This window comes from Myiozetetes cayanensis, unplaced genomic scaffold, assembly GCF_022539395.1.
Source record: "Myiozetetes cayanensis isolate MyiCay16 unplaced genomic scaffold, myiCay2020 scf21, whole genome shotgun sequence".
NCBI classification, from domain to species: domain Eukaryota; kingdom Metazoa; phylum Chordata; class Aves; order Passeriformes; family Tyrannidae; genus Myiozetetes; species Myiozetetes cayanensis.
The window spans coordinates 7,137,629-7,638,213 of NW_026087423.1; the positions used below are offsets into that span (position 1 = coordinate 7,137,629).

At 52.7% G+C, this 500,585-nt stretch overlaps 23 protein-coding genes across 39 annotated transcripts; 11 read left to right on the top strand and 12 right to left on the bottom strand.

Annotated features, from left to right (window-relative positions):
* Positions 1-486: 486 nt before the first annotated feature.
* On the bottom strand, positions 487-21,242 carry FAM222A (family with sequence similarity 222 member A). Its single transcript, XM_050318375.1, is given in 3 exon segments — positions 487-2,344; positions 2,347-3,125; positions 14,272-21,242. Coding segments are annotated over 3 exon segments (1,422 nt in total). The 5' UTR covers positions 14,489-21,242; the 3' UTR covers positions 487-1,918.
* Positions 21,243-65,150: 43,908 nt separating this feature from the next.
* Positions 65,151-77,722, bottom strand: MVK (mevalonate kinase). The gene is made up of 10 exons (XM_050318379.1): positions 77,616-77,722; positions 77,342-77,489; positions 76,289-76,436; positions 75,000-75,155; positions 72,063-72,166; positions 71,188-71,233; positions 70,274-70,364; positions 69,750-69,866; positions 66,936-67,089; positions 65,151-66,627 (listed from the first exon to the last, which is right to left on the bottom strand). The coding sequence occupies exons 1-10, from the start codon at positions 77,700-77,702 to the stop codon at positions 66,476-66,478; spliced, it is 1,203 nt and encodes a 400-aa protein (XP_050174336.1). The 5' UTR covers positions 77,703-77,722; the 3' UTR covers positions 65,151-66,475.
* Positions 77,723-77,744: 22 nt separating this feature from the next.
* On the top strand, positions 77,745-82,302 carry MMAB (metabolism of cobalamin associated B). Its single transcript, XM_050318765.1, has 10 exons — positions 77,745-77,853; positions 78,021-78,105; positions 78,224-78,297; positions 78,380-78,473; positions 78,595-78,652; positions 79,320-79,392; positions 80,114-80,211; positions 80,528-80,592; positions 81,480-81,539; positions 81,701-82,302. The coding sequence occupies exons 1-10, from the start codon at positions 77,745-77,747 to the stop codon at positions 81,786-81,788; spliced, it is 804 nt and encodes a 267-aa protein (XP_050174722.1). The 3' UTR covers positions 81,789-82,302.
* A 5,026-nt stretch (positions 82,303-87,328) lies between these two features.
* On the bottom strand, positions 87,329-109,973 carry UBE3B (ubiquitin protein ligase E3B). Of its 4 annotated transcripts, none has more exons than XM_050318362.1 (28): positions 109,949-109,973; positions 109,030-109,132; positions 108,412-108,605; positions 107,883-108,003; positions 106,531-106,590; positions 106,076-106,180; positions 105,886-105,982; positions 105,391-105,476; positions 104,659-104,741; positions 103,603-103,708; positions 102,821-102,941; positions 102,015-102,192; positions 101,458-101,627; positions 100,555-100,722; positions 99,617-99,788; positions 98,900-99,018; positions 98,180-98,294; positions 97,701-97,800; positions 97,227-97,346; positions 96,717-96,893; positions 96,526-96,636; positions 95,811-95,948; positions 95,576-95,641; positions 93,281-93,339; positions 91,558-91,740; positions 90,997-91,108; positions 90,582-90,674; positions 87,329-89,966 (listed from the first exon to the last, which is right to left on the bottom strand). In XM_050318362.1, exons 3-28 carry the CDS (start codon positions 108,570-108,572, stop codon positions 89,775-89,777), a joined length of 3,213 nt encoding a protein of 1,070 aa, XP_050174319.1. In that variant the 5' UTR covers positions 108,573-108,605; positions 109,030-109,132; positions 109,949-109,973; the 3' UTR covers positions 87,329-89,774. The 4 variants fall into 4 exon arrangements, 3 of the variants coding, with proteins under 3 accessions (XP_050174319.1, XP_050174318.1, XP_050174321.1); XM_050318361.1 differs by lacking the exon at positions 109,949-109,973 and adding an exon at positions 109,779-109,868; XM_050318364.1 differs by lacking the exon at positions 109,949-109,973 and having other exon boundaries at positions 108,412-108,597; positions 109,030-109,390.
* Positions 109,974-110,066: 93 nt separating this feature from the next.
* KCTD10 (potassium channel tetramerization domain containing 10) lies at positions 110,067-122,653 on the top strand. The gene is made up of 7 exons (XM_050318380.1): positions 110,067-110,202; positions 111,564-111,777; positions 116,760-116,929; positions 117,070-117,156; positions 117,785-117,837; positions 118,575-118,770; positions 119,232-122,653. Exons 1-7 carry the CDS (start codon positions 110,200-110,202, stop codon positions 119,448-119,450), a joined length of 942 nt encoding a protein of 313 aa, XP_050174337.1. The 5' UTR covers positions 110,067-110,199; the 3' UTR covers positions 119,451-122,653.
* Positions 122,654-123,060: 407 nt separating this feature from the next.
* MYO1H (myosin IH) lies at positions 123,061-144,121 on the bottom strand. The gene is made up of 33 exons (XM_050318766.1): positions 144,008-144,121; positions 140,463-140,621; positions 140,165-140,280; positions 139,529-139,727; positions 139,025-139,105; positions 138,383-138,562; positions 137,939-138,037; positions 137,203-137,316; positions 136,801-136,872; positions 135,977-136,096; positions 135,771-135,838; positions 135,332-135,437; positions 134,830-134,910; positions 134,431-134,522; positions 132,998-133,092; positions 132,723-132,769; positions 132,426-132,506; positions 131,784-131,889; positions 131,407-131,524; positions 131,020-131,133; positions 130,598-130,674; positions 129,908-129,976; positions 129,170-129,254; positions 128,259-128,418; positions 127,823-127,906; positions 127,276-127,369; positions 126,689-126,744; positions 126,090-126,225; positions 125,623-125,690; positions 125,145-125,242; positions 124,092-124,191; positions 123,527-123,538; positions 123,061-123,087 (listed from the first exon to the last, which is right to left on the bottom strand). The coding sequence occupies exons 2-33, from the start codon at positions 140,586-140,588 to the stop codon at positions 123,061-123,063; spliced, it is 3,081 nt and encodes a 1,026-aa protein (XP_050174723.1). The 5' UTR covers positions 140,589-140,621; positions 144,008-144,121.
* Positions 144,122-169,667: 25,546 nt separating this feature from the next.
* Positions 169,668-183,205, top strand: FOXN4 (forkhead box N4). Its single transcript, XM_050318627.1, is given in 10 exon segments — positions 169,668-169,750; positions 179,199-179,362; positions 180,170-180,285; positions 180,382-180,513; positions 180,665-180,792; positions 181,147-181,243; positions 181,328-181,535; positions 182,144-182,527; positions 182,956-183,168; positions 183,171-183,205. Coding segments are annotated over 10 exon segments (1,560 nt in total).
* A 1,895-nt stretch (positions 183,206-185,100) lies between these two features.
* Positions 185,101-208,983, bottom strand: ACACB (acetyl-CoA carboxylase beta). The gene is made up of 52 exons (XM_050318415.1): positions 208,577-208,983; positions 207,154-207,286; positions 206,689-206,827; positions 206,342-206,451; positions 206,090-206,171; positions 205,518-205,616; positions 205,118-205,227; positions 204,755-204,865; positions 204,387-204,596; positions 203,876-204,046; positions 203,457-203,618; positions 203,099-203,262; positions 202,320-202,470; positions 202,137-202,240; positions 201,362-201,443; positions 200,623-200,768; positions 200,392-200,542; positions 200,108-200,242; positions 199,494-199,640; positions 199,199-199,387; positions 198,789-198,889; positions 198,618-198,706; positions 198,415-198,539; positions 197,832-197,945; positions 197,635-197,748; positions 197,161-197,250; positions 196,949-197,067; positions 196,569-196,706; positions 196,038-196,137; positions 195,839-195,946; positions 195,604-195,660; positions 194,986-195,027; positions 194,679-194,894; positions 194,438-194,593; positions 193,911-194,114; positions 193,315-193,470; positions 192,715-192,837; positions 192,156-192,425; positions 191,744-191,841; positions 191,462-191,582; positions 191,205-191,315; positions 190,552-190,695; positions 190,347-190,467; positions 190,089-190,185; positions 189,817-189,913; positions 189,438-189,573; positions 188,943-189,120; positions 188,347-188,459; positions 187,654-187,808; positions 187,266-187,436; positions 186,530-186,666; positions 185,101-186,400 (listed from the first exon to the last, which is right to left on the bottom strand). Exons 1-52 carry the CDS (start codon positions 208,981-208,983, stop codon positions 186,274-186,276), a joined length of 7,131 nt encoding a protein of 2,376 aa, XP_050174372.1. The 3' UTR covers positions 185,101-186,273.
* Positions 208,984-210,043: 1,060 nt separating this feature from the next.
* On the bottom strand, positions 210,044-214,945 carry UNG (uracil DNA glycosylase). Its single transcript, XM_050318767.1, has 7 exons — positions 214,856-214,945; positions 214,104-214,574; positions 213,926-214,021; positions 213,064-213,161; positions 212,568-212,656; positions 211,845-212,023; positions 210,044-211,342 (listed from the first exon to the last, which is right to left on the bottom strand). The coding sequence occupies exons 1-7, from the start codon at positions 214,943-214,945 to the stop codon at positions 211,202-211,204; spliced, it is 1,164 nt and encodes a 387-aa protein (XP_050174724.1). The 3' UTR covers positions 210,044-211,201.
* A 164-nt stretch (positions 214,946-215,109) lies between these two features.
* Positions 215,110-217,158, top strand: ALKBH2 (alkB homolog 2, alpha-ketoglutarate dependent dioxygenase). The gene is made up of 3 exons (XM_050318655.1): positions 215,110-215,364; positions 216,064-216,262; positions 216,399-217,158. The coding sequence occupies exons 1-3, from the start codon at positions 215,163-215,165 to the stop codon at positions 216,748-216,750; spliced, it is 753 nt and encodes a 250-aa protein (XP_050174612.1). The 5' UTR covers positions 215,110-215,162; the 3' UTR covers positions 216,751-217,158.
* A 365-nt stretch (positions 217,159-217,523) lies between these two features.
* On the bottom strand, positions 217,524-228,645 carry USP30 (ubiquitin specific peptidase 30). Its single transcript, XM_050318653.1, is given in 13 exon segments — positions 217,524-220,085; positions 220,936-220,975; positions 220,978-221,046; positions 221,672-221,873; positions 222,223-222,303; positions 222,811-222,897; positions 223,902-223,961; positions 224,718-224,812; positions 225,074-225,116; positions 225,717-225,815; positions 226,681-226,784; positions 227,369-227,551; positions 228,050-228,645. Coding segments are annotated over 13 exon segments (1,413 nt in total). The 5' UTR covers positions 228,150-228,645; the 3' UTR covers positions 217,524-219,835.
* Positions 228,646-229,656: 1,011 nt separating this feature from the next.
* On the top strand, positions 229,657-246,671 carry SVOP (SV2 related protein). Its single transcript, XM_050318440.1, has 16 exons — positions 229,657-230,084; positions 231,600-231,760; positions 233,042-233,127; positions 233,822-233,920; positions 234,589-234,660; positions 235,058-235,182; positions 237,487-237,550; positions 238,091-238,216; positions 239,143-239,271; positions 239,544-239,617; positions 239,959-240,035; positions 241,238-241,345; positions 241,753-241,864; positions 242,553-242,634; positions 242,865-242,954; positions 243,243-246,671. Exons 1-16 carry the CDS (start codon positions 230,050-230,052, stop codon positions 243,429-243,431), a joined length of 1,629 nt encoding a protein of 542 aa, XP_050174397.1. The 5' UTR covers positions 229,657-230,049; the 3' UTR covers positions 243,432-246,671.
* Positions 239,693-257,654, bottom strand: DAO (D-amino acid oxidase). 2 transcript variants are annotated; one of them, XM_050318442.1, is made up of 11 exons: positions 257,466-257,654; positions 255,973-256,178; positions 255,747-255,861; positions 255,353-255,429; positions 254,870-254,935; positions 254,562-254,616; positions 254,023-254,127; positions 253,459-253,541; positions 251,405-251,522; positions 250,743-250,841; positions 239,693-240,386 (listed from the first exon to the last, which is right to left on the bottom strand). In XM_050318442.1, exons 2-11 carry the CDS (start codon positions 256,164-256,166, stop codon positions 240,327-240,329), a joined length of 972 nt encoding a protein of 323 aa, XP_050174399.1. In that variant the 5' UTR covers positions 256,167-256,178; positions 257,466-257,654; the 3' UTR covers positions 239,693-240,326. The 2 variants fall into 2 exon arrangements, with proteins under 2 accessions (XP_050174399.1, XP_050174398.1); XM_050318441.1 differs by lacking the exon at positions 239,693-240,386 and adding an exon at positions 248,350-250,372 and having other exon boundaries at positions 257,466-257,650.
* Positions 257,655-258,424: 770 nt separating this feature from the next.
* Positions 258,425-292,949, top strand: SSH1 (slingshot protein phosphatase 1). Of its 3 annotated transcripts, XM_050318479.1 has the most exons (15): positions 258,425-258,538; positions 263,399-263,439; positions 276,283-276,386; positions 277,656-277,720; positions 278,466-278,587; positions 280,309-280,377; positions 280,792-280,857; positions 282,069-282,263; positions 282,504-282,597; positions 283,571-283,699; positions 284,330-284,376; positions 285,610-285,756; positions 286,347-286,547; positions 287,319-287,922; positions 288,354-292,949. In XM_050318479.1, the coding sequence occupies exons 1-15, from the start codon at positions 258,473-258,475 to the stop codon at positions 289,611-289,613; spliced, it is 3,210 nt and encodes a 1,069-aa protein (XP_050174436.1). In that variant the 5' UTR covers positions 258,425-258,472; the 3' UTR covers positions 289,614-292,949. The 3 variants fall into 3 exon arrangements, with proteins under 3 accessions (XP_050174436.1, XP_050174435.1, XP_050174438.1); XM_050318478.1 differs by lacking the exons at positions 258,425-258,538; positions 263,399-263,439 and adding an exon at positions 272,873-273,694; XM_050318481.1 differs by lacking the exons at positions 258,425-258,538; positions 263,399-263,439 and adding an exon at positions 273,701-273,799.
* A 4,802-nt stretch (positions 292,950-297,751) lies between these two features.
* Positions 297,752-345,405, top strand: CORO1C (coronin 1C). 2 transcript variants are annotated; one of them, XM_050318598.1, is made up of 11 exons: positions 297,752-297,846; positions 322,631-322,830; positions 332,669-332,791; positions 337,810-337,939; positions 338,717-338,898; positions 339,484-339,603; positions 340,488-340,592; positions 341,309-341,454; positions 342,049-342,106; positions 342,190-342,435; positions 342,814-345,405. In XM_050318598.1, exons 2-11 carry the CDS (start codon positions 322,636-322,638, stop codon positions 342,931-342,933), a joined length of 1,425 nt encoding a protein of 474 aa, XP_050174555.1. In that variant the 5' UTR covers positions 297,752-297,846; positions 322,631-322,635; the 3' UTR covers positions 342,934-345,405. The 2 variants fall into 2 exon arrangements, with proteins under 2 accessions (XP_050174555.1, XP_050174556.1); XM_050318599.1 differs by lacking the exon at positions 297,752-297,846 and adding an exon at positions 304,322-304,428.
* CMKLR1 (chemerin chemokine-like receptor 1) lies at positions 318,964-410,364 on the top strand. Of its 7 annotated transcripts, XM_050318612.1 has the most exons (4): positions 318,964-318,976; positions 397,316-397,541; positions 403,018-403,122; positions 403,578-410,364. In XM_050318612.1, the coding sequence occupies exon 4, from the start codon at positions 403,637-403,639 to the stop codon at positions 404,720-404,722; it is 1,086 nt and encodes a 361-aa protein (XP_050174569.1). In that variant the 5' UTR covers positions 318,964-318,976; positions 397,316-397,541; positions 403,018-403,122; positions 403,578-403,636; the 3' UTR covers positions 404,723-410,364. The 7 variants fall into 7 exon arrangements, with proteins under 7 accessions (XP_050174569.1, XP_050174572.1, XP_050174567.1 ...); XM_050318615.1 differs by lacking the exons at positions 318,964-318,976; positions 397,316-397,541 and adding an exon at positions 395,521-395,798; XM_050318610.1 differs by lacking the exons at positions 318,964-318,976; positions 397,316-397,541 and adding an exon at positions 395,521-395,786.
* On the top strand, positions 345,534-349,161 carry SELPLG (selectin P ligand). The gene is made up of 2 exons (XM_050318609.1): positions 345,534-346,801; positions 347,594-349,161. The coding sequence occupies exon 2, from the start codon at positions 347,600-347,602 to the stop codon at positions 348,854-348,856; it is 1,257 nt and encodes a 418-aa protein (XP_050174566.1). The 5' UTR covers positions 345,534-346,801; positions 347,594-347,599; the 3' UTR covers positions 348,857-349,161.
* TMEM119 (transmembrane protein 119) lies at positions 351,753-355,479 on the top strand. 2 transcript variants are annotated; one of them, XM_050318619.1, is made up of 3 exons: positions 351,753-352,417; positions 354,058-354,453; positions 354,610-355,479. In XM_050318619.1, the coding sequence occupies exons 1-3, from the start codon at positions 352,248-352,250 to the stop codon at positions 354,824-354,826; spliced, it is 783 nt and encodes a 260-aa protein (XP_050174576.1). In that variant the 5' UTR covers positions 351,753-352,247; the 3' UTR covers positions 354,827-355,479. The 2 variants fall into 2 exon arrangements, with proteins under 2 accessions (XP_050174576.1, XP_050174575.1); XM_050318618.1 differs by having other exon boundaries at positions 354,058-355,479.
* On the bottom strand, positions 356,754-358,872 carry ISCU (iron-sulfur cluster assembly enzyme). The gene is made up of 5 exons (XM_050318622.1): positions 358,759-358,872; positions 358,566-358,679; positions 358,267-358,377; positions 357,538-357,616; positions 356,754-357,154 (listed from the first exon to the last, which is right to left on the bottom strand). The coding sequence occupies exons 1-5, from the start codon at positions 358,840-358,842 to the stop codon at positions 357,060-357,062; spliced, it is 483 nt and encodes a 160-aa protein (XP_050174579.1). The 5' UTR covers positions 358,843-358,872; the 3' UTR covers positions 356,754-357,059.
* SART3 (spliceosome associated factor 3, U4/U6 recycling protein) lies at positions 359,408-374,670 on the top strand. Its single transcript, XM_050318600.1, has 19 exons — positions 359,408-359,590; positions 360,506-360,632; positions 360,921-361,025; positions 362,027-362,211; positions 363,159-363,264; positions 364,193-364,317; positions 364,769-364,924; positions 365,761-365,899; positions 366,282-366,389; positions 366,847-366,924; positions 367,135-367,193; positions 367,785-367,894; positions 368,154-368,266; positions 368,694-368,770; positions 369,159-369,324; positions 370,023-370,471; positions 370,925-371,077; positions 372,219-372,397; positions 373,291-374,670. Exons 1-19 carry the CDS (start codon positions 359,423-359,425, stop codon positions 373,469-373,471), a joined length of 2,784 nt encoding a protein of 927 aa, XP_050174557.1. The 5' UTR covers positions 359,408-359,422; the 3' UTR covers positions 373,472-374,670.
* On the bottom strand, positions 374,816-379,375 carry FICD (FIC domain protein adenylyltransferase). The gene is made up of 2 exons (XM_050318608.1): positions 378,827-379,375; positions 374,816-377,390 (listed from the first exon to the last, which is right to left on the bottom strand). The coding sequence occupies exons 1-2, from the start codon at positions 379,110-379,112 to the stop codon at positions 376,315-376,317; spliced, it is 1,362 nt and encodes a 453-aa protein (XP_050174565.1). The 5' UTR covers positions 379,113-379,375; the 3' UTR covers positions 374,816-376,314.
* A 710-nt stretch (positions 410,365-411,074) lies between the features above and the next one.
* Positions 411,075-434,008, bottom strand: WSCD2 (WSC domain containing 2). Its single transcript, XM_050318606.1, is given in 10 exon segments — positions 411,075-412,974; positions 414,763-414,963; positions 416,766-416,930; positions 417,821-417,995; positions 418,273-418,394; positions 419,317-419,501; positions 419,866-419,980; positions 423,530-423,769; positions 423,772-424,461; positions 433,807-434,008. Coding segments are annotated over 9 exon segments (1,689 nt in total). The 5' UTR covers positions 423,905-424,461; positions 433,807-434,008; the 3' UTR covers positions 411,075-412,621.
* Positions 434,009-448,623: 14,615 nt separating this feature from the next.
* RPH3A (rabphilin 3A) lies at positions 448,624-480,909 on the bottom strand. Of its 3 annotated transcripts, none has more exons than XM_050318602.1 (21): positions 480,793-480,909; positions 472,076-472,294; positions 471,625-471,636; positions 470,726-470,860; positions 462,805-462,934; positions 461,992-462,078; positions 461,414-461,576; positions 460,966-461,010; positions 458,723-458,860; positions 458,505-458,600; positions 458,305-458,364; positions 458,018-458,233; positions 456,949-457,028; positions 456,305-456,379; positions 455,084-455,193; positions 454,335-454,461; positions 453,854-453,910; positions 453,517-453,668; positions 452,423-452,504; positions 451,812-451,908; positions 448,624-451,457 (listed from the first exon to the last, which is right to left on the bottom strand). In XM_050318602.1, exons 2-21 carry the CDS (start codon positions 472,150-472,152, stop codon positions 451,327-451,329), a joined length of 2,070 nt encoding a protein of 689 aa, XP_050174559.1. In that variant the 5' UTR covers positions 472,153-472,294; positions 480,793-480,909; the 3' UTR covers positions 448,624-451,326. The 3 variants fall into 3 exon arrangements, with proteins under 3 accessions (XP_050174559.1, XP_050174558.1, XP_050174560.1); XM_050318601.1 differs by having other exon boundaries at positions 471,625-471,639; XM_050318603.1 differs by lacking the exon at positions 460,966-461,010 and having other exon boundaries at positions 471,625-471,639.
* Positions 480,910-500,585: the final 19,676 nt, after the last annotated feature.

Sequence of the window (500,585 nt, forward strand, 5' to 3'; positions counted from 1 at the left end):
CCACCTGGGCACCAGGAACGCTCCTACCATGGGGGAAACTCAGTGGGAAACTCGCCAGGCATGACGGAGGGCAGCGGAGGTGCCACCACTGCACTGGTGACGGCAGGAGGGGGACACGGTCCCTGATCCCAGTGCCCACCACTGGGGCCTCGGGGTGGTGAGGGCCGAACATCCCAGAGCATCCTACACGTGCACGTGAGGCCACAGCCCTAATCCCCAGGGATTTGGGCCACGTGCTGCTGTTGGGTGTGAGGCAGAGGCTGGCGCCCGGGATGGATTAATGGCTCAGTGTCGTTAACAGGTTATTTATAGATGCTCCTCCATGCCCTAAAAATCTGCAGGGAGCAGGGGGAGGTCCCAGCTCTGGGGGAGCCCAGGGGAGGCCACAGCAAAGCAAAGAGACTCCAGAGCACACATCCAGCGAGATCCTGGTTTTACTTTGGGAAAAACACCATCCGGACACACGGCTTGCGGGTTTTGTGTTGGTTTTTTTCTTTTTTTCTTTTTTTTCTTTTTTTTTTTTCCATTTGTTTTCTCATTTTTAAAACAATATAGTGCAGCCAGCACTTCTCACAGTAGAATATAATGGTCAATTTTAGTATAAAAAAAAAACATTCTCAGAGATTTGTAAATGCACTTAGTGCTTGAACAGGCTTTCAGGGATACAGTACCTCTTTTCTGAGCACAATCACCTTGGGTTTCATTGGGATATTATTCTTCTTTTACCTTTAAACATCAAAACACTTTGTATTTCCTGGTGAGGAGCCTCTTTTAAATGAACAAATCTATTAAACACGGAATTACACAGAGTGAATAATGGACCATAATGAGCATTTTGGAATTGTTTGGGGGTTTTTAAAAAAAAAAAAAGAGAAAAAAAGGAGGTATGTGAGTGCCCTGGTACCGCGGTCACCTCTAACCCAGAACCAAGGTAGAACTGACAGTAAGGGAGGGAAATAAAACAGCCTGGAAGTGTGAGAGCTGGGGGGTTCCAGGGGGAGAGGGGGTCCTGAACCTCCTGGTTGAGTGGGAATAGGAGCCGGTGGCCACTGCGGGGCCGGGTGAGAGGAGGAGGAGGATGAGGAGGAAGAGGGGTGGGAGGAGACTCTGTAGCAGCCAACACGTAGATGTACAGCCTAGTCAACTAAAAAAAAAAAAAAATTAAAAAAAAAAAATCTGTTCAAGTTTTCAAGTGTTTTTCTTAAATAGCCTCCAGACTGTCCCCAGTTATTAGCTTTAATCAAAGCAGTGCAAGTTACGGACTTCAGCTACAGGTCAGGTGGCCACGCGCTGGCCACACACCGGGCTGGGATCGGCCACCACTGGGCTGGGACTGCTCACCACGGAGCCTCCTGGCCACCGCTGGGCTGGGACAGGCCACTATGGAGCCTCCCGCCACTGCTGGGCTGGCACCGGCCACCATGGAGCTTCCTGGCCATGGCTGGGCTGGGACTGGCTACCACAGAGCCTCCTGGCCACCACTGGGCTAGGACTGGCTACCATGGAGCCTCCTGAACACAGCTGGGCCAGGACCCACCATGGAGCCTCCTGGCCAGCCACAGCACAGGGCTCTGCCCCACACCGACCCGACGCTGCCAGCGCGTGGCAGAGCCTCCCCTCCCTGGATAGCAGCAACTCGTAGCAATTCCCTGTTCACATTCGTGGAGATAAAATGATTTCTGAGCTATATAGACAAGCGGTCCTTCGGCCTCGGCTTCCAGCGGGTCGCGGGTGTATCCAGTCTGGGGACCCCAGTGAAATGCCAGTGTCCCAGGAGCCCTTTCGGCAGCCGACCCTGTGTCCCCCTCCCCGTCCCCCCGCCCTCGCTGCCACGGTCCGGTACCGGTGCAGTGCCGGAGGGGAGCGCGGCTCGCGCCGAAGTCCTCGCCCTGGGTTTGGGAAGAGCAGCATCGGTCCCTTATCTGTAGACGGGCAGGCGGATGTGGGCGTGCTGGTGGTCCAATAGCCTTGGCACAGACACGGTCTCGTAGCCCTTGCCCAGCATCTGTTCCTTGATGCAGGGCGGGTGGATGTCGTTGATGAGATACTCCAGGGACTGGAGGCTGCTGCTGAGGATGGAGGTATTGCAGAGTGTCTTGCTGGGCAGTCCCTCGGCCGGGGGCACCCCCAGCTCGCGGGGCCCGGCCCCCAACTCCGGTGGGTTGTAACAGTCGCTGTTGGGGGTCACCAGGATGCTATTCCAGGGGGGAGCGAAGTACTGCCCCACCGAGAAGTTGCCATGCATGCAGTTCAAGGGGGACGAACTCACCTTCTCGGCCGCGCCGCCCAGGCCGTAGGGGCGCGAGGCGCCTGCACACGTCTCAGGGGACTTGCTGAGGGCCCCCCTCCGCCGCTGCCCCCGCTGTACATTCGCAGGTGCTGCTGCTGCTGCTTCTGCTGCCAGACCAGGTAGTCCATGCCCTCGGGGTAGATGCCCGCCTTGGGTCCCAGGGCGGCAGCCGGGTTGGAGCCCAGCGCCAGGTCGGCGCCCTTGCGGCACTCGGGCAGGACGGTGCCGGTGTAGGCGGTGCCGAAGGCGCCGTGCTTGGCCGGGCTGGGGTGGGCGGCCACGACAGCCGGGCAGCCCGGCTGGGCACCCTGCGCCTGGCACTGCTGATTGATCTGGTAGATGATGCTCTGGATGGAGGGCAGGTTGGAGGGTGGCAGGGCCAGGCTCCTGCCTGCCAGTGGCAGCACTGAGGCTGCCACCGTCACGTTGGGCACAGGACCCTCCAGCTGCTTCTGGCCGCCGTGGTAGCTCAGCTGCCCGGCGCAGGAGGGACCCGGAGCTAAAGTGCTTGAGGCGGGGTAGGGAGCGACGCCCACCTGGGCGGGCGAGAGCTTAGTCCGCTTCCCCTCCGAGTTCTTCACCACGCTTTTGCCGGAGGCTTTGACGATGGCCAGCAGACCCTGGTAGCCGCCGGCGTGCAGGGGGTAGGGGCTGTACCGCTGCCCCGTGGTGTCGTAGCCGTTGACCGTCCGGTTAAGGTGCTTGTGCTGGGGGACCCTGATGTTGGTGGGGAAGATCTTGATGGTCAGCGGGCTGTTGGCCACCTTCTGTGCGTAGGCGTCCAGCTCGGCGGGGCTGGGGTAGCGCGGGGAATGCATCGGTGCCACCGTCTCACCTGCGGGAGCAAAGTGTAGGGTGAATCCGGGACGAGGGGACCCGGCGCCCCAGCACCCACCACCCCCCGCCGGATCCCACCCGCTCCCGGCAGAAACCAGGCCACGGCAACAACCTGCCCCCTCCCGCTGACGGAGTCACTTGTAAGTGGCCTAAAATAAACTCGGTGTGGAGAATGGAAATGTCACTTTACCCAACGGGGGAATCTTTCTCCGAGATTGGATTTAAACTACATTATACAAGCAATTTCATGGGTGCTTTGCGCTGCTACGAGAACCTCACCAAAAATGGAAAAGCATTGCATTTACCAGCCATAAATCAGCAGTTCCTATAATGAGCACAAAAATGTCACTTTTATGCAATTTTACAGATGAACAAAACTGGTGAAATTAACTGTGGTAACCTACTGGAGTCAGCAAAAGCCACTGCAGAAAAAAAAATTATATATGTATATAGTTTTGTTCCTTTCAAACTCTTTCCTGAGCAAGTTTCTGCCATTCTGGTGTGAAAACTCATTTGTCGTTCCCATTATACTTTCATTTGGAGTTTATCTTGAGTATCCAATGAGCCACCAACTGTGAAAATGATTAAATCTACAAAATCTATCTAATAGATGGAATAAATTAGGTGTTTAAAATCTCCACACACACACATACACACACATACACAGAAGTACATGCACGTACACGTCGGCACATGGGAATGATGGTTCCCAGCTGGTCCCCAAACTCCCAGCCCTGCCAAGGGATGTCTGTGGCACACCAGGGTACACATGCCAGACCTGGTGCCTGCTCAGAGGAAGGTTTTGCAAGGTGGAGATGGTCAAATTGGAGGGGTTGGGGTTGGCATCCCCCACTGAGGAGCCCCAGCGCTCCCAGGGACCCTTTCTGAGGTTCCCAGGGAGTGGAGCCCCGCTGTATCCAGGGGCAGGGGACTGCAGCCTCCATGCTGGGGAGCACTGTGCTCCCCATCCACCAGGACCAGCGATTCCTGATGCCACCCCTTGCTGGGTGGCGAAGTCACCACAGAAAAGCTGCACCACTGGGTGCATTCCACACCCCAACAAAGGCCTTTCCTGTCCCAATCCTCTCTGAGTGATGTTTCCATGGCTGTGGCATGCTCAGATGAACCAGGCACTGTGTTAAAACCAGGATTCAGGGGAGGGGAGCATTGGTAGTCGTAGGGCTCCACGTGACCCCCCAGAAGCAGAGGGGGTTTGGGAGAGGCAGCAGTGAGGCCGTGGCCCCTCTCTAAGCTCTCCATGCTGCCCGTGCTCTGCATGCTCTCCGTGCTCTCCAAGCTCTCCATCAGCGCAGTAATTGAACAGGCAGGACGCAGTGCCTGCGCCAGCCATTCCCCCCATTAAGCTGATGTTATGGGCTTTTTACAGGTGTCTTAAATAGACACTGTTATTAACGAGTGTATTAAGCCAATTAAAACCGGTGCCTTTGAGTAGGATTTAATGGAGCTGCCGGGAGACAGGAGGGCACAGCACCAGCAGCTCCCTCCGGTAGGACACGTGCGGGGTGTGTGGCATTGGCCCTGCCAGGGACATCCCGGGCACCAACTGCCCAGCCTCTGGAAAACTCTGGCACAGCTGCAGAGCAGCTGGTGAGGTGTGTGGGCACACGTGAGTGTGCATGGTGGGTTCTGCTGGGCACGGGCACCCCCCAGGCCAGTGAGTGCAGGGGGCTGTGAGTGGGACCGCCCTGCCCAGTGGCACGGCATGGCATGGCACAGAATGGCATGGCATGGCACGGAATGGCATGGCATGGCATGGCACAGCACCGGCAGAGCACAGCACGGCATGGCGAGCCACGCACATCTGCATTCCCCTTCATGCTGGCACCGCTGTCCTTGGAGGTGGCAGCATCGTGAATACTCAATTAACATGACACTAATTAGCTGGTGACACTTGCAGAATCCCTAATGAGCACATTCCAGGGAAACGCTCCTTTCCAAGGAAAAATATTAAAAAACAAGAGGCTGTTGCTGAAGGGAGTGGGGCGCCAAAGCCACTGCAGTTCCCCAGCACACGTCACCAAAGCCCTGTCCCCAAGCACTGCAGGTGCTGCAGGGGGCTGCAGGTGACACTTTTGGCACGGCCCTGTGCAGCCCCCTGGCACTGCCCACTGCTGTGGTCCTGGTGAGCCAAGCCTGGCCAAGCGCATCCCACCCACCAGCCCCAGCGCCGGCGCGTGCCCGGCTGGAGGGAGCCCCGAGCTGCCTTTGTCGCCTCTTTGCGCCAGCTGGGTTGGATGTGACAAGCCACCAATTCGGTGTGTTGTCACATATCAGGGTGACGCACCGAACCCCCGCCGGGAAAATTACAGAGAGCCCGATTTCCCGGCGGCTGCCGGCACGGCGGCGGCGGCGGCGCTCCCGCTCTCCGCAGTAATTACTGCTTTCCAACGGGCTGTAATTACTGAGAGATGCAAACTCGCCCGAGCCACCTCGTCACCCCTCAGGCACAGCCAGCTCTGACACAGCCACTCACCGTCGGGTTTGTCCCCCTTGTCCACCTCCTCTTGAACTTGGACCATCGGAGCCAACACACCAGGGCCGGGTGGGATGAGCGACAGACCCCCGGGGGCTGACACACGCCACCACCATGGCTCTTGCCATCCCTAAACCAAACCCAGCCACTGGCAGCAACAAGCATCCACCAACAGCTTCTCCCAGATGTTACGGTGCCTCCCAGCTCCCTCCCTCACTGGCATTCCCACGGGATGAGTTGGGCACCCCCCAAGGCTCACAGCTCCCCCTCCCTCCCTGACCTGCTCTATTTTTCCAGCCTGCACTCAATAACAGCTAAATAATTGAATCTGCTCAGCAGCCAAAGATTTGGTTTGAATTTTATTGGAATTTTAAATTGTTTTGTTTCTTCAGTATTTTATTACTGTAAATGGAAAATGCATCGCCCGCAGTAATAATCCGATGGCTTTTTATATTACTCCGAGCTTGTGCTCGGAGCATTATTGGAAAGCCAGGCAGAGAGGAGACCCTGGCTAATGGCAGCACGGGCTTATGAGATTACGCCTCCAGCTAAACAACTTTTTACTTTAGCAAATTGGCCACCAAACCCGGCCCGAGCCACAGATGTAAATCCCAGACCCCGCCGGTGCCACGATCTGGAATAAATCTCGGTTTATGGATCGGGGAGCTCCGACCCTGCTGTGCCTGGAGCAGCGGGTCAGTGCAAAATGTCCAACAGAGATTGAGGGCAGCTGCAGGAGGGATGGGAGGGGATGGGAGAAACCCTCCAGAAACCTCTCCTGACATGTACACACGCTGCAGGCATCCCTTGCATCCCCAGTATCCCTTTATTCCCTGCATCCCTTGCATCCCCTTATCCTCAGCTTCCCCCCCATCCTCCCCATCCCCTTCATTCCCTTCATCCCCAGCCTCTCCCATATCCCACTTATCCCCTGCACCCTCACACCCCTGGTGGAGCCAGGATCCCCACACCGTGCCTGGAGGCAGCCACAGCCCTCAAGGGCTGGGAAAAAAGGAAAGATGGGAAGAAAGGAGGGGAGGGAAGATAACCAAAGCCACCCTTACGGCAGGAGAGACCAAGGCTAATGGGAGACCAGCGATCCAAGGCTTGTGCAGCACAAACCCACACACTCCCAGTTACCCCCACCCTCGGCACCACTGGGACACAATGGGCTCAGTGAGACCCAGCTGCTTGGCCCCCCTAATTGCCCTGTCAGGCCCCCCTAATTAACCCTGCCAGGCCCCCCTAATTAATTCTGCTTTCAACTGTACTCTTTAAAGGCCCTAAAGCAGTTACAAAGTGGGGAGTGAGGCCGGGTTAACAGCACAGCCCTAAATTTCGACCCTTGGGGCCGGGCTCCACGGCAGTGACAGACCTGATGGGGCTGCTCAGCTGTCAGTCAGGAAGCAATCCGGGCACCCGAGAGCTCACAGAGCGGCAGCATCCAGCTCCGGCTCTGGCAATCACAGCCTGCCTGGATAAAGCAGTTGTGGGATCAAAATGGCACCAGGAAGGATGCTCAGGACCAGGAAGGATGCTCAGTATCAGGAAGGATAGGATGGATGCTCAACACAAGGAAGGATGCTTGGCAACAGGAAGGATCCTCAGTACGGTGAAGGACACTTGGTAATGGGAAGGATGCTCACAACCAGGAAGGATGTTTAGGACCAGGATGCTCAGCACGAGGAAAGAAACTTGACACCGGGAAGGATGCTCAGGACCAGGAAGGACAGGATGGACACCCAGCACCAGGAAGGATGCTCCATGCTGTTCCCACAACCCAGGTGCCTGTGTATTCCCCAGCCTGCTGGGGGACAGAATTCCTGTCTGTGTTCTCTCTTCCCTGGAGGAGGGCAAGCACAGGTACTGGCAATTTGTGCCTTTAATTTCCAGGCCATGATGCTGCAGGAGACACTGCGAGGCAGTTGCCTGCCTCTGGAAGAGGACAGGGAGCAGGACATGGGGTGTACAGGGGGTACATCCCAGGGATCAGCGCCAGCAGCCCTGAGCAAGGACTTCACGGGGAGAAGCCAAGAGGAATGTTGTGGCAGCACATGGCACCTCACTGGTTAACAGCAGCACAGACACTCACTGCTCCCTCCCTCCCCTCCATTCCTTTTGAGATAAGATGGGACAATCCCTATTTTTACACATCGAAAGCGCTACAATATTTTGCAATAAATGAAAGAACTAATCTCAGCAGGAAATCTTTATAAAGCTGCCGAAGGCGACGTGCGGCTGGAAGCTCCCTGGAGCTGCACACGGGCCTTGCTTTCTCCTGGTCCCAAAGGAAAATGTTTTCCACCCTTTTACAGATGGGAAAAAAGCATCAATGGAGGGCTCAGCCCCGAAAAGCGAGTGAAATGTGACAGCAGCCGAAGAAAACCATCTGCCCCTGCTCTGCCTTCATGTGGTCCCATTGACCACATTCACCCTGTGAAGGGGCATTTCCTGGGAGCCCTGAGAATCCTGCCAAACCTCGCCCTCCCTCCTCACCCTCATTGTCCCTTCCCATCCTTGCACTCCCTCTTCCCATTCTCACCCTCCCTCTTCCCATTCTTACCCTCCCTCTTCCCACCCTTGCCCTCCCTCCCCATCCTGCCCTGTCCCTCTTCCAGGAAAGTGCTGACATTTCCAGCCCTGAGCTCGTGGTTTGCTCCTGCCTGGCCTCCCAGAGCCAGCAGGGCAGAAGGGCAGCAATTAGGCAGGATTTTTAATTTGCACAGGGGCAGGAGGGGGTGGGAAAGGGAGCGATGCCGGGGGGAGGCAGGAGTATGCTGGGGACCTGAGCAGACCTGCCAATGGCTCTTATTAAAAAATAATAGTGCTACAGCCTCCAAATGAATTAAATTCTTTGAGAGCCAAGAGCTCATCCCCAGCTTTGGGACCAGTATCCCTGTTCCCCTTGCAGCAAGGAGATCCCAATGCCTTCAAAGCTTCAAAAAGCATCAAAAAATCCCCTTTATCTCTGCCTGCTACACTGGGAACAGATTTTGCAAGAGCTAAACCCTAAATATTTGCAAAACACTTGGAAGAAACCTCAATATTTGGGAAACACTTGGAAGAAAACAAACAAAAGCTGCTACATTTAACAAATCAGCACAGTCCTTCAAGTTTGGGTCTGAGCCCCAGGTGGCAAAGCTGTTTGGGCAGGAACTGGCTGCGCTGAGGGCTGGAGGGCAAAGCCTGGCACAGCTGGGGCCAGGAGCCGGGTGGTGACCCCTGGCCAAGGGCAGGGCAAAGCCCGAGGGGGGGTCCAAGTGGAGCTGAGGGGTGGCTGGGGCTGCTGCCAGACCTGCCCAGACCCAGGGTGAGCTGTGGGTGGGCATGGGGGTGCAGCCCCCAGCCTGGACAGAGCAACCACAGGTCCTCTGAGCCCCTCACGCTGTTTTTTGAGTGCTGTTGGGTGCGGGGACCACCGGTGCTGTGCCCCTAGTGCCACACTGGGCAGGTTGTGCTGCTGTCACATCGCCCTGGCTCTCCCACCCTGTGATGTGCCGTGGTTTCTATGGTGACAGTGTCCCCAGGATGGGAGGTGCAGAGGCCACGGCAGATGTGGCGGGGGGTCCCCAGAACCCCCACCAAGAGCCAGGGACTGTAGTCACCCACGACCAGCACCCTCAGCATCACTGCACTGTCCCCAAAATCACCGTGTCCCTGCTGCAGAGTCCCCACTGCGGGACCCCCCGAACCCCGGCGTGGAGCACCATCGGTGCCAGGAGCTGAGACAAACACGCCCTGGCCCTGGGGGCTTAAATTAAACCAACTACAGAAATAATAGTGGGAGAAATCCATCTGAATAACCGTAGGTGGCAAACCCCACGCGGCAGCGCCGGAATCTGCAAAGACAACAAAATTCATGACAAAGCACAAAGGGAAGCGCCGGGCTTCGCCGTCCCCAGATATTCATCCGTTAACACGTTCCCTTTTTAGGCTGACATGTCATTTCAGACGGGCCTTTCTTCCTCCCCTTTCTTCTCCCCCTCGTCGGCGCGCGGCTCTGCCGAGGCGGCTGCTGAATTGGATCACCTCAGGGCGAGCACTTTATTATCTGCAGTCAAAGCGTCACCACAAATACCCGTCTACACACACACGTGTCACTTCCCATTTGTCTCCTCCACGAGGTATTAGCGCGGTGCCGTGCACGGTGCACCGGCCAGCGCAGACACACCGTGCCACCGCAGCCACTGTGCCACCGCAGCCACTGTGCCATCGTGGCCACCACTGACCACTGCAGCCACCATGTTGGTGCAGCAAAGGCCAATGGTGCAGGAAGAGGGGCCATCATGGCCATGAGGATGCCCTGGTGCCACCCCAATTGCACTCCCACGACACCCCGATGCCACCCCAACACCATCACAATGCTGCCACAATACTGCCTCAATGCCACCTGTATGTCACCCAACACTGCCCCAGCACAGTCCTGATGCCATCCCGAAGGCATCCTGCGGCCATCCCAACACAACTGCCACGCCAGAGCCATCCCAGTGCCACTTATCTGAAGCCAACAGAGCCCTGAGGCCACCCCAATGCCATCCTGAGGCCATCCCAACACAACCCTATGCCAATGCCATTCCAGTGCTGCCCCAGTGCCACCCTTTGACACCCAACATAGCCCTGATGCCAACCCAGTGCCATCTCACCACACAGTCACTGAGAGGACCCTGTGACCAGGAGGAGATCCCACCACCCTCAGCAGTTCCACAGCTCCTCCCAGCTGCCCCCGGCCCCTCTGCCCATTCATCTACAGCCAATTAGTACTGGAATTAATTTAAGACACAGGCTTTGCACCTGCTGAGGGGAGCAGGGTGGGCGCTCCCAATGCAAAGTGGCCCATCCTGGGGTCTGCCAGTGCCCAGCCGATGGATTGGTGTAATCCTGGGAAGTGGGCACTGAGCCCCCCCTCAGCCTCCATCCCCACCATGCACGTGACCAATGGAAAAGTGTTTTTGCAGCGATTCCTGGCAGGGAAAGTGCAAGTCAACAGCACATTTTGGGCCCAGCAGTTAATTGAACTCCCTTTTATGGCACGTACATAAATACACAGAACCATCATTAACCGATCCCTTCCAGAAAGTGAAAATGAAAGAATTAATCTTACTTCACTCATGTGTAACCCCTCATGAAATTAAAATGATATTTTATGGGTGTGTACATGAGCAGAGCCTGGCTGCAGCCACTCTAATGAAAATGCCCTTGGAATGAGCAGAATTGGGTAACGAGGAGCCATTAAACAGGCCTTCATCCCATGTACAATTAAACAGGTTTATCACTGATGAGAGTCCCCACGGGTGAGCGGGGAGAGGTGTGGGTGATCCCAGAGCGGGATGCCCACTCGCTGAGCCCTGGCCATCACCTCTCATAAGGGCCATCCCCTCTCATTGGTATTTTAATACCCAGACAGACCCCGGGAGGGCTCATGCCATCCCCAGAGAGTCATTTATGACACTGTCCCAGCAGGGCTGAGGTGACAGGTCCCACAGGAGGATGTGCACAGTGACAGAATCATGGAGTGGCTTGGGTTGGAAGAGACCTTAAAGTTCATCCCATTCAACCCCCCAGCATGGGCAGGGACACCTTCCACTACCCCAGGTTGCTGCAAGCCCTGTCTAACCTGGCCTTGGACACTGTAGGGATGGGGCAGCCACAGCTTCTCTGGGCAACCTGTGCCAGGGCCTCAGCACCCTCACAGGGAAGAATTTCTTCCCAGTATCCCATCTAACCCTGCTCTCTGTCAGTTTGAAGCCATTCCCCCTTGTCCTGTCCCTCCATGCTCTTGTAAAGAGTCCCTCTTCATCTTTCTTGTAGGCGATGGAGGATGCTCCTGAGGTTAGCAGGGAGGGAGCTCTGTGAGCTCACCACGGCTCCCAGCTCTTTATGGATCCCAGCCCCTTAGGGGGAATACATCCTGCCCTCCTCCACACATCCAGCCCCAGGCTGGCTGGAGTAGGGCACATGGGAAGTAACATTTAATTACATACCAGCCACTGCTCTGTTACTGCCGAGAACAGGAGCAGCAAAGAGTTTGGTCAGTCTGAGAGGGGTATTATTTGATTTATAATTTAAATAAAGCTCAGGATTCCTGTAATGCGCCCAGAATAAAATCAAAAGGGACCAGGCTGCTGCAGTTAATTGGACGTGATATTTTCCTGAGGATGCTGCTTCTCCACAGGCTCCTGCTCCTCGGCTGGAGGCACAGGCAGGGCTGGGAGGGCTCTGGCACCCTCTTGCATCCTCCTCCTTGAGGATGTAATGCCAGAATGCTGGGCTAGTGCCTGTGGAACAGCCCTGGGAATACTGGCTGGCAATGGTGAGCATGGCAGCAAAGTCACCTCCATCTTTACCAGGATGGATTTTGTGGGATGCTCTGAGCCCACTGGGATGCAGCTGCACTGGTGCAGGGGGCACAGAGATGGGGGGATGACAATTAGCAGGAGAGGCAAGGGGCAGAACTGTGGGGCAAAGACACTGGGCTGGGAGCTCCCTGCATGGGCAGGAAAATTAGTCAGCTCACCTTTTACGTGAAATTAATACCAAAATTAATCAGCGGCGCGGGCAGGATAATAGGATTTCACAGTGGTGCCGGGCCAGACGGCCAATGTGCCGAGAGCCAGACTCATTTAATATCGACAGAAACAATGCCAGAGGACAGAAATAAGACCCATAAAGATAATTACTGAGATACTCAGGAGCAAATTAAGTAATCAGAAGCACTTCTAAATTGCGCCTGGTTTTAAGAGAACGCTCTCCGTGTCGATTACCTACACGGGCGTTCTGGAGGCTCGGCCCTGTGCCGGCTCTCCAGCCCCTCCACGCCGCGCTCACCGCAGGTGCCATAAATAAAGAAGGGAAAATTGTATTCCAAGCCAGATGCGTGGCCCTGGATGTCACCTGCAATTTAATTTGCACTGGTGGGAGGCAGGGAGCAGCGAGACGGGCCGGATTGGCCCATAATGAGCGGAAACATACGGGCAGCTAAACTTTGATTAAGGTGACCTGGCTGGTGGCGGCCGGCAGCAAGCGCGGCACAGGGGTCTGGAGGGGAGCTCAGCCCTGCTGTGTCCCCCCACCAGGGGACACAGGGTGAGCCTATGGGCTCCTACTTCCTAAACCTCCTTATTTCAGCATCTTGACTGGTTGGGAAATGCTGGAGAGCACCAACTCCATGGCAGGAGGGTGCCCCTGGGCCTCACCCTGTGAGTTGAGATGATCCCCAGCCCTGGGCTGCATCCAGGGAATGCTGCAGGGACCAGCAGGTGTATTCTGACCTCAGCATCACACCAGCTCAACACCAACATACTCTGTGCTGAACACCTCCAATCTCCAGCAAACCCTGCCAGGCTCATCCTGCCCACAGGTCTTGGACCTTGTGGGCACGGCTGAGCTAACTATCCCATTGCAATGAGGTGCTCTAGGAGCTGGACACCTCATGCCAGCCCTGTGTCTCATGATGCCCAAGCATGATGGATTGGGAACAATTTTACAAGAGCAACATACATTTTCCTTCCAGGCACTGACAAGGAGGAGACCTGGGCAGCACCACATGCTCTGATGCACTGCAAGCTGCTTCCTTGCCTGTGACATGTGGGTGCCCATCACCTCACCTCTGGACTGGGTATTCTATTCCCTGTGCTGGATACTGGGGAGCTTCACACAAAAAAATCACAGGATCTGGAACAGTTTGGGTTGGAAGTCACCTTAAAGACCACCCAGTCACACTTCCCTGACATGGGCAGGGACACCTTTCACTATACCAGGTTGCTCCCAGCCTTATCTAACCTGGCCTTGAACACTTCCAGAGGTAACTTTCAGAGATAAAATAACTTCCAGGGACAAAATAACTTCCAGGAACAAATAACCCTCCTGTCTGGCAGTGTAACCCACACCACACCAGAGTGATGCCAGGGGTCCCCAGGGTGGTCAAGCATCACCCGTGCCAGGCTGAGTCAGCTGTGTCGGGGTGCCCAGGTAGAGGGAAAAAAACGTCTCCAGGAAAATCCAGCTCATTAAACAAACGCCCGGGGGCTGTCACAGCCTAACAAGCAGAGCTTTAGCAGCTGATTTGTCTTCAGCCGGCAATGTTTAAAAATCCAACTGAGACCAGCAGAAAAATATCCACTCCCCTCTTTAAAACACACATTCATCACTTGAGAATCTTAATGCGTCTTTCCCAGCCGGGGAGGTCAAACACGCCTGCCTAAAGCAGGCTCATTAAATATACATTTAATCACGGTTTGGATTGAGAGACAAAGGCTGGGAGAGACAGGTGCTTTGCCGGAGTGACCTTTTGGATCCCATTTTAATGTAACTAGTTTACAGCTTATCTGAAAGGCCAGCTCCTGGGGAAGGCGAGCTGCAGCAAAACGGGGAAAGTAATTAGGGGGGGAAGGGCCGGGGTGGTTTAGGGGGCTGTGGAGCTGGCGATGGCACCATCCGCTGCTGCCGCCGCGCTTCCCAGGCAGCTCTGCAACATTTGCTGAAGTTGGACTTATCAACCACAGTAACCCAATTTAATTTGCTTATCTTGGCTCCTTCCTCCCCCCCCTCCACTTCCCGCTTCTCCTGCTCTTTTTAATTATCGGTTAAATAAATGTCTTTTTCAATAAGGCAAACAGCATCAAAGCGGGTGCCCGCCCCCCCAGGCACTTACACTTGCGCGGCTCCAGCGCCTTGTTGGGGCAGGGGAGGTGCTGGGCTGGGGGGTTCTGGGTCCTCTGCAGACAGGCCAGCATGGTCTGGGTTTCCTGGTGGGCACTGCCGCCCCGCACCCTGTGAGAGAGAAGAGACACGGGTGAGGGAGGGGACCTGCCCACCCCACTGTCACTACCCCCGTGCCCACCCAGCAGAGCTGGTGGCAGGACCTCCATGGCGCTCAATGCCCTTTGCTCCTCTGGAGATAAATAACTAACTCTGAAAGCCAGAAAGAAATAGGAATGTATATAAAAGAAATGAAGGTCTCAGTGGGTGATTTGTGCTGCCTGCAGAGCTTTCTGCCCTTCCCACTGGGAATGGGGCAGAGCTGGGGCATCCCCCCGGCACGGCGCTCCAGCAGTGCCAGACTGCTCTGCCAGCGTGCCAGCCAGCACCTCCCGGCACAGAGTGACCCTGGCCAAGGCTGGGGAAAGACAGTGTTAACATCCCACTCTGGGTCCTGGGATCTGTCGCCAGCTCCCAGCTGGCATCAAAATCTGCTCAACAAAAGCTGGAGGGGTCAGGCCAAAGTCACCGCCGCCACCGCGCTGCTCATTGTACGCCCTTCACCAGCCGCCGCGAGGCCGTGAGTTATAACCAGTTGCTGCTGACACCCTCCCACTGCTCCGGCTGGCGCGGGAAGAGATATTCCCACTTGGAGAGGGCAGGGAGACATGGGCGGGAGCAGCAGGAAAACAGGCAGTGATGCCCATCCACGGTGTCACAGCTCTTGAGCCACTGCTCTCCGGCTGAACGCTTACGGATGGCCAGGGGGCACAACTGGAGGTCACGAACGGGTGTCACTGCTGGGTACATCACTTCATCTTCTGTTGGGGGGGAATCGTGACCTCCTGCAGCCATCCGGGATGTTTCCCACATGTCCCAGTGTTGGTGAGCGGTGCTGGCACTGCCGTGCAGGGGAGTGATGTGGTGGCCTCGGGCACGTGGTGGCCTCGGGCAGGCGCTGGCAGAGCCCGTGGCCATCACTGCCAAGAAGCAAAGCACGGACGGATGATCCCAGAGCCGTGCCCGGGGCTCTCTGTGCTTCACTGGTTTAAATGTCACCCTTTGAAACCCCTTCACAGTCACCACAGGCACAGACGGTACCTGCACGTGTGCCGCTTGCTCCCGCAGGCAGGGGGTCCCAGGCCCTGGGATTGTCCCTGGAATGGGATCCATGCAGGGTGTCTGTGCCTTGGCTGGGCTCTGCCCATGGGGCTGGGGGTTTCACCCCATCTCCCCCCAGCAAACCGGTGGCATGGAGACTCATCGGCAAAAGGTGTGAGGAGGAGGAGGGGAGGAAGAAGTAATCTAATACCGAGCAGGTGTCTGGAGAACCCAAATTGTGCTGTTTTCTCCTAATAATGAAGTATTCATGAGTAAAAGCCTTTTTCACTACTTTCTTAAGATACTAATTTCACAACAAGCGCCTTGTTACCATGCAATTATTCCAATCGTGCATTTCTCCCAGATTCCATCTGTCCTCGCGCTCTCTAAATGAAAGACAATCATGTAACCACCTTTCATTATTCACTATTTTACTTTCAGCAAAGGTACCCTGAAAGAAATGATTTCCTCTGAAAGGGACTTTTATTCAGTTTCAAAACCAATTTTCTCCTATTACTGTCTTAAAAAAAAAAAGGAGGGGGGCAGGGAGGTGTTTTTATTTCATGCATTACATATCCTTTGTTAACGCAGCTCGCAGTAAAAGCAGCCGTATCCATTTTCTGGCTTCGATTTCTGGTAATTTTAAAATATGCCATTACAATCAGGCAGAAATTATACAGTTTGAAAAGAGAATGAAGTGCTTCTTATTCAGAGGCTGAGCACACTTGACTGCCAGGAGCTCGCCTCTCCCCGCCGGGACTCGGGGTTCATTACGCAGCCCTGCTCCCGGTGCCTCAGCTCTCCCGGCACGCGCCCACCGCCTGGATTTTCCGTGCCAGGAGCCGCCTGACCCCGTCCCTGTCCCCATCCCTGTCCCTGCAGGGTGGACGCAGGTCAGGGCACCCGGGGCCGTGCGGGGGATGGATGACGGCACTGGCTCCTGCTGTACCTGAGCCCCAGCTCTGCAGTGACCTCAGGGCTGGCGTCCCGCCGGGTGTCACCATCTGGCCGATTAGCAATGGACGTCACCTCCTCCCTGCGGAGAGGCGGCTCCTCATGGGGACATTGACCTGTGTCCCTGGCAGACACTGGCGCCGTGGGCGGCTCGTGCCATTGCTGGATGAGGATCAGGTAACTGATGGTCCTTGGGGAAACAGCTGAGAGCAAGAAGAAAGCACCCAGGGGACCGCTGAATCCATGTGCCAGCATAGGGAAAGTATGGGAAAAGCACCCAGGGGATCACTGAATCCATGTGCCAGCACAGGGAAGGCAAGGGGAAAGCACCCAGGGGGTCACCAAAACCATGTGCAGGCACAGGGAGGGCACGGGTGCAGCCCTGGTCCAGGGAGGTGCTGGTGACCTGTCACAGCAGCTGAGGGCACCCTTGACTCTGGGGCCCAGCAATGCACGTCCCTGGGGACACCCCCACGCTGGCGAAAGTTGTCACCATTGTCACCACCACTGCCGTACACAGCCCAGCACCCTCCTGAAGCCATCCCCACCCTGCCCAGGGAGCATCACTGAGATGCAGGAGCCACCTGCCAAACCGAATAAAGGCACCGATTAATTCAGACCCCGGCTCTGCCCTCGTCTCCCGGCGTCTCGCAGCAGAGATGATTTTTCCGACAGCTACGTTGCACTTCACGGGCACACTCAGAACCACGAGGGCTCCGGTGCCACAACACCATCCATCTGTCCACCCTGGCACCCTGCCGGGGGCCCCAAGCTCCCAGAGCGCCCGTGGGCGGGAGGGTGGGCGCCCGGCACAATGGGCATCTGTGCCACGGTGGCATTTTGTTAATGCCGCTCAGAAAAGCCCCTGAATCAGCTGATGGGAATTGGGCACTGGGCTGTCCAACGCTTAGCGCCGGCTTAGTTAGCTCCATCTGCATTTGAACTAATTCCAATCAGCAGGATCCGATTTAGTTCAAGCTGCTCTGGCTCTTTCGTGGCAGGAAAGGCAACACTCAGCAGTTTTGCCGGAACGCCCCGCATCCGCACGGCCTCTGCCCAGGCTGTGGATCCACCACCATCCAGCCAGCACTGCTGTACATGGCAAGACATTCCCACCAGGACGCCCAACCCTGCATCCCACAACTCACAACTGGCATCATCTAGAATCTCAGAATGGTTTGTGTTGGGAGGGACCTTACATTTCATCCCATTCCACCCCCCTCCCTTCCACTAGAGACACCTTCCACTAGACCAGGTTGCTCCAAGCCCTTTCCAACCTGGCCTTGAACACTTCCAGGGATGGGGCAGCCACAAGTCCATCCTTCCCCTCTCCCACTACTCCTTCCCGCCCCACACCCAGCTAATCCATCTCGACATCACACTATTTATAAGCCCAAGGTCTTCGTGACTTTAATAAAAAACACCACCCTCTATGTCTAAAGCCCGAGTGACGGGAGGGTTTGGCACCTCCTCTGACATCAGTGGCTGATAAGTCGGGCTTATCTCCTCTGAGAGCCCTGCGAAGGTCCCTCCGGCGAGATAAGGCCAGCGCAGCTGTCGATAGAGGCTTTCACAGGCGAGGATTTAGATAAAAGAAAATGTGACGGGAGGGGGAGAAAAGAAAAAGGAACTTTTGAAGTCTCAGCCTGAAGTGGGTCTGTGCGGTTGCTGGGCAATGGAGGGTAGCGGACAGGGCAGGGATGGTGAGGGACAAGGTCTTGGTCACCATCCAGGCTCTGCTGCAACATGTCTGCATCCTTCCCTGGGCACTATTGAAGTGTAATCCCATGAAAGAGGAGTTTTGGGGGTTAGGAGAGGAAGGAGGGGATGAACAGGGACACTGCAAAGCTGTTTGAGTCATGCCACTGCCAAGTCCCCCATGGTTATTAAAAGTCAGTGCTGGGTTTGGCACAAGAACAGGAGGTGACGGGGTCAGCCCAGCTGGGAGAGGCACAGGAGGCTCCCAACAGCACCCAACACACAGACGGGACAGCATGGGAGCCAGGCCAAGGCTGGCAGCAAGCAGGGAAAAAAAGCAAAAGCCCTCATTGGTCCCTGGTGTGCTAAGTAAAACAAACACAACCCACTGCAGTGCCAGGGCTACTCACCATGACCAGGGACACCCCTGTCCCTTGTCCCTCCATGGATGGAGGAGAATCCCACTGCCCCTCCAGAGTGCTCCTGTTCCCTGCAACACTAGGAACATTGGTGCTACACCCACAGCAGCCCTGGTACAGCCACTGCCACCATCCCTGGTCCCCACAGACACTGGTTTCCCATCCAATGGCACCCTGCAAGGGTGAGGAGGTACCAGAGGAGGAAGGCTTCCTCTCTGCATGCAGCAGGTGCCCATCCCATTGCAGGGTGAGCAGGATTTTGGCTGGTGCTGCCTACTGGCATCACAGTGGTACCGGCAGCTGCCATGGCAGCTCATGTCAATATCCATCCAGATTTAGGGTGGAAGGGATTGCAGCACTCAGCCAGTGATGCCACAGCTCAGCCCTACAATGGGTAAGCATGGAAAGGTCACTCCACCATAAACCATGGCAAGCACTAGGTAAAATAAAGCCCAAAGTTTGCCACTGAGGGTGCCACGAGGCACAGACGGTACTGCCGGCCACCCCACGACCTTCCCTTGCCCGCCTGCTGCTCCATCCCACCCGGATAATCCGCTCCCCTCCGCGTGCTCCAGCCCCAGGCCTTTCAGGGGGCCCTGTTAATAATTAAATGTTAATCTAAAAAGCAATTTTAGCTGCAGTGCTGCAGATCTGGTTAGAGATTACATTAGCATGTAAGAGTCAAGGGTAATTTTCTCTAACCCCTCTTGTGATCTTTAAAACCCGCAGATCTTAAAGCAACACCAGCTCCTCTGATTAAAATTGGAAGCTGGGGTTTGCAATGGATAATGATGCTGGAAGTGATTATTTTGCTGCTCAGGGTCTCGCTGGAATGGTGGGGAAGTGGGGAGCTGGGGGGAAGGGGGGGACTGAGGAAGTGACCCAGACCAGCCAAGTGGCTTCTCCCAGCCCGTGCCTTGTGGAGATGTTGGGAAGATGCCAGGGTGAGCCTGGGACCTGGCACTAAGCAGAGCTGTGACACACTGAGCATCCCCATTTCCCACTTCCCCAGAGCCTGCATTTACTTACAGAGCTAACATTTTGCTGCCAGAGGAACGGTGCTTTTTTTGGGCTGATGTGACACCAGGATGGCATGGAGCCCAAGAGCCATGGCACACAGCCAGGGACAGAGTGGCACCAGAGCTGGACAGAGCATCCTCTCGCTGCTGGCATCTTAGGGCAGCATCTAAGTCTCTCCCATCCCACTCAGAACTGAGGTTTCTACTCCTATGGTTGCTCCAAGAAGAAATCTCTTATACTGCTCGGTCAAATCAACATCCAAAAATACCCCAAAATAACCTTTGGCTTATGAGCAGGGCCAGGGGGACTGGAAGGGGGCACAGCAAATCACCTCCTGAGCAGTGCGAATGACCCGATGGAAGAAATATGGTATCAGATGTGTCCGTAATGATGGAATTAAAAAAAAACCCCAACAATTCAAGTGCTGTTGAGCATTTGCAGACATCCCCGCACAGGGCTCGGGCGGCCTGGTTAAATTTATGTGTCAGCTTTAAGGAGGCCTCTCATCAAATGAGCTATTTTGGGCAGAGATTAAAGATCTATTTTCGCTGTGAGCGGGAACAGCTCTCGAACAGGTTAATAATGATTCTGGAAAGCCATGCACCTCCAGCGCCCCAGGGCAGGGACTTGGAACCTGGTCAGCGTCGGGGGGGTCCTAGAGGGTGCCTGAGCCACGAGGGTGGGGGATCACAGCGCAACAATGCCCCAACCCGCTGCCATCCCGGAGGGGAGGAAGGAGCCCCGCGTGCTGCGCCAGGCGCTGAGCAGCCGTGGGTAATTGGAAGTGGCAGACGCTGGCACGGTGCTGCCGAGAAGGTCATTACGTGGGACTGGGAATGAAATGCCAGGAGTGAGGGGGGGGAGTGGCCCTGTTAGCAAAGGTCAGGGCCCCACTCGGCGCCAGCAGTGTTTTTGGCAGAGCTCAGCCCTGGCTGTGTGCACTGGGGTCCTGGCAGGGCCAGCATGCAGTGTGGGAGCAGGACCTGCCTGTACGGACGTGCCCCCTCTGGTGTGGTACCAGCTCCTCAAATAAAACCTCCCTCATCTGACACAATCGTGCCATGCCTTCATCCTGCACGTGGATGGGGAGGAGGGGCTGGAGAGATGAGCCCACTGAGCTGTCCACCATCCCATCACAGATGGTCAAGATACTCATGGGCTTTTGGTCCCAGCCCCAGCAGGGACACGGGATCAAACCATCAGAAAAGCCAAGCTGCTCTAGGAAGGCCTCCAGAGCAGCAATTAAAAGCACCCTGGACCCCACCCCAGCATGGGCATCCACACCTTGGACACCTGCAGCACCTACGTCTCCAGCTGAGATGCAACAAACTCAACACAGCAGAGACCAAAGCTCTCCACTACAGCTCCTACCCCATCCTGGCTCCCTCCTGCCCCATCCTAGTGGCCCGACTGCCCCTCGCAGTGACAGGTCCCTGTGCCCCCATGGCCACAGTGGCAGCACCGCAGTGCCCCAGCTGTGGCAGTCGGGCGTGCGCTGCTCCGTAATTACAGCCCCGAGTGCCTGAGCTGTGAAAGAATCTGACGAAGGAATCCAGGGTAGATCGCGCTGCTGAAATTACTATAATCAAAGGCTTTCACAAAGGCTTCAAATGCAACCAATTACCCTGAAAGGCGAGGCAAGAAAGAAAACAAATTAGCATGTTTGCACAGAGCCTCGGCGCAGTGCACACATCGCCCTGTGCCGCCCTCGACCCCGGTCGGCCGCTGCTCCCCATCCCCGGGTCCCACTCCCCATCCCTGGGTAGCCTCTCTCCCAACTCCCCATCCCCATGGCAGGTCCGTATCCCCACATCCTGCTCTGTCACCGCTGCCCCGCTCGCAGCTGCACACAAAGGGGCTCTGTGCCCGTCCCTCGCCCCGCGGCCACTGCTGCCCTGCCCGCACACAAAAGCCCTGCCTGTGCCACGGCCGGGTCCGGCGCAGGCTCAGGGCCTTGCCAGGGTGGCCTGGGGAAACCTCCCTCCCTTCTCCCTTGACACTGGTGGGGGTCTCTGGGCAAGAGGAGGTGAGGAGGGTCCTCAGATGCAGCCCCTTGTCACCTACTGACAGCTGGGGAAAGCATTCATGGCAGGGACCCCCCACCCTCCCCTCTGTACAGTACACTTCATCTGGCTGCCAGTCTAGGGGAAAAGAAGGGGAAAAAGGGGGAAAAAAATAAAAATCAACTTCTTCCTTTTAATATTTAACACGAGTCCACCACCCTCAGTCTATTTGGTAATACAAAGCTCTGGAGATTTAAACCCTTCTCACCCGGAGAGATGGAAATGAATGGTGCTCTTTAATGAGCTGGTTCAGCAGAAAAGATAGATTTCCAAGATTACTGTAGGAATTCTTATAATTGATGTGTACTTTTGTAACAAGGATTATACCACCATCCGGCCAAGTAATTCCTGCTCTTTTTCCCCCTTGTCCCAAGCTCACCTTGCTTCTGGGGTTCCCTGAGGGACAGGGACCAGACTGTGTCCCCAGAGGGAGAAAGCAACATTGGAGGGGGGGGGGGAAGAAAAAGACAAAGAAAAATTAAATATTTTTTTCTTATTTAGCCATAGACAACCTAATGCAGCCACCAAATGGGAAAATAAGGCATCTCTCCAGATTTCTACATTTGTTTTACAAATCCCTACTTTCCCCACCGATCCGGGGCCGGATGAGCTGCTGAATGCCGAGTAATTAAAAGGAACAGAGAACAATACTCAGCGCTGCCTAAGAACGCGGAGTTTCCCTCAGATGTTTGTAGCAATTGTATGAAAATGTACCAGGCGGGATGGGGAGAGCTGACAGCCGGGATTGGGAGCAGCCGGGATCCGAGCTGGCTGCCTCCCCCGCCTGATTGGCATTAATTGTGCGCGTTTGCAAAGCAGAACGGAAAGTCTGACACGAGCTTCGAGCCAACATTTCTTTCTAATAGTCTTAATGATTACGACGAGAGCTGATGATCATTGCAGAGTGTTAATAGTCCAGAGAGTGGCTCCGTGGCTGCTGGGGACAAGCGGGGATGTCCCCAGCCCTGTCCCCATCATGCAGGGGAGATGCTCCCCATGGTGGGCTGAGGGTGCAGTGGGATGGATCTGGGAGCTCCCATGAAGCCAGAGGTCCCCCAGGGAGGGAACACTCCTATTGGGCTGTGAAACTCTGGCAAGGGGACAAAAAGGACAGGGAGGGTACAGCAACCCCCTGTCCCCTCCCCTGACTCTGCCCCATGGGAGAGGAGTGGCTGCAAAGTGGTAACACCAGGAGGGAGAATGTCCCTACACTGAGCCCCCTCAAAGGAGTATCCCCAGGGATGCCCCATACTGAAGGAATCACTGGGCCACCCTGCTCCCACAGGTGCCCCAAACCAGCTGCCACAGCCCAGTCCCCAGCAGGTACCACAGGAGGGGCTGGAAGTGCTGCCCTGGGGAGCGACTGCAAACAGCAGAGCCTGTCATTAAAAGCTGATTAATGAAACCCGAGTTTCCTTGACTCTTTACAAGGCTGTTTTCTCAGATGTCCTTGAGTTTTGTCGCTCCAGAGGCGAGAGGGAGGTGGGTGGACTGTGAAGCCCAGCACGGGCTGCTCCGAGCACGGCCACAGGAGAGATGGAGCCAGACGAGCACGAAAACCCTGCACGGTCCCGGCCCGTCCAGGTTTACACGGGAGGAAAAATCAATGGCCATCGATCCGCAATACAAAGGGAGAGCGGCGCTGGCAGACAGCAGGCGGCTGCCATCTGACCGGGGCTCAGCAGAGGACACGGCTGGGTCACCTCCCTGGGGACAGGAGTGCTGCTGGGGGACACGGCTTGGGATTGCATTGCTGGGGGACCATCATGCCCGAGGGGGGACACAGCTCAGGGTCGCATTGCTGGGGACCGATGTGCCCACCAGGGGACACGGCTCAGGGCACAGCCAGCAGCACCGATGGCCACCCTGCCTGCACCAGGTCCCTCCAGGGCAGTGAGTGGCACTGCCAGGCCACATGCCATAAACCCTTGCAGCAGCAGACAGGACACATCCACGGTGTGTGGGTGGCCCTTGTCCGTGTCCTTGCCAGGACACGGCTCAGCCTCCCCCGGATGGATGGACAGACGGCCTCAGCCCAGCTCCAGGCTGTTTGATTTGTTTTATCATCTGCATTGGCCAACAGATCACTCAGCTTTGGGCTTTCTGAGCTCACTAATAATTATTCCCTGATGAAAAGAAATAAAGACTCGGTCCCTTTCTTTCTTCCCCCCCTTTCCAAAAAAAAAGTCCGTAAAGAAGAGCTATAAAAATGGCTTGTTATCTCACCTAGAGAGGCTCTGGCTGTATGTTATTGCTAATTGGGTATAACATCCTTGTCTTGTTCTGTTCTCTGAAGCTAAATCAAGAAAGCACCACTGCTGCGAACTAATTATATCTCTGGACTGCAGACTCCAGCTTGTCTTCCCCTTTATTGAGTTAAAAAATGGTCACTAACCTTAATCTCTCATATTCCCAAGCATTAGGGCTGCTGGAAACCCACCACTTCCACCTGCATCCTGGTCTGTGCTGGGAAAGACAGAGCACATGGTCTGGTGAAGGCTCACAGCTACTCCAGCAGACGGCCCTGAACGAGGGCCTGAAGGTGCCCTCCCCTGGAGCACCTCATGGCACCGGAGTGCCGAGACCACCACAGCCACTGCTCAGGTCCCTGTGCCATGGAGTCTTTATCATACACAGCTCTGAGGCTTCCTGTGCTGCACAGACCCACAGACCAGCCGCCTCTCCTCTGTGTAGGGGAGATTAAGCTTCTTTCATTATGATGTTTTTTAAAATCTGCCCCTCTGGCACTCCCATGGCCAGAGCTCATGTGAGCACATGGGCCACGAGCGCAGGAACCTGGGGGAGTGGGTGCTGCTCCAGTTCATCCACATCACCTGCCAGCCTCAGCCCCGGATGGACCCCCATGATCCCACTAATGCTCCTGCTCATCCCCAGGTCCACCAGGGGAGCACGGACACCCACGGCAGCCCAGCTGTGCCACTACAGGTGGCTATGACTGAAGCTCTCTGGTTACTGGCACAGTTTACACACCAGCACTGCTGCCATGGCACAGACCAAAGCAGGTCATCATGAAAGGAGAGAGGACAACCAGAGCCCCACAGGGCACCCGAGATGAGCAACAAGGCTTGGGCCGTGCAGGATAGCCCCATCCCTCCCCATCCTGGCAAATCCCTCAGCACCAGCCACACGAGGTCCAAAACATCAGCAGCAATGTAAGGCTGGGACAGGAACCAGAGTGATAGCACTGAGCTCAGCCCCCTGCCCAGCTCCATCCCCCTCCCAAGGCTCCATCCCCCTGCTCATGGGCACCGCGCAGATGGTGTTACTTTCCAAAGGCAAAGTCAAGCTCCAATTCTCCCTGCGAGCCAAGAGCATCCCTTAAAAAATTGATACTTCCCTGACTATTAATTAACCTGAACCACTTAAAACCGCCTTCAATTTGTCAGGTTTAACTGCCAGCTCTTCTCGGTAAATCAAGCGTCGCGTGCAGATGGAGGCTGCGCGTGCGAGGCGGCGGTGAAGGAGCAGGCGGGGAGCGGGCTGAGAGGGGCACCCTGTGCCACACTCGCCATCCCAGAGCACCAGGGATGATATTCACACCCCACAATTAGCCAGGACACGATATCAAACACAACAGGCAGGCAGGCAGGCAGGAGTGGGCAGGGCAGCCAGCGGTGCTCGGAGCACCCCACACCGCAGCCTTTCCGTCTCCCCCCACAGCGCCCTTGTCGTGCAGCCAAGGCTGAATTGGAAAGCAATATGAATATTTATCTCTGACAGCGAAATCTCCCCGCTGCAGGGTATTAAGGCTTTATTAGTGTGTGGTTACCAGCCACGCTAAGCCAGCTCCCGCTCTCGCCTGGAGCGTGGCAGAGATGACCTACAAGAGGCAGATGGCAAAGCCTTGGAGAGCCCCCGATGCCGGGACGTGCCTACCGAGGAGGGGGCTGTGCACCCCAGTCCCACACAGGGAGACAGACACAGAGCTGAGAGTGAGTTCCCCCCATCAAAACCCCCTCCTCTCTCAGCACCAGCCCCTCCACTTCCCCATGCTGGGGCCACCCCCCAGTCCCCACACCACCCGGCTCTCGCTGCTTTGGGTTAAAACGCTGATGTATTCTCTCTTTAGCAAAAGGAGTCCCAGGGGCTATAAAAACTCCCAGCAGGCTCCTGTCAGTCTCAGGTCATTAACTTTCTTTCATTGGGAGTTTGTTTACAGCCAGCCATAAATAGCGGTGCCCGCACTGCTCGCCAGCAGGACGGAGTGGGATGGGATGGGGCTGCCTGTGTGTAGAGGGGCACAGCACCCCAGGGTCCAAGGTGTGGGGTCCAGCACTCACCCCCCATATCAACTTTTCCCATGCCCTGTGCTTCCCACCAGCCCGGCACCCCACCCTGCTTGGCACAGCACTGCCCACAGTGCCATGGAACCACCTCAGCCCTGCAAATTTATGGGGTCACCTTGTGCACAGCCTGAGGGAGCCAGGCACATGCTTGTGGCTCAGTTATGGCTTTTCCTGAGGAAGGAGGAGGAGGAGGAGGAGGAGGAAGGAAGCAGCTGGCTGGAGCTGCCCCTGTGGGTGACCTATCCCTGGGACCTGCCCCATACTCTCACCCAGCCCAGTCCCTGCGCCTGTCACAAGCACCGACCTCGCGTCGGGACCTCTGTGTGTTTGAGGTGTCCCCTAGGGAAGACCCCAAGACCCCTCGTCTCCCCAGTGCCTGCACCTCAAACCTCCTCCCTTCCGACAATTTACCATCACGGAGGCAGAAAGCAGGAAAGATGAGTGTGCCACTGGTACGGTTGGCACAGTGCTCCTGCCGGGATGCTTCCAACATCACGGCTCCTCTGCACCCAAGAGCACATAGGATGGCCTCAGAACACCCACATCCCGCTGCCCACCCCAGAGGTGCACCACGGCCCTGCCGATTCCCCCAACACCAGGAGCACACCCCAAACCCTGTTAACACCTCGGCAGGCTCCGGTGTGCCACCGGTTGGGATCCCCCTGGATGCAGGTGCCCAGGGCTGGCAGCGGGATCGCAGGTGCTCGGGAGCTTTATTTCTGCGTGAACACAGCGGCTCCACCACGGCCGTGTGAACCCACCAGCTGCAGCTCTGATGGAGCCACAGGATCCGCCGGCTCCCGAGGCCCATGAACACCGGTTCCATAGGTACCTCCCGGTCCAGCAAAGCCTCCGGCACTCCCGGCACGGGGGGCTGAGCCAGGACCTCAGTCTGTCCCCTCACGAGCACAGCTCTGTGTGCCACCCAGGTCAGCACCATCAGCCCCATGCTGGCACAGATGGCCAGAGCGGGGGTTCAGTGACAGCCCCCCAGTGCCTCATCCCAGGCTGCAGAAGGGATGAGGAGGGTCCTGGAAATCCACAGCTGCAGCCAGCTGGGTTTGGAACAGCCAGGAGCCCACCTCGTGCTGGATTTTACAGGATGGCTACAGGACCAACCCGCACAGGGGCTGAGCATACAGACCAGCAGCACCCCAGTCTGTGCACTGGGCTGAGGGATTAAACCCCAAACTCACATACGGCGGCTTCTGCTCTTCCACCCACCCCTGGGCAAGCAGGGACTCGCCAAAAATCCCAGCCTCATCCCTTCCAGTGCCCCACATCTATGGAAATATCTCTATTTTAGCCCATACACTCGCCCAACCTGTAATCAGAGCAACACAAATAGCCCCTGCTTCCCATGTAAATTAAAAACACCCATTAGGCAGATTTCAAAAGATGTCAGTAGGCTTATAATTATACACGACATCCTTCCGAGATAAAAGCGATTACCGGGGATGCAAATCACTTAGCAACCAATCAGTGCCCCCAGAGTGCGGAGCACTGACCAGCCATCCATTTTCGCCTCGTCCTTTTATTCCCTGCATCGAGCAAATACAAACACAGATAAAGAGAGGCACAATAGCTCTTGACACGCAAATAGGTTAACATAATAAAGCCAGCTTTAGCCGGCTCACTCGAGGGAGAAAAGCAATTCTCAGGCAAGCAGGAGGTAATAAAACAGGGCTTTTGTGTTCCTGGCTCCCATTCTCACCCCTGCGCCAGCTTTGCTGCATTAGCTGATAGGCATCGTGGTTTGATTGAATTACCTTTCATGAATATTAGCTTTTTGAGGAATGCGCAGGCAGAAGAGAAAGAAGAAATGTCTTATTTTTGCATGCATGCACCCGCTGCAGACGGACATGCGGCGGCACAGATGCCAGCGGGGCCAGGAGAGGGGTCCCGGCAGGTGCAGCCCCCAGCCCACCCTGCCAGCTGCAGCATCCCCAGCCTTGGGGGGGTCACACACAGACCCCCTCCACCCCAGGACGAGACACCACCAGCAAAGGACCTTACACAGGGACGGATATCCTGCTCTGTCCCCAAAATGAGCCGTGAGGCCACAAGGCCACCAACGCCATCACCCCCACATCCCTGCCCGTGGTACCGCGACAGCAGGAGGGTGGCGGGGTGGGCTGGCTCCCAGCACACATTCCCGAGGCCATGGCTCCCTGTGCCGCAGGATCACGCCGGAGAGGGAGCGGGGCTGCCCGGCTCCGCCGCACATTTTCCCACACAAGTTGAGGCCACGCAGGAAACCCGCCCCAGGCAAAAATTAACTCCGCCGCCTGGCAGGGATGCAAACGCCCGGCACTGATGCCGCACGCACGGCGGGAGCGCGGGGGCAGCGCGGGGTCGGAGCGCCCGGCTCGGCACAAATACCGCGGGGCCGTGGGACCCGGGACCCCCTCGGCCCTGGCGCCAGAGCCCTTCCCGGACAGGGCAGCAGCCACCAACTGAGAACCAGCCCCAGGAGGGAAGCGGCTCCTCTGCAGCCTGCTGGGGATGGACAAATTTCAGGCTCAAATAAGACAGATAACCAGAGGGCCTTAAAAACTGAGGTGACGTGGCCTCCCCGAGGGCTCTGTCCCCCAGGGTAGAGCCCGGCAGCAGCCACCCACCTCCTCCCTCCATGGAATTCCCTGCTCCAGCCTGGGGATAACTATTCACACCAAGATATTTCAATTTTTAATGCCACAGTCGGGTGAAATGGGGCCCAGCTCGCAGCTAGCGCTGCTCCGGCACAGAGAACGCGTCCCACCGGTACCAACCCACCACCCAGGAGGAAAACTGTTCCTGAAGCTGGGAAAACGAGCTGTGCTCCAGCAACCAGGGAATGGCTTTTCCTTCCCCTGCTCTACACACAAGGTCAGCAGAAGGCATCGTGGGGAGAGCTTCCCTCTCCTTCCACCACGGCTTCGAGGCAGCCCTGGCCAGACCGCACCCGGCTCACACCATGGCTCCCGGCACCTCGAACCCGCTCCTCAAAGTTTTATGGATCCTTAATAAAAAAAATCCCTCCCAGCATGCCAGGTGCCCTCTGCCAGGGATATTTCCCACTGCATCCCCCAGCACCAGAGCCCTGGTGCAAGGGCTTTGCCAGCCAGAGTCCCACCAGAGCAATTCCAGTTGTTTGGCTGCTGACCAGCAGCATGTGCCTGGCACACCAGACAGTCAAATCCCTCTGCAGGAGCACAGGAAGGTGTAAAACCACCAAATCTCACAAAATCATCCCGAGCAAGATACTGGACGCTCCTTATTGAGAGAGGAGCCACGTGGCTCTGTCCCCATGCCCGCAGTGCCCCCTTGCCACCCTGCCCTTCATGAGAGCCCATCACCCACCCACCCGGACAAGCTGCCCGCAGGACAAGAGCATCCCGAGCAGGAGGATGCACATATAAATATATATATACACATATATATACACATAAATATATATCAAAAACCTCCCTACAGAGGTCCCGACAACCAAAGCCGGGCAAACCACCACTGCCCGATGCCAACGAATTTATCCCTCGGAAAACATCGAGCACGGCTGGAAAACTTTTCCGCTGCCTCTCCTCGGAAATACCCGGCAGGGCCGGAGCCGAGCCCGGCTGCAGCCGTGCCTTGCAGGGAGCTGTGCCGTGCCGCCGGCTCGCTGCGTCCAGGCCCTGCCTCTCCAGCCATTAAATTCCCACGATGCGATGGCTTTCCCAGAGCTGGATTGGGATGCTGGGGCTGAGCCGCTGGCACCGGGAACAGCTCATTTCTGCGGGGGACCAAGCCGGAGAGGCGGCACAGCCCGCTCGTCCCCGGCTGGAGCCGGTGGCCGCCCCGGTGGATGCCCAGCCGTGCTGCCCAGGAGCTCTCGGGGACCACGACGCCTCGTCCCCGGCGAATCGTATTCCCAGCGCCGATGGTCCAGAAGATGCCACAGGGATGCTCAGGGATGCTCCCTCCGCAGCTGAGCTTTTTCCAGAGAGTATTTTCCCCGTCAGAGCCTCCTGACCCGGCGGAGGCAGCCAGGGAGACTGGTGTTAAATAAACCATCGCTGGGTGGGTCCTTCTTCCCTCTCCTTTGTGACCGGCGGGATCCACACCAGCGCGGGGTCCATGGCGGGGTCCTGCTCTGCCACCACCCGCTCTGGTGTCCCGGTGGGATCGGGCGCTTCCCTGCCCGGGAAGAAGGAGAAACCCCCTTTTTTTTTCCAGGCGAAAAGGGGCAGAAAAGGGTCGCAGCAAAGGCGGCAGCTCCCGGTCGGCTCCCACTGGAAGTGTCTCAGCTTTCCTCCTGGAGGCACCCGTGGATATTTTATTTCCACTTAAGAGTCAGGCGACCCAAAAAGCCATTAAAAAAAATCGAAAATTGGATGGGAAAAAAACAAAAACAAAAACAAACCAACCACAAAAAAGACCCCAAAAGTTATTCCCGTTCCTCTCCGGTAGCGACGGGCAAGCCGGGCCCCGGCGGCGGCGGCGGCTTCGCGGACACCTCCAGGCACCTCCGGGCACCGGCGCTGCGGCGGCGCCGCCTCCGCTGCGCCCCGGGAGAGCCGGCGGAGCCCTCCGGTCCCCGCGATCGCCCTCCGGTAACCCCCTCCCCCGCAAACCTCCCCGGTGCCCGGACCCCCGTTACCGTCAGAGCTGGATCCGGGCCGGCTGCGGGCGCTGCGGTGCGGGGCGCGCCGGGCCGCCCCCCCCGGGCCGCGCAGCAGCAGCGGCGGCGCCCGCCCGGCCCCGCGCCCCGCCGGCGGCCCGCCCTGCCCGCGCGCGCGGCCAGCGTGGGGACTGCCGCTCGGCCCTGCGGGCACGGCGGGGGCGACGCGGGAGGGGCGGCGGGGGAGCGACAAAATATCCCGGGGAGGCGGGGGCGGGGGAGGGTCAGGGGAAATAAAAAAAAAAAAAATTAAATCCACCCGGCGCGACTGGGCTGGCGCGGCGCAGGGACCCCGGGGCATCACACCGCGGCTGCCCCGCTTCCTTTGTGCGGCGGCGGTCGGTGCCCGGCGGGGCGGGGCGGGGGTTGGAGGGGGAGGTGCGCGGGGTTGGTGGGGGTGCGCAGCGGCGGCCGCGGCTCAGCGCTCCATGCCGGCGGGGGCTGCGGGCGGGGGTCGCGGTCGGGGCGGGGTCGCGGGGCGCGGCCCCGGTGGCGGCTCCCGCCCGGCGCGCGGCTGCGGCGGCTCTGAGGGCTCTGAGCGCCCCGCGCGGGGCCCGCCGGCCGCACGCGGCTCGGCCCCGCCCCCGGCGCGTTGCCATGGCGACCGCGCCGCGTCCTGCAGGGGGGGGGCGGGGCCTCCTCCCCCCTTCCCCGGGTCCGCGGGAAAATCCGAACGGAGGGACTGCGCTTCCCGGCGTGCTCCGCGCGGGGCCGCCGCGCCGCCGGGGCCGCGGGGCGGCCGCGGGGCGTCATGGGAGTTGTAGTCCCACCGGGGCGGGGGGGGGGCGCCGAAAAGCTGCACCGTACGAGGGGTGAAAGCCGGGATGGAACTCGCCCTCTCGCCAGCTGGTGACCCCCATGGCGATGGCCATACACATGTAGGATGTGTACTCCGAGCAAGGGCTGCCTCACCTGAGGCTGTCCTTGCTGTCAGAATCCTGGAATCCATTATTCCTTTTCCCCCCCAAAAACCTCTGCCACAGGTGTGGGTTTTTTTTTTTTGCCACTGTAAGTGTGCGGGAGTCTGTGGGAAGAGCAGCAACCCGTTCACTCCTGTCCATAACGATTCCACGTGTGCACATGCAGCTCCCCTCCACTGAGCACCCCAAAGCAGCCCAGTGCGTACCTCCAGGGCTCATCCCCTCCCTGCTTCCCTCCTCCCTGGCTCCTGCCCTCTGGCACTGATCTTTGACCTGTTTGGGGGGTGATCTGGCTTCTTAATGAGTTTTGAGGAGTTTTTGGAGTGATCGGGCTTCTTTTTGGGGCCTTTCCAGCTCCTCTGCCCAGGGAAGCATCAGCAGCTCCCCAGGCATCCGTGACCCCAGGGAGGAGGAGAGTTGCCATCCAGGGCCAATTTTGGGAGACTCAGTGTCTCTGAATACATGAAGCTGCTCCAGTCACCACTCCCCATCCAGCAAATGCTGAAGGTTGGGAAATTAAAATAATAGCTAGATCTGCTTTCAGGAGAGCGACTCCTCTGTGCAATTATAACACGTATTATCCTCCCTGTGAAAATACATTATATTGAATAAATTCCCTCTCTGAGCAGGGCTATTCATACTGCTCATTTGTTTCAGTTCAAACATTTTTAGCTCATCTCTCTGGCAGGTTCTGGTGCAGTTTTATACCTTCTCTGCAGCTTATTTATCTGCTTCCCATGTTGCAATAGAGGCCAGCGATAAGAATAAAACCATTACAGATTTGTGAACAGCACTTAGATTTTTTCAGAGATAATTTAATCAAAGCTATTAGTAAGGCAGGAAGAAAGATTGCTTTTTATTCAGGGGAAAAAAAAATACAAAAAGGAGCTTTCATTCTTCTCAGCAAATGTTTTAGCCACCTGAAGTCACTCACAAGGACTTGAAAGGGTGACGGCGTCTTTGCCGGGGAAGAGATCCGTCCCGGAATAGCGAACTTCAAAAGGTGGGTGTTTTGGCACTGCCTTCAAGGAGATACTATTAAGTAGTTCTGACCTCCCCATTTCTACCCTTTTTTATTCCTTTTTTTTTTTTTTTTTTTTTTAAAGACTTTACAGAGAAGAAACACTTTGGTGATTCAGGGAACCCATGAATACTTTGCCGGAACATAAATTTCCCCCAGCGATGTTGGGAACACAAGGAGAGCCTTAATCTGCTAATGAATGAGCTCTGCAAAGTGAAACCAGCTCTGCTGCCACTTCCAGGGGGATTGAATTGCAGGGAGGAAGCTGGAGGAGAGAGATTTTTAAAACTCCTTCTGTTTTAGCACAAATAAATAATGCATCAGTGTGTCCGGGGTGACGGCGGGTGAGTCCTTCCCCTGTGGCACTTTGGAGCCCACATAAAGTTTTCCATGCTCCTAAAACAGGGGTAACCCGTGATCGTAGTGACAGTACAAAGGGAATGGCTTCAAACTGTCAAAGAGTAGGTTTAGACTGGATATTAAAAATAAATTCTTCCCTGCAAGAGTAGTGAGGCCCTGGTACAGGTTGCCCAGAGAAACTGTGGCTGTCCCATCCCTGGAAGCATCCAAGGCCAGGTTGGACGGGGCTTGGAGCAAAACTGGGGTAGTGGGAGGTGTCCCTGCCCATGGCAGAGAGTGGAACTGGATGATCTGTATGTTCTTTTCAACCCAGGCCATTCTGTGATCTTATCCTATGATTCTCTGGTCTTCCAGATGACAATATCCCTTTAATTTAATATCATTATTTTTGACTGGCGCTGGCAATCTGGAGCGCGGAGCATCTCCATCTCTCATCCTGACAAATGCACACTGTAATTCTTTGCCCAAAATGTCACTCTGCCCTGGCAATGCCTGGCCCTCAGAATGAGAAAGATTTCCCAGGGATTAAAACCGGGCCATTACTCTCTGCTTTAAATGCATCCAAGGCTCTGAAAGCTGTATCTGCTTTCGTTCCTTTTGTACGAAAAGTTATTGACTTATCAAGGTTAAAATCCATTCCGTACGGCCCAATAAAACAGGGATATCTCCGCATCCGTGCTGTCATTTGCAGGTCCGTTTTCATGGCAACAGGGCTCTTTTCTGCACATTAAACGGTTCAGTTGTGCAAAGTTCAGACATTACATAAACACAGAGGTAACAACAAAAAAAAAAAATCAATGAGCTCATAGGCATGGAAAGAGGAGATAGCATTGATCGGGGCCGCCGTCGATATTTGGGATCGCTGGCTCCTGCCCCGCTCGCAGCCCTCCTGTTCTGGGGACACAAAGGGATGGTGAAGGACACGTCAGGGGAAATGGCACCCTCACCACACTGCCAGTTCCTGCCCATAATTAATATCACCAGGGCCCGGCAAGGCACACAGGGATGCCCATGCACCCAGCTGAGGGTTTATCAGTGCTAATGGAGGTGTCGTCACTCAAGTGGGTCCTTCCCACGGCTGCTTTTTCAGTAATGACCCCACTCTCTGTTTCCCATCAAATCCTGGGAGGTTTTTCCCCAGCTCTCAGCCATTTCAAATTGCAGCTCCCCAAGGGATGGGGGCCTGAGAGGCGGCTTCAGGCAAGGACAGGGCATGTGGGGGACATGGACACGTGGAGCACATTAATGGTGGTGCCAGCACTGTGCCGTGGTGGCTCCAGCAGCACCAGGGGCAGGGAGGCGCTGGCAGCTACAGCGGGGTGTGGGGTGTTGGGGCGAGTGACTTTGATGCTGATGGGAGATGTCAAGCTTTTTGCTTCCCAGTCAAAGGGGAGAGAGAGATTCCGGTGCTAAAATGCTCGTTAGAGGAGAGACACCAACATCTGTTGGGAAAGCAAATGGAGAGCGGAGTGAGACGACCGGGGCAGCCAGGCGTGAAGAGGAGGAGAGAGAGGAGAAAGAAGGCAGGCAGGAGTGGGGATGTCGTAGAGCTGCTGCTGTATCACAGAGGATCTGCTGTCCCTCGCCCCGTGCCAGCACATGGGATCGCTCCTGGATCCCAGATCTCACTGCAGCGAGAGCAGAGTTTGCCCGTAGGGAAAAACTGATCCTTGTTGGGGTCACCAGGGGCAGAAGAGCCTCAATGCTGGGCCAGACTGGGAGAACCAAAGCAGGAGGGCACAGAAGCCGTGGAGGGCACAGAGGGAAGGTGGCTGATCCAGGCTCACAAAGCTCTGGTTCAGGCAAGGAGCTGTGTCCCAGCAGCATCCTCCCCACTGTCCCTGCCAGGTGCCACTGTCGTGGAGGGTGGTGGAGGTGGAGCTGGGTGGCATTCGGGGGCAGCTGCCTCGGGTGCTGCAGGGTCAGCAAGGCAGAATCTCCCGTGCTCTGCGCTTGCTTCCCCCGTTTATTTATAGATTCAGCAAGTTATTCAGCTGAAACAAATCCTGATTCCAGCCGGGTCCCAGGGCCAGCGGTGCCTGTGTTCTCTCCCAGTACATCAGGCAGCATTTTCTGGGGGCACTGGCAGCCCCACACCACCATCCCAGTGTCTGCCAGCTGCAGGGGAAGGGGGTAGCCTGGGCAGGGTGACAGTCCCTGGGGCACAGGCAGTGACACAAAAGCCACTCTGAGAGCAAGCCATGACACTGTCCCTGGCACGGTGATCACCATGCAGGGTGAGGGGTGGGCTTTCTGGGGTGAGGGTCTGGGGTACATCTTACCCCCTCCTCCATCCCCCAGACCCCTTGACAGCTACGCCGGGAGCGAGTACTCGCTGTCAGCCCGAGTCTATTTTTATTCCCTGCTTAAAAATATCCCCGTCCGGGTCACTGGCACATGATGGATCATCGCTCCTGCGACTTCCCTCAGGGTCTTCCCAGCTCTGAGACGAGGAGCAGAGTCTGGCTCCCTGTGAGAGCCCCTCACACACTTCCCACCCTGTAAAAGCACTGAGGGGACATCACAGCCCCTCTGCTGTGGGGGTGCAGAAATATCCTGAGGCCGAGGAATGATGAAGCATCAGCCCCAACCCTGAGCTGGGCCCCGGCATGGCCCTGTGCCAGCTCTGCATCCCAGCAGTGTCCAGGAGCATCCTGGGGTCACCATGTCCTCGCTCTCTGCTGTCACCATGCTCGATCCCCTGTCAGTGGCAGAGCAGATCCAGTGCCTTCATCTTTCACCCCTATTTGTATTTTGTGAAAAATTCAACCTTGCTCAAAACCTTGGGCGAAAAGTCCTTGTGAGCGGGGCCAGGAGCACGAGGAGGATTCCAGCCTGTGGAGCATTTTCGAGCCCTGTTAGTCACGAGGTTCCGATGCCACCCGAGATATGGCACTGACTGACAGGTGATTTAGTTTTATCTCACCTGGGGATGTTTCATATCCAGCACAGGGCCATTCTGCAGCCTTTCTGTTTGGGAGTGCTCAGCAGCATTGCTGGGCACAGGCAAAGCTGAGGGTCTTCTGGGGGGTCTCCAGGCTCCAGCTGTGAGAGGACCCTCAGTGGGCAGCACCCTGGCCATCACAGAGCAAAGGTATTGCTCTCAGGGAGGGGTTGGAGGTCACAGCCTCCTCCAAGGGGTTACTGTCCCTTCTCCTGTGGGCATCACCTCCTCCCTGGTGGTCCCCAGGGCACTGTGGACCCTGGAGTGCCTCCTCCTTTGGCATCAGAGCCTGTTACAGGGATTCACTGGCTCCCTGGCCAAAGCCTTTTGCTTTGTGAGTGACCAGCTCCTGGAAGAGGAGATGATCAGGGCCAGGAGTGATGGTGCTGTTGGGCTTGTTTCTGCCCCATCCGTTGTGTGGGGTATTATGTACGTTCCTTCCACACTCATGTTTTATTTCCCTTCTTTTACTTTCTAACTGGTTTTCTTCTCCCCCAAACCACTCGATTACGATGCTTAATTACATTTATGAAGCAGTGCTGGCATGTGCTGCCAGCCCGGATTACAGGGTGGTCCCTGCCAAGGCAAGAAGCCCTGGGAGCGCATCTGTGGGCTGAAAGCTGTGCTCCAGGAACAAAATCAGAGATTCCCAGGAGATCTTCACCTTTAACTTCTTTACTTCTTTCCCCTCCAAATCTGCTGACATTTGGAAAAGGAGAATCATTGCTATTTGCTTGTTTCAGCAGGTTCCCTCTCTCCCCTGTGCTGCTCCCAGCTCTGCCGGTCTGTCAGGGGCCCCAGTGTGGTGGAGGGCACTAAATGGGGAGAGGAGGAAGGTGAATGATTCCTGAACCTGCCAGTGTATGGCAGAAATGAGGCTGCACACCACACAGAGTTCAGTTTTGGGATTTGTCCACCAATCTTTCCGGAGTTCCACTTTATTAGGGTTCCTTTGTAAACAGCACCTGGTGTTTGTCTTATAGTTAATTGGGATCCCCAGGATCATCCTAAACCAGTGCCTTGTTCCCACACATACACCTGGCATCATGTAGTGGCTGTGTTCAACCACGAGAGAAAAACACACGCTATCATGCAGACCATTCAAAGTGGTTTATGCTTTGAGAAAACAGCACTCCCTTTATCAAAAACACCAGTCAAGGCCGAAACACTCCTTTTTGATCCTAATTAACTGAATGCAGGTGCTGCCAGCTTAACTGGTTCCCACACAATGGGACAGACCAGTGCCCATGGCACCAAGCAATGGCCAGTGGCCCCAGGTGATGCCACACGGTGCTCCTGTGACCCCCACCAGGGCTGCCAGGAGAGCCGGCACAACCCCTCAGCCTTTCTGCCAGGGAAGCACCTGATTCAATCCTCCTGACAGTCAAGAATTTGAAATGATTTATTAAAAATGTATAAGGCCGGGTTGTCGGTGTCGCTGCTCTGATAAGAGCGTCTCTCCCGCGCCGCTCCCGCGGCAGCCACACTCTGCTCACGGTTGTGTTCCCCTCTCTCAAACGGCTCCTGCCACCCCAGGGGGAAGGATCCCTCCACTCTGCATATTAAATCTTGGCAGATTGCTGCAGGCAAACACATCCAGGTTCCATAAGGCATTACAGCTTAGCTGTGACCTCCGGGAGGGCAGTGTCATGCTGGCAAAGCACTGGGCAGGAGCCCTCTGCCCACACCTCTGGTTGCCCCAGTCCAGCCTGGCTACGGCACCACGGTGGCGTCAGGCTCATCTCCTCCTGCCCCATCTGCCCCCTCTTGCCCCCCAGGAGTTGAACTTCCCTTCCTGATGACCTGCAGCACCCACAGATTAATGGAGACATCAGGAGTGTGAGTGGTTCCGTTCCCACCTGATGTATTCCAGCCTGGTTACAGAGGTTTTGATCCAGAGCTGAGGACAGAGGAAGGCAGAGACACTGGGTGTCCTGGAGTGGCGGAGGTCAGCAGGGCAGGTGTGGGACTGGGACTGATTCATGGCTCCACCATCTCCCTGGATTTTCCTGGGGAGATAAATAGGGGATTTATTAGGGTGAAGTTGGATCCAAAATGAAAGAAGTTGGAAACAACCTCTGATACCTGGGAGCCTTTACAGGAGGGATGGGGGGTTGTGGCCATCCTAGGTGTGTCCCCAGCCCCACAGCCCCCTTCCCAGCCCCCTGCTCCCTGCCCACAGGGGTCTGTTTGCCCAAAGATACTCCACTTTGGGCCATCAGAGTTTTATCTCCCCTCTGGCTCTCTGGGTGCCAGGGTCAATGTGACAGAGCTGCTGGGGATACCATGGCACCAAAACACTTGTCACATCCCTGTGGGACACTGTCTGGCCCTGGTCAGGATTTCAGCAGGATAACACAGGCACGAGGCTGTGAGAGCCCCAGGGGGGCACAGCGATAATGACCAAAATCAGTACTTTTGCAGGAGAGAAATAAAAAGCCTCATCACGGCCATCAGCTGGAACATTGCAGGGGAAAGAGAAATGGCACCTCTTGGTTGGTGGTGCTGTGGCTCTGCCATCCATCCATGCCATCCCTGTCCCTGTTACCTGGCACCAGAACCTCCTGTGTTCTCAGCAGGGTGTGCCCAAACCAGTTGCCTCCACAGCAGATAATTGATTTCAATCATGATTTTCTCCTGTTTTTTTAAAAAAATCCACTGTCTCTGCAGCACCCTGGTTTTCCCAGGGTGGTAGCCCCAACAAATGCATTGGGCATCCCTAGCCCCTCTCAGGCTGAGGTTGTCCCATGGAACCGTCCTCACTCCAGGGCTGGGGAGGAGGAAGCTGAGCCTTGGTGACCCAGTCAGCACATCTGACACCACCAGCACTGCTCTGTCTTTGTGTGATACCAGGACTGTGCAAATCAGGCTCTGTGTGTCCCCAGGCCAGGCTCTGCATGGAGCCAGCCCTGAAATCCCTCCTGGAGAAGGCACAGCACTCATGGGCAAGAGCCTTGTTCTTTCAGGATAACTTGGTGCGAGCTTGTCGGAGCTGAGAGCCTGGCAGAGCTGGCAGGATTGGCAGGACCACCTCATCTCCAGTGGCATGTTGCTCCCAGCATCCCACTCCCAGAATCCTGCTCCCAGCATCCCACTTCTGGCACCCTGCTCCCAGCACCCTGTTCCCAGGACCCCGTTCCCAGCATCCTGCTCATCACAGCCCAGCCACACCGCCCCCTCTCCCACTTTTCAAGGCCAATTATGGCTCGGAAATTAGCACGATGCCCAGGTGTATGATCCCAATTAAACTTTGCTCAAAACCAATTAAACACCATTATAAATTTTCCGTTTTGGAGCAGGTTTCCATGGGACAGTTGCCTTCCCACCGGGCAGCTCAGAGCTGGGTGCCAGCAATGCTGCCACAGCCCGTGGCTGCCCTGACTTGTGGAAAACGCTTCTGATTCCAACTTATCGTCCCGGGGTGAGGGCCCTGTACATGGTGCTGATCACCGGGGTGCTCCCTGTTTTGGGCTGTCCCTGCCCCATGCCTGGGAGCACTGGGTGCAGGGAGGGTGCTGGGGACACACGGGGACACCCACAGTGAGCTGATGGCCAGGAAGGGGTGCTGGAGGCCTTGGCTCCCGTTGCATCGCATGACTGCGTTGCATCCCACGGGAAGAAGGGTGAAGGTGGCAGTGCTGGATGGTGCTGGGCACTGCTGGGGTCTGGGGGGCCGGGGGGCTGCGTGGGCTCTCGCATGGCTGAGCTTTCGGTGCGCTGCCGGTGCCCTCCCGCAGCGGGGCTTTGATCCAAAGAGCAAAGGCAGCGCCTTTGTGCGCCGGGAGGCTTTGAAGTCTCCCAAAACAGGGCACAGGGGGTGTCTGCCCCTTCCCTGCCGGCCCAGCATCCCCCCGCCCCACTTTCACTCCCTTTTAATTTCCTTTTTCCCGGTTAGGAGCCATCTCCGGCAATAAAACCTGCAAACTTTCCCCAGCCGGGGCTGGGGGCTGTGCGGGGTGTCACACCACACAGGACCCTCCGGCGGTCCCTACATGCTCCCTCCACCCTCTATGGCCATACTGACGTGCTCCCCCAGGACTGGATCCCCAGTTTGGGGTCGGTGCCTTCCCTGGAGACGTTGCTCCCGCGCTGGGTGGCAGCAGGCAGGTCCCGGCCAGCGGGTGACACTAATTATCTCTGTCCTTAATTCTCATTCTGTTTTTAATTTTCCCTTCCAAAGGCAGGAGCAAAAAGAGGCTCTTTTCCAACCCCCCTTTTCCTTCCCTAAGGCTCCGCTCAGGCCCGGGAGGGTGAGCGAAGCCCGGTGGGTACGTGTGAGCCTGTGTTTTTTGTCAGAAAAATGCGCATTGATCATTTCTGGGAATCAGGCTGTGTTTTTTACTCTGAAGCATCCATTATACACAGCTGCTTAATTGACGAGCGCTGCCGAGTCACCTCGGATGCCGGAGTAAAACAGCCTAAAAGCTCCAGCGCAGAGGAAGTCCGTGCTTTATAAATTGATTCAGTGGGAGAGAGAGGGAGCGAGTGAAAAAAAACATTAATTACAGATGCTTCTGTGGGCACTGTTTTATGGCAGCGAGACCAGGATGTGGGCAATTCTCCTAAATGTGCTGATTAGACAGCACTTCATGTCTGGGAGCACATTAAATGGGCTCTGTAAAGCTATTAAAGATGCAGCACCATAAAGAATTGACGAGAGCGAGCGGCAGCGGCACAGCCCCGGGGCTCCTGCCCAGCTCCAACCCCGGTCTCCTGGAAGCTCCTACCCAGATCCAGCCCCAGGCTCCTGCCAGCTCCTGCCCATCCCTTACCCAGCTCCTGCCCAACTCCTGCCCATCTCAGCAGCAACAAGTCACTTTCCCAGTATGAACCAGCAGCATCGGAATATTATGATGGTCCTGGCTCCCAGGAGCCCTTGGATCATCCCTGGAGCATCCCTGAAGCATCCCTGGGGCCAGGTTCCTTCACACCTTTCCCAGTGCTCCCAGAGTTGGAAACTCATGCTGTCCAGAGGACAGACACCCTGAGTCCAAGTGGGGTGAAGCCAGGGGACTTTGAGTGGCTCTCTGGCTTCTTCCACAGTCTCTACCCACCCAAGCAGGCAGGAGCTGGTGAGGAAGGAGCCATCTGTGCCCGTGGCTCCGGGATCTGTGCTCGGCAGGTCGGCGTGACCCTGGCTCAGTGGGTGCAGGGCCGGCCGGGCGTGCGATGTTAACACAGCACAAATCAATTTGTCAGGACACAGCTCACCAATTAGCACTCACTGGGATTATTACTCATTTGCGCACTGCAGGTTTCAGGGAATTAATCAGGGAATCACAGGGAGTCGGGACAGCCAGGGCGGGAAGGGCGATGCCGGCACCCGGCACTGTCGACGGCGTCTGGAGCTGTGTTGGAGGCACCTGGTGTTCTCCCCAGACCCAGGGGTAATTTGGATCTTGGAGGGTACCCCAGTATAACACCCATTGCGTCACTTGCAACCCCACATCCCCACCCACACCCCAGTGGTGCCAGATCCTGCTGCCTCAAGATGCTGGGAGAGCAGTGGGACATGGAGCAGAAGGAAGAGAGCCCAGGGCAAAGTGACACTTGCCATATCATCCCAGGGAGGTGACACTGAATGATGACCCCCACACACACCTGGTTCGGGGAGCCAGTGTGGGCCTGGCCCTGGTGTAGCCCTGGAAGCACCGAGGGAAGCAGATTCCAGTGCCAGGGGCTTTTGGCATCAGTTGTGCTTTCAGCATCAGTTGGGTGGGGGAGTGAGCATAAACCGAGTGACACAAGTGTGAGCAAACAGGACAAGAATTCCCAACCAAGGCTATTAAATAAAACAGCCCTGAGCTGTCCTGCTCAGTGACATGGGGATGGGAGCAGCATTGCGAGACCCCCAGGCCCCCACTCTGTGGCACAGGGACCCCCACCTCTGGCGGGACAGACACCCTGCCCCTGCCCTGCTCAGAGGGATGCTGGAGCTGAGTGCCCCAGGGGATCCCCAGCCCTTGCCCCCCTCTGGCCCCATCTGGGGGTCCCTGGGCTGCCTCGGTGTGGATGCTGGTCTGAGGCGAGTAGTGGGAGGTGGGATGTGTGTGTGCAGTGCCAGCAGCGCCCTATCCCGCCATCCCTCTGACGGATAATCGATCCCTCCAAGCCGGGGAGAGACACACTGTCCAAACGCATCAGGCTTTAAATGCCAACTTCCCTAATGCAATTTTACAATCTCCTATAATTGAGTCGCAGCGAAACTTCCCTTTCCCAGCCTCCCCTCCTGTCGTAGAGTGTGTGGATCATGGGTGCATCCCCCCAGAGATGTGCTCTCCATGCTGAGCAAAACCCCTCTGGGATGAGCCATGGCCCTCTGGGATGAGGGTGCCCTGGGGTACCAGCAGCTGCCCTCTGCCCTCACACAGCCCCCCGGAATGATGCACATTTTTCCCAAAACCTGTCCATGCTGATGCACAGCCTCCCCAAATCCACAGCCACCGGGAGCCCCAGTGCAGCTCAAGGTTAGTGCTGGTAATTAAGGGCTGGGATTTGCATTCAGCAAATGACTCCAGCTAATTACAGGTTTAAAAGGAAAATGATCGGAGAGAGGATTGTTTGCAAAATTGGGGCAGGCTGAGAAGCGGGTGCTTTGCTCTCCTCTGCTCTGGAGGTCACCAGGCTGGCCAAGACATCACCCTGCACATCTGGGAACAGCACATCTGGGGACAGCACATCTGGGTGGCCATGGGAGGAGCTGGTGATGGCGCAATGGCCACAAGTGTTGGACTATCAGGTCAGTGAGCCCTGAGGGGCACAGGGTGACCCCAGCTCTAGAGGTGCTCCTTTGGGAGCCCCTCAGCCCCAGGACAGACTCCCCAGACCCCTCACACATGGGCAGAGTGTGGCATCCAGGCTGCTGGGCCACTGCCAACTTCCTCCCCCCCCCTTCAAAAAAACAGTCACAAATGCCAAGGTGCTGAATTGATTCATTTAATTTTCCCTTCTCATTTGATCAAGAGCAGGGTGACATTTGGCAAAAGTTGCTGATGAGGGATTGAATGATTAATTGTCATGACAACCATTCCTGGTTAATGACAGGGATGAGATTGTGCCGGCATAAAAGCCGGAGAGTGGCCTTGAGTGCGGCGGTGCTAAATTACCAGGCATGTCACTGTTTGTGCTTTTGGTAAAACGTGGCCATGCGTTTCTAATGAGAGGTTAACTGTGTCCCCAAAGTAATTACAACTGATTGAAGAGGTAGTTAGTAATTAGAGGATTAACTGTAATGAGTCTCACCTGCAGCTGTTGCCATAGTTACAGTATTTTAGATGATAGGAGTTAAAATAGGACGTGGTGCCAGGAGAGGTGGTTCTGTCCCCTGGGGGGTTGGTGTGGGCTGGGTGCCCCCTGTACCCACCACTGCATGGCACAGGGTGTCCCATGGCCAGATCTGCTGGGCTGGGCATGGAACTGCAAGGGAACCCCATCCCAAAGCCCTGAGATGCCCAGGGTGGAGCATCACCCGTGCCATGACATTCCTGGGCACTGAGCAGCAGGTGGGAACCTCAGGGCCGGCTGTGCCAGCAGGGGATTTCTAAGGGCAGTGAAGTCATTAAAAAAGCTTAATTCTCTAAATTCTGACAGCCCACTGCCAACTGGCTCTCTCTGAGACCTGGGAATGGGCACCCCAAGCAGGGGCAGGGCCATACTCACAGCGCTGCTGGCACTGGCATCCTCCAGGGTCCCACAAGCTGCCACCTGAACTGCCCAAACTGAGGCTGTTCCAACTCTCTTGATTCCCTACTTTCACGGATGACAATTTACAGGCCCATGTAAAACCTCCAAGTACAGTATCTTTAATTATTCCATCCATAAATGATAAGAGCCATTCATTTCAGGGCTCTCATTACGAATTTATACCCCTGTTTAATGTGCTCACTAACAGCAGACATCCCACAGCTCGTGGAGAAATATTGAACAATCCTTTCTGGAAGAGCTGAGCAGATACTGCTGGAGCTATTTTGGACTTGGGAAGAGAGATGGGCGAAGCAGAGGGCATTGGTTTATAAAATGAAGAGTAAAACCCTTGCCCTGGGGAGGTCTAAGGGGGTGGAGGAGCTCTGGGGGCAGAGGGTTCCTGGGGCTCAAAGCTTTTCATCCAGGTACTTCCCAGGTGGAATTCTGCCACTGTTTTTTTTTCTGGATGTGCTGATGAGAGAATGAACTTCATTTTGATATGAATATAAAAGTAGAGCTTCATATATATATAAAAATACATACATATATAAAAAAATCTAAAGGAAGGCTTTTGCAGAGGCAATCCCAAATATTCCTGTTTCTGAGCAAACACTCTGAGTTGGTCTGACCTCGAACAATTTTTTTCTGGATTATTTTCCAATACAAAACCTACATGCTCCCGATGTCAAATCAACCCCCTCCCACACCGTTTGCCTTTGGACACTGAAGTGTTTTTTCCTTTGCCAGGGACAGGGGGTCCCAAGTGCATCTCTCCAGTTTTCAATTTCCCAGTATTCCAAGCAATTTCCTTCCTAGCCCTGGGTTTATCTGACCCCCAGAGCACCCTGGGTAGGGGCACCCTGCCCCTCAAACACCACTGCCCACCATGCCATGAGCCCTTGGGTGGCTGTGCCCCCATGGGGCAGGGTAGGGCTTGCCTCTGAAATTTGGGCAAGGACGCAACTTTATTGAGACTTTCAAAGCCATTCAAAAGCTGCTGGTGAGTCTGAAGGGAAAACACAGTCTCTACTGTAAATCGGAAAAAACCTAAGTGTAGCATAATTAATGGTAATATTGGCACTCAGGTCCTGGCTTTTTTTACAGATCTTAAATTTAGGGGCAGATATTACCTGCCAGGGCTCCTTTAAAGAGGAATTAATAGGAGCTGTTGTAATTGCTGACGAGGAGTAGCCTCTGTGAGAGATAAGCTTATAATGAGCTGTCAGTGCCGGGTGGCTTTGGAGTATGAACACGTAAGTTAATAAACACGGATAATTGGGTGTCCCCTCCCCTGGGAAGCCTTGGTGCCACCGGTCCCTGTGGTGATCCTCGTGCTCACTGGATGTGATGCTCATTGGATGCAATACTCACTGGGTGGGATACTCACCACGTGGGATGCTCATTGGGTGGGATGCTCACTGGATGGGCTGCTCTCCAGATGGGACAGTCACTGGATATGGCTCTTCCTGGGTGTACCACATGGCAGATGGGATGCTCTCCAGACAGGATGCCCAATGGATACGATGGTCCCTGGATGGGCTGCTCCCTGGACGTGATGGTGGGATGCAGTGTGCCTGGCTCCCCTCCCTGGCTCAGCTCCCACCTCTGCCCTGGGCTGCTCTACCTGAGCATCCAGCACGGCTGGAGGATCCCAGTTACATCAGCTCCAGTTCCCACTGAAATTAAAAATATAATTCATGGAAACCCTTCTGCTCATGTTGGGCTTGGAAAACGCCGGGCTCCCTCCCCCTCCTTTTTAATAACATCCAAACTGTGGAGCTAAACTACTTGACAGAGGCCTTTAAATATGTGCAAATATATATTTGCACTCGGGTTTTTTTCCCGGAGGCTCTTCCATTAGGTAATATTTGTTGCCAACATTAATTTCATTAGATTTTCATGGCATTTTAATAGGAGCCCTGGTGTTTTTTTGCATATATTAGCATGCTGGAGGAAGCGAGGATCACCAAATTAGAGTAAAAATCTGGCTGGCAGTCAGCGAAGGGAAATTCTTGGGAGTGGGACAGAAGGGGAGTCACGGTCCGTGGCTGTGACATTCCAGGTCTGGCATCCCGGGCGGGCACCGCATGCCTTCCCGGCGGCTCCGGAACCTGCCAGCGCTTAATGAAGATATTTCCACCTTGATTGTCAGCGGCGCACGGAGCCTGATTAGAGCCCGAACCCGCGTGGAAGAGCTCGCAAATTAAATACGTGTTGATTATGCAAACTCGATCCCGTGTTTACTCCTCATAAATAAGGCATGAGCCTGGCCCCGGCGCTCCGAGGGCGATATTTATTGTATGCAAATCGGGCACGGGGCTGGGAGGAGAAGGAATCAGCTGTTCATCAGGCGGTGTTTGCCATCAACCTGGGAATAATCACCCGGGAAGAGCTGGCCGTGGATGGAGGTTGGGTGGGCACCACCTCCTGTTACGACTCCTGGGGCGGGTGTGGGGTCCGAAATGCCCTTGGGCACCATGCTCAGGGTCTGCAGGGGCTTTAGGAGTATTTTAGGGTGCACAAGGGTATTTCGGTGTCTGTAGGAGTATTTTAGGTTGTGTAGGGATATTTTAAGGTGTCTGTGGGTATTTTTTTTTGCAGGGGGCTATTTTAACGTGTATAGGGGTACTTTGGGGTGCATGGGTTTATTTCAATACACATAGGGCTATTTCAGTGTGTGTAGGGACATTTCAGGTTGCACAGGTGTATTTTAGGGTGTACAGGAATGTTTTGCTCTTCATAGATGTATTTCACTGTGCTTAGGAGCATTTTAGTGGCTCTGGGTGTATTTTAGGGTGCCCAAGGATGTTTTGGGGTGCACAGGGTATTTTAGGGTGTATAGGTGTGCTTTAGGGTGCACGGGGATATTTTACTCTGCATAGGGGTATTGTAACGTGACAGGTGTATTTTGGTGTGTATAAGTGTGTTTTGAGGTACAAAGGGTTATTTTAGAGTGCAGAGGGGTCTTCTAGTGTGTACAGGACCATTTTAGTATGGACAGGTGTATTTTACTCTGCTAAGGGGTATTTAATTCTGTATATGGGTATTTTAATCCTCATAGAGATATTTTACTGTGCATAGAGATATTTTAGTGTGCACAGGGGTATTTTAGTGTGTTATAGGTTTATCTTGGGGTGCACAGGGGTATTTTTCTCTGCACGAGGGCATTTCAGCACCCACAGGTGCATCTTACACAGCTGTACTTCACTTGGTGCCACAGGATTCCCAGGAGCCAGGGAGGAGGGCCAGGAGCTGGGCTCTGGTATGTCCAGCACCTCCAGAGTCCCCATGGGCTCCCAGCAGAATGAAAAATGGCATTTAAAGTTTTTAGAAAAGCCAACCCTGGCAGCCTGTGTGGTCCTGCCCGGCGGTGCCCCTTCGGGGAGCTCTGGGAAGGAATCTGTGATGATGATAAATGCAGGCAGGGTGATTTTTTTTTTTCCTTTTCCCCCACATCATTTTATAGGAAATACATGTTGGAAATGAAATTGAAATGAAAATGAATAAATATTTCATAGAATACAATTACCGTGGCTCAGGACCAAGACAACTGCAGCAGCTCCTGCTGCACACAGTGCGTGAGCAATTCAGCGGCAACGAATTGCTCTCTCGGCTTTTAATCTGCTTTTTTGTAACACAAATAATCGCCCAGCCCCCAGCAGGGAGGTGCCCCTGGAGAGAGCTGGGGTGAGGGGCTGGATCTGGGCATTGCCCATCACTCCGGGGGCACCCCGGGTGCAGACTGACTTTGCCACACAATTTAAAAACAAAAAACAAAAACAAACCCAAATTCAATTCTTTGCCATAAAAGTGAGAAAAGGTGAAAAACCAGCAGGGAACAGCATGGAAGAGCTCAGCTTCAGTAAAAGGTGACTTAATGTCCTCTCTCTCCCTCCACTTCCTGGCTTCATGGGATGGTGACAAACATCACTGCTCTGTGCCTGGGCACTGGGACACGGTGATTTCCAGCCACCACCAGTCAATGGGGAAGAAAAAGGGCTTTTTCTGGAGCGCAGTGGGAAGCAGAGGATTTATGAGAAGCGATTTGGTGGCAAGAGTTGGTTTTGTTTGTTTGCTTTGGCAGCCAGGGCGGTGTGGGACCCTGGGCTGTGACAGAGCTGGGTCTGGGCCGCGTGCAAGAGCAACATCCCAAGGGTCCCTGCTGGGAGATCCAAATCGCCCTGGCTCCAGGGAGACACAGGCCAGTGTCACCTATGGATGCCCAAAGCAAGGCTGGCTGGCACACTTCAGTCCCCAAAGAGCATCCTCCTCCCTCTCCCCCGAGACCCACAGGGGACACTCGGTGCTGTCTCGCACGTTCTCTCCATCCTCCCCATCCGTGGCCCGGAAATCCAAGGAGAACCACAGAACCCCCCTTATTCCCCACGGGCCCCCCGAACCAGGCCCCCCCGTGTCTCCCCCCCCGTGGGGGTTTGATGCCGGCGGCGGCAGCGCGTCGCCGGTGGCGAGAGACGGGCGGGAGCGCGGGGCCGCGGCGGCGCTTTGAACAGGAATTACAGGGAAAACTCAACAAAATGGCACAGCCGCGGCAGCGTCGTGTTCTCCCAAAGCAGGAATAAAACAGACGCGCAGACGGTACTTTGCAAACAATTTAATTTGCCTGATGCTTTGATATAGATGAGGATGCGGCGAGGCGGGCACGCGCGGAGATGAAACGCGCTGTCGGATGCGGGGGGGGGCTGTGCCGTGTGAGATGTGCCAGAGCACCGTGTGAGATGTGCCAGAGCACGGTGAGAGCTGTGCCGGTGGGAGGCGTGCTGGTGTGATGTGTTGGTGCCCGGTATGAGGTGTGCTGCTGCTGGCACGAAGTGACTCTGCCCATCTCTGGCCTGACCCTTGGAGCTGACACCAGGGTGACCCCAAGCTCTTGCAGGACCGGGGCTGCACTGTGAGCACCACGTGCTGGGGAGTCCACTCTGGTGCCTCTGAGGGATACACTCAGTGCCACCCAGCCCTTCCCAACACCCACTCTGGGCTGGGGCTGTGGGAAACCTCCATCCCCCGTGTGACACCTCTGCCAGTGCCGGGGTGACTCCAAGCCCTTGTAGGACCAGGGCTGCACCATAAGCATCACGTGCTGGTGCCAGGACCCCTCTCTGGTACCACCTGAGGACACTCTTGGTGTCACTCAGTCCTGCCTGATGCCCACGCTGGCCTGGGGTCTGTGGGAAACTTCCACGCCAGGGCCAAAGCTGCAGTGATCCCAAGCACTTCTAGGACTGGGGCTGCGCTATGAGCACCATGTGTCGGTGCTGGGACACCACTCCAGTGCCTTTCAGGGACACCCTCCATGCCACCCAGCCCTGCCCAGTGCTGGGCTGGGGCTGTGGGAAACCTCCACCCCCGGCAGCTAAAGAGACAGGGCTGGGAGCGCGTGAGGAGCGCGGCTGTCAGATGTGGGGCACGCTGAAATATTAATGGAACTAACATTTCAATTACCTTTTATCTGTACAGGCTCAGGCTGCGGCGAGGGGGTTGGGGCGGCCCCCCCCGCGCGCTGTCACCCAGACATTCATGCTGTGCTGGTTCTTTTTATTGGTTTTCATCACTTTTGACATTGCCAACAATGAACCTTGAAGTAAATTTTCAGTAGTGACTGTGTCAGTGGAAAACCGTCTCCCTGTCATTTTTCTAAATTAGGCAATGATTCGAGTCCTTGGGGCTGGGGAGGGAGGAGGAGTGATGGGGCTGAGGAGGAGGAAGGGATGGCTGTGGGGAGCCTCCTCCTGACCCTCCCCCAGCCCAAATCTCAAGACCCCGTTCCCGGTGGGACAAGAGGGCCATTGCATCCCCCAGACACCCCTCACCTCCCTCCTGATGCTGCAAAACCTGCCCTGAGCCGTTCCCAGATGTGCCCCAGCACCAGATGTACCCTGAGCAGTGGCCAGATGTGCCCCGGTGCCAGATGTGCCCCAGTGGCAGGGCCTGCAGAAGAGCCACGGTCCAACCACCCACTCTGGCACCTGTAACCCCCATCCTCACTGTTCCAGCAGAATCCAGCCATCAGTGACCCACACAGGTTGGCACTGCCACCCCCATGCAATGCCCCTTGGGATGCACAGCTGCTCCCTGAGCCAGGGCTGGCTCCTGGCTCTCAGAATTTCCTTGGGTGTTTGCTGGTCCTACGACCTCTCTATCCCCACTGATCCCCATCCCACACATCTCAGCGATGCCAGGATCATCCTTCCAGCGTGGCAGAGCTGCTCCAGCTGCCACGCACGGTGCTGGCACGTGGGCACACCTCTGCTGCACCGGGGCCCCTCCTTGCCCCTGGGGGAGCCTGAGCAGAACTTTAATTTTAATGTTCATTGAGCATGTAAAGGGAAAAAAAAAAATCAATTTAATAACCTCTCTTCACAAACAGTGCCTGGAGGCTGCTCGGCACACGCGGCTCCGAGAACTTCACAAAGTCTTTTGTGCTGTTATTTATTGTGGGGATTAAACGGAGCCGTGAGCGGGAGCAGCTCCACCATCCCCTGCGTGGAGCTGGGAGTGCTCCAGCCCCACGCTGCTGGAATGAGGCCCTGAAACCAAGAGGGCATGGAGATGTGCAAACACATATCCCCAGGAAAAACTCCTGCACTGGCTTTTTCCAAAGGGATATTCTCCTCCACCACCCGCTCCCTGAGAGCATCTTCAGGGGGCCCTGAGAATGTGATGGGAATGATGGCTCTGCTGGACACCCAGGGAAGAATTTATTGTTGAACTTGACCTTATTTGTCGGAGAAATCGTTCAGCAAACTTATCTCAGTGCTGGAGCCACGATGCTGTGTTGGGAGAAGCACTTTGCTTCCCAACACACATCCTGGGAGCCGTGGTGGAGTGATGGGTGCCAGCCCCCTCCCTGCAGAGCTGGCCCCACCTGCACTGTAACAACTGTTTGCCATCAGCTTTTGATTGCAACCTTCTTATCTCCACATTTCGGCATCGTTACAAATCCCAACGTTATTCAAATTGCATCAATTATTCAATTCCTGCTGCTGGGAGGGTGATGGGAAGGCAGCATGTCACTGAGCAGCACCCACCCTGCATCCTTGGAGGGATTGCTGATCCCAGTACCCACATGGCCCCTTTGGAGGTATTTCTGATCCCCAGGGGATCCATTTGATCCTGTTAAGCTGTGCCTTTGGATCCTGTGGAACCAGCAAACCACTCCAAAACTTCTTAAAAGTTTGTTTCCAGGGACAATTTGTGGTGGGAATTTGAATAAACTTCCTATTGATTTTGATGGCTATTTTTCCAGCAATCTTTCCAGCCCAGGACTACCTGGTCCAGGGTCGAGTCTGGGGACACTGGCAATGTCCTTACAGGGGTTGTGGGCACTGCCAGCTCTTTTCATGGGGTGATGGGTGCTGGTGGATGAGATCTCTATGTGAAGGGGAGATAAATCCCATTTCTAGGGGGGGCTAAACAAGGAGGCCCAGCCCTCCTTGCTGCCGTGCCCACGGAGTCCCAGCAGTGGCTTCTCAGGGGGCTGGAATGGGGCTGAGCCCACTGCAGCCTTCCCTGGGGAGAGGAACAGCCCCAGTTCTCCATGAAGCCTCTCAGCCTCCCCTCCTTCTCCATTCTCAGGGCTGAGATTCCTGATGGGATTGAGAAGGAATAGGTGGGAATACCCTGGGAGCTGCCAGCTCTGGCTCTCATCCACTGAGGCCGAAATGTTCCCTTGGTGCTCCAGCCTGAGCCGATCACCTGCTGCTGCTCCACACACCTCCCGGTTTGTTTTATTCTCCTGGAGGAAACCAGGGGCAGGTTTTGCCCGAGATCTGCAATATTGGTTCTTTCCCACTGGGAAATTGTATAAAATTCCAGAGAAGCGACGCAGTCGGCGCCGGCAGCCGCAGACCCAGAGCTGCTCAGAAATTGCCTCAGTTAAATGAAATCGAAATAAACTCAGGGACGTGGGTGACATGCAAAGGTGGGTGATGGCACATGAGTCTTCACCAACCCCCTCCCACCCTTCTTCATCCCCATCCCACCACTCAAGATCCCAGGAATCCTGACCCTGCTCCTGCTATCCCTGAGTCACCACCTGCCCTCAAAGAGGGGCCCAGATTTCTTTGCTTTTGGTGAATTTTTCGAGGCTGAAGTATGATTAACACATCAAAAGGCTGTTTTGCTTTGCTTAACAATATTATCTGCTTAACTGCTCTGTTAATTGAATCACGGCAGCGTTTGTTTGTGCAGGGGGGGTCACCCCAACATGTCTATTTTATTTTGATGACTCTTGTGTCCTATTAGTGTTTTTTAGCACTGATTCTGTCTCCCAGCAGGACTGGGCAGGGAAAGCAGGATGGATATGAGGCAATCCCAGTGTTTTAGCTATGAAATCCTGGCTCCTGGGTTTGCTCAGGCAGGGAGAATGGGTCTGGCACACAGGGCAGGGATGGGACCCCCGGGGCAGGCAGAGTCATCCCTGCAGAGCCATCCCTCCTGTGCTGCAAGTGCCAGGTGAGTGCTCCGGCCTCAGGTGCCTTCAATGTCCTGAGAATCCCAGTGCTCTGGGCATTCCTGGGGATCCCACTGCTGTGGGTATCCCTGAACATCCCCCTGAGTGCTACCGGTCCCTTCAGTCCAGGGAGATCAAGGGATGCATTTCAGCCCCTGTGCCAAGTGCTAACATCCCTCTTGCCCTCACAGCTGGTAAGATCCCTCTGCAGGTCTGGAAGCAGGGCCAAGCACACAGGTCACCCCTGGGAATGTGCTGGTTGGGGTCCCACAGGGATGACTGGAGGGGGGTGTGAGCGCCCTATAACCCCCATTCATGTCCCAGTTTCCCAGTCCCTCCATCTCAGTATGGAAACTAGGAAACTCAATCAGATTGGGAAAACAGCCCTGGGAGTCCTCCCAAAGCACCCACTGACATTTCCCCCACTGTGGGCGCTGCAGCGGGGCCTCTGAGACCCCCCTCGAGCCCCCCCGGCTCGTTCTCCCCCTGCTCTCCCAAGGCTCCTACGCCTGAACTGAACGAAATCAGATTAAGGGCAGCAGACAAAGCCCCGTGCAGGAATAAACACGGTGGGAGAGGGTCAGGGCTGCTGGGAAGTGGGAAGAACCCCAGGAATGGGGTGGCCACAGAGGGAGCGGGGGCGGTTCAGCCCCGTGTCCCCCACAGGGTCATCCCCGTCCCACGCTGGGTGGGATGGGGACACAAGGACACGGCACAGATGGAGACAGCACCTTCCTGGGTGGATAAGCCTTTCCAGGAGGGTTTCCAGGCACTCCTGCCAAGGGGAGAAGATGAAGGGATATCGCAAGAGTGATGGAGACGGGGACACATGAGGGCAGCTGGGGACACTGTCTGGGGCCAGTGGCCAGTGAGCAGGATCACATCCTCACGGCTCGGCCCGGCCGCTGCCGACCGGGGGCTTTATCCTTCTCACTGCAACCCGTGTCCTTTTATTTCTGCTCCGGTTTTCCTCCAGCCTCTGGCATTCCAGCCGGGCTGGGCTCGGGACAGGCTGGGCCGTGCTGAGAGTGGAGGAGACGGATTGCTGGAGAATCCAGACAGCAAATAATCTGGCTCTGAAAAGAGCTGCTGATGCCTCATTAACAACTTTGAAAAGCATCCGGTGAAAAAGCCTCTGCCCTTGTGTTGGGGGTTTTCTGCTCATTCCTCCTCTTGTCCTTGATTAATAAGGACATTTGCATGTAAATTGGCTCCCTGCATCCTTCCCAGAGGTGCTGGCTCGGATCTGTCCCCACCTGAAGCTCCCCAGTCTGCACCCACCGCCCTGGAAGGTCTGAGTGCCCGCGGCACGGCATGGCATTGTCCAGGATGGCACATGGAGCCGGGACACAAATGTCTCCTTTGCTCTGCAGTAATTGGCTTGAGTCACCAATGTCTGCAGGGCTGGGACACAAGGCAAGGACATGGAGCAGGGACATGGGACCGGGACAGGGAGGTGGGACACAGGGCACCCTGGGGAAACTGCCAGCTCAGTGGTGCCCAGGGTCCCTCGTGCTGCTGCCCATGAGCAGTTCTGTGCCTCGGCTCTGCTGTGGATAGTACAAAGGCTTTTCCAGTTGTTTGAACACGTTCCTTCTCCCGCCCGCGCTCCCCCGGGACAGCATTTTCCAAAACAAATGCATTTGCTGAATGCATATGGAGAAGTGCCTCTCGTCGGGCGATCCGTCTGCCTGTTTGATGTCTGTTCCCACATCGTGTCACTTTAAAAGGTAACATTTTGTTAATGGAAAACATTGCCTGGCTCTTCCATCTCCTCTCTCCCAGCCTCCTCCGATTCAGGACAGGGCAGGGGACGGGACATGTGCCACCAGCGCTGCCATTTTCTGACAAGTGTGAGGAGGAGGAGAAGGGGGAAGCACAACCCTGACCTTGGGTCGCACAGGGAGCTGTGCCCAGCCCCCCAGCCATGGCAGGAGAGGGGGACAGTGGGGGCTCCTAGGTGACAGGGGTGTCACCTGCACCCTCCCACCAGGTACAGCCACAGCACCCACGGCAGCGGGCTGCTCCTCCAGGGTCCGACAGAGCTGTAGGGGTCCCACACTGGTTGCTCCCTGCCAGGGCACAGCCAGACTCCATCTCCACCCTGACCCAGCCTTGGGGTCCCCATTTTCCCCAGGCAACACGCTCAGCTGCCAAAAAGGCAAAGCCAAGTCTAGGAGGGGACAGGGAGCCACCAACTCTGTGACAGCAGTGACAACAGGCACTGGAGACAGTTAAACAGCCCCAAACTCGCAGGAGAAGGGGGGTATTTTTAGCTGGGCACAGTGTGCCACCGCCACTGCCGTCACTATCAGTGCCTGCCATCCCCTTGGCGATGGAGAGAGCCGGGCCTGGCGCCGGGGATGGGTGGCCGTGTGCCAGCGCCGCCGCCGCTCGGGTGACGCTGATCTTCCAAACACGGCGTGCAGGGGAGGGAGACGCTCCCCCAGCACAACGAATTCCCCAGCCCCCGCTAATCAGCAGCCAGTGCTTAATTGGCACATTTCTGCCTGGCTGGGGTCTCTGCCAAGGAGGGAGCCTCGGTGCTCCCGGCAGCCGTGGCCTTCCGTGCCCTCGGCCGAGACAGGGGCAGCACGGGGACAGAGCGGCTGAGGGCTCTGGGGCCACCCATACGTCTGGCCTTGACCGCATCACTTGGCCTCGGACGGGTCCTGTGCCAGTGCCACCGCCCTGTCCCCCACACCAGCCGTGCCCTGGCACGGTGACACCGAGGAGCCGGCGGGGCCTGCAGGGCCGCGGGTGCCGAGCGCAGGGGTGACGCCGGCGAGAGCCCCCGTTTGTGTCGTTCCCAACCTGCCACCGCGAATCAAAGGATCTGCCACGCACGCCACAGCCCTTTCTTCTCATATCACTCACACCACTTCCACGCTGCATTGTGACAATGGGGTGTAATTAAGGTGTCAGCATATCATTTAGCCTTTTCAATATAAAACCAGGAGACAGGCTGGGAAATCTGTAGTCTTCTTTAATGAGGAATGCAGGGGGAAAATAGGAGAAGTGGAGGTAGTGGCTTGGCGAGGGTGGGACAAAAGGCACCTCAGTGGTGTGGGGCTATGGAGGACACAGGGCACTGGGCCATGGGCACATGTGTTCCACTGGGACCACACCATCCTGGAGGGAGAGGAGACCCTGCTGAGGCCAGGCACTCCCAAGGCTTTGGGACTATCCCTGGGGGGACTGCAGGAGCCACCAACACCCAGAAAAAGGGACTGGCAGTGCCGTACAGGGCGTTCCAGGTAGTTCCCACTTGGAAGTTGAGCTCTAATGCTGCTCCCACCCCTAGGGACTCTTGTGGAGCTGGGTGGGCCATACAACCAGCTCATGGTATAAACGGTGTGACAAGGGGCAGAGCCACATGTGCCATGACATCACACTGGTGCCAGAGCAGCACCAGGTTTGATCAGTGCTGGGTCCACCATGGTGTCGTTGGTTTGCATAACAGCCTCACTGATATTTTTCCCAGCTCCCAGCATTCACTACATTGGGACACCGAGCAGTATCACCCCAAAAGCAGGGTGTCTCCATTCCCCCACACCGTCCAGTGGGCACCACAGCACACCAGGGGCCAGCTGCAATCCAGAGGGCAGCCAGCGAGTTCAACACCATCAATAATCCCTGATGGCTACAGAAAGCATTTTCCCGAGGAATAAATTCTTGCTGCATCAAAAGAAAGCTACAAATCAATGCGGGAATCACTCATTCCGAACGCTGGGAACTCGTCTCGCTACAGTGGGAAGCATTAGATGGGAACGGAGGGGACACTGAGCTGGGTCTGGGATCATCAGTCCCCTCTATAAACTGGGACCAAAACTAGTGAAGGGGTGAAGCAGGAGTGGGGTGATCCACCCTGCTGTCCGTGCTCACCCTGCTGCTGTGCCAGCTCTCAGAGCCGTGTGCTGGAGGCCACGGCTGCAAACTCCTGGTCCTGCTGGCAACTGGAGCTGGAGGTGGGTAGGGAATTGCTGTTGGGACTTATTTTTCTTGTATAACCATCCCCGTCAACTTTTCCGTGCGGCACATCCCCGTTCCCGGCCGGCGGTTCAAAGCCGCAGCGTGGTCCCGGCACAGCCTCCCGCCTCCATCCCGGCCTTTGTCTGCGCCGGCTCCGCTCTCAGGGCACTTTGGGAGAGATGGATGTGTGGCCCCGCCGAGGCAGACGTGTTCCAGGCGAGATCCTGGGAAGAGGTTTCCTTAGCAACAATAATGAAGTGTGAGCCAGAGAAAAGCTCTCCTGGCTCCACTCCCTCCTCCGGGGACTCCCGGCAGGTTTGGGTACCCCGGGAGGAGAAGAGCATTCCAAGCGTCCGGGATGAGTGTCAGAGTGGGAGTGGAGCTGCTCTGCATCCTGGCATCAGGATTAGCCGGGAGAGGGGAATCTGGATGCCAGTGCCACGTGTGCCAGGAAGCCAAACCACATGTGGGCAATGACCACAGCACTGCTCGAGCATCCCTGTGGCCATGGAGCAGCCTCAGCTCCCAGATCTCCAAACCACCTCTGCTCAGGAGGATGGAAATGTACCATGGGAGCAGCTCCCACAGTCCATCTCAGGTGGGAAACCCTGAAATGTGACCCCATCCCTGGCAATGCCAGGTGGCACAACCTGCCCAGCAGCTCCTGGTGGGAAGTGGCATGTGGAGCATCCCTCTGGTTTCAGGGGCTCGGAGCAGTCCCAGTCGCAGGCACAGGACACTTGGCTGTGGTGGTGGGTGCTAGGTGGTTCCCAGTGGGAATGGTGGTGGACTGGATGCTCCCCTCCACAGCCTGGCAGTGGCTGGTGCCACCTCTAATTGCTAGTCCAAGTTTTTAATTACCTCATTTGCATTGGAGTGTTTCCCTTTCACCCCTTCTTGAATGGAATTGCAGGTGAGGCACGTGCTGGCAGGGTGGGAGGGCCTGGAGGGGCAAATCCCCCTTGGAGCTGGCAGGTTTAATGGGGCTCAGGCAGCAGCTGCTGCATCCCAGTATTTATTGTTGCAGGGAAGTCAGTCAGTACGTCACTAGTGCTCTGCTCCCTCCCCTCCTTACACAGCCCCACTTTGCGGGGGCATAACCAACCCAATTGGGATCTTGCTCCATTTGGCATCGCTGGGGTGGGGTCCATCCTCTGGGAAACATCTGCTGGAGCAAGAGACAGGGGCGGCTCTGCCGGGACAGCCCCTGCCCATGCCCTGGGTCGGGTGGGAGTCCCTGGATCCTGTGGGAACTCCCTCCCCTGGGTTGTATCCGTTCTCCAGCCTCAGTGTGGAGCCGTGGCAATGCCCCCTCCTCCCGGCCCCGTCAGCTCTCCGGGCGATGGCACTGTGCCTCGAATCACAATTACAGTAAATAAATCCTATTAGAAGGACTTTTACTACCGCATGCTCCTCATTACAATATGCCCAAACCCCCGGCTCCTGGGATCGCCCTCGTAATGAGGCCGGGATGGATGGATGCGGGAAAATTAGCGCCGATACAAGTTAATTTGTTTTTATTAGTGCGGCGCTGGCAGAGGGGATGGGGTGGGTGGGTGCCACCCCACTGGAGCGGCACAGGGATGGGGACCCTCCCTTGGGAGAAGGTCTGTGGGCTGGATCACTGTGTGTCATTGTCCCCTCGACCACCGCCTGGCTGCCCTTGGCCTTGGGGACGTCCCTGTCCCTGTCCCACGCCGGGGTGGGACAGGCAGATGGTGGCGAGGAACCGCATACTGGACGAGGTCATATCTCATTAATAAAGGCTAATTAAGAGGAAATCATCAAAAAGAGGGGCTGGAGTTTTCCACATAACCCACGCCGATGCTGCTGGTAATTAACTCGGGGCTGTGACAGCTCCTGTGGCCAGTGTGGCACCAGGGGGTCACTGCGACAGCCCTGTCCCCATCCCCTGCCCTACGGCCACCCAGTGTCCCCTCGTGCCCCCCACAGCACCGACAGCTGCACCTGAGGGAACAGCTGGGCCTTCCTCGGGCTTGGAAAATATAGATCACACCGTTAATAATACATACATTTATTAAAATTAAACCACCGGCAGATATTACATCCAGCGGCACTGAATTATGGATAGACCTCAGCCCAACCTTTGTTTTTAATTAAAAAGCCCCTTTCAGTAATTCCATTAAAGCAGCAGCTTATGTTTTCCTTCTCTTCCCCCCTTTCAAGCACACGATCCGGCAGCATTCGGGTTGCGCTGATGAAACGTCTTTGAAGTTTCATGAATTGCTGATGTAATTGAATAAAAATAATATTAAGGGGAGAGAGAGGGAGGGGAGAGAGAGAGAGACTTTTCTCTAAACCTAAATCCTAATGAAATCACCTTACTGCGCCGGGCGGAGTGACAGCGAGCCGCTGGATTTGTGCATATTCCCGTAATCCTAAACCCATTAGCCAGGAGGCTCCGTGCAAACCACATGTTGCGGATTACAGCCGGAAAAAAGGCTCCAACAAACCCCCAAACCTCCCTTTAATTGCTGTAGGGAGGCCCGGAGACGCAGGACCCCCTGAGGGCGGGAGGTGAAGTGAGTGTGTCGGGGCTCAGAGCCCTCAGAGCCCCCATTGACAGCAGCTCATTAGTGCTTTTTTCAGGGAATTAAGGTGGAGACCTTTCCAATTATTTTGCTGTGTCCTGTTATTAATGGAAATACGAATTTTTGCCTTCCCTCGCCTGCTGATGGAAGATCCCTGGGGAGGGATGTCCAGCTGGAGGGGACACTAGGGATGAGCTCTGGTGGTTGTGCTGGGAAGGAGGCCACAATCTCTGGGACTGGGAAGAGAAGGAAGGTGTTCCTATCCATGGGAGGGAGAGCAACCTGGCCTTGTGGAAGGTGTCCCGGCCCATGGCAGGAGCTGCGACCAGAAGATCCTTTTAGGTCCCTCCCAACCCAAACTGTTCCAGGACTCCACGATTCCATGACGAAGTTGCCTTTCCTTTCTTCTCTCTCTCCTAATTCCTTCCTTCCCAATTTAAGCTCCTCTCCAGGATAATGCAATAAAGACATGAAGCACCTAATTTTCGGTGGGGGACAACAGACGCGACGGTGTATTTACCCAGTCAAACCATTATGAAATCCTACAATTAAGGCTTCAATCAGATAAATGCAATTACATAATACGATCTTATACGATATAATTAAAAACATCTGCAATCAAACCGAAGCCGATGGTACAGTAATCCTTAATCAGAAATTACCCAGCTCCAGCAGAGAGGCTCCAACCCGGAATCTGTCGGGACATGGTGGTGGCATTGCGGTCCCCCTCTGGCACAGTCCCATGGCAGGATGATGGTGGCCATGGGTGACCACGGGGAGCTGATGGGAGCTCTGGGCCAGCCCACCTGATCCCAGCTTTGCCGTGTCACAAAACCCATGCCCACCTCCTCCAGGACACCAGCTCAGCAGCACTGTGGGCACACAGAGGTTGTGCCACACACAAGGGGTTCGCTGGGGGTCCCTCCAACCCTACAAGGGGTCTCAGGCTGGCAGCTCCATGCCTGCAAAGTGACTGGGAATTCTCCCTGGGAACAGGAATGGGAATCACTGGATGCTTTTTCTTGCACTGGCCATGCCTGGTGCTAGGACAGGCTGAGCTGTGCTGGGAGTGATGCGGGTCCAGGGCTGAGTGCCCGGCCCTGGCACGGCCCCGCGTGTGCCGGCTGGCACCAAATGAAGACAAATGGGCTGGTGACACATCCACATCCATTAATGGCAGCGCCGTGCTGGGAGCGCTGGAGACGCGCCGGCACTGCCAGGAGCAGCAGCAGCCCTGGGTCCAGCACCCCATCTGGGGGGGTCCAGGGGTGACAGGGGGCTCAGAGGGGCCAGCACAGCTTCCAAACCCCCGTCTTGGCTCTGCTCAGAGCCAGGGCCTGTCCCAGGCTGTTGGCAAGGGAAGGAGCTGGATGGGGTCCAGCGCTGGCAGCACGGCCCTGCCACAGGTCCCCCATCGCTCCGAGCCCCTCACCCTCTGCAGCCCTAGCTCCTGCCCTCTGCCCTGAGCTCTCACAAGGATTGTTTGGAGGTGCAGACACGACCCTCCTTTGTATGTGCTGACCCATCTCTCGTGGGGCTCAGGCATCCCAGGACAGCACGTGGCACTTCCCAGAGTGCAGCACCAGCCCCTGGAAGCGATATCCAGTCGATGTGGTGTCTGTGCCTCAGTTGTCTGGGGGGTGGTCAGGAAGAGCCACGGGGTGAGGCTGGAGCACCGACCCTGCCAACCTTTTCCACCCCCTGACCTTTCCCCAGCCCCTCTTGGAAATGCCACAGAGCTCCTCTCCCGGACGGATTAAATGTCAAGGAAGGTGGATTGAATATTTCCAGCCGCTGCATCGGGTGCTGCGGGTGGGTCTTCCAGCGCTGTGAGCAGCTCCAGAGGGAGCAGGGGCTGCGATCCAGCCTGTCCCCATCCCTGTCCCCATTCCCACCCTCATTCCCGTGCCACCCCAGCGCAGGGCTGAGCCGGCCGGGACGATCCGCGCTCGGCTGCCTGCGAGCGTTTAAGCAGAATTGAGTGTGTGTTCAGGCACTTTCAAACACAAGTAATCTTCATCTTGGAGACGGGAAGTGAAATATGTTATTGCCAGGCGCAGTAAATTACCCGTGCCAGCCCTGCCGTATAAAGCATCGCCGGCGCCGGCCAGCGCAGTCACTCACCCGCGCGGGGCCTCCACCACCCCCATCCATTACGGAACAAATGGCTGCTGGTCAGCACGGACCAGGTGCTGGGGCTTGTGTGGCCACTCCAGCACCAGCTCCCACCCCAGCACCACGCAGGCAGGACCTGGTGTTGGAGGACGGATTCACCCTAGAAAGCACCAGAAGGTCAGCAGGAGCTGGGGACGGACCAGCAGCGGCACCGCCACCAGCTCCTCCGAGCAGCACATGCTGCTGGCTGGTTCCTCTCCTGCTCCTGGGAACATCCCCAGTGGGGTCCCACATCGGGGTGTCCTTGTCATCGTGCGTGTGCTGCTCCATCAGGGCAGACCAGCTGCCGCAGCTGAGTCAGTGGAAGTGCCTGCGGAAGGCAGGAGGCAACCGCACAACTCCCACTCCTTTATTTTCCTGGGAAAGACCTCCGGAAAGCCAAGCCCGAGCCTGTAAAATAAATAAAATAAATTCCTGCAACTTTAACAATCATTGTGTTGGATTTGGGAGATGTTATTCCTCGTGACAGACAAGGGCAATTATCTGCTATCCGCCAGCAGTTTTAGCCTAATTTCATTACTGCTGTGCAATTCTTCCCGAGCCGCCAGTCTATCACTGTCTCCCAGAAAGGATTAGCCGGCACTTTCTTCATCTTCAAATGAATTTTAGCTGTCATGCCCTTGATGAATAGAAGAGGGAGGACGGTGAGCCCACGCCGGCGAGCGTGGCAGCCCGGCTGCGCCACAACGCTGGCACCGGCGCTCACCACGAGCATCACCCGTGCCAGGCACATCAGAGCCACCAGGACCAGGCAGCCGGGATGTGCCCTGGGATTTCCTGCTGTGCAAGATGAACTAGCCACAGGGTTTTCTTGGAGAGCACACTGGAGGAGGGCAGGGCTCTGAGCCGGAGCCCGGGCGCAGCCTTTCTGCCAGCATCCAGGAGGGATTAAAATGACAGCATCTGTAATACAAGGAAATAATGAACACGCCGTCCTTCTCCCTCTCCGGGAGATGCTTATCTGTCAGCGTGGGCCACTGAGGGATAGAGAAAAGCAATTTAAACTTCAGAGATGAAGCTGCAGAGGATGCTGCAGGGAGAGATGTCCAGGCGATGGTGTCCCGTGGGGATCCGCCACGGTCCCGGAGCCAATGACAGAACTGGTGCTTTGCTGTCCTGGCCAAGCTGGAATAAGGCACAGGGAGCCCAGATCGATGGCCCCGTGCCCTCATGCTGGAGCCCCATGGCCTCAGGCGGTGCCACGAGAGGCTCAGGTTGGACATCAGGAGGAATTTCTTCATGGAAATGGTTGTTAAACATTGTAAGGGGTTGCCCAGGGAGGTGGTGGAGTCCCCACCCTTGGAGGTGTCCAAGGAATGACTGGACATGGCACACAGTGCTCTGGTCTGGTTGACAAGGTGGGGATGAGATACAAGTTTGATTGATGGTCTTGGACGTCTTTTCCAACCTAAACAATCCCAGAATTCTGAGAAATAACGGGGTAAACCCTGGAGCCCAACAGCATGGAGAACTCAGTTGTGTCCCAGGACAGATGGAGCAGGTCCAGGGACAATCCAGGGTCCCCCCTGGATGTGGGAACATCACTTGCATTAACGGGAACTCCGGAGCCGGTGCCAGCAGAGGGGCTCCATTATTTTTGTAAACATTAATTCCCACATGGTGCATCGTCCTGGTGGAATATTTTAGCACCTTTAATGCAATTTCCTGCTCCCTCTGAAATATCATTTTAATAGAACCAGCCGCACCGTGTACCTGCTCCCTAATAAACCTCTGCGACTTTAATGAACTAAATAGCAAATTACTTTTTTATTCAAGAATGAAATTTCATCATATTCATAATTCATATTTTATTTCAGACATCTGCTGCTGATTACATTACATTTAACTAAAATTAGATGATGCTCAGAATGTAATTAAGCCCCTGCCAAATTCTCTGGCCCACCAATACCAGGCTCGCTCAGCGGGGGCCGCTTGGAACCTAATATGTAATTAGGAGCTATTTTCTAGCTGTTTTTAAAGTCTGAAAATTAGCTGCCTTTATTAATCACACAGACAAATATAAAGCAGAGCCAACGCTTGCTGAAATTTCTAAAAAGGATTTTTTTTTAATTATACACCACATAGCGCTGAGACTCATTTTGAATGTTGATTTGTTGTGCACTGACATTTTGACAACTAGTTCTCAATTTGTCTGTCGTAGTTAGGCAACAACAAAGCAGACGGTAATACTTAACTTTCAAAACCTTCAGCGTGCAGGGAGGGGAGAGGGGTGGGGGACGGGCTCCCCTCAGATCTCTGTGTGTCGGTGCTGAGCCCTGGGAATAGGTGAACCCCAAAATCCCCAGGGAGAGGTGGCAGAGGGGACAGGGAGCCCGTCTGCAGCGGGAGATAAGGATCTACACAAATTGCCCTTGAAATGGCTCTGATGGGGGTCTCGACTTGCCCTGGGGGCACCCCCAGCCCCAGGAGGACCCCCAGACACCCCGAGCCCTCCAGGCTCCCTGTGCAGAGCCCAGGACATGACCCTGAGCCCTTCCAGCCTTCCGGGGGTCCCCTGGTTCCACTCCCCCACCCTGACCCCAGAAGGGGCCCTGGGAGTGTCAGGGAGCCCTGAGGGTCCCCAGCAGCCCCCCACCCCTCCGTGGCTGCGCGCTGACATTTCCTCTCTCTCCCTGACCCTGTTTCTGCTCTCTCTGTGCTCTCCAATAATGTCACTGCCTCCTCAGCATCTATTCACCGGAGCAGAAAGAAGCCACTGCTGACATGGAGTGAAAACAAACAATAATAATACCATCTGTGCCTGGCAGGGGCCAGGCAGGGAGCAGTGGGGTCCCAGGTCGGGGGAGATGTGCTGAGGGGCACAGGAGCCCTCTCGGGTGGTGGGAGACGCTCCAGGGACAAGATTGCCCTGTGCACTGGCTGCGAAGGAAAAGGAAGATTTTGAAAGGTATTTTTACACAAAATGTTTTCCTTTTAGCTGCCAAGAAACACCAGTGACCCCCAGCTCTCAAGGGGCCCCCACACTTGCCCACAGCAGCCTGGCCAGGGTGCTCCCAATTCCTCAATCCATCCTTTAGGATGAAGCACATCTTCCCCTCCCTGTTCCTGTGCTGGCTATTAGAGGCAAACCCAGGCTCGTTAGTCTTTCTGCAAAGCTCATAATGTGAAAAATGAAGCTTGAGAAAAATTAGCCAAATTACCAGGCTAATCCTTCAGCAGCAATCGCTGCTCCGCTGCACATCCGTAACGCGGGAGTAGCCGGAGCGCGTGGCTGTGGGGTGGCTGGGAGAGGAGGGATGATCCGTGGGGAGAACACGCTCCACGGGCTTCAGATGGGCTCCAGGTTTGCTCCCAAGGCAGCAAAGTGCAGGAGAGAGGCAGCTGTGCCTCCTGCTGCATCCCCTGTGTGGTATCATTCCCATGGGAGCAGCTGCTCCTGCTGCCCACAACTGATGAGGGGCAGGGATGGAATCCTTGTACCCCAGAGCTCAAGGAATCACGGGAGGTGGTTGCAAGTTAAGGGGTGATTCCCTTGTGGAAGTTGGGGTAAGATACATTCCAGACATCCCTAGGTTATCCCAGGGGGTGTATGAGGTCCCTGCGAAGCCTCTGATGGAGCTGGCAAAGGAGGAATTTGGAAAGGAGGGAACGGGCACTCCCGTGCTCACAGATGGATGTGAAATCTGTGCTTACTTCCAACAGACTGGGACTGGCTCCAGCTGCTGATTTCAGCAATTCTGGTCCCTGTGGCACAGGGAATGCAGAGCCCCAGTGTCAGGGTGGGCAGGGTCCTGCTGCAGTGCCACCCTGGCTCGGGGCACTTCCCACAGCAGTCCCACAGACCCTCACCCAGGGCACCCTCCTGTCCCCCACAGTGCCACACCCCTCCCTGGCCTGGGAACATCCCCCACTTCCACTGCAGGAGGGAGCAGAGTGGGATGAACAAACCTGGAGGAAACCTGCAGAGGTGGCTGGTTCAGGCTGGACATCAGGTAGAATTCCCTCATGGAAAGGGTGGTCAGGCTTTGGAAGGGGCTGCCCACAGAGGTGTGGAGTCCCCACCCCTGGAGGTGTTCAAGGAACAACTGGATGCGGCACTCAGTGCTCTGGGCTGGTGACAAGGAGGGGGGTCAGTCAAAGCCTGGACTTGAGGATCGTGGAGGTCTTTTCCAAGCTCAGTGATCCTGGGATTCTGTGAGTTCCCCCTCCATTCTCTCCCCCAGCCCTCGCTCCAGGGAAGGCAGTTAACGAGGCTCAGCCCCTGACGTGCCGTTTAGATTTGAGTTTTCCCCGTGCTGGATTTGGCATTTCTTTGTGCCAACCCTCACAAAGTACAGACACATGTAAGTGGTTAAAGTCAACACGCTCCCAGATACTCACATTGATTACACTGTATTAGAAAATAGTAAATTATTTATCAGCCTTTCTGACTTGTGATTAGTGTAAAGCCGTTCTTGGATGCAAATTGGAATTGTAATTAGACATGTAGAAAGCCAGCATCTGAGACCTGCTCTCCTGAAGCAGTGTAAGGTACTGTTTTCCTTTTGTACCCAGAATAATTATCAAAGAACACTTTGCACATAAAAAACCCCCTCAGTTTATTAAAACCAGAGACAGTTTTACATGTGATCAGGGAACTAAAGCTGGTCACCACGATGCTGGGAGTTTCGAGCCAGAACATCTCAGCTTCTCACACTTGCTTTTGTTATTCCTGTGCTGGAAGGGGAAGGCAAGTTCCCCACCTCTGCCAATTCATTACTCAGCTTTAAATGAAGCCATTCTTGAGCAGAGATACACTTAAAAACCCACTTAAAAAACCCACCTCAGACAAAGAGAACAATGATAAAACCCCTTTGGCAAGTACAGCAGAGACCACAGTCACTCAGAGTCAGCTCCTGGCTCCCAGAGACTCCGGCTTCAGCCACTTCCCAGCCAATTCCCCTCAGTTCTGCGGCACAAGTCATTAAAATTTCAGGAGTAAAAAAATGCATTTACATTTGTGTAATAAGTCTAAATGCATTTAGGTTTTAGAGTTTGCCAACTGCAACTTACGGTGAGCTTTTGAGGACGCGGTTTGGGTTTCTTTCCCCTACTTAATTACATCAAAGTAAACCCAACACCAGGCAGGGTCAGGGATGTGCTGGTTTAAGACTGAAGCGTGAGAGAACAGTTATTAAAAGGAGAAATTTTAAGCCTGCTCTTGCCTGGAGTCACCCTCCTTGCAGGTGACAGGTGCTGTTTGAGCCAGACCTGTGAATAAAAACAGAGCCTGACTACACACTCTGCTTATCAGCCCAGGCAGAGATTATGGAAAAGAGTGAAAACTGATAATTTCACTGGAATTGTGCTCTATCTTGCATTTTAATTACCCAACTCTTAATTAGCAGCAGGTAAGAGCCGTATTAAAGGTTTCCTCTCCACTGTGAATTAGGGTCCAGAAGAAACAGACACCCAAGTGTCAAGCCCTCAGCTGCCAAGATGCTCTTCGCCCAAAAATGTCGAAGCACATCAACCTTGCCAGCCCCCTCCATGGGACACCGGGGAAGAGGGAGGAGATACCACATGCATCTGAAGCAGCAAAGCGTCATTATCCTGCTGGAATCCAGCCAAGCCCCTCTTCTCCTGCCCCTTGGGATTAGCACAGCAGTTGAGAAAGTAAATTCAAACCAGGATTTTGAGAGCCTGGGACAAACCCACACCTCACCCAGGAGCAGGCAGGTGCTCCCAGGTCCCCATGGCAGCCCCCATTCCCAGTGACAGCAGGCCCAAAACTGGCTCCACAGCCATATGTAGAGGCCCTCAGGCACACAGGAGAGTGCAAAAGAAGTTTCCAGGCATCCAGGCACACAAACCTCCGAGTTTTGGTGCCAAGGGCTCAGTCCTGCCAGAGGCAGCAGCTTAACTCTGGGAGAGCACGTGCAGCACTTGGGTGTTCAGAGAGGAGAGGGAGTGCAGGGTCACCCCGGGGGCCCCAATCTTGGTCTCCCAGCATTCAAATCCACAGGCACACAAGTCTTGCTTGGCTGCTTCCACGGCCAGCGGGGAGGTGTCTGCCAAGAGGAAGGCAAGAGCAGCCAGTGAGTCAGCTGGGCCACTGCAGGGAGAGCAAAACAGGCCATGGCACCTTCAAACACACGGCCCCTGGCACGGGGTCAGTGCCCTCAGGGCCTGACACACATAAATGAATGCCCTGAACCGCCCCTGGATGACACACTGCAACCCCCAGTGCCAGGCAGCTCTGCCAGACATCCCACCCCATCCTGACACAGCCACGCCAGGGCTGGCAGTGATCCCTTTGCCCTCAAAGCTGAGCCCCCCGGGGCCATGGGGGAGGATGCCCAGGGTGGCAGTCACTGACCTGGTGGAAGCAGGGTGATGGCACAGCCGCCCCCGCCAGCCCCGGTCAGTTTGCTGTGCAGCCCGTGGGATGCTGTCACCTGGCACAGCCTGTCCAGGGACGGGTGGCCAACCCCCAGCACGTTCAAGTGGTGTTGGTTTATGTCAAAGAATTCCTAAAAGCAACCACACAGAGATGAGGTGAGCACACCTGGAGACAGAGGGTCTTTACAGAAGTGGTAGAGAGGTGCAGGGGAGTTGCCCTGCCTTCCAACCATCCCGGTTCTGCCACGAATTTACCCACCAGCACCAGGCAACGAGGTTAGGACAGAGTCTGAGCCTTGGGCTGTTCATCTGTCCCTGTCCCCCTCGTGCCTTGTAGAGTGACAGGGGTACAACAGCTCCTGGACCTCCTGAGAAAACCCTGATCACTGCAAGCTGCCAGCAGACATTTATTTCAGAGCTCTGTGATGCCTCCTGACTCCTCTCCTCTCCCTGTCACACGAGTGTTGAGCAGGAGGCTGTGCAAGGCCGTGGGAAGGGCACTGAGCCAGCATCTCTCATTCCTGGCTGTCCCCTTGCCCTGCCCTGCCATCTACCCAGCAGAGCTAAAGCCAGGGACCTCTTGACACGACTGAGGCACCACTGCAGGCGCCACACGGAGGTACCTCCTCTTGTTTGGTTTGGGCAGCACTTCTCCTCCTCACGGGCAGGGCCTGGGCCAGGAGCCAAGGGGCCTCTTGGCAGCTCCACACTGGGAATCTGGCACCCAGCTCGAGTGGGGTCAAGAGAGTCCTTCCCTCAGGAGCAGCACAGGCCCCCCTGAGCACCCCCACCCTCCCTGCTGCCCCAGCCAGGCACAGACCTGCTGCTCCAGAGAGAGCTGCCCCAGCAGCCCCAAGGGATGGGCAACACCACAGAGCTGGGAGTTACAGCTTCTCTCCTCCCAGTACAACAGGTGATGGATTCAGGAACAGAGGGAAGGGCTTGGCCTGTGCTCAGAGCAAGTCTGGAGCAGGGCCAGGAGCTGACACTGGACCCCAAGTATCACAAGGCTGTCACAGCTCATCAGCACCAGCAGCAGAGGAAGGTTGTTCTCAGCAACACCACTCTGACACCCCAACTCCACCAACCTCCACAGCACGTGCTGGCTGCTCCCAGAGGCTGTCACAAGCCAGGGGACACAGGATCAGTCCCAGAAGGGCTCCCTAACAACAGCCCTGTGCTCCCTCCTCCAGCCAGTGGCACCAAGCTCTTGCCTGCCTGTGGTTCACAGTGAGCCAGGAGGGATGCACAGGGAACAGAGAGGTGTCAGTCACATCACCCTCCCTCAGCTCCACACGGAGGAGACAGTGCAGGAAGAATCCCCCTCTCCCTTCCAGAGCATTTCTGTCCTGTTTAAAGAACAGCAGGGAGAAGAAGGAGCCAGCAGCACACAGAGCACAACCATCACCCTTCTGGGCTGGGCTGGACACACGTCCATCCAGAGGCCTCTTTACATGCCTGAGTGAGGGCACAGCACTGCCTGTGATGATCCAAGACACCTGTCATCTCCTGATCCAAAATCTGCCAGGAATCAGATGACAGCTTATGACACACTAGACTAGTTCGACTGGCCAGAACTGCACATTTCAGAAACAGCCAAAAATATATATTTTTATATATATGCTGCATATAATCAGCTGGGCCTCTGAGGGCTCTTCAAGCACAAGACGAAACAGCAGACTCAAGACAGGAACCTGCTCACTGCAGAGCTGCTTCCAGGGTGTGGGACACAAGGATGCTTTGGCATCTTCCATGTGAGGATCTCAAAGCACAACTCAAATTATCCCCTCTCTTCCCTGGGCCCCAATACTTCCAACAGCCTGAGGACATGGAATTAAGGGCAAGAGTGGTGTGAAGTTGTGCTGTGAACAGACTCCAGACCTCCCCCAGCAGATGCCAGCTCAGTCCACCCTGATTAGTGCAGGATCCCACCACCCTCTTGGTGCAAAGGGAGCAGAATTTTGCCATGAACCCCACAGGAGACCCCTCACAGCTGCGGAGGGAACAACCCACCAGCAAGAGCAAGGACGAGCAGAATCCTCGCAGGAGGGATCCAGATGCCAACAAGGATGTTCCTTGCTGGTACCAAATGGTTCTGACTGTCCAGGTTGGCTCCCAGGGCCAGGCCAGGTTTGGCTCAGCTGGGACACACATCCCTCCCCCTGGGTGCTGGGGATCAGCATTACAGCACTCTCAGCACTTCTTCCACTCGGAAGCGTGTTCCTCCCCCCCAGCAGCCTCTTCTCTGTGAGCAAAGCCAAGACAAACAGATCTCTGTGTGCACCTCGTGCATCACTGTCAGGTCAGCTCTGGGCACAGCTCTGTCTGTCGTTCTCCGGAGCCAGGACGAGCGCAGGGCACTGGGAGCTGGCTCAGAACCAGCCCATCACAAACCAGTGGCCCTGGGCTCCCACTCCTCACTCCAGTCCTGGCAGCGACAGAGCAGTTGCTTCACAGTGACTGCCAGAACGAGCACGGCTGGCCCACGGCACAGACATCACTCCACGATTCTCAAGGAAGGGAAACCAAGCCCCCAGAGCCACAGGTCCACAGAGCCCCAGTCCCACTACCCCCATCCCCACCCACAGCTGTGGAGAGGCAGCAGCAGCACTTTGTGTCTCCTGGCTCCAGGAAGGGCATTAAAAGCAGCACACAGAGACCACGGCTTCGCTCGGAACTGAACATTTCCTGCCATCACATTTTTTTTTTGCTCAGACCTAATGTTCTTTAAATGACATTTTGATGTTCAACAGTAGCAGTGTCTAAAAATACTGGCGAACAAGCCCCTTACCTCCAGCACAGGGTAATACTCTGGTGATGGATTTGCAGGCATCTCTTCCAGAACACTTTGGCACTCCTGAGAAATGGCATCGATGGAGTCCAGCACCGGGTTCATTATTGCAGGGAACTGAGAAGGGGGGGAAGGAAGAGGTGAGACACTGTCCTTCCAAAGCACTGGGATGAAACCAGTCCCAGTCTCTCTGAGCTGAGCAATTCCTCACCCCATTTGGGGCTACTCATTCACAGAGCACCCCACTGCAGGGCAGTGCTGCTCCTGCCTGCAGAAAATGGAGGAAGAGAGGGGAAGGCCAGAGGAATGAAGTGTTCTTTTGCAAACTGGTGGTTTTTGTGGCAAGCCCTGTTAATGCTGGAGAAAAGGAGGAGATGAGCTGAACCCCTGTTCCCAGGCAGCTGGGCTTTAGGCAGTAGACAGGAATGCAGTGACCACAGGAGGGATCTCCCAGAAGATCCCTGTGGGACCTACAGTCCCACATGAGGGTTATCTCCATCCCCACAACCACGCAGGTGCTGCACCTTCAGGATCTTCTCCTTGACCCCAGCCACCAGGACCTTGGTGCTTCGAGGGACTTTTGTGTTGGTCAGCAAGATCCTCAGCGTGGGCACCCTGAAAGCAACAGGAGACAGAGAATCCCAGAGTGGTTTGGGATGGAAGGGACCTTAAAGCCCATCTCATTCCAAGCCCCTGCCATGGGCAGGGAACATCTCCTGGCCTCTTTCCTTCACAATCCCCAAGGCTAAAGCTCATTCTGCCTCAGAAGGCCTCTTTCAGACACCCAAGATAAGGAGACCCATTAGTTTTACAAAACTTAAGCAGGTGCTTCAGTGCTGGGTTCAGGCTTTTTCCTCTTGGATACAAGGAACAACTGTACTAGTACTATAAATAGGACTGTAATGTATTTACTGAAATCCATGTTTTTCAAGTAAAATTTTTCTTTTGAAATCCTCTCCATGAGGGTAGCCAGCAGTGGCCATTAACTGCTAATAGAGCAATTTCATGCACTGTGAAAGATTTTAATGGAGTCAGATTATCCTTGGCTGGCAGGAGGCAGAGGGAACACGCAGGACCCAGATTTCTCTCTGCCAGTGGGTTTTCCCCCCACCAGGTAAGCACAAAGTTCCCCCTCCCCACAATGTCATTTGCTGCCAGGAGCAGATCCATTCCTGCTGCCCATAATGCCATGAAATTAATATTGATCCTCTGTGCTGTGTTCATCTAATGGCAGATAATGACCAAACGTTTCATTGTGCCCCCCACCCACCCCAAACCAGGGCAACACTCAGGCTGCCCTCCCCCCAAACGTTGCTGCAGAGCCCTTCCCACGCTCCAGCCACCTCCCATCACCCTCATACCCACAACACCCACCCAGAGCCTCCCTGACATGTTCCACCCACCGTGTGTGAGGGTTATTTTTAAACTCCAATATTACCTCCTTAATGGTGTGATTTTTCCTGCTTGGTATCTCAGGGCTCCACCTAAAGTAAAATACATGTATTGTCTCGGCACAGAGCGAGCGCAGAGATAACACAGGAGCTCTTTCATCTTCAGAACCTCACCCAGAGCCTGTGACAGTAATTGCAAGAAACACCAGCTAAATGAACCATGTTCTCCAGCAGCACGAACGTGCCTCACCCTGCTGCCTTAATGAGAGGGTCTGGCCGGACGTAGTTAACCCAGGGCCTTTCCCCTTGCTCTCCTCTACTCTGGGATCACATCAAATAATTTTTTAAAAGGCAAAGAGTTTGGCCAGCAGTAAATCTTCCCTGAAAAAAAAAAAAACCAAACCAAACCCAGAATCCAGCAGCGCTTCCCTGGGGCAGAGCCAAGCAACAGGGGTTTCCATAGACTGAATGTGCGAGCAGCCATCCTTCAGCATGGAATTTCATTGTCCAGAAGGAATGTCTCACTTGGCTCCTACCCTCACAGAGGCACCACGATTAGGTCTCATTAGAAAGATTATTAACAGTCTCCAAGGACACTTTCAAAACACTGGGAAGTCTCTGCTAATTGAAACTAAATGACAGCTGTCCAACTGCATTTTCTCCAGCATTATCCCTGGGACGGGATTAGGCTTCTTTGTTCCTGCCAGAATGTTTAAAATATCAGTTATTTGTGGTGGGGTCTCTGCCCCACGGCACCTGCCTGAGGGACACAGAGCTCTGGTGTTCCTGCAGCCCATCCCCAACATCCCAGCTGGCTCCAGTCCCAGCTCACAGATGGAGCAAACTGAAGGATTCCCTCTGCTCTGAACAAAACAGGGCTCTGGATTTGGGAGTTTCTGTGGGGAGCAGTAAACACACCTACCCCAGGTACCAACAGCATTGTCCACACCCGATGGATTGCCATGGATCACTCGCTCCCCTTGGAAGGCCCAGTTGTTAATCACTGTCAGCTCCTCTTCTGTCCACCTGGAAGGCAAGAAAATGACCCCAACACACAATTACCCTAGGCCAGTGCGAGGAAGGGAACAGATTCAGGGAGATCAAATTTAAACAGGATGCAAGTCCAAACCCATCCCCACCTCACCAAACACATTGGAAAGGCTCAGGGAGTTGGGATTGTTCAGCCTGGAAAAGAGAAGCTTTGGGGTGATCTAATAATTGTGGCCTTCCAGGACCTGAAGGGGCTACAAGAAATACATAGAGAGACCACTTACAAGGTTCAGGAGTGACAGAACAAGGGAAATGGTCCCACTGCCAGAGGGCAGGGTTAGATGGGATACTGGGAAGGAATCTTCCCTGTGAGGGTTATGAAGCCCTGGCAGAGGCTGCCCAGAGAAGCTGTGGCTGTCCCATCCCTGGAAGTGTCCAAAGCCAGGCTGACTGGGGCTTGGAGCAACCTGGGCTAGTGGAAGGTGTCCCTGCCCATGGCAGGGGGGTGGATGAGATGATCTTTGAGGTCTCTTCCCACCCAAACCATCCCACAATTCTCTGATCTCGGTGTGAGATCCTGCTCATCAACAGGCAGGACAGTGCACTTACAGGAGCAGAAGGTGAGAACAGAATGGTAAAAGCTGCATTTCAGACGTGCAACTTCAGCCCCTGCTCACCAGCTGCTCAGCTGCAGAGCCTCCCAAAATGGGTCAAAAAGTATATCAGTTCTAACTCCACCATCTCCAGCAAAGACTTTCATTTTCAGGGATTAACTCTGAACACTTGAAGCTGTGCCAAGTGCTGGCCCAGGGAGCACAGAAGGGAAGCAGACACACATCCAGAAGGTGTTATCCTAAAAACCACAAAAGCGGGTTTTCTGTTGTCTGAAAAGCAGTCACACAGGCTGGTGAATGCTTTGGGAGTTTAAATGCTGGCACAGACTTTGGTGCTAGGTCAGACTCACAAGGATCAAGGCCCCTCACTGAACACACTAATTAACAGGCTGCAGAAGCAGAAAAAAAGCAAAGGCAGAGCTGCCACTTACAGAGCAATTGCTGGCTGTGACTTCAGAGATTTCTCCCCCACTGCCTCCCAAAACCCTAGTGCTTCCCACACATCCCCTTCAGAACTCACCAGTCTCTCAAACCCACTTGTTCCCTCCACAGTGAAGGATTCTGGCACCCCAAGGGAAGCTCAACACCCACAGGAGCCTCCTGCATCCTGCAGGGACACATTTACCTCACCCAAATCATGGAATGGTTTGGGCTGGGAGGGACCTGAAAGCTCATCTCATTCCACTCCCAGCCACAGGCAGGGACACCTTCCACTAGACCAGGTTGCTCCAAGCCCCATCCAACATGGCCTTGGACACTTCCAAGGATCAGGCAGCCACAGCTTCTCTGGGCCTCACCATCCTCACAGGGAAGAATTTCTTCCCAATATCCAATCTAAACCTACTCTCATTTTGAGCACAGAGACACACCTCTGACCCTCCTTGCACACCACAAGCCTGCTCTACAGTCCATTCAACAGGTCTTTAGAATAAAACATGCTGGAGCACAGGCACAAACACACATTTTGGAAAAGCCTCACAGAGTCTTGCAAGGCAAGGCAGAAGTTCCAAGAGCCACCCGCTGTGTGGAAGCTGTTTCCCTTCACTCCCCGCTTCCCCGGGCCTCAGCAGAATGTCTTTATCCATCTCCACACACCTTGCATCCCACTTGCCAGCATTTAATCTGTGGAGCACTCAGAGAACAGCTCCCAGCACCACGACTCCCAGACAGGAGCGGGGTTTGCTGTAAACCACTTGTTTTTAATCCTCTTTGAGAGGCTGCGATTCCTGCCGACACGGGAGCCATTATATCACGCTGTTCTTTTCTTGCCACGTTAAGCAAAAACCCTCTGAAGTCTGACACCCCCATCTCTCACTCTCCCCTCTGCACGCCAGCTGCAAGGAAGGAATTATGCTGGATCCACGCTGCAGCCAAGGGAATGAATGAAGACATCCTGGCTGCTCCGAGTGGAGCTGCCCTTTCAGTTCTCAGTGTGGGAGATTTGCCCGAGCACGGGGGACAAACTGCTCCCTCCAAGAACCTGTTTCTGGGTCAAGCTGAAAATTCTGGTTTAAAAGGAGGACACAGTCACCCCCCCCTTGCTGTCTCACTCTTATCCCACGGCAAGTACAGCCAGAAAAGGCTGCACCTGGCACAGGGAGCAGAAGGAAGTTCTGCCCCCCCGAGCTGTGGCAAGCTGCTTCAAACAGAGCCTCCTCTCACACAGGGCACAGCACACCAGGCCTCCAGGGCTGAGCTCCAAGGGTAGAAGGAAAGAAACTCTCTTTCTCCAGCCACTGATAAAGGGGAAAGACAGGCAGGAGGTCAGGAGGAAATGTAGCACACGCAGAAAAAAAAAAAATCCATGGGAAATACAGAAAACCCAGAAATGATCCTGGAGAACTCAAAGTAAAATCTGGAAGATGCTCAGAGACAACAGAGGAAATCGAGGTTAAAAAAATTCAGCACATTAAAGCGTGTGTTTTATTTGCTTGGAAAAAAAATCAAGGGTTGTTTTTTTCTCTCTTTAAGTATGTGTATGTGACACCAGACAAGGGAAATGGGGTGAGTTTTATGACATCTCAGCTGCTTTTATCAGAAGTGAATGATAAATGTGATTTCAGGTCAGGGCTCTGGGACAGGGTTGGGAACACTGGGGAGAGACAGGAAATGGGCTCAGGGTGCCACTGCTGTGGCCACAGCCAAGAGAGAGCAGGAGAGGTGGCAGTGCCAGAATTCCTGGAGGTAAAAGGAAAGACGGGGCACAGGGAGCAGAGCTGTGGATCCCAGGCAGGGAGGCTTCCCCAGCTCCTTACCTGGCTGTGGATTCTCCCTCCTGCAGCGGGCAGGAGATGGCCCCACACACCATGAGCAGGGCAGCAGCCAAGCACACGGCATAGGCAGCACTGGAGCCCAGCCCTGCTCCCGTGGGCAGCTCCGACCACACCACGATGTCCACGCTCGGAACGTCCCTGCAACACAGACACACAGGAATGGCACAGCCGCCCCAAATTCCACCCTGAGACAACACTGCAGAGGCAAAAGAGGCCAATTGGGACTGATCACAGGGAAAGCTGATTGAAAACTGGCAACATCAGCACACACATCTGACACAGAGGGGCTTCAGGAGGGCTCATTCCCCAGCGGAGTGGCCTGGCTAAGCCTGGGACAAAGCCTTGCTGAGCCGGATCCAGGACTGGCACAGCTTGTCAGGCTGATAGCAGGGACACTTGGTAACTAAATACTTGAGCAGCATCACAAGGAGCCCCTTCAAAGACTGTTGTGAACATGATTTTAAGCATGCTTCTAAATAAAGTGTAAACATCCCAAGTCTGTAATTGTATTTACATCCCACTGGAGCAACGGGCTGATGGGAAGATGGAATATGGACACATTCCCTGTCCCTCTGCTTCACTGAGCATGCCTGGGTTGTGTTACAGACCCCAGATTGAAACCCTGGAGCTTTTCCCTCTGTGGGTGAGTGACAGAACTCTGCACTGCTGGTCTCAGAGCTGTGACAGCCCCAGTGCCACCACTGAGCGACCCCCAGACTGCAGGCCCAGCCACGATGCAGCTGCACATCCCAGCTCTTTAATGTGAATACTGAAGCTGGGCTCTGACTTGGTTTCTAAAAGCCAAAAGGGCTGTACCAGACTGACCACCTGCCCAGTCACACCAAGGGCATCAACGGTGCCGGGCAAATTTGGAAACTGGAACAGCCCTGAGTTGGGCTTACCTCAACTTCTCCTGTTTTTAGGCACATTCAGCCCACAGAGGGATCAGACTTAGCTCAGACAACAAATACAGGAGCTGCCTCCTGGAGGGAGGGATGTCTGTGTTGTGGCTGTGGGATGAACTGCTCTTATTTAAGCCTCTTGATGCCTAAATGAAAGTAGGTGATTCCCAGCCCACCTGCCTAGGGCACCAACCCACCAAACAGCTCAGCTCTCCAGTCTCCTGCGGGCCCAGAACCCAAACAAAGCGAGACACCTTAGTAATGCCTTATTTTGCCCCCAGGATTTGTTTTCTCCCCATGATTTTGCAGCAGCAACTAATGGTGAACAACACCCAACAGGTTTATTTTGGGGCAGGAGAAGAGCCTTACCCATACTTAGCTGAAATAGCCAGGCACATGTACAGGAAGGCAAGGGTAGCAAGGCTATCAGGGCCTGAGGCTCCAGCAGCAATTCCAGCAAACTCCCTCAGTGCATCCAGCTGTTCTAGGCTGGGGGACTTAGACTCCTCAAAGTCAGCTACGGAAGCAAGCAGGGGAGAATTTAAACACTTAGAGTCCAGGGAACTGTTCAACTGAAAGCAGCATTTACAACAGCACCTCCTGTTACAGCAGGCAGAAATAGGTGGAGCTGATTTTAGGCTCTACCTCAGGGTTTGTGATGAAAATCAAAGCAAATTCTCCGCCAGCCATTCTCAAATCCAAATGTTTCCATCTGCCAATGTCTCCTTGACTACACTTCCCAGTGATCACTATGGAGAACTAGGCAAGTCACAAACTCTTCACTGAAGGATGTGGATTCTGGAACTGGGATATTCTGGGGCTCTACCCAGTACAAGATGCTGCAGAAATTCCAGTGAGGGCTGGTGTGGGGTAGAGAGGTAGGAAACAGGCCCCCTTATCCCTGCCTTCCTTAGGAGCCCAGCTCTGACCAGCTCCAGAGAGGCTCCTTTTTGGCCCCCCCATCTGTGACATCCCTGGACGTGGTCCCTGCCTGGCTCCAACACTGCTAGAGCTGCAGCAGCACAGGAACAGGTCCTTGGGAGCCTGAAACAGGAGGGGACATGACACTGAAGGGGGCACACACAGACACCTGAGCGCCGGAGGGGGTCACATGGAGGGAGGGTGCAGGAACAGGTCAGCAAAGCACACAAACCGAGCAGGGTCAGAGACAGCGAGGGGAACACTGCAAATAACCCCGTGGGGGGTCCCAGCACTGTCACCCCACAGGGGGGTCTGCACGGTCACCTCATGGGGGGTCCCTGCACTTTTGCCTCGGAGAGGGTCCCACCGCAGTCACCCCACGGGGACCCCTGCACAACCATCCCACAGGGGGTCCCAGCAGGGCCTCCTTGCAGAGGGTCCCACCTCACAGCACCGAGGGCGCCTCACCCCGCCCGGGCAGCGCTTCCCCCCCAGCCTTGCCTGCGATCCGGCCCCGCAGGGCCCGCAGCTCGGGGGTGTCCCAGCTCCTCTGGACGCCGACCCCGGGCAGGCAAACCCGCACCCGGCCCTCGGCCCCGGGCCGCAGCCGGAGGAACGTCCGCAGGTCCAGCGCCACAGCCAAGGCCACCTGCGGGGGGAGAGCGGAGGTCACGGTGGGGCCGGGCAGCGCTCACAGAGCCGGGCTCGCCTGACCCTGCCCGGCACCACGGCCGGGAGCTCAGCACCCCTCACCTTGCCGCTCAGCACCCCTCACCTTGCCGTGCACCACCGCGTGCTCCCCGTGCACGATCACCTTGCCCGGCGCGGACACCGCCAGGCCCCGCTCCCACATCGCCACCATCGCCGCTTCACGGCCCGCGCCGACTGACAGCCCCGCCCGCCAATGGCAGCCCCGCCCCGCCGCGCCACAGCCAATGGCCGCCAGCCCCGCGGGGGCGGGACTCGGTGCCAGCCAATGGGGGGGCGGGGGCGGACGGTGGCGCGGCGCTGGGGTGAGGGCGCGGGCGGGGGGCGGGCCGGGACGGCGGCCGGCAGGGATGTGGCGGCGGGCGGCGTTGGCAGTGCCGGGCCGGGGGCTGCGGGGACCGCCGGGGCGGTGGGGCGGCGGGGGCGGAGCGGGAGGGCAGGTGAGATAGAGAGCCGGGACCTCCTCACGGAGTCGTTTCCCGCATCACGGCGTCTCTCCCCCCCACGGTGTGTGTCCTCCCCTCACTGTGTGTTCCCCCGGTGCCGCCCCCGCCATGGTGTGTGTGCCCACCCCCTCCAGTGTCCCTCCCCTCGCTGTGTCCCCGCTCCTCTCTGTGTCCCCCCACCCCACGGTGTGTTCCCCTCACCCCATCCTCACGGTCTGTGTCCCCGCAGCTCCGACCGCGATCCCCCCGGCCGTGACCGCCCCTCCCGCTCCCCGCGGATCTACACCAGGACGGGGGACTCAGGTAGAGCCCGGGGGGCGCCGGGGGAGCTCCAGGGCAGGGCCCCCACAGACCCCTGAGCGCCCTCCTCCCACCTTTCCCAAAGGATTCTCCAGCACGTTCACCGGGGAGCGGCGGCCGAAGGGCGACAGGATCTTCGAGGCCTTGGGAGCCACGGACGAGCTGAGCTCGGCCATCGGGTAACTCTGGCTGGGAGGGGCCGAGCTCGGGGGTTTCATGTGGAAAAATCGTGCTTGGGGTGATTTCTCCATACCCAGCTGACTTTTTTTTTTTTTTTTTTTTTTTTAATCTCTAACCAAGGCTGGCTGGTGAGTTCAGCAGTGAAAAGGGCCACACGTTTGTTGGGCAACTTCACAAAGTGAGTATTAATGGTAATCCTCACCCAGTGCAGTCGCTGCATCTGTGGTACTGAAACATAAACTCGCAGGAATCCAATACATTTAGTCTTTAAATAAATAAATACTTAAGACTCCCTAGATTACTCTCTAAGAGGTAATTTCTTTAACCGAGAAGGAAAGTGGTAGATCAGGTGATCAGTTATGGGCAGCAGACTCATCTCTAGGTTCATTCAGAGTTAAGTCAGAGACACATTTTGGACACAAGTTTCGTTGTCACAGAGCCTTCGGTTTGAAATTGGGGCACAGACCCACGTGGGCACAGCACTGACATAGGTGGCAGCCTGTGAGTTTGGCTAATTAACTTTGCTGAGCACAGCAATACAGAAGGAGCTAATCAGAGATTTTAGGAAACTTTTCCAGGCTGCCTTTCCCATATCCCAGGCTGCGGAGATGCCCTGTGTGGAGGGGGACATGGCAGCACTGCCTGCAGCTTGTCCCTGCCTTCCCAGAGGTTTGGTGTCCTGCCAGCCTGGCTTCTCAAGCAGCACTTGGGGAGCACTTTCCTGCTCCCTCTCAGGAGGCTGGGGATGAGGCACATCGAGGGTGGGGTCTTTGATCTGCCTCCCCTGGCATGTTAAAGGTGGGGAGTGACAGCACTTGTGGTTTCTGTCCTGGTGCCACGTGCAGGTCCAGTGCATGCTGCAGGATGTGGGCTCCAACCTCGCCACGCCGCTCTCCTCCGCCAGGGAGGCTCACCGGAGTAAGTCCTGCCTTTTCCTGGGATGGCAGGAGTTGGGCACAGCCTGGAAGGGGGTGGTTGGATGAGGCACAGGGAGGAGCAGCTGGGGTGGCTCATCCTGGAGAAAAGGAGGCTCAGGGTGGACCTTCTGGCTCTCTGCAACTCCCTGACAGGAGGGTGGGGCCAGGTGGGTATCGGGCTCTGCTCCCAGGGAACAAGGGACAAGAAAAGAGGAAACAGCCTCAAGCTGTGCCAGAAGACATTCAGATTGGACATCAGGAGCAATTTCTTCATGGAAAGGGTGGTCAGGCATTGGAAGGGGCTGCCCAGGGAGGTGGTGGAGTCCCCATCTCTGGAAGTGTCCAGGGAACGACTGGACGTGGCACTCGGTGCTCTGGTCTGGGTGACAAGGTGAGGATCGGTCACAGGTTGGACTTGATGATCTTGGAGAGTTTTTCCAGCCTCAGTGATTCTGGGACTCTGTGAATCACACACGTCCTTGGGTGCTGAGTGAATCACACACAGTCCCAGCAGCTGCTGTGCTTGTGGCACTCAAGTGATGTCAGGTGGCCTGAGGCGCTGGCCCAGCACCCACCCGGCCCTGCTGAAGCAGGAGGAATTTTTTGGGATGCTTTCTTAGGACTTGCTGATCCAAGGAAAGCAAAAATAGATCTCTGTATGTCGACTGAAATCGTTTCTGAATCACTTTTTCTTCAGCTGATTCTCCTTTTCCCCTCTGCAGAACGAACATCTTTCAGCGAGAAGCCGGTGCTGGAGCTGGAGCAGTGGATTGACAGTTACTCGGAGCAGCTCCCTCCCCTCAGAGCCTTCATCCTGCCTGTAGGTACTGCCTGTGCCTCTCACCTGCTGCAGGAGGCTCACTCACTTCCTTAGGGGAGCCCTGCCCCCTTTCCACTTACCACAGGAAAACAGGTTGGGAGGCCACTATTTCCATTGACAAATGCCAAATAAAAGCAGAGAGGATTTGGGAGTTAAATTTCCCCATCCTGCTGCCACTCAGGTGTCCCTCCCCTTGCCTGACCATGGCACAGGGATCAATCTCACATGTGTGAGAGGTGCTGAGCTCTCCCAGGGAGCGGAGCGGGGGCTGTGCTGTTGGTGCAGACACTGAGGGGGTGTTTCCTTGCTGTTGCAGTCCGGAGGCAGGAGCAGTGCTGCTCTCCATTTCTCCCGAGCCGTGTGCCGCCGGGCTGAGAGGTGGTGAGTGCTGTGCTGGGACAACACTGGGGAAAGGGGATGGGGACACTACAACAGCAGCAAACCAGTGCAGTGAGAGCCACTAGTCAGGGCTGGGCTGCACCTGAGGCTTGAGCCAAGCTTTTGTTTGTTTAGTCCAATTCCAGGAGTGGAGGCGGCACAGAGCCAGACTGTGTCTTCCCTCCCCTCAGCTGAGTCATCTGAGCCGAGACACCACAGACAGGGTTGTGTTGAGCTGCAGGTCTGTGCTCAGCTCCTGTCTGGTCTGATAAACGTGGGAAGGTGGGGCACTGGCAGGTGTGAGATCCAAGGAAGCTCTGAGTGGTTTTCAAGGCCAGGTTGGACGGGGCGTGGAATGGCCTGGTCTGGTGGGGGATATTTGTGCCCATGGCAGGGCATGGAACTGGATGGGATTTTAGATCCCTTCCAACCCAAACCATTCTGGGATTCTGCACCCCTGTCCAACCTGGCCTTGGACACTTCCAGGGATGGGGCAGCCACAGCTTCTCTGGGCAGCCTGTGCCAGGGCCTCACCACCCTCACAGGGAAGAATTCCTTCCCAGTATCCCATCTAATTCTGCTCTCTGGCAGTGGGAAACCATTCTTCCTTGTCCTGTTCCTCCAGAACCTTGTAAATAGCCTCTCTCTGTCCAGTCATAGCCATGGATGAGTATCCTTGGAGGAGAAGAGCTGGCAGCCTCCTGAACAGTCACAAACAGTATTGGCACCATTTATCCCCCCCAAATTCCTCTGGAGAAGCCAACAGCCCTCACAGATAGAGTGGGGACCCTGGGGGAAGTTGGGGAGTGAAGGGGCTCCAGCAAATTACAACTCTTTGTGCATTCAGACCTGGAAAGCTAAACACTAACATTTTCCTTTGCTTTTTCCAGCGTGGTTCCTTTAGTCCAAGCAGGGGAAGCAGATCCAAATGTGGCCAAATATTTAAACAGGTAAAAAAAAATATATTATCCCAAACCCTTACTCTGTCCTACTGAAGCATCCCCAGTGGTGTTCCCATAGTTTTGGGAAAAAACTGTGGGGTTTTACCTCCTGAGAAGCTTCTGGTATAAGATCTTTGAAGTGGTTTTCCTGCTTTTCCTTTGGTTTCCAGGCTCAGTGACTATCTCTTTGTCCTGGCACGTTATGCTGCAATGAAGGAAGGGAAGGAAGAGAAAATATATATAAAACCTGAGCCATAGCTGGGAGCTGGAATGTTTTATTTCCTTAATCATGGGAAGGTGAATCCAGCAGACTGCTTTTGCCCATCAAGGATGGGAAAGAGAACAATCCTGGACTGGAGGTGGGAGCTGCCAAGGACTTCCAGCTGAAATAACCATGACCTTGTTGATAAATCCTGAGAGGAACAGAATCACAGAATAATCTGAGTTGGAAGGGACCCATAAACAGCTGTTCTGGTCACTGGGCCTGGTCCACGCATCCCTTTTGGTGATGGCACCAGAGTCACTGCTGCTCCCAGGCTGGAGTTGAGGCAGGAAAATTCCAAAAACACTTTGGAGATGCCTTTGTTTCCCTGGGCAGTGGCAGGTGCTGTGGGAAGGACTCTGAGGAGTGGAGAAAACAATCAGGTTCTCTGTGTCAGTCACGGTGCTGGTGTGGAGCAGCAGCTGGAGGGATTTGGGAATTGTGTCCGCAGCTTTGAATTAATAAATGTGAACTTCCTTGTACCAAAGGGCCCTAAACTGTCACACTGAACACTGAGCCCTGTGTGCTTTTCTCTTCCAAGTCCCTTCCGATCCATCAGCCCCGGCTGGAGCTGAGCTGTGCAGATTTACAGGAATGCACCAGGAATTCCTTGGCTCTGACTGCCTCTTGTGCACCTGAGGAATGTCTCTTGTGCTGACAATCCAGTGCATCCTCTGCCAGGAGCGGGGCTCACAGGGTGGAGGGGTTAGAGCAGGAAAGGCCGAATCCCATGGCTGTGCTGGGATTGACTCCAGGTGGAGCTGCCCCTCGGAACAGGGACCAGCCAGGAGAGCAGAGCCCTGGGGTTGGCACCACCCAGGGCACTGAGGTTGCAGGAAAAGGGATTGGGACGAGGAGCAGCGCCCTGGCAGTGCCTCAGATGGGGGCCTGAGGGAGAGGGACCAACACCCTGAGGGTTGGTCTCGCACCCCGCAGGGTCCATGTCAACCTCGGAAGTGTTGCCCCATGGAGCCCTGAGCAGAACGGGCTGGAGCACAGCCTGGAGAACATTCTAGAGCTTGGAGAACCTGGCTGCTAACACCACGAGAGCAGAACACTGCTCAGCACAGAACACATCCTCTGTTCCAGCTTCCCAAGGGACTGAACACTCGATTCCACGTGTAAACACACACATTCCGGCAGCAGCGTGAGCTCACACCCACCCCCATGCCCTGCACACAACACACACAATTCCAGCTTTGCAGCCAAGTCCAAGCCCCTTCCAGCTTGGAAATATAACTGGGAAGAATCCATGTGGGACCTGGTGGCCTCAGTCTTCCCCCAGGGAACGCTGTGGGCTGCAAGGGGGTCATGCCCATCAAGGGCTTGTCCACTAAAGTGGAGGCAGCTTTTAAATCCATCCTGCACCTTCCCCTGTTCAATTATTTGAACAGAGACAACCTTAAACTTGTTCCTAAAAGAGCCCCTGGCTCTGTGTCCCTTTTTGGGCAGCGAGGAACACCCAGCACTAACAGATCCCCCGTCTCATCACTCACCTGGCTTTTAAGCAGATATTTCATGGCTATTGTTAATGCACATTTTTCATGGAGTAATTTTCCAAGCCTCAGCCTGGAACACATCCCAGTGACAAATGCTCTGGATTTGGATGGTCCTGTCAGCTTCAGTGTCACCTCAACCATTCCCCCAGTGCCTGCTCCAGACAGGCCACCAGGTTTATGGGAGCTCTGGCTCCAGGAGCGCTACTGAACCTCAGGAATCGAGAGGCTTTTCAAGTTTAATTGAATAAAATCCTTTGCAATATAAATTCTTCATGAATGCTCCATAAATCAGCTCTGGGAGGGATTTATAGTAGTTCCTTTTTTTTTCTTCCAGCTGGGGGGAAGAAATCTCAGTACTGGTTTGGGACCAAAGCTGGCATTGTTTGGATTGCAAGGAGAAATAAATTTAGCTACTACACTTTAATATGATGGAGAGATTAAATTTATTGGGGTGCTCCCAGCTGCCCCTCTCTCCCTCTCTATCCACAGCAGTTGTTTCTGGGGGGCTGAGGCAGAGGGAGGCTGCTGCAGGGTTTGAATTTAGGAGGGAGCAGAGACAAGGCTGAGCGTGGCCCCAGAACTGGGCCAGGAGCAGGACTTTCTGTCCTGAGAGTGTCCCCAAGGTCACCAGGGAGCCTCAGGCTGAGGGAGCTGGGGAGGCTCAGCCTGGAGAAAAGGAGGCTCAGGGGGAACCTTCTTGCTCTCTGCAACTCCCTGACAGGAGGGTGGAGCCAGGGGTAGTTGGGCTCTGCTCCCAGGGAACAAGTGACAGGATGAGAGGAAACAGCTTCAAGCTGTGCCAGGAGAGGTTCAAGATGGACATCAGGAGGAATTGGAGGAATTTCTTCATGGAAAGGGTGGTCAGGCACTGGAAGGGGCTGCCCAGGGAGGTAGTGGAGTCCTCATCTCTGGAAGTGTCCAAGAACCAACTGGACGTGGCACTCAGTGCTCTGGGCTGGGTGACAAGGTGAGGATCAGTCACAGGTTGGACTTGATGGTCTTGGAGAGCTTTTCCAGCCTCAGTGATTCTGGGATTCTGTGACTGCTCAGACCCTGGTGTGGCCTCCTCCCTGTGCTGGGAGCAGAGACCAGTGGTGGGGACATGGGGCTGGAGCAGGGACCTCGTGCACCAAGTCCCAGCATGGCCAAGCTGCCCCTGCTACGATCCCACGGCACCAGAGCCCGGCGAGGCAGCAGGAGCAGAGCCACGACAATGAAATCGCAGGCTCTAAAACAAATAAAGCTCCTCTGCTCCGGGCTGGCATTTGTTTTTCCAAGCTCTTTGTCCCTACCCAGCAAATCCAGCCCTACAACATAGGGATTTTAGTGCCTGCACCTCATTAATATAACGGGGGAGGCAGATGCTTTGTCCGTGCAGTGCCCAGCCACATTCCTGCCTCGCAGGGCGCCTGCTCCCGGGCTGTGCCGGAGCTGCCAGCACAGACATATGTTGCTAAGGGTCGTTTATTCTTGTTTGTAGAATGTATGGCTGCTCCCGGCTTCCACACTGTCAAAACTGGAAGAACTGGTCCCAAAATCTCTTGCTGCATGATTGGATCAGACGCCTGTACATCTGTTAACGCTGTAGGAGCTGTAAAACGGAATAAGTTGTGCTATAACTCAAGCCCCTCGATTGCTGCCGCGATGCGGGAGCAGCGGAGCCGCTGCTGCTCCGCCAGCAACGACACAACATCCATTTGGCCAGTCAGATGTAAATTTACACAAGGCAGCGTTTCCTCGGCCGGTGCACAGAAGGGAGGAGGGGGAAGTGTGTCCCCACCTCGACAGGATGTGCTGGACCCCCCAGCTGGGCGAGTTTTGGGGTGCACAGCCCCAGCAGCGGGAGCCAGCAGTAGTTGTGTGCTCCTCCTCTCGAGCTGGAGGAGCTGAAGGGACCACAGCTCCACCAGGTCAAGTCCTCTGCACTCACAGGCCTCTGAAATCCCCATTTAGCCTGAAAATGGTCAAAGCAAAACCCTCCCCACCCAAACACGTTGTGCTGCAATAAGGGGAGCCCTGGCTGGGAAGGGCAGGTGCAGTCATGGCACCCCAGGGTAAGAACCACCATCCCTGCCTGGACAGGAGCAGGTTCAGCCTGTTTGTGTGCAGGAAGGGGCTGTCTGGGCCTCTCAGCTCCATCTGTGCTGCAGCCTGGCCCCAAGTGCCCACCTCAGTGCTCATCCCAGTGCCCACCTCAATGTCCCATCCCTGCCTCTGCTGCTCCACAGGGCAGGCACAGGGAGGCAGCGACAGAGGGAGGGCTCAAACCACCCCCACGGGAACCTGCAGAGGGTCAGTATTGAACAACTCGACCTTAGAAACAGCCTCAAAAGCACTTCTGTGACCACCAGTTCAGTGCCACTTACCCAGGTGTGGCAGTGCCACGTGGGTGTGCCCCCTCCACCACCAGGGCACTGACCTGTTGCAGGAGCTGCTGCACTTTTTGGGAAAGGTGAGCAGACAAAACTGAGCTGCAGGAACAACAAATCTTGTTCTGCCCAGGGATGTGGAGACCAGAGCACGGCACACCCTCCTCCCTCTCCGTCGCAGCTTGTAAACAGCCCTGGCATAGGGTGCAGGCCAAGAGGTTGCACAGAACAGGTGTATCAAACAGGGAGTACCAGCCTGTGGTGTGAGTGTGGGGCTCAGGAGACCCTGTAGGAGCAGGAGAGGAGCAGCAGAGCAGCTGTGTGCTCCCAGACCCCCTGTGCCCACACAGCAGCTGCCGTGGGTGGGACACCCAGCTCTGCTCTGTGCCAGCACTGCTGAGGGAGCACCAGCCTCCAGTGACCACTCCCAGCTCCACCCCGGGCAGTGCCCAGTGTTTGCATGGTCCGAGTGTCCCACATGGCCACCGTCCCACCTCACCCTCGGGATGCTCCGATCCAGGCTGGGATGCCCAGCTCCAGGCTGGGATGCCACGAGAGCAGGCGCTGTGCAGGCCTGCCTGGCTGCTGCCAGCTTTCTGCCTTGGCAGCATCTGCTGTGGGGGCTCTTTTTGCTCTTTCTGACAGTGCCAGATGCCTCTGTGTCAAAACAATGGCACTTGCACATTGACTGGGAGCCTCTCCCTCGCTCCATCCCTGCTCCCGCTCCCCGCAGAGCCCCAACGCCCACAGGGCCAGCCCGGGGCACCACAGGCACAGGGAGTGGGGCAGGAGGGCTCCAGAGCAGGGACAGATGGGCAGCAAAGGGCCACGAGGTCACACACATCGTGGGGGGAAGCTGGAGCAGCAGCAGGCACAGCTCCTCACTCCTACATGGAGCTTCCAAAGGCAGGCCAGGGGAGAAATACGGAATATTGTTATCAACATCAAACCCCACATCGGCTCCAGCGGTTGAACCTCAGGGCTGGCCCCCTCTCCTGTGCTGGGGGATCCTGCTTGGGTTTCCAGCCTGTTTCCCTCTCCACCAGTGGTCCCAGTCACCATTCCCAGACATGCACCAAGCACTGCTCACCCCAGCACCGGTCCCGGGCCAGGCTCACCTCCGCCTGCATCCAAAGAGCACCAATATCCTCAGGAAGGTACCAAGGACCAAAGTCACAGCACACTGCAGGACCAGGTGAAGCTTCCCCAAGCATATTCCAAGACACAGGAGCAAATCCTGCTTCAAACACCACTGCCAGGTCCCTTTGGGCTCAGCAGCCCTCAGATCACCCCATCAGCATCATCCCTCGGATCCCATCTCTCAGGGGCACAGGCACCAGGAACCAGCCCGGCAAAAGGGATGCCCAAGGCAGTACTTTGTTCTCTGCCTGGAAGAGAATCCCAGAATCCCAGACAGGTTTGGGTTGAAAGAGACCTTAAAGCTCATCCAGTCCCACTCCTGCCATTGGCAGGGACACCTTCCACTAGCCCAGGTTGCTCCAAACTCCGTCCAACCTGGCCTTGGACACCCTCAGAGTAAAGGCAGACTCCCACTAAAGGGAGGTGCCCTGTGAGAGGTACCAGTCCCCTCCCCCTCCCCGGCTCTCCCGTCTGCCAGGAGCATCCCACCCAGGCATTCCCTGCCCTAGGAAAGGACATTCAACCACCTGAGCTCAAACCAGCTTTATTTTCTCTGCAGTTCTGACACACAGGGATGTAACCGACGTCTCCACGGCAGTGAGGCTTGGATAGAAAAGCTCCTCATTAATCTCCCGTGGCACAACCATCCCTGCCCTGCACAACACCTGCAGGACACACGGAGCAGGCAGGACTGACACACCTTCCCCACCTTCTGCTCAGGTAAACACGTGTTCCAGCCTCCCCAGGACACAGAAATCAGCCCCTCCACAGAAATCCTGGTCCACAGCTATTGGGGAGTCACCACACAATCACATTTTACACACCAGCTACAATGGGGAGCAGTGTCTCGTAGTGCAACGTTTCCAGGTTTGGAGGGACCAAGCTAAGTCTGTAGGAAGGTCTTTTCTAGGAATTATACTCCTGAGGAACAAAGGGAAAAGGGGAGCAAGGATTTTATTTCAGTGTTCAACAACTCATTGTGCTCTAGTTCGACACATTGTGTTTCCTAGAAGAAAAAAAGGAGATTTTGGGTGGCATTTAAACTATGAGTGGTCCAGGCCAGTGCCTAAACCTCCCAACTACACAGTCACCAACTGGTTAATGCCAAAATGCTCTATGTAAAAAAAAAAAAAAAAATTAAAAAGAGAAATTTCCTATCATCTTTAATTTCTCCAATTTCTCTGACTCACAGCCCAGTGCCCTGAACCCTGTGCATGCAGACATTCCTGTCCGCACCAACACGTCCCATCACTCCTGTTTAATATCACAGATCCGACAGAGAAAAAGGATCCTGACATTGCTTTCCAGATGCATTTCCAGGCATCAGTTCTAAAAAAAGGGTTATTTCTCTGAAAACCATCTGAAGCGGGACAGGAGGATGAGGCAAAGGCCGCCTCTGCCCGTGGTTGGTCGGTGCCGAGTGTTTCTGATCTGTCTGAAATGTGGAACGGTGGGGGCAAGGGGGTCTCCCAAAGCCCAAGAGCCTTCTCCATGCTGAGCACACCTGGGGACAGGAATCCCATGGGATGGACCAGCAGGGCAGCAGGTGAGGCAGACACGGCCAGAGCAGAGTGAGGTTCACCAGTGCCAGGACGGGAAGGAGGGGAAAGGAAACCCTGGGCAGACACCACCAGCCTGTGCTTGTTTTATTAGTGGGGTGAAGGGAAGAAGGTGACTGTTTTCAATCCTGTCCCAAGCAGGGCAATGTCATGGATTTCCTCTGTGCCAGAATCCCAGCAGGGACAGGACAGCCCAGTCTCTCCTCTCCCTGGCCTGGGCTGGAGCAGGACTTGCAACAGCACAAGGGACCACAGTGGGAAACTACAGAGACACTTTATCAGTGTCTCTGGACTTGATTAGAAATGGCAGGAAGGGTCCCCACCTTCTCAACACCCCCCTCACACCCTTCAAAGTTGCCTGCTGCAGGCAAACATCATAAGGCCAGAAAGAGACAAAGTGACCAAAATAAATAGTTTGGCAACAAAGCAAATGTGGCTGTTACACAGGGACCCAGTCCTGGGTGGAAACAGCACATCTCCCTATCAAAAAGGGCCTGCAAACAAAGTGAAACTTCCATCCAAGACAAATTTTGCCAGTGGAGGTTTCCAGAGAGGAACCTGCCCCATCTGAGCACTGTGCTGGGGAGCAAGGCTGCCTGAGCAGTGTCCTCTGGAGCTCCTGCCCTCTGGAAACTACATAAAATTAAACCATTTCTGCTCCTGAGAAATTGAGACACAACCCCTTCCCATTCAAAGCCCCGGCTCTGGCAAGAACTTGGCAGAGGCACAGCTGGCTCAGCACACTGACCCCATGCCTGCTGCTCCAGCTCTTAACCTCCAGCACTCCCAGACCTTCCCGAGAGCCACAGGGTCCATCTGCTCACGTTTAACCTCCTGCTTCCCGGGTCTGGCACGTGGTTCCTTCTCTGAGACACACCAAGGGCCTTGGGGGGCACCTGGAACCTCCCTGCAGTACCTGAGTGAGCAGTGCCCGTCCAGGGCACATCCAATGCTGCCGCCTCCCACTTGTCTCCCTGTGGGTTCTGTCATCCCTCTGCCTTTCCCACAGACTCACTTCCACCCAGAGCAGCTCCTGGGAAAGAGAAAAGCAGCACTCCCACAGCAGCAGCTGCCTGGCCTGCCCAGCCTGCTGGGGGTCTCACGGTCACTAAGCTGACTGGCACTTGGAATGTTCCTTTCGTGCTCTCCCGGGGTTTTGTTTTGAAAGATGATTTACGTGGGTGTCAAGTGAAGTGTTTTGGGTCAGGCCCATCACCTCCTCCAGCCTGGAGCTGTGCCCAAGAAGAGCCAGCCCTGAGCCCAGCAGCTCTTCCCTAGATCCCTGTAAACCTCTACTCCCAGTTGCATGTCTCCAGCCCTCAAGTGAGACGTGGCTCCCGGGAGCTGATCCAGGCTCCGTGCACGAAGCCTCCCCTCCGGCAGCAGCTCCGAGCCCCATACCGAGTGCAGGCCGCCTAGGACAGCTCAAAGCCAGTGTTCATGCTGATGGCATAGCGCAGCTTCTCCCTCAGGATGCTTTTCTTGCTGTAGTTGGGCAGCTTGAGGAGGTTGAAGCAGGTGGAGGAAGTCGGGAGCCGCCCGCCCGGCTCCTTCTTGCGGATGGTGAAGAAGCCGCGCAAGACGCTGCCCAGTGTGTCCCCCGTGTCCTGCAACAGGCACACAGCTGTCACCTCCCCCTGTGCCACGGGGCAGGGCTGCCAGTACAAAACCTGCCACTGGCAACAGGGAGAGCCAAACCCCAGGGCTCTGTCCCCCCACGGGGAGCACTGCTTGTAACTGCAGTGCTGTGACACGGGCAGGGTGCGCGGGGAGACAGGAGGGGGAACAGGGGAACACAGGGAGAGCCTGAGGAGAAAACACAACCCTGGACACAGGTAGAAAGAGCCCAGAGCTGCTACATGTGGGGAGAGAAGTGCAGCCATGAGCATCCTATTAGGGTGGGGTTGTTCTCACTGTGTCCTCTAGAGCACAAACAGAATCATGAAATGGTTTGGGTTGGAGGGACCATAAAACTCATCCAGTGCCACCTCCTGCCATGGGCAGGGACATCTTCCACAAGACCAGGTTGCTCCAAGCCCTGTCCAACCTGGCCTTGAACACTTACACAACTTCTCTGGGCAACCTCAGGGCCTCAGAATCCTCACAGAGAATTCCTTCCTAACACTAACATCTAATCTTCCCACCTTCAGAGTTTCCTGGTCAGACAGAGGGGAGGAAGCTGGGCAGGGAATGCCTAAGCCAGGAGCAAGCAGGGTGCCCACCTGATCATCAGAGACTTCCACACAGCGGATGGAAAAAGGAGGCTTGAGGTAGGCAAAGCCCAGAAGAGGAGGCCTGGAGCAGCTGGTCACAAACTGGAAAAGGGATGGAGAGTGAAGATGGTAGCAGGGAGGGCAGGAAGAGCCACACAGAAATAACACAGCACTGCTGGGTCTGGCACTGCGCACCCCAATAGCACTGAGCTCTGGTGCACAGCTCTGCCTGAGGGGTCACAGCTGTGCAGAGTATTCATGGTGACACCAGAGCATTTACAGGAACTCTGCCTGCTGGGCACGTTCAGGTGCCCAGGACTCTGATACTCCTTTTATTAGTGGCTGAAAGCACCCAGGGAACTGGAGGACAGCACTGGCCCACCCACCCAAAGCCCAGGCTGGGCTGCCATGATTTCCCACTCACCTTGAGGAACATGGCTCTCTCCTCGGGGCTGAAGTCATTGGCCAGGATGTCCCACAGCCAGATGATGACCCGGTGACTCCCATGGAAGCCCCCATAGTACACGGTGTGTTTTCTGGGGAGACAAAGGTTTTGCCAAGCCTGTGTCACGGCAGCAGGAGGGGCACAGCTGACAAGTGCTGCAAGGATCAGTCATGTAGGATGGTCTGGGTTGGAAGGGACCTTAAAGCTCCTCCTGTTCCAAACCCTCTGGCACGAGTCACGTCACTGAGCCCCCACCAGCACTTACTGGGCACTTGGTCAGAGGAAAGGGAAGGGCAGGGAGAAATTCTGCTCCCAGGAACCAGTGGAAGAAAGGACCCTTCCCATTCATTAATTATGCAAATTAGCTTTAAGGAACATGTTCCTCAGCTCTGTCTCTGCTTGCTCCTCAAATTCCAACTAGGAAGAGCACAAAGGTGTGGACAAGCCAGTCTCCTCCGGCCTGCCATAAGCTCTGTGATGAAGGGGCTCGGTTTACTGCCTTGCTGAGGGGAGGCCCAGCAGAACGAGCTGCTCACTTACTTCAGGTCCTCGAGGTCAATCTCGGCGTTGTCCCCGGAGATCAGGCGCTGCAGCTCCGGCGCAGAAAACATCCGGATCCACTCGGGCTTGATGATGGACCTGAAGCCGCTGATGAGAGCAGCTGTCTGGTTCTTGATCTGCGTGTGCATCCGGAAGTGAGCCATGAGGTGGATGTAGCTGATCCTGGGTGGGACAGGACAGGTGGCAGGGAGGGATGGAGCAGCCAGGGATACCCTCCGTGCCAGTCCTGACATGTCTCTCCAGTCCCAAAGGGACTGGCACTGCCTGGAAGGGGACTGCGCTTTCCCTTCCAGGGCTCTGCTCTTTATTTAAGCACATAGAGATGTTGTTCTGCCCAGACTTTGCCCCCTTCCCCACCTCTGTGACTCTGCTCATGTCTCGGAGCTCCTGCACAACCCAGGGACTAACTGGCTCCAATAATCCCTTGATCAGCCTTGGCCAGACACAGCTCACAGAGGGGAGCACACGTCCAACTCCTCTTTAAAGGATCAGATCCTCAGGTAGACACTCTTCCAGTGCTCCTGCCCCCACGGCTGGAGAATGAACACACCAAAACCACACAGCACATTCCCACCTCCCCCCAGGAGTGTGGAAGAGGAGCCCTGTTTGTTACAGGAAGGCACCATCAGGGTTCCTCCTCTCGCCCACAGGCAAAACACTTGAATTTGTTGATTTTTCTTCCTCAGCTCCCTGGCAGACCCCACCACAATCCCACTGACCGGGTTTCTAAGTCACCTCACTCCATCATTCCCAGATAGAGCTGTTCCCAGATTGTTTCTGCTCCCTCCCAGCTCCAAGTTTGTGTGCAAAAGCTTCAAAGTTTCCACTGTAAATGATCAGAGCAACATCCAGGACTTTTAACTTTCTCCCTGAGCTGACTTCTGATAAGGCAGAGGAAGATTCTTTCAAATGCAAACTCCCTGGTCAGAGCTGGGGAAGGGAAAAGACTGGGAACATCAGAGTGCAGAGCACGACTAACACAGCCAAATCCTCAGGTAGGACCCAGCTTTCATTTGCCATTAAAGAGAACAACCCCCAGATTACCAGTTCAAACACACATCTGCTTAATAGATATTTCATCCTGCTTTTATGATCACTGAAGGGGATAGGGAAGGGAAAAAAAAAAAAGAAGGGAACAAAAAGGTGGGGTTGGTTTTCAGGCTCCCGAGTTGACATTTGAGATAACTATCTAAAAGCCGGTTATCTGTGAAAACAGCCCCAGGGCTCGGTGTCTCCTCTCATTTCCTGTGTCTAAAGAACGACTGTCGACTGCATTTGAATTCACCACTGTCTGCTCCGACCGCGGTGCTTTATACAACTGCCACATGTTATCATTCTGAGGAGATCTGTCTGCTCCAAGGTGTCTTTGAGCATCTGTGCCCTCTGTGTTCACCACCGTGTGCCTGAATTGCTTTGAATCCATCTGTCTGTATCCATCACCATCATTAAATCCTGCAGAATCTCCCTGACTGTGTGCCTTTGACCTCAGAAGTGCTGTTTCAAGAAGTAAATTGTCAATTTTTATTTTGCAAATCAAATTTAATACAATTTCTGCCGATGAACTGTAACCAGCAAATTCCATTAAGATATTTATGTGCTCCTTCTACTCCAATCTATCTCAATTCATTCCAGATGCAAGCCCAAGGAACTAGAATAAAGTATTTTGCAGTAGTGACCTTAAAAATGTAATTGCTGTACTTACTTATTTTCATTGGTAACGGGAATGGTCTTCCCTCCAGGAACAAGTTCATGGCAAACAAGCTGAGGGAAGAAATGATTGGATGGCTAATTACTGCCTGGAACCACAATGGAAGGAAATACCATGCTAAGCTGTTACCTCCCCATAAAACATTTATTTTTACAATAAAACAGTAGGATTTAAAATTTAAGTAATAATCCTGCTTCTGCCTTGAACCATTTTCACTTAACTATTAACAGAGCAATGGAACAGCAGGAACTCCAACTCTCCCACCAGCAGAGCCAGCCCTTCTCCCAGGAAGCCTCCTCTCCAGCCTGATCCATCACTACTGAACCGCACACAAATCAATTCCAAGAGCCCTGGGGGACTGTCACAATCCCAGAATCCAGGGGCTGAACAAGCTCAGAGCCTCAGATAACTCAGTCTAACAGCACAGTCCAAAGCTGGCTGATCTACAGGTCTCATCCAGGAGCTCCCAGAGCTCCTGTCCCTCCAGCTGGGCACTCCAGGCAGGAAGGGAGAGAGCTGGGAAGGATCTCCCAGGGCCTGGTGCTCCCCTCCAGCTCAGGGACAGTGCAGGGCCCTCCAGGTGCTGGCTACACATGACTCATCACAAACTGAGGCAGAAAGTCTTTATTCACACATCAGAGCGGCCTCCGTGCCTCAGCTCCAGGGGAATTCAAGGTCAAGAGAGAGCACAGCTCAGGGAACGAGCTCAGCTCACCGGTGCCCAACACCCCTACCCCAGAAGGGACACAGTTCATTCAGGGTTATCCCACCTGGCTCCTTCAGCATGGCCAAAGCACAGGAAAAACAGGAGAGCCTGGTTTATTTTTAACCTTAGTGTACCACAGCCTCCCATTTCTCATTGCTGGGTTCTATACTCTGTTTCCAACTTTTATTTTTCAAAAAAGCCCTCAAAGCTGAACCCTCAGCAATCCTGAGGCAGCAGGAAGGTGTCCTGCAGTGGGCACAGCCCCTGGTGGTGCAGAGCAGGGCTGTGTCCACACTCAGCTCTTCCCACTCACCTGTGCTGGTGCATTTTCATGGCTAGCACTGCTCCTGGACAAATTTGCCAGCTGAGGAACAAAAATGCAGCACTCAAAGCTCCCAAGGACAAGCTGCCCCAGACAGACACTCCCTGACTCAGTGGTCTCTGTGCCACTGGATCTATCCTGCTCTCAGTCCTCAGGATCAGCACAGGCTGGGGGCTCCCCACGGAATTTGCAGCCACAGCACGCTGAGAGCCAAGGCATTTTTATCTTATCTCTCCAGATTTTCCAGCTACGCACACACAACATCACAGAGCCCAGGGCTCAAGTGCAACCAAGTACCTTCAAGCCTTCCTAAGGGACTGACAAACAGCTTTTTCTTCTCTTGGCCAAGAGACCTCCTGACACATTTCAAGTTTCTCTGACAGAAATGGCTGTGTTGGAAGAAAAGGAATTTCTCCCTACTCAGAGATTCTTCTTTAAAAGAAAGGAAAACCAGTTATGCAGGGAAAGCATTAAACACTTTTTCAACTACAAAGGAAAAAACCCTGGCAGCAGAAAAATTAAGGGTCAGAGGGCAACCTTTCTGTGGAAAAAGCTGTTCTCTGCTCACAGCTAAATACTGAATCTCTGAGCTGAGCTCAGAGAAGCCCTGAAGCTGAGCCAGCCTGGCAGCACAGGCATTTCTTCTGTAAAGAAGAGCAGAGCTCAGCCCTCACCACAATCAAACACAAGGTCATTTCCCAGTCAGTCCCCTGGGGATTCCTGCTCAGATGTGCCACGCAGAGCATCCACCTGACTGTGCTCAGTACAGTTCCAGCGTAAAAAGCGCGAGCTGGGACACACTCCTGGCTTTTAGACGCTCAACACCAGCTCTCAGAGAGCTCAGCAGAGAATAATATTTGTTTTCTGCTGGCAAATCTGACTGCAGGTGTATTTCTCTACTCTAAGGAAACCAAATCTGCCACTTCAGGCACCACAGGCTTTCCCACAGCAGCAGGAAACAACCCTCAGGACCCCTAAGCGCTTCAAAGGCTCTTCTGGTAGCACCAGCCAGACAAGCAAGGAGACACTCCCACGTGGATCAGCTGGGATCTAACCAGAGGAACAGGGACTGCCTCAGACAGGGCTGTGGATTCTATCAGTGTCCAGAATTCTGCTCATCACAATCTATCAGGAGCTGGACCCTGATGATCCTTGTGGGCCCCTTCCAACTGAGGATATTCTATGATTCTACTCCACGACAGCACAAAGAGGGTGTTTGGGAACAAGTAAAGGTCCAACATGTCACTGAATAAAAACCTACCTGACCCATCACGTCTTCATCATAGGACAGTGTTAAGCCCAGGTCACTGATGTCACCATCATAACGCTGGAGAACAACAGGGAAAGGGAAAGAAGGTCAGTGTTCAGCAGCAGAACCACCAGTTACTTCCAGGGTGGTTTTAAAAACAAGATCAGTAACCCAAAGGCACTTGTGATGAGCTGTTTCTAACAGCAGTGATCAGGGAGGTGAACAACAGGAAAGCTGATGCTCAAACCTTAATTGAAGTGAGGTTTTTATAGAACTCGGAGTCCAAGGAGGGAAGTTCATCCACGGAGCTGTAGAAGACACTGTGGTGGTGCCCAAGGAGCTGACTCAAAAAGAAGGAAGCAAACGGTACATCCACAACTATTCCCTGTGGACAAGAAAAATGCACTAGTCAGGCCCTGCCCCACACATGTGACAACTCTGGTTACCTGCAAGGCCTGCAGGTAGAGCTTGAGATGTGGAACAGGTGCAAAGGGCATCTTTGCAAGGCATTGAAATCAGCTACAAAACCAAGATCCTCTTAAAATCCATGAATTAGTGCAGCAAGTGCAAAAAGGCAACAAGGGAACTCCATGTTTCCTTTAAAAGAACTTACATGGAGTGGGTCATTATGTCACTCCATCCTCCTTTTTGAGACGTCCCTTTAAGGCACCAACAAAGGGATGCTTGGAAGGTGTAACACCAAAATAACAGACTATTCCAGCTGGCACCCCCAGCACCACAAGGAATAATCAAGGTGTGTCACAGGTTTTACCTCCAAGATTATTTTTAACACATACCTGAAGAAATTCCAGCCTGTTCCACAATGAGTATCTTTATCCAAGTCCTTTTTCCAAACTCACCTCTTCAGTAACACCTCCCCAAGCACAAGAGATGCTCTCAAAGGCACCCCCACAGAACTGTGCCAACAGTGACAATATCCTGCTACGGTGCTTCTGGCTCACCTCATATACAGCCTTCCCAAGCATCTTCCCAACAAACTCGAAGAGCTGGAGGTAGTTCTCATGGATGTAGGACGTTGGGGATGGATACAGCCTCTCATCACCACTGGTGGTCTGCACACAGAGGGGAGAGCACAGTGAGCCAGGCTGTTCCTGTCTGCAGGAGGTCACCACAGTCAGCACCTGGCTCATACCTTGAACAGGTTGAGTGCAGGGTCAAACACTTTTTTAATTATCTCTTCCAGAAACTCTTTGAAGACCCCATCTTGATCAATACCAGCCTCATCGACTCCCAGATCGTTCACAAACTTCACTCTGATCACTCCCTTCATGGCGTTCTGGGAAAGCTGCCGGAGCTGCTCGTATCCATCCTACACAGACCAGGAGATCCAGAGCACAGTCACGGAGGGAGACACGTGAAACACCCACACAGACATGCAGCAGAGACAGGAGACAGATACACCACAGGAACCTGCATTGCTATTGAACCTTGTGCTCAAAAGGAGCAGCATTTTCCAAGTCATGACCCCGGGTTTGGAGCAGCTGAACTGAACAAAGGTCCAGCATTTTTCCTGTATCGTCAGTTCTGAGACTGATGGGTCCCTCAACACCCACAGAAAAGCTTAAAACACACTCCAGGCCCCTATTTTTGTCAGGCCAAAGTGCTGCCCTGTTGGTTGGCTCCTGCAGGGCAGGTTCCTCACCTCCAGCATCCGTGAGCGGCGGATGGTGATGTGTGTGACGTGAGGGGACGCCGAGCTGGTTTCAACCAGCCCCAGCTTCTCCTTCTCCTTTGTGACCATGTTTCGGAAAAGCAGCACCCTCTACAAAAAGGAAACACATGTCAGTCTTTGTCCACAAGGGCCCTTATCCTGCAGTGCAGCATGGCTTTGGAACACACACCCAGAACTACTCCTGGTCTTCCAGATCCCAGCTGGGCCCAGAAATGCCTCTGGCACCCACTCACTCCATGCAGCTGCCCACACAAATCAGTTCTGTCTCAACAACAGAAATCAAGACATTTAAAGGAAATATACTGGGGAGAGGTGGGAAGGAAGGAGAAGACTTCTATTCAGCTAGCACTTCAATCACGAAATGCTCCAGACGTGTCCCTTCCACCTCAGCCCACCCAGCTCAGTGCCTTCTCAGCCTCCATCTTTTGTCCCCGTCCCACTCACGTTCTTGTGGGGAATGACGTGTGGGATGTACTGCAGGAGCAGCTGGGCTCGTTTCTTGTCCTTGTCCAGCTCCTGGAAGAGCACACTGGGTTTGAGGTCCCTTTGCAAAAAAAGGCAGAGTTTCAGAGACCCCTGAGAAACGCCCAGGTGTGGGGAATAGCTGGGGGCGGGAGACAGGAAACCTGCAATGATTTCAAAGTTGACTTAAGTGCTCCGGTGCACCCTTGTAAGAAGGTGAGAAGACCAGAGACACTCAAGCTCTTGGGTGCTGAGTCAGGTTTCAAAGCACCACCTAAACCTCACGCTATGGAAAAGCAGCACAACATGAGGGGTGTCCTTAACTGCACACAGAGGGAGCAGCTCTCACTTTGATTTCACAGTCAGAATTTAAAGAAGGGATCCCAAACCAGGCTACACAGAGGACCTGGAGAACTGGGACAGGCACAGAGCTGCACGTGACCCCTGCCCTGGACACTCACTTGCGCAGCCAGTGCTCGTCGGGAGCGAAGCGCCGGCGACAGTCCCGCTCGTACAGCACCATGAGCCAGCCATGCACGGAGTGGAACAGCTCCAGGGTCTCCCCTCGGGCATTCTCTGCACAGAAGGGACAAAGCAGCCATGCCCAGGCACCCCATGCAACAGGAGTGGCCAAGAGCAACCTGCTGATCACCACCCCACAGTAACAGGACAGGTGTGTTCCTCCTGACCTCCACTGCCCTTGCAGGGACGGATTTTGTGCCTCGCAGGAGACACAGTGTCTTCTTCGATCAGAGCTACATCAAAGCCACTTCATTTCACAACAGAACTGGACTGTCTCATCTAATTACCAGAGCTGAGCTGTACCCAAATTAACCAGCAGATAGATCAACACCAGATATCTGCGGAGACCTGAGCAGGCCTGGTCCCAGCATTGCATTCCTGTCCAACACATGGCCCAGCCACACTAAACTTCATCCCTGCCAAAAACCAACATGCCCATCATGTCTGTTTGTTACACAAATTCTTACTGGAAATAGGAAAGTGCTCAGTATTTGGTGCCAAGCACGACAGTGGCATCTGGACATCAAAAGACTGGGACATATTCCCATATAGTAGTGGGTTTTGTGCCAAGTAATAATTAGCAGAAGCTTCAAATTCTAAAATTAATGCTATTTGTTGTTCTAACAGTAGTATCAGCTCAAGCTACTAAAAGCACTTACCTACAATTCCATCCCAGATCATCTTAAACACGAAGGAATTCAGGAAAGAGGAGATGGTAACAAGCTCCTCCAGCTTGAATGAAATCTGCTCTTCATAGACCTCTATATCATCAAGAATCCTGTCAGAGCAAACAAATGCAAATGCACAAGTGTAAATTTAATTCCCTTTTGAAATTTTCATAAAGGCACATTATCCTTTAGCAGCAGCTCTTATTTCTATGACAACTGACACCCATGAGGATCTAAAGTCATAAACAACCAAACCTTATTTATGGATTTTGATTGATAGCAGATCCTGACAGAAGATGGTATGAAAGTCTGAGATACAAGCAAAGCCAGAGTTTCAGGCTTAGAAGGACCCACGCTATCACTCCCAAGAAAACTTTTGCATCGTTCAAGCTAACAGAACTGTCTCTCCTGATCAGCAAGGGCAATTTTCCACCCCCTCTCCCATCCTCTGCGCCGTTTCTTTCTCCTCCTGGTTTTGTTACCACTTTTGTCCAGCCAGTTGGATATTCCTGAAGCAGCACATGGCTGACGGGGAAAGGCCCTTTGAAGCCCTTTATTTCTCAGGACTTTACCCCAAAATCTTGCTGCTTTACCCAACCTAATTACCTTCATGAAAAGGCATAAAACCTTAACTACATCTCCTAAATCTTCAGGAACACAACAGCTTCATGTTACAAATGCAGGGAGCAGCCCCCACGCGCTACCTACGTGATGAGGTGGCGGGAGCAGTCACAGAAGAGCATCAGCATGGCCAGCAGCCTCTTGGATTCCTCTGTGTCATTGTTTAAACACTCCAAGAAGAGTTTCAACCCACCCTGTGGTCCCAGCTCACAAATAAAAGCCCATAATTTGGGCAACAGATCATCCAGGTAGGTGAGACCTATGAAAACAAAAAGCACACTCAGTAAAACTCGTTCTGCTGCCAAGTCACAAATGTGACTTGGAGCTCAAAGACCCTTTTGCAAAGCAGAAGAGGAACATGGGCATCCCATTTGGTTCCCAGGGCTGCCTGCATTAACAGGACATGTACAATCACCAGGAAAGCAGAAAAAAGAAAGCTTTTAATGAGGCACTGTTTGCACACCTTAAGCCTGTTTTCCCTAATTCTTATGCAACTTTAGAAAATAATGAATTCCTGTGATCCCATCACCATTCCAGCATCTTGGAGATGGGAATACAACAAGGCTGTAGCCCTGGTCACCACTACAGCCACAAAGTACCCACAGTTCTTCACTCTCTCTACCCGCCAGACCAAAGCAGTGCTGATCTCCTCCTCCATCCATTCCCAAGACAGGTAATTTGTTCCCAAGATGTATGAAAGCATCAAATGTTCTCGCCACAGAAAGATTAATATTGCCAGGCTTCCCAAAAACACTGACTCAGGCTGAAGTTTGACATGGTGTAAGCAAGGTTTCACAGGAGGAAAACTTGCTTCAATTTGTATTCTGGAGAGTTAATGCTTGATCAGGTAGTGTTGAATGTTATTGACCAGCTGGATGATTCAGGATGGAACAAGCCTTCCACCCCAGCCAGTCAATAAACTCTTGTCAGTAATAAAACTACCAACAAGTCAACAGAATTTAATAAGGGAAATCTCTTTTTTCTGCACACTGGGAGAGATTTGAAGAGCAGAGAGGGGCCCTGACCTGTGAGGATCTGCAGGCGGATCTGGGTGAGCGTGGTCAGGGTGGTCTGGTACAGGACACAGATGCTGCAAACCTTCTGCACCTCCGCCGAGTCCACGCGCTTCCCACCCACCGGCTTCAGGATGTTCCGGACAGAGGCGGATTTCTGGAATGCTCTCTTGAACAGGTCTGGGGACAGAGAAGCACAGAAGTGATGTTCAAAACCATTCCCACTGCCAGAGGGCAGGGTTGGATGGGAGACTGGGAAGAAATTCTCCCCTGTGAGGGTGGTGAGGCCCTGGCACAGGAAGCCCAGAGAAGCTGCCCCATCCCTGGAAGTGTCCAAGGCCAGGTTGGAGCAACGTGGTCTGGTGGAAGGTGTCCCTGCCCATGGCAGGGGGGTGGCCTAAATGACCTTTAAGATCCCTTCCAACCCAAACAGCTCTGTGATTCTATGATTCTGACTGCAGTAACCACAGGATCTGTTGCTACGGACAGCATATAGGAAATATCGGATTTGCAGTTATCTCATCCCAAATCCTCTTCAGAAGAACTACCACATGTCACAGGTGCATGAGCCAGCTTCACCTTGCTTGTCACATGGGAAGTTGCCCCCCCACCTCGCCTTGGGAAGTACTAAGTTATGCAGTAAACACTTCAGCTGCAGAAATGATGAAAAGAAACTGCTACAACAAGCAAATATTTTCCCAGCACCAAATGAGAGATTTTGCCCCAGGTCACAGAGCCACTCTGAGCAGGAATTACAAATAGGAGAGATCATATCCCCACCTCAGCAGCAGCAGCTGCTGCAAGCAATTACTCAAAGCTTTCAGCATAAGTGGAAAAGCCAAAGCCCTGTGAGTCTGGGAGAGAGACACATGTACAAACACACACAAAACCCCCCTACAACCCTCCAGAACTGACTTTTCATAGGAAGGCTGTTCTGAGGGGAAACTGGCTGTGCTGGCAGCTGAGCTATTTCCTGATTTTCCAGCAGTTTCTTGCTGAGCACATCACTGAAGAGGATGCGGATCATATGGACTCCCCAGAGGTGCTGCAGTTGCTTTGTCAGCAGAGGCATGGACTCATTCAGTCTGAAAGACAAGGCAGGGAGGCAGGTTGGAATAGAACACCAGGCAGTGACACTGATACATTTAGCTCATAATCCAAACTGGAATATACTCCCACCTTACAGATGGTCCTCACAGGAAGGGCTGATATAAAGGTGCTGTATCAGTGCACCAGTATGGCCACTGGTCACCAGTTTAACTACACTCCATGAATTTACTCATGGAATGCTCTGTATATGAAAGCAACAGTTTATATTGTGCAGACAGAACCTGAAATACCTGAGAAATTATTCTGAACAGGTTCTCACTGTTCATCTCGAGACATAAAACACATTGCAACATATAAAAAAAAGGAAAAGAAATAAAAGGAGAGGCTTAATCATCTCTCCCCATAAGGTCCTTCCCACTCACCCATAATCCACAGTCTGTGAAAACCAGCCCAGAACAGGGTGCCAGTGGGTGAGGTTGGATTTCTTCTGTGACACGTACTTCTGGCAGTAGGAGAGCATGTGGATGAGCACCCCCACAAAGTGGGCTGTCTCCTCCTCCAGGACCTGGTCATTCAGGGAGCCCAGGAACACCAGGTTACCTGGAGGAATGGCCAGATAAGCATGACTTAACAGGATCAGATGCAATGGGACAGTGGTTATAGGTGAAATCAATCCTTCCTCAAGCCCAGGAGAGGATTTCTGTCAATAGTGATTCTTAGAGGTCACTCTGCAGCAAGTCATTTCCAGTGACACGTCCTTTTGGCCACCTTCTCCTCTGTGTGCCACCAACACCTTCTACAAAGCACTACAAGCTACAGTCCATGATTATTCCAGAGCTCCAACTGTTAATCTTGTTACTTTTACCGAAATGTGAATTTAAGTATTTAAGCAGCATCTCCATTTAGGAACTGAGATCCAAGTCTCAGTTGGAGACTTTCTCCTTTCTTGGAGTCCAAGTCAAAAGCTGGCAGAGATGATGCTTCCCAGTTCAGCATGATGACGTGTAGACAAAAGCAAGTCTCTGACCCTTCCTCCATCTGCAGAGGTCTTAAGCCATCTTTGGAATATCCCAAGATATGTTCAGTTATTATTTGGAAAATATGAATAAACCATTATCTAAATAATGATTTAAAAATGATGAGTTGGAGGCAGCTGTGACCCACGGAGAAAGAAGATCTGACTCAAGACCCTCTTCCAAACACAGTAAGAAGTGTTGCAGGTGCTTACCCAGCAAACAGAGAGTGTGGCTCCCCTCCAGGCACACACAGACATCTCGGCATTGAGCCTCACGGCTCAAGAACAGGATGAACTTGCGGAACAGATCATGAGATTCTATCACTGCCAGACGCTGAAAGACACAATTGACCTGCCCGTGAGGCGCCACACAAAGCCCCACACCTGATCTGCCACAGCACCTGGGACTGGCCTTTCTTTCCAAATAAAGCAGCAAGTTGAGACTGTTGCCCTACAGAGTGTTTGACATGGAGCTGGCCCAGGAAATGAAACCTCGTGCAGGTGAACAGGTCATGTAGTAGTTGTAGACAGAGCTTTGCAATCATCTGTCTGCAAGGACACAGGATGCCCATTTGGCATAAAACCCACCTGTCTGCACCAAGCAGATTAAATTGGATTAATGGACAGCCCACTAGTTACCTCCTCAGATCCTCTGGCATGCAGCAGGGTGATTTTTGCTTTGGCTCTGTCTATGGTTACAGAAATGGAAGAGCAGGGCCATGAAAAATTCAAACTGTTGGTCATATATGCCTTTATTACTTATTTACTTATTTTAGGGCAGTTCAGCCCATCATCCCACTGGTGTTAATAATGTCTGTATTATAAATCCAGAGTATTTGTAAGGATCAAGCATTTTCACAACAGAGTCGAAACTGGCAAAGAGAGAAATGCAAAAGCTCTGTTCCAAGAGCTGATAAAATGGAATAACAAGTGGCCTGATGTGATAATCAGCAGATTTTTGGTCCTATCAGGAAATAGTGAGATCACCCACTTACCTCAGGTGTGAGAGTAGCAAGGTGAGTCATTATAGCAGGCACAGACATGATATGGATCAGGAAGGACCTCAACAGATTGTCTGAGAACTGTGCAGCAACCACAGGGCTATGGAGAGAGACAAACACTTCAGAGCACAACCTGACCCAGAAAAGCAAGACACAGCCTTCAACTGAGCTGTTCAGAACTGGTTACTGATTCTTCCCTCAGCAGGAATCAGAGAATCATGGTTTGGGTTGCAAGAGACCTTAAAGGCCATTTGGTTCCACCCCCTGCCCTGGGCAGGAACACCTTCCACTAGACCAAGGTGTTCCAAGCCCTGTCCAACCAGGCCTTGAAGCGTCACAGGAAAAACAACATTCACTTACACCTCTCTTCTCAAAGCAACTTCACAGAACTGCTCTGGCTCAAAGGAACATAAGACAGCTCAGAGCATAAAGCATTTCTAAACAGCACACCCACAACACTCGCAGGGTTAAATGGTTCACTTCCTAATTCCCATTCTCCCCACTGCCAGAAAATCTGTAATGAATTGCTTTCCTTAGGAAGAAGTTGGGTGACATGGACACCCACTGCTCCTCTCCCGACCATCACACCCTCACCATCTCAGCAGTGACAGTGGCAGAAAAGAAAATGACACCCAATTAACCACTGAGGTTTTAATGCTCATTAGTGGCTGCAGGTTTCCAAAGTGTTGCTTCAGGGACAAACTTTGCCCCTGCAGATGGAGTAACAGGTACACCTGCAGCAGCAGTTCATTGTGGAGAGGCATGACCAGCTCACCTGGAGAGCCCAACCCTTCTGAGGTTCAACAGACAGACCCTGCAGTCTGAAGCGAGCTGCCCCCTCAAGTTAAGGCTCGCACTAATTACTGCCTTAAAGGCATTCTGAGCTGAAAAAGGATGACAGCAAAGTGAGCCATTTGCCTAAAGCAGCTTCTTTCATCAGGGTGATGCTCTCAAAGGCATGAAAACACTGGCAGAAGGAGAAGCCTTTAAAAAGCACAGTTAAAGACAAGTTTGGCTGTAAATCCCCCGGAGCAGCTCCAGCTGCCTTACCGCAGTGCCAGGGAGAAGATGGCAGTTAAAGAGCCCTTGGACAAGGAAGGTCTGGATCTTGCCAAGCCATTCGTTAGCAAAATCTGGAATAAAAACCAAATAAATAAAATAAAAACCCTGTAGTACTCAGAAAAAAAAGATTATGATTACTCCTGAAAGATACTAGGTTTATTTAATGGAGAGAAAAAGGACACCAAAGCAACCAAAAATCCAGTTCCTACAAGTTATTTGGCAGCACTAGAAGGGCTTCAGGTTAATAATGGCAGAACACAGATGATGCACTCAAATCAGACACTCTACAGCACTTATTTCTCTAGGACCTGTACTCATAGGGTGCCCAGGCTTTCCTAATTAATAGGCAATAGTTTGGTAATCGAATTCTCATTTAAAAGGTTAATTACATCAGTTCCTTTCCCCAACAGAGCAGTAAATAAACCCAACCCATACAATGTGGCAACAGCAAGGTTTGGGAAAAATATTCAATATTCCTCCTTGTCCGTCTCATTATGAGATGATTACGAGGATTTAGATTCAGCAGTAGGGACAGAAAGTAGAGGGTGGTGAGATTTTGTTTTACTGCTTTGAGAAAAATATGACCACAGACAAATCCCCAGCAGCTTCTCCCTGACACTCCACCACAAATCCAAACAGCTCTCTTAGGGCAAGGAGCACAGGTAGGACTGGGGTTTGTTTGGATAAAGAGGAGACAGGAGTGTACCAGCTGAGACTGACCTGCAGCACAGAATAAAACCCCTTCTGGTTCAGGTGTCCCATGATGTTTGCACAGATGTGGTTCATTGCAGGCCTCAGGGTTTCACCTTTGGGTTAAAGCACTGGTGTCACCAAAACAGCATCACAGCCCCACTCTGCACTCCCCCACACACAGCACAGCAGTGTGGAACTGTCCAAGCCCTCCTTGCACAAATCCTTGTCCTTATACACAAACCCATCATTTGGGCAGCATTTCACATGGTCTTGTTTAAGATGGAAGAGTCTAATTTCCTCACCATATTTGTCTATGTGTATTTCCTACCAAAACCCAGAGCTAAAAGCACATTCCCTTATCCTCTAAACACTTGTGTGTGGGGGAATTTGGAATATTATAAAAACATTATAACAACTGTTGGTGTCCTAAGGGAAACATCCTAATGTCAAGGGGAACAGTCTAACTCCAAGGGAACCCTTGTGTTGTGCAAGCACAGAGGATTTTAATAGTGAGTCCCAAACCTTTTCCCCGAAGGATTTTCCAGGTCGAAGTGTCTGTGAAGGTGACGAGCATTGTGAGGTGCAGATTGACCAGTCTGGAGTCCTGCAGGATGTCAGGCTGTGATAACAAACACCAGGGTTAATAAACCTAATTATCTTTGTGCCAACTGTTAAGTGCTGGGAGAGAAAACACAAAGAAAACAGTCCTTACCTTGAGCTGCTTGAGAAATTCACAGCAAAACCACAAAATATCTTTGATCTGCTTTATCCATAGCAGTGTGAGATCCTTGGAGAGAGCCAGGGACACGTACCACACCTGAGGAAGGGGGATACACTCCATGATCAGTGTTTGTGCTTGGCAGAGCACATTGCCAGAAGTTTTGGAACTGACCCCAGATGTGGGACCAAGATACTTCTCTCCCCAGATTCCCTGGTCAAAGGACACCACCCACCCCAGAATCAACTGCCCTTTAACTCCCACGGCTGTACACAATAAAAACATCAGAGCAATACTAAGGGGCTTGTCCAAACTTTCACCATGGAATCCCTGCAGAGTTCAGAAGCTTCTAAAAGCTAAAAATCTAAATATCACTCAAGTAAATCCCCACACATACAATAATAACAAACAACCCCCTCCCCCCACCAAACCAAACCCCTCCTGCTGACCTTGGGTTCGTTCTCCACATCCATGCTGTTCAGGATACAACGGCACAGCTTTTCAAATCTCTGGGGAAATAATAAGGTGGGATTAGTCCTGACTACAGGAAGGGCTAATCTGGAAAAGCACGAGGAACAGCTCAGCAGAGGGAGCAAGATCTCCCTGGATCAAACAGCAAGTGTTCCACACACACACTCCCTCCAGCCAGGGCCGATGGCTCCTTCTCTGGGAGCACATGCACACATTGTGCTGCTGCTGGGCAGAATTCCCTCCTTGAGCACAGGAGGAATTCCTGCAGCCTCCCTGCTAAACTGCCTCCCTCACCAGCACCAGGGAAAGCATCTTCCTGCAGGGGTTCAGCTAGAACAGCTTGGTGCCAAGGAGTGCAGCACTGTCCCAGATTCCTTGGACATCCTGGCAGAGCTCGGCCATCACATCCACAATGCCTGAATTATCATTTCAGTCCAGTTTTATGTGTTCAGGCCATGTATTTCCCATGTGCTTGCAAGGTATAAAGCCACTCTGAGCTAAGGAACTGGCTGCTGGGGTTATCCCAGCTGAGAGCAGTGTCTAGAAATGGAGTGGGAAGGAGCAGAGTCCAGTCCTTGGCTCAGCACAGAATGGACTCGCTGCTGGAAGGGAAGGGAGAAGAGGAACTAGAAGGGATTATTTCAGCAAAGCACCCAATTGCTGCAGTGCAGAACTTCAGAAGGATGCCAGGCACTTAAAAAACGTAAAATGCACAGGGCTTTTTATGATGTTCTATCTACAGAAAACTGCATTTGTAGCACAGATTTCAATGGAACAGAGACTGAAAAAATCACCCATTGCTGCAATTGAAACAAAGTCTTTCACTTCCCAACTCTTTCCTTACAATCAGCCCTCACAGTTTCCTGGGGTAAAATTCATCATCTCTGGGCTTCACTCTGAACCCACAAATTCAGGGCATGGTCAGAAAGATAAACCCAATATATCAGATATCAACAGATATAAATCAGACACAAATAGCCTCCACTGTGCCAGCACAGCTCGTTGGGAGCTGCCACAAGGTCCCTGCCTGGGGAATTGCAGTGCCAAAACCCTCAGCACTGCTCAGTTCCTGCAGCTGGCACAGTCACCAGGAAAAACATTCACCAAACCATGCCCTGAATACAGAACCAGCACTGAAAAATTCAAGGCATCTCCTGTTTCACTCCTACAGGCAGATCCCTCCAGGAAGGACCAGGAGACAGAGATCACATTTCTGAGGCCAAAATACGTTGCAGGAACCTACAGGATCACTGGATAATGAATTAAACATATTTAACATGTTAAAACATGTCCTCAAAAGAAAAGCAGCAGGTCAGGGCAGTGTCCTCACCTCCTTGTCCTCTTTGGGATTAAACACAAACAGCAGCTTCCTGGCAACTCTGAACACAGACAGAGCACTTCTTTTACTTGAGCCGGATTCATTTGTCCCAAAGAAATCGTCCACCTCCTTCCTATCAAAGTGAGAAAAACGAGTAGTTAAAAACCAAGAAAACTTCTCCAGCTAAGAGCAAAGGTAGAATTCCAGGAGGAAAGGGGAAGGGAAAGGGAAAGGAGAGGAACATTTTACAAGAACCTGGACTGACAGGACAAGGAGGAATGGCTTCCCACTGCCAGAGGGCAGGGTTAGATGGGAGAATGGGAAGGAACAGTTCCCTGTGAGGGTGGTGATGCCCTGGCACAGGCTGCCCAGAGGAGCTGTGGCTGCCCCATCCCTGGAGGTGTCCAAGTCCAGGTTGGATAGGGCTTGGAGCAACCTGGGCTAGTGGAAGGTGTCCCTGCCACAGCAGAGGCTTGGAATGAGATGAGCTTTAACTCCTTCCCAACCCACCCCACCCCATGATTCCATGAATCCCACACACCTGATGTCCCTCTGGAGGCGGCAGCGGCACAGGAACCTCCTGACCAGGGCCTGGAGCTGCACAGCCGCTCGTTCCCTCTCCTTCAGCTCCCGCCGCTCCTCCCGCGCCTGCCGTGCCTTGTCCAGGAACTGCGCCCGGGAGCTCTGGCTGGCACTGAACATGGCTGGGGCTCTGGGGGGCAGACACCTGGAAAACTGGGAGCAGAGGAGGGGGGAAACACACAGGGTAGGGCAATTCTCTGCCTCTGCACTGACTGCAGCAACGTCCAGGGAGGGGAGAACCCGACAGCAGAGGAATAAATGTGACCGCACACAGGCAGGACCCCGTCACGGGGCTGCCCCAGGACACACACACTGACACAGAAACTGCCAGCACAGCCCACAGCTGCTGCAGGCAGGGAGATTTTCAGAGGAAAAAACAAATAAGCCAGCGTTTTGACACTGTTTTCCACTCCTGAACTCCAGCTCCCCTTCCAACCTCCATTACCTTCACAGGTAAGAACAACTCTACAGGCAGGGACACGGGGCAAAGGGCACAAGGGACACTGATTTATTGCCACTCACCAGATAAAGTGCCCAGAGTCAACAAGAACTTTATGAACAGTGACAAGAAACTCACCTGAGGGGTCGCTTCTTCAGGAGAAGTGTTCAGTACTCATTTACACACACACATGATCCCAGCCGGTGCCTTGGGGCAGCTCCTGCACGGATCAGCACATTCCCTGGGGGTGGTTTGGGGGTTTAGACCTTCCCTCTGCAGTTCTAAGTCCTTTGGGCCAGATTTCCCTCTCGGCACACCAGCAAGGGAAGGGTGAGTGGGGAAAGCTCCAGAAGAGGAGAAGCAGCACCAGGGCTATGGGCAGTGGCAGCCGGGTGGAGGGATAACTCCATGTGGGAAGGACAAGACGATCCAGGGCCGCGGGGACCGGCGGGATCCGAGCAGGTGCCACCCCCGAGATGTGGGGGCAGGACCGGGAGCCACCACAGCCCCCGAAGGGCCAGGCCGTGAGCGAAGCAGCCACGGAGCCCCCCGGGCCCCTCTCACAGCGCCCCGCAGGGCGCCTCTCACAACTCTCCCGGACCCCTCTTACAGTCCCGCCGGGCCCCTCTCACAGCCTCCTCGGGACCTCCTCGCAGCCCGCCTGGGACCACCTCGCAGCCCGCCTGGGACCACCTCGCAGCCCGCCTGGGACCACCTCGCAGCCCGCCTGGGACCTCCTCGCAGCCCGCCTGGGAGCACCTCGCAGCCCCCCGGCCGCCCTCAGAGACCTCCCCCAACCACCCAGTCCCTTCCCAGCTGCCCAATCCCGCTCACAGGCCCTCCCACCCCGGGCCCAGGCTCTCTCCGCGCCGCTCCCGGGCCCTCACCGTTGTCCCCGGCGGACACGGGGCCGGCCGGGCCGGGCCGAGCGGCCCTGGACCTCTCGGGACCCCCCCGGTCCCTCAGGCCGCGGCCGCAGCCCTCCCCGCACCCCGGGTGCGCTCCCCGGGTCCGGCCGCCAACCCGCCCCGCCGCTGCCGTTCCGCCCGTTGCTCACCGGCTCGGCGCGGGGAGAGCAGCCGGCGCCGGGCCCCGCTGGCACCGGGAAGGCTGGGCCGGGCCGGGCCAAACCGGGTCGGGGCGGACGGGCTGGGCCAAACCGATGAGGCGGGAGAGCAGCGCGGCAGAGCCCGGCGGGACATCGGGAGGATTTGGGGGGCGCACCCGGGCGGGGCCGGAAGGACGCGAGGGGCGGAAGTTCCCCCGCCCGCCTCGCGCTCTGTCGGTCCGAGGGGCTGCGGCCCGTTCATGGTGAGGGGACGGGGACGGGGACGGGGGTGAGGGGATGAGGGGAGGCTCCGGCCGCGGGAGGCACTGAAGGGGGCGGGGGCCTTGCCAAGGAGTGCGTGCGGAGGCGCTGCCCTGGGGAGGGTTGGGGTGCGGCAGGATTTGGGGGACCGGCCCTTGCGGTGGGATATGGGGCGGGGGGAGAGGGGACGATGTTCGGCTCCGGGGTTGGGGTGCTCAGAGAGGGGGAGCAGGTCCAGGACCCCCGGAGTCGGGGTGCTCGGTTCGCACGTGTCCAGACCCCCCCGGGCGCCCCCCGGCCTGGGGCCGATTGTTTGGGGAGGGCAGGGCTGGGGTTTGGGGAGGGCAGGGCTGGGGTTTGGGGTGCAGCCCCCCAGCTCTGTGCCGGGGGGATGGCAGGGTGCTGGGCTGAGGCTGCTGTCTGTGCTCCCCTGAGAGCCCCGGGCACAGGGACCATCCCTGCCCATCCTGCCCCTCACCCTGGGCGCACAGCACAGACACACAGCCCCAGCTCCGTGGGGATCTGTCACGGGACAGCGTCCTGTTTAGTGGCAGTGCAGCAAAACTCATTCCAGGAAGTGTCATCCAAGTGCTGTGGAAGGGCTGGGAGCTGGATGTGCAGGGATGGGGGTGTTAATCATCCCACTCTGTCCCTGTGAGGCAGAAGTCCAGGGAGACTCAGGGTGATTAAGGATTTGTTGTTAGCGGCTCTGGAGCATTTGTGGAGCTGAGCCAACCTGTGCCTGTTCCAGTGTGACCTCCTTAGCTCAGGGACAGGGAATGTGGCTGGGGGCCACTCTGTGTGGGGTCTGCAGGCACAGGGACTGGGGAGTGCTGGATGGTGGGATTTGGTGTGTGGAGAAGTGTGGGAGGGCAGGGAACAGAGTGGCAAGCTCATGTGTGCTCTCCCTGGAACCACGCGTGCTCTCTGGAGAGCCATCTGTGCTCCAAGGGAAAAAAAGCCTTGAAAACCGTCTGCATTTTGACATTATCTGCTCCAGTTGTGTGTGTTGGGAATTGCCCAATTACCTCCGGGATTACTGATGGAGTAAGAGCTTGAGCTGCAGGAGTTGTGTAAGAAATGAAAGCAGTTGTTGTGGCAAAGCGTTGGCTTTGCCATGTAAGACCCAGCTTAGCATTCCCAGGAAAAACCCTGAGGGAAAAAAAAAATCAGGCCGAGTCGATTTCTGCCCTTCAGTTTCTGACAGTCGGAAACGAAACAAACCCAAAGGTCTGAAACGTTTGAGAACTTCACGAAGGGGCCGAGGGGAGCCGGGGGGTGTGAAACACCCGCTGGGAACGCGGGGCTGGGGAGTCACACAGTGGGGGGCTCCTTCCTTGACCCGGGAACTCCCTCCTTGCAGGAAGAGATGTCGGGAGAGAGCGTGGTGAGCTCCGCGGTGCCGGCGGCGGCGACGCGCACGACGTCCTTCAAGGGCACGAGCCCCAGCTCCAAGTACGTGAAGCTGAACGTGGGGGGGGCCCTGTACTACACCACCATGCAGACCCTCACCAAGCAGGACACCATGCTCAAGGCCATGTTCAGCGGCCGCATGGAAGTGCTCACGGACAGCGAAGGTAAGGAACGGGCTGCTCCCACCACCCCCACTGCGTCCTCCTGCTGCAGGGAGAGCCACAGGGGGCTGCAGAAACATCACAGAACAGAGAGCAACTTCCAGTTGTAGGGCTGGGTAGCTGGTCATGGGGGATGGAGGAACTCTGCTATGGGGAACGGCTGGAGAGAGTTGGGATTGTGCAGCGTGGAGAGGAGGAGCTCAGGGGTGACCTGATTGTGGCCTTTCAGGATCTGAAGGAGAAACATGGAGAGAGACTGTTTACAAGGGTCTGGAGGGACAGGACAAGGGGAATGGCTTCAAACTGACAGAGAGCAGGGTTAGATGGGAGACTGGGAAGGAATCCTTCCCTGTGAGGGTGGAAAGGTTGCCCAGAGAAGCTGTGGCTGCCCCATCCCTGGAAGTGTCCAAGGCCAGGTTAGACGGGGCTTGGAGCAACCTGGGCTAGTGGAAGGTGTCCCTGCCCGTGGCAGGAGAGCGGACTAAATATCTTTAAGGTCCTTGCTAACCCAAACCTGTCTGTGATTCCATGGTTCCATGATTATACAGCTGGGAAAGATGTGGAACAAAAGGCATGGGTGACTTGAGTGGGTGCCTGGACGCCAGTAGGACACTAAGAAGGGCCAGTGCTCCTGCCAGGCCCAGGTAGCACCTGGAACATCTTTTCCTTTTGAAATACTGACACGAAAGCTCAGAAGCCCATGGAAAATGGTGGGGATTGTGATTAGGAATGCAGGAGTTAGGACTTGTGTGTTCACTTTGAAGCCCAGGAGGCTGTTCCCTCTTATCTCCTTAAATATAAAACTTGCTCTGAACATTGGGGGGGTGGTTATGAGCTAAAGCCTCATTTTTTAAAAATTTGTTTTCTTGTCAGCCTGTTGTTTGTTTGCTTCACTAAAACTGAACCAGTTGCAAAATTTTCAGAGAATTTGTAGTTTTATATCAGCATTCCCATGTTTTGGGCATGTCACAGAGTTTAAGTGGAAGCCTAGCTTTATTTCTGTGCTGATGTTTTGCCCATAAAAATGTTTATGGACTGGGATACCTTTGAATTAACAACAGCTACTGCAAAGCTGAGCCTGGAGGTTCAAAACACCTTTTTGGGACTGGTTAATTATTATTTGAAAATTTTGTTTGAATTTGCTGGAGGTGTAGAAAATTTGGCACATGGTGAGAGAGATTGGACTGACTTTTGAGTGCTTTGGAATAGTCTGTATTTAGAGGCTTGTAGGGCTCTTGTGATAGGAGGAAGTGGATTTGGAGGAGAAAAAAATGTAAAAAATACAGTCTAATTAGCTGAATATTCCTGTTTTAGCCAGAAGTCTTTATATTTAAGCTGGGGGAAACAAAGCTGTCTTGTTCCAGGTGTTATCCCATGCCAGGATAAAGCCATAATGTGGGTCCTGTGGTTTGGGGCTCCAGATCAAAGGGTCTCTGGGATACTTCTCATGGGTACAGACCAGGAAGGTTGCATAAAAAAAGCCAGTCTGTGAGCCAGATTGGAGAAAACAATTGTCAAAGGGGAATCAATGCCCTGACTGGGAGCACTGGAGGGGTGGAAATGTTGTGAGCCCCTTCCCCTCACTGCTAAATTTACTTCGAGCAATTCCAGCAGGATCCTCCTGTCCCTCCCTAAAGCTGCTCTGTGCTTCACTAAATTTGATAATTCCAGTCTTCCTAAGGCTGGAAATGGATTGGAAATTCCAAATTTTTGGGAGCCCACCCTGGCATGATCCCAGAGCTTCCTCCAGGCATCCTGGGCAGGTCCATGAGGGCTGGTACATCCCATTCCCGGGGCTCAGAGGCCCTGGAAGTGCAGGTACTGTTTGCACCCCAAATCTGAGAGTAACTGAAGTTTCTTCTGCTAAAATGTCACGTCTGAGACGTAAAATCCCAAATTTATTTTGCTGTGACTCCCACAGTGTCTGTGTGGGATTGTTCCATGAAGCCAGTTCATGTTTTAATAGGAATTTGATACTTCCTGTATGTTGTAACCCAGACACTCCCATGGCAGCAGTTCTTGCTTTATCTCCCCTTGCCTGGAAACTGGGACAATAGCATTGGGGCTGTCAAAGGAAACACTTTTTATCTGGAATTCTTCAAAATCCTGCTAATTGGTCACACCCAAAACCTGGCACAAAGCAGAATGTTCCCTAGGAAAAGAAGCCAGAATGTTTCTTAGGAAAAAAAGCCAGACTTGGGGAGAAACTGGAAGGAGTTTAACCAGTCTGGAATGTGGCACATGGGGTCCTGCTCTGTGTCTGGATCCTTCTGACCTCAGACACAGCTTCCAGCCCCTTCAGCTGGACAATTCCAACCTGCTGCTCCTCAGGCTGTAGGAGAAAAGTCTGGAGTTCTCTGACTGTGGGTGGCAGATGATTCTTTTCAGCTTAGAATTTGCTGTAGCAAAGCAGCGTATTTGGAATGTTTTATTTGCGTGGTTATGAGCAGAGAGAAGGATTTGAGTTTTCCAGGTGCATCCACCTGTTTTCAGCTCTCTTTTGCTGCAGTGGGATTTTTCCCTCGCTCCCTGCTGCTGTAGCCAGCTGATGGAGATGCTGTTCTTTGTCCAGCTGCTGATAAGAGACTGGAGCATCAGGCAGTGTCCAGTGTCAGGCTCCTGTTTCACCTGTCAGAGCTTGGCTGGAAAATGTTGTCTGGTTTGGCTGGAGTGTTTGGATCCTGTCCTGGACACTTCTTGTAAGACAGAAGGGTAACTCCCTGAAGGTCTGATGTGTGCATGTACCAAGGAGTGAGGGGAGGGGGGAATTCTGCCCCTCTGCCCTGGTGAGACCCCCTGCAGTGCTGATCCAGCTCTGGGGTCCCAGCACAGGAAGGACATGGAGCTGTTGGAGCGAGTCCAGAGGAGGCACCGAGATGGTCAGGAGGATGAGGCAGCTCTGCTGTGAGGAAAGGCTGAGAGAATTGGGATTGTGCAGCCTGGAGAAGAGGAGCTTTGGGGTGACCTAATTGTGGCCTTCCAGGACCTGGAGGGGGTACAAGAAACATGGAGAGAGACTGGCAAGGATCTGGGAGGGACAGGACAAAGGGAATGGCTTCAAACTGACAGAGAGCAGGGTTGCATGGGATACTGGGAAGGAATTCTTCCCTGTGAGGGTGATGAGGCCCTGGCAGAGGTTGCCCAGAGAAGCTGTGACTGCCCCATCCCTGGGAGTGTTCCAGACCAGGTTGGACGGGGCTTGGAGCAACCTGGGCGAGTGGAAGGTGTCCCTGCCCATGGCAGGGGGTGGGATGGGATGGGCTTTGAGGTCCCTTCCCACCCCAAACCATCCCATGATTCTCTGATACCTACAGCTCTTGGATTCTGTATCCTGCCTAAATGGATACAGGATGGCCTTGTAACACTGCAATTAAAAACCAGCTCTAACAGACTTCAGCTCAACCCACTTGTTGGCTCTGCCGTGGCTGAGCGTCACTGGGGTCACTTCCCTGAGTCATCTCGTTTGGGCTGTTTGGGTGAAACAGAAGGTTTTTAAAGCTGTTTTAGTGGTCACTCGTGTTTTGCAACACTGCTTCAAATGTTTTCTCATTCCCCCTCCCTCCACATGGAAATGAGCAATTCTGCTTTGATTTCACCATCTGTAAACATGGAGTTGCAGCAGATTTTTCCAGCCTACAGAGGAATCAGAGGGGATAGCAGAAGTTTGGGGATGGTAATTCTGCCCTCAGCTTGCCCTTTACCTCCCTGGGTGTTGGTGTGCTCTGGTGAACTTGGGCAGCAGCTGCACTTGTGGAATATGGATGTCCTTGTTCATTGCCATGGCTTGTGCTTCCTCTTTGCCACAGAATCCCACAATGGTTTGAGTGGAAAGAACCTTAAAGATCACCCAGTTCCAGCCCCGCTGCCATGGACAGGGACAGCTTCCATCACATCTCCCACTTAAATGGGATTTCTTGCTTCCTGCATTGCCAAATGGGCTTTTTTCTGCTCCACTTGGATAAGTGTAATGTGTTCATTAGTCTGGATGAGTCCTTTGTTCCATGATTTCTCTGTCTCTAGTTCTCCCTCCTGCTTTCCAGTTTGTTCCTAGTCTGTTAAATCACCCTTTGAGCACACATTGTGTGTTCTGGAAACAGCAGGAATGAGGGAGATGGGAAACCTGGAGTAAAACTGCTGCAGAGTGTCTCAGTTTCCCTCAAAACAGCATGAAAGGGCCGTGTTCCCTTTCCAAACCGAACCAAATGTTCAGACTTTACTCGTAATTCCATTCATGCAGAACACCCAGGGTCTGCCTTAACCTACTTTCCTTATTTGTCCAAAATATGACTCCTTCCCCACAAGCGTTTCCTCGCTGCATTCCTGAGCCTCAGCCTGAGAGTGACCATCTGTTCAGGCAGGGGGACTCCAGCCTCCACTGCCTCGTGTTCCTCAGGGTCCTGATTCCAGCACCCAGAGGTGACATGTGGATCCTGCAATTGCAGTTGTCCAGGGAGAGCTCTGGTTGGAGCTCTTTTTGTGCACTCTGGAGAAGAGAAGGCTCTGGGGAGACCTCAGAGCCCCTTTGAGTTGGGGTCTCCAGAGCTGGAGAGGGACTTTGGACAGGGGCCTGGAGTGACAGGACAAGGGGGAATGGCTTTAAGCTGAAGGAGGGAAATTTAGATGAAATATTGGGAAGAAACCTTCCCTTTGGGGGTGGTGAGGCCCTGGCACAGGTTGCCCAGAGCAGCTGTGGCTGCCCCATCCCTGGAAGTGTCCAAGGACCAGGTTGGACGGGGCTTGGAGCAACCTGGGCTAGTGGAAGATGTCCCTACCTGTGACAGCAGAGTAGACTAAATAGTCTTTAAGGTCCCTTCCCACCCAAACCATTCCATGATTTTCTTCCCACCGTGGTCCGTACATGGCAGTGCTGTTGAGCTCCAGGGCAGGGGCTGTCCCTCTGTCTGTCTTTCAGCACTTTGACACTGTCAGGGCCTTTTGCCACATTTGCCTCTGCTTGTCCTCACTGTGCTCTTCCCTGTCCCCAGGCTGGATCCTGATTGACCGCTGTGGGAAGCATTTTGGGACCATCCTGAACTACCTGCGGGACGGGGCCGTGCCGCTCCCGGAGAGCCGCCGGGAGATCGAGGAGCTGCTGGCTGAGGCCAAGTACTACCTGGTGCAGGGGCTGGTGGACGAGTGCCAGGCAGCCCTGCAGGTGGGGCCCAGGGCTGGGGAGGGGCTGGGGGTGGGCAGTAAGAATTTCTGCTGGTCTCACTTGGTGGTTTCGGAGGCTTGGGATGAAACTGGAACAGTTCATGTCACTGTTGAGCTGCTGTGTGGTCCTTGCTCCCACAGAACAAGGACGCGTACGAGCCGTTCTGCAAGGTCCCGGTGATCACCTCCTCCAAGGAGGAGCAGAAACTCATCGCCACCTCCAACAAGGTGAGAGGGGCCCGGCTGTGCCCTGGGGACAGCTGGGGGTGTTCAGGTGAGAAGGCTCTTGGGAGACCTTAGAGCCCCTTCTGGTGCCTAACGGGGCTCCAAGAGAGCTGGAGAGGGGCTTTGGACAAGGGATGGAGTGCCAGGACAAGGGGGAATGGCTTCCCACTGCCAGAAGGCAGGATTGGATGGGAGATTGGGAAGGAATTCTTGGCTATGAGGGTGGTGAGGCCCTGGCACAGGCTGCCCACAGAAGCTGTGACTGCCCCATCCCTGAAAGTGTCCAAAGCCAGGTTGGATGGGGCTTGGAGCAACCTGGGATAGTGAGAGTTGTGCTTGCCCATGGCAGGGGGTGGTGATAAAGCACAGGGCAGGTGAGAATAGCTGAGGATCCAAAGCCAGAGGATATATCATCTATAAGAGTAGCTGAGGATGCAGTCCCAGAAGGGGGTCAGGAGGGATTGCAGCCCCACTGCCAAACTGTGCATGCACAGGTTGGCAGCAACAGCACTAACACCACCACCAAAATCCTGCTGGGAATTCTGGAGTGTCTCCGCGGGGCCTGGGGCTGGGCTGAGGTTCCAGCTCTTGCTGTGCTTCCTGTGACTGATCTGAGCTTTGTTTCTTACAGCCAGCAGTGAAGTTGCTGTACAACAGAAGCAACAACAAATATTCCTACACCAGGTAAGAGACTTCAGCTTGTCTTGGAAGTTTTTCATGGACTAAAATCCACAAGAACCACTTCCTTTTCCTTCCTCCAGACCTAATGACACATTGGTGTTGACATGCACTCCAGTTTTTCCGAATTAATTTCAAACTTGAGTCAGAAGGGAGCCTGCTACCATCAGTGGAAGGCTGAACCTGTGCTATTCCTGTGCCAGAGGAGTTCCTCTAATCCTTAGGTGCAGCTGGCAGAGGCTTCTGGAAGCTGTCTGCTTTCTGTCTGCTGTCTGCTTTCCCATGGATTGCAGTGTGATAGTTGAGTGCAGGAAGCCTTCCATGGTGTATCCATGGCATAACACTCTGTCCATCCAGCTGGTGCTGAGCTGAGGAATGGCTTTATTTGGGCCACAGGATTTTGCACACAGCTGAAATGGCCTTGGATAGTTGACATGTTGCTGTTGAGTTGCTGCTGGTTCAGAAGCAGGTTTTCCTGCTCGTAGTAGTGAAATAGCAAGAATTAATGTCTTGGCTTTGCCCCATCCCTGGAAGTGTTCAAGGCCAGGTTGGACAGGTCCTAGTGGAAAGTGTCCCCGCCCATGGCAGGGGAGCGGAACTGGATCTTTTAAGGTCCTTTCCAACCCAGACCATCCTATGATCCTATGACACTGTAAGTGAAAGGAAGCTGGTTGTTTGGGGGCTGTAAATGCCCCTGCTCTGTTCCATGTGCCCTGTAAATCCCCGCTGCCTCCATCCCCCAGCAACTCCGACGACAACATGCTGAAGAACATCGAGCTGTTCGACAAGCTGTCCCTGCGGTTCAACGGGCGGGTGCTGTTCATCAAGGACGTCATCGGGGACGAGATCTGCTGCTGGTCCTTCTACGGGCAGGGCCGCAAGATCGCCGAGGTTTGCTGCACCTCCATCGTCTACGCCACCGAGAAGAAGCAGACCAAGGTACGGGGAAAGCAGCGGCTGCCTGGCCATGGCACGTAACACCGGGGCAGTTGTGATGTTCCCTAAGGCACCTTCAGTCCAGCTCTTCATCTTTAGGCTAAACCTGTGCATTTAAGCAGGTTTGGGGGTTGGAACTAGGTGATCTTTAGGGTCCCTTCCAGCCCACATCATTCAGTGGTTCTACATCCGTGTGTAAAGGGGGATGCAGGCGAGCACAGGAAAGACCTGTCTGAGCCTGCCCTGCGTGCAGGGTGATTTTGGGAAAAGCCCAGGTAGTTGCAGGGTCTCAAAGGCTGGAAGCAAATAATGGAATGGAAAGGGTTGTGCCAGAAATAATTTCGGTGGTCGGAGTGCAATTAAGAAGTTGTAAAAACAGGTGTCAGGAGTTAAAACTGAGGTAATCTGGTGCGTGCAGTGACAGGCAACAGGTGAGAGTGACCTTCTCTTCCTTGGGTGTGCAGGTGGAGTTCCCAGAAGCCCGAATTTATGAGGAGACACTGAACATTCTGCTCTACGAGTCCCAGGACGGGAGGGGACCTGACAATGCACTCCTGGAGGCCACAGGGGGGGCAGCAGGTCGGTCCCACCACCTGGAGGAGGACGAGGAGCGGGAGCGCATCGAGCGCGTGAGGAGGATCCACATCAAGCGCCCCGACGACAGGGCCCACCTGCACCAGTGAGCCAGGTGAGCCCCGGGCCCCAGCTCTGGGCAAGCAGCAGAGGACCAGGAGGCTCACCTTCTACCCAGCACAGTCTGTAAATTATGTTTTGTAACAAACTCTAGGTTATTTGGGGTATTTAAATGCTGTAGTTGTAGGACAAGAATAAACGAGGTTATTGGGCGTACGGTGGGTTCTGTAAGGGCCTGTTGAGCAGCTGGAGAAATGCCCTGAATTTTTAGCACTCTTGTTGTTGCTGTTTTGTGCTAGAGAGGAGGAGGGCTGGCTGCCTTTGGCTTTGGTAATTATCCTGCACTTTAAACACAAAACAAAACAACAAACAAAATGCTCAGCCAGCCCAGCCGTCCTCCTTCCCTCCAGGCACTTCCTGACCCTCACTCCTGGCACTCAGGAAAGGCTGGGATCTGGACACAAAGCTGCTGCACAGCTCTCTGTCTCCCAAGTCTGCAGGGCTGGGAGCTCGGGAGTGCCTTGGGGTGACTCCCTGAAGGACAAATGGCACTGGCTGGTGATGTTCCTGGAGTGCTGGGAGCAGAGGGACCCCTCAGAGCAGGGGGGCTGCTCCCTTGGGCCTGGCTGTGGCTCCACACAGCTCCCTGGATCTCCTCCAAGGGTTCAGTGGAGCTTCTGCAGCACTGAGGGGAGACCCCTCCCTGCTTTATCCCTGCGGTTCAAGGTTAAAATTCCTCCAAAAAGAGGAGGATCAGGAGCAAATTGTCCGTGATTGCTTTCCTTTAGGGTGATGTTGGTACTGGTTAGTGCTTAGAGCTTCTGCCTGAGCCTGGAGCTGGGGAGTTGGTTTCCAGCAGCTCCCAGGTCAGCCAGGTGTGTTCTGTGCTGTGTAGGAGTCACAGGAGTTACTCAGAAGTCACAGCAGGTTCAGTGCCTCTGTGGCAGGGGAGCATTGGTGGGGGGGTGGGCAGAAGTTCCCTTTGGAACTGATCCAGGAGCATTGCCTTGCTCTGAATGAGGGCAGCACTACGGGAAAGAGCAGCAGACAGTGGCCCAGAGGCAGATAATCCTTGTTTGACTGTATCCTGAGCATATTCCAAGTCTTTTCAGCAGTGGCAGCTGTGTGTGGAATGGCAGAGTGTGGAGAAGGCAGTCTAGTTTTCTGAGAGTGCTTTTGTGTTGTAAATGAATATTTCATCTACCTCCTCAGCTCCTGTTGCCTGTTGTGGAGTCAAGTGACAGTGATGGTGGGAGATGGGGTATCATTCCATAGGGCTGGAAGCAGAGCCACAGCTGTGATAGTTCAGGTAACAAATCCTGGGAGGGAAAGAAACCCGAGGTAGGAAGTGTTAAACTCCCAATTCAGCAGTACTGTGGCCAACACTGGAGCACTCTGGCCTGGGCTAGAGTTTCCTTTGACCCTTTCTGTGGAATATTTAGCACTGCCCTTAACAGCCAGAGTGCTCTGGAGCAGCAGCTCTGTGTTCCTGCTCCAAGGATCCCTGCTCCTGGCTCAGGGCTGCTGAGGGCATGTGAACAGTTACAAACCAAAGGTGTTGCAGAACCACCAGCCCTGTTACCCCAAGGCTTCTGTTCCACAGAGCAGTTACACCCCAGTTACTCAGAGCTTCTCTGGAGGGGCTGGAATTCAGTATGAAGTGTTTGTACAATTTTGGATCATCAAGTAGAGCTAAAAAATTTCAAAATTAAGCTGAGGACATCTTTCTAGTAACCAAAGACTTCTCTAAGTCACAGGCAGCTGGTGTCTGTGGCAGGTGGGGTTGTTGTTCCTGTCTCTTCTTTTTTCTTCAGCTACTGATTTATAAGAGCTCAGCAGTTACCTTGAGGTTCAGCAGCTTCAGTTCTGTCTTGACAGTTCAGGGCTTCTAGTTTGAGTTGTACTTACACCTGTTTGGGTTTGTAGGAGTCCAGAGTGCAGGGGCTGAAGGAGCCAGAGCCTCTCCCCTGCTGGCTGTGATAAGCTGGGGAGTGAGGAAGGGAAGTCCTGGATTGCTGGTTCTCCAGCACTGTGTACTTTGACACTTATTGGTGTGTTACTGGGCTGTTGTGGGTTTCTGACCTTCTGTAACAGACCTGCTGCCCCTGAGGGGTTGAGTCTCTGCATCTCAGCAGTGGGTGAACAGGGACCACCAGCCCATGAGTGTAGAACATCAACAGTCCTGCAGCAATCCCTGCTCCCTTCAGCTGAGCTGGGTCTGACCTACCTGGGAGACCCCAGACAAACTCCAGCCGTGTCCCGTGGGGCAGAGCAGGTTCAGCTCCAGGAGGTGACACCAGTGCTAAGCACCTGACAGGTCACATCTCTGTGATTAACTTCTCTGTAAATAGAGTCTTAACTGGCTTTAGGCTTTTCTTGTTCGGGTTTTGCAAACTAAGTTCTTTAAAAAACAGGGAATGGTTGTTTTTAATCTTTGTACAGCGGTTTGTAGAGCTGTTGGTTTAGTAAAGTCACTCCAGGAGAGTTTAAGTTCTAATTTCAGTTTTGTTCCTGTGTTTGTGGGCAGACTCTGCCTTAACACACTCCTGAGTTCACCCTCTGTGCTGGAGTGGTGCACAAAGCTGTGCTGTGGTGTTGGGGTGTCCTTTACCTCCTGCCCCGTCCTTGAGTGCACACTCTGGTAATGCCATTGCACAAATGCTCTCAGCTCCTGAGCCTCGTTACTCTAAGTGGTTTTGCCTCAGCTCTCAGGTGCAGGTGGGGCTCAGGGCAGGTGTCCTGGGCACAAGCAGCTCTTCAGATTATCCCAGGGACAGCAGACATGTCTGCTTCCCTTCTCCAGCCACCAGCAGTGACAGCCCAGCCAAGGAGAGCTCAGCAAAGTCTTCCCTGGGGAGAGATATTGTGGACCTGCAGCTCATAACACAGGTGGGGCTGCAGGAGAGGTGGCAGTGACCACCCCAGGCTGACACCTCCCCATCGGTGTCCGTGGAGCTGGAGCACCAAAGCAGCTGCTCCTGCACTCCCAGAAGCAGGTTTAGATCCCCCTGAGCCCCACGACCTTTGGAAGGCTCTGAGCTGCCATCTCACCTTAGAGCAAAGTGTAGGTAGAACCCTTCAGTCTTGTTTCATGGACAACAGCAGATTCCTGTTCTGCACAATCATTCCCTCCTGTTCAGACTTGGGCACAAAACAAGCTTCCGCTGGATTTCATTGTATGGTTGATGTTTGCAATATGTACTTTTGTTTTTTTTTAATATAACACAATAAATTAGAAGAAATTTCATATTTACATGTGAGTCACTTTATTATTTGTTGGAAGCAGAATGGCCTCATGGGCCATGGAGCTGGGGAGGAGCTCTGGGGGAGAAATATCACTTCCTTGTGGATGTTAATTTGATCCCCCCGGGGATTAAAGGCAGCAAGTCAGGGACCTGAGCATGGGGAATTTTACTTGTAATTGTGCTGAAGGGACAAGAGGTGGATTTGGTTTAAGTTGTCCCTTTTCACTTGGTGGTGTGATGATGCTATTTTGATTGGGGAAGGGGGGAATTTTTGTTTCGGTTGGTTGGGTTTTTTTACATAAGTGAAGGTTGTGTGGTGAATGAGGATTTCTCAGTTTAACTGCAGTTTCAGCTCAACCAAAGCACCACCAAAACCATCTTCACCAGCTCTGCTGTTGCCCTGACCCTCCTCTCATCATTCTGAGCTAAAGGCTTTGCCAATCTGCCCAGAGAAAAGGTGTTTTCAGACCAGAGTTAACGTCACTGATCTGCATTCTTTGCAGTTCTCCTGAGTTGTGACTCAAAGTACAGCTAAAGAAGCCTTTTGGCTTCTGTCTTAATCCTTCCTGACCAGTCAGAGCTCTCAGAGATGGACATTTTACCTGTGGGATTGCAGCTTTTGGTTTAAACACGTCCCTGTGAGCATCTCTGCTCAGTGGAAAGTTACAGCAACATTGTGGATTTTATTTAGCTATAGTTGAATAGTTTTAAGCTATAAAAAAAGAGCCTAAAAGATGCAAGCAAACTCTCAAATCACAGCAGCCCTGTGGCATCAGAGATTCCAGGGGAGATGTGAGGGCTGGTCTCATCCTGCAGGCTCCTTTCTGCTCCCAGCCAAGGCAGGGCCCAGGAACAGGAACTGGTTCTCATCAAGACTTTACCTGGGTTGACACCTGGGATGAGAAAAAGGAGTCATTAAGTTAGGGATAGCTGACCAGTGCCCTGAGGGTATTACAGCTCCCTGGAATTCTTCCTTGGAGCTCTCAGCTCCTTGCATGGCCTGCTTGGGTGACAAGAAGTGCCCTCCCCTCCATCCCCCAACCGACTCCAGGCATAACTTGGTTGAGGGAGGCAATAAGAGGTGGAAAATGTCACCTGAGACCTCATTTTGCAGGTGCTTGTTGAATTTGGGTCAGGTTAAATTCCCTAACTGACCAAGCCATGGGTGAGCCTTGCTCCTCCATCCCTGTGCCAGCTCGAGGGCAAGCAGCAGTTGCAATTCCTGCACAATTCATGGAGCTGCAGCTCCCAGCACAGCCAGAACCAGCTGTTGTGCATCACCTCACGCAGGCAAACACTGGTGAGCAGTGACTCCTGCACCTCTGCTCTGAGAGGACTCAGCTCCTCCTGAACTGCCACAAAGGGCACTGGGCTGTGCTCTCTGCAGGTGTAGGGTGTCACAGGAGGAAGCACAAGGTGTATTCCCATGCTCAGATGAGGCCTTACCACTGTTAGTTGTCCATTCTTGTCCTTGAAGACCTGAGGCTCCATCCCCACAGTGAACACCATCGTCCCCTCCTTCCCAGAGCCGATGCGGAACCGGAGGCTGCAAGGACAGAACCCCAGGAGTGCTCTCCCCACAATAGGCTTTACTCTAAGCCCCCTTTATTTCAGTTCCTTGGCAAATCTCCTTAGATGAGAGATCAGAGCACCAGCTTAGGTGAATTTCCTAAACAATTGCATTATCCCCCCCCAGGCTGATGGGTTTGATGAATGGAACGTCCCTGCCTGGCCCAGGCTTTGAATGTTCCTGGTGCAATTAAGCACTAGAAGTTAAGCAGATCTGAGCTGGAGAAAACCACTGAACACACCAAATCTAATTACAGCTGAAAGGCAAAAGCCAGGGAGAAAAGCTGGAGCAGAAGTGCAGGTTTCACCTGCCAGCTCCAATTCACAGGGAGATCAGAGACACAGACCATCCACCTGCCCTCAGCTCGGGGCCGTGGCTGGAAGGATCCTGAGCTCTGCAATCACATCGTGGGCCTCCTCCATTCCTTTGGGAGAGGAGCATTTATCCTGAGGTGACCCCCAGCTTTCCAGCTGGCTTTCCTCAGACCTGGGGTTAATGGGATCCACTGGGAAACCACTGAATTCACAACCTCACACTCAGGACACAGCAGCAGGAACCTGACAAAGTGGTTTTAAAGTGCAATTACCTATAAATAAATTTGGGGTTTAAGCAGCTGGGGCATGGGCAGCTCTCAGAGCAGAGCAGCACACCCAGCAAGGTGCACCCACCATGGAAACAAGCCTCATTAGCCTGGGAAAAAGGTTGGAATGATTTTTAATATATTTTCCCTCAGTGCATCCTATCCTCTCTCTCCTGTGCCTGTGGAAGCCATGGAATGCTGCTGCATTAGACCTGACCAGCTTCGGGCACTGTCTGCTGGGTGAGGGCAATAGTCTTGACCTGAGTAGTCCAGACCTGAAAGGTTTTGAAGCAGGTTTTTCCACAGAATACAGCCTGCCCAGTGGTGCCCATCCATCTTCCCTCCTCACCTTCCCTTCACAACCTTAACGACGCTTTGCTTGTTGGCCAACATGCAGAGCTTCGTCACCGTCTCGAAGACGTGCTCACACTGCAGGATCACATCGCCCTGCAGAGGAGAAGAGAGGGGTAAAGTCACAAAGTCACCTGGCACCACCCCAGAATGTGACCACAGAGCAACGGGGCACTAAGAGAGACTCCTCTGGAATGCCAGAGCAGCGACTGCCTGGAAGAAGTGACTGAATTGAACATCCTTTCCAGGGATTATTTAGGATTTAGAGCAACTCTGGCTCTAAAAAAAAGACAAGAGCATGTGCAGATATGGGAATGGAGCTGGGGAACGGTCTGGAGCACAAATCTGATGAGGAGGAATTAATAAGCATCAGTAATTGTGTAATCATAGTATTTTATAGGATGATATTGGAAGCATCAGCCACAAGACCTTATTTCTAACCACCAGCTCACAGGGGCTACATCACAATTTTCTACCTTCTGTTTGTTGTCCTCTGGAACATGAATGACCACGATCCCATCACTCAGGTTACTGGTGGAGATCCCTTCAAAAGAAATCCAAAATCAGAGGAAAACCCACCAAACCCAGCTCCAGAGGGCAAAGAACTGTGTTCTCTCAGTTACAAAATTCTACTTTCAAGGCTGAAACCCAAACCCTTTGTCCATGCCCCAGGAAAAGTTGTTGCCAGGTAGATCATTGCTCCAAATATCTTTGCAAGACTAAGTTTCAGGAGCTCATCCTTCCCCCCAGGGTCTCTGACAGGACATGAAGCCCCACAACGACTCACAGAATCATCACAGAGTCATGGAATGGTTTGGGTTGGAAGGGACCTTAAAGCCCATCCCGTTCCACCCCCTGCCCTGGGGCAGGAACACCTTCCACTAGCCCAGGTTGCTCCAAGCCCCATCCAACCTGGCCTTGGACAAAGGGCTCCCAGAGTTACCTTTCAACGTGGCGTAGTCGATCTTCTGCTTGACCTTGGCCACCTCCACCACGTAGGCCGAGCTCTGGGTCAGCACCAGGAGCCTCTCCCGAGCCTTGAACCCGTTCCTGTCATATTTTATCACGGGGGTCACATACTGAAAACAACGAGTTGGAATCAGCACTTTCACTGCTGCAGGGCCTGGGCCAGGCAGTTGAGTTTTCCTGGCTGGAAGCAGCTCCGTGAGGAGCAGCTCTGCCCGTGGAGCTGCAGGCCCAGCTCTCAGCAGCTCCTGCCGAGCTCTGCTCACAGGCATCTGGATTCTTTACACTGGGAAATCCAGGTGGAAGAATCCTGCTCTGAGCAAGATGGGGTCCCCTGTGCCCTCTGTGCCAGAACCATGGGAAGTGCACAGACACCCTGGCTCTGCTCCTGCCCTGTACAGCCCAACAGGATGAGAAGTGGAATCTTAAATAACTTACTTAGGTGCATTTTGAGGCCTGCCTCCAATTTAAAAGAAAGGAAATAGTGGCTCCACTGCTATTCATCAGGCCCTGTGTGACCAACCAGCTCCCAGGACTCCAGTGAAGCCAATTCTAAGGGTTCTGTCCTTCCCTTACCTTGATGTTCTCCCCTTGGATGAGCTGCAGCACTTTGGGGTTTATGTCATTCACTTCTGAGGAGCAAACCAGAGAGAGAAACTGAGTGTAGATGACAGATCTACAGCCACAGACAGTTACCACTGCCCCAGTCAACACCAGAGAGCTGCACTGTCTTCATCCCAATTGTCTTTGTCCCCTTGGCACAATCCCTTCCAAAATGAGGGTGGTCACTTCCAGCCACCCCTAAACCCATTCTGATGACTCTCCTGCCTGACAATTAATTCACACTGGGAGTTTCTGCCTGTTCTTGAGTCTGCTCTTGGTTCAGCCCCTGATCCACCCCAGCCCACAGGGAATTCTGCTTGGGTTTCAGGCTCTCTGTCCCACAGGGATCCCAGTAACCCCAGTGTGGGAACCAGTCTGGCAGACTGATCTCTGAGTAGGTGTCATTAGACATGACAGAGGAAGGGAACTCCAACACAGCAGGTGATGCTGCCTCTGCCAGGTGGGAATTTCTCTTGGAAATGAGTCTGTTTGGTCCAACAGACCTTCCCTGAGCAGGAAGGAGCCTGTGGCCGAGGCCCCAGGGGTTGCTGTGCACTCACTCAGCCGGGTGTCCAGGAAGGGCTGGTTGATGCTCTGGACATATCCCTCCTTCTTCCCTTGGAAAACAGCACTGGTCACCACCTTCTGCTGCAACTGAGGTGGGGAAGAACAGCCTTTACCCTCAGAGATCCTCCATCAAGAACATCAGCAGGTGTGATGTGAACACTGTTACTGCCCACCTGACTATGGAATCATGGAATTGTGCTGCATTTCTTCCAACAGCTTTAGGCTATTCCTGTATTACACCAAATAAAGGGGCAGCAGGGACAATCCAACAGATTTTTTCTGATTTATGGATCTTTTCTAATTACATGGATTGCAGTTTTAATGCCATAAGACAAAGCCCCACATGTCTGGAGGAGAACTGCTCCATACATTGCAAGAGACACCAGAAGGAATCCCTGACTTCAGGGTGCCATGTGATTGCTCTTATCCCCGAGTGGGTGAGAGCAGCAGCAGCAGGAGGTGCAGCCTGTGTTCCAGATGATCCACAGGGAGCAGGGGGTCACTCAGGCACAGTGTGTTTGAACTCAGGTGTTGGGTTACCTGTGCTTTCCTCTCGGCAGTGACCCCCCGGCAGTATTTCCTCACCAGGTTCCTCATGCAGATTTTCTGGAGCAGCTCGGATGTCTACATTAAAAAAAGTTAAAATAAAACAGTTGGGAAGTTGTGAAAACACATCTGTCTGTGCCACGAACCTAAAAGCTTGTGGGAATAATTTTGTCTTTACAGGGCTCGTGAGTTTGCTTTTCTGTGTATTTTTCCTTTCTGTTGTTTAAAACAACACAGAGCTCCCTGCTTTCCTTGGAAACACAAAGGCCGGGGCCATTCCTCTCACTCCCATCCAGACACAGCAGATTTCAGGCTCTTCCAAAGGGGACAAGCCAGCAGATCCCTGCTCTTCTCCCACACGAGGAGTGCACGCACATGACCACGGAACAGAAGCACCTTCACCTCTCCCAAAGCCTCCAGCAGCCCTCACCTCTTCCAGGATGGAGGGAGGTTGGAGCCAGCTCTTGTCCAAGACGTTTTTTGGAAGGTGGTCTCGGAGCTTCATCAGGTACTTGTACTGGGTAAGCCTCACAAAATCCCTGTTCTCTGGGCAAAGGGGCTTCTTCCGATTGATGAAGCCAGTTATGAACCTACAGAAAACACCAAACCAGAACTGAACGTGACCCCGAGAAATCCATGGAATGAGGTGAGGGACAGAGGAGAGGACACACATCAGGTTAACAGATCGTTGATGCTAACTGAGGTACTGCAGTGGCAATCTTAAGCCTTATAATGTCTTAAATATGAACTTTCTTTTCCCAAGTTCTGTCAGGCAGAACACAGTGCTTTGGAGTCTGAAAGGAAGATCAGCTCTACTTTGGGAGCTGAGTTTAAGGGAGTGGAGAGGGAGGATGTCAGGGAATGGAGGGTTGTGCAAAGGATTAGGAAGCAGTTGTTGCCTGTGAGGGTGCTGAGGCCCTGGCACAGGCTGCCCAGAGAAGCTACCCCATCCCTGGGAATGTCCAAGGCCAGGTTGGACAGGGCTTGGAGCAACCTGGTCTAGTGGAAGGTGTCCCTGTCCATGGCAGGGGGTGGGACTGGATGAGCTTTAACTCCCTTCCAGCCCAAACTGTCCTGGGATTCTATGGTTTGGAAATACAAAACAGCAGAGCCACAGAAATTTGTACCAGTCAGAGAATTCCTGAAGAGGTGCCAGGCATTTCAGACCAACCCCTGGCACTTGTCCTCCTACCTACAACCACAGCTTGGAAATGGCTGGGAAGGAGCTGGTTTTGACTCCCTGCACTGTCAGTACTCTGGGCTCGTTGTCCAGAGACCATCTCCACGCTGGGACCCCCTCCCACAGCCCTCCCCAGGACCCCCCCCAATAGTGATAGTTACTTCCTGATTGTCTGAACTGCCCACGTCCTCTTCTTGGCCTCCTTCCGTGCCAGCGCTCCTCGCCAACACGCCTCCAGCTTGATGGCTGCAAGAACAACCAGGTATCAGGGGGCCTGTGCCAAGCTGTCCTCTAATCCACACAGCAGAAGCTAGAACTGGTTCTCTTGGAGCTCTAAAGATCAGCTGATTGGAACAGCAAGAAGTTTAGGACGTTTTCTTCTCCATCATAAGTGGCTGATCCAGTTTCACCTGCACTGGGGAGCTCAGCCCCAAGGCAGTGCCAGACCTGGTCACTGCTCAGCCTCCCGCTGTCCCTGCACACAGCCCATCTCAGAAAGCTGCCCTTTGAGCCTGCAGATTTTAGATCAGCCTGCCTGATGTGGTAAAAGGGTGGGGTTTTTTCCCCTCAGCAGCTGATGATCAATCCTGGGTACCTCAGAATATCCCCATGTGTGCAGCAGAAGGTGCTGCTGCTGCTCAGAGCTGCTCCCACAGCTGGTGCCTGGCTGAGGCCAAGAGCAGCCTGTGGTGTGAGGAGCCAAACACAACAAAAGGGGTCTCTGTAATTACTCTGTGAATCCTCTTTGTACAGCTGACACCTGCATCTCACCTGACACCCACAGCCCTGTGGGGAAGCCACAAGTGTCACCCACAGCACCATGGATTTGTGACCTCCCAAAGCTACAGCTCCAGTGGAAAGCCCAGTCCTGAGAGAATCCTCCACTCCAGAGCCCATACCTGCTTTCCTCTTCTTCTGGTATGCTCTTTTCCCAAGGAATCCTTTGTATTTGGCCTGCAGTCTTGAAACTGGAAAAAGAGGCAGGGACATCACTTGTACCTCCAGGACAAGAGACTGAGGAGCTGAGATCCCACACTCCACCAGCACAGGAGGGGCTGCACAACCACCAGGGAACAGAGGAGCCACAACACCAATAGGCCCAGGAGTGGCCTGTGTAGGTACTGTGTCCTTTGTTCATGCTTTTCAAAGAGGTGCAGACAGGTGCCACCAGGATGAGACAGGTGAGATACCAATTCCAAGGGAAAAGTACTTGGTGCATCTAGGCATGGACTCATAGGACTGAGGAGCCCTGAAGGAGCCACAGATCCAGGACTCAAGCCACAGAGCCAGTGATTTCTCCCCACCCTGGAGAAAGATTCCTGAGTTTTCCGTGGATTCTGCAGAGCTATGCAGACCAGGGGGCTCAGCTCTCATCACGGTGCACAGAACCCCAAAGTGGATTGGGTTGGAAGGGACCTGAAAGCCCATCTTGTCCCAGCCCCTGCCATGGGCAGGGACACCTTCCACCAGCCCAGGTTGCTCTAAGCCCAGTCCAACCTGGCATCTCCTACATCAACCTGGAGCCCAGAAAATGGTTCACCAGGCCCTGCTGCTTAGTCTGTGTCAGAGGAAGGGAACTAGAACCTTACTCAGCAGTTGTTTCCTGTACTCAAAGGCATCTTCTGTAGCAAACAGAGTCTTTGGGAAACGAATGAATATTTTGGTTCTGAAAAAGAGACCAGGAACAGGTTGTTATTCATGATGGGCCCTTGTTTTAGCTGCCTCAACCAGGTTCAGGGTCCTCAAACCAGCTGTGATGGCACCCAAGCCTAAAGGTGCCCTGGGCTGCCCAAGCAAGCAGGAGACCTGGAGCTGAGGCAAAGCAGCCCATCTGCCCTAACCCAGAGATGGAAGAAATGAGGCTGAAGTTTCCATGGAAACAGGTAAAAATAAACAAGAAATGGATGCATCTGGGGGCTTTATCTGTCTCCTTGCTTGTGTCAGAGACAGGACAGAAGATCCAACAGCAAACACTGAGAGCAGAGATCACAGCCAGAGCAAGGACATTTACCTTCCTAACTTGTACTCCTCAGGCTTGTAACCTATGTGCTTGATGAGCCTCTCCACACCCTCAGCTGCTGTCCCATGCCAGTTGGGCCAGGTAGCTGGACAGAGGCATTTATACCTGAAAGGGTCAGCAAGACATTAACACAAATTGCATGAAATTTGAGAAACCCCTTCCTGAAATCTCCCCCCCTCGCCCCCTCAAATTCCCACTGCTTTATTTGAGAGAGACGATGCCAAAGCAGGTGAAAACAGATCCAGACAAAACACGTGCAAAGGTTATTTTTGATGAAGAGGAGTGTCTGCTGACACCTTTCACCACTGGGAGTGGACATTTAACCACATCTTGCTCAAAAGCCCCCATGGGAGGGCAGGGTTCCCTGGGAAAGCTCACCTCTGCAGGAAGAGCTCGTACTTGCGCCGGTACGCGAAGCCGGCCCGTCGCACCCGCAGATGCTCCATCAGGCCCAGGTACTTCACCTGGTGTCGGATCAGGAAATCATCAAACTTCCCTGCAGCAAGGACACACATTCACTGGCAAGTTCTGCCTGTGGAAGCTCCCCCACTTGTCCATGTGTTGGGAGAAAACGGGGAGGAATCAAATCCCCAGCGATCCAAGGCGACGACTTTGCTGCAGCTTAACTAAGCTATTTACGTATACATACATATAAAAACACACACACACGTACACAGGCACATACACAGGCTGCACCTTGCTGCAAACAAGTCTCTCAGTTCATTCCTTGACCTTCTCAGTGTCTCCAGCCTTACCAGGCTCCTTGTTCTCGTTGGGTTTAATGCAGCGGACGTAAGAAGGCTCCTTGGACATCAGAATTTCTATCAGACTCGTCAGGCTGTTTTTGAACTGGGTTGCAACCTAAGATAGCATCGAAAGAACTTTCTTAGCCCTGGAACTCATCACTGCAGGAACTGAGATAACTCACTCCCTGCATCCAGCTTAAAGCTGGAAGTGAAAGCTGTCATGCTTATATATATATATACACACACATAAACACTGGCTGCTGCCTCAGCAGCATCACTGTTCAGCTGCCAGGAAGTTTGCAGGGGTGGAACAGCAGCAAAAACATCCACCAAGTTCAGAAATCCCAGAATCACTAGGATTGGAAGGGACCTCTGGAGCTCATCCAGCCCAGGTAGGGTCACCTGGAGAAGGTGACACAGGAACTTGCCCATGTGAGTTTGGAATGTCTCCAGAGAGGAGATTCCACCACCCTCCCTGGGCAGCTGTTCCAGTGCTCTGCCATCTCCATGGAAAGAAATTTTCCCTCATGTTGAGGAGGAACTTCTCATGTTTTAGTTTATGGCCATAAGGACTAAGGGCAGGATCAGTGGTTAAACCAAGTTTTGGGGAGTTGAGTTTACATTCAAAGTTAAGACTAAAGGAAAACTCACAGTCTCTGGTCTCCTCCTGTTGTCCAGCTCTGACAGGAGAAAACAATCTCTAATGATGGCATTCTTGGAGTTGCACAGAACCTGAAACAGGAGGAATTTTAAAAAGTTGCCTTATTGAGCAGCACTTCTATTCTCCTGTGAGCAGCACAGCCCTGAGGACACACACATAGGTGCCTCAAGGTCACTTCTAAAGGGAAAAGTATGTTCTTTTTTGCTGCAGGGATTAAACACATCTTCTGCAAAGCATTTCTGCTCCAAGCAGTTAACAAGAAAACAGCATTCCTTGTTTGTCCTTACCTCCTTCAGGTTTCTGTACAGCAGATCATTATTCTTCTCCAGAAATCCTGAAAAAAAAAAAATTTAAAAAAATTTCATTCTTTTGGAGGCCACAAACTTCGGCACAAAATCAGGACATTTCTGTCCTCAAAGTTCTCACTGCAGTCACGTGTGAGACGTTCAAATAACAGCGACTCAGAGGGCAGGTATTTGGGAATTCCTCTTCCCATCAAGTCATCAGCTCCCAGACCACCTGAAGAGCTCAGGCAACTCCCAGACTGGCCCTGCTCACTCACCAACAGCACAGTAAGTGACCTCTCCTGCGTAGTGGAGGAGCCGGAAATCCACCCAGTCGATGGATTTCCGCGTTTTCTGGTCCGCGAGTTTGCGACTGCAGGGGAAGAACAGCAAAACACCAAGAGAAAGGGCAACAAACTGCTTTGCTCAGCTTGGAGAGAGTCACAGCTGCAGGACAGCTGGAAATGTAGGGTTTGTGCCTTTTGATGGGGCTCTGACTGTAGAGTTACGGCCCAGAGTCAAACCATCATTCATCTCTGGTGGCAGCAGCTCCCATAAACTCAGAATAATTGTGACCTTCCTACTGACATTTGACAAGGATCACCCTTTCCAGAAATATTAAGATTTCTTCCCATAACATTCATTTAAATACATTCTTATTGCTTATGTGGGGGGAAAAGATTAGAAACTCCCTCAACTTCAAAGCAAACCCGGGGCAAAGCATTGCTCAACATATTTTGCCCTGGAGTAAGGACCCAAATACAAAGGAGGAATCCAAATGTTCAGGAATAGCAGGAAAATTTTAGAAAGCAAGGATTTCTTGGAGGGAAAAAAAAAATACCAAGAAAAAAAAAGAGCAACTTCACAGTTGAAGTTTCAGCTTTGTAAGCAGTCAGTAACTGCAGAGCTGGGTGTCACAACAGCACATTAGTCTATCAAAGCTCCTTCCAAGAGCATCGCCAAGTACAGATCCTGTTTAAGTAGCTCCAGCACTGCTATTTAAAGCTTTAATCAGGCAGAACAGCATTAAGGCACATTGTGGTGACAAGGAAGTTGGCTCCAAATTTTCCACTTGGCTGTGGCGAAGTTCAGAGCTGTAGGAACAGTGACAGCTCAGCAGCGGGACTCGGAATTGATGCCTTGTCAGAGCCTTCAGCAGCTCCTGCTGGGAACCAGCCCAGCGCCAACGCACTCATCTGCCACCAAAATGGGCTCCAAACCCTCTGCAAATAGAGTATCAACCAAAATGTCACTCAGCTCGGGGATAGGAGCAGGAGCATTTTCTCTCCTCTTCATACTCAAATCTCACACGTGGTAAAATGAATGTAAATATTTATACACCCCTCTGGCACTGGGCTCCTTGTCACAACATCCTCAGCTTTCCCTGGAGTCAGTGGGGCCAAAGCCACCTGTGGCCAGAGTCATATAACCTTCCTGGGCTAAAATCATGGGCTGAGCCCATGAGTCCCTAATTTTAGTGTGGAATGAAACCAGTTCACAGATCAGCATCACACCAGTAAAGAGATAGGACACCCCCACACACCTCCCAGTGCCCTGGGTCAGATTCTGCCAGTGCAGCACATTTCAGTGTCAGACACTGGATGGGCTGCTTGATCTGCTCTGGTACAAAGCAAACATTGTTCCCTCCCCAGCACTGTCATGGATTTGAGATGGGGAGAGGCTGGGATAGGATACAGAGGTAAATGCATACGTCACGAAGTGGGGATGATCTCCTACTTTCTCTTCCAGCTTTTCCAAGAAGCTCAGGTCAGTCGCCTCCCCAGGCCGTAAGCATTCCTCATCCTGGAAGAGCAGACACTGGATCAGGGCTGCCCTGATCACCTGCTCCCTCCTCCACAAAATATAACTGTGTTACACAGAGCCTGAGACCGGTTGGTGGAGAAGTAAAGCACCCACCCCCTTCAAGCCCCACAGCTCTCTACCCATCAGATCCTCTGCCTTCAACTTCTGGGTGTTTGTTTACAGGGTCAGTGTGTTTACATGCTGAATGATGCAGATCCATGCCATAATCAGAGGAAAATATGTGATTATAGGTCATTAGAGCAGGGCACAGGCCAGCATTTTAATTTAGCACAAACTCTGTTCTTACCAGAATGGAGATTATTCCTTTGTGCTTCTGCTCAACCAAGTCACAGATGATTTTGTTGTTAAAATATGGGATTGGCTCCCACTGGAAGATGAAAAAAGGAAGAACAGCTTTAGATGAAGACCTTTTCTTTGCAATTTTAAAGTACTTTGGAACTTAGATCCCACTAAAGATCAGTGTTGTGAATCAGGAGCCTTGTACTCCACAGGAATGTTTTCCACCTTCCCATATCTTGCACTGCTGGAGATCCTCATTCTCCAGGGACATTGTCACTGCTCAACACCTGAGTTTTGGGGAAGGCCTTGCTTCTTTCTTAAATGATGTAAATTAAGTCTTGGCTAAATTACACTTCAAAAGGGGATTCAGAATGAGACCCGTGGCAATCTCACACTTCCCGTGGGAACAATAACAAACTGAAAAAAGCAGGATGCCTTTCACATTGCTGATCAAAAGCATTCAGTGTAATGGCAGTTCAAAGAGAAAAGGAGGGGGAAATATAATTTACCTCTATCCCTTCCAGTTCATATTCCTCCTGCTCTGCTTTCAGGGTCATCTCAATCAGCAGCTGCTGGAGCTTCTCATTGCAGTAATTAATGCAGAACTGCTCAAAGCTTCAGGGGGTTTAAATGAGCATCAGGTTTTGTGTATTTCATGGGCAGTTCAGCTTCTCCCACCATCACCTGCTGTTCTCAAGCCAAACCACCCACTTCCACACAGACCAAACCCACACATCCCTTCCACACAGCAGTACCAACAGCTCAAAGCCAGGCCTGCAGCCCAAGCTAAAACTTTCAGTGGGGTTCAGCAAACCCCCTGCACCCAGATTTTACAGTCCCCCATGTCTTGCCTTGCAGGGGGAAGAGCACACTCCAGAAGTCAGGCAGGACTTCAGCACATGCCCCAGGTCACCCCAGGTCACCCCAAGCCTCAGGAACAGCCCTTACCTGTTTGTGTCCAGCACTTCAAAGCCATAGATATCCAGCAGGCCAATAACTGTTTTCAGAGTTGAATCCTGTGAAAGACACCACAGCTCTGCAATTGCTCCTTCCCTGCATGTTCCTTCTTTCACCTGGATTTTAAACTTTCTCTTTGAGAGTTACATCCCAACAGAGAAGCCACTTTAAAGCAGGACCCCAGGCAAGAAACCAACCTTGTTGGCCAGAGAGCCGTTGATTTTGTTGACGAGCCAAGTGAAAGTCCGTCCGTAAATCGCCTTGGCTACAGCGTCCCGGGCATAGAACGCCAGATCCACATTCAGCGGGCTCAGGACCTGGAAATAAAGATATGCCAGAGCTGCCAAACACCACAGATAATCACAGCAAACTTCTGCCAAGCCAGTGCACACCTGTGGCTTGGAGAACCACCCCCACTAGTGTGCACCACAGCAGAGCTGGGCTGCAGCTCCTCCTGTACATACCCATGGCAGGGCGTGGAACTGGATGATCTTTAAGGTCCCTTCCAACCCAAACCGTTCTGGGCTTCTATGATTCCACCTACAGCTTTATTTCCCACCACTGTTCCTCCAGTCACCACATGCCAGCGGGACTGGGACACTACGTTTTGGGGAATACTAACTTAGACAAGTGGGGGAGCTATTCTGACTTCCTCTTAGTTTTATTTTATTAAAATGAAAATACAAAATGCTCAAAGAGCAGTTTTTACCAGTGTTCACTTCCAGTTTCCCAGGAAGCACTAAGGACTGGAAAAAGGGAAACTGTTTGGCTCTAACACAGGGCTGCCCACAAGTCCCTGTTCCCATGTTTTTAACAGTTTCTTGTTCAGCCAGAAACCCTAATATTGGTGATATATTTAATTTAGTGTCTCAGCTAGAAGAAGGGGATGTGGAGGAGGAGTGGGACAGCCAGAGTGACCTGTTTGTACTGTAACACTGAGAACAGAGCTCTTTGTCCACCCTACCCCCCCTCAGAGTTTGGGGTCTCCCAATGTCTAGGGTTGCACAGAACCACTCGGTACCTCTTCGGATCTGGCCTCGATCTTGCGGTTGGTGAGAGCTTCCTGCAGGATGGACAGGTGAGCACCCAGGAGCTGCAGGAAAGGGAATATTTGCACTTGGAGCACAGCCAGCAGGACACTTTAAACAGGCAGCACAGTCTGACCAGTGGGGCACAAACCCCAGTGCCTTCCCAGCCACCCTCATCTTTGAGCAACAGCCATTAAGGAAGTTCGAGGGAGTTGAGCTACAGAGAAAAATCCAGACAGTTTACAACAAGAGCTGGGTATTTACACAGTTATGTATTTATATAGTTATCCTCCTGTTTTGGGGAACAAATGTTTTGCCCTTAAGAAAAAAAACACAGCAGGGTTAAGGTTTTCTTCATAGCACTGGCAGTTCTGGCACTGTCTCAGCAAAGGTACCTTTGAAATCCACTTGATCTGGGTGCCATCCCGGATGATGGCATGGCCATTGCTGTCCTCTTCAAACTGAATGTTCCCGAGGTGCAGGACACTGGCAACAATTCCAAAGAGGTGCTAAGAACAGGAGACAGACCATTAGAACACAGGTTTCCACGGCTTGGGAATGGTGCAACTCTTTCCCACACCTGCTGGTAACCAGAATATTGGCCAGGCTGAGGGAGGTGAGTCAGAGAACCTGCTCCAGGGGTGTGATGCCCCCACGGGCATCATGCTCCTCTCCCACCCACTCCCTCAGTCCCACGGAATTGCAGAATGGCCTGGGTTGGAAAGAACCTTGAGGATTTTCCAGTCCTACCCCTGCCATGGGCAGGGACACCTTCCACTATCCCAGGTTGCTCCAAGCCCCATCCAACCTGGCCTTGGGGACTTCTAGGGACAGGGCAGCCACAGCTTCTCTGGGCAACCTGTGCCAGGGCCTCAACATTCTCACAGGGAAGAGTTCCTTCCCAATCTCCCACCCAACCCTGCTTTCTGTCAGTGGGAAGCCATCCCCCCTTGTCCTGTCACCCATGCTCTTGTAAAAAGTCCCTCTCCATCTTTGTTGTTGGCTCCCTCCAGGTAGTAATGACCAAAATAATGTCCTATTCCACCTTTAACACCTCTCCCAAGCAAGGCTGCTTCCATCATTTCAGGAAAACACCAGTTCCCTCCTTAAATTCCCTTGTAACACACACACCTCGATATCTTTCTCAGTGAAGTCAATGATAGAAAAAGCTTTGCGGACTATTTTCCAGTCATTCTTGTCATTAATAGAAAACACTTTGGCACATCGACCCTACAGCAACAGAAAGATGGATTAGTACAATTCATTGGCAAAGCAACCTTATTATCAGCAAACAGATACTTCTGGGCAGACTGCTTTCATTTCCAGTTTCCTCAGCAAGTTATGTCAGTGCTATTAATCCTCAAAGTGGCTCTTTTGATCAGAATTTTCAGTTTATACTGAAAACCTCAAAATAAATCAAAGCACTGAGTGTTACCATAAACTGGTTAAGGCTTGTGCAGAGCCTGAGCTTGCAGCCATCCTCTGTTTTTTCAGGGTAAGAATATCTCCTGCCCAAGCTGCCTTTGCAACCCCTGTGATTCCTGGTGTGCCACAGAGGGAGCAGCTCCCACTGACCTGGATGAGATACGTGTACTTCTGGGGGTTGCGCTCCAGCCCGAGCCAGGACAGAAGATCCTTCTCTCCACCCTCCAACAACTGGTAGAAAATATGGAAATTCCTTTCCCCGTGGTTTTGGTGGACAACTCTGGATTTCTCAATTAGGTAGCTGAGGATGTGCCCTCCCACTGGTGCTCCCTGGCAGGACAGAGCAGTCAGATCAACACCAAAAATGCCAATAACATCCCTATGATGGCTGGTTTTTCACACCCAGGAATGAGCTGCTTCTCACCAGCTGGCTGGTTTTTTACACCCAGGAATGAGCAGGAAAAACCCGATTCTGCAGCCACTTGTCTGCCACCTTTTATTTGAGAGTGAGTATCCAGCAACATTACAAGGGTTTGCTGTCCAGCTAATTGTGCTTTACAACTCTCTCTCAGCTTTTCAGGGAGCACTGGCTGGATTGCCAGTGATGTAGGAAGCTTTCAGGATGGATAACTTGTGACCTTACCTGCAAAATGCAAGGCCTGTGAAAACAGGGTCGCAAATGTGCAGTGTAAGGATTAATAAATCCTGGGCTGCCTGGTCAGTGCCCAAGAGGTTCTCTGATCCAGCTTTTTTTTTTTTTTCCCCACAGTGCTCCCCTGGGTTTGTTCTCACCTTAAAATCAAACTGGATGTCCATGTATTTCCCAAACCTACTCGAGTTGTCATTGCGCAGAGTTTTTGCATTCCCAAAAGCCTGTGGATACACAGACAGGTAAAGTCACTTCTCACCTCACTGAGAACCTGACACAGGACCAGGTTCCAGTGACAAAGCTGAGTCCCACTGAATTCAGTGGGATTAAAGAATTACAAACTCACGTATTTCTGTAGCTTCAAGTGAAATTCAGCTAAACCAATTATTGCTTTACAGAACCTGTAACTGAAGCCCCAAGGGGCTGTTGCACTCCCAGGTTTCATCCATCCTCTGCTAGAAACCCCACATTTAGGTTTCCAAACATTAAATGGTATTAAATCCCAAGGATTCTTTCAGAGGTTGTACCACCAACAAGGCCAGTGTTGGCCATTCCTGGACCCAGGGGTGCAGACTTGGAGGAAGCCTTGACAGTGAGGCCACCAACACCAACCCTTGTGCATTTTGTCCCCTGATTTAGTTTCTTACCTCGAGAACAGGGTTGGAAAGGAGCAGCCTGTCCCGGACGATCTGCAGCTGCTCCGTGGTGGGACAGGTCACTGCGTAGTACTGCAGGATCTTCTTGGATGCCTCTGTCTTCCCAGCCCCACTCTCCCCAGAGATGAGGATGAAGTGGTTGTTGTACTCGCTGCACATCACCCGGTAGGCGTTGTCAGCTATGGCATATCTGGACATGGCACAGGAGGCATTTGGAGGGGAACATCCCTCAGGAATGGCACAGGAGACAGAGTATCAAAGGCTTGCCAGGGTATTACTCCTGTTCTAGCTTTGCAAGTGTTGGACAGGACCATAGAATCCCAGATGGTTTGGGTTGGAAGGGAACTTAGACATCATCCCTTCAGTGAAGAGTTGGACTTTATTATCCTTGTGGGTCATTCCCACCTCCAATCACAGAATACTCTGTGATTCTGTGATTTCATTCCAACCCCCTGCCATGGGCAGGGACACCTTCCACTGGGAAAACTGAGCTCGAAATGAATCTGAACTCAAGGTCTCATAGTAAAAACCAGACCTAGTGCCTGTGGACACACCCCCACGGTGCCACAGCGTTACAGAGAAATCCCAAATCAGTGACCCAAGCTGACATCCCAAGGGATTACTTACAGATGTGGTGGCAGTTCAAAGAAGTTCACCCCTCGGTAGAGCTGCATCTGAGTCACGGTGTAGATGTCCAGCTCCTTGTAAGGGTTCACAGACACGAGGAGGGTACCAATGTATGTCTGCAGGGGAGAGAGCACTCAGGTGGGAAACCTGCTCCAGCACCAGAATCACCCACTCTACTACAAACCTCCAGCAAGGCTTGTTGCTACATTCACAGGTTGTGCACAGCTCTTCCTCCTGGATCCGACCAGCAAGGCCCCCTTGGAGACATTTCACACAAGTCCACACCCCCAGCACTCACATAGATGAGGTTCTCCTGGTAGCGCTTCCGCAGGTTGTTGAGGAAAGCAGCCTCACTGGTGTGGGAGTCCAGGAGCACAAAGTCCTGCACCCCGACCTTGTCCCGGGCTATCAGAGCCCCCTCCATGTTCTCGTCGGTGTTGTCGTCCACTTCTTCCTTCTGCAACACAAAGGTGGGGGGGACACAGCGTTAGGAGGGAGCAGAGTTAGGAGAGACCTGAAGGGCCGGGTGAGTCCCTCCCCAGGGCCAAATCATCCTTGTGCAGGTAATGCCAAGAGATCCTCATTCCAGGATCCTTGTCCAACGATGGCAATTCCACACCACGAGAGCTTGCATTTCGACATCGTTGCAGTCAAGATGTCCGAGACTCACTGCTGGGGTCAGGGAGAAAGACCAGGGTTTCCAGGTCCCCTCACTGACACAACAGCAGGATGAGACAAACCCAGCCCGGGAGATGCTGTTGGGATCTGGACACTTCAATAACTCAGTCTGGACAGAGCCCTTGCGAGCACAAAGCTGAAGTAAACTGTGGAAGACACCCATCAAATCAATAGTTCTACACCACCTGCAGACAGAACTGCACAAGTGGAGAAACTCTGGGAAAAGCTTCATAGGACCTGACTTTTAGGGGAAAAACAATACCACTTAGCACAAGACTGTTATTCCCAGTGTCTCCAGGTCGAGTTCTGGTGCTGGCAGCAGAGGTCCCCACACGCCAGCATGAGCCCTGGCCACTGCGCTGATAAAACCAATCAAACAGCGGCTCAAGCACAGTTAAACCCTTCCCAGCACACCCCGTCCTTCCCAAAAGGCTGACAGATGCCAAAAAGGGTGTCACTGATCGAACCTGATTCTTTTGCACCCTCCATCTCTGATTCTTTATCGTGGAAGTTGACTTCACACTGGAAATCCTCCCTGCTGAGGATCAAGCTCGATTCCCAGGCTGTAAGAATAAACTGTGCTTTTTGTTTAATTAAATCAAACTGCTAATTTCATGCTGGCAAATAGAAAACAAGTTTTGGCTACACATTCGCCATGTATATGCCTACATTACACATTTTCTACAATAATAGTGTGCTCAAGTGGTGTTTTCTGAGTTTCTTTTTTGTTTGTATTTTAAAGACACCAGAATTAGACAGTTCAGAGAGAACTAACTAACTAATGCATTAAATGCTTCCCTGAGGACAGAAATGAAATCAAAGAGTTGGAGCAGCTTACCTTGCAGGGTTCCAGGCTTTGGGAATTAGGGGAGAGGATGCAGCCAAGCAGCCGGAGCAGCTCCGGAGGCTCAGGGCTGTGAGCACCAGCCCAGCACCTCTGCTGCTCTGCTCCTGCCCTTGGGGACATTGGCTTTGCACGTTTTGCTGCTCCACTGCTCCAGGAGATGCTGTGATTGTGTGTGAGGTTTCCAACAAGCACTAAAAGGATGGTGATGGCCTGTCTGTGCAGTGCCATCTCATGTTCTCCCTCCTCTTTTTTTGTTTAACTTTTATTTTTCTGAGGTAGAAGAATTTTCAAATTGTAAATAGGCACAGACTAAAATGTTTCTGCCAAGCTTTGGCAAACCCTGTCTCTGGAACAAGGCTTTTGGGATGAACCTGCACTGCACTGGGGAACACTAAGGACACCAAGGCTTGGGGGATTTAGGAGCAGGGTTGAAGAAACTGAAGAGCAAAGGACCCAGCCACACAATATTCTTTATAACTCAGGCAAGCTCAGAAGAATCAGTCCTTAAACAGGTATTTTAATGTTATTCTCAATTTACAGCCTGTTCTTTACATTCATCTGTTTATCTCACTGAGAGTGATCTGAGCTTTGAGATGTATATTCAGCAGTAACACTACCACATACTCCAGAGAGAGATCCCCTGAAAGCCTGTTATTTAAACCTTATCACAGTTTAAAAATAAATAAATCAGACCTGCACTAACTTCACACACGAGGAATTACATCTTTGCCTTTCATATCCTCTGGTTCCAGCTGCCTGTCCCCAGCCCTCCTCATTTTTCCAGCAATCTCCCCAGCATTCCTCATTTTTCCTGAGCCAGGCGACAGTGTGACTGTGATCACTTCTTTCTTCTGCCAGAAAGACACCCCCAGCTTTTCCTTTTAATATTAATATCCCTTTTTTCCCCTCTTCTGCACAGAACTTGTTGTATCTATTTGTTGTGCTTGTCCTTATCTCAGGCTCCATCAGTTTGAAATCAAAAATAAAGGATGATTTCACTTCTCAAACCAGTACTTGGACAGACTCCCACTACCCGTGTAGGGAGGGATGTGGAGGGGGGACAGGAAAAAGTATAGTAGTAATAACAACAGTAACAACAAAAATAATAGGATTTATCCTTCTTAGAAAGCTCTTGGGACAAGCTGCACAGGAAACTTCCCTTCTCTCCCAGCTGTGAATTAGGAAAGGATAAGCCTGAAACCACAGTGACCATCTCCCTGCTCAGGTTTCCCTAACCCAGTTCTCTCACGTGTATGTTAATTGGTAAGTGACACTGGTCCCCATCAGAATTCCTGAACTCTTTTACAGAGTTTTTTGTGCTCAGATTTTCTCAGTATTTTGCTGTTGCTGATATTTTTATCATCGCAGCACCACTTACTGCCATTTACATCCATTTCTGAAAGTTTACCACAATTTTCTGCCTGCCTGGTATCACCAGGAGTAGGATACCCCAGGACTCACCAGGGCACAGAACCCCAGCAAGACTCTGCTCTTTTTTAAGGATTATTTTCCTTTCCTCATCACTCAGGAGTCAGGAGATTTCTTTCTTGCCTCCTGAAATAGGAGCTCTATCAAAAAACCCTCTCCCTTGCTACAATGAAGGGTTTTGCTTTTCCCACAGGGATTTGTCCATCAACATAGAAACTACAAGGAACTATGTCAGATCCCAACACAAATTCCGTGCAGCTCTTGGGAAAGGTCTAAAATGAGATCAGACAGAACAGGCCAGTTTCTTTGACAAAGTTTGTACCAGTATGAAACAAGATCTGGCAAGGAACGGGTAGAAAACAACTTTAAAAAGAAGAACCAGAAGAAAGAAACTTTGCAAAATTATCACTTATCTTCACCAGAGGATCAAAACTTCATTTTTCAACAGGCTCTAAAGGGAACTGTTGATATTTCTTTGGTTTCATGCCATAGAACAGAAGAGATTAACGTAGAGGGGGAGAGCAGGAGCAGCTATGAGGCCACTGCTATTTTGGAAGCGCTAGAAAAGCCCAAACCCTGCAGGTAGAACGAGGTGAGAGCAGGAACAACCTCATCCCCTGTTCCTTTGGAGCAGCCTCATACCCCTCACCCACCCACCCACCCAGTCAGGCCCCACCTGCACCAAAATGCCATTCAACCCCCAGACCCAGGTTATTGGGGCCATGCACAAGGCCACCAATTCCCACCACAACAGCAGAAAATCTTCTCAAGGATCCTCCACACTCCCAACCAACCCAACCTGCCAGAACTGCTGGATTTCCCTCTTTCCCTGCCACCAGCACCCTACAGATGCAGAAGTGGTCTTACTTCACATCTGCCTCCTGCTTTACCTGCACCCTCCTGTCACCTCCTTGTCCAGCCCGGCTCCTTCCACAAAGAGTTAACGGGGCTGGAGTTGAGGCCCATTGACACCCAGGATCGTGTGTCGTGTTCTCTGCCCCTCCTTGGGCAGGGCTGCACATCCTCCTTCTGTCATGAATTATCCAACGTCCTGTCAGCGCCCGAGCCCGGGGAGTGCCGACAGCAGGCTCGGGGAGATCTTACATCTCATCTGAGGCTGAAGGTGGACCTTTCTGAGGGGCCACTGGAGCAAATCCAGCCGCAAAATTCATCCCACCACCCCGACCAGGCTCCTCAACCCCTTCCCGCAGCTCCTGCCTTGGTTCCCACTAGAGGTCACTGCAAAACCCGGTTTAATTTGCAGTTTCTGCAAATTATGCCTTTTTTTCCCCTTATGCATCAGTTTCTCCCCCGGAAAATAACTTCTCGGGTTGGACCACCACAGACTCCCAGACGGTGCCAGCTCTAAGACAACAGGAACGAGTATTTCCCTATGATATTCTCTGCATAAAGAGTTGCAACCAGAATGAAACCCTCCATTTGGGAAACCAGTGATCCCTGAGCAGGAGCAAACACCCTCTCTGTTCTGTTCACCGTCCTCCAGATGATGCTGCCAGGAATTAGGAGCTCTGTATTTAAGGAGCTTCACACCCAAGTCCCACCTCACTGAATGATGAAGGAGATCTCGTGAAGGGACTCGTAGCAAGATCAATAATGCGTATTTCCATAGAGAAGTGGGAAAACCACCTGTTTAACGGTTTATTTGGACCCACCTGTTTCTCAACAGAATCAATTTTTGGTATCAGAAAGACAATTCTTTCCACCAGGAGCACATTTGTGTTATGATCTCTGCGAAAAACTTCCCTTCCCCTCCCTCCAAAACTCCAAGCCTTGTCTCAGGCTGGACATGATGACCCTAGAGTCCAGTTCAAACTGTTTGTTCAGCTCTGTCTCCATCTGCCATCATAGAATCATGGAATATCCTGACTGGGAAGGGACCACAAGGATCACTGAATCCAACTCCTGGCCCTGCCCACCCCAAAAATCCCCCCCTGTCCCTGAGAGTGTTGTCCAAATGCTCCTGGAGCTCTGGCAGCCTTGGGGCTGTGACCATTCCCTGGGGAGCCTGTTCAGTGCCAACCACCCTCTGGGGGAAGAACCTTCTCCTGAGATCCAACCCGACCCTCCCCTGACACAGTCGTTCCCTCAGGTCCTGGCAATTTCTGCGACACCAAATATTTGTGACCTTTTCTGTGTGTGTGTCCTCTGTAGTTACAGCACCAAGAGAAAAGCAAATCAAACTGGTGCCACAGGAACATGATGCAGTAGGAGGGGAATTTTTGGGGTCATCTGCTTTAAAATAGACATGAGATATAAAATAGACACCAGATTTCAAATGGACAGAGAGCCTCAGGCTTGCTCAGGACAGATGAGCATGGAGCAGCTCTGCTAACACAGATTCCCTCGGGAATGTCGTAGTTCTGTTTTGGAAATATTCATTTACTTGGGAGCAGCAGCTCCCTGACCCAGCCCTACTCCCTTCGATGCAACAGGAATTTGCTTGTTAAGAGTCCTGGAAGTTGGGCTGCAGGGATCACAAGGAGGAAACCCCTGGGCCCTGCCCCACCCTCAGCTCTCAGGAGGAATTGGCCAAAAGGGCAGTGACATGAAGGATGGTAAAGAAAGATGCTCTGGGAGAGGCCTTGGCAGGGTCAGCAGGGGAGCAGGACAGGTCCAGGCAGTCCTGGATCTTCCCTCGATTCCAGCAACAACCTCCAGGTCAAGGTTTCAGCAGGAAGGGTCTGCAGGCAGTTGCTGGCTCTGTTTCTGCTCCAGGAGGAGCCAGGACACGATCTCGACATCCCCAAAGAGAGTTCAGACTGTCAGAACACAGGTAGGACCTGGGGCAACAGATCCCCACCCAGGAATAACAGCCAGCTCGGGGTGACTGGGAAACACTTTCCCTGCCCTGTGGAAACCTTGGTGTGGCTCAGGAGGACTAATCTGTTCAGGGCAGTTTTCAGATAAAGGGGAACCACACATAAAAGAGATTAAACCAGAGCAGATTCCACCAAGGGACCAGGTTACGGTTGTCCCATCACAGCAAAGCCAACAGAGAGACGAGATGATTTTTAGGTATTTCACTGAGATTGGCCCACAGATCTCTGGAAACCTCTTTTCAGATTTATAATGAAACAGGAATGTTGTATGTCAACCATGCTTGGGAATGTTGCAGCAGCACCGTGGAAAAGGGACAGTTTGGGTCTGCAAGGAGGAACTTGGGCCATCTGGAATTACTGTACACGCTCCTCGAGCCAAGAGAATTCATAAATACAATTATACTGCGGAAAAATTTACACATTGTAACCTAATTTCTTTTCAAAAGAATACAGAATAAGAGGGTTTTAAGGTTAATCAACAGCCCAGGGAAACGCCAAGAGTTCTTAAGGCCTCTTGTCTGTCTCCAGGGCATAGTCTGCTATAGACTTGTTAAAGGGTGACTGTCTGTCTTTCTCAATAGAGGAGAGGTCGAGGTGAACCACTTCACTTTCATAAATCAAAAGAAAGAAAAAAAGTGAGAAAATCTCCCGAGTTCAAACATTCCTTTAAAACCCAAACTTTAAATACTAAATGGGCTTCATGGCTGCCATTTTGAAAAACATTAGTTTGCCAAAGGACCCTTTTGATTTCTATTTGAAATGCGAGCGCTCACAGATAATCCATTGAGAATCAAACCCCCACAAAAGGCTCCCTGAAACAATCGCGGCGCTGGTGAAGGACAACATTTTTGTGCCCAAAATAAAACATTTTAATGCGCTACAATCCATTACACATATATTCCTCCATTTCCTTTCAGTAATTATTCATTAGAAAACATTTAACGTCACTGCAGATTTCACACTGGGCAGTCTGCACACAAAGGAGAAGAGTTGGCCCATTTATAAGGGGCTGAGGCCGCCTTTTCTCATCCGAGGAGCTCCAAGGCGGTGGGGGCTGCCGGACACAACGGGCAGGCGAAATTGTGCGGTTAACGGTCAAAGCCCCCCTGCCTACTTTGACACTCATTTAAAGATGACGGGGAACAATAGAGATTTGTTCTTAGCAACTCTTTCTTGTTGCACGGGGGCTCCGCCGGCCGCGCCGGGCGGATCCAGGCACGGAACCGGTGCCGGGTCCCACCTGCCCCGCTCACCCCCCCCCATTAACACGGTGGGGCAGGTGAAGGGTGGCGTTAGAAAGAGCCCCGTTAGGAGCGTCAGCTCTAATAAAACATCCCCTGTCGGGTCCACGTGAGCGGCTCAGTTTTGGGTCAGTGCCAGGGAGCTGCTGGGCCAGGTCGGTCAGACCAGCCCTCCTCACCCTTCAGTTCCCAGTGCTCCCACGTTACAGCGCTGTCAGCAGCACCAGTGCCTTCAGACACCTGACTTAGGGCATAAATCACTTATTTATAACTTTTTAATGGAGAAAACCACCGCTAGGAGAGCCCCTTTTGCTGTATCAGCTTGTTTCACGTGCAGTAGAGATGCCCAAAATTCTGCGTTCATCCCTGTATCCCAGACACTCCTGTGTGATGAACAAGGAAAGCAGCAGTAATTGAACCTCACAGTTTAGGGCCAAATAAAATCCAGCTCGAACTCTGTCAGGTCAGAACACAGACACTGAACTGCTCTCTCAGTCACTGGCTTTTCATATAAATGCCAGAGTTTTCTTCATGCTTAGATTTATTGTCACTGCTGAACCAGAGGCAGCTCCTTAATGAATCCTGGATCTTTATTAATTGCAGAACAGGATATTTTACTAGAAAACATCAATTACTGACGAGCTCCATAGCCAACCTCCATATGCTCCATATCATTCCCTGGTTAACAGAGCACAGGATTTCCAGCTGGAAAGATAACATTCAGAGTTAGCTGGAAATACAGGACAGATTTATTCAACTCCTAGAAAAGAGAGGGACATTCGTTGAGTATCTGACAGCCCAGAAGTTACAGGGAGAGTAGCATTAAACAACAGTAAATTCAGGCATTCGAAAGTGAACACGCCTTTGTGGCATTTCAAGGCAGTCAGAAGAGAGAACTAGAGGAAAATGGTACCCAAAACCACACTTCTAGACACAGCAAGAAGACCACTGATAAAATAAGGATTGGGATCACATCCCCCCTAGAAGTGTTCCAACAGAATCCCCAAAGCTAAGACCCTCTGGGCACCAGAAAGCAGAGAGGAGCTGCCTGTGTGAGTTTGTGTCAGAACTGGGAGCAGACACCTGGGACAACAAATTACTCTCCAAAACAGGACCACAACTCAAGTTCCCATTGCAAAACCAGTTTTTTTCTCTGCACAAGAGTCCCCCCCAAAAACTAGTGTCTGCTTTGGTAACAGCTACAAAGCAGTGACTTGCAGAGGCTGCAACACGAGGTCTGATTCATACCAAGGACAGCAAAGGTCACCCAAGTGCTCCCAGTAATTTAGAACAGGCTCTTACTCCAGGGCTGAGGGAACAGCAGGTGCCAGGGCTGCAGTTTTGGAGGCAGTGGAGTGAACTGGATGGTGTAAGAGGAAGAGGCTGCAGGGACTCATTGCCTGGCTGCAGATTCCCTGGCAGGGCAGTATTTCAGCAGGGCCTGGAGAGACACCCACAATGGGAATAAATAGCAAAACCTCCTTCCTACTGAGCCAGGAAACATCTTTATCAGCCCTTCCTTGGTTCAGTTTTCCTGGACCTGCTGGCACACAAAGCACTTCACTAACAAGCATTGAAATTCAGAAGTCAAGCACGAAGACATATTACCAAGAGACCACACAATTGCTTCATTCTGAGAACTGCCACCTGAAGGCACAGGAGAGCCCTTGTTCCTCACCACCCACCCACCTGAGAGAGGGGGAATGGACCAGACCTGCCTTCTCCCACCTGCAGCATTGACCAGCAAAGAGTCCGGTAAGACTTAACACAGGAGGAGTGTCTATAAAAGAAATAAATTATCTTCCCTCTACTGCCCTCACAGTGCACCAAAACCATTTTTGAGGGTGAGAAAGATCTGGTCATGGTATGTGTGAGGAGCATCCCTCACTGCCTGCAGCTCTGAAAGCAAGTGAGAGGAAAGGGGAGCTCTGTTCTTGGCTTGTTACAGCAACAGGGACAGAGAAGAAGGAAAGGAAGCAGGACAGTGATCTGTCTTAGAACATCCACGTTGCTTTTACTCCATAACAAGCGCAGAAGGTGGTGGTGGGGAGCTCCAGCATTCCAAGTGCAGCAGGACCCATCCATGAGGGTCACCAGAGGGCTGTTATTCTGGTTGTGGTTTTAAATAGGGATCAAAGTTCCTCATGCAGTCACACACTGGTGCAGTGTGGTGCAAATCCCCTTCTCCACTGATCAGAAAAGATTCCCTCTCTTCTCCACACAAATGAAAGTCAACTCCTTCCCTCCTCCTTTGTCACACCATTCTCCCCAAAACCCCCCAAAACCTGTTCTCTTCCTCTGAGGAGGAAGACAAACAACACTCCCAACATGATGCCAGGCAGTTCCCAGCTTGCCATGAGCCAGAAATTCCCATTTTAAAAGCACAAAACCTTAGGAAGAACTCTGCACTTACCCCCACTTCTTCCACATTGCTACATAAAGGCAGCCCAAGGCAAGCCAAGCAGGAAAGAGGAAAAAAAATTAATCCCTCCCACCTTCTGAAACACAAAACTACCCACTCCATGTGGGATCTGTGGCAGGGCAGAGCAGGTGGAGGCACAGGGGACTCAGCTGCTCCATAAAAGGCTGCTGGATGGTTGAGAGAGGGAAAGATAATCCTCTGGAACAGGGAAAACCTGGTAACACAGGTGAAAAAGGTAAGTGAACAGACAAGTTTTATAGGGGCAACAAAGCATTAATCACTTCTTAAGCTTAACCTTTTACAAAACAACCACTGTGGTGAAACTGCTGTAAAACCTTCTTTGGTTTTCCTCTCACAGGAAAGAAGAAAGGGAGTTTGGGGTTTTTGTACTATCAGCATTTCAAAATAAAGCACGATTTTTCCATATGAAATTATTTGTGCTTAACCAGGATAAAAAGAAGATAGACAGAAATGCATGTTCTGCTCCAAATTTTAGTTCCTAATGCTTGAGTTTCTCAAAACTAAACCCTCCAATAGAAACTGCTGTCAAAAGGTAAATGGTAACAGAATTACAGGCTAACAAATGTAACAACAATATATCAGCAGATGCTTTTGCATTTTACTGTGTTATGTATTAGGAGGTGATATGAAATCCTTGGATTTAGGTGCATGTTTGAATCAGAAAGTGTTACTATTCCTCACCTTGAAACTTAAATCTATCTAAAATGAACAGGTTTCTTTTAGAGCGTTTCATTCAAGGGCATAAGTAGCTTTATGAATTATTTAGCTTGTTTTCTTATACTTAGAGCTGGATGTTATTTGAGGAAATAGAAATAACTGCAGTGATTTAGATGTAAATGCTTTATAGATAAAAAATAACAGAGAGGGGGTTTGGAGGCAGGGAATGTGTCACCTTTATGAGACTTCCCTGTAAGAATTCCTCACCCAGGACTGTTTACAGGGAATGAAAGTGATCCTGGCAGTAAAAGTGAGAACTTCCCTTGAGCTGGGTGAGGAGCAAAGGGAAGATGTGGAGGAAAAGCAGCAGAGGGAGGAGAAGGCAGATCCTGCAGCCAGAGCTCTGTCCCAGTCCCGGCTCAGAGGGAACAATTATCCCAGCAATTATCCCGGTAACGAATGTGCTCATCCTGTTTGCTGGAATTCTGCCTCATGTCATTAATCCAGTAAATAACCAGTCAGGGATCCTGTCTGAGGGGGGAATAAACCCCCCCAAACCCGAGCAGTGTGTGAGTTGCTGTTTGCTCCTCGGCAGCTCACGTTGGGAGAACGCTGGCTTTGTTTTGCCTTTCACTGTGTGTCAGCTCTCCATTTCCACGGCAGGTGCCACATCCCTCCCATCCCTCCCTCTTCCCAAAGAGCCTGGCGCTCCCCACACAGGGAGGGAAGAAAATCCCATCGAATTTTCCTCCAGGCCTTTCAGCTCCTGCCAATCCAGGGTTGGATGCTCAGCAAACAGGAGGATGTTGCTCCCGTCCCTGGTGGATTTGGACTCTTGGAATGAGGAGCTTGGGACGCCTGAGCACCGGCACGACTGGAGGGCTCCAGAGCTGGGGTGAGGATACACAAAGCCTGAGGAATTATGGATCTTACTGGAAGCACTGTGCTGATTTTGTGGTCTTTAAAGCTGACCTTGAAAAGGACAAATTGAGAAGAAGGAGCAGGGTAAGGCTTGAGAAACGCAGGCCCTGGCTGGCTTTTCCTAGGAGGATGAATAAAGAAGGAGCAGGTTTAACATCAGTAGGGCCAAAGAAGCTGCATGGGGTTGTCTGACAAGAGCAAATGAGTTTTACTTTGAGCATTAACTGCAATTTATGTCAAATATTTGTCATGTAGCATAACAGAAAGGAAAGCTTTTACGGTAAAGTAGCAAAAGCCCCAAGTTACTAAAAGCTGTTAATAAATCTGGATCTGTCACAAAAATATACATTGAAAAGGAAATCTAAGATTTTTTTTTAATTGAATAAAATAGTTTTCCTGAAGAGGAATTATTTTTGAGCCTTCTACAACTGTTATTAAAAAGAAATTCCCTCATTCCAGTACCAGTTTAAAGCCTCCATGGCAAGGTCCTTATCACAATGGATGGACTGTTCTCATGCTGAATTTTGGATCATTACAGGGGGGATCTGCTGTCTCTGACTCAGCCAGACCATGCCCAGAGCAGCAACACTGAAAATCACATGCAGAGTAAAAATCCCTTGGGTGTTGCAATAAGCAGAACTCCAAGGATTTACCAGCATCATTGCCCAGACACCCCCAGCAGCTCCAAGTGCAGCAGTGAGGGCTCCAGCCCCCTCACAGATCCTTCACCCCTCTCTGCTGCTGGGACACGTCCAGGCAAACCCCCTTCCACCTCCTTTCACCAGACAGAAGATGTGGAAGGAATTAATTATGGCAGATTAAAATCAAATCCTCCCTTGCCTTTGGTCACTGTGTTTCTCTCTCTGCCTCAGTCCCTGTCATCTCTGCCTCTTCCTCAGTCAGGGAATCATTTCCTTACTTCTCTTTGGCCTTGGCATCAAGCTTTGGCATCTCTCCAGCCTGGCTCCCACCTCTGCCCCCGCTGCTCCCAGCTCCCCACCTTTGCTCCAGCTCCTCTCCAGTGACTCAGTGTCACTCCTTCCTCCCTCCTGCCCCTCTCCAGCCCCTTCACTCCATGGAGCAGCTCTCTGGGAAGCTTTTCCACCACAGCTCCTCCAAGGACACAACTAACCTTCATGGAGTGAAGGTCAACAACACGGACGACAATTTTCCTTGGGAAGAGGAGAACAGGAGGTGCAGAGGGAGCTTTTTGCCTTTGAGCAGGTCTAAACACACCAGTGCTCAATAAATTGCATATAAATAAAGGGATAAAACCCCTTTATTAAATAAAGGGATTAACCAAGTTATTTTGCAGCAGGAGTAGACCGCAGGAATTTCACCGTGTCATTCAGTTCCTCCTGAGTCAGCTCTGGACTCAGAAGGTCAAGCTTACCTGGATGTCTGTCCTCCAAACCCCATCAGCAGGTTTTGGGATGGGGTTTGAGGGAGATGGCTGGAGGCAGAGCCCCACGCCAAGGCTGTGGCCACTGTCCAGGCAGAGCAGCTCCAGAACCTCCAGAGCATTTAGGAAGACTAAACCAGACTGTTTAAGAAATCAGCCTGTGTTACTGATGCACGACTTCCATGGAGCTCTTGCAGAGTTTTCCCTGGAAGTTTTCCTACAGTCTGTGGCAAGAGGAAGTCATCAGCAGACACTGAGAAACCTGCACCTTCATTATGATTTGCTGTAAACCTTTGAATTTCAGTATCTTGTTGGGAAAAAAAGTTATTGGTTTGATCCTGGAGTTCTATCTCCTCTCTCAAGGCTCCATTTGCATGCAAGTGAGATGTCACCCCAGTCCCTGCTTCCAAGAAATTTCTGTGTTGAAGTCCAAAACTTAAATCAGCCAGCAGAGAAGAAAAGGGAGCATTAGGAGCACACAGGTATCGAGGAGGAGAGTCGCTCTTACCTCTGAAGGCACATTGTCCAAAATAAACCCAACACACAATTCTGCACCGTGAAGTTTTGGAAATGAGTCTTGATACTTGTGCCTGAATTACATCAGTTGTGTGCTTAATAAAAATATTATTTCTAAATCACTATCCCACCATTTAGCCTGTGGAAATGCACTAACCCAATATTTACTAACACAGTTAATAGAAATCATAGAATTGTAGGATGTTTTAAGTTGGAAAGGACCTCAAAGACCATCCAGGTCCAACCCCCTGCCAAGGGCAGGAAATGCCCCATGGAATAAATCTCGAGCTGTTAATGCATCCACCACTACAGCCACTAGAATTAGAGTTACCTGGGCGTCCATCTTGAGTGCTGTTACCAATTATTCCAGGTAAACCATTCACAAGGTGCTTTGAACTTGGTTAAGGTCCCTCGTCACACTGTGCACTGGGCAGGAGACGACGTCCTCACCTGAATTGAGCACCTTGAATAATTCACTGGGGAGCCAGGCACTTTGTCCTGTGGCACTTGCATACACTTAGGGGCCACTTTTCCAAGATAAGGACTAGAAACTGGATCTTCCTAGAGATTATGTTGCACTGGGATCTTTGCTGAGGCAGTGTAAGTGTTCTATGTTAATGACAAACCACCCAAAGTGAGTGCACCCATGTGCTGCATTAAACCTGCCCTGCAGTGAGCCCAGCCCCGTGTCAGCACAGCCCAGGGCTGGGTGCTCACCTGCTCCTCCACAAGCCAGTGGCAGAGGCTGCAGGAGCCCACTGGAGCTGGGAGCTGGGAGGTTAATAATGTATATTCAACTGGTTATAGGATCCCCCTTCCCAGGCTGAGGCTAAGCCATGCTTAAAAATTAACAGTGCAGATATCCCACAGAGGAGGAGCAGGTGCTAAGACTACCCATGAATCTTTCATGTGATTCCAACTCACAGAGGAAATGTTACCAACTTCCCTGCGCTGCTGCAGCCTCAGGGGTCTCTCCTCCTCCCTGTCCAGTGGGACAGGGCACAGGGTGGGGACAGACTTACCCTAAAGGGATCAGAATAAAACAGTGTCGTGGTGGAGGAGGATTCCACTCCCACATGCACATATTGAATTCTGCCTTTTTCTTCTCCAGAGTCCTGACGTGCTGTAACCAGATCTGGGAGAGTCCATCCTACCTCCACTGGCATCTGCTCAGCACCAGCCTCACACTCAGTATTAGCTCATGGAAAACTAGTCCTCGAGCTGCAGGTGATTTCTACAGCTGCCTAAACAAAGAGAAAGAGACAATATTTCTTTTTATTATTATTTCTGTTATTAATAAATTCATTCAGGATCGATCCCACCCATTCCCTGTTGCATGTCGTGTGGTGCATCTAAAATGCAGGAGCCTGAACACAGCCCAGAGTGCAGAGCTCTGCAGCACAAGGGCAGTGAGCACTTGCATCACAGAGCTGAGCCCCAGCCAGGGACCAAGGGAACAGGCCCAGGGATGAACCTCAGGAGCTTCTGGAAAACGCTGATAAACCCTGCCCAGCCCCTTAGTTTAGATCTTGGGAACCTTCCAGGAAAGAGAGAGGAAAATGTAGTAGTTAATACAATTGGTGTAATATATAGATTAAAAGCATACAAATGAGTTTTTTGTGACTTCAGGGCAGACTGAGGAAAAATTATTAATTTATGTAGGGCTGGCCGTGGGAGTGGAGCTGAGTGTGCCAGTGAGAGTTACAAGAGATGGAAAACAAAGTGTGCTCGTGGCCAGTCAAACTCTTGGAAGTGAGTGCAATATTGCTCCTTCCAATCCCTTATTTTGCTGACAGAAAATCCCAAAGTCACTGTATTTAGGCACAGACACGCAGTATATTTTCAGCAAGCTGGCCTGGGCTGTTGAATGTGCCACGGTAATGAAATAAAATGAAATAAATAAAATAAAATAAAATACCAAACAGATTTTTCTATGCTATCAATGGAAAGAGGATTCCTCGGGCAATACCAAGGAATTGTTTTGCACAGAGTAGGAATCATCCAGAATCATTCAGGTTGGAAAAGACCTCCCAGAGCATCAAGTCCAACCTGTGACCGATTCCCACCTTGTCACTGAGCCCAGAGCACTGAGTGCCACGTCCAGTCATTCCTTGGACACCTTCAGGGATGGGGATTCCACCACCTCACTGGGCAGCCCCTTCCAGTGCCTGACCACCCTTTCCGTGAAGAAAGCACAGAAAAAACAAGCATGGAATTAAATGGGATAGGGAAACAACGTTCTTTGCTGCTAAATGAAACGGGGAATTAAATTTGTGGGTGGACTCCAGGTGCAGGGATAAACACTCTTTGCAACTCAGGCTTGAGGCTTTAACCCTGAATCCTGCTTCACTCCAGCCCCCACGCTGGTAACACCAGAGCTGGGAATGGTGCACAGGGAGCAGGAAGCTCCTTTCCACAGGCAGCTCCTGGGGATGTCACGGGAAATGTTTCTGTGTGTCCTGTTCTCCCATGCCCAGCACAGCCCCCAGCCTGGCCCGGCTCCAGCAGGGACCTTTCAGCAGCTGGCACGGGCTCCGTGGCACAGCTCCTTTGTGTAGGGAGATCACCTTTAGCCATTACTGATTTCAGGAGTTCAGATTCCTGCCTTCCTGTGACATGATGAATGACTTTTAAGTAACATAATATCTGGTTTCCTCCTCTGTCACACACCCATTTCATTGCAGTGACCAGATCTGCAAGGATTGTTTGCAGTCAAAGGGGAAAGAGAAATCCTTTACCTCGTGCCCAGCCCCCGCCTTGTTCATATTTAATGGAATTCTTGCTTGTGTTAAAATGGTGATCAATTATTCACCCCCCGGACTCAGTAATTCCAAACATCCCAAGTAACAAATAGCACCGCTCTGTGCTGTTAAAAATACCAAAATACTTTTGTTTTCCTTTTCCAGCTGTTCTCCAGGTAAATGCAAGCTGGCCAGTGGATTTTAGGGGCTTTCCTGGAAATATTAATTAAAGAGTAAAGCAGGCCAGGTGTGTCAGAAGGTAGCACAGGGCAGATCCATAAGCTCAGGACCCAAGTGTTTCCTATCACTGCTGGGAACAGCACTGGGAACAAAGTCCTCTCCTTCCAGCCCACCAGCTCAGGCTTCTCCTTCAGCCTGTTTTAACATTTGAAAAAAGTAATTTTTGTCTGGCTAAATTCGGCTTCAGCTCCACATCTGAACAACGTGACTGACAATCTTCCCTTCTCCCTTGTGTGCCTGTGGTGAACATTCCAACATGGATTGTTCTGCAGAGCCCAAATGCTAATGGCCAAGAACCACTAAAAATCCCAAATGTAGATACAGAGGGGCATGGAAAGCTGTAATAAACCCCAAATATAGATACATAAAGGAATGGAAAGCTGCAATAAATCTCTTTCAGTCTCCCTTCTCCCACAGGTCACTAAATCTGTGTCTATAACATGAGGAGGGTGTGGGGAACTGGCCACAAGCTGTACAAAAGCCTTTTCTCTCCAAGTTCAATCAAAAGGACAACAGCAGATGACAGACCCCTTGGATCTTGTGGTATTTTAGGCTGTCAAAGAAGGGACCTCCTGCAGGGCCAGGGATGGAGACAGAGGGGGCTCTGCCAGCCAAGCTAAAGCCAACAAAAATACCTAATGAGTGAAGAGCTGGGAAGATGGTTCTGTCTGGAAGGGCATGTGCAGGCTGGTTGTGGGCATGGAGCATTCATTCCAGAAGTGCCACTTCAGGTGACTGGTTGGGCTAAAAAAAAAAAAATTACTATTTGGTCACTATTTTTGCTTCAATTCAAAATATTTGGAGGAGAAACGATACCATTCCCCCTTACCCTCATTTTTCTCCCTGGAATACAGGAAATTCTGCTCTACAGGCCAGACTCTGGCACTGAGCTGTGTCCTGCAAGCTGCTGCTCTGGCTCTTCCCTTCCTGCTTTCTCTGCCTGCTAACTTCCACCCCTCTCACCCATTCCACAGTTTCCCACCTGTTTGAGCTGCTCCCCTTCCAGCTTCTCATCACTGAATCCATTTGGCTGCTCTAAAATATAAAAGGCATCCCTGCAAATTAATTAATTGGGACAAAAAAGGCACCAGATGGAATCTATCAGGTGAAAAGGATGGCCACACCCACAGGAAGAACAAAGGTAGAGCAGACCTTTCATCTGTGATCATGGAATCCCAGGATGGTTTGGGTTGGAAGGGACCATAAAGATCATTTCATTCCACCCTCTGCCATGGGCAGGACCACCTTCCAGTAGAAGGTGATGGCACCTGTGTCCAGAAAAAGCAATGCTGAGAGGAAAGCTGGAGTTCCAGCACGGTGGAACAGCCAGCTCATCCAGGTGTTGTTCTCCAGGTGGGACTTGCTTCAGAAGAGCCTTCAGAGGCAGCTGGGAGAGGTGAGGAGGAACTGACTCTTGCTCTGGGAAGGAGGCCAAGGGGAGCAGCTGGAAAGGTGCAGTGCCTGGACAAACATTGGGTAATCCTTGCTGGTTTTCTCCAGGACAATCCCAGCCTGCAGGCTTGATGTCATAGAATTCCCATGATTAAGTGTCTGGTAATTAAACACACAGTATATAATTATTAATGCACTCTGCCTGAACTCTTCTGAAGGGGAGAGATTCTGCTGTTCCAAACCAAAGGATTCTTGACTTGGATTCCTGAAGACACATTTGTGAAAAAATGTCCAATTTGATGTGTCAAATCTCACAAGAGAAGTGCTGTAGTTTCTTTATTTGACCTTCAAGCAAAGCTGAAGAGGAAGCTACAGAAAATGCAAATATATTAAAGGAAATGTCCTCTGAAATGTGTGTCTGTGACTTCACCTGTGTAAAGGGAAACTTGCATTGGAAAATTCAATATTTAATCAAAGTCTTCTGTAATTAGAATTGGTTCCACAATCTTTAATCCAAAGACGAGTATTGCGATGGATTAACTCTGCTACCTCTGGCAAAGTTAAAGATTCAATAAAAGTTAACTTGGTCTCCCAACCCACAGCTGACTCACTAAGTGATGCAAAGGAAGTGCTCAGGAAATGATTTTACAAACCCCTGTGTGGCTGAAAATCACCACAGTGAGGATGGTGAGAGGTGTCCCTTCATCAGCAGGGACTGGGATGTCCCTTCCCAGTGCAAATCCAATACAGGATCATTTATAATACTTAGAGCAACAGGATAGTTCAAGTCCTTCCCTATTCAGGGGTGTTTTCACAGAAAAGCACCACCTGATAGTGATAAAAATGTTCCTTCATGACAGAAAAAAGCCCAGAAGCTCTGAATGAAGCATTAAAAATACCCTTGTTGAGCTGTAGGGAAGCATCTTAATTTTTTAAAAAAACTTCCCACGTAAATTTGGGAAAACTTTCAGGAATTTCTAATATTTGCATGACATCGCTGCAAATCTGTTTAAAACTTAACCAGGGCATATGAACCTCTCACAGGCAGTCTGAGCTTCTTCCAGAGTCGTTCACCACCGCCCCGTGCCTGCACAGCACTTTGGGTACAAAAGTGGAGTGAAAGGGTCCTCCAGGTGCACACCCAGGTCAGATCCTAATTAACATCCACGTCCTCACACCAGGCAAGTTGGAAATAACACAGAGCTCAAAGCAGTAACACTCTGCAAAAGCAAAGCCTGGAAACAAACCCTGTTGTTTCATTAAACTTAAAATACAATTTGACTGTGTCATAGTGAGGGAGATGAGCTATCTGCATTAAATTGTGTTTAATTTCACTCTAGAACTATAGGGCCCAATTAAAAATAATGAGGCCTGTCTCCAACTGTCAGGCTCAATTAGAGCTAATGGGAACTGAGAGCTCCTGGAATAGATTCATTTTTGTCTGATGGACGAACTGGGGCAGGGGTCTTGCCAGGGGTCAGTGGAATAGACCCGGCAACAAAACATGGGTCATTCAAGCTTAAGGAGTCTTAAGGAACCTAGTTATTAAATAAGGAAGTAGGAAGGAAATCAAATCCAAAAGCACATGAATAACCCCAACAAATTCTTTTTTTTTTTTTTTTTCCTGGTACATGCCCCTATATTTCAATCCGTCCATTAACCTGCCCATTATAAACAAAATATATAATCCAGAAAGGTTAAACCTATTTGACAAGGCCAAAGAAAAAATAGCAAAAGAAGCACCAAACTTCATATTCCAGTGCCAGTTTTCAGGAGTTTAGCAGGACCAAAATTTTCCTTTGCCGATGCTCCAGAAATTGTAGCAAAGTGGCTGAGCTTTTATTTTCCATATAAAAAAATAAACCCAGGAAAGATAATTTGAATGTAGTAAGAAACCAGACTGTCACGAGAGACGTCATAAGTGATGAATTGATCTCTTCCCGTTCAGCCTCAGCAATAAAACCAGGAAAAATCGGTCATCTCTTGCTTTCAAAACTGTGATGGGACAGTCAGACAAACTCAGAAATGAAGCCATTTGTCTGTCCTTGAGGAAACATGAATGGGCGACAACTTGGAGGCATTAGACAGTAGCTGTCACTTCCCATGAGTAATTAATCCTGAGGAGAGGGAGGTGTGGAGCCTGTTGCCTGTTTACTCTGCTGGAATGACAGCCCGTGTGTGCTCGCACACTGGGCCCTGGTGGGATGGGGATGTCTCCCAGGAAAGCCTTTCCCTGAGCAGCTGTTGTCACCAGCAATGACTCTGAGGCTCGTGTTGGGCAATGCTGACACGCCAGGCCCTGGCTGGCCCTTTGTCTCTCTCTGGAGACACCTTTTTAATCTAATGATATCTTTCTCAATGTCTAACGCTGCTCGTGCAACGCGCCGCCCTCGGCTCCTCAGCCCCTGCTCCCCTCCCCCCAGGCTCATCCCGGCCTGCAAAGCCAGGCTTTGCATTTTAAATCTGTGCTCTGGGACTTCTGAGCACAGGAAGAGCAGTTCAGCCTCTCCCCAGCAAGTTCTATCAGGAAAGAATGGGCAAATTTATAAACGAGACCCGTTATTTTTAACCCGTCCTCCCCTTCCTGCACACCAAGAACCTCCCGAGGGGACCAATGGCCACATTAAAACAACAAACAAAATCACAGAATCACAGAATATTCTGAGCTGGTGGGAATTCAGGTGTAAAGTACAATGTCCCATTCCTGGAAGTGTCCAAGGCCATGTTGGATGGGGCTTGGAGCAACCTGGTCTAGTGGAATATGTCACTGCCCCTGGCAGGGAGTGGGACAGGATGAGCTTTAAGATCCTCCCAACCCAAACCATTCCACGATTCTACAAGTACAAGGACATGTGCATTTAAGAAAACCCTCCTGGTTATTTCATATCTTAAAATTTTAAGTTTGGAGCATTACACAGGATCACCTGAAGTGTTTAAACTGCACTAGAGACAGTTACAACTGTGAGGCAACAAACCCGACAATTGTGAAAGTGTCATAGGTGTGACAAAAGCCAGGAAAATCAGATGTAATGTAGAAGCTCCATGTTCACATGACACTGAATTATTCCCCTTTCACCTGAGGGCCCAGTGCCATAATCCAGATTTTTCTGGTATTTTAAATTAAAGGCTGAGCACACAGAAGGGCGTTCAGAGTCAAGCATAGAGAAGTGCTGAAAAAACAACTGGCCACCAGTAAAGATAAGAACAAATACCTCAAACTTTGATCTGCCAGGTTGGCCAGGGAGAACATTCTGATGCTGAGTAGAAGAAAACAAAGTCACTTCTCCGTGCAGCTTGTGAAATGGCAATAAAATCCTGTGTTTATAGACTACTGAAGGAAAAGCAAAGCCAAGTGCCACCTGCTAGATTTTAATTTCCATTTATCAGATCCTACATGGAATATCATGTTATTTGTGGCTAGTTCTGCCTCCCTTATGAAATCAGAGATTTTTTTTGGCCCTTGGTGGCCAGGAGGAGACTTCTGGTTTCTTTTAGATTTCACAGTAGAATCAGCCCCGTGCAGCTTGACGGGGTCATCTCTCCAGAAGGGCTCAGAATGGGTTTGTTGACTTCCTTCAGCAGGTGCATCTCTGAATCAACTCCTACTGCTCCACAGAACGCCCTTAATTTGGTATAAAGAGTGAGATGTTGCTATCACTTAAATCTGAAGACCATCGCCCTGCAATAATCAGACGTTTATCTTACGCTGCCCTTTGGAGGGAATTCCAAATACAAAGAAACTCAGCAGGCAGTCCATGGACTCCCCCTGGCCCCTTCCTGAAAAAAAAGAAAGAACCTTATGGGAGGAAGAGAAAGAGACACATAATTCATCTTGGAGATACCGGAGGTTTTTCCTGTTCAGTGGCTCCGGTTTTGCCCGGGAGCAGCTCCAGGGTCCCGTCACCCGTCGGTCACTTTTTACTGTAGCAGGAACCCCCAAACAATCAGTTTCTTCCCTTGTGACAGTAACCCAGGGAACAAATCTATGATGACACTGGTACATGCATTCGTGAACTTCATGGCCTCGTAGGTCACTGGACAAATCTCTCTAAACTGAACTGTTGACAGTTCTTTGCAGGGTTCCCCACAGGAAACCCAAGGTTAATTGACCATTCTTTCAAACCATGAAATGCTTTTGAAAATGTTAGTTTTAAGTCTCGGAGCCTAAAAGCTGATGAAACAGCGTGTCCGTACTGGGGTGTCTTCTAATTACTGAAATGAAGAGTTATGGGCAGGGGAGGTGCAGAAATGGTTTAATTAGACTTGTGTGTCGTGGAAGCATGAAACAATATTCACTACATTGTGATATTGTTCAGAGCAGAGATGCTGGGGGAGCAGGGACCTGCCAGAGAAGCTGTTCATAAAAGAATCGACGACTTCTTGATTATGTTAATTTGATGACGGCCTTATTAAGAGAAGGATCTTAGAGCCTTAGAAAAATATGCACATTCTTCTCTTTGCTCATGTGGCCGGTCCCACTGCCTCCAAAGGAATGAGCAGTGCTGGCTCCTGCAGGATCCTTCCACCTGGGAAGTTAAAGTTATGCAAACCCTCAGAACCAGGGATCCCAGGAATCACCCAACACATGAACGACTGGCAGGAAAGTTCATTTGCTTTGTGAGGGATGATATAAGTGTGTAGTTAGTTATACATTCAGCCAAGATTCACAGAAGCCAGGAAGAAAATGGAAATCAATCCTTCTGTCGTGGATTCTGAAAGGTCTTTATCACACTGAATTTGGGCTTTACACTTGCAAGTATTACCCTGACACCCTATGAGCGTTATTGTTTATTTGAGACAAAATGTGCCTGTGTATACACTGAAAATATGGCAGAAATAGAAGCAAAAGAAAAAATTGTGTGGCTTTTTTAAGGTTTTTCTCCAGAAACCTTGAGGAATGTTTTCTTTTAGTCTCTCTGGTTAATAAGCCCGATGTGATCAAGGAGTTTCGAGTTCTGCAAATAATAATTAGAATAATGAGAATAAGAATTTCACAAAATACTTCAGTAGTTAGTCAACATTCATTGCTTCTTCAATAAAAAACTTGTATATTCACCCAAAGCTGAGAACAATTAGCTCTAAAAGCTCCTTTTTTTTCCTTTCCTCACTTCATCTACAAACAGGAGAATCTTTATGTGAGCACATGTGTAGATAAAAGCAATCCATGCGGATCTGCTGACAAAATGAGGAATATTAATTGAGGAAAGACTCATTACTATGGTGAAGAAATAGGTGAGACCTACACAGGATTCTTGGCACAGTTCTTCAGCTGTAAATAAACCATGGACTACAAAAGAGCAATAGAGATCAAAAGTGACAATTTTCCGAGCTCTGTGGCTCAAGTTGCCTCTTTCAATGACAAGCTAGATTATAAATTATATCCATCAGCCAACAGCATATTGATTTCCCTCCATATTTGAAAAAAAAATTATCATTTCCAAAGAATTGTACTTATTTCACCCCCAAAATGCAAAATAAAAGCATTAATACTGTGCTGACATAGTGCAAAGATTTGTTCTCATTTCATTGTCGAAATTTAGGACACTGAAATTAATAATGAAATTAATAGTTAGGCCATTAAAAATTCAGGGGGACAATAAGTTTTTATTCCAACCTTTTACCCCTTCCTGTCTTAAGGGAATATTGTTTCCTGCACGTGCTACTCCTAATTGTCACACACAGTGCAATATCTACAGACAACAGGATGGTTCAAGGAAGGAATTTTGGCTTCAATCCCAATTTTTTTCTGATTTCTACAATCTTGTACTAAGCCCTGTATTTCTAAAAGTAACTGTTTTGCTGGAGGCTATGTGAAAATACACTAAAACTACATTTCTCAGAGATCACTTTCTCATTAATGACATTTTGAGGGTTAAAATCTCCTGACAGCGTGTGATAAAAGCAATTCTGTTGGACATCTGAAGTGGTGGAAAACACATCAGCCAACCAGAATTCTCCTGCCACAACACTTCCTCCACATTATTGCATATAATAACTGCACTGCACAATTATGTCATCTATAAATGACGTTTTGCCACAAAATAGACAAATATCAAGGCAAAATATTCTTGTAGTTTGCTCACAAAGATAAAAGTGTGCTAAGCTTAGGTTTAAGTGGCTAAATTATAAATATATTGTCAGGTTCTGTGTGCCTTGTTGGGTTGGTCTGGGGAGCTCTGTGAGCTCTTAAGGCACACACAGTCCTGGCTCTGCAAGATTTCTGCTGCAGGGGCAATGAGGAGCCACAGGTCCAGTTCTCCAGGCATTTGGCAAATCCCAGAATGGTTTGGGTTGGAAGGGACCTAAAGCTTATCCAGTGCCAGCCCCTGCCATGGGCAGGGACACCTTCCACTATCCCAGGTTGTTCCAAGCCCATTCCAACCTGGCTTTGGATATTCCAGAGACTGGGCACTGTACTCACACTCCAGAATTCCCACCAGGAACACGCAGCGTGATGCATTTTGTTCCTAAGTGTGAACAATTTCACCTTAAAATCAGTGAGTAGGTCAGATGGCAGTTTTAACTTCAGCAACATCATCTTCACGAGGATGAAGATTCATTTTTTCCAGGCTGGACTTTCAGCACTTCCCAGCCAGCAGGACAACTGTGTCCCTGTGGAATACAGAACAGCAGGCACTGTTTTAGGAACAGGGCAGTGAGGGAAGCTGCCAGACTGCAAAAGGAATCACCATTTGTTGGTGTTTGCTGCCTAAAGAAGCAATAAAACAAAACAACAACAAGAAAAAATAAGAAAAGTCGTAATTGCCTTAGGAAGTAAAAAAAAAAAAAGGGATTTCAAAGGGAGGAAAAGCAGGTTGCCCTTTGTTTGTGGCACATTTTCAACAGTTTAAAATGCAGTTTCCCTGCCCAAAGCAGGCACTGGGACCTCCGGTGTGTTTTCCTCACCTTCTCCGTGGGGAAGGGCTTTTTGTCCGTTACATCCATGCATGTAATCAGTGCCTGTGCCTTTTGTCCCTCTCAGAGCCACCATCTGTGTGCTCCCGAGTGGCCAGACAGGGCTGAGCCCCCGGCCCGGTGGGATTAATCTGCAATTTCACACCAAATGATTTTTAAGTATAATTTGTTACGATACAGTATCCTGGAATAAAACAAACGGTCGGGGCTTTTCCAAGGGGATAAAAGGGGGAAGCTTGTAAAGTTTCCTGGGTTTCAAATGGCTTGGCCAGAATCCACTTGCGCATTGGTTTCATTCCGATATGAATGCCCTGGGAAAAGAGCCCGTGGGGAACTGAAATAGCTGCTTTTTATTTCTGAGGGAGAGAAAACAACCCCAGACCTGGGCACTGGGAGCAGGGGGGTGAAGTACAACATGATTCCCATCATCATCAGGGACTGAGAATCTGCAGGATGAAGTTGCAGTTTAAAGTGGAAATAGAATATTTTGTAAGGAGGGGACTGAAGGGCTGAATTGTAAAGGCACTGGGTAAATAAAGGAGGAGCTAAAGAATCCTCTCTTTCACATCAAACAAAGCTGGCTTGAAGTGTGCAAGGAAATTCTTCCTTTTTACAGAGCACTAAATGCTTTAAAATCACCACATTTCACCAAACAGAGGGTACTGATCTGAGTTCACATCATTATTTTCTCCACATGTTTTAGATCCTCAGGCGAAGAAGGATGAAAAGTGTAATCAGGAAAAAAGCCAAGTGAGGAGTAGGAAGCTTGAAGTGAGGACACACCAGTGTCCCTTCACAGAAAAAGATGATCAGTAAACATGAATCTGCTGTTCAGCCATCCTGGGTTCACCACAGACACCAGTCCCAGTCCAGACTGGTAAGAGGTGGGGGAAATATTTTGATTTTCCAGCCTGGCTACACAGAAGTTGTCAAGGTCTTCACAGAGTTCTCATAAACCTCTGCTTTTGAGGGTTCCTCAACTTTCCCTTGCTTGTTTTTTTTGTCACTTGTCTCCTAAAGCAAACTGGAGAGCTTGGAAAATAAACCAAACTTGTTTTATGATGACCTCAGCTGGCAGCAAAATGAATTCAATTACTACAGTTTAAATGAAATTCTATAGAAATTCAAAATGTTTTTATAGAAACTCACACACAAGAAAATTATTGTCTTTACAAAGCAAATCCCTATTTTGCCTGTGTGGTTTTATTGTGTTATTTGCTAGAAACCAGTACAAACTTTTCCAAGGAAAGGAAGAAACTGATTGCTGAACATTATGTTATTTTAAAGGCTACATGTGATTTTACATGTCACCAAATAAATCCAACAGAAATTGGATGAATAAAAGTACCTAATACACATTTCTCTGCTAATATTCACTGTAAAAATTACTTCAGTTGTGGCAGGTGAACGTGCCCTATTCCTTAACCTAAATAAGACTATAAATAAAAAGAGAATTCTCCACATCTTGTATTCTCTCATTTTAAAATTCGCATAAAGGAACCCAGTTACTGTATATCAGAAGATAAAATACATTGATATTCCTTTCCTGCACAGCATAATGTCTCCAGAGTAAGAGAACTGGTGAGAAAACACCTAAAACAAGGGAAAATCGGCTACAGCCAATCTCTGGAAATCCAGTCATCAGTTTGCAGTTCACCTGAATTCAAACTCTGAGCAGATGTGACACAGAGCAGTTGGCTCTGAGCACCCTGGGCTGGTGGAAGGTGTCCCTGCCCATGGCAGGTGGGATGAAAGGAGCTTTAAGGTCCTTCCCACCCAAACCATTCTATGGATTTCTCAGAGCTCTGTCCTGTCCCACTGAGAGTGTCTCCAAGGGCAGGGAGGGACTCAACCACCCCCCTGTGCCCCGTTGCAGTGTTGGACCTCATTGTGAAAAGGTTTTTGTAACAATTAACTGGAATTTTCCTTGTTGCAACTTGCCGCGTGCTCTTCCAAGTGTTTGCAGAACTAAGCCCGTTTATCCCTCCCCGTTCCAGTTTAAGCTCCCCCAGTGAGCAAACGAGGCAGGAGCCACCCTTTCTCCTCACCTGGTCTGATGTGGCCCTTCCAAGCAGGAGGTATGCAAATCACCTGGAGAAATGAATCCTGCATGGAATGTTCTGCTACAGGGAACCAGTCAGGCGAAAAGCTCCACACAATGGGCTGAACAGCTCCAAGGAAGGCTGAAAGAAGTGGTGTGTTTTATCCTCACCCTTCCTGCAAAGATCCAGCTCCAGGAATGCATTTTTTAAAGTGGTTTTTAAGATATAAGGTAAGGATATAATGAGTAAAAGATGACGTTTTAATAACTCTGTAATTAAGGGAACACTTGAAACTGTGCAAACTCTGTGCCTTAGGCTCTGGCAGTACTGAGACTTTTCCTCTTATTTTGGTTCTCCAGATGTGCCTGGTATAGGCCTTGATGTATAGAAATATTGATTAATCTGCACTTCTATCAACAGCAATTAACAGAAGGAGATTTGATGTGCATTGAAGTGAACAGATTCTCATTAAGAGCAGAAAAAGTAAGATCTCTGTCTCCACGTTTCCTCCTCTCCATACTCTGGTAAAGTGTGAAGCACAAGGAAATATGTTTATCATTAATCTTCTGGGGTTTCATCATGCAAGGATATTGGAAGTATTTCCACATTTAAGCTTTGCTATGCAGAGCCCAAATGATCTGGTATCATCACTGACCTCAAACTGCTTCTACATAAAAGCCATTTTCCTAACAAGGGAGGCTGGTCCCTGTTTTGATGCCCGAGAACCCTTTCTGTGAAAAAATTCCTCCTGATATCCAACCCAAACTCTCCTGGCCAGGGAGTTATAGAGAGGCAGAAGGTCCCCCCTGTCCCTCCTTTTCTTCAGGCTTAGTCCCCCAGCTCCCTCAGATGCTCCTGGGGCTCCAAACCCTTCCCCATCTCCCTTTGCTTCCCTGAGCACTCTGACAGACACTGACAGACACCCCCAATGTCTGTCCTGTGCTGAGGGGCCCAGAACTGCCCCCAGGATTTGAGGTGCTTCACCAGCGCTGAACACAGGGGGACTATTTGTTTATTTTATGTGTAAATGTAGTTAAATAAAGGCGCTCACATCTACCAGACCCCTCAGTCTCCACCCTGGGTCCCTCCCTCCCACTCGCATCCCCTGGGCTGGCTGGGCTCTGTGGGTGCCTTCCAGGGGCAGGACCGTGTCCTCTCCACCTCTGCCCACCCTTGGTGGGGCAACCACTCCTCGCCTCACGGCTGCAGGTCCATGGAGATCAGATCCAGAGTGGTTTGGGTTGGAAGGGACTTAAAGCACCTCCAGTTCCACCCCTTTGCCATGGGCAGGGACACCTTTCCACTAGACCAGGCTGCTCCAAGCCCGTCCAACACTTCCAGGGATGGGGCAGCCACAGCTTCTCTGGGCAACCTGTGCCAGGGCCTCACCCCGCTCAGTGTCAGCGCTAAGGCAGCAGAACGTGCGGTGCAGCCTCCCGGGCTGTCCCGGCTCCTTTCCCGCTGCGGCGGCTCCCGGGTCCTCCCCGTGGCCATCCCGGAGCGGGACGGGCGGCAGGAGGGCAGAGGCGCGTCCGGGCGCTGCCTCCGCTCCGCTCCCCGCGGCGCCGAGAGGGGCTGCGGCCACCGGGTACGGGGAGAAGGGCACAGGGTACCGGGAATCGGGGACGTGATGCACGGGGCGCCGGGCACCGAGCACCGGCCTCCGGGAACCGGGCACAGGGCTGGCGGGCACCGGGCTCCGCACACCGGGCACAGAGCACCGGGCACCGCGAAAAGGGCACCGAGCTCAGCCATCGATAACAGCGCCGCGATCCCCCCCGAGCCGCCCTCGCTCCCCTCCCGCCAGTGCCCGTTCGAGCCGGTGCATCCCTCCCCCTCGTCCCTCCGCAGAGTTGCCCGGAGTTGGGTTAGTTGGGTTTCTCCCGTTTATTTGCCCTGCTCCCCGCGGACACGCCCGCCCATCCCATCCCACCCCATCCCACCCCATCCCGTGCCGCGCCGGCCCCTCCCGGGCCGTGCGGGGGCGGTGCGGGCTCCGCGGCGGGCGCGGGGCCGGCCCTGCCCGCTCTGCCCCGGCGCTGACCCCGGGCCGGGCCGCGCATGCTCGGGCTGGACAGCTCCGGAGAGGGAAATTTAAACCGGGGCCGGAGCGCGGCCCCGCCGGGCCCGACACCAGACCCCGCCGGGCCCCCGCCCGCAGGTTCGTGCAGAGGCAGAGGCAGCGCCCGGCCCGGGGCGCGGGGGGTCGGCGCGGCGCGGCGGGGAGGGGGAACCTCGGGATCTCTCCATCTCCGGGCAGCGGGGCTGGGATCACCCGGGCTCTCTCCGTCCCCGGACAGCGGGATGGGCTTCTCCCGGGATCGCTCCATCCCGCGGGCAGCGGGGTTGAAGAGTCCCGGGATCCTTCTCCGTCCCTGGGGCAGCGGGGTTGAGTTCCCTGGGCTCCACCTCCACCCCTGGGGCAGCGGGGCTGGGATCACCCGGGCTCTCTCCATCCCCCGGCAGCGGGATGGGGTTCTCGGGGGATCGCTCTACCCTCGGGTCAGTGAGGCTGGGAACCCCCGGGTTCCCCCTCCATCTCCGGGGCAGTGGTGGCGGGGACCCCCGGCTCACTCCATCCCTGGGACAGCGGGGTTGGTGATCCCCAGGATCCCCCTCCATTTCTGGAGCAGCGGAGCTGGGGTCCCGCTGTTTCCCTCATTCCTGGGATAACGGGACTGGGGTTCGCCCGGGCTCCCGCCCCATTCGCGGAGCAGAGGGGCTGGGAACCCCCGGCTCACCCCATCCCTGGGGCAGCGGGGCTGGGATTCTGCCGGGATCTGTCTCCATCCCCGGGCAGTGGGGATGGGATTCTCCCGGGATCGCTCCATCGCCGGGGCGGTGGGGCCGGGGTTCCCCGGTTCACCCCATCGCCGGGGCCAGTCGGGACCGCTGCAGCTCCCGCAGCTCGGGCTTCCAAAACGCGGCGGCGGATGCTGCCTGGGGGATAAGGGCGGCCCCGAGGCGGGAGCGCTCCCGGTGCTCCCGGGATCCACAGTCCCTGCCCGTGGCTGTCCCTCCCTTGGCGGTCCCGCTCTGAGCCGGGATTATCCCCCGTGAGATGTTCTCCTGCCTTTCCCAGTACCACCAGTGCACGTGGCGGTGCCGGTCCCCGACCGGGCCGTGTCCCGGTGCCTCCCGCCGCTGCTGAAGTGCTGGATAGCTACTGCTGCTGACCCTGCCTGCTGCTGCCCAAGGAGATGATAGAGAGTGATATCCCGGCCATAATGTCAGGAATCATTAGGAACTCAGGGCAAAACCACCACCCTTCCCAGGAGTACAGGTGAGGCACTTCTCCATTTCCAAAGTGACCCCTGCACTGTCAAATCCTGCTAACCCATGCTATTTCCTCCTTATTTCCAACAAAAATCCCTTTAGCATGTAGAAATCCACTTTTCTTCTTCTTTTTAAAAATTATCTGCATTATTTCTCCACTCAAAATAAGATTTCTAAGCTGATGATTGGTTACAGTGCATTCCTTATGGAAAAGCATTCCTGTGTGAAGGATTCACAACGTGGTTTAGTGGGCAGGGTGGGATTCAGATGGAGGTTGGACTTGACGACCTTGGAGGTCTTTTCCAACCTTAATCATTCTATAATTCTATGATTCTCTGATTTTGATACTAACCTACATTTGATAAACACACCTCCAAAGGAGGTGCTGAAGGAGGGCTGCCCTAAAAGGAGGGCTGACCTCCCTTTTAAACTCTTTCTCCTGCACAAGCCTTGTCAGAGAAGGATATCCTTGTTAAATAATAATTATTGAAAAGTTCCCTTTCAGATCACTTTTTGCATTGTTATGGAGCAGCCATGGAGAGCCTAAATAAGTGCAATAGGCATTAGAAGAGATTTTAATTAAAACAAGTACTTGTGCAGCCCTCCAAAGCACTGATATGTCAAAGGTCTTTTAATAGTGGTGGGAACAAACCTGGATTTGTCAAGAGCCTTTGATAATTTAATTTACCTGGGCCACTGGGCTTCCATTTATCATTTAAAAAGTATTGTTAGAAGTCACAGGAGAGTTCTGCATGAGTTACAGAGCCCTGGGTTATGTTAGGTTACATCTTGTCACATGATGCAAAGCTCCAAGAAATACAGCAATACAGGACACGATCCAGGGGAAAAAATGGAAAGAAAATAATTTCTTGCTTTAGAATAAGAACTGAGAGACTCCCTCCTCCCAGCCTTGGGGGTTTGTACCCATTTCTTGGGTGCAGGTATTTTTCTCTCAGCCTCCCTCTATTCAAAATGCAAGCGCTGCAGCGCAGCCTCTTGCAGCTCAACAAGTGATTTGTTATAGTCCCTGGAGCCTCTGTGGAAAAAGGTTTGTGGAGCTGTTTTGCTGTTTACGGAGGCACTGTTTGCTCTGGGCATTTTTCTTGGCTACCTAAATATTTGTAAAGAAATTATTCAGGATTTAATGAAGGGTGTGGATGAGACAGACTGCTGGGGGCTTGGATTTAAGTCTGCATCTTCAGTGCCCTGCAGAACTCACCATCTTAACAAAGACCCTTTTTATGGGGAGAACTATTTCAGTCATAACTGCAGAAAAATCCGTCTTTTGGGGGGAGAAAGATAGAATTTATCTTACTGCAGTAAAGGAATTGCAATTTTCTTTTACTCACAAATCAGCTGCTTTTAAAAAGTACTTTGGATTCTCTGTGAAACATTTGGAACTCACAGATCCCAGTTCTCTAAAGTTTTTAGCCCACTTGTGATTCCTTTAACACGGCTTTAAAATAAATTATTTGACCTCGTTTAATAGTGGCAAATTCTGATAAAAATGCATAAAATCTGCACTGCACCATAAATGCAGAGCAGTATTTGTCCTACTTCATGAGAAAACACTTTGGATTATGTAAAAGCAAATCTTTTAGACTGAATGATTTTAAGCAAAGAATAGACCTGTCAAATTCTATCAGCTCTGTTTACTCTCCTGCTGTCACCACAGTCCGGGGCTGGAACCCACAGTCCCGAGTTCTCCATGGGGGAGCATCAAGGCTCCACAAAATGGGGACTGGCCTCCAATTAGCGAGTGGGAGGCTGGGGCTGTGCTGAGAATACTCTTCTGTCTCACTTGGAATCTTTCAATGGGACAGTTGGACTCGGGGGAGCCCCGGCTTTTCCTGCGAGTGCCGGAGGAAATGCGGGAGAGGGAGGGGACCAAACCCCAAACACCCCCAGCCTGCAGCAGCTTCTGCTTCCAGTTGGAAACTGTGGGATTTAAAACTTTTTTTTTTAGGATAAATGAGATTAGAAAATCCATGATTTTAGCAGGTCTTTGGACTCTGTGCATCCAAAACGTCCATAGAAAATTTGATGTAGCTCAGAGTAGTGATGAGGCTTAAACTGCTTTCGGCTGCTGAGCAGAGTCCTGGGAGGGTTTGCACCACAGTGCAAATGATTTTAGGCAAATATCTCCTCTACTAGTGCAGCTGTGGGATATAAAACAGCACAGGGATGATTTTTTCAGGGCCATCATATCTCCTCTGCTGCCTGTTTTTATGGCACTGTCGCTGCCTGGCTGCCAGTTTAAAGTAATTATTTATATTAGCAAATGCCTCACTTACTTTCCCACAGAAAATACCCCCACGTTCAGTATTTCCATCATCATAGTAGTGACAAATACTTCTAATGATTCCATTTTATTCCCATTCAGGGAGTAAAAGTAGAGAATTGCAGCACACTGGGATTTTTTAACCCTTAACACTTTATCCTTGTTAATAATAATTAACAATTTAACAGGTGTTAGTGTCAATATATCTATTTTAAATCACAAGTCTTACTCCAGGTTTGCTGTGCAGTGGTGGCTGGTGGTTGTTTCTGCACAGAGCTGTGTAAATTATAGAAGCCAATTCAAGGCTGCTCCCAGGGTCTTCTCTCTGGGAATCCAGGTTCTCCAGCTCCTGAACACTCTGGTATTTGGGCAATATTTTTAATTGGAATCTATCATTCTGATTTTAAAATGGGATTTAATATAAATGACCAGAATGAGGTTTAATATGCAGAGTTTGAGCAGCAGAAGCCCCAGGCTGGCCTGGACTAAGACTGAAAAACACTCACAGAACAAAGTTCTACCTCACAGAAGGCTCAGTGTCATCCTAAACCAGCATTTTCAAATGCAGCAATTATTTCTTAGGGCCCCTCCCATTCCCAGCTAGGTACAGTTGTGTGTGGTTTATCACATACTATATAATAAATTTATGACATGAAACCCAGGCCATTAGAAGGGAGACAAGGAGTATTTTGCCTTGGATTCATTGGCATATGCGGAAATCCAAATTTGAGGAATGAAATCATCAGTTTATAAAAATGTGATGTCTATATTTTGAAAGAAATACCTGAAATGTGTAATACTATTTGAAGAAATAACATTACTTAGGATGTCAAGGCAGCCCTAGACCAACCAAACAAACTGATTTCATGTTTTGCAGCTCAATATTTTGTGGAAGGACCAAGTTTCTATTTTTATATTATTATGTATTTTCAGTTGACAGAAGCCTTATGTAGCATTTTGAAGGCCTTGTAATGCACTTTTTACACATTAAATGGAAACTAAGTTTTAAATAGATGTATTTTTGATCAAAAGGTGTTAATCATTAATAATATGACATATTAGTAGACTGTATTATCCTTCATTCTATTTGTCTCTTTGGTTCTTAAATAATTGGTCCATATTCATTAGCTCAGTAGATAGTCTGATAAATTTTTGTTGTAATTACTTTATTCTTGCATAGTTTAGTGTAAAATCAGCTTAAGAGGCATAGATGGATGAACGTGGGGCTGCTGTATTCCAAAAATGCCGGATGTGCCACATTCCAGCAGTGGAAAAAGTGGCAAATTTTATCTTTATGGCACACAGAGCACATTTGAGCTCTGCTGAGGGGTTCTCTCACGGATGCTTTTGCACTTTGGTTTCTGGGGAGCAAATTTTACCTCCAGGCTATGGAGGGGTGGAGGGAGGGATGTGGATGGATGGATGGATGGGTGGATGGATGGATGGATGGACGGATGGATGGATGGCGTCTGGGAGTGTGCACGGAGGACACAACTGCACACCAAAGGTTACAAATGTATAACTAACCACTCCACAGTTGTTCCTGAAGAAAACATCTCTGTCCTTTGCTGTGACACCCCATGTGTCTGGCAGGGAGTGAGATAATGGCTCGACGTGTTGCAGGAATTTCATCCCGGTTGTGGCTTCATTCTTTCAGAAAAATGTGAGAAACCTCTAAGGAATCAGTCCAAGTGGATTGATTTAAGTGGATTAGTGCCAGTTTCCTCTGCAGCTCTGAAATGTGCTAATCTGGAGGAATAAAAATTGGGGCTTTGCTTCTCAAACTGTCCCATGGGGAAGCAGAGGTGGGAAGGGCTGGTGGGACCCAGCACAGCTCAGGCTCTTCTGCCCCCAGTGAGGCCAGAATGGTTTCATCTCATACCTCTGAAATGGAGCTTGTCCTCATGTTCAAAACTGGGGAAGAGAAAGGGAATTTGGACTTTTCCAGCACTTCAGAGGCTCACTGTACCCATTTCAAAACCTCCTGTGTGCCTCAGCAGAGCTGCTGCATCACCAGGGCAGTGAGTAACTGAGATGGTTCCTACAACACTACACAGGTAGTGGAGTTTATACTCCCTTTACACTGGAGGAAACAACAAGGTTCCAGTGCTAATAGACAGCAAAGTTCAAGGAAAAAGTATCTTCCCAGGCAGACAACCCTCCTGGAATGAATGTAAGACATTCCTGTAGCACCTGGTACTTCAGCACATTTTTGCACCAAAGAGAAGCTTGCTTTGACATCAGTCACAGGTTTGGGTTTTGGTTTGTTTGGTTTGAGTTTTTTTAAACAAGCAGATTTCAGAGGCAGATCCTACTCTGGAAAATCCCAACCTGGGGGTGGTTAAAGCACAGCAGGTTAAAGCACAGTGGTTGGGAGTTTAGTGCTGCTGTTTCTCCAGACTTCCTCTTGGGCTTAAGCAAATCACAGAGGTCACTTATAATTCACTTTTCCTTCATCCCAGAGCAAATGGTGTAAGGAGGTTGTGAAACATGGAGCTGAGATGTATAAAAGGCTCCAGGGGCACAGCTATACCTGTTGCTGCTCAGTACCTTTGCAGGAGGGTTTTGGAGAATTCTCTTCTGAACCATGGTGCAGGAGAAGAATACCTGACAGGTTAATCTTGTTATTTGCTTTTTCCTCACTGGTTTTGGTTCCAATAATCCAAAGTCTCTTGAGTTATAGGTGAGGAGGGACTTTCTGTTTTTCTCTGGAAAGCTGCTTAATTTCTGTTCTTACTTCCAGCAAGGATCTTGAAGAAGGGTGGGCTGGTGGTTTGGGACTGGATGTGTGTTGTGCCTTCAGAGATGAATTGCAGGCCAAAGGCAGCTGTGGGACCTGCTGCTGAAGCAAGAGAGGAGCTGGTGCAGAAACATGGAGAGGGCAGGTGGTTTTGAGAGTGGAAAACAGAACCTGGGGGCAGAGGGGAAAGCAGCTGGAAGGGAGGAAGGTAAAAGGAGCAGAGTGGATTGAGTGAGAAGAAAAAGGAGGTGGCGAAGCTGACTCCTTAAATAAAAGGAGTTTACCACCTGAACACAGCTCAAGAGTCAAACCCCAAACATTTTCCCTGTCTTACACATGAGAAACCTCTGTTCTTGTCCTGATGGCCTTGTGTGATCCCAGACAAAGGAAAAGAGCTTCTCATCGCCACTTCCAGAAGAGGTTTTCTCAGAACTCTTCCTGCCCAGTTGTCACTCACTGGATAAACCACAGCAAACAATAATTAAGAACTATTGCCCCAGTTGCTCCTGACTGTAGAACTGTTGCATTGCCCAAGCACAGGCAAAGAGCTCAGTGTTGGAAATGGGAATAAAAATTGGCTGTTGAGTGAGAGACAACTTAAAGCTGTGGTTGAAGCTGAATAGGCCAAAAGCAGCCTCAGTGTTTTGGGCTGACTTGGTTTAGAATGGAGGTGATGATGAGATGCTACCACACTCTTGGTTTTTGAGGGGATGGTCCTTTTAGTCTCCAGTGATCAGTTGACCCTCCCTTGGAATTTGCAGTGTGGATGTGGATAGTTCACCCAACAGGGGGTTTTGTGGTGATGAACCAGCTCAGATCCAGCTCCCTGGAACAGCTCAGTGTGAGGAAAGGTGGGGAAGTCAGATCCATGAACACAGACTCACACTCAGCTCTGATGTTGGTTCAGATTCCTGCAAGGTCAGGCCAGGAATGACTTTAATTCTATTTTTCCAGCTGTTGTGCCATCAGGATGCACTTCATGGGGGAGAAGAAAGATAAAGATACCTTTAGGTGCCTGTGACTGGGGATTTTGTGTTGCTGAAGGCTCTGGGGAACTTTACCAGGTGTGCAACCAGCATAGGAGCCCAATCTCTCTGTGACAGCAGGCAGGAAGGGGCAGATCTGGAAAGGGTTTCATTCCAAAGGGTACTGTCCCTCATCCAGCATTACCCATATCAGATAAATATTTTGGGCAGATAATTCTAGAGCAGAGAGCAAAAACTATCAGTACCACAGAGCATTTCTGTATCACACCCACCACTCTCCAGGCCCTGTTCACAGGAATAGCCATGGATCAGCATCCTTGGGAATTAAATCCTCAGCACCCTGTGGATTCTCATCAGTGCAGGTGCCTTTCTGGGACAGAAGCACAGAAGCAGGAGGGTTTTTTTTGCAGAGAGCTGAAAGCAGAGGTGGGAGAGTGGAGTTGTGTAATTTCACCACACCTTTAAAAACAACATCGTGTTTGCAACATGTTTGTGGGACTGTAACCTCTCCTCCAGAGGGGTTTGGTGGGTCTGTGGCTGTTCCAGGAGCCCCATTCCCCGGGAATGCATCCGGGGACGGCTCAGAATCGTGAATTAATTACAGCCCATCGCTATTTATCTCATTTACATGCCCTGAAAGGCCGTGGCTGCTTTACCACAGTGCCCCATTGTGCCAGGGGCTGTGAGCACCCGGCCAGAGGCAGGAGCTCTGACTCCTGGAGTTTATTCTCCTGGAGTTTACCCTCCAACCTGAGGTTAAAAGGGTGGTGGAGGCGAACAGAAGCAAAGCACACACGGTATTCCAGTGTGAACCCACGGGTCTGTAGTTGTCTTGGCACAGGGATTTTTCCAGGCTGGAAAGATTGAAGCCTACAAGATTACAATGTTGGGTGTGCTCTGCTCTCTTTTTTTTTGCAGTTAATTAGCATTTTTCACCAAAAGCAGGACACACATTGCGTCTGTGTCCTGGGAGATAAGCTGGTTTATGTGCAGAATATCTGGGATTTTAAAACACCTCGGATGGGAATATTTTAAAAGCTTCACCTTCTTTAAGATATGTGAATATTCAACATTGGTTTTCAAGACAACCTGAAGAATAATCCTTAAATGTGAGATGATAGAATCATCAAATCATGGAATCACAGAGTCACAGAACGATTTGGGTTCAAAGGGACTTTAAAGACCATCCAGTTCCAATCCACTGCCAGGGGACCCTGCAGGGATGCCATGCAATATTTCATATTCTGATTACATATACTTTTTTCCATTATTAATTGAAAGTTATTCTGATAACTAGCAAATTCATTTAAAAAAAAAAAAAGTGTGAGTGAACAGCCAGAGGTGGTTTAAAAAAAACCTGTAAACTCAAATACAAACAACTGTGATGTGTTCAGAGGGGAAAGGGAAGGGAAGAGAACAAGAGAAGGGAAGATCCTTGACTTGGAAAAAGAAGTGGCTTGCACACTTGTCTAGGTATTATATATTTCTACATCTTTGTATCTGCATAAAATAGAACTTAACAGCTGCGATAGCAACTTTTATTGATATCCAACACCTTCCTTTGCCCCCGTTTGGATCCACAGGGTTTGTGTGAGAGGCCGGTGAGGACGCTGGTGCTCACGGGCCAGCAGGACAGCGGTAATTCCAGCTTCCCATGACATCCAGCTAGTCCAGGGGTATTTCTCCTGCTCCGAAGAGCCCCGGGCTGGTGCACCCAGGGTGAGGGCGAGGAGAGGCTTTTGTTTTCCAGCATCCAGCCAGGGCTGAGCCCCCGGGACAGGAGGAGTGTGCGGTGGGCGCTGACCCCAGACCTGCTGCGGCTCTGCCGTGCCCGGGAGCCCCGGCAGGGTCCGGGTGCCAGATGGCAGCGGGGCGGGGGGGTGTGTGTTGTGTGTCCGCCGTCACTCGGGCAGATTAATGGGAAGTTTGGAAAAAAAGGAGGAGGGGGGAGGAGGTGGTGGTGGTGGTGGGGAAACAATTAAGCACGAATCCCCAAAACAATGGGGGCCACGTGCCGCGGGCAGCGGTCGTTGGGCGCACAATGGGTTATCGGCTCCCCTTGAATGCGCCCAACTGTTGCAAACGACATGAGCCTGCCCAGTTTTCAAATCATTTAATGCTCTTGTTTTCTTCCAATCCAGCCAATCTCCGCCGGCACAGCCGTCACCTGATGGTCTTTTTCTGGATTTAAGTCCCAGGCCTCACAAAATAACTGAACAGCGTAACCATGGCAATGCTAATTATTGCCCGATAACTACAGTAGGAGAAGGAACGCGGGGCAGGCTGGCAGAGAGATTGGAAGATGGGTTTTTTGGCCAGGGTTTGACGTTTTGGCTCCTGGTCCTGTGTTGATTTTTCCCCCTCTTTTCTTCTTTTCAAAATCTTGTTACAAACAAATCACATTCTGCTTTTACAAACAAATCACCTTCTGCTTTAAAGATCTCCCAGATAACAGTTTAGGGAGCTTTGATAGGTGTTTTTGGAATTCCTGACTAGAGGAGCTGAAAGCTCCAGGGCAGGCAGGCAGGCACTGGAGTTTTGCCTTGTTCTTTTAAGCTGATTTAGAGTCGTGTAAAACATAAAAGATGCTTCAGCAAGAGACCAGATTTATTTCAGGCTTCTGCAGCATCGTTTGGCAACAAACACAGATCAGCACCACGCAGCAGCTTTAACACACTCTGAGAGCTCTTTAAAGCCTTGGTTTTGAAAGCAAAATCAACTACAGCCAACTAAATTATGTTATTCTGAGAGATAAAGATGTTTTCCTGGATGTGAATCCCTTTGTATTTACTCTGGGTGTCTAATGACAACTTCCTAACATGTCCTAATTGCTGCTTTACTCCTCGAGGTACCAGTGACTCCTGTAATACCATTCCACATAAACAAATTAATTTAGTCTTTCACTTACAATAGTTCTTTTGGTGACTTTAACAGGAGTTTGGACCACACAGGAATTTTCGGGTACTGTAAATACATTCCAATATCCCCATTTTGTACCATGAGCTCTACCAGAAGCAAAGCAAAACAGGTGAGGTGGAATGTGCAGAATGTGTCAAAAGCAGAGCTTTAAACCAAAAGCAGTCTGTCATTGCTGTGCCTCGGGTTTGTTGCCAAAGGCATCCTCACAGTTTTGGGGTGTTCAGGCACACACCAACTTTGGACTTGTTTCCAGGCAGTTTCTCTCTGAGTTCCTGGGCATTCTTCTCCTATAAATACCCCACAGGAAGTTTTCTTCACTGAAATTTTTCCAGCTGTACAAAGGAACACAGGATCAGGTGAAGGGTGTCAGTGACCAGCTGGGAAACCAAAGGGATTTGCCGACAGAATTCCGGCCTGATACATTTTCCCACTGACCCACACGAGCTGTGGCATCCCAGCCATTTCCCCCCTTTCCAGGGGCAGTGCAGCACCATCCCTGCTCCCAGTAACCTTCCCTGCTGCTCTGCAGGCTCTTGGCTTCCGACCCATCCCAGCTGAGCGAGGATGAGCTCCCTGGGGACCTGCAGTCCCTGTCCTGGCTGACGTCCGTGGATGTGCCCAGGTTACAGCAGATGGCCAGTGGGAGGATGGATTTCAGCCTTGGGGCCCAGAATGCCATGCTCCAGCAGCCAGGTAACGTTGGGATTGGGAATAATTGCTCCTTAACACCACAACCTGCCCCTGCCTTTCTCTCCCCACACAGACTCCCTTAGTTGATTCCTTTTAAATGCTCTATATTTTGCTTCCTGTCCAATGATCTGGAGCCTGTTGGCTTCTCATAAGGGCACTGTTGATGCCCTTCCTCCATCCCAGGAGGCAGAGCCCCAGTACTGACAGCAGATCCCTGGATCCCATGGGAATTTCTGCTCAGTGCAGTTGCTGGTGCCTTGTTGGGTGAACTCAAGCCGAGGTATTTAAGACTTGGGGTTCGGAGGTTTTCATCAGCTTTGGAATTAGGTAATTAGTGTTTCTGCTTTGTTTCAACACTGATAAAACCGAGAGCACCTGATCTTTGCTTCAGGCAGATTTACAGCCTGAGTTCACTGAACTCCTTTCTTTCCTTGGTGAACATCCTTTAGGTAAACACACTTGTTCCCTGCAGCATCATCCCACCTGCCTTAGAGCACAAATCCTCCTGGAGTACAGACAGTGCTGAATATGTTGTTTTTCTTTTGTAAGACAGGGTGTCTGTAACCCCTCCATGGACTGTTAAACAGCTGCCACCTTTCACTCCCTGTGTAATGAGTTTTAGAAGCAGCTGATGTGACCTTTGCAAGCTGTGAAAAGCTCTGGGTTCTGTGGGGATGGAAAGGCAGAGAGGTGTGATTATCCACTCCAGAGCCTGGCTGTATTCAACTGCATCCATTAAACATCAGTGTCAGCTCTCTCTCCTGAAGTACTTCCATGTGAACATTCCTTGCCTTCGCTCTCTCCACACAGGTCCTGTGACAAACACCCTGCACTCAACAGGAGCTCCTGGAGCAATGATCCATGTCCAGGCCAGCCTTCCTCAGGGAATCCTGGGCCTCAATTCTATTTCAACACATGGAGCAAATGTAAGAGCAGGCCTTGATGGCCCATTATTGCCACACCTCTTAGGAAAAGGTGCTGGGAATCCAGGAGTGCCACGACTGGTGTGTCTCTCTCAGCAGATGAGCCCCTATGCCGTGGGTGGGCAACTGTCTCCTGGTTTACAAACACAGCAACAACTCTTTCCTCCTCCTCCTCCTCATCCTCCTCCTCACTCCCAGCAGGTGTTTGCCCTGGCCCAGAACACCCAACAGGTACTGCCATGTGTGTCTTGTCTGTCCTGAGAGTACCTGCCAAGATCATTTCTAGAACTCTTTAAAAACCCCCACAATAAAATATCCCTGAACCCACGTACTCACAGACATTTTGCATCCAGCATTTCCCTTCTTTTCCTCCTGCACACAGTGTAACCCAGCAGGAATCTACAACACATCCTATGGGACACAGCCACACTATTCCCAGCCACGCCTGGCTCCTCACTCTGCCCAGGAACTGCATCCAAAGCATTATCCCAAGCCCATCTATTCATACAGGTGAGTGGAAAGCAGGGATGGCTGTAACACAGGGAGCTGCAGGGGTGCTGCCACAGGAGCGTTTGATTCCTTTGGAGGGAACAAAAATCCCATCACCCACCCAGGAGTTCTGTGGGAGCTGCCCCTGAGGGGCAGTAGGAGAGAACAAGCAAACTGGTTCTGCATATCGACATAAGGGTGGAGTAATAGCACAGAGGAGTAAAATCTGAGGATCACAGGGTGACTTCTGAGCCCTTGAGAACTGAAATCCCAGGATCAGCCAGCCCATGGCAGGGTGTGGAATGAGATGAGCTTTAAGGTCCCTTCCAACCCAGCCCATTCCATGACGGCTCAGTTCTTCCCTGTCTTTCCCAGCTGTTTGATCGCGATGGCTCTGAAGAACAGCAAGACCGGGAGCCTCCCCGTGAGTGAGATCTACAGCTTCATGAAGGAGCACTTCCCCTACTTCAAGGTACCTGTGCAGCCCCAGGGAGGGGAAGTGCAGCATCCCAAATCCATGGCTGGTTTGTCTAACCCCCCTCCCCTGCACTTTCAGACGGCCCCGGATGGCTGGAAGAACTCCGTGCGCCACAACCTGTCCCTGAACAAGTGCTTTGAGAAGGTGGAGAACAAGCTGAGCGGCACCTCCCGCAAAGGGTGTCTGTGGGCCCTCAACCCCGCCAAGATCGACAAGATGGAGGAGGAGATGCAGAAGTGGAAGAGGAAGGACTTGGCTGCCATTCACAGGAGCATGGCCAACCCAGGTAGGGCTTTTATCTCCCTGCCCCATCCCAAGCATCCACGGCCTTCCCTGAGGGTCCCGCTGCCTTTAGTGTTATTGATTATAGTGTCACATTTCCATGTCTGTTCTTCTGCAAAACCTTCCCTTTATTAAGCCTCTTTCATTCTTATTTATAAAAAAACATGGTTTTGAAGCTTTCAGGAGCTCAGTATTGACAAAATCAGCTGGAGTTTTTTGCTGCAAAATCAGTAACATACGATCAGTGATAAATTAGTTTTATTTGTTTACAAGCTAAAGGGCCACTGAAACTGCTGGGAATCACTTTTATGAGTCTTATTTTAAGAGACAAGCAGAATTCAGAGTGTCCCTACGAGCAGGGGACCTAGTGAGGATGTTTAGTTCTGCACCTGAGGGTGAGCTGCCATTAGGAGTGGTTTGGTTGCTCTGTGTAAGTCCTGGGATCATTTCTTTAGTCAGGTCTGTGCTGGGTCTCGTCCTGTGACAGACACTGCCAGGTCAGTTTTACGGCAGAACTGTGTGAAACCTGTGAAACACTTTGGCCCATCCCTGCTTCAACAAGTGGGTTAAACTGTCTTTTTTCCTCCTTGGGAATGGGCATTGCCTGTGCAGAGGAGCTGGACAAGCTGATCACCGACAGACCCGAGAGCTGCAGGCGGCCCAGCAAACAGGCAGAGCCCGAGGTGACCCCCCTGAGCCACCTGGCCACGGCCCAGGGCCGGATCCCCGTGTCCCAGCTCCAGCCTCAGCCCATCATGACTCTGTCCCTGCAGTCCCTGCCCCTGCACCACCAGCTGCAGACCCAGGCTCGCATCACCCCAAACTCTCCTGCCCCGGCACAGACGCCTCCCCTGCACACCCTGCCCGACATGAGCCACAGCCCCCTGCCCCACCACCCCCTGGGAAGGGCCCCTCCGGAATTCCCCAGCGTGCCGGCGGACATGAGCACGGAGGTGGATGCCCTGGATCCCAGCATCATGGACTTTGCACTGCAAGGTAAGGGACAGGGCCTGGGGAAGGGCAGGGAGGGGGTTCTGTGGTTGGGTAGTCACTGAACATCCAGCCGGGGTCCTGCAGAAGATGTAAGCAGGGATGTGGGACACCTCATCTCACTGCCCACGGGAAACCAGAGCTGTGCTTGTGCCTTGGTGTTCCCCTTATGTGCAAGGAGAACTTCCCTGGCTTGTGGCAATGCCTGGTGTGGTCCCTGGGTGTGTGGTTAGCTCAGGTAAATAGGTGCTGCCTGGAAAGGGCTGGAACCAGAGGATTTGTGGGGAACAGGCACGCCTGCTGCCCTTGCCCCATAGTGGCACCACCCTCGAGCAGTGAGTGAAGCCCTTTCGTTACCCTTGAAGTGGGTGACCCACACACAGCTCCCAGGGGTGTGGAATGTGCTGCTGTGAGCAGCATTTAATCCTTTCCAGGTAACATCTGGGAGGAGATGAAGGACGAGAGCTTCAGCCTGGACACCCTGGGTGCCTTCAGCACGTCCCCTCTGCACCTCTCTGACTGCGACCTGGGCACCCCCGGCCTCACGCCCGTGTCCAGCAGCAGCGACCGCTCCTTCCCAGACCTGCAGGTCACCGGCCTCTACACCACCTACACCACCCTGGACAACGTGGCAGCTGCTCAGTACATGACCCCCAAGGCAACAAACCCATCCCTCTGCTCTGAGCTTTGCACCCTTCCCCAGATCCCAACTCCTGGAAGCAACGAGAGCTCCTCCTGCAGACACTTGGGATGTGTCGGCTACTTACAGCGTGAGAGGCCAAAATAGATCAGACTGTGACTGGGAGAACCACTTTCACTTGCGGCAACCCTGAGGAAATGGCGCAGATACTTCTGTTGTGGGGCTGGTCAGCTCTCCAGAAGGACCTGGAAGGTGCAGCAGGAACTTTCACTGGAATGGAACTGAGCTAAAAGTAACCCAGTTAAGGGAAATACATTTAATCTCCCCCATGATCTGGTGGAGCTGGTTGATCACCACCTTCACAAAAGCCAGCAGAGTCAACGGGCTGGTCAGAACTGAGCTGGAGCCCAAAATGGTTCACTGTGCACCTGGTGAATCATTTGTTCTTAATTTGCCAAATTCCTGTTGCTGTGGAACAAAGACCTCACCCAGTCCCTGGAGACATTTGCACCACTAACACTTTTCTGACTTTACTGTTGTTAATTTATTTTTCTGAGGTAGGAATAAAGGAGCAAAAATACTAAAAATGAAGAGTCAACCCCAAAGCAAGTAACTGCTGTATCTAGATTTAAAAACAAAATCCTCACCCCTGAGGGAAGTGGTACTACTGAACTATTAAACTGGCTAGAAGATTTTAGGAATTATGCCTATTTTTAGGATTTTTAAAAGAAATAGATTTGTTTATAGTCTTGTGTATTGTGCTTCTGTCTATTCTTGTGCTAGGCAGTATTACAATTTGTAAATTTATTTATATTTATTGTTATGAAGAGAAAAGAAATTATTGAGCACTGTTCAAGTTTTATAATGCTGCAGTACCCTGGTTTACAACCACTGAATTATTCAGCATCAAAAATACAACCAGCTCATCACAGTCTTTACACTACATTTCTTTAATAAGCACTTTTGATACTGTGAAACTCCTTTTTTAAAAAAATTCAGAAACCAAATATTGTACTGTACCATCCGTAATAGTCCATCTTTCCTAATTAACTAAGAAAAACTGATTCTAATGTAGCTTTTTTAAAAACTTTCAAACCCTGCTTTGTACCTGGTAACATACACTGCAAAAATGTGATGAAACATCTGAAAGTAGGTTGGGATTTAGTGTTTAGTCCATTTATACCCCTGTGACCGCAGTGATATTTATATGTTGGGCTTTGTTCCTGTGCATTAATAGAATTTTCCAGTGTCATATCCATGTGCTCACAGGCTCCTCTCTCCCACTCCCATCCATGGATTGAACCTGGAGGGTGCAGGATGCTGGAGTGACCCAGTGGGCATCTTTTTTGCTTGAAAGTCCCTTCTGTGAAGATCAGGGGATAGAAAACAACTGTGCCTGTATCCTCCCAGCACATCCGTCCGTGGAAACCTCTTCCCAAGGGCAGGATGCTCCACGTCATAATTTATTGCTCAAGGACAATGTGATTGATGATCATTTGCTGTGACTGGCGTCACCCATGATGTCTGTGTTTTTTAAATAAATATTTCTTAGCACTAAGCCTGGGTCACTCTGGATGTGCTGGGTGATAACTGCTCTGATGGCAGGGAGCCCCTGCCATGCTGGGCTTTCCCAGGATTCACTCCCTTCACAGGCATGGTTCTACAGGTGTATCCTTGGCTCAAATCCTCCAGGAGAGTAGGAGTTTGCAGGTATTTGGTGCCACCCTGTTCCTCACACCCTCTGTAGCCAAATTCCTGGACGAGCTCTGGTGTGGGGACAGGGTCTGGCAGAAGGGATGCTCAGAGCTTGTCCACACCCAAACGAGTCCTGTGCCACAGGAAGGGGCCAGAGGCAACAGCCCCTGCTCAGATCCACCACGTCTGTACAGGGACAGAAGACACAGAGGTCAGGAGTCCTTCCCTGGAGCTGAGCCCACTTTATTGCTGCTGATTTGACTGCTATACATGAGGATCAGCAGTCACACCTTTCAAACCAGGAAGTGTCTCACAAGGCCCTTCCTACTCCCACCACAGGACAGGGAGACCTCCCCACAGATCCCAGGGTGACCCCCCCAGCCCAGACATGACCAGGGAGGTCTCCAGCACCTTCACTCCACAAGACCAGCACTGTGCTTGAACAGTGTGTCCCACCTTCCACCACCATCCTGCTCCTTCTTTGTGAGCCAAAGGTAACCCTGTGCTGGTGGAATGACACAGCCAGAGGCACTGGAAAGCACATGTTCAAATGTCCTCTCCATGACCAAGATCAAATAAGGCCACCTGAGAAGCAAGGTACAGGTCCAGGCAGGTGACAAGGCACCCGTGAGCTCTTTTACTCTCCTGTGCTTCAGAAGAAGAACCAAGTCACTGGGGCAGGAGCACCTGGAGCTGTGTCCTCCCTCCTCTCCATCCTCCACAGGAGCCAGAAAGGACATGAGACAGGCAAGAGGAACAGTTGGTCAGTCAGTGATGGATCCTTTGACGTTCCCACTGCAACAGCTCCCAGATGAGCTCACTTAGGTCTTTTCTGGCCATCAGCTACTTGCAGTCACATCTACTCTTCGCCCTCCAACAAGGGGAAGGAAAAGATAAATTGGTCCTCCCAGTTTCTAAACCATCAGTTTGAGGCTGCTGCTCACAGGATGCTCATTTCCTTGTGTTGGTGCCTGGGCATCTCCTTTGTCCTGCTCCCTGTGGCCCCTGGGACAGTGGGTCTGAACCTCCAGCTCTGTCCAGTCTCATAAGATGTGTCTGACCTGGTATTTGTTTTAAAGATCAGGGCCGGGCTTTGCAACTAAAACACAGTAAAAGATTTTAGGTTCTTATTAAAACCAACTTCTGTACCAGGTCCAGACTCCAGGCTTGGCTCAGGACAAGTTTATCTTCTGCCAAGCTGCCCCTCTGGCGAACATCCCCTTCCAGAGGGGCCTCTGCGAGGATGGCAAGACCACCTCCATGGCTTAAAATACAAACACTGTGTCCTTTATTCAGGCACATGAGGAAGAGTCCAAGGCTTCAGTTCCAGGGCTGAGGAGCCATGAGGGGAGGTGAGGCTGTGTCCCAGTGCCCCTCCTGCCCCGTGGGGACTGCCCTGAGCAGCACCAGCCCTGGCTCAGGAGGGGTCATCCGTGTCCACCGTGGACAGGAGATGGGCCACCTGGGCCTTCTGGGCACCGGTGATGTGCTGGGCCATCTGCACCATGCAGTCCATGGTCACCTCGGGGTTGGCCTGGAGCAAGCTGCAAGGCAGATTGGGAGAGGGCAGCCAGCTGGGAGGCTGAAGGAAGAACCACCTTCTCTGCACCCCCACCGTTCCCGCCCCAGGGATCAGCATCAGCCTCCTCATCCTGGCTCCAGTGACCCCTCACCTGCGGATGTGTTTGAGGATGTAATCCCTCCTCAGGTGCTTGATGTTCTCCCTGATGACTGACTGGGTGCTGTCATCCTCCTGCATGTGCTTCTCCAGCCACTCCACCACCACCTGGTTGTTGTCCCAGAGGTAGCCCTGTGGAGAGCAGCACAGTGGGCAGGGAATCCTGCTGCCTGCACAGCCTGAGCCCCCCCTTCCTCCTGTGGCCTCAAAACCAAGCAATGGGAATTTCCTTCCCAATGGCATGGCACAATCTCCCACTCCCATGTTCCAGCCACAGGGTAGAAGCTTCAGTCTGGAAACTGAAATGCATGAAACCTTTGTGAACTGTTTAAAATGCAAAAAGTTAAGGTAAAACATGTTTCCTTTGTATGTCATCACTTCCTGGCTCAGCAAGCAGAGGACTGGCACAGCGACACGTGTGTGTCACTTGAAAGTGTAGCTCAAATGCAAAGACCCCAAGTCTCTCATCTGCCCTGGGAAGCCCTGCCATGGTAGAAAGTGTTTATTTGGGGACCACCTTGCTATTGCTGAGCACCATCACCCAACTGGGGTCACCTGATTTGGAGAGACATCTCCAGCCTCAGGGCTGCTCAGCTGCCCGCCCTGACACATTCCCATCACGCATTTAAACCTTCAAGGAGACACCACCAAAACATCTGGGCGATGGGAGAGCAAGGTGAGAGCCCTTGGGACGCCCAGAGGGTGTCTCAGGAGGTTGGGGCAGGGGGTACCTTTTCGGCTCCCTCTGTCTCCATGAACCAGCGCCGCAGCATGGACTGGATGTGGATGTGGCTGAGCTCGCTGTTGGCCTTCAGCACCTCCGCCTTCACCCCCTGCTCCAGCAGCAGCCGCCGCAGCCGCCAGTAGAGGAAGGAGCGGGCACTCCTCCACTCCAGGATGTCCTGCAGGAACAGGCACAGCAGGGTTTGCCTTTGGAGGAGGAGGAGGAGCCGATGTGCTCGCTCGCAGCTCCGGACTCAGGGCAGAGGGCAGTGCAAGGGTAGGAACAGTCTGGGAGCTGCAGCCCCTCGGGAAGGGATTTGCCTCCTGCCTTTGTGCCGCTACCGCAGAAATCCCTGCCCCGAGCCCTTCCCCCAGGCTGGTGCCCTCCCAGCTCACCGTGATGACTCCTTTCTCCTGCATGCGGCCCGGGGTGTCGTGCAGGTCGGCGAAGCGCACGGCCACCTGGTGGTACACGGGCAGGAGCAGCTCCTCCCGCGCCTTCAGCTGCTTCTCCAGCTCCCTGCGCTGCGCCTCCGACAGCTCAGGGGTGCCTGGGGGACACAGTGTGCTGAGCAGCCCCAGTGGTGGGATCCACAGGCACCGCGGGATCTGTGGTGTCTCTGTGCTCCCACATCAGCCACCCCCGCTGGGAAAAGTGGTGCCACGTCCCTTTGCTTTGGCACAGCTACACCAGAGCCCAGCCACAAAGGCCGTGGCCATGAAGGGGTCACACCGTGTTTGGTGTCTGCCACAAGAGAGGGGAGGTGGCATTGGCGAGTACTCTGTGGGACTGTGTTGTGGCAGGGTGGAAGGACATGGGGGCAAGGACCACCCAATGCACTGGGTACAATTCAGCCTGGCCATTGCCATTCTTCATCTCAAAGCATGGGAACAGACCTCAGCCCCAGCCCTAGGAGATAGAAATGTTCTAAAGTACCACCATAACCTCTCAACAGGCATGATATCAGAAAAGCCATGAAGAATTTTCCCAAAGGAACACTAAAGGATTTCCTGGTGGTTGCCATCATAGTGCTTGAGCCTCATGTTTTAATTTACCACCACCAATGCCCTGAAACCTCCTCCCCTTACCCAGCTGCTCAACAATCTTGGCATAGACTGTATCAATCCTTCTCATGGTCTTCACCAAATCCTTCTTCCTGAACTTAATCTCCACTGTTCCTCCAGGCTCCAAAATGCCTCCCCTGGAAGGAAAGTTTGGTAAAGCAGGGACTGCACTTCACCAGAGAATAAATCCTGGGAGAAGAGAGGCAGCTCTCTCTTCTGAGAATTATGGAGAGAAAACCCAAAAGGATTTTGCTTCCAGTGTTGGATTCTTGTCTACCCTGCCACTCCTCACAGCTCACTCCAGTGTGCAGATTAGAGAAAAGGCTTCCTGACTGCAGAACTGTGTTTTATTCACCCACAGCCTTTGCTGGAGGCAGGAGGATATTCCAAGGAGACACCTTGGATACACCCCAAACCTTTCCATGGTTCTGTGATACCTGCCACGCTGCTCTGCAAGAACCTTGGAACTTGTCACTGATGGCTTTGAAAGAGTTAAAACCAGACATCTCAAGTGGCAGAAAGTCCCTGCCAGGGGACTGTGGCTCTGCAGCCCCCATTGCCCAGCTCTCCCTTCCCCACTCAGGGGCTGTGGGGGACACCCACGTGTTTGGGGTGCTGACCTGCTCTCCTTGTCGGCGTAGAGCTCCACGTGCAGGGGGTTGATGGTGGAGTCAATGACCACCCAGGAGCCCCCCCTCAGCTCTGCGTGAGGGGGGATGTAGACCAGCACAGGCTGCCTGAAATCCCGCAGGCTGTCCACGATGAGGGCGCCGAACTTCAGCATTTGGTCGTACATGTCTGAGAGCCAGAGGGACTCATTGGCTGGGTGACCCCACTGCCATGGCCGGGTCACTGCCCCGGCCTCCTCCAGCTGCCCAAAGCCACCTTCTCTATTGGAGATACAAACAAGCTCCCCCAAAGCAGCCCAGCAGGGAGCCACCAACCCTTGGGACTTGGGTCCTGTGATGCCCCATCACCTGCCCAGCCCAACCCCACATCCCAGAGTGGTGCGGGCAGGACCTTGGTAGGCTGGGACAGCCCAGGACCCTGTGGGGTGGCAGGGGTGCTGGCAGTACGTCACAGCATGGGGATCTGGGCATCCTAAGCACGGGTACCTTTCATGCCGCTGGAGAAGCCTCTCCAATTGGCGAAGATCATCAGTGGGAGGTGCTCCCGGTTGAAGTCCCGAATGGCCTGGGCTGTTTTAAAGGCAGAGTCTGGGAACCAGACCTGCCCAGCCTGCTGGATTATCTGCAAAAGACAGTGAGCAGCAGCTCTGAGAATGTGCCAGTTCTTCCCAGCACGCCACACTGTAGGACAGCAGCACATGGTGTGAAATAGCTGAAAGGATACAAACTGACCCAGTGCCCTTGATTTCACCAGAATTAAGGAAAATCCAGACGTGCCAAAGAATTCCACTAAGCTTTTTCCCTACTCTCCCCTCCAGCTTCCTCTCCAAGTGCTGCTTGGCCTCACTAAGGTCTCCCCACACACCTTGGCCTCCGAGTCCAGGTTGGCAGGGTCCGCAGGGATCGTCACCTCCACAGTGCGGGTCTCAACAGCGATGACACCCACAGGGAGACCTCCCAGCCTGCAGCAAGGCAAAGTGGTCTCAGCAGAGGCCAATGCCCCTCCGTGCTGCATCCCAGGCCCACTGCAGAGCTGCTCCCCCTCCACCATCCCAAGAGCAGTGCCAGGGCTCTAGTGTGCCTGGCCCCACATTCAGGTTCCCTGCCCCAGGCTCCATCCTCTGCTCCTGGCAGTACCTCGCTCTGCCAACCACAACTGTCTGAGCCCACGGCTTCATGATCTCCATGAAACTGCCCTGGTCGAAGAAGCCGCTCTGCCAGGTCCCCTTGAGAGCTGTGGAGCACAGGAAAACATGGAATGGTGCAAAGGTGAGCGCTGAAGTGCTCCCTGTGCACCGACCCATGGCAAAGAGCACCTTCTGCACCAGGATGGGTTGCACCTGCAAGATATGTTTGGGAGCAGTGCTGCAAAGGTCTTGGGCTGTCCTCACTTACTTGGATGGGGTCTCCCTGCCAGCATCCACCTGGGGTCGTAGGGGACTTTGGAAGGGATAAAATCAATTTCTCTTTCGACGGGGTCACTTATGGCAGTGACAGGCACCGGGCTCTGGTTATCCTGCAAGGGAGACCCCAAAGGGCAGGTCACCAGCCAGGTATGGCATAACGTGCCCTACCTCAGCATCCTGCAGCACCCTCCTACCTTGGGTATGTACGAGAGCCACTGCAGGATGGTGTAGACCCCCTCAAAGTCGTCTGGGACGGTGACGTGGGAAACGCCGTTGTTGTGCATGATCTGCACTCCTCCCAGCTGGTTATTGGACGTGTAAACCTCCCGGCCCAACACCTGGACAGAGTTACCAACAGAAACAGATGGGGCTCTGCTACCACAGGAGCTGCTCCCTTGCTCTGTTTGTCAATCCACACCTCTGCACAGACATGCTGGCTTTGGTCTGAGGCTGAATTTCCCCCTCTGTCCAGGCTGATGTTAAAACAAAGGGACCCTGCTTTAGTGCACAGCTTTAGTGCAGCAGGTTTGAAATCAGCTCAAGCTGGCGTGATTTTGACCAGAGATGGGTCCTGCCTCTGGGGCTGGAGCCCAACAGCCCCTGAGGCAGCTCATCCACCCCACCCTGCCCCAGGAATGATGCCCTGGCCCCTAAAGCAACACTGCAAATCAGTGGGGTGACATGGTCTCTCTGCTCAGTGAGACCAGCACAGCTGCAGCTCTTCCAGACAAGGTTCCATGAGGTGACGAGCAGGGAGCTGCCACTTCTTCCCATGGGAAAGGGAAGGAGCCCACACAGGGAGCAGTATGACGGTCAGTGCCAAAGGACACACAGCTGGACTCAGTACCTTATTGAGAGCTGTGACACCTGTAAGGATGATGTGGGAATTCTCCACTTGGATGACACGCTGGCCCAGCCTCACCAGGTAGGCGCCAATCCCGATGGCACGACAGGTCACCTGAGCACACACACAGGGACATGTGGGGTCACTGGGGGGAGAGGGAGCACGACAGACCACAAAGTCCTGGAGAAAGATGCTCTGAAGGGATCTGATCCCCTCCAGAGACACCATAAAAGCGAGCAGGGGAGGGGCCCCAGCAGTACCATGCTGATGGTCACTATCTCATCATAGGCGCGGGAGGACTCCCCAGCAATGGTGCCTGCAGCTCTCAGGTTTTCCACCCCAAATCCATTGTCCTTCCCGATGATGTCCAGGAGGACATACCTGCAGGGAAGGCAGAGCCATGGTATGGGTGGGACTAAGGGAAGAACTCACCTGTGTGTGTCTGTCAGGATGCTGAGCCAGGAGCTGGGAGATGCATCATGGCAGGATGTAGGGCAGGGCTTGGGGTGTCTCTGTGCACTCCAGGGGATACCAAGGCTCACCTGGACTCACCACCCTCCTCCACATGTTCACAGCGCACCGAGTTCATGGTGCTGATCTTTGTGTAGTCCTGGGGAGTCAGGTACAGGTACCTGAACCCCTGAAAATGAAGAGTGGGAGGATGAGTTGCAGAATCCCCCATGCACACACTCATGTGGGACACAGCCCCTCTCCAAACCCACCCCAAACCCTCACTGAACATCACCAGTGGCTGAGGGACCAGGGCTGGACAGAGCTGTATCTCTACCCTGCTGGGGAGAGTTGAAGGAACCATCCATGTGTGCTGGGTGCAGATGTGCGCTCACTCCCCACTGTGATCCCACAGCTTGATACCCCAGTTCAGCCTTGGCCCTTCCTTCCCCAGCTAAGCCCTCTGTTGTTTTCTGTGCTGCAGGGGGGGAGGTGCCCACACACCTTGTAGGGCTCGTCAGGGTCCACCCAGGCCACCTGGAACATGTGCTTGATCTCATCAGCGAAGCCGATGCGGGCGCCGCTGTTGGCTGCGATGTAGATGCGAGGGATTCCCTCGGCCCGCGCCAGCTCCGAGGCCCTGAGGAACACCAGGTCCTCCTCGGGCCCGAAGGAGCCGATCTTGTACGTGATGTCGTTGCAGATGAGCATGATGTCCCGGCCTTTGGGATACTCGGGGGTCTTCAGCTTCATTTTGAAAGCAACCATCCCCACCTGCCCCGAAACAGCACAAGGTACAGAATTCTCTGGAGAAGCACAGAATCGCTGAGGCTGGAAAAGGCTTCCAAGATCACGGAGTCCAACTTTGGATCACTACCTTGTCAACTAGAGACCAGAGCACTGAGTGCCTCTTTCAAGAGATGTGGGGCTGAGCTGCAGGTGGCATTAACCAACAGATGAGATGCTTGAGAAGCATCTCCCAAGCTTTAAACACAGATGGACTGAGCCACCAGCAATTCCCACCTGCTTCCCCCACCCCATTCCCAAATAATCTCCCCACTACCTCGTTCCCTCCAGGGACCCTGTTCATCTGCACGAGGTGCCCCTGTGAGTCCAGCACCAGTTCAGTGTACGTCAGGATGTCCTTGGGGTACTGGTCTGAGGAGCCCCACAGTTTGAAGAGAGCCTGCAGAGACACAGTGCTCGGGATGAGCTGGTGCAGGGACCAGGCAGCTCCTGGCATATTGCCCAGCACAGACACTACTGCAGCAGCCTGGGATTGGGAGGAGTAAAACTCTGTCAGAGCCCCCCAGTGCTGCAGCCCTCCTTGCACGGGGCCTCCTGGTTCACAACCTCCATGAGTGCAACCACGGCAAGTTGCAAGAATCATCAAATCCTGGAATCGCTTGGGTTTGGAAGAGACCTTAAGGACCGTCTAGTTCCAACCCCTGCCATGGGCAGGGAGAGCCAGGATTTCCCAGAGCTAAGAATTGGTTTAGAAATATTTCATATAACCAAAAATGTTGCAGTTTGGACTCTTTTCCTTTTCTCATTGTCTAGCTCAGGGGAGAGAGGCCTTTTCCCCAGATGGGAATATTTAGGAAGGATGAGGTTGAAGAACAAATGCAGTAACTCAGAGCTCTTTCTGCTCAGCCAGACTCACCTGCCTGATCATCTCTGGGAAGTCATACACGTATGTGGTGCCCAAGGACTGCGCCTGGAACCGCTTGGCCTGGAGCAGGTCCTTGGTGACGTAGGGGGTGTTGATGAGCATCCCGTGCTGTGGCCCCTGCTTGTCTCCATATGACTGGAACATGATCTGAGGAGAAGGGCAGAGTGTTGGCTGCCTTCCCCCAGTGTCATGGTGAGTCTTCTGCTGGAGCACTGCTGAGCCCTGCCTGGCCAAGGTGCTTATGCCTGTGTCTCAAGTATGATTTTCCTCCCCACTCTTTGCTTTTGAGGGGTCAGTGTCACACTGCAGTGCTGCAAGTACCAGTGACACCATAACCTTCACCTCCCAGACCCAAAGTTGTCTGATCATGCACCAGCACCACCTTGAGGAGCCCTACTGGATGGAACTCAGAACATTTTGGAGCAAAGTATGACTATGAGGAACTCAACTGGATGCAGACAGAGGGGAGTGAAACCAGACCAGCCATGGGAATGCTGTTGGAAGTCTGGGGGCTCTGGACAGACCATAGTCAGCAGTGCTCAGGCAGTCGTGGCTGGGTTCTTGCAGCTGGTGCTGTGGTTACTCACACTGCCAGTGCTGGGGTCCCTCACTTCCTTGTAGAGGCTGATGTCCAGGTAGTACCCAGACTCGTTGGTCAGGAAGAGGCGGATGGGGATGGCAGTGGCTGTGGGTGTCAGACGGATGTTGATCTTCACCTCGGCCTGCAGGACTCGCAGCTTCCAGAGGCGGCTGCCGTAGCGCATCACCATGGAGCGCACCGACTCCTCGATCTGGGCATGGCACGGCACACAGATGGGTCAGTGGCTCCAGGGACAGCACTGCTCTCAAGTGCACAATGCCAAGGCTGCAACAGCCCTGTTACATCTCCACACCAAACAGCCATTTTGGATTTGCTTTGGAGAGCCCCTTCCCTCTGCCCACCCTTCCTCTCCCAGGGCCTGGTACTGACATCCAGCCTCTCCATGGGGAGAGGGAAACAGCTGTGGGTTGGCTGCCCATCCCTGCAGCGGTACCGAGCACAGGGGGTGACAGAACCTCTGTCCGCAGATCAGCAACACACAAATAGCAGGAAGCAGAACCCCAAGAAACACACCTTGGAGGGGTCCATGATGACAGTGGGGACGAAGTTGAGGAAGATGTGGTTGCAGTCGGTGCGGACGATGGTGTTGTTGAATGCCACCTCCAGCTCATCCATGGCCTCCAGGAGCAGCCGCTCACCCTCGTTCTGCAGGTACTCGAAGGAGGCCTCCTGTGGTGGCCCAGGCGGCTCAGTGGTGCCCACACCACCCCTGCACCCAAAACCTGCCCACCAGGGACATCCAGCAGCGCCTTGCCTTGGTGATGAGGTCGGAGTGGCGCACGATGGCGCGGATGAAGAAGCGATAGTCGGTGGTCTCGGCGCCCGCCCGCACCTTGGCAGCCCCCAGGTACAGGTGCATCTTGTGGTTGGCGCAGGGAATGGCCGTCAGGTCGAAGTTGCGCATGCGGCTCAGCTCCAGCTGGAAGGCGAGCGCCGGCTCCAGGTGCCGGTAGATCCGATCCTCTGCAAACTGCCCCGGCACAGCCGTGAGCCCACAGGGAGCCAGCCCTGAGCCAGCGGTGAGCCAGCACCAGGCGGGCTCTGCTCTCACATGCTCTTACCTCATCCCTGGCTCTGAACGTGAAAAACTTCGGGAATTCTCTCTAGAAAAAAAGGGAGAGAGAGGGCAACATGAATAGTTCTGGCACGCAGAGGATTGTTCTGATTTTGAGTGGATTCATTAAAAGGGAAAAATTTTGCAGGCTTCACTCCCCTAAGGGAAAAGGATTGGGAGGAATTGATTAGATTTTAGAAAGAAATTCTTCCCTGTGAGGGTTGGGAGACACTGGCACAGGTTATCCAGAGAAGCTGTGGCTGCCCCTGGATCCCTGGAAGTGTTCAAGGCCAGGTTGGATGGGGCTTGGGACAACCTGGTCTAGTGGAAGGTGTCCTTGCCCACAGCAGGGGGGTGGAATGGGATGAGCATTAAGGCCCTTTCCAACCCAAACCACTCTGTGACTCTATAATGATTCTATGATGCCTTTTAAAAGCTATGGAGTGGCCCTGCAGGAACCACGTTACTGGACATATGAGCTACACAAAGGCTGACACAGGAGATAAATCACTTATTGAACCCCTCATTAATTAATTCCCAGCTCCTGATGCACAGTGGGTCCATCCATCCCTCAATGCTGTGCCAATAAGGTATTCAGAGATGTTGGAGGCTCAGTTGCACTCACCTGCTGGGCAACGAGGAATGTGATTCTCCGGAGACCACAATCCACGAGGATATTTTTCTACACAGAAACAGAAGATTCCACCAGTCATGGGAGCTTAACCACCTCCACCAAGGGAGCAAACAAAACCCAAGCTATAGCATTTTGGAGAGCCCCATGTGGAGATGAGGCAGTGCTGTGGGGTACAGTGTCCCAGCTTGAAGGGTCTGCAAAATGTGGTCCAGCCCCAGTGACAGACCTTGGACTGGGCAAAGGCCCTGAAGATGGGCACCAGCTTTTCATCTTCCATATGGTCAGCTGAGCAAAGCGCAATGTTGAGGATGTGGATCGGCTCCTCTCGGATGTTCTGGCAACAAAACCCACCAGTCAACCCCAACCAGTAGCACCACTGCCAGACCAGCACCCCCTGGGGGGGTCAGCAGCAGCACTGTGCCCACCTTGGCATCCTCCTCTCCGTAGATGGTGCCTTGTGTCTCGTAGATGAGCCCACTCTCCGATGGAGAGTTGGCAAAGCAGGAGATCACTTCATCAAAGTTCCTGCCCAAACAGCAGATATGGGGTGATCAGCCAGCACATTGTGCCCACCCCTGCCTGAGGGGACAGCACCAGGTGCCCACTGTGGCAGGGACGAGGGTACCAGCACAACAGCCCAGGGTGTGTGCCAGCTCCACCAGCCCATGGCAAACCCACAGCTCATGAAACACAGCTCTGAGCACTGCTGTGTAATGAGCAGAGATGTTTAACCTGGGCCATGCAAGCTTTAGCCATGTCCCACATGTTCCCAAAGCCACATCATGTCCCCACCAGGTGACTGTTCTACTGAGAACACCCAGCCTCCAGCTGTGGTGGGAACTGGAGCTGCCTCAGGCCCTGCCCAGATGTGGCTCTTCCACCCTGTTTTGCTCTCCAACAACTGCAGTGGCACCCAAAATGCATGAAACCAGCCAGGCATGTCCCTGCACGCCCACCTTGTGAAGTCCTCAAATCTTCTGAAGGCCACCATGACTCCCATCCGCTGGCTTGAGGGGGCAAAGCCACTGTCCATGAAGAGCTCAGTGCTGTGCCGGGCCAGGTCAGGGTTGGAGATGCTGACAGGGACGGACATCCTGTCAGGGGAGCAAGGCAGCCATCAGCCATGGGGAGAGGCACCTCTCCAGGGTCCAACCAGGACCACGCAGGTCCCTGGCCTGGAGAGAGCTCATTCTGCTCCACTGGCAGCAGGACAGCGCAGTGGGCAGGTCCTGCTGAGGATCCCTGCACTTCACGTGGAGGGGATGGTACAAACCCAACCGCTTTGCAGAAAGAACCATGCCCAGGAGAGCGGGACAGGTGTGTGGGACCCCTGTACCTGTTGGGGTGGGAGGAGGGCAGCATGAACTGGAACTCCACCAGGCAGGTGCCATCCGAGAGCTGCCGGTGCTGGAGGCTGTTCAGCTCGTAGGCGATGTAGCCCCGCCGCACATACACCTGAGGCGGGGACAGGAGTTACCACCGTGCCCCTGGTCCCCCCTAAACCCCTTGTGCCACCCCCAAGTCCCCCCATAGCCCCCCAGCCCTCACCTCCAGCGCTGCCATGCGCACCACTGTGTTGGTGTGGTAGAAGAAGACAGGAAGCACATCAAAGATGGAGGTTTCTGACAGGATCAGTTTCTGGGGGAAGAAAGCAGAATTTGGGGCAAGGATGAAGTGGGACCACCTTGCCCCATCACAGGATGGGGAAGGCACGTTCCAGAGGGGTCCCTCAATGGGGGGCTGTGCAGGACTGGCCACTGGGGTGCCCTGGGACAGCCAGCCCACCATGGGGTCACAGAAAGAGCCAGACACAGATCCACATGTCAATTCCCTGCCAAATGCAGTGCAGAGCAGGGGATGGAGACTGGCAGCACTGGGGTGCACTCTCTCCTCTGTTCCCCACAGCCACTGCAGCAAGGCTCTGACTACTTTTTCAGCTATTTTTAAGATTAAGCCACTTGCAGCCAGATTCCCTCCCTGAAGGCACCCCAATTCCCTCTGAAAAAATGCTCAATTCCCAACCTTCAGGTTCTCAGGGCAGTACTCGTGTCCGTACATGTCGATGGCAGAGATGAAGATGGACTCCACCTGGTTGTGCCGCAGCTCGTAGGAGGGCATGTTAGAGGCAATGAGCACCTGTGAGGGGAGAGGTGGAGCTGGACTGTGGGGCACAGGGCTGGGGACAGGGTTGGGGATGGCACCACGTGGTGCTCACTGACCTGCCGGGCCCTCAGTGCCACTTTGGAGTGCTCGGTCTTGCTGAGCTGTGTCAGCTCGTGCAGGATGGCTGTCAGCTCGTCTGTCAGCGTGGGGTCACGGCCACACAGCTGGTCCTGCAAGGCCACACCACCACGGTTCGGCTCAGGCCTCTGGGATGGATTCATCCCAAACCCCAGCACCACAGGGGATGGATTTATCCTGCACCCCACACTCTCATAGGATGGCTTCATCCCAAAACCCAACCCCAAACAGGCAATGGGGATAAAAGCCAAGGCACTAAAATGGTGCAAGATGCTCTTTGACCCAAGTGACCCACACAACAGAGGGGAGATAATTAAAATAAAGGGACAAAATAAAGGGATAATGAGGCAAGAATGGACACTTGAATGTAAACTCCAAACTCTGGGATGCATTAAACACAGGAACAGAAAAGCTGTTTCCCAGGTGTCCCCATTTCAAACAGAAAGCACAGGGCTGGGACAACTGTGGCCGTCCTGCAGAGATGCAGATCTGCCTTGGCACATGGGCTCTTCACTGCCACCAGCCTTTGCTCCTGGAGTCTCAGGCATGGGCTGTACTCACAATTAACATGATCACCAGCAGGTTCTTCTTGGCCACCTGGGCGTGGGAGAAGATGCTCTCCAGCACGGGGGTCATGTCAGGTTTACACTTCTCCCGTAGAGTGATGACACACTTGTCGTAGTGAGCTGTGGGGCAGGGCACAGTTAGCTCTGCAGCTCCCCAGAGCCCCTCAGACCCCTCCCCAGAGAACCCTGAGCCCTCACCATGCTGGAACTGAGTCTCCACTTGCAGGTAGCGCCTGAGCAGGTCCAGCACCACTGTCTTCATGTACCCCCGGATGCCACTGCGGTACCTGGGGACCAAAGACCCCACTGTGCTGCAAGGAAGTGGCCATGGTGAAGGGACCAGGGGGTCACAAACAGCACAGGACTCACCTCTGCACCAGCTGCACCAAGCTCTGTGTGTTCATGAAGAAGACTTCCCGCTCAGCCTTCCTCTGCAGCGTGGCCGCGTGGGTGTCCAGCACACTGGCGATCTGTGGGGACAGGGGGACGGGCTCTGGGGTGGCTCAGGGGCACAAGGCTGCCAGTTCTCCCCTTCCATGGGGATGGGGCTGCTGCACCTGGAGCCTTTCCCTTGTGTTTTTAATCCCAAAGTGAAAAACGCAAAGTGTCGAATAAATACAAAACAAACACACAGATAGAAACAAATACACCGGCAGAAACAAATGCACACAGAAACACACATATTTCCCTCACCCCTAAGATCCTGGCAGCACAAATTCAGGCAGAAGCTCCAGCTAAAAGGAGTGGGGCAGAGCTGGGTGCAGCCCCTGTGCACTCACCTGCTGGCTGGGGAAGCGGCAGAGCACCGAGGTGATGTTGCTGGCATACTGTGCCATCACCTTCCGGATGGACTTCTCCACGGACAGCGGGATTCTTCCCGAAATGCTCGTCATGATCTCCTGCAGCTCCAGGAGGGGCAGGGCGGGGTCCCGCAGGGTGGTCATCAGCTGTGCCACCCATTCCTTCACCTGTGGGAGCAGAAGCTGGTGCTGCCCGCTCGCACCGGCACTGCTGGGCTCGCCATCGTGGCAAACATGTGACAGCAGGGCAGGACACCTGGCACACGGCACCCACCTTGGCCTTGAAGTAGGGCTCGGGCAGGCAGTACCCGTTCATGATGTTGGTGAGGTTGTCCAGCACGTTGCGGAGAACCTGGTGCTGCTTCTCACCAGTGATGGGGAGGGTCTGCTGGGCTGGCAGCCCCCCCGTGAATGGCTGTGCCTGGAGAGCGCACAGGGAGGTGGGCTGACCTGTCCTTGCTGACCTGGGACAGACCCTCCCCAAGAGCTGCAGCTGCCCCAGAGGAAAACCAGCAAGACCTCTCCTGTCTGCTTTGTGTTAGATTCAGAGGAAGCACTTGACATTCAGGTTCATGGCTGTGCCAGTGCCTCAACAAGTTAAAAATGCAGAAAACCTGGACATTTTAGTGCTATAGGTGCACATTTTTAGTGCATGTGAGACTCTGCACACCGAGTAAGCACGTGTGGGACACTGAAACAGAGCAATCCACGTGCAGCAGTGCTTAAGCCCAAACACAGCTGGCTAAGGGACATGGCATGACCCGCCAGGCACGGGACACATCCCCTGTCAGGGCAGCTCCTACGCTTTGTCCTGCAGGGAGCATCCCTGGGATGCCAGCTGAGAGCAGGCAGGAGGGGAGAGCAGCGTTGCAGGACCCCCGCACTCACGGGCTTCACTTTGGTGGGATCATCGAGCTGGAGGCGGGCGATGACACAGCCGGCCTCCAGCAGCGCCCCCGGCCGCTTGATGTAGTGCACCCGCCCGGCCTCCTCCACCGTCAGCGTCATGATGATCTTCATCACCTGGGCGGGGAGGGGCGAGACCGTCAGCGTGACAGCAGCACCCTGGGCTGCAGATCCCACGAACATCATGGCAGCGTTGGTGGGTTCCGCCTTTGCTGTCCCCCAGCGCTGCAGGAATGCTGCTCCTCCAGCTTTTCTGCAAAACTCACCTCAATTTCTGCAAAAACCTTCCCCTTGTCCACGTGGCCACCGTCTTCCACCACGTACTGCAGCAGCTTCCCCGCGGAGGGCGAGCGCAGCACCGTCGGGTCCTTCTCCTTCTCGAAGGTGCACGTTTTGTTGCCGATGGTGATCCGGTACCTTAAGGAGAGGGAAAGGTGTCACCAGCCAGCTGTGGGTCAGCGGGGAGCGTCGATGGGGCCCTGTGAGGAGGGAGGTACCTGTCGATCTCCTCCTTCATGTAGGTGGTGTAGCTGCAGCCGTTGTAGGACAGCAGCAGCCCGCCGTCGTTGAGCCGGTGCACGTCTATCTCGATGTGCGTGCGGTTCATGATGACCACGTACGTCGTCAGCGACTGGCGGGCGACCTGTGGGCAGGGAGACTCCCTCAGTGCAACCCCAAAACACCACGAGGGTCGGACTGGGGGCTGCTGGGGGTGGCAGAGGGTGAGGATCATCTCTCTGCACTCCGTGCAAGGGCCTGTGCCACGGGATGGGGCTGTGCCAGGAGGGAAGGAGGCAGCAACCTCCTCAGGCTGCACCAAGGAGCTGGTTTAACTCAGAGCCCAGAGCTGGGTTAACTCACAGCCCAGAGCTGGTACAATTCACAGGCCAGAATTAGTTTAACTCACAGTCTGGGTCTGGTTTAACTCACAGCCCAGAGTTGGTGCAACTCATGGCTCACCTGCTGCTTTCATTGTGAGTAGGGAATTTTGCATGAAGTTCAACTGACTGGGTTTAAAAGCAAAAAAAGGAAGTCTTTTAATAAACTCAGGGCAACAGGGTGTATGAAACTGTCTAGTTCAAATGAGGTTATTAAGGTTATGAGGTTATTAACCTCATTTTTATGCTGCACTGTTTTAAAGGACAAACTCTTTGCACCTTTCTCTCTGAGGGCAGGAGCACGTCCCTGTCCCTGTGGAAGTGCCACTGGTTCAGGGGAGCACAGCCATGCCCTCACCTGCAGGATGTACTTCACGCCCTCGTAGATGAGCTCCACGTCGACGATGTTCAGCAGGGAGGCTGCTGGCAGCACCTGCCCCCTGGAACACAACAGAGGGGTCAGGCACCACGGCATTCCTTGCCTCTCCAAGCATTGGGATGCAGTGGTGCTGTTGGAGTGTGCGGGCTCCCAGCTGGCTGTGGGAGGGAACAACAGTGACTGGAGGGGACAAGTGTCAGCGTTAAATGACCCACGTGAGCACCATGTACAAACGGATCTGGAGGGAGGCCAAGCATTGGGAAAACACTCAGATAAGGTGTGTGGGAGAGCCCTGGGTGCTTCCAAGGCCAGAGGAATAACCTTGATATTCGAAAACAAAAGCAAGCTGCACCAGCCAAGCCACTTTCCCTTGAAAGCTGTTTACCCAGCCATGGGAAACCTTTTCCACTCTCCAAACAGAGCAATAGCCAAGGAGCCAGAGCTGTGAGTCACAGTGGATCCCCATCCCCAGCTCTCACAGGGTCCTGTCACTAGATGTGCAAAGCTTCTGCAGCAAAAGTAGAAGGAAGACAGTCCAGTAGAACAATACTCAGGTCTGCATTGTGGCTGCCCCACCCCTGGAAGTGTTCCAGACCAGGTTGGGCAGGGCTTGGAGCAACCTGGTCTTAATGGAAGGTGTCCCTGCCCATGGCAGGGAGATGGGAACTAGGTGGTCTTTAAGGCCACTTCCAACCCAAACCATTCCATGACATTCACTCCCTGTGCCCCCTTCCGGGCAGCCCCCACCCCACACCTCTCCAGTGTGTGCAGGAAGTCGGTCATGCACGTCCTAAAGGCAGCGTCTGCCACGTTCAGGGCACCACAGACAACCCCCAGCATCGTGTCCGGCTTCTCTGCCTGGGGAGGCAAAAATAACAGGGATTGGGTCCTAGACCAGGAGGGGAGTGGTGACCCCAGAGACCCCGATGTGCCCCACCTGCACTTTCTCGGCGATCAGATGGTCCAGCCAGCCCGTGTGTATCTCATTGTTCTGGAAGCTCTCTGTCTCCAGCAGCTTAATCAGATACTCCACCGTGGTCCGGAAATCCCCACGGATAGACAGCTCCTTCAGGGCAACCACCATGTTCCTTTAGGGAGCAAACCCCTCGATTAATGACCAAGAATACAGTGCCTGGCTTTCAGCAGAGGAAATGGGGGAGCCACAGGGACTGGGATGATGAGCTCCTGAGGTGATGAGCTCCTGAGCCCTGAGCGCCATCCCAGAATAGAATCATGGGATGGTTTGGGTTGGAAGGGACTTTAAAGACCACCCCGTTCCACCCTCTGCCATGGGCAGAGACACCTTCCACTATACCTGGTTACTCAATGCCCTGTCCAACCTGGTCATGAAACAGCCCTGGACGAAACATCCTTAGAGTCAAAATTCTCTTAATAAAACACTTAAACATCCAAGACAGCCTTGCTACATGTTGTTCAGTTCTTGAATGGACACTGCCACTCACAGGCACTCAGCAATTCCCAGGACATCACTACCATGTGTCCCTGAGAATCAGGTTGATAAACTGGGGCCATAGCACCACGACAGTCCTAAAAACTCTGGTTTTGGCCAGACAGCCCCTGCAGCACAAGTCAGCTGCTGAGCACAGTGGCACTGTTCTGGACCTCGTGGATAAAAGCCACTTTTCCCAGCTCATGCGCTGATTGTGACTCTTCCTGAGGACACCCACCCACTCCAACCCATCCTGCCGCACTCACGAGATGGCCTCCTCCCGGTTCTCTCCCCAGGAGAAGCAGTGCCCGAACTGGGAATCAGTGAACTCGTGCAGCCCGCCGGCTGCTGCCACGCTGAAGTACCCCCAGACGTTCTTGCTGCTGCGGAAGTTCAGCTCCTGCACCGTCCCCGAGCTGGGCTTGAAACCCTGAGCCAAGACAGAGCAGGGATGGAGAAACCAGGATTGGGACTTGTGAAGTGAGACAGGGAAGGGGAACCTCCATGGATCTCACATGAACATTGTCTGGCTGGGGAGGACCACGCCCAGATCAACCCCACAAATGGCAGGGTCCCCTTGTCCCCACGTGCAGGCTGGTGCACAAGTCCCTGATCCCAGCTCACCTCCTCGGGGTTCTCGCTGGTGATCCGGGCAGCAATGACGTGGCCCCTGGGCATGGGGGGGTTGGTGGGGCTGTGGAAGCTGATGGGGGTGTCGCCCCAGGGGCTCTCCCCATACAGCACCCGGATGTCTTTTATCCTGTGCAAGGGGATGCCCATTGCGATCTGTGTGAGAAACAAGGGTTTGAGCTGCCAGAACAAGACTTCAGCATCAAAATTAACACCGGGAGGCATCAATAGGTGGTTTGAATGGTAAGCTCCCGGAGAATTCCAAAGGAGAAAGAAGGATGCTACATCACTTTCATTTGTGCCTTCCGTCCTTATATATGGGACAGCTTCCCTGTGCCAGGCTCCAGCCCAGCACTCCTCTCTAAATCACTAAATCCTCTAACAAGCCTTGGATTCTCCATGTGTGCAGGTACCTGCAGCTGGGCCGCTGGGAGGTTCACATCTGCCACCATCTCCGTGCACGGGTGCTCCACCTGCAGGCGTGGGTTGAGCTCCAGGAAGTGGAAGCTCCCGTCCTCGCTGTACAGGTACTCCACGGTGCCCGCGCTCACGTACCCCACCATCTGCGCCAGGCGGACGGCACACTGCGGGACAGGGCAGACCCCGCAGGGATCAGGGAATCAGGGGGGGCCCTGGCTTGGAAGGGACCCACAGGGATCATCAACCCAACCACTGGCTGTGCACAGGACACCCCAAAAATCCCACCCTGTGCCTGAGAGTCCAAACGCTCCCCGCATTATGTCAGGCTTAGGGCTGTGACCACTGCCCTAGGAAGGCTGTTACAGTGCCCGACTACCCTGGACAGGGAGTCCCTGCTAGGCTCGGGAGTCCTTCCCTTCCTTAAAACCCCAATAAACTCAGCAAGGACCAGACCAGCCAGTTTCCCACTACAACCTCGTGCTGCCCCAAGAGCAGGCGGCCCACCTTCTCCATGACCTCAGTAACGGCGGGGGCTGCGATGGTGGCTGGTGCCTCCTCGATGATCTTCTGGTGCCGGCGCTGGATGGAGCAGTCTCGGCTGAAGAGGGAGATGGCGTTGCCATACTCGTCGGCCAACACCTGCACCTCGAGGTGCCGCGCGTGCTGCGCCAGCTGCATCAGGAAAATGGGCGAGCCGGGTGCCTCCGCCTGCACCTGCAGCGGGGAGAGGGTTGTGCTCTGCCATCACCCCCCAAAATTCACCCCACAGGGAGGCAGAATTTGGGCAGACAGATGGCATGGGTGGGAGCAGGACCTGCTGTGTGCCCCAGGGTGGGATGGGGACAGGGATGGGGATTCTGGGCACCTCTTACCTGACGGAAACAGGCCCCAAATTCCTCTGCTGCCTCCACTTTTCGGATGCCTTTGCCCCCGCCACCTTCTGCTGCCTTGATCATCAGAGGGTAGCCAATCCTCATGGCCATCTGAGGAGGGACAAGGGCTGGGGTGACCACAGTGCTTTGGACCCCAACCCATCACCCCCACAGCCCACACAGCTCCATGCATCCCCGAGCAGGATTGCACCAAGCCATGGCCATGCAGAGGGACAAACTGCTGCTGACACAGCCTTATGTCACTGTCACATGTGCTGGAGGCCACAAGGCCAGGGCAGGCAGGCTCTGAGGAGAAATCATGGTGGGCAAGAGACAACCAGCTGCTCCTGGGCTCAGCTTTACCTCCAGGCCTTCCTCCAGGTCCTTCACGCAGCCCTGTGCGTACGTCTCCAGAGGGATGCTGATCGTCTGCTGATGTTTCTGGTCCTCCTCAGACCACTGGGCCATCAGACCTGTGGGCATGGCCAGAGCTACGGTCACCCCCAGGGTGGCATGGCTGATGGGGCATTGTGCCTGTGCCCAGAATGCTGGGATTTCTGCACTGGCACACACCATTCCCCATTTCCATGCACCCCATCTCCAGAAACCCCTCTGCCCAAACCAGCAGCTGCAATGGGGTCCCCAATACCTGCAGCCAGTCAGGCCAGGGACCCCAACCCTGATGCTTGTTTGGGGGGCAAAGAAAGGCACGGAGACTGAATTGGGGAGCAGGGAGGATGTGGGGGCTGTGAGGGGTTCTTACCGCTCCCGCTCCATGGCAGTGTGGGGATCTCCAGCGTCTGAGCCACGATGGTGGAGGCGACTTTGTCCCCCAGCGCCCACATGGCATCACTGGGGGGACCTTCAGAGAGGACGGAAGTGGTGAGGGGTCAGCCCAACCCTATAGGCCCATTCCCATCATATGGAGGCTGCAGGGAGCTGCTCCCCACTGAGTCAGCACCACCATCCCTCCTGCAAGGAGTGGGGGCATGGGAGACACCCCCAAACCCACTGCCCAGTTCAGGATGGAGCTCAACCCTTCTCCAAGGGGAGCCCAGGCTGTCCCTGGTTAGAAATCACACAAGGTTTACTCCCGCCTAACATTGCTCCATGAACACTGCATCAGCTTGAGAATTACAGAGAAAACTCATAAAATAGTGGGATTCCTGGGAATGTTTCAGGAAATTAGGCTGGTGGCTGCCACTCTGCAGGATGGGCATGCCAGAGGCACCAAAGGGGCATTCCCAATGCAGTATTCCTGGTAGCGAGAATGTGTGCACACACCAACCCAACACCTGCTGCTCCCTCCAGCACAGGGAAGCAGTGAGACCTTACCTAGGAAAGCTATCCCGTTTTTCTGCAGGAGATCTGGCAGCTTGTGGTTCTCCGAGGCGTGTCCCCAGCCAGCCCACACCGCCTGGCACACGGAGGAGGAGCAGTGGGAGCGTTACCTCTGTGCTGGATCTCCCATTGACCACACGCTGGGCCCAGCTCCCCAGCACGCAGGGCATCACCCATTTTTGGGTGTCCCCTCTTCCCAGCAGCTTCCCTTGGCACAGAGGTGGGAGACACATGAGCGGCCACTACCTGGACTGGGATCCGTTTGGAAATGTCCACAATCAGCTCCACGTTGGCGTAGTTGTTGTTGTTGGTCCCGCCGGGGACAGGCACATAGTGATCTGCCATCTTGATGTATTCTGCAAGACAGCACGTGGAGGCTGTGGGAGCCAGTCCCCTGAGCTGCACCCCTCCCCAAATCCTCCACCCCAGGGAGGCTGGAGGGGAGGATAATTATTTCCTCCTGGATTTGGCTGCACAGGAGGAAAGTGTGTGACCCTGGGCTGTGCAGACCCCTTGCAACCCAGGCAGGAAAGGGCTGCCCCCACTCAGCCCCAGGCAGGGAACTTCCCCGCTGGGATGGTTTCAGGAATTACCTGCGTTAGCCTTGAGGTCCTCAGGAGTGACCATGACCACGAAGCGGATGGCGCGCTCGTTCCGGAACATCTCGTACGCCCAGCGGCGGATGGAGCGCATGCACTTCACGGCAGCGATGCCGTTGTTGGCAATGAGGACCTGTGGATGGGACAGGGGGTGTCAGGGTGGACCCTCTCCTTGCTGCTGGGGTGCAGGGAGTGTGGCCCCCAGGGATGGCAGCAAGGGGACAAGGATAACCAAGGATGGGACACTGGCAATTGTTTGTGCCCACCAGGCAAAGCCTCTGTGTGGTGTTCCCTCTCCCATCCCATGAGAAGTTGGGGGATGAACAGCTTTGGGCTGCCCTGGGCTGCCATCAGTCTGAGCCCAAAGGACATGGGACACTTGGGCAGTGCTCAAGGGTGTCCCTGTGAAAAACAACGACCCTCTGGCCCAGTCCCAGGCAAGGGTGTGTGGGGACAGACCTTCTCGATGACGCGGTTGCCCCCAAAGCGGGTGACGAACTCTGCTGGGGAGGCGACGGAGAAGTCCCGCTGCAGATCCATCTTCCTGTGCTCGCGGCCCCGCTTTGGCAGGTTTGTTCCGGACATGCTAGGCCTGTGGTGGGATGTGATGGCTGTCAAGGACCCCACAGCCACCCCAGTGAGCCCACAGCCACACCTCTGGGGTGAACAGGGCATGTTCCAGACCCCATGGCACAAGCACCCAGCCTCTGAGGGGTGCAGCCAGGCAACTTCTAATTCTAATTAGCAGGTTCACATCTCCCCTCATAGTTCAGCCAGGTATTTCACTGTTATTCCATAGATGAGCTATAATTAAAGGAGGGAGGACCACCCCTGGAACTCCCTCAGACAAGAAGATTTTGTACAAGCAGCACTTGGCACATTTATTTTAAGGGGATATGTGTCAAACGCCTCTGAGATGTTGGCAAATGTCCCAATGTCTGCCTACACTCAGGGTGTTTTCCAAATAGCTGGAGCACCCTATTGGGCAGTGCCACGTTTATCTGCCCTCCCTCAGCCCCAAACCCACCAGAAAGTCCGTCCCCTCTCGAGAAACACACCAGCTCTGTCTACAACATGACTCAGGCAGGACGTAAGGACATTCCTTGTATGTGGAAGCACAGAGAAGCAGCAGGGATAGCGCCAGCAGCTCTGTGAGCCCACCCCAAACCCAGCACAGCAAGAGCCACTGCCAGGCTGTTGAGTGTCACAACACGTCTCCACAGCCAAAGGGGTGTTATTTTTAACCCGAGCAGAGCAGCAGGAGGAGCTGGGCAGCAGAACTTGGTTTCCAGTTGTTCCTGCTGGCTGTCAGCTGCGTTCCCATGGGAGCTGCCTGGTGCAGACCAGCAGAGAGCTGCCCCACAGCCCTCACAGTACTGGGAAGTACTGGGAAAAGTCACTGTGAATTTGACAAATGTTCATCTATTTCTCATCAATTCATCACAAAACACCAAAGAGCTACTTTCATAGACCTGCAGGAACAGCACAGGAGCATCCCATGTACCCCAGTCCTGCAGGGATGTGTTTCCACACATAACAGTACCAGGAGTGTCCCAGCATCCCCCCATAGCAGAAGCAAAGCGACCCTGGCAGCAGAACTAGGGCCCTTCCATCCTGTTATTTGACATCCAAAACAGTGACTTTGGGGAAGCACTCCCTGCCCTGCTCCTTGCCATGCTCATGCACATGGGCTGCTGTCACACAGTGCTCGGGGACACTGGGTCTCCCTGGGGTCCTGCCCCAAAGGGAGTTCAGATGGGGGCACTGACTTGAGGGATCCAAGCAGCATGTGCACCTCAATTTTAGTACCAGCTTCCCTGAGAAATGCATCCACCATCTCCAGCCTGGCCACCCCACCACGTTCCCCATCCCAGCCCTGTACCTGATGCCCCTGTGGGGCTCCAGAGAGGTGGTCACAGCGGGGGGCTCAGGGATGGTGCCCCCTACCCCGACCAGGCTGCTGCGCCGCCGGCCCACCTTGAAGGCCGTGGTCACCACCTCATCATCGGAGGAGTTGTCGTCAAAGGAGCCCAGCACAAACTTGGCAAGGGATGAGCGGCGCAGGGCAGTGGGGTTGTACACGGCCAGCTGCTCCTGCTCCCTGGCCATGGCCTTGGCAGCCTGTGGCGGTGGGTGGGGGTCCGGGGGTCTCACTTGGGATGAGGGCTCAGCTACAGAGGGCTGCTCCGGGTTCTGCTCCAGCTTCTCCTCCACCTTGCACAGATGGTTGGACATTGTGGCCCGAATGAGCAGCACCAACAGCAGCAGGAGCAGGGCAACCAGCAGCATTCACCGGCCCTGGGAGAAGGGGAGAACCTTAGTCATGGAGAAACCAAGCCCCCCATCAGCTGCAGTCATGGCAATAACCCCCCAAACACGACAGCCCCTTCCCCATTCCTCCCCACCCCACAGCCCTGGCAGTGCCAAGCCAGGCATTACCAGAATGACCACAGGCTTGGAGCTGTTTTTCCTGCTCAGAGCAGGGGGAGCTGTGAGGGGGCAATGGGGGCACAGCAGCAGCTCTGTGAGGGGATGATGAGGGCACCAGAGCAGTAGAAGCTGTAAAGGGATAATGGGGGCACAGGACCAGGAACTGTGAGGGGATGATGGGGGCACCCCCTGGTGCAGGACAAGCTGCGAGGGGGCAGTGGGGGCACAGTCCCACGCTGAGGGGCTGACAGGGCCTCCCACCCCCAGCCGCTGGCAGCACCCTCAGGATGGCGGCAAGGCCAGCCCACCAACACCAGCCTGGCCCCTCAGAGACAGGGGGGCCTTAATGGAACCCACAAATCTCTACAAGTGGGGTCGATTACTCCCATCAAACCGGGGATGGCAGGGAGGGAAAATCACCACGGCCCCAAGCCCCGAGGAAGGTCACTCACCATCGGTGCCGACCCGCATGTCCCCTCACGCCAACACCGACAATTCCAGCTGCTCTCCCGGTCACGCTGCTCTCAGGGATCACTCCCTGTGCCCATCTGTCCCAAATCCAACCCACTGCCAGAGCCACCCCGCAGGGGGAAGCACAGCCCAGGCCCCCCCCCGGGGTGTTCCAGTGGCCTCTCACACGTGACGGTCACGTCAAGCACAAATATTTCCCCGCTAACGTGTCTGGAAAACTTCTGCTGGAGATGAGGGTGGAAGGAAAGAGGGAGGGCGGGCCCGGGACACCCGATCCTTGGGGGACAAAGGTGCCCTGGCCCTGTGCCTGGTCACGGGGATGAGGAAAAGGACAAGCTCCTGTGTTTCTCTCCCTGAGGGGAACAGGGATCCCCCCCTTCCACCCACTAAAGAACCAGAGCCTCCCCTCCCTCCCTGTGTTGTTGTTCCTCCTCAACGTAAGACCACATAAACAACGTCATTTTTATTTAAAAAAAAACAAACTGGTGAAAAAAAACAAGCAAACAAAATATACAGCAAGGCCACAGACAGGGTAAACTTCACCACTGATAGTGTTAGCTCAGAGCAAATACCAAAATAAGGTTTACAGGGACACTCTATAAAAACTATTGTAATTTCCAAACAAAAAGGGCACTTCACTTCCATTAAAGGAACTACAAAGTCAAAGACGAGGCTGGAAACCCAGGACTGTGAAGTCCAACACTTCATCCTGGAAGTCCCAGTAGTTATTGCTACCAGTAGTGGAAACTTTAATTTGCTCCTAAGGTGGCAAAACACAAAGTTCCCTTTAAGACTTTGAAATATCTGAAATAATTTGAAACTATCAGCCCATCAGCTGGGAGATGTTGATGAACAAACCTTTGCTGCTGCCATCAGCAGGTACCCCCAGGTTCATGGTCAGCACAGCTCACCATCATCCAGGTGATCTGCACACCAAGGAAGAACCTAAAAACCGGTTTTCCTCTCTAGATGCCAACAAAAAACTCAAAAGCATGACCAGAGCCTTGGTCACAGCCTTCCCTTGGCTGCTGGGAGGATTTATCCCAAAATCTTTATAGCATGGATACACCAAGTAACACTCCTGACAGTGTATTGTCTTTACAGCCCCAAGAGGCCATTTTTGTAATAAATCTGTAAAAAAAAAAGCTAAAACCAAGAGCATCTTTCTTTTCCTCCCAGGGAGTCAGCTCCAAATGCCCAAATAGGAAACCTGGATCTGCCTGGGAGGAGACAAAGAGGCAGGAGGCAGCCAGGCACGTACAAAAGTTGAGCAGCTTCACCTGTAAGAACTGACATCCCTTCACCAGAGCCTGAAAAAATATTCCCATTACAACAACCACAAATTGACAAAGAAGTCTGGTGTTTATAGAGATTTTTTTGCTCCAAATGAAGCTGAGACCAGCTCCAAGAGCAGAGTTGTCCATCGAAGACTCCAACATGCTCTTGAAAAATAAACATTTTAGAATATATATATAAAATGAAAGTTTAGGCATTTGTTCATTGATCAACACCCAAAGAACAATTCTCAGGTCAGCAGAAGTTTGTCAGAAATGAGCCAACCCCTGACACAGGGGCTGCACCCAAATCCTGACACCCAGGAGGTGGTTCAGAGTGCTTTCCAGTCGATGGGCTTCTTCCCAGATTTCTTGAGGAATTCATTTGTCTTGGAGAAGTGCTGGCAGCCGAAAAACCCTCTGTTGGCTGAGAGGGGCGAGGGATGAACCGTCTGCAGGACATGGTGGCGCTTCTGAAAACGTTGGAGGAAACCGCCCGTTAGATTTGCATGTTTTCGGCTGCTCCTGCCCCGGGCAGATGTGATTTCCTGCCCCAGGCAGATGTGATTTCCCCTCCACCTGCACCACCCACATGTGACTTCCCCTCTACACCTCCTCCAATACCAGCCTGAGACCCAAAGAACCAGTCGTGGAGGCTGAGACTTCTGTCCCACTGAGCAGAGATGGACTGTGTAAAGCAAAAATGCCCCAGTCATTTCCCAACAGCAAATTTTATGCAGATTCATGAGCCTTTTCCTAGGAAAAACAGCTCTGTCCCCAATGGGACACTTTGCTGACAACAGGAGGTTACACTTGCTCCAGTTTGCTTGCTCAATTCTGGAAAAGGCTAAGCTGGAGCAGAAGGGCCACTCAATTCACGGAGTTCAGGCAGGGAAAATTCCCAGTCCTGTAAGGCAGGTGCCCTCTAGTGTCCACCAAACTGAGGGAAAAATCAGGGAGAAGGAAAGGCTGTACCCTGTCGATGGAGCTGCCCTTCCTCTGGGCATAGGCTCCCCACAGCATGAACACGAGCCCGTTCAGGTTCTTGTTGAGCCAGGACACCACGACGTCCGTGAACTGCTCCCAGCCCCGCTCCCTGTGGGACGTGGCCTGGTGAGCCCTCACAGTGAGCACAGCATTGAGCAGGAGCACTCCTGGGAAATACACCATGTGGACAGAGGGGGAAACAAAAAATCAAGTGTTAATCCAGCCCTGGAAGTGTGCAAGGCCAGGTTAGATGGAAGGCACCCTCAGCAAGTGCTGATGACACTGAGCTGTGTTGTGGGGTCACATCCTAGAGGGAAGGGATGGATCCAGAGGGACCTGGAGAGGTGGGAAGATGGAACTGGCATAGGTTGCCCAGAGAAGCTGTGACTGCTCCACCCATGAGAAGTGTCCAAGGCCAGGTTGGACAGGGCTTGGAACAAGATGGTCAAGTGGAAGGTGTCCCTGCCCATGGCAGGGCATGGAGCTTTAAATCCCTTCCAAAACAAACCATTCCAGGATTTTAGAATTCTAACTGATTTTTCCAGTTTCCCTTCAGAAACACACTCAATTTTCATTCTAAGGGACTTGCCAAACAACAGGTACTGATGTTCTGTCCTACAAATGGATCATTTCCAGCCACAGGTCTGTTTTCTAGACTGTTTTTTTTTTCTGCTTCCCAGTGACCAGATTATTGAGTGCCTCTGAGCTCACCTTGCTTGGCCCAGCCTGTCAGATCCCCATGGCCAGGATGAGTGAAGCCCTCGATGTCTGTAGAGAGCTCCCTGTAAATATTTTCCAAACTGCAAACAAAAAACACCATTAAGTTTTCTTAATGTTCATATTTAAAGACAAGACCAAGCAGCACCACTTATTGCTCTTACACCAGGCAAGAAGGTATTGATTTTAATCTTATTACTTAAGATAATAAGGTCATTTGCAGAGGCAGGGCAGTGAGGACTCCCTTTGTGTGGCTGGCTGGAATCTTAAGGAGGTCTCAGCACAACTAGAAATGCAAACTTACATCCAGAATATCACCAAATTATACAGAATTAGCTATATATTTGCAGTGATGTTTTCTTCCAGCCAATGCACAATTCAATTTTAAGTAGCTGCACAACTCTTCACATTAATTTTCTGGCTCCCAGCCCTGAGCAACACAGAACTGCAAATAATTTGTGGCCAAAAGGGATTTTGCTAATTGTCCTACCTGGGGGGAGGTGGAACAGGTTTCTGGACACTGAAGCAGAGCCCATGAGCTTGGTTAGGGCCATGGTATGGATCTTGTCCCAGAATTACAACCTTCACCTGAAAGCAGACCTTGGTTAGCACTGAATTGAAATCAGCTTTATTCACAAAAGAACAGGAAAAAAGGCTTATAAATGAGCTTTATCTTAAAAGAGAGGCATAAAAAAGAGCCAAACCAATCCCAATCCCCTCAGGAACTGAAGTTAATCCAAGACATCTCATTATTAACAAGTTAAAGAGCACAGACGCCACCTAACACCAAGGATTAATATCACCACAGCTTTGCTGCTAAAATTACGAATACAATTAATATGATTTGAGTGCAGAAGACCAATGTTTTCAGAGCCACAATAAAATACCCTGTTGAGATATTTTCCAAATAGGTTTCATCCTATTTTAGCTTTATGCCATCTTTGCTGTGACATTTTTGACACAGTTTATTAGAAATGACATTATCATACGATGTCTGCTTTTAATTATAGTTAATTACAGATTAATTAAAAGAACAAAGGACATACAAGATGCAAAAACTCTGAAGTAGATAAAGCTGGTAAGACTAGAAAAAAGATCAAAAGTTCACCTAGGCGTTCAAAGGAAATTCTGTGGCCTGTAAGGACAATAAAACAATAAAACCCTGTTTTGGTATCAGAGATGAAAGGGAAGGCAGAATCTGTGAGCTAGGTGAGACAAACAACAACATCCATATCCCGTGGGACTGAAGTTTAAGGGAAAAACCACTGAACACAAGTGCCTGTGCACCCAACCTGCATTTTCACGGTGAGAGACCACGATCCCCCCTCCCCAAGCCCTGCAGCTTCACTCACATCCCAGATGTCGCACATCTGCGTCCAGGTGAAGACCTGCTCGGGGGGCGGATACACCGTGTAGCGCTTCCTCTCCTCGGCCACGAACGCCATGAGCTGCGGGGACAAAGAACGGCTCAGCGGGGGCCGAGAGGGCGCAGCGCCCGCTCGGGGAGGGGCACGGGGGCCGCTCACTCACGTCCACGAAGTACGGCTTGGAGAACTCCCCTGCCAGCTGCCGCCGCCAGCTGTCCGCGAAGCCCGGGGGCACGTTCCGCTGCGCCAGCAGCCGCCGCGCCGCCTCCTTGTTCTTGCGGATGCGCTCCTGCTGCTCCTCGCTCAGCGACAGCGACGGCGCCGCGCCCGCCTCATCTCCCTTGGCCTTCTTGGCGGCGCTCACCTGGAAGCAGCGGGCGCGGGGGATGTGGGAGAGCAGCGGGCGCGGCCGCAGCAGCGAAATCAGCGCCACCATGGCCGGACAGGCCCCGCCCCGGGGCGGCGCCGCCGCACGCGGAGCGTTCGCGGCAAAACCCCGAGCGCGCGCCCATTGGCCGCCGAGCCGCGCGCGCCCCGCCCACAGGCGCGAGCCAAAAAGCTCCCGCTCGCTATTGGCCGGCGGGAAAGCGCCCGCTCCTCCCCATTGGCTCATCTCGGCGTGCGGAGAGGTTTCCTACCCAGCAACCGTGACGGTGGCGCGCCTTTCGGCGTCCATTGGGCGGCGGCGGAGCGTGGCCGCTTGACTGGCAGCTCAGTCGCGCGTGCAGCCGCGCGGGAATTTGGAAGTGGTGTTTACTCCTCACACCCCCCGCACAAAAGGCCGCCAGACCCCCCAAAACACAAATACGCACACACACACACAAATATATATATGGCCAGACAGACCTCCTCCGCCGCTGCCAGACCCCTGTCCCCTCTCCCCTTCCCCGGCACCCCCAGACCACCGCTCGCTACCTCAGCATCTCCTCCCGGCTCCGGGGACCGGGCGCGCTTCTTGGGCGGCGCGGGGCTGAAGAAGCAGTGCAGCGTCCTCTGGCCGATCATGGCAGCGCAGGAGCGGGGCAGGGAGGGAGGCAATGAATGAATGACTGAGGGGCAGCAGCGGCGGCTCCGACGGGAGAGGGCGGGACGGCGGTTTGGCGCCAAAACAGCGCGCGTGCGCTGGGGGCGGGGCCGGCGGGGGCAGGGGGCGGAGCCATCCTCGTGACGTTAATCCCGGTTTTTCCGTCATTCCCTCGGGACGTTGTTCCCGGTGTCGCCCATGGACGGGTTTGTGATTAGGGTGCCCCGCGGGCAGGCGGGGGGTGGGCAGGGCCGGCGGCCCGAGGAGGCCGGGCCAGGCCGGCCTCCCCCGCGGCAGATCCGCGCCGAGGGGCTGTGCTGTGACTATCGCATCCTCTTCCCCAAGGCCGAGGCCGACGAGATCTTCCAGCAGCTGGAGGAGGAGGTGCAGTATTTCGAAGGTAACCTCCTCCCCTGCGGGGGAGCCTCAGCTGCCCTGGGAGGCTCCGGAGGCTCCGTCCCTAGGGATGTCTCTGGGAGACCTGAGGGTGGCCTGGATGAGCTCCAGTGCTCCCTTCCAACCTGAGCCCTTCTGTGTCCGCCTCTGGGCCCCCCATACGTCCCCCCACCCTGCCCAGGGAAGCATTTCCCTGCCCAGCCCACCCAAGGTGAGTCCCGGAGCGATCCCAGGGCCTGGGCACAGCTGGGGAGTGTTCTGCAGGCACCTGGTGTTGGCACAATCTGGCCCTGAGAAGCCAAGAATGCAGGTGTGACCCTGCAGAGTTGGATTTGCTCCACTGGAAGCATTTGTCAAGTGGTTTCAGTGATGTTTTAAGAGAACTGGGATAAACCTGCTGTGGTGGCTGGAGTTTGCTGGAAGAGGCAGTGCATGAAATGTGCTATTACATTAATTCAACAGCAGAATGTGATGGGGATGTTGGTTCTGTTTATCCCATTTAAGGGGGACAACAAGGCAGTGTCCACCTTGTCAGGACAGAAACATGGGGAACAGGGATGACAGCTTGTGGGTTATCATAAGCATCCTCATTTCTCTTGTCTGGAGATTCCCAGAAGCTGCAGATCCAGGAGAATGTAGGACTGTGCAGAGGTAACACAGACTTGGGTTTGGTTTTGATCCTTCTCGTTTCTTGTTTAAACAGGTGACCTGACAAAATTGCACATATTTGGCACGTGGCACAACATCCCAAGGCAGCAGGTGACCTATGGAGACCCTGAGTTGTCCTACACTTACTCAGGTGTGACCTTCCATCCCAAGCCATGGATCCCAGTCCTGAACCGCATCCGGGAGCGAGTCACTCAGGCCACAGGACACACCTTTAACTTTGTCGTTATCAACAGGTACAGCTGTTGCATCAAGCAGCTTTTTGTGGTTCAGATGAAAGGAAAAAAGCTTGTGCGGCACTTGGCAAATGGCTGAAGGGCTGGCATTCACTTAGTGGGGTTGGTGGAACTAACGAGTGTGCCCTGTGCACAGGTACAAAGATGGCCTGGACCACATCGGGGAGCACCGAGACGATGAGAGGGAGCTGGTTCCCCGCAGCCCCATTGCATCCGTGTCCTTCGGAGCGTGCAGGGACTTCATCTTCCGGCACAGGGATTGCAGGAGGAAGGGGGCGAAACGGGGCCTGGAGCGGATCAAGCTGGAGCTGGCCCACGGCAGCCTCCTCATGATGAACTACCCCACCAACGTGTACTGGTACCACAGCCTGCCCCCCAGGAGGAGGGTCATCACCCCCAGGGTCAACCTCACCTTCAGGAAAGTCATGGCTGGGGACAGAAAGTCCACCCATCAGGGACTTCTGACTGAAAACAGCTTTAGTTCCTGATGGACCTGTTGGCTCCTCGTTCAAACACTGGCTGTGGTGATCCAAGGGACTGGATGAGCAAATTGAACTGAGAGAGATGGTGGACTTGGTAACTGCTAATAAAGCCTGTGACCTCTGATCTCCATGTCAAGGTGGCTTTCCCCCTCTGTGAAATGCTGCTGATAAATAGTTTTGATAAACAATACCCTTGTTTTGCTCAGAACGAAGTTTGTTCTCAGCTGATCTTTATCTAATTCGTGCTCGTAAAAAATCAAAATACTCCATAGCCTCGAGGTACAAACACTATAAATCACAAGCTGGAATCATTTAAAGCTGATACTCTTCAGCACGCGACACTTTCCTGTATTCTCTCTCAATGAGCTTTAGTTTGTTTGGTTTTTTATTTAAATAAAGTACAAATGAGACTGACATGGAGGAGTGCTAAGGTGTGAGCACAGTGAGTGCAGTGTGGCTGGCTGAGTGTGACTCTTGTCCGCTTGAATTCCTCTGCTGCTGAAATTCCCGTGTTAACCCTGGAATTAGGGGCGGGCTCTGGCCTTCAGTGTGGCTCCATTATGTTCCAAGACATTCCCACACGTAATTTCAATTCCCACACAGGTGACTTTTGTAATAAGTTTGGTTTTTTATTGCTACTGTACAGTTACAAAAATACCCTGAAGTGAAAACGCAACTTCAAACAGCAGTGCAGTGGTTTGACTGGAATATACGTTTTTAAATAACACACAAAATGAGACAAGGATAACCCAAACACACAGATGGCATCCTGGAGGCTCTTATTTTTTTTTTTTTACATTTTATTAACAAGTTCTCCACCATGGCAGCTTGTGACAAGTAACAGGGTTTGAGCCTTGGGCCTCCACAGAGCCCTGTGACCTCAGAGGGGAGGGTTGGCTCACAAACAACTTGCACAGCTCAGGACCAGGACTAAGGTGCTGATATTTGCTCCATCTCCTCCTTCCTAACAGAGAAAGCTGGAACAAATGCTGACCACTCAACCCTCCCCTTGATAGCCCTTGAGGGAGCTTCCAGAGTCAACAACCCACAGCTGAGGGAAATGCAGCTCTTTGCAAGAGAAAATACATGGACTGTGCAGTAAGAGGTGACTTTATGTCCCTGTCCTGACAAATCCAAGACACAGCCCATCGTGTGCGTATCCTCTGCCCTGCTTCCAGCTCGACTGTGTTCTAAACCAAATGTCTGCTCAGCTGGACTCCAAAATGCAGATAAAACCTCTAAACAGAGTGTTGAGAATGGATATTGCAAGATATACACTCCTGGCAGTGGAAATGGTTGGAGTTCTGAGGTACAATGGTCGACCTGCTGGAGGGGGAGGTTTTGTGTGATGGTTTTAGATGATCCCCAGCACTGCTTCACAGAGCTCCTGCTGCACCCCAGTGCTCCCACTCTGGAGGGCTGGCTCCTTCTCCATCTCTCTCAGCTCTCACTTCAGTGGCCAGGGCAATTTTTTTGGCATTTTGCATCCTTCAAGGTTATTTTTGTTTGCTTTCTTGTTGTTTTTCTATAAATTAAAACAGGTTAAAACCAAGCTACTCTAGCCTAGCACAGCCAGGGAGACTTCCCAGAACTAGTACAGCAGTGGATTTATCGCTATTTATGTACTATGAGCATTACCTGGAACAGGAATTGTGCTCCATACTCTGGAATGATGAGTTGTGTAAAGAGTTTTGCATATCCATCCATTACCACTCCGGCTTTGGCTGGTTTGGAGCCTCCTATGAGGAACTCCAAACACCTCCGAGCTTTGGGCAGCAATATGAACACATGAGGTACAAAGTTGCCCTAAAAAAACTATTAAGACAGTTGTTATTTGAAAACTTAAGCTGCTGTTTCACACTGAAAAAGCTTTGATGAGTGGTTTTCTCCTCCAAGCTTACAAGGGTAGAAAAGAGCTAAAAATAACCTACATACTTTATTCCTGGTGATTGAAAAGCAGGAGAATTTTAAAGGAGAATTTTTGCTGCTTCTCCTTCCTTGCTTTGTTTGGGTTTTTGTTTGTTGTTTTGTTGATTTTTTTGCACATTAGTCTAGAGCAGCAGCATTCACCTTATTTCTATTTACAGGCCAACCTGGAGCTGGTGCAGTGACATCAGTGTTCCCAGGCTGGCTTCACAAGACCAGTAAGTGCCTACCAGTGCTGATCCTATTGTTGATATTCCACTTAACAAAGACAAGGGCTCAGCTCAGCTCCCATTCCCAGCCAGTCCAAGCCCAGCCCAGGGGTGGGAAATGGCAGTTTCCAGCACTAAAATGGGAAGGGCAAGTCTAGAACACTTACAGCAGCTTGGAAATCACAGCATTAAAATTGTAGTCGATGCTACAAGCAATGGTATTCAACAGTGCTGAAGGAAATGACAATACTGATCACTAGCAAACATGTCTGTGTGCTGATTCCAGCTATATTCTAAAGGGAGGGAGCAATAAATTAAGGTTTCAGCTCTTAATAGAGAAAAAAATTATCTCCAGGGAAAAGGAAACTGCACTTGGAATCAGCAGAAGGACTTCTGTGATGCACAGCTAACTAAAGTAGTGAGGAAAATTATGTGAACAGGGAAATTTTTGGATTGTGGCTGTTTGTGGAGATGCCTGACTTGATAGATTGATTAGCTGGGATATCAAGGGAAATCTGATTCCACTGGTTCATCCCATGGTGGTGGGGCATTCCCAGGACACAGTGGACATGCAGTGGGCTCAGACAGTGGCAATGCAGCTGTTCAAGGAAGCTCAAGGCACTTGGTTTCTTAAATCATTGCCTTTGCCTACAGCAGCTTCCCACCAACCCCTCCCAGGGCTCCCCCTTCCGAAACACCTGCAGTGAAATGTGGAGGACTGAGCATCTCCCTTGGAAAACTGCCATGTCAGGACACGGGACACAGCCTCGGGAAGCCTGAGATGACAAGAATCACCGGCACGACAAACGCTTCTCTAACACACGCTTTGGGGCCGCGGCTTTTGGTACAAAACACAACTCCCGGGGAAGGGGGGACCTCGGATGAAGGGGTGTTCGCAGGACAGGCGCCACGTGGAGCTGGGAGGAGTCTGAGCGAGGTGCAGTCCCGGCTCGGGGTCACTCCTCGGGGCCGCGCTGCGGGGCGCGGCCGTGGACGCGCTCGTAGAACAGCAGGTACGCGCTGGCCGCCAGCACCTCCTGCAGGCTGGCCCTGCGCACGGAGTCATCCGACACCCAGAGCCACTGCCCGGGCACCGCCAGGGCCCCCCGCGGGCTCGGCGAGCGCCGGTAGGTCACGAAGTGCCCCGAGTGCATGTCCCCGTGGTGCACCACCACGGCCATCAGCCGGTACAGGTACAGCGGCGCGCTGCGGGAGCACAGCGTCAGCACGGGGCAAACACACACCGCGGCACCCCCCCACCGCTCTTGGAACAAAGATGTGGCTCCACAGGTGGAATTCCAGCTCCAACTGTGGCTGCCCCACCCCTGGAAATGTTCAAGGACAGGGGCTTGGAGAAACCTGGGCTAGTGGGAGGCGTCCCTGCGCAAGGCAAGGGGTGGGACTCAGTGAGCTTTAAGGTCCCTTCCCACCTGAACGGTTCTGGGATTCTGTGAAAAAGGATTATCAGGAGGAGCCTCAAGGCTGATTCACCAAGTAGAATCATGGCAGGTGCAGCTGAAATCAAGCTCATTAAATTCAGTGTTTGAAAGAAACGTATGAGATCTCAAGCTTGTTAAATGTTTGAAAGGAATCTACAAAAGATCGCCAGCTTTTTAAATATAATATTTGAAAGGAATCTACAAAAGATCGCCAGCTTTTTAAATATAATGTTTGAAAGAAATCTGTAAAGGATCTCGAGCTTGTTAGGGATAATGTTCAAAGGAAATCTCTCAGAGATCTATGCTTTTCTTGCCATCATTTAAAATCAGAGTAAAATGAAAAAATGAAGGGGTAGAGGAAAACAGCAAGAATGAGATTATGGATGTTCAGAGGGATGATTTACTGCACCATGAACCAGAGAAAGGGGATTTTGTGTTTTCCTTATAAAATGCTCTTCTCCCTTTTTCTAGCGGAGAAAAGAACTACTAAAAATCAGCTGAGAGACAAGCATAGGAGCTGGGACTGATGTTAAATTCTGTGCTGTGCAGCCTCATGACAATGACAGACTAAAGGAAGACAATTTGAAGGACAGACAGGGTACAAATCTCTAACTTACCTGCACTCAGGGAATGCAGCAAGTGGAAAAGTTCCCGGGGCATTAAAAACGAGGAGGAGGAGGAGGCACCATTCATGAAGAGTGGTTTGGTACCAGGGCTTTGTTCTGCTTCTGCCAGAGGAAGGTGAAATTCAGTGATTTAACATAAATGTTACTGTTATATTGCTAATAACAGCACTTGTGATACTGTATTTTACTTATTTTAATTCTTTACACATCACACTCCCTTCCAGATCCAGAGGACTGCAATATCCAAGCACAGCAGTGATTGTTTTTACATGACAAATATAAAAATTACCATGTTTACAAAATCCCAACTGAACAGATTATTGAGGTGCCTAAAGGACAGCCCTACTCCAGCTGGATTTTCTAACTGTTATTCAGGAATTTGCCATTCCCAGCATTCCTTCTCTGCTTGTCCTGGAGCCTTTAGAACAGACCACTAACAAGAAAAACCCTGGCACATTCCAAGTTCAGCATTCCTTCATCATCTGAACATAAGACATGTGAGTTCTCTGCTATTTTTTATAAGGGTTTTTTAAAAAAATATTCAGTGGGATCAAATTAAATGACCAAAACTGAACTGTAGATTTGGAACAGTGGCTGGGAAAGGGATTTTTCCCTGCCCTCTTTGCACAGATCCATGTGAAGATGCTGCTCTTTTATTCATTCTGCATACCAGAATGTTTTCTCAGTCAAATGTGCAAATACCTGATATATTTTATTGGCAAAGTACCTGGAGGTTTCACTGCTGTCCCATCCTTTGTTCCAGGGGTTTCCTCTGGGGTTTTGTGGCTGGATTTTTGCACAGGAACTCGGTATTTGTAGATGTCCATGACCAGGAACTCATTGAACTGGACGTGTTCGTGTCGCTTCAGGGGAGTGCCTTGGTTGGACCAGCTCAGCCTTTGCAGGTGGATACACAAGCACTGGGGCAGCTTCGGGAATATCCCATGGGAAAGGAGGATCAGAACACATTTTAATTGCAAACAAACAGGTGGGAAGTCCAGGGGACAAGGAAATGCATCCCTGAGCTGTTCCCTTGTCTCTGTGTGGGCTCAGTGGCAACAGTGTCCCTGAATATTCACATCCTTCAAGCTTTAGAGTTTAATGTTTGGTTGAACTGAGGCCTCAATGCCCACAAATATTTGCCAAATGAGATTACTTTTAAAAGTAAAACATTACAGTGGTCTAATAGCAAGAAATGGACATGAAGCAACACATGAAAGAAAGAAGTTACTGTATAACAGGATTTAGAAAGAGGTTTGGAGGGTTAGTTTGCCTTACCTTTCCTAACTTTAATTGCTTTACAAATGTTGTTCTCTGGTTTTCTATGCTCTGTCCATTCAGAATTCCTTCTGCCTGGATCTGAAATCAGAGGGGAAATAAAATAAGGCCATTTGGTTATTGCTGTGTCCAATTCCACATCATAGTGCAGGTCTGCAAATTGTCTGTCTAGACCTGGGCTCAGTGCATTAATTACACCTAAGAATTTCTTCAGAATTCCTGGCCTATCCTAAAGGATCAGAATTCCAAACCAAAATCAAGCAGAAACATTTCCAGAACAAACCCCACCTCCAGACTGGCGTCTCTGTTTGTGTTCAAACAATACCAGAACAAATAAACATCCCAAGTATTATCTAAATAATACCTGGCAACTACAGAACAAAATACTTTTAAGTTTTGTAATAGTAGTAATAAATAAAGCCTCAAAATATTCCTTGAGGTAAGAACTCCATGTTAATTACTTGAAATCCCAGGCAGGTCAGAGACTTCCCTCAAGTCATGAATGAAAAGGAGCTGAAAACTGAAGGCAGAATTGTGTCAGCAGGGTTAAAACTGAGCTCAAAGGCTGTAGAAATTCCAATGACCTACTTTAGTGCAGTTGTCACACACCACATCCTTCACAGACTCCGAGGAGATGAAGTGATGGAGGCAGTGATCCAGTGTCATGGGACGGCCCTGAGTGCCAAGAAAACCCAAAGTTACTTGCAGGAATCTCAGACACTGAATTCTGGGAAAGGATTTTTAATCATTTCTTCCGGAGAAACTACAGAATTGCACAGTTATTTCTTTAAAAAACCTGCCTAAATGGCTTTGGGTGTAGAAGACTGGTAATGTAACTGTGGGGATCCTTCCTTAGCCTGGATTAAACATAGAAAACACTGCAGGCTGTGGGTCAGAACAGCTGGGGTTTTAAACCACAGATCCCTGTCCTATTTTTCTCTAGTTCCACCAGTTCAGGAGTCACTTTGTGTTCTTTGAGCCTCTACACAGGAGAAATACAGCTTTTAATTGCATTTAGGCTTCCTTCCTGTCCCACCCCACTGCAAGGGGTGAAGGGCATCATCCTCTTTGACGGTATAAACCAAAACCCAAATAGCACAAGATGTGTCCAAATCCCAATCCTGGCTGTCCAGGGGTGCACTCTGCAGGCAGGAATCAGAACTTCCATGACTGCAAGTAGTTGCTCCGTGTCTGGGAGGACAAGCCACCACCAGAAATGAAGTAACAAAGTGTTAAAGTCCAAAAATATCCTGCACATTTTGCCCCCCGAAATCTGCGGTGTTTTGGCATTCGAAGTTTATCAGAGTCAAAAAGAAATGGAAACAACTCCCAGTTGAAATCACCGCATGGAAAAGCCTGTGGGGGGTAAGGTGTGAACAGGGAGAGAGAGCAGCTGCAGGGCACCTTCCCACAGTGGGAAGCAGCCCCTGGGAGGTGATCAAATCCAAGGAAGGACAAAACCCTTCACCAGGAGAAACAGAAAACCCTCCTGTTGTCCCTGTGTTTGTTGTACTCATTGTCCTGCAGCAGCACCACAGGATTATAAAAAGGCAGGAAAAGAAACTCCTGAAAGTAGCTCTAAACTTACTCTGAGGCTGCAGCACCTGAGAAAGGCACTAGAGAAGGGAAAGCCACGATGCCAAGGGACCAGGCTGGATCCTGGACCGGGGGATACGTACCCACACAGCTGCTGGAATGCTCAGGGACAGGCTGTCGAAGGTGTCGAACCTCACAGGGCTCTGCAAGAGAACAGCCCACATATCAAGGGAGCCAGAACTCAGGTCAGGCCAGGCAAAAACTAAACTCTATCTACAGGATAAACATCTGCCCTGTGCCATCCATAATTCCCTGGTGGAACGGGATCCAACCCCCCCATTTCCCAAGCACAGCACCAGGAACACCACTCTTCCTGCTCCTTTAAATTTGTTTGCAAGGTTTAGAGAAGGAAAAGGACAAAGGAACTCCTACAGTTTGAGCTATAAAAGAGATTGGTCTTCTGTATTTCTTTTCTTTATCCAGGTTATCTCCAACTCCTCATTCCAGATAACTGGACTGCAAATTAATTCCCCTTTGCAATCTTAGTACTTGCTGAATGAACAGCAAGCCCTAAACCACTACCCCTGGGAGGGGATTGTCAGGTAATATTATTAATTAATTATCAATTAAATTATATAAGAAGGCAGCTATTCTTCTGTTTGATGAGATAGCTTTTATCCCCACAAAGTGGATTCCACTTCATTTCCTTCAGTATATTTAGTGATAAATAGTGATAAATTCTCATTCTGCACCAACACCAAATAAATAAAATTAAGTCACTTTTCATATATAAATATATTATAAAAGCACATATAAATTATATATTTGCACACCATGCATTTTATATATATGTATATATATTTATATATATTTATTCATTCAATTAATTTAGATGATAGATAAATAGATATCTGAATGAATAGATAAATAAATATACATAAAACCAGCTGGTTTTGTACCTGGTGCTCACAGTGTTTGCAAACCATGTTGCTGGTCAGCCTCCCATGGAAAGGATGCTGAGATTTCCAGTGGTTTGACACAGGGGGAAGAGATCCTGCAACACAAAGTTGCAATTACCCTTTTGTTTTCCATACATCCGTGTTCATCACTCTAACTCCACGTTTTTGCCCCACAGTAACAAAACTGACTGCCCCAAAGCATGTTCTGTCCCACTGCCCATAATTAATGGGGGGTTGTTTATATTTCTGAGGTGTATTTCAGCCCAATACAGACAAAGAACAATTAATATTATCCCCTTAATAAACAAAGCAACTCCTCCATGAATATTCATACTCCAGAATGAATAAAATCCTACCTCTTGTTCTGCAGCTTATTTGCTTTTGGGTTGTTTCTGTTTGCTACAGAGGAAGATAAAAGGATTTCATTAACCTCAGAAACAATTAAATATGTTCCTATTTCATCCCTAATTGGTTTTCCTGGCATTAGAACAACTGTGGGAGTTTTAGTGGCTCTTTTTATTTGAAGAACAAAAAAACCTGGCACAAAACAAATTTATAATTTACACTGTTAATAAAATGAATAATTAAACTGCAGAATTCTCTGCCTCACAGCACTAAAATATGAAATTTTATATACTTTTATATATATTTTAGGCAAAAAGAGATAGAAACTTTCCATCAAGTTTATCACTGAACTGGAGGATAAGATAAATTTTACCTCCATAAATGTCCATTTTGCAGTTTTCAAACCTTTTTCACTATAAGAGTAACTGCTGAGATGGACACCTGCTCTGTGCTAGTATTTAAATCCCCATATTCAGTGGATTTAGGGATGCAAAACCCTCAGGAAAGTGGGATCAGTGTAAATTCAAAGACACTTTCATTCTTTAAACTGCCTGACATATGGATTAATTTCTGTCAAAGAGCAGCTTTGTGAACATAATAAAAATCCAGGTAGATTCCAGGAACTCCTCCTGCTGATGGAATGAAAGGAGTCACCTCCAGGGAGTGCACATCGAACAGGTGAGTCACGCGGGGCTGCCGGTCCCGTTCATCCTCCAGGGAAGAGGTCAGGACATGGAACAGCTCATGGGCATCCTGGGAATACAGTGAGGACCAAAACACATCAGAACACACCCTAGGAGGGCTGAAATACCCCAGGAAATTAGGGGAAAATCACAGCTCAGAGCCCACCTTATGTATTTATTAGTATAATATAAATATATAATGAATATTACTAAATAAGTAAGATCATATAATACACACATATAGATATAATAATACCAATGGATAATAGTATATAAATGAATATTTAATATTAAATATATTAATTACACCCATTGTGCACCTGCTGTTGTGCCAAAAAGCTCTATAACAGCACAGAGTATTAAAGATATTCTGGGCCATATAAACTCAAAAGAAACTAAAATACTTGGAGGAATATAAGCCCAAATTCCTGTTTTCCCTAATTCAGTAAAAGCTTAATTGGAATCTACCCTTGGAAATACAGAATGTATTTTATGAGTGAGATATTGATGGAGTTCATTGACCAACTGCACCCAGGGCTGGAAACACTGACAAGGAATAGAAATCCTGGAAAGATTAGAAACCTTGGATGGTAAAAGTAAGAAAATTGGGAAATGTGAGTGGAATCCATCCCTGGAAGCAAAGCACAGATCCATCAGCCATAGGTAAGGTAGGGCTGGATCTCTGCTGGTTTAATGTGGTTTAATATTCCTGGCTGTGCTGTTCCAAGTCTGAAGGTAATCCTGAGGTCTGGAAGCAGCCAGGCTTTCCATGAGAAATATCCCAGCAAACTGAAAACCCCATCCCTCAATCCCGTGGTTATTTCCCATCCCTTTTTAAAGCAGGACTCATCTCTGACACTCAGAGCAGTTGGTCCCAGAGCTCCAGGTCCGTTATCCCTGGCCAGGGGCAACACCAGGAATGTTCCCTGACTCACCTGCTCTTCAAAGGAGGAGATCTGCCACCTGTTCATCCTCAGCACCTCCAGCAGGCAGCTGGCATCCAGCACATCGTCCTCTGTCACCTCCTGACAGGACAGAGCTGGGGACAGGGCACAGACAGATGTCACAGGGGAGCCAGAAATGGGGGGAAATTGCTATTTCACAGCCCACAAACCCTAAGTTAAAGCCCCCCATCCCCACACCATGCACGTGTTCACTGACACCATTTCAGTAGGAACATCCCAAGACAGAAATCCCAAGGGATTTCGTTTAAACCAAACCCCTGTGAGAGAAGCCAGAGAGAGCCAATTCATTTTGAAAATGTGACTGAGATGAATTTAGCGCAGGGACAAGTCTGAAACGAGTCACCTCAAGCTCAGAGGCTTTAATGTTCTTATCTAAAATCATCCAAAGTATCTCACTTAATAATCTAAATTTTTTTGAAAATTTAAATCCTGGAAAAAATGCTTGAATTCTTTGCTAATGACTTCTTTTTTTACAGAATTCTGTCTCTCTGTGAAAGGTGGCTGAGCTTGGCCAAAGGGTTCAAAATTACAGAGGGAAATTAAGTAGGTAATAAAACCAGAGGAACTACTTTCCTGGGGGAAAAAAAGGCTAAAAATGATAATGTTTCTGATAAATATTTTATTCTTAGTTTACCACAAGAGGAAAATGTTCCAATACCTCTGAGGAGCTGCAGCAAAGTGACTGAAAGGTGTTGGTGCTCCTGGGGCTTGCTCTGCTCTGTCTTGTACTGGGCTGTGAACTCCTCCAGCCACCTGATGAAGGAGGGGCAGGAGGACAAGCCCTGCAGCAGGGAGTTCATGAAACACGTGTTTCCAAGGTTCAGGAGGCCTGGGACAAGCCCTAGAAACAGAGAGTTTACACCATGAACTCCGGGAAAAAAACATACCATCCGTCGGTGTAGGAATGTTGTGTTAGGTGTTATAATTGCGTGGAAACCAAATCATTTCAGTCTTATTTGTTATTTCATAGAACCCCAGACTGGTTTGGGTTGGAAGGGACTTAAAGATAACCCTGTCCCACCCCCTGCCACGGGCAGGGACACCCTGCACGAGACCAGGATGCTCCACCCTGGCCTTGGACACTTCCAGGGATGGGGCAGCCACAGCCTCTCTGAGCCGCCGGTGCCAGGGCCTCACCACCCTCACAGGGAAGGACGTCTTCCCAAAACCCCATCTGAGCCCGCCCTCCGGCAGCGGGAAAGGGAAACAGGTGCCCTGCCAAGGTGCAGGACGGACAGAACCACGCGGGCTGAGCAACCCAGCAGCCCCATTCCCGGTTCCGTCCTCCCCCCCAACCCCATTCCCAGTACCCCTCCATTCCCATTCCCATTCCCGGTACCTCTCCGGCGCCGTCTCCTGCCGCCCATGGGCCCCCACAGCACGTACAGCCCCGCCGCCAGCGCCGCCGCCGCGCCCCCCACGACGCCCCAGTGCCGCATCGCCCTGTGCCTGGGAACGGGAACGCCAATGGGAACGGGAACGCCAATGGGAACGGGAATGCCAATGGCAACGGGAATGCCAATGGCAACGGGAATGCCAACGGGAACGGGAATGCCAGTGGGAACGGGAATGCCAATGGGAACGGGAATGCCAACGGGAACGGGAATGCCAATGGGAACGGGAATGCCAATGGGAACGGGAATGCCAATGGGAACGGGCACGGCCACGGGAGAGACACGGGCTGGCCGCGGAGGGGAACGGGGAAAGGGGAAGGGGAGAAGGGAACGGGGAGAAAGCGACAGGGGAGGAAAGGGAAGGGGCAAAGGGAGAAGGGAAGAAGGTAAGGGGAAAGAAGAGGGGAGGAAGAGAAGGGGAGAGGTAGGGAAGAAGGGAAAGGGAGAAGGGAATGGGGGAAATGGAAGAGAAAGGGACGGGGAGAAGCGAGGGGGGAAAAGGGAAAGGAAGGGCTCGGCCGAGAGCTCGCCCCAGCCACCCCCGGCCCTGTCCTCTGTGTCCCGGCCCCCTCCTGTCACCCCCGGCGCCCTCCCCCGTCCCTGCTGTCCCCTCCCCTCACACCTGGCCCCCTCCCCCGCCCGCAGCAGCCGCCGCACCGGCCCCTCCGCGCCGAGCCCCAGCATGGCCGCGCCGGAACGCGGGCGCGCGGGTGGGCGGACCCGGGGGGGACCGGCCCGCGGGGCGCACCGGGCGGGCGGAGCCGGAAGCGGCGCGGGGGGGAGCGGTTATTGCGCGGCACCGGCCACGGCGGCGGGAGGGGCGCGGGCGGCACCGGGGGGGACTGCGGGGAGCGGGGCCCGGACCGGCCCCAGACAGGGCCTGGCGGGCCCGCACGGGGGTGACAGACCGGTACCGACAGTGGCAGGCCCGGTCCGGTGTCCCGGGTCCGTACCGGTGTCCCGGGCCACGGCCCCGCCCCACCCGGCCCCGCAGCCCCCCGAGGAGGGGGCTCAGAGCCCCGGGGCGGCGGCGGGACCGCCCGGTGCCAAAGCTCCGGTGATGCCGGGGGAGGTTCAGTTGGATCTCGGGAAAAGCCCCCTGGAACGGGCCGTCCGGGGACACCCCGTGGCGGGGGGTGTGACAGCCCCGGAGGTGGCACTTGGGGACACGGGCACGGGGGAGGAGGGCTTGGATCCCAGGGGGTTTCCACCCGCAGGGATTCCGTGGCTCGAGCCAACATCCCGAACCACCCCCGGTCCTGCGGGACCCCGAGACCCCTTTAACGGAGCCCTCGGGGCTGTTCAGGGACACGGAGCCGTGGCCGGGCCGAGCCCAGCTGAGACGACCTGAGCCAAACCGGGCCGTGCTAAGCTCAGTTTAGCCACGGTAAATCCAGGTCAGCCCAGCCGAGCCAAAGTGATCGCAGCTGAGCCCAACAGATCCCAGCTGAGCTAAATCCAGCCCAGCCGAGCCGCGCTGAGCTCAGCCAAGCCTAACCTGCCCGAGCCAAACCATGCCGAGCCGAGCTCAGCCGTGCCAAACCGAGCCGGGCCGTGCTGAGCTGAGCCGAAACAACCCCAGCTGAGCCAAGCCCTGCCCACCTAAAATGAGCCGAGCCGTGCTGTGCCGAGCTGAGCCCAACGCAGGCGAGCCAAGCCGAGCGCAGCTGTGCCTGGCTGAGCCGAGCCGAGCCGAGGCAAACCGAGCCCAGCTGTGCTCGGCTGAGCCGAAATGAGCCCGGCTGAGCCCGGCTGAGCCGAGCCCAGCGAGCGAGCGAGCGGCTGCGCGGCCCGGCCGCTCCCGTCGGAGCTGTCCAGCCCCATCCCGCCTTTCCCGGCGCTCCTGCCGTTCCCGCATCCCGCTGCCGCCGCTCATCCCGATCCCGCTCATCCCGATCCCGACCCCGCCATGCGGGAGCGATGAGCGCAGCCGCCCCGCCCGGCCATGGAGGAGGATTTGTTCCAGCTCCGGCAGCTCCCGTGAGTAACCGGGGGGTTCCTGCCCCTCCGCCCGCGGGGACAGCGGGAATCCCGCCGGGTTTACGGGAATTCTGCCGGGAAGGCGCTTAGGCCGCGGGAAACAGGCCATTTTCCCGCGGTGCTGCCCGGGCTCAGCATCCCCAGGGATGCAGGAACCGTTCGTTACATAAATTCCCTCCATTCGGGGGGGATTCTCTTTTGCATGGGGGGTAAAAATCGGGAGGGGTGGGATAAAACCGTGCGAGTGCCACGGGATTTTGGGAGAGGAAAGGTGGGAATCGCCTTTGCAGAGGGGTTATCTGTAAATAACGCTGTGCCGGGGAGGCTCTTCCTCCCCATCCTCCTCCTCCTCCTGCCGGGAGCGACTGCGGAGCAGAACCTGCCCTGCAAAGGGGCTTTTGGGGAGGACCAGCGACATTCCCGGGGGTTCTGGAGAGGGAAACGCTGCTGCACAAGGGAAAGGCTGATATTTGCCAGGAAGTCTTTGCCTTTGGGATGTGGTCGCTGGATCTGGGCACCAGGAAAAAAAAAAAAAAAAAAAAAAAAAAAGAAGATAAATCCGTTGTGCCTTTAACCCCGGGGTTTCCTTCCCTTTCCCTCAATGCCAAGTGTTTCCTTCAAAACCAACCCCATTTCTCCCCATGCTCCGTTCTCAGGTGCTTTGCAACATAGTCCTATTTATAAATCCTTGGCTCTGCAAGGCAGGGAATGAATGTTTAAAGTTTGTGTTAAATATTCATGAGCTCGTGTCAATGACAGAGCAAACTGTCCCATAACACTCCTGATAAGTTGGGAAATGGCCATGAGCTCAAATTATTTCCAGATCCTTAGTTAGGATGCCTTCAGCTTGTTGGGAAAAGGAATCAGACATTATTTTATTAGACTGATTTTCCCATTTTTTTAAAGACAGAACCCAGGAATATGCTCCAAAGTGCCTCCCAGTGCAGGTGTAATCAGGTGTTTTGTGCTGGGAGATCTTGCCAATAAATGCAGCAGTCCCTGAGATGTCCCAGCAGTGGAGGATTTTGCAAGTCTGGAACAGAAGATATCTCTGGGGTTTTTTTTTCTTTGTCTATGTCCATTTGTTCTGTATATTCCTGAGTGATAAATGTATATTTTGATTTGCTGCACTGAGGAACAGGGCAGGTTGTTCTCTGCTCAGATTTGGGATTCTCAGAGCAGTCTCTGCCTGTGTGGAGATCCATCACCTCCAAAATTACAGCTGGGAAGATGCAGAAACTCCAGCTGGATCAGGGGCACCCTCAGCAAGGTGACACTGAGCTCTGTGATGGGGTCACATCCTGGAGGGAAGGGATGGATCCAGAGGCACCTGCACAGGCAGTGGCTGCTCCATCCCTGGAACGTTCAAGGCCGGGTTGGATGGAGCTCTGGTCTGGTGGAAAGTGTCCCTGCCCATGGCAGGGGGTGACCAAATGATCTTTAGGGTCCCAGCCTAACCAAGCCCAGCTCCTGGAATAACCCATGGGAGTGTTAATCCCTGTTCCTGGCTTTCAGGGTGGTGAAGTTCCGCCGCACCGGGGAAAGCTCCAGGTCGGATGAGGATGGAATTTCAGGAGAGCACGAGGTGCAGATTGAGGGGGTCAGGACAGAGTTAGAGCCTGTGGAGCTGGAAGATGGAGCTGCAGTGCCAAAGGAATTTGCCAACCCCACTGATGGTGAGTAGGTCACTGGTTTTCCTGCCAGGGGAAAGGTGTGGCCTCTTCGTCTAACCAAGGTGGATACGCTGGGTTTGGAGAAGTGAAAGATGCCCAGAGAAAAGCAGGAAATAATGACATAGGCAAAATATGTTACACCTGGGAATCTTGGTTTAATCACCCCATTCTCTGTGGGCTGCTCCATGTGTTTGGCTTTGTATCCCCAGTAACAGACCCTTTTAGGAGTTGTGGATCCAGCTGTCATCCACCATTATTTCTTAGTTACCTTAGAACTGATCCTGCTCCCAAAACGTTGCCAGGTTTGCTGGAGCAGGTACACCTGGCTCTCCTTCAAGGCAGAGATGAATCTGCAGTGTTCCCATCTCCTCCTTTCCTAGAGGACAAGAGGGACAGGAGGAATGGACATCCCAGCCTGTGCTCCCTGCCTGGAGGCAGCGCTGGTTTGGGAGAGATGAGAAATATTGGCTTTGTCTTACACAAGGCAGGTGCAAATTTGGTAGGATGTTATTAATCCTAGTTGTGAACATCTCTGCTCTGTTTTATCCACTGGATTTTGTTTGATTTCCTCTTGGTTTGTGGGTTTGGGCTCTGCTGAGTGAGGATGGGCAGCTCTGAGCCAGACAAAGCTTTTCTGTGGGGAATGTCCTTTTTAAACTGCTCGAAGTGTTACAACTGTGAGACTCGAACAGCTCAAATATCAAAATGTGCTTTTCTTGTTCAGTTCATTTTTTTTGCACTTGAGCAGAGGAATTTGAGATATCTCAGCATCTTCAGCTGGAACAAAGTAATGAGGTCATGGCACTGTGTGGGAAACAACCCTCAGCATTCTGAATAGAAATAGGCTTTAAGATACGTGTGTCTTGGGCAAATTCTTGATTTAAATAATTCCAGGTTGACTCTCCCTGCAATAAAACATTCCCTGCAGTTCCCAGCATTGCTGGGGGCTGTTGCATGGCTCTTATTTCTCCCCAGAGGAAGCTGCAGTTCAGTGGCTGGAGGAGTCACTCCAGGAGTGAGAGGCTGAACACATTGATTTACCTCTATGGGATTGAAATATTCTAGGAATAATTAGGATTATTTTGAATTTAGCACCATTCCTGAAGAACACAGGGATTTTCCTGAGTAGGAACTGTATTGAAACTAAGCAGCTGAGTTACCTATTTGAGATCTCAACAGGTTACCTGGTTAATTAGGAGTTGTACTCACAGCAAATGCCCTCCCAAGGGATGGCTTTCACTAGGGGAGGAATCCACTCCGGCACTGGAATTGTTTTCTTTCCAGATACTTTCATGGTGGAAGATGCGGTGGAAGCCATTGGATTTGGGAAGTTCCAGTGGAAGCTCTCTGTCATCACTGGATTAGCCTGGGCAAGTAATTGGGATCAGCACCAATTGCACGGTCACCAGAGAACCTCAGGGGATTTCAAATCACGGAGACAGAGAGTTTCCAAACATATAAATGTACAGCAAAGAAGGAATTTTGCTTGAAATTCTGAAATAAGGAATTCTAAGGAGTCAGACTTGTTATTTGGGGGTAATGAACAACTGATGGATTTCTTTGTCTCTGAAATCCTTATAAATCAGGGTTTGAAAAATCAGATTGATTCTCCACTTCAAATGCTGTTTCAGATCCATGTATAAGGTTGGAATGTGCCACGGTTTAGATCCTAAGTCAGCTGTGGAATTTGGCCTACGGATGATCTACCAACATATTTGATACAAATCTAGGTATAAGGGAGAGAGGGAATAAGTTAAAAGGTAATAAACAGTTCTGACTGAATCTGTGTGTGAAGGAGCTTGGAATCTGCACTGTGGAGGTGACTGAGCCTGGGTGACTCCTTGGGATCACCCCCCAATAACTTTGGATTTGGCTCTTTGAATCCTCTGTGCCAGAGTTCCTGATCACAACAACCAGGAACGAGTTTAAAAGGGAACCTGTTGCTGTGTTTGCTCCACCACAGAGTGGGAATGGCACAGAAATTCCAACAAGGTGTATTTATTGACTCCTATGTCCTTCTAACTGTCAGGCAGGGATTTATTTTGCTCTCTTTTCCCCCTACAGATGGCAGATGCCATGGAAATGATGATTTTAAGCATCCTGGCTCCCCAGCTCCACTGTGAGTGGCGATTGCCCAGCTGGCAGGTGGCTCTGCTCACCTCGGTAGGAAAACAACTCACAGCTCCTGTGTTCCCTGAGGCTTTTCCTCTCAGTGTTATCCTGACATTATGCTTTGTATCCCCAAGTTAAATCTCTGCATGGCCTTTGCAGATTGCCTTTGGCTTGGAAGATTAGAGAAGTTTTTTTTTTTTAAATTGTGGAACTCCGTGAGAACTGAGGAAGTTTCAGGCTCAAATTTTCATGTAATTTCTAGGAAAATATATGAGTTGCCTCAGACTCATCCTAAAATTCAAACCATTAGATTAATTGAAAATAAAGATTGGTAAATTTCTGTTGTCTTGCTTGCAAATCTTTCTCTCTCCTCACATTTAAGCTCCCTTGGACACAGACACAGTGGGAGCTGTGAGAGAGCAAACAAGGGTACCAGAGTGTCCAGTCCAGTTCCAGACTGGTTTGTCACTGGATGGAATTTTAATGGCAAAACTGACTGGAGAGGTGCTTTGTTGCTTCCTCTCTCCAACCCAGAGAGAACTGGATGGTCTGTAAGGCCCCTTCCAAATCAAACCATTCTAAGACTACCTGGACTTGTCACTCTGTTGTTAGAGCTGAAATTTTCTGGTTTCCCTGGAAGTTTTGTTCTCTTTGCTGTCACACAGAAATTTTCACTTGTCTTGTGTTTAAGGGGAAATTTTTTTCTTGGTGTTTCACAGGTGGTGTTTGTGGGAATGATGTCCAGCTCCACCCTCTGGGGAAACATTTCAGACCAGTATGGGAGAAAAACAGTAAGTCTGCAACTCCTACTGGAATTTATCCCAATATTTCTGCAGTGGGGGTGTTTCAGTGCATGATGGCCCTGGCACAGGTTGCCCAGAGAAGCTGTGGCTGCCCCATCTCTGGAAGTGTTCAAGGCCAGGTTGGACAGGGCTTGGAGCAACCTGGGATAGTGGAAGGTGTCCCTGCCCATGGCAGGGGGTGGAACTGGATAATCTTTAAGGTCCCTTCCAACCCAACCCATTCTGGGATTTTGTGGTCACAGATGTCAGAGTCCACAGGCACAAAGCAGAACTAAGCACATCCAGAACTGACCTCCCATGAAATAAAGGGAATTTTTAGCTCTGTTTTGTACTTGGTTAATCTGTGTTACAGCAGAACCTCTTTTTTAACTCGTGTTCAATGCAGGGCCTGAAGATCAGCGTGTTGTGGACACTCTACTACGGGATCCTCAGTGGGTTTGCTCCCGTGTACAGCTGGATCCTGGTGCTGAGGGGCCTGGTGGGGTTCGGGATTGGAGGAGTGCCTCAGTCGTAAGTAAATATTCACGAGTCCAAATTCCTCTTTTCTATTCATTTCTTGTAAAATGTTTATATCCAATTGAAGTGTTGTTTCTGTTCAGCTGACCCAAACCTTGGCCTTGTTGCAAGACAGGTCAGGACCTAAACACCAGCATTCAGAGGCAGAGCTGAGCCCTGACTGCTGGGTCTAAAACCACAGATTATTGTTCAGCCAGAGCCTAAACTTCCATGTCTCAACCTGAGCTGGAATTCCAAACCCACTCATCCCAAACCTGGAGCACTGAGAGTGCTGTGTTGGCTCAGAGGAAAAAGGCAGTATCAGCATCAGGATATTTCTCTATCACTGTGTCATTCCATTCACTGAAGTGAGGGATCCATAAATCTCCCACCTGGAATAACTGACTCTGCTCTAGGCTTTTAATTATGAATGTAAAGAGAAGAGTTCGGCCATTCTCTCTCTGTGCAGCCTTTCATCCTTATCAATAATTGATATTTTGCCTTGTGGAGGTGCTATTTGGGAGTAGTCAGAGTCTAACTTTGATTGATGGCTCATTGACTTCTTCACAAAGTAGGAAAAATAGCTCCTAATACCCTTAAGCAGGCTGTGTAACTCCAGAGGTGAGTGGCTGAATCTCAATGGAATATCTTTGTAACAGCATCTTCTCTAATGGCTGTGAGAGAGAGATTGTTCTGAAAGGTACCTTTAAAAGAAAAACCTCCAGTACTAATCCATTAACTGACTGTGGCACATATCCCTCTGTCCATGTGTAGACAGAGAGCTGAACCTGAAGCTCTGGCCTCCTCTGGGATTTTCTGTGAGATGCTGTCTGATGCTGAATATGAAAGTTCATCCACAGAGCCAACATCCAGAACTGCAAGGGTGTGGAGTGTTCAGGGATGGGGAGTATTCTCTTAGGAAAACAGTTCTGTACAGCATTATAGAATAGAAGGGTTTGGGTTGGAAGGGACCTTAAAGCTCATCCAGTCCCACCCCTTGCCATGGACAGCAACACCTTCCACTATCCCAGGTTGCTCCAAGCCCTGTCCAACCTGGACACTTCCAGGGATGGGGCAGCCACAGCTTCCCTGGGCAACCTGTGCCAGGGCCTCACCACCCTCACAGGGAAGAATTTCCTCTGTATATCTCACCTAAATATCCCCTCTGTCAGTCTGAACCCATTCCTCCTTGTCCTGTCACTGCAGTTCCTGATGAACAGTCCCTCTCCAGCTCTCCTGGAGCCCCTTCAGACACTGGAAGGTGCTCTGAGGTCTCCACATAAACTTCTCCTCTCCAGGCTGAACAGCCTCAGCTCTCCCAGCCTGTCTCCATAGGGAAGGTGCTCCAGTCCCCTTACCAGCCTCGTGGCCTCCCCTGGACTTGCTCCAACAATTCCATGTCCTCATGTTGGGGTCACTTATCAGCTCCTGTGTTCCAAGATGTGATTTTCCTTCTCCTCTAAATCCCTGCTTTGATATAATGTTGTGTAACTTTGTACTTCCATGACTTTGTACTTTGCTTCCTGGGCAGCTCCTCATAAATCAATCCACTGTTCCTTAGGTTGGGAGGAATTTTGTCACAAACCTCCAGGGAAGCCTGGGGAGTTTAGAGGCAGGAACAGGCTGAGTCGATGGAATGCAAAGCAGCAAAGACAAGCCTGAGCAGACAGTTTGAAGAAGATGAGGGAGCCTTGACTGGCTGCTGGCCCTGCCTTCATCCCCAGGAAACACTCCCAGAGAAGCTGTGCCATCTCCCTTTGGCACAGTCATGGAACAAAGCCTCTGCAGAGCTCAGTGATTTCTTTTGGAATCCCACAATAAAGGAATGCAAATTATTTTATACCAGTAACATGATCAGACCTTGAAAGTCTCCCCCTCTTGGAGAACTGAACCCTGGCAGAGGAGACTGATGTGGAATTCTCTGAGCCAGCTGTAAAGCCCTGAAGAGAAACTTTCCCCAGCAAGAGTTTGTGTTGGATTCTGATGGACCACACTGGAAATAACAAATACAAGGCCTGGCCCAGAGCAGGGCTGTGAAAACATCATTTAGACAACAACTATGGGGTCACAAATCACATGAGAATAGCAAACTGTGTCCTCTCTTGCAATGGGGAAGGGTTGGTTCTCATGTAGAAAGGGGAGTCTGCCCCAGTGTCAGCCTGGCTGGCTCTGGGGGACAGGAAGGGGTTTGAGTTACTCCTCTGGGTTTGGCAATTTAATTAAAAGCCAAAGGGAATGTGTGAACTTCTGTCTTTGTGCTGATGTGGCATTTTTCTCACTGTGCTAACATGACATTTTCCCTCTGTTCTCTCTTTGCAGGGTAACTTTATATGCTGAGTTCCTTCCAATGAAAGCCAGAGCAAAGTGCATTTTATTAATAGAGGTGAGCAGTGTGTGCTGATCCTTGGAGGGACAAATCCTGCTGTTTGTTACATCCCTTCCATCCTCCTGCCTGGAAATCCCTCCCAGAGCTGCAGTCAGACCTTGCCTGTCCACATCAGTGTGGAGCTGAGCTATCTGGTACCAGCTCAGATCCAAAAGCACAGAAAGCTTCCATGTCACACTCCACTCTTTGTGTTGAATTTGCCTTTTTGCAAATTAACTTCCATCTAGGGATGCAGAGTGACTGCTCTGAGCACAGGGGGGGCACTGAGTCTGTAATTCCACGGTGAAATTCATCTACAGCTCAGTAACGGACTTGGAGGAATGACTGATCCATAAATCCAGGGCTAAATTCAGTTCCACGTCTTCATCCAAATGTGTCAAAGTCACAGAGAGCAGAATTTCACCCTATGAATATTTTAAGGCAAAATTCACAGCCCTCTGATGGATGGTTGGAGGGTCAGGGCCAGAACTGTTATTTGGCTGCATCACTTCTTCCAGGGATGGAAGTGATTGTGACTGTTTCTTTTCCCTCCCCCAGGTGTTCTGGGCCCTTGGGACTGTGTTTGAGGTGCTCCTGGCAGTGCTGGTGATGCCCACGCTGGGCTGGCGTTGGCTCCTCATCCTCTCTGCCCTCCCACTCCTGCTCTTCGCTGGCCTGTGCTTTGTAGGTATTTCCTGCAAGGATTAAAATGTGTTCCCTCAGTTCCCACTTTCTCCACCCCATTCTGTGACCCAGCTGAAGGGAATCATGGCAGCTTTGAGCTCTCTGTTGGTGTCTTCTGTGAAATAGCAATAATGCAAAAATGCTGCTTCCACGGGGTGCTGCTAAAACCATTCCAGGGAGAGCTGTGTTTGTGTGTCTGTAATTGCTGGAGGACAATGGTGGGCTGGAATTTTGGGAAATCAGGCCTGGAACCCTCTCCAATTTAATGACTTTGTTTCAACCCAGCTCAGGGGAATCAACATTTTATCAAAAGTGGTTGATACTTCCCAGATGCTCTTTAGATTTTTAGAATCACTTTCCACTTAAAAATTCACTCAAATCAGGGGTAAAATCTGCAGAGTCCAGGTCAGATTCCAAAATAAGGTGTATATGAGTTAACCCTGAGCTTTGGTGATGTATTTGCCAATCTCTCAGTCTCCTCATAGATAAATGTCCTTGCCAGGTGGTTTAGCAGCTTTTATTATTCCTTAGTTTTTTAGGAATCCCTCCAGTTATATAGGTGCTCACAACCTTGTTTGAAATTAAAAGGAACTTAAAAATATGAATTTTGGAATGTTTTTTGCCCTGGTTGCTTTGCTGTTCCTACAGGGAAGGGGTAATATAAAGAACCTACAAAAACATCCAACATTTTTTTAAGTATAAACCCAAGGGAACTGAAGGAAAAGACTTATGAAGTTCTGAGTTTGTGGGAAAAATGGGGGTTTGCCATTTTTAAATCCTGATGAGATGATTTTCTGAATTCTTAAAGATTAGTTCTGTAATCCTTCCTTGTGCTGGAGTCACTGGGATTTCCCCCCAGGAAAATCCCAGCATGTTCCGTGCTGTTTGTGACATCCCTGTGTGTGTGACCTGCTTTGCTCCCTCAGTGGCTGCCAGAGAGTGCCAGGTATGATGTGTTGTCTGGGAACCAGGAGAAAGCACTTGCCACTTTGAAGAGGATAGCAACAGAAAATGGAGCTCCAATGCCTCTGGGAAAATTGGTCATTTCCAGACAGGTAAGTCCAGGCACCTTAATAATGTGGGATACGGTGGAACTGTGCCAAGGTCATGTGTGGTTTATTAGCAAATAATCAATGTTCTGTTTGATTGTAATGCCTCAGCTAGAGTCTGACACTTTAGCTGTCTTTGGCAGGGATGGGACTGGGTGATCTTCAAGGTCCCTTCCAACCCAACCCCTTCTGGGAGTTTGGGGTCCTTGCCATTCTGCATCCTGCAGCCCAGGACCCCTGAGTTCCCTGATCATCTGATTTCTGCGTGTTTTCAACAGGAAGACCGAGGGAAAATGAAGGACCTTTTCACCCCCCATTTCAGATGGACCACGTTGTTACTCTGGTTCATATGGTAAGAGGGAACACAAAGCTTCGGTGCCAGCACAACTCTTAAGTGCTTTTTATTGAAGTTATTTTACAATGTTACTCAAATACAGCAACTTCCTCCTCCTCAAAATAATAAAAAAACCCCAACAAAACCCAAAACCCCAACACGTATTGATTTGTAATTCATTAAATCACCCAATCACCCTCATTCTCAGTTAAATTGCTCTTTAATTGCTAAATGCTGGTAGGAAATAGCTTTAAGGTAGGACTTAGTGCATCTCCTCCCACAGTGGGTTCAGTTTTGATCCAGGTTTTTAATTTCAGTTTGACCAGCTGAGAATTCCTCTCTCATTTGCTTCCTTGCAGGTTTTCCAATGCCTTTTCATATTATGGGTTAGTTTTATTAACTACAGAGTTCTTCCAAGCAGGAGATGTTTGCAGCAGTGAGTACTAATCCATATTTTCTTCTTAAATATACCCTGTTAAAATTGGTGGAATATCTTTTATAAGATCACCTTCTGCTGTTGGTTTGGGAAGGAATGTGGCTGAGTTTTATTTTAAAAATCTTTATGGGCTGTTCCTCATCTCCTGCACAGGGCAGAGAGATCCTGCAGTGGTTTTGAACTCAAAATGTAAAACAGCAGGACAACCTTCAAGGGAGACCTGTTATCTGTTCTTCTTGAGGAAAAAAAAGTGGTTGAATAAATATAAGTTTGCAGATTTGACAGAGCTAATTAGTTCTGAGAGGGAGAAACTGCTGCTGTGGAGCTCCTGGGTTCTCCAGATGGCAAAACCTGCTGAGAAAAAAAGATAATGGGGGGAAATCATTGTCTTTTTTATTGCAGATTTTTGGAGGGGGGGAAAAAAAAGGTGCTTTGACAGTGTTAAGAAGAAGCTTGAAAAGTCTGATTCCCCAGGGGAGAGATGATTGTGTTCAGAACACATGTAATTAGGGAAAACTGCCTGGAAGTTGGAAAATTACAGAAAGAGGAGGGGGAGTGTTGGGAGCAGACCTGGATCCCAGGATTGTACAGCAGTGATCAGGGATTTGAGGGGTCCAAATCTTCTTTCCTCCCCAAATGAGGATGCAGCCCTTGAAAACACTGGGCTTTACAAGAACATGGGATTATTCAGTATTTTCAGAGCATAGGAATTGTTGGTATCCCAGTTTATGTGGGGAGAAACTGAATTTCTGAGGTTAATTCTGTTCACTGTCCTGAGCCCTGGGGTGAAAAATAACTAAGGCTGTGCAGGTGATAAGGAGGTGGAAGTTTTCATTGTGAGAGTGGTGTGAAACCTACCACAGAAAACATTATAAACTGCTCAGTGTCAGCTCTGCCTTCCAGGTAAAATCACCTGGAATTGCTCTGGAAAGGCCCCTCTGACTGTGGATTCTACCCAAGCAACACATTGGGCATTCAGAGGAGGAAAAACAATTAAATCCAAGGGGCAGAATCACTTGAATTTCTATCCAAAAATGAATTTCCAGAAGTATTTTTAAAGGGTGATGGGTACAGTGAATCAATGCCAGTCCTTTCAGTGCAGCCCTTCCTAAATTTCAGCAGAGTGATAAACATACACCAGGAATGTAAACGGAGATTACTTAAAATACATGAAATATTTGATTTTTTGTTTCCTCCCCCAGTATCCAGCAGAAGGCAGGAAGTTAAAGCAAAGTGCAGCCTGACCTGTGAGTATCTGACAGAGGAGGATTACACAGACCTGCTCTGGACAACCCTGTCAGAATTCCCTGGTAAGTGGCCATGGGAAGCACCAGTTCTTCCCTGCTCAGGGTGATGGGAGGGGGCTCTGGGACCAGCAGTGGGACTGGTCTGACTGGCCTAATGCCATCTAAATAACAGAATGGAAAGAAAATATCAAGTTCTAAAGAACCCTTAAATGCAGCAGTGGGAAGGTGAGCAGGGAACAATGGTCAGAAGTTACTCCAGTGAGCCATAGCCAGGCATTTCTGGCTTTCACCTGGGGAATCACTAGATTAATCAGTGGCTGTGGGATGGCAGAGTGGATTGTTCACTCCTACAGCAGCAAAGTATTTGTGAAAGAGACTGAAATCTCAAATCTGAACAACCCAGACCATTAAAAACAGCTCCATCCTCCCCCTTTGCTCAGTTCCCAACTCTCCCCTGGTCTCTTCCACAGGGGTGTTGGTGACGCTCTGGATCATCGACCGGATCGGCCGCAAGAAAACCATGGCCCTGTCGTTCCTTGTCTTCTCTTTTTGCAGCCTCCTGTTGTTCCTCTGTGTTGGAAGGTGGGTACAACACAGGGAACACCTGGAATATCAATTTGATCCATGTTCTCTCTTGATTGAGGCAGGAGAACTGGAAAGTGGTGGTTTGAAAAGCCATGGGATGGTCGTGCTCAGCTGGAGAAAGGATTAAGGCTGGGTTTGGGTTTTCTCACCAGAGTTTGGAAGGAAACCAAAAGAAGCAGAAGAGAAGAAATCCTTTATTATAATCTTGTGGTCAGAGCAATCCAAAAGGGAAAATAAGAGTTTAAGTCTGGGTAGGATGTAACCATTGGGCACTTTTAAATCAGATCTGAATTTAAGCCTCTTCCAGGCACTGTCCAAAACCTCATAGTGCAGAAACCTTGTAATAAGAAACCTCATAAAATTGCACATATCCAGGTGGTAATTGGGCTCATGTCTTTTAAACAGGAAAGGTGGACTCTCATTTCCTTTTCATGGATGTCACTTTTATTTCAGTAGGCCCCAGGTCTCTGTTAGAAACTTAGAAAACTCATGGGATTGTGGGAATGCAGATTGTTTGGCATCATTGTTATATTAAAGGACCAGAAAAAATGCAAAGGGTTCATTTAAAAAGCTGAAAGAAATGATTCTAGTAAATTTAGCATCTTTATTGCACTTGTCTCCAAGTGAACCCCCAGCAGATTGTACCAAACAGTCCCAAACTCTGCTCTCCTCTTTCTTCTCCTAGGAATGTTCTGACTGTGCTGCTCTTCATTGCAAGAGCCTTTATTTCAGGAGGATTTCAGGCTGCTTATGTTTACACTCCTGAGGTAAGGGGGTTGCTTTTGTGATGAGAATATTTAAGGCGAGTGAGAACCTGGTGGAGAAAGTAATTTTGATGACCTGTTCACAACAGACTCCAGCCAAGATCTGAGCTGTAAATCTCATTGTCATTGTCTAACAGAACCTGCTGTGGCAGCACTTATTCATTTCCATTGATTTAGGAGTGAAAGGAAGAGAACTTCCCACTGGCATTAATGGGCTGATGTTTTCTCCCCAGGTTTATCCCACAGCCACACGTGCTTTGGGCCTGGGAACATGCAGTGGAATGGCGAGAGTGGGAGCCCTCATAACCCCCTTCATTGCACAGGTAAAACCCCTTTTCCTCTGAGGCTGGAGGAAGGTTGGAGGCCTTTTCCAACTTGAAACAATTCCATAATTGTGTGAAGGTCACAGAGAACCTGCTTTTCTTTCCACCAGACCAGGTTGCTCCAAGCCCTGTCCAACCTGGCCTTGAGCACTCCCAGGGATGGGGCAGCCACGGCTGTTCTGGGCAACCTGTGCCAGAGTCCCACCACCCTCACACAAAAATTTCTTCCCAATATCCATTTCTTTCCCTGCTGATGTCCTGTGCTCCTTTGCTGCCTGTTTCCTGCAGGTGATGTTGGAATCCTCAGTGTACCTGACCCTGGTGGTTTACAGTGGCTGCTGCCTCCTGGCCGCCCTGGCCTCCTGCTTCCTGCCCATCGAGACGAAAGGCCGTGGCCTCCAGGAGTCCAGCCACAAGGAATGGGGCCAGGAGATGGTGGGGAGAGGATCTCACTCCCCAGAGGAATCACAGGAGTGATGGCACATGGAAAGAATGGATGACAGGAGCAAGATTTCTCACAAAACCTCCGAGCCCGAAGCATCGAAAGCTGAGCTTCGTCACTGCCAACGTCACGTGTCAAACTGCAGGAATCTGGGGGTGAACCTCAGCAAATTGTGTCTCTGCTGCTCTTTGCTCACACTCATAGAAACTTTCCATCTGTATGGAGAGGGATTTAATCCAGACATCCTCTGGAGTTTAGCAGGAAAGGTGTTTGTCTGTCGTGCTTGCATGGTCAGCTCCTCAGCTTCAAACGTTCCGTGCCAAGCAAATCACCAAGTGACTGCAGCCCAGCATCAGCTGTAACTAAATACTGAACTCTTGAGCCCAAAAACAAGAGGTTGATATTTATTGTGTCCCTGGCCCAGCACAGGGTGGGTTCCATACACTACACTAGGAATTACATGCCTGCCTTGCACTTTTAGCCGTCAAAAACACACCAAAATGTGGTTCCAGCAAACCAACCTTTGCAGTTCCTCTGTTTGTGGGTTCTGTTCCTGGAGATTTAACAGGGAAGGATTGCTTGGAAATGAATTTCTGAATGTTTCTGCCATCCCAGCAGGTAGTTGGAGCACTGAGGATGGTATTTGCTGCAGAGCTGAAACCTTATATCACGAATGTAAATCATGGAATCATTAAGGTTGGAAATGACCTCCAACATCATCAAGTCCAACTTTTAAATCCTCATGGTTTGGAGCAGAATTTGAGTTCTCTGACATTGTCAAAAACCTTGAGCTCTCTGTCTTGCTTGGTGTGGGGAGGTGCTCGCTGCTGTGGTTCTGTCCATGGATCCAGGTGTGTCCCTGCTCCATTTACCTGAGCACCTTCCCACAGTGTAGCCAGAACCTGAGCTGGAAGAGCTGCTGTTGGGATGCAGCTGCTTCCAAATGTCTCCCAGCAAAAGTTGGCCTCCTGACAGCTGGGCAGGACTTTTCCAGAGCTGCTGATTGTACACTGACTGGTGACAAAGGAATGTGGCTGGAATTGTGACATAAAAGGAACAAAAGTCACAGGAAGAGCCAAACTGCAAAGACCCCTGGATGAGGAACATCCCTCCCTCAGGTGCAGCTCCTCGAGGTGATGGTCCCACTCTTGTCAGGGAATGTCATGGAGTTCAGGTGAGGACAAGCTCAGAAACCTGGCACTGGGCAGGAAATCCCATTGCAGAGCCTATGGGAATGTGTGAGGATCTGAGATGTGCCTCCTTCAGGTCCCAGTGTATTTTCAGGATTCCAGATCATGGAACACAACCAAATGTGAGGGAGATGGACTCTGTGCTTGTCCTGGGATGTGTTTTCATAGTCTGTCTGATCAGGTGTCTCACATAAACACAGGTAAGTGTGCAGCACATTTTTGCACAGTTGAATATTTTAGGTATCCTGGGAAGCAGGTCCTGTTCCTGGGGGCAGGACCAGGTCACTGAGCCCATGTTTGGGGGCAGTACAAGTGAACACTGTTGGGCTCAGCTGTCACTGGGGGTCTCCCAGCACTGTGTGATGCTCCACCACGTGTCAGGCTCATTGCTCAGAGACTGGAGGGAAAACAGAAGTGGATAAGTCCTTAAAAAACCTGAGGAAACTCAGGCTAAGGAAAAAGGCCAAAGAGGTTGTTGGTGGTGTGTGTGGGTGTGTTCTCTGGGAACAGCCACAGTTTGCCAAGACACCAGAATGTCCATTCAGTCCCCACTGGTGGCTGAGCAGAAGATTCCAGGAGTGGTTGATGTAAACAGGCAAAGTTGGCTTTTCCCAGTGACACAGAAATGAATTCAGCTCCCAGGGGATACCTGGGATCCCTGGATCAGCTGTGGGTGATGGCACAGAACCTGCTGTCTGTTCCAGCAGGGTTGGTTCTCTCTGTCCCTGCTGTCCCTGTGTCCTTTGAGTGGCTCCAGTTGATCCCAGTGAACAGGAGGGCTCTCATGGCACTGGCAACACCCACAACTCCTTTGTGTTCACCCCCTTCTGCCAGGCTGGGGTTGGGTCACTCTCCCAGGTGCTCCTGTGCCCCCCTCTCCTTGTGGGAGTGCCCTGAGCTGTTCCCAGTGTGTGTGCTCCCCAAAACAGGGGTCCTCTGGAGCTGAGCTTGGTAAGAGGGGACAGAACCCAAGTGCAGGACAGCCCTGGCTGCAGGAACCCACCTCCCTGCCCAGGAGTTACTCATTACCTTTAGTTAAAATGCTACTTTTCCATGTTAATGGTCACATTTCACTTCGGTTCTTAGGCCAATATTCAACAGTTTTGAAAAATTGCAACAGCCTTTAGAGAGTTTTAGGGAAAGTTTATCTGTTCATGAACACCTGGATCCTACAGATAAACTACTTCTCATTAAAGATTTATAGGGAATGCAAACTTTTGATGCTGTTGAATAGGTCACTTTTAACCTGTGACATTTACAGTGTGAAAAAAACAACAGTTAAAGGCCTTTTTGCTTTTCACCTTTTACAAAATCTGCACTAAAAATGTGCTTAATGATATAAATACCATGATTGGTCCTGATGGGTCTTTGATTTCAGTGATGCCTAAAGCTTGATCCAAAGCTCACTGAAGTCTGGGAGAACTCCTGTGGATATCTGTGGCCTTTGAATGAGCTGAGTAGAAGGAGACAGGAGCCCACCACAGCTGATCCTCTGAACTCAGCAGGAGAAACAGAGCTGAAATTCAGGATTTGCGGGTACTTGCATATAATTAAGAACAGGACGTTTGAGCTTGTTCAGTGTAAAACTGAGACCATTTGGGTGGACACACAACACCTCTAAATATAACCACAAATCGATTTTGTCGATAAGGCAGCACCATTTATGTAGAAAATCAAGCTTCCAAAGATTGTTTTCCATAATGCGTATTTTTCACCGATGAAGGAATTCCTGTAACTGCTTCATTTCAAACTGTTGAGTGAGATCATTTGGAATTCAGACAGAATTTTGGGATTCAGATTTGCCAACTGTCCAAGACGTGAACGTGCCAAGCTGGCGTGGGAAAAGAATTCTCCAAGTGAGCTTTGATGGAATGATTTGTTATTCCAAACTTCTTGCCGAAAGAGCATTGAATGTTTCCTGTGTCTGAATGTACAGTTTCTAAGCTGGATTTACATTTTAATGTTGAAAAACTTGGTGTATATCAAGCTTGTTGTAAAATACTTCTTTGGTTCCTGGTCCTGGATGGTTGAAGTCCACATTAGATATTTTATGTTAAACAAATAAATAGTTTTTTCAGTAAATAAGTTTGGGCTGTTTTGGGGGGTGTTTAGGAGGGGTCATAACTTTCCCTTGTGGTTTTGTCTTGGTGTTCAGAGGTTTGAGATACAGTGTGAGCTCAGGACTTTGCAGATCTGACTCATTTTCTGTGTGTTTTGTGTATTTGGTCATAAAGAAAAGTCCAGGATTCCTGTTCCCATTGTAAGTAACCTCACCACAGCTAAATATTGTGGATATTCCATCCCTGGAAGTGTCCAAGGCCAGATTGGACAGGGCTTGGGATAGTGGAAGATGTCCCTGCCCATGGCAGGGGCTTGGAACTGGATGATCTTCAAGGCCCTTTCCAACCCAAACCATTCCAAGATTCTATTATTTTTTTAACTATCTTAAACCTTTAGTTGATTTTCATATTTTAATTCAGTTTGGACACTAAACCCCAGCAGTTTGCCCTCTTACCTGTGTGTGTTGGGAGCAGGTAACTCCATGTGTGTCTGGACTTCAGGGCAGGCAGAATTCCTTCTATTTACTTTTTAATAGAAACCTTTCATTTAGCTCTGATTTTTCTAAAACCTAATGAAGTGCCCAGCCCTGACTGTTCCTCTGTAACTGATACTCTTATTTTGATGTCTAAGAATTTTACAAACATGAGGTTGTTCAAGTCTGAGTCAAAATGACTAATGAGCTGCAAATCCTTCATGTGCTAATCAGGGTGTTCTCATCCCAGATGCATCAATCTTCCTTCTCCCAGCTTGTGCAGCCGCTGGGATGGACAGCCTTATTCCCAGGAATGGAAATAGTTGGGAGCTATGGAATGGTTGGTGTGCCTGAAGCGGTGCTGGGGAGAATGTTCGCTCTTCTGTGGCTGTTTTTTGGCATCCTGAGGCATTTCTAAAGTTCATTCTCAGAATCACAGACCATTCTGAGAACAAAAGGACCCACAAGGATCATCCAGTCCAACCTCTGGCCCTGCACAGGACAGTCCAAGGATCCCTGTCCCATGTCCCTGAGAGTGTTGCCCAACTGCTCCTTGAGCTCTGGCAGGAGTTATCCCAAATGCCAGAGCTGCTGTTGGCTCACAAAGGGAAACTTTCCTGATACTTGATGTGTTTCCAGCTTTGTTCTGGGTCACAGGAGATCCTTGTGGAGAACTGGGAGTTCCTGAAATGTGCTGATGCCAGAGGCAGGTTGGTGCTTGGTGTTTTGTGTGTGTCAGGAAAGGACGTGCAGGAATTGTCCAGGCATCATTCCCTGACTCCCTCACCTCCCCTGACCTCAAGAGAGAACTTCAATCATGTTGGAGAGGCCCTGGCACAGGGAAGCTGTGGCTGCCCCATCCCTGGGAGTGTCCAAGGCCTGGTTGGACAGGGCTTGGAGCAACCTGGGATAGTGGAAGGTGTCTCTGCCTGTGGCAGGGGTGGCACTGGGTGATCTTCAAGGTCTCTTCCAACCCAAACAATTCCATGATTTCTGTGAGTTCCTGATGCCCTGGGGACTGACAGCCACTGCAGACCTTCTCACAGTGATGTTTCCAGTTCACTGTCTGCTCAGAATGTGGAATGATGACTCTTCCTCCTGCAGCGTGAAATGTTCAGGGAAAGTGTGTGTGGAGACATGGAATGAAGATCTACTGGGATGTTTCTGTGGAATTAGCATTGGAGGCCCTGCCTGTGCTGTCATTAGGAAGAAAAAGCATCACGTGCAGGATGTTTGAATATTTCCTTTATTGTTCACAAATACGAAATTGTGCCTTTAGAGAGCAAACAAAATTACCCTGTAAATAAAATTACAGATCAAATATTTCCTGTTTCCCGAGAGGCCATGTGAGATCACAGGACAGTGGCTCCTGTAAGCTCTGAGATCAGAAGGATCAGCTGCTCATTGAAGGAACACAGTGATTTCCTGCTCCCCTGCTCTTCCAGTGTAGCTTTTCTGAGATCACACAGTTTGGATTTACAGCAGATGAGAACGTGGTCCTGAATGTCTCATATTTGGAATAAGTGAAATCAAGGGATTTCAGTTCCCCTGAGTGGCTCCTCCTGAGGTGGGATCACAGGCCACTGGGTTCAGCATTAATTGGTGGTGAATTTTCTCCAGCTCTGGTTTTCATTTTCCTTCCCTATTCCCAATTTTACCCCGAGGCTGCAGCATCTCAGGTGAGCTGCCAGAGGGTGGAAAACCCTTTGGACAGACTGGGCCTGACAGTAGCTCCCAATTTCTGGACCCTTCCCTTCTGGACACTGTCTCACTTCCCTTGGAGGTGCTGTCAGCACAGCCAAAGGGGTGATGTCCTGCAGCCAGGAAGCCCAAACCCCGGATACCACTGGATGTTTCATATTTCTCAGGGATGTGAGGAGCACCAGCACTGGGCCAAAATCACAGCCAGAGGAACTTCAGCCCTGCTCTCACTGTGCCTTCAAGAGGGAGTCCTTTCCTTGGAGTGCACTTCCACAGGCATGAGAATTCCCATGTAATGCTGCTGATCTGCAGCATCTCCCGCTCCCGAGGTGCAGCACAGCCCAGGCTGAGGAGCTATTCCTGGCACACGGAGTCATGGGGAGAGAGGAGCTGCATCACGGTTGAGTAAGGAACAGTTGGCTTATCCGTGGAGGAGAGTGAGTCAGGCACTGTGCTGGGCTCAGGACAGCCTGTGGATTTGAGGCTAATGCTTCCTGACCAGCCAGTGCCCTGCCTGGGATGGTTTGCAGAGCAGGAAAGACACATGGCACTGAAAAATCAGCCAGGCTGTACCTTCAGAACAGCGTGTTGGGTCCCCAGGAGCATCCCTGAACACCCCAAACAATCCTGCCCTCCTGGAAGCTGCCCTGAGCCAGCCCTGTTCTCTGAGCTGTGTCCCAGCCTTGTCCCACAGCTGGGAGAAATGGGAAACTGAGGGGCCCATGGGAGTTTTAGGGACAAGAAGAGCTATTTTGCTCTCTGCTATATATAGACTCTGGCAAGTCCAGGGCTGGAACAAGTTGCTTTTGTTGCTAAAACATCCTTTGGAAAGCCCATTTTAGGCAAGTGCTGCTGTCTGTTCCCAGCTACACTAAGCAGGTGCTGCAGTCCCGGGCTTTGTCCTGGCAGGAATGGGAGGAAAGCTGGTGGAACCCAGGCACGTGCTGCCAGAGCTGTTGTTACTTCCCTGGGAGCCTCAGAGCTTCTTCCTACTAAGGAGCTTTTGCCTCCTGGGGGGAGCCTGGAAATCTAATTACACACTGGGTGCTGGAGCACCAGGGGGGACCTCAGGTGGCACCGGCTTGGTTTCAGATCCTGTCCCATGTGCAGATGAACTGCAGGGCTGTCGGGGTTTCAGCTGAACCCTGCCTGCCCTTTTGCAGGCTGATCCCAGACAGGACTGCTCTTTGCCATGGGTAATTAGTCCGGATTTTAAAGCCTTTCCTTGGGCAGGTTGTGCAGGGAGCTGAGCTGTCTGGAAAAGGGCAGTGAGGCACTGTGGCCCAGAGCTGGAGCTGTGGAGGGTCGAGCACCTGCACGTATCCCTGTGCTATTCCCATTGTTCTGTGTGATTTCTAAGGCACTGCTGTTGGGATGATCCGGGTGAGCAGGTACTCCCAAAGGGGTGAGCAGGCACTCACAGGCGGGGCTGTGGTGAACTGGCCACCTTCCCCCTCTCCTGGAGGATGCTCCCGAAGAGCCGGGCTGCTGCCATGGCACAGCCCCAGTGGATGGTGATCCCAAACCCGCCGTGGCCGTAGTTGTGGATCACCTGGGGGAGAATCACAGAATCATGGAACGGTTTGGGTTGGAAGGGACCTTAAACCCATCCAGTTCCACCCCTTGCCATGGGGAGGGACACTTTCCACTAGCCCAGGTTGCTCCAAGCCCTGTCCAACCTGGCCTTGGACACTTCCACGGGCGGGGCAGCCACATCAGTATCGTGTTTCTGTGTCTCTGACATTTCTCCCTGGCCCTGGGCTGGAATGGGATCAAAGATTCCCTGGCTGTTGGTGGGGCCACGGCGAGGGCCCACGATGGTGGAGCAGGCTGAGGGCATAGCAGGGAGTTGGTGTTTCATTGCCAAGGTCATGGGGCACAATTAACACAATTACACTCAGCCCCCAGGGCTGTGCACGCACCTCTCCCTGGACATTCCCGTGCCGGACGCTTTCCCGCTCCAGGCGAACACGGGGCCGTGACGGTCTCAGGCCAGTCCACTCACTGACAATCTTGGCTTTCTGGAAGCAAAAGTACATCAGCATCTGCACAGCACCCCTGGAATTACAGCAGCCAAGCCCCACGGCTCCAGGTGATCCATGAGAAGAGCAGGGACAGGGGGTTCCCAATCCTGCAGCAGCTCCTGGGGTGCTGCAAGGGGTGACCAAGCAGAACAATTTGGGATTACATCTGCTCATCACCAGCCTGTGTGGAGCGGGTGAGGCAAATCCCTGTGCTGCCTTTCCTGCTGATCCAGGGCACAGCAGCAGCACTGGGAGTGGACACACAACAGCCTCACCCCACGCCAGCCCTGCTCTAGAGCTGTGGAGACACCACAACCAAAGGGCTGGGACCTCCCAGGGCATTAGTTCTACTTTTTTACCAGCTCTAGGGGAATTACTTTTCCTATAGACCTCATCCCTGCCTGTCCATCAGCCGGGTGGAAGAGCCCTGTGCATCTGTGATGGATGGAAACACAGACTCATGGAAACCTTGAAGTTCTGTGGTTTGTTCCATTCCCACATCCCTGAGCCCCCCAGCTCCCTGTGCCCCATCCCAGTGGGTGTTGGGTGAGGTCACCCACCTGGAGAGCCGGGAGCAGGCGGCAGCAGCTCTCCCAGATGGTTTTGTGGTCCTGGGCACTGTTCTCCTCGCTCCAGTTGCCGTGCTGGTAAATCCCTCCCAGGACCGTGAACTCGCTCCTGCACCCAAAGGACACACAGGGTGAGTGTCCCCAGCTGTCCCTTGTGGGGTCGCCTCATGGAGGGACTCTGTGTGTGTGTGGTGTTGGATCCTGGTCCATTCTGAGCCTGCAACATATTCCTGCTGGAAAAATTCCCACATGGAGCAGGTGGAGAGTGGCGCCTGCTCAGCTCAGGAGCAAGTCACTCATTAAATCCTATCAGCACCCAAAAGGCCCTTCCTTGTCTGGACAAACCAGACAGATAATTCCATCCTTATCAAACAGATCTGCTCCTGCCTGCCTGGGGAGGAGCTGGAAGGAATGGGATGCCTCCGGAGGGAAGCAGAGAGAAGCAGATTTGTGCTGCTGCTGCCCAAAATTCCCCTGGATTAGCAGAGGAAAAAAGGTAGATTAAGGCTGGGGGCAGGTGGGGGTTCTGTACTGGCTGGACCCTTCCAAAACCTTGTGTGTCCCTGGAAAGCACAAAAAAAAGGGCTGGGGCATGTGAAGGAATCCTCTCAGGGCCAAGCTCTCCAGCTGGGAAGAGGATCTGTCTCTTCCTTAGGGATCAGCCTGGTGCTGCTCTGACAGCTTGAGCTAAAACAAACACAGGGAGAGGAATTTGTCTGGGACTGTAATCAGGAATCACTCAGAATACTTTGCTTGGGGGCTGTGAGCAAGCAAAGCTCCATTTACATTAATCCTGGAATACTGGGACAATAGGAAGTGCCAGAGATGCAGCATTGGAGTTCCAGCTTTAAAAACCCCTCTCCATTGCCAGAGTGGGGTCTCTGCCTGCCCTCAGGAGGAAGCAGAGCTGGGATGAACAGCAGATGTGTTTATTTATCCTGCAGTGCAGCTCCCTGGGCACAGCAAACGCTGCTGCCTCAAATAGTTCCCAACTTCCCTGAGCAAGCTGCTGGTGGGAAGCAGGTGGGAAGTGCAGGAAAAGTGCTGGAAGCAGAGCTCTGCCTGGCCACAGCCACTCCTTGAGCTCTGAAGGTGGTGCTTTTGGGGCCAGGATCTCATTTCAGCCCTAGGGGGACACAAACACAAGGTTTTCCCCTGGGATTCCTCCACAGTCTGGCCAGGGAGGTGGCAGAGAGCCCTGGAGACTAAGGGAGACTTATCCCAAGCCATAACTTACCCAGGAGGGGCAGCTCCAATATCTGCTCTCTATGACCAGTAACAGGACCAGAGGGAAGGGCTGGAGTCTCAGGGGAGGTTTAGATTGGATCTCAGGAGAAGGTTCTTCCCCCAAAGGGTGGTGGGCACTGAACAGGCTCCCCAGGGCAGTGCCACGGCCCCGAGGCTGCCAGAGCTCCAGGAGAGTTTGGACAACACTCTCAGGGACAGGGGGGGATTGTTGGGGTGTCCTGAGCAGGGCCAGGGCTTGGACTGGGTGATCCTTGTGGTCCCTTCCCACTCAGGACATTCCATGATCATGTGATAAATCCAACGGGACATCCCCAGGCTCACCAACAGCTCAGGGACCAGCGAGGGGAAGGCTGAGCTTTCCAGGGGAGGTTTTATTAAAGTAAAAGGATTTCTGCCCTGGTTTTATGGGAGCAGGGATTAGCAGTGCCTTCCAACATCGTTGATAAAACAGATGGGTGCAAATGTAAAACCAAAATGCCTCCCCCAAAATATCCACCCCACTGTCAGTGTTTGGCTTTTTTGAGGACCTGGCCAGGACTGACTTTTTGCTTTGGTGGGATTTGCTCCTTGGAAAAGGACGGGACATTGAAGTCCTGAGGCTCTGGGAGCTCCCTCACTTTGCTGCCCACGTCCTTCTGCTCCCCTCCCACACAGCCAGGAAAAGCACCAGCAGGCCAGGGGTGACCCCAGGCCCTGGCAGGTGCCAGCAGGAGCCATGTCCAAGCCAGGATTCTGGGGACACTGACAGTGGAATGTCACCAGTGCCAGCCAGACCCTCCTGGGCTGCTGTCACCTACCCTGGGATGACGTAGGGAGACTTGTAGATCCCAGACTTCACGTCGTGAGTGATGATGAAATGCTTCAGCCAGGGGGCCAGGACCTGGCAGACCAGGGGAGAGGGTCAGGGGGAGGTGGAGAGTGGGGTGCCAGGCTCAGGGAGCAGCAGGAGGGACACCAGGGGCCAGATGTGGGACCTTCTGCTCAGGCTCTGTGTTCCCTGGGAAGACAAGTGGGTGGGAATGCAGGTAGGGAAGAAGAGAAGCTTCCTACTGGCGTGAGCCTGTGTTTTCCCAAATAATCATCCTCTACTCCCAGGGATTTTATATATTTTTATTACTATTATTAACATTATGCCTTTGGCCTCCCCCCACACTCACCCAATGGAGAAACAGGCTGGAGACTGAGGGCTTTCCCACAGCTGAACCAGGACTGGCATCCAGGTGGGTTTCACATGACCAGTGTTTTCTGGGAATCAGGTGCAGGTCCAGCCCACAAGCCCGTGATTTGCCCCAGAGGACACAGGTTTTCCTCATGGCAAGAAGTGGGGTTTTGGGAAGCCCCAAGCCCTACACCCACCTCACCTTTATGACCTGGCCCCGGCCGGGCTGGAGCTCTGGGTCCGGCTGCAGCTCCCCCGAGCGCATCCCGGTGCAGTTTATCACCACATCCACACCCTGGGAGAACAGCTGGGGAGAGATGGACATGGGTGGGGAGCAGCACATGGGGTGCTGCCCTCAGGGCACGACATTCCTGCTCCAAAAGGAGCCAAGTGATCTGTCCAGCATCTGGTATTGGATAAACCATAAGGGCTGGATCCAGGACACAGCTTCCCCACCACGGCTTCTGCTGAGACCCCATGTGTGCTAGGAGGCCATTCCAGGGAGAGCTGCCAATCCATGCTGGACTAATGCTCTAACCATCCCCTCTCAGCCACCTCTCAATGCCCAAGCCCCTTTATCCATCCTAGGATATTTCCTAGGTCTTGGCACAGCCTTGCCCTTGTCCCCTGGCCCATCACTGATGCCAAGGACATCCCGGAGCAGGACGTGCCTGCTGGATGATGCTTCCCCACACCGAGACAGGGCTGTGCCCCCTGCCCTGCCTCCACATCCCCACCCACCTCCTGGAAAGACTCAATCTTCTTGTGGAAAAACTTCACCCCTCTCTGTGTCAGCCTGGGAAGAACAAATTCGTTTGTTACTGGCAAATTAAAAGCAAATGTATCATTCAGTGCCAGGGCACCCACTCGGCATTAGAATTACAGGAATGAAATCAAGCCCGAATACTCCCATAGCCAAAAGCTCTTGGATGCAGCTCCAAGCATCCCGCTACTTTCATTTTGGTCATGCAAAAATACATCCCTGGGCTCATTATTAAAGTGGGGAGACTGTTACCCCACTGGGGTAACGAGCAGGAATCCACACTCACCTGTTGGTGAGCCAGGGCAGGTAACTCCTGCCCTCCAGCATCAGCGCCGTGTTGAACCAGCCGTAGCTGAAACCAGAAGAGAGGAGGTGCGAGGACCTGCAGCACCTTCTCAGGAGCCTCCTGCCCTGGTGCTCCCAACAGCCACTTGGATCTGGGACCCCAATTCCTCCTGGAACCCCAATTTCCCCCGGCACAACAAGCGCATGAATATCCCCCCTGCCTCGTTTACAACATAAAACACCTTATACTGATTTTTCTTTTGACACTATCTGATGAGGTAAGAAAGGAGCTGGAATTGTTTCCACACTGGGCTGCTGCTTTTTTGGCTATTTGAGGTGTTTCCTACTTATGTGAAGGGAAGCAGCTGTAAGAAAGCGAGGACACTTCTGCACCTGCAGTTTCTTGTCCCCATTGCCCCATGCCAGGGAGGTGTCCAGCCACACCTGCCCTGCCTGAGTCTCCAGAAAACAGACTGAAAAATACCTGTAACCAGGGAAGAGTTCGAGTTCTTTTGGTGTCAAGTTCCTGAATCCCAGGACAATGTTCTTCCAAGATGGGTCCTACAGTAGGGAAAAGCTCTGATATCATTAGTGAACCTGGATCACCATGTCAGCATGGGACAGAAGGGGGAAAGGGACACAGCCCATCCCAGAGGGACATGGAGTGGGGAGACAACTGCCAACCAGGGCTGGAGAGGCTCTGCCGCTCCCTTGGCCCTTCCTCACCCCAGGATGGCACAGAAAACATCTCGTCCCAGGCACTGGCACAAGGCGAACTTGGAAGGATTTGGGAGCATTGGCTGGGAAGAGGCACAGCCCTGCCCACCCCCGTGGAGGAGCTGGAGCCTTTCCCAGCCCTGCTGGAACTTGCTGCTTACCGGCACCGGCTCAGTGAACAGGTTGTAGCCAGAAAGCAGGAAAAGTCCCATTTCCTGGGCTGCTGGGGAGTGCAGGTGCCTGAGGAGGTGATCGAACGTCTCCTTATTCCAGAGCCTGCCATAAGAACAGGAGAGTGATGGCTCTGCCAGCCCCACAGAGATGTGCCCGGGCACACCTAGGGGATCACAACTCCAGCCTCCTCCTCCTCCTCCTCCTGTCCCTCACGTCTCCTGCAGGTTGCCGAGGTCACTCAGGTAGGGCTGCCACAGCCCGGCCGCGCCGTCGCTGGTGGTGTGGGGGGTGAAGCAGTCGGCGTAGAGCTCCAGCTCCAGGGAGGGCACCAGCCCGTGGAACTGCTCGTGGATGCACAGGGCGCTGGAGAGCCCGATGACCCCGGCCCCGATGACGGCCACGCGCATGGCTCCGGCTCCCTGCGGGGACAGAGGCTGCTGGACCAGCTGGGGCTGCCCAGGAGGGAGAGAAGCAACTCCCCAGGACCCAACCTGGCCTCAGCTCTGCTGCCTGGCTGAGGTCACAGACTCACAGAATATGCTATTTCGGAAGGGACACACAAGGTTCATCCAGTCCAACCCTTAGCCCTGCACAGGACCACTCCTGAGAGTCACACCATGGTCCTCATGGTGCATCTCTGTGTGCTCCTTGTAAAGCCTCCCAGGTCCTCCTCCAGCCCTGTCCGTGCTGATGGGCACAGGAATCAATCATGGATGACAGGGTGTATTTCCCCCTTGGGACTGGGGAATGTCTCTCCATCCCTGGCTCTACCAGTGGCTCAGCTGCCCACGGCCACCTTCCTCACCTGGCAGAAAGAGCTCCAGGTGCTTCCTGCCCTGTGGCACCTCAGGGTAGAGCAACACAGCCCTCAGCACCCTTCTCTTCCTCCCACCAGCCAGGGAGAGGTGGGAACACCCACCATTCACTCTGTCTGCCATGGGATGGTGGTCCATTCCCATGGACCCAGTCCTCTCTGGGCAGCTCCCAATCCTTCCCAGCCCAAGGCACAGGCTGGAGACAAGAGGTGGGCACGGACAAAAGAGATAGGAAGCAGTGGGTGTTTTCCAGGGAGTAATGCCAGATGTGATTAGTGCAAGGCTGGATCCTCACAGCTGCTGTCACCCCTAGGGCTGCAAGAGGGCAGCTGTGCCACCACCCCAAACCCTTCCTGGCATGGCTGAAAGAACTGTTGGGAAATTACAGCTGCAAAGAGGGTCTGCAGCCTCCTCAGTCACCTGATTCCCTCTCAGCAGAGCTCTTCTGCCTTGGAAAAGCCCCGTGGTCACTGTCCAGGCAGGGAGCAGAAGGGACCGATGTGGGGAAGGGCTGGGTCAGATTCCATGGCATGGGCAGGGGAGGATGTCCTGGCTGCATCCCAGGCCTGGTTCTGGGAGCAGGAGTAAACTCCAGCCCACAATTTTATTTGGGCAAGGTGAAGTGCAGCATCTCTGCTGGAAAGGCTGCCCACAGCGGGACTGACATTTGCTGGGATGGAGGGATGAGTCACCGGAATGGCGGCGCAGCGGGAGCTGCTGCCCATCTGCCGTGGCGTTACAACCCCCGGGAACCAAAACCCACGGAACCGGGGTCACCTCCTCCACCTGCAGCCATGGGGACCCTCCCCCACTGCCCCCACAGCTCCAGCCAAGGAGGATCCGCCTCACTGGCCGAAAAACAACAGGAATACACGTTTTGCAGCAGTTTACCTGTGGAGTGGGGGGTCCTCGGAGGAGTCACTGCAAGTTTCAGAGGCTTCCACAGTGTTCAGAGCGGCTCGTTTACAGTCCAACAGGGCAAGGTCTAAGTGCTCAGGGCAGCCAGGCCAAAGTCTGTTCCAGTCCCGGGGAGGTGGACTTCCCACGTGCTGCTGGCAGCTGGCCCCGGAGCGATGGGAAACGGGGTCACTACCACGGGTGGCAGAACGCCATCCCTGACACTGGTCACCATGGTAACCGCTGGATCGGGACACCGGGATGGGCTTAATGGGCATGATCCTGGGGGTCTTTTCCAACCACAGTGATTCTATGACTTCCCAGCCTCTGCATTCACAGAATCACAGAATCACTGAGGCTGGGAAAGACCTCTGAGATTGTCAAGTCCAACCTTTGACTGATCACTGTGTTGTCAACCAAAGCGCCAAGTCCAGTTGTTCCTTGAATACAAGATTCCTGCCAGTATCTGGGAAAATTAGGTGTTTCAGGCTCAATATTTGGGTAGACTGAGGGAATTGCGATTATTCAGCCCGGAGAAGAGAAGGTGCTGGGGTGACCTAGTTGCAGCCTTCCAGTACCTGAAGGGGGTCGAAAAGAAACATGGAGAGAGACTATTTACAAGAGCCTAGAGTGCCAGGACAACGGGGAATGGCTTCACACTGCCAGATGGCAGGGTTAGGTGGGATATGGGGAAGAAATTCTCCGCTGTGAGGGTGGTGTGTGGCTTTAGCACAGCTTGCCCAGAGAAGCTGTGGCTGCCCCCTCCTTGGGAGTGTCCAAGGTCAGGTTGGACAGGGTTTGGAGCAACTTGGAATGCTGGAAGGTGCAGGCGGGTGTTACGGGATGGTGGGGTGGAATGGGGCGGGATTTCGAGTGGGATGGGGCAGGATCAAACCCCGCCCAGCCGTGATGCCCCGCCCCCCATAGTAGGCCCCGCCCCCGGGCCCCGCCCCTTCCCGCGCGAGGGGAGGCTGAGCGGCGGCGGGGCCGGTGCCGCAGCCATGGCGCTGGTCACCCTGCAGCGCTCGCCGACCCCCAGCGCTGCCTCCTCCGCCAGCACCAGCGAGGTGAGCTGCCACGGGGCGGGGCGGGACGGGACGGGAAGGAAAGAGTGGGCCCTGCCGGCGGCGGCGGGGGATGGGGAGCGGGGAGGGGCGGGGTGAGGCCCCGCGCAGGGACAGGCCCCTCACGGCCCCCACCCGGCACCTCATGGCCCGAAGCTCCTGGTTCCGTCCTCTCACAGACCCGGGTGCCTCATGGCCTGCCCCAGGCGCCCTCGCAGGCTCGGGTCCCTCCTGGTCCCGGCCTCGCGGCTCTGGCCCTTCACAGCCCCTGGTTCCGTCCCCCTCACAGGCTCAGGCCCCTCACAGCCACCCCGTGTTCCCCAGGCCCTGGCTCCGTCCTCAAAGGTCCAGTTTCCAAGTCCTTCATGGCCCAGCCCCACCACCCTGGCCCCTCACACCTCTCCAGCCCCTGGTTCCATATCCCCCCGGTCCCCCATAGCCACTCACCCTCTGCCTTCATCCCCTCTCAGTCATCATGGAATGACTCCCCATAGCCCCCTGGCCCCTGCTCGCCCTCCACAGTCGCCCAGCCCTCCCATATCCCCCATTCCCTTCACAGGGAGGCCCTGGTCCCTCATGGCCCCCAGCCCTGCAACCTCCTGGCCCGTCATGGCCACTTACCCTGTCTTCATCCCCTTGCAGTCCCCATGGCCTGACTTTCCACAGCCCCCTGGCCCCTGCTCACAGCCCTCACAGCCCTCCCCAGTCCCTTGCTCCATCCCCCTTGTGGCCTCCAGCCCTATGGCCCCCTGGCCCCCCATAGCCATTTACCCCCTGTCTTCATCCCCCCTCCCAGCCCTGACCCCTGCAGCCTTCTGAACCCCTTTAGCCCCCCGACTGTTCTGGCCCCAGCTCAGCCCCTCACAGCCCCCCAGCCATCCCAGCCCCTTCCCTTCTCAGCCCCCAGTGCTGCCCAGCCCCAGTCCTGTGGTTCCCAGGCTGAGCCAGGCCTGGGTCTGTCCCACTGTCCCCTTCACCGCACACAGCCCCTGTTCCCCTGTCTCCCACTCCCACCCTCACCCAGCATTTGCTTGTGCTCCCAACCCCTGGGGCAGCCTGTTTGACCCCTCTCTTGCCAGGTAAATCCCTGGGCAGTGTGCTGGGCCTTTCTCCATGGAGCAGCTGCTCTTGCCAACCCCAGGCCTTCTCCCTCCTTGACATCCCCGAGCTGCCACCACCTCCTACCCAAGGATGCTGTGCTTTCCTCCTCTGTCCCTGTGCTGCCATGGCACTGCCTTTCCCCCCTCCTGCTGCAGCTCCTGCCCCCCAGAGAGCTTAGCCCTTCCCTGAGGTGGCTGTGGTCCATTCCCTGGGAGCAGCTTCCGTCCTGCTCCACCCTGGGAGCAGCTCCTGTGCTGCTGCACCCCATACCTGTGTGACATCCCTGTTTGCTGCCACTCCTCGCTGTGGCATGGCCTGCACTGTGCTGCTGCCCTGTCCTTGCCCCAGCTCTGCTGCTGCAGGGCCTGCACCTGACACTTACCCTGGTGCCCCGTGGTCGTGTCCTGTGCATCCCTGTCCTGCCTGCCTGGCACCCTGCATGTCCCAGCTCTGCTGCACACCCCCTCCACTCCTGCACCCTAGAAATGCCCTCTCCTGCCTCTGCCTGGCTTCCCTCCCTGCAGCTCCCACAGGCCATCCAAACACAGCTGCAACCTCCAGTTTATCTTTCTTCCATTTTTTTTCCTCCTAATCCACCTCTTTTGTGACCCTCAAAGATAGGCCTGGTGTTTCTCTGCAAACCTTTCCTGTGCTTCCCTCTCCCCCATACCTCTTCCCTTTGGTGCTTGCTGCCCTTGGCTCCGCTCTGTCCCCACTCCTGCCAGGTAAACAATCCTATTTGTCACCTGTCAGGTCCCTGTGACTCCCCCGATTAGCTGGTCCGAGGGGGGAGCGGGAGGGGGGCAGTGCCACAAAGCTCCCAGGTTCTCCCTCGCCCAGGGGGCTGCGGGGGGTCCTTGGCTGCAGGACCCGGTTTGGGGCCATGCTGTGTTCACTGAGAAACTTGGAGACAGGACATGTGCTTTCCCAGGGAGTTGTCTCAGAAGGAATTTTGTTGGGTTCTGGTTTAGACAGAGCCTTAAACAAGGCCTACTGACCACCCAGTCTGGGGAGAGGAAAACGAGCCGTAACCCTGTTGCAGGCAGTGGAATTAGACTGGATTTAACTGGTGCAGGTGGGAGAAGAGTCGAAGCAGACCTTGCCATGTACATCTGCGCTGGGCATTGCTTGGTGTAGGAGTTGCTGGTGGTGGTTGTTTTTTCCATACAATTCTCCCTTTTCCTCCCAAAAATGCTGCCCCAGACTTGCCTCCAGGTGTTGTGCATGGCAGGGCTTTTCTGCCCATAGTACCCACAGCTCAGGTGTGCTGTGGTGGCTCCCAGAGGAAGACATCCACTCCCGTAGGAATGGTCCCTTTTGGCATGAAATACCATAAAACCATAAATTAGCTTTTTCCAGGTTCAGTGTGTTGTTTTTACAAAGTCAGTTTCAAAGAAAAATCCCATCCAAAAGTGCCAGCGTGCTCCCTGATCATTTAGGATCTGTTCTTGCATGGGAAACCAGGTCTCCTTGGGACTTTTAGCCTGCTCGATAATTACTAGAAGGTATTTTTAATGGAAAATGATGACCATACATCTTTGCTAATTGTGACTGTGCTGCTGGGCCTCTCCTAACTCATGAGCCCCAAGGAATTTATAAAATGGATGCTGCTGCCTGCACAAGGTTTACTGCTGAGTTAACACAGCGAGCCGTAAATTCTTAGGAGGGGGAGGTTCATACACGCTTGGGAACTTGCACTGGTGCATCTCCCCTCCACGCATCTGCCATTCCCTGCCACATCCTTCAGCCTGGCCCAGTCCCCAGGGAGGATGTGGGTGTGTCTGGTGGGGGTCTGCTCCTGAAGTCTGTGGCGTGGTGGGATCAGCTGTGGGTCCACAGCGTCACCGTGGTAGGTGGTGCACCCCAAAACCTGCCTGCTCAGAAGGATGCTCTGAGCAGGATAAGGCAGGAGGGCTTGGCGTGGCAGCCTTGCTGCTGCTTTGGTTTGGTTTTACTGCAGCTTTTTAATAGGAGATACAGGGAAATTCGACTTTGAGAGCAGCTCAGCTCCTGCAGGAGAGGAGCCCACAGCAGCTCCAGGCCCGGCCCTGCTGCCGAACCGTAGCTGACAACATCCAAGACTTCAGTCACGTTTGTTTAAAAAGGGAGAAACAGTTTTCCTCCCCCTTGTTGCTACGTGATAGACCCAAACAAACAGGAGGGTGGCCCTGCAAAGGCCTCAAACCTGCCAGACCTTCCCAGGGCTGGGGGATCTGCCGGTGGGAGCACTGGGACTGAGGGTTCTCTGGGGCTCTGCCTGCAGAGCCCAGCTCTGTGCTGCCACTGCTCACTGTAAACAGACTAAAAATAGCCCTGGTATGCTCCTCACCCTCTGCTGGGTCAGTTGGGATGGGCCTTGTGCATCTCCCTTCCTCCAAATGGCCATATTTCCAATATCCGGCCTCCACTGTTGCATTTGGAGGTTTTTTTCCCTCTGGCTTTACTTGATTCTCACAGATTGTCAGCAGAGCAGCTCCTGTGCACTCCAGCCTCACAAGTGCTAACTTGAGGAGTGGGGAGCAATCCAGGTCCTCCACACACACGAAACCCTAAGCCTGAACATTTTAAATGGAACTGTTTGCTTATTTTTAATTTGTACAAAAGCACCTGGAAACAAATAACCCTTCTGGTGACCTTTATTTGATGTGGGTTCTGAGCAAATACCAGCATGTTCCCTGAGTGTCAGCACTGATTCCTTCAAGGCTTGTGTCCTTCCAGCTTTGTCAAGGTCTGGTGTGTTGTGAGTGTGAAGGTTTTCCTGTTGCAGGACCATCTGTAAAATCCCTGCTTCGCTTTTTGGGCCCAAACCACCTCTCCAGCATAGCCCTGCCCTCCAAGGGATTGCCCCTGCCCCTTTCTCTTCTGTCTACTCACACAGGACCAAAGGAGAAGACTTATCTTTGAACCTGTTTTTTTTTTTGGTCAGCTCTGGATGCAATTAACCCCAGTTCTGTTTTCCTTTAATAAGGAATTTTGTCCAGAAGCTAATAGGGAAGTTGAAAGGGCAGCTGGAAAGCAGGGCTGTGTGAAAATGCTTGTTTCTGGAAGCAGACTGGAGCCACACTTCTGCTTTGGGAAGAGTAAATAAAGTGTGAGGACCACTAATGTCACCAGAGCAGCCAGATCTGCCTCCAGGGGGACTTGCCTGGTGGAAAAGCGCCCATTTTAATCCATGCCTGCCACCAGAGCAGCGTGTCTCTCAGGAAAGCAGCAGATGGAGAACTTGTTGATGCCTGGGCAACCAGGTGGGCATCGTCCTGGCCGGTCTCCAGGTGGAGGTGGCCTTACTGTGCTGCCGGTGTGAGCAGTGGCTGGGGTTGGTGGTGCCAGGTAGGGGTTCAGGTGCTGGAGCTGGGACAGCCCCAGCAGGGCACTTAGGGCTGTGTCCTTGTGCTGTCCCCGTGCCCCCGAATCCCGGCTCTCGCTGTGCCCAGCCCGCGGTTCCCAGCGCTGCCCTCACGTGTGTGCGCGGTGGCCGCGATGTGTGCGCTCCGTGACCATCATCGTCAAACCGATCTGTGCTCCAGGCCCAGCTTGCAGGATTAGGACCTAATAGCTTTAAAATCCCTGTGAGCCCCTTTGTCACCCGGCGCCGGTGCTGATGGCATGACTAGGGAGTCTCTTTTATCCCTAGCACCGGGAAGAAAACCTGCACCCTCTTTTTGCAGGGATGGGTTTAAAAAGTGCGGGGCTTTTGTTTATAGTTGTAATGTGGAAACAAGCAACATGTAACTTTCTCTGTGTCCTTCTTTTCTCCCTCAGCTGGAGGTTGGCAGCGATGAAGAGCGTAAATTAAATGTGAGGTAAGCGGAGCTTTTGGGTTCTAAACATTGTTTCCAGTGGTGTTAATTGTCTTCCATGTATCCAAGTCCTGATCCCGCAGAGATCCCCGACCTCGAGCCTGTACCTTGCCTGCAGGGGATGGCATGGTCTGCAGAGAGCAGAGCACTGGGGATATTCAAGCCCTTATCAGTTTTGAGATGAGCATTTACCTAGCTTGAAAGCATAAAGAGGGTTTGTGATCCTTTTTTTCCTGGTGGGAGGACACTGGAAAATTGCTCGTCAGCTCTGGCCACAGCACTTAACTGTTATCGCAGCATCTCTGGCTCTGCTGCTGCTCCCTGAGGCTCCGGGTTGGGGAGGGGAGAGCTCAGCTCCTTCCTGGGCATTAACCATTGGGAATTGGACTCCTTGGGGTTGTGTAGAGCCACTTTCTTCATGTGAGGGGAGAAAAGGGCTGAGAGATCCTGCAGAAGAGAAAGGCTCCTCACTGACATTGTGCAGATCCGAAGTGGTGACACAAAGCTCTTGTGGTGGGGCCCTGTCTAATGGGGCTCTGAGTAATTCTGTGGGGCTTTCGCTCTAAGCCCAGCTCTTGCAGGCAGCTCTTACCTTCTAACCTGTAAACCACAACCTGGGAGGGAAGTGTAAAGGTAGACAGTGGTTCAGTTCTCTCCTCCTTGCCACTCCTTCCTGCTTTAGTTATCCTGGTTTCAGAAAAAAGCAAAGCCACTCGTGCTGCTGCTTAAACTGTCTTTGCCCTGCAAGTGAAGTCAGAGGGCAAACAAGCAGAGTTGCTTCTTGCCAGAGCAGGAAAGTCAGACTTCTTTGCTTCTGTGTTCCGGGGTGGTTTCTGTGGCTGCAGCCCACCTGGGAAACCTGGAATTCTATGGCTGTCCTGTCTGCACACACATGAGTTGACAAAAGTGCTGTGTGTCTGGCTCTGTGTGCTCTCCTGTAGATTCCAGGTATTTCATGGCTGTCTGTAATGCCATTTGAGAGCTGATTTTGTAAGGAATGGATTTTGTATCGGTTAAAGCAAAATTCAGGATTCCTGGGTTTGCTCCTTGCGCAATGCAGGGCTCCGGCAGGAATCTGCTGAAGGCACAAACAACCACACAGCCTTAATTCTTTTAATTCTTTTGCTTTTTCCCGTGTTGCATTAAACTGTAACATGTAACCAAGCAGGATGACAGCCTGTTTTTTGGGATATCCAGTTCTGTGCTGAAAGAGGAAATGCAGCTTCATTTTCTTCATTACAAATGTTTTCAGTGTCCAGATAAATCCTTGGATTTGTGGCCACCTTTGGCCTGTCTGGCTTCTTTGCAGGCCGGGTACATGTACCCACCGCTGACCAGAGTCATGGGGAGTGTAGATGTACTTAGACCAGGCTTAAAAAGGCTGATGCTTTTCTACTGGCTGCTGAAAAATGCTGCAGCACTGACGTAGGACACTGAGATCCCACGAGCTTCCTCTGTCCTTCGGTCTCCTGGGGCTGCTCTTCCGTATACGATTGTCAGGATAAGAATCTGGTAATTAAATAGCCAGACAGACCTCGGGAATCACATGGCTCTGGTGCAGAGCCCTTGCTGTCCTCAGGGGGAAACACTGCCAGGAGCTGAAGAAAACGGGTGGACACAATGTAGATGATAAATTAAGCTCCTCATAGTTTGGTGGGTTGATCCTGTCCCCTTCCCGCTGACGGCTGCTCCAGATCAATCCACGGAGACTCTGCCCGGTGCCCATGGGGTGGCAGAATTGTTCAACTTCATTGTGCTGCTGCTCTGAAAAAAAAACCCCTGCAGGAACGGGCTGTGATGGTGTTTGTGAATCTTTAAATCCTGCTCTAGCCTTGGTGCAGACAGAGGTGACAGCTGGGCTTTGTCACATGTGCCCCGAGCACAGGAGTCGGCAGCTCCTGGCTCCGCAGACCTCGGAGATCCTTAGGGTTAGGAAAAGGAAGGATTGTTGGAAACATGTCCCCATCATGCTGCCAGCTCAAGCTGAGTCTCACCGATACAGGGTGACAGTGCTGTTACACAGTTATGACATAATTTGCCCATCTGCCTGGTGAACAAGGTATTTTCACACATTCCTAAAAATTCCAGGATTTTTATTCAAGATTGCATGGTTGGATCTGGTTCCATGAGCCAGCTGATTGTTCTCTTGGTGGAATGGGCCTGTATTGTGAATTTGTACCCAGCCACCTCTTGCTGCTCTCTGGCCATCCTTCCTTATGGTTTCTGTCATTCCAAAATGCTTTTCTTCCTATTTTCTCCCTGGAACAGCTTCTACCCTAACACAGGCCGAGAGGACACGTTCCAGGTTCAGCTTTGCTTTCAAATGTATTACTGCTGTCTGTGCTTTCTTAGAATTAAGTTGCTTTTAAGTCTTCTCTTTCTCCATTTCCAAAAATTTTTGTGGAAACCTCTACCAGGTACCATCCACACTGTTCCCAGCAGACAGCCAGGAGTCTGAGTTGCTCCCCAGGGTTAAAGATTCTCAGCAGAAGGAAACATAAGAGCCCAGAGTGAGATCTAACAGCCCCATTGGGCTCAGTGTAGATCTGTGGCTGCTCAGCCTCCCTTCCCGGATGCCCATCAGTGGGATCCTTTTTTTCCCCTAATGGTGCAGCACACCCACAGCTCACCTGGATCTTAATGCAACTGCAGGCAGGATTAGGCCAAACCTATGGGAGGATATGTTAACCTAGAGAGTTAAGCCCAGCCTTAAGTTCTCCAAGGTGAGGGTCGACCGAGTTTCACGTGGGCCTCGCGAGTGCGGTGCCTGCAGCCTTACAGCAGCACCACGTCCTGCTCCTCTGGCTCTGAGCAGCCCCAGAGGAGATGGTGTGGAGCACAGGGGAGGCTGAGCTGAGCTGAGCTCTTCTCTTCCCTGGCAGGGGGGGATGTGCAGTTTTTCCTACACTGCTTTTTGGTGCTGCCCAGTGGATTCTCACCCTTGGCCAGGGGTTGGCTCTGTCGCACCGACTCAAAGGAGACGTTGCACAAGCCCAGTCAGTTGTGAGTGTTGGCTGGTTCTCAGATGCGGTTGGCAAACACAGCAAGATAATCACTGGTTTTAATTACAAACATAAATAAGTTTGTTTAGCCAGTCGTTCTGTAATCTTTGCCATTGTTGGCTTTACAGTCACAGCCTGAATGTGGGGCCTGGTGAGTGTTTTCGGGCACCTTCTGCAGGGAGATAGAGGTTGAATTGCTGCAGATGGGCCTGGAAGTTGGTTATCTCCAGCCTCTGATCAAGCCTGGTTATGGAAAGAACTGTTCTTGTTTGGCACCACTAAACCAAATTTTAGGAGCTGGCAAGAGCAGCTGTGGGAGGTAGAGGTTTTCAGCATTGGGCTCATGTACATTTGCAGATCAGTGATCAATAGGAGGAGTCGTTGCTGCAGACAAAAGTCTTTGCAGAGCATCATCAAGTTTAGATTTGATATTAGGGAAAATTCCTGCATGGAAAGGGTTGTCCAGCCTCAGCACAGGCTGCCCAGGGCAGTGGTGGAGTCACCACCTCTGGAAGGATTTAAAAGCTGCATGGATATGGCACTTGGGGACATGGGTTAGTGGTGGCCTTGGTAGTGCTGGGAGAAGAGTAGGACTTGGTCTGAGAGGTCTTTTCCAACCTAAACGATTCCATGATTGTCCCTCTGGCACACACCAGAGGATGCCATTATATTATAGTGTATATCATATATGTGTATTATATATATATGTTTAGTTCTGTTTTACATACATGATATTTTAATGCACGAAAAATTATTTATTAACACCTCGATCCTTAACCTTTTTATGGATTTAGGAGCACGTTTTGCTGGAGGCAGCACTGAGTGAAGGGCTTGTCCCCACAGCGTGGGGTGGCCGTGGCCCCGTGCCGGGCAGGCACTCAGGGCTGGGGGAGCACCAGGACAGCTGTGTGAGGGTTTATTTGCGGGGACAGCGGCTCGTGACACCCTTGCCAGTCCTGTCACTGACTGGTTGTGTCCCAGTGAGCTGGTGGAGATCTCGGGGCAGAAGTTGCTGACTTCATGAACTGTTCAAAACAGGACGCTGAATCACATCCTGGCCCGGCGGCCGCATCCTGCCTTAGCGTGCTCCCTACAATGGGAGCAAATCCACGGGCTCTGACCCTCGGGAGCTTTCTGGCCCGGGAGGTGTGGCCTGGGAGCCGGTTGAGGTGTAATTAGGCCTTGCCATTTTGCGGTGTGGGGCGTGGGGACAAAACACTGCCGAGCCCAGGAAACTGCGCTTACTTGACACTTAGTTAAGATTGGGCCTTTCCAGGAAACTGTTGCTGACTTGCAGTTGAGCAACACAAGGAGTTTACTTTGATGTAGGTAGAGGAACAGCAGGAGAGCTGCCAGTTTGAAGATGTGATGATCAGACCATTTTGGAATTGCATTTACGTGTTGGTTTTTTTTTTTTTTTCCTTTTTTTATTCCATGAAACCTCAGCAGTTTGGCAGAACCCAAACCAACTGGCCCTGTTATCAGAGGTGCTGGCTGTGCACTGAACATTTGTTTCTGTAAAAGGCCAGTTTGGTCACTGTTTATTTAGGTGTTAGAGCTGGGTCAGAACAATATTTTGGTTCCAAATGCCTCTTGATTTTAAATATCTTAATCTTTGATAATCGTCTGCCAAGATCTGTGAGTCAGGGATTTCTCATACAAATCAGAGCTGTGGTCTGCCTGGCAAGTGGTGCTAAGATATTTTTGGACAATGTGCAATGGATAGAACACCTTCCTAGGTCTGGCTTTACTTCTAATGGAAAGTGTTGAGTTTATTTCCCAAGAGTGCTGAGTTTATTTCCCAAACATTTACACATCTCTTTGCAGCATTTAAATCCCTGATGCAGAATTGCTTTGCCACTGCACAAATCAAGAAGCAAAATAAGCCACAAATAAGCCCAGATTCAAATGGATTAGGGTGCACACTGCATCCAGTAGTTGTTCAGGTTTATCTGGGATCAGGACTCTCCTCTGTAGAACTTCCCTCTCTGAAAATTTTAGCTTCCTGAAGGAATCCTGCTGCAAGAACCACTGGTGAAGGCAGCTGGGTAGGAAACCTCTGGGGCTTCACATCACAGACCAAGTCAGCCAGAACTGCAGGGAACGGGACAAACTGTGCCTTTCAGATTTCCCAGGAAGCTGCCAGGTTCCTTGTTTGCCCTGACTGCCATCCAAATGGTCACATCCAACGCTCGTATCCCAGCGGAGAGCACTGCCCATGGCTGGGCATCTCCCTCCCAGCCCTGCAAAACCTTTTGGATTCCAACTGTCTGCTTCCCTCTGCATTCTGGGATTGTAAAAGATGGATTTGGAGTGGATGGCAGGGTGATCCCGAGGTGTTTACCAACACACTTTTACCATGAGCTTTGCCCCTGCCTGGCAGTGTCCTGATTTTTGGGGTGCTGGCTGTGTTCCCCCGGGGAGCTGGGAGGGCAGGCTGTGGTCAAGTTAAACCCTCGGGGAGGTGTCAGGGTTGAGTCAGAACTTTTCTCACTCTGCTTTTACCCCGTGTGATCCCTCTGGATTTAGTTTATTTTATTTTTCTGTGTTACCAGTGTGTCAAGTACTCCCTGCTCTGGGCTACCTTTTTTGGAGTCCTCCTGAAGCCCAGCAGCTGAGCTGTTTTTTGGGTTGCTGTGCCACCAGGGCTCTCAGTCGCGCTCCCGATGCTGTTGTCTGTGTCCTGGCTGCCCTTTGCTCACACCACCTGAAAGCTGCTCTCTTAATCCTCCAAACTGTTGTTCACCTTCCTTTTCTTTCCCTGTGGCACCACTGGAGAGTTTCCACTTGTTTCCCTGGGCTGTCTCTGGGAGACACTGTTGAGTGGGTGCAGTGGGGTGACTTAAGGAAATAGTTGGAAGGACTGAAACAACGAGCTGACAGGAGGAATGCAGGAGGATGGGGGTGTGCCGATGGCTCCGCTGGGGAGGAGGATGAGGGCAGGGTCGACTCCTGCCCGGGAGTTCTGTCCCTCTATGGGGCATCATCCCACCTCTCCTCCAGCTTGGACATGGCTCTGGGACAACGCCAGGGCTTGTGGGCTGTCTCCTCTCTACCTGAGGTCATGGAACAGCCATGGCACTGACATGGCAACAACTTCCAAAAAAGTGACCTGTAGGAAAACACAGGGTGTCTTCTGGTGTGAGGGCAGAAGGGAGCCAGCAGGATGCTGCACAGCTGAAGGTGCACAGGGAAATCCATGTTGTTGCCGATGCTGGAATGTCTGTATGTGCCTCTTGCTCTTTCCTTATGCCAGCTGCTGCCTTCCATAGCCTTATCCTTTGAATCTATGTGTCCAGGCAAGCAGGAGGTGCTTCATGGGGCTGTGTGGAGCAGCACTGCTCAGCCCCCATTGTGGGGTGGAGTAGCCCTGGGCTGGCACAGCGGGATGGGGACAGTCCTGGGTGAACTCTAGGGACACAGGGACTGGGTGGCTCCATAGGGTTAATACTCCTGAGAGGGAAAGGAGCGGTTCTTCCCAACAGCTCATGCAGGGAAAGGATCTGGCCTGGCCTTCTGAGACAGTGGCTGTCACAAAACTGCCATCGTGTTTCAGTGGGAATGTCAGAAATGCTGCTCAGAGTTCCAAGCCCATCACGTCGCTGAGTTGATGCCGGGATCAGCCTCGTGCCTTTTTGAACTCTGCGATTAATGGGATGAGCAGAAAGGATTTCTTTTTCCTTGTGAAACAGCCTCTTATTTTATTTGGCTTTTCCCCATCCAAGTACTAGGGATTCCTAGAATTTTCTCATTCCTGGCCGTTTGGGAGCAGTTCTGGTAACTCACTCTGCACAAGTCTGCTGGAATGGGGATGATCCTGCTGATTTGTTTGCTTCCCTCTTCCTGCCCTGTCTTTTGGAGGTTTATCCCAGCTGTTCCAGCATTGCCTGCAGGCACAGCCCGGGTCGTGGGGTACCCCCAGCACGGGGCACACATGGCTGAGCCAGTTTGGCTCCGTACGGAACCCTGCCGGTGACTGCTCCATCCTGATGCATCCCAGGAACAGCTGGAGGCACATCAGCAGCAGTCCGTTTGTGCTGGGAAATTCACTTCTGTGGGCTCCATGATCGATTTCATTTTTCCCTTTCTCCCCTCTGTGCCAGAGGAGTGTGTGTGTGTGAATGGCCTGCAGTGTCTCCGGCCCCTCTCGCATTCCTGCGCCGGGATGTGGCCCACGCCTCTGAGCCAACAATGTGTGCTCAGACCCCCCCTTTGGTCACTGCGCTGCTGAGAGCAGCAAAACCTGATGGGTTTTCCTGCCTGCCCAACCATCTCCTTCCTTGAAAATCAATGGAAAGATGTTTGTCCCTGTAGGGAGCTGTTACAAGACACCCGCCCCTCAGCCAGGGTTGCTGCCTGGGCCCCTCGCAGGCAACTCGGTCCCGTGGCATGATGTCCAAGGAAGGGGAGGTGTTGTCCTTGTGAACATCAGATCTGCAGCTCACATTTTGGGTTTCTTCTGGGGATGACTTGTCTCCAGCTCAGGAAAACTGGGAATGATGACTTAGGGGATGGAAGGAGCTTTCAGAAGACAAACATCTCCTAAAGCTGCATCTCAATCCAAGTGATGCTGCAGAGGTGGGGGCAGAGGTAAAACACCTCAATCCAAGTGATCCCAGCAGCTCTCACCAACCTTCCAAGGTGTGTTGGGCACCCACAGTCCTGATCCCAGGTGAGTTTGTCAGCATATCACAAATTCTACATGTATGCAATAAGACTGCTCTAAAACATCATTGCACATGTTGGAACTGGGCTTTCCAGGTGCTGCTCATCCCTGCTGGCAGCTGGCTCCGTGTCAGGTTGAGCAGGGATGGTTGTGGGTGGAGATACTCCAGCTGTGTTTATCAGGGTGATTCCTCTGTGTGTCATTTAACCTTTCTGTGGCTCTGGGCTCTGTATGTCTGGTGTGACAGGGAGCAAAGGCCACTTGGACACAGAAAGTCCTTCATTAACAGCAGGAGAAGGGACTCGCTGGAGCCCCCAGGGCTGTTCTGAGGTGTGCGAGACTGAGTAGCTTTGAAGTGCCTTTTCCCTGGCGCTGTTTGTGTTGTTCAGGCCCCTTCCAAAGGCCCCTATCCTGGTCAGGAAGTGTTATCTGATGTGCCTCTCTCCAGCCAAAGCCAGCAGCCTGGCTGCTTCCACTGTCAGCTTGCCTTGGGAAGTGGGACCTGAGCAGCTGCTCCCGACTCTTCCGGCTCTTCCTCTCCCTGTATCTTCCTTTCTGTTTGATGTGCTCCCAGCTTGGTTTGTGTGACTGTTTCGGAGTGGCTGTGGGATGATCCCAGTTCCCTCTGCTCACTGCAGCAGTGCCCTGCCTAAAATCCACCTCTGGAACACTGAAAGGTCTGGCCGGGTTGGGAGCACCTGAGGGGGCTTGACCCCTCACCAGGGCTGTGTTTTGTGTCCTTGCTTGGTTTCCTTGAGGTGGCCAGGCTTGTTCCAGACTGAGCAGCAAATGGGAGAAGAAAAGGGGGAAAAATCAGTTCTTTTCCTCCTTATCAACAGGGCTAGGGAAAAGGGAAGGGTGTTTAGTTCTGTGGTGCTCGGAAGGCCTGTTTTTTACCTCACCTTATCAGTTTGGAAGTGTTTTGAGTAGAAGATGCCATAAAACCCAAGAAACTAGAAGGCATTACTGTGTTTGCCTTTGTAAAATCCTGACCAGTTCTGGGAGAAGTGAATATTCCTTTTTTTACAGGGGGTTGTTATTTTTTTTTTTCCTTAAACACAGACCTGGTTGCAGAAGGGCAGCAGGAGGCTGCTGACTCACCTCAGGCTTGGCTGGGGCTTCCCAGGAAAAGTGGTTCTCTCTCTCTCCTGACTTCTGAGTGTGGGTATTTATTTTGACGTGTTCTGTAGCAATAAGGGTGTTTCTTCTGTCCTGATCATCACAGCTTATGTGAGATTTCCCATTAAACCATGAAACTCCAACACCCAAGGCATGCCAGGATTCTTTCTGGGACACGCTGGAGCCACGATGGCAAAGCAAGCTGTCCTTTCCCAAAATCCAGTATTTTCAACAGATTTCTCGCTCCTGGAGCCAGGGGGTGGTTTGTACCGCCGAGAAGGCGCTGCCTATTGTGTTCTTCAGCAACTCGAGATGTGATTGATGTGTGTTGCAGCCACGCTTCTCTGGAGCTTTCCCAAAGGGAAAGAAATATTTCCTTTTCAAGTTGAGCAGCACGGAGCCGCCGGATGGAGCAAGAGCCGCTGGAGCCGGCTCTCCATGGCGCTGTGGCCATGAGCACCCTCTCCTTGCCAGTCCCTGGGTGCAGAAGGGACTGTAGCTGCCTCCTGGCATTTCCCAGCTGCTGGAAGTATAGGGTTTTACCTCCCTCAGGGAGATAATTCCATGTGTTCTGTGAGCTGAGCTTAGGGAATGGAAGGAGGACTGATCTGCAGCTGTACTGGAGCTCCAGGATCCCAGGGCTGCTCAAAACTTGTGGGCTCTGCATTTATTTGAGGGCCTGAAGTGACTCCTTGTAGAGTAGCTGTGCTGGTCAGGATTCCTGGCAGGGCATCCGGGGAACGGGTGGTTTCTGTGGTGTGTGCCAGTCAAACTGGGTGAAAACTGAACAGAGAGCTGGTTCTCCCCCTGGTCAGGCTGGTGGGACCAGCGTGGCATTCCGGTTTGTGCCTGGAGAATTAGGGTCTGTAAGGATAAATCTTCAGGGAATTCGGTGCCAGCCAGCCCCCAACACACAAACACCGGGCACCCGAGAGAATTCCTTGTTCAGCAGGAGCTCAGGAACTCAGGAGTCACTCTGAAAGCCCAATGTGGGAGTTGTACAGTGAGGAAAGGACCGTTTTAGTTTGCTGTATCTGTATCACAGTGGTGCCTTGCAGTGCTTTAATCATAAAGGAATGAACAGGCACCAGTTGATAGGAGGCTTTTCCTCCAGTCCTGTCCCAGGGAATATGGACTTCCCACAGCGAGGGGCTGTGTGGGTGCTGGAAGGAGCTGCGTTGCCTCCGGAGGAGCACGAGGGGGGAAGCAAACAAACAAACAAGTCTGGAGGAGGGAAATGATTAGACGAGCCTCAGCTGGTTGTTTCCCCTCTTGAATGGCCCTCTTTCATCAGGATGTGTTGGGACAAGTGCTTTTTCAAGGCAGGATATCAGTGGAAGACACAGTGTTCTCTAAAAGCCATCCAGTTCCCGGGGAGCATCACCAGCCGCGATCTCTCTGCTCCGCACACAATATACGGTCGACCTTTTCTTTGCCTTCTTTTCTTTTATGGGTTCAGAAGCAGAAGGATGTGAGTTTTATAGCTAGTTATGAATCTTTTCGAGTTTCCTGGCTTCTGCCTGACGCTGGGGCCAGCACGATGCTGCTGCTGTGCAAAGAAAACCAGCCCGAATTTGTATGTATGAGCCACTGGCTTGTGCTGCTTTGGGGCATCTGGCACCGCTGCCGAGGGGCAGAGCTGGGGCTGTTCTTTTAATGGCAGGATTTGGCTGTTCTTTAGGAGGTTTGTTGTGTTTTTTTTTTTTCAAAAGGCCAGAGTTTTAGTTGCTTACTGGATCTGCAGGATTTAAAAGGGGGTTGGAATATTGTACCTTGCCTTTCTCGCTCAGCTGTGTTCGGAGCAGTTGTGTGAAGGGACTGAGAGCAGGGAGTGTTCCCAGAGTGGAGATAAGGGGCGTGTGGGTAATGTTGTTGTTACAATGTGATGTAAGCTCTGAGTTTGTGCTCAGAGGTGTTGGGGTGTGTTACCTGTGTCCGGCACTGTGGAAATGGGAGCTTGTGTGGAGATTGGGAATGCTGGGGCTACGGGAGGTCTGGGTGGGGAACAAGGACTGAAACTGAAACAGAAATCCTGCTCTCAGCAGGCTCTGGGCTTTGCTTCCCAGTTCACTTCCAGGCAGAGGAATCCACAGGGAGAAAACCTTTGCAATTTGGGTTGTCCTTTTCCTGCGACTGCTTTCTGCTCCAGCAGCACAGCTTTCCCTTTTCCTGCTACTGGGAATACTCTGCTTTATTGTAACCGATTTCCTGATGCAGGAGAGAGAACGTCAGGTGAGATGAACCATTAGAGCAGGAGTTCCTGAAGTCTTTGGGAAGGAGCTCTACCTTTTCCAAGGTTTTTCCTGCTGGAAAAAATCCTAGGCAGTACTTTATTAGTGATAAAAAAATATCCTTTTTAATTTTCCCAAATTCTCATGATGGAAATGCTGTGAATTACCTCCTTGTGCATTACCTCACCATTCCCTTCCTCCTGCTGGAGTGTGCGTGCAGCTGAATATTCCATACATTGTGTTGGGGTCGCTGCTTTTGTGTCATTTCTGGCCTTTTTTAACGCTTTCCTGTGAGCTCTGGGGTGCGAAGGAAACAAGGCTCTTCCTGGCTGGCTCTGGGAATGAGCCGCATTCCCGCTGGGAGCAGGAGCCAGGCCAAGCAGAGCAGCAAACCCCGAGGACTCCTGTCCAGACACAGCTGGGGAAGTGAGGGGTGAGTGCTGGGATCCTGCAGAAATGGGAATGGAGAAAAGCCTGTTGGAATTACAGTGCAGTTCTCCTGCTGCATTTTACTGGTCCTGTGGAGCCTGAAATCTAGGTAGAAGTTTTTAATTCACTTTTTAAAAGTTCAAATTTAAACCTGGTCCAGATTTTCTCTGGGGGTTCTGCACCTTGAAATTCAGTTGGAAAAGGAGGAAGCTTCGCCTGGGAACCTGGGCTGTGTTCCTAGAGATGGCAAAATCTGAAAAGACATGAAATTCATGTCTATCCTCTCAAAAACACTGAGGGAGAACAGAGCATTGGGAGCATTAGGGCTCACTCCTGCCCAAGGCAAAGACCTTGGATAAGGTATGGAATAGATGAGTGCTGGGAGCAGTAACTCCAGAGGGATCATTTGCTGCAGCAGAAGTAACTCCTGTGCAGCACAACCTGATAATGGAACATTTCTGTTTGGTAGCTGCAGTAATTAATGAGGAGCTGTGGTTGGGAGCATGGGGTGGCAGAAAATGGGGCTTTGTAAGAAGAAATGGCTCTTTTGCTGTTTGTGAGTGGAGGAAATGCAGAGTAAGCAGTTCCTGTGGCAGCTCAAAGGTTCCTCAGGAGAGGGGATTTTCAGCCATGTGGGAATTACAACTTCACTGCTCATGGCCAGATCTGTTTCTGAACCGTTCCCCAAGTGCTTGTGTGGGTCAGGGCACTGTGGAATTGGGCTGTGCTGGTGCCTGCTCTCCCCACCAGTGCTGTTCCACCTTCTCCTCTGGTATGTTCCAGGCCCTATGTGTCATTTGCCTCTGGGAATGCCGTGGTGTTTGCCCAACCCGTGTCCTGCCTCCTCCCCGGACGCTCCAGGGAAAGCAAAACTTCTGCAGTTGTGCTGGTTGTTTTCCCTAGAGGGTTCAGAGCCCTTTCCCTTCCCTTGTGATGTGCAGGTTCCATCTGCCCTCCCTCCCTTCCTCTTTACACAGTTTCATGTTCTTGTTTTTGCATTCCAAAGAAATCCCAAGAACTGAAATGAGCAGGAACTGGTGGACTCCGAACCCGCTCCTAAGTCCTGTTGCAGGTCTGAGCCTGTACCAAGTCCTACCCTCTGCTGCTTTTCAGTTGCAGAATTCAATAATCAAGTGATAAAGTCATTTCCAGCCCATGACAGCTCAGGGAAAGGATCTCCTGCAGTGGCCAAGTAATAACACGGTGGTGGAAAATGACACATGAATAATCCATGAATAATCCTGGAGCCATGCGGTGCAAGTGGCAGGATCAACCTCTGGGAACAGCTTCTCATGGCAAAATCCTGCTATGTTTTAGTGGGGGAAGCCCTTCCTTGCCCAGCTGTGCAGGTTCTGCTGCTGTTTCCTTTCAGTTCACTCCTGTGTCATTTGTTTTCCAGCCTCAGCGAGAGCTTTTTCATGGTGAAAGGAGCAGCCCTTTTCCTACAGCAAGGAAACAGCTCCCAGGGCCAGCGAAGCCTCCAACACCCTCACAAACATGCAGGTAGTGGATGAAATCCCCTCTGGAGTGTCTTTTTCCATCCCATCCATGTGGATGGGCTGGTGACACACGTGGGTGGGGGGTGGGTGACTCCCCACATTGTCCTGGTGAGCTTTGTACAACCTGCTGAGCAAACCCAGGCTTTCAAATGGGAACGTGGGATTATTGAGTCTTGGTTTAAACTTTTATCAATGTATTGGAACTGTGACTGGAGTAGAAGCTTATTTATTCTCTGTGGAAATCACAGCATTTCGCATGGCTCTCTTTGGGCAGGGAAGGGCTGTTCAGCTCAGCAGGGACGTTTCTCCAAGTGCTCTCCCAGCCTCCAGTAGTTCAGAGGTTGGGACTTTCTTTTGAAATTCCCTGTTGCTGGTTTTGTTTGATGTTGCTGGTCATGGTAAGAGATGTTTCATCAGGATTTGGGCATCTGGGTAGCTGCTCGTATCCCCTTTCCTGATTTCAGGAAAACCCCCTTTCCTGTTAACTCCCCACAATCTGACCTGTGAGAGTTTATCATGGTTTGAGAACAGGCTGTCCTTCCCCCAGTCCCCTCCACTGTGCCAAACTGGTGGGAAGAAATGGTAGGGGAGGGGTATGGTGAGTGTACACCAGGATTGATAAGCAGATAAGGGGGCTCAGGGAAGTGGATTCTGCTTTTCCAGTGATTTTATACCTTCTGTCTTTGACAGACTTTTGGAATTTGTGGTCACTGGGCAAGAAGAAATAAGATCTTGGGGGCACTTGGAGAGCAGGAGCATGTGGGAAAGGCACAGTGTGGTACTGTGTGGCTGCTGCTTAGTAAACACTCCAAGCACAAAGGGGGTGTTTGAATGCCAAGCTTGGCTTTGGGTTTCTTTAATTGTCAGCAATTCCATATGCCCAGCAGACATCCTACGGAAGGAATTTTATCTCTCATGGAAAATTATGAGTGCATGACTCAGTTATTAGATGGGAACTTGGTTTGTTTTCCTGTAGATTCCTTCTTCCTTTGGTTTGCTTTCCTCAAGCAAATGTACCCACCACTCCAGAGCTTTGAGAAGGAAGGGCTCCATCGCCCAGCCCAGGCCCCTGGTTGGGTTCTCACACAGCCAGAGAGTGCTCATCCAGGAATCTCCCTGCTGCTGGTGTTCTCTGGAGCAGCAAAGTTAATTGCCCTCCCTTAATCGGTATTTTTGGATTGAGAAACATCCAATTTCTTTGAAGGTCAAGGCTCTGCTGATTCTTAGTGCAGCAAGAGCCTCTTTTCTGATGATTTCTCTGCTTCCTCTGCAGGTGATTTGCCCCAGCACCTCCAGGTGATGATCAACCTCCTTCGCTGTGAGGACAGGATCAAACTGGTAAGGACAGGTGCATTTTCCTGCTCTCCTTTCTGTTGGAAGTGTTTGAAACAGACCTGTAGAGGATCAGGAAAAGCATTGGTGGATCCTGGATTTCAGAGCTGCCTTTTAACTCTGTGCTGTTTCCCAGCCCTACCATGTTCTCCTGTCCACTCCTCTTGCCCTGGTCTTTACATCCAGGTAATGAGTTGGACCAGGGAACTGGCTCTCTCTGAAATGTGTTGTTCTGTTAGATTTAATTTTCAAAACTTGAATACAGGAGGAGAGACAGGAGCTTGCTGATGCTTGTGGACACTTTTAAGTCAGCCTTGAAGTTGCATCACATGAGGCTGGGCTTTCTTTTAAAGAAATCTACAGATAAAAATCTGCTGCAAAAGTCACTGCAGAGAAGTGCATGTCAGTTCTCCCTCCTGCACAGGCACATTGCAGTGAAGGCTTGTGAGTGGGACAGTCCTCTGCACGTTCTCAGTTCAGTGCATGACCAGTGCTTTTACACCTCCTGGCTGAAACTCTTTGGAACAAACCTTTGGGTTACATTTTGTAGCATTCCCCCAGGCTGGAGCAGATGATCCCAGCTGATCTTCTCCCCCTCCAATGCCAAGTCAAACTGGCAGCGAGCCTTGCTGTGTCTCAGACTGCAGCTAAATAAAGCTTTGGGGTGCAATCACACCTTAAAAACTCTGAGGCAGCAACGGGATATTAATTAGCCAGAAGGTAATTAGCAGGCCTGGCTCCCTGTTTGCAGGCTGTACGTCTGGAGAGCGTGTGGACGGACCGGGTGCGGTACATGGTGGTCGTGTACAGCAGCGGGCGCCAGGACACCGAGGAGAACATCCTGCTGGGGGTGGATTTCTCCAGCAAGGAGAGGTATGGCAGCCTCGGGAATCAGGCAGGCTGAGCTCTGCTGGAGAGCCTGTCCACACCAACCTGCCCCTGAGCAGTTGGTTTACGTGAGTCTGCAAATCCGAGCAAGAGGAAGGATGTGCATTGAGTTTCCTGACATTTTTATTCCAGAAAGCTTGCAGTCCTCTTGGAGTGTATAGCAGGCATGTAGGATCCAGCTGCAGGGATGTGGCATCCACCTCAGCAGTGGGAGTTTGCTGCCTGCTCCCTGTAAATGCTCTTGCAGACACATGTGCAAAGCTGGAACTTGCTCTCTCCACCAGACTCAAGTCTGTTGATGGGATGATGCAATGGAGCCGGTTTGGGGGAGTAGCTTAGTTGCCAAATAATGTCAAAAAACAATACTGCAAAAGTAGCTCCAAAGCCAACAAACAACCGTGTCAGTAACGAGCTGTTCCTTTTGTCTGACTGATAAGAGAATTTGGCAAAGCAAGGGAAATATTTTGTTATCGCGGCCCCTCTCAGATTATCCCAGTCCTGGGTGAGTAAACTAAGGCAGAAACGCTCTTGGCTGGGGGAGATGGGGCCGGTTTCTGGAGTCAGAAGTCAGAGCTGCCAGGCTGTTGTGTCTGTTCTCCCATGATTTAACAGGCCTCCCTGTCGTGCTGGTGCAGCACTGTGAGTTTTGTTTAATTTTGGAAAACCTTACTGGTGGTTTCCAGTGGAAAGGGGAAGCTTGCACAGCAGAGAGATCTGTGGGGAAGCTCCTGGCCATGCCTTCTTCATAAGTTTATTGTCGTTGCTTTGATGCTGCCTCTTGTTCTGCTCTGAAATTCCTGTTGTTAGTGTTATAGAAGAAATTCCCGTGTGGCATTCCCTTGGTGTGCCAGAGCAGTGCAGGTTTGCACTGTCACTTCTAACCTGAAACAGCCTTGCAGTAATTTGCTCCTGGTGATTATGGATGTGAGACGAGAAGACAGATGGAAAAGTTGTGACAAATCCATCCCAGCTGTAGGGACAGCTGCCATTTCAATGAGTGGCTCCCCAACACCCAGAGTTTTTGTTGATTAGGGGTGCATAAAGAGGTCATTTGGCAGTAGTGACTTCATTGAGTGACTCTGTGGCTTTGTGTTGGGGCTGAGATGTCGCTGCTGAGCTGTAAATGTTCTCCCTGCTGAGAACTTCACTAGTGAGGTGCTTTTATTCCTCTTACATGTGCTTAATAAAATCCTTTTTAACTTGCAAAGCTCTAAAGTGCACATTGTCCACATGTGTGCTTAGACTGACCTGTCAAATCCATTGTAAAAAGTGGCTGAAGGCTTAAAAAAAGAAAGGAAAAGAGCAAACCAAACCTGAGTTCTGTTGTTGTGTGCCTCCAAATTTCCTTTAAAACCTGAATATCTTGGTAGCTTAATGATTTACTAGTTGGAAATTGCTGGCCCTCATTATAGTAGGGCTTTGTTGCCAGATTTCATCTCTGAGCTGAAGGTGTTCTTTTGGGTCAGATAAACCCCCAGAGTCCCTTTTTGTCTGTTGTATCAGGCAGAGGGAGGGAGCACAACTGGAACTTGACAGGCCCCTGGGGTGCCCTTTGCAGAGAGTGGGCAGCTGCCTAAAATATTACTAAGGATTACTAGAGGAAGGCTTGAGGATTTTAAAAATTAAAGAGTGTTAATAATTTAGGCTATTGGTGTGACCACATCGTGGCCTATATCTAACATCCTGTGTAACCATCTCTCTTCCAGTAAAAGCTGCACTATAGGAATGGTTCTTCGCCTGTGGAGTGACACCAAAATCCATCTTGATGGGGATGGGTAAGAAACCACATTAACAGGATAAATGTGAATGTCCTTCCCTGCTTGGGGGCTGCTCTAGGAGAGATTCCCTGTCGCCTTGCACAGAAAGTTCCCATTTTGGATTCATGGCTCCAGTCCGTTATTCACTCAGTGAGTTTGGCCTTGCTGCCCTCACACTGCTCGGTGGGACCTGTGGTACCCCGGGAATGCTCTGAAATCCCACTCCAGGGGTGCAGCTCCCATTCCTGGCAGCCTGTGCTGGGAGGGGTGTCCTCTTGCCATTCTTATTTGTGGGAGGGTGTTGGAAAATCAGAGGTAGAAATTCTCCTCCCTGATTCTTTTGGACTGTGAGTGTCCCAGTAGCTGCTTGGGAGCAGCGGTTTGTGATGCAGAGAGGAGCAGTTTGTGACGCGTTTTCCCCTCTCTCTGCAGTGGCTTCAGTGTGAGCACAGCGGGGAGGATGCACATCTTCAAACCTGTGTCAGTGCAGGCCATGTGGTAGGTGTGCTGAGGGGCTGGGGGCACAGACACTGTCCTCTGTCATCAAAAACAACCAACCAACTGCATGTTAGAACTCTCCATAAACTGGTATTCAGTGGGTGCAGCAGGGATCTGCTTCCCTGTGTCAGCAGGGCTATTAAGGGACTGTGGGAATCCCAATCCGAAACCAGGAACTGCTGCTTCAGTTCACAGCAGCTCTGGGCCCTTCAGTGAGAGGGAAGTGGCGCCAGGGAGATGAATAAATATGAAAGATTAACTTGAATTCATCGGGCTGCAAACCCAGAATTTCCTCCCTCTGCATGTTTCACTCCCAAGCTGACGGAGGAGGCTCAGGACTCACTGCCAAACTGTGGCATTCCCTGTGTCCTGCCTCATTCCTGGGGTTCCTGCCTCTCCAGGGGCTTGTTCACCTCTCAGCTCCTGTCACCCCTCCCCTGTGCAGGGATTCCAAACCCCTGAAGCAGAGGTGGCTGAGTCAGCAGTGGCTGTGCCAGCACATTCCTCCCTGGAGAGGCTGCTGCCCAGCCCTGCATGGAACTGCATCTCCCTGGGCCTGGGCAGTGTGCTGGCTCCCCTTGGAGCCTGGAGAGATCCCTGTCCCAGCAGCATTTCACAGGGAAAAGAGGAGCCAAGGGGTGTTGTGCTGGGGATGATTTGGTACAGAAACAAGTGAAACTTTCTGCTGTCGTTTTTTGCGCTTGGTCGCCTTGGAGGTGGTTGATATGTTCAGTACAACGAGTTTGGAGCCTTAAGGAAAGAAAAAATTGAGGAGGGAAGGAAGGAAAAAGTAATGCTAGAATTTGCAAAAACAAATGACCCAATCTGGGCCTGGTCCCTGGAGCCTGTCAGGGGCCAGGAATGCTGGTAAATATGCATCAGGCTCCTTGCTGGAGGTGGTTTGAAAATTGTCCCTGTTCTTTATTTTCCTTTGGCTGTACAAGTTGGATGATGATTAGATCCCAGAGGGACTTGTGCCTCCTGATTCCCTGCTAATCAGGAGAAGATTTCAGCCTCTGACTTGGCCCTGCTGTGAGGAGCCTCCAAGGTGCAGTTTGTGCCCTCTTTGAGCTCCATAAATCTGCTGCTCTCAAAGAGCAAACCACAACAAATAATGCTAAAAATCGTTTTTTCTCTGTGAAAATCTTCAGATCCTGCTCTGTCTGTTCCTGCTGCTCACAGCTGCACAAATCTCTTCTCCCAACCTGCAGGTCTGCTTTACAGATCCTCCACAAAGCCTGTGAGGTTGCCAGGAGGTACAACTACTTCCCAGGAGGGGTGGCCTTGGTCTGGGCCACCTACTACGAGAGCTGCATCAGCTCTGACCAGAGCTGCATCAACGAGTGGAACGCCATGCAGGACCTGGAGTCCACCCGCCCCGACTCTCCCGCCCTCTTTGTTGACAAGTCAGTGCTGGAATGGATTAGGAAAAGTCTTGGCTCACATAAAAATCCCCTTCTCCCTCTTCTTCCTCACCTGGTTCATTTCCTTTTCATAAAAGGCTTCAAATGTGTTTTTTTTTCCATTATTCTCCCCAAAATTGCCTTGACCACGAACCTTTCCCCCCCACCCCTCAGTGCTGGGCAGCAGCGCTGTGTGTTTGCTGCCAGCCTGGAGCTTCCTCTCCTGTTCCTGTTCCCTTCCAGGCCCACGGAAAGGGAACGGACAGAACGGCTCATTAAAGCCAAACTCCGGAGCATCATGACGAGCAAAGACCTGGAAAATGTGACTTCTAAGGAGGTAAATAGAAAAATTCTCGCTCTTATTCTTCCTGCCAGACTCCCTTTCCAGAGAGTGCTGAGGAGGCACCGTATCCCTGGGTGTCATTGGCTTTGGAATGTGCATTCCAGCTGTTCTGTAAAGACTCTGCTCTGGCTTTGCTTCACCTCTCTCCTGAGAAATCAGGATAATATCAGCATCAAAACATGTTTTTCAGGACTTTAGTAACAAGTGTGTGACTTTCAAGTCAGGTTTTAAGGTTTTATTTCCTTTTTTTCCTGTCAGAGGACCTTGCAGACAGCATTTTGCTGGTGAGTTTATAGATGGAAAATCACAAGTCAAAGCTGAAGTTCTTTGGGATCCATCCCCCAGGCTGGTGAAATACATCCACCCGCAGTGCAGACATTCAGAGTGGAAATAGATCACTTTGGGCTGAGTTTTTGTTTTTTAAGGGAGGTTATTAGCATGCAAGTGGTAGGAGGAAGCTGAGAACTCGTCTGTCTGTGCACATGTTCCTCGTTCCTGGTGCACACAAGATGCTTTGGTTCTGCTGCAGCCATTTTCCACAGTGGGTTAAAATAAAATGGTGTGGGTTTGCATTGCCCCAGCCAGAAGCTGAGGGCAGGGAGAGGATGTTATGTCCCATTTTAAAATGGGAGAGTACTGGAAATCTCTCTCTGCTACCACTTTCACTCCTTGCTTCTGATGGGTCTCACTATTTGTTCACTGCTCTGCAAGGTCTTGTTTTTCCTCTCTCAGTTTATTATTTTTAAGAATCAGGTACCCAAGGTAGATTTTTTTTTTTTGTTTGTTCTCTGATATTATCTGCAACTTTATTTTACAGCTTTTCAATTTGGGGGCTTAGGATGTCAGGATGCCAAATCCCTGTTGCTGTTTTTATTGAAGGACAGGAAAGTGTTTTGCAGGGAAGTGCCAGCAATGTTTCTGTTGAACACCACGGTCCCAGTGCCATCCTTTGTTTTGTGCTCTGCAGATCCGAAACGAGCTGGAGAAACACATGAACTGCAACTTGAAGGAATTCAAGGAATTTATAGACAATGAAATGCTGCTAATCCTGGGTCAGATGGACAAACCGTCTCTGATTTTTGATCATTTATACCTGGTAAGTGTTGAGTTCCAGCAGAGCTGGGCTGTGCTGCATCCAATCCTTTGCCACTAGATGGTACTCCAGGCAAAACCAGGCACTGCCTCTGGAACAAAGGCTTCCTGGAGATGAACTCAGTTGTGCCCATTGGGTCTTTTTGTTGTTGTTCTGGAGAGAATCAGAGGAAGTGCCCGTGTTTGAGGGCAAAATCTCCTTTTTAAGCAGTTTTAAGCTTTCTGTTGTGAAGGTGAGGGGAATCCAAGGAGTAAACACCTCCAGAGCTTTCAGGATTTGCCTCAGTTCTCATGTGTGGCATGACTGGGATCACAGGTATAATCACTTTCTTCCCCTGCACTGTTTATCCCTGTGTTAAAAAATCCAGAGTGGCCAGAGACAGTGATTTGGGATGAGCTCAGTCACACACTGGCCTAGAACTAACTCTGTAAGTGAGTTGTCTCCTTGTCCCCTCCTCCAGCAGGTCCCTGCCCAGGACAGGACACCTGCTGATGGCATTTTTCTGTCTCAGAGGCCTTTTCCAACATTTCAGTTGGCAGTTCAGGAGGAAGGCTGGGGCTGAGGGATTGCAGAACCTGAGGGGAAGGGGCTGCTTTGGGGCTCCTTGGAAACGTGTGCTTGTGGCTGTTGCAGGGCTCCGAGTGGAACGCCTCCAACCTCGAGGAGCTGCAGGGCTCGGGGTGAGTACAGCTCCTCCCAGGCACCAGCCCTTAAACCCTCCAGCTGTTTGCCTGTAACTCCCACCCAGCACTCTGGAGAGAGTGTTTGTAGCTTTAGGGGTGATTCTCATTCTCAGTCATGTGGTAGCTTAGTGCCAACACCTTGGTCGAGAAATCTCTCCAACCTTACTTTAAATGGAGTGAAAATAACAAAACTTGTCATTTGTGAGGTCCATCGGGATCTCCATCCCCCCAGTGTGTGCCATCCCTAGTGTTGTGTCAGGTGGGAATTCCTGCAGGCTGCAGAGGAGCAAAGGTTACAGCACTGAGGAATAAACTCCACGTAAAGGAGCAGAGCTGCCTGTGGATGAGCCAGTTCCCCTTCTCCTGCCCAGACAGGCAGCTCAGGGTGTCTCACCACGCTCATCACCACGGGGCTGCTTCACCCCATTTACTGCAACACTTTTTGGACAAGGGAGAGTTTTGCATATGAATATTTGCAGCTCACCCAAGGCCTGCACCAACCTTGGTGTGAGGAACTGAAAACTGTTTCTCAGCAATGTGGCTGGAAATGTGTCATTTGGAGTCCTTTGGAACAGATGTCTGGACATCTTGGGACAAGTAAATCAAGCAGGGCGTTAATAATTTTGTTCTGCTTGGGGAAATGCAGTGTCTGAAGTCAAACCTGGGCAAATTCTGAGACAAATATCCTGTGTCCTTGATTTGTCTGAATGATAGGAGGTGATAAATGAATGTGCAATTGGTTCTCCTCAGGTACATTGTCATCCCTGCTGTAATATTGGGCAGGAATCAAGAGATAACATGTGACTCTCATGATTTTGGTCGTGAAGAAGAGAAAGGGGTGGGTTTGCAGCTAAAACCTGCAGTTGGAAGTGGTGATTCCTGGGTTCTGTTTCCAGATGATTCACTTGCAGCCGATGCCCTTTTCTTCCTTCAGGATCCCCTGTGGCACAGCCAGGACTTTCTGGTTGGGTTACACCGACTCAGATAAAATACGTGGGATAAAATAAACTTCTCCCTCCTGTGCCCAGGGTGTTTGGGTGCTTTGTGTGGTGCTGATGGTGAGGGGTGGGTGAATGACCACCTGTGCTGCTGGGTGTCCCAGGGCTTTTGGATTAGGGCTGTAGATAAAACCTTATGGCGTGTGTTGGGTAAGATTTCCTGGATCCACAGTGTCCCTCAGTTGCTCTTCTTGGCCATGGCAGCTGATCCTGTGTCTCCTGTTCCCCCCAGCATTGACTACATCCTGAACGTCACCCGCGAGATCGACAACTTCTTCCCCGGGTTGTTTGCGTACCACAACATCCGCGTGTACGACGAGGAGACCACGGACCTGCTGGCACACTGGAACGAGGCCTACCACTTCATCAACAAGGCCAAGTGAGTGCCTGGGACCCCTGGCTTTGTGTGGGGGCACATCCGAGCCACCCTCCGTGTCTCATCCCGCGTGGAGCTGGGCCCTCCCAAAGCCACACGTCTGCTTTGTGCCAGGAGTTCTGTGTCCCTGGAACTCCCCTGTGCCTTGTCTCTTCCTGTGCTGGCATTAACCTGTTCCTTGCCTGTCACTTTTATTACTGCTTTGTTTTGCTTCCAAAAGGAAACGAGGATGTTTCCTCTTCTGGAGAAGTTCTGGAGCTGCTCCAGCACGTGTCAGTGTGCAGCCTGCCCCAGCTGTCCCTGCAGACAGATGGTGACAGAGCCCATCAAACACTGCTCGGCCATTACACTCCTCCTTTTCCTGCTGTATCCAAAGACTTGGGTGGGCAGGAAGCTTCCTGGTGGTCTCTGAAATGAATGAGACTGCCCTTTTCTACCTCGCAGCTTTTCTGGACGAGAACTCTTCTCATGGCCCCTGTGATCCAGCGTGTCGGGGTGGGCAGGAGCGGGAAGCGCTGTCCCTCCTCCGTGTGGAGGGTAACAGACCCATAAGCAGAGATATGGGACTGATTCTCTTGTCTGTCCTCGTGCAGGAAGAACCACTCCAAGTGCCTGGTGCACTGCAAGATGGGGGTGAGCCGCTCGGCGTCCACGGTCATTGCCTACGCCATGAAGGAGTTCGGCTGGTCCCTGGAGAAGGCCTACAACTACGTGAAGCAGAAGCGCAGCATCGCCCGGCCCAACGCCGGCTTCATGCGGCAGCTGCTGGAGTACGAGGGAATTCTGGATGCCAGGCAAGCCTGGGGACAGGTGGGAAGGCGGCTTGTGGAAAGTAAAGGAGCTAATTGTGGGGAGCACCACAAAGAATTGATCCGTCTCCCTGCGGTTCTGTCGGTGTCATGCCCACAGACACGGGCAGAGTGTGCAGGGGCTGTAGCCTGAAGGGTCCCTTTGGAAGGGCAGGGCAGAATCCTGGGATAATCATGTTGTTCCTAAACCTTTCCTGTGCCAGGCTCCCTGGATGGAAAATAGCTGGGAGAGCTGCTGTGGTGTAATTCAGTGAGGGTTTCTCTGCGCATGGGAGGCACGTTTGGATTTCTCAGCAGCCAGTGCTGCTCAGCACATTGTTTGTGCTTTATGAGGCAGAACTCATGTGAGCTCAGCCGTGTCAGAGGTTCTGTGCCAATCCCAGGGCTCTGTCACTGAAGGGCTGCAGTATTTATCTAATAAGGGAAGAGGAGGGAAATCTGTCCCTCTGGATCAGCAGGAGCTGTGCCATGGCACGTGCAGAGGGGTCGGGTTGGAGTGTTTTGCTCTGCTGGGGGTTCTGTGCCCTGAGGGGTCTCCCAAGGGCTGATCCCATCACAGCGGCACATGAGGCACTGCTCTGAGCCTGCCGTGGGGTGGGCAGGTGGGGGGACAGATCCTGATGCTGAAGGTGGTTTTTCCAAATGGGACTTTAGGTCTGGACCCAGCCCTTCGGTTCTGGGCTGTGGAGAGGGAGGGGAGCTCGTGGCACTTCTGCAGCTCCGGGACAGTCACTCGTGTCCTTGTCCTCTCCCCAGCAAGCAGCGCCACAACAAGCTGTGGAAGCAGCAGGCGGAGAGCAACCTGCCGCAGCACACCGACGGCACCACGGGCTCGGGAGACTTCCTGCTGGAGAGCTTGGACATCGACCTGGAAAACCGCCTGGCTGACCTGGACATGCCTTCCCAGTCGGGATACCTGGACAACCGCGCCGGCACCGACGGGCCCGGGGGCTTCGACTACTGCTTCCGGCGCCTCTCAGACACGCTGCTGGAGAACAAGGTTCCCGGGGACAGGGAGGGCTTTTTCCACGTGGAGCAGCTGGAGCGGGATGCGTTGGTGGGACAGCCCCCATCTGCACTGCCACAGGGGAGGCTGCTGGAGATGGGAAAGGCCCCGGAGAGAGCGGAGCCGCCGGCAGAGCTGGGCAGCTGCTGCGAGAGGGAGGCGAAGAGGAAAATGGACTTCAGCCCCAGGAAGGGAAGGATGGCCCTCGGGGAGCCAGGGGAGGACGGTGTCAGGGAGGAGAATCCCATGGAGAAGTGGAAGCGGCGTTTGTCCATGCACAAGGAGGAGAGCAGGCTCAATAGGGAGAACCTGAATAACAACAACAGCAAAAGGAGTTGCCCAGAGGATTTTGAGGTGCGTATGGAGGTGACATGGAGGTGATTGGCATGGCTGACTCTGCTGCAAGTGAAACTGCTCTTCTCATCCTCATAGCCCAGTTTCATTTGACTTGGATAAAGCCTTTCATTCCATGATGAGCTTCTTCCCTTTCGAAGTGCTTCTGACCAGGGCTTTGCTTGCCCGAGCTGTGGATTTAGATGCCAGGAGTGCACACGTGAGTGCCCTGTAAAGTGCTTTGGGCAGTTGCTTGCATGACCCTCGCTTGGCACGGTAGGTATTCCTTGGAGACACTGTCTGCTGGGAAAGCACATGGCTTTAGCTCCTGCTGCAGGGCCTGAGGTGGAAATGTTTGTTGTTTCAGAGCTGCTTGGCTGTAAATACACCCTGTGCTGGTCGCTGGTGTGTGTTCTGTGCCCACTGATCTGCCCCTGTTTTCTCTCCTGCAGCACGACGCTGTGTTTGGGATCCTCAGCAAGGTGAAGCCTCCCTACCAGTCCTGCACTGACTGCATGTACTCCTCAGCTGGGCTGTCCCCCGACCCCTTTGGGGAGCAGTGTGAGAAGCTGAACCCTGCGCGGCGCAGCACCACCATCTGCACGCAGCCAGCCCTCCTGTCCCACCTCCACTCCAACCTGCTGGACCACCTGCCCGCCAGGGCACATCCAGAGCAGGCAATCAGAACTAAACATAGCGAGGCTGCACTTCCCATGGTGCCGGGAGCCAGGACTTTGGAGGCTGGCACGTGCAGGTCACTGGATCAGCACTGCAGTGTTCTGGAGAGAGGAAAAGATGCGCCAAAAACCCCGGAGAAAACTCTGCTGCCCAGGAGAAACTCCCACTGTGACAGGAGCCTCCTTCAAGCTCAGGTGGTGAGGGAGGAGTCTCTGGCCAAGAAGGACACCAGACCTACCAAGGACCCGAAGTACCTGTTGTTCAGCAAAGACTTGGACAAGCCAAGCGCCAACAGCTACTTGATGCAGCACCAGGAGTCGCTGATCCAGCTGCAGAAGGCGGGGTTGGTCAGGAAGCACACCAAGGAGCTGGAGCGGCTCAAGAGCCTGCCCTCGGACGCCTCGGCACTGCTCCGGGACAGGGTGGGCTCCAGCATCGTGGAGGAAAGCGAGGACATGATGTCCCACCCCGGCCTCGTGCCCCTCCTGGCACCGGCCCCGATGGTGCTCGGAGACGCGGAGAACAACATGGAGAGGCTGGAGGTGAAACGCATCCTGGAGGGGGTCTCCCAGAGAACCTCCACGCCGGCCGTGTGCCGCCTGGAGCACACGAGCAGCTTCACCAAGGACTTCCTGAAGACCATCTGCTACACCCCGTCCTCGTCCCGCAGCTCCAACCTGACGCGCAGCTCCAGCAGCGACAGCATCCACAGCGTGCGGGGCAAGCCCGGGCTGGTGAAGCAGCGCACGCAGGAGATCGAGACGCGGCTGCGCCTGGCCGGCCTCACCGTGTCCTCGCCCCTCAAAAGGTCCAATTCCCTCGCCAAACTGGGCTGTCTTAACCTGTCCTCCGACGACTTGTCGAGTGACGTGGACGTGTCCACTGTAACAGACTCCAAAGAGGCCGTTTCCAGCGAGTGCTCCGTGTTCTGTGAGCCACAGCCCTCCCTGAGCGGCACGGACGGCCCCTCCAAACCGGGGCTGAAGGCGGCGGGAGGGAACTTGAAGAGCGTGCTTTGGATGGGCAAAAGTTGATGCTTCCTGTGGAGGGGAGGAGGGGGCTGGATTTTGGGGGGGGGGGTGTTACAGCATTTATTCATTGCACCGATGCAGTTTTATCATCTGACTTGCAGCAGTTCATCCAATGCCACCTCTTCGTCCCCTCCCTGTGCTCCGAGAGGGGGGCAAAAAGAACCACGATGGGGCACGTGAAGGGCACAAGGGAAATCAAATGTGTTGCATGGCTTGGAGGAGGCCTTGGTGTGTGACTTGCCTGTTGTCCTGCAGGATGCTCTTCCTAGTACTGTTTGCCAAGTGTAATAACGTGGATTTGTGTGTGGTTATGGATAGATATTTGTATCTCTATCTATATCTAAAATGCTGAAATGTTCTGTTTCAAAGACTCAGAATAATTATTCATGACTTCTTTTTTTTACAGAGCAAACACAAGGCTCTGAACAGGGCACTTGTGGGAAATCCTTAAGATGGTGACACGCACACTACCTCTGTTCCCGCTGGCTTTTTGTCCTGCTTTGTTGGTTGAGTTTTTTATCCGAAAGGCTTTTCCCAGAATTCTTGCTGTTGTTTGAAGGAATTCCCTTGGTGTTGGCTGTAAAGGCCTGGAGGAGTGTGGACGTGGAGGCTGCCCTGGGGCTGTGGCTGGGAGGTGAAGGAGCTGTGTCTGTGGGGACAGTGGGACCGATGTGACCCCGGCTGTGTGGCTGTCCCAGGTGTTGTGTTTTTGGGGTGTTTTTGCTGTCCTTGTGGTCTGTGATGTCCCAGTGCTGACAGAGCCCGTGGAGCCCGTGATGTGATGCTGTGTTGGTGTCGTGGATCCTGTGTTGGGACCCTCTGTTGGCTGTGGGTGACAGGAGATGGCCAAGGAGGGTCAGCTCTGCTGAAATCCCAGGAAGTGACCGTGTCTTTTCTGATTGTTACTGTTGCTTTTGTAAAAGAGTTGCTGTGTCCTGGGTTTCCCAGCAGCCTGGGGAGCTGCTGGTGGAGTCCAGGGTGTTATTTACACCGGGTGTCGGGAGCCTGGGTGGCCCTGGAGTGAGGAGCCCAGCTGGACGTGTCCCAGCCCTCACAGGGCTGTGAAAGCCCCGTAAATCCTGCTGAGGGGGAGCAGTCAGACAGAAATACGTGTGTGCTCTGAGGAGAGGGGTGTTGGAGGTGAGGATGAGATCTCCTTCTGGAGGAAGGGGGGCAGCTGGGACTTGCCCGTGTACCCCCCAGGTCTGGCGTTACCACGTGCTCCCCCTTGTGCCGGGGCTGATGCTTGGATTGCAGCAGTGCCCCCATTCCATATGCATGTTTTTTTGGAATACTTTGGACAGCCAGCCTGGTCAAGAGCTGCTCTGTGCAAGCCCTGGCTGAATGCGGGGGGAAGACCTTGGGAAGTGTGCAGGGAACACTCCCCAAGTCTCAGTGCTCCCCGATTCCCATCTGAAGCCACATTGGCTGCTTGTGCCTTCAGGTGATACTTTGAAGCAGATTTGGGGGACAGAACAGATCTGAGAACTCAGTGGTGGATTTGCTCAACCAGGCTGTGAGTGTGAGCGCTCCCACATTTTAAAATCCCTGTGGAAAGGCTTTCTTCTTTCTTCAGCAACCAGTCTGAACTAGTTAATCCAAAATCCAGTGTCTTGAGGAAGGGAGCTGTGGATTTATCTGATCCTGAATGCCCAGAGTTCCCTCTTCTTCCCTTAAGCGTAAGATCTCACGCTTCTTTTGTGTGAGGACGTGTAGGGATGAGCAATCAGTAAATAAACTCCTGAGGGAGCCTGAATTTGATTTGCACTTGTTTCACCCCAGAGAGCTGGTGAGGAGCACGAGCTGCTCCAGGAGGGAAGTTGTGCAGGAGCCTCTTCAGGCCGAGGAACCGCAAGGTCGAGTTCAGGGCAGGATGAAACCCCTTCAGTGAGCCGGGAACACGGCATGGCCGGATCACTGCGAGCCATCGCCTAGGCTTGTGTCATCTTCATCCTGCTGTACACCCAGACTGGGATTTGGGAAGGGCAGATGGGAGGCCCCGGGGCTGTTGGGTGCCATGGGGCTCAGAGTGGCACCTGGGGGAGCCTCAGGGGCTCCTGCCCAGTGAACCCTCAGTGTCACCCCAGCAGGGTCACTTTTCTCTGTGCTGCCAACCCTTCCCATCCCTGTCTGGCCGAGGGAGGAGGCACAGGGTCGGATTTGAATAAGTTCAGAAGGTTCCATGAACTGCTGCGGGTGAACATGTGATTTCCTTCCTGTTTCTCGAGTGCCTGCCGAGTTCTGCCGCGTCCAGCCCACCATGTCCGACCCAACCCCCTCGTTCCAGGGCACAGCTCGGCTCCCTCCGCCTTCGCCTGCTGCTGCTCTCACTCAGCTCTTGCTGGATCAACCCTGCACTTCCCTCACTGGGCCCTGTGCTCCCTCGCTGTGTCACGGGATAGAGGCAGGATTTAGTGGGAGCTGGCCTGGAAGCTGCTGTGCCATTCCCAGGGGGTTGTAGCCAAACCTGCACCATGTGTGGTCCCGTTGGGTTTGTTGCATGAGAAGGTCGATGTGCTCATCCTCCCCACGTGTCCTTACAACAGAGTGCCTTACTCATAGTTTACAAACACTGTGTATCTGTTGAGCTGTTCAACTCTGCTGTTTGCTGTTCTTTGGGGAGTTTTTGGTGCTTTTGGTGTTTCTGGTGGCAGTGAGACCGTTCCCCTCCCTGCATCCCACCCACCCTGCCATCCCTGCCGAGCTCAGCACTGCTCACCTGCTACCACTTCCCTCTGGGTATGGCAGAACCAAAGGACAGCCGGGGGCTGCTCGGCTGCTCCTGGTGTCCCTGTTTATACCCATTTATCCCATTTATCTCATTTATCCCGTTTATCTATGCATTGCTGCCGAAACACGAGTGGGGTGTGCGGGGACACATCCCATCACCGGCTGCGCTTTGCTCGGCGGATCCAAACCCAATCCTGTCCTGCCAGGAATCCCGAAATGCACAAACCGGCACCTTATTCCCAGTCCAGGTGCTGTCGGTCCGTGTGGTGGCAGTGCCCGACCTCCTGGGGGTCCTTCCCGTGCAGGTGGGGTTTGGCTCGGCCGTGTCCCAGCAGGACCCGTCCTGGTCAGCCTGCGAGGAGGGGGGTGAGTAACGTGTAGCTGTTCCTGTGCATTGCTGTCCTCTGTGATAACAAGGGTCCTTTAATCCCATGGTATTTCTGAATCCCGGTTTTGTATTGGAATCGGCGGGATTTTTGTACTGTACGTCCGCGGGAGGGAATGATGCATCATGCACTTTTTTTTTTTTTACTTTTGTTTGTAAGAATGTCCTGAATATTTTATGTGCTTCTTGTGAGGAATAAAATAAAGGTTTTTTTTGTTTCTTTATGCAACGAGTTTTGCAGCTTTTTTTTTTTGGAGGTGGGCACTTCCCGATGCCGATTTGCCGGCTCCTCCCGTGCCTGGAGCTCAGGGCACGGAGTCAGGGGGTGAGTTCAGTGGCTGAGGTAACACAGCCCTGGGCTCGCTGCTGTGGGCTTGGGAGGGTTTGGATCCCCTCCACCTGAGGGTGTCCCTGGTGAAGAGGTGGATCTCAGTTGTGGGAGCAGCTCTGCCTTGGTGAGGGGAAGCACCAGGGGCTGGAACTGGCTCTGTCCTGCCCTGGTGGAGGACAGGGACCCTGGCACGGAGCACTTGGCTGGGGGTCGAGGCCTTCCTGGATTTGCCCATATGTGCTGACATGATGGCAGGGGAAGGAAAACAGCGGGACCGTGTGCCTATGTGTGTGTGCAGCTCGTACACCCTGGGGTTAATTCTCTCCAGTGCTGAGCCACGGCAGTGCTGGGAAGCTCGTGCTGAGCTGGGAGCCCTGGAGCTCTGGATGGGGAGACAGCAGCTTCCCACTGGTGTGTCTGAGGTCCTGGGGCAGAGCTTGTCCCTGAGTCAGTGCCATTTTGGGGTCAGTTTGCTGTTGGCCCATTTAACTCACACATCCCTTGGCTGGGTCACAAGACATCCCTCCCTGCTCAGCTTGGCTTCCCGAAGACGGAGCCTCCCCACGGAGCTGTTCCCAGCTCCCGAGGTGGGTGCAGGAGGTTGTGTGAGGGACACCACAGGCCAGGAGCACAGGATGGGCCGGAGGGTGGCTGGGCTGCCGGTGAGTCCCTGGGACTTTTCTTAGTCTTGTTTTGATTGAAAGTTGGTTCTTTTTGGAGCAGTTTGTTCCCTCCTGTTGTGATGTTGCTATGGCAAAACCAGGCAACATCTGGAGCAACACAACTTCCCTCTGGTGACCGTGGAGGGTTTATTTATAGCCCCGCTGGCGAGAGGAGATGCCTGAGCGTGGAGCTGCCCTGGGCAGGCCGTGGCAGGAGCAGCCTGGCACTAAGTGCCCTCCTGGTTGGGAACTGGGGTGGTGGGAAGGCACAGGTTCCTCCTGCCTGGAGGAGCTGCAGGTGGCACTGAGCGCTATCGGAAAGGAGCTGAGCGGTGTCTCCTCAAGGGCCCTCTGATGGGAAGAAATGGGTTTGCTGGCAGCGTTTCCCAGCTCTGTGTGGGGCTGGGTGCTGAGCAGATACTTTAATGATGTTTTTGGGCAAAAAGACGGGGTTTGGCTCATGAGCAGTACAGGTTGTGTGGCACACGCAGAAGGCACAGGAAGGACTCCCAGGGTTGCTGCTGCACTTGTCCAGCAGCAGTGACTGCAGCAGAGAAGCTGCTGCCCGGCAGTCGTTCTCCTGCAGCCTCAGGGCGATGTCTCCATGTCCCTTCCCTCTGGGCTGTGGCAGAACAGCTGCACTGGCCTCTGGAGAGGCGGAAATGTAAATATTTTCCTCAGCAGAAGCTGCAGGTTGATGGTGCCGAGGACAGAGGAGCCGGTTCCTGCAGCGGGCACAGCCCGGGCTGCGCTGCCGGCCGGGTTTGCTCCGGCCTCGTTGCACATTCCCTAAAAGTCTCTTCCTCTCTCAGTTTGAAGGATGGGGCAGTGGCAACGCTGCAGCAGCTGCCATTGCCTTTTATGCAGAGGGTTCAGGAGCAGAACCATCAGAGCCATGTCACAGTTCCGAGAGTTCACTGGAACACCCGGGGCAGGCCCAAAGACCCAGCTGTGCCTGTTCCACACCAACCCTGGGCTCTGTGACCCCCATACAGCTCCAATCAAACCCACCACGATACCCCCAAATCACGAGGGGTTGTGAGAAGCCTGGAGTGAATTTGGCTTTGCTGTGGGGAACTGATAGCTCGAGGGGAAACACCTGAATTATTGATCAGGTCATGGTGCCAACACTGAGTGAGTTCATCTCGCTCAGGTGACAGGTTGGCTCTGGAATTCCTTACTCACACACCTCTCAGCACATCTTGCTCAGCATTCCTCGACCTGCCAGAACTGGTGCTGCCACGTCCCCCTCATGCCAGAGCATCGGGAGCCCAGCTACTGCTCCCAATCCCGTTGGGAATCAGTTGTGTTTGCTCTGGGTAGCATTGGCAGGGATTTGAGACTTCCAGTGGTAACAAACGGGGTTTTGTCTCGCTGTAGAGCAGCTCTGCAACGTGCATTGATAAAGAACTGTCCCCACGAGGGGCCTGGCTGGCTCCGGGCCGATAAGGGCTGGGATAACCGTCATCCCTCACTCCTTCCCTCCGGCAGCAGCCAGGACTGACTCCTGAAATGGATCATGGGACAGGGACAAGGTGGTGGCATCGTGACCCACGCAGCCTGTGGGAGTGCTCAGAGGGCTGCCGGGGTCCCTGGGGGTCTGGATGGAGGTGCTGGTAGGATTTTCCAGCCCTATGGAATGTCAGGGGATGCCTTTGGCCTGGAGCCAGCAGGCAGGTCCTGGGGGCTGTTTGCCGGCTCTTGGGGTAGCACCAGGGTAACTCAGCCCTGACACCACGGAGGTGCCTCTGCAGGCGCCTCTTTGGGACCATCAGGTGTTTTCCCACATCCCGCCTCGGGATGCTTCCCGGCTCGGGGAACCATAAAAGGCAAAGCTCTGGGGCAGTGGCTGAGCTGGGAGCTGGGCTGGGAGCCGGGCCGGGAGCCGCGGCTCGCTGCAATGCCAGGCATCCCGGCTGTGTACAAACGGATTAGAGCCCTCCAGCTCCCCGGCTCCAGCGCCTTCCGGAGCGTTATCCAAAGGGAGGAACGTTCTGCTCGGAGGGTTACTTAGAGAAATGCCCAGGTGTTAAAAGGGATTTTTGATAAGTTCTGTTTGGGAGTCTCCGCAGGGACAGTTGTATCTGGGGCTGCCGTCGGGCTCCTGTTTATCTCAGGCAGGCTTTTTCTGTCACAGCAATTCCCTTCGCAGTAACGTATTCCCGGGATCCTTCCAGCCGCCCCGTCCCTGCCCCGCGTGCTCTGTGCAGGCTGCATCTCTCCCCCAGGCACTGGGACGCAGCCCAAGGCAGCGCCGCTTCCAAGGAAGGAGCGCTGGGGGAGCCGCTCCGCGTCCCCGGGCGCAGGGCAGGGAGGCAGGGAGGAGAGCCAGGGGCACGGATGCGGCTTTCCAAGCTCTCCGTGAGACCCACGGGGAAGCTGCCGGAGAGGAGAATCCCTGGAGAAGGATGCAGATGGGAAGCAAGTCCTGGCTGTGAAGTGCCACGGACCAGCATATTAGCAGCTGGGGGTGTGCTTTTCCAGTTATCCAGGTGGGATATATCTGGGTAGGGACCAAAGCAGCATCAGCTGTGCCGGGTGCTGTCGCGCTCCGTCGTGCCAACGGGATGTTCCTCTCCTGGCCATGAGGCCAAGGAACGCCGGTTCACATGACCCAGGCTCCGACGCTTCCAACTGCCGCCGTCTCTGCCTTAGCGGAGCAAGGAGAAGGCGGTGCCGACAGCCTGCCCAGACCCAAGGTGGGGAGAAATCTTGGCTGGCCACTCTCAAAGCATTTGGAACCAGGAATTACGGTGACGGAGCTGCCGGCCATGGAAGCCTCCACCTGGCAGTACTGTGGATATTTACGGGATGACACAAGCAAGAAGAGGGGGAGAGACTGCGCTGCTTCCCAGGGAGACTCCGCGGGAACACGCGAGGATTGTACACGGCGGCAGCTCGGCCAGGAGGGCCTGGGGAACAGGCTGGAGAGAGGGGACCTCCTCCAGCTCCGGAGCGACACCAGGGCCCCTGCCAGGAGGTCGGAGATGAGCAGCAACGGGCAGAGAGGACTGCCGGGGGACCTGTGCCTAGAAGAGCATCCCATGTCCAAAGGGTGCAGGAGAGGGGAGGACGGAGAAGCCCCTCCGAAGGTGTATGAGATGGAGGTGGGGCCCAGGCGCACGGGCAGGACGGTGAGGCCGGTGGTTTACAGGTTGGAGGAGAGCGAGTACCGGCGCCTCATCCAGGAGGCAGAAGAAGAACCTGAGGAGGAATGGGAAGAGACAGAGGACACGGTGCTCGTGATTCAGGAGGACTATGCAGGGGATGGGAAGGTGGCAAGTCCAAGCCTGAACAGGCTCAATTCTTTCCAAGGGGTCCTGAGGAGGCAGATGAGCCGTTCGGACTCAGAGAGCAGCGTGGAGAGCAGGCAGGTGAACAAACTGAGCCTGAACTGCCCCTCGGAGAGGAACAAGCCCACGGTCCCCGTCAGGTCCGACAGCTTCGAGCTCATGGATTACATCCTGCAAAATAAACACGAGGCAGCAGCATCTCTCTCCTACATCCCCAGGGACAGCAAGGCAGCCGAGAGCTTCAGGTCGGCGCGGAGCTTCTCCCCCCAGCCCGAGGGAACGCCAGACCTGTGCCAGAACGGCCAGGCCAGCGAGGAGGATCCGACCAAGAAGCACGAGCCAGACAAGCAGGTAGCAAAGAGCCTGGAGAGAATGGTGTCTGCTGTCCCAAATTATCCCTCAGCGGCCAGGGACACTGGGAGGCTTTCGAGACAGAGCAGCAGCCAGCTCCCGGAGAGCTGGGAGCAGCTGGGAGGGGAAGCTGACACAGGGATGCTCGATTCCTACATCCAGAAAAGAACCCCCCCGGCCCCTCCGGTCAGGACCCACAGCAAGGAGAGCCTGGCTCTGAGTATGAGCAAGGCTGTGGCGCTGACGGAGGCGCTGCTGGAGCCCTGCGGAGACGAGGCCAAGCCTGGCAAGGAGCAGTGGGCAGCAGGCACTGAGCAGCTCCCTGGGGGCAGGACTGCGGGAGGAGGGGGCTCGGAGGAGCCGGAGCGGAAGGGGAGGAAGAGTCAGGAGGATGAGAACGTGCTGACAGTCGCCGACGCCAAGAAAACCTTCGAAAAGCCCAAGGCGTCAGAGGGGGCGGCGGCACCACCAGCGCCCAAGAAAGGTGAGGAGTGAGGGCTCCTGGCTCTGCCCTGGGGGCCCTGGAGGGCACTGTGCCGGGGCGGGAGGGGAGGGGAGGTGGGAGCAGGGAGGTGGTCGGAAAATACCTGCCTGGAATAGCTGGGTAGGCAGATGGGATGTGCTCAGGGCACATGGAATCTCGTAACGAGGCAGGATGGAATTCAGGTGTTGGTTCAAAGCACTTTGTGAAGTGAAATTGTTTTGGAGAAAGATTTGCTTTGTTAGACTCTCCTGTATAGGAATAAGTACAATATACTGCTTTTTCAACAGCCACAGTGCAGCAGTGCCCATAGGATGCTCCCTCCCACTGCCATGTGGGATTATGTGCCTCAGTCTCTCCAGGCACTGGGTGAGCCAGTATAATTTTGTTTTAGCTGTGCCATTAAAAAGAAGCATTATTTTCCTTAAGTTCTTTTTCTTCTGCACTGTGACTTCACTCAATAAGCCTTTCAGGAGAATGACATCAACTTGGAAAGCCTTTCACTGAAAAAATACAGATAAGTGAACTTTGTTGAAATCTTCCTGGTAAAACAGCCGTTCTGCAGAAACGGGGAAGGACAGAAATGAGTGTTTGTGTGAGAGAGTGGATCCTGCAAGGAGCCACCCGACCCACGCTGCTTAACTCGCATCTTCTGTTCAGTGACAATCTGCAATTGTGCATTTCCTTATAAGGGAAAATAAGTGTTTTAAGGCACAGGAAATCTATGGTGGCTTTGAACTGAGTCGGGTGTTTGCTTGAAAAAATACGTGTGATTATCCCACGGCACCAGGCACATCGTGCTGTCGGTTGCTGTCGCGACACTGAGGCAGAGCAGGAACGTTGCCACAGTTTGTGTGCCGCGGATAACAGAATCCCTGCAGGGATGACAAACGGGTCCTGTCCCCTCAGAAGGCAGCTGAGGACATGTTGTCATTCTCCCAGTGTAAAGAAATAGCGCTGAGAGGTGTTTGTCACTGCAAACTCTCTGTGCCGGGCTCTGAGCACAGAGCAGGGATGGGGTTGGTGTTATCCCAGTGTCTGGACCTCTGCTGGTCCTGGGTGGGAATTGTCTGATATCAGTGGCACAGCTGATCTGGAGTGTTCCCATCAGCCACACTGGGATGTTTGATCAGCCCATCCTTCCCCGGAATGGAAGGAGCAGGTGGATGCAATGGATGCAATGGGTGGTTTGGCAGATATAAGGAATCAATTCCATCCTCAGGGCAATACTGGCCTCAGCAAATCCCTCTTGGTACCTTCTTATTCTCCAGAAGAAATAAGGGTCAAGGGTTGAGACAATATTTCAGTGCTGAACCGTGAAAATGTTGCAATAAAAAATAACAGAACCACAGAATGTTTCAGGTTGGGAGGGCCCTCAAGGCTCATCTCGTTCCACCCCCTGCATGGGGAGGGACACCTTCCACAGGAGCAGGAAGAAGAGCAGAAGCAGCTTCTCATTTTGCTCTGTCCAAGACAGCCTGTTGGGGTTTTAAAAACCTGTTTCAAACATTTCTCTTCCCAAATCTCAGACACAAACACCTCGCCTGTATTTACCCTGACATGATTCCTTTCTTATACCTCTGATTTTTCCAGCACCTTTGGTCCAACTTGATCCTAGACAGCAGGGAGAGAAACAGAAGGAGATGGCAAAAGGATTCCAAAGTGGTTGAATAATGAGATCTGTGCTCAGTGCCCAGGAAACCCAGCACCCAGCCCTGGCTCCTTCTCTGCCTGCCTGATTTTTTGCTGCCATTCAGGATTTCAGAATGATAGGAAGTGTCAATCCCAAGATTCTCATGTTGTAAATAAAATACAGTTTGCTGGGTTTTTTCTTTTTCTTTTTTTCTCTCTTTTTTTTTTTTTTCAATTTTTTTTTGCTTTTTGTGTTCTGCTTTCTTGTCTCTCTCCTCCTTGTTAATCATCCAGAGACAGCAACAAAGGAAATCCCATCTGTTGCAAGTAATTGCTTTGGTTTTATTTGGTGGCCCAACATTTTAATTAGGTATTGGGACTTACCTCCCCTTCACTGCAAAAATAGGAAAGAAATGAAAATGTATTTTACAGTCCTGTCTAATGATGGAGAAAAATACATGAGGATATAGAAATTGAAATTAGAGGTTTCCTTCTGCTGTAAAAGGACTCTTTTGGGTGCCTTTCTTACAGCTGAGTTGGGAGGGATGTGTTTGACATCGATATTACTGCACAAAATGTGTGAGAGTGGGTAGATGCAGTAATAGATGTGCTTGATGAAATCTATTGTAAATCATTAATAACAATGACATAAATTATTAATGCCCATCCTGGCCTAATGTTCTCTCATTCCTTACCCATTTCCAGCATCTCCCAGCCATTCCAAGCAGCACAGACACGATGTCAGCGCAGGCCCTCGCTCACCACGGCAGATTTTATCACCCTTTGGGGAGGGGGGGTTGGGATATGACCCCAACTTTGGGGTCTGGAAGTAGCTCAGGGATGGTTCCATGTCACACAGAGCTGGGAATAAAGCTCAGGGGTGCTGAGCTCCCAACCCTTTGCTTTAATCCATGTTTTCCTCTCTCCTTGCCCACGAGCTCAGATTCACTCTCCTTCACTTCTCCCTTCCTGCCTGTTGTTTTAAAATATCTCCTGGAACATTTTGTTCTCCTTATCTTCATTCCCTAATTCTATAGCTCCCCTTTCTGGCCAAGGACTGAATAAGGCCAATCCAAAGGGATTTTGCTTTCCCTTCTCTCCAGACAAATATTTTGCAGGAGCTGGGAGACACTTCCCTGGGCAAATTCCCTCGTCGAGACAGAATCGATTTGCCATTATCAGGAGCTGTTCCGTGGTAGCTCTTAGGACAAATTCATCTTGGCAGCTGCTCAACAGCTGATGATCTTTGAAATGTCTTTTAAAAACCAGGATTGGGACTGGTTTCATAAAGCTGCCCCTGGAACTCGCTCCCTGCCCACGGACACTGAGGAAAAGAGACAGAAAAAAAGCAAATTAATGTTAAAAGTAAATCTAATTCCACACAGGGAGAATAGCTTGGGGTGGGTTTGTCATTGCAATCAGTTCAGATCTCATAGAATCCCAGAATCCCAGACTGGGTTGGGTTGGAAGGGACCTTAAAGAACGTCTCATTCCAACCCCCTGCCATGGGCAGGGAACGTTTCCCTGCATTAAAAAGCACTAAATTCCAGTAATACTAAATGAAAGGTAAGATCACATTACTGATTCCAGTGGGAGCAGCTCTTCCTAATGCTGCTGAGTCTGGCCTTGGGTATCTAATGATGGGATGAGAACCCTAAATGATAGGAGCTGTGAAAGAGAAATATAAAAAAAGTACTCAAATTTTGGGTGGGAAAACCTAGAGCTTCCGTTTAAACAAATATTACAGTAAAGTAAATATAATAATAAATGCAATAGTAAAGTAAGTATGATAATAAATTCAAAAGGCTTCAGGAAATAGACAAATAGGGGCATAAAACTCCTTGAAAAGCTGTATAAATTGGACACCAGGTCCAAACTCTCCTGTCTGGCATATTTTGCGTGACTTACAAGTTAAGCTGCAAAATAACAGGACTTTAAAGTGCTGATCTCCCTAAACCCTCCCTAAGCCGTTTCCCTCCATTCAGAATATATTTAGCAATGAGGATTTCAGCAAACTGAGACATTCAGGATAAATTCATCCCTCAAATGACTTTACTGCTTCCACCGACGGGGTTTGATGCCCATCTGGGGCTGCTCAGAGACTCCAAATTGCAGAGTGTGGGCTGAAGGCATCAAGATTTCACCTTAAAAGAGGTGCTTCAGGTGTTTCTTCACCTCTCCTAACTCCAACCGGCACCTTGGCAGGGGGGGCTGTGGGACACACCAATTGTGGAGCTTATGAAACACATCAGGAGCAAACCAGGGTGATTTCTTGCAGGGATGGAATTGATGCATATTTGCAGGAAGCTAAATTTAGCCACTGACATAAGTTTCAGAGGTGGAGTCTGTAGCCACGGTGCTGTTTCCGTATAAAGGCTGTGAGATACTTTGCAGCAATCCTGCAGTGCCGGAGCTGAGGGGAAAATATGTGGGATGGCTAAAACTGGGGAAATGGAGTCTTTGAAATGTAATAACCAGGCGTGTCAGTACTGATAAAATGGGATAAACCTTGTTGTGTGGCTCCTTGGAGCTGCAATATTTGGTAATAGGGTATTTTCCTTCAGAAAAATTAGGATTTGTGGCATATTTTGACAAGTTGTTGGGCTTGCAGCACTCTAGGTATCATTTAAACTGTTTGTGAGGATGGTTTTATTCAGCTGAAGTGACGAAGATTAGCGGTTACAGTGGAATCAAAGAGTTTGTGTAAAACCTGAGCTGTTCCTTCTGTTTGTTGGAGACTGCAGCCCAAAATTTATGTACTTGGTATGGTTGTGATTTAAGTAGCTCATTAGCCCAGGTGAGGGTCTGGGTGATCTTTGCAGCATTTCCATCCAGGTGTCGTTTCCACCTCAGTCCATCCTTATTGACTCTTCCAGCACCGTGTCATCCATCCCTGCAGGATCCACTGTGCCGGTGGCAGTTGTTGAGAGGATTAGGCTTCAATCAGCTTTCTCGGGGCAAATTTCACTTGGTGCCCTCCGTGTGTCACTTTCCTTTTAGCTGGAGGCTGAAAGTCTTCCTTCAGTTCCTCTTTTGAGCTGTTGGGTGGTGCTGGGTGCTGCTGCCCTCGCTCTTGTTTTCCAGTCCAGGGGAAAAGCATCGCCTGGCACATGATTAAAATATAATTTTTTATAAAATTTCAAGCCACACACACAGGTTTGAGGCTCCTAATAAACGAGGGACGGGCAGTCAGGGATCTCAGCTCAATCACTGACTCATTGTGACCTTCAGCGCGTCACATACGTACGTGGAAAATGTGAATCACGCCCCAAACCCACTGACTTGGGGCTACCTGCAGCTCTGCTCCCAGGCTGCCAAACTGCTTTTGTTTTCTTCTTTTTTAGCTAGAACACGATTGTTTGAGGAAGGAGGGTGGTGTCAGTGTGCTGGGCTGGCGCTCAGAAGGAAGCTATTAATTAATTTCACGGTGCCGTGGGCAGAGATGCAGCGTTGCCACTCTAATCTCTGGGTGTATCGTTTTATTATCGAGGTGTTGCTCGGTCGGTAAGAGAGGCTTTCCTGCTTACTGAATCAGTGGTTTAACTAGTGTCAAAGTTTAACATGTGTTGGATAACATTTGTTTAATCTGTAGCTACTGATGTTTCCATCAGCTGTGACAATCACCAGCAAGACCGAGACAAATGTATCTCCCTTAGGTTTTGGAAGTGTTTCAACACCCAGATCTTACTGGAGGTAGTTCACGGTCCTGTCACAGCTTCATGGGGGAGAGGAGGGTTCTCAGCTCATCTCCTCATGACATATATTCCTCCAAATTCTGAAGGATTAGAAAGGCAATTAGAGGGGTGCCACTGCCCTGAACCATCACCCCCCCCCCTTTAAGTACCAAACCACATGCAAATGAATGCGCAAACATTGGCCAGAACGTATGAGGAAGCTCAAGGAGTTTTTGGTTTTGGCCATGTATGGTAACACTGAGGGATGTGGGCTCTGCTCGTGGTTGTTCACCCGCTCCTCAGGCTCCCCGAGGCACCGAACGATTCCGAGTGTGGTGTTACCTGTGAGCACCCAGGTGTGTGCTGCCAAGTGCTCACCCTGCCGTGACCTGTCAGAGCAGCCCAGGTACAAACCTTACACCACACACACAGCGCAGCAACCCCAAATGGTCCTTACTCTGAGTGCGATGGGGAGAACCTTTATTTTCGAGCTGCTGCTCTGGTTGTCTTGTTGAAGTGTGATTTTTAGCGAGGGTTTTGCTTCGCAGTCTTTAGCCTGGGGCTTTTGTCGCCGTCCTTTTCTCACAGCAGCCACAGTGAGTCGGTGTGACAAAATGAGGGGAGGAGGTTGTTTTCCTGTGGGCCTGCAGGTTCCCCTCGGTGTTGACTCTGAGGACATCAGGCTCTGATCGCTCAGGGACACATGGCCAGTCCCTCGGAGGGGACATGACTGGACCGTCAGGGATCACACGGCTGATCCCTCAGGGATGACAGGACTGGTCCCTCAGGGAGGACATGCCCGGTCCCTCAGGGCAGGCATGACCGGTTGTGAGAGAGGACATGACCGATACCTTAGGGGGGACACGGCCAGTCCCTGAGAGGGGGACACGCCTGGTCCCTCAGCAGAAACACGCCGGCCCCTCACGAAGATCCCCCATGTCCTCCCTCCCTCCCCGCTGAGGGGCGGCGGGGCGGGGCCTAAGAGCGCGCGACCGCGCGTGGCGGCGATCGCCGCCTCGCCATTGGTCGGTCGGGCCGCCACTCACCCCGCTGCCCCGCCCCCCTTCCCCCCCGCCGAGAGGCGGGAGCGGGCGGTGCCTGCGCGGAGGGGCCGTGTCCCGCAGGGGGCGTGGCCTCGGCGGGGGCGTGTCCCCTCGGCCGCGCTGCCCCGCCCCGCCCCGCGGCGCTCAGTCGGGCGGCGGCGGCGGGCGGAGGAGGAGGCGGAGGCGGCGGCTCCGCCGGGCTGAGGAGCGGACGCAGGAGGCGGCTCGGCATCGCGGTGCGGCTCGGGGGCGGCTCGGGCGAGCGGGCGGGCGGGCGGCTCCGGGGAGGAGCGGCGCTGCGGCGAGCGGGGGGGTTGGCGGGAGGGCGGCGCGGTGCCCGCGGGAGGGCGGCGGGCAGGGCGGGGGTCCGGCCGGGCGGGCCCTTCCCGCGCGGGGCCGGCGGGCGCTCCGTGAGGCGGCGGCCGCTGTCAGCGCGGGGCCCGCGGCGGGAGCGCCCTCCCCGCACCGCCCCTGCCCCGGCCGCTCCCCGCTCCCTCCTTATTAGGCAGCGGCGCGGGGTCGCCGCCGCATCCGCATCCGGCCGGGGCCGCCGGGCAGGGCAAGCCCAGGGCGGGGCGGCGGCGCCGGGCGCTCCCGCCGCGCACCTGATGCCGCGGCGGGGACGGCGCTGGGGGGCTTTTGTTCCGCACGTTTGCCCTTGTTTGGTTTTTTCCCCCCCCTCCTTGCCTCTCTTCCTCCCGGCGATGCAGCAGCCGCTCGGTGCCACCGGCGTGTGCCGCCCCCGGAGCGCCCGTGCCCGCCGAGCACCGAGGCGGAGGACAAAAGATGAGCGCCCCGATGCGGGGTTAGTTTGGGGGTGTTTTCCGTAGGCTCTCGTGGAGCAGGTCCTGGTCACGCCGTTATTAGTGGCTCTTTCGAGGCTGTTCAGGAGATGCGTGGAGTCCCCTGGCCTGTGTGACATGTCATGGGATCATCAGAGAATCCCGGAATGGTTTGGGTTGGAAAGGACCTTAACGAGCATCTCATCCCACCCCCCACCATGGGGGGCTTTGTTTTCCTGTGCAGGAAGCCACATTGTTTAACAGTGATATGCCAAAGATGGGATTTAAAGGTTAGTCCTCACCTGTGCTTTGTGAAATTCCCAGTCTCTCCACTCAAGGCACCCGGGAAGGTGCTGGACACACGGGAAGGTGTCTGACACCACCATGCAGAGGTGCAGCTGTAGGACCCCCAGCCAGACAATATGATGCTGTGACTGACTGACTGCACAGCAGACAGGTCTAAAAAAAAAATATATATTTAAAAAAAAGGCAGTGAAAGCTGCCTGGAAACAAAACTGATTGATGCAGTTTTACGGTTGAGGATAAGTGATACATACATTAGGGTTGGGGATTTTTTTATAGCTGGAGTTGGTCTGAGCACATCTGTTCAGCCTGTTCCTGGAGATGTGTGTGGGAGCAAGAGCAAGGATGGTGGCAAAATAGGAGAGGGACACTCTGAACACACCAGGCTGGGGCTGATTTGTCAGTTTGCTGCTGAATTTCCCCATTCTGGTTTAATTTTCGGCCAGGCTGTACCCAAATTACCCGGCACCACCCTCTCCCTCCGTGTTCCTCCAGGAGCAGTTGCGTGAGGGAAGCTCTGGAGTGTGGGAAAATGGTGTGAATGGCACAGTGTGTCCTGGGAGAAGCGTGTGGGGATGTGGAGAAAGCAGCGGGTGTTTTGTGCGGGAGGCAGGACAGGGGATATTCCATTTTCATTTGAATAACAAGCCTTGAATCATCTTTTCTGCTCAGGGGGGAGAAAACAGATGGCTCTGCACTCCCCGAGACGTTTCATTGCAGCTAATAGTGATGTTTGCTAAAGACTGTGTACACAAAGGTAGATCAAATATTGTTGTGGCACTGTGTGTTTATTTTGGCTATATATGGGGGGTTTTGTATTTTCAGTAGCCCCGGTAAGACCTGACCCACTCAGGGAGCATTCGCTTGGTGTTTGTTTTAATCCAGCACTTCATAACAGTAAATTTTCAATGGTCACTTGTAGCCTTTTATCCAGATTGCTTTAATCAGCATTTGTGTTCTCTGTTGGCATTGCTGTGTCTTCTCCCGAGCTGTCTTTTCAAACACCATCGGATTTTTTCAAGTGAAATCTTCATGCTTATTGCATCTGTCACTTCTGGGACTCACTCCAAGCGAAAGGCAGGGATTCAGTTTAATGGCAATGAGGAGGAATGCGCAGAAGGGGGAAATATCAGCTTTTCCCTGGGTGATGCAGCACAGGGCACTGGGCTCTGCCCTCGGTGGCTGCTCCATCCATCACATCCACGGCCAATATTGGACTTCACCGACGGCTTCGTCACACGGCTCATTAAAGCACGACGTTGTGCCGTGATGGGGAGGGGATTTATGATGCTGGGTTTAATTTGGTGATCAATTCTGAGGAATATCACTCGGGTGCCAGCTTCCTATTTTGAAGACATGAGCAAAACACTTCCTGGCCTGGGTTTGCAGCTCGGTGAGGTCATCAGAGCACCACTCCCAGGGCCAGGAATGTCCTCTCGGGCAAGCTCACAGGCACATTTTCACTTGACTTTTAAAGTCTTGCTTTGTTTGTTTTGATTTTGCTTTACTGAGGCTTTTGTGATAATCTCAGCCCTTCTCCGAGGATGTGTTGGAACAGAAACTCACTGAGGATTTGAAGTGCCCCAGTTTAAGCCTTTACAGGGCATAGGAACAAGAATTAAATGGCTGTGTTCTCTTCTAGCTCTTTCCCTGTGGTCTCCCCTGCTTAATATTTTTGGGCTGGTGTGTATTCTGGTGGTGAACTCTGAAATTACTCTGATTAGAAACTGCTTAGAGCTTCAGTTTAGTCACCCTGGTCCCAGAGCCGCCTGTGAAAAGTCAGACTGTTGGTGGCTTTAGGCTGACAGGATGTGAACTGCTGGGGTTTTGTCACGTTATGCACAGTTGCAGGTGCTGGTGGGGTGAAAGCCAAGCCAAAACTGAGCAGAAAAAGGCTTAGCTTAGCTGAGTGACTCAGGAAAGCAGCAGCGAAAGTCCATTTTTCTGGATGTGTTGGATACACCAGTGTGGTTGGGAATTGTTCACTGGGCCCTTTCTTTTTATCTGCTAATAGGATTGCTTTGTTCTGATTTTCCTCCTGTGAGTAACTCTACAAAAAATGGATTATTTGTTTCTTTTTGAGGTTATAATTGTTCGGCACATGACTTTTTGTGGGGGTTTTATCATCTAAACCCACACATAGACCTGTAAAATGCCAGTGTGACACTGAACTGCTTTTCAGGGCCGGTCCTTGGAGGAGCAGGCTGGAGAGGATCCTAATGGAATACACCAGCCATTAGTTGTATCACCATCCCCTAGCTGTGTATGTGCCTGCCTGGGTTTGTGTAGGGACTATAAATCCAGTCAGAATTAATGGCTGGATGTGGATGAAGTACCTATGAAGCAGGTGACTGTTGGGCAAGTGGATAATTTTACCCCTCTCCCATGTAATTCCTGATGTCAATAAAACAGGGGTGATCCCTTGGAGCAAACAAACCTAACAAGTCCCAAAGTGCTCCTGAAATGGAAGAGGACTTTGTGATGGAACATCCTAAAAGCTTTAAAATCCTGCTCTGTGGGTCAGGAACTTGACAGAGAAATGATGAAAATTGTATCTGCTACTGCCTCCAAAGGGGCAAACCCATGGGTTTTGAAAGCTGCCAACCTTCTGATGTGCTCTTGGTGGATGGAAGGGATCTCCTTGATTTGGAGGTGATAAAATACAAGGTGGGCTGTCATACAGTTTCTCCTCTGTGCTTTTCTTTGCTGATGAATTTGAGGTAGAATCACCTGCATTGGAGAAAGGAGAATTTCTTCAGCATTATCATTTTTCTCCTTCGACGTCCCTGGCTTTGTCTGAGTCCACATTTTGTGGGTGATAACAATAAATGATGTATAATGTGCTTTTTGCTCTGGGTGGGTAATGATGTTGGAGGTCTGTCTCCTGGTAGGGAGGTTCCAGTGAGTGACACTGAGCTGGGCCTCTCGGTCCAGCATAATTAGATTTGTCTTGTTTTCCTTTTTAATAATTGAATTTGAAAAAGCAGTGGAAATAAACCAGTGGTGGGATCTGACTTAAAGTGATTAAGGCTCAGCCTGGGTGTGCTGAGCTGAGCTCCCAGCTCTCCTTGGGAGTGTTGCTGAGCTGTGCTTGAGGCCAAGTGTTCCCTTTAGGAAGGACCAGGGTTTCCCTGTGGTTTTCCCTGTGGTTTTCCAGATTTTGGCTGCCCATAACATCTCTGAATGAGAGTTCCTATGTAGGAACAAGCATATAGATAAGAATTCTTAGCTGAATATTAAAGCAGCCATTTCCACAGTTTTATCAAATATGTCTGAACAGGATTCCCTAAAACTCCATGGGAATGATGTGCCTGAATCATGTACCACTACTCCTTGTTTGCATCCCTGTATGAACCTGGGCAGTGCATTGCACCTGCAGTTCCTGGGATAAGTAATCCCTGGAAAATGGACTTCAAATCACTCTGGTTTGAGTATTTAGAAATAAGGGAACTTCCCTCCCTCCCCCCTGGTTCTGCATATAGTTTCCATAGAGACAGTGTTCTGGAGCCATTGAAAATCCATTGTTTATCTTAAATAAATATATAAACCTGCTCTATTGAAACATCACATTTTGCAGTGCCCTGTTCCATGCAAGTCTTCAGTGACAAGGGGAAATGGGTTCAAACTGAAAGAGGGGATATTTAGGTAACATTTTAGGAAGAAATTCTTCCCTGTGAGGGTGATGAGGCCCTGGTACAGGTTGCCCAGAGAAGCTGTGGCTGCCCCATCCCTGGAAGTGTCCAAGGCCGGGTTGGACAGGGCTTGGAGCAACCTGGTCTAGTGGAAGGTGTCCCTGCCTGTGGCAGGGGGTGGAACTGAGTGATCTTTAAGGTCCCTTCCAACCCAAACCATCCCATGGTTCTGAATCTGATGGAGATTTGCCATCCTACAAGTGCTGCAGATCTGGATCCCGGACAAAGTGCTAATGGATGTAATTAGCAGCACCAGGGATTAGCAGCAGTAACAAATCCAGTCCATAGGAAGCACTGTGTCCCATGGGAGCTGGGCAAACTGGCCGTGCTGGGCAGATGATGGCAGGATAGGGAGGATTGTCATCAGCAAAGGCTCCATTCTGAGCACCCACTCAGGGCTGGAATTGCCCCTGAAGTTACCTTTTTTTTTTTTTTTTTTTTTTTTTTTCATTTTTACGTTAAATACTTCAAATCCCTCATGGTGGTTTGTTGGTTCCTGCTGGAATCTTGAACCCCCAGCTGACTCATTTACTTGGCATTTTTCACCACACCTGTGTCAGACAGATTGGGATCCTTCTTTTCCAGGTTGGGAATGCGAGGTTACATGTGTTACTCAGGGTCTGGGGAATACTTGTAGCATGTACTACTAAGTGTAGTTGTTTTACACATGGTTAAGGTATTTGCCCCAGCACACGTGGCGGGATAAATGGCTGTTCTTACACTTACCTTTTCAACCCTTAATTTCTCACTTAATTCCTTTCTGCACTACTTACATTAATTATACCGTATCTTGCAGGTTGGATTTAATGGGGGACAAAACTGCCTAGTTCAGACCAGGAGGTGGATTAAATGCTTTTTGAGTTTTCAGTGATATTTTTTGGGGTTGATTTTAATTTTTGGATCTGCTGAGATCAATTTGCAAGGCAAGAAAAAAAATCCTGAGCCAGCTTAGGCAACCAAGAGTTGCCAGACGTTCCTCTGCAATATATTCTGCTTTAGCACAGCCTGAAGTGTAGGCACAAAACTCTTCTAGCTGAGCGTTGCTGTGCCTCCAGCAGCTCTTTCCTGGCCACTGCCAGGAAAATTGCTGCTCTCTGGAGCAGTTTGTTGTGTGTGGTGCTTTAAGGTGCTGCTGTTTAAGGGTGGGCACCCCTGGGAAGGGGTCAGGTTATCTCTCTACTCTACTTTGCTCCCTGATGTTTCTTTGGGGGAGGAGTAAAGGTTATCTTTTTACTCTTTATATTCTGTGCTTTGCCACATCGATCTTCTGCTCTACTGGGGGAATTCTGAAGTGCTTGGAACGCTCACAGAAAAACCAGCTGGGGCTTATCTGGGTGGAATTGTGCCTGTTGATTTGGCCGGGCTCCTCCAGAGCTGCTGTAAATGCCACAGGGATTCCCGAGGGGCTGGAGGTGTGGGCTGCACGTGCAGCAACGTGACTGCCAAGCCAGCAGGTAAGTAAAGCTTAAAGGTCATCAGGCACAGGCTGGAATTCTTCACACCCCTTGCTGGGAACCGGTTCTCCAGCTGAGAGCAGCTGCAGGTCCAAGAATTCCCCAAGGAATCTGCCTTTGCCCCAGAGTGTGTCGGGATGGGTGTGATTCTCCCTGTCAGGGAGGCAGAGAGGTGGAGCTGGTGCCATGGAGGTGTCAGGGACAATGATACCCCTGATCCCTGGCACAGGGGGTAGGAAGATGTTTTTCCTTCTTGGATCTGAAATCTTTCTTCATAGCATAGCAGGAATGTTTATTAAAGCTCCTCAACAGACTAAATACACTTTGCTGAGATAATTTTTATTTCCTTGCCTGCCCAGAGAGGTGAGAGAGGAGCTTTGTGTTGCATTCATGGTTTGACAGCAGGTTGGTGCCAGGGACAGCAGCCTCGGCCCACGACAGATCAGCGACAAGGAACATCTGTAGGACAGAGGAAATGTGTTTGAACTTGGAAGCCTTTGCTGAAACAGATGTTTGAGGGGCTGTAATTGGTACCACGAGATAGGGATTTAAAATCAAGTGAGCAGATTGAACTATCTGGATTTGAGTTTCAGCCTCCTTCGGTCCCTTCCTCCCTCCCCCAGCCCTGATTTCAAATTGCACGTTACGGAAACGGGACAGAATGACAATGGTGCTCTTGGAATTATAGGCTGCTTGGCCAGAAGAGCTGGCAGGACAGCAAATGGAAATGTGGAGGAACACATGCCAGTTCCAACTGGGAGAACTGAGATTCATTTTGCAGCTTGTTTGTACTGCATTAAAACCCGAGATGTTTGCGTTGTCCGGTCTGAACTCCCACGTTCTGTGGGGAGGATATTGTCCTGTCTTTGACAATTAACTGTTGTTGGGTGCATTTGGAGAACACCAAAAGCAGTTGAGTGGGTGCCTCACCTGTTGGGTGGGTGGTGTTGAGAAGTGGAGGTCACTCCAGTTGGATGAAGGCGTTTCTCAGGAGGTGCTAACCAAGCTCACTGTTGTTTCTTGGAGTTGAGTGTCTCAATTTAAAATTCCAGTGTGATGGACCACGCTGGTCTATGCCGTACCTCCAGCCCACCTGGGATGTTCTCCAGCTCTCCAGCCCATCCTGTTTGCTGTTAGGGGACTGGGAGCACACTCCAGACACCCCAACACTGGTGTGTGGCTGCACTCGGCCATCCTGCTCCTCCTGGGTCACATTCCCAAGGCAGCGCCGGCTTCTCCGCAGGCTCCGGGCAGGCCTGGGGGCTGTGCTGGGTCCAGCAGCCCGGCGGAGCCGCTGTGGTCAGGCCGGGCCATGTGGAGAATGTGCCTCCTCGCCTGGTCAGTCTGACTCACTCTTGGCTGGGCTGGTTGGGAGCCTCCGCTGTGCTGATCTGTTGTTTCTGCTTCATTTCGGAGTCGGGAGGAATTCGTGTCCCAGCTAACTTGGTGTTCGGAGCTCAGGGCTCTGCAGGTCGTGGTGGCTCCTGGGCTGACCTGCAACCTTTTATCTCCTTATTTATCTCCTTAAAAAGAACTGTAATGTTTGTAGTTTCTTCCTGTGGATGCCATGGCATGTTGTAATGGAGGGAGAGAAACCAGCTTGTCAGATCCTCTGGAGATGGGGCTGGAGCCCCTCTTCTCTGGAGACAGGCTGGGAGACCTTGGTGTGTCCAGCCTGGAGAAGAGAAGGAAGGCCCCAGGGAGACCTGAGAGCCCTTTCCAGTGCCTGAGCGGGCTCCAGGAGAGCTGGAGAGGGGCTTTGGACGAGGGATGGAGTGGCAGGATAAAGGGGAATGGCTTCCCACTGCCAGAAGGCAGGGTTGGATGGGATACTGGGGAGGAATTCTTCTCTGTGAGAGTGGTGAGGCCCTGGCACAGGTTGCCCAGAGAAGCTGTGGCTGCCCCATCCCTGCAGTGTCCAAGGCCAGGTTGGACAGGGCTTGGATCAACCTGGGATAGTGGAAGGTGTCCCTGCCCATGGCAGGGGTGGAATGAACTGAGCATTATTAGGTCCTTTCTAACCCAAACCATTCTGGGATTTCTAATTTCTATAAGTCTTTTTGTCAGATTTTAAGGAATGATCCAATTCACTGCCTCTCCTCACTTACAGTTTAATGTTTCCAGCGATGTCTTAAAACCACTGTAGTTTAACAGGACATGTTCTTACCTTAGAAAATATCACATTAATCAAATCCCCTCATGTCTGCTCCTCTTCTTGACTTCAGCAGAATGGGGAATCCTGCAGGTCTTATTCTTTCTATGCTTTAGGTCCCAGCACCTGTCTGCTTAAATTCTGCTTAAACTCAGCATCAGAGAGAACAGACACATCCTGTATCAGGGGCTGAGTTCCAGGTCTAGTGGCCACTGCTGAGGCTCCTCTGTCACACACATAAAGATTTATCTTTGCCAATTATTTCAGAAAATCAGGTTGAAAATACACTTGTTTTCTGCCATGAGCACTCTGTTAGAAAAAAGTGCTTATTTAGCTGGGAAATGTGGAATCTGGTGGTGATTTTTTGAGAAATTATTGAAGCTATGGTGGGGAAAAGCTCTTTCTCTGTTCGTAACCACCATCCTTTGCCCAAAGCCAGACTTTAAGAAAAAGAGAAGCTTGTGATGTGTCTCAGGATCTGGAGGAAACTTGCACATAACCTTCAAGAGAGGAGAATTCAGTGGATCAGGGTGGCAGCTCTGAGCACATTGATACTTCCCTGGTAGCCCTGATAAGAGAACTAGGTCAGTGCTGGGGAGAAGCATTTTATCACCTCCTTCCCTCAGCTGGAATCCTGGCGCTGGGAGGGCCCTGCTGGCTCCTAGCTCTGCACAGCAGGCCCTGCTCTCTCCCTCGTGTTTCCCTCGGGGTCCTGGGGTGGGCTGAGCCCTGTTTTTCCCTCCCCATGGCAGTGCTGCTCACACTGGGGGTGGTCAGTCAGTCCCAGGGTGTCAGCAGCACCCACAGGGTTGGTGTGATGTCCATGGCTGCAGTTCACAGGGCGCTGTTCAGCCCTGGGAGGATTCACTCTGTCTCTTGGCAGTGAGGATGAGGATAGAGCGTGCAGAGGAGCTTCTCTGGTGTTTATTCCAGTGGAGAAAGCAGAGGAGAAGGAAGGTTTTTTGGAGGGGAGCATGTGAAAGACCACGGCCTTCCGTGGTCGGCTGCTGGAACAGCGGTGCCTGAGGTGGGAGTGTGGGGGAGGCTTCCTTTCCCTTATCCAGTAAAGCTTGTGTGGTGTCCAACAACTATCTCTACTGGCAGCAAAAATGGAGCTGAAATGCAGAGATTCCAGAATCCCAGAATGGTTTGGGTGGGAAGGGACCTTAAAGCTCATCTCATTCCACGCCCTGCCATGGGCAGGAGCACCTTCCACACTTCAAGCCTTGTCCACCCTGGCCCTAAATGCACCGAGGCACCTGGGATGTTTAATCCCCATATTCTGTACATTACTTGTCTCTATGAGGTTTTGTCCTGAGTTCTGATCCTTTTTTTTTTTATCTCCACTTTGCTCTCCTTCCTTCTCTTCTCATTTTCCTAATCTTTTTTGCCCAGCCTGTGCTAAATTATCATCATCCCAACATCCCCTATCACCTCTGAGGTGGGGCAGCTTTAGTGCCAGCTGACAGAAGATGCTATAAAAGAAATAACCTCAATAGAGGGATTTGTTTGGAGGCTGCTGGGAGAATTCCCATTCCTGCTCCTCAGCTGCCTCAGATCCAGGGTTTGGGTAACTGCTGTGGTGTTTCCCTTTGCTGGTTGCCCATCCTGCTGTGGCTCCTGATAAATTATTTTGTGTAATGATTTTTGTGTGCATTCATTGCTCAGGCTTTATGGTAGATGACACAGATTAAATGAAGCCAGACAACTCTCTCAGTTCGGGGTAATGACTTTCCACTGCGGCGTCCTTTTGTCACTGTAAATTATGATAAATGATGTAATGGTGGATGGAGAGATACAGCTCCAAAGTGGTGGGAGTGGAGAGATCAGCACGGATTGGTTTGGCTTGGAAGGGACCTTAAAGCTCATCTTGTTCCACCCCCTGCCATGGGCAGGGACACCTTCCACTAGAGCGGGTGATTCCTCAAGAAAACAAATTGTACACCTGGAAATCCTGAAGGGAAAATAGCCACAGTGTGGGAGGCATGAGGTGAACCCTCAGGAAATAACACGTCCCTCTGAGTGATCCCTGGGAGATCAGAGCATTACAGGCGCTTCTGACTCAGAGCTCTTCATATTCTAAAGGTTTTCATACAATCATTTGAGGTTCCAGCTAAAACCAGAATCATATCAAGTGTTTCACAGGTTAGGGCCAACACCTTGTGCTTCTTCCAGAACAGAAATTTCAGCTTATTTAAAGTTTGGGTTGTATTACATTTTTGAATGTGCTGGGCTCCCCAGTTGAGATATAATCAAATTCCCTAGTAGTTTGTGGTTTAGGTTCCCATCCCAAAATAGAATCTTGCCAGTGGTGGAACAGCTGGAAATTTCAGTATTAAGTTCATATTCCAGCTTTTTGTCTTTAAAATGAAGTGAAATCAGATGGCAGGGTCTTGCTCAACCTGGATTCAAGTAACCAAAGACTGGGAATAATCTGTGCACAAATATGATGTGTTTTGGAATTGGGACCGTCTGTAATAGTGTTCACCTTTGGTTTGAACAACTCTGAAAACAACAGTTCTGTCAGAACTGGACTGAAAATGGAGTGATTGGAAAAGGGATGCACAGAGGGAACACTGTTGTGTTTAAAAGGAGAGGGACTGTATCGAGGTATTTGTGGCTGTTCCCTTTTTCTGTTGGAGGTTTCGTGTGAAGTCCTGGGGTGAGGTGAGATGAAGTTTTTGTGGTCATGTGATAACTTTTTTTGGGGGGTTCAAAGTGAGAGGGTAGGTTTAGACTGGATATTAGGAAGGAATTCTTCCCTATGAGGTTGGTGAGGCCCTGGCACAGGTTGCCCAGAGAAGCTGTGGCTGCCCCATCCCTGGAAGTGTCCAAGGCCAGGTTGGACAGGGCTTGGAGCAACTTGGGATAGCGGAAGGTGTCCCTTTCCTGTGGGACTGTCCCACAGGGTGGGAATGAGATGATCTTTAATATTCCTTCCAATTCAACCCATTCCATGATTCTGTGGTTCTAATTCCCCCTCCAGCCTTGCTGGTGACTGACAGTGGTGGCAGTTTCCTGCCAGTGTGGGCTAATTCCAGTCGTGGCCCCGAGCGCACTGCAGGACACATCTCTGAGCCTCTGGCCTGTGCACTGTGGTAGTGCTGGAAGGCATTTCCTTGGACTGTGTGTGCAGGAGGAGCAGGGCAGCGTGTGCCCACATCCCTGGGCAGCGTGTGCCCACATCCATGTCCCGGTGCCCAGCGTGCCATGCACGCGCCTGAGTCACCGGGAAGCAGGGAGCTTGCACAACCTGGAGTTGAGAAATGCCAGAAGTGAGGGATTAGGAAATAACCTGCTGGTGTTTGTTCCCCTTTTCCCAGGCAGTGGGGTACAGCTGTTGGCTCAGCCCCTGCTCCCTCAGCCACACAGCCGTGGTGGGGTGGAGTTGTCCTTGCTGTGAGGAGCAGGAAGCATAGTGGGATTGTGGTCTCTCTAGGACTTAAAAACCTCTGAATGCCTCTGTCCTCTGTTCCATATGTGGCTCTGTACCTTATCTTCCATGTGATGTTCAAAGTGCTCTGATGAGTGAATTGCTACATTCCTCATGGGCTTTTCTCTGCTGCTTATCTCCTGATGTCCAACTGCTCCACAGATGTGGCGCAGCCCTGCTGGGAGGGAGGGTGTTCTCTCCATGCTGGGGGCAGGCTGGAACACCCAAGGCCTGGTTCTTGGCTTAGGATTGGAACATACTTCCAATTTTTCTTTTTTTTTTAATATATAAAACCAGCTCTGAGCACTCATTGATTTTGCAGATGAGGCCCAAGTGTCTCAGCCCAGGTGTTCAGGAAGACCTTGGTTTGCACAGCTGGGACTTGAGAATCCTCTGGGCTTCCCTAGCAGGAACCCATGGCCTGGGCTGTCCCATGTTGTATTTCCATCAGTGGGACCATCCCCTGTCCTTGCTGACCCCATCCATCCCATAACAGCATTCAAACCCAGTGCTGGTGCACTGCCTGCAGAACCATTGAATTATTTAGGTTGGAAAACACCTTTAAGATCATCAAGTCCAATCATTAACCTCTTGATTTTAATTCTTTTTTTTGAATCTGCTTCTCGTTTGTTGAGACTGTACCTTTATTCCCAAGCTCTTCAGCAAGGCTCTGACTGTAAGTTTGGGGATTCACCAACAGCTGCAACTTGACATTTTCTACTTAAGGAAGAGCCTTTCCAGTCTGTAGTACCAGCCTTTTATAAATGCTGTCCTCCCTATCCACTGGATTTGTGTTCTCACCACCCCGCCCCCCTTAACTGTAGCCTCAGGCTGCCTGTGACTTCAACTGGCCTTTTATTTCCAATGTCTCCTTTTCCAGAAGGGATCCCAGTCACACGGGCTGAGCAGGATTTTGCCATTAGTGGGGGGTTTTCCTGTCAGTGTTCCCTAGCAGGATGCATTTCCTCTTGCATAAGCAGCCTGAAAAACCCTCCGAAGCCACAGAAATCCATCTGTTGGATTCTTGAGACAGATAAATCCTTTATAAACAGGAAAATGGGCAAACTCATGGTAACTCTTGTGACACATCATGATGGGAGATCAGACAGGAGCGGAATGAAAAGTCTCCCTGTGCGAGCGCGGCCGCCGGAATCCTGCCTTTCTGAGGGCCTTTGAAACGCTGACACAAGGGCTGGGCTGGACAGCAGGCACAGGCTGGGAGATGAACTCCAGTGTGTGGCAAGATTCAGCTGCAAGTCACTTGACTTTTTAGGGAGAGAAGAGTTCTGAGGGCTCGCTCCTCTGTCCCCACCAAGATTCCGTGTGTGGCCGAGCGGGATCCAGGAGATCAGCCGCCGTAGATCTGTCAGCACTTCTATTGTCGTGGTCTTTGCAGGGTGTCCAACGCTTCTGTTTTAATTTTGCTGAGGGTTGTAATTCTGGCAAAATTTAAACGCCTTTCAGCTCCCAGTTGGGAGGTTTTAAATCCTCCAAAGTTGTGCTTTACCTCCCCCCACCCCCCCCCGCCGAAATATTTTCTGTCTAGCAAGTGTGTGCAGATCGTTCCAGCTCCTCAGCCAAGGTTTAACAGCACAATGATCTAATTAACTTCCTTTTTTAAAAGTCTTGCTGCAAGTCCACTTCCTAGTGGTAAAACCCCAGCACAGCCCTGTCAGCCATGGATGTGTTTTCTTGCCAGCTCTGGTATTTCCAAAGTCACTTCCCAAGGCTCCCTGAACTGCCCAGGTCATCCTGTCACATGGCTGGTAGAGCCTGAATCAGTCTTTCCTTGTGGTGAATCATCTCAGGTGTTGGTATCTCACCTGATAATCCTAAAAGTGGCACCAAAAAAAAGACATGGATCTCTTAGAGCAGGTCCAGAGGACACTATGGAGATTCTCCGAGGGCTGGAGCCTCTCTGCTGTGGAGCCAGGCTGGGAGAGCTGAGGGTGTTCACCTGGAGAAGAGAAGGCTCCAGGGAGACCTTAGAGCCCCTTCCAGTGGCTAAAGGGGCTACAGAAGAGCTGAAGAGGGACTTTGGACAAGGGACAGAGTGACAGGACAAGGGACAATGGCTTTAAGTTGGAAGAGGGTAGATTTAGATGAGATACTGGGAAGGAATTCTTGGCTGTGAGGGTGGTGAGGCCCCAGCACAGGTTGCCCAGAGAAGCTGTGGCTGCCTCATCCCTGGAAGTGTCCAAGGCCTGGTTGGACAGGGCTTGGAGCAACCTGGGATAGTGGAAGATGTCCCTGCCCATGGCAGGGAGATGAGCTTTAATGTCCCTTCCAAGCCAAACCATTCCATGAATTGGCCAAGCTGGAGCTCCTTCCTGCTTGGATGCTGCACGTGGCTCTGCTGAGAGAACCTGTGGCAGCCAAACTGAGCTGTGGATTTGCTTGCAGATGGAGGAGGAGGAGAAGGAGGAGGGGGGATCCTTTGCACTGTGGTATTGAAAAACAACTAAGGAGCCTGAATGCTCTTCGTGTTTAAGGAGTCGGTGGTGGGGAGACGACTCTTTCTGGGTGCTCAGCTCAAGCTCCCCCTGTTTTGTTTTTCACCTGCTCTCTCTGCTGCTCTCAAGGATCTGCAGTCGCTGCTCTTTATAACCACAGCCTGTACATTCCCCCCCTCCTTCTCCTTGGAGAGCAGCCAGATCAAAATGGCTGTGATCCAACGCCAAGAATCACTCCCTTTGCTATGGAAATGAGGACTTGGAGGCTGCTCACCATGTGTTCAGCAGAGTTCCTGCTAAGGATGACGAGCTGTAGGTGGGGAAGAGGGCAGCGAAGGTGTGTTCCAACAGATCCCTTCGGAACAAATCAGGGTATTTTTGGATGCATCTGAACTCTTTGCCTTTTTCGAAAGTCATTTATAGAAAACCCAATGATTGCCATCACATGGCAAAAATGAGGGAAATGAAGTAGTAGGATTTCACCATGGGACAAAGGGAGTTTCTCTTCCGTGAAGGTGGAAGGGGTGGCAGATCCCCCGGTATCTGATATTTGAAGTAACCAGTTTTTCGTGGTGTTCTGGTATTGATCAAGAGAAGAAAAGGTACAATCATAGCTGTCCTATCTGAATTCCCAGCATGAGAGCAGAGAAGTTCCCAAATCCCTGGCTCTGTGGGATGGTGGCACCGGGCAATTTGCTGCGTGTTGGCTCAGCACGGCGAGTTCAAACCATCGCTTCACCTTCTCCTCAACAAGCTGATTTTAATCTCGATGCACAGCAGGGTGGGAACACTGCCATTGAAAATCCAGTGTGCACCAGGCAGGGGACTTTTCCCTGCCATGAAAATCCATGTGCACTAAGCCAGGGGACTTTTCCGTGCTCCTGGATGAGTCGCGCAGGCGGATGCTGAGTAGGATTTGCTGCGAGGTGGGACAGGGCCGAGCTGGGCGCTGTTGTGGCACGTTGGGCTTTGGAGAACATCCCAGTGTCTTCAGGGTGGCCTGGTGTCACCTGGAGTGGTGGAAGGGAGGGAGGAAAGGGGTGACAAGGGTGATGCTGCTCTTGCATGGTGTGCCCTGCAGGACCTGGCAGGGTCAAAGCCATGAGTGCTGAGCCCTCTTGGCTCAGGGAGGAGCCCTTGGGGTGGAAGTGCCTGACAGGTCTGGGATGAGTCGACACAAATTAGTAATTGGGTGTGGAATGGCATTTTTTTGTGATGTATCTTATTGAACTTTGAGAGTTCAGAGTGTTTCGTGTCTTTTGGGCATTTCTGAGTTGAAATTCACCTTTTCTTTGGGCACGACCGGGTGAGGCTGGGATTGTGCTGGAAGTGTCCAAGGCCAGGTTGGGCAGGGCTTGGAGCAGCCTGGTCTAGTGGAAGGTGTCCCTGCAGAGTGGACATCCTGTTCCGCCCCTGGCAGGGGGTAGAGCAGGATGGGCTTTAGGATCCCTCCAACCCAACCCATTCCATGATTTTATTTTGTGCTCTTACCTTCTGGCTGCAGCTGGAGAGCAGCTCCTGGTTTGTGACTTCCCATTGCACTCCGGTGTTCCGGGGCGTGTCCAGCATGGAACAGGCCTTGTGCTGTAAGGGAAGCACTTGGCAGAAGGTGTGTTACGCAATTCCATTAACTGATGAGAAGCACAGAGGAAGCCCAAGTTTATCTATAATATGATAGAAATCCCTAATAATTTCCATGTCGCGTTTTCACATGGAATAAGCGCCCCGCTTATTCACAGGATTTTGCTTTTAAAGCAACACCTGGGTTTTTTTTACACATTCTTAATTGTCCTTAAAATATCAGGATATCAGTATGGAAAAGGCACCATGAGAAAGGCAGTAGGGAGTACCCACCACTGGAAATGACCCCGGAGCCTGAGGCTCTGTGTCACCAGCTTGTGGGACTCAGGTCATTGGTGGCTCAAAGCCATCACCAGCCACATAGCCCAGGGGAAGGTGGTTGGTGGCCTCCACCCCACAGCTGGGGACAGGTGTCCCCATTGCAAAAATGACCCCCAAATCAGTGCATTTATTATCTGTGTGCAGGGAAGCTCAGTTGGTTGGAGCACGGTGCCTGTAATGCCACAGCCGTGGGGTCAGTCCCTGCTCCATCCCCAGACGGGGCATTCACTTAAGGGTTGGACTCAATGGTCCTTGGGGGTCCCTTCCAGCTCAGAACACTCTGTGAGAGCTGGTTCTCCCTGAGCTGGTTCCTGCTGTGACCCTTGGTGTGGGCTGGGCACACTGGTGGCTCCAGTGGCACTGGATCCATGTCCCAGCAGCTGCCCCACCTAGAGATGGAGCCGCTGTGGAGGTGACCAGTGCCAGATCCCAAATGTGATCTGGTGGAGAACAAATCCTCTGCTTATTTTCCTTTATCTCTGCAGAGCTGGAGTGTCTCACTCCAGAGCTGTCTGTTCCCTTAATTGGAACATTCTTCTCCTCTTCAGACACATTATGGGCTGTGCATTTCCCGGCTCTGATGAGCGTTTCCCTCCAGTTATTCCGCTTTTTGTCGCTGTTAATTTTTTATTTAACCTCCCAGACTACAAAACAGCCATCAACGTTCCTGCAAAGCTTTGCAGTCACAGACAGCCCTACAAGCTTTCATCACATTTGCAGGAGACAGGCTGTGCACAGCGAGTCGGGATGGAGCCACATTCCCAGTCTCTCGCTCCGGAGCATCACTGCCGGAGCTGGAGCGAGGAGCTCCACGAGCCAGGCGGTTTTTCCCAGCCTCTCCATGTGCTTGGGGACCTTCTGGGAGGCGAGATAGGAGGTGGACTCTGCTTATTTTTATTTTTCCCTTTTTTTTTTTTTTTTTTTTTCTTTCCCTGGAGACTGGGACAGAAATATTTTTCCCATATGTAAAAGCAAGATATGCTGTATGGAGGCTCCTCCTCTGCCAGCACGGATTGAAGGGGAAAATCTTGGAAGGCTGGGAAAAGCCCTTCAAAGATGTGAGGGCTCCATAGGTTGCAGTGTGATCCAAGGATGGTGTTGTGCCTGAGTCTTCTTCCAGGTTCCAGGTGCTGGAATTTTCCACACCAATCCCTCTCCCTCTATTTTAACTTCAGCATTCTTGAAAATAATTTTTCTCAAGAAATGCTCCAGACACATCAAGTTAATTGGAGTCATTAACTTGTTTCCATTACTCCTTTCTGCCTAGGAAATGCATTTTATGGTTTTTTAGGGAGATTTTGGAGCTAGAAGAAAGAACTGGGAGCTGGGGAACATGTGGAACCACTTCACAGGAACACCGGATTTTGGGAGCTTGCATTTTTATTTACATCTTCTGGCCCCTGTCTGACTTGAAAGTAAACAAGTTCAATCCAAGACTAGATTTATCCCTGAAAATATGTGGAGACTTGTCTAAAAACTGCTTTTAGGATTAGGAACTTCCTTTCCTGCAGTCAGAGAGTGCATTTACAGTGGGAAAATTGATGCTTAACTGGCAAATTCTGTAAAAGACCCTTGGAAGTGCAGTTTGGTTGGGTTTGGTACAAAGTAACCTGAACTTTCACAATTAATAAAAGAAGGAAAAGGCAAAATTGGCTGAGGATTTGCCAGGTCTAAAGCAAGGTAGAGGATGCCTGGAAGTGTCCAAGGCCAGGTTGGATGGGGCTTGGAGCAACCTGGGATAGTGGAAGGTGTCCCTGCCCGTGGCAGGGGTGGGACTGCATGATAAGGTCTTTGGTATCAGGACGGTTCCAGACTCTTTCCAGTGGTATCCAATGACAGGACAAGGAGCAATGGCCATAAACTAAACCTCAAGGAATTCCACCTCAATATGAGGAAGAATTTTTTTCCATGGAGGTGGCAGAGCCCTGGAACAGCTGCCCAGGGAGGGCGTGGAGTTCTCCCTCTCTGGAGAGATTCCAAACCCACATGGACACATTCCTGTGTCACCTGTTCCAAGTCACCCTGCCTGGACAGGGGGGATGGACTGGCTGATCTCCTTCCATCCCTAACAATTCTGTGGTTCTGTCCCATCCAACCCAAACCATTCCATAATTCCCTGAAGGGTGAGTGAATCCACATTTCCACGCTGCTGGAAGCGCAGCGATGGACCCGGTGACAGCGTCCCGTGGTGGCCCTTGGCCAGGCATCTCCTGGGCAAGCAAGAGGTCCTGCCCCTGTGACTGATGTCCCTTTTCCATGCCCCACAGACACCATGAGGCGAGTGGTACGACAGAGCAAATTCCGGCACGTGTTCGGCCAGGCCGTGAAGAACGACCAGTGCTACGACGACATCCGCGTGTCCCGGGTCACCTGGGACAGCTCCTTCTGTGCAGTCAACCCCCGCTTTGTGGCCATCATCGTCGATGCCAGCGGCGGGGGAGCCTTCCTGGTGCTGCCTCTGCACAAGGTAAGTGCTTTTGGAGCCTCTGGAATTACCTGCTCAGCTCTGCTGTCACTTGGGTGCCTCTTTGGGAGTAACATAAAGGCTGGGAAGTGTCTGCTGCGGTGACAAACAGTGCCATGTAGGAATATGTTTAATGTCTGTAATCAGGATGATGCTTCCTGTACATTAAACACAGTAAACAAGCTGTTTGCTTGACTAATCTGAGCCAATTCTGGCAGAAGCTTCTACACAGAATCATATTTTAGAAGCCTCTTTGTGATCATGTCAAGGTTTTTCCACTGTCAGGGATTCAGCTTTTTGAGCTCTGCAAGTGTCACTTAGTTCAGGAACTACCTTAGCCCAACAGCTCCTGCCAGAATTGGGCAGGGAGACATCCCCCCTTTATGTTCTCTCTTGGCAAGATGTTGCCAAGTCTCCAGTAAATAATCTTCCAGTGAACCCACATACACTCTGCTCTTTCCCTTCTCCTTTGGATTTATTTGTAGAGCCCCGGGGCTGTGCTTTGCCAAACACCCAGAGAAAGTGGGTTCCTGTCCATCAGCCACGAGATTGGCTGGATCAAAGGTTTGGAGGCTGAAAAGCTGGGAAGAGAGACCATCCTGGAGCTCCTTTCAGTTCTGTGTTAGATGTAAATGGGCAGGAGCTGGGTCTGACTGAAATAAATTCCTGTTGCCCCTGATACTCCATGGAAAAATCACATCCATCTTCCACCCTTGCTGGAGATTCTTCTCATCCCTTTCTGATGCTTAACCAGCAAATTCTTGCGATCAAAGTCTTTTTCTGCAACACTATTTTCTTTGTGACCCTCAGGCTTCTCTCTTAAGGGTGTAGTTAAGTTGTCCTCAGTCTGTCATCAGCCCTGTGCTTGTTTCCCAGCTCCACTTCCAGATCTGCCCCGTTAAATATAGAAAGAGTGACCAGGATTGAACACAAGCTCCCACATGGCGAGGGCAAAGCGGAGGCAGCAGCTTCTCAGTCCTGCAAAGCAAAGCCAAACCCCAACCTCCCAAAATAGCTCCATTTGCTGCTCTTGAACAGCCTTTTGGGCTCATCCTGGGGCCACAAGTGCTCCTCCTGCCCAGACCAGGATGGTGGGTGGAGGGCAGACCTGGAGCAGGAATTCCTTGCTCAGCACAGCACCAGCTGCACCCGTGTTGCATCATGGCACAGACACCATCAGCAAGGGATGTGCATCCCTCTTTCCTTCTCCTGTATCCCAATGTGTGGAGCACCAGGAGCAGCTGAGGGAGCTGGGGGGTGCTCAGCCTGGAGAAAAGGAGCCTCATGGGGGACTTTCTCGCTCTCTGCAACTCCCTGACAGGAGGGGGGAGCTGAGGGGGTCGGGCTCTGCTCTCAGGGAACAAGGGACAGGATGAGAGGAAACAGCTTCAAGCTGTGCCAGGGGAGGTTCAGGTTGGAGATCATGGAAAATTTCTTCATGGAAAGGGTTGTGAAGCATTGGCACAGGGCTGCCCAGGGGGAAATCGCCATCCCTGGAATTGTTCACAAAACGTGTGGATGTGGCACTTGGGGACATGGTGGCCTTGGCAGTGCTTCAGGAACAGTAGGACTTGGTGTCTCAGAGAGCTTCTCCAGCCTTAATGATTCCATGGTTCTGTGTTTTCTCAGTCCCTGGCAGAAATTCCAGCTAATTCTGAGTGACCTGGCCTTCTGCATTTTGAAGCACCATCTTATCTTTGGGGTTATTTTTACACTTATTCAGTTATTCCTCCCACCCTCTCCTGTATTTATCATTTCCTTTGTGCCCTCAGCTTCATTCCTGCCTTGCACTTTAATATCCAGCTCTGAGGAGGTTCCTGCAGAGCTGGAGGGTCTGTGTCCCTCACTCCCAGCCTGACACGTTCTTTTGCAATTCAGCTCGAACCAGTTCCTGTGTTCCACGTTTATTTTTACAGCCTGGGCTGATGAAATTGTTCCTTCAGTTCCTTCAACACCCTAAATAACATTTGGGTTTCTCTTTGAGCCCGTTTAGCAGGGATATTAAGTCCCCCCCACCGCAGCAAAACTCTTGTTATATTCAGGGGAACAAACAAACAAAAAAAAAAAAAAAAAAAGGAAAAAAAGGGCAATTTTAAACCATGGCTTTGGGTTGATTTTAAAACTGAGCCATAAAAATACACTTGCTGCATTTCTGCAGGGACAATTACGGCCCGTAAGGGCATCGCGTCCGCTCAAACCCGGGGCCGTGCAGCCCACTGGGAATTACTCGGGAGCGCAGAGAAGTGGGGAATTTTACTCATTCTAACGTGTTTTTCCTTGGCCATTTCCAGTGCTATTTGCAGGGGGTTGTTACGGCAGGGGTTTCTTGCTGCCGGCGGGCGGCTCCCGGCGCTGGGCAGGGGTTTTAGGGGTGTTTTTTTGGGGATACCGCCGCACCATGTCTAGATGAGGGGTGTGTGGGGCGGGGAGCGGACTCTGAGGGGAGGCCCCGCCCCTCTGTGCGCAGGCCCCGCCCCCCCGGCGCGCGCGCACCCTCCTTTGCGGCACTGCGGCGGCCGCGGCTTTTTTACCTTATATGGTCACGGCGGCGCTCGCGGCCGCCGCGCTGATTGGCGGGGGCGGGGGCGCGGCGCGGCCCGTGCGCGGGAATTAACCCCGAGCGCGGGAACCCATTAACCGCGGCAGCGCGGGGGGTTAATTAACCCGCGGGAGCGCGGGGGTTGTGCGTGGGAGCGAACCGCTTTCGCGTGGCGGTTTGTTAACCCGTGAGCGGCGGGAGTTGAGCCGCGCGTGGAAATTAGCTCCCGTGAGCGCGGGACTTAAAACCCCGTGTGCGTGTGAATTGTGCGTGGAAATTAACCCCCCCGTGCGGGCAGGAATTAATTAACCCGTGCGTGGAAATTAACCTCAGCGCGCGCGGGAATTAACCCGTGAGCGCGGGATTTGTGCGCCGGAACTAACCCGTGTGTGCGGGAGCTGCGCGCGGGTTAATTCCCGCGTGTGCGGGAGCTGTGCTCGGGAATTAACCCCGTGTGCACCGGAATCAGCCCCTGCGCAGGAGTTAACCCGTGCACACCCGTGCCCTCAGCACGTCCTGAGCCCCGGGCTCCCGGACCTGAGGGTCCCTCCGGCACCTCCTGGAAGCGGAGACGGGAGATCCAGGGGGCTGCTTCCCCCCCTCCATCTCCGCGGCTCCCACAGAGCCCGGTGTGGAGCCGGGGTCGGGCCGGTGCAGCCCAGCCGGCTTTGCTGGCTGTGGAAATGCTTTGTCTGAACTTCCTGTTTTCTTGCACGCACATGTGCAGGGGCTGTGCCAGGAACTCGCCATTCCCATGCTCCGGCACCAGAAAATCCTATTCCCACAGGTTGGTTGGTCTGGAGCATTGGCCTCTGCTGGAATGAGCCACATAGTTTATAAAAGCTGTAAGTTTTTGAGTGCTGTGTAGGTGACAAGAGTCAGGGCGATCAGCGTTAACACCAGGGAAGGACAGGAAACTTCCCTGCCTGTCCTGGGCAGTGAGAGACTGGGTTGTAGAGCTGGTTTTCTTTGAGCCTGATCCCAGGGAAAACTGTAGGTACACAGGGAAGGAATCAAAATATAAAACTCTTCAATCAGGTAGTGCCTTAGCCGTTCCTTGTGGTGGCCTTGTGCTGGTGGGTCAAGTGGAGATCACCTCCAGCAGGGAGTCCAGAGGAGGCCATGGAGATACTCCAATGGCTGGAGCCAGGCTGGGAGAGCTGGGGTTGTTCACCTGGAGAGGAGAAGGCTCCAAAGAGACCTTAGAGCTCCTTTCAGGGGCTCCCAGAGAGCTGCAGAGGGACTTTGGACAGGACAAGGGGCAGTGGCTTTCCACGGCCAGAGGGCAGGGTTAGATGAGATATTGAGAAGGAATTCTTGGCTGTGAGGGTGGTGAGGCCCTGGCACAGGTTGCCCAGAGAAACTGTGGCTGCCCCATCCCTGGAAGTGTCCAAGGCCAGGTTGGATGGGGCCTGGATCCACCTGTTTTAGTGGAAGGTGTCCCTGCCCATGGCACGGGGTGGGACTGGATGGTCTGTAGGGTCCTTTCCAGCCCAGCCCATTCCATGGGAGGTAATTCCTACTTAGGAAGTTAAGTCAGAATTAGGGAGTTAAGGGATGGAGCAATTCTCCTGCTCCTGTCCTCCAGAGATCCCTGGTGCAGGTGGATTGGTGGCTCATTGCCTTCCAACACTGATGGAAACAGCAGCAGAGCCCTCCCTGTCAGAGCAGGAGGGATGTGGGGGACAAATCCCCCAATTCCATGGGTGATCCCCATTTTTCAGCCCAGCTGAAAATTCTCTGGGTTTCCTGATGTGCTGGGGGCAGGGACTTGCAGAGCCCGTGGATTCAGTGGATACAAAGTTCTTTTTCCCTCCTCCCAAAACCTTTGCATTTTGTGTCTGCTCAGGAAAACGAGCTGCAAATGTTCCCTTTTCCTTTCAGTTCGTGTAGAAAGATTCCTTCAGCCACGAGTTGTGTTATGTAAGGCCTTTAGCAGAGGTTTGTTCAGCTCCCTTTGGATATACCTTGTATTAGATTTTCCATTTTCCTGACTCCTTCCTGCACTCCCCCCACACTGGCAGCATTCCTGCAGGATCGGGGGATCAGCTGGTGCCCTGGGAGGCAGTTGGCACGTGGGTGGGGGTGTGGACACCTCGGGAATGATCTTCTCCAAGGAATATGCTGTTCTGCAAGTGATGTGCCTTGGTGTTCAACCCTGGCATATGTGAGTTGTTAAGCAGCTCTTCCCGATTCTCATTCCTCCAGGAAGCACTGGGAAATAAAACTCAGCCTTTTCTACCCTGTGTGTGTAAAATAAAATCAGGAGGTTTTCCTGTGACGGGTTCATTGAGCCCCTCCAGCCATTCTAAGAGGAGTGTGGTTGGATTTTGTCCTTTTATTTCACCTTGGATGTTTCTCTATAAAAGGAAGTTTATATTTATCCCTGTCAGCTCAATTCCAACGGATCACCAGGTTCAGGTGTACTTGGTCACCATGTTTTTTTCCCCTCCTCTTTGCACACCCATCCTGGTCTGGGAGCTCTAGAACAAGGAGCTGTCTGCATTCTGTGGCAGCCTGTGATGGAATCATGGAATCATTAAGGCTGGAAAAGACTTCCAAGATCATCAAGCCCAACGCTTTGATCCCCCCATTCCACTAAACGATATCAGGAAGTGCCACATCTGCCTGTGTTTTAACATTTCCAGGGATGGTGACTCCACCACTTCCCTGTGGAGCCTTTTCCATGCTTGACCACCCTTCCAGTGAAGGAATTTTTCCCAATATCCAGTGTCCCAGCCCTGCAGCTGTCAAGGTGGTAAAGAGAGCAGGAGCAGTGCTGAGGGATTCTTGGAGAGCACAGTTACAAGGGTTTCCAGTGGACCTTTTGGGAATAACTCTTCCTAATCTTCCAAATTAGTTCTGGATGCCTTGATTGCTCTGTGGGTGACTAATGGCTCTTGGTCCCAGTCAGGAGAGATCCAGGCACTTCCATTTCATCCCAGTTTTCTTCCAAGTGTCTCCTCCATGACCAGCTGGTGCTGGAGGGTCAATGCCCAGAGCTCAACTGTCCCCCCTGCACTGGGTGAAACTTGAGGTGGTTGGAAGGAAAAGGCACAATTTAAAGAAAAAAGGAGTGTTTTCTCTAGCAGAGAAAAGGTGCAGTGGGTTTGGTATTTCAAACTTTGCAGTTGTGACCTGGTTTCCTTCCTCAAACTTGTGCAGAGTGAGGGGGGGTTGCTTTGCCTTGTGCAACTCGATGCCACTTCCCCAATTTAAATGGAGATTTCCATGAGCAGCCACGGGCTGGGGAAGCAGCTGCTCTCCCTGATATTTTTACCATAATCCATGAGCTGTTTCCTGCAACCAATTGCCCTTTTCTGGCAGAGAAAGGATCACAAGACAGTCAAATTAATTCATAGAACTCCCACTTTTAGGAACAGTTTTCTCGTGTTGCTTCTCTGTCCCTTTTGGAATCAATAACCATTTTTTTTCTTCTCATCTGTGACTTTTTTCTGATCTGGGTTTAATAATTCTGATTATTTAACTTTTTTTTTCTGATCTGGGATACATGAAAGCACTAAAAAATCATTTAGTAAAGTCAGTTTACCCCCTGCTGAAGGACCTGAATACTGAGTGTGCTTCTAGTCAACACCACCCAACTTATTAATAATCCTCAAATTCACCTTTTTGGCCAACTTTTTTTCAAACACAGCTCCAAATTTCAAAAGTTATTACTGTGATGTGTTGCCCAACTACAGTCATAGTGGATTACGAGAAGGGTTTAATTTCTTGAAGTCTCACCGAGTTAATTTTAAGCTGTGTATCAGCACTTGTGCTTTTATTTTAAATCCTGCCCTAATTAAAAGATTACATTTTACAAATAAATAAATAAATCCCCAAACCTGGGAGCATTACAAGAGTATGGAAACTCCCCCAGCTGGCAGCCAAGTTGCCAACCTTGTGGTGTTCCATTGGCAGAGGCGTCTCTTGGGAAAAGAATTGTGTTTAGAAACGTGGAATTTGGGCGTTTTACAGCCTGGTGGGTTTTTAATTCCCTACTGGAGGTTTCCTGGTCTTTCCTTTTTATCCCCCCGCCCCCTCCAATATTGTTTTTCAAGCTCTTTTATGCACAACTAGTCCTGTGCAATTCCAGGAATAAGGGTTCACTGCTCCAGAGAGGAGAATCTGTGGTGTGTCCTGCACGGGTGGTGTTTGCGAAAGGGACGTAGAGAGGTGATAAAATAACACCTCTGAGTTAAAAATTGCTCATTTCTCACCCTGCTGGGTCTAGGCCCTGGGGTGGTGACACGGATTACTGTCCTGTGATGGCTCCCCAGTCAGTTCTAGGGGGTGAGGCTCTGCAATAAGTGTGGTTTTTTGTGGAGAGGGGCAGCTGAGGCGGGTTCGGAAGCGCTGCCGAGCGGAGCCCTCGCTCTGCTCTGCAGAAGGTCCTGCGGTTTCCTCTGCTCTGCAGAGATGAGTTTGTGCCTCTGACCGCAAGGCAGGAGCTTCTCTGCAAGTGCTCACCCAGCTGGGGCTTCGAACAGCCCGTTTACATCCTTATTTAGTCTCATTTTATACTTTTGTACGTCGTTGGAGGTGTTCGAGCATGTGGCGCTCAGGGCTCTGGTCTGGGTGACAAGGTGGTGATGGGTCACAGGTTGGAACTGATGATGTTGGATGTCTTTTCCAGCCTAACTGATTCTGGGATTATTTATGGACCCTGATGAGCAGCAGAGTTGCTCCTCTCATGCCCAAGTGTAGATGCTCCTGCTCTGTTCGTCTCCCCAGCATTGTTTTCCTCTGCCAGACCCCAGGGAGCTGTGGGACATCTCCTTTTGTTTGTCCTCTAGCGCTTGGTTTGGTCATTTTTGGTGAATAAATACACTTGGGATTTCTGGAAGTTCTTGTCTCTCCCACACTGCTGCTAAATCATATCTCCTTTCCCCATCCTGGCTGTTTGCTCCCTGTTGGAAATGGCATTTGGGTGCTCACCCAGGCAGGATTGGGGAGTGTTGGCAGGTGATGCAGGGGGATTCTGCCTCTCTGGCCCACTCAGGTGAGACCCCCCTGCAGTGCTGCTTCCACCTCTGGGGTCTCCAGCACAGGAAGGATATGGAGCTGCTGGAGTGAGTAGATTTAGATGGGATATTGGGAAGGAATTCTTGCCTGTGAAGGTGGTGAAGCACAGGTTGCCCAGAGAAGCTGTGGCTGCCCCATCCTTGAAGCGTCCAAGGCCAGGTTGGACGGGGCCTGGATCAGTCTGGTTTAGTGGAAGGTGTCCCTGCCCATGGCAGGGGGTGGGGACTGGATGAGCTTTAAGGCCTCTTCCATCCCAACCCATTCCATGATTCCTCAGGCACTGCTCTTTATGGAAGTACCAGATCCTTGATTTAAGATCTGAGCTCCAGCAACAGGTGGTGGCACAGGGACAGTGCCTGGTCCCTGCTCTCCACTGGCTGTCACAGGCTCTTGGCCGCTCCTGCTCAGGCTGTGCAGGCTCATCCTGATCAAACAGGGAAGTGAAGTTTGTGCTTTAATTTGTTCAAGTTGATTTTTCCCCCCCTCCCCACAATAATAAATGATTGTAAAAACTCAAAACTAAAACAACAAGGGCTCGTGCAACGTGGAAATAATTACCAGGGGCTCCTCTTGGAGGATTCCACTACTTCCTGCCAGGAGCCAGGACAAGCAGTCACTGACATTTTGCATTAATAATCCTGGTTTTTTACTCTTTTCCTAGCCTTTTCCAGCCTAAGTGATTCTGGGATTATTTATGGGCCCTTTTGGGTTAGGCCTGTGTCTTGTGGCCTGTCCTGTGCCTCCTGTGACACATCCATGTCCATGTGCTCTGCATGGTTCTCTTTTTAATTAGGTCCATTAAAATGGATGAACCGAACGTGGCAGAGTTGGGTGTATTAATTTTTTAAATCCTATTTCACATTATGGCATCCAAGAGGGATTACACAGGCTTTAATTCTTGAATGGCAGCTTTATGGCTTTTCATCCACAACTCTTTCTCCCTTTTAAGAATTTCAAATGCAGTTGAATCACTGAGAGGTTTTGTTTTGTTTTGTTTTGTTTTGTTTTGTTTTTGAAACTTAAATTTTACCATTTAGGAAATAGTGAGATTTTTTTGGACCAAGGTCTGGTTTTTCTGCTAGTGGAGCCTTCAGGTCAGTTGTCCTCAAAACCCAGTATCCAGCATTATCCTGCTTTAAGACAGGCTTGAATAGGCCCAGCCTCCCACATGGAGCTTGGTAGGAGGCATATATTAAGGAATGTCATCTCCAAGGTTGGGGAATGTTATCATCCAATGGCAAAAATGAAATTCCAGTCATTTCTTCTGAATGTTTCAACACAAAAGAAGATGACCCCATCCTGGACCTCTCCCTCCTGTCTCTCTTCTCCCATCACTCATCATGACAGGGCCATTCCCTGGAAACAAAACCCCTCGGAGGAGGACCAGGGGTCTGGCCCTGGAGGTGGAGGAGTGTCCTGCTCACCCTGCTGCTACTGCTGTGTGTCTGCAGTGTTTTAAATGTTGCTTTCCATCTGTGCAGGGCTTGGCTAAGAGAGAGAACCATGATTAGAGGGATTGTCCTCCCCTTTCTTCGCTGTTGGCAGCATCAGCCGTTGGAGGGGGGGATCAGGTGCTTCAGGGGCTCCTCAGCAACACATAGACCTGGTGGCAAAGTTGGTGTCTCTGCATCATCTGCCTTGGCATCACTGATTTGTCTCAGTTTGGGTTTGAATGTCTCATTAGCTCATTTTCCTGGGAAGTTTGTCCCTGGGATGAGCTTGGCAGGTGGTAGCCTTGGTCCTCTGGCTGTGGATGGATCAGGTGTGGCTGTGGCTGTCTCAGTGCATGTCAGCAATATTTATTCCTGAAAACAGTATTTTACTGTTCTTACTTCCCATATGAGCAAAATCGTTCTATAATAAAAAAAAGCAGGGAGACTTGGTAAATTCAATGAGCAGCAACACCTTGAATTGGAATTTGAGCTTGTTTACCTTCATCTGCCACTGGCCACCGTTGGGAAGCACAGATGAAAATAGAACTTTGTTCTTCCCAAAAGTTTGGGAATGGACAAAGGGATGGCATGGCATCACAGCAAGTGCTCAGATTTGGGTGGGAAAGCATCCCTGCATCCCATGGGAGCACAGCTCCTGTGCCAAACCTCCGAACCCTTTTCTTGCACCTTGGGGAGTTTCCAGAGTTGCTGGTTTGTTTCCTCTGCTGACCCCATGAGTCGATTCAAATGTCATGAAATTCTGGATACTGAAGGAGCAAATGCAGCATTGGGAAGCCACTTCCTTCAGGATATCACAGCTCTCTCTCTCTTTTCCTCCCTTCAGACAGGCAGGATTGACAAGTCCTACCCCACAGTGTGTGGCCACACGGGACCAGTGCTGGACATCGACTGGTGTCCCCACAATGACCAGGTGATCGCCAGCGGCTCCGAGGATTGTACTGTCATGGTGAGTGTTCCCTGGGCACTGTGGGGTGGGCTTTGCTCCCTGCTAAAAATCCTGCTCCAAAGGACGCTTGTGTTCCTGAAAACACCTCCTGTTCCGAGGCCGAGGGCAGGGTCATGGTGGAATGGGTTGGGTTGGAAGGGAACTTGAAGATTGTCCAGTTCCACCCCCTGCCATGGGCACGGACACCTTCCACTAGCCCAGGTTGCTCCAAGCCCCATCCAACCTGGCCTTCCATCACTTCCACTACCTCTCTGAGTACCTGTGCCAGGGCCTGCCCACTGCCACGGGGAAGAATTTCTCCCGTTTTTCCTTCCCCTGAGGATTTGTTTGATGTTTGAAAAGAGGAATGAGAAGGGAGAGTGCCAGTCCATGGTGAGGTGTTCTGATTTGCAGGGCTTTACAGAAGGCAGGTGATTCCTTACCTCACATATCCCCATGGATGCAGCAGTGTGTGTTGGGAAGAGAGAGGGATTGGAAGGGAACGAACCCCCCAGCTTTCAGAGTTTCTTCAACCCTGGATTTAAGGGGGACACCTGAAGTTCTTCCTGTGTCTACAGGTTGTAGAGCAGGTGTCAAAAGGGCTTTTTTTTTAAATGAGCAAATAAAAATAATTCAAGTTCTGCACCTGCCAGGCTTGGTCCTGAGACCTGCTTTACCCCGGGCAGAGCCCGGTACCCAGGAGCCGGGCTCGCTCCGTGACGGATGTGGAATCCCGTGTATGCAAACACAGCAGAATCAGTGAAAGAAAATCCTTGGAAGATGAAATAATGCCAAATAACTCCGGGGATCTTTGGCCATATTTAGAAATGCTGTAGGCTGAATGTTATATTGAAATCTTATTATAGATCATGTCAGATAAATTCCTTCGCTTCTGTTCGTCGTTAAAATGTTTGGGAGGGGATTCATCCCAAGAGGCTTTTCCTGGGACAGCTCTTGCCTGTGATCTCTCAGTCTTGGAAGCTGAAGCATGTTAACAAAATGGGCTGTATTTAATATTACACAAAACAACAAGATTCTTTGTTTGTAACTTTCACTACTGGGCTGGAACTAACTTTGGAAGGATGCAGGAATGTTCCCCTAGGAACCAGGATGCAGAAGGGCTGCACTGGAAGGGTCTCTGAAACATGAGCATCAGCAGGTCCAGAGCTGCCTTCTTGGAGGCAAAATAAGCCTCTAATCCAAATGCAATGAGAACTATGTTGGGAGGCTCCAGAGGGACTGAATTATGGAGAAAAACCAACAGTGTTCAGTTACAAGTTGTCCAGTGCTTGTCCAAGTGCTCCTAATCTGGCCACAAACCATCTGTGGGAATCTGTGCCTCCAACTGAGCAGGCTGTTTGGGTTCCCCAGGGGTTCTCTGCACATCCCAAAGTGGGGATGAGCTTTCCCTGCATCCCGGGTGGAGCTGGCTGTGGAGTTTGCCCACTCATGGTGGGGTTTGGTACCTCTTGGTGTGACCTGTCTGGAGTGGAAGGTGAAATAGGTGAGTCCTTGCTGTGCTCACAGGATCAGGGATATGCAGGAAGATGTGTGTGTGTTAAGGAGGTTTAAAATGAGAAATGATGGATCCCAGATTGTTTAGGGCAGTTGGGAACTGCACTGGTGTGTAAAGAACATCCCTTGGAGGAGCTGTTTCCTTGTGCCAGTAAATAAGGAATTGCTTCAGTATTCCTGCTTGGAATCGGGATTGGGACAGGGTGAACCAGGAGAAGGTCTGAGAGCTGCAGAAATGATGCTCAAAGTGCCTCTTCCTGCAAGGACAGGGATAAATCCAGGGCTCAGACTCACTTGTTTCCTCACTTAAGGTGATAGGAATTAATATTTATGATGCAGGAATTGGTGTTCTTTCTAGACATTGACTGAATGTTCTCTGCAGGTTGTGCAGAGCCAGAAGAGACAGTTTTTGCTTCTCTTTAAAGGAGGTGGAAAAAGTTTGCTTTGTTTTCTTGCTCACGTGCAAAACCTTGTTTGTGCAAAACCTTCCCCTGCTGCCCTTCCTGTGAGACCCAAACCCAAACCTCTGCCGTGCCACGGCTTCACTTCCTCCAGCACAAACAAACCGGCCCTGCTGACTTCAAAAAAAACCCCAAAACCCAAAAAAGCACCCAAAACTCCCAGACTGGAGAGCTGACAAACGCTTACTGATGCCCAGTTAATCCTGCAGCATTTTACTGCTTCCTTGGATTTATCCTGAGTCCTCACCCTCAGCAGGCTGGGTCCTGTATCCAAATTTCCTTAGTTTCCCCATGAATTTCATTTGATCCCATACTGAGGCCGGACTCCTACCCTGGAATGAGGGGTCAGGTTGCTTGGGACCATCCCCTGACCTTTCACACTCATTTATTTATTATTTCTTGGAATACCAGGCAGGATTATTGGGTCAATATTCTGTAATCTGCCCAGGATTACACTGCTCTGCAGCTGCTCCAAACTATCGGGCCTTTCCCTGATGGAAAAAAAATCTTCCCCAGAGGCTTTAAAAAAACCTTTTCATGGGTATTTTGTCTCCCTTCCCTCTCCCACTCCCCGCATTTCCAGGCTGATGTTTAAACTTGGTTCTGGGTTTTTTTTTATTCCTTTGCTGTGAAAATGCACTTGCTCAGAGCGATCCCTGAACCCTTCCTGGTTGGGATAGTGCAGAATAGAATCGGAGATCCCGGGAATGTTGTGCCTTTCCTGCTGCTGCCCCTCACAGGGGGAAAAGGTTGGCTGGAACTGCTCTGCCCCTGCCTGGCTGGTCTGCAGGTCACACTTGGCCCAGAAGCTTCTGCTGTTCCTGTGTCTTTTTGGTGGATAAATTCCCTTTTCAAGGCTTTGTCCACAAAGAGAGGGAGGCTGAGGGAGTGGGGCAGGTCTCTTTATCCCACTTTTTCTCTCATGGGAAGAAGTGACTGTTCATAGAGTCATGGAATGGTTTGGGTTGGAAGAGACCTTAAAGATCATCCAGTTCCTCCCCCTACCATGGGCAGGGACACCTTCCACTATCCCAGGTTGCTCCAAGCCCTGTAAACCTGGCCTTGAAACACTTCCAGGGATGGGGCAGCCACAGCTTCTCTGGGCAGCCTGTGTCAGGGCCTCCTCACCCTCACAGAGAGGAATTTCTTCCCAGAATCCAAACTAACCCTACAGATGCAGGAGGACAGATGATGAGAAACAGAAAACCCACCAAACCCCGAGGGCTCATCAGAGACCTCACACGGTTACAGAGTTAAATCCCTCAGACCCACACGGAATTCCCAGCGCAAACATGTTCCCAACTGTTGCTGCTGTCACATTGTTACTCCCTGACTGGCAGGAAAAAAAGCTGTTTCCATAAACCTGACACATTTGTAACCCAGTTTTAGGTGTCAGGGGCAGGTGCAGGGATTTGTTGTGCTCCGCGGACCTGCCGTGTTTCAGAACCTCGGAGGGGTTGGATCACAATCAGTGGCAGAGCTGGAGGGAATGGGAAGGGAGCAGGGTGACATCCTGCTTCTCCAGGCTGAGCAGCTCCTGTTTGCATCCCCAGTTTAAAATCACATTGGGAAAAGGCTCAGTTTATGTCAGCCTGTCACCAGTGCTGTTCCATCAGGCAGGAAGGGAGAGAGGGATTTCCATAAAATCATGGAATATCCTGAGCTGGAACAGACCCACAAGGATTGAGTCCAACTTCTGGCCCTGCACAGGACACCCCAACAATCCCACCCTGTCCCTGGGAGTGTTGTCCAAACGCTCCTTGAGCTCTGGCAGCCTTGGGGCCGTGACCATTTTCTCCCCTTGCAGAGGAATCCTCTGCTGAGTTGGTGTTCCCATTGGAATCCTCTCCTGAGGTGGTGTTCCCATCATGGTCATTCCTCCTGGGACCCTGAGGGTGCTGGGATGGACAACACCAAGAGCTGTGTCCATGAAAAGCGAAATCATTTTTGGGTTATTTAGAGGTGAGCTGGGACCCACTGAGGATCTGCATCTCGCTGGGTTTTATTGCAGCACAGCCATCGCTGGGAGAAGGGAAAACCTGGGATTGGCACAAAAATCCATGTCACCCTCACGCATGTGTGTCTGCCTCGCTTCCTAAATCCACTCCCTCGCATCTCCCGGCTCCCACAGCTTGCTGGGCACCGTGGGCAGTGTCTGGCGAGCCCTGTTCTCCAACTCCAGGAAAAGCAAACAATGGGAAGCAGAGCAAACGCGCTCCAATGCTGCCACCTGCCTCCAGCAGCTCCAACTGCTCGCTGAGGGGCGTCTAATTCCATTGCATTTGTTAGTGCTCCACACAGAGGTCAACTTCAATTCCAAGAGGATTGTCCAGGGCTGAAGTGCAAGGAATAGTTTTGGTCAGGCTGATCGTGCCCCAGGGTGATGGGTTTGTGTGTCCCATCCCTGCCAGATACAGAACCCGCCTCCCTTCGTGACTAAACCTTTGGTGCCGCCTCCTTTGGGCTCCACAGCTGGAATTCCAGTGCTCTGGCATTCTTGGGGGGGGTTGTTCCTCCTCCTGATGGCCCTTCCCTGAGGATGTTTGCAAGAGAAGGGTTGTGTAACCAGGGCAGAAGTGAACAGGCAGCCACTGCAACCAGCCCATGCTTCCCTGATTAAATGGGATCTGGAAGCAGCCTGGATCTAATGGGAAAACTAATTGCTGGTGTTTCTGAAGGAATAAAAAGTAGGCACTGCAGTATCATCCCTCCAAGGGACAAGCACAGTTTGGAAAGGCAGCAGCTTGTTCACATGGAATTGGGGCTCCAAGGCAGGTTTTCCCAACTCCTCCTCAGCAGGATCGGAGCCGAGCAAGTCTCTGGACATGGTGATAACAGGGACTTGCAGCATCAGGAGCCGGTGATTGGGTGCTGGCACATGAGTGGGGAAGGATGTTACACATGGATCAGCCAAGGATTTATTGGGAACAATTCCCTCTTCCTGTTTATACGGAGAAGTGACAGCTCGGCCGCCAGCTGTGGGATGCAGGAAGCAGACGAGCCACACGCTCTTTAGAGGGGATGGCCTGGGCTAACCAGCTTTCCTTTCCTTTCCCTTCCCAGGTGTGGCAGATTCCTGAGAATGGGCTCACCCTGTCCCTGACAGAGCCAGTGGTGGTGCTGGAAGGCCATTCCAAGAGAGTTGGAATTGTGGCCTGGCATCCGACGGCCCGGAACGTGCTGCTCAGCGCAGGTACGGCCTTGGGAGGGGCCACAGGCATCTCCCTCCAGGAATTTTGGAGAAGAGGTGTTGATTCCTTTCCCTTTTTTCCCTTCCCAGCTGCTTAGATCCCTGTGAATCACAAGACTCCTGGCAGTGCCTGGAAACACTGGGACACGTGGCTGGCAGCCCCCTCTTTATCTCAGCCTATTTTGTCTTCACTTTACAGGGACAAGCACCAGGGAATTGTCTGGAAGAATGAAATGGAGTATTAAAGTTGTTCCAGACTTTATTTGATTTGCAATAACTATTTACATCTGCATTCCCCATATCCCTGTTTTCATACACTTTTATAACAGGCTGGAGTGTTTCTCTTTCCCTTGATCCCTGCAAGGTATCCCAGAGTCTGGCTGCTCCTCCCACAAGCTTTCATTGTCAGCATTTTCCAAATTGTCTCCTTGGCTGGTAGAGTCCATGGAATGAGATTCTTTTGACCACTAAAAGTCAGTCACATCATTATGGAAATAAATTGGATAATTCATTATCCATCGGCACAGTCTGAGGCTTCCGTAGCCTGACCTGTAGGTTGGATCCCAAGGAAAGCAGCCAGTCCTTTCAGATGGACTGCTGGATAAGCTGAGTCTATTCCTGTTGATAAAAATCCCTTCTGAGCTCTCAGTTTGGTGTTTGGTTTCCCCAAAAGCCTTTGGAGCTGCAGCAAGTTTATCACTCTTTCCCTGCCTCTGGCATTTTTCCTGGTGTGACTTTTTTCACCAGTGCCCTGACTGTGGCTGTTATTTTCCATTTTAGGCTGTGACAATGCCATCATCATCTGGAATGTGGGGACAGGAGAAGCCCTCATCAACCTGGATGACATGCACGTGGATATGATTTACAACGTGAGCTGGAACCGCAATGGCAGCCTCATCTGTACAGCCTCCAAAGACAAGAAAGTCCGAGTTATTGACCCCAGGAAACAAGAAATCGTTGCTGTAAGTTCACAAAATAATTAAAGAAACAGTTGGATTTCACTCCAGCAGAGAATTTGCAAGAAAACTGGGAGAAAGAACCTTCTCGCTCGGTATTTTCACACCGCATTCAGTTTTGTTTTTCAAAGGGAGGCAAAAATTACAGAAGGAATAGCAGGAGTTGAAGGATTTGTCTGGGTTTATTGGGATTAGTGTTTGAACTAGGATTTTAGGGCTCAGTTTTAAAACCTGCAGGAGTGTAATTCCACGTCTAATCCTTTTGTATAATTACAGTTCCAGAGCTGTGCCTGGGAAGCAGAGGTTTAGCAGCCTGTGTGTGTTGTAGCTTGCAAGGTTGAAGGAAAACCTCTTTGCAAGAGGCTGATGGGCAAAGCTGGGAAGAGCCAGGAACGTCCACTTCTCCTGTGGTTTAGCAATGGGTTTCTTCCCTCAAGCATCAGGGAAAAATAGTTTGATGTTGCTCCTTGGATCACATCCTGCGAGGAGCAGCCGTGTGTCCTGAGGTGGTTCCGTGAAGCTGGGAGAGGATCCACCACCCCATGGGTTTTCCTGTCCATTGCTGGAGACTGACCTGCTCCTCTCTTCCAGGAGAAAGAGAAAACCCACGAGGGAGCCCGGCCCATGAGAGCCATTTTCCTGGCTGATGGGAACATCTTCACCACCGGCTTCAGCCGCATGAGCGAGCGGCAACTGGCGCTGTGGAACCCGGTATGTCCCTGTCCCCTTCCTGCCCTCGTCACCTCTGCTGAGTTACTAACCCAGCCCTGCAGTCACGGAGTCAGGGAATGATTTGGGATGGATGGGACCTTAAAGCTCATCCTGTTCCAAACCCCTGGGCAGGGACACCTTCTGCTATCCCAGGTGGCTCCAAGCCCCGTCCAACCTGGCCTGGAACACTTCCAGGGATGGGGCAGCCACAGCTTCTCTGGGCAACCTGTGCCAGTGCATCTTCCAAAATTCCCAGTTTATATGCTTGGGGTTATTCCCTCTTCCATGTACTGCCTGCTCCCATGCCGGAAGGTGTTCCATGATTTGGGCTGGATGGTCACTCGGTGAAGGAACTGAGTTCCCTTGGGCCTCTCTGAGAGCAGCGATGACCCGAGAGCTGCAGGTTGGAGGAGCCTGGGAAGATGCACAGGGAGAAGAGGGGCTGTGGGAAGGTCACTTCACTCTGTATGTTGTATGTGCAGAGCAGGACAACAACAATCCCAGAGGGACTCAGGTTGGAAGGGACCACCTGGATTGTGTCCAGGTGGCTTTTGAATATCTCCAGGGAAGGAGCTTCTGTTCCCTCATCCATCACCCATCCCATCACACTGACACAAGGCACTAACATGGCTGTGTCACATATTTCCCTTGACTTGGTGGATTTTCTTGGCTTCTGCTTTTATTGAATTTTGTGATTGAAACACCCTTGGGGGAACGAATCAGCTTGGGAACATTCCCAGCACTTGTTGTAACGCACGGATCCTTCCGGGTGGTGCAGACACCACTGGGAGCTCACTGGCTACAGGGCTGTTAATAATTCAGATCCTGTGTTAACAGGAGCTTTTCCAGCCTTCATTAACATCCCTGGCATTCTTTATTTCCAGAAAAACATGGAGGAGCCAATTGCCCTTCACGAGATGGACACCAGCAATGGGGTCCTGCTGCCGTTCTATGACCCGGACACCAACATCATTTACCTGTGTGGGAAGGTAAGGAGAAGCTTGGGAATCTCTGGGGAGGGAATGGTGCCTCTAAAATGTTCCCCAGGTGTCTCAGTTGGGGGAGGTAGAACCGAAAAATCATCACTGCAGAGGGACCAGGCTGCTTTGAAATGGGATTGATCCTCACTCTGCAGGACCTGGGAAGGTCTGGAGCGTACCTGGATGTTTCTTTGACATGGATTGACTTAGGTAAAGCTGCCTAACAAGTCACACACTGTTACCAAAACTTCTCTTGTTGATCTTGACCTGGATGATTTTACGTTGGTGTGGGAGGAAGATACATTTTAGATGTTCCCCTCCTTGTGCCTGAGGATGATGGAGCGTGTGGCAACACTCCTTGTAATATTTGGTCGTTAAATAATAGAAAACTGGGATCAGGTGCTCCTTTCTAAAAGCAATTTGTGCTCTAAAATTCCCACTTTTGATGGACTTCCTACAAACAGGAGCCAAAGACACAGTGAACAAAGGAAAACCTATACAAGTACATTCAGGAATCCCATCTCTCTAATGAGATGGGTGAGCTAATGAGTGTTTTGAGCAGGACTTTGAGGAACTGTTACATCAGGGAGCTGCTTTAAAGTTTTAGATTAAAAAAAAAACCAAAACAGCTTTAAGCTGTGTGTGGCAGCATTCCTGGGAGGGGAGGCTGTGGGTGAGGCTGGTGGTTGCCCCAGGCTCTGCAGGTTGTTCTCTTGTCCCCACAGGGTGACAGCAGCATCCGCTACTTCGAGATCACGGATGAGTCCCCGTACGTTCACTACCTCAACACCTTCAGCAGCAAAGAGCCGCAGAGGGGGATGGGGTTCATGCCAAAGAGGGGCCTCGACGTCAACAAGTGTGAGATTGCCAGGTAAGCAGAGCTGAGCCCAGAGCTGGGATCAGCCCCTGCACGGCGAGCGGGGCTGGAAGCTGGGGTTGGGAATTTCGGGAGTGGTGGCAGCAGCGGAGCAGTGAGCAGAGGGCAGCTGTGGCTCAGGACACATGGGAAAGGCAGGAAACATCTCAGGTCTGTCACTGCAGTGGCTCTAGTAGGGAACATGTCTCTGCTGGGAGGGAATGTGCTCTTCTCCCAGGTAACAAGTGATGGGATGAGAGGAAACGGCCTCAAGTTTGTGCCAGGGGAGGTTTTAGAGAAACTTTCTTCATGAAAAGGGTGGTCAGGACATTGGAACAGGCTGCCCAGGACAGTGCTGGAGTCCCTATCACTGGAGGGATTTAAAAGCCATGTAGATGTGGCACTCCGGGACATGGATTAATGGGGCCTTGGCAGTGCTGGGGGAACAGTTGGACTTGATGATCTTAGAGGGCATTTCCAACCTCAGTAATTCCACAATTCCGTGGGGTTACTCCTTTCCCATCTCCTCTGTCCCCTGGCCCACTGCTGTGTGTGTGGACCTTCTCCTTAGTCCTCGCTCTGAGTCCCACCTTTCCCTTCCCGTGGCAGGTTCTTCAAGCTCCACGAGAGGAAGTGTGAGCCCATCATCATGACGGTTCCCCGCAAGGTGAGCACTGCCCTGGGCACGAGGTCTGGAGCCAGCTCGTGCCTCCCAGAGCCCCTGACCAATCCATCTCTTCTGCCTTGCAGTCGGACCTCTTCCAGGACGACCTGTACCCGGACACGGCCGGCCCGGAAGCGGCTCTGGAGGCCGAGGAGTGGTTCGAGGGGAAGAACGCCGACCCCCTGCTCATCTCCCTGAAGCACGGGTACATTCCAGGCAAGAACAGGGACCTCAAGGTGGTCAAGAAGAACATACTGGACAACAAACCTGCGGCCAACAAGAAGAGTGATCTCATCAACGCTCCAAAGAAAGCAGCGGATGCCTCAAACCCCGTGAGTGATCTCCTGCGAGCTTTCGGGGGTGGTGGCCTGGGGTGGGAATATCAGGAATATCAGCTGGTTCTTCGGGAATAGGTGTAACAAAGCTCAAGAATGTGTGATTTGAGGATTTGGGTGACCTGGAGTTGAAGTGGTGCTTGGTTATGGTGTTCCAGGCAGTGTGTCCAAAGCTTCCTTCCAAGGAGCAGCACCAGTCTCTGCTCTCTGTGAGCAGGGACAGGACCAGAGGGAACGGCTGGAGCAGTGTCAGAGCATCCCAGCTGCTCCAGAGAGGGCATTACACCCTCACCCCTCAGAGAATCCCATTGGGAGGAGCCCTTTCCATGGAAAACTACAGAGCTCTCCTCACACGTGTCCTGCCTTGCCTTGCAGCAAAACGAAGCCAAATTGGACGAGATTTTGAAAGAGCTGAAATCCATCAAGGACACGATCTCCTCCCAGGACGAGCGCATCTCCAAGCTGGAGCAGCAGATGGCAAAGATCGGGGACTGAGGGGCCCCGGCCCAGGCACATCCCAGCTCCCAGTGCAGCCAGCAGCAGCCTGCAGCATTCCAGCCCGAGCTTTCCTGTTCTCCTAAACCCACGTCAACGAGAGCCGATGATTCCAAGCCAAGCTTTTTAGTGAAAGATTTTTTCGTTTCCTGATGTTCTGTGACTGTGTCAAACCAAGTCAAAAACAACAAGTGCTACTTTTACAGGTTTTTTTTTTTTCCAGATGTTATGATGAATCCTTGAAAAACAAATCCATTCTGACTTTTGATGTCGTGCCCAAATACCTTTTTCTAGATTTAGGGACCAATGCCACATTGTTCTTAACCATTTTTTTTTTTTGAAGTTGCCAAAAAATAGAAAAAGAACCGCTTTTTATTTTTCTTATTTGCCACTTTGCAGTATTTGTGTTTCCATTCCAAGGGACAGGGGGTGTGTGGTGGGTGTTTACACTGTGCAGAGAACAAAGCTGAAGCTATTTTGTATAAATCCTCAATTTGGAACAATCAGGTGGGTTCCCTTCCCTGCTGAGACCCCTGGGAGATGGGATGAGCTGCCCTTCCTGCTCCCAGCCCTGTTGTCTGACAGAAAAATATAAATATATAGATCTGAAAGAAGGGATTCATCCCACAAAATCCTTTTTCTTTTTATTCTTTCAGAACTTTTAAACCAGCACCATGTTCCCATTTTAAAATAATCCCAAGGTTTGATTCCATGACCAAACTCACGTGTTTTACTTGCTGATTTATTTCAATTGGGAGGCAGAAGTTACTTCCCTGCAGGAATGTTTTTTCCAGGAAGAAGTTTCAGGTGAGCTGTGGGATTCCAGCAGAAGGTGGAATTCTGTGGTGCCCATCTCAGCTCTGTGGTTGCTGTAAATCCTTGTTCTGCTCCCCACACTCCTCAGCTCATGGATTTTAAGGAGCTTTTGGAATCCCAGTCAGCCTCTCACACCGGTGCTGATGTTTGGAATTTCCTCTGCTTCCAAGGCAGTGTTAGCAGCAGGAAAGTGACTTTTCCATGATGATTCTCCCCAGACAAAATGCCTCTGTTGTTATTTTTTTATAATTTGTTTTCTCCTCCATCATTCCTGCCTCCCACCCCGCATTGCTGGAAAGCTTTGCAGGAAAGGATTTGTTCCCGAATCAGATGAGTGACTTCCAAACCCAGCCTCCCTGCACCCCTTCTGAGTGGAAGGGACTGGGAAGGGTGGTTTTATCCCAGTTTGGAGAACTGGTTTCTCACACGTTCCTCTGGGGAGAGACCCCATGAGCGCTCTGGGCTGGCGAGCTCCTCCTGGAATTCCATGGTTGCCTCGACTCAGCAAAGCTCTGCTCAGGTGGGGTCTCCCCTGTGAGGGGGCTGTCAGGGATGGGGCAGGCTGGCTCCCTGCTCCCAGGCCGTGTCCTTGTGCTGGGAATGGGATCCAGGATCCCCCAGCCAGCTGTGCCAGGCTGGATCGGTGCCACCCATCCCGGCACAGCCGGGGAGTGGTGACAGCCCATCTGAAATCTAAAGGTGGGCAAAGACCACCAGGTGTCCAGGAGCTCTGGATCCCTCTCCCAGCTGGACTCTGTGCCCGTGGCAGCTCCGTGTGTGTGTGACGTGTGCGTGGGAACCCCTGCCCCGCATCCCCTGCCCGGAGCATCCCGGCGGGACACGTGTCCCTTCGGCCAGGCTGAAGTGATTGATTTTTATTTTTTTTTTTCCATTAGTTTAGCTAGTAATTCTCCGATTTTTCCATTTTCCCCAGTGTTTGCATGTCCAGAACTTCCAGGTTAAGGATTCCCTGTTGTGGAGGGATGTGTGTGTGTGTGGAGGTGGGACCGCGCCGTGGGAACGGCCGGGTCACGTAGCTGGAGAGGCACGAGGACGGGACGGAGGAGATGGAGGATGTGGGAGGATTGCAGAGCATGAAAGCTTCAGAAAAGTGGGATTTCTGTGTTTTAGGGACAAGTGGCATCCCCTGCCCTGTGCCCGTGGATCCACAATCCGGCCGCTCCGGGTTCTTTGGCTGTTTGGTGACGTTTCTGTATTGCAGTAAATGCCTGAGATGTGTATTTTTATGAATTTTTCTTTTGGAAACCAAACCCGAAGGTCGTTACCCCCCAAAGTGGTGATTTCTGTGTTGATTTGTACGTGTGACTTCGGGGTTGTGTGCTTGGGGACCTCGGGTTTGTTCCTAAAATGGGAAGGAAATCAGTTTGGGGAGCCGCTGGATTGAGATGCCCAGAGGTGGGGGGTGTGGGAGACGGTTCCAGAGGCCGCCCTGGATTTTAGTTCTTAGCCTGTATTTTATTTAAATGAACTGATGCCTCGCCAGGCTCAACCGGAGTCAGTGCCTGAAGCTTTTTGTAGCCGTGATATCCCGGGAGAGAACCAGCCCAGTCCAGAGAGACGCGCTCTTATAGAGCGCCGGAGTATCTGTCCAAATATTGCTTCCATTTTCAAAAGATAAAAGTCATTGATTATAAACTGCCTCTGCTTTGCTTTTTCTTTGGCTCTCGGTGCCCTGTGCCTGCCCCTGGCATTCCAGGTTTGATCAGTAACCCGGATATGAAATGTTGGACACCTGAGAAGGGGGTTGGGGCTGAGGGGTCCATTGGGACCCCTGCTCTTGTCCCAGGGACCCATCCCTGAGGTCACACATGGTGATTCCCGGTGAGTGGTCCCAAGAGTTTGCCTTGATGTGGGATGTGATGGCACAGACAGGCTGGGCGGGGGCTCAGTGTGGCTGAGACTGGGCTGATGTGTTGAAGGAACAGCCCTGGGAGGGAATGCCCTGCTCTTCCCCAGCTGAAACCTGCTTCCACAGGGCTGGAGGCCTGGAATGGTAGAGGGTCTGGGCTGGAAAGAGCATCACTCATCCCGCCCAGGTTTGAGCCTTTCCGGGGCTGCAGCGTTTCCCTGGGTGTTGCACAACCACCTCCAGCTGCCTCCGGAACACCCCGACACCACTCCCACCCCGAGCAGGGCAGGGATGTTCCAGGAGAGGCACCGTGGATCCATCCCAGGGGATGCTCATCCCTCAGACCTGAACCCCTTTTCTTCCCTCCCCCAGCCCCATGGGCAGACGATTCCGAGAAGGGCCGGGGTGACCGCGGCCCGGGGTTTCGGGGGGAAGGTTGTTGACACCCCGAGCCCGTTCCTGCGGATGTTCTCTTGCAGCACCTTCCTGCGGCTGCGGCCGCGCCTCCCGCCCGGTGCCCGCGCTCGGGGTGGGGGTTTCCTGTCGTGCCGATGCCACGAGGCCGGGACAACACCCAACAGCCCCCGCAGCCGCCTGAGAGCCCCTCAGGGCATCCTGGGCATGGTGCTGAGCAGAAGGGCTCTGCAAAGCATCGTCAGGCCCTCACTCTCCTCCTCTTGTGCAAAGGCATTTCCCAGTGTCGGGCTACCCTCATGTCCCTTCTCAGGGCACCATGACCCCCTCCCGAGCCGTGCCCACACGGTGCCCGAGGGGTGGCAGTCCTGGCACCAGGTTTGTGTCACTTCTGCTTTCAGGGTGACGCGAGCCCCGACGCAGCAGCTCCTCTGGGCCGCCGGTGGGGCCGGGCGGGGGCTCCCACCGGGCACCGGGGACACGGCGAGGGTGCGAGGCCCCTCTTTGGGGCGCATCCCACCCCCTGCCGCCCTCCCCGGTGGGTGCCCGCAGCCCCACTCTCAGTGACGTCCTTCCCCCGCCGCTCTCCGAAACCGCAGCCGCCCTTCCGCGCTCCTTCCCTTCCCCGCCCGGGAGGTGCAGGCGAGGGTGGCCCACGACGCCCCGCGGGTGCCGGTGCCAGGGCTGCCCTCGCCCCCCGTGCCGGGCCCTCGCCGGTGGATCCCATCATCGCTGCAGCTTCGGATCCCGCGGTGTCCCCCGGCACAGGTGAGCCCCGCTGGGGAGGTGCTGGGCTGGGGCTCGGCCCTGGGGATGCTGTGGGTGCAAAGGGAGTGCTCGGGGTCCCTGAGGGTGCTGCACTCAGGGCTGGTCCCTGGGGTTTTGGGGAGGCGGGTGGGTGCTTCGGGGATGTGGAAGCCTCCCGAGGATGCTCGGAGCGTTGATCCGTGTGAGGATGTCTGGATGCTGTTGGGTGTGGATCCGCAGGGACGGCGGTGGCCTCTGCCCACCGGGGATGCCACAGGGGGCTACTGATGATGGACATGAAATGGTGGGGGGATTTTGGGGGCTTTGGGGTGGGTTTGGGGCGGGTTTGACTCTCCTGCTCCATCACGGAGGCACAGGCACACGGTGGCCTCAGCCCTGGAGTTCTGTGCCAGCCCGGCGGGCAGAGAGGAAGGATGGGCACCCTGGGGTGGCGGGTCTGTTGAAACGTGGGCGAGATCCCTGTGGTTTCATTTCCACGTGGAAACTCATCCCGCAACTGCCCGTCCCGCAGCAGCCGCCTCCCTCAAGGCTAATTTCCCATTTCCAGACACTCAACTTCCTTATCAAAACTTTCCCCTGGAGCGGAGCCGCCGGGGCTGAGATCCCCACGGCGGGCAGCGGCAGGAGGAGTTGGTGGGCACATCCTCCGGCTCCCCAAACCCAAGGGCCCCTCTCCAGGAGGGGAGGAGGATCCTTGGCTGGAGTGCGATCCCACCTCGGGGCAGCTCAAGGCTCAGCATCCTCCCGCGGGAGCAGGACCCCGATGTCACCTGCCCATTCTGTCCCCTGCAGGTCGCGATGGCGCCGGGCCGGGCTGTGCTGGTGGTGCTGGTGGTGCTGGTGCTGAGCCCCCCACGAATGTGCGGGGCTGGGCTGGAGCCGGGGCCGGGGCAGCCTCGGGGCGGGCGGTGGCTCTGGGGGACGAAGGGGCGGGCGCTGCCCCTCTCCCGCGGGAAGAGGGACGATGGTGGGCAGGACACCGGTGCCACCACAGCCACACAGGGGCACAGCCACGCTGCCACCGCGCTGATCAGCACTGACCAGCCCGCGGGGGGCTCTGTGGCACCACCAGCACCCGGCACCAATGCCAGCCTGCTCCGAGTGCCAACCACAGCCGATCCCATGGATGAGACTGATTCCCCTGATCCCGACCTGCTGCTGAGCTCTGCACCACCAGCACCCAGCACCAACGCCAGCCTGCTCCGGGAGCTTGGAGTGCCAACCACAGCCAATCCCGTGGACGAGACCGATTCCCCTGATCCTGACCTGCTGCTGAGCTCTGCACCACCAGCACCCAGCACCAAAGCCAGCCTGCTCTGGGCACTCACAGTGTCAACCACAGCCGATCCCATGGATGAGACCGACTCCCCCGATCCCGATCTGCTGCTGAGCTCTGCACCACCAGCATCCAGCACCACCGCCAGCCTGAACCGGGCACTCACAGTGCCAGCTACAGCCGATCTCGTGGATGAGACTGATTCCCCTGATCCCGACCTGCTGCTGGAGCCCGGCACATCTGCAGCTCCCCAAAGGAGCATCAGCACCACCCCCGGCTGGTTCACGCCGCCTGGCAAGGAGGGGACAGTGTCTGGTGGCACGGACAGCACGTCCTCCACAGGGCCACCCTCAACAGCCCTCCCAGCCCTCGGCCCCACCACCACGGGGTACAGGAAAGTCAAGAAAGCCGGAGGTCCCCCTGCACCGACCCGTTCGGCCCCTGGGGACACGACACCGACGGCCACCGCGGTGCCCTGGGACCCCAGCGGGGTGATGGGCAAGTGCCTACTGGCCATCCTGCTGCTGGGGCTGGTGGCCGCCACCTTCCTGGTGAGCACGGGGGTGCTGGGAGCGCTGCTGTGGCGGCGGGCGAGGACGGGGCACCGCCGGCTCAGCCGCACCGAGATGGTTTGTATCTCGTCCCTCCTGGCTGACGCCGAGGCGGCCGCGGGGCCCCGGCCTGTCCCCGCCCGGCGGCACAAGCGGCTGCACGACGGCAGCGCCGAGCCCGACGGGGACAACCTGACTCTCAGCAGCTTCCTGCCGGAGCACTCCTGAACCCCGGGATGGGTCCTGCATCCCACAGTGCTGGGGGGCCGGCGGCAGTGCCAGGGACGTGTGCCTGATCCCCAGGCGAGCCACAGGCAGGGGACCCCCGTCCCCTCGGGTTCGTGTTTTCGCTTGGACCGGCGTGATGGAGGTGCTTCCCCCGCGGCGAGCTCAGCACTCGAGGCTGATCCAATTAAAATGTTACCCGGACGTGGTGGTCTCTCACTAGCAGGGACAGCCCCCGCCAGCCCCAGCCCCTCCCGCCCCGCCGCCTACCCACATCCCGCTGCCGAAATTTCGCTTCTCCATCCTCCCCCCGCAGCCCCCCGGGGGAGCAGAAACGAAACCCGCAGCCACCCGCCGTCGGGCGGGGGCCAGACCGGGGGGCTCGGGGATCGCAGCCCCCGGGACCCCTCCCCGGTGGGCTCAGCTCGTGGGCGCTGTGGAGGCGGCGGGGCCGGGGCGGAAATGCTGGGGGGGAAGGGAAGGGACGGGACGGGACGGGAGCGCTCGCGGCACAACGTGTTCCTGCCTGCGGTCGCTGCAGCGACGGCTGGGGCTGTGGCTGCCGGTCAGGTGCTGCTGTCGCTGCTGGAGCACTGCAGGGTCTCGGCCTCGTCCAGCGGCTCTGGCCCTGCCTGCCCGAGACTGGGAATGGCAGGGATGGGGAGAGCAAAGCCATGAGCAGCCAACGAGGGTCCCACTGGGGCTGCAGGGGGCTCAGGTTTGCTCCCAGGTCCCACCTCCCTCCTTGTGCAGGTGTCAGTCACCCCTCGGGCCACCAACTGGCCTCCCCACTGTGCCCAGTGGTGAGGGAGCCCCCAGGGGAGCAGAGGTGGCCCAAGATTGTCCCTGTCCTGCCAGGTTCAGTGTCCCCATCTTCCCATCCCTGTTCCACCTGGGCTCAGTATCCCCATCCCCACATCCCCATTCCTGCCATGGCCAGGCTCAATATTCCCATCCCTCCATCCCCATCCCAGCACTGACAGATTCAGCATTCCCATCCCCACATCCCATCCCTATATCACCATAACCACATCCCCTCATAGCCACATTCATAGCCTCCTCAAAGGCCCCTCTGGGATGTCCATCTGGGGGTCTTCCAGCACAGTGTCCCACCTGCACCCCAGCCCCACTGCCTGTTTACATTCACACTGTGCTTGGGATATTTTCCATCTGGCTCCTGGCAGCTGCACGGCCCCGATCCCGCTGGGAATGTAAATGTTTGTGGGTGAGTCAGCCGGGTGAGGGACCTGCAGCCACTGGCCAGGGCTGGTCCCCTGGTGGGACAGGTGGGACACCCTGTCCATGGTGATGGCACCCTGCTCTGCCCCACTGTGTCCCCACGGAGCTGGGTACCAGGCCCCTGCCGGGCAGAACATCCACAGGAGGCACAGGAATGTTCCCATCATCCATCTCCACCCCGCAGTGGCTCATCCTGCCCCCACTCCAGGTGAGGATGAGGCCCTTATGTCCCGAGGAGGTGGGTGGGCATAGGTTGGAGGGGTTGCTCCTGCTCTCCCAGCACTGCACCAGCCACTCTGGAGCAGAAGCCCAGAGAGGATAAACTTTCCTCCACCGCTGGAGCTGCCAGGAGCCGGGAATCGCCCTATTTGGAATCGTCAGGAAGTCCTGTGGGGCTGCCACCGCCCAGCTCACGGCACAGGAATCCGCGAGAAGCCGCGGCGGTGTCACAGCAGGATCCTCAGCGATCCTCGGGCAGCGTGTGGTGGGTGGCGCGGGGCAGTGGGTGGCACCGGGCTGTGGGTGACACGGGCTGGAGGGTGGCACAGGGCTCCACACACCACGTGCAGGATCCGCAGGATGGGTCCCCTCGGGGTATTTTGCTGGCACAGCAAAGCGCAGTCCCGGGAGGTAAATTAGAAGCAGAGCGGGGCCGGAATCCCTCAAATTGCCGGTTCCCCGGGCGGGCGGTGCCGCCGAGCCGAGCCCTGCGCGGCCCCGCGTTCCAGCGGCCCCAAATTACACGGCGGGTCGGGCGGTCCCGGCCCTGCCCAGCTCCGAGGGGCAGAGCCCGCGCCCGCCGCAGGCAAAAACGGCATCGTAATGGCCCGTGGGCGCTGGCACCGGGACCGCCCGGCCAGGGAGGGGATCCCGGCAGGGACGGGGGGGACACTGGGCGAGGAGGAACGGGAACCCGGGACAAGGAGCGATAGAGACCCTGAGCAGGGTGGGATGGGGACCCTGGGTGGTGTGGGATGCAGACCTGGGACAAAGAGGGATGGGAAACACGGGCAAGGAAAGATGGGGACCCCGGATGAGGGGAGATGTGACCAAGGGTAGAATGGGATGGGGATCCTGAGCAAGGAGACTCAGCCCAACGCCGGCATCGCTGGGCTCGCGGGATGGGGAATCTCAGCCCCATCCCCATCTGGGCTGCAGGAACGAGCCCGGATGCCTCTGGAACATCTCCCAGACGGGGTCGCCCCCCTCCCCACCCACGGCCCCCCCCTCGCCTTTCCCCCTTCTCCTCTAAGATTTCATCACTGAGCACTTAAGGCCGGGAACAGCCGCCCCAGCAGCTGCTCAGAGCCGCGGCTGCAGCCAGACAGACGGACCGACCCGTTATTTCGGGAGCCGCGCCGGCGGCAGGACCCCAAACGGCGCCAGTTCCCTCGGGACGTGGGGGCAGACTCCCTCGGCCCCAAAGGGCGTCGCAGTCCCCGGACTCTGGCGGGGGCTTTCTGGGGGGTCTGGCTGGTCCCCAGGGAAGAGCAGAGGAAAATAGCAACAGGATGAGGTCACGCAGCGGCTGTGGCCTCTTGAGCAACCTCAGCCCGGGCCGAGGGACCAGGGTGGGGGGAGGCAGAGAGCCGGGGGATGGGGGGGGGGAGGGGGCCAGGCGATGCCCCCAGCCCCCCAAACTGGAAACCACATCCTGGGGAGCTGAGGAGCATCCACGTTGGTCTGGGGAATCACAGGGACCCCCTGCCTGTGTCCCTGCTTGTGTTCCTGCCTGCACCCCAAAGCAGAGATGCCAGTGTCAGAGCATTTCCAGGCTGGGTTGTTTAGGAAATGGTCTCCTGAAATTACACAGGGGGTCCCAAGCCCTGTTTGCCCCACTGCCAGTCCCCAGTAATGCCAGGGTACCGAGCCCACATCCTTGTCTGCCCTCCTCAGACCCTCATATGGGGCTTTACCCACCCCCTCGTGGATAAAACCACCTTTGCACAGCTCCTCTGTGTGACCCCCTTCCCCACTTGCACCCTAAAAAGTGGCCTCTTCCAGTGGTGATGGTGAGCACCAGGGCTCCTGCCTTTCGCTGACAGGGGAAGAAATCAGGAAACACCCCCAGCCCCAGCTGGATTTCGTCTGGGAGGGGGCTGGGGGCTGCCTGCCCTTCCCAGGCCTCCCACACCCCCTCCCCATCCCGGCCCTAATGAGAACAAGCTGGTCCTGGGCTGCGACGCAGGAGGAGGAGGAGAAGGAGGAGGAGAAGAGGGAGAAGGAGGAGGCTCCATCCCAGCAGCAGCAGAAAGGGGCTCGAGGTGTGTGGGACAGACCCCGCGTTCCTGGCTCCCTTCTGCCGACGCGGCAGCTGCAGGCGAGGTGAGGATCCCACGGCTGTGCCGGGCTGTCCCCAATTTTGGGGGGGCTCCAAGGGGGACACAGGCAGCCCCGTGAGCAGGGGTGCTGCCGTGAGGGCTGGGCATGGTCCCCACGGCGGGACACGGGATGGTGTTGGCCACATGGCTGTGTTCCCAGGCAGGAGTCAGAGGGTGCTGTGCCCAGACAACACCAAAATCCTGCATTTCTGGAGGGTTTTGGGAGCAGAGGGAAGCAGAACTGGAGCCAGGAACATTCTGTGGGTGAGGGTGGGCTGGGATGGGGATGGAGGGCTGGCAGTGGCCACGGTGCCAGGCCCTGCTCTTGGGGCTGCTTTGGGCTCCACTCAGCCCCTCCGTGGCTGTGGCTGCTCCTCAACTCCATTTGCTGCCGGGGAATTGATGCCGTCCCCGTCCCAGGACCCCTCTCCCTGCCGAGGGGCCCCTCTCTGCAGTGAAGGGGGAGGATGAAGGGGCTCATTCCAGCTACCCAAAAACCTTCATTCTCCTGGTGCTGGTTACTGCTCCGAGCCCAGCACTGATGCCTGCGTGAGCCAGGAGGGTCGGGGGTCCGGGGCCACCTCCTGCCTCTGCTGCCGTTTGTTTGCTCTGGTTTAATGGAAACCAGATTGTGCAGCCAGGAAGGGGCCTGGAAGCCAAGTCCTACTGCTGGATCCCTCCCGGCCGGCAGCACTGCTGGGCTGGGTTTGTTTGGGGAAAATGGGAGGCGGTTTGAGGTTTGGGGGGCCTGAGGTTTGGGGGAATTGCTGGGGGGAGGTATTGCCCGTTGATGGAGTTGGGGGGCTGGTTCCTGAGACCTTCCCATGGAGCTGTGTGGAGGGGAAGAGCCCTGGGAATGGCTCCATGGTGTTACGTGGCGTGGCACGCGCCGATGTCCCTCGGGAATTTGTCACGACGTGGTGAGGACGGTCACATCCCTTTCCCAAACCCCCTGGGGGGTCATTCCTTTGGGATGGAAAACATGTACCCCGTGTCCTACAGCACATCGTGGGACAGACCCAGCCCCATGTGCGAGATGTAGCTGGACTTCCCCCTTCCCTGGGAACTTTCAGGCAGCCGGGACCCCCAGGACCCCCGTTCACTGTGTCCCAGCTCGGGGCTGCCCCTGGTGCAGGCTCTGGGGGGTCCCATCCCGGCTCCACTCGGCTGTGGCGGCGGCTCCGGGGTGAAATCCTGCCCCAGCCTATTTTTAGCTGGGAATGGTGTGTAACGGTCCGGGACGGGCGGTTGGGAAATGCTGCCCGGCCCCTTTGCAGTGTTGCCCGTGTCAAAGTTTCCACTGCAAACCTCCATTTTTCAGGAATTTTCTAATCAGCCCAATGACCGTTGTCTGCAGCCGGTCGCTGGCAGCAGCCCCGGCCCCCCAGCCTTGAGCAATCCCACTCAGCTCCTTCCAGCTGGGCTTTCTCTGCACCCTCGGCAAACAAACGGAGCCCCTCGCTCTGGCAGGGCGAGAAAACCGGAGCTGCCTTTTGATTTCCAGGAGGAAATTCAGGCACGTGGAATAGCGAGTGTCGGAGTGCCCCGTGCTGGGGGTTTGGGGTGGGGGCTGGCCTGGGGCAGGGTTTGGGGGGCTTGCTCTGTGGGGTGTTAACGTTCCACCCTCCCCTCTGCATCCCACAGGTCCCTGTGCGCGATCCCGGGAATGGGGTCGGCGATGTGGCTGCTGCTGCTGGCGCTGCTGGCGGCCCCGGCACACTCGGCAGCCCCCCGGCACCCCCCGGCGCTGCCGGACACGGGGGGCAGCGGGGATGGGGATGAGGCGTCGGCCACACCACCCGCCCCCGTGACCCCCCGGATCAGCCCCACGGTGGGGGACGCGGGGGGAACCACCGTGACCAACAGCTCTGCCCCGGGAGTGCTGGACGGGCTGGTGGACTTCTTCAAGGAGTACCTGCTGCTGGTGGTGGTGGTGGGCTCGCTGTCCTTCGTGCTCCTCTTCATCATCTGCGCCGCCGTCATCGTGCGCCAGAAGCACAAGGCCTCCGCCTACTACCCCTCGTCCTTCCCCAAGCAGAAGTACGTGGATGAGCGGGACAAGGTGGGGGGGCCCCGGGCCTTCAGCGAGGTGCCCGACAAGGCCCCCGAGGCGGGCGCGGAGGAGCCGCTGGACGGCAGCCGGCAGCTCCAGGCGGACATCCTGGCAGCCGCCCAGAGCCTCAAATCCCCCCCCAGGGCACCGCTGGCCAACGGGGCCCAGGCTGAGCAGAATCCCACCGGGAAGGAGGAAGAAGAGGAAGAGGAAGGAAGCAAGAAGTTGGCAGATGACCAACCTGCCAAGCCCTCTCCCCAAAATCCAGGTGCGGAGGAAGCGGTGGGAGCAACGGGAGCAGGGGGCAAGGAGACCCCTGACACGCCCCAGGATGGCTCCTCAGCCCCCTCCGGAGTCTAAGGCAGGGACGTGGTCCCGGGTGAGCCCCAGGAGCCACCAGACTGGGACACATGATGGACATGGATCAACGCTCCGTATGTACGTGGTGGCTCAAGGAAGCCCCGATGAAGACCCCGCTCCCTCACCCTCCCCAGCCCCCCTGAGGCCCCCCACCCTCGTGCCAATGGGACACTGTGGCAAATCCGTGGGGTTTTTTGGTAGCCACTGCTTTCCCCCAGGGCTGGAACGCTGGCAGCCCTCACTCCTGCTGCCCAAGGGGCTTTTCCCACCCCAGCTCCGGCTCTGCCCTCCCTGTGCCAACAGCTTCCTCCCAAATGTTATTTTCCTGGTCAGGATCCTGGGCTGGACACCTGGCTGGGAGCTGTGTCCCTTCGGGAAGAGGGACGGGAGCAGGGCCGATCTGTTGCTGTCCCCTCCCTGGGTAGGGGGGCAGGGGCTCCCTGTGACCATGGGTGGCTTTGCCCATGGCTGTGGCACTGAGGCCACGTGGTGGACGGGCTGCCCTTGGCCACCCGAGGGGAGGAGGGATGAGGATTTAGGGACAAAGACCCATCCTTTCACTTTTTCACCCCAAAGCATGTCCCACAGCCCAGCTGGACTTTTGCCTCATTTCCTTAACCCCTCTGGCTAGAAATAAACGTTTCCTCTGCAGATCTCTTCCGTGTTTCTCTGCAGCTGTGGGGGACCAGGGGACATTCCCAGTGTCCCTTTGCTCCCTCAGGGCCCTCCCTGGGCTGGACTGGGCTCCACCCTCTCTGGAGCCTGGCAGTGGGACGCTGGGGAGGCTGCGTATCACCCCCCAAATCTGCACGTCACAGGCTGGTTCCAGGAAACCCTTATCTGGTACCCACAGCCCAGGGCGGGGGACCAAAGGGGCACTGTGGGGGACCTCGTCCCACAGCACGGGGATGCAGCTGCTCCGGTGGGGATGGCAGGTAAACCTGGAAGGTGAGAGAGGCTGTTCTGCCCTGAATGCAGCACATCCCCTCTCCCTGCTTCCCTATATCCCTGTGTTTTGTCCCAGCTGCAGGAGAGGTCAATGTGTGTCCACACGTCCCTGGCTCAGGACAACCTGCCCTTTGGAAGAGCCTGTCAGCAGGAAGAGCTGATTCTGCCCCAAAGCAGATGTGGGAGTCTCAAGTTTCCCTGATTTTAACTGGGAAACAGCAGGATTGTTCCCTGGGAGTGAGGTACTCGCTGGCAGGAGCTGAGGTACAGGAGGGATCTTGTGAGGGACAAAGCAGAGCAGCAACACATGATTCCTGTGTTAAAAATGACAAGTATTGTGCCCAGATGTACCAGAATGAACCGATTGTTTTTGTAAATGTGGTTTTAAATGTTTAGCAACACCCTCAGTAAGAAGAAAGGGAAGTGAAGTGTCTTGAGGGGGTGAGAAGCCAAGAACGTGACGTTTTCCAATGCGTTTTCTGACTGTTTTGGAGATACTCCCCTGGAAAAGAGGAATCCTGGGAGTTCCCCCTCAGCTCCACATCCCAGCTCTGCTATTCCCCACTGGGTTCCAGTTTGAGGGTGTATTTCATAGAATTCTGGAATGGTTTGGGCTGGGAGGGATCTTAAAGCTCATCCAGTTACAACCCCCTGCCTTGGGCAGGGACACCTTCCCTTAGCCCAGGTTTTACAGCTGTAACAGAGCACTTGGCCAGGGCAGGGGTGGCATTCTTAGAGAAAACACCCCAAAGCTCCAGCTGGTCTTTTAACAGGAGCTTCAAAAAATTTAAGTGGTGACAGGATGGGAGCAGAAGCCACCAGGTCTGTGCTTCCTGGCCACCACTTGCCCTTTGGCACCTGCTGAAGGGTCCCAGAACTCCGAGAGCAGGAATTTGCACCCGGATTGCAAAACCAACCCCAGCTCAGTGGGACAGGGGCTGAGCGCAGCTCTCACACACATACAACACCGAGGCAATGCTTCCCACTAAATTCCATCAAATATTAGGCAAAACTAGACATCTTCCCAGAAAAAAAAAAGTGCAGCCCTTCCAGTACCGGCCAGCGGGGTTTTCCCTCTGGAGCAGAGTCTTCCCGTGGCATTCCAGTGGGGACGGGGCCCCCCATCCCAGCCGTGTGAGCACTACGGAGTGGCTGGACACCACCAGGGACACGTTGTGCGTAACTTGTGCGTATCTTACAGCTTGAGTAGTGCACTGGGTCCTACTACAGCTCGGGAATTGCACTGCAAAGTGAGGAGGGAGGAGGAAAAAGCTCCGCAGTCAGTTCAGGCATTGTTGGCTTTTTTCTCGGATTCTTTGTTGGGATCCTGCTTCAGTTTGTAATCAGCCAGGGCGGCCTTGATGGCGTCCTCAGCCAGCACTGCAAAGCAAAAACATGGGATTTTAAGGATCATTAGAAGGCTTTTAGGACAAGAGATGATGGATAAACAAGAGCAGGCAGCAGTGACCATCACTACAGGCAACACGTGTAGGATTTGAGGAGTAGAATCTGAACAGAACCCATATAATGTAAGATTATGGAATATAATTTCAGATAATTCAGAGTGAGAACATTTGTTATCACTCTGCTGAGCTACAGACTCCAGAGTATTAAAGAGATCTGAGAACAACTTAAATTAACCCTGAAATTTGAACACCGAGTTTCTCTTCAGGCCAACCTCATGCAGAAACTATTTGGAAAACATCCCGGATCATCTGTGCTATTCCCAGAGCATCCCCCTGAAATCCCAGGTGTTCACTTACTGGAGCAGTGCAGTTTGACAGGGGGAAGGCAGAGCTCCTTGGCAATATCCGTGTTCTTGATCTTCAGCGCTTCGTCAACCTGGAACACAGGGAGGGTGGTCAGGGGTTCTGACAGGTGTAACACGGGCTGCAAGGGGGTTTGCTAGGAGGGTTTAATGCTCCAGAGCCAACAGAATCCCAAGGGAAGAACATTTCAGCTGCCCAGGGCAGTGAGGATGTTGGAATTAAGGAGTCTGACAGAGTGGGAATGAACCAACACACACCAGTGTCACAGACTGCCACTGCTTGAGCTGCTGATTCTCTACCACAGCACTGAAGTGCATTTGTTGCTGGGAGAAGAACAGGTCTAAACGATCTCAAACCTCTCTGTAATTAAACTTTACTCCAGAACCTGCCATCAGCCTGGTTTTGCTTGTTGCATTAAGACACAAAGTACTTCCCTGGTGGAATCACCACCCCTGGAAGTGTTAAAAAAATGTGGCACCTGGGGACATGGGTCAGTGGTGGACAGGGCAGTGCTGGGGGAATGGCTGGACTCAGTGCTCTTAGGGCTTTTTCCAACCTTAATGATTCTCTAATGATTCCTGAAAAAGGCAACTCTTGCTCTAAGTCAGGGCTGGCAGTCACTGCCTTCTAAGCTCCAGCACAAAGCAGTGCTGGGATTCCCTGGCCAGGGCGATCCGGACAGAGAGCACAGGCGGGTGTGAAGCTGTCCCAGGGCTCCCTCACCGTTTTCCCTTTGACCCACTCGGTGGCCAGCGAGCTGGAGGCGATGGCCGAGCCGCACCCGAACGTTTTGAACCGGGCGTCCACGATCTTGCCGTTCTCGTCCACCTCCACCTGTGAGAACATTTTGGGAACACTTCAGCGCCTGCCCCGGGGCAGCGGGACGGGCCCTGCTCCGGGCACAGGGCAGGATGGCTGTGCGGGAGGGCCACGCTGTGCCCTGCGGGGACACGGGCAGGTTTGTGCCTCACAGCAGCCCCACGTGACCCCCCCGCCAGGTGCCAGAGGGTCCCCAAGGTCACCTGTAGCTTCATGACGTCGCCGCAGGCCGGGGCGCCCACCAGGCCGGTGCCTACGTTCTTGGCGTTGCGGTCGAGGGAGCCGACGTTGCGCGGGTTCTCGTAGTGATCCACCACCTACGAAGGCACAGCGTCACCGAGAGCCACCCAGATTCCCCACCCACACGTCTCTCCACGTGCCCCTCTCGCCCCTCACCTTCTTGTGGTAGCCCAGCGCGGCCGGGGCGGGCCCGGCCCGGGGCCGCAGCAGCGCCGCCCCCGCCGCTCTCAGCGTCGCCATCTTGACTGAGGGGCGGGCGGCGCACGGAGCCCTTTTATAACCTCGGGCGAGGAGGCCACGCCCCGGCCACGCCCCCTCGCCTCAGGCCGCTGAGCGCCCGCGTCTCACCGCGACCACGCGTTCGCCGCGCAGACCGAGCGAGCGCCGGGGGCCGCCCGCGGGAAGGGCCTCGCGCTGCCGCTGAAACGATCAATAAGTAAATAAACGGTGGAAGCGCCGCTTCTGTCGCGACAGACCTTTTATCGCGATATCCGGCGCGCGTGCGAGACGCCACACTCAATATGGCGGCCGAGCCGCGCCGCGCACGCCGCGGACCCTCCCGGAGGCCCCCCTGAGGGCCGCACAGCGGGGTGTCCGCGGCGTTGCCTGCGCCACTCACCGGGATACAAAGGGTCGCGCCGCCGCCCCGCTCGGCGCAGCTCGGTCCCGGCTCACGGCGGAGTGCGGGGCGTGGCGGGCGGCGGGTTCCCGCTCTCCCGCCCGGCTCGGCAGGCGGCGGCGCGGGGCGGCGGGACGGGCTGTGCGGAGGCAGCCGCGGCGGCCGGCACAGCGCGGCGGGCAGCGAGCGGAGCTGCATAAGATGGCGGCGGCGGGAGCTGAGGCGGCGGCCGAGGAGGAGAAGCGGCTGCCGGAGGGAGACCCCGAGTCGGGCGGAGACTCGGATGAGGAGGGGGACTCGGACTCCTCCGGCGATGGCGAGGATGAGGAGAAGGAGAACGAGGCCGAGATCCAGCGGCTGGAGGAGCAGGTGGGCCCGGCGGGCAGCGGGTGTGGCGGGAACGGGGGATAATCCACGACTGTGCCTGTACTTTGGTGCTGGGAAGTGTCAGGACGTGGATTTCCGTGGTCTTTGCGCGTCTCGTCCAACTCGGGGTATTCCGTGGTTTTAAGGCGCGAGTGATTCGAGTCTGAAGTGATAACTGAGCGTTTGGGGTGGTTTTTTTTTGCGAGGAAAGTCAGCGAGTGGAGCCCCAGTGCGCGGTTTGTACTCACTGACAGAGCCCAGCCGCCTGTAGGGTGGCTTTATTGCTTTTGAAGAAATTAAAGCACATTTCTCTCTGTGAGCAGCGACAGGACCAGAGGGAATGTCTGGAGTTGTGTCAGGGGAGGCTCAGGTTGGATCTCAGGAGAAGGTTCTTCCCCCAGAGGGTGGTTGGCACTGAACAGGCTCCCCAGGGCAGTGTCACGGCCCCGAGGCTGCCAGAGCTCCAGGAGAGTTTGGACAGTGCTCTGAGGGACAGGGTGGGATTGTTGGGGTGTCTGTGCAGGACCAGGAGTTGGACAAGGATGCTCTTTTTAGTCCCTTCCAGCTGGATATTCCATGATTTGGCTCTTAAAAAAGACTCTTCGCTCGGGTGCGTTGTGCCGTTGAATCTGCCGTGCTTCTCCTGCACCAGGATTTATGAGCAGTAGCCCTGGGAGCTTAACGCCATGAGCCGAGCACTGAGCTTAACTTAAAGCTCTTTTAAACCTGAAAGTGTTTTTTAAAAATGTCTCTGTGCGACCCGGAAACACCTTACAAACAAAAGCGGAGTCTGTTGCAACTCTGTGGTCTTAGCTCCGCGAATGCACGAGGAGATTATGATTTATTTTATGGTTTCTTCGTGTCCACCACTCAGCAGTGGTTTTAGAATCGATTTTTTTTTTTTATCCGTTTCTTAAGCTGTCCATCAACGCCTTTGACTACAACTGTCACTTGGATCTGATCAAGCTGCTGCGTCAGGAGGGAGAGCTGGTGAAGCTCCGGCGAGCTCGGCAGAAGATGAGCGAGCTCTTCCCCCTCACTGAAGGTACTGAGCACCCTCTGCTCCTGCTACAGCCCCCACGAGGGAAGCTTCACCTGCAGTGACATAACATGCCTGGGCCAGGTTTAAGCACCCTCAGGCAGGGAATGTGACCCAGATCCCGGCAAACTCCACTTTAAAAAGTCTTCGCCCGACTTTAATTTTAAATTCATTATGAGGAGTCATGGAAGTTAAAGTTAACTCTGTCCCTAAAAAAATCTAATAAAACACCAGGTGGATGTAACTTATTAGTTCTGAACATTAGTGATGTGTTCCAAATCGTCTTCCTTTCAGAGATCTGGCTGGACTGGCTGAAGGATGAGATAAAAATGGCTTCGGAGAGCTCTGAGCGAGAGAAGGTCTATGAGCTGTTTGAACGAGCTGTCAAGGATTACATCTGTAAGTCCTTAATAAATGCTGCCAAATGTCTTGTGTTACATCCAGATTTGGCTTTTTTCCTAGAGAAGTCTTTTCCTTGTGTTATAATGCAGAAATTGGATTGACATTTCAAATTAATTTCTAAGATGTTGGTGTGAGGTGATGCAGGGGAAGGATGTGGTGTCTGGTCTCTCTGTGTCTCAGGAGCTGCTGTAGCTTAAAACTTTTGGGATAATACTCTGAATAACTGCAAACTTTGGGTGTTGGGGTGAGGGGAAGATGAAACCTGAGGAAGTGGAGGGTTGGGAACATGGAGTTATATCCGTCACAGAAGCTGTACCCAAAATGTCACATCCATGAAATCAGCTGGTGATCCTTCAGGAAGAAAGGAATGGAGGTGAAGAGCTGAGGAGGTATCCTCTGGATCTTCTGGATTGCACTTGGGGTTTGGAAGGGGGCCCAGATGTGCCATCCAACATCTGTGGGTTGGGCAATCCCCACCTGGGGATCCCTGAAGGGAATTTGGTGGTGGGAGAGGTTCCAGGCAGCCAGTGCTGTTCCCCAACCTCCTCCTCACCTTCAAGGCTCAGCTGCTTAAGGAGATGCTGACCAGGCAAGTTCAGGAGTCTGGAAAGAGAAGAAGGAGCTACTTTAGTCTGAATTGTTCAGGAATGTGGCAGCTTTGTGGTCCCAGCTCTGCACAGGTGCTCAGGAAAAGTGAATTTGCTCTTAAGGGGTCTTGGTTCACCCCTGGTGTGGTTTGTGTAGCAGAGGTGACAGGCAAGGTCAGTGAAACCACAAGAATTACTCCTTTCAAAAGGAAACTGCGCTGCTGCTGCTGAACCTACAGCATAAATTCAATATTTTAACTTTACTATATTGGATAAACAAAAAGAAAATAAAGAGAACTGTCAGGTGTTGGTCTATTTATTTGCAGCAAATGAGGTGTCTGGGAAACAGAGTTGCCTGGTTTCATTATTTTTGAGGAGATCAGGTCATCTGTTTGCCCTCACTTTGTTTAGGTCCTGAAATCTGGTTGGAATACGCCCAGTATTCCATTGGAGGCATCGGCCAGGAAGGAGGGATCGAGAAGGTGCGGTCGATCTTCGAGAGGGCACTGACTGCAGTGGGGCTGCACGTCACCAAGGGCACAGCTCTGTGGGAAGCATACAGGGAATTCGAGAATGCCATCCTGGAAACAGCACAGGTGAGGCCATTCCCCAGGGCTCTCATCCCAGACAAGCTGTGGAGCAGCTCCTGTGGAGCAGCTCGGACTGTCTCTGCTGAGGAAAAGGGCCTTTTCAGCTCTGAAAACTGGCCCTTTGCTCTGGGAAAACCGTTCTGTGGATTTGGTTGATAAATTAGTGGATTTGTGCTTAAATAAAATCATCAAATCTCAAATCCAGGAGCAAAGTTTCCCTCTGCTGAGAACAGCTTTACATTGAGGAGCTCCATTATCAGGCAATATTCTTGCCTGTGACTATTTCTGCACAGAGTCAGTCTTGTTTAAGTTTCTAGACTGTTCTCTACTTCAGCTTTTAACTCATTCCTTATTCCACACTGTTTGTGCCATGTGGATGAGGGTGTTTTATCCCTGGAGAGTACAGTTTGACATCTGCAAAAGGTGCTTTTATGGGATGGCCAGAATGTGAATATTTCTTTTTATTTTTACAGTTTGCTACGTAAGAGATGGAAGTTAAAGATGTCCCTGCTCGTGGTGGGGTGGGAGCTATTTAATCTTAAAGGTCCTTTTCTACCCAGTCCTCTGAAATGCCCTAACAAAAGGGTAACAGGAGAATGCCCTTTCATTCCCAAACACAATCAAAGCTGCAAGTTCCAGATCACCCCTCCACACCCCAGGGATTTACTGAGACCTCTTTGGTGGTTTGTGAAGCAGCACAGTTACGTGCTGTTCCTTGTTCTCCCTCATCATTTCCCTGCGCCTGTGTCAGCTTTCAGTCAGGAATGCTTTTCCCATTCATCCAGTGGAGTCATCTCCAAGTTTTAGCTTTCCCAGCAGTGAAACGCGAGCTGGCCGTGCGTGTCCTTCAGGGATCGTGTGCTCACTTGGATCTCGGCTCCCCCAGCTCATAAACAATCCCCCATCGTGTCCATCCGCTTGGAGCTGATCGAATTCCCTCCTTTTGTTGGTAGCCAGCCCCTGGCAGCGTTCCATCCCCGGAGCAGCAGCAGGTGCTGTGCAGCCAGCTCGAGAAGATCCACACGCTGTTCCGGCGCCAGCTGGGGATCCCACTGCTGGGTAAGAACCGGAGCACCTGGAGGGAGGGAGGGAAGAGCTGGGATACCCTGATCCAGCTGGGATACCCTGATCCAGCCATCAGGCACCAGAGTTCTTTTGGTAGAGCCACACAAGCTGCAGCTGGGATTCTTGTGCTCCCTTTAATCAATGCCATTTGCCTTGTGAGCGAGGCACAGATCCCTCTGGATCAGGAATATTCTTAGTTATTGACACCTGTGTTATCTCGTTGCTCAGAACTGTTTAAAGTGCAGGTGATGAGCACAAAATGAGACCACCAGAAATGAGGAATTTGCCTCATGAATGAGGCACAAATCCCTTTGGACCAGAAATATTTGTATTTATTGAAACCTGGTGTATCTGGTTGCTCAGAGCATAATTTGAAGCCATTTAAAGTGGAAGTGATGAGCACAAAATGGGACCACTAGAAATGAGGAATTCAGCTGTGATTAGCTGCATAAAAACCTTGGTAGGGAGTATCTCTGACAGGTGGATTGCTGGAATTCTCCCTTCTCTATTTCCTGTTTTAAACTCCTGAGTCCCTTTTCTTGCTGCTTTGCTCACAGGAGAAAGTCAAACGTAGTTCTTTGACTTCATTTCCGTATAGAAAGAATTTGGGTTCTTGTATTTTCTTTAAAGCCATGGGGAAAATTTTGCCCCTCTTGGTTTTCTAATCCCAGATGAGCAGCTTTAATATAACTTGCCCTGAGTTTGTTTATAGGACATTGTATAAGGTAAGGTGTCTGAACCCTTTAAGCATGCAGTAGTGTGATAGATCCTCAAAGGGGATAAATAAGTATTTATTATAAATATTATATAAATAGAAATAGGAATATATGTCAGAACCAAACATAGGTTGCAATCTGATATTTTATTTTTTTTTTAGTCCCATAAGTGCATTATTGATGGGGTTTCATGTCTGTTCTCATAGACATGGAGGCTTCATATGCTGAATATGAGGAGTGGTCAGAAGAGCCAATTCCAGAAACCACAATCAAGAATTACAAAAAAGCTCTACAGCAGCTGGAGAAGTGCAAACCCTACGAAGAGGCACTGGTAATGCTGCTATTTACACCTTTCCTTAAAACTAAGAGTGAATTGCTTTGGGGTGATTTAATTTTTTCCAAATTATTAGTTTTCTAGTCCCAGAGACAGCAGCTGAGGGTTGCTGAGGGACTTGTTGAGCTGTGAGCAATGGGAGGCACAAGAAGCCTCACAACTGGGAATACTGGAAATTAGTGAATCTGTTGAGTGTGTCAGGCCACCCTAAGGTGCACATGAGTGTTCCAGCTGTTTTTTTCCAGCACTGAGGAATCACAGGTAGGGATCTGAGTGGTTTCAGAGCAGAGTGGTGTTCAGAGGTGTATGAAAATCAAAAGCTGCTGATGTTTAGAGGCAAATTTCTCATTTGAAATTTTGCACGAGACCTGCTCTGGGGAGCAGCTGAACTGTTTGAATTGTGTTTTATTTAGGAATTTAATGTTTTGTCTCCCTGTTTGTTTCCCAGCTGGGTGCTGAAACACCAAAGCTGGCAGAATACCAGGCTTACATTGATTTTGAAATGAAAGCAGGTGATCCAGCTCGCATTCAGTTGATCTACGAGAGAGCTTTGGCTGAGAACTGCCTTGTCCCAGATCTCTGGGCACGCTACAACCAGTATTTGGTAAGGAAATGAACCTAAAAATAAGGAAAATGTGTGCAGTTTTATTTTCCTGTTTTGTTTGTTTTTTAATCTCAGTGGCTGACAAACAGCCAGTAAGTTCTACTTCAGTCCTGTCCTTTAGTCTTTAAATCCTCCAGAAACTGATTTTTCTCCTCACCTTTGCTTTCCTCCTGTTTTTAGAGGTGTGTTTATTAATCAGGTGAGCATTTGAACACTTTTTTTTTCTCGAGCTGTGTATTTTCTCTGCAGAATTAAATGTTTTGGGCATCGAGCTCCAGCTATACTGGAGCAAACCCAGCTGTTCAGCCCGTGTTTCCATGGGGTTAGTGCAGTCTGAAACTGATCCTGAGCTCCAGAGGCAGGACAGAAGGTGGCTGGATTAAGGGATCAGGGTGACTCCCTGCAGGAGGCTCATCCGGGCCCAGTTGCTCCATCATCTCTTTATCTTCCCAGCTGGAGACAGCAGGTTGCAGGTGGAACAGCACCTGCATCAATAGGCTGTGTGTGTTCCCTCTTTTATATCCTTTCTTCTCCTCTTAACATTCCAACTGGGAATTTAAAATTTACCATAAACATTGTGTTTCTCTCACTGGCAGAAAACACCTCACTGGTCTGGGGGTTCTGATCTGTGTTGCTCATTTGAAGGTGTTCCCTGGCTTTTTAGGGATATAGAATTTGAAACACCCAGCTCAGCTTTTCAAATACAAAATAAAAGTGTGGGGGTTTTTTTGTTTTGTTTTTTTTTTTTAAAGTGCTGGCTCTTTATAAGCTGGGATTTGGCTCAGATGGTCTCTCTGGCTGACAGGAACTTGAACTCTGTTGTGTGATTCTTCCAGGACCGGCAGCTCAAAGTGAAGGAGTTGGTTTTATCTGCCCACGACCGCGCTGTCAGGAACTGCCCCTGGACAGTTGGGCTGTGGATTAGGTACCTCCTGGCCATGGAGAGGCACAGGGTGGATCACAGCATCATTTCTGGTAAAGAAAGGCCATCTCAGCAAAACTTCTTTACGGTTCTGCCCTCTGAATAACCTGTGGCAAGTGGGACTTGCAGGGTTTGTTTCTGCCTGCTGCAGTCTCAGAGCTGCTGCCACATACAGCAGGTGCTTCTAGGGCTGCTTTTGGTGAGCAGCTGCAGCTCTGAGCAAGCAATGAACAACTTACAATGAACATTCCTGAATTAAACTGGCTTTAAATCCACTTTCCAAACCAATTTGCTGTGTAAAATTTCTTGTCTTTTCCTGGTTTCCCAGAAACCAGTGGTATATGTGTATATATTTTGCTGTCACTGCAGTTTTCTGATTTTGACAGTGGGAAGTAATTGTGTTTGGTTTTCTCCCCTGTTTTTTTTTTCTTTCAGAAATGTTTGAAAAAGCCCTGAATGCAGGTTTTATCCAGGCAACAGACTATGTAGAGATCTGGCAGGCGTATCTGGATTACCTGAGAAGAAGAGTGGATTTTACACAAGGTCTGTATGATAAATGTGGGAATAAATATTGAAACTGTTTCCCGTGTACTTCTCTGAAACAGTGGTATTAATGTTTGTTTTTTGGTTTCTTTTAAATAATAGTATTTTAATCTTTCACAGAAGTTACTTTCTGGCCAGTTAGTGTCTATAAAACACATTAATTTAATAATTGGTTTAAAGTAGCTCCTTGCTGGCAGAGTAGATTGTGCTGTTGCAAAACTGCCCTGCCTTTTATTTTTGATACCTGATGGTTTTTTATTAGGCATGTAGTGAGTTTTACTACTAATAAAGTAATAAATTTAAGTAATAATAGCAATAATAAGAAGTAATAAATTTAATCTCCTCCCACTACCCACTAAAATAATTGTGGGTGTTAACAAAAAGGTTTTAGTGGATGAGAAATTAAAATGAATTATTATTTTAAGATAATTCTTTCTTTTTTTTTTTTCCCCTAAAGACTCAAGTAAAGAGCTGGAGGAGCTTCGCTCTGCCTTTGCACGTGCTGTGGAGTACTTGAAACAAGAAGTAGAAGAGAGTGAGTTAAATCATCCAATATCCTGTTTTCTCTTGTTCAGAATGATTTTCATAAGGCCAGTTCTCCACACAATGTTTAACTTGTCTTCAAGGGTCTTGAACATCTTAAGAAAGCTCCAGATAAGCCTTTCAGTTCCACAGAGAACTTGTTTAATAAACACTTTATTTCCAAGAGCCAAGTACAACAAACAGTCTTTGTTTTTATTCCTAGGATTCAGTGAGAGTGGAGATCCATCCTGCACCATCATGCAGAACTGGGCCAGAGTTGAGGTGAAGTTTCTCTCTCTGTATTTAAATTACTGAACTAGATAAAATTGATTGTTTTAATATTCCAGCCAAGTAGAAAATTCCTTTTCTACTTTGGAATTTTGTCTGGGTTGCTTCAATGAGTAAATGTGCTGGTGCAGTCACTACAAGTGGATGTTTCATTTTCCTTCCTTTGCCACAAGCTCTTAGGAATTGGGATAAATGGTGTTACCTGTCAGATCAGGTGAATCCAGCTTGGATCTCCTGAGCCATTTCCCCTCTTCCTAAACACAAAGCAAGCTCTCAGTCTGGGACAAGAGCTGAAGTGCTCTGCTAGGTACATTCATCAACAACAAAAGGAAAAATTCAGAAGCAACTATCAAGTATTTTTTTATAATGACAAAAAAGAAATGTATGTGGGAGCCAGAACCAAGGCAGATATTTGAGGAGGGCAGGGAAGTATTATTGAGGAGCAGGATTGATCTAAGGATCAGGTGTATCTTCCTAGGTCTGTCTGCATCACCTGTGGTCTTCCCTTGGTTTGGGTGCTGGGATTTAATGGTGTTGAACAAATAATCCTAAATGATATTGGGTGTTTTGGGTGCTCTGTTGCAGGCCCGCCTGTGTAACAACATGCAGAAAGCCAGGGAGCTCTGGGACAACATCATGACTAAAGGAAATGCCAAATATGCAAACATGTGGCTGGAGTACTATAACCTGGAAAGGTAAGAGCTTGGCTGGGGGGCGGAGTTGATTCCCTTTTAATTTCCTCATCCGTGTGAGACACAGCTTAGCTTGGCACGGGTTTGTTCCTTTTGGGTTTGGAGGTTCTTGGAGCGGCTCTGCCGTGTGTTCCAGGAGCGCTACAGCACCAGTGTGAAGTGGGAGCTGCTGGGGAAGGAGGGGGAAGGATTTCATGGATGTAGCAGCTGTGTTGTGGCCCTGCTGTGAGGTTTGGCCCCTGAGTGCCCTCCCCTCCTGCAGAGCCCACGGGGACACCCAGCACTGCAGGAAGGCCCTGCACCGCGCCGTGCAGTGCACCAGCGACTACCCCGAGCACGTCTGCGAGGTGCTGCTCACCCTGGAGAGGATTGAAGGTAATTAATTGGCTCAGAGAAGGTAATTAATTGCCTGCACCTCATCTCGTCTTACCCAGCCTGGTTAATGTGTGATGACACGGTGAATTTTGATCCGGTGTTTTTGTGCTCACTTTCCTTTCACTGCTGTCCTGTACACACACAGCTCTGTCTTCTTTCCTTCTCTTCTGGCCTGACTTGGAGCCTGCTGAAATTACTGGATTTTTCCATGCCCTTTTGGAGTGTCATATTCTAAATGAGGGGTTTCTGCTCTGCTTGGCTTCTGTTTTTTCCTTTGAAGCTACTCGTTCTAGTTAAAATTTTCCTGTGTTAATATTAAGAGCAATTTCCATGAATTCAATCACTCTCAGTTTTCCAGAATTGTGTTTTTGAACTATGAGAGAGCTAAATACGTGACTTTTTAAATTATTTTCACTTTATCCTTCAGGAACACTGGAAGACTGGGATGCAGCTGTTCAAAAAACAGAGAACAGATTAGCTCGAGTTAATGAACAGAGAGCAAAGGTCAGAACTTTGTGAGCTACCAAAGCAGTTTATACACCTCAATTAAGATCATGCTTGTCTGAATGTCAGATTTCTCGTGTTACTTCCCAGCCTGAATTGTCTTAAAGCCCCAGAACTATTGATTTTTGGTTTAAAACTATGGTTAACAACCTCTCTTGATGCTTTTCATCTTTCCCCTTTTGACCCTTGAGTGGATTCAGGAGTGCTGTGCACTCCAGGAAAGCTGGGACAGCGAATAACTGAGATTGTGCTTTAAATGATGTTGCCATTAGTGCTGTGGTTAATGTAGCTCAGGAGAAAACCCTCTGGGTCCAGTGCTCCAGAAAATGCTCTGCAATCTGCAGTCACTGGAAAGAAAAATTAATAAATAAACCTTACCTCTTTGCAGGCTGCTGAGAAAGAAGCTGCTCTGGCAAAGCAGGAGGAGGAGAGAGCTGAGCAACGAAAACAGGCTCGGGCAGAAAAGAAAGCTTCCAAAAAGGCTAAGAAAGCCAGGATTGGAGACAAGCGCAAGGCAGATGATGATGATGATGGGGAATGGGGACAGGAAGAAGGTAAAAATAAAATAAAGTTAAAATCTCAGACCTCTGGCGAGGGGGGTATTGATGTTTCATGTTAGAGGCAGATGAGGAATTGCCATCACTCATGTCTTCAGAGCTGCTGTGCTTTCAGGGCTTCTCTCTCCTGGCTGTGGTATTGAAATGAAAGCAAAGCTAAATGGTTTTTGACCAATAGAAATACCTGTTTTTAAGAATTCTAGAATTTTCTAGGCTTTTCTTATTTTGCAAAAATATTTTTGCTTCATTTTTTTTTAAAGTCATTTTTCTGACTCATCATATGATGCCAAGCCATGTGTGCAAATTGGGTTATTCACTGTTGCAGCAGACTCTGGGAAGTTGATAACAGAAGACTTTAATAGGTTGCAGCCCCTGGGAGCTTTGGGAGCTTTTAGATTTTCTAAAAAAAAAAAAAAAAAAAATTCCCATTAGACAAAGAACATGAATCAGCAACTGTCAGTTGTAACTGACTGACAAAAGGAACAAATATTCCTGTTGCTTTCATCTAAAGCTGTCTTGGTGGAATAATCTGTCGTTATTTGTTATTTAAAACCTTTTTATTTTGTGTCTTTTGTGTAACCACGAATACAGTGACATTTCCAAGCTCCGCAGTGGGAATGGAGGACACATTAGTTTCAACAGTGAATGAAATGAGGTAATTTTTTTCTAATAAAGTTTTTAATTTCATTATTTAGAGCTACCCAGCAAGAGGCACAGGGGAGAGGGTGATGGTGTGCTTCCTGAGGAAGACATGGAAGTGGAGACCGGGCTCTTTGGGAGAAGTGCCCCTGCCAAGCCAGATGGGCCAGCAAACCCCAAGGAAAAGGCCTCGACCAGTCGGAAGGACATCCCCAAAGTGTTCCACGACAGCAGCAAGGATAAAGTCACTGTGTTCGTCAGCAACCTTGCCTACACCATGGCTGAGCCAGAGGCGAAGCTGAGGGAGCTTTTTGGGAGCTGTGGGGAGGTGGCAGAGGTCAGACCAGTGTTCAACAACAAGGGCACCTTCCGGGGCTACTGCTACGTGCAGTTCAAGGAGGAGGAGGCCGCTCTGCAGGCCCTGGGCCTGGATCGCACGGCTGTGGAGGGAAGGCCCATGTTTGTGTCCCCATGTGTGGACAAGAACAAGAACCCAGACTTTAAGGTAAAGTTTTACTGGCTCAGGTTGCACGGTGGGTCTGCAGAGGGGAGCTGGTGGAGAGTGTTGTGTCCAGAGTGCTCACATCCCATGAATTCGTGTTGTGCTACTTTGGAATGGTCAAACAGGTTTTTTGGGGGGCTTTGCATCTTTCCTTACTTTGCCATAAACAAGGACTGGCATCAGTTTATTCAAAGCTTGCAGAAATCTGCTAATTTGGGTAGTTGTGGATCTCTTCCCACTGAGGATATTCCAGGATTATCTGTGACTGTCCTCACTATGAAGGAGACATGGATGTTCAGAAGCATTTACTTGCAAGTCCTCATGGCCAGTCATGGCTTTAAGGTAGTTTTGGATCTCACAGATAATCAAATATTCTGATAACTTTTAGGGGATGTAAGATTGAAATCCTTGGAGTCTCTGACTGGTTTATAACTACCATCCTTTTTGTTTCTGCAGGTTTTCAGGTATAGCACTACCCTGGAGAAACACAAACTGTTTATATCTGGTTTGCCGTTTTCCTGCACTAAGGAAGAGCTGGAAGAGGTGTGTAAAGCACATGGGAATGTGAAAGACATTCGGCTGGTCACCAACAGAGCTGGAAAACCCAAGGTAGGCATCCTTAATGCACTCTTTATTTTCAAGAAATCCTTCAAAAAGAAGCTTGTCATGAAGTTTGGATAGAAAATGTTGGTTTTATTAAGTTGCCAGCGTGGCTCTGCATTAAAACTTGGGGAAATGCTTGGATTTATACAGCCCAGGGTGTCTGTGCTGATAAATAACTAAAGAAGGAAAGTGGAATTTTTTCAAAATACTTCTTAAATGGCACAAGGAAAATGGGATGGAGGGGAAGATGTTTACAGCACTTTCAGTACAGTAAAAGCAGGTATTTGCAAGTCTGCAAAGGATTTGTTTTTAGAGTAACTGAATAGATGGTGTTCACCTGGTGCAACCAATTCCCATCCTCCCTTTCCTCAGTTCCTGGAGGCTTTTGTTCCCCACATCTGCTGCAGTCAGAGATTTGCCAGTGAGAAACGAGCCATCTCTGTCTCACAGGGCTCAGTATTTCCATCCTGGAATAAATGACTCCTTGTTAAATAAGTGATTCTAAACCAGCTGCTGCTCTGCCAGAATTCCACCTGACACCTGGGCCGTGTCTGTGCTGGGCCCTGCTCACAGGTGCCATCCTGGGGATGCTGTGCATGTATTCAATTGGATTTTCTAGCCCTTGGCACCATCTCAGGGGCTGTTCCTGTTTCATACACACCTTGTAATGAGTGCTCTCGTATACCCCAAGTCCTGCCATCCATGCTCTGAGCTCAGTTTGAGCTGGGATTGGGACTAAACCACACATAAATGTGCTTAGGGAATGTTATGTAAAACCTGATGCATTTCCTGTGAAACTGGATAATCTGAAAATGCAGCTTAAGGGCTTGAATGTCATTTGAAAGCATAACAGCAGTGAGAGGTGATGCCTCCCAGCCAGTGTCCCTCATTATATTTCAATATATTTATTTTAATAGGATTTGGGGGTTGTGGTTTTTTTTTTCTTCCACAAATTAGGGCATCATGAATGAGAATGAAGAAATTCAGGTTGTAAAAAGAATTTTTTTTTTAGAAGAATACTGGGACTCTGAGCCACGTTTAGCTTCGCCTTCTGTATGATTTCCTTCCAGTTGACCAAATGACTTGTAAAATACTGGAGATACAGGAGCACCAAAACTAATGCAGGTTATTTCTTTTCCTTGTTTAGGGCCTGGCCTATGTAGAGTATGAAAATGAAGCCCAGGCCTCCCAGGCTGTGCTGAAGATGGATGGTCTGACAGTGAAGGACCACGTGATCAAGGTGATGATCAGCAACCCCCCTCTCCGGAAGCTGCCCGAGGCTGGAAGGGCCTCCACATTCCCAGCACCTCGCCAGGTTTATGGAGCGTAAGTGTGAGGGAGGAGGGGACTGCTGGCACTGCTGGGAAAGGAAATGCTGGGTTTCTTGGACACTAAAACTTAGAAATCTCATCTGGAATATGTACCTTGAGGAGGCTTAGAAAGAGGAGGGAGAGGGACTTTTTATGTAGGCAGCTACTGACAGGACAGGGGGGAATGGTTTCACACTGCCAGAGGGGCAGGGTTAGATGGGATAATAAGAAAGAATTCTTGTCTGTGAGGGTGGTGAGGCCCTGGCACAGGTTGCCCAGGGAAGCTGTGGCTGCTCCATCCTTGGAAGTGTTCAAGGACAGGACTTGGAGCAGCCTGGTTAGTGGAAGGTGTCCCTGCTCATGGCAGGGGGTGGAACTGGATGATCTTCAAGGCCCCTTCCAACCCAAACCATAAAAGGGTTCAGTGAATATGAGAGAATGTTTAAAAGGTGCTGAACCATAAAAAATGTGGTTGTTGGATTGACAAGGAAAAGATTTTTCCTCTTAATCAATAGAAACTGTAGTGATGAGAGTATCAGGCATTGGCCACCCCCTCAGATCCAGTGCTGGCACCTGATTCCCTCTTAACCTCCACATCCTCTCGTTCTGGAGAACCAGCCACTGCTCAGACTGAGCATTCAGGCTGCTCTCCCATCTTTTGGAGTGTTCCTGTGTTGTAGGTGCCCTGTGGATAAACAGAGTTTCAACTCCTGGGGACTGTCAGGCAGTTGTTGTCTGCCAGAACTTGGCTCTGTGTTTCAAAGCCACCCATTGAAAGCTTTGCACTGCTTATTCCTGAAACAAATGACAGGGATAACATTTAAATGAGAGTTCCTCATAATGAACAAAGTCCTTGTTGTTTCCCCAAGTTAAAAGAGTGTGTTTAAACGGGATATTTTTGCCCTCCAGGCGAGGCAAGGGAAGGACACAGCTGTCCATGATGCCCCGAGCGTTGCAGCGTCAGAGCAACCCCGTGGCCAAGGCTGAGAATGGCATGGTCCAGAACTCACCAGCAACTTCATCTGAGCCCCCTGCAGAGCCTAAAAAGATGTCCAATGCTGATTTTGCCAAGATGCTACTGAAAAAGTGAGCAAAAAGTCTGCAATCAGCAGGTCTGGTACAATGTGAAATGCCTTTATGGAAGCCATGTTGTGTCCTTATGCTGGCAAGGAGAGAAAGCCTGTCACAATCATGGAAATACTGTTCTGGACTGCTGCATTCATGGGATCAGTGTAGGATGGCACAAATCCAGGTAGTTTTCCTCTAAAGAGCAAAGAGTTATACTTTTGTTCTGGTAAAATGGCATTCTATGATTCCTCATATTGAGGGTAACGAGGGGGGCAATATTTCCTGTCCAGCTTGGATGCCACGTGGAGTTTTTTTTTTTTGAGTACTTTCCAAAACTTATTTCTCTTTCATTAACGAATGAGATGCGATGTGAGACCCTTGGCAAGCCCCACTGGTCAGCTCAGATTGTGACTGCAGACATTCTCTCTGGCAACAAGCCCGTTTTCCACCCAACCCCACGCACGCAGGGACAGTCATCTCCTTCCATGCAGAGTCCAATGGCAGATGCTCCAACTTCACCACAATGGCCTATTTTAGTATTGGGAGAGTTTCTATACATATGTGTGTATATGTAGATACCCAGATATACATATATATGTATTCAGTTTATGTTCTGTTCCAGTTGACCTGTTTTTTATATGGTGTATTTGTTAAAAAGACATTCAGATGATTATTTTTAAGTGTCATGAGCTAATCTTTAGATCTGGTAGCTTTTGTTTCCCATGAAGTTGTTAGTGCTGTTGCTGAGGACCATATTTTTGGGTTGGTTTTGTTAGCTAGCTCATGTGTCATTTTGCAGGTGGTTTCTGTATGGTTTTGTAAATGTGAAGTGCAAGCTGACGTTTCCTGGTTTATTAAACTCCAAGTTCTCAAAGGTTTTCTATAAATACTGTTGCTTTTGTTTAAATGTGGGTGTTGGAATTGCACTTATCCCCTGGCAGCTGGGTAGTGGTGATGTACCTCACCCTCAGGTGTGCTCAGATAGTGTCACTCATACCTTTAAGCAGCTCATTCCATCTGCTCTGAATATCCTGAAATTAATAATCACCTCAGACTTTCCAAGAATGTGGGGTGATCTTGGATAGAAATATTCCTGCTTGTCAACTCCTGTTCTAGAAGTCACCACACGCAGGGGTGGATGTGAGGGAGACCCCAGTACCAAGTTCACTTGTACCACACAAACACTGCTGCAAATAAACACTATTTTCTGTGCTGATTTCACTTGGCTTTACTTTGAAATGATGAGTCTGGTCATGATGTCACAGGGCTGAGGGAGCCAAGATCTGCACCACGGGCCTTCCTCCTCCACAGCCACTTCATTCGCTGCAGCAAAGTGTTCTGAGAACAACCTATTCCAAACAAAGACTTTAATATTAAAATAGTTTATTAATCTGTTACTAAAATAACATTTCCCCCCACCCCTCCCAGAGCTCTAAAGTGCAGATTTTATTCATACTCGGGTTGCACTACAAAAATAAGCACGTTTTGTAAGGACAGAACACCCTTCCTCAGGTATTGTCTGCTTTTCCTGGCAGCAGTGACCAGAGAACCCCTAGTCTCATCCTGCTTTTTGCTTGTATAAAATGTGTCCTAAGTCCCTGGCAGGTAAGAGAGAGTTAAAAGGGAAGAAAATTAACCCTGGCCTGGGACAGTCTTAACAGCTTTTGTAGAGGAGTTAAGCTTAACAGCACCCTAAACTGGGATTATTAAATGGAATTTCTCTGAATTTGGAGGTGATGGGATCAATGCTGCTGTCACACACCTGGCAGGTGGGGGGAGGGAGCTATTCTGGGGGTGCTTCTGCCTTAAGAAAAAACACAAAGTGATTCTTTGAACTGCTCAGCAGTTTCCAGGTACTGCACCAACTGCTACTGCAGCAGAGAGAGGCCTCGAGTGATTCTTGCCCCATTTATTGCAGTAATAATGTGACTTAATGATTAATTGTGAAAGCTCCCTGATGTAGGCTAAAGAAACTGAAGGCTTTGGCAAATTTTCTACACACATTCTCACTGAACTGGCACAGCTGCTGTCTCCTGGTTCTGTCTAACAACCTTTTCTGCCCACAGCTTTGCAGGCACAAGCTCCTTTAGACCTGGGACTGAAATGTCTGAGGACAGTTGTGCTTTCCCAGGGCTCCTGCTCACTGAGGTGAGGCCTGGGAGCACCAGGGAATCCTTCCCCCTGCAGTAAGTCAGAGCTTTTCTCCTCCTGTTCCACTCCCACCACCTGTAATCCTACACCAAATCCTTCCCACTTGTACAGAACTGGCCCCAGGAAAGGCAGCTGAAAGTAAACGTGTGAAGTGCTACAGAAATGGGAGGGGAGAGGTGGCTTTGAAGTGGAGTTCAGCCTCTTTCCTGCTCAGTACCTGTGTGACTGACAGGAAAGGGTCTGATGGACACAGCTGGGAGGGTGCTGCTCCTCCAGGGATGCATTTTGGGGTGGTTTTGACCAACAGGGACGAGGTAACACGAAAGTAACTCAGTTTAGACTTTGCCAAGCAGCTCCTTGCCAAGGTCAGACATTGCAGTAACTGCCTGGGTGAAGGGTTGTGATTGAAGCAGCTCCTCAAAGTTTAACTTTAAGGAGAAATTAAATCCTAGTTCCTCTTTTTGAGCCTGTCTGCCACCTCTCCCCACCTCCTTCCAGTAGCACAAGCAACTTCCTAGTGCACAGTCGACATCAACAGGTCTCGTTCCATCTCGGCGTAACGTATATAAATAAATTATATTAATTTAATCCAATGTAAGACACTTTAAATAAAGGAAATGCTAAAGAGTGACACCTCCTGTCCAGTTATTCCCAGCAGGAACACTGAGTGGCTTGGAGTTCTGCTCTACCGTGGGGTTCACCAGCTCCTGAGCGTCAAGTCTTGACGGGGATGGTCTGTTTGCAGCCGGCAGTGGTTCCCCCCGCCTCTGGCAGGCCCACGGAGTACTCGGTGGTGGCGATGAGCAGCATGTCCAGGGTGGTCTCGGTGCACTTGGCGATGAAGCGGATGAAGGGCCTCACGTCGCCCTCGTTGGCCACCTCCAGGACGTGGTAGTACTCGGCGCGCTGCTCCTTGCGGATGGTGATGGGCGGGTACCCCGCCTGCATCAGGATCAGGTTCATCAGCAGCCGCGAGGTCCGCCCGTTGCCGTCCACGAAGGGGTGGATGTAAACCAGCTTGTAGTGGGCCAGGGCAGCGAACTCCACGGGGTGCAGCCCCATGGCGTCCTCTGAGTTCATCCACTGCACCAGCTCCCGCATCTGCTTCTCCACGTCGCGCGGGTGGGGCGGGATGTGGTGCCCCACGAAGACCTGCGTGGTGCGGAACCGCCCGGCCTCCACGGGGTCGGCGTAGCCCAGCACGCGCCGGTGGATCTCCAGGATGTCGGCGATGGTGACGGAGCCGATGCGCGACACCAGCGTGGTGTTGACGTACTTGAGGGCCGCGTGCATCCCGATCACCTCGTTCTGCTCCACCAGGCTCTTCCCCGGCACCGCGTACCTGGTCTCGATGATGTGCCGGATCTCGGAGAGCGTCAGCGTGTTCCCCTCGATGGCCACCGTGTGGTAGATGTGGTGGTAGTAGGACTCCTCCATGACGCGGCGCAGGGCGGAGTTGCCCTTGGGGATGGCCATCACCTTCCTCACCTTGCTGTCGATGATGCTGAAGTACCTCTGGTCGATCTCCTCCACCAGCGGCAGCGTCCGGCCCCGGTTGCTCAGGGCCTTCTCGTTGTGGGGGGAGATGGTCAGTGCCTTGGAGTACAGGTAGTCGGCCTGGAGGATGTCCTTCTCCTCTTCGGAAAAGATCCCGAACTCGTTCAGGGCGTCCACGTAATCTGGGTCCATTTTGAGGGCGTACAGGAAGAGCTTGTGGGCCTTCTCCCGCTTCCCCTGGCGCTTCATCTCCAAGGCTTGGTTCAGAGCTGCCCTGGCTTCCAACTTCACCTCTGGAATGCAACAAAAATGGTTAGAGAGCAGGGTGGGGGGTTGGCCTGAAAGTGATCTGGACTGCATGATCCTTGTGGGTCCCTTCCAACTCAGGACCTTCCATGATTCTATGACCATCACTCTTCACTGATCTAAAAGTTAAAAACCAGTCTCTAAGAACTAGAACAGAACTTGTGTTCCAGCCTTTGCCAGGCTACAATCACAGAGGTTTGTGCCACGTCTCCAGGCTGAGCACGAGGCAGCAGAGCCATTCCTGGCAGGAAGTGTGGTGAGGCAGGACCTGGGAGCAGCTGGCTCAAGGTGGCCAAAGCTGTGTAGCCATTCCAGCCAAACTCACTCTGGCCACCAAACTGCTTCATGTGGGAGGACACAATGTCTCAAATACGTCCTCTTGGCATTGTTTTAGGTGAAATTCTAACACTAATGTTGTTGTGTTGGCTGCTACCAGCACTTCTGTTTGTTTACTGAACTATCCAACATTTTCCCAGCAGTAAGAGCTTTAATACAAACAAAGATAAAGTGCTGGAATCGTAATTCCTTTGAGTGTTTTCCAAATTAACATCCTGGCTGATAAAGGCCATGACTGCAGCCTCTTGTTGCCTGAAAGGCTGTTCCATGCCAGCCAGGATTTCAGGATTAATGCTGTATATCAAAACACCTCTCTGTGTTCTGGTTACCTCCACAGGGCTTACTAGTACTGAAAACACGAGGAAAAACCTCAGAGAGACAGAGGGGCGAGGAGGGAACGCTGGCACAGGGCCCTGGAATGCAGTCATGGAGCTGCTGAGGGCCTGCTCCACCTCGAGGGCATTTCCAGCTGGTGTTCACTGCAGGTGGCAGTGAGAGCTCCTTCCCATCATGGGCTGGTGTCACTCCCATCGTGGGCTCCAGGAGAACACCAGGTAGGGGATGAGATCTCCAGGTTGGGGTTTTTTACACAACAATTCACAGAATAGCTGGGGGGAAGGGACCTCTGGAGATCACCCAGTCCAACCCCCCTGCCAAGGCAGGGTCCCCTGGAGCGGGTGACACAGGGACGTGTCCAGGTGGGTTTGGAATGTCTCCAGAGAGGGAGACTCCACAGCATCCCTGGGCAGCTGTTCCAGGGCTCTGCCACCCTCCAGGGAAAGATGTTCTCGTGTCGAGGTGAAACCTGAGTTTTAGTTTGTGGCCACTGCTCTTTGCCCTGTCACTGGCACCACTGAACAGGGGCTGGCACCATCCTGTGACACCCCTTGGGTGTCAGATACTTGTATGGATTGATGGAATTGCCTCTCAGTCCTCTCTTCTCCAGGTTAACCAGGCCCAGCTCCCCCAGTCTCTCCTCCTCACTGAGATGCTCCAATCCCTCATCTCTGGGCACTCCAGCAGCTCCTTTGTCTCCCTTGTACTGAGGGGCTCCTCTGTCCCCCTGCACCCCTCAGGACGCCCTTACCTGGGGAGGCTTTTCCCTTGAGCACCAGCAGCTCCAGCCCCTGGGAGGTGACGCTCAGCTCCGTGCTCTGTCCCGCGATCCCGGGCATTCCCGAGGGGCCCAGCTTGCTCCTCAGGAAGGCGATCCCCCTGAGCAGGGCGTGGCACTGGTTCTCCACGGCAGCGAGGGGGAGCAGCAGCATCACCAGGGAGCTGAGCAGCAGCACCAGCACGGCCGCCCAGCGCACCCGCACCCACAGGGTCACCCACTGCAGCTCCGGCTCCGTCGCCATCGCCACGAGGTTCATCCTGCCTCCAGCACGGCCGCCGGGAGCATCCCACCTTCCCACCGCTCCCACCTGGGAACACACACACACACGCGGCTTCAGCCATCGGGAAGGGTTGCTGTGAGCACTCGTGCTCGGGGCTTGTCACAGTTATGGGGGTGGCAGGGTTGGTTGTCCCAGGAATTCCCCCCAGCCCTTTTCCTGCCGCGCCCCCGGCACATCGGGGCAGTTCCCAGAGTCCATGTGGAATGCTCCTCGCGTTACTGTGACAGCACCAGCACGGGGGTGCCCGGGAGCAGGGTGGGCTCTGCAGGGATCAAGGAGCTTCCCCCAGACCCCCTCGGCCCCCAAGCCAGAGGCTTCAGCCTCTGGCTTGGAGGCCGAGGGGTCTGGGGAAGGCTCTCCTTCCACCGACCCCCATGTCCCCCTGTTCCCCTCCAGCACCGCTCCCACCCCCGGGGCTCCCTCCCTATCCTGAAGCCCCCTCATCCCCGGCTCCCCTAAGCCCGGGACTCCCAACCCTCTCCGATCCCACCCGGCACCTCAGCCCTCCCCCGTCCGGCGTCCCTGCCCGGTCCCTTCAGGTTCCCCGCGGGTCCTCCCTGCCCGGGACGCTGGTCCTGCCCCGTCCCCCTCCCTCCGGTGCCCGGGGGTCTCCCCCTGTCCCCCCTGTCCCCCCTCACCTCCGCCGCCCCCGCCGCGCCCGCTCCCGGCTACAGCGGCCCCGCCCACACAAGCCCCGCCCCCGCGCCCTTCCATTGGCTGCGCCGCCCTCTCTCTCCCTTCCCATTGGCTCCCGCGGCGGACGCTCCTCCCCTCTCCTTCCTGCAGCGTCTTCCGGGTGGCGCCGCACCCCGGGCGCGGGAGAGGCTCGTGGAGGGCGGCGACTGGCGGGAGCGCACGTCAATCATAGGCAGGACAGCCAATAAGAAGGGAGGATAGGGAGAGGGCGGGGCTTTCGCCATATAGGGCAAGGCGTCCCTGTTGCTACGCGACGGCCGCGTGGGGGGGCGCTGGTTGTTCCCGTGTTGGTTTCCATGGAAAAACGCCTTTTTTTCTGCTGGATACAGAGTTGTCGTCACCCATTCCAGGCCTTTCTGGCAAAAATACTCCTTAAGTGTGACCTCAAGAGTGTCAGTAGCACCGTAACTTGGCGCTCCGCACCCGCTGGAGACCAGGAACAGGGAGAGGCTGGAGACCGGGAATGCGGAGAGATTGGACAAAAGCTGAAGGAAAAGAGAATATTTTAAGGAATTAACTGGTAACTCCCCAGGATTTTGGCATCGAGCGAGGTAATAAGGCAGTTTTCTACCAGATGCTCACACAGCAGATCATCCCCAGCAGAGAGAAATTTATTTGTCAGAAATAAATTGGGGCAATTTGAACTGTATTTCAGAGGAGGCTGAGGGGAGACTCATCGGAGTCTGCAGCTTCTTAGGGACAGGGTGGGACTGTTGGGGTGTCCTGGGCAGGGTCAGGAGTTGGACTGGATAATCCCTGTGGGTCCCTTCCCACTCAGGATATTCCATGATTCCGTCAAACCAAACCATTCAGAGGATGCTGTTTCCATGACCTCTTTGCCTGGTGCAGCTCCAACACTGAGGAAAAGCTGCCTCTGGGTACAAATAATCGAGGAACACAATGCCAGTGCTCAGGCAAGAGCCCGGAGTTGGGAATGCTGTCCCAAAGAGCCCAGAGTTGGGAATGCTGTCCCAAAGCATGGCTGCTGCCCACACACAGCATCCTGATCCATGTGCTGTCCTTACTCCATTCTGCTTCCTCTGCACATGGAGTCTTCCAGAGAAATCCTCCTTCCCATGCTCGATTTCAGTGGGAAAGGCAGGATCCCTGTCTGGGAGCTGGGGCTCTCTTGGATGTTCGCTGATTTTACCAGGAATGACAAAAGCAGCTGGATGGACTCGGCTCAACCAACATCCCAAAACCAGCCTGACAGCACCTCAGCTCTGGGATCTCCACAGCAAATGGAGCCCAGGGCCATCCCTGCAGCACTGAATTCCTGCCAATTCCAGCCATTTGGAGCCTGCCAGAGCCTGGAAGTGCTGGGAGGGAACTTGGGGGATAATCAGCATTTCAAGGATGAGCAAATCTCTCTTCACTCCCAGAGGAAGTGTTGTGTGTTTTCTTCAGGCACCTAAACCCAGTCATGGAATAATTACGGAGCTGTTGATGTGTTTTCCTGTTAAAAATGGGGAGAAACACATTTAGAATCTGTTTCCCAATGAAATCTGATCCAGCAGAAGAGAACTACAGGGATAGCCAGGAGTGCCTGGTGTCTCATCCCAGCTTTGATGCCTCTTGGTACCCTTAGAATGGTCCAGGCTGAGGTAGAAGCCAATCCCTTGGGAATGCTGGTGGCACTGTGAATCCTTGGCATTTCCACAGCTTTTCTTAGCATGGATCCAGGCCAGCTGAAGGGATTCCACAGCCAGCACTTCCTACACCAGAGTTATTTATGATTGTATCAGGGACAGGGAAGGGAGATCCCAATGGCAGGAAGGAGAAGGGCTGGGAAATGCTGGATCTGCAGCCTGGATTGTCCCACTGGGTCACCCTGGGAATTCCTGACGTGGTTGGACACGGATGCACCAAAGGGATCCCATCTGGAGCCTGAACCTCCAAGGGGAATTTGCACTGGAAGCAGCATTCCAGAGGGATGCTGGAAGCGTTACCATGGGAGAAAGTGTGTAAGAGCCTGGGTTTTATTCCTCAGTATCTGACACCGAATCCAGCGGATTTGGGAGCAGCCGGCAGATGGCACTGACTCATCTCCTGCTCCATGGAAACATCCCGGCGGGATGCAGCCTCTCCAGGACCTTTCCACCTTCTGCCTTCAGAGGCACCGACCCACGGAAAACATATTTGAAGGTTGAGTAAGGCTCTGGCTGCCTCCTGGAACTGTTTGTACTGGGATAAAAATCGCCTCTCTATGCTCAGGAGGGTCCTGGGATCTGCTGCTGACGAGAGGGAACAGCAGGCATGGAGCTCATGCTTCCCAAAGCTTGTCCTGGCTGTTGGGCTGATCCTTGGGATAATCTTCCCTGGCATAAATTTGGAAGATGTGATAAGGCAGATCCACTAATGTTGTTTCTTTCTGGCTTTCCTGGGCCACATGTTAAAGGGGAAAAAAAAGTAATTAATTTTTTGCAAAAGGGAGGATATTTCTCCCTCTCCAGCCTCCAGTTCAGCTGAGGCTCTGGAAGTGGAGAGCTGCAGGCCCAGCATCCCTGGGAATTTTTCCATGCTGGGGGTCTTTTTTCTCCTCCCTTGCCTGGATTTCATTCCTTTTATTTCCTGCTTTTGGGAGGTGTCTTGCCCTTGAGCTGTTGGGTTAAACCGAGACCATGGAGCATCTCTTGGGAAAGGCCCCTGGCCTGTAGGAGAGTCTTGTCGTCAGGAGAAGCAACTGGATTTAAAAGTGGGATTTCAGTAGATGAACAGATGGACAGGAAAGGGATGAACTGCCTGGGAAAAGCTCAGCCAGGTCACAGCAAGGTTGTGAAAGACAGATTGGACATTCCTGGCTGTGATGTTGGTGAGGCAAAGGGAAACCACATCCCAAATCCAAGTGCAAGGCCAGAGGGATTTTTAATTAATGTGACAAAGGATGAGCAAAAAGCAGGAGTTGGATTGAGCAGGGGTGGTTGTTGCTCCTGGCTGCGAAAGAGGGGCTAAGAGAGCCATTTACAGCTCATCTGCAAACACAAAGAGAGGGATCAGAGCTCCAAACAAAGCTCCTGGAGGGTGAGGAACACAGGGCTTTGTTGGATCTCCTCAGGAATAATGAGGAACCAGCTTCTCGGACAGATTGGTTTGTGGCACTGGGAATAAATGGACAAAAGGAGGACGTTCAGAGCCGTGCTGGGCTGGGACAGAGCTGCTCTCACATCGCACCAGGGGGGCCCTGGCAAAGCCACCCTACAGGGTCTGGGTACAATGAGGAAAGCAATTTAGCAGGAAAAAGGGAATAGGGAGTCCCATCTGTGCGGGAGAAAAGCTCTTTCATTATTGCACTTGTGGTCAGAGTGGTTTTCCAGTGAGCCGTGTGTGGCTGCTGGTGTGAGGGTCTGGGAGGCAGTGGGACTCTCCAAAGGGGGCAGAGTGTCCCCAGGCAGGGACAGAGGTGGAACTGGCAGTGCTTGGAATTCCTCCCTCTTCTAATATTTCACAGAATCACAGAATGGTTTGGGTTGGGAGGGACTTTAAAGCTCATCTCATCCCACTCCTGCCATGGGCAGGGACACCTTCCACTAGCCCAGGTTGCTCCAAGCCCTGTCCCGCGTGGCCTTGGGCACTTCCAGGGATGGGGCAGCCACAGCTTCTCTGGACAACCTGTGCCAGGGCATCCCCACCCTCACAGGGGAGGATTTATTGGTAATATCTAAGTTAGTGATGAGTTTTTAGTCACAGTGCTGGGAGCTGTGGAGAATGAGGAGCAAACCTAGGAAATCTTGGGAAAAATCAGTGTATTTTGTGGGAGAGAACACAGTTCCTCGTGGTACATCCTGCCCTTGCTGGCTGTCCTTCCTCATCCATGTGGAAGTTGAGGGCTGGAGAAAGGCTCAGTTGAGGATGTTCCCAGGGTCCATGAGGACATTTCTCGGGGACCTCAGTCCCCTCACTGTGGATTTCTCAGCTGTTTTACTCACAATCCCAGACTCTGTGGGAGTCCAGCCCTCAGAGGGAACCTGGGAGGGGATGAACCAAGTGGCTGCACACTCATCTCCTACCTGTCCTTGAGGCTGAGGTGGAAATGCTGACTCTCCCAGAGTCATTTTGGACTAAGTGCCACATAGACCCAACTAATGGGACTCCACACCAGGCAATCTGGAGATTTATTAAACCTGGGAGCTGCTGCAGGAATGATTTGCCTGTCCATGACAGGAGGGAAATTGCCTCCTCGTGTCTCTCTGGGTTTTGATCCTGTGAAGTGCTGAGTATCCCAGCTCCAGTCCCTTTAATTGATTCCCCGAGGCAGTGGAGGCCTCCTGGGATAATGAGGGCTCCCGAGGGCAAGAGGCTCAGTTATCTCCTGCTTTCACCTCCCTGCTCTTCTGGCTGAGTGAAGAAGGGGGAAAATCGGCTGAAAATGAAATGTGATGTTTGTTTGCTAAAAATGAAATGAAAAGTGATGCTTGTTAAGAGGGATTTAGTGACCATATAGGCTCCCAGTATCCATCCCCCTGCAGTGAGATTCCTTGATCTCTGACACACTGGAGAGCAGGGAAACCTGCTCAGGATCCCACACAAGGATGAGCCACTTGGGTTTCTGATGGCCACCCAGAGGGAAACAACCTCCTGGTCTTCCCTGCTCATGACAGGGCAAGGGAAATGGATTCAAACTGAAAAAGAGGAGGTTTAGATGGGATATTGGAAGAAATTCCTCCCTGTGGGGGTGGTGAGGCCCTGGCACAGGTTGTCCAGAGAAGCTGTGGCTGCCCCATCCCTGGAAGTGCCCAAGGTCAGTCTGGACGGGGCTTGGAGCAACCTGGGCTAGTGGAAGGTGTCCCTGCCCATGGAATGAGGTGATCTTTAAGGTCCCTTTCAACCCAAACCATCCTGTGATTCCATGATTCTGTGATCTTTTCCAGGTGCCAGAGGAGCAGTGGGATCAGGACAGCCTGGCAGAGAAGGGTGGAGACCTCTCTTGCAGCAGCCACACTTTTTGGGGGGACCCCTTCATGTGAGACACCATTTGACAGTCACAACTCCTCACACTTCCCGTCTCCAGGGCTGCAATGTAGGACGAGGAGGCTAAAACAGGCTGAGGGTGGGTGTGCTGTGGGAGCAGATTACAAAAGGAGCTATTTTCCCTTGTGAGCTTCTCAGCTCACCCCCTGCTTAGGTCCTGGCAGCTGTCAGAGCTCAGCAGGGCTCCCATGGAGATTTAGGAGGGCAGGGAAGCACACTCGGAGGTGGCACTTCTTGCTGATCCTGTGGTGGCACCAATGCCACCGACTGTCGTGGAGTGGAGACAGTGGTGGCTCCAAGGCCACCTGATAGTCTTGGATGACCTCAAGCCCTTCCCTCCTTCCCTGTTTAGATTTGGGAGTGACAGGATCCTCATTACTCTCACCTGTGTTATTTTTCCTTGGTGATGTTCAGCTGCAGGAGCTTTTTGGCTGCTGGGAATGGATCCAACGGTGTCTGGCTGGAGCAAATTCCTCATGGGCAGCAGTCCCTGTCCTGCCTGGCTTGGCCTGGGAGACCAGGGTGTCCTGGGTGCAGGATGAGGCCAGGGGAGAGGCCACCTGAGAGTGGTCTGGATCAGCCCTGTGCTGTGCAGGGATAGGAAAGGACATTTTTCCTTAAAGGAAAGGGAAATTTTTCCTGCCAGGAGAGGGGACAATGCTCGGTCACCATGGTAACTGCAGCTCAGGAATGCTGGGGACACACCAGTGCCTTGGCAGAGGTGCTGGGGATGTTGCTGGAGGCCAGGATGTCCTGATCCCGGGCTAATTCCCAACATTTCAGTCGGTGTGGGCTGCCTGGGAGGGGCTCTGCTCCACCAGGATTTGGTAATGGGAATGCTCCTGAGTGCAGCCTTCAATTAAGCTCCTAAGTCCCAGGAAGAGAGAGGGGAGCTCTGGAGCAGAGACCTTGGGAACCACCTACCAATTTAGTTTTGCTTCTCTATGGATCTAATTTTCCAAAGGTTCCCAAAGTCTTGGATATTCAAATGGCTCTTTCTATGTGCTGATGGTTAAAAATCCAAACCAAAGCAGGTGGGTGATCCTTTAAAAGTCATAAAGCACAGTGAGGAGATCTGATCTGAGGGGCCCTGCACAACTGTTCCCTCAGCACCTGCACTCGGAAACCAGGCAGGAGTTGGAAAATAGGGATTTGTAAGGCAAGTGGAAGAAAAGGATTTGCAAACCTGTGCTGTTCTAGCAGAGCTCAGACACTGCCTTGGAGTTACAAAGATAGAGCGTGTGTCGTTCCCAGCTTTACACAGCGCTCTGCTAATTTTCCTGCATGCTGAGAGATAAAATGGATCCTCTGGAATTCCTCCAAATTAAAACCCAGGCTCCCTCTCCCCCTGCCAGCAGGGAACAGCCCCTGTTTGTCACCAGCACCGTAACTCCACCTTTATCAGGTGCCTCCAGCACTCCTCAAAACCAGGAGCTGTGGAACATTTCCCTGGATTTCATTGCTTTGGAAATGGAATGTTAAATCTCCCAACTGGGCTCTGTGGCTTCACCAGGCAGAGGCTGAGCTGGAGCAGGAGCTGAGTGTGGATCCCTCTGTGCTGCTGAGGTGAGCACTGTGAGGGAGCTCCTGTGCTCTCCCTGTGCAGGTGTCGGGCTCCCTGTCCCTCCCTGAGCCCCTGGCTGCCTCTTCCCACAAGGAATGGTGCTGGAATGGGCTGCAGCAGGTTCCTGTTCGGGCTGGGTGAAGGGATAGGAGAAGCCACGTGCTGTGTGTTGATGCTCCTGTGCCAAGTCTGTCCAGGCCTCGTGGGAATCCTGTGGGATGTGGGTGCAGCCTTTTCCCAGGAATGCAACACAGAGCTGTGGAAATCAATCCAGCCCAGCTGGAACACACACACACACACACACACACACACACACACACACATGGGCTGGTTCCTCCTCTCTCAGCTCAGGTGATCCTTCCAAACCTGCAGTGAGGAAGCCTTTCACTGGTGCTTCTTCCCTCGTAGCCACCTCATCCTCTGTTTTCTGGCTCTCAGATCTCATCCCTGCAGCCTCCCAGGCCAAGTTCCAGCTCTTCCCTCCCTCTTTGGGCTTCCTCCTGTGTCTCGTGCTCATCTCCAGGGGCTGCAATTCCAGCTGTTTGTAGGTAAGGTCAGCTCTTGCCAGGTGAGCCCAAACCCCAGCCCAGTGCAGTGCCATGTGGGTGAGATCAGGCCCTGCTTCCTGGTTCTGCATTCCTGGGCTTCTGGCTGATATATCCAGGGGCTGCCAAGGAAGGGGAAACCTGAGGATGGAGGTGGTGGGGAGGTACCTGGTGATCACCTGGCTCATTAGTCCAGCTACCAAATTAGTGACAGCAAACAGCAGCTCCCATGGGAACTTTTGAGTGTTGGGACCGTCAGAGCCTCCTCTTTCAGAGTTATTTTATTTGCAGGTGTTTCCCTGAGGCTCCTCTGCCATCAGAGTCTGGTGTTCCTTCAGCCATGGACTTTGTGTTCCATCAGCTTGACTTCCCAGAGCACGAACCTGCTCCCAACCAGCTTCTGCAGAGCCCAAACTTCCCCGTGTTCATATCCTTGTTATTGCACAGTCTCTGGTGACTCCCGAGCTGACAGCTGGTAAAGATGGCATGAAATTGAGTTAATTTTAATGTCTAATTTGTGCAAAGCTGAAATCAGGGTTCTGAAAGCCTTTCTTTGCCTTCCAGAACCGACACGTCTGCTGCGTGCGCTGGCCTTTGATTCCTGCAAGTCTCTTTTCCCTCTGTTTCACTGGGATGAGCAATTAGAGCAGATGTTTGTGGTCTTTTGTAAATGCTTTAAGACCAGAGCTCAGAATGCCAGGCTGTTTGGGAGCTCCCCCAGCCTTCCCTGAATCACAGAACCATGGAATGGTTTGGGTTGGAGGGGACCTTTGCGATCATCCCATTCCACCCCCTGCCATGGGCAGGGACATCTTCCACTATCCCAGGCTGCTCCAAACCTCAACCTGGCCTTGAACACTTCCAGGGCTGGGGCAGCCACAGCTTCTCTGGGCACCCTGTGCCAGGGCCTCACCACCCTCACAGGGAAGAATTCCTTCCCAATATCCCATCTAACCACGGCCTCCAACTGTGCCGCCCTCCTGCCGCTTTCCCTCTCCAGTTCTGATTTTCCTGACAAACCCCACAGTTTGAGCAGCCCTTGGCTTGTGGAGACATTGGAGAAGCTGTGGTATTTCTTGTTTTGAAGCTTAAAATAGCCTGGAGTTGGCTCTTTATGTTTCCCAGAGTCTGCTTGGCTCTCCAAACCAAAGCGAAGCCACCACGACTCGAGCGGGAATTAAAGGCCCTGGCTTGAAGTCCGTGTGTGTTTTACAGGCCCAGGACAGCTCAAGCAGGAGCTGTTCCCCTGATAAGAATTATTCTGGATCACCATAAAAGCCACATCAGCTCAAGGCTTCTTCAAGCCTCATTTTATAGTGGCTGTTAAAGACTGCAGTGAATTGCTTGGGATGATCCCCCGGGCACTGCAGGAAATGGGTAAAGTGGAGGAACAAATAAGATGTAAACATGTTTTGGGGCCCTGAAAACCATCTTTAGAAAGAGCTTGCTGTGGTTATTATTATTATTTTCAGAGCAATGTTCTCTGCAAAAATAACGTCAGGGAAGTGTCTCGAGCAGCTCCCTAATTTGTGAGGGTCCCAAAGGCACAGCCTTGGGAAGGAATTGGATTTACACTTATGAAAAACAAATTACAGGCTGAGGGCTCGTTAGATAATTTGGAATTAATTTATTGATCTGAGCCTGGTGTGGGAGGAAATAGAGGTGGGAAAATAACTGGGGGAACTTTATCCCCAAACACACGGGATTCTGTCACTGAAGGAGGTCAGGGAGCAGTTTTTGGGTGACTCCTTGGATTTGAGGAGTTCATGGAGGGACAGAGGTGCTGGGATGGGGTTCCCATGGATCCATTGGGATGAAGGAGAGAATTCCCTGGCTTTGGAAGCCTGTGATAGCCTGGGAGCAAAGCAGGGTGCTGTGGGATGCTGTGCCCTGCTCCATCAGCACAGCAATAAATCTCCCACCTGCAGTTGCTGTCATTCCCTGGAAATGAGGTGTAGGGAAGATGAATCCAGGCTGTCCTTGGAGACACAGAGTGACAGGCAAAAGGGTGATGGTGTGAGGGAATGTTCCACTGCGAATAAGGAAAAACCCCTTTGCAGTGGGGGAGTCACTCTAGGTCAGGGATAAGAGCAGTGGTGGGATCTGCATCCTTGGGATGCTCAGACTCACTTGGAGAAGGTCCTGAGCTGCCTGCTCGGACCCAGCAATCTCCAAGGCCCCTTCCAGCCTCACTTAATCCATGATTAATCCAAATAGCTCCAAATACAAGTGTGCTTTTGCCCAGCCTGAGCTCCAGCTCGTTGTGACCAACACTCCGGAGCCAGTGCCGGAGCACCGGAGCACAAACCATCCGTGTCCTCCTGCAAAGGGCACCCAAATCCAGGCAGCTTCAACAGCAGCCTTATTTTTTGGCCAAATATGTGGAAAAGATATCAGGCACTTGCCATTCAATGTGATTTTTTTATTGCTGTTTTCAGCCATGCCCTCTCTGCTTGCTCCCTGTGCGTCCCAGACCTGTCACAGCGGAATAAGTTCCAGTGAAAGCTGGAAACTTGGCAAACTTGTGCAGTATAAAGTGAACCTGATGTTTCTTTTTAAAGGCTGAAAATAAATACATTAAAACCAAGGATAAGGGAGTCTCTGGGTCCTCTCCTGGCAAGATGCTTTCCCATGTTTATCTGATAACCTGCTGGCCAGTACAGAGGCACCGATGGCTAAAAATAGGGAGGGAGCTGCTCCATCGGGTCTGGGATAATCTGGTTTGGAGGGAAATGGTCCATCGTGCAATCCTGGGAAATCATTATCCTGTTTTTTTTTAACATGGAGCAGGATTTGCAGCCCTGCATCCATAACGGGTATTTATCCCAAGGCACGTGGTGTGGTTGCCCCCATGGGTCAGTACCTGCTCTCACTGGTGTTACTGGTCCTGCTCTCCCCAGCGTTGGTTCCAGTGTTTTTTTTGGGATCCCTCTTGGTGGCATCTCTTGGAGCAGGTCAGTGGAGCCCATCTGGCCTTGGCACCTCCTGGTTTGTACTGGAAGCAGTGGGAGGGGGCTGCTGGGGGTGTTATAACTTGGGATGAGGGAAAGGGCTGATCTGGTGATCCTGGATGTACCTGGAGGGTTATTTGCCCTGGGAGTCAATGGCTTTGGCCATGGGCAGGGTGGACACTGCCTGGCATGAGGGGGCACATGGGATACTTGGATCTGTTGGGATGAGCTCTGGATCCTCCACCCTCCGGCAGCAGCACCGCTGATTTCCCCCAGATTCCCCCAGTACAGACACCCTGACCATCACCCCCAATTAACGTTAATTATCTCATTAACTCTGCTCACAGGGAGCTCTGTCCTAAATAATTAAGTGAAACTTCCCTCTGAACTGGGCCACTTCTTTTTTTTTATCAATGTATTTCCCTCTTTCCTTCCTGGAGGCAGCTCTGGGCTTTGTTTGGCAGCAGCAGCCGTGGCTGTGGGATCTCACGCTCTTCCTCAACAGAAATCCTCCCAAAGGAAGGGGAAGGGGAAGGGAAATAAGCTGCTGCCATAAATCCCAGGGAACCAGGGCCATTCCAGGAGCTCTCCCGTGGCAAGTGTCGCTGCCAGGGCCATTCCCAGGCCATCCTAAGCCTGAGGGTCCTAAAGGAGGAGCTACACTTTGGATTAAAGGATTTGCCAATGTCTAACGAAGGAAGAGCCTCCAGGCTTCCCTTAATTAACAAATTAGCTCATCGAGAGTCTCCCTAATTTGCCAAATACAAAGCTGCCCTATTAATTATGCAAGGGGGTGGATTTTAATTTGCCAAACCTTACATGTAATTGATAAATGACTCATTTAAACCCTTCTTGGTGGAAGTTTCCAGGAGCAGTGATGAGGGATGAACAAGTGGGATCTGATCCACTGATGGGACTTGAGGACCAACAATGAGGCCACCACCTCTCCTCTTATTGACCCATCCACTGATTGGATCTGATTACATCTAGACTCTTTCCTCATCCCCTAAATCCTGTTAATTCACTGTTTTCCATGAACAGAAGCCCCTCACCAGCAGAGCTAATGCCAGGATGGGGGTGGTGCACTCGAGGTGTGATATCCATGGAAATGCTTTACCTCTCCCTCAGGAATTATGACCCTCAATCCTTCATCTCTGGGCATGCTCTTGCCTCTTACTGCTGTGCAGTTTTACAGATCCCCCCCAGTCCCACCTGGGATGGATCAGGCTCTGAGGAACCTTAATTGAATCTTTGGGATAAAACCTTTCCGTGCTCGCAGGCAATCCGGAGCGTTAATCCTGGATAATGTGACACGGAACGTTTCCGTGCTCCTCCTCGGCACAGCTTTCCCTCCTCATGCTCCCTTTGAGTTTGGGTTTGTTTGTTTTCCAAGGCAAACTCTGGATCTGGCTCCCATCAACAGCACCCTTCCGACAGATCCCAAAATTGATACATTTATTTAAATAATTCTCAGATAACGGGGCTATTTCGGGAATGGGCTTCTCGTGGCAGTCCTGGGAGAGGGTTGGATCCAGCACGGGATGAGCTTTAAGTGCTGGGATGCTCAGGATGCCTCTGCCCAGAGGAAGCTGCTGTGGAGGGACCCCAATGAGGGCACAGGTGCCCCCACATCTCCCTGGCACTGCCCAGCAACCCTCTCCTTCCAGAAATAGCCCCACGCTGGCATGAGCTCGGGAATATTTTGCTGTTATTTTTAAAAATTCCAGCAGAATTTGGACCTCAGGGGACTTGTACCAAGGCCACCCCTGGCCAAAAAAGGCCTGAAAGTGGCATTGCTTTCTCGGAGCTGGCAGGAATGCCGAGGATTCCCGCAAGGAACCAGACACTTCCTGGCCTGGAGCAGCCCCCCAGCCCATCCCAGTGATGGGAAGCAGGATTGGCAAAGCTGGAGGGCACAGCCACCTCCAAAACAGTTGTCTCTGCAAAGCCTTGCTCTGTAGAGCAGGGACTTGCCTGGATGTTCATTATAAGGAAAACTGGTTTTATTTGTTATAAAAGTCATAAATAAAGCAGGTTTTCTTATGGATGTTTGGGAAGTTGAAGCCTTTTGGTTTTAAGTTTTTGTTATTAAGACAAATCCAGCTGGTGCCTTAAAGAATTAGGTGTTTCCTGAGGGGTTTGTCAGCCAGGACCCACCGATGGGTCTATTGTTTCCAAGAGATTTCAGGAATATTCACCTCTGTCTGTGTTTGGTATCTGCTCACTGTGATCATGGGACACCAGCTGTGGAAAAACACATCCAGAGGGATTTTAGGGTGATGCTGAAAGGGTTTTAGGGTGAAGGATGAGCCTGAATTAAGCTCCAGCAGTTTTGTAGCCAATATAAGGCCTTGGAGACCTCTCAGCATCACCTGACTCCCAGTGGGATGCTCAGCATCCAGACCTGGAGCCCTGTCAGGGCTGTTTAACCCCCTTCCATCCTAAATTATCCCCTCTCCATCTGGAATCCCCCCAGGCCCAAGGGGTTGGTGCTCACTGTGCCACTGAGTACAGAGTGGGGAGCTCAAGGATTCTGCCCCCCCACATTCCTGCTCCCACTGGTGTCCTCTTCCCATTCTCCAAATCCAGAGCTTGTGGGTTTTTTTTCCTTGGAGCTGCAGACACCATCAGTCCTGGCTTCCATGGTTCCCACACAAGCTGTCACGCTAAAAAAACCCACAATGAGTGGGAGAAAAAGAGATGGATGGCACATTTTCTGCAGGAAAGGGCTCAGGGTGATGAGAAAACACTCATTTCTGGCAAAACTAACAATCTTGGAGGGGGGAAACTGGGATGCAGAGCAGGGAATACCTGTGCTGATATTGGAATCTGCCTGGTCAGGAATCCATTTTAAGGATAATAAAGCACAAGGACACACAGAGAATCCCCCACGTGCTGCTTCCTCTGCCCTTTGGGCCATCGGCTCCCTCCTCCGCCGAGCAGCTGGGGGATAAAATTCCTTACAATTAGATCAAGGCCATGAAATGAAGGTGCAGCACCACACTCAGAAATCCAGCTTTCAGGCCCTTGTGTTTCCAAACCACACTCCACGAGGGGAAGAGGATGAAGGATTCTGTAGCATTGTACCAACAAGCAAAGGGTGCTGGGGAAATTTGGGAAGGAATCCCAAAGGATTTGGCTGGATGCTCAGAGCTGGGATATTTGTGGGAAAATGCTCAGGTGGGGAAGGTGCTGGGAGGGTGGTTTGGGGCTGAACCAGCAGCTCTGTGTGCAAACCAGGCAGAGGTGCCCTGACCTGTCCATGCCAGTGGTGGGATGCAGTGGGATGTGGTGCCACAGCCTTGGGACCACAGTGGGATCCAGCAGCCCCATCCCAGCCCCGCTGTGTTCCAGACTCATGGAGCTGTTCATAAGCCCCGAGTTGCACAAGGTTGGGACTGTTTTTTTCCATGATTGTGTCAAATCAGGGAAAACAGGGAACGTGAAATGTCTCTCTGACATCCTGTATGTGGGCTCTTTATTTGTACAGTGACTTTTCATTTCCACTTGGATCGAGAGGCAGTGACGAGATTGGGAGCTCGGGACCACAGCGGGTGTGAAGCCAGGAGCCAGAGGGATGAACTCCCTGTGGGAAAGGCAGGGGATAAACCCAACCCTGAAACACTGGGATATGTGGTAGGAGCCCTCTGCTGTGTCCTCTCAGCTCAACCCACCTCCTTTTCCAGCCATTCCCATGTATCCCCACGGCTCTGCCCAGGGCGAGGGAAAGTGCTGCTGGATGACGGACAAAGCTCCCCTGGAGAGGGAAAAGCTTCTCTTCCCCATTAAGCGTGACATCTGTTTTGGGCTGAGTCAGACGGGTTCCCAGCGCCCACGGGGGCGGCAGAGGAGGGCGAGCGCCTGTGCCGGCGGGGTCGGCTTTGCCGGGCTCGGTCTGTGCATCCCGGCTCGGCAGGGAGGAGCTCCGGGGGTTTTAATGAGCCCAAATCAATTTAGAGCTCTAATTGCTTTGCTCGGTGTGGGTGGCACTCGGTGCTCGCCAAGGACGTGGCGGCTGCCAAAGGCTCCGCCGGCTCCGGTGCCTGGAATTGCTGCTCCCCACGGCTGCTCCAGCAGTGCCGGGATGGTTCTGCTGCCACACCGGCCCTGGGAACGGGGCGTTTGTCCCGGTGCAGGCGCTGCTGCCGGCAGTGTTTTGCTGAGCAGGCGATGCCGGAGGGAAACCCCAAACCACAGCCCACAGCAAACGCTCGGGAGGGGACGTTGTGTCCCCACTCAGCGTGTTTTTATTTCACCGTCTTGCTAAGCACAGGGATAAGGGCCTGGGGGAAGGATCCTGCATCCTGCCTGGACCAGGGGAAGGGGGCCTGGGAAAGCAGCAGTACCAGGGGGACAGGTCCTGCCCCAGTGCTGTGGGTGTGCAGAGCTCAGGTTTGCTGAGAACACTGGGACTGTGCCGGCTCCCGGCTCAGGACCCCTCGGTGTCGAGGTGCCCCAAGATCAGCCCTGGGCAAGGCCACACGCAGGAGCATCTGTGCTCGGTCATCCCAGCCCCCCCACACCCTGCAGTGGTTCTGGGGAGCCCCCAGGTCCCACCACGTTGCCCATCCCACACACGGGGATGGTGCCACCCGAAGCTGCCTGGGATGAGTGTCCCTTTGTGGCACCGTTTGACTCCGGCACACCAAAGGTAAAAACATCAATTTGTAGTTAATCCTCTCCCTTGCTGGCTGGATGCACGATGTTTTGTGGCCTTAATTAACCTTAATTAATCACCTGTAATGTATGAACTTTCTTTCTGCTGGGGAGAGAGATGAACTGGCTGGTAGCAAATCCAGGGCTGGTGTTGCTTGGACCTGTGCTGGAGCAAATCCTGCTCCTTCTCCAAGCTGGAAGGGGGTAAGATGGGAGTGTCACTCCCAAGCTTCCTTGTGTTTCCAAGGTGATGCCTTTGCACCCAAACCCTGCACTGGCTCTTAACCCTCTGGGCTGAGCCTGGGACTGGGATGGCTGCAGCTGGGGAGTGCAGGGGTTGCGTGGGGAGGGAAGGAATTTTCCCAGTGCCACATCAAGTGTGGAGTTATCCAAACCTCCTACTCCGTGTGGGTGGGGGCTGTGCTGCTCAGTGCTCCCAAACTGGGGCCTGCCCCAAAAGCTCCCTTTTGGGACCAGGCTCCCCCTGAACCCCATCCCTGCATCCAGCCTTGCCCATCTCTCCTGCCCGGGGCAACCCAGTGCCTCTCTCAGCCCCTCCATGTGCCCCCAAAGAACTTTCCTTGCAGGTGTAGTTGGGGCTGTGGGGGACAGATCTGCCACCACAGAGCCCCCATGGGCTGGGAGTGCTGCCTGGAAGCAGCTGTAGCATCCTGGTGCTAATGAAATCCATCGGGAAAGCAGCCCCTGAGCAGCAGCAGCGGCGTTTGGGAGCCAGATTTGCCGAGGGGAAGTGACTCAACGTCTTGGAAGGAGTTGGGGGCGGTGGGGAGGGCAGAGGACAGGGGTTGACCCAGGGTGGGGACAGCACGGGGGGGGTTGGCAGCCACCTGCCCCCCCTGGAGGACCAGCATCCCTCTGGAGCACTCTGTGCTCCGTTATCCCTCCTTAGGGCGGTGTGATCCCGGCCTGGGGGACGGGACAGGAAAGGAGGCCCCTTGGGAAGCAGTTGTTGCTTCCTCACGCTGGGCCGTGGCAGGATCCGGGCCAGCGTTCCCAGCTCCCGGCGTCACACCCTCTCCCAGCTGTTGCTCACAGAGCATCCTGCTGCCAAGAAAACCCTGGTGATGGATGTAACCGGGACTCCTGCCCACTCCCCTCGCACTTAAAACCGGCGGGGAGCGGCCCCGTGCCTTGGTCTGATCCTGCCACGCTGGGATACGCCTGGGAATGGGATCCCACTGGACACCTTGGGCACCCCGACCTCGTCCTGCCCAACAGGGAACAGTGGGAGAGCGTGGCACCACACAAGGTATTTGGAAAGGTGACTGGAGGGCTTGTTGGGGGAGCACTGGGAGCACTGGGGTGTGTTACTGGGGGGACTGGGTGTGTTACTGTGCAGTGGATGGGACAGGACCTGCAGCAGAGCGATGGGGAACACCCAGCATTTGTGACCCTCCTCAATCCAGGACCACGTTTCTTCTGGTTTTTATTATTTTGGGAAGTGAATGGCATTTCCCACTGTCATGGGGGCACTGCTGCCCCCTGGTCAGACGGGCTGCACCCCACTGGGGACCTGCCATAGGTGCCACAAGTGTGGCACACCCTGGAGCACCGCTGGCACCGGCACCCTGTGGAGCTGCCACCCCATGCTGGGGGTCCTGGGACAGAGGGATCCCAGTGTGCCAGTCACGAGCTGCCCAGCTGGCACATCCCCCCTGGTGCAGACGTCTGGGGTTTTGGGTCTCTTCTCCTTTCCCCTCGCTGGCCCCACTGATCTGGCACATCAGCACTTTTCCTCCTGATTCAGCCTCGGGGATGTTGCGACACGGCCCCGTTGTGCAAAGTGGGCCCCGGCCCCAATTCCTCTTTTTTGGCTCCTGTGGGAACTCGGCCACGTGAGCGGGGGTCGTTGTCCCCACCTGCACGGGACATGATGGCTGTGAGCTCCCACAGGGAATCGCTCTCCGCTGACATCACCTGCTGACTCCAGGTCAGAGTTGGGCAGCAGTTTTCTGGCTGTTGTGTGGCGGCTCTGAGGGAACTGGGATATGTCCCCTGTGCGTGTCTGAAGCCAGAAAACTCCTGGATATTTGTGGTGGGAGCAGGGGGTTGCTGTGGTGGAAGTGATGCTCCGGTGCAGGTGCACAGTGCCACAGGTCCAGGCATTGGTATCTCCCTCTGGATGGGTTCTCCTGGCTCAGGGCAGGGATTTTTTGTGTCCCTCTGGGCTCAGCCAGTGCCAGGTCACCGGATGCACCGTGCGTGCCACCAGCAATTCCTACCTCCTCACAGGGTCCAGACCAGGATGGCCCTTGGCTGGTGACCCTCTGCTTGGGGTCCCAGTGCGAACCAGGACAGGCTGATTCATCACTGGGAACGTGCTGCTGGATCCCACCTCAACCCAGCTGGAAGAACAGCTGGGAACAGGCAGGACCTGGTGAGGCAGGGACACGGTCCCTGTTTTCCATGCATCCCAGGGATGACTTTGGGTTACTCCACTCCTGCATGTGCGAGGCCAGGAGCGTCCCAGGAGTGGGGCAGGGACATAGGTGTCCTAGGGAACAGAGATGAGGGGCATCCAGGGGTGGAGAAGCCCGAGGAGACCCTCTGGCTGTGTTCAGCAGGAGCAACAAGACCACGGTGAGGGATGGCCAAACCTTTCCTGAGGGGTCCCATGGGGCTCCCAAGCCACTGCGGGCAGCACAGGGTGGTGGAAGGGACACGTCACTGAGGGCAGCCACTGCCACATCCCCTCTCGTGTCCGGCTGAACCCACGGCCCGAAGCCCACATCCTCCCGCAGAGCTTTGCTTCCCCCTTCCCAGGCTCTCTGTGCCGAGCTGGTTTATCTCACCAGCTGCAATTCTTTTCCCCATCCTCCCATTCCCTGTGCATGTCTCTGGAATGAGAAACTTCCACAATATCCCTGTCAGCTCCAGCTTGGACACCGAGTGACCCAACCCCGGGGTCATTTCCATGCCAGCCCTAATGTGGGTATAGAAGAAGCAGGGATGTCTAATCCAGCCTCCAGATGCTGAAAAATCCTCGGGGATTTATCCAGCTCAGGTAAACACCTCTGGATTTATATATGTATTAATATCTTTATTTTTATAGGGATTTGGGAGGAGGGTTTTGCTGTGGATTTGCAGCCAGTTGAGGTGTTTTGTTCCCCTGTTGTTATAAAGTGGATTTGTGATGGCACAGGACGGTGAGTGGTGGGGATCTCTGGGATCCCTGCTGTCCTCCACCCCAAACCCCGTATTGTCCCTAATTTTCCATGAAGTCCCCACCTGTTTTGAAGCTGGGCTTTGCAGCCTGTGGTGACAGAAGCCCTTAATGGTGGGAAAACTGCATGGAAGGGAGAGGAGCTGGGTGTGAATTTGGGGGGGTGATGTCCTGACAGTGTGGCACTGTCACCTCGGTGGGGACAGGGAGAACAGGGGGGCTTTTCTTTCCCGTGCTGATCAGCATTCAGCTGGGAATGCCAAACACAGCTGCAAGGATGCTCCTGCAGATCCGGGGGGACTCTGTCACTCGGGGGGGGGCTGATTCTGCTGCCCCATCCGCCCCTCTCACGGTCACGTCCGTCCCCCAGCAGACTTATTTCCTTTTTCTTGCTTTCCTTGTTCTTTGTACCCTCCAAATCCGGAGTGATGTCCCCAAGGCTTTGTCCCCAGGCAGTCATGTCGAAGCCCAACCCCTGTTCAGGGACATCCCTCCCTGTGTTGGTGGGATGTAGCAGGGAGGATGCTGCAAAAAAAGGGAGTTTTACTGCTCTTTTTATTACCTGAAAAGTACCAGGAGAGCCTTGGATTATTAGAAAAAAAAAGAGAGAAGAGCAGATGAAAGAACTTTTATTATCTTGCAAGTCAAGTCATTTTAAGCGGCTCAGAACCACAAACTGCCCTTTTCAAAGAAAAGCTTTGCCTGTGTAGGTACAAACGCCCAATATTTTCCCCTTTAATCCTCAAACCTCCCTAAGAGCAGACTGGATGGAGCAAAAGGCCGGGATTTTACGAACGGGGCGGCTCTTAACAACACTTTGTGCCAGGGAAGGATGCATTCCTTTGCCTGGATCCTGCTGGAGCTTCACCCTGGCAAGAGCCTTTCATGACCTGAATTTTGAGGTTAAACACCAGTTTCTGCCTGGATTGGGGTGTGTTCCCCACCGGGGTGACCCCATACCATGGCCTGGGGTATCCATGGGATCCATCCCATCCCGAGCCGTCCCGTCCCACACGGCCCAGCCAGCACTGCCCAGATAAACACTGACTCATGTTATTCTGTCCCACCCTGGGCACAGCAGCTTTTTTAAGGCTGCCTTTTCCAGCTATTCCTTTTTTTTCCTGTGCTGTTCACACGGGGCAGGGGACGAAGCCTTAGCTGGGATGTCTGGAGCAGCCGGGAATGCTGCAGGCTGGGAGTCCCCGCTCTGTGGTGGTGAAGCAGGATGTGTCTGAGTGCCGTGGATGCAGGTAGGGATCAGGCTTCCCACCACCCTCAGCCTTGGGGAAGAGCCCCCTGTCTCAGTTTCCCCCAAGGGGACTGGCTGTGCCCCCTCCCTTTGCCCTGGAGATGCCCAGCTCCTGGGGGAGCATCGGGAGACCTTCCAGCCTGGATCCTATTTGGCAGCAGCCCATGCTCAACCTGCTGCTGCTTCTCCTGTGGCATCTCCCATGGCATCCGCATCCCTGTCAGCCTGCTGGAGCAGGACAGAGGGATCAGGGATGGTGGCAGGACCAGGATCGTGGCCAGGAGTAGCTTTGGGCAGGCCAGGGCTTGGAGTTTTGCACCGGTGAGGTCTAAACTCCCTTTTGATGGGCTGGTGGTGGATTTACACCCAGGAGTAAATCCCAGCTGGGGCTCCACCCTGTGTATCCCAGTGAGGAGTGGGGTGCTGCACATCATCCCTGTAGCAGCTGTTACCATGGCAATTTCTGGCCAAAATAAGGGGGAGTTGGAGCTGGGTTCCCAGAGCCTTTTGGCTTTTTCCCATTCCTTTTGGTGTCTTGCTCCACTGAGCCCTGGCAATTCCCATGTGGGACTGGGAGCTGGATCTTGACAGGGAAATCCCTCCCGTGTAACCCTGGGCTGGAAAAGTGTCGGTGCTGAAGGGATGGATGGGGATGGCTTCAGGTACCAGCTTGGGGTGGGGCTTGCATCCATCTTCCCTGGGGCATGAGATCTGGCCTGTGGAATCCATAGGGATGCTCAGGATCCAGCCTGCAGGGTGGGACTCAAGCTCAACCAGAGCAATCAGCACCCATGAGACTGAGACCAGCACCTGCCACATGTCCCCAGGGACATCCCTGCCCTCCAGGGACATCCAGGACTGCGCCAGCGACTCAGTGGGGGCCAGTATGAGCAGGTTCAGGGGAACATGGAGATCCTGTTTTGCCCCGTGCCCTCCCCAAAGCTCCTCAGCTGAGAGACCGTGTGTTCTCCCAAACATCTGTTGGCAATTCCCCTCTCCCGGGGAGTGGGGCTGTGCCGGGGCTGCGTGGGCAGCTCCTGTGCCTCTCACCCGCCGGAGGAAGTGGGTTGGGGTTTTGGGGTGTGCTGGGAGCTCGGAAGCCGCTGCTGGAAGAGGGAGGCAAGTGCTCGAAGGAGAAACAGGCGGAGCAGCTGAGCGGGAGGGGCGAGCAGAGCCCACCCTGACACTCCCCTGCTTCCCAGGGGATTGTTTGTCCTGTCCCCAGGTGTCCCTTGCACCCCGCGGGTGCTGTGGGGGCACAAGCACCAACCCAGGGGCACCCCCAGTTTCCCCAGGGCTGCAGACCCGGCACAGGCAGGTCCCAGCCCGGTTTCATTGCATGATGTGGATAAAAGTGTGATGCACTTTGACAGCTCAGGCAGGACCTGATGTGCTCAAAAGCTGCTCTGCCGGTTTGATTTGATTTTGGTGTGATTTTATTTGATTTGCTTCTACTTTTGTTCCCTCAACCTGTACCAGTTCCTCCAGTAAAAGCCTGGCCCGCGGGCACTGAGGGGGCAGGAGGCGGTGCTGGCAGCCTGCCCATCCCTGTAAATCCTGGTGCAGGGCTCTGGCACCGCCCGTGCCCGGTGGTCCCTCCTGCCAGGGTGCCGAGCATCCCCTGCCCTCCCTGTGTCCCTGGCAGGCGGATCCAGCCGAGCTCCCCCGCCGTTTCCCCACTCACATCCGTCCCCCGCCCGTCTGGGCTGGCCACGGAAGAGTTTTCGCCCAGAAAAGCTGGATTCGAACATTTTCTGCTGTTCTCTCCGCTTCCTGTTGCCTTCCCAAGAACAACATCCCTGACCTCATCCGCGGGATGCTGCCGATGTGCCGCCCGTCGGGAATCCCAGCCGGCGCCCCGGCTTGGGCTCGGCCTTCCCTGGGTACCAAGACAAATACAGCTGCGGGAATGTCGGACCAAGAGGCTATTTTGGGTAAATTCTGTGCTCATTTTTGTTGAGGTAGGAGGACACAGATGAATAGACCGAAGGGAGAACAGTGGTTTTGGCTCAAGCTGGGAATTTTCAGCCCTCAGAGCAACGATGAAACACTCATGGTATTATACGGCTTTTTTTTTTTTTTTTTGCCTGACTTTGGGGTTTTTTGCAGTGAGAAATGAGGAGGTTTCAGGCAGCTGCCCTCTCCATTTTTGGGAGGATTTTAGGGAGGCAGGTGGGAATTTGCTGGATGATTTTCCAGCAGGTCTAGGCTCCTGGTACCCCCTGTGCCTGGTGCCCATCCTGCCCCTGAGCTCTCCAGAGCCATCTGGAATGTTCATGGTGGAGTTAGCAGCTGCCTGCCTGCTGCTGTGGGGTTTGGGATTGATACTCATGAGCCCTGGAGACAAATTCATCCCGTGCCAAATCCCATGGGGAAACAGAGTCCTGATGTTCCTGTTGCTCTCTGCCATCCTCATCCCAGCTGGGGACTGAGGCCAACCTCAGCCCAGCATGGCAGAGCAAAATAAATAGACAAAATAAATAATTTATTTAACAGAGCTTTGGAATGTGTGAAACTCATCAGGCTCAGCAATTAAAAATAATAGTGAAAAGGAGATTTTATGTTAAAAATATGTAAGTGGTCACAGTGGGAAGAGGAACCTTTGAAGCTCAGAAACTGCTCTTGCCCACCTGGAGCAGGGGCCGAACGTGGGCTCTGGGTGACCCTGTGGTGGTGAGGGGTGGTGGTCCAGCCCTGGGGATCTCTCACTCACCCCACAGGTGACACCGTGGTGGAAATGAGGGTGGGTGGCATTTTTGGGGGTTTCTCCATGGTGGTAGAGCAAGTCCTGGGAGCTTTGGGGCTCTCTGGGTGGTGGGGTGGGACAGCACAGGGTGGCATGGAATGGGATGCAGTGAAATAGGGTGGGATGGGATGTGATGCAATGGGGTGTGGTGGGATGGGATGCAATGAAGTGGGATGGGATATGAGGCGATGGGGAGGGGTGGGATGCACATGTGGTTCTGGGTTCTCCCACCTTTCTTTGGGAAGGTGATGACCTGAAAGCTGCTGTTCCATAGAACAGCGACTCATTACCCAGGAACATTAACATTAGGAGGCAGTTCTGCTGATTCTATTCCTTCCACTGGATCATCAACTTTAATTCATCTCTTGACCATCAAGGTTTTGCCAGGACAAGAGCTCCTTTCAGTTCCAGCTGATTCCCAAACTTTGCACTAAAACCTCATTTATTCTGGCCTCTTATCACCCCTTGCAGTTCAGCAAACAGGGGGGTGATGGGGTGGGATTTAACCCCCTGGCCAGGAACTTTGCAGCAGCAATGGCAGGAAGGAACAGGAGGAAAAGCCCAGGGAGAAACAATAGGTTCCAACACAAACACCATGGGAATTTCAAAGCAGGGCTGGCGGGAGGCTGACGCTGAGGGGACCTTCGAGGTGAAATGCCTTGGGAACAGGGAGTGTCCCTGGGTGGGCAGAGCCACATCCCTCCTCCAGGACACATCTGGGTGTAATGCTCTGTGCTGGGGCTCACACAGATCCTGCTCCTTCTTCCAGAGCTTGTTCAGGCTTTGGTGGCTTTTGGCTTTAACTCACTGTGATGATTCACAGGGGGTGGTTTAACCTGTTGAACGAGGGCTCCAAGTGCCTGCTGGAGTCTGGAGTCTGATGATGGCAAATGACGCTGTTGGGTATAACAATTAACACTTTGATACACATAGGACACCAGTTTAATTGGAAAGATAACCATATGAGAGTCCAGGGTGCAAAACAGACAATGCACATCATGCACATTCATATCTTTATTTATAGTAACGTGGCTGTGGGGCTGATTGTTGGTTCTTTGCAGTACCCACTGATGCTGCTCCTGTTTGGTGCTTGTACCAAGTGTACAGTACAGGATTTCTGTCCTGGGTTATCCCAAAAGCTGGTGGGATCAGGACAGGACCCCAGCATCACCAGACTGGTGGTGAGGAGGGTCCCCAGGCCAGCACAGCTCCCCCAGAGGAGGCTGCATGGGGTTAAATCGCAGCAGCTGAGTCTGTTTCCTCCCTTAATTCCATGTCAGAGGGTTAATGGCCTTTGTTTGATCTTGGATTTAATGTTACAGCTCCATCCCTAGGCCTGTGTGGAGGGAGCTGCCTTTGTGCTGTGGGACACTGAACTAGTGCCTCTTCCCCATCCTGCTGGAGCACGGCCACCACACCAGAGAGAGGTGAGAGGTGAGAGGGTGCTTGGCATCAGTGGGGCAAATTGGGAGCTGCCCACTGGGTTTTCAGTCCCATTTGCTGCACACTCGAGAGACACAATACAGAAGAGCCATAATGTGTTGCAGATTGGAAGGTCTCAAAGCTGATAATGAGCTGTTAATAAGCGTTATCCCGGTTTTTCCCCTGGAAGTGGGCGGGTAACAGACATTTTCTGCAGGATGAGGCTGCAGCCACATCCTGATGGAGATGAGGGGCTGAATCATGTCCTGATGTCTCAGGGTCAGGGGGTGGGAACTCGGTGAGGAGCTTCAAGAACATCTTTCGCTGGGGCCAGTTGTGGATTCCCCATGAGATCCCCCACACCTGTGTGCTCCATCCCTTCTCTCCCTGTCCCCTCTTGCCCACATGTGTCGGGAAGCTGTGACCCTCCCCCTGTGACTGACACCATCTGTTTGCCCAGCAGAGAAACATCACCAGCTGGAGATCCTGGGGCTGCCCAGGCTGTGATTTGTCCGGATAATGGCCCTTTCCAATCTGTCCAGTTTCCTGGATGATGCCGATAACTACAGTGACTACCAGGATTACATCTACGAGGACGTGAGCAGCGTGTGGGTAGACCCGTCCCACGACCCGAAGGACATCGCGAGGATCCTCTCCGTCATCATCTACACCGTGTCCTGCGTGCTGGGCATCCTGGGCAACGGCCTCGTCATCGCCATCATCACCCTGAAGATGAAGAAGTCGGTCAACGCCGTCTGGTTCCTCAACTTGGCCGTGGCCGACTTCCTCTTCAACATCTTCCTGCCCATAAACATCGCCTACACGGCCATGCGCTACAACTGGATCTTCGGCACGGTCATGTGCAAGCTCAACTCCTTCCTCCTCATCCTCAACATGTACACCAGCGTCCTGCTGCTCACCACCATCAGCTTCGACCGCTACGTCTCGGTGGTTTTCCCCGTCTGGTCCCAAAACCACCGCTCGACCAACCTGGCCTATTTGGTGTGTTTGGTCATCTGGACCATCGGCATCATCATGAGCTGCCCCTCCCTTGTCTTCCGAGACACGGCGCAAACCCGAAATTCCGTGATTTGTTTCAGCAACTTCTCCCTCTCCAGGAACAAGTCCTACCAAGCCGTGGCACTGATGAGGCACCGCACGGTGAACATCACCAGGTTCCTCGGCGGGTACATCCTCCCCATAACCATCATCACTTTCTGCTACGTCGCCATCGTCTTCAACCTGCGTCGGAACCGCCTGGCCAAGTCCAAAAAGCCCTTCAAGATCATCGTCACCATTATAGTCACCTTCTTCCTCTGCTGGAGTCCCTACCACCTGCTGAACCTGCTGGAGACAGAGCCAGGCATGGTCCCGCCCTCCGTGTTTGAGGTCGGCATCCCCATCACCACGGCCCTCGCCGCCTCCAACAGCTGCATGAACCCCGTGCTCTACGTCTTCATGGGCCAGGACTTCAAGAAGTTTAAGGTCACCATCCTTTCCAGACTGGTGAACGCCCTCAGTGAGGAGACAGGCCACTCCAGCATCGTTCACAGGAGCTTCTCCAAGATCTCTTCCATGACGGAGAAGGAGACAACAGTGCTCTAAATTCAACCTGGTGCCTTGAGGGGGGACATAGTCCTCTGGTGCTGGCCATGCCCTCCACTGGGATGGTGGCCACCGTTGTGGTGGTCCCTGGTGTGGGACCAGCATGGTCCAACGCTGTCCTATAGTCTACTCCTTGACTGGTGTTGCTGCCTGGGGGCTGGCAGGGATTGGACACCACCACTATGTGCACGTGGAGGAGACACAACCACCCTTAATCTTGGTGATTGCAAAGATTGTTGCACCAAACTATTTAAGGAAACACTTCAGGGTGTTCCTGTCAACCTTTGCACTGTCTGACCTGGGAAGAGCATTCCTGGTCTTTCCAGAGACATTGTGGTGGGGTGGGGTGGGGGATGTGTCTGGGAAGGCACCCCCGAGATGGGTGCTAGGTGGGCACCACCACAGGTGATACCTGCTATGGCCAAACTGGGGACACCCCTCTTCTCTCCTATGTCTCTGTTTGGCTACTCGTGTTAAATCCTGAGGTATTTTGGTACAAGTGCAACATGTTTGTAACTGTTGGGAGCACTTTGCACCCTGAGAGGTCCTGGGAAGTGTCCTCATACCGGCTTTGAATATCCCACCTCGATGAACTGGGAAGTCTTAAATGTCTTCTAAGTGATCCAGACTGGGGGATGGGGACAGGGCTCATGCACATGGTCACTTATGTGAAAAACTGAGAGAAAAAAGAGGGAAAGATCAATTTGAAATGTGTTTTGAGCAACGCTCCCTTTGATGGGAACATTCCACACGGTACATTTTGCAGAGTGATCTGATGTTTGGGACCAGGAGTCCCAGTTATTCCTTACAAAGGGCCTGAGTGGCACCAGGGAATCAGTCCAGGGGCTGGGAATGAGCTCCTGGACAGGACCTGCTGTCCTCTCAGGCATCAGGTGACCATTGATGGCAGCTCCCTGGTGGGACTGATTTGTCCTATGGGATGATTTTCTCTCTTCCAACCAGGCAGCAAACCCATCCTGGGAGACCCTGGGAGTCTTGTGGGAGACTCTGCCGCCACACACCAATCTCCGAGGTGAAGGGTGGGCTGAGCCACTGCCTCCATCCAATTTCACACACACTTAATCTGGGAGCTCCTTCTCCATTAGGGCTTGACCACGACACCTCTGTCACGCTTATTTATGTGCTGGTTTCTCTGTGTCTCTCACAGCCTCTCATTCCAGGGAAAGTGAGGAGCCCTGGAGCTGGGTTTGGGCAGCACCAGTGGCACCAGGGACATTTCAGGAGGTCCCCACAGGAGCTTTGTGTGGGGATTGACACGCTGGCAATTGAGAGTCTGCTCACAGGTGCCCACGAAGGCTGAGATATTTATTTCTTGAAAATCAGAAAATGGAAAAAAAACATGAAGAGGTAGCTCCCAGGCAGATGCAGAGAGCTATTTACGGGCTCCTGGTGGCAGCAGTTTGTGCCAGACAGGCACAAACCGAACCACAAAGCCCCGGTAATTGAGCTGCCTCCCTGAGCTGCGGGAATGCCACGGATCAGAGCGGATGCTGCAGCGGGAGCTGGATTTCAGAGGGATTATCGGGCGTCCCCTCCACCCTGGCACTGCCTCCCTGCTCTACCTTGATCTGCATAACCTCGTTAGAGTGATGGGGAGAGTGGAACAGCCACGCCACGGCAGCTGGATCCATCCTTCCCTGGGATGAGGCTGCCTGCAGCATCCCTGCCCTGGGACAGGGATCCCGATGGATCCGGTGTGTTTGGCTGCGGTTTTGGTGCTGCTGACAATGTGAGTTGTGCTGGGGCAAGTTTGTCCCCCAAGCCAGGGCAGGGAGGTGACCTCCTCCTTCCCATCACTGTGGATCCAGTCTGCTAAAAGTGGGAGATTTATCCTGAAAGTTAAAGGGTGTCCAGCCTGAGCCCTGAAGGGAAATGCAGCAGGGGATGAGGTTTATGAAGGAAAGTAGTGGGAAATTAATGGGAAATTAGTGACTTCAACTACTGGGTACTGCTCTCATTACATAGGGGGCTGTAGGACAGGCAACACCTGGCTCCAGGTGCCTCCATATCTCCTGGGAGCTGGGAATTAGCTGCTTCCCCAGGGAGAAGTGCCACATTCTTGGGCTGTACCGTCCAGTGGCCAAGCCCAGGGCTACTCCCAGCCCAAATCCACATGTTTTTCCCCCTAAAACCAATGCACAACCCATAACCGTGGCAGATGCTGGAGCAGGGATGCTCCTCACTAATTTTGGTGGCTGGGTTTTGCAAGCCCATCTATTATTTCTGCAAACAGCTTTCCAAAAAAACCAGTGACTTGGTACTTAACCCGGGGTTAAATCATCACTATAATGACAACTTGGGAATCCCAAGTTTCCCAAATGTTTGAGTTCATCCTTGTAGCTGTTTACTTATTTAATAAAAAAACCTGTTTTCCATACAAATATCCCTGGTATGTGCTGAAGCCCATTACATGGAGTGGGAAGGATCCCAGAGTTTTTCACGGAGCAGTCACTTCCCAGTGTGTATTCTTGATCCTTGCTGTTGAATTTGGAATTGTCAAAGTGGTCAGGAGCAGAGGGGTTGCAGGGTGAGTGATCGAGATGGGAGCATGGTGCTCTGAGCCTCTTGGATAGGAAATGTCCCAAAGATGTTCTCCGGGGAATTCCCACTTTAATTTGTCCCTGAAAAGACCAAATGGCTCTTTAAGGGGAAAAATGTATCTGTGTGTAAAAGTCAGCTGGAAGAGAATCATTTTCCATTGTCCATGTGTTGGATCACATCCAGAAAACACTCTGTTATTCCAAATTGAACCTGGAATTATTAATGCCAGTGCTGAGTTGGTCCCTGGGTGGGATCTGTCTGTGGGATCTCCCTCCATCCCTCCCAGCAGGGGCTGCTTCCCCATCACCTCCTGCACCCCAGAACCCCCAACCCTCACCCCCCCCAACCTTGAGGCTATTTTGGAGGAACAGGGAGGGAAAAATCCACTGAATTTTTACAGCTGGACCCTGTAATCTGCCAGCTTTTGAACAAGCCAGGAAATAATGACAAATCCCCAGGGAATATCAGTGATTCCTGTTCTCCTGTCACCCACTAATCACAGCAAAAAGATCACACAGGGAGCATTAAAAATGTGTATTTTTATATATATATATAATAGAAACAGGATAAACATATTCCTCCTAAAACTCCAGCAGCTCGAGCCTCTTCAGCCAGGTTTTTCTTGCCATTTTGGCAGAGTGGCAAAGAAAAGCAGGTCAGTATTATCCCAGTTCCTCTGATATTGCCTAAATGCTGCAGGAACAGGAATGTCACAGGGTGCTGGAGATGTATCCTGTCAGATGCATCATTTGGGGTTTTTTTTTGCAGTGCTGGATATTTTGTCCATGGAGGGGAGGGGGCTCAGGCTGCCCTGCTGGTGAGGGGAAGGTCCAAGATATTGAAATGAGGATCCTTGGATGCATCCCAGTGATCCTGGTCCCCCTGGGCTGCTGAGATGGAGACGTCCTTCGCTATGAATTAATGAAGTCCTCTATGAATTAACGACGTGCTCTTGATTAATGACAGCAGGAGGTTAATGACCAGCTGCAGGGGGATGTGCACAAACTGGAATTAGCATCCAGGGAAGGGGCTCAGTGGGAGCTGCAGCTCCAGGGCTGGTGTCCCAGCTCTGTGCTTGCCCTTTTAGGGCAGAAATTGGTGAAATTGGTAGTTAGGGGTGCAGAGAGGTTTAGCATCTCAGAGTTTAGGGATGAGTGGGGTGCAGAGCCACCACCAGCCCTGTTAAACCTGCAATTCAGGCAGTCCTGGTGATCATGAGCTTAGGGTAGGTCAGGGTTTGTGAGGGAAGAGCAGCAGGTTTCGGAGCTGGGACACCAACCCCTCATCCCAAGCCCTGGAACCCATACCTCCAGCCCAGGACCCCCATCCCCAGCCCTGGAACATCCCAAGAACCCCTGACCCTCAGTCCAGAACCAACAGTTCACAACCCTGTGACCTCCCCCATCCCCAACCCCCAGATCCTGTTCCCAGCCATCCCACCCCTCCCTACCCCATGATCCCATCGTGCTGAGGGGCTCAGCACCCCCAGACCCCGATGCTGTTGCAGCCCACCAGGAGCCTCACCCAGCACATCCCAAACCTACCTCATGCCTCTCCATGCCCTCTTCTCACCCTCCTTTAACCTGAGGCTGGGTCTCATTCCACGTGAGAAATGACTCTGGAATACTCCAATCCCATTTCTGTGGAGCGCATTACCGGCCTTAATGACGGCTCTTTTTCACTTGCCTGTCGTGGCACTGAAATAAAGCCGTGCTTTCCCTCACCCATAAATCACTCCTTTATTTGGAGCTGGAATTAAATTAAAAATAATAATAAAAAAAGGAATAAACAAGTTACCCTCTCCCTTTCCTCTGAGCCAGGCAGGTTGGAGCCATGTTTAAATTATCTCTGGTGTGTTCATGCAGATTGTCAGCTGTAAATTTGGGGGAAAATAGCAAAGCTGATAAATAAACATGTTGGGTTCGTCAGGGATGGATTTTGCTGCCCTCAGATTTATGACACATCTCCCTGTTAAAGGGGCTTTTGTGACAGTGCTGCTGGGTGGTGCTGCTGAGAGGGGTGATTTCCCTCTCATTTAAACACAGCAGGAACTTCATGGGATTTAATTTGGGAAGCTTCTACCCGAGCTGCTCTGAGCCCCCCGGCATCACTGGGGTCGTTGCCCAGAACCCCCTGGATTGACCCCAAAGGGGCTCCCACTACCTTTGATGAGGGAGGGAGCCCCATCCTGAGCTGCTCTGGGCATCATCTCCAGAATCATCTCTTGCACCACAGGGACCACAGAGCATAACAGCCCCCCCTCCCCCCCCGGGAATTGGGGGAATATCAGGTGATTTTGGTGCAGCCGCTGTTGCAGGGGCCGCTGAGCACAAAACCCACACAGAACTGGGGGAAATGCGGGTGGTTTTGGTGCAGCCGCCGCCGTTGCCACAGCAACCGCTGAGAAACCCATCCAGCCCAGGAGGGAGGATGCTGCAGCCTCCGCCAGCGCAGGACCGGGAGGCAGGAAAACACTCCCAGGGACGAGAGATTGATGAAAATAAATGAATTTCAGTACAGGAATCCAGGGAGGGGGGCAGTTCAGGATCCCCCCCAGCCCCACGTGGGATCGGGCGAGGTGGCTTTGCCCACCCAGGGACTGCTGAGGGCTCGCCGGGGCTGAGTCAAGCGGAAAGATTCCCACCTTTTCCAATCCTCATGGAAAGGCTGAGTGTTGCCTTCCCCGGGTTAATGGCATTACAGAGGCAGCCGAGCAGGGAGGCTATTAAATGTCAAGAGCTCTGCACAGGAAGATGATGCAGGAAGGATGGTTGGCTCCTCTTTCCAGGGGGAATAGAGATTTTATTAGTGCGTGCCAGTCCCACGTGGTAAAAATATAACCCGGCATTTAATAAATAAATAAAAGTAAATGAGAGCATGAAGCTTGGGCTCTGTGCGTGCAGGGACAGCAGCTCCTGGCAGGAGGGAGAAGCTGCTCCTGCATCAGTGGGATGGAGGGGAAGGAGGGACCCCACCTCTCATCCAGAGGTGCAACCAGATGTGCAGTACATGTTGACAGGGACCTAATGACTTCCAAGTGCTCCATTTCAGTGCAAATTAAATTTAAAAAAAAAAAAAAAAAACAAAAAAAGCAATTGCGGTGCAATAAAGGCAGGGAGGGGGGAAAAAAGATGGGAATTGAATCTGCTGGTGCTCAGGGAGCTCCCTCGGTCCTTTTGCCGTGGGTTGGGAAGGGGTTTATGGGGGCCTCGGGGCAGATGTGGGGTCCCCCTCCCCACACTCCACCCTTCCTCTGACAAGCTGCAGCCCAGGCTCTGAGCACGCTGGCTGCACGCAATGTCAGCTCTTAATTGTTTTATCTCCGAGATTAATTGGCTTTTGGGGTTTAATTATTTCCGAGGGGCGGAAGGGAACGCTGCCCCTTTGGCAGCCGCGGCCTGTCAGAACAAATCACGCCTGACGTGTGTCTTCATCACCGCACACCCAGTGCTGCCGTAAAAAAAGGGATTTCACCAACTCCTGATCAGAAATAAGGAATAAATCGCACTGAACCTGCTCTTGCTCCAGTGCTGAGGAAGGTTGGGAGGCACCAGGAATAAAGCCTGCAGTGAATCTCCCCACGGACCCCAATAAACTCGTGTTGAAGGACACTGTAAAGGTACTAAAGCTCCCAAGAAGGAGCCCCTTTGGTTGTGTTGTCAGTGGCTTAAATACAGAAATCACACTGTTGGGGTGAAAGGTGGGGGAGAGGAGCCTGTGGGACACCCTGGGATGCCTGGGATGGGTGGGGGGTGCTCAGGTGGCCCCACAAACACACGGGGAGGCAGAATAGCAACAAAATCTCTCCTTTAATAGCTGGATTGACCTGAGGATTTGCTCTGACCGAGGTAAACAGCCCCGGGGCTGCCGTGAGCGAAGGAGCGTGGGCTCAGCTCCATTCCCAAAAAAACCTCCAGCCATTTGTCAAGGCAAGAGTTAAAACCGGGGCAGCTGCTCCCTCTGAACACATTCACCCACCTCCGTGCAAAAGAAACAGGGAGCAGGAGCCCCCCAGCTCGTGTTTGCTCCTCAAGCACATTAGAAAAATATATTTTTATTTAAATTCTCCTTTTTCTCCATGGAATTTTCTTCTCTCTTTGAATACAGCTCGAGTGGTGTGTCTCGATTTGACCTGTGCCTGCGTTTCTATCAAGATCAAGAGTTAAAAGCCAATTGTTCAGTATCTAATCTAGAAAAAGGCTGCGTACAATATATGGCTTTTGCACCTACATCCGAAGGGAACTCGCAGGTTGGGAATATTGGAGGAGCTTTTCCGGGGCAAAGCCGGGACAGGGACGGCTGGGAGGGCGGCGTGGGATGAGGGGATGGCTGGGGATCACATGCAGCTCTGCACAAAGCCAGCCTGGAAACGGCACCTTCCTGTGCCCACGGGATCCTTTGGTTTGGCTTGGGGCTTGGAGGGGCTCGGCCAGGGGGGCCCCCCCAAAGCTCAGCCCCAGGGTTTGCTCCCCATCTGCAGCTCCTGGCCCCCAAAACTGCTGCTGGAGGGGCTGTTCTGGCTTGTGAGCTCCTGAAATGAGGCACAGATGAGCTCCTGGGTCGCAAAAGCTCTTCTGTCCCCCTCTTGAGCATCATCCCTGTTGAGGGGAGAGATCCCACCTGGAGCCACCCAGATGGAGGTCATGGCCCCCTCTTCCCCAGGCTGGAGCAGCAATGTTGCCTGGTGCTGGGGCTGGGAATGCAGCCTTGCTCCAGGGACCCCAGGGAGCCAAGGGATGGATCATGGGGGCACAGCCACCTTTTTTGGGGGCATTGCTCTCCCCAGGGCAGCCTTCCTGATTCCCATCTGGAATGATGGGATCTCATGGGAGCAACACCCACGCAGTCCCACCCCTTGGTCTAAGGCTGATGGATTCCATCCAGGGACAAGCAGAGGCCTCCCAGGGCTGGCCATGAAGTGAGGGGAGTTTGGGGATACCCACCCTAGGGAGCTCAGCTCCGGTGGCACTGGGTCCATCAGGCACGGCCAGTGTCCCTGTGCCAGCCCAAAGAGACCACAGACAACCCAGGGCACTTGCAAGGACCACAGATAAAACCCACTGCACTTCCAAGGAGGGCTGTGGCAGCCAGAGCAGGAGTGGGATGGAGCAGGAACCCTGTGGTGGTGAAGGCACCCGTGTCCCCTCAGCGCTGCCGCCGTGCCGGGGATCTGTGATGGCCAAACAAGCTCAGCACTGGCTGGGGACCACTCGTCGCTCATGCAGGGAGTTGATCAACAGCTATAGCAGCAGATGGAGAATTAAAAGCAGAACCACCCACTGGGTGGAATTAGGCAGAGGCCGGGAGCAGGGTCAGGTCCCCCCGCTGTCATCACCATCATCTGGGGTAATAATCATCCGGGACCCCTGATAGGTTCCGGAGCTTCAGAGCCGTGTCCACTGTTTTGATGTAGCCACTGATCATCTTCCTCATCTCGGGGGTGTAGGGGTCGTACTCCAGTTTCCTCAAGCCGGAGCGCTTGAAGTTGCCGTCCTTCTGGCCCTCGACGCAGAGCAGCCTGTCCTCGCAGGCAGTGATGCCCAGCAGCCCCACCATCCGCTGCAGCTGCACAAAGAGGTCCCGTTTCAGGTCCTCAAAGTGCACCACCAGCACCTTCTTGCCGTAGCGCAGCCAGTCGAGGGTGTGGGTCGCCCACCACGGCGCGTAGTTGGCCACGAACTCCGGCCACTCTGGAAAGAAGGAGCAGAGGACACGGTGGGTGGGTGGGTGTGCCCTGTGTCCTCCCACACCCCTGCTGAGATCTCTCAGTTATCCTGCTGCCTAATTGATCCTCCTGTAGAAATCAGGTGGTAAGAGGGGTAATGAAACATCAATAATCAGCCACAACCTTCCCGGCGGTGCCGCACAGATCCAGCCACGGCGCATAAAAGCCCTGGGCATCGGCCTCTTTCTCGTGTCCTCCCCACGAAACCAGTGCCTGATTAATTGCTGAACTGTGCTTAATTCCCTCAGGAATCATTAAACACAGGATCTGTTTCATTAAACAGGTCCAGGACAATTCACCTTGTGTAATCACACCACATAAAACTTTGCTTTGGAACCGCTCCAGGGATATCGTAAAATTAACGTCATGGAACCAGACAGGGGTTTGGCCTCTGCAGGGCTGGGAATGGGGCGGGGAAGGAGATCCATCCCCCTGGCACCAGCACCTGGGGGTGAGGCTGGAGAGAGATCATGGTGCTTTTTGTCCCAAATTTGCCCCCAAATTAGTTCTTGAGAGAAGGAAATCATTTGGAGAGCTGGGTTGCAGGGAAGACTGGGGATGGGACTCCCCTCCTCCATGACCAAGGGTCTCCCCAGGCTGAGCCCAGGTAGGATCAGCAAAATGGGGCTCACCAACCAAACAATGGAAAATCTCCACCTTTCCCAGCAAGTTCTGACCGTAATTAACCTAATTATGCTGTACATCCCCTGGAAAGAATTTGGTGATGTATTTTGATGCATGTCCTAATGGGATGGTGCTGAGCAGAAGGAATGGTCCCCTCTGCCTGGCCTACCCCTCCCCTTGGAGGCACGAGGCGTGGGACAGGCTGGGATTGGGAAGAGTCAGGATGATCCCTGTGGTGCTGCAGTGATGGTCCCACATCCCCTCTCCAGCTCTATCTGCAGTTGGATAGGGATAAAATCTACCAAGAGGTTCCTGTCCCACTGTGCTGGGGCAATGGCAGCCCAGGGACTTTCTCAGGGAAACAAGGATTGGGGGATATCACTCCCTCCTGGTTTTATGGGATGGGGAGAGCAGGGCTGGGCTCTCTCTGGCTCTGTGAGCACATGGAGATAACGAAATCCAGGCACAAAACAGCCACAGCAGCAAAAGCTCCCCTTAAATAAACTCGGAATTAAGGGTAGCAGATGTTCAATCAAGCTAAATATTTTAACTCTTTCCAATGAAGTCAATCCCACAACAGCAATTTGTAAATTGCTGTAATTAACCAGCCTCCACAACACGCCTGTGCATGGGAAAGGTGGTGTCTCTGGAGCAGCCGGGCACATGGAAATCCCACCCGGATACCGCCCTGTCCGTAGGGATGGGCTCGTGGCAGCCCCCACTCCCTCTGATGACACTGAGGAGAGGAGATGCCCATCCCTGCACTGGCCCCACCCAGGGCAGAGTGGTCCTGCTGTTCCATCCCATTGTGTCCCACCCCATTCTAATCTGTTCCATCCCACTGAACCCATCCCATCCCATTCTAATCCATTCCATCCCATCCCATCCTGTCCCACCCCATTCTAATCCATTCCATCCCACCCCATCCCACCCAGCTCCGGAGCCCTTGGCCATGCAAGACGATGCTGCTGGTCATGCCAGGAGATGGACATGGTGACCCCAAAGTGGTGGCACAGCCCAAGATTCTCCAATGGAGACCCAATCCAGGCTCTGCTGGGCTTTGCCACCCGCTTCCCAGCTCCGGTGGCCAGGCTGGAGCTCTCCCACCAGATCCCAACCCCTGGCCTACCTTTGCCCTTCCAGTGGGCATGAGCAGCGAAGCCGATGTGTCCCCCGTACTTGCGGTTGAACTCGGCCATCAGGGCCTTGTAGGGGTTCCTGATGAGCAGGATGGCAGAGTCGAAGGACTCGATCTCCTTCTGGCCACTCTCGTGGGTCTTGATGCAAATCGTCCTCCCGCTGCGCCAGTGGTCCCGCTCGCCCTTGAATCCTGCCGGGACAGAGCCCGGTGTTATGGGAATAATGAAAGGGAGCTGGGAGGGCTCAGCCTGGAGAAAAGGAGGCTCAGGGGGGACCATATTACTCTCCACAGCTCCCTGGGAGGAGGGTGGATGCAGGTAGGACTTGGTCTCTTCTCCCGGGGTAACAAGTGACAGGACAAGAGGAAACAGCCCCAAGTTGTGCCAGGGGAGGTTCAGGTTGGATATTAGGGAAAATTCCTAATATGGAAAGGGCTGTCCAGCCCTTCACAGACTGCCCAGGGAAGTGGTGGTGTCACTATCCCTGGATGGATTTAAAAGCCATGTGGACGTGGCACTTGGGGACACGTGTTAGTTGTGGCCTTGGCAACACTGGGGGAAAATAGTTGGACTTGATCTCAAGTCCTTTCCAACCCAAATGATCCCAGGATTCCATGAAAGGGAAGGACTCAGAGATATCAGATTGCAAAGTACAGTTGGATAAAAGCAGCTGGGGCGTGAGGGAGGATTTGCATCCCTCTCCCAGATGGAAATCATTTATTTGCCCAAGTTATGAGTCACAATAAAATTCATGAGAGGGTGGGTACCAGCACGGGGGCCGCTCAGAGCTGCATCTCCCTGGCCATGCTCAGCTCTACTGCTTGTTTGGGGGGGGTCAAGAATGTATTTTATAGCTATAATCTCCCTGACCACAGCATTTAAACTCTCCCACTAAATTAAGAAGGGAAAAACCCCATTTCTGTGGGGCTGTGGAGGAGCCCAGGGCTGTGGTGGTGCCACAGGGGGGGTCCAGAGAGGGGACCACCACCCCCTGTGCCCTGCATGGAGCACCTGGGCTGAGTCCAGCATCCCTCCCAATCCTTGCAAAGCACAACCACCTGGAGCAGAGCCAAGGGGGAGATGAGCTGGAAGGAGCTGTGTGACATCAATTATAGAAGTGTAATTTGCTCTGGGCCATGCTGGGTGATGCGGGGCCGTGCTGGTTGACCTACCAGTTGCCTGGATACATCCCGGCCCCTCCGACATGGAAATAACACAAAACCTACGCTTGGGTGGGTGAGCAAAACCCGGCCAAGGCTTCTTCCCGGGGTTGCTCGAGCCCTCCCTGGGATGTGGCTGCACCCCAGACCTGGTGCCAGGGGCTGGAATAGCCTGTGCTCCCTCAATCAGGGCTGAGTATTTCCATCTCTGGAAGGCTGGGTTTGGCAAATTCAAAGGAATTCCTGTGGTGTTGGGCAAACAGGGGTTTAGGGGGTACCCCCCCCAGGTCTGTGAGTACTCCAGGTACAGATCCCAGCTTCACCACAGCCAAGGAGTAGCAGAGGATTTCCTCTCAAAGGTGCAGGAGGAGGAGAAGGAGCAGAAGAAACCTTCAAGGTCTAAGAATAAAACTGTTGTAAATGTTATAAAATGGGGGAACTGGTGCTTTTCTGTCCCCTTGCAATGAAGTGGGTTATTGGAATCCCAGAATCCCAAAATGGTTTGGGCTGGAAGTGACCTTACAGCTTTCATTCCAACCCTCTTGGAAAGGAACACCTTCCACTATCCCAGGTTGCTCCAAGCCCCATCCAGCCTGGCCTTGGACATTTCCAGGAATGGAGGAGCCACAGCTTCTCTGGGCAACCTGTGCCAGGGCTTCACCCCCCTCACAATTTCCTCCTGATATCTGACCAGGACACCCTCAGTCCAACCACCCCATGGAGAAGCATCACTCCATGCTTTCCCCTTCCTGCAGACCCACAGGATGCCACCAGGATCTTCCCCAGCTCAGGTGGGACTGGTGCACTCCCAGCAACGACGCTCCCCCCCTCACCTTTGTTGTAGAGAGACCCATCAAAGTAGTAGCTGCCGGTGTAGAAGCCAGTGGCCAACTCGATCAGGTGCCGTGCCCAGGTGTTGCCAGCTCCAGGGAAGCTGGCCAGGGCCACCAGCTGCTTGGCACGGGTGGGGAGAAACCTCCTGTCCATGCAGCGGTTGTCTGCAGTGAGAACCAGCCACAGTACATCAGGAATGTGTCATGGAAACATGGTTTTCCTACAGGGACATCCCACAGACTCCACGGAGCACGGTGGGGCAGCAGTGAGGTGGTGGATGACACAGGGAAAGGTGCCCTGCCCAAAGCACAGAGGGACATCCCAAAAGGTTCTGAACACCTTGAGGAGCCTTAAGCACCCCAAAAGGTCCTAAGGAGAAGACAGGAGTTCTCTGCCATTACCAGCTCCTTGCTGCTTGCATCCTTAGGGAAGAGTGAGTACAGGGATGCTTGTGCCTAGCAACGTTCCTGCTTTTTATATGGATGAATGAACAAACATTTGCAGCATGGCCTCAAACATTGAAGGGGAGATAGTGACAAGACTGACCTGTTCTGAATCAAAACCACCTTAATTTGGGTCCTCACTTGCTCCCTTCAGCCCTTTCCTCTCCCAGTAAAAGTTATCCCCTGGGCTTTCCTGTCTCCATGGTCCCAATGCCAGAGAACAGGAGTACTCTCTGTGCAGCTTCCTGCGGAATTTCTGCCTGGTCACTTCCCTGGTCAGCTTCCCCCTCCCACCCCCAAATTTTTCCCTGGAGCTCATCCCCTCTGGATAACAGAGCCCATGTGGGTTCACCAACCGGTGCCAGGAAAGTGCGAAAAGCCCTGGCGAGGAGGGATCCTTCCAGAGGCAGATGGAAAACTGCTCTTCCCTACAGCTGAGTCAGGCAATGATTGCAGCTGTTTGCCCAGGGGAGGACTGATTTCCCAGGAAATTCAAAGAAATGCTAACTTTTAATGGAAGATGCTGCGAGCTCACACTCACTTTCCACCGGCATTCCCAGGAAGGGGATGGGAAAAGGGTGCTGGAGTGGTCCCTGCCTGTCCCAGCTCACCTTGCACCTGGGTCTGGTAGACCAGGAGGAATTCAGCAGTGCCACAGCTCTCAAACTCCTCTCCAGGGCATTTCTGGGCACAGAGCTGCTCATCCTCGCGCTCGTGCAGCGGGAACAGCGTCGTGGGGAATCCACAGTGGCATGAGGTCCCTGCCAGGGCTGACAGTGGGTATTCCTGCAGGGATGGGCACACGGAGGGCAGCCAGTGGCACTGTTCCCTATGGCAGATCCTTCCTCTGCCCCTCATACCCATCCTCGCTGTCCTGGTCCCGCTGTGCAGTGCGGGCTGATTTGCAGCATCATTCTAGCCCATTCCAACATCATTCCAGCACCCTTCCAGCCCATTCCAACATCATTCCAGCACCCCTCCAGCCCATTCCACCATCCTTCAAGCCCATTCCAGCACCCTTCCAGCATCCTTCCAGCCCATTCCAGCATCATTGCCCCAGTACCTTCTCAGTGCAGAAGTCCACACACTTGTCCACAGACATGTTGAGCATGAGCTGGCTGGCAGGAAGGGCGATGGACACGTTGTCTGGCTGGCGGAAGCATCCCCGGAATATGGCACTGCCATCTGAGAGGGAAAGAGTGACCTGGCACCACTACCCTCCCAAAAATTACACCACTGCACCCCAAAAACGACGCTGCTCCCACTCTGTGCACCCCAGGCTCAGGAGCAGGAGCCTCTGCGTGACACAGCATTCCCATCTCCTGCTGCTCCATCGGCTTTTCCCCAGCTCCCGACCCCCTCCGGCAGTGCAGCCGCGTTAGTTGACGCGCTCACCCGGCTGCTTACGGTGCAAAATCAGAGCAAAGCCCCGGCAGCAAAGTCGGGTTTATTTTTGCCTTGCTATTTTTATCAGCTCGGTGATCCCGGGCTGCAGGAGGGGTGGAAACAGCGAGGAGAGCGGGACTGGGGCTGGGCTGATCCCCCCAGGATCTGTGCCCTGAGGGGTCCCATCCCACCACTCCAGGTACTGGGCATCCTCAGCCCCCCAGAGGGTTCCTGGTGATGGGAGCTCTGATTGCTCCACCCTCTTTCCCGTTGTTTGGGAATGAGGAAAGACAAGCAGCAAATGTGGGTAATTATAGAGCTGCCTAACCGGGAGCTAAACGAGCTCTTCTGACAGGGAGCACCCTCGGCTCTGTCTGGAGCTCCTGCACATCCTTCATCCCTCAGCACACACTGAGTGCACTGATGGTCAGGAAAGAGATTGTGTCCTGAAGTCCCCCAGAATGCCCTGAATTTCCTCTGGAGTCCTTGGGGCTCCCTGTTCCAACCCTCCCCATCCAGCAGCATTCCTCACAGGGGGATTCCTGTGGTTTGCAGGAGCAAAACTACCCCACACACAGACCTGAACCTCTCCCAAGCCACTTCTCCCGAGCCATGACCTGGTTTACATGGCACAGGGATGTTGGGATCACCCCTCGAGCACCTCGAGGGATTCCCCCATTCCAGGGCTGAGCCAGGAGCTGTGTGGATGCCACTGACTTACATCTCCTGGCGGATTCCTGGGCCAGCTCCAGGCGGTAGATGGAGAGGCGGTTGATCCCACCACAGGTGTTGCTCCGCTCCCCCTTGCACTCCATGTTGCACTCGGACTCGCTGGCGTTTGACGCCTGGATCTTGTGCCCACAGTAGCACTCGGCACCAAATTCCAGTCCTGCATAGAGGTACCCCCTGTGGAGAGGGAGATGGGGAGCTCAGACATCCCTGAGATCCCCCCTGTGGAGAGGGGGACAGGGGACTCTGAGTATCCCCCCAGCTCTGTGGGGTTCTGAAGAAGCCACAGCCTGCTCATGCCCTGTGCTGGAAGCAGCGCTGCATCCCATGGGTTCATTTTTGGGCTGGTGATTATTGTAGGGCCCTTCCAACTGAAAATAATCCCATCCTGTCCTATTCTATCCTATCTTATCCTATTATTGCACTGCATCCTGTGTGTAGGGATTGGCAGAGACAGTGTGCAGGGATTCGTGGACATGTTGTGTAGGGATTCATGGAGAAGGTGTGCAGGGATTCCTGGAGGCACAGTGCCCTGCCCTACCGCTCGGCACAGTTGTCCTGGCAACGGAAGACTGTCATCTTCTTGTAGTCGAAGAAGGACATCCCACGCAGGGTCCGCTGGCGAGTGTTGTCCTCGTAGCAGCCGATGTATCGCGCTGGGGGTGGAGAGAGGAGAGGGGGTAAGAACCTACTGGGGCTGAGCCCACCCATTCCCACCTCCTCTTGATTATTCCCTAAGTAGGGATGTGCTGCAATGTTCCCTGTTTGTTTGCTTTGGAAACACGTGCTCTGGGTACAACAAACAGGGAAAAGTGGCTAAAGCCCAGGAACATCCGCATGGATAGAAGGGATGCTGTGGTTCTGCACTGAGGATTCTCCTCTCCCTGCTCTTCCTCCACATCAGCCTCCAAGCTCAGCAGAGTTGCTCCAAAAGATGAGCTACATAGGAAAATAACCCATCCCCTCCACCCTGCCTGCCAGGAGCACAGGGCTGGGCAGAATGGAGAAATACCATTTAACACACATTTTCCTCAGCCAGCGGCTCATCCTGGGAGCAGAGGATGTTTGTCCAGCACTGACACTTGGCAAAGTAAAGGCTGATGTCTGTGCTGAGAGTAAATGAAGATGCCAGCAGAGAGGGAATTGAGCTGAATGAAGTCACACTGAAATCATTTACTTGACAAATGTAGCCTTTCCCAATAACCTGAGCACAAAGAGCCATCTCCTGCGTGCCTGCGGCGACATTCCGTGCCGGCTCTCGGCTCCTGTTAGGAGTGAGATGGTCCACAAGCTGTCCCTGCTCAGCCTCCTCGTTAGGTGCCCTCATTAGAACCCTCTTTAGTGCCCTACTCCTGCTCCCACCCGAGTGTTTGCTGCGGGGAGATGCCTTAGATCAACGCAGGGATGTGGAGCAGGGATAACGCTTCTCACCTCCTCCCTGCATTCCACATCTGACCCAGCTCCACAAGCACACCCCACCCATGGTGTGCCCCCACAGACCCCCCTTCCCCACCAGTGCTGCAACCACCTTCCCAAACCAGCCTGGGGGAAGGTGGAAGAGGAAGACAGAGAGAAATGTGCCTGATAACTTTAACCACCAAGGCCATAACTCACTGCTCCCAATTACTCCCAGCAGAACATGGCATTTCCTCAGGGCTGGGCAGGTTTTGGCGGGTCAGCGCATTCCAGCCCTGATGGATCCAGCAGGGCAGGATTTCTCCAGTCACTTGCACTGAGCTGGTGACTGATGTGCATTACCTTCAATCCATTGCTCTTGACATATGTGTACTGTGACTTATTGGGAAGCCAACTGGAATAATTAGGGAGATAAGAGGGCAGAAGTGAAGGGGGAGATGGTGAGAGGCGGGTGGTGGGTTCAGCACGGCTTGCAAGGAGAGGGGGGGCTGCCCCAGCACACGGCTCACACAGAGTCAGGAAGAATTTTGAAGCGTGTTGGAAACAAGGATGTGAACAGACGGATCAACCCAGCAATTGTCATTAAATTCCCCAAACATCCCACTCTTCCAGGAGCTAGGGATATAGGGATGTGTCTGGCTCTGTGGCTGGAGTGGCTGGTCTGTTCCCCTTTCCTCATGGCATTGCTTGGTCTTGTGTCACAGCCAGAATGTCCAACTGGAAACGTCCAGTGAAAGACAGGGATGGATGTGGCTGAGAGCTGGGGACAGTCCCTGCTTCCCCTGCCTCAAAATTCTCCCGGGTTTGAGGAAGGAGATGCACATTCCCACGGGGATACTGCTTCCCATGGGAAGCTGCCAACAGAGGGAGGAGGAGGAAGAGGAGGAGGACAAGGGAGAAGAAAGCCGCACATCACGCTCCTGAAAGCAGAGCTGGCTTTCGGAGCAATATTCCCTCTGGAACAATATCACGTGGCAGAACCTCCTCAGCTGCCTTGTTAAGCTGTCCCCTGCCTAATTACCAGCACCATTAAATCCGCCTGTTCCTACCAGATATGCCGGTGCTTTGGAGAGGCACAGGGGAGCGAGGGTGCTCAGCCCATCCCCTGGGGCTCCCCCAGCCCTGCCGGCACACCAGGCACAGCAGGCACATGGGATTTCTCAAGTTGGAGAATTTCTCCACACCATCCTGTTGGGAGCTGCTGAGATGCTCATGGAGTGATTAAAAAGGGAAAAATGATGTTTCCAGACCACATGGGAGCAGCTAAATCCCTTGAAGCCCAGTCCTGCATCTCATCCCTGTCCCTTGTGGGCGGGCACAGGAGGTGGCGGTGCCAGACGGGGTTAATTGTGGAGGACACGGTGCATATGGCCTGGACTGGAGCCTGCTCAGGGTCCTTGTGGTGTCTGACAGCTCAGGGACCATCTGCTTGGGATTCACTAAATGTCAATTTGCATTAAGAGCGACGTGACCACTGAAATGCCCCCGGAGGCCCCTCAACACAGGGATACAACAGGGGAACCCCCCTTCAGCTCGTTTTAGCAGGAGAAAGTCCTGTAAGCACCACAAGACATTTTTCCTTTGGTTTCCAAGCCTGGATCATTCCAAGCCTGCACGGAGGACTGTACCTGCTGTGGGGGTGGTGGTTGAGGAGAAGCACCTCATGCACTGGGATCAGCCCAGGCTGGGGGGACCAAGCCTGGACCTCTGTGAAACCACCAGTTTGTCATAGGGTTGGGGGTTCCTGCTTCCCTCCATCCACACCTCCTGCTCCATCAGGAGTCCAGGGAGCTGAATCTTCCAGCCTGGGATGCTCAGAGAATTGCAAGTGCCAAGCCCATTAGGCAACTCTGGAGCAAGCCTGGATTTGGGGTACAGACTGGTGCAACCATCACAGGAATTAGGGGTCCCCAGGGATGTGCATCCCCACACCCTGGAGCTCGGGAGAGGGGAATGAGCAGCCTCAGGCAGAGATGCTCCTTCCCCAGAGGGGCTGCAGAGCAGAGAGGGGACACAGGGGGTGTTTGGGTGACTGGCACTGGGTGCTCATGGGTGCCAGAAGGCTGGATAACCTCGAGGATGCCAAACCCTGACAGGATGGCAGCTCCCAGCCACCCAAATTCCGTGGGAGTGTGCAGCTCCAGCTGTGTAGGGCTGCCTGCAGGATAAATAGATGGCATTTTAAAAATCGATGGGAACGACTACATTCGCTTATCCTTGGTCATTAATAATGGACCCACTTGACAACACCTCACACACCACAGACAGCAGCCAGGCAGGGATCTCCTGGCTCCAGAGGCCAAATCCCAGCCCTGTTTGCATTTCCATGCCTGCATGGGAACCACAGCCAGCCTCTGCCTTGACACCCCAGCAATGCAAACAGCCCATAAATCTGGGGTTTGTGTTCACTAAAGCCAACACAAGGAAAACCGAATCTGGCCCCTGGCACAGCCAAAGATGGGAGGAAGGTGGGGTGCAGCATCCCCTCAGCTGGCACCCCCAAAAAGCGAGGGGCAACTCAGAGCTTGGTGATGCACAAGGGGGAAAGAGTGAAGATGGAAAAAATAAAAGGGAGTCCCTTGGGTACACTCGAGTAGCACAGGCACATGGTTTATAAATTAATTAATAAATATATACACAATTCCTGGCAGTGCATGCTCAGGAATGAGCTCCTGGCAGGGATACACAGCCAAACCAGCTCAGCGACCACTGCCCCGGCTCATGATGTTCCCTTGGGAGAGGTAAAAAGAAGGGACCACCCCCCTCACACGTGTGTCCCCAGCCCTTACCTCTGTCCTCCTCCTTCTCTCGGCCGCTCCTGCCCCTGAGCGCCCGGCTCTGGGTGCCGCCGTTGTCCCTGGCTTTTCCCCTCTCCGCAGGTTCCTTGGAGGTGCTTTTGAACCAGTGGCCGTGTCGCCGGGCCCTCCCCGGCATCGTGGCCGCTGCCTTGAAGCCGCGGCTCAGCTGCATCACCCCCAGGTAGGGCAGCCCCGGCCCCTCTCCCCCCGCGGGGCCGCGGGGGCTCCCGGGACCGTGGGCTCCCCGGAAAAGCCGGAGTGCAGGAAAACCAAGCTGCCGGCCGCCAGGTACAGAGCCAGCAGCGTGAAGAACCGCACGGGTTTCCGCCGAAAGTACCGCTGGAGTTTTACCAAGAGCTTGGCCATTGCGTCTTCATCCCTCCCCCGGCAGCCGGCGCCGCGGGGGAGCTGCTCTCCGGCCCCAGGGATGCTCCAAGGGGGGCTTCACCCCCTCTGGATTGGTGCTGGATCCTGGGGAGCAGATGGGTGCCCCGAAATCACAGCGGGGGCTGCAGGGTGAGGTCGTGCAAAGGTACTGCCAGAGTCTAAAAAGTCCTGGAGTGCTGGGGAAGGTGGATTTTGAGCCCCGTCGTCGTGCCCGGGGGCTTTCCAGAGCTGGCTGTCACCGGGTTATTCTCCTCCCGGCAAAGCCCCCCGGCTGTGCCCCGGAGACTGGCCCGATGGAGGGATCATGTTGAGGAAATCGAGGTCTGAAGGTGATTTGAAAGCCGATCAGCTGCCGCAGCTCCTCGCTCGCCGGCGGCACCGGCTTCGTCAGGCATCGCTCTAATGGGAACGGCACCGCTGCCCTTTCAAACAAAGAATGAAAAGTCCCTGGACGCGTCTGGAGCCTGGAATGCTGACTGGGACCCTTTGTCTAAGGCAGCCCCATTCAGCTCACTCCCAGGGCAAGAAATCTCCACCTGCAAGTCAAACAGAGCAAGGCACACTCAGGAAAGTGTCCCAGGACACCGGGAGGATGGTGGTCCCTGTCCCGCTGTGGGGTGAGGAAGGACACCCAGGCTCTCCGTCACCTTCCAACCCTGGAAAGGGACATTTCCACCTCCCCCAGACAGGTAAGTGGGTGCAGTGGGAGCGATGCTGCCAGTGGATTCTCTGGCACATGGCATCCCAGGGCTGAGAGATCCCATGGGAGCATGACATCCATGTGTGACTCTCCCTGTGGCTGTGTTTCAGCCCCTCATGCCCCCAGTGAAGCTTTGGCCATGGCATCCTCTATCCTCCAGCCAGGAACGTCCTCATTCCCACCTTGCCAGGTGGGATGGACCCCCTGCTGTCCTGGGAACACCAGGGCTACATGGGGCTATCCGTGGTGGCTCTTGGCACAGGAAGGACAGGAGAGCCCAGAGAAGGGACAATCCCCTTCAGCCCAGCCAGGCTGGACTTCCCTCATGGGAATCCTCATGGGATTTCTCCAGCTATGGGATTCCTCCAGATTTTTCCCCCAGCTATGGAAGATTTGTTCCAGCCCTTCCTGGGATAACACCACGTGGGAAATGGCGGTGCCACCACACCTTGCTGACGCATCAGTGTGCCAGGGATGGTCTCGTGCCCAGGGTGTGCTGCCTGTCACGGTCTCGTCTTATTTTGGGAGAGGAGATGGAAATACATGGAAAGACAAAGTGCCATTAGTTTAATGGCCTCCGTGTTCCTGCCATCTGTCTTCAGCTGATTAAATAAAAAATATTGGTGGAACATATGGCATGAATTATACATCAATATTTTAATTTGAGTTCCCAGAGTGGTTATTCAAATGCCTCTGGTTCTGCTGGGTGCACTTGGTGGAGCTCAGGGCCAGGCAGGGGCAGAGCAGTGGTGGGGCACAAACCCCACACCACCCCCTTCCTTGGAGCCAACACAGCCTGGGTAGAGGCTGAGGAAACTCGGAGTAGCAGCTGAGCAAGGAGATTGGCATTTGGGCTTCTCCATGTGCAGGCACCTCTGCGCAGGACACAGGAGCAGGTGGCACCTTGACATGGGCAGGGAAGGTGGTCCAGCCCCACCACACAGGGCAAACATCCCCAGCCTGGTGGTCCCGTGGACCTGAGGGTGCTTGGCCTTGGACAGGGATCTAACATCTTCCCCTTCCAAGCCAGAACAAACCCACCTACTGTAGCTGAACATGGGGTGGTTTGGGGTGCAAACAGGATGTCCCCGGGGCTGTCCCCACTGCCACTCATCCTCCTCCCCTCCCAGGCTGGGTCCTGCCAGGCTCGCTTGGCAGGGAAGAGCAGCATATAAAGAAGGAGCTTAAATGACTCTCCTTAAGCATCTGGAGCTCATCCTTCTCCATCACGAACCTCGGAGTCGCAGGTCAATTACTGCACATTTGCATATATTCCATTAATGCTCCTGCTAATTGTCTGTGGGAGATAATGGGATCAGCTCCGACTCCCCGGCTGCGGAGGGCTCACAGGCAGTGGGGGAGGCAAATACAGCCAGCACCAGTGCTCCCAATGTCACCATCAGCACTCCCACTATCAGCACCAGTGCTCCCTGAATTGGTATCAGTGCTCCCAGCTATCAGCACTGATGGTCCCAGTATCAACAACAATGCTCCCACTATTGTCGTCAGCACTCCCAGTATCAGCACTAACACTCCCAGTATCAGCAATAGTACTCCCAGTATGGGGCCCAGCACTCCCAGTGTCAGCACTCATGCTCCCAGTATCAGCAACAATTCTCCCAGTATCGGCACCAGCACTCCCACTAACACTCCAAGTATCAGCACCAACGCTCCCAGTATTGGCACCATTCCCAGGAGGGGCTGGGGATGTTGGGAGCAGACGGATGTGGACGCTGGAAGCTGCCCACAACACCACTCCCTGCCCCCCACCTGAGCTCCCTGTGTTGTAAAGGGTGGATCCACCCCCCCAGTGCAGCAGCTCTGGGGTGAAGGACCAGCCACTCTGCGTCTCCATCACCACTGTCACCTGTCCCGGGGAGTGTCCTCAGGGATCCCATCCTGTCCCCCACTGCCTGCATCCCACTGGGGCTGTGTTTGGGAGCAGGGATGGTGCCAGCCCAGCCCGTGGCATGGCTGGGGGACAGTGGGGACATGCTCTGGCATCCAAACTAATGAAGCAAATAGGGACATTCCTGAGCCGGCACGGCGCAGTGTCCTCAGCACAGCCTTCCACCGGCTGCTGCAAAGGCTGTCTGGAAAACTGCTGGGACAGCCAGGCCAGGGAGGGATTTATTCCCAAGCCCTCGCTTGGCTGTGACCCACTGGCACTCCAGTTGGATCCCACAAAATGGATTCAGCCTTGGGGAGCTGGAAAAATCTCCCAGCTGGCAGTGCCAGGATTAGGGGTGTCCCTCCCTGCTGCCCCAGACCCCCTTGGCACCCAGAACCAAAGCACAGCAGAATGAGAGGGAGCATTTCCCAGGCAGTGGGTCCAACTTCCTCACTGACCTCCGTCACCCTGCTCCTGCCAGGAGCCCGAATCCTCATCCCAGCAGCGGGACACCCAGTTCAGCATCACTGTACACCCAACCCACCTCCCTCTGCGGTGTCAGCAGTCCTGAGGCCAAGGAGGCAAGGAAATCCTCATGAATTTTCCAGGTTTATCCATCCCCCCCCATGCACAGGGAGGTGGGCACAGGTCCAGGGGGGCTCCGATGAGCGGCGGGTGCGTCTCTGCCCTTCGTGTGACCGGGGTGAATGAGGTACCAATAAATTATACATTTGGGTCTTGTCTTCAAATTGCTCTGCAATTATTGGGCCCCAAGGTTCAGTTGTCTTCAAGCACCACCTCACATCTGACCAGGGCCAAACACGCCGCCGGCTCACGTGGTTCCCCCAGGGCAGGAGAACAATCAGCCCATTAAAAACAGCAAATTAACCAACACAAGAATTCCATTAGAAGGAGAAGGCGACGGAACTATCCAATTTCATCACATCATTAGCATTTCTTATCAGAGGGACAAGGAAAGAATAGGGCTTTAAAACACAGGGGGATGGGATGGAGTCTGATGACAACAATGGGGTGACGCACCTGGGGGCCCCATCCCACCGGAGGGCTGTGACGCAGGTACCAAGCTCAGTCCCACACCTCAGGGAGTGGGGGGAGAAGGGTCCTGCACCCTACTGAGCACCCTTGGGTGCACAGCACAGCATATCCCCAGAATTCTTCTGCTGAAACCTGGAAATGGGGTGACATGAAGGACCCAGAGCATGGGGTGTAAGGACCAGTCCATGGGATACAGGATGCAGTCCATGGGATACAGAACCTGGTCCACAGGGGCTGCCTGGACCTGCTGTCACTCAAAAGCCACTCACTTTGGTGCAGGGACCACCAGAAAGCCCCATGTCCCTCCACCCACCCTTGGTTCCACAACACAGAGCAGCTCCTGTGCCTCACACCCGTGTGCCTCCCTGGTGTGATGGTACCTTAGGGACACTGGGAACCCTGTACTGGCATCCCTGAAGCCTTTCAGCCTCCCTCCCTAGGACTGTTGTGCAGTGGGAGCTTGGAATTGCTGCTGGGCAGAAACTGGGCAGCCCCAGCTCCCAGATGAAGCTGCCTCCGTCTTCTCCAGCCCCATGGAAATGGATTTTCACCCTTTCTCACTCTCTAAAGCAGAAGCAGCAAATGAGATGCATCAGGCTGAATTTAAATACTCTTTAAATTTAAATACGTTATGGCTGGGAATGAAACTGAGCTAAACTGGGATGTTGGACGTGGAGATTTCCACCTCAGCAGGGAACACCTGGAGCATCTGAGGCATCTCCCTTCGAGCCTCCAGCACCCTCTGATGCCTCTCCCAGGGCCAGCAGAGCACACTGAGCTGTCAGCTGCCTTCCAATCAAAGCAAAGTTTATTTATTCAGCTCCTCTCTGCCTTAATTTTGCTGAGAAATGGGTTTGTGCATCCCCTCTGCTAGGGAAAGTCTTAAGAATAGCTGACTCAGCAGCTTTCTGGTGTCACGGCTCATCCCAAGGAGCTGCGCCGGGATCGGATCCTGTTCCTCGGCAGTGAGACATCCCCAGGCATGTGCTTCCCTGTGGAGCTTCTAAATCCCTTCCATAGGCCAAACCACCAAGGAAAACCCTCTTATTTGGGATTTATTGGCCTGATTGGTATATCCAGGGCAGGACTTGCCCATCTGCCGATGGATTTTTGTGCAGGATTTCCAGGCATGTCAGGGGGTTAGTGAATCTTCCTCCTTGATGGGAATCTATGGAAGAGTTTGGACTGGAATTAGGCGGCTGATTTTCATTTAAGGGCAAAACCTGATTTTTAAATATTCTGGAGGAGATTTATTGGAGGTCTCAGCACTTGCCCAGGGCCAGGGGAAGCCGTGGTCACAAGTCCAGACAGGAATGAGGCCCCAGCTCCAGAGGGATCACAGATCATTCATCCGGAGGGACGGGGCTGCCCCAGACTAATTGATCAACGGCTGCAAAAGGCCTGGAGCTCCTCAGAAACGAGGTCATGCTGATTGCACAACCTCCTATTAGTGTTCCCTCCGCTCTCCAGGGGATGGGACCCACAGGGCACCAGCCCCGTTTCTGCAAGGGCTGAGTTATAAATAAATCCAGGAACACTGGGCTGGATCCTGCCCTGGGTTATTCCAAGGCACCAAGGTGAGTGCACAAGCCCAGGGCCTGCAGCACATCCCAGAAGGGCAATTTTGTTTAATCAAGCTGATTTGAGCAACTTCAGCTCTGTTTTTAAACGTGGTATTGAGCTGGCATTGCAAGTTCCCACGGATATCCCAGACTCCAGACCAAGGGATGCTGAACCCTACACAAAGGATGCTGATTCCTGCCCAAGGGATGCTCATCCCAGACCCCACAGCCATTACATGACATGGAGTGGGGGATTTACTCTGGGGCAGGTGAGTGGCTCCCAAAACAAATCAAATCCAGGGTGTTTCCAGCCCCTGGAAGCAAAGAAATGTTGTTGTCTTCAGGCCACTGGTTCCCAGGTAATCCCACCTCCATGACTCTGCTCCTTTCCCTGTGTATTTTGCTCCAAAAGGGTCCAAGTAGAGCCAAAAAGGGTGTTTTTTGCTTCACGCTCTGTTCCTCCACCTGCAATTCCATCCAAACACGTTCTGGCCTCTTGAAGGCTGAATTCCCCTCACATGTGTGAAAGCAGCTCATAAAGAAAACTGATTTAAGCCATGAATCATTTAAAAAGCCAAAGGCGGGGAAGGAAATAGCCAGGTATTGCAGAGATTTGGGCAGGGAGAGGATACAGGGAATCATGGAATGATGTAAATTAGCCAGCACAGCAGAGATCCACAGCCCTGGTACCCGGGATCCCCATCCCGGCTGCTGAAATGCACCCTAATTCACAGCATCATTATTGCTTTAATTAATTCATCTGCAACAACCCCAATTGTGTGCATTATCTGCCTCTCTCCATCAGCATTATCCCATCTGCTGGGTTTCTTTCAGAAGAATGTTTGTGGAAGGAGCAGGGAGCTCCCTTGTTTAGTACCAGGGCTGATTGGATTTGGGTGCTGGGAGCAGGATTCCACACTGTTATCAGCAATAGAAGTGAATAATCAACCCAACCTTCACCCACCGCATCCCTGCTGACCCTCAGCATCCCTCCTGAGCATCCCTGCTGCCAGCATCAACCCCATCCCCACGGCATCAACCCCATCCCCACGTGCAAGGCTGAGAAACCTCCGTTTCCCCATCATTTCCCTGGCTTTCCTTTCAAGGCCAGAACAGGAAATCTGCTTGGATGGGAATGACATACAGTGGTATTTGGGAGAGGTCACTACGGAGCAGGGGGTTTCAGGGACATTAAGCTGGACTCCCCCAGTCTCCCTCTCTCCCTTCTTCCCGCCCTTGCATGTCCCTTTGGACACTTAAACCCTGTGAAAAAGGTGATTTAATTCACTCAGACGATGCTGAGTGTCTGTGAGAGGGCTTAACCTAATGAGTTTTAATGTGTCTTATGTTCTGGGTATTTCATGCCCAGGCTGCAAAATCCAGTTACGGTTTTCAGTCAGACTTAGTGAGCCGAGCCCTGCCTGGGAGGGGATGTGTTCACACGGGGCAAGGAGGTGGAGGAGGGTGGGAAGAAGACCGGGGCTGTCCCTCAGGGAGACACAGCTGGATCCCAGCCAGCTGCTGGCTCAGCAAAGCTCCCCCCCCCAGACTAAGTGCTGCCTGAATCCTGCAGGAGGGTCTCTTCCAGAGGTGGTGCTGGGGCTGGCAGCCATCCCTGGAGCATACTCATCGTTCCCAAATTCTCTGGTCACTCCATCACCAGCATTCACAGACACCTGCACAATCCCTGTGACAGTGGCAGAGCAGCCCTGAGCTGCAACCGCCGGCACATCCAGAGCCTGACAGCTCCCTATTCCAGGGAAAGCCACAACGCTGCTGTTTTTCTCCTTGTGCTTAACGATGAGGAACAAACCCCGCAGCCAAACCGGAGCAGCCAAGTGGTTTTATCCCGAGGTTTTGAGCACCGGAGCCACTCTTGGCTCTGGGATCAGGGAGACGATGAGATACATCAAAAGGATATTTCCCAAAGGGAAATCCAGGTACATCCCACCAACAGCACTACAGGACCACCCCTGGTGGTATTTATAGCAGCACAGATCCCACAGAGACCATGATGGGATACGTGGGGACATCAGTGGGGAGCTGGGAGGTGTGACCCACCCCCCATGGGGCTCAGCTCCACCAAAACATCTTCCACGGGCGCTACAGGAGCACCCACCACATTCAGTCTGTGATGAACCCCCAAGGACCCCCCCGGTGGGGCAGAACCAAACCAAATCTGCCTGCAAAGCCCGCACTCAGGTCTCCTCCGTGGAGATTTCCCTCAGCCCTCATTAATCCGGGATTAGAGGCAGCGCCGGGGCAATTAACAAACGAGCTTTTCAGGCAGCAGACAATGCCTTCACAGCCCATTAATAGAGTGAGAAGGATGATTTCTTGCAGCCCTTGCTTTAAAACCTCCTTTCCCAGGAGGGCTGATTCCTTTCTTTTCCCACATCCTGCTGCATGGAAGAGACTGAAGGCCCAGTTTGGGAAGAGATCTGCCATTCCCACGAGTGCTGCAGGCTCACCCCTGGCTGAGCAGCACGGAGCAGATTCTCCTGCCCCACGCTCCTTCCCTGTTCCCAGGCTGAGCTCCTGGCTCCAGGGGGGGACCAATACACTGTGGCAGAGGTACCAAAGCACAGAGATGCCTATCCCAGAGCAGAACCAGCTCCCTGAACAGCTCAGGGAAACTGAGCACTTGGCAGTCCCAAGAGGGATGGGGAGTAGGAGAAGCAGAGATTTTCCTGGGATCTGGACCGAGCTGGGAGAAATGCTGAACACCCACGGAGGCTGCACCTCACCAAAGGTGATCCTGCCTCAGCCATGGCAAGTGTGACTCTGGATGGGAGCCTGGAGGTGCTGAGGGGGTGGCCCTGGGGACCCTGCCCAACCTTGGGGATGTGGTGACAAGCAGAGGTTTGACTCCAGTGAGGTTGGAGTGAAGAAGGGAAGAAAATCATGGAGAAGGAAAGCTCAGAGGACAGTGCTGGAAAGGGGGCATTCCAAGCTAGCCTGAGCCCATGAGGTGGAGGCCATGGTGACAGTGAGGGTTGGTGGCACCCACTCTGCCACATGGGGAAAAGTCTGTTCCCGGGGAAAAAATCACCCAGGAAGGACAAACCTTTTATTTCTGGGAGAGGAAAACCACCCACACGCCCCAGCTGGGCTGTGAGGGGACGAGGGCTCCAAGGGGACTCTCCTGTCCCCTGAGGTTCAGGGAGATCTGGGAAGTGCTGTGCTGGACACAGGCACCTGCAGCCCTGATGCTGCAGCTGGACCCGACTCCTTGGGCTCCAGGATCTGGGAAAGGTATCCAAAAATTCTCCCTGGGCACCCCAGGCCTGTGCATGAGCAGCATAACTAATAATATCTAGAATATTATAATATAATGTATATAAAACTCATAGTGACTAATATATAGAATAGAATACTATATATAAAGCCATAATACCTGTGAATAATATAGAGAATATAATATAATGTATATAAAACCCACAAGAACTGCTAACAATATATAGAATAAAACAATATATTAAAAAATAATACCTGCTAATAATATCTAGAATGTTATAATATAATGTATATAAAAATCACAACAACTACTAAAATAACCACTAAAAATATATAAAATATAACATATATATAAAAAAATCTAATAACTGCTAACGAACCCCACCTCAGAGAAGCCCCTCACACTCAACGGTGTTGGACATTCCAAGAGCCAACTCAGCCAGGAGAGAGCTTTCCCAAGCCCAGGGAAGGGACAGCTCCTTATAAAGGATAACTGGGCACAAATCCCCCCAGAGGAGAATACAACACTCACAGGATGAAAAGGTGCAGGTGGGCCAGGGCCAGGCTGGGTGGGGACACCCCGGGGCTGGGGGCTCCCCCCCCGCCAGGCTGTGATTCCCAGCTCTGGATTGCCAGGAAACTTTATTTAATCCTGCCTTCACGGAGGAAAGGCTTTATAAGGCTCAGCTCAAGGTTACCTTCACGCTGCTCTGCAACAGCCTCTGCTCTCCCTGCACATATGGTTTGTTTAACTTTATATTAAAATATTCCCTTAAGTTGCCAGCTCGGATATGGAAAGAAGCAAATGAATAGAGGAGGGGTTTTTGAACAGATTATATTCGCTCCCCATTTCCCTTGCAGAGATATTCCTGCACAAAGTCTCGGGAGGAGGAGGAAGAGGGGAGCTCCCTCTCACCTTTCTCCCTCTCCAAAGCAAAACCCTCCCGAAACCAGCAGAAAACAGTGAAAAATCCCTGTCGGGATGAGGCGGGAATCATCAGCTCCTGCACATCAGCAGGGGTCTCGGTCCCCCCTCCCCACCTCAACTTCCCGCACACCCAGCCGCGGTTTCCCCTTCCCACGCACATTCCCGCCGGGCCGGGGTCCCATCGCCCTGGGCTGGGGTCTCCCCCTTGTGCCCCCCCTCCACCCTCTCCCCCTAGTCCCCCAGCTTCGTGTTGCGTTTTTCTCCCTTTTTTATTTCCTTTTTTTTCTTTTCTTTTTTTTTTTTTTTTTTTTAAATTTATTTCCCGGGTTGGGGATATTTTTTTGGTTCGTCCTCTTTTTCTGGTTGTTATTTTGGTGTGGGGTTTGGTTGGATTTTTTTGGTTGTTTTTTCCGCTATTCCCACGGTTTTACCGCGGTGCCCTCTCCCCGCACCCCCCAACCCCGTGCGCATCCCCTTTATCCCCCCCAGTCCCCACCTCCTCCTTACCCTCCGCGGGCCCAGCCCGGCCCGGCCGCCGCCGCTCCATCCATCCCTCCATCCGTCCATCCCTCCATCCATCCCTCCGTCCCTCCATCCGCGGCCGCCCCCGGGAGCGGCGGGGCCGGGGGGGCTCCGGGCGCTCACCGCGGACCGGCCCCGCTGCCGGGGGGGCTGCGGTGCCGCTCGGGGGGGCTCCGGGGGTGCCGGTGCCGGCCGGGGGGGGCCCGGCCCGGCCGCTGCCGCTCAGCTCTGCCCGCAGCCGCTGCCGGGCGCCGGTACTTAACGTCTCCATCCAGCGGCTCCGCTCCCTCCGCCGCCCGCACGCCTGCCTCTTAACCCCTTCCCTCCCGCCCCCGCGCCACCTCGTTTGGTTTGGTTTTGTTTTTTTTTTTTATTATTTATTTACATTTTTCCCCCTCTTTTTTAGCGGGGCAGGAAGCGCCGGGAAGCGGCTGCAGGGCAGGGATGCTGGGGATGCGGGCGGTGGGTGACGCTGGACCCCCACGAGGACTCGGCTTCATCCCCAGCGTTGTCCCAGTCCCATTCGAGATCGGCCAGAGAGATATTGAACGAGGCCAACAAGGAGAAAAAACCCATTCAATAAACAAACAAACAAACAAACAAATATTAATGTAAATGTCAATATTAACTATATATAGATAACAGAAATATAGAAATATATAGAAATATAGAAATGTAAAGCTATCTAGATGAAATGTGTATAAATAGTATTAATAAGCTCTACAAATAAGCATATTAGAGCTAAATAAAACAAATATATAATGGGGTATATATGTCTACATATGCATATATGTTGGGTATGAGGGGTTTCTGTGTGTGTCAGATCAATGAACAATTAATTTGTACATGGCCAAGCTCTGGAAATGAGAAAAATTACAACTCTAAATTTAGAGATCAGGGTCACAGGGGATTTTTTCCCCCACCCCTTTTATTGGCAGCTTTAAACACTGGGGAGGATTTTTAGGGGTGCTGGGGGAGCAGGGAGCCCCATCCCCTGCCCAGTGCTGAGGATCCCACTCCCTCAGCATTCCAGGCTGTGGCACACACCGAGTCCCTCCAGGTCAGGAGATAATTAAAAAAGGATCCAGAGGAAAGCCTTGTGTTGAACGTGATTAAGGCAGCACCTTCCATGGCCATGGACTCTTCTCCCACATTCAGCTTTGCTGCAAACAGGGATAAGAGCTCGGAGGGCACATTTTCCAGGTGTCAGTGGAGCAGGGGGACCCCGAGGAAAGTACCCACAGTGGTTCATGCATCCCACTGGGAGCCCCCAGCCCTGGAGCCCAAGGTGGGAAAGCAGCAGCTGAGGGGAAGTTGGATCCTGCTGCTGTCCCTGCCTAGGGAACCTCCATCCTCAGCTCCATCCATGCTGGATGCAGGAGCATCCACGTGCGAGGAGGATCCAAACCCCCCCAGGCAGGCACAGGCGGATGGACCACGGCTTGTTTCCATAGGAAACCAGGCTGGGAGTGCTGCCTCAGCTCCAGGCTGGGGGCTGAGGAGCTCTTTGTACTATTTTAATCCTCCTGGCACTTGGTTCCTTGGGTTTGGCCACACAGAGCCCCAGCCGCATTCCCTCCCTCTGGACAAGGCTGTGGGGGACCGCTGGGAATGGGGGGAGATGAGACCTGCCATGGGCTGGATCAGTGGGTGCCACCACCCAGGGACTTTCCCTGCTTCCAAACAGTCCCACATTCCCCTGAAAAACTGCAGTTCTGTCCTGTATTTTATAAAAACAGAGGTATCTTCTCCCTCTGCAGCTCCCCAGAGGGGTGCTCGCAATTCCAGGTCTCCTAATAGGGTGCACAGTGCCTTCACTCTGGGATCAGCATCCTCTGGAATAAAGTTTGGCTTCTCAGGATCCTCCTGAGGCATCAATTTTATTTTCCTTGTTGAGTGTGGTGCAAAGGAAGCGACTCCAAATCTCTTCTCCCAGCGATGCTGCACCAGAAGGACAGAGTTCTGCAGGGCTTCCAGGGTGTGTTTGACCCAAAGTCCTTTTGGTTGTTGACAAGGGACTTTTGACATTGGCCTTAAGTGTTCCCAGACAAATCCCTACGTCAGGGATGTTGGATCTTGAGCCAAAAGTGATTGTGGAGGTTCCTGGCGACAGCCTTATCCAGGGGAGTGGAGCTGGTGGCTCCCAGTTTCCTGGCACTGGGGTGACTTTGCTTGGATAAGGGCAAATTCTGGGTCCCCATTCTGGTGGGGACACTGGAGTCATTGTCCCCTCCTCCCCACCACAGCAGGAGGCTGCAGCCCTCATTTATGGTCTTTTTAGAAACTCCTAATTACAAAGCTGGCTCGGGAGGGCTGGGAAAAAAAGAGGATGAGGTGCATTATAATATTAAAAAAGCTGCCTCAAATCTCATTTTGAGGATTATGAAGTGCCAGCACAAAAAAAAAAAGAAAAACCTGTAAACAGGATGTCTGAAAAGATCTTAAGCAGAAAGGTCAGAATCTAAAATTTAAATGGGTCGCTCGGTGCTTTCTTGCTCTGCTCCACTAACGAGCTGGGATGTGGAAAAACAACTTTGGGTTTGAAGTCACAGTTTGGGCCTTTTGTGATTTGAAATGTCAATTTTTTAGTAGCTGATTTTTAACTCGGGTGAAGCTGAAAGAGGGTTTTCTCCCACTGCTCCCCAGGAACCAGCAGCATTCCAGCCCTGGGAGTCCCCTGGAGGCTTTGCCTTCCTTCCAGGGATGAGGCTGGTGCCTGCAGACCTTTCCAGGCACTAAGGCAGTGACATCCAGGGAAAGGCAGAATAAGGAGCTCCATTTGAGTTTTTTTACTTATTTCTATCCTCTCTGACCCCCCAGGGTGTTTCTCTGGGGTTTTCCACCTCCCAGAGGAGTGGAAAATGTCCCTGCAGTCCTGGCTCTTCTGGACTGGGGAGTTGGGCCAAGTTATCGTGGAGCAGCTGATTAAGAGTCAATAATTAGCAAATTCCATGCTCTTGGTGCCTGTCTCTGCTCCACCAGCGCTGTGTGGGGCAGGAGAGGGGGATAGTGCCCAGAAATAAGGAATGATGTGGAATAACCAGCTCCTGCCGGCCATGCCGGTGCCTTTCCCACTCTTCTTTCTCACATACATTTCCCATTGTTACAACTTTGCCGGGAACAAGCTGAAATCCCCAACATGGGGGCAAGCAGGGTTGTTCTGATGGGGTTTAATTGCTTGTAGGTGAGTTTTGGGCTCTGGAGGGGTTGGAGGCAGGAGGTGCGTGCAAGTCATGGTGCCCTGAGTGTCACTGGTATCCCTGGCACCATCCCCAGGGCTGGAAAGGATTGACCAGCCCTTGGCAGCTGCGGGGGAATGTTGGGAAGTGGCTCTTTGGCATGGGAATCCATCCATGATCCCGCTCCAACCGCCATGAGATGCTCAAGGGTTCTCCACAACTCTGGTATTTCCCCGGGAAGCAGGTGGTGGCCACGGTCCCCTGGGAATAACAGGAGCATCTCCTGGAGATTCACCTCCCAGAAAGCATCCCCCAGAGGGCTCACACCTCTCCTGCCCTGGTTTTCCTTAATTAACTCATTAGGACGTCAGGACAGGGGTGTGAGTCCCTGGGGAGGGACCTGACAGTGATGGATGGCCAAGCTCATGGAATGCCCCACGGCTGCAAATCAAGGGTCATTTTAGGGGAAGAAAAGGGAAAAAAAAAATAGGAACTGGGATGATGTAATGCTGAGCCAGGCTTTTGTGGATGCTCCCTGGAGCAGCAGGGCTGAGAGGATGGACACGGTGCCTCGGTGTTGGTTTTGTGATTATTTGGGGTGGGGGGAATTGATAAAAAACCCATCCAAACAAGAAAGAGGCAACTGTGTGGATTAAAGCTGGAAAGAAGAGGATTAAGAGATTGAAGGGAAAAGAAGTACAGAGAATACAGATGGAGGGGATCTTTCCCCTTTCAGCCACTCTGCCAGTGGAAAAAGGGGGAAAAACCCAGATTTTGATAAGCTCTTTAAAAAATTCATGAGGTTTCCGTCGCTCTGTTTATTTATTTGTTCCCTCGGGATAAACTCCTGAAATACAACATCCCATTTGTCAGCAGGGCATAAATCAGATTGTCCTACTAATAAATTCTAAAACCCAGCACTCTGGGACTGTGCTGCCTGTGCTGGAACAGGGCATGGGGAGGGGGGGCATTTTGGGGCAGGAGGGGATGGTTTGAGGTAGGAGGAGATGGCTCAGAGAAGGAGGGAATGGTCCATCCAACCTGGCCTTGGACACTTCCGAGGGATGGGGCAGCCACAGCTTCTCTGGGCAACCTGTACCAGGGCCTCAACACCTTCACAGGGAAGACTTGCTTCTTAAAAACCAATCTAAATCTCCCCTCTTTTACTTTAAAACCCCTTGTTCTCAGTGAGAGCCATTTGCCCTCTGAATACAAAGCACTGAGCCATGCAGGAATTCACCAGGAATGGGCAATTTGCAATCGATGGGGCTGCTACAGGGTGACCTTGGGCTCAGTGTTTAACTTTTCAGGGCTGCTGAGGTCTAAAATGTGAGGAAGATTCCTCCCAGGGGTGTCCTGAGTATCTCCTGGTGCTCCTCGAATACCAGACACACGTCCTGAGCTGCAGCCCCCACTCCCACAGCCTCTGTCACACACAGGCAGCTCAGCACCTTCCCTTAAACTTCAAAAAGAGATTTAATTTCCATTTATTTCCACTAATTGATGGATCTGGGTTTGCCTTTCATGCGTTTTTGTAGTTTGCAACCTGCCTGTTGGAGCACAGCAGGCGCCAGCAGCTGCCATGGATGGCATCACCAAACCATCACCAAACCCTTCCTCACAGCCCCCAGGATTTCCTCCTGCCCCTCAAACTTCAGGCCTTTGGAACAAAAGTGTTTGAAGGAGGGAATTCTCATGCCTGTTGGAGGGTTTTCCTGGACCTGGCTGGAATCCACCAGGACCCACTGTGGGAGGGCAGAATGCCCAGGACTGGAGCATCTGGGATGCAGGGAAATAAATCCTCGATGCCTGCAGCAAACCCATGGGTTATGCATGATTAAATGCCAGGGATAATGGTGATGGATGCAGGGAAATGCTGTGGCTGGAGCAGGGGTGATGCTTTGCCCTCTGACCCAGGCAGAGGCAGCTCCACGGATCCTCCATCACGGGTGGAGAGGACACGTGGAAAGGCTGTAAATTTCCTTGGGAACATTTGTCCCCTCTCCAGCACCTCTGGGGCTCAGCCAGAGGCTGTGGCTGCTCCCGACCATGGCCCTGGGAATAATTTTGGTCCAGGTGGGCCAGGACATCCCCAGGCAGAGCAGGTCCCCAAACCCTCCCGGCAGAAGCTGCTCCGGGCAGGCAGCGCAGGTGTTTGGCTGGGGGAGGAACAGAGAAACCATCTGTGTGCACGGGCTCGTCCCGATGCTTCAGTGGAGGAGCAAATCCAGAGGCAAAACTGCTTCCCGTGGCTTTACTGCGGGATTTTGGCATCATCCCTTAGCGCTGGCTGAAAAATGAGCTGCTCCCCCTGCTGTGCCGGCCACTGCCGAGCGCTTCTGCGGCAGCTGGAGATGTTCCTCACCCTGCCTGGGTCTGGATGCACCCAGGACAGGGAAAGATGGGGCACAGAGAGGCAGGTCCAGCCTTTATTCCTGCTTGGAACGGGGAAACTCATGAAAACCTTCAAAAATGCCTGTTTTCCCCCTGTTTTCTCATCCTCCTGCCTGGTCAGTGCTGCTGGCAGAGGGATTTGCTCTGAGCTTCTCTGAGGATGAGGAGCATCCCGGGGCTGGGATGAGGGCAGTGGGATGGCTGCCCATGGCATCACGGTGGGAGGGAGGAAGGGCCACACGGCCATCACTGCCTGGTGGTGCCCAGGCACAGGTGGCATCACTCCCAGCTCCCACAGAACCCCAGCTCCACAAACAGGATGGGATCCAAGGGGCTCCCCAGGGGTGTCCAGCCCCTCCAGTCCCTCCCTTGCTGCAGCTGAGCCGTGGCAGTGCCAGATCCAGAGCCCATGGATCCCTCAGGCATCCAGCAAACCCTGCTCCTGGCCAGAGTGCTGCCAGCTCCAGCCCAGCCCACGGCAGGAGATTATGAAGCTTTGGAGCAGACACGTGGAATGGCTGTGTCCTACTTTTTGAGAGCAGAATCCAGCAGAAAAAAAAGAAAAGCCACGGTTGTGGTGAGAGCAAATATAGCAACCGGCTCCCACCCCGGCTGTGCTGGAGTGTTACAAGCTGCAGAGCCGGGCCAGGGTGACATCCCACAGCCTGGACTGTCCCCTAGGAATGGGGAAAAGGGTTTGTTTGTCCCCCACCTTCTCCTCCTCCCCCTTGCAAAAGCACCTCCAGACATGCTTGAGGCTGTGTCTGACACAGCCAGATACTCATCTCCCTTCCCCTGGGGCCAGCAGCCAAGTGGCTCCTTGGTAGTGTCCCCCTCTCTATCCTTGTGCCCTTCCTGTCCCCATCCCTGTTCCTATTCCTATTCCTATTCCTATTCCTATTCCTATTCCTATTCCTATTCCTATTCCTATTCCTATTCCTATTCCTATTCCTATTTCTGTCCTTGTCCCCATCTCCATCCCCACTTGTTCTCCCGTTCTTGTCCCCATCCCTATCGCCACCCTGTTCCCATCCCTCATTCCCCATTCCCCATTCAATCCCATCCCATCCCCATTCTCATTCCCATTACATCCCATTTCCCTTTCACCATTCCCCATCCCCACCCCATCCCATCCCATCAAATCCCATCCCCATTCCTTATCCTTATGCCATCCTATCCTATCTCATTCTCCTTTCACCATTCCCCATACCCATCCCATCCCAATCCACCTACCCCATCTTCATCCTCATCCCCATTCTAATTTCCATTCCCATCCCATTCCCATTTCATCCCCATACTCTCCCATCCCCATCCCATTCCCATCCCATCCATGGAAATGGTGATTCCACCTTCATCACTGATCCCTAACTGGGAGCCCTCCCTTCCCTATGGATGCCCAAACTGAAAGAACCAATTAAAGCCACTTAATCACTGAATTAATGGGATGGGGATGAGGATGGGGATGGGATGGGTTGGAAAGGGATGGGGAACGGTGAAAGGGGAATGAGATGGGATGAGGAATGGGGATGAGGAATAGGGGTGAGGAAGTGGGATGGGATTTGATGGGATGGGATGGGGAATGGTGCTGCCAGGGTGCATTCCCAACATTCCCCCTGGAACGCCTGCCTCTGGATTTACTGCCATTATCACCAATCAATAGAACAGTTATTACTTAATGGGCTAAAATTGTCATTCTAATGTCCCAGATCTGCATGTTCTGGGTGGTTAATTGGTGCAGAGCTGATTTGGGGGGCTTAATGAAAATGTAAATTCAGGCCCATTAATCAAACAGTTATTTCAGAACCCTGAGACAGACGGAGCTAAATCTAATTAACAAATAAACAAAGTTAATCAGCGAACAGAAAACACTTACTAATCATAGAAATTCATTGCAAGACAGAAATATTAGGCAAAAATTTATTAAAGATTCCCAAACCTGCTCCTCTTCTTAATAATCCACTGCTCTGGCTTCCAGGAAGCCCCATCTCAGGTTTATTAAAGCATTTGTTCTGCTTTAAGGTCCGTTGGGCACCAGAGAACTAAAATATATTACTCTGCAAGATGAATAATTGCATCAATTTAAAATAATAGGGCCAGGGACCGAATGGGGAGGGAGGGGGGGCACCTGATGTTGAGACTGGTGTGTTTTGGGTTTAATTATAGGCGGTTAGAGCTTGCCCAGCTCCAAAGTTAATTCTGATTCAGGCAGAAAAATTGCAAAGAGACATAAAGATGAAGCCGGTGGCCTTTCCTTTCCCTCTGCCTGTTCAGAGCTTCTTGGCCAAACCTGCTTGTCTGGCACAATTCTGTACATAAATGGGAATATTCACCCCCTAACTCCGTTCTGACTGGTGCCACTTCCCACCATCTCCAACATCTGTGGCCACAAAGCTGCTTTTTTCTTCTCTTTTTTTACTCCAGAGCAGCACTGGGATGTGGTCCTGAGGCTTCACCCATAAATCCCACTGGCTTGGCAGGTTTCTGGTGCCCACACTCTGTTCCTGCTCCTTTCCATCTCCAGGATGGAGAGGGGTGGGATACAACTGAGAATCACTGGGCTCAGGGGGCTGGGAGGAAACCCCAGCCTTGGTGCTCTCTGAGCCTCCCACCACTCATTCCAGTTCCTTTTTCCTCTTTTTCTCCAGATCCATCATTAAGCCCATTTTCCCACAGCCAGGCTAAGCTGTTTATCGAAAGCCTCCATCATCAGGTTAATGATTCTCGGCAAATTATTTCACCCGCAGCCTGGTTCATCCAGAAAATGGAGCAGGAACGTTGACAGCTCCTCCCGCTGTGGGAGGGATGGACACCAGAACCATGGGGTGATCGGCACCCTTATCCCCCTTTTGATACCCCACAATGGGTCAGGTGCTGCTCAGAAGCCCAGTCCCAGCTCCAGCAGCACAAAAACAGACCCAGAGAGGATCAGGGGTGGTTTCTAGTTCCCTCCATCCCAGCTGGCATCCATTTATCCATCCCATCAACGGGACACTCTGAAATGGGGGAAACAAAGCTGCAGCCTTCCTGCTCCTGCTTCCCATTTAGGGATCAGCTCACCAGCTTTCCACCTGTTTCTGCACCACGTGGTGCCAGGAACATCCCCCCAGCAAAGCCCCAGCCCAGGAGCAACCCCAGGAGAGCAGGAGGGGGCGAAGGGCAGGGACAGGAGGGATGAAGGACAGGGGTGCTGCAAGGACAGCCCAGGGTGCCTCAGCTCTGCTCCAACCTCAGGAACACCTCTCTGAGTGCAGTGACCAGGACCTGGGAACAAGGTTTATTTGCCCACCAGCCCCTTGGGTGCTCCTTGTCCTGAAACCACCTCGTGTCCTCACTCGTGTCCCCGAGGCCATGACATCACTTGCATCTCATCGTAGAGGCAGAGCTAGATTTGCTGCGCCAGAGCCGCATCCTGAGCCATTCAACTCGGCTCCAAAGTGCAGCTGGGTCCTCCTGGAAAGGTGACTTGCCCTGGGGATCGGGGTGCATCTCTTAGAGGGGGGCAAAGGGTTCGTTTCCAGCTCTCTGAGCCCAGACAGCGGCTGCAGCTCCGCAGCGCCCGCCTCATTGGCATTCACCGCTCACCCGGCGGGACCGGCAGCGCTGCAGAGCCTGAATTATTCAGCTCAAGGAAGGACCATTTGCTGATGGAGCAAGGGAGGACTCGTGAGCAGGACTCGGGAGGCTGCTCCTCAAAGCAGCTCCTGCGGCAGAGCCCTGCCTCGGGGCTGGAACACATCCCGAGCTCCTCCAAAACGTGGCATTTCTCCCACGGACCTGCTGGCTGGATGTTGTTTTCATGAGCTCAGCAGCAAGAGATCCACAGCACTGGTCAGACCTGCCCTGAGGAGCATCTGCCTAAAAACTATGAATAAAAAGCTGGGGGAAAAACCTCACATCAATTAAGTGCTGTGTTTAAAAATGTCCCTTTCCACACTGAGGCAAAAAGTCATCTCTTGGTTTATATGTTTAAAATGCTTCTTTCCACACTAATGCTTAAGAATTCCCCCCAGTGCAGATGTGTCCCTTGCACAAGTTCATTGGTATTTAAGGATTTCAAGAGGTGCAGTTTTGGGTCATTGCATTCCCCATCAGGCATGGACAGACCTTTCCATGAGCTGAAGAGAACGACGAGTTTCCACCCCATCGTCCCCCTGCCAGGGCAAAACTTAAGATGAAGTGGAGGGAGCTGCTCGTTAAGCACCAGTGGCAGCTGAGGATAAAGGGAGGTGTCAGGTCAGGAGGTGTCTGTGGGGTGATGTAGGATCCCTAATGATGGAGGGGAAGCAGAGATGGTGCAGGATGGAATGTGCTGGTTGGGTCAGGGAAGGACGTGTGACAGACGGTCACGAAGGTGACCTGTCACGTCTCCTTCCCCTGCAATTTGATGATTAAACCAACCTGCTGCCAACAGGCTTCACAGCCTCATCCTGCTGGGTGCCAGGGGCCAGTCCCACACTTGGCACAGTGGAACCCCGGGACTGGAAACACCCATGAGGCTTCTTATCAAGTTTTAGGCTTGACCCCTGACACCTGTGTCACCTTTCTCCCCCCGTGCCCCCACGCCTTTCCTAAAGCAGGTCCTGGCTGGGAATACCCCCCACACACCCCCGGGGTGCACATCCTCCCCCATCCCAGGGACAAACCAGACCCCTGTGCCCACAGCTCTCCCATGTACTTGGCTGCAGCTGGTTTGCACCAGGACAGTCATTTTTAAATCCTTTTTAGCAGAAATCCTTGTCTGAATTAAATGTCAGCACCACCCGGCTCCACCTCCCTCTTCACGCTGCCTTTCTCCACAGCTCCTGTGTAGGATGCTGTCAAGTGTTTCAAGTTGATTAGGAGAAAAAGACATGGAAACTAAACTGGGAAGAATAAATGCTGCGCTGCCACCACCAGCAGCTGTTCCCAGGGATGGGTGGCCCCACTGCCCCCACCTCCCCATGCTGATCCCATCACGCTCTGCCCCAGCAACAGCTGCCAAAGCTCCTTCTGCCAGTGGCCACTTCCATGAGCACAGGAGACTTTGCAGCACCTTTGGTCACTGCTGCAGGACCGGGAGATGCCAGGAACTGGGAAGACACAGGGTGACCAGCACTGTCCCCTGTGTCACACGGGCTCCACGGCGCTGGCACCGGGCAGGTCCCCAGCCTGTGGATCAGCACCTCCCCCACGGCACTGCTGGAGAGGGAGGGAGATTTCCAGGGCACAAACGCCACGGCCGTGTCATTTTTCATGCAATTAAATATAAAGAGGCCCAAGTGCAGCTCATATTTCAGGGTTAATGTTGCTGCCAAATATTATCACGGCAGCGCCGCTTGTAAAACAAAAGCGATCGATGAGGTTCCGTCTCCAGGAGAGCTCAGGGTTGGCCTCGTGCACCAGACACGCTCCCTGTGCACCAGAACATCCCTGGGCACCCCTCCCAGGGACCTTCTGGGGTTTATTCTCCCTTTTATTGGGTTTTTAGTTCAACAACGCTTTGCTTCGTGCTTCTGTTTCCCCATGGAATCTCAGGACAACTTCAATTGGAAGGGACCTTAAAACTCATCCCATTGCACTCCCTGCCATGGGCAGGGACACCTTCCACTAGACCAGGTTGCTCCAAGCCCTGTCCAACCTGGCCTTGGACACTTCCAGGGCTGGAAGGAGTCTATTCTCCAGGGATATAACCCACCTTGACCTACTGTCCTCTGGCCTGGCAGGATATCTTTCCCTCAGGCAGGTTTTTATGCCCAGTTTTCCTGCCTGGCTGTCTCCAAAAGTTTTTTTTTTCTCTGAAAACTTCCCAGCCACTCAATCACAGCCAGTTTTAAAGTCTGGGCTATTAAACACCCTGAGAGCAGTGGCTGGGGGTGAAAGCTGTGTGAGCTCCAGCAAGGTGAGAGCTCCCGAACACCCGTCCTTGGGGAGAGCTTTGGAGATAAGGCACAGACTGAATTCAGCCCCTGGAGATCCCACCTGCCTCTCACAACGGAGTAGGAGTCACAGGGAGCTGAATAATTTAGATTTTAAAAGGAAAATACTCTTTGTCTTCAGGCTGAATAAAGCCCTGATTTGCTGAGGCTCTTGAGATCTCGGCTGTAACACTCAGGGTTTCCATGACAAGGCTCTTATCAGGTAGATACCCATCAGCTATTCAGCTCTGCCTGGCTGGCCCTTAATTAATAATGCTGACCCTCATCAGGGAACAAAGAGGACAGACAGAGACACCTACAAATTTCTCAGGCTTCTTCCCTCTCAAATTCAGCCCATCCTGGCTGCAAACACCCTGAAGGCTTCTCAGTAGCAATTCCCTTCCACACAACTGTAAATTTCTTTTGTTGCTGTTGTTCCTTTTTATCTGCCACCGCTTTTATTTTGCAGTTTGACCAGATCAAGATGAGTCTTTTTGCTTGGACAGTTTTTGAAAGGAGACAGTTTGTCGGGGTTTTTTTTTGGTTTTTTTTTTTGCAGTGCTGCCAGAAAACCTGCGAAATCAGTTATCTCTAATGGATTCACAGAGCTCTCAGATCTCTAAAAGCAGAAAACTGCAGTTTCCATCTCCGTCTCCAGCTGCTTCATTCAGGTTTGGAGGCAGGAGCCGACCTCCCGCTGCCTGATCTTCCCAGTTCACCTGCTCCCTGCCCATGACCCTCATTGAGGGGCTTTGATTCATTGCCCAGCACCCCCAAAATGTCCCCAAAGGTGTCTCCCCGTGCAGAAACGGGAACAACCCAAACCTCAGCTTCCCCCAGGCAGGTCTTTGTGGCCTCTCCAGACCCCAGCACAGATCTTCACCTCTCCTAACTGGTTCTGCAGTGGGCCAAGAGCCCAGAGCAGTTGGTAGCCCCAGCTCTGCCTCTGAGTGAAAGAATAACAGTTTATTTTAGGCTGAGGACCGAGGAGATGAAAGCCATTGATCCCAGCTCATAATTACATTGTTATCTGTGCCCTGTGAGATAAAGAGATTTTGAGCCGCTGGCTTTTTGAAAAGCCGGGCTTGAAAGCGGATAGAAAAGGGATTTATTTAGTTGAGCTCCTCTATTTTTTAAGTAAAATGTTAAATAGTAAAAGCTTTATTTATTTATTTATTTATTTATTTATTTATTCCCCCAGCTGAAAAGCCATGGAAGGTTTCTGTCCTGCTCAGTGAAGCAGGAGAACCTCAGTGCCCTCCTGATGCCCCAGGATCGTGCAAGACACTGTGAGAGCTCCCTAAAAAGTTCTTTTAATGAAGGATACCCCAAGGAGGTAGAAAAAAACAGGATTCTGGCATGAGCTGGGTCACTGGGTGCCACCATGACCTCATGGAGCAACGTGCACCTTGGAGAGGAGCCACTTGGCCTGTGTTGTGTTTTGCATCTCCTGCTCCAGGAGCAAAGCAACCCTTTGTCAGTGTCTCCATCCCAGTGCTCACTCAACATTCCTGTAGCTTTTCCTCTCTGATTTTCCTGGCCCCTGTCCAAGATCAGCAGGGGACCTGCTTCTACGTCAGCTGCTCGGTGCTGCTGTCACCCGTATTTTACAGCCCTCTCAATGAAGAGCAAATCTATATTGATTTCACAACAATCGGAGCTGTAAATTACTGGCCAGGACCGGCCTGGCCAGGACCAAGATGAGAATCTATTGATTGCACCAAAGGTCTAAATCTAATTAGCACGTGAGGAAAGCGGTGGGAACAGCAGAACAACTCAGATGTTCTCAGGTGTAATTAAAACTGAGAACCCACCTACAAAAGCAGGAGAGGCAAAGAATGGTCCTGTTCAAGAGCAATTTGCAATCCAAGGGTTTCCTTTTCAGAGCAGCTGACAGGAAAATGGAAGGAGAAATAACAACTGGGGTGGGGGGACCAAAGGAGCGTCTCTTGTTCCCATAAAATCCCTGTTTCTCTGTTTGGAAGCCTTTTCCATTCGGGACTTCACAACCAACCCCAGGTGGTGCTGCATCACCTGCAGTGGAACACAGCCCAGGGAATGCGGGGGATGATCATTCCAGTCTTCAGCTGGAGTTGAGTGGCCTCTCTACCGGGATCTCCTAGGTGGGATTTCTTGGCTGGGAGCTCTTGGGTGAGATCTGTTTGCTGGGACCTGTCTGCTGGGAGCTTTCGGATAGGACCTCTCAGCTGGGACTTCTTGGATGAGACCTCTTGGATGGGACTTCATCACTGGGACTTCTCCACTGGGACCTCTCCTCTGGCTACTTTCTGGGCAGCAGCAGAGAGGAAAAATCAGTGGGAAGAAGGCTGAAAAAAAAAGCTGATGAAAGGAAGTTAAAGCTCAATTTTAAGGTTGATAGACTTCCTTGGGAACACCCTTTCCAGAGGACAAAGGCCCAAGTCTTCCGTGCCACCGAAGGTCTGGAAGAGAACAAGCTTTAGCAGCAGCAGCAGAAGGGAGGGGTGAAATTGGCCCCGCAGTTCTCAACATGCCTGGAAACAGAGGGATGTCTTCTGAAATCTCTTTCCCGCTCCATCTTTGGAGCTCCAGTGACATCTACTGCTGTCTCTGGGCATCGCCACCAGCCCGGCCACCCCCCACCCGCCCGGCTCGGCCGCACGCTCCCCTTCTGGCCACACGAAGGGTGTGATATCTCAGAGAGGCGATGCCACCAACCCAGGGCTGGGGCATCACCCTCTGGAGCTGCGCCCCAGGGGCTTCCAACAGCCCAGCGTGCCCATCCCTGGAAATGGAGCTTAAAAACACTCAAATAAAACCTGAAAATAGAGGAAATTCATTGTTTGGGTTGTGCAGGGGCTGGTGGGATGTTCTCCTGCAGTGGAGTAACAGGAGCTGCAGTCAGAGGAGAGAACGGCTCCTGCTCTTCCAAACTGGGGTGTGACGAAGGGCACTGGGAGGTTGTTTCTCATGGGAGGGGTTTGCTCTCCAAGGGAGCGTCAGAGGGAAGCCACCACCACCACAAACTTCATGGTATTCCCCATGGCATTCACCCCCAGGAACAGAGTGAGTAGGAGCCCATGGATGCCTTGGATGGGCACAAAGGATCGACCCCTACAGCATCCCCAAGATTTAACCCAGATACTCCCAACACCACCCCAATTACCCACCCTGGGTGCAGAAGCCAAACCAAGCTCTGCAGAACTGTGACAGAAGAGCCTGTGCCCACCATCCCAAACTCAATATCCTAAACCCTACCCAAGGCCCCAGCACCTCCAAGCCCACCACAAAGTCCTACGGATGAACCCACGGGAGTTATATTCCCACAGGGAATGAAAGAAGCCAAAAAAGCACAGTTGTTTTTTTGTCTTTTCCAATAGTCTCACTTTATTAGATACCACACCAAGAGAGGATGTTGTGCTGCATGCAGCGGAAGACTGGAGTATTTCTAGTTCCTGTGTAACATTTTCTTTTTCTCTTAATAGTTGTAAACTGATATTTTGCTGTAAAATCACTGCATGCGACTTTGAATGCAAACAGCAGTAGAAGAGGCTTTTATTTTTCTTCTTTTTGTTGTTGTTGTTGCTTTTCACCATTCCCAATCCAGATGTGCATGCTTTATTTACAACGAAAAGAAGTCATTCAGGGCAGAAATTACCATCAGAAAAACTGAGAAGAAGGTGGCAGAGACCAGGACCGTGGTTTGCACAATACTGAGGAGATTGGCAGGTTGCACTCGATTTTTGTGGGTGCAAAGAGATGGTTTGAGTATCCTTTGTCCGAAGGGAAAGCAGGCTGGACAGAGAATGGCAATACAGGACAGGGTCATGGCAACCTTAACTGAGTTGTTCTGCACCTACAAAGGAGGCTGGGCTGCTGCAGGGCTGGGGGACACTGAAGAATTCCTTAAAGAATGTTTTTTAAAGGTAATTTTACCCCAGTTACATGTTTCTCCAGCATAGCTCTGGGCCCAACTGCTGCTCTGAGATGAGCAGGGAGGTTTTGGCCAGATTCATCACCCTGGAAGGGAGAGGGCAGCATAGAATAATTAAGGTTGGAAATGACCTCAAAGATCAAGTCCAACCTTCGATCCTGGAGTCCAACCATCCCACAGCTGAACCAGCTCAGCCAGAGCAGTGAGGTTTCAGCACAGGACACAAAGGGAAACCATCCCAAAGAACAGGGTTGTTCCAGTCTGGCTCAGAGATCTCACTCTTGCCAGCACGGAGTCAAGAACTCCACGAAAGAAGGGTAAAATTTTCCAGTATCCTCTTCCAGTACACTCTTTGTGCCACAGGATGAGTCTGGGGTGATGGAAGAGGTCTCCCAGCTCAGGCTGGACAAAGCAGAGGATGCACAGGGTGGTTTAGGTTGGTTTTCCCCAGCTGGTGGTCCAAGGATGGGGAGAGTGGGAGCCGTGGGAGGCAACACAGACCTCCTTGGCTGTGTAGACCCTGGACTAGGCTGGGGCAGGGCTGCTCTGCAGCAGCAGCATTGCCCTGCACACGGAGGTTTGTGTCACCCCAGAGCTGGTGACACTGCTTGGCACAGAGCTACGGGGACGGTCAAGGAGGGTCAGCACTTGGAGGAAGTTCTGCTGGGGGAAAAAGACAATTTAAAGAAAATACCAAGAAAACAACTCCTCCAACTGAAAGGAAAGAGCTGCCCAGGCCACAGGACAGCTCCCCAGCTGACTGCAGCAGCAGGTGCATGTGGGGTCATGGACTGAAAGGGTTGAGGTTTCATACAACATGCTCAGTGTGTAGCCCACTGACAATATATTCCATAGTGCTTATTGTGCTACTATCAACTATGCTTGAGGTTGTCCAGAGCCAGCAAATGGTACTAAACCTGACCAGCATCAGTCTGAGAACACCTTTGCTCTCCTGCTATTGAGGACAGATTGAACAGCTCCAGGAGATAACTAAAGCGCAGGTTGAAGACAGTGGTTCTTGTGCAGAATTGGAAAAACAAAACAAAACAAAACCAAGACAACTGAAGTATGGAAGACCTCTACCTGTCCCAGCTAATTTCAGTAGTTGTGGTGTTTTGAAGCAATTCAAAGCAATAATCCTTGCACACAGCTACTTGGTGGGAAGTGTCATCTCCCCCAGCTTCCCTCCTGAGCGTGGTAAATGCTCAGCAGCAGGAGGGGTGGTCTGAGGGGGCCCAGGGACTGCCCTCAGGGCTCTGTCACTACTACACAGCTCAGAGGTGAAGAGGAGGTAGTCACAACCTTGAGACAACGGGTGGGCTCCTACAGCAACAGTGTTGTGAGTTCCTCGGGCAAAAGGAACCACGTGAACCAACCCAAACCTGCTTCCCCACCAGCACAGAGCTCCCTATTCCTCATAACTTTTATTGTGTTGTTGGTGGATCTTCTCAGCAAAGGGTGTGCCACAATATTGCTCAAGTGGACCAAACCAGAAGTAAAGCTCAAGCAGGACTCGCAGGATTACACCGGTGACACGGGCTTTGGCCTAATCATGACAACACAGGCACCAGGCGACGGTGACGACCCACACCAAAGCCAAAGAGCTTTTTCATTATTGCGACTGAGGTATCGATATCACACAAGCAGAATGGGCCGATGCTCCGACAACACCAGCACTCCACGCCCCAGTGCCTGGCAGGAGCACAGCCAGGTTGGCTGCCACACGTCCCACTGGGAGATACCAGAGCCAGTGGGATGAGCCAGAGGAGCAGAGGCTGGAGGAGCATCGGACACACAACGGGAACGCTACCACGGGGCGCGTGAGAGAGAGAGGAACAGTCAGGAGGGAACTATTGCTTGACAAAATTACACACCAGGGGGACTCAGTGACCTCCCTCCCAAAACAAAACAAAAAAAAAAAAACCAGAGGAAGAGAACATGAAAGATCTGGGTTGGTTTTCAGGCGGAGGTGAGGACAGAGGATGCTCAGAGGAGGCAGAAGAGCATCGCTGCCCTGGGACCAGAGGCTGTAGCAAGGCATGACTGCGCTGGAAGACGGACATCAGAGATCTACAGGGGCTTGGCAGAGGATGGGCTGTTGGGGAGGGCAGGGTAGCAGCTGCCTTTAATCACTGGCAACGTGGTTCTCGTTTTGGAGAGTGTGCCAGCGCTCAATCTTCTTGTCCTTGTTCTTCAAACATTCATACCAGTGTTTCAAGCGCTCGCCCTTGGCCGTAATGCCGAGCTGGCAACCGCCTGGGAGACAGGGAGAGAGGAGACACGGCATTCAGAGGAGATGCTGATGTTCCAGTAAACCCCTCCAGAGGGACAGAACTCACATTTGCAACAGTTTTTCCACCTCCTGGAGCAAAAACCTCATGGCAAAACCCCGAGACGCTTTGCTTGCCCAAAAGGCCTCCCGGGATGCTGGAGATGGGGCAGCACAGCGGGTGCAGCGCATGTGGTGGTCTGATACAAGCACCCTAGTAGTTTCCATGGTCCCACTGGGGTTCCTCACTAGGGCAGGTGACCTAGACACCCCTCCCACACAGCAAACACTGTCTTGGGCACCAAAAAACACACCCCAGAGTGCAGAGATTTTCAGCTCACCAATGTAGTCGTTGGATTTTCCGATGTCGTAATCCCAGACAGAAATGTCCAGTGACTTCTTGGCCAGGTCGCTGTGCTTTATGTCATAGAAGAACTCCTGCAGAAGGAGAAAAACACACGTCATGCAAAGCATTCCAGGAAAACACCTCCCAAAACCTGCAGCTAAGGGATTGCACATGTTCTCTGTGCAGCCTGGATTCAAAATCCAGTGAGAGAAGAGTTAAAATGAACACAGGGAAAATGCTCCTTCCCTGTAGCACCTCTTCTCTCAGGATCACAGGAGCTGAGTGCACTCCTTGTACCCATGTGAGCCCTTTCCAGGTGTCCCATCAAAGCAGAACACGTGGTGGGACCCCAGGGGTGCCCATCCCACCCACACCCGCAGCCAGGGCGACACAGAGTCAGCAGCATCAGCAGCAGGGAGGCTTCAGGGTGTGTGTTCTGCCTGGCCCCATGGCAAAGTCATTCCCAAAATACTCCTGGACATAGAAGTGGGAAAGGAGTCTGAGCAAGGAATCAACCCTCAGAGAGTTTGTCTTCCACCTCCTCCATACAACACAGCAATTAGCTAAATTGATTTATTAATATAAAAAAAATTGATCCATCCCTACCTCGTTAAACTCGGGATTCAACGTTTTCTTCTTAATCTGTGTCTTGTGCTTGGCCTTTTTTCCCATATCAGGTTTCAGCCAACTGAGGGCAACAGAAAACAGCTCAAAACTCAAATGTAGGAACAGTGGGAGCTTATAAGCTTAAAAAGTGAGTTTCTGTGCTAGAAAAAAAAGGCACTGACTATATTTATTTAAGGCCAGTCTCCCCACCTTCTAGAGGAGGTGGGAAGAATGTGGGGCTGGGGCTGGGCAGCCTGGATGGAGATCCAGAATTGAAATTAATTGGATCCATGTTTGAAGTTTATTTTAAAATACAAATTCACCTTCTTATGCTTGTGGAAATGGAAAATATAAAAAAAAAATAAAAAGAGACTGAGAAGGAAAACTGCTCAGTTCCACCTCAGCTATAAAGAGATGTGCAAAATGTTCAACACAAGAGTTATTGAAGGAGTTTTAGGGAGAACAGAGTTTTTTTTCTGAAGGTAAAGAGAAAACAGCAATGACAACAACACCAGCAATGGCTGCAGGGTCCTCTCTGTGTCACAGTTTATGAGGTTGGAGTTAGAACAACTTTATTCTCCCATGTTCCCAGGAGCCACCCAACCACTGGAGACAGGGATAGACGAGATGATCCCTGGGCTCCCAGCTTCACCCAGCACGTGGGATTATGGGGCAGGAAGTGGGGCATGGAGGGACATAGAGCCACCCCTGCCCTGCAGCCACAGTGGGGCAGAGATGGAGAGAGAAGGACCCCGTGCTCTCCTTGACATGAGATGTTGGGTCAAAGGTTGGACTCGATGATCTTGGAGGTCTTATCCAATGATTCAGTGATTCTACACGAGGTGACCACTGGATCTGGGCATTTGGGGACCTACAGGGAGCGAGGAACCAAGGGCTGGGCCAGTCTCACAGAGCTTTCAGCCGCAGTGGGGGCACCTCCACCGTGCACAGTCACTGCTGGTGGACAGCTCCTCCTGCACCAGGTCTGCAGCGGTTTTGGAAGGAATTCCCAGCCCGCCAGCTGCTGCCCAAGGACAGGAGGTGGCTCTGTGCCCCTGTGTTACAACCCCGAGCCGTCCCCAGGGCTCACTCACAGCTTCACGAAGGGGTCGGAGTAGCCGTTGGCGTCCATGGCCGCCAGGTGCACGCAGCGCACGATGCCCACGATGAGCCCGCCCTGCTGGGTGCTGTACATCAGGGACACCAGGATCTTCCCGCGCTCCTCCACGTCCCCACCACGATCTACCTGCGGGAGGAACAGACCAGAGATGGGGACAGGGGGGCTGAGCCAGGAAGATGTCAGGGGCAGAGCAGATGAGGCAAGGAGGAAAAGAGGGAACCTCCTTCTCCGTGAGGGGTGGGAGAACAGGCTCACACACAGGAGACGGTGCGGGAAGCATGCAGGGAGCGCGTTGTCCTGCAAGGACTTACCTCCTCTTCATACAGAGCCATCCCACGGGATGCACCCGTTGTTCCAGCACGTTTTGTCTTGGATGGGAAAGGGAAAAAGAGACTGCCATGAGTGACCACAGCTGGGATAGAGCTCTGGGAGCCCAGTCCAGCACCTTCGCTGGGCTCAGGAATGTCCATCTGCTCCATCAACCTTCACCTCAGCAGATTCAACACTGGGGAGCAGAGCTCAGGGACGGAGCAACCTGCCCTCTCCTCCACAGTGACTGCGCCAACAGGAGAGGTCTCCAGAGTCAATTCCCCTGGATTCCCACCACACTCTTATCTCCTGGGCTGGATGTGTCGTATCAGCCCAGACACAGGTGGGAATCTGGCTCCTAAAGGTGCCAATGAAGTCGGGCACGTCAGCTCCAACCCCAAACCCACCCCAACCTCCCTCACGTGCCATTTGTTTGCAACCCCAACACGAAGGGCAGCAGAAGGAAATCCCTCAGGCACTCACCGGTATTACTCTCTCCAGGCAGATGTTGAAGTTCTTTTTCTGATTCGCTTTGAGTTTTTTCAAGGCAACTCGAGTTTCTCCAATGAACTCGTTGTGGCCAAATTTGTCTTCATCACACACAGAGATCCTGAAGGGAAGAGGAGAAGGTGGAACATCGACCAGGCTGGAGCAGCACCTCACTCTAGAGCTAAACCCACCCCTGCAGGGGCTCTGCTGGGGGTGTGGACCAAGAAGAGCCCCCCTAAAACCACCTTCCATCTATCTCTCCTCTGATAAGAGGAGGAAGAAAACCTGGTTGAAACTTCTGGTTGGCCAAAAAAAAAAAAAAAAAAAATCAACATTTTTAATAGCTGCTCTGGGATAGGGTAGGACATCAACAGTGGAAAGGTGGAAATTTTCTGTAGGAAGTATAACACCAAAAATTTTTAGAGATTATTTAAGTAGAGCATCCTAATATTTTGCTGGGATATTGTTCGATCAGCAGAGATACACAATATGCACATATAACACACCAATAAGAATTACAGTGATGCCAATAATTTAGTATCAAATTACAGGGTCAAAATGCCCTTTTCTCCTGTTAAAAGGACCATCCAAATCAGAAAGTTCATCGCGATTTTTAACCAAAACCTCTGCATTTCCAGGTGCCCCATCACCCCCTGCACTTTGCTGCCAGTGCTCTCCTCCACGTGAGGAGCCCCACAGTCCCCATCCCCCCCCTCCATGGGATCCCAGGCTCCTCCACTTGCCTGAGGGTTTTCCTCTGCATGTCCTCGTCCGTGATGCCGTGGTACACCAGGGTCTCGTTCCACACGGGGTTGCGGGTGTTGCGCAGCGTCTTCGTCCTCAGCTTGTTTGACTGCAACGGCAAACAAACCACGCCATAACTACACCCCTGAACCCCTCCCCACCGAAATCCCAGCTCCTGGCAGAGATGCTCCATCCCATCTGGCTCACAGGGGGTTGTTTGGCTGGGTTGTGCTGGTGAGGCATCAGCTCCAGGCGAGCATCACCAGCCCAACGAGGTGGACCTTTACAGGAGTGCCAGGGACTCGGTGACACGTGGGGGCCAGGGCAGCCTTCACTGCCCGGTTTTGGTCACTCTCTGGGATCTCTTCCCACAAGGACACTTGTACAAGGAAGAAGGTGCACAGGGCAGGCTGTGGGGGCTCAGGTCATGGCTCTCGTGGTCTAAAAAAGGTGGTAGCTGGGGAATCGAGGAGCTCTGCCACATGGTCATGCATCTTTCACAAACACGTTAAACATTAAAAAATACTTTAAAAAAATCAGCTGAGGAGAGCAACAGAAATCAAAGCAATTCCCAAGATCACAACACCTTGATTTACTCTGCACAAGATCAGAAACCCCACATACATAAAAGCAAACCTGTAAATATCAATCCCATGGGTTTACTTTCTGTTTTCCCCTTGTTTTACTCTTAGTTCCTCTGAGCAAAAAAATGCTGCAGGGAAAAAGCTTTGCACCCCCTGAGCACCTGCTGGGGCAGTGCTGGTCACCCTTTCCTCCAAGGTTGCTCCACTAAGATCAGTTTGGCTGGGTTGGGCAAGGAGATTTCCAGGGATTTCCATGATGGAACCAGAGTCTCCTCAATGGTTCTCTCCTCACAGCTCTAACAAGGACATGCTGCAGCTACAAAGCAAATGGGTAGTTCAAACTCTGGCAATAAATAGATTCTTGGTCGGATGTTTTGTGATGCATTAACAGTGTTGACTCCTCTGGAGCGTCCTTTCATCCCTGAGCAGATTCCTGCCTGCAGGATGAGCTGTTCCTCGGGTCTGGGAGAGCATCTGTGAACATCACCACTGTTCAGAGACACCCCCAGGGGGAAACAGCAGCAGTGAGTGAGAAATCAAGGGGGAAAATCTGATGCAAGGAAGGGGCCTGAGGGGGCTCTGAGAAACCTCTGCTCCATCCCAGCCCAAAATGCACCAAACCAGGCAAAGCCTCACCTTGCTGGCTCCGGGCAGGAGGTGCAGCTTCACGTAGGGATCAGCCAGGCCATTGGAGTCCATCGGTTTTAAGCCCTAAAAGATGATTAAGAGAACATGGCACATGAATCCTCCTTCAGCTGAGCCAGGGAACAGAAAAAGCTGCCCATGAAGCAACTCAGCAAAGAGAAGACATGTTCAGTGAACCAAGAGCCTCGTTCTCTGCCCCGAGCAGTCGTGGGTGCCACGATGTGCTGAAGCATCAGACTCACTCGAGGAAAAATCATAGAATTACAGAACCACAGGATGGTTTGAGTTGGAAGACACTCCAAATATTACCAAGTTCTAACCTGCCATGGGCAGGGACACCTTCCATCAGACTTGTCCAACCTGGCCTTGAACGGTTCCAGGCATGGAGCAGCCACAGCTTCTCTGGGAAGCCATCCCAGTGCCTCATCACCTTCACAGATTTCTTGGATCCACTCAAGGAAAAGCACCCCAACTTTCCCCAGCCAGAAGCAGTTGTGCCAACAGGGCCAGGCTGGATCTCCCAAGGAAGCAGCCTCTGTCAGCAGCCACACGGCTTCCATCCCATCATACCAGAGAAACCAGGAGCCAGACGGACTTAAACTGGGGACAAAATGGGAAAAAAGAGGAGCACTTACCTTGGCCTTGATGAGGGTGCAGTGCAGGGAGCTGTTCTCCTGGTCATAGAGCAGGCTGAACTCCAGAGCTCCCAGCGTGGCTGACAGAGAGGGAGAAGGAGTTGGAAACAGAACCTCGTTAAAACCCCAGCCAATAACTGCATTTAATCAGCCCCGATTAGTAATAATTAGAAAGATTTGTGGGTCAAATGTACAAGCTGTTTAATGCACATGAGACTGGGCTGGCACTGGCAAAACTGCGCTGGTCAGGAGCTCTGGTCAAAGCCTTGTGGAGGAGGGACTGCCCAGGGAGGGCAGCCTGGAGCTTTGGAGCTGAATTCAGTGTTCACCAGGCAGAGCAGGAGTAACCCTACAAACCCTTCCCACAGCAATGCCACCCTGAGATCATGTTCCAGCCCAGGGACAGCATCTCCTCCCAAGGCTGGGAGTCAGTGCTTGGTTCCCAAAATGGGAGAAACCAACTCAGGCTTGTCTTCATGTGATCACCACGGAAATACAACAGGGATGAAGAGAAGGCACAGAACCTCAGCTGGGTCCAGCTGCTCCTACCCGAGCACCTGCTCCTGGCCCTGAGCAGCTCTTCCCACCCAGGATGCTCTCCACAGATGCTCACCCTCCTGCAGCAAATTCCCTTTCTTTTAGGGGAGCAAATGGCTGAACACCCAGATCTCAGGGTGCAAAGGGACTGCAGCCACCAAGCCCTTCCTACAGACAGGCCAGTGGTGTTCCTCAGAGCAAGGGATGCTTGGATGGAAAGAGGCAGCTGCCTTAGGGACTTCAATATGGAAACAGGAAGGTGATGTAGGCTCAGAGCCTGAATCATCACATCAGAGCTCAGTGTTTGGTGCGAAACCAGCTAAAGATTCCGAGGGCTGCACGAACTGCACTGAGCAGGGACAGCCTACGTGATGCTGCCCCCACCACAGGGATGCAGAGTTCCCCAAGGATTCTCCCGGCCGGAGACCCACCACCTCACAGTGAGAGTCAGGCTCCCCCAGCAATCATCTCCTCAAATTCCCACGTTTCCCAAAGAACACCTCCCTCCCTTCCATGCACCCTGGGTACGTACTGCCCTCATCGGAGTCGTAGCTGTTGGCATCCTCCTCCTCCTCCTCCCGGGGCTGCTGCTGCTGCCGCTGCGGGGCTGCGGGTGTGGGGGGCTGCTGGAAGGCGGGGGGCTGCCAGGCCGGCCTCTCCTCCCTGGCGGGGGGCGCGGCGTAGCCCCCTCCTCGCTCCTCCCTGGCGGCGGCGCGGGCCGGCTCTGAGGGTCCCAGCGGTGGGCTCGCTGCGGGAGGGACCCCGTTAGCCCCCGGTGGGCTCTGCCCCCCCAGCCCCTCACAGACAGCCCTGTCTTACCTTGTCTCTCCTGGAACCGCCCGCCCGCCCCGGGGCCCGGCCTCGCTGCTGCCGGCGGCGCTGGGGACAAACACAGCATCAGCAGGGGGTCACTGGGAGGTGCCTCCATCACTCTCCCCGCCCCAGCACCGCAACTCCACAAACAGGGTATTGGGGTGCCCTCAGGGACTGTTCCTGGCTGCATCCCCATCACATCCTACCTGCGGGGGCTGCTGCCGGAGCGGGACCAGCAGCGGGTCCGGCAGTGGCTGGTGGGGGCGGCCGCGGGGCTTGAACGGAGTTGGTTCTCTTCACACCTGCAAGGAGGGGACAGAAGCAGCACAGACAACCCTTAGACAGCTGTCAGCCCTGTGCCCCCCAGCCCTCTCCCCCAAAGGGTGCAGAGGCAGGCACAGGGATGCAGGAGCACAGTTCTCACCAGGGCTCCTGCTGACGCCGCTCTCGGCACCGTAGTCCCGGCTCTCGGTGTCCCCACCGGTGTCCTCGCTGCCACACGGACCCGCCCGGCCCTCGGCCGGCCTGCGGCTCCCCCTGGGGGATGCTGTAGTGTCGCTGCCTGCGGGAGAGGGATAAAGTCAGCAGTGAGGCTGGAAAACCAACTCCAGCCCTGGGAGAAGCCCAGTCTGAGTGTCAGCGAGAGGAGAAGAGAATGGGCACAGCTACTACAGCATCACTGCCAGAGCTTTGGGGTCTGCAGTAGGAGGGCTCTGCACCATCAAACCTGCACACAGTGGTCAGGAAAGCCCAAAGGACACATCAAACCATGGGAACACCAAGAGATGCAGAAATCCCATGGGAAAACAAGGCCAGAGGCATCCATCACCTAGTCCTCAGCACCCATCAAACCCCTAAGGCATCACAGCTCCACAGCCCCCAGGACAAGGGGGATCATATTTTCCTTTTGTTGATCATCTTCCATTTATTAAAGAGACAAGGGTGGCAGCTGCCTCTGCCTCTCACTTCCATCACCCAGCAGATAAATCCCAGCCACACACTCCAGGGTGCCCAGAGCGCTCCGTGGTGACAAATTGCAACCCACGGATGTGATGGAAAAGGTCCCGGCGCTCACCTGGCTGGCACTGGAGATGCCAGGTATAAATCTTGCCTGTGACATAAATGGGATGTTTCTCCTTGGCTGGGCTCTCAGGGTCACCGGAGAAAGCGAAACGCAACAGATTGTAGGTGGGGGAGAGGAGGGAGGGAAAAACACCGGGATGCTGAAGAGCAGGGAGGAATGGAAACGAGCATCCAGGCCCAAGGAGCCCCGTGGTGCAGAAATAGCAGTGCAATAAATAATTTTCCAAGGGAGCTTTAGGAAAATCATGGGCACGGCATGAGCATGCTGAGCACTGCGAGGGACCTGCAGAGCTGGCAAAGCCTCCCTGACTTGCAGGAGCCAGAGGCTCAAGAAAAGCTGCCTCTTGTGGGGCTGGGAAGTTTAACAGCACCAGCTACTGTCGTGATTAAATGGTCTTAATGAAGTGGTTTCCCCAAGTGCTGCTGCATGGGAAGGGGAAGATCATCAGCTGGGAGCACCAGGCTGGGCACAGGCTCGTCTGGAGCTCCCCACTGGGCTGTGACTAAACCTGGGTGCCCACAGTGAGTGCCCTCCCATGGGGCTCACCCCAAAACACCACCCAGACACATAGGATGTGTCTCCATCGTGTGGGGTGAAGGAAGCACAGCTCAGAAAAAGGCTGTGCCACCAACAGGGAGCCACAACTGCTCCCACCTTAATGATTGTCCAGCCAGGAGCAGGTGGTGTTGGAGGGGGGCCCAGAATCCTCAGCACCTCAGCACTCTGATGTGGAACTGTGAAAATGCAGGATATTACTCAAAATTAACTCTCAGTGAGACCTTCTTGGTCTCTCCAACTCCCTGATGGGAGGCTGGAGCCAGGTGGGGTCAGACTCTGCTCCTGGGGAACAAGGGACAGGATAAGAGGAAACAACCTCAGGTTGTGCCAGGGGAGGTTTAGGTTGGATATTAGGGCAAATTACTTTCCTGAAAGCGTTGTCTAGCCCTGCCACAGGTGCCCAGGGTAGGGGTGGAGCCACTGAAGGGATTTAAAAGACATATAAATGTGACACCTGGGAACGATTGGACTCAGTGGTGTTAGAGGGCTTTTCCAAACTAAATTATTCCATGGTTCTAAGTGGTGCAGGGGGCAAGGTATTACCATAAAAAAATCCCAGTGAATCCCCCCTTTCTCTGCCTCCCATGCACAGCACCAGCCTGGGCACAGCTCTGTGCTGGTGCCCTTCTGTGGGGGAAACCAGAGCAGCTCAGCTGCTCCACCCGCTGCAGACATGCACAAGCCCCCACAAGCCTCCAGGAGTTTCTCCGGGAGGTTTTCCAAGGACTGCAGTTAAATAAGCAGAAAATCTCCTGCCCCTCACAGCAGGACCCACCACCCACAGAGGCAGCTCCGCTCAGCGCTGGAATCGCAGCCTCTCAGCCCCGGCGTGTGCAGGGGGTGGGCAAGCCCAGGAATAACTCAGTCCCCGCGTGGTGGGCGGCAGCAGCGAGGAGAGGTCCTGCTGCAGCCTGCCATGGGAAACTGCGGGAAAACGCCGTGGGAGTGGAGGGAGGGAGAGAGGGGGCTCAGCACAGGTGGCACCGGGACAGCGGCACGGGGAGGGGGCGAAGGCCGGTGCTTACCCTCGGTGTCCAGCTCGGCTGGGGGGGGCCCGGCCTCCGCCTGGCCTTGGGGGCACAAACAGAGCGAGAAGGGGTGAAGCTGCAGCCCACACTCCCCCCGACACCAACCCTTATTTCCCTTTTTGTTCTTACTTTTTTCCCAGGTTTCTCCCTCACCGTGTTCATACCCAGGCACTGCCCAATCTCCTGATCCCCACCCGGGGCTGCCTTGCTGAGGGATGTTCCTGCAATCCCCTCCATCCCGACGTGGACAGCCCGGATAAAACCTCCACAGGCAGGGAGGGCAGCGGGGACCATTTCTATGCCCTTTAGGACACAGGCAGCAGCCACAGGACTGCTCTGGTGCTTTTTCCTAGGATTTTCCCATGCCAACAAAATGTGGAGAGACCCAATACCACACTGGCAGCACCCCTGGCAATGCAGGGGGTCAGCACCCGCTGTCACCTACCTCGGGTGGGTGCCCGGGAGGACAGTTTGGGGTCCGGGGTGGGTGGCTCTGCCGGGCTGGGCTCGCTCGGGGCTTGGGGTGCCTTCTTGCTGACAGGCATCGGCTGGGGCAACATCTGCTTGGGCAAACCCTTGAAGAACCAGGCACCAGAACGCTTCCACACCTGGGGGAGCAGGGAGAGGGCTGGCATCCACGTCTCAGGAGGGATCCTGGGGGCTTCATCCCCCTGCACCAGCAGGTGGAGGACTTGCAACTCCACATGCCCACCCTTCAGCCCATGCTGCTAATTAATTAACTCTTTGGCTCATGCTGCAGGGAGTCAATCTCTGCCCACAGCAGCCTCTGCGACACCAAAACTTTGGTTTGGACAAACAAATGTCACTTTGTGTAGAAAACAAGACCCTGACGTAAGAACCAGACTCGAACAGCCGGGCAAGGCTTAGTGGTGCTGAAAATCCCTGGGAGCTTGAGTTGGTCCCATCTGGGAGGTCTGGGGTGGGGACAGTGCACAGGGTGACACCAAGGGCAGGGACCATATCCACGGGGCAGGGGGAGCCCGGGGGTCAGTCCATACTCACCTCCCGCTGCTCACTGCAGATCTTGCAGAGCCAGATGGCGTGGGGCCGGTTGTTGGTGGTCTGCACCCCGCACTTGGTGCAGACGTTCTGCAGGGAAAACGAAGTTCTGGCCACCGCAAGGTCCCACCACAGCAGCACCACCAGTGGGAGGTTAATGAGGGCTGCTTAACGAGAGCTCTCCCAGCACAAGCACCAGTGAGCACAGAAACCCTTGGAGACGTCCTCTCCCACGCGTGGAGGGATGTGAGGCTACAGAAACACGTCCCCAAAGACCGAGGTTCCCCTGGGCTGAGATGCTCTCCCAGATTTGTCAGTAAAACCTTCCCCGAGGACTGCCCTGATGCTCTGTGTGAGCCACGTGTGGCAAAGCAAACTCCTCCTTTCCTCCCCACACAGAGCACTCTCTGAAAACACCGGTCCCATTTGCAGCCTACGCGAGGACCCAGAGCCCAACATCCCACCAGCTCCCCCAGGGATGTGGGAAATCGCTGAGCTCACCCCCCTGGATTCAGAGTACACCCATCCCATCCTCCTTTCTCCCTGCTCAGAGCTGCAGGAGCTCCACCCTGCTGGACCCCCTCGCTCACAAGCACCAACAGCATTCAAAATTATACTTTCCAACTGATAAGAGCCTGAAATCACAAAATAAAATGAATTAACAATCCCTGAGCCAGCCAGTCCACGTGGCATCCCTGCAGCAGGTTCCTGCAGTCAGGAACGATTGCTGGGGGATTCCTTGGGGGCCACAGGCTGTGGGGATCAGGGATGAGCTCTGAGGGTCCGGAGGGTGCAGAGCACAGGGAGGGGTCTCACCTTCTTGCAGTCCTCACACACGACACAGGCAGAGCCACGCGGCCCCAGCTGCTCCCCACACAGGATGCAGCGGTTCACCCCGTCCCCCAGCACGCTCCGGCGCATGTCCTCCAGCCTGGTCATCAGCCTCCTGGCAAAGAGGGGACAGGGAATGTCAGGAAAGGCTCAGGATATTGGGGCCAGGGTCCTGTTCTTGAGGGGCAGCCGCTGCCTTTGGTCTGGCCACTCCTTTGGCAGCTCCCAGTAGAGACTCTCCCCTTCCAACTATGGGAATGCAACCAGGGGAGAAGACATCCCAGTGGGATATAATACTCCAGCATGTCCTTTATACTTTATATTGCACAATATTAACTTCCACAGATGCAGCCAGAGAGCTGACACCAGCCCCAGCTCCACGAACACACATATGGAAATCCATCCAAGGCAGCACCTCTGCACGGAGCAGTTTGGCATCAGTGAAGCAGCTTTGTCCCCAGATGGAAACTTTTCCACCCAGTGACTGCCCACAAAGAGCTGCAAGAAATCCTGGAAGGGCTCTGGTAAGGACTGAATGAATTAATTAGCTTTCTTCTTAATTAAGGAAAAATATTGCCTGTAGTGGAAATTATGGAAATTCTTTCAATGAAATGCTAAAAGCCCACTGGAGAACAGGTTAGAAAAACACACCTGGATCCTGTAAAGGTAAAAAACCCCAAACAAACAGTTAGGGAAGGTCTGGAAAACCAGCATTGGCAAAAGGAGTTTGGGAAGCAGGAGGGAGCTGCCAGCATCGTACGCTCAGTTAACCCAGAATCCTGGCCCTAAAAATAGCACGAGAAGGGAAAAAGGATGCATTATTTATGCCATTCAGTGAGGAAGGAGCAGGAATGAAGGAAGGGAGGAGGAGATCCAAGCCCACCGGAGAGAGCAGCCCCTGAGGCCGCCATCCCCCCCGTCAGCCTGACCCAAATCCAACAGAGCCGTGAACACGGCGCGGCGTGAAAAACACCTGGCGTTGGAAAGACATTTTCCCATGTCTGATGACACCTTTGGATTTATGGTGACTCGGCTGCCAGCACCTTTGAAAGGCTCATAAACCACTTATGAGCTTCCCTTCCACACAGGGTGCCTCTGGTTTGGTGTCCAGCCACTTGCAAGACGGCTGGTATTCTGTGGGCTCCAAGGGGGAAAGATGAAGGAACAGCAGCAAGAGGGGGAAAAAATCATGCTTGGGTTGGGAAGGACCTTATAGATTGTTTAGTCCACTCCCTGCCATGGGCAGGGACACCTTCCACTATCCCAGGCTGCTCCAAGCCCCATCCAACCTGGCCTTGGACACTTCCAGGGATGGGGCAGCCACAGCTTCTCTGGGCAACCTGTGCCAGGGCCTCTCCACCCTCACAGGGAAGAATTTCTTCCTAAAATAGAGCTCTGTGGGATGTGCAGCCTAGCACAGCTCAGAAATTCATCACTGCAGCCAACAGGAGCATCTCAAAGCACTTCACCAGCCACCACATCAAGTCCAGTGTGGGGATGCAGCTCTGTGACTCCACAGACATTATCCAACCAAAGCCACATTGTCACATCATCTCAGTTGGGTGGGAGACAACAGCTCTGCTAAAACCCACCGGGGAATCTCCCACTCCTCCCCCTGGGCTCCAGGCTGCCAGTGTGGAGGTGCCTCCTGACGGTTCTTAATGAACCTGCACAGCCTGTTCCCAGCAGGGAGATGGGATTGCTGGGCTGGGTGGGCAGCAGCAGAGCCAGACGGAGCCAGCAGTGGGGAGGAATGGCTGTTTTCACAGTTGCAGTGTCACCAGACAGCAGATGGAGGAGTTCACAAGTTCCTTCAGTCTCCATCGCCCGCGGCTCCGGCAGCGACAGGACCACGGGGGCTCTAAAAACAGCAATTCTGGTTTGCAGCCTTTTGTTACAAAATAACATCCTTGGACCTTGGCGAGGGGTTTTCGTGCTTTCCCACTTCATGGAGAAGGTGCTCCAGTGCTGGGTGGAGCTTGGAGCAACCTGGTCTAGCAGGAGGTGCCAGGGGGTGGAATGAGATGAGTTTTAAGGTCCCTTCCAGCCCAAACTGTTCTGGGATTTACTCAAGAGAGGTGATTGTCCATCCCTACCCATCAGCACCCACCCTTGGTGCCTTCCCCATGGCACATTTTGCTGCAAACATGGAGCTCCCAGTGACTTCAGCAGAGCTGCCTCATCCCATAACCCCCAGCCAGCAGTATTCCAACAAAAACCTGGAAACTGGCTGTTCCCCAAGTTTTTCTTAAATAAGTGAAATGAATCCCAGCCCACTCAATGCAGGGTCCCCACCAAGAGCCCCCAGCAGCAAACAACCCACAACCTCCACCTTCTGTGGCAGCCCATCATTCCCACCTCACCAGGGGGAACATTTTTTGGGGGGAGGGGGGAAAGCCTTTCTTTTCCAAGCAGCAAAGCACAAGCACCTCCTGCAATCCCCCTCCCTCCGGCTGCGCCGCAAGAGCTCCAAGCAAAGCAGCTTCCCCTTGGAAATCTGCAAGCCCAAACAAACTTATTATAGAAACTAGAACAAATGGCACAATCAAAGGGATAAAAAAAAAAAAAAAAAGGAAAAAGCCTTTGCATTTCAAGAGATTCATTATTTAGCTGCAAAATCTCTCCCGGTCTCTCATTTAGCACAAGCGGCTCCTTAAGTGGTTTTTTAACCAGTGGAAGAGCTCAGCAGCCAGAACACACACCTGTGGCACCCACTGCAAGCCAAGCACATTTCCCTAATTAAAACATCCCTTCAAGAAGGAGAAACTGAGCTTTTCTTTTTTTTTTTTTTTTTTTCCCCCCACGATTCAAACCCTGCTGGGAGAGAAGTGGATAAAAAGTTAAATTTAAGTCCTGTGGCGAGCTTGGCAGAAAGAGCCCTGGGAAAGGGGGTGTTATGTGGAGACCCCTGGGCTGGGAAGCTCCTGATTAAGTAATAACTGGCAGCAAACAGCCCAGGTTTCTTTCCAGCTCCATCCAGCACCTCCAGAGCCCCATTTCCACACTGTCTCCCACCAATAACCAAGGGAAGGCCCGCTCTTGCCAAGCTTTCTGCCTTTCCCAAAGCTTTTCTCTCCCTTGGATATGATTTCTTTATCATCTTTATGGCCCTGCAGTTCATCCCTCTCCCTCACATGTCTGCAGGGCTACACATCTTCCACGCCATTATCTGCCCTACCAAGTGCCCATCCCTCTGGCCTCTGTAGGACTGGCTTCAAAGAGCAGGAAACATCCTTCAGATTGTTAAAACAGGGGGGAAAAAAGCCAAGAGAGGAGTAATTGAAGCTGGTGGCAGGGAGCTGGCTCAGCCCAGCACCCGGAGCCAGCCCTGTGGAGCGGGAGAACATCCATCACCCGCCAAAGAAATACGGATTAGTCACCGATGGGAGCAAGATAGGAGCAGCTGTATCTGAAATGCTCCACGTGCACCTGAGATAACAGCAATAAAACAGTCCCCCATAACATATTAACAACCCAGCCCCATAAATATGGTTTGGAAGAGGAAGGTGAGCAGCCCCAGAGCCCTGGAGTGGGCAGGGAAAGGCTCACTCGTGGTCACAGGAGACCTGTAAACATCTCCCATGGTCTGTGGCATCCCCACGGGGATGAGGGACCACCTCAGGCTGGGCTCAGTCCTAGGCACGATGGAACCGGTGATGGGTTTGGCAGTGTTGGGCTAATGGTTGGATTTGGTGATCTTGGAGGTCTTTTCCAACCTAAATGATCCCATGGGACTGTCAGTGCTGCAGCATTGGCATTTTCTCTTGGAGCAGGATCAGAGGGATGCAGAGAAGGACTGAGAGACACTGGAATTAAGTGCTGATGATCCCGGAAAACAAGACTTAACAGCAGGGCAGGCACACAAGAGTTTGTTGTGTTTAAATATTCATTGCCACTCAGAAGTTAATGGTAAGGATGTGCTTAATGGGTTTTGTGTCAGGGAGGACATTTAATGCTGTAAAGGGGGTGGGAAAAGGACCTGATCCAGGGCATGATGAGCCAGGTGCTCCCCAGCACCACGTGGGAACCAGCAGGGACAGGCTCAGCCACCAAAAAACCACCTCCATGGCCAAAAGAAACTCCAGTAGAACACAAAGGAGGTCACAAAGTGCCTCCAGAGTTAAGCACTGCTTTGCCTCCGTGGGGAAATCATGTGCCTTAAAGGGCTGAATATTAAATTAAGGCTAATTTTAATGGCATGAAAGAGACAAGAAAAGCAGCCAAGCTACAGATTAAAGAAAACATGATTAAAATTGGGATGGAAAATGAGAAGCAACTTTCCTCCCCTACAAGTTTGCAGGTAACTAAAGGTAAAGCACCATTCAGGCTTTTCCAGGCTGAGCCCTCACCATGGAGGGGAGATGCCCACAGAGGCCACAGGGACCTGTGTTTTCCCATTCCATGTTCATGTGCTTGCTGCCTCCCAGGATGTGTTACAGGAGGGCTGTTACTTTACAGGCTCCTCCTAGTCTTGGAAGTAAGAGAGGAAGATTTCTTTTTAGGGAAAAAACCCAACCAAAATCCCACAAAAGCTCAAGCAGCATGAGTTGTCTCCCAGCCATGAATCAACCTCATCTCCTTTAGGAGCTGGCATCTCAGGAGACATTCCTGTCTGTCTCCAGCAATCTCCCTGCCCTTCTCTGACCCTTAATTTTACTTTTATGTTGTCTGCACACAAGGAAGAAGAGCTGAGGCTGTGGTCCCCAGAGAGCTGGTCACCAAGGTTAATGACTTAATCCCCTGTGATTTCAGCCATCTGCTCTGGCATTATCCATGTGTCATCCCAGCAATAAGCAGCCAAATTAAAATGCAATCCTGCTCCAGAGCTGGTGTGCTCGGAGGAAAGGTGAGAGGCTGTGACCCATGGGGAGACAGTCAAGCCACTGCACTTTTGGAGGGGATACAGGAGCCATGTGTCACCTCACCCCTGGGAGAACCAGCTCTGTGCAAGGCACTCTCCAGAAATATCAATTTCCAACTTTGGGTGGTTTGAGATCTTTCCTTCAATGCCAAGAGCAGGCTGGAACTCATTAGGCAGCAGAGCAGACTCGGTGTGTTATTGATGGCACCCAATTATAGATGCATAATGGAGTCAATTAGTGCCTGCAGGTGCTCCTGTGTCAGCTGGGAAGAACAGGTTCCTCCTGGAGTGCAGCTGGAGCATCAGCACCACCACCATCACTGGAGTATCACCAGAGACAGCACAGGGACCCCCTGACAACGAGCCGGGCCAAGCAGGGAGGGAGATGGGACAAGAGCAGATTCAGCCCTGCCAAGATGGACCTCTGATCCCTCTGCCCAACAGCTTTCAGCCCCTGTGTCCCTCAACCAGCCCAAGGGATTATCCTCCTCACCCAACAGCTGTGAAGTCCTTCATCAGCTCCATCCAGACGTGCTCTTGCTGCGTCACGTTTAAGACGATTTCAGCTCCTATTTATCCTTCTCTGTGCCATGAGACAACGACCCAGCCAAAAAAAGTCCTACACAAAGTGTCCCTGTCCTACAATCCTCATCAGCATCCAGCTCATGCATCCCATGGGCTCCATCCACCCTTGTAGCTAAAAATACTCTTTCACTGGATTAATTCCATCACTGGGTTTGACACAAAGTCCAGTTTCACAAACAACATCTCAACAAGCAGCATCGATTTGTTCCCAACCCAGCTGAGGTAAGGGGCTGGTGGGACAGAGGATAAAGGAGAGGGAGGGAACTAAATTGGGAGAGACATCAGGCACAAGGAGGTTCATCTGCAGCCAGCACCAGCTGCAGGATTCATGATTGCTCAAGTATCAGATGTAAAGCTCAAATGAACCCCTCAAAAACATCCACTTCAAATATTTACCACACATTCCCTCTTTGGAAGGCACACTCACTCTATGTGAGCTATTCCTTATGTTAACCAAACCCAGTGTTTGCATGGAATGATAGAATAGCTGGGTTGGAAGGCACCAGTTCCACCCCCTGCCATGGGCAGGGACACCTCCCACTAAATCAGGTTGCTCCATCCTGGCCTTGAACACTTCCAGGGCTGGAACAGCCACTGCTTCTCTGGACCAGTTTTAAAGGATTTTTTTTTTTTTTTTCCTCCCTTACAGGAAGAGAAAATCCCAGAAAAATCCCAGAAACTCAGGCTTTCCAGGAGCAGCTCCCTGGAGCAGCCTGTTGGACTGAGGGACATCCACATCCGCTGCCTCCCTGCCAGAGGCCAGCCTGGCAAACCCAGATTATTTTGTAATATAAGGAGCTCTCCTGGATAAGGTCCGAGCAGCTCCTGAACGGATGATTCCGTACAAGACTGATCCAGGCGCTGTCCCACATTTCTGGAGCTGAACATCCCACAGGCTCTTGTTGTGCAAGCCAACAAACACAAAGGGGCTGGCACGGCTCCCGCTGCGCCTCCACGCAGGGAAGGGGGGGGGGAATCAGCTGCGGCGGCACATCCGCCAGCATTCCCGGCTCCCAGTCCTCCGCCCGGCTTTTCATGAATGGGGATGAGCAAACCTCCTCCTCCTCGGCTCACCAAGGCGAAAGGGAGACTTTCTGCAGGCTGGCAAAACAGCTGCACGATGCAAAATAAATCTCTCCTCCATCCCCCACCCCTCTCCGCTGAAGATGATTTATGCCCGATCCAAAGAGCATCACGTTTGAGAGTAATTCTTACAGGGCTGCAAATGGGCAAAGCCGGGGAAACGCTGCTTGTAAGCACTTTTGGGGAATGAATCACCACCATTCACAGCCACTTTCACCTGGTTTCTGCCAAAAAGCCCGGAGAGGAAAGCGCTGGGTGTTGTAAAGGGAGGTGATGCCAAGCTGGGGAGGCACCTCGAGCCTGAGGGAGCAGCACATCCAAGGGGCACATGCCAAGCCCTGATGGTGAGAACAACCTCTGCCAAGGCAACACCTGCCCAGGCTGTTCACAGACCACTCCTAACAAAGGATTTCTAGAAGTGGGTAATTAAATCCACCGGTTCGCATCCACCAGAGCACCCCAAGGCTGCACCAAAAACACACTCGGTATTTAAGGGACAGCAAAGCTTCCCCGAGCTACAAGATGGGCTTTGGCATTCCCAGAGCAGTGGAGAGCACAATTCCTGCCTGGGCCTGAGTGTGTTCCCTCCAGGGGAAAAAAAAAGCCAGATGCTTAAGCTCAGCAAGAAGAAACTGTTCCTCTGTAAGGAAAACAGGTGTGATGCCTGACAGACGAGGATTATGGAGATCCCACTGGAAAACCAGCCCCAGCAGAGCAAGCTGATACCTCATTACCATTATTTCACCTGCCAGCTTTGCCCAAGAAAGGCAGAGTGGCAGGAAAGGAAACACGGGCACTTCTCAGCCTCTGCATGGGCACCAGGGATGTCCCCAGTACCCATCAGTGATCGTGGGTACCCCAGAATCTCCAGGAGCTGCTCCCAGCATGTACCAACCCTGAGCATCACTCAGACCTACTGAGCCTCAGAGACAGCTCATTGCAGGGTGGCAGGAGGGATTAACCACAGGGCTGGATCCGTCACCCTACAGACCCAGATCTGTGTTCCCAAAACAAGACAAAGCTCCTCTGGGTGAGCCGTGGCTTTGCCCACACTCACAGGGACTCAGGCTCCTGGACAAGCAGCTTCACGAAATAACATATTATTAATGATCCCTTTGAGGCTGAAAAAACTGGCTGACACTATAAATCCTTGTCCCAGACCCCTGTGGCACACGGAGCAGGAGCAGCACACGGAGCAGATCCCTCCCCTGTGCGCAGGTTCCTCCTGGCTGAGGACCAAAGATCCCCCGCAGGCTCCTTTCAGGAGAAACACTGCACTGCAGTAGCTGCTTCCCAGGAAAGCAGCCAAGCAGGAGCTTCCTCCCATGTTCCTCCCATGGACCTCCAATGCCACCAGTGCCACCAGCACTGCCTTACCCGATGCGCTCCTGCTCCATCTCCTCCATCTTCTCGGCGCGGGCGATGACCCTGTTGATGATTTCCTTCTCCTCATCCGTCAGCTCCTCACCCTTGTGCTGCCGGTCGGCTTGGCCGCCCCAGCCGGCGGGGAGCCTGTGGGAACAGGGATTCATCCATGGATCACATGTGTGATTCCTACCAGGGATGGTGTATGTGTGCGGGAACAGCCAGGCACCAGTTCCCAAACCCCAAAGTAGGGCTTTGATATCACCCCATCCCTCAAACCCCTTCTAGCTGCAAATGCCCCCCCACCCCCGGCTGGAAGCTCTTACCTCTGTTTTTGGAGGGTTTCATATGGAAACACTCGTTTCATACGGATAAAAAAATTCCTTTATAAAACTATTCTGATTATTTCAGTGTTTCAACCAACACAGTTCACTTTGCAGCCTCCTCTCCGCTGTGGAACACCAGCTTTGCCAGTGAGCCGCGGTACCGGGGTGATGGAGCAGGAGTGGGTGGGGTTTTTTTGGGAACATTTCAGCAAACATGGGAGTGTTCCCTCCTCTAACATCATTTCCAAGGATCCTTTCACCCAGCCTGGGCGTCAGGCAGCGATAACCTGGTGACAGGGTAACGTCTGCCACTCCGACTGGAACAACAGAGGATGCAAAAGGAAAATGGCCCTCATACCTTCGTCTTTCTGCTCATCTAAAGACCTTTCCTGGGTATTTTTCCCCCTGGATTGAATCCAAGTCTTGAACCTTAAACTGATCAAAACCCCGTGCAACACTTCCCAAACTCAATTTTTTTTTTTTTTTGCATCTAAAACAAGGCTCTTCCTATTCTCTCAAAACTTTCCTCTTTACCTGCTACTCTGATAAAGTTAAAAAGGAAAACAAAGCAAGGGAGATACTTACTGCTCCTTCTCGCTGCTGGGAAGCACAAGAAAGAGAGGGAATAAGGATTAGGTGAGAGCAGGGACAAGGCCAGCTCAGCCTGGCACAGCCCCTGGAGGTGACAGTCCCCAGAGCAGCTCCAAACATGAGCTTTGCCCAGCCCCTGCATCCTCCAGGCTCCCAAAACCTGTCCACAACCACAGGTGCTGCCACCACCCACCCAAACAGGACAGAGATGGATGGGAGCACCTCCCTGCCTGGTGACCACTTTGGAGAACATCAGAGCAGCTGGACAGGACTCCTCATCAGCACCAGGTTCATGCCCATCCACGGGTCTGTCCCCACCACCCGCTCAGGGGGTTTAGGAGGTAACACCGCAAAACATCCACATCCAAACGGCACAAACCCAGTTCCTGATGTCCCCAGAGGAAGACCCTGTGTCACCTCCCACAGCCCCAGTCCCTGCTCTCACCTGGCTCGGACAGACATGGTCCTGTCGCTGGGGCACATCCACCGGTCGGAGCTGCCGCCCACCACGGCGTCGGTCATCGCCCGCTCCCGGGGCGCTCAGGGACTGACTCCAGGGACACCAATGCCCTGATGAGAAGCACCAACGTGGCACACCGGGCAAGTCAGTCACCTCCCAGACAGCAGCGATGCCAGCGAAGGTAACCCAGAGCTTTCAGCCAGGCTGGAGGGGAAAAAAATAAACCACAAAAGAAAAATCTCAAAAATCATACCGGGAAAGGCTTTATGTTTGGCATCAAGAGGATTTGGAGCAGGGAACGTTACTTTGGTGACTGTCTTGATATTGTGCATGAGACGCAGGATCCTACAAGCACCCTGTCCCGGGAGGCAGCGCAGCCGCGCTCGGTGCGGAGGTAATTAATGAGATACCCGACCTCACATTAATTATGAGGCTTGAGAGCTGGGAGGGAGGAGGGTGTTCTATTTCAGAGAAACATCCACAAACCACAGGAACTTTCTCCCCAAAACCCAGCACATCTCGCTGTCCTTCCCTGAACTGAGGCTTCCCTCTTGAACAGAATTCCTCCTTTTTTTGTTTTTGCTTACTAAAGGTTTTGCCAAAGGGATCCAGGAGAGGCACCGGGGGAGGACATGGGAACACGACGGTCTGTCCACTCATCTCCAACAGATTTGTCAAGAAAGGGTTCTTCAAACCCTTCTCCTTTCAGCAAAACTGATAGTTTTATTAAAATACAAATTGATGAAAAATCCACAGCCTGAGTGTTTTGTATTTCCATATTTTGGAGGTGCTTTACCCCCCCCCCCCGCCACTACCCCCAATCCCTTCATGGGAATGGCAAGGCACAAACTGATGGTGACCGATGTCACTCACAGAGTAGGGATGGATCCCTCCATCCCATCATCTCTTCTGAGGGAAAACCAGTGATTTTATGGAATGTGATCACCTTGGCCAGAGCAGTGTCCTCCAAACCCAGCCCAGGGCAGGATCCATCCCCCTGCACAGCCCCAGGGACGCTGTGATGACACTGCCAGTCACTGTCCCACCTGGACCACTCCCAGGATGGTCCCCAAGGGCAGCTGGTGTGTCCAGGGGTGGCATCACCCATGAGACCCCACTTGCAAAGGGAGAAGCTCAGGCTGAGCCTCCCTTTACAGCCCTTAAAGTGGGAATAAAAGCAAAGACAATCCCTCCAGCAAGGGCTTTGCTGCAGCGCTGACCGGAGCACAAGGCTCTGCATACAGACCCTCCCTTCCTTAGGGCCTCCTGCTGATGGAGGCAATTTTTTTAGCTCAGCTACTTCCCACCCCCAGGTTTCCCCCCACTCATCCCCTCCAAGGGTGGGGGACCAGCAGAGACACCCCAGCAACAGCCTCCCACCTGCATCGCTCTCAGCACCTGCATTCGAATCGCTTCCTCTGCCTGCAGAAGAACTAAAAATACACCAAAAAAACCCACCTAAAACCCTCTGCAGAGCCTGGTTGTGGATGATGAATGGCCCACAGGCTGGGAGAACCTCATCTCCCCATCCTGCTGCCCTGGGATGGTGTTGCTGTGGATTCCTCCCTGCCTGGGAGGGACCCCCAGCACCAACCCCAGCATCCCAGAGGTGCCAGTGCATCCCAGCAGGACCAGAGCTCAGCCCAAACAGGTAAATGCACCTTTGCAGCACATGGAGCAACTCCAGCAAAACTCCAGCAGAGCCACTGGGGAGGTTTCCCCAAGGAGAAGAGGGAAAACAGGAGGTTGTAAACTTGCCCCACTGCAATCACAACACTCCAAGCCACGGAAAACATAAAACTTCCCCAAAAAGGGAGAAAAACCCATAATTCCCATCACCCACTTCCTGCTCTGCAGCATCTCTGAGGAGTCAGAGATTTGAGGCTCACCTTGGCTTCCCTGAAAACTTACATATACATGAAAATATTTTTGGAAGAAAAGGAGAAGTGAAGCACGTGGGTAATTAGTGCTCTGCTGGTTTCACACAGAGCCTATTCCTGTGCCAAACCAGAAGGCTCTGATTAACAAGGTCACTTAAATAAGCAAATTGTTCATTTAAGTCCCCACCACCACCTCCACAATCCGCAGTGCAGCAGCAAATTCCCGCTGGGAACGAAGGGTCCCAGCACAGCCCAGGGGTCTTGTGGGGTGGGCACACATTTAACAGGGTGCTCTGGGATGACTGTGATGCCACCACCCACTTCTGTGGAGATGTGGCCCAAGGTCACATGGAGCAGGAGCGTCCAGCCCAGCCCTGCAACAGGGGGAAGATTAGCGGAAAATCCCTGCTTTTTTCCTAGCAAAGAGGATAAAGTGATCACCAGCACTCAGCACTGGGGAGGAAAACTTCTTCCCTCAACTAGAACTTTCTGCTAATAATAGAGAGGCCACGAGCGTTTCGCTTTGTTGCGGATGGAGCGGAGCCCAGGGACAGTTCCTGAAGGAATTCACAACCCGTTCCTCCGCCTATAAATAATAGATTTGGAAGATCTACTTTGCATTACTTCCAGCAACTACCCTCGCTTGCCCTAATGCTTGGTTCTGCATTTTTAGCACATGGTGGAGAACAAAATAACAGCTTACGGTGGCTTTTCCCCCCTCCACCAAATCCTTGCTCCCAAGCCAAAGGATGTGGCCCATCCAAGCAGTGATCGATGGGATGCAGCAGCACTTAGTCAATGAAATGGAAACATCCCAACCTAAGAGGTTGCCAAGACCTTCCAGGCTTTGGCTGACCCCGGAGGGTCCCAGGCTTGCTCCCCCTGGTCTGGGATGAGCAGGAATGCGAGCAGCTCTCCGGTGGATGCTGGAGGGAGGCGGCAGCTCCCGCCGGCGCCGACGTGTCCAGGGCAGAGCCAGGAATAGCAGTGAGGTCTTAATTTCTGGCCTTAAGGAAGGGCCACATGACTCCAATCACGCCGCTCCATTACTTCTGTGTGACGGAGCCCACGGATGCGATCGTGCCCTGATAAAATGGGATTGAACGCCTCCCGCCGATCCCTCGGCCTCTCCCGTCATCGCCGCTCGCTCCGAGCCAGGAGGTGCCAACTCACGGGCACATCTCCAGCACCCAAAACCTGGCAGATGCAGCATCAGTGACCAGAGTTCCTGGGAGGGCAGGGAAAGGCAGCAGGAGCCCCATGGCATGAGCCCATCCCACCCCACGGCACCAGGAGCTGCTGGTTCCCTAGGCAGGACCCAAAGCCACCCGCACACTGGGCACCTGGAAAGAGACACCCTCTACCAGGGCTGCTCAAACACACCCCTTTAGCCACCTGGAAATAACAACCCAGGGTGGAAAAAGACAGACAATTCAGTATTTTACAGGCTCCCAGTGCAACGATCAGGTTTTTACGGTGAGCTCGACACTCCACACTCGATGCCTGCAGAGATTGTCTCCACCAGCAAAGACACTGACACAGGCAACCTATTTCTCCAGCCTTCTCAGCTCTGCAATGCAGCTTTCTTAAATATTGAATAAGTCTGCTGCTCTCCACCACCTGCCAGTGCCAATGATGAGGTAATTTTTGCATTGACAAAGCCTAATGTGATTAATCTGGTTTGAAAGGAGCAGGTTTTAGGGCTCGTCCATTCACTCGGAGCACACTCGCAGATGGAGCGGCGGCAGCAGCCAGACCCCAACCAACCAACCAACCCAAACTGCTGCTCTGCTGCCAAGTGGGAGACTATTCCTGTGTGCCATCACCCAACAGGAGGCTTTGAACTTGAATGGATCCCAACACGATCCTCTGTCGGGCTGGTGGGGTTTGCACACTGGCATGGGAGTGGATTTACACTCCGCAGACAGAGTTGCGAATGGGGATGGAAAAATAGGATATGAGGATGGGTTCACCTGATGGGGCTCCTCAGCCTCTTTCCCAGGGGTGATAGGCACCCACTGGGACCCCCCAGCTGAGCAGGGAGAGAAAGAAATGTAGGAGCTGGGACACACCAGGACGGATCTCATGTCTCCTCATCATTCAGTGTCCCCAAACACCGTGTTTGGCTGGAAATCTCTCCCAGCTCATGAGGAGGTTCACTGCCATCTCACAACTCCATCAGGGCCAGATCCTGCCTTCTCCAGCTCCAGTGCCCACACCTGGCACTCGGGAAGGTCTGCAAACCACAGGGGACCCCAAGTCCCAACCAGACACACACACTGTACCCCATGTCCAGCTCTACCCTGAGCATCTCTCAACATCCAGGCTTTTCCTTTCCCAGGAAAAGGGGGTTGGCCAGTGCACGTGCCACGCACACCCGACACCACTCCCTACAGCACAGAGGGCCCATGGCATGGCATTCCCATGGCTCTAGGGTTCACAGAGCTGCCCAAACGGACAGTGGGTGCTCACTGTCCTCCAGTGGCAGGTGGGATTTGCTACTGCTGGATTTACCTGCAGAGGGGCATGAAAAAAGGTGGAAATAGCCCCAAAACACCTGCTGGAACAGCTGTGTAACACTGCAAGAGAATCAGCAGATCACATGGGGGGCCAGGAGGGCAGCCCAGCCCCATAGGATCCCACACATCAAAACTCCCTCAAATCCTGACATTCCATCATTTGTCTCATCTCACACGTAAATTATTTTAAGAAGTTCAGGCAAAAGGGGGCATCTGCACCATGGAACAGCCCACTTTGGAGGCTTTTCTTTCAAAACAGAATGGAGGGAGGCAGAGCTCACTGGCACAAATCTGCTTGGCCTGGAGCTCCCCTGGACACCTGGGCCAGGATTGGGGCATAGGACGACAGGACAGTCCCAGATGAAGCATGGGGTGACACACTGGCACGGCAGCACACACTGCCAGTGTTCCCACAAGGACCTGCGTGCTCCAACAGCCCAGTAATGCCACTAGGTGGGATCAGATCCTGGGCACTGAACCCCTCAGCCACCCCACAGGAAAGCAAGGCTCAGGACTCCTGGGAATCCAGCTTTTGGGAAAGACCCGGAACCAGCAAGTCGTAGACCTGGGGTCATCACATCCTTAAACCCCACACCAAACCCTTGCAGGGACCAGCAGCCCTGCAATTTCTGAGATAGATTTAGCTGACTGATTAAAGCTAAATGTGATAGCCACATTCCCAGGTGACGGTGACCCACTGACAGGAAATGCAAAGCAATAGAAATCCCAGCCATTCCACGGTGCCCTGATACCACAAACACCCCTGCAATCCCACTCAGCAGCACCCACCTACCCACCCCCAGTGTCATGGCATGCCAGGATGGCAGCACCACAACCTGGCACACACTGCATTGCCCCACGGAGTCCCCAGGGCTGCTCCTGCCTGCCTTGCCCTCCAGCTAAATCCACACCACAGCACCTGGGAGCCTTCCTTAAGGCCATGTCTGTGCTGCCTTTAAATTCCCACAAGGTGCTGAGAAATGCCTTCTTTCCCCTCCCCCTTAATTCCCAGCTCCCCGTCATCCTCCAGACAAAGCTGCATCCCAAGGCAGCCGAGCAGCATCGCACAGTCAATTTTATTTAAGCAGCACGTTGACATTTCCTCCAGCAGCTCCTTCACAAACCAAACACTGTTATGATGCTGTCACAGGGATTTACTCCCCTTGATTAATTACAGGAAAGACAATGGTAAGAAAAAAAAACCACCATCATTCCTGGGTTTATCCGACACTTCCCCGTGGCTGTTGGAGCTGGGGGTCCCGGCGATGCCTGAGCCCACCTGGTGCTGCCATCGCTCCTTGTGCCACACAGAGCTGCTCCAAAGCTGCTTAGCAACAGATAAATCCCCCATGGCTCCAGCACACGGATCACACCCTCGATGCCTGGGACAGGGAGCACGGCCAGAGCCACCAGGGTGAACCAGCCCCACCAGGGATGTTGGTGCAGGGACCCCCCCACTCACCAACTGCAGCTGGAAGAAGTTTAACAATGGGGAAAATGCTGGGTGGGAATCACCAACCAGCTGTGCTTGGGGGTGGCAGGTCCTGTTCACTGCCAGGGGAGGTTTCCCAAAGGTGGTGACAGTCCCCATGAGATGCTCCAGGGGTGGCTGAGGGCCATAGTGTCTCACCACAGGAGCAGTAGTAGGGTTGGCACCCCCAGAGCATGACCCTGGGTGGAGGATGCTCAGGGGTGCAAACTTACCCTCCTCATGGGATGCCCAGGCTGGGGCAGAGAAGCCACCCAGAGCCAGGGCCCCCATACCAGACCTGTGTAGAGAGGTCCTAATGGTGTGAAGGGGATCGCCCCGGCACCACAGCCCCTCCCCAGGGGCCATGGGCAGCCCAGCCACCGGCAGAGAGGAGCACGGGGCCACCCAGCTCAACCTCTGCACCACCCTGGGCTCCCAGTTTGCTCAGTCACCAAGCACAGCTCCTCTCCCTCCCCACACACCCTCAGTATTTGGTTTCATGCAGCCAGACCCGCTGCCCATCCCCAACACACCAGGTCCGAAGCAGAGAGTCCACCCTCACCTCCCAGGGCTGGAGAAAGGAAGCGCTGCCTCCAACATGTGACCCTTATAAACCATCCCGGCCTCACCCCCGACCACTCCCCAGCCTAACGAGGATGTGGGAATTAATCAGCCTGGCCTTGGGGAGCAGAGCCCTCCTCCCTTCCCAGACCTTGAGTGCTCTGCTGGGACCACCTGGAGCGATTCATTACCGTTATCACTAATTGGCAGTGACTGCAGTGACATCGTCACCGGGCTGTGGGCAGGAGGAGGGCACTGAGCCAGGGCCACCAGCGAGCTGGCAGAGGGTCACCGCTGCCAGCACAGCCCCCGGGACCTGCGGGCCACACGGCGGGGACCATCTCGCTTTCATCTCCCAGAGAAAGCCCCTCAGGACTCAAGCACAAAAAGAGGCTGAGATGCTGAGCCCCCTCACCCCCCTCAGCAGTTCTTCCTCCCCTTGCCCTTCCCCAGCCAGGGAATGTTTAACACCAGCACACACGTTCCACGCGGCCACGGAGGCGCAGCAGAGTCCTGCAATGGGCTCCTGGGTTTCACCCTCGCTGCAAAGGGTGCTCCGCGAGAAAAACGCGTTTTCCCCACCTTCGGCACGTTTTTTGGCTCTCCTCGGGGAGCCAGGGCAGCGCCAAGGCGAGCCTGCGAAGGAGGAGGAAGCAGAGGGGTGGGCTGGAGGCAGCGCCGACCTGGGCACGGGGTTTGCAGCCATGTGGGGTGCTCTGAGCAGGGCTGGTGAGTGTGGGGTGTCCCTGCAAGCCCACCCCGCAGGTGGCAAACAGCTCCCACCGCATCGCCTGGCGATGGCTCAGCGCCGCCGGAGCCTGCGGGGCCGCTGCGGGCGAGCAGCGCCCACCCAGCGCTGCCCTCCCGGGGGATCCCAGCAAAGTGCCCGCGGGAGGCTGCAGCAATTCCCAGCCCCAAGGCTCTACATCCCCGGGCTGATGCCCACGGAACCCCTGAGGCAGATCTCCTGAGTCAGCCCTCCAGCAGCAGCGAGCAGCTCGTTCAGTCCCTGCCGGATGAATGATGCATCATCAAATAAAGCCCAGTGTCACAACATTAACAATATTTATTTTCAGGCTAAGCTGCAGTCTGGGCTTTTGATACCAGTAATTAAAGCAAATGGTTCATCTGTTATCAGCTCTGCATCCCTGGAGCCAACTGTCCGTGTTTTGAAGCCTCGTATTATCTTTTTTTCTTGCAGCCTCACGGGAAGGGGGGGATCAGGCTGATCCCCGCACACTTCCAGGATCCCGGGAGGAACGTGGCGCTGCCCGAGCCCAAAGCAGAGCCACGGCTGGGGCAGCCACCTTGCTCCAAGCTTTTTTAGCAGTGAAATGAAGGAGTGTTAATTGCACAAAGACAAATTGCTGCTCCAGCTTATACCTGAAACCAGAATTATTAGAAGGACAGCAGCAAGAGGAATAATCAGGTCCCTCTCCTGAAGGAGCCCTTCCCTAGGAGCGGCAGCATCCAGCAGCCTCAGCCCAGTTTCGAGGTGCCTGGTTTTGCCTCCCGGAGGTTCCAGGCTACTCCAGAAAGGTTTTTAATGCCTCGTGCACCACTTTTGTCCATCCTGGAAATGGAGCAGCGAAGGCACCTGCCAAAGCCCTTGGACTAGCCCTGAGCTGGGCAGTGATGCCCTTCCAGAGCCCCAACAGGGAGCAGAGCACCCCAAGTGCCCCCCCAGCAGGGACAGGTCGCTCCCTGCATCCCGCTGCTCTCAGGTGCCTGGGAAGGGGCTCAGCTGCCACCGCAGCTCCCACTGGGCACACTCCGGGAACAGGGACAAGAGCCAGTTCTGGGGGCTTGAACCCCTCGAAATGCTCAACACACTTCAAAGTTGTCCACACACTGGGAAGACCAGCAGCAGCACCCACAGCCCCCCTGCGCCCGCACCCACGGGCGATGCCAGCCCCCTACACACCTGGGTACCCCCCCACCCGCACCCACCGGCGATGCAGTCCCACGCACACCCAGGGACCTGCTCCAGCCCCTGCCACCGGCCACCCACAGGCGCCGCGGTCGCGGGGTGGGGAGTGTCACCCACGGCCCGCACCGCTCCGAGATGCTGCAACTTTCCCGTGGTCGGGCGTGGGGCTGGGGGGAAGGAGCATCCCTGGATCCGCATCCCCATCCCTGTCCCTGCGGAGCCTCGGGGCACCCCCGGCACCTCCTGCCCGCCCCGGGGAGATGCGGTGAGACCCCCACCCGCTGCCGCTCTCCCGCTCCCACACTTGGCTGCAGCGCGGGGGACCCCCGACCCCCCCTTACCTGGGCCGGGGTGCCGGGGGTCCCGGGGGTCCCGGGGTGCCGGGGCCGCTCCCCGCGCACGGCCGGGCTGGCGCTGCGCGGCTCCGGCGGCAGCACTGCGGAGCAGCGCGGGGCGGTGCGGGGAGGGGACACGGGAGGGGACACGGGAGGGGACACGGCCGGGGCCGCCCCGCTCCGTGCCCGCCCCAGGGAGCAGCCCCCGCCCTCCCTCGGCCCCCTCTGGTACCCCCTCCCGCAGCCGGATGGAGAGGGGGGCGGCAGCGGGACCCCTCTGCTCATCCTCTCCTCATTTCTGCTCTCATTCATCCTCCTCCTCAACTCTTTCTCACCCTTTTCTTTCATACCGCTCTCGCATCCCATCCCATTCCATCCCATCCCTCCCCAGCCCTGACCACTGCAGGGCGAGGGAGGGGATTCTCCCCCTCTTCTCTGCCCTGGTGAGATCCCAACCTGCAGTGCTGCATCCAGCTCTGGAAACCTCAGCACAGGAAGGACATGGAACTCCTGGAGTACGTCCAGAGGGACACAAAGGTGCTCCGAGGGCTGGATCCCCTCTGCTCTGGAGCTGGGCTGGGAGAGCTGGGGGTCTTCAGCTGGAGAAGAGAAGGCTCCAGGAAGACCTTAGAGCCCCTTCCAGTGCCTAAAGGGGCTCCAAGGGAGCTGGAAAGAGACTCTGGGCAAGGGATGGAGTGACAGGACAAAGGGGGAATGGCTTCCCACTGCCAGAGGGCAGGGTTAGATGGGATATTGGGAAGAAATTCTCCTCTGTGAGGGTGGGGAGGCCCTGGCACAGGTTGCTGTGACTGCTCCATCCCTGGAAGTGTCCAAGGCAAGGTTGGACAGGGCTTGGAGCAACCCAGGATAGTGAAAGGTGTCCCTGCCCATGGCAGGGGGTGGAATGGGGTGAACTTAAAGATCCCACACACCTGCAGCATCCTCCAAAAGCTGTGAGAGTGTCCTGTCCCTCCCAGTTCCCAGTTACTGGGGATCCCACAACCCTGGCAGCCCTAAAGATCACCCTAAAGACCACTCAGAGCCACAGGTACAAGAGGGCCCCACACTATCTCTGGTCCAGCTCTGCTCAGACTTCAGAGGAAGGACAATCCCTCATTCCTCCAGCTGGATTTCCCCACTTTTATATAAAGCCTCTCATGAAAACCCTACATTTTGGGAATTTGAAAAGAAATCCCTGAAGAGACAGAAATCCTTGAAGGATGGAACGTGTTCCTGCCTTCAGCAAGGAAAGTATTCCACCACTCAAGACTGAGTGTTGATTGGCATCATGTAAATGCTTGATGGACACCTCCTTCCCTTCCAGGCCCAACTCTGTGTTTTTATTTAGCAAAAGAATTCCTCGCTTATGCAAAATAGTTGGAGAGAGAAGCACAGGACTTTCAAGCTGATCTGTCTTGACACCTTCCTCAGAGATTCATAAAAAGCAGCAGAAATTTGATAATCAGATCTAAAACTGGCTTTCCAACAAGGAAAAAAGCAACACCTGCCGCTCTCTGTTCTGAATACCTGGCACTTCCCCACTCCTTTTTTTAACCCACCTTCTAAAATAAAAGAGCCAGTTTGATTCTTTGTGGAATTAGAAATCCATTTTGGCAGTCTGGCAGATCCTGCAGCAGATCAAAGCAGGGGGGGTTATTTATTTATTTCCTCCCTGGTTTATTTTTACCCTCGCCAGCCCTCTGGTTCTCCAGGAATTGCTGTATTTCCCTTGGGATCTGACTGAGCATGGGGTTAACCTCTCTGTTTGACCTCCCTGGACTTGGATGGAGCATGTGGAGCAGCAGATCCTGCCTGGATGCTCAGGTTCAAGTGCAGAGGCAAAAATCCTGGAAGTTATCTGGGCAGTGCAGCATTTCCCTGCTCCAGGTTGGAGCTCGGGCTGGATACGGCTCCATCCCATGATCCCAATGGTTTATTCCCATTGGCAGCTGATTTCAGTGGGAATAATTGAGGAATAAAACCAAGTTCATGGCTACAGACAGCCCTGGGGGTCAAACCAGCACCAGATCCAGACCTGGAGGCTCTGCCTCACCTCCAGCTGATTCCCGTGCTTGGATGCAGCCAGTGCTGGGGATGGAGCAGAGGATGGAGCTGGGGATGGAGACATGGATGAGGCTGGGAATGGAGCCAGTGATGGAACTGGGGATGGAGCCAAGGATGGATCCAGGGACAGAGTTGTGGATGAGGCTTGGAACAGAATTCAGGGATGGAGGCAAGGACTGAGCAAAGAATGGAGCCAAGGATGGAGCTGGGGATGGCATCACAGATGAGGCTGGGGATGGAGCTGAGATGGAGCCAAGGATAAGGCTGGGAATGGAGCAATTCCCCCAGGGTGGCACCAGCAAATGAAACACAAGCACTGCTGACTCAGCACCGCCCACCCTGCACCTCTGATCACATGGTCTGGGAGGAAACCTCTCCCCTCATTTACAGCACAATTAGTCACATCTAATTGGAGCACAGGACAGGAGATGGGGAACAATGAGCCAGTGCCAGGTCTGGATTATCCCTCTGGTAGTTGGGCAGTCCAACGGAAAAAGGAATATGAGCTTTATAAAACAATTTTTCTTCTACGCTTTTAATTAAGATTAAAAGTGGTCCAGTGGAAATCTATAAACTCTCAGAGCTCAAGCACACAAAAACTCTGAGTAACAGCTGACTCTGATACAGGGGAAAATAAATCAGGAGCAGGTCAGGCCCTCCCCACACAGCTCCAAGCACGGGTGCACGGAGTTAAATTAAAAGGATTTATGGCAGCTTGGATGCCCAGGGGAGCATTTTTCCACTCCTGTAAATCACTTAAAGCTGAGCTGTTCCAACCCAAGCTGGCCTGGCCACAGATCCCAATGGATGCCCCCGGGAGCTCCCTGGGATGGGACAGCAGGAATCACGTGTGGCTGCACCGTAACTCAGCATGTGCTGCCCATCACACCCCACCCAAGGGATTTAGGGTGACTTAGTTATTTGGCATGTGAAAGGGATGGGAAAAGACCCACCACCCACCACCCAAAATCTACAAACAGCTGCCCAGAGCAGCTCCTCGCTGGGGATTATGCTTTGGAAAAGGGGTGGAGGAGAAAAGAAGGAGAGGAGGATGGAGAAGGGATGATGGGCACGAGCCTGAGCTTCCTGAGCAGCAGGACAGAGCCTGGCAGCTGAATGCAGGGAGGTTGGGGACCTACTTTTTCAAGGAGAGAAAACACCAAGCCAATGTTTTGGCTGGAGCAGCAGAAAACCATCCCTCAGACTCTCCCTCGGGACCTGCCAGGATGCAGCCGGATCCACGTCCTTTCATTAACACCTTGAGCCCCTCCAGCCCACCCTCCTGCCAGCCCTGCAAATAACAAACAAGGCACAAACCAGAGGAGACAGCCTTGATTAATCCCCCCTGTTAAAGTGCTGGATTAAAAAAAAAAAAAAAAAAAAAATCCATGAAAGAGGAAAGGAAAGGAAATTTCCCCCCCCTTGTCACTTGATTCAGGTGCTGGGATGTCACAGGGAAACCAGCTGCTCCAAGGGCTGGTGAAGGGATTTTCTCTTCTGGAGAAGCAGAGGAGGAACAGCACCTTGTGATGATGCCAGGACATTTTTGAGCACCCACAGTGTGTCAGCCCTCTGTTCCCATCCCTGACAGAGATACCAAAAAGCATCCACAGCAAGGGGGCTTCAGCATCCCAACCCACTCCCACCCATCCCAGACCAAAATCTCCCTCCTCAGCCCACTTCCCACCTCACCCCAAAGACAGGAAATCCCACAGGGATCCCAAATCCCTCGGGAGCTCCCCCATGTCCCATTCCCATGGTAGCACAGGCAGGATCTGGCCCAGCAGGGTCCCAGCAGCGCCGCAGAGCCCCGAGCTCAGCAGGCCCAGCTCGCTCGTGTCGGCAGCTCATTACACCCTTTTAATAAGATATGTGCTAGTTTTACATTCATTTCTCATTCCTGATAACGTTCTGTCCTATATAACTGCACTATTATCCTTGGCGAGGTGAGGGGAAGAATATATTTCCTAAAAGACTGCCTGCATTAATTTTGCAGTAAGTGCCATAAAAGATTTAATCTGCAGCTCCTCTTTTGTTAATGGGATTAGTATAACTTATTTACTGATTTAATTAATTGGCATGCCTTCCACTCAGCTGAACACGGCGTTTCACAAACTCGCCGGTTCCAGCTGAGGAGAACTGGGCGTCGTTTCATTTCGGAGGCTGCGGAGAGCACGTACCTGTGAGCCTTAAATAATTGAAATGATTTCCGACAGCGCATTAAAAAAGAGGGGAGGAAGGAGCTTTATCTTCCCTCCTCCCCGTGAGTGCGGAGAATCATCTGTGCTCCACCACTGCTGATATATATTCAATACCACTTGTCACTGGTGACACTCTCCAGCGCCGCGAGGGACCCGCGGAGACGGTCGGAGGGACCTCCTTCATCCCACCCGCTGCCTCCTCACAAACACAGGGATTTATTCACTTCTCCATCTCTCATCCCTCTAAAGCCCAGGGTGATGGCACTGCGGTGCCCATGGGAGGGTCCTGAGCTGCCACCCCAGGACTGGGGGAGCAGCACCCCCCGACACCTCTCGCACGGCTTTATTTAGGTCACCCTGTGCTCGGCAGCCCCGCTCGCAGCGAGGGAGGTTGGACTTCACACTCTTGCTCTCGGAGCTGCTTTTCTAGGTCACCAACCCACAGCGGTGTTTTAAAATAGAGCCTCTCCCCTCCCCATCCCCACGGCCGTGGGCTGCTGCGGTGCCCGGGCTGTGCCAGCCGCCAGCCGGAGGGGAAGGGTGTGACAGGGCGGCTGCGATCGCTGCCCCTCCGCGGGAGCTCTGCGGGTGGGGGCAGCGCTGCGCCCCCACAACAACCAGCTCCAAGGGCATTTGGGGTGGGCACGGCAAAGTGACCCCATGCTTGGGGACGTAGGGATCCGGCAGCCCCGCTCCTGGCTCCCTGTCCAGCCAAATCCCAGCCCGGACAGGGAGCCCTGGAGGGGACAGAGGGTCCAGGCGCTGTGATTTGGGTCCCCAGCCCAGCACCCCTCGCACCCACGGGACACGCTCAAAGCCACCACCAACCATCTCGTACAAAAGGCTGTTTTCCAGCTTATTTCCCAGCAAATCCTGCAGGATGTCGATACCCGGAGGTGCTGCTGACCCCAAACTCGGCACCCCATGTCACTGGGTGTCACCTCTGAGCTCCAGCCTGTGACCAGGGACGACCACCCCGTGCCAGACTTTACATAAAGAAATCCCAGCTCCCAGCCCCCAGCTCAGCCCGGGAGGTGCCGCCTCCAGCAGCGATTTTTGGTCGATCTGCAGTAATTAACTCCCAGCCAACGGCGATGTCCAGGCAGGCAGCCGCATTCCCAGCCGGCACAGAACCCGGGGAGCATTTCTCCCGTGGAATGGTGGGCGGCTCCACTCTGAAGCAGAGAAGCTTCACCTCGCTCTTATGTCACTCCCCAGCAGCTTCCAAATGGAAATTTTACACTGGGAAAGAAAAGCCCAGCCCGGCAGGTGTCTGCTGGCTCCCCAGCCTGACTCCAAGAATATCTCCCTGTTCTGCCAACACACGGAGGCAGATTTCAGCTGGCAGCTCCCCTGTCCCTCCCCAGCCGGAGCATCGCACACGGATCCACAGGGAGGAGGCAGAAAGGCTGACTGGGTGGGGACAGGAGCACCAGCTCACCGTGACACTGCTCACCAGGGATGCCAGGGCTGGCCTGGAGCTGGGTCAATGGTGTTAATAATCTCCTGGTCTTTCCAAGTAGTGGTGACCATCCAGGGACTCCCTGGCAGCACAAGGTGGGTCTTTGGTGTTCGCTTGTTATTATTTCTCTTCTCTCTGATTTTTAGAGGGCTCCTTTCCTCTGCTCTGGGAATGATGCTCTGCCCCTGCTTTGCCTGGAAAAGCTGTGGCTGCCCCATCCCTGGAAGTATCCAAGGCCAGGCAGGATGGGGCTTGGAGCAACCTGGTCTAGTGGAAGGTGTCCCTGCCCAAGGAGGTGGAACTGGATGAGCTTTAAGATCCCTTCCAACCTAAATCATTCTGGGATTCTTTCCAGATGTCACCCCAGGCCAAAGGTTCCCTCTCAGAGGAAAGGAAATCAATAATATTGATCATCCTCTGCCCCACCAGACCTGCTGTGATCAGGGATCAGGGCCTGAGGTCCCTTCCCAGTGCTGGCACCAGGGACAGGACTGTGCAGGTCCGTGGGGACCTGTCTCCCTGCTGCACGTGCTCCCCTCTCCTTCTGAATCCACAGCAAAAGCCTGGACAGGTCTGAACTCCCCAAAATCTCGATTGGGATCAGGACGTTCCGACAGCACACGTTGCACTCCCATGGGAGGGAGCAGGGGCACCTTTTCCAGCCACGGTGCTTGTTTAACAAGCTCAGGGATCAATACTGTCATCAAGTCCTGCCCAAGCGACAGCACGAGCGACACTCGCCTGCAAAGGGATTTGGCTGCAAAGGGATTTGGCTGCAAAGGGATTTGGCTGCCAAGTCTTCCCAGCACGGAGCGATTTGCTGGATGTTGATCCCAGGGGCAAAGCCCAGCCTGGACAGGGAGCCCTGGAGGAGGGAGAGGGTCCAGATGCTGTGATTTGGGTCCCCAGCTCAGCACCCCTTTCACCCACAGGACACCCTCAAAGCTACCAGCAATCATCTCATCCAAAGGGCTGTTTTCCAGCTGGTTTTATTTCCCAGCCAATCCTGCAGGATATCTGTTGATCTCTGCTCAGGTCGCTGCCTTGAGAGGAGTGATTTGCTCGGGGAAATTAAAGCAGCAGCAGCTGAGTTTCTCAAATGAGAAAGGTTGCTGGGCTGGTAGCACAAGGCACAATTTGGGAGCTGGAAACTGTCTGGTTGGAGCTCCCAGGATGTGGAATGGTGTATTTCCAGCTGCCAGCACACCTTGTTTTGGGAAGGAACTCAGCAGATATCCCTCATCCTGGGCAGCACAATGTGCTGCGATGCTCCACTAGCCCAGGGAGGACAAGCAGCTCCTCACAGCCGGCTCTAGAGCCTCTGCAAACCCTTGGGAAGGGTTAAACGTGGAGTATCACAGCATGAATATTCTCTCCAACACCTGCATCTCCTCCGCAGGGGAGGGAGAGGAGAGGTTTTGAGATATGCCAGAACCGTTGCTTTGATCTTCAGTGGAGTCTCCTTGCTGCTGCTTAAAGGAAAAACAACCTCGGAGGGCTTTGATATTCCTGAATACACAAACACTGGGAGAAAGTATTCCTTAATACACAAACAATGGGAGAAAGCAGAAATGCTGTGGAGTAGTTGATGTGTGTTCACGCTGGATTCTGTTAACCTGGATAAAGAAAGTCTGAGTGAACAACCCCCTGAGCATCCTCCCAGGAGGGTGTTTGTACTGATCCCTCTTCCAGGAGAAATGTGCAGAAGGTCAGAGAAAGTCACCCAGATCAGCCCAATAAACACAGGTCACCCATCGCTGGGCAGCTGCGGCCGCTTGGTGGAGATTTATGGCCCCGAGGGTTCCCGCTGAAGATAAAATGCTGTTCCTGGATCTGTGACCCAGGAAAGGGGCACAGCATGGAAACCACGCACTGAAATGCATTGCTGGGCATTCACTGGATGGACAGATGGACACACTGGGACAAGATCCCTTCTGGACACAACAGCCAGTGGTTGATTTTTGTGTTGCTGCCCAGAAATGACCTCCCGTGGGGGGATTTCCAGGCTTTGCCCTGGCTCTGGGCAGCATCTCCTGCTGGAAATGCAGGTTTTCCCAGCTCCCTGGCAGCAGGGAGGATTGTAGGGAGAGGGTTAAGGCAGGATGGAGACAGTTCAGTGCTTGGTTTGACAGACTCAATCGATCCCACGCCGCAAAGGATGCTCCAGTGCGATGACATCGGAGCTGGGCTGGGGCTGCAGGATCACAGGCAGTGCCTTCCCACCCTGCACTCCAAGAAATGCACTTGCAAGCCCTGACCTGAATTTCCATGCAAAACCTGACCACAACTGGCAGTTCTTCCCTAGAGGATCACATCTGGGGGGTTGGTGAATTCGATCTTTGCTCCAGCAGGCACAGCCAAGACAATGCACGGACGGATGCTCCGCTCCAACTACTGCACTCGGATATCAGAAGATGTAATGGACACGTTCTGTTTGGACCCAGAGACAACTAAGGAAGAGGAAATGACTTGGCAAGAGCTGAGCCCTCATCCAGCCACAGAGATTTGGCTGAAAGGCAGCACAAGGTCCCTGGAGCAGCCAGCAGAGCCAGGAGAAGGCACCTGGTCAGTGCCAGCACCGCTCCGGCTGATGGATTGGGAGCGACAGCCCAGAGCCCTGTGGCTGTAACTCTCTGCACATCCACGGAGGCCAGCAGAGATCCACGAGCCAGAGGCTTCCTGGTGAGAAGCTGACCCATCCCTGAATCCCTGCATCCCTGCATTCCTGCTCAGGAAGTGAGATACAGCAGGAAGGAGCCTGGGGTTTAACAGGCAGTGCTTCCAGCAAGGCCCCAACAGCCCCAGGGGTTGGCACTGATAAAGGAACAGCAAGGATTGGTCTTGTTGCAAGGAAAACTACTCCCATCCTAATTATTTTCTCCTTACAGAAAGCCATCACAGCAAGACACCATGCAGGTGTGCATGGAGTAGGACAGGGAAGGCATCTCCACTGGTGAGGAGTGTTGGCACTGCCGAGAGTGCAGGAACCAGCACAGGGAGCGGGATGCAGCCCCCTGTGCCTGGACCACCCCCAGCAGCATCATCATGGCCAGGAGGGATTTCTGGGGTGCCTCCCCACCTGAGAAGTGACAGTCAGGACTGACCTCTAAAGCAGCAGCTCAAATGCCCCCACACTGCAAGGTGCTCCATTCTCTGTCCCATCCTGCACAGCCCACCCGGAACACGCCCCGTCACGTGGGCAGCTCCTGCTGCCTCCGGCTGCTCCGATCGCCCTCCCAGCTGCTGATCTCGGAAACATCTGGCAAAGCTCCTTTTTCTTCCAGGAACAGACTGAAGTGACCCGATTTCCAAGACTGCTCACATGCACCTGCACCCATTGAGCAGACTGGGCTCTTATTTCCAAACTACCTGTCCCAACACTGGGATCTGCACAGCCCCTGCTCCCACATCCCACTGACCTGCAGCCCCTCCTCTCCTCAGCTTGTTCTCATGGATGGTCTGACAGCATCCCTTGGGAAGAGACCATCCTGTCCCAGAGCTCCTGCTCTTGAAACAGCACGTAAAAAAGGCCAAACCCCAGGATGAGCTTATCCCCCTGGACACCTCTCATCACCACCCCAGCCTGAATTTCCATCAAAAACTTGACCGTGGTTTGGAGTTCCGAGGATCAGATCCAGGTTTTTGGTGAATTCAACCCTTTCTTTGGCAGCATTGCTTTCCCTCATCCTCTCCCACAGTCCACACCCCCCAGGTGGCTCCCTGTTCCTGTGTCCTGGCACCCCAGGGTGGCACTGGGGACAGGAGGATGGAGTGCGCGGCTGCTGCCGGCGCCGACGGATCAATAACTTTTATCTGCATCATTATGTGCCTTTGCAGGGAAATAAATTAGATGTGTAGGACACTGAGCAGCCAGAGCCATGGGACAAAACACCTCCTGATCCATCTACCAACAGGTCAAGGCACCTCCTGATTTCAAGCTGAATCCAAGACAATGCACACCCAGCACTGGAAATCAACCCCAGTCCTGCACAGTTCTGTGCTTTTCTTTCCGGATTTCTTCATCTCCTTTGCTTTCTCTGACTCCTGGACACCACCTGGAATGTGAATGGGGAGCTTTCCTCGTGGAGCAGACAGAGAAATCCCTTTCCAGGACCCTCCCTGGAACTGCAGGCAGCCTGAAAGCAGCTTCTCTTTCTCTCTTTCCCAAATCTCTGCCCCGGGGGGGCAGAGCCGGGGGCTGTGCCAGCCCCTTCCCGGCCGCCCAAGCTGAGCCTGTTCTTTTCCAGGGCTGTAAATCCTGACACAGAGCTTTTTTTTTTTTTTCCCCTGCTTTTTACCATTTGGCAGCTGTTCAGGTTGTATTTGTGTTTTGGCTGCCAGCAATGCAGCATTTACAAACCTGCCCTGGATTTATCCGCTGCAGCGCCGGGCACTACATTAACAGACACAAAAGTTGGGGATGTTTTGGAAACGGCAATTTCTGACACCCAAAATGCACCGCCAGCCTTTTCCCACCCCTCCCCCTCCCCCCAACACTTCTCCTGCCTCAGTTCATTCCTCCTCCAGCATCGATCCGCTTTGGTTTCCCCCAAAATGAATTCAATACACACTTTGATTTTCTCCCCACCCTCCCAGCTGGGTTTGCCCCATGTGACATCTCCAGGATTGCTTCCCCATAGGTCAAGAGTTCCCCTTCCCTCCTAATTTTGGGGTTCCTCTGGGAGAACATGGGGTACTACAGACTTTCCTCTCCGAGGGCCATTTCTGTGGGGTCCTGAGTAGATCCTCTGGTGACACAGCAGCCTCTGGGTGCACCAGCACCCTCTTGGGAAAGGCTTTAACGTGCTGGCATGCATGGTCCCCATTCCTGGCAGTCCCCATCCCTGGAATTCCCCTGGAGAGGGTGGAAGGCCCCACTGTGCCGTGTCCCTGGAGGACAGCACTGAGGGATGCTCGTCCAGTCTGCTTAGCAAGGGGAAAAGCAAAGGTGTGATGACACCCAGGGCAGGTGCTGCTGTGAGGTGCCAAAGCTCTTCCCAAGGGATTTTCCCATGACAGAGACACTCTGCTCTGCTCCTCAAAGCTGCAGAAAGCAAGGATGGCTTTGGAGACATCACACCTTCCCAGACATCCCGGTCTGGATGAGCTCTGGGCCCTGGTGATGATTCCTGCTCCATGCCCTGCACCCAGGGAACAGATCCCGGAGGGATCCAGCCCCAAAAAAGGACCAAGAACCACAGCTGGACCAGAGGCACCGTCTGGGCTGTCCCCAGATCCTGGAGCACAGCTCTCCCTGCCACCAGCTGTGCTGAGCCTGGGGGTTAAACACCAACTCCTCAACCACCCACATTGAACCTCTCCCACTGCCTTAGTCCTGTGCTATCAGAGCTGCCTGATAGAGAGGTTTCCTTCCCAGAACTGTCAAAAATTCATTAAGGAAGTGACTGGTAACTCCCAAGCCAGAGGATTCTCCAGTGCTTGGGGCAGAGCCAGTGGTGCCATGTGGAGCCTGTGTGCCACCTGCCCCTGCATTGCCATTTAGAGGTTTAATTGCTGCACCAGAGAAAAGAGCAGCACTATTAAACTTAATGGAGACAAAATCAAGCTCAAACACAAAGAGTGAAGCGGAAATTTAGGCAGGTGAAATGCTCCTCAGCTCCTGAACAACCGGGACAAATGTGCCATCAATAACCCCAATGGAGCTGGCACGAGGCGGGATTCTCGCAAGGAAAGTTGGCACCTCTTGTTTCCTAATCAGTTGATGGGGACTTTGCAGGAAAGATCAGGATTTTGGTGCAGTAACCTGCAGGATGGAGCCCCAGCCAGGTCCACTCTGAGCCAGAGGGACTGGCACAGCGAGATGAAGCAGTGAGACAATTTAGGGAACAAGTTGATGCCAGCACAGCCGGAACACGATGGTCCAAGCAGGATAAACTCCTCAACTTCCCCATCCCAGGGGACCAGAGACCTCCTGCATCTCCAGCTAATCTAGTTTTTAACTCCTCTCTGAGCTTCCAGCTCCCTCTCTCCCCCTCCAGGGCTTAACTGTTCTGGCTCCCTCTGCACAGCCATGATTCTGAGGGCTGGAAGAAGAGGAAAATGGGTTTAATTCTGCCCCCGTCACTCAGCAGGTCCTGATCTTTCACCACCACCATCAACCCAAAGCCATCACTTACTTCCCTGGAGCTTCTCCTCATTTACATCAACATAATTGATATTCTGGCTCGTTAGGTTTTAATGCACAGCTTCGAGAGCTTATTTAAAATTCACCGAAGCTTCCCCGCTCAAAAGGATTTAAGACCCGGTGGAAAAAAAAAAAAAAAAAAAAAAAAATGGTGGAATTCTGCAAAGCCCCGGAGGCAGAAGGACGGGAGCGGATCCATCTGCTCCGCAGTGCAGCGGGAGCGGGGCTGGAGGAAATCGGGAGGGGGTAACACAGCAATCCCTTCAGCAGCCACTGGTGCTCCACTCCTGCCAAGCACGTGGAGAAACCCCCTCCGGGAGCTGGAAGAGTCAACCCCCCCAGATCTGAGGTGGCAGACGCTCCCTGCACCACTTCCCGCTGTTCCCAAAAAAGGGGAGGTGGCAGCTCCGGGCTGGTGGGGTGGGCAATGTCCTGGTTATAGGCTGGGAGATGGAGGGGACAAGTGGCCACTGTCAGAGCATCCCTCGGGCGGGGCTGAGTTTGGAATCACGGAATCCTGGAATGTGCCGAGTTGGAAGGAACCCACAAGAATCATCAAGTCCATCCTTGATCAATGGAGAGTGGGCACGGCCAGAGCTGTGAGTCAGTTAAAACACGTGAGGGAAGGAGAGATCCTGGGGATTTTCCACTCTTTTTTCCCTAATTCCCATTGAGTCCAAAAACACGTTCCAGGAGAAGCTGCAGAACACTCCGGAATCAAGAAAGATGAGACAAGAGGCAAGAGGGGAAAGCAAATTGGGTTCTTCTGCTGTTTGATTTTTCTTTTTTTCCCTTTCTTCATTTTTTCTTCTTCTTCTTCTATATTCCCTTCTTTTTTCCTCCCCCCTCCCCCCTCCCCCTCGCCTCCTTTCTCTTCCCTTTCTTCTTTTCCCTCAGAATCATTAGGGTTGGAAAAGACCTCTATGGGATCATCAGGTCCAAATTCCCTTTCTTCTGCTTTTTTTTTTTTCCTCTTCTTTTCCCCTTTCTTTACTCCAGTGGCCTCCCAGCCCCCAGTGACGAGCAGCTCCCACCAAGAAGGTTAACACAGCTCACGTCGTTATTTGTTGCCTCATCAACCTGAGGACAAGGACAGAACATTCCTCATCTATTAATGTTGGATAGAGTCAAGTCTCTTCAAAAGGGGAGTCACGGAGGACATCTCTCCTTTGCCACCGGGGTTATTTTGGGGACAAGTGTCAGGCACCGGTACTTCGCAGCCCGTTCCCATCGCGGGGGGAGCAGAAGTCGCCCCTCCCAACCATCCAGGGCACCTCTTTACCCCTCACAGCCACCAACTGGGCGGGTTAATCGTGGTGGGAGAGGGGATGGAAAGAGAAATTTAAAGGATATTAAACCCCTCAAGGACAGTCACGGGTTGTGCATCTCCCTCCCTCAACCGCCCCGCGAGGCTGAAGCGTTTCTTCCTCCTCTTCTTGCTTCTTCCACCCCAAAAGGAAAGAAAAATAAGCGGGGAACAAACCGAGTGCACATTTCCGAGCAAATCCCTTTTCAGAGCCCACTCGGAGCTCTCCTGGAGCAGTTTAAGGAATGTGACACGTCCTCTCAAAGGAGATGTTTCCCCCCCACCCCCATAAAACGATCCGCTAATGGCTTTCCAAGTGCAAGGCAGGAGGATAATCTAAAGGCATAAAAACTCTTGCCAGAGGCAGATTCTGTGGGATGTGTTTGTCAGCAGCTCCCCTGCTGTGCCCCCATCCCCCTGCGACGGGGAAAGCACAGGGGGGTCGAGGCAGAGCAGCTGCCCCCCAAAAACCTCTGGACACGAGGTCAGATCCTTGTGCTGTTCCCCATCCCAAAATCTGCACAGCCATCAGCTTTCCAGAGAGTCCAAAGGGATGACGAGGTCCAGCCCTGGGTCCATCCCCTCATGGCTCTGCTGGGTCTCCTCCCCACAAACGCAGCCACTGGAAACAAAAACAGATCCAAAAGGCAGAATTAAACCAAGGAAACAAAGAGGGAATCGAGGAGCAGCAAAGAGGCATCATTCACATTTGAGAATCAAAGAATTCCAGAATTGTTTGAGTTGGAAGGGACCTTAAAATGCCTCTTGTTCCACCCCCTGCCATGGCCAGGGAACCTTCCACTGGACCAGGTTCCTCCAAGCCCCAAGAATTTTTTAAGACCAAGGTAAGCCCAGGATCACTTGGCTCTCCCACGGCAAATAAAGCAGCAAACAGCTACTCAAAGCCTTTCCACAGAGATCCCAAAGGATTCTGGCTTGGGAATCACTTTATTGAGCTGTACTTGGGCACAGTAGAGGCTGGATTGGCCAAGTCTCCCACACTCACATCCTCTCTCTGCTTTAAAAGCGCTGAGAACACAAAAACTGGAGGTGCAGATAAAGCCAGTCAGCTTGGGGAAAGAATTTAATGAAGAACAGAGAGAATTGGTGGCTGCTTAGGGACAATTAATTATTTTAAAAGCTGCAGGAAAAGATTCGTAAAAGCCTCGCTCGGGAGACGTAATCAGGCTTAACAAGATTTATTAAAAAAACCCCACAATAGACAGGATTAGATTGTTGCTACCAGGTAAATTATAAAAGGAGCAGAAGGAATGGGAGCAAGAGGAGCTTGGAAGGAATCCTGGTCCCTGGCCAGCCCCACCAGGTCAGATCCAGATCCACCTGAGCAGGGGGATCAGCCCTGGAACCAACAGGTGGGTGGAAACGCTGCTGATGACACTGAGGATTTGGGCTTATTTAATACAGAAGATAAAGAATGAGATGATGCATCTGTGCCATGGTACGATGGGATATATTGTACTGCAACACAAACTAAAACAAACCAATAAATTGAGATAATTATTAACACCAAGCTTTTCAAAAACCAGCGAGATCTGGAGCAATTGAAGCAAAGAGGTTTAAATGTGCTGGCCAAGGAGTTAATTCCAGGTATTATTTTAATTTTTTTTTTTTTTTTTGCTTTTTAAGGCCTTTTTAAAATGCTACTTTGAATTCCAGTGGTGTTATTTATTTCCTTGTGCATTAAAACAATCCCCGTCACCTTCCAGATCGTTGGGCTGACATTGAGAACAAGGGAAGGTCTGAGACAGGACTCGCTTAATGGAGAAGTGAGATTTAATTAGTGCCAATCAGCACACATTTCGGAAAAGCAGATTTCATTAACCCAACCCCAGCTTTCCCTGAGATTCCAAAATGAGTTTCCCAAGGCGCCAGGTCCTTGGATTCCACCGCGGGGGGGTTGTCTTGATGAAAGAGCTGGAACAATAGAAAAATCAACAGCAGGACCTGTTAAAGCTCTAAACAGCTGGTTCCACCCAGGAGTGTCAGGGAGGGGAGCGAGGGATGCTGATGGGAATGCTCTGATGGATGGTGATGGGAATGCTCTGCCCGCTGCCAGCTCCTGGAATAACGAGGGTTATTCTGAGGGTTATTCCTGATAACAAGCACAGGGACAGCAGGTTTACAGCCGGGGTGAGAGCAAAGCTCGGGCTAAAATATTCCTTAGAAGCCACTAAATGAAGGGCTGGGAAGTGGGGAAACAGCTGGGGAGAACAGAGCTGGAGGTTCTCTCTCTTCCCATCCCGCCTGGATGGACACACACACATCCCATGTGGGATATTCCATGAGCACTGCGGCTTCGGTCAGGGCTCCATCCCAGTGTGATGGATCTGCCTGCTGGCAGTGATTTTCCAGGCTGGATCTGTGCTCTGGCTTTTATTCCTCTCCTGGGAAATCAGGAGCAAGCTCTGCAACAGGCAGCCAAAAAAGAGAAATGGGAAAAAAAAATAAAAAAATCACTTACTAGGACAATCCAAAAAGGGAAGAGCTGGGAATTGGGATGGATCCAGCCTGGGAGCGAGGGCAGCACCGACACAAGGGCAGAGATGCTGCCAGTGCCACCCATGTGGGAAACAGGGATCAAGGGCAGCAATGCAGGAGGATCCCAGAGCCAGGATTTTTTAAAGGGGCGTTATAAAAAACAGGAAGAGAGACTTTTTACACCAGCAGATAATAATAAGATAAAGGGAAAGGTTTTAAACTAAAAGAGAGGAGACTGAGATGGAATATTGGGAAGAAACCCTTCCCTGTGAGGGTGGTGAGGCCCTGGCTCAGGTTGCCCAGAGAAGCTGTGGCTGCCCCATCCCTGGAAGTGTTCCAGGCCAGGTTGGACAGGGCTTGGAGCAACCTGGCATAGTGGAAGGTGTCCCTGCCCATGGCAGGGGGTGGGATGAGATGGGTTTTAAGGTCCCTTCCAGCCCAAACCATTCTGGGATTCCCTGGTTTTGTTTTTTTTAGTAGCTGCCACATCCCAGTTGGACAATACAGGGGTTATGTGCCATTCCCATCTCCTTCCAAAGTCCCCTTGATGCTCCACAACCTTCACCAGGGCAGAGGATGGGCATGGAAAGGTCCAGCTGCAACCTCAGCCAGAGAGGGACAGGAGAGAGCTGGTTGTAGGGCTCCCCTGGCTTTGGGGTGAAGAGCAGCAGGATAAGGACAAAACCACAACAAGAGCCAGGGGGAGAAGTGGGAAGATTTTGCATCAGCCCCCAGGACGGGTCACACAAGACACGTGCAGGAGCTGCCAGGAGGAGTTTGGGGGCAGGGGGTGGGCAAAGGCCACTGTCCTGCCTGGCCTGATGGTGGCAGGGGTGACAGGGAGGTTTGGGGGTGGTGGGAGGAAGGATGGGAGCAAGCAGACAGCAGCCAGGTTTTAGTGCAGAGGGACAAGGACCTGCCTCAGCCCCAGCTCCACATGAAATCTGTTGCCTTTACACCACCCAGGAGGGAGTTTTTCTCCCAAAGGCACCAGAGCATTTGGACACACAGCTCCTGTGCCTGCAGGGAGCATCACAGGGAGCAAAACCAAGCAGGTCTGCGGCTCTGGACGTGCAGAGGAACCTTCCTCCTCTGCAAAACCTTCACATCTCTGCCCAGGCGAGCACCAAACCCTCCTCACGGTGTCTCCCAGCCCTCCTGTCCCCAGTACCTTTGGCAAGGAGCACAGGACACCCTGAGCCAGGTGGCTGCTGCAATGTCATCTCTGTGCACAGGAGGGCAGGGGGTGGCTCCTCAGGGCTCCTGTCCCGACAGAGCTGTGACAGGAGGAGAATTAATCCTGGATGCTCAGCCGTACCTTGGATTTTGGGCCCTGGAGCATTCCCCCCCCACACACACACACACACTGTGCAAGGTCTGGGAGCAGCAGGGACACACCAGCACTCCCACTGTGATGCACTCCCATCCTGTCACCCTCCCTCAGGTCTGCCCAGACACTGGTTCCTGTCCCAGAGACCTCTCCCAAACTGGGATTGGCTCCTGCTCATCAACAAGCCCGTCGGTGACAACTCCAGGCTGATAACTCCCAGCTCAGGAGCGCTTCTCCAAACCACAGCCAGCCTCTGACAAAGCTCAAACACTCTCATCACACCTCCCCAGAGAGTCTGACACTCAGACATGATGTTCTGGTTCACCTCCAGGCCGTGGCCGTCGGTGTCCTCCCCTGCTCCCCCCTCCTCCAGGCAAAAGCAGGAGAGAGGAGCACGGAGGACACATCACATCAACCACTGTGTCATGCTCAGAGACACAGAGGCTCCAGAGCGAGGGTGTGAGAAGGCCCTGGTTGGGTGAAGCCTCTGGAGGTGACTCAGGCCCAGGGAGGCCACTGAAGGGTGCACATTGTGGGTGTCCATCCGAGCGCTCCGGCTGCAGTGACCCGTGGTGCTCCAGCACCGCTGCGTGTCCATGCCCTGCTTTCCCAGAGGGATTTTCCCCAGGGAAGGGTGACCTGAAAGCTGCAATGCAGCAGGTCCCAGCAGAGGATGTGACTCTGGAGCAGAAAGCCAGGTGAGACTGGCTCAGGAACTGGGGATGGAGAGGTGGTATACCCAGTGCAACCCCACGAAGTGGAGGGTGTCAATTCCCAAAAGTAGGAGCATCCTTTCCATTAAACCTCATTCCTCTGGATTTGCACTTGGTGGGACCCAAAGCAGAGAGCAGATGAGCCACATCTCCATCCACTGATCATAGAACGACCACAGAATCCCAGAATTGGGTTTGGGTTGAAAGGACCTCAAAGCTCATCCAGTCCCACCCCCTGCCACGGGCAGGGACATCTTCCACTATCCCAGGCTGCTCCAAGCCCCGTCCAACCTGGCCTTGGACACTTGCAGGAATTGGAATTATTGATTCATTACACAAACACTTTGGATGTTTTGCTGCCAAGCCCTTCTGCCAGAGATGGTTCTCCATGAAGGCCCTCCAGGTGTGCTCCCAGCAGGTCCTGACTTGGGGTCTTCCTGCCCACAAGCTCCTGCCTGGGATGGATTTCGGAAGAGCCAAGTGTTTCACTGTAAGATGATGGGTAAAGCCCAAGGCTGCTCTCAGCAGTGTCTCCACACCGTGAGCTGGAGAAGAGCCAGGTGAGATGTGACTCAACACATCTCCACTCATCCAGAGCTCCACGACCAACAGGGAGAAACCCCAACCCCACCCCCAGCCCCACAGGAGTCCAACCAGCACCACTGGAGATCCATCACCCACCCAGGAAGGCTCAGGCAGCACAGTGGGAAGAGCAAACCTGCCTTTGCAGGTCCCATCATGGGGCAGACAGTGAGACATGCTGGGACATTGTTCTGGGACACCCTGCTGACCTTTACAAACCTGATTTTTCCCCCATCTCCCGTTCTCGAGTCCCAGCCACAGCTGGAGCGGGACATTCATCATCATTTCCCACCAGGATCGAGGAGAGCAAGCGGAAGGGAGCTGGGATGAGACAGCCACACTTGGTATTCCCGGTGCCATCTCCGCTTCCATTTGTCATGGCAGAAATAATAAGAAAGCGAAGCCGCCCGTGATGATCCGGCCTCTCCCTAAAAACACGGATCACTGGCAGCAGCTTTATTGCTGCTGGTTCAAAGGCAAGCCAGGACAGGCTCTGCTTCCCTGAGCTTCCCAAGGGTATGCTGGATGAATGTATGGAGGGGACACACTGCAGGGAGGCTCCACCCGGCAGCACAGAGCCCACCATGGCACCCACGGAGAGGGATCCCAGCAGGATCTCTGCTGGAGAGGGCAGGGATGAGCACCTGTTCCCCTCAACGGGGGAGGTTCATTACTGGTATCAGAAATAGCCAGGGGGGAAATGGTTACACCAGATATTACCAATTAACCCACAATTCTAAACATGACAATGAATAGGATCCTACTCTTGAACTAATTACCAGTCCGTGGGAGGAGGATGTGCAGGAGGGAGGGGGGAGCCAAAGCAGCAGATCCAGACTCCAGTTGGGGATGTTACAGGGGATCCCCATGCCAAAATGGAATTGTCAGGGTGACTGGAGGGCTCTAAGGAGTCTCCTGCCTTCCAGGTTCCACCAGGGCATTCAGGGCCTTCCACAAACCTCGTTAAACCTCCAGCAAAAAAACAAACCTGCAGTGGCACCACAGCACGTTCCCAGTTCTGTGTGGATATGCTGGTTGGCAGCACAGCCAGCACACAGGATTTACTGGGAGAAGAGCTGATCCCAGTCCCAGCCTCACTCTCCCTGGTTTGGAGACCGTGCCCAAGGTGCCACCATGTGCCAGGAGGGTCCCAGGTGTGTAGAGGACACTGTGCCTGCTCCACATCTCCCATGGCCAGTGGCAAAATTACCCCATCTCCTTGTTTTGGGAATGCTGAAAGCATGGAGACGCTGAGCACAGCTGGATAAAACAACCACACAACAGCTTTTGCTTCATGCCCTGTGAGCTCAGCTCCATCCCATCCCATCCCATCCCATCCCATCCCATCCCATCCCCATGGGATAGCAGAGCCCCCTCTCCTCGCACGGGCAGGTTGGAGCAGGAGGGGGAATCCCACTTCCTCACCAGCACTTTTACTACTTTAATCTCCTTGAAAAAGGGATTTCTCCCTTTGCAGAGATCAAAGGCTCCCTCTGA

Bases quoted from the DNA above. Each gene is read 5' to 3' on its own strand.
- MVK (XM_050318379.1), bottom strand. From the start codon at position 77,702: ATGGTGGCGATGTGGGAGCGGGGCCTGGCGGTGTCCGCGCCGGGCAAG. The intron at 76,437-77,341 runs GCAAGGCTGGGG...TTGCTTCCGTAG, and splicing joins CCTGCGGGGCCGGATCGCAG to CTGACTTTGAGGAGTCTAAG. The intron at 67,090-69,749 runs GTAAGGGGCTTG...GGTTGCTTTTAG, and splicing joins AGTATTACCCTGTGCTGGAG to GAATTCTTTGACATAAACCA.
- MMAB (XM_050318765.1), top strand. From the start codon at position 77,745: ATGGCAGCCCCGCCCCGCCGCGCCACAGCCAATGGCCGCCAGCCCCGC. The intron at 80,593-81,479 runs GTGAGTGCTGTG...TGCTTTTTCCAG, and splicing joins TGCCGCCGGGCTGAGAGGTG to CGTGGTTCCTTTAGTCCAAG. The intron at 81,540-81,700 runs GTAAAAAAAAAT...TTTGGTTTCCAG, and splicing joins GTGGCCAAATATTTAAACAG to GCTCAGTGACTATCTCTTTG.
- UBE3B (XM_050318362.1), bottom strand. From the start codon at position 108,572: ATGTTCAGTGCCAGCCAGAGCTCCCGGGCGCAGTTCCTGGACAAGGCA. The intron at 106,591-107,882 runs GTGAGGACACTG...TTATTTCCCCAG, and splicing joins ATCCCAAAGAGGACAAGGAG to AGATTTGAAAAGCTGTGCCG. The intron at 96,637-96,716 runs GTATGAGCCAGG...CTCTGTGTGCAG, and splicing joins CTGCACTCAACCTGTTCAAG to ACCACCAGTGGTGATGAGAG.
- KCTD10 (XM_050318380.1), top strand. The intron at 111,778-116,759 runs GTAAGGAACGGG...CCCTGTCCCCAG, and splicing joins AGTGCTCACGGACAGCGAAG to GCTGGATCCTGATTGACCGC. The intron at 117,838-118,574 runs GTAAGAGACTTC...TCCATCCCCCAG, and splicing joins AACAAATATTCCTACACCAG to CAACTCCGACGACAACATGC.
- MYO1H (XM_050318766.1), bottom strand. From the start codon at position 140,588: ATGGAGGGGGCTCTGATAGCCCGGGACAAGGTCGGGGTGCAGGACTTT. The intron at 131,890-132,425 runs GTGAGTTTTCCT...ATGCTATCTTAG, and splicing joins ACAGGAGGAGACCAGAGACT to GTTGCAACCCAGTTCAAAAA. The intron at 129,255-129,907 runs GTATGGGCTCTG...TTGTTCTTGCAG, and splicing joins CCAGAAGAAGAGGAAAGCAG to CCATCAAGCTGGAGGCGTGT.
- ACACB (XM_050318415.1), bottom strand. From the start codon at position 208,983: ATGCTGCTGGTTGCCCTGCTCCTGCTGCTGTTGGTGCTGCTCATTCGG. The intron at 206,172-206,341 runs GTAGTGGCCGCT...TCCGTGTGCCAG, and splicing joins CCAAACGGATCCCAGTCCAG to GCGGTGTGGGCTGGCTGGGG. The intron at 193,471-193,910 runs GTGAGTAACCAC...CCTTCTCCTCAG, and splicing joins GGGACCCCAGCACTGGCAGT to ATCATGTTCCAGTCATATGG.
- UNG (XM_050318767.1), bottom strand. From the start codon at position 214,945: ATGATCGGCCAGAGGACGCTGCACTGCTTCTTCAGCCCCGCGCCGCCC. The intron at 212,657-213,063 runs GTAGGACAATTA...TTTTGTTTGCAG, and splicing joins CCTGTTCCACCTCCCCCCAG to TTTGGAAAATATTTACAGGG. The intron at 211,343-211,844 runs GTACAGCCTTTC...CAACGTTTTCAG, and splicing joins AGGGCAGCTCCATCGACAGG to AAGCGCCACCATGTCCTGCA.
- ALKBH2 (XM_050318655.1), top strand. From the start codon at position 215,163: ATGGACGGGTTTGTGATTAGGGTGCCCCGCGGGCAGGCGGGGGGTGGG. The intron at 215,365-216,063 runs GTAACCTCCTCC...TTGTTTAAACAG, and splicing joins GGAGGTGCAGTATTTCGAAG to GTGACCTGACAAAATTGCAC. The intron at 216,263-216,398 runs GTACAGCTGTTG...CCCTGTGCACAG, and splicing joins AACTTTGTCGTTATCAACAG to GTACAAAGATGGCCTGGACC.
- SVOP (XM_050318440.1), top strand. From the start codon at position 230,050: ATGGAGGAGGATTTGTTCCAGCTCCGGCAGCTCCC. The intron at 241,865-242,552 runs GTGGGTACAACA...TTCTTCTCCTAG, and splicing joins TTGTTCCTCTGTGTTGGAAG to GAATGTTCTGACTGTGCTGC. The intron at 242,635-242,864 runs GTAAGGGGGTTG...TTTTCTCCCCAG, and splicing joins CTTATGTTTACACTCCTGAG to GTTTATCCCACAGCCACACG.
- DAO (XM_050318441.1), bottom strand. From the start codon at position 256,166: ATGCGCGTGGCCGTCATCGGGGCCGGGGTCATCGGGCTCTCCAGCGCC. The intron at 254,936-255,352 runs GTATTTTTCAGT...TTCTGGTTTCAG, and splicing joins GAACTCTTCCCTGGTTACAG to CTACGGCTGGTTCAACACGG. The intron at 251,523-253,458 runs GTAGGTGACAGC...CTTTGGGTGCAG, and splicing joins TCTCCCTACGTCATCCCAGG to GAGCGAGTTCACGGTCCTGG.
- SSH1 (XM_050318478.1), top strand. From the start codon at position 273,519: ATGTGTTGGGACAAGTGCTTTTTCAAGGCAGGATATCAGTGGAAGACA. The intron at 285,757-286,346 runs GTGAGTGCCTGG...GTCCTCGTGCAG, and splicing joins CACTTCATCAACAAGGCCAA to GAAGAACCACTCCAAGTGCC. The intron at 287,923-288,353 runs GTGCGTATGGAG...TCTCTCCTGCAG, and splicing joins GTTGCCCAGAGGATTTTGAG to CACGACGCTGTGTTTGGGAT.
- CORO1C (XM_050318598.1), top strand. From the start codon at position 322,636: ATGAGGCGAGTGGTACGACAGAGCAAATTCCGGCACGTGTTCGGCCAG. The intron at 332,792-337,809 runs GTGAGTGTTCCC...TTCCCTTCCCAG, and splicing joins CCGAGGATTGTACTGTCATG to GTGTGGCAGATTCCTGAGAA. The intron at 339,604-340,487 runs GTATGTCCCTGT...CTTTATTTCCAG, and splicing joins AACTGGCGCTGTGGAACCCG to AAAAACATGGAGGAGCCAAT.
- SELPLG (XM_050318609.1), top strand. From the start codon at position 347,600: ATGGCGCCGGGCCGGGCTGTGCTGGTGGTGCTGGTGGTGCTGGTGCTG.
- TMEM119 (XM_050318618.1), top strand. From the start codon at position 352,248: ATGAGAACAAGCTGGTCCTGGGCTGCGACGCAGGAGGAGGAGGAGAAG. The intron at 352,418-354,057 runs GTGAGGATCCCA...TGCATCCCACAG, and splicing joins ACGCGGCAGCTGCAGGCGAG to GTCCCTGTGCGCGATCCCGG.
- ISCU (XM_050318622.1), bottom strand. From the start codon at position 358,842: ATGGCGACGCTGAGAGCGGCGGGGGCGGCGCTGCTGCGGCCCCGGGCC. The intron at 358,378-358,565 runs GTGACCTTGGGG...ATGTTCTCACAG, and splicing joins GCGACGTCATGAAGCTACAG to GTGGAGGTGGACGAGAACGG. The intron at 357,617-358,266 runs GTGAGGGAGCCC...CCTGTGTTCCAG, and splicing joins AGTGGGTCAAAGGGAAAACG to GTTGACGAAGCGCTGAAGAT.
- SART3 (XM_050318600.1), top strand. From the start codon at position 359,423: ATGGCGGCGGCGGGAGCTGAGGCGGCGGCCGAGGAGGAGAAGCGGCTG. The intron at 361,026-362,026 runs GTAAGTCCTTAA...CACTTTGTTTAG, and splicing joins AGCTGTCAAGGATTACATCT to GTCCTGAAATCTGGTTGGAA. The intron at 366,925-367,134 runs GTGAGTTAAATC...TTTTATTCCTAG, and splicing joins GAAACAAGAAGTAGAAGAGA to GATTCAGTGAGAGTGGAGAT.
- FICD (XM_050318608.1), bottom strand. From the start codon at position 379,112: ATGAACCTCGTGGCGATGGCGACGGAGCCGGAGCTGCAGTGGGTGACC. The intron at 377,391-378,826 runs GTAAGGGCGTCC...GTTGCATTCCAG, and splicing joins CAAGGGAAAAGCCTCCCCAG to AGGTGAAGTTGGAAGCCAGG.
- CMKLR1 (XM_050318612.1), top strand. From the start codon at position 403,637: ATGGCCCTTTCCAATCTGTCCAGTTTCCTGGATGATGCCGATAACTAC.
- RPH3A (XM_050318601.1), bottom strand. From the start codon at position 472,152: ATGACCGACGCCGTGGTGGGCGGCAGCTCCGACCGGTGGATGTGCCCC. The intron at 462,079-462,804 runs GTGAGACCCCTC...TTTTCCCTGCAG, and splicing joins TGTGTGAGGACTGCAAGAAG to AACGTCTGCACCAAGTGCGG. The intron at 461,011-461,413 runs GTAGGTGACAGC...TGTGCCCCCAAG, and splicing joins CTCCCGGGCACCCACCCGAG to GCCAGGCGGAGGCCGGGCCC.